General features: G+C 43.2%; 6 protein-coding genes across 7 annotated transcripts; 2 read left to right on the top strand and 4 right to left on the bottom strand.

Moving 5' to 3' along the window:
• Window positions 1-8437: 8437 nt before the first annotated feature.
• On the bottom strand, window positions 8438-13420 carry CDX2 (caudal type homeobox 2). The gene is made up of 3 exons (XM_065420844.1): window positions 12928-13420; window positions 9381-9526; window positions 8438-8638 (listed from the first exon to the last, which is right to left on the bottom strand). The coding sequence occupies exons 1-3, from the start codon at window positions 13418-13420 to the stop codon at window positions 8438-8440; spliced, it is 840 nt and encodes a 279-aa protein (XP_065276916.1).
• Window positions 13421-27812: 14392 nt separating this feature from the next.
• FLT3 (fms related receptor tyrosine kinase 3) lies at window positions 27813-85311 on the bottom strand (the record flags this gene model as incomplete). The annotated part of the gene is made up of 24 exons (XM_065413278.1): window positions 27813-27947; window positions 31064-31169; window positions 32921-33020; window positions 33101-33212; window positions 39211-39333; window positions 40715-40839; window positions 42765-42850; window positions 43407-43560; window positions 45624-45734; window positions 47819-47923; window positions 48014-48146; window positions 48240-48346; window positions 50657-50835; window positions 54054-54165; window positions 56928-57034; window positions 60994-61162; window positions 64470-64620; window positions 64703-64842; window positions 66756-66916; window positions 67986-68103; window positions 73261-73376; window positions 74587-74792; window positions 81621-81745; window positions 85296-85311. Coding segments are annotated over 24 exons (2997 nt in total), but the record flags the coding sequence as incomplete, so codon positions are not given.
• A 23436-nt stretch (window positions 85312-108747) lies between these two features.
• On the top strand, window positions 108748-230349 carry PAN3 (poly(A) specific ribonuclease subunit PAN3). Of its 2 annotated transcripts, XM_065420013.1 has the most exons (18): window positions 108748-109156; window positions 118484-118605; window positions 136069-136135; window positions 139098-139168; window positions 170782-170932; window positions 186440-186687; window positions 187847-187951; window positions 188866-188923; window positions 191329-191490; window positions 191817-191933; window positions 193098-193199; window positions 203273-203438; window positions 203905-203992; window positions 213331-213470; window positions 214479-214608; window positions 219461-219525; window positions 220265-220403; window positions 229620-230349. In XM_065420013.1, the coding sequence occupies exons 1-18, from the start codon at window positions 108748-108750 to the stop codon at window positions 229758-229760; spliced, it is 2481 nt and encodes an 826-aa protein (XP_065276085.1). In that variant the 3' UTR covers window positions 229761-230349. The 2 variants fall into 2 exon arrangements, with proteins under 2 accessions (XP_065276085.1, XP_065276093.1); XM_065420021.1 differs by lacking the exons at window positions 108748-109156; window positions 118484-118605 and having other exon boundaries at window positions 136070-136165.
• Window positions 230350-246769: 16420 nt separating this feature from the next.
• Window positions 246770-392625, bottom strand: FLT1 (fms related receptor tyrosine kinase 1). Its single transcript, XM_065397601.1, has 30 exons — window positions 392559-392625; window positions 372480-372576; window positions 371959-372182; window positions 361384-361508; window positions 354539-354701; window positions 354312-354448; window positions 349486-349660; window positions 347137-347254; window positions 344299-344468; window positions 343727-343886; window positions 322695-322809; window positions 309500-309608; window positions 301652-301942; window positions 296319-296465; window positions 294586-294717; window positions 288170-288276; window positions 276865-277000; window positions 266327-266431; window positions 263678-263791; window positions 262589-262677; window positions 261858-262017; window positions 261372-261469; window positions 260737-260859; window positions 259588-259699; window positions 254898-254997; window positions 253421-253526; window positions 253183-253325; window positions 252345-252429; window positions 251319-251410; window positions 246770-246971 (listed from the first exon to the last, which is right to left on the bottom strand). The coding sequence occupies exons 1-30, from the start codon at window positions 392623-392625 to the stop codon at window positions 246770-246772; spliced, it is 4002 nt and encodes a 1333-aa protein (XP_065253673.1).
• A 62552-nt stretch (window positions 392626-455177) lies between these two features.
• POMP (proteasome maturation protein) lies at window positions 455178-468680 on the top strand. The gene is made up of 6 exons (XM_065405292.1): window positions 455178-455245; window positions 458999-459096; window positions 462303-462363; window positions 464466-464567; window positions 466692-466785; window positions 468134-468680. The coding sequence occupies exons 1-6, from the start codon at window positions 455243-455245 to the stop codon at window positions 468199-468201; spliced, it is 426 nt and encodes a 141-aa protein (XP_065261364.1). The 5' UTR covers window positions 455178-455242; the 3' UTR covers window positions 468202-468680.
• A 6495-nt stretch (window positions 468681-475175) lies between these two features.
• On the bottom strand, window positions 475176-495230 carry SLC46A3 (solute carrier family 46 member 3). Its single transcript, XM_065421824.1, has 6 exons — window positions 495158-495230; window positions 491974-492187; window positions 480142-481015; window positions 479607-479690; window positions 477300-477456; window positions 475176-475696 (listed from the first exon to the last, which is right to left on the bottom strand). Exons 2-6 carry the CDS (start codon window positions 492163-492165, stop codon window positions 475609-475611), a joined length of 1395 nt encoding a protein of 464 aa, XP_065277896.1. The 5' UTR covers window positions 492166-492187; window positions 495158-495230; the 3' UTR covers window positions 475176-475608.
• Window positions 495231-576716: the final 81486 nt, after the last annotated feature.

Here is a 576716-nt window from a genome sequence, read left to right as displayed (position 1 = left end):
TTCGCAAAAAGCTGAAGAGCAGAAGGGGGAAATGTAAAGCTACTCAGCAGCAAACCTTTCGGCGCTGGTCTAAATAACAAATGTATTCCATGCACAGGCTAATTTGTTCTGAGCGTAAGAAGAAAGACATAGGTTCAAGGTCTAAGAATATTAATTAAAATATATTTTCGTTGTTACAGTGCCTAGCACAATGGGGTCATGGTCCATAACTAGGGCTCCTAGGCGCTGAAGAATGTATTAATTATTAATTATTATTATTGCCGGTGTGCTAAGTACAACCACAAACTACACTTTGGTGTCAAATAAGGAAAACTAAATCCAGAGAAAATGTAGAGGGGAAATATCTGATCCTACCAGACCTAGAGAAAAATCTCCTGATTCTGCTTGTTCTATGCATTTTATTACTATTATTTGTCCTCCTAGTATCTAAATTATGTGATTAGTCTATTGGTCTGAAGCGGGAAGTCAGAATTAGAGTTTACTTTTGGTCCATACAGGCGATCTCTATTGCCTGGTTCTCAAAACCGGTAAGCCCAAACGAACCAAAAAGTTGTATGAAATTGACGAAGAGTCCTATGGCACCTTATAGACTAACAGGCGTATTGGCGCATAAGCTTTCGTGGGTGAATACCCACTTCGTCAGACTCATGTTGTATGAAATTGAGAAGATTTTCACCCCCAAGCCCTAAAGTACTTTAGCACGTCTGCAAAAAGTTCATAATTGTACATTGTTAGAAAAAGCAATAAATGTGCTAAAAGATCCTGAGTAATAAAACACGGAAAGAAAAGCTGAAGATGCAGTCATTAATACTGCCCCGGGCCAGGGAGACACATCGCCTGCTACTCTAGAGGCAAATTCTGATCCTAGCTCACCTTTGATAAACCCATTCCGGATTTACACTGGTGTAACTGAAGGCCAGCTCTTGTCATCAGTTTTTCAGTAGAAGTTCCCATGGCATTGACTATAATGGGGACTTCTGCTTGAAAATTCATGGCGTAATATGGCCATGAGATCACAATGTGTGATCCCTAATATTTAGAAGAAAGAACGTGAAGATTCGTGTGATCTCCGTTGAACGGGGGGGATGAGAGAGCAAATGTGGGTACAAGATTGAGAAGCTTGTCTATAATGGGAGAATGGTGCGACGTGGGATAGGATTGTGAGTTCTTGGCGGTTGAGGTGTTTTGCACATAACAGACACGTGCTTGTAATCACCACACGGTGCTGTCTGTAGTGGTCATTTACAGGTGATTGTTTCCGTACTGCAAGCCATAGTATTGTATATCGGAGGGAAAACGCTGCTCTTGTTTGTAGGTCTCCTCCAGTCCAGTAACTCGGATACATCTCTTGTTAGCTCGTTAGGTTATGGTTATTGCAGCACAAAGTCTGCCCGCTTCGTCGTGGTTCTCTTGTATTTACAAAGTGTGAGAAAGTGGGGGAACCCAGGTGGGGTCAGATAGGCTGGAGAATGACTGGGAATTAAAGGAGGGCATCAGGCGCCGTGTATGATATTATTAATAGTGACATGTGGTTACCTGGCCAAGGAAGATGATCAATGGAAACCATTGAAAACAAATAACTAGCTGATAAAAGAGAGCTGCTTTCGGTTCTGAATCACACGGATACCGATTGAAGTCAGCGAGAGTCTGTCATTGCATGAAATCCTCTGTCAGTAATGCCCTTTAGAGCCCCCCAGCTCCCATTGACTTCAGTAGGAATTCGCTGCGACCTTTAAACAGTGTGACATGTATTTCTGGAAATTAGCAAATATTATAAGCATATGTTGCATTTCATATACTCGGCAGTAGAAAAATTCCTTCTATTAGTCCAATCCCAGAGTCCTAAAGCAGTCAATGTACTTTTAAAGTAAAAGCATTCGTTCTCCCCTATAGCTAACTGGGCCTGATTTTTAAAACCACAGCAAAAGAATGAATGTAAATTCCCTGTTTTAATCTTCAATTTTGTAAATTAAAAAAAACTAGATTGTAGGGGCTTTTAAACCCATAAAGCAATAATGCTTTGACAGCTAGCAGCGAATTTTATCAACAAAGCTATCTCCTGAGGCTGTTTTACGTATTTTATGGCAGAGAAATGTGACTTTACAAATAACTGAAGGCAACTTTTAGAGCTGTGGTATGCAAATACATCTCAGTTGGAGGATGATTTGCTGTGTCATCAGACAGCCACTCATAACAGTCTTGAAATGAAATTGTGGGAGATGTATCTAAACATGGCTAATGATATTTAGCCATTATATAGCTATTCTCCAACTGTGTGCAAACATGAGTTACTTCTGATATCCCCTGGGGGAAGAAGGTACAATTGTCCAATTTTAAAACGAGGGACTCTTAAGTGACTTGCCTATTTGAAAAACGAGTTAGTGATACCGGCAGGATTAGACCTCAAGAGGTTTGGTTTTGGCTTTGGCTTCTAGAGCTGTGAACTAACAACTAAACTACTCAGGTTCTAGAAAGTGCTATTTTCTAGAGTCCCATAATTGAAGGAACGCTACTTTCCTTACAGAATTCTGAGTTCTGTCGCAAACAGATTCAAGTTCCATGATGTACAGAGAGCTAGCGGAGTCAATGGGACAAGTAAAAGGAGCGGGATTTAGCCCAAAGGCAAAAAGCTACAAGAGTTTACAGTGGGCTCTGACATCAAAGAACACTTGGATGACTAAGGGCGTTAACAACGAGGAGTCCGGTGACAGGTTTATTTGGGCATAAGCTTTTATGGGTAAAAAACCCCACTTCTTCAAATACATGGAGTGAAAATTACAGATGCAGGCATAAATATACTGACACAGAAATATACCTCCCTTCTCTTCATGTGTCAGTATAATAATGCCTACATCTGTCATTTTCACTCCATGTCTCTGAAGAAGTGGGGGGGTTTTTACGCACAAAAGCTTATGCCCAAATAAATCGGTTAGTCTTTAAGGTGCCACCGGACTCCTCGTAGTTTTTGTGGATAGAGACTAACCCGGCTACCCCTCTGATAAAGGCGGTAGAGTGCTTACCGTGGAAAGGTCTCTGGGCTTAACTCTCCTGTCTCTGCAACAGTATTTGCTGTTGTAATGTTGTCTGTTTGGTTTGATCTCCTTTCTTTCCCTGCAATAATGCAGGCTGTGTATTACTTCGTACCCTGTCTTTTGTACTTTGGTAAAGAAACGTTTTCCTTTGGATCTGACAGTGCCACTCCTTTTGATCATGTCCGCATCGCCCCTATCTCTTGTACTTTGCATTTTCCGTCTGCCTCCAGTCCTTTCCTTATCGATGTATTCCTCAGCATACGCTGGCTAGATAGTGCCTGCCCCCGGGTTCATTTTGTGCCTGATTTCTTAGCTGTTCAGGCTTCAACTTCTGCTTGCAGCCAATACAAACATCTAGCTGTGAACTGCTCTAGATGACTCCATGGAGCTCCCTTTAATATCTGTCATTATCACATGTGAATTCAGGTCGATATAAGGCCCTTTGGCATTACATTTGAGCATAAAGCATTGGTTCGGTACAGCAATGTAGGTGTCAGTGACACTGCAGTAGGCCATAGAGCTCACTGGCGACTTCCTTTTTTATATCACGTGTACCTGTAGTTGGAGATATGGCCACTTTCAGCTCTTTGATTCTTGTACCTGGGGCCTTGTCCTGCTCCAGTCGAAGTCCGTAGCAAAACTCCCATCGATTTCCATACAGCTGGATCTGGTTTCTAATCTACGGTTGAGATACTTATTTCTAGTCATTGATTTAGCGAATCATCCATGAGTGGAAATAAGGTACCCAGAGCAAGGCAATTGTATGTTTATAAAGCAGAGGGGATCGTTTGTCATTGTTTCCCCTTGTTTGCGTTAGTTTTCCTGGAGTGGGATTTATCAACTACCATTGGTGTATAGCCTGTTATTTCCATACTTCAGGTGTAAAGTGCTTAGATAACAGGCCGACGACACAAACCACGTTGATATAGAACATGCTCGCCGTTAGAGAAATGTGGCGTGTATTTAGCCAGCGAGAGGCTGAAAACTCGAGCAAAACGGGCGATGACTTATGCAACTGTTGGGTGTCCGCCCTGCTCGGGAAGTGATTGCGGGAATTCTGATTCGAGCTACACGTGGCGAGCTTGCTGGTATCATTCCCATTTTCCTGGCTGGCAGTTACTGCTAGGGAACATAACATTGGAAAGGGCCTGGGTGAAGGGGGTGGGAGCAGAGGGAAATCCCTCGGCCTATTCCTGCTGTAATGGCAAAAGGGATCAGAGGACGGCCTTCGAATTAAAACATAGGGCTTGGAGCTCCGGGGTTTATACCCTGCTCTGTTTCCTGAGCAATTCATCTAAACTCCGTGTGTCTCCTTTTCTCCACCTGGACAAGGGAGGTAATTGTGCTGCCATACCGCACAGGGGTGCTGTGAGGATACATTCATTAATGCTTATCATGCGCTTTGAGAACCTTATCTGGTAGGTGCCATATAAGCAGAAATATTTATTTACCACCTATCACCAGAATCCTAGAATCTTCAGGATAAAAAATGGGGAGAAAAAAAACTGTTAAAATAATAATCCAGCTGCCAGGGACAAATGAGGGAAGTTCACACTGCAGCGTATCTGCCAGGGCTTTGTGTTGACTAGTTTCAAAAGTCACCTGAAATGAACAAAACAAAACAAACAAACAAAGCACGTGCCTTCTTGTACTCTTTTATGATGCATAGGGGCTAGGAAGATCTGAAAGATTCCCCCCCCCCCCACTACAAATATTTTAAATTGGGGTGGGAAAGTTGGTACTTTTTTTTGCTTTGATTTGTTTGTAAAGATTCCCTGACAACCAGAGAACTAGTGACATGATGCTATACCAAGAGTCAAGAAAGCGAACGCTGAGTAACCAAGAAGGAAACAGATTTGTAGTCAGGCTGTTTAAAACTCTGGCTTTGTCTACACTTATTCGATTCTTACGTTTAATTATCATGTTGGAGAAAGGAATTCTTTTTTAAAGATTATCCCCCACACACACACACACACACACCCCTTCAGTTAAGACGAGGTATGTAACCATTTTCTGATTTCTCCAACAAGTCCTCTGGAAAACATAGGAAGAACCGATATTCCTGATACTTCTAAGGTAAAACCAAACAGAAAAACAAACTTCAAAAAGGACACCAGCCCAGATGTTTTTAAAATCATGTGCAGACCACAGTTAAATGTGGCCAAAAAATGAGGCGCCCAGCGTTTTCCTTGGGAGACTATATTCAACAGATTCCACTAGAGGGAAGCTTTCCGAATTGCCACCCTATTTATTATTTCATTTCCTTCCCTGGTCTCTAGCAACGGGAATCCCACGGCTTCGCCAGCCCTGCGAGCAGAGACGCCCCAGCCTAGCTCCTGCAGAATGGAAAAATGTCAGCAAAACCACAGTAAACGGCGCGTATTGAACCCATAGATCCGTTGTGTTTAATTTCCTTATTGATGGCCTTTCATAACTCAGTGGTCATCTTTCTTGCTCTGCCATTAATTATCCCGGGAAGCAAATAAATGTGCCCAGAGTCAAGACACTGACATGCCTCCCCCCTCCCCTGCAGCCAGTGTTCCTGAGGGAGAAAGAACTTGGGATCGTTCGCAGTAGGACAATGCCGACTTTTGAACCTCTAACCACTAAGCAAACAAACCTTGCGCTCTGCTCCACAATCCAAACACGGTTTATTGACAGGCGTTTCACAGCAACGCATAGCAACTGAGGCAGCAGCAGCAGCCGCCAGCTCCAGCCCGGCAGAGCACAAGGATCAATGGCGTGCGGGCGCGGCCCCTGGAGCACCAGAGGGCAACCTTGCAAAGGCTGTGCCCTCGGAGCCAGAGTCATTTCCCCCCGCGCCCCGCGAGGGCTGGGCACAGGCAATCCAGGCTAGCCCAGCCCGCATCCTCCTGCCCGGCTGGGGAGGGCTGCCGGCTCGGGCTGGGGCAGGGAGAGAAAGGCTGGCTTGGGTTTAAATTGGGGCCGGATCCTGCAGTCCCAGGTACAACTCTTGTCTCGCAGAGATGAAGAAGCGCTGCAGGAGTGGGGTGGGGGGTTAGTGTTGGGGGTGAGACGGTCCCGATTGCTCAGGATGATCCAGTGTTGTCGGGTTGACCGCGTCCCAAGGCCAGCACAGGGGCCAGACTTTCCCCCTGGTTGTTTCTTTTAACAGCACAAAGAGAATCCGATCAGACACACCTCCCCACTGACTCCCCTCTCCCAGCTTCAGGGTCTAGCGGCTAGTCCCTGGCGCTGCGCTTTTAGTGGGTATACAATGAGGTTTTCAATGGATAGGACCAGCTCCGTATTCCAACCACCCTGCGGGGTCTTCAAATACCGCAGATGCTGCACACACCTTTATAAAAACCGCATCCTACCTAACAGCAACCCACACCTGGCTCAGTCACACACACACTCATTCGTATACATCTGCACGGGTGCACACTGTTAGCCGCCGGATTTCGGTGAATGCTGCCTTTTCAAAATACACCAGGACACGAATTCTGCAACCGAGACAACAAACAAACAAACAAAAACCAACCAAAACCAAAAACCAAACCTTTGCTCATCAAATTATATTGGAAGCAACTAACAAAAGAGACTAGGGCTTTAAAACCACGGCAGAGCCCAGGGGGAAGCCCCATGTTGATTTCACATGCTTGGCACATGAAGTCAGCTTCTCCGTCTTCGGGCATGAGCCTGCATGCAGCACTAGACTCCCCTCTTTGGAAGACCCTTAATTTCTAACACATCTTCAACCCCCTACTGCGTGGAATCACACCGCAGCTACACAAACACTTATACAACCTCTCCGTTTTTAGCAGACGTCTGCCCTAGCCCTAACAGTGGTTAAAAACAAGATCGGTAATAAAAGAGCCTCCCTCCCCTGCAAAAAACCCCACTCATTTTATTAATAGCCTTTCTAAAATTACACGGGGCAATCAGTGTATTTAAAACTGCTCCAGCATGGAAAGGTTATAAATAAACAGCAGGAAGCATTTAATAGACTATTTCCCCCTTTGATTATTGGTATTGACCAGATTCCCAGAAGGGATGATGGAATAAAAATTGCACCATGAACAAATCCTCACCAATGCTGTCTTTGGCCAAAGTTTATTGGCCAAAGCTGTTGGGGCAGGAGCTCATGTGTTACCATGGGCAATAACAGGTCTGAAATGTCAAATCAATTTCACTCTCGTAGCCACACTGTTAACTGCAAATCCGGGGTAAAGTATATTGCCAATGCCCCGCTGAGTATAGACTGGCTAGCTGTCCCTATCCGCTGGCAGGTGCAATGAGTACATGGAGTTTCCGACCTGGTTGGAAAGACTTGGTCTGTGTGTGTTTCAAAGACTAATTTTCCAGATTTTGGATAATGAGTTGACTAATACTACAATAAAACGGTGAAAACCAAACTGAAGCTTGACCAGAGACTGCAGAGATTTTTTCCCGGCTGTTATCTGTGTCCAGATCTGGGGAAAGAATCCATATTTTGGTCTTTCTCCCCCATTTAATAAAAAGATTGAAACGTGCCAACCCCCAAATGTCTGTGTTCCAGGCAGCTTGTTGACCCTTCGTGCGGCTCAGAGGCACCCCTGGGGTCTTTCTTTTCATTTTCGGCCCTATAATAAAGCTTGGATAAAGCCTGGGAAACCAGGAAGGCTCCTGTGTATATGAAGCTGTTCGGTTAGGGAGAAGAGAAATCGCATAATTTAAACAACAGAACATTACACTGGGTGCATTTCTCAACTCTCTCATCCCAACCCCCTTGGTAATAATATCACACACGCAGGGATCCTCACGCTTACAAGTGTAGCTGGTTGCAGTTTCCGCTGGAGAGCTCACCTCTAAATTTCTCCGCAGTGCAGAACGCTAATAAACCGGGCCGGGTGACCATCAGCACCAGATTTATGAGCTCCTTTACAGGTGGCTAACATGAAGCAATTCCCTTCTGAACATTTAAGCCGTGTCTTATCTTACCTTCCCTGCGCTGTAAGGCAAGATGGTCATTTTGAAGGTTTATGGTTGGGAAAGACAAATGTGCTTTACATTTTACATGGCTAGCCCAGCCTGTGTAATGAAAACCTGCAGACCGATCCCTGAGATTCCGAGCTGGAGAACTTACGGGCTATTTCGGTTCAGCTCTCGGCTATATTGGTATTTACTGCATTGCAAACGCCAGTGTAAAAACACAACAGATCATGAATATCCCCGCCCACGGAAACAGACACACTGTACACTTTGTACAAAAAGCAAATGGCTGGAGTGTGGTTGAGGAAGATCAATACGGCCATTGTAGTGCACAGAGGGAAAAGCCTGGGCTCTGTCCGTTTCATTGGGTGACCAGTGACCTTTTCCACGGTGGGTTCTGTGAATGTCGGGCTCCTGATCACCGAGGAGGGCAGAAGCCCCCCCGCCCCCGACTCAGTCTCTGGCTGCGGTCACTGGGTCACTGATGGCGCTAAGACCCCAGCGGCTCCTAGGACACCCCCAGCTGGGCCAGGACCCGTTGATCCCTGGAGGGAGGAGACCGGGCTCAGCGCTTGCGAGCCGCTGTGCACCGCGCCGGGCTGAGATTGCTGCAATTTCTTCTTGTTGATCTTTCTTTCTTTCGCTCGCCTGTTCTGGAACCAGATTTTTACCTGGCGGGGATAAAAGAGCGAGAGAAAGAGATGGTCAAATCAGAGAGCGGAGCGGCTCCAGAATGACCAGGCGAGCAGGGCTGGGAAGCTGGAGAGGGCACCGTAGGGGTTTCTCCGCAATCAGCCCAGCCATCTGCGCCCGGCTCTGCCGCAACACGCAGGGAATAGCCCCGTGTAATGCAAGCCAGAGTCCCGCCATGCGCACTCTCCTGCAGAGCCTTTCACGGGGGAGTGGACCCGATCCCCAACTCCTGACGCAGGCTAACGCCAAGGACTTTCTAAGGTGGCGCTAACATGCACATCTCAGCCGTCAGCTCAGAGCACGCCGAGAGCTAACAGGCGCACGAGTGGGCTGGACACCTCACTCTCACATGTGCCACTTGGGAGTTTGTCGCGTTGGAAAGCAGGCATGCCTGTCTGTCGGTCTGGGTCTCTTTCGCACACACCAGTACTGGAGACACGAGAGAAGTTCCAAACATGGTCACATACCCCATGACCTAGGAAAACACCCACTCTCCTGGCAAGAGCAGACAGCGCCTCGGTATTTGTCGCCCTTCCTAGGCCTTCCCCACCGATTGGTGCCAGCCATCCTGCTACTATTCCCGAGATCCCACGGCCATGTTTGCATTATGTCTTGGGCCAGTGGCACCGTGACAAAGCGCATGGGGGTATGGGGGGTGGGCGACTAAAGAGCATTTGGGTACTTCAGAAATAACGCGAAGGGAACTCTCAACGGACAGACCTGTCTCTCTGACAATCCCAGCGTAGCAGCCAGTTCTGCTTTCCTCCTGATTGTTATATACCGGCTGTAATGAAACTCCTTCTCCAGTTCCAGCCGCTGGTGGTCCGTGTACACCACGCGGTACTTATCTTTTGTCCTGGTTTTAACTAGAGAGGAGAAATCCATGACAACTGATCAGGTACATTTAACTGCAACCCTTTCCCCCGATCCATTCTTTCCGTCTCCTCCTCGTCTGATCTGGGACTGGAGCTCGGCTACTCCCCACCCAGGCCAAACCCTTCAATGGGTAAGGAGGACAGGATCGGGACCCCGTCAATGGTTTCATTTCCCTAAGCGGGGACTTAAAGCGCGTGACCGGGCTCGAGAAAGAAGACTTGCAAATAACCCATTTTTTTCAGGCCGTGGGGAAAAAAGGCAAAAACTGCACGAATGTCATTAGGAACCAAACGCATGCACGATATTCCCCGTCCCGAGGGAGCCCAGATGGCAATGTTTTTGAAATGTACCTTAATTTTGTACATTTCTCCAAGGAACATTGTTCTGAAATGCCGCTGTTCCCGTTCATCCCTTATGGTAATAACCCCCGATTAATGTAGGCACACGTTGTCTGGGGTTATTTGCTACAGCACAAGAACTCTTAGATTCTCACAAGTAAACGTCTTGGGCATTGCTCTGATTCCCCCCCCCCCCTGATTTTTGATGTCCCTCAGCAAACGATGGAAGTGCAGACGATCTGCGATTGTTATGTTGAACCCGCACCTTTACTCGGATTCATTTATTTTTACAGACGAGAACCGACAAGCCTGACACTGGAATGGAGGCAGAAAATATCAGTGCTCAAAAATGCCAAGTTTGACGCATCTGATTTTTTTTTTTAATGCGGAGCATGTATGTACATTGCTAAATCAATTGATCTCCCTTGCTTCTGATTATTTCTTGTTTAACTGGTTATATCCCCAGCTTTCTTGTTCATCAGAAAGATCTGAAGAGTCGGGAGGTTCTGCCCCTAGGTATGTAATGCCCGGCAGGCTGACTTTGTTCAGGTAAACTCTCTGCAAACCACAACAAAAGCGCCCTGCAAAGATACAAGTCTGATCAGAGAAAACTCCCCAGAGCCGCTGAATGGGGAACACAATCGCAAACAATGCCGGACAAGGAGATCTTATCAAAGAAAGACCTTCTCAATGCCTTAATAACAGCCCCATTCTGTTTGAATTACCACTACTGAGCAAATGGCGGCAGGCGCTTTCATCCCCTGGCCGGGCAGATTAACATAAACACTGGCTCCAAAGGCAGCATTTGAATGGAGACATCCCCCCAAGTGACCAGTCACCCTTTCCAAAAGGAAAACGGTGGGAACAGGGCGGAATTGTGGGAAAATCCGACAGCTTCCATTCCTGGATTGCTGGCCACGGGCACTGGGGCGGCCTGCAGATTCCCTCACATTAAAGTTGGTCGTTTGCTTTCCCATGTAGTGCGCTGACTCGATGCCCTTTGGTTTGGGGGAAATGGTCAACCCCAATCGCCCCCCACGTTGTCTGGGGAAGCCGGGGGATGAGAGAGGAATGCCAGAATTCATTATTTACTGCGAAAGTTGCCACCCTCTTTCCGGCCAGTAAAAGGGACAATAGCGTGGAAGGTGTATATCAAAGCAAGATGTGTTTAAAGGCCCATGACAGATGAGGGTCTGCAGAGAACAGGAGCTCTTGGCTAGTCTGCAGGCACCCGGGAGACATTAACATCACAACTGAGAACGGCGCCTGGCCACCTCCTTGGCACCTTAGTGCAGGACATCACGGACTGTTCTCAGCTGACATTCAGGCCCATCTACCGCAGCTCCCCTCCAGATCTCTTTCCCCCACGAGAGGGAGGAAGGGGGCAACTTTCAAAATCGGGCTTGAGACACCCCGCCCTACCCTTAACGCCTTCCGATCCGCGCCCCTCTCCCGAAGGCGAGGAGGAAAAGACGCGCAGATCAGTTTCTCCTTCCCGGAGGAAACCTGCCCCCCGGATACATTGCAGCCCCAGCTCGATGGGATGGGAATTCCAGAGCCAGGCCGAACCCTGACAACCCCAGGACTCAGAACCGCCTTCGCCCATTTCCCAGCGAGGGAGCAGCAGGTCGGTGTGAAGGCCTAAAGCTCACCAAGACGTTAATAAAGGTATGCGCCCAATGACTCAGAAACAAATGCAAAGCGACACCGGCCAATGATTTATATGGCTGTAATTGGTTATAAAAATCTTTTAAGTGCCTATAACCAGGGCTACTCGGACTGAAGCCCGGGGAGGACCAGCAAGCACTCCATTGGGATGAAATTAAACTAAACTCGTCGGGAAATCGGTCAACACAGGCTTTCCCGGCCGCTGGAAACTTGGATCGACTAGGAACCCCCCCCCCCAAGACTGTCCCACGGCTCGTCGATTCAAAAGACACCTTGAAATAGGGGCTCCAAAGCTCTGTGGGGTCGGTCTGCCAACCCGCAGTGCGTTAAAAGCGTACCGCAACCCCACCCCCAGCAGGGCTCTGTCTTTGCTGCCTACGTTTTTCATGTTAAGCTAATTTCTCACAAAGGGAAAGCAAAGGTCCACATTTCTCTCTGTACCTGCAGCTCGGTAACAAGAGTCCCAAGCCCCAAAGTGACTCTACTTGTTACTACAAACTCTCCCTAATTCAAGTGTTGTCGATAATACGACCAGTTATTTGAAGAAATTTTCTACCCACTTCAGTATTTTGTTCAATATTAAAAAAATGTAAAACAATCGAAGGGGAAATAGAATTTTTCCTTTGGGGGAAGCTGCTGCTTCCTTATTTTCTTTAAAAATATATATATCGGAAGTGAGGCTATTCCAGTGAAATGCCTGGGCCTGGGCCCGCATACCTGAGGCGGGCTCCAAAATGAGTGAGCTTCTTGGCATTATCAAATGTCCCTGCAAATCACTTCCACGCGTGTAGGGCACAAACATCTCTCTAGTAACACCCAGGCTGCTCTGACCCTGAGCTAGGGCCAGTGGTTCCAAACTGAAAGAGAACTCAGCTGCCTGGGGGGCCCTTTCCCTCCTGTCACTGGAAAGTTTGGGCACTTTTTCCTACTGGGTTTTCCTGGAGGAGGTTCCCTCCACTCCCCGAACCGAAAAGCGGTCAGGCCGAGAAATTACTAGCGAAACAACTGCCTGTGTTAACCTCCACAGCCCCCACCGTGCAGCCCGAGCTGTGCGCAGCGGGGTTCAGTCCCCGGAGAGTTACGGTTTCCTGGGCGGCTCTGGGTCCCAGCAAGGCCCAGGCTGGTTACGAGGTTCCTCGAGCTCTGCTACTTCCCAGACTGCCCTGAGCTAGGCTCCCATGCAGAGCTCCGGTGCGCAGGGCCCCAGCGCTTTGCGGCTAGCCAGAGACCCAGGCCTGCAGGGCTCTGCTGCAGTCCAGGACCCCCCGAGCTGGGCTACGGTCCAGAGCCCTGGTGGGCAGCTTGCTCTGGGTCCCAGCGCTCTGCCGGGTTCTCCGGGGCCCCAGTCCTTTGCTCACCCAGGCCCCCGGCGCTCCGCCGCTTACCCTGGCCGCCCAGGGCGGGCTGTGTCGGCTTCCTCATCCACTCGCACAGATTCCGCCGCTGGCCGCCAGGGGAGAGCTGTTCTGCGGCCGGGGCGCCCGGGTTGAGCTGCTGCATGACCCCGGAGGCGGCGTGGGACGCCGGGCCCGGGTGGTGGTGGTGGTGGTGATAGTCAGCCGGGCTGTAAGCCAGGGCCGCGGCGGGGGAGCCGCCGTTCAGCCCGTGCACCGCGCTGGCCGCCGCAGTGGCAGGGCCCCCCTGCCCGTAGCCGTTCCAGTCGTCCCGCAGCGGAGCGCCGTAGGGAGAGGGCCACGAGGGGCCCGGGGACTGGGCGCTGTCCAGGTTCACCCCGGCCGCGGCCACATGGTATCCTCCGTAGTCCGGATATTGCGGGGCGCTGACAAAGTTCTGCGCCGCCAGGTTGAGCCCCCCCGAGTGGCGCACGGAGCTGGAGTACATGGGCACCTCCTTATCCAATAGGTAGCTCACGTACATGATGGCGAGAGCCGGGCAGCAGCTCTCCACATGCTGCTTGGGGCTCTGGAGCTGCTCTTCTCTTCCTTGGGGATGGGCTCCCCTTCTGTTCCGGGGGGGGGGCAGCGGGGGGACTGTCCCCCTGGTTGCCTCTGCAGAGCCGTCTCTCTCCCACTAGCGATCCGAACCCATTGGCCGGCAGCACTTACATGATTAACGATTGTTTACAAGGCTCTATTAGTAATGGCACAGACACACCAAAGGCAGGTGACGTGGAGAGGCGCTGGGTATATAGCTACTACCCCTAAAAGAAGATTTGCATTTAAAAAGATAAGGAGAGGGCAGCGACCTGATCACAGCTAAATATTCAAGCCTTTATTGTTTAAGAGCTTCCTCCTTCCATTGCAACCTGGTGCACTTTAACCTCCAATCACAGGTTCAAAGAACTAAATGAAGAGACTTGCAAAAGAGAGAGAGACTTCTGAGAGCCAGGGTGGGAATATGGGAACCGTGTATCATGGACTATCTATAGGCAGCACGTTACAGAACAGCCCTTATTTGGGTTTTTCCTTTTGTTTTAAATGTTATAAAGGCAGCACGTATAAGGAGATAGATAGATAGAGACATTTCCCTTTTTAGAGCTGTTAGTTTAGAATAACTTTTCCGTAGACTACTGGATGACGACCAGAGGAAAAGTGAAATCAACAGAACTGTGTGTGTGTATACAGAATATTCAATCCAAAGGGACTGCACTTGGATCTCCTTTATTTCTTACCAACCAAGTCAAGTTTTGTTTCCCCTAAATGTTGATAAGTAGCTCCTTTTTCGTTTTGCTCTATCGTGTTTTAGTTCTACTTCATATATAACAATATTACTGTGTTGTATATACTTTGCTGAAAACGTTTTCAGAATCATAGAAACGGTGAATTTTCGGATACGCACGCCGAACAGCCTCAAGAAAGAGAGGTCGCACAAAATCAAGAGAATTGTCTTAACAAATATTAATCTAATTGCTAGATATTATTGTTGGGAAAGAAACATAATCAATGCCGAACAGTGAAGGCAAAAAAAAAAAAAAAAAAGCCCTCTGCTGATCTAAAATATTCTATCTTTTAGCCCCCATTGGATAGTTTCGATTGAATGGAGAGAAATTATTGTCATCGAGGGAGAGTTTGCTATGAAATACGCCTGAAACGCAAACTTCGCGCTAAATTTTTGTTACTCCTATTTCAGTTATGATTCTAGAAAACCGGTGGATGAATTTAATTTATTTCATTCATTTTGATTAATTCCTTTTGATCAATTGAAACTAAATTCAAGCGAAGTAGTGCCTCGCAATGACACCATAGAGTTGAGGATAAACATGAGAATGGTTTTGGTGATTTGGTGATTTTGGTGATTTATTTTTTCACCCAGTGAACTGCCATTTTAAAGCGCCTTGCAAACCCGATCAAACTCCTAGCGCCTACTAAGCAGCTATGAAAACGTTACTTAGCTACGAGAATTCTTCATTCTCCTCACAACACATCTCATATACAATTCGTTCTTTGAAGAGGCGCCATCCATTCAGTGCTTTTATGCTTTAACTTGTCACCTTGACCGGGAACAATGCAGAAAATGCTGAATATTTGCATCTCTTTATATACACAGCAACGAAGTCTTTTACTCACAGAGATAACTGCATAAGATGGAAACTTTTCCCTTTCCACCCTGTTTCACAGAAGTTTGACAACTCAGCACTGACCCTTCTCAAAATCCACTTCACAAGCCACCTTCAGTCATTCTTGGCGGCCCCAGGGGAGAATCCAGTGATCGCGGCAGAAACACCTCATGATCAGAACTCGATATCACAGTGCTGAGAATTATGCGAACCATCGCTTGAAATTACATGTCATGCAGACCGCGCAAAGAAATTCAATTCGCATTTAATATTTCTAGTTAATATGGGCCGGATCCAGGCAAAACTCCCCTGGATTTCAGCAATGAAAACTGAAGGGTGGACTCCATTATTAATGATAGAAATTATTTTTGCCAGGGGTAACTGTTCAGGACTAGCTCGATCAGAAAGGCTTGTCACTAAAGCCCTGGCAGTGTGTGGTGAAACGTAATGTTTCTGACGCAGAGGTTTGTATCATTTTATCTTCCATAGAATTTCCTCCTTCAGCACGCAAGGAAGTTGTTCAACAACTGGATTCATTTTTAATCATTTTCTTTAATGATGGAGTGACGCCAGGGACTGTGAACAGAGGGGTTCAGATCTGATGCACACCTTGTTCGAGATCTTTTTTATGAGCTGGAATATATCCCCTTCATTAGCGAGCTTGCTTGGTGGACATATTTGTACTCTGTCCCCATGCAGTGTCTCTATGTATTTTCTGTACCTAGCACGCACACAGACTGTACGTGGAAACCGTCCATATAACATACATAGTTTAAAATGCGGCTGGTATTTTATATGCTGCACTATTGCACAGCTGTAATATGAACGTGCTGAGCACACGAAATCCACTGGCTCGGGGGCTGATTTGTTTCCCTGGTGTCAGTTTGATGACACAGTGCCAACATGAAAGATAGAAAAGGGGGATGGAGAATTCTTTAAAAGCCCAGCGCTCCTAATGCCAAAGTCTTAAACACACCTCTGAAAAAGGCTGCATCCTTCAGCGTAATCTCCTCTCCCGATAAGCACTAACAAAGCACATCTAGGAGTATGCGAATTTGATGAAGCAATAAACCGAAAACAGGGTCATTAAACTGACAAAGCTCTGAACATATTGGATCCAAAATGCACAACCTCCCCTGGCCCTCGAGCTCTGCGGGAACGCACGCGGTCTACACGGGAAGCAGATTTCTTCCCCCAAAGCACCGACAACACGCGCTTCCCTGGAGTACAGATACTTTGGATCCAGTTTGTGCCTCGGCTTTGGTGTTTGGGGGACAGGGGCTGGTAGAACTGTGCGCAGCCGGTGGAGGGTAAGGGAGCGATCTGCACACCCGCTCAGGAGGGTAGGGGAATACTGGCTGTAGCGCCTGTGGTGCTGTAAAGCGGGACAGGTAATACAAAGCCACTGAGGATGGGACAGGGTGATAAAACCTCGTGGCCTCCCCCCGGCTTGGGAAGGTCTAAGGGAAAACGCACACACCGTGACGCTTAAAATAAAGCCCAGGGTATGACTTTAATCAGTACAATCAAAGATATGGTCTAGTTATGAGGGATCAATGTGCTGAATCCAGCCAGCTGCTGGGTTTAGGGGGCGAACAGCTGTTAGCCAGACAAGGCCAGTTCGGGGTAAATGGAAACCTTTACAATTTCTTGGGGGAATTTCATAGCCAGGTTATTCATAGGCATTTTTGTGTGGTTTTATTTTATCTTGCGTTTGCCTCTCAGAATAAAATCCAGGGTGAGGCCTCTGAGCTATTCCTTTAATCCACACATCACCGCCAACAACAGCATTCAACATCTCCAGAGGACTAGCCCGTCAATCGCAATAGTTAGGGACCCATAATCCACCAAGATAGAGTCGTCTATTGTGTGAACGGGTCAAAAACGCGACAATGTATAGGGCGGAGGAACAGGAAGTGGGGGTACCCAGAACTCTTGCGAGAAGTAATATACCGGGCACGAACAGCAGTCAATGGGCACATTGTAGCTATTTTGGGTTTATGGTTTTGTTAATGGTTGCATTGCATCGGAATAGCTGCAAACTGGTATTCAATCCTTGCCAACGCAAGGGACTCCTTCTGAGGCTAGCAGCCCCCTTGACTTTATGGGGCTACTTGCGTGAGTAGGGATTACGCGAACGAATGAGGGTTTGCAGGCTCAGGTCCGTTCTCGTTAAAAATCCTGCATTTGCCAGGTCCTGCAGCAGGTTTGACCAAGGTACAAAGAAGTCACGTTAGTGCCTCAAGGTGACAGGGAGTCAGTGTCCCATCTTGCCTCGGGACCCAAGGTCTTCTCGGCTCACTGGACCATGTGGCCTCAGTCGGGCGCAAACGTGTTACTGATCCATTTGAACCACTACCCCTCTTCCGCGAACTGGGGTTCTTAATGGAGATGCTGCACAGCGAATGGAGCCACAATAGCCCGATGCCAAAAATGAAACCGGAGACAAAGGGACTGAAAAGATTTCTGTAGCTAAATTCGGTTACACAGCCTGGGCCAAATTCAGCCCTGGTGTAAATCAGTGCAGGGCTGAATGTGGTCTCTCACTAGCACTCCCGGGGGTGCAATGGCACGGGGGTGGGGGGACAGCAGGCGACCCTCAGTCCTGCGCGGTGATCTCCCTCATCTCCCAGGACTCTCTGCAACACCTTTCCGGATCGGGCCCTCACCTGCTACTTTCCCCCCGTCACCCTTCTGCTTTTCCCTGTGTCTCTTCCCTTACCCCGACGTGGACACCTTGCCAGTGGAAAAGAGTTAATCAAACACACCGGAGTCTCTCTAACGTCCCAAGCAATTTGGTCCCGTCTGATTTTATTTGATTGATATCTGAAAACACCGAGGGGCGAAATAAAGGATCCCTGGCTGCCAGGGGCCGTTCAAACCCGGCCTCTCATGTTAGCTTGCACCGGGCTTTAATCAACATCATTCCAGTGCAGAAATGAGGCACGATCAGCTGCGTGATCTTGCTTGAGTTATCTGGGACGTCCCAGTCACCCTAGCCCAGACTGAGAGCGCTCCACGCTGAAAACAAACCCCAGGGGTGACGAGGGCCCCGCGATTGCTATTTATGGGACATCCCGATTGATATGGTGCGGTATCATAGCTACATAATCGGAGGGGTCACTTGTATTTTTACATTTCTTCTTATATCCAACCATTACACTGCATTGTATTTATCTTTGTTGGGAGGCAAATCGGGAACGGGTTTTAACAATCGTGTAATACACCTACAGATTGTACAGTGTTTGTATGCCTGCAAATTGGAAATAAATGCAATCCAGAACGACCCCCCCCCACACACACACACTTCCCCTCTGGACTTCCCAAAGCAACACCATGGTACAACAAATAGACATGAAGGTGGGCAAGGCAATTTATATGTATTTTAATATAAAGTTTTCCTTGTCAAATCCTGGCCATGTTGTTCATTGTATAAATAAGGTTCTTTATTATTGGACCGCCCCTAGTTTGCTACATGCTTCAACGCAAGAAAATCGGGAGTATAGGCAGAGACATGGCTAGGGGTCTTTACCACAAATAACCTAAACTGTACTCCAGTGAGTACCTTAATGTGGGATTGGTGTTGGCTTATAACTCCCAGTTATCAGTGCGCATCCTCCCTGTCTCTCTCTTTACTCACATACACCACCGTGAGCAAGCGACACAACCACACACACGAATGCGAACATCACAAAGAGCCTCCTTTAAAACTTTTCGCTCCCGTCACAGAGACATTCCGTGTGGTTTCAGTGCCATGCCGCGTTCCCCTAGGACAAAACTGAAGCATCATTAACGCCTAATAATTATTTATTACGATTTTCCCCCAGGCTGAGCAAGTTCCGAGTTTATTAATGACTAGATCGAGCGAGGGGCTGAGCTCCGAAGCCCCATCGCAGAACTCGGGGAGCCCGGCGTGCTCAGCACGGGGCAGGATCGGGCCCACCTGCAAAGCCTTTTTCTCTTCAGAGCCTTTCAAGTGTGAGGTTGGACAAACGGTTTGACCTAAAAGTTGCAAAACGCTGATTGCGGGTGGAACGAAACCCTCGTTTGCTTCTCTTGGTTGTGCCGCGTCTTCACCGTCAGACTTCTTGCTATATTTCCTACTCAGGGCAAAGCTGTTCCCATTGGAACCAATTGGAATATCACCCTAAATATCTGTTGTTATGAGATGTGACAACCGACCTTTGCACGGCACAGCCAAAGGGTTCAAACCAAAAATACAGGATTTGGTAAAAGCAAAACGGAATAAAGCACCATCCCTTTTCACGTGTCTCTATTCACTTAGCCCGTAGCCTGACACCCGCTTGAACTGACTGGACCGACAAGCCACTGTCTTCTCTCCTGCATTGATAAGTAAAACAAAATGTTATTGGCAAATCCTGCTGTGTGCCTGGGGCTAGCGAGCACAGAATACAAAAGCAGACTTTGGCTCCGATTGCGTTCGGAAAGTGAGCTCTGTGTTCACACTGGAAGGCTAGCTGGACGGAGCCTGACATTACCAAACAGCTCTGCCCCGCAGGAGTCAAACAGCTTACCTTTCGCCAGTCTGAAATGCTGCTGTGGGGAGTCAGGGGGCTATGTTAGCGTTGGAATTAAGCCGATGGTGTGGGAGGGCTCGCCTTGCCTCTGTCCCCTGCAGTGCGCGGGGCCAGGGCTTGTCACCTCCCCAGACCTATTGCGAATAGATCCCAGGGGCCGGCTCTGCAATGTTCACTGACGAGCTGGAGCGTGATCTCAGCCAAGGGGAGGCTGGTTTGCAGCGCCGAGCCCCCTCAGCTCACGGGAGGATCTGGCTCTCGCCCCTCATTCTGGCGGCGGGGAGGGAGGGGAAGCCGAATTGATCGGCCTGCTAGACGTACAGCCGGGTCAGCCTTGGGCTTGGGACGCTGCTCTAGCTGGGACTCCCACTCCCCAGCTCCTCCAAGTCAGGGGGTCGGCTCAAGACCCTCTTCTTACCTGCAACACCCCACAGCCGATGGCTGTGACGCCTGTGTGTGAAACCCGGCAGGCTGCTCCCGGGTTAGCGAGAGATCTAGGCTTCTGGCCATTATCACGCGCTTCGATAGCTGGATTCCTGGGCTGTGGTGGAATCATGTATTCATTGCCACGAAGGGGACTGGTGGGGGCAGGGGACCCACCCCCGGGACTCTCTCGGAGATGCTCCACTCCCCCTCCCCCCCGGCTTTGTTTGCGAGGTAAAAATAACTGTTTTAAAGCCCTCGGTGGCCAAGCCGGAGAAGAAAAGGAGGAACCGTGGGTTAGTCCGACCTGTGGAATTTATGGCTCCCCCTAAAGCACAGACATGATAAGGAGTTAAAAGAACATCTTGGAGCTTTTCAAGCTGGCTGCCCCGGGGGCTTTGATGTAGATTAAGTTGCAGAATAAGCCAATACTTTTATCCTTGGGTTTAGGGTTGTTTAAATACACGCCGCTAGGAGCGGAGCAGAAAGCGAGCGTTTGCTCGCAGTGGGCTCGGGTACAAATGTGTGCACACGAAATACCTAATGAGAACGTGGCTGCCTTTCGCTTCGCTCAAACCACGCACAGTCACAGCCTAAGCTCAGCTTTTCATTGTCCTTACAGAGAAGTTTCAGAGTAGCAGCCGTGTTAGTCTGTATCCGCAAAAAGAACAGGAGTACTTGTGGCACCTTAGAGACTAACAAATTTATTAGAGCATAAGCTTTCATGGGCTACAGCCCACTTCTTCGGATGCTCTATATGCATCCGAAGAAGTGGGTTGTAGCCCACGAAAGCTTATGCTCTAATAAATTTGTTAGTCTCTAAGGTGCCACAAGTACTCCTGTTCTTCTTACAGAGAAGTACACCCCCGCCCCTTTTCTTCAGTCAGCCCAAATGCCAATGTTTGGCTCGTTCCGGCCCTACAGTAAAATGTGGGGCTATTTGAGCTGCCCGTCTCTGGAGGGAATTTGCCAGGTTACGCATTAAATAACTTCTCTTTAGACAGGTGTGGCCAAGTGGGCTGCCTGCTCGGTGGAGATGAAAAGTGGGTTCTCCTAGACACGCTGTGAGTGAATAGGAACCTGGAAGAAGCAAAAATCATGAGTCACGGGGTTTGCTCCCAAATTCACTGCCCGTGAATTTAGTCCTAAAGCCAGACTGTCATCGCTTTTAATCAGACATCTCTCGCCGCCACTCCACGTTTGGCTTAATAAGGCGTCAGGCTCTGCTGCAGTTTGCACCCTAATTCGATCGACTTCAGTGGAATCCTTTCGGATTTACACCAGGATTCGGAGGCCCGCTCCCATTGAAATCACTGGCACAAATCCCATTGACTCCGCTGGTGCAGAGCCCAGCTCCAGCCGGGCCGAATCGGGCTCTTGGTCTGGGCTGAGAGAGTGGTCTGGTGAAACTGCAGGGACCGGGTGAGAATGAAATGAACTGCGCTTCCCTGTGGCAGTTTTGAAGAGAAGGAGAGAAAGGACAGCAAGTCAGTTTCACATCCCAAAAGAGGGACTTGTGAAATGCAGGACAAGTTGGGCCCTCAAGCCCTCTTGCTAGCGATTGCAGAACAATTTACAACAGCAGTGACTAGCCCCCAGCCTGCAGACCTGTGCCTACAGCCCAATGCCCAGACCGTCTGAACCTCCATGCAGAGGGACACTCCAGCCTCCTTCCCCGCCCACGCCCGCTGCCTGGGGCCCGATCCAGCCTGGCACAGGCATCGGGGCGTAGAAAGAACATTACTCCACCCTGATCACTTGCGCTAGTGAGGCCAAGTTTGAGTTCTGGCCGTTTCAGAGGTAAATACCATCAGACTTCTCCCGTCACAGCGCCTTCCCGGCCGCCCAGCTCCCCGGGAAAGCAGCACAATACTGATTCCCCACTGTCTGATCTCCGCCGTACACCGGCATGTCTCCACGGACAGCCAGCGTGTCGAACTGGTGTCAAAGGGGATGTATGTCTCCCTGTGTGTTAGCACAGCACCCACGGTCAGGGGACCCGAACCCCCGGACTCCGGGCACGACACAGTATTCAGTATTACCATGGTGCTGTTCATCTCTATTACACGGCTTGACAAGTGTCGAGAACGTTTTCATCCCCATTTCACCCATGGGGAAACTGAGTCACGGAAAGACTATATAACTCGCAGGGCATCACTAGCTATAGAGCTGACAATACAACTCCCAATAAAGCACGAATCCCCTGCGAGCAGGAAGTGCAGGACACAGGCTCTCTGGTGACAGGCGCTCAGGATAATTTTGCTAGTGGCTTTATATTGACTCCATTCCTCAGGAAAACGTGAAATTCCAGCTGTAAAATGGTTGGTAAACATCTAGAGCCCTATCCGCTGCAAACTCCCAGGGTAGCCTTCTCTCGGGTGAATTGAATCATTATCACTTAATTAATTACCGATTGTCTTTATTTTCTACACTGTCTTCCATAGCAAGAGACTTTGCAGTGCCTTCTCTGCAACCGCATCTTGCGTGACAGCATCTCCCTCTATGTACAACTAAAGACCATAGGTGCTGGAACTAGGAGTGTTGGGGGGCTGCCGCACCCCTTCGCTCCAAGTGGTTTCCATTATATACAGGATTAACAATTTGGTTCAATGGCTCTCAGCACCTCCACTATACAAATTGTTCCAGCACCCCTTCTAAAGACCCAATTCTACAACTCCTTACTCTGAAGGAAGGAATAAAACTACTTCCATGAGTATGGATTGCGGGCTTGAGAAAAGGTTTGTAGGACTGGGGCTTGTATAAGAGGGTGATTTTATTTGTCATTTAAACACCATTGAACTGCCCAGGTACTGTATGAATAATAATTAGAACCACTACTAGTACCAGTTAAGTATCAGAGGGGTAGCCGTGTTAGTCTGAATCTGTAAAAAGCAACAGAGGGTCCTGTGGCACCTTTAAGACTAACAGAGGTATTGGAGCATAAGCTTTCGTGGGTGAATGCCCACTTCATCAGACGCAAGATGCCCACTTCATCAGACGTCTGATGAAGTGGCCATTCACCCACAAAAGCTTATGCTCCAATACCTCTGTTAGTCTTAAAGGTGCCACAGGACCCTCTGTTGCTTTTTACTAGTACCAGAATTGTTCCTATTAAGACAGTATCTGAATTCTTATTTGACTTTAATGGGAGCAGGCTCAGGCTCACTAAGCATTATAGCAGTAGCTAAAAGTGGATGCTATAGCCAAAGAAGTAACATGTTTAAATTACAACCGCCTGAATTAAACTGGCTCATAATTATCCATAATCTTCTTACAGGATGAAATTTCCCATGCTTCGTCTCTGCTCCCAAGTCTTTCTTTCTTTCTTTCTTTCTTTCTTTCTTTCTTTCTTTCTTTGCTACATGAAGATGAAAACAAACAAAATCAAAACCTTCTTATGGGGCCCAAACCTGCTCCCATTGGAACCAAAGGATACTTTCCCATTGACTTCAATGGGAGCAGGATCAGACCTCTGTTTCCTTCTCTAAACACCGGATTTCCAGGCAGTTCTATCATCTGAGATAATGTGCCCACCTAGGCACCAGCACACCTTTGAGGTGGGCAAAGCAGTTATCTCCCCATTTGACACATCTGGAGAACTGAGGCAGTTATCCAAGGCCCCAGGAAGAGTTAGGGGCACAACTAACCTTAGAGCTCAGATGTGATTCATCCAAGGGGCGGGTTCTGTCTCTGGCCCATGCTGCCCTCCTCAGGCTAAGTTGTCTGAACTCTACATTCAGACAAAGCAGGGCCTCAGCCCTCGGTCAAATATGGTTTTAGATCCCAAAGTATGACAATTTGAAAATGCCTTTTGGAAGGTAATGAGCTCGATCCTGCACTTCGTGTGCATCTAACTCCAATAAGAGTTACTTATATCCTGTAAGGGGAGAGTAAAGCCCTGGCAAAACAAGCAAGAAAGAATTGCCAGCCCTTGTTTAGCCTAAGGAGAAACTGGGAAAACAGATTGTGTAAGTGACTTGCTCAAGTTCTCACCGTTGCAGAGAAAAAACCCCAGACCCCTGGAGTTTCAGTCCCCCAATCCACTGTCCATACCACTTAGACAACGCTGGTTCTATGTAGAAAACTTAGCTGAATGATAAACCTATAGAGCCAAATCCTGTCCAGAGTTACCCTTGAGATAGGTATAATTGTGACTGAGCGCAGAATTTGTCCCATCTCAATTAATCATAGCAAAGAGAGTGAAGCAAATGAGCCATCTTGACTCACATTAAGTAGCCATATTGAATTTGGACAAAAAGCTCCAAGGCAGAGCTATTTAAAATAGTTCTTTTTTTCTTTTATTGCAGTTACAGGATTTTAAAATGTTAATATTGATTATTGAGGTCAATGGACCTTACTTGGGTAGGGATAGGTGGAGCAGGGTGCCAAGTTTTTGAGAGGATTAACTGTTAATGTTTGAACAAAACTTTAGATATGCAAAAGCTGTATAAATCATATATACATGACTACGACTATACCGTAGTGCAGGGCTAACCCGGGACAGAAAAACTAAAAAAGTGATCTTAGGGTGCCACCTAGTGTCCAACATTAAAACAATGCCTGGGGGTTGTCCTGGCTTTTCCTCTTCAACACTAGCGTACAATAAAAGTGTAATTGTAATTAACTGCGTCTCCTCATGGACACTTTATAATACTTGACAGTATTTTAACATTCACAAGCTATGCATTTAGCCCATCATTTTAGGCTTGATGTAGATTCTGAAATACCTTTCCTCTGGCATAGGTGTCATGACTTTTCTCTTCATGGTTATGTCAAAAAGGGAGGTATATCTATTTGAGGGGTAAGGGGACTCTCTCGTTGGTGATGATTTTACAATTGTTTGCAAAAGTCTGGCTAATTTGACCACTTGGTACTGCCCCTAGCAGAAAAATAAAAACAAATCAATTGGATCACAGCAGCAACTAGGCGCCTCAGTCATGAAGGTTGGGGGTAGTGTTGAGTGTATCTTGCACTTTAGTTTGGGTTGTTATCGTATTTCCTATTTTGTTCTCTGTTTCATAACGGTTTTTTGAACCTGGGGGGAGCATATGATGTTTTTTATGGTAGCAGATCCAATTAATTTTTAAACCTATGTTATCATTCTTTTGGCTGTGGCAGGATCACTGCTGTTCAAATGCTTCTTAGCTTAATGGTTCTTCTGAAGTTTTCAGTGCTCTCTCTCTCATCTTTCTAGCAGGGACTTTCACTAGAAAGATGGTTCCATATGCTTTACTGATGTCCCATAATCCTCTGGGCAGCTCCACTGATCCTTATTTAAAGCTATAAAGCCCATCCTGTACAAAACTTAGCCATTTAAGGTACTTATATGGCCCTCTTCACAGCAGTAGCCGAGAGCCTCACAATCCTTAATGTATTCATCCTCATAACAACCTTGTGAGGTAGGGAAGTGACATCCTTATTTAACACATGGGGAACTGAGGCACAGAGAGGCTACAACCAACTAGCCACAGGTCACACAGGAAAGCTGTGGAAGAGCAAGAAATTGAACCTTGATCTCCTAGGTGCTGGGCTAGTGTCCTAACTATTGGACTAGTTTACCTGTCATCCCTAGCATTTTATTTTGTTATCCCTTATTAAGGAGAAATATCTTTGCCATTCTATTCTCTTCTGGGGTGAAATGCAGGAAAAACGCACTAGAAACAAAATCATATATTACTCCCTCCTCATCCCAGAAGCCCTGAGAGGCATTATTCAAATAACATTGTAGCTGCACACAGTACGTGTGACTAGTACCTCTCTCCGTATCAGACTGCAGTGTTGTGACACTCATGTAATAAATCTTCTCTGGTCACTGTTGTGCACCTACATGTTGCTGTATAACACCCAACATGTTTAACACCAAGGTTAATTTTTTTTTTGAGAGAGAGAGAGAGAGAGAAAATTGTAAAGTAGCCACTTAAAAGGGGCTATCTTGTGGTTTTGCACAAGCCTGTGAATGGGCCGGCACTTTGCTGTGCTGAACCAGGAACATCCAGGGAGGGAATTCTGGCTCTAAGAGCCATTACTCCCTTTCAAAGCCCCCTTACTCCAGCTCTGCTCTGCTCCAGCCATCCTTCACACTCTGGAGGTGGGAATAGCAAATACACAACACCAACTTCTCACTGTGTGCCCAGATCCAAGATCCAGGTCGCCCATGCAAGATTTGTAAGGGAGGTTCCAATTGTCCTATCTTCAGTGCAGGGCACAATCTTACCCAAAATATTTATACACACATGTGTGTGCTATATGCAGCAGGTAACCTGAATGGCATGCACTACATGTACAGTTCATCCCATAGAGCTCTACAAATCACAATGGCCAAAAACCTGTTCAAATGGCCCCTCTATCTGTGGAAGGCTCACAACCCTTCTTTTCATCTGCTTTTAAGATGTGTGTTCAACCATGCTAAACAGTGCAGTCCCTTTTCTGAGTGTTTTGAAATTATTCCTATTTCCATATATTGGGAAAAAAACCCTTTTGAAATACACCAAGCGTGTTTGTTTTTTCCAGAAACAAAAGAAAAATATATTTCAAAAAAGTTTATTGCTACATTTGCATTTCAAAGGTAGGATTTTATATCTGGTATAAAATATTGTCATCTGATAATTCAGTAATAAATGTTAACCAAGATATGCAATGCATTATTGCTGTACAAGAACAGATTTATTAATCATTGTCAGGAGTTTGTTAGTAAATAGCAGCTTAATTTATGGGATACCATTTAATCAAAATAATGATACACCCACTGAAGTTACCAAAGAAAGTGCTGAACGTGGTTAGCAATTCTTGTAGGTCAGAAAGAGAAAAATGGTTAAAAAAGCATATTCTCTTCTTGATTCACTGGGAGTTATGCACACATCTCTGGTTAGCATTCCTAGAAGTTGCGCCAACACATCCCATATCATCAACAGGAAAATAATATATCTCCAAATCTATATGAAGAACAATCACCTCAGGGATTTTTCTCATAGGAAAGCAGGAAAGGAGATAGAGAGGTATATTCTCATCTCAGTGCAGTGGGATTCGTACATGTAACTTTCATTAAAACTCCTGTGAGTTGTATAGTTGCTGAATCATAGAGATGAGATTATGCCCCTAAATTAGTACCAAGAATAGCCTGATTAAAAATGAAGTGTGTCCATCTGGCAGAAGTATAAGAACTCAAGCTGTACATCTAACAGGAAATGTAAAGGAATGAAAAGATTCAAAATCAAATGATCAGAAATACTCAAAAACATATTAGGTTCTTGGCAATAACGGCCAACATTTTCAAACACAGGTGCTTAAAGTTAGGTCTTTAAATCAAGTGGCCTGATTTGCAAAGGTGCTGTGTACTCTCAAGCCTCATTAACTTCAATGGGAGCTGTGTGTAAGAAGCACTTCTGAAAAATCAGAGCGCTAGGATTTAGGTACTTGACTTTAAAGCTCGCAAGTTTGAAAATGCCTTAAGATTTTCATGTTTGCTTACAATGCAGCATACAGTAGTTTGAATGTAATGTCTTGATTAAATACAGCTTCCATAAAGCTGTCACTGGAAGGTTTTCAGTTGTAGATGCATCAAAAAGTCATTGATTAAAAATACATACTGCTTCTGGCTTGTGGTAAATGCATTTTCTGGACTTAAAATAATGAATTTGAATAAAGGTTCCCTTCATGGTATGAGATGATGGAATTGCCTGTAAGAAATGCTAATATAGCAGCAGCTAATAATCTGTTTACTTATAGTGGTGACATAAAACATTAATCATATACAAAGCTTATATGAATTTCTAGGTAAAGTCCAGAAACTGGATTATTTTTTTATCTGAGAATCTTCATCCTGGGATGGATCAGTGGATGGAAGGTGCTCATTTTCCCTGCTCACAGGTGGTCTGGTTTTGGAATTGGAAGGGTGTGTAGAAATATTGCTCTCCATATTTTGATAGACCTATATATTAGGAAGGGAAAGTAAGTCATATAAATTATTGTTTGCTTTAAACACAACAGAGTATATTAGCATCCAGTTTTCCCTCATAATACTGAATTTGCATATCTAAATTCACTGTAACTATATTAGCAAAATAGCAAGTAATGCAATAATGAATACCAGCTGTAAAGTTGAATGCACTGCAGTCACAGTATTGGAGAGTAAATCTTTGCTAAGCACTCTCTTGTAAAGTTAATAACCATCTAAGACCATATTTTCAAAAGTAGTTGTATAAGTTGTGCCTGCCAAATGTGTGCAACTGCATTTACTAATTCACTGCTGTTACTAAGGGACTCGTTATAATAAAGCCACATGTGAATTTTGTGCATGAAAATGGATGCGTGCTCATGTTTTAGCAGATGCAGCTTAGCTGCCAGCATCTTGAACATTTTGCTTTAAATAATGTTAATTTGTTTGGGGGATAAAAATCCGTTTTCCAAACCATGAGGTCAAATTCAAATCCTGTGGAGAAAGTGATCTGATCCCCATCTGACAAACAGGTGCATTTAGCCCAAAATTCAGCAAGACACTGAAGCATATGCTTAAGGATGTCCTTAAGTCCTATTGACGTGAGAAACTTGAAGAAAATCAGTCTCCTGGAATGCAAAGACCTAGGAATACAATTAAATATTTCAAGGGGCTGTGTGTAAGAGCTGGGTTTGGGTATTCCCTTGCACAAACACATGGACCGTCTCCTTGGCCTCCGTGACTATGATCCATTACATACCTTCCTTACTTTTGTTTTGGAGGTCAGGCAGAATAGATTCTTCATGACTGTTCAGGAGAGCTAGGCCTGGACTGGAGATCTGCCAGGCACCTTAACAAAGGTTCAATCCCACAAGGTACTGAGCACTTTGGCCTCAATGCAGAAAACCACTTCAGGATGTGATTAATTTTAAGCACCTGAATAGTCCCATTGGCTTCAACAGGACTAGTCACATGCTTAAAGTTAAGCATGTGCTGATGTATTTTGCTGGATCAGAGCTAGAATGCTCTGGATTGAGTTGCAGGATTGAGCCCCTACTACATGCTTTCCCTTCAGATTTTCCAATGAGGCCATATGAATAAGACAGAACTTGGCCTCATGGTTGCACTCAATAAACAGCTCAACCATACGCAGTGTTATGGTAGCCATATTGGTCCCAGGATATCAGAGAGAGAAGCTTGAAAGCTGGTCTCGCTCACCAACAGAAGCTGGTCTAATAAAATATATTTCCTCACCCATCTTGTCTCACAGGCCAGGTGTACATTTAGTTGCTATTACTGGCTCTTCTTTACCTTTGACCCTGGCACCTGTGAAGAACTGAGGCCAGATCTACTCTCACAGCACCACCTGCATCTCTGGAGGGGTGAAGTCAGCCCACAAGTGGTCTTCTGAAGACCCCTGCTTTTAATGGAGAGGGACTGGATCATGACTGACCTCTCGCCTTACATCCCCACTGCTTTGGTGGAAGGCAGAAGGGGGTTGCCCTTTGAGTCACCTCCTCCTTAACTTCACCCAATACACACACAGGGAGAGGATCCCTGCTGCAACAACCCTAGTAGCACATATTACCTCATAAGATGAGTGCACTGGAGATTCATATGGTATGAACACTGAAACGGATTAGTGATTATATGTAATTCTTTATGTTTAATCTCTAGTAATGATCATTTATAACAGTGTTACCTATTGCACACAGTTTCCTAGCAACCAGTATCACACTGGTTATCTATCATTCTGTTTAAGTTCTTATAGTGCCCTCATCGCTGTAGAATCTGAGCACCTTCCAGAAGTGCCGGAAGTGACATGAGTAGCATTTGTCACATGTATAAGAACAAAAACATCAAGAAAATACTGGGGCAGCAACAACACATTTAGGGCTTGCTGCCATCTGAATTCAGACTGTGATAGTGCATCCAGGCTATTTTTCAGCAAAAATGTGGAATAGGAGCAATAAACATTCAGCCCCTGTGGGAAATTCTTCCCTGGGAGGAAAAATATCTCAGCTGATAAAAGGTGCAAGGGCAAAAAATGTCTTTTTTAGTTCAACAGTGGAATTTTGTCTCTGGACTTCAATGCAACCCTCCTTCTAAAGCTCACGTGCAACATACAAACCCCAACCCCTTCGTACAGTTCATCACTTAGTGATGACAGTATGTGCACTCTACTGAGCATGCTCAAGGAGTCTATTGAGAGCTACAAAAGGAGAAGGGACCCTTTTTTGGTTAAATTAACGACTACTGTCAGCCTACTGCTGCAGCAAGGCTTAAGGCAGAAGCAGCAAGGTTAATTTATAATCAGCATAAAGCTGATCAAGGACACTCCATCCTTGAAATTTGTTTGGCCTGCTAAGTGCAGGAAGCCAGCTGGGAACCTATGGCTTTGAAAGGCATTAGTTCATCTTTTCACTGGGATAACTTTTCTGGCAGGGAAAATAAGCTCCTCTAGGATCCTATTTGTCATATTCCTATTTGTCAGCATCAGGATAACACATCTCCATCTAAGGAGGGTGGACTATTGCTCCCTCCAGACCCTGTCAACATTAGTTCTACTGGCAGAGGGGGGGGGTCATTTGAGAATGACATAAGGCTCTCCCTCCTCCAGGACTTAAGCATGTTGCACCCACAGCACTCCCAGCCCCTCACACACCCTGCAATATGTCCCAACTCAGATCCCCACATAGAGCAGCCATCAGCATTGCCAGTAGACCACAAAGCCAGCTGCATTAGCTTTTACAAAAGGGGAACTAGTTTCTGTGGGCACAGAGAGACAGTTAGTGACCTTCCTGCATTGGACTGGAGAAACAGGCAGGAAAGAGGAAGTCCCTATGTCCCAGGCGGTTTATTAGAGCAACACACAAAACATTCTGCAAAAAGGATTCCTCCTACATCTCAGCTCCGTCCTCTGTGAATGGCTCAGCTAGGGGAAGAAACCAGCTCCATGACATAATGGGCTGTCCCTGGGGATCCTTTCTAATGAAGTGGGTTAGCAATAGGAGCCATCCTTTCCAAACACCTTATTATGGACTCTAAAGATACATTTAAAATACAGAACTGCAAAACAGAGCATTTTTTGTGTTTTCATGATTGCATACCGCTCCTTCTGCATCAGCCAGCTGCCGTGCTAAAAGGGAACGCAGCTGTGAAAAGGAAGGTCTTTTTCTAGAGTCCAGAGCCCAACAGGACTGCATTACAAAGTATCTGCAGGAACAAAAGAAGAAATATGTGACAGTTTGCAAAGAAAATGTATCAATGGTTAAATACCATAGTATTTAAGTGACTAACTGACATTACAGAAATGCCAAAGATCAACAGACTGTATTATGGAGTATCAGAAAGATATTGATAAAGAATTCAGGTTTGATTTATTTGTTCAGAAAGATAAATAAAAAGAATGAGAGTGCATACATTAAACTCTGTAGTTCACCCCTTGAAGTCAATGTCAAATTCCCTGATGGACTTCACAGGGGGCAGGATTTCACCCGGGATTGTTAGTTACTTATCATATTACATATCACTTATCATGTGAGATCTTAGCAATGTTAACATGATTCAGTTGGTCCACCCTCCACATTGAGACTAGTAGGAGAACATTTCCCTCCTAAGAAATGGTGGACTGTGTCTATGGGGCTGATCCTGCCCCCACTTTAAGTGAATGTCATAGTCATATAATCTCCATAGGGATCTTTATGGAGCATAATCCTGCAAAAGTCTTTGTAGAATTTATATGAAGTCCACACAGAGTCTTCACAGGAGTCCATGCAATGTTTATAATCTCTGCAGAAGTTCCTTGAGAATTTATAAGGTCAACATAAGACCTTGTGGGGTTTATAAGTTCCACAGAAATCCCTGCTGGACTCATAAACATTGTAATGTATATATGCAACTTCCCAGGCATTATAATATCTACAGGCAGAGCCTGAAGACATTGCAATGCCCATAGCTTTGCAATATGTGTACTTGGCCTCATGGATATCAGCATGTCTACAGGCTGTCCAGGTAAATGTCAAAAGATCTGCAATGGGGAGCCCAGAGAAACCAAAATCCTTCCCTTTCTTTTATGCTCAATGTCTTGCAGCCCTCTGCCTTCTCCCCCTCTCCTTTTTTGTCCCCTGGACTCCTCCCCTTTGGCAGAGCACACAGACACAGGTGTTTGCAAGGTGTAATCTCCATGGAATTTGAATATCCACATCAGACTCCATGTTGATTGTAATGTCCACACTGAGAAGCACAAGAGTTACAATGCCCCTGCATCTCCTGTCTCCTGCTCCCACCCAAACCCTTTTGTGTTATCACTCGCCTCTTCTAAAGGCACTGACATCTCCCTGGAATTGAATTGGACATGGCTGGGTTCAGTAAAAAAAGAAGAGAAAGTTAATGAGAGCTTTATTTAGTACACCTCTACCCTGATATAATGCTGTCCTCGGGAGCCAAAAAATCTTAGGTTATAGGTGAAACTGCATTATATTGAACTTGCTTCGATCCGCCGGAGTGCGCAGCTCCTCCCCCCCGGAGCACGGCTCTACCGTGTTATATCAGGTCGCGTTATATCGAGGTAGAGGTGTATCTAAAATGGATTTTGTGTAACCCTTGCTATAGAAAATAAACCCTTCTGCATGAATGGAGCTGAAGATTCTGAAATACCAACCCAAGAGGAAGTTTTCTGAGAATGTAAGGACCAATTGAAAACAGGTAGTAAACTGGTCTTTTCAAACAAATACAACGTTCATTGCTGATCATGACACTATAATAATTTCTGCTTCTAGACAAAAGCTACATTAACAAATATCCTGCACCAGCCTTAGAGAAAGACGTGATTTTGCCTGGAATAACTCTGTTAGGCAGGGTAGAGGGCAAAGGAGTGGAATAAATATAAAGATAGCATTAGGAAAAACAATTACTTGATTAACAATTAATCCCCACCCTATGCAGTATCCAGAACGTACACTTACATTTCTTCTGTAGCATAAAATGGCTGGTCCATTTTAAATCCACTTTGAATGAGTTTGTAGAAGTTTGAATCAACCTGAATTCCAGGGTAAGGATTCACACCTATGAGAAATATTGTGGAAATATTAGCATACAGGAGGCTAGGGAAAAGTGGTGCTCTTCTGTTGTGATATAGAACATACCGAGAGAGAATATTTCCCACAGTAATATTCCATAAGACCAGACATCACTCTTAATTGTGTATATCCTGTCAAATAAGCTTTCAGGAGCCATCCATTTGACTGGTAACCGAGCCTGTACAAAGAGACGGAAAAGGAGCTTGATTAGTATTTTCTACACACAATATAGCCAACTCCTTAGAGCACTCACTGCCCACGTACGATCAAAGTCTGATTGCAGACAGAAAAATAGAGACTCATTTTAAATAGCTGCTGCAAACAGCTCATCGAGCTGTAGGTGAGGCTACTGTATGACAGGTTCTAAGATTGTTTGCCTTATGTGGGCTACATTGTCAGAGTCTTTACTTTGCTATGCAGGAGATTAAGGCCCCCTCTTACTCCTCTTCCTGATCTTGCTTAGAATATGATACTGGCCATGAGGAGGAGAGATGGGGCTACTCACTAAGGGTATGTCTACACTACGGGATTAATCCGAATTTATATAATTTGAATTTTGGAAACAGATTGTATAAAGTCGAATGTATGCAGCCACACTAAGCACATTAATTTGGCGGTGTGCGTCCATGTACCGGGGCTAGCGTTGATTTCTGGAGCATTGCACTGTGGGTAGCTATCCCATAGCTATCCCATAGTTCCCACAGTCTCCCCCGCCCATTGGAATTCTGGGTTGAGATCCCAGTGCCTGATGGGGCAAAAAACATTGTCGCAGGTGGTTCTGGGTACTGCCTCACCCCTCCCTCCATGAAAGCAACGGCAGACAACCATTTCGCGCCTTTTTTCCTGGGTGAACACTGCAGACTCCATACCACGGCAAGCATGGAGCCCGCTCAGCTCAAGACAGCAGTCATGAACATTGTAAACACCTCGCGCGTTCTTGTGCAGTTTATGCTGAGCCAGGACCAGAAAAACGAGGCGAGGAGGCGGCGGCAACGGCAGCGCAGCAACAAGTGTGATGAGGACATGGACATGGACATGGACACAGAATCCTCTCAAACCGCGGGCCCCGGTGCTTTGGAGATCATGTTGTTAATGGGGCAGGTTCTATCCATGGAACGCCGATTCTGGGCCCGGGAAACAAGCACAGACTGGTGGGACCGCATAGTGTTGCAGGTGTGGGACGATTCCCAGTGGCTGCGAAACTTTCGCATGCGTAAGGGCACTTTCATGGAACTTTGTGACTTGCTGTCCCCTGCCCTGAAACGCCAGAATACCAAGGTGAGAGCAGCCCTCACAGTTGAGAAGCGAGTGGCGATAGCCCTGTGGAAGCTTGCAACGCCAGACAGCTACCGGTCAGTCGGGAATCAATTTGGAGTGGACAAATCTACTGTGGGGGCTGCTGTGATGCAAGTAGCCAAAGCAATCACTGAGGTGCTGCTATGAAAGGTAGTGACTCTGGGAAATGTGCAGGTCATAGTGGATGGCTTTGCTGCAATGGGATTCCCTAACTGTGGTGGGGCGATAGATGGAACCCATATCCCTATCTTGGCACCGGAGCACCAGGGTACCCAGTACATAAACCGCAAGGGGTACTTTTCAATGGTGCTGCAAGCACTTGTGGATCACAAGGGACGTTTCACCAACATCAACGTGAGCTGGCCGGGAAGGGTTCATGACGCTCGCGTCTTCAGGAACACTACTCTGTTTAAATGGCTGCAGCAAGGGACTTACTTCCCGGACCAGAAAATAACCATTGGGGATGTTGAAATGCCAATAGTTATTCTTGGGGACCCAGCCTACCCCTTAATGCCATGGCTCATGAAGCCATACACAGGCAGCCTGGACAGGAGTCAGGAGCTGTTCAACTACAGGCTGAGCAAGTGCAGAAGGTGGTAGAATGTGCATTTGGCCGTTTAAAAGGTCGCTGGTGATCGTTACTGACTCGCTCAGACATCAGCCAAACCAATATCCCCATTGTTATTTCTGCTTGCTGTGTGCTCCACAATCTCTGTGAAAGTAAGGGGGAGACCTTTATGGCGGGGTGGGAGGCTGAGGCAAATCGCCTGGCTGCTGATTACGCGCAGCCAGACACCAGGGCGATTAGAAGAGCACACCAGGAAGCGCTGTGCATCAGAGAAGCTTTGAAAACCAGTTTCATGACTGGCCAGGCTACAGTGTGAAATTTCTGTTTGTTTCTCCTTCATGAAAACCCGCCCCCTTTATTGACTCATTCTCTGTAAGGAACCCACCATCCCCCTTCCCCCAGCTTGCTTTCAAAGGAAATAAAGTCACTATCATTTAAAAATCATTTATTCTTTATTAATTGATTATAAAAAGAGGGAGAGAACCCGGGTGGGGTTTGGGAGGAGGATCGGCAGGAAGGAAAAGGCCACTAAAAAAAGGTTAAAAAAATGACAGCCTTTTGCTTGGGCTGTCCACTGGGGTGGAATGGGAGGGTGTACGGAGCCTCCCCCCCCGCGTTGTTACACATCTGGGTGAGGAGGCTATGGAACATGGTGAGGGGGGAGGGAGGTTATACAGGGGCTGTAGCAGCACTCTGTTATCCTGCTGCCGTTCCTGAAGCTCCACCAGACGCCGGAGCATGTCTGTTTGCTCACGCAGCAGCCCCAGCGTTGCATCCTGCCTCCTCTGATCTTCCTGCCGCCACCCCTCATCTCGAGCGTCTCTCCTCTCCTCACGTTGGTCCCTCCTGTCCTCACGTTGGTCCCTCATGTCCTCACGTTGGTCCCTCCTGTCCTCACGTTCACTGGCTTCTTTCCTATACTTTGAAACCGTGTCCTTCCACTCATTCAGATGAGCTCCTTCACTGCGGGTAGATTCCATGATTTCTGCGAACATCTCGTCTCGCGTCTTCTTTTTCCGACGCCTTATCTGAGATAGCCTTCGGGACGGAGGAGGGAGGCTTGAAGAATTTGCAGCTGCTGGAGGGAGGGAAAAAAGGAGAGAATTTTTTAAAAAGATACATTTTGCAGAACAATGCTTATACTCTTTCACGGTGACCAACACTATTCACATTACATAGCACATGTGATTTCTGTGCAAGGTCGCATTTTGCCTCTTAATATTGAGTGGCTGTGGCTTTGCTGCTAGAGATCACAGACGCAGGTCTGGACAACAGAATTCGACTTGCATGCGGCCATGGTAAGCCATTGTCTTTCGGCTTCTGCGCCCTCCTTTCCCACATACCAAGCAAAGCCCGTTGAGTGCTGCGGTTTTCCTGTTAATCTTCAGCAGCAGAAAACAAACTAACCCCCCCCTCCCCATCCAATTCTCTGGATGATCGCTTTATCCCTCCACCCACCGCGTGGCTGGTATCAGGGAAGATCCCTGCAGGAACCAAACTAACACCCCCCACCCCGCCATGAATTCTCTGGGATGATCGCTTTACCCCTCCCCCCACCACGTGGCTGGTAGCAGGGAAGATCCCTGCTAGCCAAACGCGAAAAGCTCTGGGCCAATTCCCCCCCTCCCCCTGCGCTTGGCTAACTGCAGGGAAGGATTTCTTTTCAGCCACAGGCAAACAGCCCAGTAGGAACGGCCACCTCTGTCCCCTTAATTAAATTCCCGTATTTCAACCAGGTTACCATGAGCGATATCACTCTCCTGAGGATTACACAGTGAGATAAAGAATGGATGTTGCTTGAATGCCAGCAAACACCGGGACCATACGCTGCCAGGCTTTGTCATGCAATGATACCAGATTACTTGCTGCAAGCATGGCGCGGTCAAGTGTCCTACCATGGAGGACGGAATAAGGCTGCACTGCCCAGAAACCTTGTGGCAAGGCTTTTGGAGTACCTCCAGGAGAGCTTCATGGAGATGTCCCTGGAGGACTTCCGCTCCATCCCCAGACACATTAACAGACTTTTCCAGTAGCTGTACTGACCGCGAATGCATCCCAAGTCCTCAGGGCAAAGTAATCATTAAAAAACGCTTGCTTTTAAAACAAGTTTTATATTTTAAAAGGTAAACTCACCTGAGGTCCCTTCTTCCATGGGGTCGTGGTCTTGGATACTGGCTTGGGAGGGTTGGGAGGGTACTTCAGTCAGGCTGAGAAAAAGATCCTGGCTGTTGGGGAGAACGGAGTGCTGGGTGCTCTCCGCAAGCTCGTCCTCCTCCTCCTCCTTCTCTTCCCCGTCCGCAGAATCCTCAGGTGTAGCTGATGAGATTATCCCTGCCTCGGAATCCATGGTCAGAGGTGGGGTAGTGGTGGCAGCCCCCCCTAGAATTGCATGCAGCTCGGCGTAGAAGCGGCATGTCTGCGGCTCTGACCCGGAGCGACCATTTGCCTCCTTTGTTTTTTGATAGGCTTGTCTGAGCTCCTTGACTTTCACACGGCACTGATCTGAGTCCCTATTGTGGCCTCTCTCCATCATGCCCTTGGAGATTTTTTCAAAAGTTTTGGCATTTTGTCTTTTCGAACGAAGTTCTGCTAGCACTGAATCCTCTCCCCATATAGCGATCAGATCCAGTACCTCCCGTACGGTCCATGCTGGTGCTCTTTTTCGATTATCGGCCTGCATGGTTACCTGTGCTGATGAGCTATCTGTGGTCACCTGTGCTCTCCACGCTGGGCAAACAGGAAATGAAATTCAAATGTTCGCAGGGCTTTTCCTGTCTACTTGGCCAGTGCATCTGAGTTCGGATTGCTGTCCAGAGCGGTCACAATGGTGCACTGTGGGATAGCTCCCGGAGGCCAATACCATTGAATTGCGGCCACACTAACCCTAATTCGAAATGACAATATCGATTTTGGTGCTACTCCGCTCGTCGGGGTGGAATACAGAAATCGATTTTAAGAGCCCTTTATTTCGAAATAAATGGCTTCATTGTGTGGACGGGTGCAGGGTTAATTCGATTTAACGCTGCTAAATCCGATTTAAAGTCATAGTGTAGACCAGGCCTATGAGCAAGCTGACAGGGATGGGGAGTGGAGAAGACAGGAAGTGGGAGGAGCTCTGGTTTGACAGCCTACTCACTGACCTGAGTAGCCAGCGGGGCACACATGTGGACTGGGGTGAAGTAACTTGCTCCAGCCCCAGAGCAATGAGGAATCAGGAGAGGAGCTGTGAGTCTCTGACAGTTTGTTCTCTGGCCTGCTCCTGGGCTAGTGCAGCTGTGTGCTGCCCCTCACTTAGGGCAGGTTGTAAGGTTACAATCTAGCTTTATATAAAAAGGGAGCTGCTCCTCTTTGTCTTGCTTCCAGGGCAAAAGGTGTCACCTGGTCACACACCCCTCCTGGGTCTCAGGTTACGAAGGCACCACCATAGCATATGTACAGAGCACTGGGCAGCCTCACCTGCCCTGAAGGCCTCAGCAAAAATCACACATCCAACTCCCACCACCCAAGAATTGGTGCAGTAAACAGGGAAATGAAGGTACACACAGTTTTAGTATAGGACAGTAAGAGTCACATGCAATGTAACAAGATGAATAAAACCCCACTTTGTCACACCTGGGAAACCCCATCCAAGTCCTCATTCTCACACAGATCAAAGGAACCACCCTGGGTGTCCCTACGAATTCTTAAGTGTGGCCACAGAACTTTTGTTTTCTATCCTTACTGATCCCTGTCCTCAAAAGCCTCCCCAAGCCTTTACATTAGTCTAAAATAATACATTCATTAACAGAGCAAGCTCTAATTATCCCTCTCCCCCACCCCCCCACACACACCAAAAAAATTCCTACTCCGGAGCTCATGTTGAAATCAACGATGACTCAGCCTGCATTCTTTTCTAAGATCTTGCTTCCCTCACTCTTCTTCTCTAGTATATGAAACAGAGTGGGTTTTATAAAGTGCTGGTTATGTCATATTGACTTAGATACAGTGATTTCCCTGGAGCTATTCTGCTTTGCACCAGCCGAGGATCTGGCCCACAGTGTCGTATTCTTAAATTAACTAATGTTTAGATTACTATACAAACATTTGCAGGGTCCAGCCCAAATCTGATTAGGCTAATACCAAATCTACTATTTTCATTTGACAAGGCAAGAAAACTTTTTCAGTGACACAGTGAGGTTACTCTCCTGTATGTCCAACTACATGTATAACTACCAGCTAGTATAACTATCCCACTGTATATGCATTTATCAGCTCAACAGTTACTTATAGTTTTTACAATTATGTGAAAAATGTAAAGTAGGCGTGAGCTTACATTGCCTCTGATGACGTAGTTAGAGTCATTCATTATATCTCTAGCTAGGCCAAAGTCACATATTTTCACTACTTTTCCACAGGTCACTAATACATTCCTGGCAGCCAGGTCTCTGTGAATACACTGTAAAGAAAGAATGGATTAGGGCTGTGTATTGTTTTACAACAGATGGAAGTTGTTATTCATTGTTTTTGGCTTCATCTGCAAAATCTTGCACCTTTCCCTGCTCAAACAACTTTATCTGCATTAATGGAAAAGTGAAATAGCTTGGTTTTGCAATGCTAATATGTACAGTGGAAGCCAGGATGTCAGAACTAACGTCATAGTTACTAGTTGTTTATGGAAAAATATTACCTGTTTATTATGAGGAATGGGAGAAGACTGAGATTAGAGCGGTGAGTGGCTTATTTAATTCTCTCCCCAGCAACTATCATTTCAGAAGGGAAAAAAACAACAGCAGAAATACAGTTTGATTATACACTGGATAAACCTAAACCTTCAAAGGGCACCAGAATGCTAATACATAGCTTGAGCCACAGATGTTTTCTGTTTGACGGCTAGAGCCCACCCACCCCCCTCTTCACTTCTGCAAGCAGAAGGAACTGAAGCCTGTATATCTAGGCTGGGAGTGGGAGAGGGCACTGCGGTAAGGGGTGGGGGTTGGAAGTTAGCTATTCTCCACGGCATAATCCACTACTCCCCACAGACCCAATCTGTAGTAATGTGGATAGGTTCATTCTCTATGCTGTGGAGACACAGACACATCCTAAGGTTTGGTTTTATAGTCAGAAGTAATCAGGGAACCTCAAGCAACATGGCTTCTATATAAGTGGTTGGGCTGACATCTGCAAGGTGCCCTAGCAGCTGGGGAACAATGAGTAGGCTTAGGTCCTCAGCACAAAGGTCCTTGTTGCTCCAGCAGATCTCCCAGGATATCTGTATGGCTCACCAAGAACCCATGGGTTTAAGAAGCTGAACCTCTGACCCCTTCCACTAAGGCAAACTCTGCCCTGTGACAGAAGAATGAAGCATTTCCAATCTCCCTTAGAAAGGAGGACATAGCCCTTTAAACTCTACTTAATCTTATTGGAGATCGGTGGCCGATTAATGTACAGGCCTATGGGGCCCGTGCCCAGGGTCCCCAGCCTGAAAAATGGGCACCCCTGTGCCCCGCACCCTCACCCCACTCCCCGGCAAGAGTGCTGGGAGGGAGGGCTGAGGGGACTGCAGGCAGAAGTAGTGCGGAGGGGCCCCCACTTGCTCTGGTCCAGGGCCCCACAAAACAATAATCCGCCTCAGTCACATATGCATCAGACCTGGCTCACACACAGTCAAGCCTTAAGGCACAATCTAGGAGTATTTTATTTTGGTTATTTTAAAACCTGTAATAAAGATATGGTTTAAACCTGTCACTTCACAGTTTTCTATTTCAGATGGCCTGCTGCTAATTTGATCTATCTTTCTATTCTTTACACACTAAACATTGTTCACAGATTAAACATACCGATTTTGACTCAAGAAACTCCATTCCTTTGGCAACTTGATATGAGAAGCAGAGAAGATCTTCAAAAGTGAGCATATTGAAGTCCTCCTCTTCATACATCCTTCTATTGATATATTTAATTTCTTCTGTAAAACATAAGCAGACCTTGGGCTTGTGACTACCTGGAGACACTCGGGAAAGTGAAGATGAATTAACTGAAGGTGTGAAGCTGAAGTGCAGGACTTCAAGTGCACTAAACCTCTGGGTGGACACACTCATTCAGAAGTAAAGTAAAGCAAAGTTTCTGTAGCTTAATCCCTTTCTCCATTTATCTCAATAAATCATTACAATTGGCTTGTCTGATACAGTATCAAGAAGCATAATCAGTGCATTGTGCACTTATTCTTCTCACACAGATAATGGGAAGGCGTCAAGAGTAGATGTCTTCAAAGTCTAGTACCACTTTTATTGTTATTATTTCTATTACTGATAATAAATACATCAAATAATTGTAAGCAAAATCCTGAGATCCTTACTAAACATTGGCTTAGTCCTTATACTAGCAAATTCCTCTTGACTTCGATAAGAGCAGATCAAGAGCTAAGGCTTCAGTCAAAATTATAACTAAACTAATACACGTAAAATACAATTTGTGACTTTACTTTTATTGTTATTGGCAAAATTATGAGATCCTCTTTCTCTCTCTCTCTCTCATGCACATACGCACACACACACTTACACTTACAGAGGTGATACTGATGTGATAGCTGTGCAGCTTATATGATAAGATGCATTTTTCTTACATCTATAACCATCTTACCTGTTCTCTACCAACTAGTCCATCTCCGCTGGAACTATAGGCCTTGTCTATAGGAGAAGGCTGCACTCAATTAAATTAAGTAATTTTTTTAACCAATTTAGTTAAGCCATTGCAATACCCTGGGTGGACTCTCTTCTTTTGGTTAAAGTGTGGCTTACTTCTGATTAGTTTAAACTGATTCCTAATCAATTTAAAAATGAAATCAAATAAGAGTGGCAACCCAGTCTTTTGCAGCAGTTTATGTAAGTTTCCTGCAGAAAAGGACCTGGGGATTACAGTGGACGAGAAGCTGGATATAAGTCAGCAGTGTGCCCTTGTTGCCAAGAAGGCCAATGGCATATTGGGCTGTATTAGTAGGAGCATTGCCAGAAGATCGAGGGAAGTGATTATTCCCCTCTATTTGGCTCTGGTGAGGCCACACCTGGAGTACTGCGTCCAGTTTTGGTCCCCCCATGACAAGGGATGTGGACAAATTGGAGAGAGTCCAGCAGAGGGCAATGAAAACGATTAGGGGGCTGCGACACATGACTTACGAGGAGAAGCTGAGAGAACTGGGGTTATTTAGTCTGCAGAAGAGCAGAGTGAGGGGGGATTTGATACCAGCCTTCAACTACCTGAAAGGGGGTTCCAAAGAGGATGGAACTCAGTGGTAGCAGATGACAGAACAAGGAGCAATGGCATCAAGTTGCAGTGGGGGAGGTTTAGGTTGGATATTAGGAACACTATTTCACTAGGAGGGTGGTGAAACACTGGAATGGGTTACCTAGGGAGGTGGTGGAATCTTCATCCTTAGAGGTTTTTAAGGCCTGGCTTGACAAAGCCCTGGCTCGGATGATTTAGTTGGGGTTGGTCTTGCTTTGAGCAGGGGGTTGGACTAGATGACCTCCCGAGGTCCCTTCCAACCCTGATATTCTCTGATTCTATGATTCTAAGTCAGTTTTCACACCTTTTGTTAAACCCATGCAACTTTCTCACATTCATGAGGCCAAATTCCAATGTTCCAAATCTCTGAAATAGGCCTTTAAAAAAAATCAATCTGCCATCAAAATGTTTCCGTCTTTCCAACCATGTATGGAATTGCTGTTCCCACTCCAAAATAAATTAAAAATAAATAAATAAAAATATGTCCCTACATTTTTACTATAATCTAGGTCTATTGATTTCTCTCTATTTCTATACACATCTCTAATACAAACTAAGCAAATTTGTTTTTTACAATTGTTACTCAGAAGAAAATGCTTAATTTCTCACCTTCCTCCGAATATAATGTAATCCCGTTTGATCCAGAGGTCAAATCTGAGTCTTGCCTTAGTTGCATTCCTCCAAAGTCATCCATTCTACACAATGAAATATATGATCCATTTTTTAATGTTGTCCCCTGTCTGGAGTAGGGGGCATATTTAAAAAAGTTGCATATTTCAAATAAAATAATCATCTAAAATGTGAACTGCTTTGTAATGAAAAGGGCATCAGTTACTGCCATTACAACCTTTGGCACTGAATTATTACTTATTATACATCTAGCAGGACCCTTTAAAATGCCAAAATCCACAGAAGGGGTTTCATGATGCTTGCAGTGCAATCAGAAGAACTGCAGCAAAAATAGGACTATTTTTTAGCCAATTCCCGGTGGGTTTCCAAAGATTGGAGTGTGATGAGCCTAGAATTCACTGGTGTTCTTTGTTCACGGACACTCCTCACTTCACTCCTTAAGCTAGATTTGTTTATTTACATACTGGCCCCAATCCTCAGCTCTTCAAAGGAATTACGCCAATTTACAGCAGTTTTCTTTGCAAAGAGTTCCAGGACACGTGCTTGCAGGGAGTTGTATCAGTGCAAGTGCTTGACTGATAATAGGTTACTTATAGTTCAAACTGTTACTGAACATTTTACCTGGAGTTTCGATCCAAATGGAAATTGTGGTAAAAGCTGAAATTGTGCTGTTTGAAGATATCTGTCCACGTCCGGTGAAATATTTCTCTTTTGTTCCTTAAGTAGTTCAGCAGGTCACCATAGCAACAGTATTCAAAAATCAAGTAAACTGGTCCTGAGATAGTTTATGGAATGAATATCTATTACTGTCCGGGTACTGGATGTACTGAAGCAATCTTTCTGGGGGGAAGGAGCGCCTCCCTGGTGAAGCCGTAATGAACCCTCATTTTCTCCCAATGTATGGTCTATATTAAATGCCTGAACCTTATACAATTTCCATATAAATAAAGTTGAGATAGAGTCCAACTGCTTTTGGGAAATGACATAATGGCTTTTGGGGGGATGGCAAAGAACGTGGTTTTCCCCTAAAGCCCAGACCCCTTCCTCTGAGAGTGTGAGAGACTTCCTGGGACTTTGGACAAATACACTACTCCCTCAAACTGCTTGCTGGAGAGAAAAGCCCTTCTAAATCGGCAGCTTTTCATATTGCTTTACCCACATGCTGTCATTACGTTTGGGACCCTGCTTAACAGTATTTTTTGTTATGACAAACTGAGTTACTGTTAAGTATCAGGGGGTAGCCGTGTTAGTCTGTATCTACAAAAACAACAAGGAGTCTGGTGGCACCTTAAAGACTAACAGATTTATTTGGGCATAAGCTTTCGTGGGTAAAAACCTCACTTCTTCGGATGCATCCGAAGAAGTGAGGTTTTTACCCACGAAAGCTTATGCCCAAATAAATCTGTTAGTCTTTAAGGTGCCACCAGACTCCTTGTTGTTTTTGAGTTACTGTTGTTTGATTTAAGCCACTTTCATTCATAGTGTTTTATTATTTTGTCCGTACACTCTAGCAATCAACTCTGTTCTAAGATAATCTAGAATGAAGGTGCCGACATATGTGGGCATACTCATTGGTGGGGCATTTTGAGTATATTTACACAGCACTTGGGAGCAAGCCTCTTGACCTGGGCTGACAGACTTGGGCTTGCTCTAAAAATAACTGTGTAGACAGCACTTTGAAGTTGCAGCTCGGGCTGGAGCTCCGGCTCTGAATCCCCCTTATCCTCCCAGGCTTAGTCGCGAAGCTAGTCGCAATGATCTATTTAACTTCCCTCCTTTTCTTTTCATGACAGAATTATTGTTCTTATGAGCTGGGGAAATTAGATTTCATTGTTATTATTATTTCTGCCTTAAAATAATACCCATGACTCAAATCTTCCCTATTTTTTAGAGTGATGGATGTAACAAATCAATTACAAATACAAACGCCAGGTCCTGTTCACACTATATAGCTTCCTTATCCTCTCTCTGTTCACTAGTACGACTACATTACTTAAATTGTAAGCTATCTGGGGGCAGGGCTCATCTTTTTATTCTGTGTTTGTACAACAGCTAGCACAATGGGGTCCTGGTCAATGACTGGAGCTCTTGGGCACAATACAAACAATAAATAACAACAGTAATCCACAATCTTTCCCCTCTTATTTTTTCCCCACCCTCACTCTATTCTTCTGTTCACTCCCCTCTTTACTTTTCCTTTCTCTTCCCTTCTCTGCTTCACTCACTCCTCATCCTTCATTCCACTCTCTTATTTTCATTTAATTTGTTAACCCATCTCCACTTCCTTTCCTTTCCTATCAATCCGTCAGGCTACCCAGTCTTCTTTGCCCCTTAGCATTGGTCTTCAAACAGTTTTTGTACCATTGTAACTATTTTGGTGATTTTCTACTGCAAAAAATAAATAGGTACAACCCCCAGTGTGGACACAGTTATATTGATATAAAGGTGCCTTATGCCAGTATTCCTTATTCCCCTTTCCTCACAGGAATTAACTGTTCCAGTATAAACACATTCATCCCAGTATAACTGCATCCACAGTAGGTGTGCTGTGCTATTTTAATTCTACCAACGATACCAGTATAGTTAAAGTAGTACCATTTTTCTGTGCAGACAAGCCCTTAGTTTCTCTTTTGTTTTACCCTCACTTTATTTTCTGCATCTGGGCCACTGCATAGCACAACATTGGAAAAACAAACAAATCATGGGATTTGGGATTTATCAGGATTCACAGATGTTTCATATTGCTGCTAATGGCCAATTTTTGAGGTATTTGTATTCCATTCATAAGTCTTCTTTACGTTGATTTAGGTTAGTATATTTCAATGTGGTGTTTATTACCTGATGTGGTGCAAGCCCCTAATAGATTCACAATGTTTTCATGGCTTCCAATATGAGTCATCATTTTGAGCTCTGACATTAGAGCATCTTCTTCAGAAGGGTCAGATTTTTCTGTAAATACAACAGCCGCACAAACTTAGAAAAATATTTACAGGCTAGAGTTTGAAACCTAAAAAGTTTAGGTTCTGTGTGGCATACAAAGCTTTCCTTTTACATTAATCCCATTGATATAAAGCTATGACTGTGTAGAAAATTGTTCTAAAGAGTAATACTTTAAGATAAATAGATATTCTATCTGCTATATATCACAGCTGGAACTCTCTCTCTCTCTCTCTCTCTCTCTCTCTCATTGTGTGTTTGTGTTCCAGCTACAAGCTTTGTGAGATGATTTCGTGGTCTGGAAAAACAGATATTATGAAAGTGACAAAATAAAGAACGGTTGGCAGATTCTGACAAGTAGCCAGAATTTGCTTTAAATATGAGACAGGGAGACAGATATAGAACCAAATTCCTTTTTAAGTTTATATTGCTATAAAATTGAAACGTGTTCAGTAGGGCTACTTTGGATTTAAACAGTTGTAACTGTGAGCAGAATTTGGCCCATAATTTTTCCCTATTGTCTCTCCTGATTCAAAACTGGATCATGCAATTTTGAGGGAAACCATAGCTTACAACTTAAAATGACATGGAATTGTCTCAGTCACAATATAGAGAAGCAGTACAACTACTGACTCATAACTTATTTCTCATTTACGCAATTCCCTGCATTTTGATTGGATAAGGGAGTCTATGTCTATGATTTCTCATCCACATAAAGTATACAAATAATTGTATTCCAATTGGCTAATAAAGGCCGTTAGCCAATTAGTGTACAATCATTTCAATAATGACTTTATACCTGTTTTTCAATAAATGTAGAATCATTATGCAAACTGACCTCATCTAACTCTAGATAATAAATAAAATTTACTTTATTAATTTAATTACTCTTAGTTAGAGAGAGAGGAACTAATAACTCCTCATTATGCAAGAGAGGGGAAGTATTGGATGGTAAGAAACTGAGGCAGTCATGTCTGTTCTGAAGGCAGTAGTCCATGGAGATGAGGGACCCATAGTAGCCAATCAGAGAGTAAGGGTGAGAAAATGGAAAGTATATTTCAGTGTAACAACAAAATGAAGGTGTTTTCTGTTCACTCAGTAAAAATGATACCTGTGCTAATAAACATCTCCTTTGCATCAGAGTTCATTTAGCCCAAAATAATGTCATTTTACCTCATGAACAGGAAGCACTCTCTCTATATCAATCAAATATAGAAAGAACTTTAAAAAAGTTACTAGAGCTAAAACTTTGCCCCACCACAGCATGAAGGGGGCCAAATTGCATGGCAGAGCTGGTTTCTCCAATGGGAGAGCCTTTCTAGAATTCGGAGGTGGGAAACCCTCTTAGGAATGGCCCTGTGAGAAGCCCTCTCAGGGCTGACACTACATGACTGTTAAGCCCTGCCTTCTCTTCTGGATGGAGTCCATATTTCCACCTCTGAATACCATATATGGCAGTTGGGGTACTGGGTGACCATATCACAGGAGGCAGGACCTCACCACATCCCAATGGTTTGATGGGGCAAGTTCTTTCCAGCTGTGGAAAAGCTGAGAAACTAAATGGCCTGCAGAGCAGGGAAGACAAGACCCAGCTGGGTAATGTGGACTAAGACAGCATCCGTGAGTAGCAGGTCCACAACAGAGCTGTTAGCTAGGCTCCCTCCAGATCCCTGTACCCAAGTCACCAGAGCTGGTCAGCCACACTGGGAAGAGAAGGATGTATCCCATGAAAGGATGCTGTAGCAAATATGCAACCTTTGCCATGTGGGAGGCCCAGGAGTCCTTCCCTTGAGGGGGAATGCCTCCCAGTGCCCCCCAGGAGTGGCAGAGTTCTATCCTTTCCCATACTATTGGTTGTGCCTTAGAGACACACTCTAGAATTTAGTTAATACATGGAATAAACTACAAAATGCAGCAATAAGAATATGCAAAAGGAATAACTTTTAGAGCTAAGTAAGTATTAAAGTATAAAAGGACTGTGAGGTGCAATTGCTAAGGGAATTGATGTAGAGGGGCTTCTGGTGCTGTTTCTATCTTAAAACACAAACAATAAATCACTGCTTGTGAGAGCAGTATCTCTCTGTGATTTACTGTACCTTTTAGCATTTTGACTGCAACTTGGACTGAAACTCCTGTTTTACTAATTCCATAAGCTGTCGCATTCACCACTTTTCCAAAAGCACCAGAGCCAAGTGCCTGCCCTACAAGACAAAATGAGTTAAGGTGATTTCTAGTTTAGTGCAATGCAAACTAATATGATGACTCGATCGTTTACATAGCAGATTGCTCACCAAATTCCAGATTTTCTCTTGGAAACTCCCATTTGAGATCATATTCAAATTCACTGAAATCAATGTAGATGTACTCATTATCTGAAGGACCAACTATCTGTATCATTTGCATTTGGCTTTCATATCTAAATTGCTTCAGAAATGGAAAAATTGTATTAGTCCAACAGAGAAATAGATTTCCAACAGAGGGGAGTGGAGAGCATTCATTTAAGTTTTTTGCTTTTACCTTTTTGTATTTATGAAAAATAAATATAAGCAAAACAGCTATAAATGGAAGGCAAAATCCAATAGTTGCATAGAATGAAACATTATCTTGGAGGGAAAAAACAGCTCCTGTAATTCAAAAAGATACATGTTACTAAACAACAAATCAGAACTGGAATATAATGTTAGGTTACGAGGAACAGAGTCAAATCTGTCGTGTTTGTATTATCTCCACTATTTTCCATTCCCTTTTGGCCTGAGCCTGAGAATTGCTAATGGGAATTACAGGTGATCAACATCTCTCAGGTAGCCAGATCATGCCCTTCAAACCTCAGTACATGAGTAAGATCCTCTGTATGTGGATCGACCAACTCCCATATGAAGGAGGGTTCAGTTGCCTCTGGAGCAGAGGTGATCCAAGGTGCAAAGATTTATGCAGAGGGAGGGGCAGGGTCTGGGTGGCCCAGATTTGGGTGAGGGTGGAGCTGGGAGAATACACATTGTTCCCCCTTTACACCACAGAGCTTATCATGTTGGTGATGGGAAGATACCTTTAATGAGGCTCCAGGGACAGCTGCAGCCTGGGGAGTCCCTGGTAATGTAGCTATGCTGCCAGGTAGCAAAGGAAATGCTGGGGACATGGAGCCAGAGTGAAGGCAAAAGATCTCCACATAGATGCACCTGATCTGCTTTGGATCTCTGGTCGGCACCATGATCCATTCCGGATCATGGGACAGACTGACAGCCCAAAGTGGAATGAACAGAGAGGAACCCTAAGAGGATAGTCATAAATATTTCTTCCCCTTAGCCCCCTCTTGTTTATTCTACTGCAGGAAGACGTGTTTAATGGAAGTACAACCATTGACTTCAAATGTCTTTGGGTCAGGGCCTCAATTAGCACTGTAAATGAGTTGTATTCATAACAAAACAAGATGGGCAATACTTATAAACTGGGTAAGTCTGAAACTTATTTTCATTCAAAAAGTGAATGTTATATGACTCTTTAACCCCTTTGACATTATTGTTCAACCAGATGCCATTATGGCATGTTGCCCAGATCCCTGGGAATCTAAAGACAAACAGCCAAACAAATAAGAAGTCATTCCAAGGTTAACTGCATAACCCCTGCCTCAATGCAGATATAATATAAAGAGCCACCAGTTAACTGAGGACCAATTACACCAAACCTGCTTAGAGTATTGCTCTGCTATTGCCTAGTTAACACCATCATGCCAAAATGACCAGGTCTAACTTTTTCATCATACAGATAAATACATCCTTGCCCATTCAGAAAATTAACACCAGCATACAGTGTGTGCTATCCATACAGTTTACTCCAGTGTAAACTAATTATGTTTGACACATGCTTACATAAATTCATTGTTCATTAAATTCAAAATATTAGACATTAGACGACTGGATTCATAATACTTACATGTATTCTACACATGTTCTCATAGACATTCCAGCCTATGTACACCACTAATCAGTGCACATCACTACAAGGCTGGGTGTCAGAAAGACAAATTAAAATGACTCAGTAACTAATGGTATTAAAATCGGAATTCCCTGCCTTTTCCTTGTTATATTTTTATGATTTTAAGACACTCAAGGTGAAAGTGTGTGACCTTCTCTCACAAAAGCAGGCTGACTTTGCTACCTTCTACTCTTTTTTCTCTGTCTACTTCCTTTTTTACTATAGCTGCAACATGTCTTCTGAAGGTCAAAATTGAGCAACTTTAATATCCTTTATGACACTATATAGTGTGTAGGTGAAATGGTACCGGGTAATACCTATCACTTGTGGTCAATACGTTTACTGAATTAAGACAACATCTTGTCTCTTCAAGACAAAGGAAATCTTTATGTTCAAACTGAATAAATTAAATATTTGCCCTCTTCCTAAATAATACTGCATGTTATTTTCTGTAACTCAAATATTTTTCCTCATGCAATATCTATGGGCTGTAAATCTTTAGTCTCAGAGAAGACATCTGAACAGAACATGACCTGATAGCCACGTTGCTTCTTCTTTGTAATCAAACATAAAAGGAGGATCTCATATATTTCCATAAGCAAAAAGGGCTGCACATCAATTTGTAACTTAATTTCCAGGGTATAGCTTACTCATAGGAATAAAAAGCAGGCCTCTAGATTCACAGGGTGTGATTCTGCAGCTGACTTTAATGGAAGAGTAGTCTGCTTTGGCACTGCTAGATTTGGTCCCAAACACCATATCACTGAACTTAAGAAAAAGATCATGCCAGAAAAGACACACATTTTACCCACAATTCCACTCAGAGTCTGTGTGGAATCCTATATTTTAGTTGCAAAGAATATTCAAATGTGAACCAACAATACAGATGATAACATAGTTTTCTCTTTGTAGTCTTTAATTAACTTGAGATGGCCTGCACTGTCTCAAAAGCGGTACAGTACCTTGTTGGTTAATGAATCTCTTCGCACAGGATGAGCCAACAGAATTGTTTGCACAGCACTCAACAGAAAAGCCTATCACTGTATCCTGTATATCTAAAATGCTGCTGGAATGCCAGGACCCAAAAGTTTTCCTCTCATGTGTGTCATTCCAAATCCCTTCTGTGATTTCTTCTGTACAACTAAAAAGAAATGAGGTCCAGTTATGATTGTTACAACTTGCACAGGGTTTTGGGGAGGCCAAATCATGAGAGGTGGCTGATGTTTGTGCTAGAGAGGAGAGTATTGCTGGGCTTGATTTTCACTATATTATTATACATGATGATATATACATCTACATACATTATACATGTATACATTAGATAGATAGATAGATAGATAGATAGATAGATAGATAGATAGATAGATAGATAGATAGATAGATAGATAGATAAAGTCCAAAGCAGACTGCGAAGAGTACCAAAGTGATCTCACTAAACTGGGTGACTAGGCAACAAAATGGCTGATGAAATTCAATGTTGATCAATGCAAAGTAATGCACTTTGGAAAACATAATCCCAACTATACATACAAAATTATGGGGTATAAATTAGCTGTTACAACTCAAGAAAGAGATCTTGAACTCATTGTGGATAGTTCTTTGAAAACATCCACTCAATGTGCAGCAGCAGTCAAAAAAGCAAACAGAATGTTGGGAATCATTAGGAAAGGGATAGATAATAAGACAGAAAATATCATATTGCTGCTCTGTAAATCCATGGTATGCCCACATCTTGAATACTTGGTGCAGATCTGGTCGTCCGATCTCAAAAAAAGATATATTGGAATTGGAAAAGGTACAAAAAGGGCAACAAAAATGATTAGGGGTATGGAACCAGGGCCGGCTCCAGGCACCAGCCCACCAAGCTTGTGCTTGGGGCGGCACCTGGAGGGGGGCGGCGCAGCGCTCCGGCTCTGGCTCTGGCCGCCGGGGAGAGCAGAGCCCCGGCCAGGCACTCCGCCCTCCCCCCGGCGCTCTGGCCGCCCTCCCCCTGGCGCTCTGGCCGCCGGGGAGAGCGGAGCCCCGGCCGGGCACTCCGCCCTCCTCCCAGGGCTCTGGCCGCCCTCCCCCCCGGCGCCCTCCCCCCGGCCGCCGGGGAGAGCGGAGCCCTGGCCGGGGCTCACCGCCCCCCCTGGGCTCCGGCCGCCCTCCCCCCCCCCGCGCTGGAGGGGGTGGGGGGCGGCGGCCGGAGGCTTTTTTGCCTCGGGCGGCAAAAAAGCCAGAGCCGGCCCTGTATGGAACAACTTCCATATGAGGAGAGATTAATAAGACCAGGACTTTTCAGTTTGGAAAAGGACGACTAAGGGGGGATATGATAGAGGTCTATAAATTCATGACTGGTGTGGAGAAAGTAAATAAGGAAGTGTTAATTACTCCTTCTCATAACACAAGAACAAGGGGTCACCAAATGAAATTAACAGGCAACAGATTTAAAACAAACAAAAGGAAGTATTACTTCACACAAAGCACAGTCAACCTGTGGAACTCCTTGCCAGAGGATGTTGTGAAGGCCAAGACACTGACAGGGTTCAAAAAAGAACTAGATAAGTTCATGGAGGATAGGTCCATCAAGGGCTATTAGCCAGAATGGGCAGGAATGGTGTTCCTAGTCTCTGTTTGCCAGAAGTTGGGAATGAGCGACAGGAGATGGATCACTTGATGATTACCTGTTCTGTTCATTCCCTCTGGGGCACCTAGGGTGACCAGACAGCAAATGTAAAAAATCGGGACAGGGGGTGGGGGGTAATAGGAGCCTATATAAGAAAAAAACAAAAACAAAATTGGGACTGTCCCTATACAATCAGGACATCTGGTCATCCTAGGGGCACCTGGCATGGGCAACTGTCAGAAGACAGGATACTGGGCTAGATGGACCATTGGTCTGACCCAGTATGGTTGTTCTTAAGTTCTTATTATTATTGTGGGGGTTGGGAGGAGATGCTGGGTTTTCTTTTCATTAGATTTAATTTTTAATTTTGGTAAAGGCATCTAGAGCCAAGGATAGGTATTTTTTTGTATATTATGGTCATATCCTGAGCTGGTGCAAATCAGTATAACTCTGTTGCTTCCAGTGGATCTATGCACGTTTACGTCCGCTGAAGAGCTGGCCCTATGACTCTAAATAAATAAATTCAAGGGATATTATCCAGGTTCTGCTCCCAGCCTTCCATCTGGGTTTCACTTTGACTGTTTCTCCATCACTCTGCCCACTAATCCATTTCCGCTGGGGCTACTTCAAACCCTCCAGAGTTTTCAGAAGCTTCAAAATAGCTGCCATTTGAAAAGATTAACCTGCCATAAGAATGTTTATGTCTTTCCTCTAACGCATACAGTTTCCTCCTCAAAATTACACTTGATTAAGGCTTAGAATGGAAAACATTCAGTCCCAAATGAGAAGCAAAATTTAAGTCTAATATTTAGAAAGAGGAATTTTATACCAAAGGAAAGAGGAGATTGCCACATTTTAATGGGACACACAACACTTTTTCTAGACCTACATGTTCCCAAGACATTGGGTTTTAGAGTCTCAGCATTTTATATATGAAAAGCTACTTTAAGAAATATTTTAAATTTACCAGTTATATGTTTTCCTCTCCTTTTGATTTCTGTACAATTAGACTCATAGAAAGAAGTGGACTTGGATGCAAGGATAGAAAAAATATCATAATATTTAAAAACAACTTTCTAAAATATTTTAAATCTCATTCATAACATTCCATTAATATATTTGACCTGGTACCTTAATTTGAATGTAGGATTATTTTTGGAATGAGCTTTTTAGAATGAGTAAAGTAATGTCGACACAGTGCAAGAAACACCCTGGTACCTTGAAGTTTTAGGGCCTGATTCAATCTCCATTGCAGTAAATGGAATGACTCATTGACTTCCTTGAGCATTAGATCAGATCCTCAATGCACTTCCAGGTACTGAAATGGCTAGATAAACCAAAAGAATATCTTGACACTTTGATGTATTCCCTGGCAAATCCACTGGTCCTGATACTTTGATTCATTAGGACCACTAAATGCACCAAGGAAAGCTTATATGGAATCCAGTATTCATACTGGGACACTGTGCAATTAAATTAATGTCTAACTATTGCTCTAGACACAGCTGTGTTTATTTCAATATAAAGAGCTTCAGATACACATGCTTATGGGCCTGATGTTGCTTCTATTAAAGTCAAGGAAAAACTCTAATTTAGTCTGATTCATCCCTGTACCAGACTATTATTTTACATGTATCCCAAAGTTCATCTTACAGTATCCTAGTCACTGGCTAGTCTTTATTTAGCCAAAGAAACATCACAAATAAGAATATAGAAATAAAAAAAAAAGGGCAGAAAATGTCTTTATTTACTTAGAAGAATCGGGTCCTGGACATTTCCTCCAGGTCCAAGATGGTGCAGGGTAACTATCAGAGAAGCAAGAAATATCTTTTGATGTTGACTGTATTGTTACTTCAGGTTTCCCTGTAACAAACATATCACAAAAAAAGTTTGATATAATACTTTAGTCAATAATACAGTTATGTCTATAGGGTTACACAAAGAGATGCTGGAACAATTTGTATAGTGGGGGGTGCCGAGAGCCACTGAACCAAACTGTAAACCCTATATAATGGAAACCACTTCAAGCCAGGGAGTGCAGCAGCACCCCCAGCACCCCAAGTTCCAGCACCTATGGTTACACCACACCCAAAGTGATAAAAATCTACTTAGGTATTTATAAAGCATCCCATCATCAGGGGCCATGTTAATCTCCATAGCACCCCTGTGATAGGTAAGTACTGTTATTTCCTTTCTATGTATAATGGAATGGAGACAGGGAAGTGAAGTAATTGACCCAAGGTCTCACAGTGAATCAGTGGCAGAGCCAGGATTAAAACTCAGAACTTCCTGACTCCCAACCGCAAGACAATCATTCCTCCAAACTATGCTACACGTGAAAAGGCAAATTCTGATTGCCTAACTCTCACTGAAGAGCATTTCTTTTGTTGACAGTTAATGTAAAGCAATGACATGATATTACTAACATGTAGCAAAGCTAAGATTTTTTTCAACAAAAAATACTGGATGCAACACATAACACATGATAGTGCAGCACTAACAGGTACTAAATGTTCATGGGTTTGTGATGGTCAGCGCTTGTTGGAAGTATCACGGGGTAAGTCCCTTCTTAATGCAGAGAGGGGCGGGGTAGGGGAGCCCAGACCCTCCCACTCCACTGGGATCTGGCACCCAAGAGCACCTTAACACTGCCCTCCTTGGGCCACTTCCTACCCCTGACTCTATTGGCCAAGTTTTGCAGTCTGTAGCAAATAGGTAATGGAAAAATGGTACTAACTGCCCCTCCTGTCTGTCTGGGTGCAACCGGTAGGCACCCCTTTTCCAAGAATGGCTTTTGCAGCATCCCTTCTCAGGAGCTACCTGCCTTGTTAGTCCCCTTCTAAGCTGTCTGACTTTCTTTTAAGCTCCATCTCCATCTGGAGCATGCTCTGCAGGTGAGGCTGGGCGGGGTCATCTGGACCCAGAGTTGCTCTTTAACATCTTTAGTTCTAGGGGAGGGTTATACACCCCATCATAGGGTTCTGGGATGAATGTTGTGAACTCGTGAATGGCATAAAGAAGCCACAAGCAGGGTCTGGCAAGTTATACCTAATGAGTGAATTTTCTCATATCATTCTATCCCACTCTCATGGATTAAAACTATTTTGCCTTTTTGAAGTAATGTAACTGTATTTCAGTTGGTGCCTGCCCACTGTAGTTTTCTTAAGAAGTTTTCATTTTCTTGCTCTATTTTTGTCCACACTGTTGGTGGCACACTAGAGGTAGGAATTCTTTGTAAAAGGCTATTTCCTGATCATATTTGATGGCTGAGATTTCTTCAGTATTTTCTGCTAGGTTTTATAGGGCTTGGGGATTTCTAGTTAACAATCCAGTCACATAGGACCCAATTCTCCTCTCACATTGGTGTAAATCAGGAGTACTTCTATTGAAATCCGTGGAGCTCTATTGGTGCAAAACAGGTGAAGGTTACAGGTGTACAAGGCCTAGAGAGTGCTCAGTGAGAATGAAACAAGAAACTGTGAGGCTATGTCTACACTGCCCCGCAGATTGGACTACGGGGTGTGAATAGCAGTGTGTACCAAGGTGCTGCGCTCTAGGGTCCCTGTGTGGATGCTGTGGGTGCAAACTAAAAAGTTCCTAGTTCGCATTACCACAGTCCTCTTTAAACAGGATTACATTAATCAGAACTAGGAACCTTTTAGTTCACACCCGCAGCATCTACCTGGGGGAGTTACCAGGGCAGCACTTTGGCATGCCCTGCTATTCACACCCCTGTAGTCCAAACTGCGAGGCAGTGTCGACATATCAGAAGCACATGACAGCAGCTGCTATATGAGGAGTGTGAAAAAATTCTGACAGAAGCTTACATTATTTCCCCCCTCCTGCTTTTTTAAACCTTTCCCATTTTGATGACAACTATCATTGCAGTAATATTTTCAGGACAGGTATCTAGTTTTCAATATTTCACTGGGACTCAAACTATCTGAGGTAGGTCTACACTGCAGTCAGAGGTGTGCGTGCAGCTCAAGTAGGCCTACCCACGCTAGCTTTGATCTAGCTAGCCTGCTAAAAGTAGTAGTGAAGAGCTGGGGTCCCTGACACTGTGTCTTCATTGCTCTTTTTAGCTGTGCTGGCTAGCACAGGTATGCCTACCTGAGCTGTAATCACACCTCCAATTGCAATGTAGATGTACCCTTACTGTACTCCAAAATCTGCAATATGCAAGTCAAAAAAAATCTCCCAAATAGGTGGTAGAAAGAAAAACAGACTTGTATATGAGAGGCACAAATAAAAACACAGTTAGATGAGAGACGTTAGGAAACAGAAGACATTAGCAAGCAGCCTTACTATTGGTTAAATCTCAAAATTCCCACTTACCCAACCTTTTTTTCCCTCGTAAAAACAGTTTGCTTTTTTGTATTGTCTAATATATTTGACAACTAGTTATAGTTCACTCTTACTATCCGAAAAATTCCTGATCTACAAGGTGATAAATTGTTAATGGTTTTTTTTGGTAGGATGAAAGAGGGGTGGGAAAGAAATAACCTATTGGGTGAATTCCTGGTCCCATTGAAGTCAATGGCAAAAATTCCATTGATTGATTCCAAAGGGGTCAGGATTTCTCACCCATAGATTTAATCAAACCTGTGCATTTTTTTACTTACGTTTCACATACAACATCATTGTTTTATTCACATATGTATCATCATTTTCTGCATAGAATACGTATTCCCCTGACTGATACTTATGATCACAGAACCTTGAAGAAATGCTGTTGAGAAAAGGGGGGGAAATGCTTAAGCACATTTACAGATTACATGTAGTCAAGATTCAAATATTTTTTTTAAAAATCAAGTCATTAACAAAGAATCCAAAATAATTTTTTTCTGAATAAAGAAATGTAAAACCAGTCTCCAGACATAATTATATTCTCTATGTGCTGTAATGAAAGGAAATGGGAGTGATTCCCAAATCTGTTCATTTGATTGTTTTATTTTTGTCTGCATTGTTGTCAGATTTGAGAGGGAACTTTTGTTGGTTCATCAGTGTTAGAAGAGTACTTAAGGGAGATGCTCCTTGCATATAATTACTGCTGCTCTAGGGCAGTGGTTCTCAACCAGGGGTCTGGGGCCCCCTGGGGGGCCATGAGCAGGTTTCAGGGCCAGTATTAGGCTTGCTGGGGCCCAAGGCAGAAAGCCGAAGTCCCACTGCATGGGGGTGAAGCGTGGGGCCCTGGGGCCCGCCACCTGGGGCTGAAGCAGAAGCCTGAGCAACTTAGCTTCATGGTGCCCCCTGTGGCATGGAGCCCTGGGCAACTGCCCCGCTTGCTACCCCTTAACACCGGCCCTGGCTTTTAGATGCAGAAAACCAGTTATTGTGGCACAGGTGGGCCATGTAGTATTTAATAGCATGTTTGGGGGGCCTCAGAAAGAAAAAGGTTGAGAACCCCTGATCTAAGGTACAGATGTCCTGACTTAAGGGAATAAGGTTTTTTGGCTAGAAGAGTTTCAGTCAGTGAATAGGGGTAAAGAGGGCAGGCATCTGAGGAAAATCTATAAGTCAGAAGAGAAAAAACAGCCAGAATCAGCAGGTAGGTGTACAGGAGAAAGAAACAGTCAGCCCTGAAAAAGAAACCTAGAGATGGGGGGCGGGGGGAAACTAAGTAGCTTTTATTAGACAAGACACATAACACAGTTATGAAGCCAGCCTATCCATTTGTGGCTCTAAAGCAAGAAAATTCACACTAAAGAGAAGTGTCATTTTGCCTGCTGACTGAGGCCAAGATTTCCATTCATGATTATTGATTTTGAGTGCCTCAGTTGTAGAGTGCTCAACTGGGACACCTTCAAGACATTATAGGTGATAGAAAGATAGATGTCTAGGTGCTCAGCACTTTCTAAAAATCAAGCCCTCTTTAGAGTGTCTCCAGTTGGGCACCCAAACATTGATACATCAAGAATCGCTAGTCACGGGAAAGAAATAAGAAGAGCCTTTCAAGAGTCATTTCTTGGGTGTCTGCATGTAAGCACAAGAAAAGGTGAGAGAACAAGATGTACATGAGAGCATTTGCCTTCATGGAATTGATTCACCCATAGTAAGGAAGTGAAAAGCAGCAGTGTGCTAAGCACAGAGATATGGTCTGTTTTATAAAGAGAGAACAGAAAATAGAAAGTCTGAAAGAACCTGTTGTTGCTCTTAGCACTTAGAGGAACTAAAGATGGTGCCAAATTTTTTATAGCATGAAATTAAATGTTAAGGAGCAAAGTTCATAGTACAAATTTATTATAAAATGCAATAAGGAGGAACAAGTTGATAAGGATATAACAGAAATCAAAAAAGGAAATAAAATCAATAAAAAGGATATGAAAGGAGCAAAGTAGAAGTGATGGGAGATATGATTACTCAACCATAAACCGAAACATGCAAAGCTGAAAATAACAAATCAAACGGTGCTATAGAATGTGATTGCATATTTATTTTTAAATTTATTTACTTTTCTGTCCATTGAACCCATCTGCAAAATGGGTACAATAATAATACTTAACTACCTGCCTTCTTACAGGGCATTGTGTTGGCTGAAATCTGTACAGTGCTTTGAAAATCTAAAGCGCTAAATATGACTATCTGGGATGCTGTAAATGAAAACTTTTTAAAAACAACATTTAAACAAAACTTATTCCCTGGGTTTTATGCATGGAGCACCTGGGCAGCTATGTCCTGTAATTGATGCAGCTTGACTAGGACTCAGTTACAAGAATCTTGCCTGAAGTGACTACGGTGTGAACAAGCAAAGCCAAGCCTGCAATAGACAGAAAAGGGTGGGCTTTTCACAGAAGTTGGAGTTGGTGGTCACCACTCTGGAGTATGATAGCAACAGGGCCGGCTCCAGGCACCAGCTTAACAAGCAGGTGCTTGGGGCGTCCAAGGGAGAGGGGCGGCACCTGCGGCAATTCGGGGGCAGCAGGTCCCTCACTCCCTCTAGGAGCGAAGGACCTGCCGCTGAACTGCCGCCGCCAATCGCGGCTTTTTTTTTTTTTTTTCAATTGCCACCGCCGATCGCGATCGTGGCTTTTTTTTTTTTTTGCTTGGGGCGGCAGAAATGCTGGAGCCGGCCCTGGATAGCAACATGCATTTCCATACTGAAAAAGCAATCTAAAGCGACTTCTATATTCCTGAGATCAAGTGGTGACCCCACCCTCCTGTAAATCAGAATTACCTAAACCATCTCAGAGTTCCTCAAAATACTATTTTTGGCCCATCAGCATCACTTTACTCTTATCTGGGTTGAATCAACTGTCTGTCCTCCAAACACAACTGTCTGCCAGACAAATAGACAGCTAGGAGACAGTCTGCAATAGTTGGAAAGTAAATAAGCTGAGTATTATCAGCATGTAAGTGGTATCTCTGGGACAAGGATGAGTAAATGCTCATGACTACCTTTAGCAAGCTCATCTCCAGAAATGATCTTAACCACTGAAGAACAGATCAGCCTACTCACACCAGGGACTGCAGATTAGTCACCAAGACCCAGTAATCAACTCTACCAAAGTCTGCTGACAAAACAAACGTTATCAACAAAGACAGATCTCTTGCCTCCATTGCCAGGAGAAGATCATTTACCAGGATGATCTGTGCTGTCTCTGTACCATGTGAAGGTCTGACTCCAAATAACCAATCTGATTCAGATGAATAGTCAGGTCTGTTACAAAATAGGACCAAAAAGGCTTAAGACTAAAGTGAAGTGTAACAAAACGATAAAGAAAGCAAAGCTAAAAAGTGAAAGCAAGTTTGCAACAGAGTTTTAAGCAAAGAATTAAATGTTTTAAGAATATGAGGAACAAGAAATCAGCACAGGAGCATTATGTCCTCAGACCTGGCACAGGCCAGGCATAGACAATAGTAGTTAACACTGCTAAAACGTTAACTTTTTGCCTGACTTTTCACAAAGTTAGAGGTTAGAATGCTGTATGACTTTAGTTTGCAAAGTTGAAAGGAAATTCAGAAGGAATTAGATAATGATATCAAGAAATTAGGCTGGAGAATGGATACATCGTTAGGACTAGACAGAATCCATGCCAGAACTTTATTTTAGGAAGTAGCAGAAAAAATAGTTAACACATTTTTTTCAAAACCTCTTTTGTAACATGGGAAAAATCTGTGAATTGGACAGCTAGTAAAATTTCTGTAATGTAGAGAAGGCCTAAGGGATCTACTAAAGGTCTAGGAAACTACGTGCCAATAAGCTTGGCTTTAGCAGCCTGAAAGATACTGGGAACATGAACTAAGAATGGAATAAGACTAAGGGAACACCTAGAAGGTTATAATTCAGTCATGGATGATTGGAATGGGTTCATAAAAGAAGAATTATGTCTAAGATCAAGAAACTGAGTTTTCTGAGGATATAACAAAATAATTGAAAGAGGTATGTTATGTGCATAATTTAGGAAAGTATTTGTTATAACACACAAGACTAATCAAATGTATAACACAAGATATTTACATGATTTGCTCTTGAAGACTCGAATAACATTACAGAACACTTTGGTAACACTGCTTTACCAATATCTCGATCTATTTATATTTTAAAAATAACATTTAACTTAAAAACAAAAGCCACACTCTACATGTTAAAAGAAAAAATGAACAAATACTTCTATTTTTTAAAAGACAAAAAATAAAATAAGTATTTATACAAACTATAACAGACAAATATTCAGAATAGTTAAGTACCTGTATCCATCCGCATTGTATCTTTGCTCACAAGGAAATGATTTTTGGGAAAAAATCCATATACATCTAATTGGTGGGTATGCTTTAAGTTTAATTTCAAAACAAAACTTTTCCAACAGATCAATCTCAAAATCTTCTCTTGAGTCAGTTACATTTATAAATCCCTTTTCTGTAAACAAAATATTAAAATTCTGTTATAAAAGGTGCCATTTAATTAAGGAATTTGAAAATGTGCACATTTTTATTCGCATTTATTATTGCAAGTTATAAATGCATTGGTCATAAAATCACTAGTGACCATTCTGTTCATCTACAAAAAGATCAGGTGTAATACTGGGTGATAACATGCAGGTTTTGTCCTGATGTTCCACTCCAGTCTATGTGTAAATGCTCTGTCTTTGAATGAACCAATCTGATTGGCTTGGTTAATAAAAGACTCAAAGACCTTTAAAAATACAGGAACTCATCCATCTTTCTGCCCTGCAAGTCATTTTGAATCGACTACAGTGATTATCCTGTGTAAATTTCTTTCACTCAATTGTAAATACTTATTCCAAATGTTAATAACTTAAGATTTATAAAATATAAAGTAATACATCACTGCCAGTGTAAGCATCTCTTGATGGCTACATCTCACAGGGCCTGCTCCAAAGTTCACAGAAATCAATGGAAGCCTTTCCAGTGACATCAGTGGGCTTAGGATCAGGTCCATAAAGAAAGAAAAAAAAACACACGTGAATTGTAGTAAATAGTGCTGGTTTGGGCTTTTCTTTTTAAATGGTTTTCTTCTGGCCACATCCACATGCTCTGTAAAGCACAGTTTTCTCTATCTGAAGTCCTCATTTAGCAAATAATAGGGTGGAAATTCCCACATAAACCATAAAAACGGACAATGCTTTAAAACAAGAAATGCTTCCTTTTATGTGAATTCTCCAATTTTTGTGAGCTATAAACATCTTGGCTGTACAAATGGGACCAAGGGGAGTATTTTTTATCTTTCCAGGTGGAAAGTCATTTGAAGTTATGCTATGAGCATCATCCAAATAGATTGGGTCTAACAGCTAATTCCATACTGCCTACAAGTACCTTGAAATAAAGTGACACCATTTCTCTACAAAAGAGCTTAAACAAAACAGTTTTTCCTCTTATAGCTGAAAGAAAAGAGTGCAGGAGTGAGTGATGTGCTCTTCACAGCCGTTCCTTTTTCTGTTTACGTGTGGCAGTTTTTGGATTTCTATTCAAAGTGTATTAAGTGTAATTATTTAGGGGCCATGGGAGTCAAGTTTAAACTCCTAAGTCTGAATATGATCTTTTCTTGTTTCTGTAATTATTTTTACCTTTGAACCTGGTATTCAGCAGCTTAAACCATTTATTTTAAAATAGCTCATCTCTCCTGGAACAAAGACTGGATAATGCGCAGAATTCTTTATGCAATGCTGATAAAACAAAATGTCAGGTAACATCCAGAAACTGGATGTGAGAATAACAGACATGAAGAACTCTGCAGCTGTGGTGAATGGCCTGGTTTCTGCTGTGTTTAAAAACCTCTCTGCCACACTTGACAATCTGAGAATAAGGCTAAAATTAAAAAGGTGAGATTAGCGGGCGTACTTGAAAAGGAGCAGAGAGAGAGAGAGCAATTTATGCTTTTTGGCTGAAGTATTTTCTTCCTACAATAATACTGCGCATATCTACTTTGAGACTACCAGGAAGGAAATGGATCCACCTCATTCATCTACAAATTGAATTAGTCAGGGTTGAGATGCTCCAGCGTGAAGAATGGGAACATTACATTTAAAAAACTCCATAGTTAAAATTTGGGATCCAAGGATGCAGTCCTTCTAGGCCATCCCCCAGCTTTGAAGAAGACGAAGAGAGACTTGTCTCATCTGTAAGAAGCAGCTTCAGAGGCTGGGTTTGAATTTCTCCTTCCTTTACTCAGAAACTTTGAGTACAACAGAGTGGCCAGTCTATTGTATTTAGTTACCATGATATAGGAAAATGTTTTGCTCAGTAAAAGACTGAAGCTGAATGTGAGCATTTCAGAAATTGAGAACTCCCATTTGAATGACTCCTTATTTCTCAGGATCATAGGCTTGTTTCATTTGTTATATATGTATTATGTATATTTGCTAGCACAAATTATTAAATATTAAGATACATATTTAACAAGAAAAACAGGAATAAAATATTGCATAAATACAATGTGACCAAGTTACTGTTGATTTAGAAACCTTAACTTTTGCATATTCTGGCTTTTTAAATTTTAACTGGACAATCTGAATTTTAATTTAAAATTTATCTCCTGTATTTGTTAGAAGGTCAACAGGATAATTCTAAAGGATAATTGGTGAAACCTGCACAGAAAGTTTTAATTATAGGAAATTTTGGGTATCTGGAAACCCTCTGGATAGGTCCAATATTTTACATCCCCAGTCTCCCTTTGAAATGGTTGCAGTTGCCATCTTGAATTCTTTTGTTTCTGGAAATAATATTGAAAGGATGACAACACTGTGTAGGCTAGACTTCAAATTAATGTTATGGTGGTGTGTAGCGGGGTGGTCACCCCGCTCCTGCCCTGAGGGGGTTAAAGCAGCCCTGGAGAGGGCTGGGGCAGAGAAATGCTAGGCTGATTGCGGGAAGCAGCCACAGGTGGGGACATGCCCCAATAAGGCCACAGCTGGCCCTATAAGAGGGCTGAGGGCCAGAGACAGACACACACTCTCTCTAACTCTCTAGAGAGAGAGGACCTGGCTGCCTGGGAAGCTGAGGAGGGTACCTAGGGTGGAGCAGTGCTGGGGAAGCGCAGAGGGAGCTGGGGAGCTCCAACCTAGTGAAGCCCCAGGCTTCAGGCCGAGTTAAGGGCCCACAAAAGGGTACTAGGGCAGCAGAGGGGCAGCCCAGGAATAGGCAGCGACAGCTGGTCCAACCTCCCTTGCCGATGATAAGTGGTTTACAGACTGCCATCTGCCCCAGTGAGTGGGGGCTAAATGGAGACTGGCAGTAGCCACTGAGGCAAGGTGGGGATAGGGAGTTGGGGGTTCCCCTGGGGGGGGAAGACCCAGAGCGAGGGGGTACTGTGGTGGGCAGAACCCCTGGGCAAAGGGCACCGGGAGGGACATGGGGCCAGGGGCAGGTGAGACACCGGCCTGTAGAGGGCGCTCTGGGCTGAAAGAGCTAATTCCTGAGATGACCAGCAGGAGGCGCCGCGCCGGTGAGTCGTTGCCCTGCCACATGATGTCACTCCCAGAACTACTGTCCTTGAGGAGTAATGCAAATAACCTGGGAGCAGGTGTGATTGTGGGGTACCTGCAGGGACATGGATAATCCAGTTCTGGTTTATCTCCATTTTCAACTTCAAGTAGAAACAGGATTTTTCGTAATAACTGTAAACATAGTGTATACACATGCAAGCAAACAGCTGAATGACTAAAAGAAAAATATGGCACAAAGTTAACAACATGAATCTGAATTACCTAAGACTGTAACCAAAGTTGTTTTATTTGGATGTTCTGTGGAAGAACAGGTGTAATGTCCATTATCACTTCTTCCCATTGATGAGGCAAATGCATAGAGAATCCGTACCATAGAGGAGTCTTGATAATCTGTTTCTTCAAACCAGTGCCCCTAGTTTTTAATAAAGGTTTGTATTTAATATTGTGTGGTACTGTCCATTATTACGTATGTGAAAAGAATCCTGTTTTATTACCTCTTGTAATTCTTTGTTTTCAAAATGCCATTTCAATCTGAATTTATAGTTTTCATAAAAAGCTCTACATCTTATCAGTAATGGCTCCCCAACTTTAAGAAGGAGTTCAGGTAAAGATCCTCCAAGTTTTTCATTTAGATCTGCAAAATGAAAACACACCGGTGAAACAACAAATGAAATTATATTTTACTATGGGGAAAATTATTTATTTAAACTTTTCCTTCCCTCCCACACCTCATTTTCACATTTGTAAGCACCCATAGTTTTGCATCTATTATTGTATTTGTAATGATAAACAGACTATTTTTCCAGATTTATAACTAACATTAAAATGAATTATAATAGTCTAACAAATTCTGTCCTGACTTTCAAATCCAGCAATAACCGTGTATTCACACAGGGTGCAATTCAGCACAGAATTAAGCCAATCAAAGTAAGTTTATTAAAAAATACTGACTATCAGTGTTAAAAAAAAATTTAAAATATTTTTTATTAAAAGTAGATGTTAAAGATCTGTGTGAAAAAATAGCAGTTACTTATGAAATGTAAAATAACACAACAATTTGTTTTTAAATGTACTATGAATAGGGCCCTACCAAATTCATGGCCATGAAAAACACGTCATGGACCGTGAAATCTGGTCTCTTCCCATGAAATCTGTTTTTTTGTTTGCTTTTACACTATACTGTACAGATTTCACAGGGGAGACCAGCGTTTCTCAAATTGGTCCTGACCCAAAAGAGAATTGCAAGGGGATTGCAAGGTTATTTTAGGGGCATGGGTAGCGGGTGGAGCCCCCCTTCAGGGAGGCTAGCCCCCAGCTCCACCCCTTCTGCCCCCTCCCCCCCGGCTGGAGCCCCAAGCCCCCCACCCCCTGCAGCTGGAGCCCCAAGACCCTTTGTGCCCCCTATAACCGGAGCTACATGCCCCACCCCCATCTGCCTGGAAGAGCCCTGAGGCCCCCCTCACCCAGATGAGGCCCAAGTCGTCCCCTCTCCCCCACTTGCCTGGAGGAGCCCAGGGCCAGCCGTAGCCGCACCTCCCCTCTCCTCCCCAGGCCCCAAGCCACCCAGAAAAAAACGCAGTGTCTCTTCCTGAAGAAGAACCTGTGCTTTCATTATGCCCCATGCAGGTTCCGGGGTGGCTGAGGAGGCGGTATCTGCTACTTAGCTTCCTGACTTCATCAGTAATCTTTCTGGAGTCCAGGGAGATTACTGATGAACACGGGAAGCTGAATAGCACATACCACCTTCTCAGCTGCCCCGGAACCTGCATGAGGCATAATAAAGCAAAAACTTCACCTGCCAAACCTGCAATCGGGTGTCTGGTGGCAGCGAGCCCTGGCCTATTATACCTGACGCCCATGTTTATGGGGGTCGTGGTATTGCCACCCTTATTTCTGTGCTGCCTTCAGAGCTGGATGGCCAGACAGCAGTGGCTGTTGGCCAGGTGCCCAGCTCTGAAGGCAGCGCCCAGCCAGAAGCAGTGCAGAAGTAAGGGTGCAACACCATACCATGCCATCCTTACTTCTGTGCTGCTGCTGGCGATGGCTCTGCCTTCAGAGCTGGGCTCCCTGCCAGCAGCCACTGCTCTCCAGCTGCCCAGCTCTGAAGGCAACACTGCTGCCAGCAGCAACGCAGAAGTAAGGGTAGCAGTACCACAACCCCCCCTACAATATCCTTGTGACCACCCCACAACTCCTTTTTGGGTTAGGACCCCTACAATTATAATACTGTGAAATCTGAGATTTAAATAGCTGAAATAGTGAAATTTATTATTTTTAAAATCCTATGACCATGAGATTGACCAAAATGGACTGTGAATTTGGTAGGGCCCTAACTATAAATAAGCATTAGAATTTAGGAGATAAATATGAGACAGAAATATAGCAGCATTACATTAGTTTTGCCTAGTAATGTGCCTCTAAACATATTTATTCCAGTGATGACAAATTTACAGCCCAGTCTTGCAAACCTTACTGAAGTGAATAGTTGCAATTAACATCAATGGCAGGATTAGGCCCCTATTTAAATAAATCTTATAGTTATGTTACCTATTGTATACAGCTTGGTGCATTCTCTGCCCAGCTCATTAGTTGCGCAGCACTGTATGTCTGTTTGAAATAACTTATTTGCTGAATATCCGCGTGGCACCTCCTGTACTCCATATACTTTCCCATTTCTTTTACTGTCTTTACGATTTGTATGGATGCAACTGTAATTACACATACATTTATTTACTGAATACGAACAATAGTAAGGAAACTGGAATATTTTGTAGTTGAATAAAAGGAACTAGAAAATGTGGAGATTATAAAACAAAACACAAGGGCAATGGAGCTAGGGAAATTATAAACAGAATGAGCTGATATTACCTGAATACACTATTCGTGCTTATACTGGTAGGTGTAAACGTTTGTAATTTTATGAGTGAAATTCTGGCTCCTTTGAAGTTAATGGCAAAACTCAATGAGCCCAGGATTTCACCCTACATCTCTGGGACTGCACTGAACCCAGGATGTTGGACTATGAGCCTCTACTTCTTGAGCTAGAAGACACAGTCCTGGTAGTCTGAAGTCTGCTGAAGGCTCATAAATCCCTGTGTGGTCCAGGCACTCGAGAGGGACAGAGATCCACACTGTTACATGTGCACTCTGTATGACAACATACTGAAGGTTGAATTTACTTACTCATGACCTGATATGTTTCTTGGAACATATTCATGTTGCCAATAGAACCACTTATCATACATAAAACTTAAAGCTACAATGAAAGGCAAATTTAGATAGAAAATTTCTGATGACACCCTTCCCACCTTTAATCCCCACTCATTCTCAAAATAGCTAGGTTTTAGGGAAATGGAAAATAGAGGGCTATGGGGTTAGAAATATATTTAACTCATTAGCTATGTCAAGTGAAAATGCTTGGACTTGGGCCAAAATTTTCAGACCAGGGTGCCTAAAGTTTCCAAAAGTATACATTGGCCCAATTTTCCAAGAATACACTACAGCTAATACAAAAATTCGAATTCACCCATTGCACTCATGCATTCAATTTTTGCATGTAGTTTTTTGAGGACACTGTGTGTGTGTTAAATTTTATGGGAGCATTCATTACATTCTCCTTTGAAAATCTGACTCCACAGTTCTCCTTCAGTTGTTCAGGTTCAATCACATCAAAAATAAATACATCATGCTGTATAAAGTCTGTTGGCTTAGGAAGACATCAAGACTTGCACCTTAAAATTCAGTAAACAAAAAAAGGTAGCATTATATGCACCATACCTGTCATCAGGTGTTCTGCAAAATAACCATTCAATATCTGGTGTAGGGTAGCTTTCGGATGTGCAGTTTATAATGGCCAAGTTTTCACTTTTTACAAAATAGGGCTTCCTTGGTTTACCTATTAAAAGTAATGCAAATATTTTCAGACATGCTGCAATATTTTGTATCCATATTTCTAATGTGTAGGACACTTTTAACACTTGTGAACCCAGTGATGGTTACCAAAAGAAACTACACCATCTGCTCAAGAAACTCCCTGAAAAAGCACAGGAACAAATCTACACAGACACACCCCTTGAATCCCGACCAGGGGTATTCTACCTGCTACCTAACATCCATAAACCTGGAAATCCTGGACACCCCATCGTCTCAGGCATTGGCATCCTGACAGCAGGATTGCCTGGCTATATTGACTCTCTCCTCAGGCCCTATGCTACCAGCACTCCCAGCTTTGAGACACCACTGACTTCCTGAGGAAACTACAATACATTGGTGATCTTCCAGAAAACACCATCCTAGCCACTATGGATGTAGAAGCCCTCTACACCAACATTCCACACAAAGATGGACTACAAGCCATCAGGAACAGTATCCCCGATAATGTCACGGCAAACCTGGTGGCTGAACTTTGTGACTTTGTCCTCACCCACAACTATTTCACATTTGGGGACAATGTATACCTTCAAGTCAGCGGCGCTGCTATGGGTACCCATATGGCTCCACAGTATGCCAACATTTTTATGGCTGACTTAGAACAACACTTCCTCAGCTCTCATCCCCTAACACCCCTACTCTACTTGCGCTACATTGATGACCCATGGAAAAGAAGCCCTTGAGGAATTCCACCAGGATTTCAACAATTTCCATCCCACCATCAATCTCAGCCTGGACCAGTCCACACAAGAGATCCACTTCCTGGACACTACAGTGCTAATAAGAGATGGTCACATAAACACCACCTTATACCGGAAACCTACTGACTGCTATTCTTACCTACATGCCTCCAGCTTTCATCCAGACCACATCACACGATCCATTGTCTACAGCCAAGCTCTAAGATACAACCGCATTTGCTCCAGTCCCTCAGACAGAGACAAACACCTACAGGATCTCTATCAAGCGTTCTTAAAACTACAATACCCACCTACTGAAGTGAAGAAACAGATTGACAGAGCCAGAAGAGTACCTAGAAGTCACCTACTATAGGACAGGCCCAACAAAGAAAGTAATAGAACGCCACTAGCCGTCACCTTCAGCCCCCAACTGAAACCTCTCCAGCACATCATCAAGGATCTATAACCTATCCTGAAGGACGATCCCTCACTCTCACAGACCTTGGGAGACAGGCCAGTCCTCGCTTACAGTCAGCCCCCCAACCCGAAGCAAATACTCACCAGCAATCACACACCACACAACAGAAACACTAACCCAGGATCCTATCCTTGCAACAAACCCCGTTGCCAACTCTGTCCACATATCTATTCAAGGGACACCATCATAGGACGTAATCACATCAGCCACACCTTCAGGGGCTTGTTCACCTGCACATCTACCAATGTGATATATACCATCATGTGCCAGCAATGCCCCTCTGCCATGTACATTGACCAAACCGGACAGCCTCTACGCAAAAGAATAAATGGACACAAATCAGACGTCAAGATTTATAACATTCAAAAACCAGTCGGAGAACACTTCAGTCTCTCTGGTCACTCAATAACAGACCTCAAAGTGGCAATTCTTCAACAACAAAACTTCAAAAACAGACTCCAATGAGAAACTGCAGAACTGGAATTAATTTGCAAACTGGACACCATCAAATTAGGCCTAAATAAAGACTGGGAGTGGATGGGTCATTATACAAACTAAAAACTATTTCCCCATACTAATTTTCCCCCCTACTGTTACTCACACCTTCTTGTCAACTGTTTGAAATGGGCCATCCTGATTACCACTACAAAAGTTTTTTTTACTCCTGCTGATAATAGCCCACTTTAATTGATTTGTCTCATTAGAGTTGGTTTGGGAACCCCCATCTTTTCATGTTCTCTGTGTATATATACATATATGTAAATCCTACTGTATTTTCCACTCCATGCATCTCATGAAGTGGATTTTAGCCCATGAAAGCTTATGTCCAAATAAATTTGTTAATCTCTAAGGTGCGACAAGTACTCCTCGTTCTTTTTTTTATTTTTATATATTTATATATATTTTATGTCTGAGTTATAGATGTATATATATAGTATATAGATGTATAAAACAAACAAGTCTGTCACTTTAAATAATCCTGAGGTAAGAATCCAACACTGATTTAGACATGTATGTAAGCAGTAGCCAGTCAACATTTCTTGTTATGACAGCAGGTGTCAGACTGAGAAGGCTGATTATATTACGCATAAACAAAGTACAAGATGAAACCAGAAGGCAAAAAATCTACCCTCAGATACCCATACTCCCAACAACAGCAATAACTTCAATGAGAGCAATGCGCAGGCATTCAAGAACAAAATTTGGTCTTTGGATATTTGAGCTTTGCCATACCTCATATTTAGGCTGTTAACAACACTAAGCCAAATTGTTTTGCTCAGTTCATTATATATTATGTCATTTTGTTTGTTATAATATTTTTTTCAAGTGATTTTAATGCTTGAGGAAAGTAAAGAACTGTTTGTCTAAGGTCCTCATTGTATAAGCTCTTCAACCTTGACCTGGTAAATGTGTCAGCTCCCTGACTTCAAGGAACTGCCTGTAGGAATCAGAGGGTAATCTAGGGCCTGATTTTCAGAGGTGTTGAACACCTGTAGCTTTCATTCAATTCAACTGGAACTATGAGTTCTCATACCTCACCACCATAAATCTGTAACTTAGAGATGTAAAGTTCCATAAACCATTACCAATCCCCTGAGCCCGCCACCTTCCCAATTTGGACTATGCTTGAAAGTTTATTGCACCAAGACTGATGATGACTTCACTTAAAACTGAAAACACTGATTTTGTTTTAAATTCAACTGTGATTATGAAGATAAAATTTCTGATGAGAAGACTGACAGTTGCTCCTGATTCATACTTTAGGTATCTTAAAGGCGACTTGCAAAGGGAAAAATTGGGTTTGTGCATTTTGTTGTTGTTTGCTTATGTCTTTATAATCTGTATAAGATTCTTTTTAAAATGTTTTTTTATCTGCATTATTTTAATATTAGAAAGGTAGGTTCTGTTTAGCGTGGAAAACTCTAATGACTGGAGAACAAGTGAAATTACAACAAAATTCCTACAACAAAACTAGGGAAGAATTGAGTTGATATTCCTGCTATTTCTATGACAAAAAACAAGCAGAAAAAATCTTAAAAACAAAACAACAACAAAACCTGTTAGATCCTCTTTATTATAGACAGGGCTGTTAGTGCCACCTATTATAAAGGTTGCCTGACACTACCTATTATAAGACCCTGTTGCTTATAAGGCTGTCTACACTACTGCCTATGTTGGCAAAACCTATGTCGCTCAGGGGTGTGAATATTCCACCCTTCTGAGCAACATAAGTTACACAGACATAAGCTCTAGTGCGCACAGTGCTATGTTGACAGGAGAGTTTTTTATGCCAAAGGGAGAATTCAGCCCCAGGCTGATTTTTTAATTTCAGCCAAACAGTTCAGTCATTTTCTAAGAACGAGGCTAGGGAAATATACACTGTTTTGTCCATTTAAAAAAAAAAAAGTGACTTTTAAAAAAAAATCTCTAGTGCCCTGATGCTTGGGAGCTTAGACTTGAAATTTGGCAGGTTTGCCAGGGATGTGCCTTTTGCCACTCCTCTGAAAATCTACCCACATTTGGCCAAGTTATAACCCTATAAAAAATCCCAGTTCACACAAGCTCAGTGGAGACTAGAGTTTACAGTTAAAATCTCTGAAGATCCTGTCTTCACTGAGCACGCTTCAGCCTCTCACAGCTCCTTGTGAGTACACATGGACCATTCTCACAGAGTGACTGAGCATGCTGCAAGCCAGGGTTACAGGGGTGAAGCCACTCTTTCCCTGTAATGGCTCCTGCCAGGTGCTCAAGGTACTGAAAATGAGAGCAGGGAACCTGTCTCTCTGGTTCTCTCAGTGATCCCTCTGCTGGCACCCAGGAAGCACAGAGGAGGAAAGAATCTGATCTGAAAATAAAGCGGGTCAAGAGCCCACCCAGGGAGTAGGGAAAGGAGTAGATTGAGACAAGGAGCCTGGTGAGACTAGGGTAAGTCACTTAAACCAAACTTTTCACAGGTGGTCACTAATTGTGTGTTTCTAGGTGCCCAACTTGAGATCCTGCAAAGTATGGAGCACTCACAGCTACAATTGAAATCAGTGGAAGTTCTGTTTTGAACACGTAAAGCACTATGTAATGTTAAGAACTCTGAAAAATCAGGTTGTAGGTTTCTCAAATTAGGCACCCAAAATTAGTGGATGCTTTTTATCTTGATCTTTCTGTGCCTCAGTTCCCCATCTGTGAAATGGGGATAATACTCCCCCACCTCACTGGGGTGTTGTGAAAATAAATTAACACTTGTTACTCTCTCAGATACTATAGTGATGAGCAAGACAGAAAAGCCCATGAGGAAATTAGTAATTCTAGATTCAGAGCAGCATTTGAATAGTATAAATAAAGCATGGGGCCACTTTTGCAATGAGGATAGCAAATACTGAATAGCTGTTCATTAAGTGAGCACCATCCATCCTGGGCACTGAATGAGGCAGGGGATCATGTAATTAAGGACTGTACCATAATGCATTTGCACAAGGGGGGGGGCAAATTAAGGTTATACAGGTAACTTTCAAACTGGCATTTCCTAACTTTTGAGTGCTTGATTTTGCAATCTTAATAATGTTCTTTTAATATAGTTTGTTTTGTGTTTGTGCATGTGCATGTCCGTGTGTGCGTGTGTGTGTGCGTAATACATTACAAAGAATGAGAAATAAGCCCAAGCCCCATTTAAAAACAATCTTTTGCATGTCATCTTTAACAACATGTAGTGACTCAGAACCGTTTTAACCTTCACAATGAACCAAGGGAAATGAGGCAGCCATACATGAAATAAGTGACAAGGAAAATAGCCCACAATACAAGAACTGAAAGAGAGGGAGGAGAGACAATTGAGGAAGGGAGAAGTCTCATGGAAGTCTCATAGAACTGACAGAGTTTCACTGCTTAGAGAGGGCTTGGTCATGTACAGGTTTCAGCCTCCCCCTTCTCAAGCTATGGATAGACTGAGCCCCTTGCTTTGACACATACTTACTCCTTACGAGAACTGTAAACATTATTGTGTAGTTATTGTTTTCACTTTGAACTGCAAGGGTGTATTTTCCAGCTTGAGTTTCTTTTATTTTTGAAAAGGCCAGCGAAACAACAGATCTGTAAAACAGAAAATACATTAGAGAACATTCATGTCAGATAGAGCAGCAGTTCTGAACCAGTGGTCTGAGGCCCCCTGGGGGGCCGTGAGCAAGTTTCAGGGGGTCCGCCAAGCAGGGCTGGCATTAGAGTCACCGGGGTCCAGAGCAGAAAGCTAAAGCCACGCTGCCCTAAGCCCTGCCTCCCGGGGCTAAAGCTGAAGCCCGAGCAGCTTAGCTTCGGGGGGGGCCCTGGGGCCCCATGCAGTTGCCCTGCTTGCTACCCCCTAAAGCAGGCCCTGGCTTTTATATGCAGGCACAGGTGGCCGTGGAGTTTATATAGCATGTTGGGGGAGGGAGGGGGGAGGCTCAGAAAGTAAAAAGTTGAGAACCCCTGAGATCGAGGGTAGTGGGCTGAAGAATGCACTGGCATTACACTTAACCCATGCAAACAGAATTCTAGGCTAGTGGTACTTAACACACATGCAGTACATTCAATCTCCAAATTGCTTTCATAGACAATGGCCCTGTTTCATGTAATCATCCCTATTCAGGACAGCACTTAAGCACTCATCCCAAGTGGGATTCAAAGTTCTGCTTAAGTACTGTTCTGAATAGGGATAGACTAGTATGTGCTCAAGTACTTTCCTGAATCGGGGCCCATGCAACAGGATTCCCATGGAGATTTCCTCACCAAGAGGCCATCCCATGGGTTTCGCCCTGCAAGGGAATCATCTACACTAGGCCTCTGGTCCTACCCCAGCTATTCTCAGCTCTCTGGGTGGAAGTATGGACTTGTGGCTAGAACACAGTCAAGAGAATTAGGGTGGTATTCTAGGCTCTGATGCTGAACTGCAGTGTAACCTTGGGCAAGGCATTGCATTAACCTTTTTGTGCCTTGGTTTCCTTGACTTGAGCACTGTGATGCTTGAATTGATGAATGTTTGTAAAATCTGTTGAAATCCTCAGATATAACGTGCTATACAAATGCAAAGAATCACTATATTGTAAACTATAAAGCCAGCGTTCATTGCTTTCCTAGTGCATAAACAGCAATTTATCAACATGCAGTTTAGTGGTGATAATAATTAAGATAGATAGGTTTAGGAATATAACAAATAATGTGAAAAGAAATGATAAATAAGCCTTCTCATATGGAAAATATCCCATCTGCATGCTCTAATGAAAGTATCCCATTTAGGTTTTTTGATTCAGTACAGCCCTTTACCTACCGGTTTTCTGAGTCCAGTGAGGGTTTGCAGTCAGCTTGGTTCTCTTTGAAGACCCAAAGGCATGAAATGGTCTCTGAAATATTCATGATCACTTTTAATTCAATGTCTCCTAGCACGTCAACTTCCACACTTTTTGCTGTTTCATAGACATTCTCTGTGCTTTGAGAACTCAAATCACAACCAAGATCTTCCGAAATACTAGGCATCTGCATTGCAATAAAACAGATTGCTATGTCTAATGGTGGTAACTGGATTTTTCAGATTTAAACATTTAAAAAGGAAGTTCACCTATTAAAAGACTTCACTCTATTAAAAATATGCCTATGCCTATTGATAACACATATATATGCATAGTAATTATAAACAAAAGTAATCTTAATACTATACTTTCATTCTTGTTTCCCTCTTCAATTTAGCTCATCAAATATGTTTAATTCTACTGAATGAACAAATGCAGGAAGATTTGCGCTATACTAACAAGTTTTGCTTTCTGGGCTGACAGTATAGTTAGTAGCAGTTCAGTCAGTAATGTGCTACTTTCTCCTAATGATTAAGGCCATGTCTACACTACAAGCTTTGGTTCACGCAAGTCACATTGGCATAAAGCTGCCAGAGCTTATCATGCGTGTGTGCGAAACACTTGGATCCTTGCATAAGTGCTGAACATATTCCCCAGGAGTGCTTGTGTCGATGCACAGCGCAGTGCACCATGGGCAGGTATTTCAGTGTGCAAACCGCCACCATCCAGTGCACTCTTTTGGGATGTTTTGGCACTGCATGGTGGGGCAGAAATGAGTTGTGCAGGGCTGACTGGGAGCAAAGGGTCAACTTCCCAGCATGCAACTGTCTGCATCCCATAATGTCATCTATATCCCATATTTTTTGTGTCTTTTTTTAAAAGTCCAATGAACCTGTGTGGCCCTCCACACTGTCCTTCATCTCTGATGGAAGCATGGAGCCTGCACAGCTCTGCAGTATTGTCATAAGCATTGCAAGCACAAGATGCATGATCCTTCAGTATTTGCAGAGCCGTAAGAAGAACTGAATCAGCATGGAACATGACGATTTCTTGGAGGCCAGAGAGCGAAAGCCAATTCAAGGTTATTGGTGGTGTTCGTGGAGCAGCTGGAGATTGTGGAATCTTGGCTACTGGGCCCAAGAAATGAGCACTGACTGGTGGGATCGCATCGTGATGCAGGTTTCGGATGATGAGCAGCGGCTGCAGAACTTGTGGATGTGCAAGGCTACATTCCCGGATCTGTGTGCCAAGCTCGCCCCAGCCTTCCAGCGCAGGAGCACCTGAATGGGAGCTGCACTGACCGTGGAGAAGCAAGTGGTGATCACACTGTGGAAACTTGCAGTGCCAGATTGCTACTGGTCAGTGGGAAATCATTTTGAGTTGGAAAATCCACTATGGGGGCCATTGTCATGCAAGTGTGGAGGGTCATTCAATCTTCTTCTGCTATGCAGGACTGTGACTCTTGGCAATGTTTAAAACATAGTGGATGGATTTGTAGTAATGGGGTTCCCACATATTCAACATGTATTTTTGGCACCAGACCACCTTGCCACAGAATACATCAACAGAAAGGGCTACTTTTCTATGGTTATGTAAGTGCTGGTGGATCACCAAGGATGCTTCACTGACATCAGTGTTGGCTGGTCAGAGAAGGTGCATGATGCTTGCATCTTTAAGAACACAGGACTATTTAGGAAGCTACAAGCAGGGACTTTCTTTCCCGACCAACAGATTACCACTGGCAATATTGAAATGCAAATAGTGATCCTGGGGGATCCAGCCTGCACCTCGCTCCCCTGGTTCATGAAGACGTACAATGGCCACCTTGACAGCACCAAAGAACAATTCGACTACCAGCTCAGCAGGTGCAGAATGACAATTGAATGAGCTTTTGGTAGACTGAAGGGACACTAGCGTTGTTTACTCACAAGATTGGATCTCAGTGAAAAAAACATCTCAATGGTTATAGCTGCCTGATGTGACCTGCATAATATTTATGAAGCAAAGGGGGGAAAGTTGCCGCCAGAGTGGAGGGCAGAGGTGGAACAACTGTCTGCTGAGTTTGAACAGAAAGATATGAGGGCTATTAGAAGAGCTCAACACGGAGCTATATAGATCAGGGCGGCTTTGAAAGAGCACTTTAACAGTGAGCCACAATAATACATTGTGGTGTACTGTGCTCTACCTGGCCCTTATGTTTTGGGGCCTGTTAGGAATTGTGTGGTGCTTGATGTACATCTGTGATTATAACACTGACAATGCACCTATTAATTTGACAGTACACTGATTAGTACACTGTGTTTATTACTGATCCTATGAGTCGGGTCACACTGTACAGTAACAAGGAAGTGGGTGCTTTCAAAACTGCTGGGCGCTCAGCAGCATATGTTGAGCACTAATAAAGATGAATTATTTTCCAGATAATAGTATTTTATTCAGTAACAAAACCAGGGAAAAGAAAAATCTGTGCAATGTAAAAGCAAATACATTAAAAACGTAATAAAATAATGGAACAGAGCTTAACAAGGGAATGAACATTCATGTCCATTTTACCTACACATACAGCAACTGTGGCTTTCACAGGTCAGTGTATGTGAAGTGGTGGTTGTCCCTCATGTCCCGCTGGATGGAGTGGTATGGATAGGACAGCAGCCTGTGAAGCCACATGGAATGTTGAGGGGGCTGTAGGGAGGTGCTGTAATGGAGTTTTTCATAGGCTGCAAAGGGAGTTGAGCCTGTGATTTTTGAACTTCTAGGTCCACAAGAGTTTGCAGCATCTGCCTTTGTTGCTGGAGAAGCCCCATTATATCCTCGTGCATCTCCCTCTCCTTTTCCTGCTGGGATTCCTGGACCTTTCTCCTGTCCACACTTTCCTTCCTCAGGCTGTCTACCATGTTCACCCTCTAGGCCTTTTGCTCACAGTCTGATGCAGCACTGGCTTGCAGGATTTCACTGAACATGTCATCCCATGTCCTCTTCTTTCTCCTTATCTAGCTCAATCATTCTGCAGGTGTGTGTGGGGAATTCCTCAAAGCCGCAATGGCAATGGCAGGAGTTGCAGATAAAAGAGGTAAACACTGTCAGTACAGTCACAATGTAAAGTGAAAGTTAAGATTCAGAACTCCCTTCCCTTGCTCCCCTAAAGCTTTAAACAAGACAGGCTTATTGACACTTCTGCTTGGGATTGCTTTTGCAGAGCACAAGGGTCCACCAAGAGTGAGGGAAATGAAGAGGGAATTGCTTAGTTGCATGAAACTATGAGTATAGGGCACTGGCACTGAATACTGCCGCCATTTTCCACAGGCGGTGGTGATTTTAGCTGATATCTCACCCCTGAGGGTAACAAAGGCACAGAGAGCACAGCTGCTGCCCATTTTCCGCTAGCCTGTGTATTGCAATAGTGCCTGCTGAAGTTATTGCTGACTGGTGTGGGAAAGTGTCTTATCGGGGAGGAAGAAATAAGGCTGCCATCCCTAGAAACCTTTGGTAGAGGACTGAGAATACCTCCATGAAAGTTTCATCGAGATCTCTCAGGAGAATGCAAGGGCCATCTCTCTGTACCTAAACAAACTGTTCCGCATGCACACACACCACCCCCTTGGTTAACTCTGGAGGGGAATAAAAAGCAGATAACAATGCTACCACTGAGTGGTGGGTATAAGGGGCTTGGGAGAAATGCCAGTATAAGAAGCACCCCCTTTGGAGGTGCGTCAGCCCGCCACCTTTGGAGTGCCGTGCTAAAAGCTCCCAAGAAGTGGAGGGCCACTGGCATCCGGACTGTGGCCCATCTTGCGCTCTGCCCCGAGGCCCCACTCCTGCTCGGCCTCTTCCCCCGTGGCCCCTCCCGTGTTGTGCCTCTTCCCCCCGAGGTATCATCCTCACTCCGCCTCTTCCCACCCTTGCTCCGCCTCTCTCCCTGTCACTTGCCCTTAAGGCAAGAGAGGGCAGAAAGGAGCAAGCGGCAGGGGACTTGGGGAGGGGCTGGAGAGGAGCAAGCAGCAGGCGGGGGAAGGGGAACTCGGGGGAAGAGGCAGAGTAGGGGCGAGGCCCTGAGGGAAGTGGCGGAACGGGGGCAGGAAGAGGTGGAGTGGGGGCAGGGGCTCTGGGGAGGAGCCCGAGCAGGGCCTCAGAGCAAAGTGGGGGTGGAGTGTGGGCCGGACCTCAGAGCGGAGCGGTGAGTGGGGCTACAGTCCAGGTGCCGGTGGCCCCTCCCACTTCTAGGGAGCTTCTGGCACTTGTGCCCAGCCTCCCCAAATGCAAGAGTCATGCGCTGCCTCTCTCAGTTGTACCGCTACCTCTTCTAGTACAAGTAAATTCATGAAAAGTCGACAGCTGTGTCCTGTTAAGTTGTGGGTACCATCACGGTAATGGGAAATAAATGTACACACCTACCTGAGGATCTGCCCCGGCATCAGGCTCGTCCAAGCTCGACTGTTAGGACTGACTGGATTGCGGTAGAGTCTCAAACAGGTCCTGGCTCTGAGCATAGCTGAACTCCCCGGTCGCACGTCCCCCATCCTCCTCTTCCTCCTCCACCTCCTCCTTGTCCTCACTGTTCATGCCAGGGGCCTGTGACTTGGACTTCTTGGAGGTATTTATGGTGGTGTGTGGGGCAGTAGTGGGGTCTCCGCCAAGTATAGCATGCAGCTCTTTGTAAAAGTGGTAGGTCTGTGACTCGGCACCAGAATGACTGTTGGTATCCCTGGACTTCTGATATGCCTGACACAGTTCCTTGGCTTTCAAGTGGCACTGCTGCTGATCCCTGTCATACCCCTTCTCCAGCATCCCCCGTGCAATCTTCTCATACATGTCCATGTTTCTGTAGCAGTGCTTGCACAGCCTCTTTTCCCCACAGGCCCAGGAGATCCAATATCTCCTGTCTACTCTAGGCAGGAGCACGTCTGACATGTGTAGCCAGCATGGCCAGCTGGGCAGCCGTGCACAACAATGGAGAGCTACTAGGTGTGCTCGCTGTGCTGGACAATCAGGAGAAAGCATTTCAAAAATTCACAGGGTTTTAAAGGCGGGGGGCCTTATGGTCTCTGTGACCCTGGGGCAGTAAATTTCACAATTGTGACCAGAGTGGGCAGTGTCGGGCAGTGTGGGAAAGCTACTGGGGACTGTTAGGCTCTACATAGGTAACACAGTGTCTACATTCGTGCTACGCCATCCTCAGTACGTCAACCATGGCTCAGTGCTTCTGGGGAAGGTGGTGTTACTGCATTCCTGTAATGTGGCACTTACATCGGTGGGAGACAAATTTAAGTGTAGACACATGCACAACAACTAGGTCAACACAAGGGGCTTACTTCGACCTAACTTTGTAGTGTAGTCCAGGCCTAAGATCACACATCACTCAAGCTTTCACTCCAGATTTCACCTACCTTTAGGTATTTCCATGGATAAAAGAACTGCAAGACCATCCTTTTCCTTCAGGCCTCTACTGCAAACCCAAGGTAAGGAAATCTCTTAGCACCATGCTGTGTGTCATTCTGTATATTGCTGGAGTTCTGTTCCATGCTTTGTACTGTACCAAGGAACAGACTATATACACCATGACCTTCCTTATCATGCATTTACTCACTTTTGTCTATCAGTAAAGGCAGTGCTTAATTTATAATGAAAGAGGTGCTGAGGCTCAAGCAATTAGGTGCCAGGGCTCAAGCAATTTTTTTACACTCATAACTGATGCAGCAAGCCCAGAGGTGCCAGGGCTATGAACTGCCAAGCCTAGAGGTGCCGATGCTTAGCCCTGGCAAGCCCCAGCACAAATTAAGCACTGGCTAAAGGAGAACCTCAAATGGAAAAATAAATATTCTATGCTGGTTCTGAAAGCCAGTGAAGAATAGTTGAGCCTTTAGGCTCAGCCTGAGTAAAAGGGTGGCATGTAACTACTCCATTCTAAGAGCAGCCTATCTAAGAGATTTCTTTCTGCTTGGCGTGGGGTGTGGTGTGGGTGTGTGTGTGAAAGTAAATAACTCACTGCAGCACATGAAAGGGTGTATGTTATTTCCTTCCATTTTGCCTGGCCAGTTACTCTTCCCACTGAGGGATGGAGGGGAACAGGGGGAGAAGCCAAGTTTCCATCCAAATGCCTGCCCATCTCTTCCACTTCCCTGCCCATTTGCCAATGGGGAGTAGCTAGAGAAACCCCCTTACTCTGCTCAGCGAAATACAATGGCACAGTCTAGCCCTACAAAACTTGAATTTACTAAATGGGATTATCACATTAACGATTAGCTGACTGATATGGAAAAGTATGTGACATAAGCAGCAGAACGTGAATACTGGTGGAATATTGTAGAAAGCACCATTATACAGATGAGAACATACAATTACAGAAATGGGATTACCATCCCATAGAAACCCTTGGGAATCTTCATAAAAATGTGTGCTATCTGATTTTTCTGTGACAAGAGGAGGTGAACAGTCTTCATGTTCTTGCATTCAGAAGAACATGTTGCTGCAATTTTGAGTGTTCCGTTTTTGGTACCCAGCACTGGAAAATCATGGACCTTCTTCTTAGTTTACTTCTGGGTGTGGCAGAACTATCCATTTATTTGTCCAAGAATTAAAAGATTGTATAGGATTGTCTCTGTAATTAAGTCTCTAAAAGAAATAGCAGGTTTCAGTTGCACAGGGTCTGTTGTTGACCTTCAAGCCCTCCAATAATTCAGCACTGGAAGGGAAAATTGATCTTTGATCCACACATCCATCTTTGATGCTGTAGTCCATGTCCAAATTATTTGTCTTTCTAATCGTACACTTCCTTTTCTTTATACATTTCAAAATATACTCAGAGGTGAATAATTTAGGCCAAATTATGTGAGACAATCTCATAGTATTGATCAAACGTTCCGTTTTAGATATTTATCTTATTTCTAGTTCAAAAATATTAAACTCAGCATGGATTTCAAAGCTTCCTTCTCTACTATTATTTTTCCTAATCTCGGATGAGGCTATTTTTTTTTAATTTTTTTTTTTGTGGTTGGCTATTCATTCACTGTTAGCTTACCTCCAGAAATACTGATGACTCCAGTGTTCTTAAATCTTTACTCTGCTGGTTGATTAACATGCATGTAATCTCTGACATATGTTGGCTTGTTGCAGAAGTGAAAGTCATTGCTGTAATCGCAAGAACTGCAAAACCAAAATGGAAAACAAATACAGTCATGTTTCTACGTGGGGATGGGGATAATCATGATTTTAATGAAAATAGAATGCAATAAAACCTACAGAGAGATATTTTTTCAAAAAAGGAGGCAAAAGTCCATGTACATACATGCACTTGCACAATCTGATTTTATACTTGCAAACTGGGTGACTGCGTGACTGCCTCCTATGGATCCTGGAGAGTGCTTTAGAATAAAAATAAATGCAAAATAAAAAACCCATTACAAACCATGTGCTACATCTTCTAGTTCTCTTATGTGTCAGAATCTCTTAAAGGGTCATGCTGCGTATGCCTCAGCAGCATCAGGTCAGAATCTCTCAGCTGCCAGCTACTGTTTCAACTTGCCTGTTGTCACCAAGATGATTCATCTGTCACCCAGGAACCCAGGGTGCTTCTGATCAGAGCAGCAGCAAAGTGCAGCCCCAAACACGTCCTCATCCCACTCCCAGCTCACCCATAGAATCCTGCCTGGCAATTCTCATTCCTGCTGCACTAGCCAGGGCAGTACTTAGCCCTACATAGAACGTGAGGAATTTCCTTACTCTTTATGATTTACATTTCTACTTATAATCTTAAAGATAGGATAAAATGATCATAAGCAACATTATGTCCCAGTTTGTGAGCAACCTCTGGGCAACCATGCCAAGGCAGATGGGAGAGTAAGAAGCTTCCCCCACTTACACACACACTCCTAGTAGCTGTCCCTGTGCTCCCTGCATTCTGGGGAGCAAAGGGACCATTGCTTCTGCTTTTCCTGGGGAGCAGGATGCTGGAAAAGAGGCAGGGAATGGCAAGAAGGAGGTAAGGCCCTGGATTTCCCCTCCCCAACCTCACAGTGGCCCGTGGAGTCTGGCAAGGGCACTAAGGGTTAACATCCCAATGGATCGAGCAAATTATACTCTCCATGTGCCCAAGGAGCAGCACCAGAAAGATTCTGCTTGCTGTGAGGTACAATCTCTTTCGTGCCCTTGACGGTGTGTTGTGGTGTGGCTCCGCACTAGCCCCATGCAGGGCCATGGCTTAAAAAAAAACACACTCTAGCCCTATCGGTGTAATACAGTAACCCAAGACCTAAGCATGCACAGAAAAAAGAAAAAGAGAAGTAAAAATAAGGAACTAACTCAGAGGAGTGATCTGTGTGTGATTTTGATAAGCTCTTCAAGCTGACCCTCAACTGTATAAATAAGCATGGGATCCCAAAATAACATAATAGAACTGTTCTTTCAAAACACGTAAAAAGCCTCTGCCACATTGTTTACATTGATTCTTAAGGTGGTTGGACTTGAAGCAAGAGTCTGAAGTTAAAGAAGGAAAAATTTAGGCTAGATATTAGGAAAATGCAGTCACAGCAAGAATAACTGAGCAGTGAAACAGAATATCAAGGCAGGTGATGGAGGCACCAAAATTGCAGATAGTGAAAGACAGTTTAGATCAGTGGTTCTCAACCTTTCCAGACTATGTACCCCTTTCAGGAGTCTGATTTGGATTGCATACCCCAAGTTTCACCTCACTTAAAAACTACTTGCTTACAAAACCAGACATAAAAATACAAAAGTGTCACAGCACACTATTACTGAAAAATGGCTTCCTTTCTCGTTTTTACCATACAATTATCAAATAAATCAATTGTAATATAAATATTGTACTTACATTTCAGTGTTTAGTATATAGAACAGTACAAACAAGTCATTGTCTGTATGAAATTTTAGTTTGTACTGACTGCATTATTGCTTTTTATGTAGCCTGTTGTAAAACTAGGCAAATATCTAGAGGAGTTGATGTATCCCCTGGAAGACCTCTGCGTACCCTCTGGGATACGCGTATCTCTGTTTGAGAACCACAGGTTTAGATAAGACATTAATGGGAATTTATAATTTTGTCATTTTCATTTACATGCTCATAAATTTTGTTTGGTCATGCTGGTAGCTTCATGTGATAACTTATGTTCATCTATCTTGGAAATGTGATGCCTGTATAACTTCCTCAGGTGCCTTGCTATTTCAGGATCCTCTCATTGGCAGTTTCTGCAAAATTCCTCTCTATCATCCTTGCTCTGTACTTGTTTTTTGCATGTTCTTTCTTTTCATTTCATATCAGGGATCCTCCTTACAGACCTGTTGAAGACCTAAAGCTGGATCCTCAGCATAAACCAACATAGCTTCATTGACTTCAAGGGAGCTACACCAGTTTATACTAGCTGGGAATCTGACCCCAAATGCTCAATCCATCCATCCTTCCAATCACTTTCTTGTTCCAGATTTCTAATCCAAACAATGGCCATTCACATTGATGATACTACAGGAGCTGGTATGACAAATGTGCTTCTTAAAAAGCTGGGAGATACAGGAATTGAGATAGCTGACATGAGAGGTCAGGGCTACGATAATGGTGCCAACATGAGAGGAAAGAACACAGGAGTGCAGACACGGATCCAAGAGTTAAACCCTCGAGCTTTTTTTGTCCCATACAGTTCTCATTCATTGAAGTTAGTGGTCAGTGATGCAGCATCAGCTTCTAGTGAGGCTGCTGAATTTTTTAATGTAATTCAAAGCATCTATGTATTTTTCTCTGCATCAACTCATCGATGGCAAATTTTGAAGCAACATCTGGGAACATCCTCTCTGACACTGAAACCACTGAGTGCCACACGATGGGAAAGTTGAGTGGAGGCGATAAAGCCTATCAAACACCAAATTGGGAAGATAGATGATGCCATAGTTGCCATTATGGAGGATAATGCTATGACAGGAACTGTTCGTGGGAGAACAGTGGCAGAGGGAAATGGAATCACCAGAAACATACATAACTTCAAATTTCTGTGTGGCTTAGTGTTGTGGCATGACTTACTGTTTGAAATAAATGTTGACCTTGATATATCGGGAGCAATGGAACAACTGGACAAAGCAAAGTCATACCTACAGTCTTACCGGTCAGATGAGGCATTTCAAAACGTTCTGAAGAGTGCACAGAAGTTGGCAGAGGAACTTTACACTGAAGCTATTTTCCCCACCCATTCAAGAATACAAGAGTCACTGAAGAAGAAGACATTTTGATTACAAGGCACTGGATAATCCCATAAGAGACCCCAAACAACAATTCAAAGTTGAATTCTTTAACCAGGTGCTAGATTGTGCAATACAGTCAGTTGAAGAATGTTTCATGCAGCTCAAGGAACACAGCAGTATATTTGGGATGTTGTATGATATTCCAAAACTCCTCACTATACCTGAAGAAGACCTACACCAGCAATGCAGGGCACTAGAGACAGTGTTGACACATGATGACATGCGCGATATTGATGTGAGTGATTTAGGTGATGAACTGAAAGCCCTTTCAAGACACATTTCAGCAAGATCAACTCCAAAGGCTGTTCTGGAATATATGTGCACAAATAAGATGACCACCCTCTTTCCAAATGCTTTTGTTGCTCTGCGCATACTTCTAATACTTCCTGTAACAGTTGACAGTGGAGAACGCAGCTTCTCCAAGCTGAAGTTAATAAAAACACATCTACGCTCCACAATGACACAGGAGAGGCTGGTCGGCCTTGCAACCATCTCAATAGAGCATGAGCTGGCCCAGACTGTGGACCTTCAGGAAGCAGTTCAAATCTTTGCAACCAAGGCGGCACAGAAAGCACCACTTTGATTATTTCAAACAGATAAAAATGTCAGTGTTTATGATGCAGACAAGAAAAGTTACATTTGCTGTTCAGGTGTTTGAAAGTTAAGTGTTACTTAAAATTTTTGAACAAGGCATTTTAAGTTGTTAGTTCTCTTTTATTGGGGAAGGTAGCAGAGCAGTACCATGAGAGGAGCAGAACAAGAAGAAGGCAGAACATGAGTGAGCTATTTATTTATTTTGCTAATTTTCTTGCATATATTAGTAGTTTTGCTGTATGTAGATTAATATGGATCCTCTTAGTAATGCAGACACTCTTTCAAGGCTGCCTACATAAGCCTACCAATAGACTGGAATTACACTAAAGATTCTTTCCAGCACAACCTGCACCCATAAAGAGTACAGAAGCAGAGTAGTTAGAGGAAGGTGGTTACAAGGAATGGCCAAAAAAAGTCTTTGGTCCAGTAACACACTTAATGGAAGTATATGTGGGAGGCAAAGGCTCATGCAGTTTAGTTACAATCTAGTTACTGGGAAAACTAATAGGTCTGCAGTGAAAATACATGGGTGCGAAGTTTCAAACTTTTCCAGTAATGAGACAGTACTGGCAACCTCAAACATTCAAAAATCAGGAGTCAGGCTTGGGCTTTAAGAAAAATACCAAATATCCTATCAGAGTTGGCTATACTGATGACCCAATTATTCATAGATTCCATGGGCAGAAGGGACTGTTGTACTACAGGTCAGACTAGATGATCACACAGACCATAGAACTTCCCCAAAATAATTTGTGCAGCCAATCTCATGATCTTTTGGGACCTGATTCATGAGTTTTGATCTCATGAGGTGGTCCAGCTCATATTTTTTGATCTTTTGAGTTGGCAGTACTGAGATGGTCTCCTATAGAATGACCAGGTACAATTATTGGCTCTGCTTTCTGAGCACAGGGACTGCTCCTCCTGTCTCTTGAGGTGCAAGCCACCCAGAGGGGTGGCGAGGAAGGGTCCATTGCCCCCCTTGTCTTAAACTCAAGCCAGTGTAGCTGCACAGCTTCAGAGAGCGGTGCACATGATATCATTAACAGTGGCAATATACCTCCCCCAGTGGCAATATACCTCTAACGCCCCCTCTCTCCACCAATGCATGGCCATGCTTGTGTGTGGCTCCTTTGTATTTTCTTCTCAGATCCATTTAACTACCCATCTGTCTTGGTTCTTATACCACACCCATCACTGTAATGTTATTTAAATAGCTCCATTGTTCCAGAGGAATATAGCTGTCACAGAGGATACCTTCATATTAGGATTTTTTCTACATTACAGAATTATATTGTGTTTGAACAATATTGTAAATAATCAAGCTAGATGACATGAGTATGATGCTGCTGACCACAACTTTGCCAGTCACTGTAGGCCGGGATAAATCATGTTCAGCACTATATTGGCACCAGGGTTTAAATCATGATAATTAATCATGGTTAGTTGACATGACAGTGAGCATGATTTTTTCTGGTGTACACTGACAAGTCTGTCATGGGCAACCCCGTGTCATTTAACTCAATTGATTACAATCCTGTTCAAACATGATCAACTTTTGAAATGTAGACAAGCCCGTAGAGTGAAGTAGTTCTTGAGGTAAATTGGAACAATCCCATAGAGAGCTTTGCAGATGAGCACTGAAACTTTGAATCTGAATCAGGATTTAACAGGAAGCCCGTGAAAAGAGCAGAGCATGCGGTGATATCATTATGCTACTGAATAAATAGGCTGCTGTGTTCTGAACAAAAACAGAATTAAACAAAAAGATTGGCAGTTTCATTCCTCAAAACAGTGTATTGAAACTTCATTTATTTTCTTTCAACCAATATAGTTCTTTGCATTTGCTTAGGCTTTTTTTCAGTTGGCACCAGTCTCCACATAACACACATTATTAGAAACATTCATTCTAGAGTGGGCAATATATTGTCAAGTCTTCTCAGTGCTCCTGATGCCTCTCGCTATTTTATCTCTGTGAGACTTTCCCCAGACACTCAGATTATACTTGAAACATAACGCCCAGCTTCTAAAAACGTATGGTCTATCTCCTAGCTCTTTGGCTACGCAAACTTCACTCTGCTTCACTTCACTTCCCTACTTTACCCTTTACTACTGGGAGAGGCAAAGAAGAGGGAAAGCAAGGGAGTAGGGCTAGCTCAACTAATATGCAAAGCCATCCTCCAATTGCAGAGAAGATTGACTCACAGTTTCTTTGGTGGTGGGGAAAGAGAGGCAGGTGGGTACACCTTATTACTGCTTCATAAAAGTAGCAGTCTGCATCCACAGCATTTTTGCTGAAGATCTTCCCCAATTCCTTGGTGTACTGGTGGAACTAGTGGCAGTACCCCCTCTTACCACTAGGTGGAAATCCTGCCCTGCTTCTTGGAGGTACTGAGGCAGAAGGAAGACTTCCTTCCTCCATCTTCTTCCTGCACCAACCTATCCATTGAATTCTCAGCAGGATTTGGTCCATGCTGTTCAATGTCAGACTATTTCACTGCAGTCAGAGATCTGTACACGCAACAAGGTTCAGAACATAAAACAATAATTACCGAAAACAAGCTAGTGTATATGTAATTCTGTACAGGCGGACTCCCAAGTCACAAATTTGATAGAACAAATGATGGTTCAGATTGTGAAGACAAGAAATTATAAAAGTCTTAGATAAGCATCTCATCTTCATGAACAGTACGTTAGGTCTGGTAAGCATGAACTCCCTTCTGAAGTGCTGAGCTTGGAGTCTGAACAGATATAATCCAGCCCCATTTTCCTAAATGGGTGCCAAAATAAACCCAATAATATGGTGTCCTTTTTATTTGGTGTAATTTATATCTTTCCACTCCTTTAGCATGCAAGTAAAACCTACTTGGACTGTCTTACACACTATGGGCTAAATTCAGCCCTAGAGAAAGCAGGCACAACAGTCATCGAAAGATACACCTACTTACTCTCAGGCTGACACATTGGGTAAAACCCTAGCCCCTTTAAAGTGAATGGGAGTTTTGCCCTCAGTTTTAGTGGGCAGGATTTCACCCATTATGTTTTTCCCTATGCAAACTATTCCTTACACCCTATAATCAAATTCCCTTTGCATATTTCCTTTATGGGATTTGCTTCAGACAGAGCAATGTGTATTGAATACATATGCATTCCTTTGAAGTCTTTGAATTTATGGATAGTTTCACAGCTCACAACTAGTTTAACCAGTTCTCTCTCTAATTGCAAGCTAAAGATTTGCATTCCATTTTTCTTAACAAAAATTACTTGTAAATGCTTTCTTAAACCTTGTCTATGCAAAATTTATGCACCAAATTAACTAAATCACTGATTACACAAATAACTAAAAACTAGTTAAATAGGTGCACAAACTGTGTAGATATGCTCATCGACTGTAAACTCTTCTGGGCAGCATCTTGAACAACAGGGCCTCTGGACACTACAATAATATAAATATTACATCACCAGAACATTGATTTAAAATCTGGAAACCAGACCTGTTCCTAATTTTCTCTTTCACATTGGTGTTTTTGGTTAACAGCTCTATTTCAAACATCTTCTTGTTTTCATTCAAAAGTATCAATCTTAAAGTATTATCCCTTTTTGGAAGGATCTCCGAGGCTGAAAGAAAATTCCAGATTAGCACTGTAATTTCTGAAGAAACAAGAAATGTTATTTTTGAAGCCAGGACAAACAAATTAAGTGCAGCAGCAATAAATATTCAGCAAGTACATTCATCTTCTTGCCTATTCTGTTGGACTTTATTATCCCATTCTTGAAGAGATACTACATCAGTCTAATACACAAAATAACAAATCTCTCTTGGCTGCTCTGATAATAAACATCTCCAGTTTGTCCAATCCATTGTGTCTTCATCTAGGCCAGAATCTAAAAGATCTCTCCTTAGGGAGCATGAAGGAGAAGCAGCAGCTCCCCTGCAGCCTACTTCAGGAACACCATTTTCAGCCCTCCCCCGACACATTCCCAGAGAAAATGACTGTCACACCTGTAACAAGTGTATCAAAGCTCTGCTCACCAATCAGTTTTCAATCTTCCTAAAAATTCTTCTCATCCTCCATTGTCTGTCATCAGCTAGGTAATAGCTGTGGGGGAAGAGGAATGTATTCCTTCACCTCCACATCCTACCACATCACTCCTAACTCATTATCAGTCTCCTATTCCTGGTCACCATTTCCAAGAGTTTGACCGCCACCTACTGAGCCTTACCTATTTGTAGCACCCTGGGTATAGATTTCATCAGTTTTTATTTTTCAGTAAAATTATTCCTTTTTACTATTGTACCTTGCTTAGTTGGAAGAGGCTGGTTAATGGTCATGTATAAGCTTCATCATAGCCAGATTCATAGTTAATTAGTGATTTTAGATAAGTGATCCCATGTTGGGATTTGCATTATATTCTTCTGTCAGTGGCACCCATTTTCTACATTTGTTTTTTCAATGGTACACCTGGCTGGGTGCCAGGAGACCTGGATCCTTTGTCTGCTCTGCCATTGACTCACTGTGAATCCATGGGCAAGTCACTTTGCCTCTCTGTGCTTCAGTTTCCCTCTCTGGGACAACAAGGATAATGATGACACAAAGATCAGTAGTGTTTCTCATGTGATACCACTGCACATGCAGCTCAAACTCTTAATGGCTTTTTTTGCTGTCATCTTGCATTGCAAATTTGTATCTATTTGTCACTCCTATTCCTGTTTCATCATTTATGCTGTCCAGGTTTCTTTTTCCCATTGAATGAATTTATGTTTTGGATCATTTTGTATATATTAATTTGCTTTCCATTTTTCTGCCTCTCTTTCTAATATTTCCAGCTACATAGGAGTTGCCATAGCTCTGGTAACAGTAGCTGATTTTAAGGAGAGAATGTATGCATTTGTGATCAGCTCAGCCACTTCTTTCTTAAATTCTTTGAGAACTCTTGGACAAATACATAGATTCCAAGGCCAGAAGGGATCATTGTGCTCATCTAGTCTGACCTCCTGTATAACACGGGCCATAGAACTTCCCCACAATAATTCCTGGAGCAGATCTTTTAGCAAAACATCCAATCTGGATTTAAAAATTGCCTGTGATAGAGAATCCACGCCGACCCTTGGTCAATTGTTCCAATGGTTAATTACCCTCACTGTTAAAAATGTACACCTTATTTCCAATCTGATGTTCTTTTTACCCAAACTTTCATTTACCTTTCACCTTGCTAAGATACTTGTCCTTCAGTCCCTGTGATTCTGCATCTTAAATATTATAAAGTACATTTCTCAAACTACCATACTGTTATTTTGCTTGTGGGAATTGAGTACGTATCATGCTCCTATTTAAATAAATGGCAAAACTTCCCTTGGCTACAGTGGGAGCATATTGGGCCCATGGGCCACGATACTGCAATGAGCTCTGTGCAGGTAGACTCCTGTGCCCACATGCAGCCCTGTTGCAGTCAGTGCTCTTCCAGGAGCACTCTATGGCTTGACAGCTACTTTCAATTCACTTTAATTTATAAATTCACATTCATTTGGACTGCTGAAAAGTTCCCTATTTGGAAAGAAGGTTAAAAGTGGCGGAAAGGGCCACCAACCAGTGCTGAAATAGCTCAAAATTTTGTCTCTTTCACCAACAAAACATAGTCCAATAAAAGATATTACCTCATCCACCTTCTATCTCTAATATCCTGGGACCGACACAGCTACAACAACACTGCAAACAAGAAATAGTAACTTGCCATTTGGTAGAAGGATTTAAAGAGTGACTTTTTCTTTTTTAGACCCTCACTTTCCATACCCCCATAACTGCTTCCATTCATCTTCCATCCTCACAGGAAGAACAGGAGTACTTGTGGCACCTTAGAGACTAACAAATTTATTAGAGCATAAGCTTTTGTGGGCTACAACCCACTTCTTCGGATGCATATAGAGTGAAACATATATTGAGGAGATATATATACACACATACAGAGAGCATGAACAGGTGGGAGTTGTTTTACCAACTCTGAGAGGCCAATTAAGTAAGAGGAAAAAAACTTTTGAAGTGATAATCAAGATAGCTCAGTACAGACAGTTTGATAAGAAGCAAGTGTGAAAATACTTACAAGGGGAGATAGATTCAATGTTTGTAATGGCTCAGCCATTCCCAGTCTTTATTTAATCCTGAGTTGATTGTGTCTAGTTTGCATATCAATTCCAGCTCAGCAGTCTCTCGTTGGAGTCTGTTTTTGAAGTTTTTCTGTTTTAAGATAGCCACCCGCAGGTCTGTCATAGAATGGCCAGACAGGTTAAAGTGTTCTCCCACTGGTTTTTGAGTATTATGATTCCTGATGTCAGATTTGTGTCCATTAATTCTTTTGCGTAGAGACTGTCCGGTGTGAAATAGTTGTCCTCACCCACATTTGGGAACAATATATACCTTCAAGTCAGTGGCACTGCTATGGGTACCCGCATGGCCCCACAGTATGCCAACATTTTTATGGCTGACTTAGAACAACACTTCCTTAGCTCTCGTCCCCTAACGCCCCTACTCTACTTGCGCTACATTGATGACATCTTCATCATCTGGACCCATGGAAAAGAAGCCCTTGAGGAATTCCACCATGATTTCAATAATTTCCATCCCACCATCAACCTCAGCCTAGATCAATCCACACAAGCGGTCCATTTCCTGGACACTACTGTGCTAATAAGCGATGGTCACATAAATACCACCCTATACCGGAAGCCTACTGACCGCTACACTTACCTACATGCCTCCAGCTTCCATCCAGGACACACCACACGATCCATTGTCTACAGCCAAGCTCTAAGATATAACCGCATTTGCTCCAATCCCTCAGATAGAGACAAGCACCTACAAGATCTCTATCAAGCATTCTTAAAACTACAATACCCACCTGCTGAAGTGAAAAAACAGATTGACAGAGCCAGACGAGTACCCAGAAGTCACCTCCTACAAAACAGGGCCAACAAAGAAAATAACAGAACACCACTAGCTGTCACCTTCAGCCCCCAACTAAAACCTCTCCAGCGCATCATCAGAGATCTACAACCTATCCTGAAAGATGATCCTTTACTTTCACAGATCTTGGGAGACAGACCTGTCCTCGCTTACAGACAACCCCCCAACCTAAAGCAAATACTCACCAGCAACCACACATCACTGAACAAAAACACTGACCCAGGAACCTATCCTTGTAACAAAGCCCGATGCCAACTCTGTCCACATATCTATTCAAGTGACATCATCATAGGGCCTAATCACATCAGCCATACCATCAGGGGCTCGTTCACCTGCACATCTACCAATGTGATATATGCCATCATGTGCCAGCAATGCCCCTCTGCCATGTACATTGGCCAAACCGGACAGTCTCTACGCAAAAGAATTAATGGACACAAATCTGACATCAGGAATCATAATACTCAAAAACCAGTGGGAGAACACTTTAACCTGTCTGGCCATTCTATGACAGACCTGCGGGTGGCTATCTTACAACAGAAAAACTTCAAAAACAGACTCCAACGAGAGACTGCTGAGCTGGAATTGATATGCAAACTAGACACAATCAACTCAGGATTAAATAAAGACTGGGAATGGCTGAGCCATTACAAACATTGAATCTATCTCCCCTTGTAAGTATTTTCACACTTGCTTCTTATCAAACTGTCTGTACTGAGCTATCTTGATTATCACTTCAAAAGTTTTTTTTCTCTTACTTAATTGGCCTCTCAGAGTTGGTAAGACAACTCCCACCTGTTCATGCTCTCTGTATGTGTGTATATATATCTCCTCAATATATGTTTCACTCTATATGCATCCGAAGAAGTGGGTTGTAGCCCACAAAAGCTTATGCTCTAATAAATTTGTTAGTCTCTAAGGTGCCACAAGTACTCCTGTTCTTTTTGCGGATACAGACTAACACGGCTGCTACTCTGAAACCTGTCATCCTCACAGGGTTCCTTATTTTTGCCCCCCATATTAACCAGTCCCTTACTGCACCTTGATCCAGGGACACAGAGTTTTGTGTGTGTGTTGGTAAACGGCTGTGACAGACATAATCAAAAAAGGCCAACTAGCCAATCATCATGTGGCTTTGGACCATCAGTGTTCTTGGCTATATACAGTGATTTGCTTATGGGAATTGAACATGTGTCCATTCCATGAAAACCATGCAATTTATTCAGTTAAAAACCAAAGTATTTTTATAAACCCACTAGCTTCACCTGATAATGAGACTTTTTGCATTGTTTATTAAAAGGATATCAAAAATACCCTTCAGGTTTACACACTGAGGGCTCAGTCCTGTTACAAGAATAGTTCCACTGATGTTAATGGAGCTACTAACTTCTTGTGAGTATGAAGTACTCACATGAGGAAGCGCTGCAGGGTCTGGGCCATAATAACTTGCCTCCAAAGAGAAAAGTTTCCATGAAATAGAGAAATGAAAACACGAGAATGTATGTGTCACTGACAGTTACTGAAGAAATGATACTCTTTGTCACCCTAGTACCGTATACATTTCCCCTCTGAATTAAAACAATAATTTCCACTACAGCTGGTTTCCTTGTGTTCTGTTTATTGGGGGGAGGAGGAGCCTGTCGGCAAGTTAAGAAGAGCTATGCTAAAAAGTGTAAAAGAGGTAAAAATGAATCAATAAAATGTTTAAAAGAATAATAGATTTTATGCTAATGTATCACTGCATGTCATGTACGGTAATGAGCCAGATAATTGAAAAAAATTACAATTATAAAATAATTTTATAAATGTAAAATTAAATGTGTTCACACCATAAAGGAACACCCTGTAACCCAATAAGTATTTGTCCAAAACATACTTATGTCTCATACATCAAGAGAATTACTTACACAATTAAACCTATACTGTAAAAATAAGTGTAATTATTGTTCTACTTTACAACACATAGAAGTCAATTTGGGGGGGGGGGGGGGTTTGTTTGCTTTTTTAAGTAGTGTGGTTTCCAAGCATGTGCCCTAGAAAAGGCAACAGATATTCCTTCACTATCCTAGCTGGATCTGAACTGGGTGGAAGACATCCACACAGTAGCTAATCTGTCTTTTTTAACCTTTTGGCTTCCATGAAGTATGTCAGGAAAAAGAAGATTCTATCCTTCAAACATAATGTCCCTTTCAGATCTTAGGGTTACAGAGACAAACAGTCCCTAATCCAGTATTTTGCATTGTGCTTCTATTTTGATTCCTGTAGCATCTTTGTGGGAGGATATGTCAAGGAACTGACGAACAGTATTAAACACAAAGTGAATCAAAAGCTGTGTCTTCCTTGCTCACTCAGATATACAAGTTCTTGGCTGTGGCCTCGTTTTGCTGAGTCCCACTTTCCTCTTAATTATTATAACAGTTTTGATCACTGCAACTGAAAAGTCCTCGATCTCTTCCATTGCTGTCTTGTGAGCCTGCAATTGGTTGTTAGTCTTCTTTGTTACCCTCTACAGCTCTTCCATTTTTTGTTGTTGTTGTTCTGGAAATTCTTTTTCACAACCTGGCTCTCCCATTTCATTATCTCTGACGTTAGCGTTACTCTCATGTCCCTGGATTTTTCAGTGAACATTTCCATGAGGCGTTTGAGAGAGTTTTCTTAGTTACTGGTTGCTTCAACTTGGCAGAGCAAAATGGCAGCAAAGACAACAGTAACTGAGTGAATGGGTCTAAATGATACTGCTTTTGCTATTTTATATTCAGCTCTTTTGAAAGTTATATTCTCGATATACATACAGATCTCTACATACCCCAAATAAGAGTAAACTAGGATAGTTTATTAATCCTGTGCCTTGATTCAGCCCTGGATATACCATCTCCCTTTGGTAGCAGTAAGTCCACTCAATGCAGCAGTGCAAGGAACCTGCAGTCTCTCCCATTGAGGTCTCCACTGTTGATGAGCACAGATCCAGAATGGATGCCAGTGGCCAGGGACAGGAGCCTGTCTATGGTAGCTAGGTATATGCTGAATTAGTGCATCCCCTGACTATCTTCCAAATGTTTATCTGCTTGAAAGTTGGGCAAACTTTGGCTTCCCCAAATGAAAATGCTAGGGTCCATCTTCAAAAGAAATACTGCATGGATAGACCAAGCTCGGTTGTATTCAGTTGCAAAAATCCAAATAATCCTTTTTACCTTCAGGAATCTTCATCTCAGAAATAACATTTCTTAAATTTTTGATCCATAAAAGTTTTGATAATGTATGACAAAGCAAAGATACATTGTGGTCCAGAAGATCCCACTGTGTTTCACCATGTAAGCAGAGCATGTACTCGTCTCGTACAAAGAATTTGTTTGGCTTGCATAAAGGTTTAACATGCTTCAGGAGAGAGTGTAGTCAGGATAAAACATGATTCTGCCTCTTGGATGTTCACTGATTTACAATTTCTGGCAGTGGCATGGGTCTGTGTCTGAACATGCTCTGGCGTGTTTTATCCATTGGTTTATAAGAAGGTAATCTTTGCATTGCAGTGAGACTGACAAATTCTGGAGAAAACTAGGTCCCAAATAATTCTGATATCTGTTTAAAAAATAGAAATGAAATCTCTAGTCTCAGACTTTTCTGGTACTCCCGTACAGGAATGTTACACCCTTCAGTTTTGTTTTCTATAGGCTCCGTGATATGTATGTCAGTGTTATTGTCTTTCAGCTTTTGCGCAATCAGAGAAATTGCTGTCTAGTCTGGAGCTTTTTAGGGTCTGAAATTGCAGTTCTTACTCATGCAAAATGTCCATTAACGTCATTGCAAGATTGGGACCTAAATCAGTAACTCATAACTTGATTCCTCTAATTTGTCCTGAAACTATGGGCAGCCCCATGAAAAGCTGTCATGAAAAGTTAATGTAGGAAATATAAATGAAACAGGACTGTTTCCTAAGGGTGAAATTCACTCTGGTGAGTCAAACCAACACAAATCCCTCTGCACCACATGCTCCTCACAATTGAGGCTGCATGGAGAGGTCCGCTACTAAAGACACATGGGGTCTCTGCACCCATAGTGGTTGCAGAGAGATTTTAGTGCCAGCCCCATATAGGCTGCCATGAAAGGTGGCATTGGACAGTTTCAGGTTCAGTGATTATGCATATCTACAAGTGACATAGAAGGGCAATGATTCCATCCCATAAACTGCAGGGTGAAGTGGGGAGGGCAGTTGCACAACAGCCCTATTCCCCCATCTCTCTGCACTTCACTTGCCTGGATTTGTGCAAATACAGCTAATTTCACCCCAGATAATATTACCTTTAACCACATGTGTCTAGTCTGGTTAGGATGGCCAGAGAAGCAGTAAGGGGAGGAGCTTTTAATTGTCATAAAACAAACAAATTCTGGTTCATAATGCTCCCAGGATTCCTTTCCAAATTCTTGCTGCCTGGCTATTGCAGCAAATAACACATGTAGGACAAAAAGAACAGGAGTACTTGTGGCACCTTAGAGACTAACAAATTTATTTCTGCAATTGCAGATATATGAGGTAAAGATAGAGTGGGAGTCTTAACTTTATAGTTTCCTGATCATCTTAGTTTTAGAGAGTCTCTGAATGTTATTTTAACATAACTTTTCTTTGCTGGGTAAATACAGTTTTATGATGACATTTTTACATCAGCTGGATAAAGTCTGTCAGACCTGGACCTGCTACATTATTCATTTTCAGTTCAGACTTCTGAGTAATAATGAAGAACCTTTAGAAATTCTTGGGAAAGGCTACTTCAATTTTAAGAATATCATTATCACTCACTAAAGTTATAAATCCTACTCTAAAAATGATTTTTTTTAAAAGCACCACATTTTTATATGCATGGAGACAACAATCCCCAGTGAAAATCCTGCTGTACTTCTGAACTGACAAATTATATATCTACACAATTAACCATGGTACACAATGCAGATAATAATACTCCCATTCTCTCACCCTTTGTCCATCTTGTCTTCAGGGCACAGAATGTCTCTCACTATCTGTTTGTACAGCACCTAACTCAATGCGGCCCTGATCCCAGTGTGGGTCTGTAGGTGTTACAGTAATACAGATAATAATTAATATTAACACTATGGTTAGTTTTTAATGCACTGTGTAAGACTAACAAAGCCCAGGATTGGATGCTACACTAACTCTGATTCCCACAAAGATTACTGTACTTTGTTTACATCCTTTGCTTTTCTAAAAGAAAATGCACCAAAATCTAAGCCTGACAGGTTTTGTTTAGTACTCATTTCACGAGAGTCATTTGCAGCAGGAGATCATAAAATAATCGTTTTAATTTCTACTGTGCCTTCCCTTGGCAGATCTCAAATAGGTTTACAAACATTAATGAACCATACCTAATAACAGCTCTGGAAGGCAGGTAAGTTTTATTGCCCACTTTTTACAATTGGGGAAACAAAATCATTAAATGACTTTCCCAGTCATACAGCAGGGCTGTGGCAGAGCCAGAAAAAAAACCCTCTCTCCTGATTCACAATCCTTTGTAACAACTAGATCAAGCTCGCCTCAAGCAAGGAAAGTTTATTTCAGAGACAAAGGAAAGTAGCTTGGAAGCATCTCACATATAATAAATGTGGTCTCCATTTCTCCTAACATTAAAACATTTGGAATATTTTTTTTAAAATGGGAAACCAAGTCTTTACAAACTAAAAGCTTTGCAATAACAATGAATCAGGTAGATGTTGCTACATTTTAATATGATGTGTTCTTCCATTTACACCCAAAAATACAAAACAACATAATTTACTCTAAAACACCACCAAATAACCCACAAATGCAATATTAAGTCTTACTCTGCCATGGTATTCCATATAAGGTTTAGCTAAGAAATTGTCCCATATTGCTTAAAACAATCCGAATAAGTCAGTATTCGCATTCTTTACACTGGAAAACAACCACTTTGTCATTAAGTCTGAACTCTTTCCTTGTACATGAGATGAATTTGGGTGCACTGAGAGTAAAAGCCAAAAGGGGAGATTGTGAAGGTGGAGAGGAGAGGGAGAGAGAACAGCATGCAAGGAAGAGAAGAAAGGAGGGGAAGAGAATGAGAGGGAGGTCAAAGGAGGTGGGCAGGAAAGACTGAGTGAAAGAGCCATGGGAGGGAAAAGAGAAGAGAATCAGGAGAGGATAGACGGAGGGAGAGAGTGGGGATGCAGAAGTGAGAGAGAAAAAGGAGAAAGGAATCAGATAATAGTAAGGGAGGACTGGAGGAGGCTTTGTGCTAGGTGTTCCCTTACCAAACAGCTGAAGAGGACTGCTGCTGGCGCAGGTGCTGGGTTGGTCTGGTCTCATGGTTGCTGGTGCCGGAGACTCTCCTGCTTGACTGGAGCCTGCAGTCCCCAGATCCAACTGAGTGAAACTGAGCGCAGCAGGTGGCTCTCTTAAGGGTGCGCGTCAGTGACCACAAACATTTACACCGTGAAACCACTTCTTCAAAAGCTGAAGACCCAAGAATGTATATAACTGAGACCTGCACCCGAAGGAAATGGCTGTGAGGGGGGATAAGGGGCCTCTCTGAGGGACAGGGAGCCTCTTCCTTCTGTTGCAAGGATCATTGCAGAAGGAGCTGTATTATGTGAACCAGACTAGATATCTGTTAGTGCCACTGTATTTCTCTCTTTTGTGTTCCCTTAATCCTTAGCTCATAAGTGTTGATAAAAATATACCAGGGCAGGTTGGACAGAGTTGACTTTTAGCCATTTAATTACAATCCAATTTTTGAAGCAAATGCAGTTTCTGCTGCTCAGTCTATGGCTGAAAGTCCGCGTAATTTGTTGGTGTCTTTAGGGAGGTGCATCATTCAAGCTGTGATAACAATCCGAAAGAGGAAGATTCAAAGCAAAAATCCGAGTGAGATTCTAAATGTCTCATGGAAATACTCAGTAACATTTGTCATCACAAGAGGGAGAAAACTTTAAAACTGAGTGAGAGCAGCCGCTTCCAGATGGTTGACTTTGTTCGTCAGAATCTATCAGCTGACTTGCTCAGTTTAAAACTCTTAATGAGAAGTTTCTGTTCTTGTGTTTCTAATATTTTTATTAAAATTTGTTACCAATGAAAGTGGAGTTGGAACAGGAGTAAAGCAGCAGTTTGTGTGGGTGGGTGTAGGAAGCTATTAATTTCCACAGGAAAACTCAAACTTAGATACAGCAGCTGTGAGGACCTAGTATGGCTTGCTTTACAGCTTGCTTGTCTTCTAGAGTACAAAAAAAGGTCACCTGACTTGCCCACTCTCACAGTGAGTTAGTGAGTCATTCTATCTAAAAGTGGAGGGCCCTCACTGTTAGCCTATCCTGGTCCTTTGCTCTAGTCTCTAAATCACACCTCCATATCTTTCTTCACATATGCATCTGATATTGTAGCTCAATTACTCCTGTAATTTGCCCTGTCCATTGGCAATGGCTGGAAAGTTGGAGCTTGGCTAATTAAAGCGGCTTGCCTCAGGTAGAGCGCCCATATCATAACTCATTGTTGGAGTGAGAGGGGGTGGTGTAGTTCCAGAACTTCTCATTATTCTTCATTTTATTCTTATTTTATTTATTATTTATGAAGCAGTAACAATATGTTTGGCACTGTACAAGACACAAAATACAGACAATCCCTGCCCCAAAGAGCTTGCAGTCTAAGCAAGACAGACTCAGTGTAGCTAGTATGCGCAATGAAACCCAGCAGAAGCAATGACTAGGGTTTTTTGTTATTAATATTGGTTGAATAATTTCTTATGGGCATCATGGAAAATGACCCTTTAGGAGGGATTTAAATGAAAAGAGTGTAGTAGCTTGATGGACCGGAACTGGGAAGGCATTTTACACATTGAGGATTGCATAGAAAATGTCACAGAGACAATTGCAGAAGTGGGTGAACAGAGCATTGAGGTTGATGTCACTGGCAAAGCAGAGCCAGCAATGTGTTAAAAAGACTAGCTTGGAGATGTAGACTGGGGCAGTTATGTTGGGTTCTGATGTTGAAATGAAAACAAGTTTAAACATGATGTGATGGGAAATGGGAAGCTGAAGAGATTTGAAGAGGAGTGAGGGAGATAGTCTGATGAGTGTGAAAGAAAAAGATCCCTAAAGCGGGAAAGAAAACATAGGATTCCTGGTAACTTAGAGAAGGTATTGCAAACTGAGGAACACCACTACGGATTATGACTAAGGCCACGAGTTTGTCACGGAGGTCACAGATTCCATGACTTTCCGTGACCTCTGATTTCTGCAGTGGTCGGTGCGCCTGGCGCAGGGGCAGCTCAGGCAGCCCCTGCACCAGGCGCACCAGCCGCTGCTGGGGCAGTCTCGGGCCACCACACCCCCGCCCCCAACAGCAGAGTTTGGGTGTGGGACGGGGCACGGGATGGGTGAGGCGGGCTCTGGGTGGCGCTCACCTTGGGAGCTCCCCGTAAGCGGTGACATTCCCCTCACTCAGCTGCTAGGCAGAGGCGTGGCCAGGCAGCTCTGCATGCTACCTCTACCCAGAGCACTGGCTTCGCAGCTCCCATTGGCTGGGAACTGTGGCCAATGGGAGCTGCAGGGGTGGTACCTGCAGGTGGAGGCAGCGTGCAGCAGAGCTGCCTGGCCACGCTTCCGCCTAGCAGCTAAGCGAGGGGGATGCTGCCGCTTCTGGGGAGCCCCCCCAGGTAAGCGCCGCCCAGAGCCCGCCTCACCCCATCCCATGCCCCAACCCCCTCCTACACCCAAACTCTGCTGCTGCTGGGGGGTAGGCGCAGAGCCAGATAGGGAGCCTGCCGGCCCTGCCAACCCCACCCCCCAGCACGAGTGGGGGTCCTGGGCCGCACACCAGCGCCTGCCCCCGCTCAAGCAGCTGGGTCATCCTCCCCCAGCACCTGCGAGGTCCCCAGGCAGCCCCCGCCCCCAAGTTTTATTCACTGGTATTTTTAGTAAAAGTCATGGACAGGTCATGGGCCGTGAATTTTTGTTTACTGCCCGTGATCTGTCCGTGACTTTTACTAAAAATATCCGTGACTAAAACATAGCCTTAATTATGACAACTAACTTTTATGGCGTTCACCTCCTCTACCTCAACACATTAGTCCTGCCTCAGTGTAGGGGACTGGACTAGATGACCTATTGAGGTCCCTTCCAGTCCTACAGTTGCTCTTGGTACCTTTCACAACTCAACACACACCTTCCCCATCGATCCTACTACCAAACCCCATCCACCTATGCCCCAAACACATCCTCCCCAATTGCCTCCTCCCACCTTCCTAAAAGGATGGCTTTCGCACACTGTCTCAATCACTCTACCATCTGTTTCTGTGGAATGTGCAGAGGAAAGAGATTCATATCATAGAATCATAGGACTGGAAGGGACCTCAATAGGCCATCTAGTCCAGTCTCCTACACTGAGGCAGGACTAAGTATTATCTAGACCATCCCAGACCTTCAAGGACAGAGTTTTCCACAATCTCCCTAAGACTGTAATTTGTTCCATTGCTTCTTGTCCCATCCTCATTGGATAAGGAGAACAATTTACCACACTCCTTTTTATAACAACCTTTCATGTATTTGAAGACTATCATCATTCCCCTCCCCCCCCCCCCCCCCCATTCTTCTCTAGACTAAACAAATCCAGTTTTTTCAGTCTCTCCTCATAGGTCATGTTTTCTAGAACTTTAATCATATTTGTTGCTCTCCTCTGGACTTTCTCCAATTTGTCCACATCTTGCCTGAAGTGTGGTTCCCAGAACTGGCAAGAGTACTCCAATTGAGGCCTTATTAGTGCTGAGTAGAGTGGAAGAATTACTTCTCTTGTCTTGCTTACAACACTTGTGCTAATACATCCCAGAATGATGTTTGTTCTTTCTGCAACTGTATTACATTGTCGACTCATATTTAGTTTGTGACCCACTGTAACCCCCAGACCCTTTTCTGCAGTACTCCTTCCTAGGCAGTCATTTCCCATTTTGTATGTGTGCAACTGATTATTCCTTCCTAAGTGGAGTACTTTGCATTTGTCCTTATTGAATTTCTTCCTATTTATTTTAGACTATTTCTTCAGTTTTTCAAGATCAATTTGAATTCTAATCCTGCTTTCCAAAGCAATTGCAACCCCTCCCAGCTTGGTATTATCTGCAAACTTTATAAGTGTACGCTCTAAGCCAGTGGTTTTAAACTTTTTTTCATTTGCGGACCCCGAAAAAACTTTGAATGGAGGTGTGGACCCCTTTGGAAATCTTAGACAATCTGCGGACCCTCAGGAATCCAACAGTTGAAAACCTCTCTTCTGTGAGTAATGACAACCTTTTGCAGACCCTTAGACATAGTCTGCAGAACCCCAGGGGTCCATGGACCACAGGTTGAAAACCACTGCTCTAAGCCATTATCCAAATCATTTATGAAGATATTCATAGAACTGGACCTAGGACAGATCCCTGTGGGACCCCACTTGATATGTCCTTCCAACTTGACTGTGAACCATTGATAACTACTCTCTGTTTTCCAGTCAGTTGTGCACTCATCATATAGAATGTTCATCTATGCCAGGGGTTCTCACAATACATTTTTTGGTGGCCACTCTGACAATTTTTCCTTAAATACTTAATTAACTTTAGGAAAAACCAATAAATATGCACATATCCGTGTCCAAATCATAGTAATTTATTTATGTAGGGTTTTTTTGCAGACTCAATAATAAAAAGAATGTACAGTTGTCTCTAATCTTTACTGGATGTAAACAGAATAGAAACACAAATAAGGTGCTTTGCGTGTTTTGCTTTTTTTGGTTGATTTAAAAAAAATTTGCTAGCTAGTAAGTCTGCTACTGTGAAAAGCGATATTTGTATATTTGTTAATATCACTTTTCACAACAGACTTACTCATCCCTGGCAAGGTGGGAGACAAATTAAACCCCGGATGGGAGGTGGGTAAGGAGGGCAAAGGGTGATGGGGGGCTGAAAGAGGTAGTGGGGGTCGGAGTGATGTGGGAGGTGAGTCCGGGGCTGGATCCTGGGGTCCTGCTGCACGACTGAGGGATGGAGGAGGCAGCAGGGACCAGGGATGACGTGAGGGGAATGAGCCCAGGGCCAGAGCCCAAAAGCCCTGCGCTGGGGGATGAAGCCCACCGTTGCATGGCCAGAGCCTGCTGCCCACCACCCCAGGGATGAAGCCCAAAGCCCAAGCCACATCGCCCCTAGGAAGGTGGGGAACTCACACTGGTTGCCTGCTCCTACAGTGTTTGTGGCTCCAGAAGGGGGCAGGGACCAACTCCTGCTGGCGGCCCACTGCTTCTCACCACCTCCCAATCACCACCCAGGAGGTTGTGGCCGTAAGAAAAGTCCCTGGTGGCCACATGCGGCCACCGTGGCTGCATTTGAGAAACGCTGGTCTAGGCTGTTTCTCCAATTTGCTTATGAGAAGGTCAAGTGAGACAGGATCAAAAACCTTACTAAAGTCAAGATACCTCACATCTACTGCTTCCCCACATCCAGAAGTCTTGTTACCCTGTCAAAGAACATATTAGGTTGGTTTGATATGATTTGTTCTTGACAAATCCATGTTGACTGTTATTTATCACCTTATTATATTCTATGTGCTTACAAATTGATTATTTGTTCCATTGTCTTTCCAGGTACCAATGTTAAACTGACTGATTCCTGGGTTGTCCTGATTTCCCTTTTTATAAGCAGGAACTAATTTGCCCTTTTCCAGTCCTCTGGGACCTCTCCTGTCCTCCACTATCTCTACCGTCTTATACAAATTCTCAAAGATAATTGCTAATGGCTCAGAGATCTCTTCAGCCAGGTCCCAGTGTATTTTTGTCAGGCCCTACTGACTTGAAGACACCTAATTCTTAACTGTTCTTTCCCTATTTTAGCCTCAGATCTTACCCCATTTACACTGATGTTCACTATGTTAGTCGTCCAGTCACTGCTAACTGTTTTGGTGCAAACTGATACAAAAAAGTTCTTTAACACTTCAGCCATTGCTGTGTTTTCTGTTATTGACTTTCCCTTCTCACTGAATTCAGTAGTCAGGATTTTGAATCACAGATGTAGATGTATTCAGCTAGGTGGATACTGATGTAGTAATTTTGTACTTAATTAAAAAAAGATACCAAATGGCCTGTGTGCAAATGTTATCAGACTCTCTAATCAGACCTGTCACAAAATAACACTCTTCCACTGCTTCAGTCAGATGTTGGGCAGCAAAGTCACCACATGAGCCTATAAGAGATTGATCCCTAAATGTCAACGCCATTTACAGGTGACATTGGTAGCAGAACGTAGCAATGTGAAATACCCAATCAAAAATATTTGCTAGAACATTTTAAGAGGCTGGAGTCCTTTCCCAGCACTGAATAAAAGCTACACTGTCGCTGCAGAGTCAAAACGTCACTCCTCCTAGAGCCTGGCTTTATTAACAAAATTGTAAATCCAAAATAACACAACACAATCCACAACGTGCGCCTTCTCCTTAAGCTTGGTAGGTCTGTCTAAGCTTTCTCCTTGGGTTCTTCCCCTCCTAGGATTCTTTCCATTAGGTCCTGTCTGTCATAAATTCTAGCTAATCCCACTTCTCTTATTATATTCATGATGGAATCTAATTAATCACAACTGCCCCAGAGAATCAGTAGCAATTAAACTGCAACTCCTGGTCAGGTTCCAATACCTGCTAACAAGGTAGAGCCATGTACCTACTGTCATGTAGTGGATAGTCATTTGAGGTAAAAGATGTTTGCACATCCTTCTGCAAGCTCAAACCTTGTCACAGGAGCTCCAAGTACTCAAAAAGCCATGGTGCAAAAACCCTTAGAGCCTGGAGAAAGCTATTTTCTCTAGTGATTCCAGTGTGAGTGAAATCTGCCAAAACCCACTAGATCATATGCCTGACTCAGGATGTTATTTGCATTACTCATTCTCTGTGGTTCAATCATAAAGTTACAGCCCTGTTAGAAATTTGATGTCTTGCTGAAAGTACCGCATGGCGTAATGCTGTTCATGATGGTCTTCTAGATACTCCTGAACAACAGGAGAATCTCCCTCAGTTGCGGGGAGCCTCATCTGTCCCGATCTGACTCACAATGGTAGGCTGGTTTCCCCTAATAGGACTGGAAATCCCACAGCTTCTGAGAGGGGAATCTCTGAAAACTCCCTAGAAGCTGGTTAAAATGAATGACAGCCCACTCCAATATAACTGGGTTAGCCAACTTGTACTGATCCCCAACAGACAACTTTATCCTTCCATTTGGACATGGTCTAACATCCCCATGGATGTACAGTATGTAGATTACCTCACCAGCGAGTGGGCAGTACTCTGGCACTACCTGGTGTTCTCAGACCAGGGACTGGTTGCAGCAGGAGCTGACCCAGGCAAGGGCTGAACCCAGATATCATTCATTGAATGGGGACTCCAGTGGACACCAGTGAGCTGCAAATATCACAGAGCAGATGTGTCTGTGGTTGCATTCCACAAAGGGACATTTGCAGTGACTATGACTTGATCACCATATAATAAGCAAATAATAGAACCATGACTCGTTGGATAGGATGGGCCTGGATCTTGCCCATCTTTCAGACCAACCTCTTCAACCAAGCAATTCATTTGCTCTCCCTTGGTTTGCAACCACCTGAAAAAGTCATACCAATAATGCTAATTGCTAGAACTGTGGTCTGAGGTTTCATTTTAAGACAGCTTTTAAAAAAGTTTTTAAAGTCTTTATGTGATGAGGGAGTATTTTGATTTGTTTCAATGTGACATTTAAAATCCCACTCATTCTTGAAAATCTCTTTTCGTACAAACTGTCAAAGCATCTTGATTGCAGCCCCTGATTTTCTATTTTTTATAATAATGAGTCTAAGCAAGACAAAAAGGGATCTTAATTCCACAGTAAATGTTTTTCTTACCAAAATAATATCCATGGTGCTTAAAAATATGGGGATTCTTCTGCTATATATATAATTGCAAGGATTGTGTCACAAACTGTGGAGACAGTCTGATTGAGAAAGACTTTTAAAAATTCTTGAGATTGCAAATGACTCATTGAAAACCCACATAACAAAATTCTCCATCCCTAGAGTCTTTAAACACGCCTTTAAAATGGCAGGTTTGCCGAGTCTCACTCATCCAAAGGGAGAATCCCTTATTTTGCATTAATTTTAAGTCAGTTTTCAATCATCTGTGAAGAAGGAATTTGTTGTTTGTTTTTCTACATGAAATTTACAGTTATGCTTTTGGAAATCTTTTCCGAATCCTGTCATGAAACTCAAAATGAGGGTGTGTCCAAACCCCCACCTTTAATCTACAAAGGAGAACAGACATTGCAGAAACAGCCTCACAATATTAGTATTTACACAATGTCATAGTTGTACATGGTGTTTTCAGGCAATTAAGAAATGACAGGTCCCTGGCAGACGATCTTAGTTAAATAAGAGAAAACACAGCAAGGTTTGGCTGTAAGGAAATGGGGAAGAATGGGAGGAGGGATACATTAGTGAAAGAACATGAGATATTCTCATTGTTATATACACATTGTATTAGTTCCTTTAAAAATAATATATTAGAATTTGAGGACAGTATCTACAAGACTAACAAAGGGCCATTGGTTAAAATGGGGAGTTCTGATTAAAAATTGATAGCATGATGCAATATGTGGTAGCCTACTGAGTTAGAACAGACAATAGTACAAGATGTTTATAAATAACAATGAAAGACAAAGTGGGTGAGGTAGTATCTTTTATTGGACCAACATGTTGGTGAGAGAGGCAAGATGCAGAGCTGTGTGTGGCTCAAAAGCTTGTCTCTCTCACCAACAGAAGTTGGTCCAATAAAAGATATTACTTCACCCTCCTTGTCTCTCTAATATCCTGGGACAGACATGGCTGCACTGCACACAAATAATGTAATTTATATATACGTTTAAAGTTATCATCATAATATATTTTTCTTCAGGCCATATATTGTATAAAAATACCAAATATTTAGCCATACCTGCGTATCATGGAAAATGGAAAACCCTGGATTTTCTTGTTGAATTACCTTGCTACCACCATAATATGTCTCATTTTCTGTCACTTGGTAATAATTCTAAATTTAATACTTTTACCATCTGTGGCATTTCAGGGGTCCAATCCTATAGCCCTCACCTCACCTGCCTCATTTGAGGTCAAGGAGAGTACTCACAAATTCATAATTTTAAAGCCGGAAGTGTGGCCAAGACAGCCTCTCTCCTGTCTGTCTGGTGGAATGCAAGTGAAGAAAACTGGTAACACGGTACACTTTCCTTGAGGGTGCATATTTTGAAAGCGGGTTTAGCTACAGAATACAGTAGAGATATCACAGAAAGTTTTTTTTTCCTAAATGCATTTTGAATCAGTGCCACGTTTGAAGGTGATGAGTGAAATCCTGGCTCCACTGAAGTAAATGGTAAAATTCCAGTGGCGTCAGCTGGGGGTTTCCCATTTACTTGAACAAGGCCAGGATTTCACATGTTATGTCAACAAACCATCAGAAGGAAGCTGTGTTTTAAACCATTACTTACCTAGCTACAAGTAAACTATGCTGAAAGGTGGTGGAGCATGATAATCTAGTCTGACCTCCCAGATAACAACACAGGCCGGAGAACTCACCCACAGGCGTGAGGGCTGCGGCACCCCTCCCTGACATTGCAAGCGCTTCCCTGGTTTGTTTGTTTGCCTTACACGAGCACCCTGGTGCTGATCAATGGCTACTTATTCTTTACTGAGCGCGGGGGGCTTTGCAGCCACCAATGGAGGAGGCGTGAACACAGCCCTGGCTGCACAACAGCCAGCCTCTGAGCTACACGTCACTTGCGAGGGCCTTGATGCTTTCACATGGTTTCCCTCAGAGGCAGCAGAATGCGCGGGGCGAGGGCAGCAGCTCAGGCTGCGGCCTCTTGGGAGGTGTTTCCAGCAGGCACGAGACGGCCGGGGATGCCCGGGGGAGGCTCCGTCCCCCGTGTCCCGGAGCTGCGGCTGCCACGCGCGGGGAGATGTTACTGGCGAGAGGCGCGCGCGCCCCTCCTTCCCCCCGCGCTACGCTTGCGCGGGACCCTCTGCCCGGGTCCCCCAGCGCCTCGCTCGTCCTGGATTACCCAGAACACCCTTCTCCCGCGCATGCGCGGCGGGGCGTCCGCTCAGGAAGAGGAAAATGGAATAAACAAGCCCCGGCCCGGGCCCATTGACGAGCCGCCTCCGCCCCTCATCCCCGGCGGGCTGAGCCGCGCGGCCCCTTTAAGAGAAGCACAGTCGCGCCCCCGGCTCCCCCCTTCCGGAGTCGGAGCTCCGGGTGACGGCGGCGGCTCCCGCGGCCCCTCCCCATGGTGCTGAGGCTGGCGGCGTTGCCATGAACAGCGGCGGCCTCCCCTGCCCGTCCCCGGCGGGCCCGTCTCCGGTGGCGGGGGCCCCGGCGGGGGTCGGGGCGGTGGGGGTCCCGGTCCCGGCCCCCGGCGCGGGGCTGAAACTGAAGTTCTGCCGCTACTACGCCAAGGACAAGACCTGTTTCTACGGGGAGGAGTGCCAGTTCCTGCACGAGGAGCCCGGCGCCGTCCCCGCTTGCCCCGGGCCCCCGCCCGCCCTCGGGGGGCTCCCGCTCGGCCTGCCCGGCCCCAGCGTCCCCGCCGCCGGGCCCGGCTACCCGCACGGGGCAGCCCCCGGAGCGGCGGCGGCGGGGCCTAAGAAGGCCGAGCTGGGGGGCAGCCACGGCGTCGGCGGAGGAGGAGGCGGCGGGGGGCTGGATGGACCGCGGCTGGCGAGTGAGTGCGGGCGAGGGAAGGAGACAACGGCCCGGTCCCGGCAGCAGGGCCGAGTCCCGGCTGGTGGGAACTGGCAGGGATAGGGCCGGGCAGCCCGTCCTGCGCCCGGGCGGGGGAGGGGGCTGGGGATGCTGGGAGAGGTGCCCCCCGCGTCTAGAGAGGGAGGGGGAGGATAGCGTGTGTATCCCGCGGGTGTTGGTTCGAGAGGCAGGAGATGGGGATACCAGGGAGGGTGTTCCCCTCGATGCTGGTTAGGGATACAGGCGGGTGATGGGGATTACTAGGGAAGATGTCCCCTGTGGATGTTGGTTAGGGAAGCAGGGGGGTGGCATCCATGGGGGAAACCCTTTCTAGTATCCCCCAGCATACCTAACCAACATCCACGGGGACACCTTCCCTGATAACCCCCATTACCACCCTGCATCCCTAACCACCATCCACGGGGGATACCCTCCCTGGTATCCCCCATCACCCTCCCCTCTCCATCCCTAACCAGGGTCTCCCCTGTGGATGCTGGTTAGGTATGCAGTGGGTTTGGTGGGTGGCAGAGATGCGTGAATGCCCCTTGGTAAAGCACCTAGCATGTTGTGGTTAGTACCAGAAGCAAATACTAAACAGTAAAGGTGATGGCTGAGGTTGGTGGTTGGGGAGATTCAGTGCGAGTAGCTTGGCACTGTGTAAAGGGAAACTGGTTTAATTTGCTCACAGATGCTTTGAAATGACCTGCTGCTTTTCATATCTTTTTCCTCTTTATATTGTCCCCCCCAAAACCAGTGTAGGTGCACAAAACTCCTAATCTCCTCTGATGGTGCCTCAGTTCCCAGTTTTTCATATTTGGAATCTGTTAAACTTTTTTTTTTTTTTTAAACTAATTAGATGCTTACTCAAATACTTTCTGGCTGACATCAGGGACATCCAAAAGTATGTAGGCAAAACAGGGAGCCTGCGTACAGCAGCAGGTAAAGGGTTTTTGTATCGGAGTCAAAACAGGATACTCAAAGCTTTCTGCTTAAGGGTTCTGCTGGAAGAGAGACTAGCATGAAGAAGCTATTTCACTAGTAGCTTTGTAGGGTAGTCAAGTTGGGACAGTTTTTAGATGAAATTCTTTTGATCGGTATCTTAAATTTCCCAATTGATACACTCATAGTATAGCTCTTCATCTTCAGATGGCATTACTTTTTTTTTTTTTTTAGTATTTCAAAATAAGTCTCTTCCTCCTTCCCCTCAAAAAAGTGAGAATTGCAAGTGCCTGAGTTCCATATTAAGCGGAGTTACTGTCATTTATCAGTGATGCACTCGCTATACTTGAGCTTTATTAGCTGTGCGCTTGAGACTTACAGAAAACTAGCTTTGTAAGTGACTTGGTCTGTAGTTGCAGCAGCACTCAGCATAGCAAAATCTTCTTAGCTGTGGAGGCTTTTTAAAAAAGATTGTCGCGCCCTTTTAAATTAGTACACTACATTTGGTTGCATTATGGGTTTGTGGCATAAGCTTAATCTTTATTTGCATGAAATGACTTCTAACTATCAAATGTTTTCATGGTACTTTTCTGAAATTCAGATAGTGATGAACGCTGTAGATATAGCTGACAGATGGCAAGTTTGTTCATGGTATTAGACCTCTCTACTAATGAACTTTGTTGTTTTTGTATCTAACAATAAATAACTACTTGCCAAATTTCAAGGTTGCTCATATTTACTATGGTGAGCCTGTTCCATTGAGCAGTGTTATCTAGGTAGTTAATATGAGATTGACAAACATAGGAATGTAGTACTGTCATATGTACTCTTACAGGAGGAGAGGGTAGCACCATCTATGGTTAAGATTGCCCAACATTTTCCCATATAAGACCCTGTTTTCAGTTTCTTATAATTTTACCAAACTTTAACTTGTGGAACTGAACTTTTTGAAGCCAGTTACCACCTCAGTTTGAATTTTTTGGGGGGGAAAGTTTCAGCAAAAATGGTTCAGCCATTTGTCAGAACAAAGTTTGGGGAAAAATGCACTCTTTTTCCAATGTTCAAAAAATTCTTACATCCTTTCATTAAGAAGCACTAGTGTGGCCAGGATTGGAGCAGGAGTTGAAATTTGGCAGGACGGTTTCCTTTGGGTCAGAGATGTCTCTTTTGCTGTTCCTGTGAGGGGGAAGAAATGCCAAGTTATAAGCCTTTAAAAATTTCACTGTGCATACGTTCAGTATGGACTTGAGAATTTACCTGCTACATTCTCTGAAGATTTTGTGTGTACTGAGCATGCTCCAGCCCAGGGCAGTGGCGACTGAGTAGGACTTTCCTTGTAGTTGCAGCTCCTGTGGCCCCAGACACAGGAACTGAGAGGTGGCAGACTTGTTTCTATGCCCTCATTGCTTCTCCTGCTGAGTCCCAGGCAGTGTGGAGGAGGAAGCCACCTGGTTCAAATGCAAGAGCACAGAATGGGCAGTGCTAATTGAATGATCTGCTATTCAGTAGCTTATTTATTACACACACTATTTAAACTCTCCTCTGAATACAGAATTATTAATTTCCTAATGGGCCTTTCTGCCTCGCTCATCCCTATAGTATCTGAAATCACAACAAATGTTTATTTTCACAACACCCCTGTGAGGTGAGGGAGTATTATCCCCATTTCACAGATGGGGAGCTGCGGTGTAGAGGATCAAGGTCACAATCATCCACTAATTTTGGGTGCCTAATCTGAGAAACCTGATTTTTCAGGTGGGAAGTTCTTAAGTGCTTTATTTGTTTTTATATGCTAGTAAAGATGGTGGTGTAGGAGCTATTAAAATTATCTGCTAACTCCTTTGGATGCTTTTTTACTATAAAATATTGTAATAGTTAAAAATTTTCTTAATCTTCTTTCATCTCGTGTTTAAATATAGTTGAGTATCTCAAAAGTAAAAACATAGGGAGCTATATCTGCTTTCATAGCTCTGCCATGACAGCAGCACCATGCTGCTGTGGTGTTAGGTCTGCACATGCAAGGAGCTGGCCATGAGAACGGTGGTACTGCTACTATCGGGTTGACTGTTGAGCTCTAGTTCCCCTTATTCCCAAGTCTAGGGCCATGTCTACACTATGGACTTGAGTGGACCTATGTTAGGTCCACATTACCCTCCTTCTGTCGGTGGTGCGCCTCCTCACAAGAGTACCTCTACCTACTGAAGAGGGGCAGTGTTGGGGGGCTGAAAGCTAGGGCTCTCAGCCCCACACAGCTCCCCACGGGGAGCCCAGCTGCCTCCCAGGGTTCTCACCTTCCCATTCCCTGATGAGAGCAGGGAGCTAGGGTCAGCCGGGCTCTAGCTGCCTGGTTTTCTTATCTGTTTCAAGGCTTCATGGAGCCCTGAAATTGAGAAGACCGCAAACAGCCAATGTAAGTAACCCAGCATCTACACAGACACTGCGTCATCCTAACTGCACCATCATAAGCCCTACACCTCTTGTGGAGGTGGCGTTATTATGTTGGTGTAGTAGGGCATTTACATTGGTGGAGCAAGGCTGTGGTGTGTACACTGACATATTTAGGTTGATGTAAGCTGTTTTATGTCAACCTAACTGTGTAGTGTAGACCAGGCCTTGGTGTCCTCTTCCTTCTTAACCCTATTCTGGTCTTGTCCTCTCAACGCTCCTTTTTCCTGGTCCTTATTCTTTATCAAGAAAATCCTTCCTCGAATTATCTGTAGGACACTTCCAGTTAAAAATAAAAGTAGAACAAAATTTAACTTGCCCACAACACTTGAGGTAGTAGTGCTGCTCTAGGTCCCTCCATTGCAACACTCGTTGATAATTCAGACTGTCCATGATCTGGAGGTGGAAAGGGGCATGGAGACCGGGATCACAACAGTCTGGCCTGATAGTCATAGTGCTGCTGCTCTTACAGCCAGCAAACTACACATTTTCAAGCTTACTGTGATAGTAGCAGTAAGCAGCTGCTGCCACCATAGGGGCAACACTACAACAGCACTGTAGGGACCATGCATACCGTTACTTTAAACAAATTAAGCTAGTTCAAGAAATTCTGTTCTTGTAGAGAATGGTAGCTTTAAGAACTCTGAGTGTATGACACTATGCAAAGAAAAAGGTAGAATGAAAGAAAGAGAGGACCAAAGATGGAGCCAGTTCTGTAGTTATGCATGATACTATAACTTGGTGTAATGGGATTAAAATTAAGAGGGGAAAAATTTAGGATGATCAGGAGAAACATCTGGGCAGTGAGATGATCAGGCTTCCAAGGGAAGTGGTGGAAGCTCCATTTCCTGCAACATACAAAAATAGATCATGATGCTAGGGGTACATCTACACTGCACTCTTAGCCTGGACTCTGATTCAGCTTTGAGCCCAAGCCTCTCATCAGTCCACACACATCAGTGTGACTCAGGTCAACAAGCACGCAGGATCCAGTCTTAGGACCCTGGGTGTGTGTGTGTGGTGTCAGATCCCAAATTCCACTGCGACTCAGGTCCAAACCCTTTCATTTTGCAGTCTGGATGGAGTTCAAGCTGCAGACCTGAGTCAGAAGGACCTTGTATAGACCTGTTAGCGGGGCTGAGAGACCCAGGTCCAGCAATTGTAAGCCCAGGTTTACAGTGCAGTGTGGACACTCAACTGAGGGCTTGGAAACAGCATGTTACCAAGTCTGGGTCCCACAGATGTGGGCTTAGTCAGCAGTGTAGACATAGAGAAAAGGTAGTCAGAAACCGTCCTGCACTGCTGATGAGATGGGCTAGGCTGCCTAGTGTGTGTATTTTAGTACAATCCGTAAGGAGTTAAAGGAGCACTAATCGCATTGCCTTTGTTTTTGTGTGGCTGAATTTTGAAGTCATCTTGCTGCTTTGTACTTTCACAGATTTCAGAAGAGTAAATCGTTTTAGTCATCTAGTTAAAGCATTCTGTTCCTGAACATTCTTTGCTGAGAATTTAGTTTTGGAAATGAAATACAAACTTAAGAGTCAGGCCCTGGTCATGGATTGTACAAGCCATAGTCAGGTTGGATGTTTTGAGTACTTATGTCATAAATATGAACCAACTCTGTATGGTTAATGGCTGTCCCTCCTCACCATAAGGACAGGAAAATACCAATAGTAATCTTAAGCAGCAGAACATTTTTACTGTCTTCCCTCCGAAAAGAAAAAAATAACCTTTAGATACCCACACTTTAAATTTTGTATATTCTTAATAGTCCTCTGTTACTTTCTTTTCATCAGAATTTTGATGCAGTATATCCTGAAGAGACTCAGTGTTTGGAAAGCACTTGGAGAGAACATATTTTAAAGGTGTGAGGATTGAGTAATTGCTGTGGAGTGTGGGTGCCAAAAGAGAGAGAGTAATTCTGTTATCACCATTTTAGTGCTGAGGTGTTACTGGTTTTGTAAAAATAAAAGAAGAAATTACATGTGCTCCAAGGAGCTTGCAGTCTAGATTAGACACATCTATGGTATGAACATTTCGCAATATTGAACAGGAAGATTAGCTCTCCTATTAGCAGTAGTAGGGTATAGTTAGCTTATTTTGTTTTTCTGTTTTTTCCCTTTCTGTTTGTAAATAAATTCCTGATCACTAAGTTGGAGTGTTTGTAATAAAGGCAATTAGTTTTAGTCTTGCCTTGAGAAATGCTATATTAAAAACAGGCATAGAAGGGATATCAGAGTTAAAAGATAACAGTGGTAGTGACAATACATAGAATCACTTACCACATAATATAAAGCACATAACTTGTACTTGAGAGCCATTAAACAGTACACAAATGTTGATTTTTAACCCAGGTATATGGTGGTTGTTTCTAGATAGAAGAAATGTCACTACAAAATAAAGTAGGTCAAATATAAGCCCTACAAATATAATATTTTAATGAAGCTAAAAGCAATTTCCCTAAGTTTTAAATGACATCTCTCACACACCAGCTTTGTGTCTGCTGCAAAAATAGATTTTTTTTTTTTTTTTTTTTTTTACACTGCAATAGCTATCTCTGTAAAATTCAAGAGGAGACAAGCCACTGTAGTTTTTATCTCACAGTAGCTAGTTGAGTTAAACCCTTGGGGGCAGGGTGGGGTGAGAGGGTTAATTTCAACTAGCCTACATTGAGGTTAAAATCTATCTGTTCCTTGTCTCTAATGGGATTTTGAATCTAGATAACCATCTCATTGTAAAAACATACTTTTTATTGCAGACATTGCTTAAAATCCTAAATTATAGCTGTGATGGCAACACACAAGGTTCAATCTGGATATTACTTTTCCAGAAGTCTGATATTTTTTCAGCACAGCATTAGGAACAAAGAGAATATTCCATCCTTGAATAACAGAGATGTTTAACGCTTATTTAATGCCAATACATAGTAAACACTTGAGAGAGAGGTTTCAGAGTAGCAGCCGTGTTAGTCTGTATCCGCAAAAAGAACAGGAGTACTTGTTCGTCCGAAGAAGTGGGCTGTAGCCCACGAAAGCTTATGCTCAAATAAATTTGTTAGTCTCTAAGGTGCCACAAGTACTTGAGAGAAAGGTTGTCCTAGTAAAAGATTAACGCATCTGTCCCTTTTATTAACCCATAAGAAAGCTCTCTATATGAGAGACCTCGAGCAAAGCCAGGGAAGACCAAATTTTACATTTCTGTTGTTTTTAAGATTAAAAACAAGCAGAAAAATCTTCTCCCAAACCTTTGTTTCAGACTACATTTACACCACATAAAAAGGGCACAAACCCAACTCTTTAGGCTTACCTTTCAGGCCCCGTTTTAAGCCTTGTTTCATAGTTATGCAGCGCATGAAAAGCAGAGCTTCCTGTTAAGCAGGTGTACTTGGAGCTGCTCTCCACTTCTTTCAGTAATCCTGGAGTAGAAAGGGAGATTTGACCATATTATAGTGTTTATATTAGACTTGCCCTTCAGTTTCCAACATTGCATGTGATTTATCCAGCTGAAAGTCGCTCACTGACTCCTCTTGAAGTTTGGTATGTCTAGGCATTTATACCAGGCTCATCACTGAGGTTTCCAAACACCTAAGTTGTGACTAAATCCTTTGTGACTGAAAATATTGGCATTACTCTTTTTAAAATAAAAAGCTGTTGCTGTCCTTTGTTCTCCTGCCGTGCACGCAATCAAGAGTCTCTGTTTCCTGCTGTGGCAGTGGAAGAAGTATCATAGAGGAGACTTTTATTCTTTATTTCAGTTATCAAGCTTAACTGCTGTGCGATCATAAGCAAGAGATTGCCTGATGGTTTTCTTTTTAAAAGTAGAAAAATGTGTTCTATGATTCTTTCTAAACTTGCCTTCTTTCACTTGTTTCCAGCATTGCCAAAAGTAAAAATATGTTTTGGATCCTCCAAGCCACTTAAAAGTGTGTGTTCTTTTTTTTTTTATTATGGCTGTCAAGCAATTTAAAAAAATTAATCACGTTTAATCGCACTGTTAAACAATAATAGAATACAATTTATTTAAATCGTTTTGAATGTTTTCTACGTTTTCAAATATATTGATTTCAATTACAACACAGAATACAAAGTGTACAGTGCTCCCTTTATATTTATTTTTGATTACAAGTATTTGCACTGTAAAGAAATAGTATTTTTCAATTCACTTAATACAAGTACTGTAGTGCAGTCTCTTTATCATGAAAGCTGAACTTACAAATGTAGAATTATGTTAAAAAAAAAAAAACTGTATTCAAAAATAATGTAAAATTGTAGAGCCTGCAAGTCCACTCAGTCCTACTTCTTGTTCAGACAGTCACTCAGACAAACAAGTGTGTTCACATTTGCAGGAGAAAATGCTGCCCGATTCTTGTTTACAATGTCACCTGAAAGTGAGAACAGGTGTTTGCATGGCACTGTTGTAACTGGCATCGCAAGATATTTACGTGCCGGATGTGCTAAAGATTCATGTGTCCCCTCATGCTTCAACCACCATTCCAGGGGACGTGCTTCCATGCTGATGACCGGTTCTGCTTGATAACAATCCAAAGCAGTGTGGACCGACGCATGTTCATTTTCATTATCTGAGTCAGACGCCACCAGCAGAAGGTTGATTTTTCTTTTTTGGTGGTTCAGGTTCTGTAGTTTCCGCATCAGAGTGTTGCTTTTTTAAGACTTCTGAAAGCATGCTCCACACCTCATTCACCTCAGATTTTGGACGGCACTTCAGATTCTTAAACCTTGGGGTCAAGTGCTGTAGCTATCTTTAGAAATCTCACATTGCTGCTACTCTAATGCTTTCTTTGTTTCTTCTGGAAAAATTTTACTGCTATCAATCTGTTCTAGTTTGGAAGCAGAGAAGTTACCAACCAGCTCATGCAGCCTGCTTTGGTATTCAAAACCCTACATTCACATGTGGGTGTGAATACCAGCAACTGCAATCCTTCAGCTTGGTACAGAGATCCATTTGATTCTGTTTGACAATGGGGACTAGGAAGACCTGTTAGCACGCTACCAACTGGCTGGAGCTGATACCAAGGTTCAAGTTGCACTGATGTGGTATAGGTCTTTCCTGTGAGTTGGATCTGTGCCTTGCCATCAAACATTTATGCTTTGTGGAGGGTTTCTTTACTGAAACCTACCTTCCATAGAACCATAAAATCTTGATTCTTTGCTGTTTGTTTAGTGTGTTTTAGCTCTTCATTAAATTACTATATTTTTTATTCTTAAAAATCCTTGTTGCATTGTAGTAGCAAATTTATATAGGTACAGTTGAATTACTTTTATTATAAGTCCTTGTTTCTAGACACTTAACTTTCTGAAAATATGCCTTGGGAATTAAATCTTTCATGCTTGCTCTTAGCCTAGAAGAACTTTTAGGCAACGTAGAGTGTCTGTGCTGTAAGATGTTTGAGTTCTTCCCCACACATCATTTTAAGTTAACTTGCTATGAATGTTGCCATCAAGAGGAATGAATACATTGTTTGTTTGAAAAATAGTTGTTTGAGAAATAAATTATTGAAAACTTTGAGAACTTCTTACTATGTATGCAAGATCATTACTTTCCTTTCTTTTAAAAAAATTCTTCTTCCTTTCCTGATGCTCCAACCATCACCAGAATTACTTCCTATTCTGATACCATCACGTGTTCCTTACTCTTTCCACATTGTTTGAGCTTCTCCTCCCTGCCTTCAAGGGTATGCAGAGCTCTACCCTGCCTACCTCTCTGCTATAATTTCATATTGCACACACACGCCTTATTTATCATCCTCCATCCTAACTGCTCCTTTCATTATATGCACCAATATGTTTTCTTTGTTGCTTCTCTTAGGAATGCAAGTCTAAATCTAGACAAATATATTATTGGCAAGAAACAGGTAGACTTGCTAAACTAAAATCATCTGAAACATTTTTCCTTTTTCTTTTAGTTCCTGGAATAGATGGCGGTGGTTTAGCTGATGCTAGTCTCACAGATTCCTACTTTAGTACCAGCTTCATTGGTGTTAATGGATTTGGAAGTCCTGCTGAAGCAAAATATCCCATGATGCAGGTAATGTTAGCAGTGAACTGTATCAATTTGCACTAGCTCTGACAGCCACATTACATTGTTGTGCCAAGAACTGAAAACACTTAAGTGGCAGGAGCAACAGAAAACTAACTTGCCTTTCTACAACTGTTTTTGTACCTGTCAGAGTACATTAGGCTTTCCCATTTCATCTAACAGGGTGAAAATAGAACAACCTCGTTCATTCCTTCGTGTTGTAATTATTTTTATTAGCACTTTTGTTTCAGGATGAAATGTCTATTCCTTTTGTTGATTTCACTTTATATTGTACCTTAAATCCTCTTGTGACTTGTGTTCAAAATATACTGCAATCTTAACTTTTACTGTCCAGGTTTCTTTTTAGGGCCCCCCTTATTTGTGTCTATCACATTTGAATTGGTCTGACTAACTTTTTTCAGCCTTTTTACTCAAAACTATAAAATATTTTATAGTTGAAATACATTTTAATGTCCTTAAGCCCCTGAAACGGTGTGAACTGTTAAAGTAACAATGTACTAATATCGTGACTTATATAAACTCTCAGGTGAACATCTATCATACTCTATCTATGTGGCATTGCCCAAAGAATATAAACTAATTAAGTGACCTCCATTTGCTATGTAATTTTTTGGAATAGATTTTATTTTGTAGCAAATATAGGTGTCCATTATATGTTAACATATACAATATAACAGTCATACAATACAGTCTGTTGGAAAGGGCTGCTCATCTTACTTCAAAGCATAAATATATGGCTCTGCTAGTAAATGCAGTAATAATCTTATAATAAAATAAAGCGCTCTAACCCCCAATCCATCCTCTCTTTAAAAACCTGAGGGAGGATGGTCTGTCTATGTGCTTGGAAGGCTAATAAATCCAGATTTTGGGTGACCGGGAGTGGCGAGTGCTTTCTCACGGAGAAAGCCCTTATAGCAGCTTTTTCTTATTTTATATCAAGGAAACTCCAGCTCATAAGGCTCCTTTGAGGTCAGGTATGGTGCATATAAAAATAACAAGCACAGAGTGGGAAAGAATTAGGTGTTCCCTTTCCGACTTCCTTTTCATGTATGGTATGAAAAAGGCTATATCGCTTATTTTAAATGGGGTTGGAGGATGCATAACTTGCTGTGTAGAATTTTTTTTTATACTGGCAGCCATGCAGGAGATGAAAATTGCCCATCTTGACCTTGTATCTCAAGGTGAGTTGGCAGGGTTGGAAATTAGAAAATCATTTTCTTATACTCTGAAGAAATTTGAGCTAGATAGCACTGAGTTAAACATGGAACTATGCAACATAAGCACGAAGTTTTGCATTTTTTTGGACTCTGATATTTAACAGCAACATTTTCCTTGTAGAATACACAACCTTTATTATAATTTCATACTTCTTTCAGAAGCACATCATGCACTTAACCTGGGTGCCCAGGCAAATGCTGAATGTTTGGTAATGTTGCTAAGGTTGTAATTAAGGTTTTGTGGGTTACTTTGTGAAAAATTAATGTGTTGTGTGTAGTGTTTTCTTATCTGTTGGAGTCGGAAGAAAGTTCCTTGTGAAGATGGGGAGTCTCGTTGCTGGAAACATGATCTGTGGACATTAAGCTTACTGTTAAGAAGTGTCCTATAAGTTGATATTTTCTTGGTTTTAGGGTTTGCATTGGAAGATGTTGCACTTAATCAATAAACTGAAGTTTTTGTTTGTAAAGTATGTCTCTGGAATGAACACAAATGCACAAGAACTATAGGGGGAGCTACTAGCCCCACCTATTAAGGTTGCCGGACACATCTCATTATAAGAGTGCATTTTCAGTTGCTTATAACTTTTCCAAATTTTGGGCTGCAATTTTCCATGCTGATTGTCTGCCTCAGGATGATTTCTTTTTTAAAAAGGTTGCCGAAAAAAATTCATCCGTTTCCAAGAACAAGGGTACGGATATATTCTTGCAACCTTTTCTTTTAACAACTTTACTGCTCCTGCGCTTTGGAGCAGGGATTTGAAATTTGGTAGGCTGGTGGCCATTGTGTCAAGGATGTATCTCTTGCTGTCCCTGTGAAAATCTGCCCAAATTTGAGCAAGTTGTAAGACTTAGAAAATCGCAGTTTGCACATGCTCAGTATAGACTTTTTAGATTTTAGTAGTTAAATTTCCTGAAGATTCCATCCACACTGGGCATGCTCTGGCCCAGTGCAGTGTGGGGCTTTCCCTGTATTTGCTGCTCTGGGCTGCTACACGCTGTGTTGGGTCCAGGTTGGGTACAAGAATTGAGAACTCTCTCCTGTGCGCTGAACCCCCGCCCTCTGCTGGGCCCAAGCAGCATGGAGGAGGAAGCTGCCTGATTTGTGTACGGAGGGCACGAGAGCTGGACATGTGGGGCTAGACTGAGTAGATGGGACATGGAGACTGTGACTGGAGGCTGATAGGGGAAGGAGGAGATAGGGAAACGGGGGGCAGGACACGAAGGTGAGGCCGATCTGACGAGGAATTGGAGTATCGGAGGAGAACTGGGACTGGCTAGGCAAAGAGACTAGGACAACAGGATGATGATTGAGATTGGGAACATGGACTACGGCACCAGCGACTGGAAGCCAGGGGAACTGGGAATGGCTGGATAAGGTAACTGGGACTAGGACTTGCTGGGCAAGGAGGTGGATGGAAAAGCCTGAGGAGAGGAGCGGGTTGAGGAAGAGACAGGCTTGGGAAAAGTACAGATTGCAGGGGATGGAGCAGAAGAGTCTGTGCTCACTGGAGCATGCTTTCCTCTAAACCTGGAATGGAACCCAAGACTACTAAATCTCACCATTCTTCTGCTGTCAGTGAATATCTGTGAAGCTCACTGGCAGTGTCTCATAACCCTTTAGTGCTGGTGCACATAGAAGATGACTGCCTACTACTGCTGTCAGTCACTCTGTTAGCTCAAGGGGCAGAGGTCTGTGTGGTGTATCTGAAGGTTCCACCCCTTCCGGTGAGCCATGCGAGAGTGAGAATGATGAAACATGATGGAATTTTTTTTCAGTTTGCTTTTTTTAGTACCTAGGAAATTACTTTCTCACTCACACTCACAAATCTGTTAAAAGAACGTTATTAAGAGGGCAAAAGTCAAGCACTCACTGGTAAGGAAATACCAGAATTAAGGTTGCCTGTGCCTTAATTTAGTTCCCTTGTGCATATGCATTGTGATACTGTTTTTAATTACCTAGTCACATGGTCCTGTCTCCTTCCATGTGCAGAATGGATGGCGCTCACTTAGTAAGCATCTGTTCAATATTTTGTTTACTCATTCATGTTCAGTGTGTGGCCCCCAGGCCTTATTTACCACACACCATTCAAACCTTGCTCTGAAAACAATCATTTGCTCATGGGCTTGTTTGTGGAGCTCATCACTGTAGCATCGGAGTGCTTCAGAAGTACTAATACATTTATTTGCACAACACTCCTGTGGGTATTGATCCCATTTTACAAGTGGCGAACTGAGACAGGAATGTCAAAAGGAGTCCACTAATTTTGACTGCCCAATTTGAGAAACCTACTACTGGATTTTTCAGAGTACTTCCATTATATAGCACTTCATGTTCAAAGCACGCTTCCCACTGACTTCAGTTACAGCTGAGAGTGCTCAGCATTTCTGCAAATCAGACACCAGGGTCCCAAGTCAGAAAATGGAAACACACATTTAGTGACCACCTTTGAGAAGTTTGGGTTAAATAACTTAACTACATTATATGGGAACTCTGTGGTAGAGGTAGTGATAGAAACCTATCCTCCATAGCAGCATTCAGTCTCCTTTACCATGAGACCATTCTTTCTTTTCCTGCAGTCTGCTGCCTCATTCATGACACATGTTTCATCTTTTGCAGCAACTGAAATGGTTACTACAGACAGCAGTCTCCTTCACTACACAGCCCTGATTCATCCCTACAGCTGGCCCATCCTGTACACTGAATGGGGCAGGGGTCTTGTGGAAAAACTAATATGTGATCCTGTAATTAAAGACCCTATTGTAATGCATGCACCCTAGAGGGGCACATTAAGATTGTACAGGCAATCTAAATTCTTCTTTGAGTTCTTGCACACGTCCATTCCATGTAGGTATGCACATGCCAGCGCACTGAAGCCAGAGAACTTTTTCCCATAGCCGTATCCATTGAAGCAGTGCATGTGCCCTCTGCACACTTGTACTTGTCAAGGCTATGAAGGGTCAGAACAGCCCTGACACCCCTTCTCCCACTCCAGTTCCGTCTCATATCCTATGGTCGGTAGTCAGCGTGTGTGAGCTTCTCACCTTCTTTTTTCATTCTCTCTTTAGGAAAATTTTTCTAGAGGGTTTTTTTATTGTAAATAGTTACTTTAGTATAGTTGTTTTAGCTTTAGTTAATGGTACTAATTTGCAAAAGATGACTTGATTTTTATCTGCTTGTTCTTTGAGCTTTTCTGTATGGGGCCGTGCCTAAATCCCTGTGGGTTAAGTGCTGTTGTGGCTGTAACTAATCTGTCAGTCAGAGAGCCTAACTCCTTCTGTTTAAGGTGTGTGGGAGAAGAACATGAGACATAACCCCTCTACAGAGAGGGCACTTAAGATCAGGACTGAGAAGTTGAGGGAAGTTCAGTGTTGAGATATCCTGGTGGAAGCAGCTTTGTGCTCAGTTTTGGAACCCAGGTGCTCCGTATGCAGGAATTTGGACTGTACTCCATCTTGGAACATTCTGCCAGGCTTGGTGGCATCCCTGTGCTGAAGCGGTTCAGAGAGATGACCCTCTTCTCTGTCTCAGTATCATGTAAACAGCAGCAGAAGTCTAGCACTTTGACCTCTTCCAGCCAGAAAAACAACTCTTTTCATCTTTGAGAGAAGTCCCCAACAGACTTTCACAAGAAGACCACTACCAAGGTTAGAGCTAAGCCAGGTCCCACTAGGAACTCACCCATATCACATTCTGGCGACGTAGAGTTGTCAACTCTGGCACCTCATGTGGTACCATCCAAGGTAGGCCTTGGATTTATTGTACACCTGCAATACCTCCATAGATACATAAAGAGTTTTGTATAGTTACCCTAGCATTTATTGTTCCTAGACCCAAAAGAAGAGTTCACTGCTCTCAGCTTAAAGAATTCCTTCTTCCCTGTGGCTGTTCACCAGAGCCACAGGAGCTTCTTAAAACTCATAGCAGATGTTATTAGCTTATGGTTCTCCCCTTGAGTCTGCACAAAGTGCATGGCAGTGGTTGTAGCATATCTCAAGAAGGTAGAGGTCCAGGTGTACCCATATCTGGATGAATGGTTGTTTTGAGATCTGTCCAGACAGCAAATAGTGGCCATTGAGAAGATCCGGTCCCTTTTTCAGTCACTGGATCTGTTGATCAACAAGGACAAATCAGTTCTCCCTCTCCTGAGAATCAAATTCATAGGACCAGTTCTCCACTCAACCACAGCAATCACATATTTACCTCAAGCTAGAATTTCAGGTGATATGGGACCTATACAAAGACTTCAGGCATATATTTGTACAACAGTGAGGAATTGCCATGTGACCTAAAAGTTTCAGGCAGCTTGTTCTTACAAGAATCAGTATCCAGACTTCACCTCAGTCATGTGGAGAGTTTGTCTATCTACCATCCTTATCATCATCTGCTGGGCATGCTGACTCAAATATCCAAGTGTTTTGTCATCGCTGGACTGGTGGATGGACTCTGCCAATGTATGCAACAGTGTTTCTTTTGCCCCACTCTGCCCTCTGTGACCATGGTCCTGGATGATTTTCAGACTCAAGTTCTCTCCCTCACATGAATGTTTGAGAGCTTCGAGCTATCCACCTGGCTGATGAAGTGTTTCTTCCCCATATCAAAGGTGGTTCTGCTCAGGTGCTCCTGGACAATACAGCTGTGATGTTCCATCTAAACAAGCCTGGACGTGCCAGATATGACCCTGTTTGCCAAGAGGCAATAAACCTTTGGTCTTTCTGAATCAGGAATGAGATTACTCTCAAAGCATCTCACTTTCCTGGGTCTCCGAACTGTCTAGTGGACTGTCTCAGCAGATCAGTCAGCAATGATCACGAATAGTTTCTCAGACTGAACATGGCAAAGTCCATTTTTCAGATTTGCAGAATGCCAGGAATAAACCTATTCGCCATCTGACGGAACAGGACGAATCCCCAGTTCTGTTCAAGGGCAGGTCCCAGCCTGGGATGTGTGCCAGATGTGTTTCTACTATCCTGGAAGGGGAAACTTCATTACTCTTTTTCTCCTATCCCTATGGCATCAAGAGTTTTGAGCAGGCTAAGAGAGGATGTCACCACCAGTCTTGCCCGGCTACCATAGGTTTTTGGGCCTCTTGAGCCTTTCTATTCAAAATTCCATACCTCTCTCTCAGGCTTGGACATAGTTTCACAGAACCATGGTCAGATGCTGCATCCCAACCTTCTCAGCCTATATCTGACTGCTTGGATGTTCAGTGGGTAGCTCCCCAGGAAGTGGTGTGTTAAATTTGGAGTGCAAAATGATCTTTTTAAATAGCAGAAAACCCCCTCCACCTGATATACTTACCTCAAGAAACAGAAGAGGTTCTCTGTTTGGTCCCAGCAGAATGATACCTCTCTTTCACAGGCTCCTATTCATATTATTCTGGATTACCTGCTTCACCTAAAGGAAAAAGGATTCTGTCAATTAGCTGACAGAGGAACCTTCAGGTATCTCCATGTTCTCTCCTCCTGTAGAGGGAAGATCTGTTTTTCCAATCTATGACTGTTAGGTTCTTGAAAGGTTCGGACAGTCTCTTCCCAAGTATTAGGGACCCAGCAATATGATGGGATCTGAATTTGGTTTTTTCAGTTTTAATGGAGCCCCTCTTGAAACTATAGCTGCGTCCTCATTTTCTCCTGTCTCTCTAGCATTCCTGGTGGCTGTTACTTTGGCCAGGAGGGTAGTAAAACTTCAGGCTTTGGTGGCTGACCATCCTTTATATGGTGTTTTATAAAGAGAAAGTGAGTTTGTATCCACACCGCAAAATTTTCACTTAACTGGTGTTGGAACTTCATCTAAATCAGACTATATGCTCACCAATATTTTTTTTCCAAACCTCTTCTCCTCCTCCCAGCCCCCCCCCAAAAAGGGGGGAAATCCATACTTTGGAGGGCATAAGCCTTTTCTTGGGACAAGGACAAAAGAGTGTAGAATTTCTCTTCAATTATTTGTCTCCTTTTCTGACAGGATGAAGGGACAGCCTGTCACTTTGAAGAGGATTTCTTCCTTCATCTCCTCCTGTATTTGTGCTACAATATTGCTAAGGTTCCCCTATCTCAGTGAGTTCTAGCCCATTCTACAAGAGCACAAGCATTGGCTGCTTTCTTGGCTCGCGTTCCCATCAGTGAGATTTGCAGGGCTGCGACTTGGTCATGTGTTTAGACCTTCACCACTCATTATGCTCTCTCCAAGGCCTCAAGAAATGACGTTAGATTTGGGAGAATGGTGTTGCAGGCCTTGTTTAGGTAGACTCCGACACTCTTCTCTCATGTGGAACTGTTTGTGAGCCATCTAAAATGGAATGGACGTGTGCAAGAATTCAAAGAAAAAATGGTTACATAACTGTTTGGTAAATGTGCAACGTCTCGAAGAACATGTCCATTTCACGACTCCCGCTCCTTCCCCTCTACATTGGAGTCCCAGGAAATACTGGCTTCTGGTGTGAAGGAAATGAGGGGCATCGGTGCTACTCTGCTCCTTTGTACTCAAAGCCAGCAGCATGCCTGCGCAGAGGGTGTATGTGCTGCCCGGATGGGTACGGTATGGGGAAAAAGTTTTCCTGCTTTGGTGCACTGGTGTGCGCACACACCTAAAATGAAATGGACACGTGCAACACATCTCAAAGAACCAGAGTTACCAAACAGGTATGTCTGTTTTTTCTTTCACTTCCTAACTTTTGAGGGCTTGACTTTGCAATCTTAATGTTATTTTAATGTAGTGTGTGTGTATAATATTTAAAAATGTATTGTGGGCATGAAGAAGGAAGGCAGGAGAGAACTGGTTAATAAGGATAAAGGAAGCCAAAGTAGAGGAGGGGCATGCTTCTGTGATGAAGGGGTAGTTGACTGGCTGAGTGCTTGCAGAACTGATTTTAATACTGCTGAGATTTAATTTAATTGTGTATATATTGTACCTTAGGGCACAGAGAGCCTTGGATAGGCATCTTTATTAATTTAAATCTAGATAAATAGATTAAAAAATAAATTAAGGATAGAGAGGAAGGGAGGGTAGAATGGTAAATACCAAAGAAAGCAGTGAGGGTGAGGCTAGTAGAAAGATCCTGTGAGGGAAGAGGGAGGAGAGGATTGGGATAAACAGCCAAATTAGTAGAGGGGAAAGAATGTCACAGTGAAAATCTGAGGAATGGGAGTCCAAAGACCTCACCAGTAGCCAGAGGCTGCAAGAGTGTGCTGTGGCTGCTGTTGCCAGCTTTTCCTCATTCTTCTCCCTCTACAGATTGACTGCTTGCCCTTTCATCAGCACCTGACTCTGTGCCTTCTTTCACACTGCCTTCCCTTTAGATGAGATGTAAGTAGGGGCAGAGCTGTGCTGTTCCTTGACAGCGAAGAAACAGTAAAAGTGTACTGATTTTCTGAATGATACTTACATTCCGCTTTTGTAATTTAATTGCTATATATTCAGATAACCACAGTGACTATTCTGAAAAACTTTCTTCAGTGTGTAAGTCTTAGATTAACGTTGACGATTTTTAAAAAATTTAAATCTGTACTTATCTAAATGAGTGTCCTGACATTCAAAAATGAGAGCCCAGTAGCTTCCATTGGAGGTAGTGCTCAGAGCAAGTTGGAAGATAGTAAGAACACCATTGGCTGGTCTATGCTACTGCTCTCATCAGCAGTATAACATCAACATAAGGAATTTTTCAGAAAAAGCTCAGTGTAGACAAGACCCTGGATGTTGCATGTGATGATGACTCTTGCTCTGACAACGGTTTTCCTTTTAGATTTGAACAGAGGCAACTTACTCATATCACTTAAGCAAAAAGAACAGACGTCAGTTTTGGGGCTGACTTTGAACTAGTTCTTTATGACACATCAGGACCATAGCAACAGAATATTGAGTATTGAAATAGCCAGCAATGGATTAGGGATATGTATGGAACTGAGTGACCTCCATGTGGCATTGGAGAAGGGATTTTGTTTTTTGTTTGACTTTGGTTTCGACAGAGTTGTCTTTCTGCGTGAGCTTCTTTGTGGTGAGGATCATGAGATGTATAGGAGTCTGAAGCTGTTGTATGTGTATACAGTGCTGCAAATCCAAACCTCTCCCAGGCTAACTGCCTAAATCTAGTTTGACAAGAATTGTTCAGTTATTCAATATTTTCTCTTATGCTCCCCTGTTTGTAGAGTCTCAGCATGTGTTAGTTAGGGTAAGTTTTCTGTAAGTGAGTTTTCTGATAAAAGGAACCAAAGGGAGTGACCAAGTAGCTCAACTCTTAATCCAGAAACAGTTTAGTCTTTAATAAAAACCACGTGCATGTCCATGCACAATACCAAGTCCAAGCAATCGTGCATATGGCTGTAGTACAGATCTCTTGAATGGGCATTGATCTCAGATTATCAGTTGTCCAGAGTGTTTAAACCAAGGCTACTAAATCATGGACTTAAATCACTTGTAAAAAGACCAGGCTCATTGATAGGTGTGAGCAACAAAGCATAGCTTTTTCAGGCAGTGAAATTCTGATTTGTCATTTTTATGCTTTAGTAAATACAAGTGATTCTTACCTTTATAGTTTTGCAGAGTTTAAGGCCAGAAGAGACTATTAGATCACTTACTTAATTACTTAAACACTTCCAAAAGCTCTGCTACAGAAGAGAAGATGTTGCTACTTCATGGGCATTGATACTTCAGTCTTTCTTTCCACAATCATTTTTAGGGCTGGAGATAAGCCATTCTCAAGTACATTTTTGCTCAGATACACTGTTCCCTGACTGAAATAATAGAAGTTATTACCCTGCCACTTAGATGCACTTTTATTAAGTAGTAAATTTGATTTGTAAAAAGTAGCCACTCCTTCAGTAATAGAGGTTAACATTTAAATTTTATAAATTAATTTTGCTCCATTGTCATCCTTGTTTTACCTCCTATCTTGTTTCACCTTGGGTTTTTGTCTGCAAATCTGCTTTTTGCCTTTGTTTGCCTCTTCCTCAACTCCACCATGGTTGAATACTCATCTATGCTCTCTCTTTTCTGCTGGGACTGAGAACAGAGTGACATTCTAGCCAGTCCCAGAAAATGGGTCACTGGGCAACTACCCAGTACCTTAGCAGCCTAATCCAGGCTGTAGTTAAGTAGTAACTCTGTGTAAAAGTGTTTTGGGATATAGTTTGTGTGAAAGAGAATATAAAACAGTTATTGACTTGTGAGTCAAGAAAGTAGGAAAGCTAATCTTCCCTGTTACACTAGTGAACAAAAAACAGGCAGTGGATGAATATAACTTGTTGAAGCAAATTTGTTAGGCCTGGTGAATTACAAAGGCCTGGTCAGTTCTTCCAAACGTCACAAACTGAATATATTGAAACTTGGAATCAAATATTTTGCCTGCTTAATACAGGTCTGTCTCATCTTACTCGGGGGTTCCGTTCCGCGGTTAGCGCGTAAAGCGAAAACCGCGTATAGCCAAAATCCCATTGAGTTCAATGGCGGGCGAAATCGCCCGCACCACAGGTATAGTATTAAAATTGTTGTGGGTTTTTTTTTTTGGTTTTGTTTGTTTTTGCCGACCGCGTAAAGTTGAAATCACGCATGTTAAATGCACGTAAGATGCGACAGACCTGTACTATGTAATAAAATAGGCTCTGGTGCATGCACTATGTTTATAACCCACTAACTGCCACCCTAGCTGCTCCCCTCCCTTCTGTTCCCCCCCCTATAACTAGAGGGATGTTAACAGACCACTTTACCTTGAATGGTCCCTTGAAATATATGTTAACAATTTATGTTAAATAATCTGTTCCACCTTGTATTTAGCTGTGATACTCTGGCTATGTCTACACTACAAATTACTTTGGTATAATCTGCGTTCAGGGTTGTGAATAATTCATACTCCCCGAGCGACATAAGTTATAATGACCTAAGCGCCAGGGTGGACAGAGCTCTGTCAGTGGGAGAGCTTCTGCCGAAATAGCTATCACCTCTCGCAGAGGCAGGAGTTAAGCCAATGGGAGAGCTCTCTTCTGTCATCTTAGAGTGTATTCACCAGAAGTGTTACAATGGCACAGCTGCATCAGTGCCCTTGTAGCAGAGACTTGGCCTCTGATCCCTTTCCCAGTCCTGAAGAAGAGCTCTGTGTAAGCTCAAAAGCTTTTGTCTCTCACCAACAGAAGTTGGTCCAATAAAAGATATTGCCTCACCCGCCTTGTCTCTCTGATATCCTGGGACCAGCTTGGGTACAACACCACTGCACAGTGAATCCTACTCTGACACTTTCAAAGAGATGAATTGCATAATGCATCAACATCTTGAACTGCCTCTTTTGTGGGAGGAGGATCAATTTATTTCCATGACGAGCTTAGTAAGTAATGGTTCTTGAGATAGGCAGTCAAAATTTTAAAATGTAAATTAAAAAAAATTTAAAAACTTGTTTTTTTTTGTTTTTTTTTTAAATTAAACTTTTATCCACCCCAGCAAGTGCTGTGGGATGTAGATTTGACTGAATGTGACTTTATTATGACCTTGATGTTTGAGGCCTTTTAAGACAGTAATTCTAGGAAATGCAGCTAGATACACATAACTAAATGGCTATCTTCTGGCACAGATTGACCAAATTAATTGGTATAAAATGAAAAAGTAAAATGGACTTTCTAAGGACCTTAGTCTGTTTCAGATACTAGCTTGAGGATCTCTTTTACACTGAGCTTATGTTTGGATAAGTAGGAAGGCATGGGGAAAGATAACTGGTTAAACTGGAACTTGGACATTACTTAAAAAGTGGTGAGGGGAAGTCTTGCCTTGTGTCTACCAGCAGAACTTATCGCCAGACTGAGAGAAATGGGATCATCATTGCCAAGATCACATTTCTTTACTCGTTTGGAGATCAGTGCCAATTTGCTTTTCCCCCCAAATTTCTGCTCTAGTGTTCCATGATGCAAGAAAAATAGTAGTTTCAGCGAAGATTTTATTTTTATTTCCTTTAATATGATGGGATTCTTGACATCTGTGTCATCTAACTTGTTCTGGCTTTTTTCATGATTCCTTTGCCTGCTTGTTCACACAGAGGGTACAGATGATATCTAGCATTCCATTAATGAGTTTCAGCAAAGCCAGGGTGCACCTCATATGGCTTACACAGGTGAACGCTTAATCAGTCAGCCCTGAGGCATACCACTGGCCCAATTCCATTAGGAGAGACAAATCTAAAGGAGGTTTGAGCATTCGCCTGCTAAACCCAGGGTTGTGAGTTCAATCCTTGAGGGAGCCATTTAGGGATCTGGGGCAAAAATCTGTCCGGGGATGGGTCCTCCTTTGAGCCGGGGGTTGGACTAGATGACCTCTTGAGGTCCCTTCCAACCCTGATATTCTATGAGATGCCAGAGTGGCGATTGATCCAGAAATTCAGCCGTCAGTGGTGCTCATCTGTTGTGCACTTCAAGAAGGAAGTCAATATCGTTTTGTTACTTACCAGAAGACTGGTATGGCTGTTGTGTTCAGTTCATACCCAATTCCAAGAACTAAGATGCTGAAACTAACCAGTTGAACTAGGTGGTAGAAAAGGATTGGTCAAGCCAAGGCATGGTACCAGGTACTACATTACATAGACTGTCAAACAAAAATCTGACTCTTTCTACAGCATTTGGCTTTTGCATTCTGTATCATTGGATCTTATAAATCCCATTGCTACACCTAAAGTAATTTATGGTGGAAGGAATTGTACTTTAGACACTAGAATTATATACACTAGCTAAGTCAGAATTAGAAGGATCATCTAATACAGGAAAAGGAGATATTTCTCAGCTTGCTAAAAGCAATTTTGAGTGAAGCTGAAAAGTGTTAAGTAAGAATGTCTGAAGTGTTACATTACTGGTCAGATTTTCTCTATCTGTGTCCTTGTAATGTTGTTGCTTTTGAGGTGGAGGTAAAAGGACAGGTGTCATGTTATGTTTTCTGTATTTAGGAAATAAGTCAACTTAGTCCAAAGCCTGCAAAGTGTGCCTGATACTGTGGTGATAAATACATTTTATCAATTCATTACGGACATTAGTCTATGGTAAGCAGTTGGCTGTCACTGACTAATAACCCTTTATTGTGAGTTGGACTTCAGCTCTTCAGCAATACGATGTACCCACAGAATCAAAACCATTGCCAGCAGCTTGTTTAATCAAAGGTCTTGAAAGAGGTGGTGACACTGGTAGACCAGATGCCAGCTCATCCCAAGGTCTCCATGCCACAATTGAATTCTGGCAAATACTTAACTGAAATCAGCCTGGTTCACCTGTGTATTAGTATTAGGTAATATTAATAATAGGTATTAGAATAAGAATGTGTTCAGAGGTTAGACTGTGTTTGAATGCTTGTGAGTTGCTGCGTGCATTAATCTCAGGCCTTGTCTACACTTGCAAGTTAGAGTGCATTAAATCAGCCCCGGGGTCCATAACTCCTGAGGTGTCCACACTGGCAAGGCACTTAGAGCGCCTGGACTCTGCAGCTGGAGCGTTCCCGGTAATCCACCTCCACGAGAAGCATAGAGCTTCTGCGCCCGGGCTGGAACGCTGAGGTGTCAGTGTAGATGACGTGTTGCATTACTGCACTGTGATTGGCCTCCAGAAATGTCCCATAATCCCCTGAAGTCAAGTGGCCACTCTGGCCTTTGTTTGAACTTGACTGCAGGCATGAGGATATCCCCTTTCAAAGCTCGTTTCTGACAGCACACATTCTTACCTGCTCTAGGACACAAAGCAAACCATTACGGTGGAATGCTCCTGCTGCAGAGGGGTGTGTGTGTGTGTGAGAGAGAGAGGCGGGAGGGTGGGGGCTGATGTCAGGTTCCCCCTTTTCCCCCTGCTGCTGTCTGAACTTACAAGATAGCATGCTGACACACTCTCTGCCCCCCAAAATACAGTCTCTCTCCCCCCCCACAAGTTTCAGAGTAGCAGCCGTGTTAGTCTGTATCCGCAAAAAGAACAGGAGTATTTGTGGCACCTTAGAGACTAACAAATTTATTAGAGCATAGGCTTTCGTGGGCTACAGCCCACTTCTTCGGATGCATCCGAAGAAGTGGGCTGTAGCCCACGAAAGCGTATGCTCTAATAAATTTGTTAGTCTCCCCCCACATACACACAACACACTTCCTGTCACACTCCCCAGCCCCTCATGTGAAAAGCAGCTGGCAATCTAGTAGGATGCCCATGGAACAATGGGATTGGGAAACCTGCATCATGTGATGCTGTGCCTGCCCCATTAAGCATTGCAAACCCTTTCCAAAGCATGCTGCAGCCACTTGCACACTGGGATAGCTACCACAATGCACTGCTCTCTCTGGCGTTGCAAGAGCTGCTAATGTGGACATGCTCCACAGTCACAAGGAGCACAGTGTGAACACATAGCAGCGCTTTCCCTGCTACTGTCTGAGGGCTGGTTTAACTCCCGGCGCGCTACATCTGCAAGTGTAGATGTAGCCTCGCTTATAACGTCTGTATCCCATATTGTAAAGTAATATTTAAGTAGGTGTATTGTAAGCCTCTTTCACTGTGTAAATCACCAGACAGGAGAGAGACTTTAACTACTGCAAAATGCTGGTCTCCAGCAGAAGGTGTTATGTCCTGTCTGACAAAGAAGGTCCATTGACACAAGATGGACTAGAGTAGACCATTAAAGAGGACAAAAGACTGTTGTTTACTCTTCTCTCTCCTCCCTCCACTCCCCAATAAAGATGAGTCTTGCAAGTGAATTCCTCCATCAGCTGAATCTGCAGCTCAAAGGAGAAGGGGGGAAGGGAATAAAAGCTCCTAACAAAGAAGAACTGTATCTCATTTGCTGCTTGGACTATGGGGGCAAGGTTTCTAGGCACAAACAAGGGATCCCCAGCTGCTTAGCCTGGGTTAGCCCTAAAGGACAGCTAGAGCTTGCTTATTATAGGAGCTTCTATTACCTTTTGAAACTTAAGACTGTAACTTGTTTGTGTATATATGTTTTAACCTTGTAAATGATTCTCTTGCTTTCTCTTCCTATTTAATAAATCTTTAGATAGTTGATTATGGGATTGACTACAAGCCTCGTCTTTGGTGCGAAATCTAAAGTGCAATTAACCTGGTGTGAGTGTTTGGTCTGTTGGGATGGGGAATAACCTGAATATTGCTGTTTCATTATGTAAGGGGACCGTATATGACAAAGGCAGGCTTATCTGTGTGGCAAGATGGAGAGGGGACTGGATGTGACTCCATGTTAAGGCTGTTATAGTGCCGGAGGAGTTTACACTTGATATTTGGTTGGTGAAATCTAAGTATAGAAGTCACAACCAATTTGGGGTTTGTGCCTGTTCACTGAGGTGGGTACTCATACACTTGAACCACTGCAGGACAGCTTGACAGAGGTTAGGTGGGTATGTGTGTGGAGATTCATAGGGATGGAGTGGGGGAAGGGGTAGTAACATAATAGGTCCCATGACAACAGAATGTTTGATGCTGTAGCATCCCAACAGAATGCAGTAGGTGGAATTGAGTGAGATTAGCATGGCAACTGACTGAGCTCATTGAGAGGGTTACATCTAAAGTTGCTATCTGGTAACGTGCCTAAATGGTTTTACTAAGTACTCTATAATTTAGTGTTTATTTTGTCCATTCTTTTTATGGCATCATACGCATACGTTAGTTTTAAAAACTTGTCTTACAGTAGAACTTCAGAGTTGCGAGCACCAGAGTTACAAACTGACCAGTCAGCCACACACCTCATTTGGAACTGGAAGTACGCAATCAGGCAGCAGCAGAGTAACTGCCCCCCCCCCCCCCCCAAAAGCAGATACCGTATAGCAGGGGTAGGCAACCTATGGCACACGTGCTGAAGGTGGCACGTGAGCTGATTTTCAGTGGCACTCACACTGCCCGGGTCCTGGCCACTGGTCTGGGGGGGCTCTGCATTTTAATTTAATTTTAAATGAAACTTCTTAAACATTTTAAAAACCTTATTTACTTTACATACAACAATAGTTTAATTATATATTATAGACTTATAGAAAGAGACCTAAAAAGTTAAAATGTATGAGTGGTACGCGAAACCTTAAATTAGAGTGAATAAATGAAGACTCGGTACACCACTTCTGAAAGGTTGCTGACCCCTGCCGTATAGTATCGTGTTAAACATAAACTACTAAAAAAATTAAGGGAAAGCATTTTTCTTCCTAGTAAAGTTTCAAAGCTGTATTAAATCAATGTTCAGTTGTAAACTTTTGAAAGAACAACCATAACATTTTGTTCAGTTACGAACATTTCAGTTACCAACAACCTCCATTCCTGAGGTGTTTGTAACTCTGAGGTCCTTACTGTACTTATTTTACAAAACCTGTTTCCATTCTTCTTTAATATAATGGAAGCATTTGTATGTTTTTGGTGAAGTGAGTATTAAAGTTCTGCAGGGACTTCTAATGTCAGTTGTTTTATGGAAAGTGGTGAGAATCTTTTCACATTGCAGATGTATTTCTAACAACAGTGCAGGGAGGAGGCAGCTCTCAAACTGCCATTTGTCTTCTTCCCTTTGTTTTAGGCCCTACTCTGAAAATATTGACCTATGTGGCCAAAGAGCTGAATTGGGGTGAAGTTCTTGCTTAGCAAGATTCCTGCCCTTACTGCATACCAGCGGGGCTCAGCCTGACAATGGTTGAAAGAGTTGAAGAGAACCATTGCTGGCCTTTCAACATGTTGCTCAGCTACAGGAATCATATAGTTTTCCTGAAAACCTCACTATGCTTGATAATTATCTGGGTTCCATCATTCAAAAGATGCCACCAAATGCTATACTGATTTGACAGTTCTCCACAGGGGAAGAGTCTCGTATGGTGATAGTGGCATAGAATGTGGAGAGGAGGAGTTGTCCTGGGAGTGCAGCATTAAGGAATCTTCAAGTAATAAAAGCTACAGCCTTCTCTTAACATTTTGAGAAACTATAGGAAAAAGGAGAAGAACCTTAGGTGCAATAGGGCTTCCTAATCTATAAGTAGTTGATGTAGATAATGCTGTTTTTAATATACAATTGTTTTGTGCTGTGTGGTTTTCATTAGAATTGTTTTCTCTCATTTGCTCAACGTTTTTTGTTCACTACCAATCAGAATCTGTGTAGAGCAATTTATTAGATTGGAAATAAGCACATATCCTCTTTTTACCCTGAGACAATTGCCATCAGGATGTTAATCTTCTAATTTGTATTAATAAAGTCTTAATATTAGCTCAGATGTCTTCAGCCTTAATAGCTTTATTTTATTCATGAAATTTTGTTTTTCACTTTTTGCAGAGGATGACAAATAGCAGCAGTTCCCCTAGCCTTCTCAATGACAGTGCCAAGCAGTATGCAGGCCATGGTAAGAACTTTTAAAGAAATATGTTTAAAGGTATGTTCAAAAGCTAACCCTATGGAAAAAAATAGTTTCAAGGGAGTTAGTCCTCCCTTTAATCTGATTTCAAGGTGATAGAACTTTATTTGTGTTGTGCAATTTTTTTTTTATTACTGTATATTCCAAACCAAATTACTAGTGAAGTTTCTAACTCTGTTTGCCTTTCATTTTAAAGGGAAAAACTTATAAATTTGTCCTACTGCTCAGTTATATCAAGAAAAATACTTATTTGGATGTCTACTATAAAGCCCTGATAGTTAGCTTTAGAAACTGTTTATATAGCATCAATTCAGTAATCCTTTTTGAATGCCTCTTACTAAAAAAAAAGTTGTTTTGAAAAAGTGAAATGGAATTACATATGTAATTTTTTTAATTTTTAAATTTTGGATATGTGCATACACATATTCACACATTTTTGTCTGTTTTATTTACAAACTGAACTAAGTTTATCACCTCATGTTTTTCACTTTTTTCCCCCGCAGTCAAAGTATAACAGGCTATTTGATATGAAATTCCTGGTAACAGAGGACAGGAACGTGGCACTAACAGAATCTAATCAATTTTGGATCTTGAGTTCTGTGGCATATGCCAAATAACTTGGAGCATGGAATTTAAAATTTCTACACAGCATATTTTAAGTAATACCTTGCCCCTTTCCCACTTTCCTGTTTCATATTACTTGGGAACATCCCTTCCATCCATACAAAAAATGGCTATATTTTGTAGGCCTATCTTTGTGTTATGAAGCTGCTAATGCATTTTCTACTTAAAAATCATTATTGATTATGTCAATGTCTGGAAGATCCCAAGTTGTTTGAAATGCTGTCAGTTAAGGAAAATAATTTTTCTTTTAACTTAAGCAATTTTAATGTTTAACTCCCCTGAGGCCAGGTCTACACTAACCCCCCCACTTCGGACTAAGGTACGCAAATTCAGCTACGTTAATAACGTAGCTGAATTCGAAGTACCTTAGTCCGAAGTTACCGCGGTCCAGACGCGGCAGGAAGGCTCCCCCGTCGATGCTGCGTACTCCGCTCGCCGAGCTGGAGTACCAGCGTCGAAGGCGAGCACTTCCGGGATCGATCCGGGGCACTTCCAGGATCGATTTATCGCGTCTTAACCAGACGCGATAAATCGAACTCAGAAAACCGATTGCTTACATCCGGACCCGGATGTAAGTGAAGACGTACCCTAAGAGTCACAATAGTCTTTTTAGTTACTACTTAGAATATAACAACACTTTAGATTTCTTCAGATGATCTGCTTAGTCATATCTCCATATTAAACGTCTTTAAGAATTGGCTCGCACTTCCATTTGGCAAAAACATACATTTAAATATGGCCCTCCTCTGAAAGGGGCTACAAAAGTGGTGTTGTGGAGCTCCGTGTTTGTGTTAGATTCCATAGCAAATTCACTTGTCAGAGGGAATGAACAGAACAGGGAATCAAGTGACTCATTCCCCGCTTCTGGCAAACAGAGGCTAGGGACACCATCCCTGCCCATCCTGGCTAATAGCCACTGAAGGACCTAACCTCCATGAATTTATCTAGTTCTTTTTTGAACCCTGTTATAGTCTTGGCCTTAACAACATCCTCTGGCAAGGAGTTCCATAGGTTGACTCTGCATTGTGTGAAGAAATATTTCCTTTTGTTTGTTTTAAACCTGCTGCCTATTAATTTCACTCGGTGACCCCTACTTCTTGTGGTATGAGAAGGAGTAACACTACCTTATTTACTTTCTCCACACCAGTCATGATTTTATAGACCACAAACACATCCCCTGTTAGTCCTCTCTTTTCCAAGCTGAAAAGTCCCAGTTTTATTAATCTCTCCTCATATGGAAATCGTTCCATACCCCTAATCATTTTTGTTGCCCTTTTCTGAGACTTTTCCAATTCCAGTATGAGGGGTTTTTTTTTTTTTGAGATGGGACGACCATATCTGTGTGCAGTATTCAAGATGTGAGGGTACCATGGACTTATCCTGCAAATGCAACCTGAGATTTGAAAGTCAGGTGGCTGTTTCCTCCTTTTACTTCATTTCTAGTAATAATTATTTTACAGAACAGGTTTTGTCCTGAGTTATACGTCTACGCTCCCATTGAAAACAATTAATTGTTCAAGACAATGGAGTTTTGCTGGTGTAAATGAGATTATATTTTATCTGTAAAATATCCACTATTGGTGGCAATACATGAGGAGGGAAAAACAGACTGACTTTTGGTTTTCTAGACTGGCTGTGTAAACTGAACAGACTTGATAAGAAATTATTGAGAGAGAAATTTGCCGTTCCCTTTTTGAGGCACACTTCAGAATAGAACTGCATTTTGAAGGCATACTGACCATGGTCAAAGAGATTCGGGTTTACAGAAAAGATTTTTAAACATTAGTGTGTTAGCAGATGTCATCCATCAGGCAATTAGAAGACATCCATATTTTTAATCTATGCTTAATCTGGAGTTTCCTTTTTAAATGGTGACTGTAGTGATTGAGTTCCAGATTATGATACTTATGACCTGGAGGTGAAGTGTAAGGACAGGGAGAAATAATAATTTACTTGTAAAATCTTCATCTTGACTGCCTCTGGGTCCTGATTAAATTTCTAAATAAAAAGTTGGCAAAACAGATAACATTCATAACGTTTGTAGAATTAAGTGGTATGGAGTACAGCACATAATTATTTAAACTGGCAATGGGTAACTTTTTTAATTCTGCTAAGAAGTGCCATTTAATTGTGTACCCATGCACAATCTAATGAACTGCTATGCTTTTAGTAGTTCTGACTTTAAAATTAGCTTTAATTCTGGATGAATAAGAAACCTTTTTTTGCCTTTTTCCAGTTGCATTTAAAATTATTTGAAGGGTTTTTTTTTAAATAGTTTGTGCTGATAATATATAGTAGTAATGATGTTTCTAACATTCTTTTACAGACCCACTGACTTCACCGGCTTCATCCTTGTTTAATGACTTTGCTGCCCTCAGTTTATCTCAAAGGAGAAAGGTAGGCAACACCTAAACTCTAGAAGGTGGCATATCTGTAACTGACAAAAGAGGAATGGAGGGTAGAAGAGAGATTGTTTTAAATGGGTATGGCTCTTTTGGTGTCACTTTTGTTTTATATTTCATTACATAAAGAAGTTAGATGATATCTTTAAGATGTGCTATTGCAGCCCAGCTTAGATTGCTGCTAATATGAAATATTCCAGACACATATTTCAGACTGCATTTATAAGATACTTTGAACATGAGTGTCAAGGACCTGCCCCTTGAACTTTAAAATAAACTGTTTTTATGATGCTGAGAACAGAGGCTTGCAGGTGTTCATCTTGGGCCTTCACTGCCTCAGCGTTCTGTGATAAGATCTTCAAATGGAGGGTGGGTCCTGAACCTCGTGGTTCTTGCAGAATTCATTAGTTTGAAAAAATTTAAACATCTACAAAATCAGGAAACAGTTTATTTCTGTAAACCAGGGTTACACCAGAGCTCCATCTATTCTATGTGATCCGCAGCTGTTTGTTAGAAAGGCAACCCAACTTGTCCCAAATAGTAGTCAAAATTTACTTTCACTGACCAATTTCACATCTTTTTCTTAATATCAAGCCACCTACATGAGCATTAATTTCCCCCAAATGAGTGGTACACTGTCTTGCAAGCACGCTACTTCAGCATGCTTGTGCTTTCTCCTGTAGCTCTAACCATGTACTGGAAGTTGTGGGTTCTTTGCATAGTTCCTGCAGGTAAGGATTGAAATGAAAACTACCATAATTGGCCCACCAGATAAGTGTTCCTTGAAATAAAATGTTGTTACAGATTGTCTATTTCCTAATATTGGATATAGTTTGGCATATGAATTGTCCTATTCTTTAATGCCAGCTGTCATGCACCAACAACTTGCTTTAAATGCTGCATATAATCTTACTCTTTTCACTACTTGCTGAAAGTGGTGAGAATGAAAATATACACACAACAATAAAAATTAAATATGTAGAAGGAGTGTATCATTATGTATAGGTATACTATAAGGCCAACTGGCTACAGTGCTATATGTTGTTTAATTGACCTACCTATAATTTAATCTCCTTTTTCCAGGCTGGTAATGTAATGTTTCAAATACAAAGTAAAACTTGAAATTGGTATAAGTTCCTAGCTTGTTCCTGTTTTTCCATGAACAATCAAAGCTCTAAACCCATAGTCACAAAAATGGTGTCTTTGACAGAAAGAGTGGCTTATGCAAATTGATTCATAATTCACTTTTACAACTAGTTTAGCACTTCTGTTAATTGGAATACAAAATGGAAACCTCTGAAATGTTACTAATTGATTATACATTGTAGCTGCTACTTTTTAATGCCGATTCATGCAGAAGAAAGTTATCCTCTGACTTCAGACTGCAGAGAATACAAATGCAGATGGCTATGGATTTGTTTTCTAAATACTGTTAATATTCTGTAATACATATTTTCATATTATTGGGGTTTGTGTAGCATACAGTTCATGTCAACAGGTCACTTGTAAGGTGAATTGCAGAGCTTTTGACAGTTTGAAATACATTGATTTGGGATATTAAATGGTTTGTGTAGACCTTAAGTTCATATGCACTTACAATTTAAACACAGCTATTTGAAAAACATCTGTTTACTTGCCAAGAACCCAAGTTTAGGGTTTTGTTTTGTCCTGAAAGAGCTTGAAAATAGTTGTCTAAAACCAGCATTTCCTGCATTATAACTGACTTGGAAGACCCTGAATAGGGTCTTGGTAAGTGAGTAAAGGAGAAATTGCTCTTCCAATATTTTGTTTAAAAGTTAGCAATTTGGAATCTTAAAATACTCAACTATTTATAAAAGCTTTGCAGCTTACCTCTCCAAAAGGGGGATGTTTTAATAGTATTGAATTCATAAAGGTTTCTATAAAATATTTATTAAATAGCTGACTTCGACAAGGAAATTCAGAGTTTATTCCATCTGAAAAACATCTTATTGTGCCTAGATATTGCTGATCATATGATCCTATCAGAGTCCTCAGAACAGTGGGTGATCCTATACTACTTATGAGCTGCAATACTTGGTTACAGCAAAGTAAGTTAAGGATGGACTTGGTAACCTTAACTATGAATTTCCTTGCTTTTTGTGTAGGCAGACAGTGTTTGGAAATATAGGTTTGTGTGCTTGGGGCTATTTGAGGTGCTTATAATATTTAGGGGGCTAAAAACATTAAATGTTTTTAAACAGCTGTAATCAGACAGCTATAGATTGGCTTTAAAAAATTAACCCAACTTCTTAATTTTACATTAACATTCTAAAAATTACCTTCAAATGGCCTTTGATAAACACATACTTGGAACTGCAAAATCTTTCCTTTCACCCATCAAGTAATTATTAGAATGCTGCACTACAATTTTAAGTTACAGTAAATCTAAGAATACAAATTTAAGAAATTTTACAGAATACTGAAAATGAAAAAATTCAAATTTGCTGAACACTTCTGTGGGTGCAGTCTGTGGAGGTTCTGACAACCCTAAACCTCTCTGAATGTCATAACCCTAAATGCAATTAGATAGCTACTTGAAAATTTCTTATAGCAAATCCAGTTTTCTCTTACAAACTACAGTACACAAATAACAAATTTGTGGTGCATGATAACAAGAGCCAGGATATTCAATATTAGATTAACACTCTGTCCTTAACTTAATGCTGTTGTACCTCTTTTGTTGTCTTCCAAAAAATGCATAATACCATTTGCTAAGGATGGAGTGTCATCCTGAACTTGGATTCCTTGGAGTTTTACATTTTGTCTCAACATTTAATGTATTGAAATACTTTCTTTTTAGAAAGATTATATTTTAAATTAGCATAAATTATTATTTATCTCAGCCTGGAAAAGCTCTTTGGATTCATTCTGGTTCCTTTGGTAATTTGTTTTGATAGCTCATAAAATATGTATGGTATAATTTATTGTAATCACTGATGCTAGGGGGATGGCACTTTTATAGGTTTAAAGAAAAACACATAGTGACATTTTTGTGTAAACTGGTTCTGAGACTGTTACCACCAATCCAGACTTATGGTTACCACTTATCCTCACCAGTCAGCCTGGAAGGTCAGCAAATACCATTCGTTGCTTTTTTATTTATTTGTTCATACCTTCAAACCCATTGGAACTGAACTGTCCTCAATGGTTCCCAATAATTTTCTTGGTTTTATTTCCATTTTTGAATGGTTCTTTATCTGAGTCAGAACTAGAGAAGATCTCTATGGGTACATCTACATTGTGCTAAAAGATCTGCGACATAGCTGTGGCTGGCCCAGGTCAGCTGACTTGGGTTTGCGGGGCTATAAAATTGCAATGTAGAGACCCTGCAAGGGGGGTGGGTCTCAGAGCCCAGGCTCCAGCCCAAGCTCAAAATGTCTACATTGTGATTTTTAGCCCCAGAGTCCGAGCCCTGCGAGCTCGAATCAGTTGACCCGAGCTCTGAGACTCAGTGCTGTGGGTTTTTTATTGCCATGTAGATATACCCTGCGGTAGTCATAATTGTTGATGTGACGACAACTGTTGGTACAGTGGTTGGAATGAGTGAACCATCCTGTGATTCCGTTTGGCCATGTTTTTGGGATGTTTCTGTGCTGCTTGTACTAATCTCTCTACATATACCACAAGCTGTATAACGAGCTTCTAGTCCTTCAGAATCTCTCTTCATTGGCCCTGGATGACTAGAAGTTAGGAACAAAAGATTTTCTTCAAATTGGACCGAACAGTGGAAGATATTGGAGAAGTTATCTGGATTGAGATTCATCAGAAACAAACTTCTTATTCAAATTTGGTGCATCTTCCAGACTTCGTGCTTAGCTAGTCTTTTACACAGAGTATTTTTTGCATGAAGAGCTGAACTTTGCTTAATCCATTCCAAATTTCCCCTGGAATATTTGTCTCCCAGAACCAGACCTAATTTCCATTTTAGTCCTGCTCATGCCATGTTTCTACAGTTGCTGACAGCAGTAGTGTATTTTTGGCACCTTTTGTTCTTGCTATATTCTATAAAGCCTTCCACTAGTATGTGTACTCTGCCTTGAAACCATTATTGGCTCAGTCTTGCAGGGTGCTGAACACTCTGGCTCTGACCCAGCAAAACACTTAAGCACATGCTTAACTTGAAGCAGTGACTTCAGTTGTATTTAAATGGGACTAATCATGTGGTTAAAGATAATATATGCCTACATCCTCTGCTTTATTGGGGCCAGTACTTTGTAGCATTGAGTCGTTCAGTAGCAAGCACTCATCTGGGAATTCTCTCTTTATCTTTTTTCATCTAAAAAAAATTAAGAAGTGAGTTTACATGACAGAGAACAAAATGTGAAGAGTTTTATTTTTTTAGATGAAAAAAGTTAGAGAATTCCCAGATGGGTGCTTGCTACTGAACGACTCAATGCTACAAAGTGCTGGCCCCAATAAAGCAGAGGATGTAGGCATATAACTGTAGAAATTAGTTGACTAATATGAAATTAAATAGAATTCCATACAAAGTCTATTAAGCACTCAAAAGTGAAGTTTCAACAAGCTCTACTATCTTGTGCATATATATTACAGTAGTCTTTGAGATCACATACTATAAGTAAAGTAGCATTTCTTCTATAATTCAATTTTTTTCATATTTACCCTTAGTTAACTGTCATCATGGATCTGTTCCTTCACTGTATTGTTCCAGTTTTATGCACGTGTTCTTTTTTTTTTAATCCACTTATACTTTTGGCCAACACCACATCCCACGGCAATGAGTTCCAAGGTTAGTTGTGAGTTGTGGGAAAGTGTTTCCTCTTGTTTGTATTAAGCCTGCTGCCTAATAATTGTATCAGGTGACCCTAGGTTTTTATGTTGTGGGAAAGGGTAAATAACACTTTTCTAGTCCCTTTTTCCCTCACCATTCAGGATTTTATGGACCTCTATTACTTCCCCCTAGTCTCTTTTCTGAGCTGAGCAGCTCTAATCTTTGGTCTTTCCTTGTATGGAAGCTGTTCCATACCCTTAGTCATTTTTGTTGCTCTTCCCTGAACCTTTTCCAGTTCCACTGTATCCTTTTTGAGACAGGGCAACCACAACTAGACACAGTGTTGATGCTGTGGGTGCACCACAGATTCATAAGTGGCATTATGATATTTTCTGTATTATTTCTTTATCACTTTCTTGATAATTCATGTCATATTGTTAGCCTTTTTTCTGTTCAACGCGCAGCAGCAGTCAGTTTTCAGAGAATTATCCTTAGTGACTCCAAGATCTTTTTTGGTTGGTAATAGCTAATTTAGAACCCCTCGTATATCTTAACTCAGGTTAAGATAATATTAAGAATATATTCTGTATTACCCAACAAACTATCAAGAATTAATGAAAATGTGTTTCCTCTTTTGCTTGAAAAAATGCAATGAAAAGGACACACTATTACGTATATAGTGTACTGCATTGAAACATCTTCCTTTTGGCTACTACTAAAACAGGCCTTAATCCTTCAATTTACAGTATACAGACATGGGGAACTACATGCTTGTCATGGTTATAGGACTAGCTGCACCTCTGTTCCCATTCTTGTCTGAGTCTCCCGCTCTTCCCCCAGGTTTGAGGGCTCTTGTCCTTCCCTGTCTTGGGATGGAATTTTGCAGTTCTTCCACTCTTAGATTGGGATACCCTTGTATTCAACCACGTATTACCATGCAAAGTTCACGGACCTGTGACCAGTGAGACTGACCAACTTCTTAAAATATTTGGATTTAATTCAGCGGTAGGAACAAAACTTTAGAGATAAAGATTGCAAAACAGCCTACATGCATATTTAGTCTCCTCTAATCTTGTGATTCTCTGCAAGCTAAGTAAGATGTTTTCCTCTTGAGTTACATGCAGGGAGGCCACTCATCTGGTTTTGAACTGAACAGAGACAAAACTGGACATGGTTTTGTCAAGTATCTGACAGGCGGATGCTGTTTTGAAGAGCACACTGTGCAACTCTTCCGGCCTGATCTCTCTCACATGGTGCATGCCAGATCACACTGGTGGGGGCAGGGCAGTGCGCTCCTATGCACCCCGCATGCTGACAGGGGCGGGCCCACTCCATTCCCACAACTACCGGAATGTCCAGTATTCTGAGAATGTGAGAGTGGCCACCCTAGTTACAGGAAAAGAACAGAACCAACTTGCATTCTTGTAGGGGCAAGATGGATGAGGTAATATCTTCTATTGGACCAGCCTCTGTTGGTGAAAGAAACAGGCTTTTGAGCTACGCAGAGCACTTCTTCAGCATTCTTGTAGGAAGTCAACTCCCCTTCCCTCTGTGCCTCTGACCTCAATTATCATGTTGCTCAATGTTCTTTGTTACAGGGATAAGATGTGATGTCTTCCCCAAGTCCGCTAGCAAGGCTGATCCAGAAGGAGAAAAAAGTCACTCTAGGAGAATGTTCCCATCCATGTTCCGTTGTTCAGGCAGTTAAACCCATTCAGCCTTAATGGTTTGCAGTCGCTGGTCTTATGACTGTATCTAACCACATGGGAGTGTGTTGAAACTGTCTACTCCCCTCTGACATTCTAACACACCATCTCAGAAATCCAGTACATAAACCACATTTAGGGGTAGATCAATACTCATTACCAAGCAACCCCACATTTGTGTCATCACTCGTAATTTTCAGGATTGTGGCTACCGAGAAGACTTCAGATCATTACTGGACTAAACTTTTCTTTCAAACATGAAGTTTACATTCTGCAATTATACCATACTGTTGCAATAATAAACTGTTATTAAACAGTTATGTAATTACTTGCTTGTTTTTGTAAAGAAGGTTATTGCACAAATGTGGAAACAAGATTATCCTCCTACAGAAAGAGTTAGAATAAAGTTTTTCTTTACTGTGGAGAAACTGACTTATTCACTACAAGGCGTGTATCAAGACTGCTATGCTATTTGGTCTCCTTTTTACAGTTTTATGGAACTCTGTTATCCAGTTTTCAGTTGTTCAATAGAGTTCCACAGAATTGATATTTTCTAACTAACAGACCTGACTTGATATTTTCTTCATTTTTGTGTAAGTGTGGTGTGTTCTTAAATACTTTTTTTTGTTCAGGTTGAATTTGATTTATGGGTAGGTGGGCACCCTACATTATTTCATGAAGCTAAACTATTTCAAAATTACATTTACTTATAGAAAGTTTCAGAAATTGATGGTGTATAAGTTCATCCGAGTAAAATGCTTATTCCTCTAACTATTTGAAAGAACAAACTTGTAGCTCTCATCTTAACTAGTGATTTTAAAAAACATCTTATTGCTTGTTTTGTTATTTATACCTAAATTACTCCAGTCATAAGATATACTGAATTTATTTCATTGACTTAGTCTTTCTGTGAGACATACCTTAGAAAAAGGATAATTTAATAAGTTTGTCAGCACTCATCAGCTACATATCTTTTCTACCAGGCACATAGTCTTCTATAGCTACAATTCAAGGGCTGAGGTAATTAACTACAAAGCTAACTCTGCTGAACATCTACATGGCTGTTGTGTATTTGTAAGATTTCTCTGTTATACCTAGGTTAGGTCTAATAGATATGTAGTGTGTTGTGTAAGAATGACTTGCTATGAACTCTTTATATGGCTGTAATGAAACATGAAGAGGGAAAGATCTTCTAGACTTCCATACATGATATAAGATACTACATTTATATCTAAAGTGGCAGGAAGAACGTCATTATTGGGGAAGAGTGTGATCACACAGCTACTGTATAGTGATGCATGAGCACAAGGGGTAGAGTAAAGGTTGCATATGAATCCTTAACCTTATTATTCCCTGCATTTTGAGTGCTTCATTACACATCTTTAACTTTTTTCAATATTTTTATATATAATATTCTAGGGTTTTCAAAAAGAAAAACCCAAATTTCACTTTCCTAGACTTCTAAACTCTACTTTCTTATAGGTATAAATTCCATTATCTGGAACTGTTTGGTTACACACCACCATAATGTGTTCTATGCACTGTAAGACATCATAAGAGGCCCTTAAACTTAAGAAATTTACAGCTGAGTAATGCATTTGTTGCCTCCCTCAACTATGGAGTTCCCAAGGTGCATTTCTAAGCATGGTTCTTTGCTTCAAATCTTAAGCTTTATCTACACTTAAGTTTTGCTCATGCAGCTGTGCCAGCAAGACCAGCAAAAAGGTACTTTTTTGCCAGTATCACTGCATCTACAGTAAGGCTTTTGCCAGCATAGCATGTCCCCAAAAAACCCAAACAAAACCACACCTCGAAGTGATACAACTGTGTTGCTAAACTTTTGAGCATAGACTGACCTAAGCATGCAGCAGTCTTCTGTTACCCCTTTGGTGCTTGCAGGTTCTGCAAGGACTCTTTTTTGCTGTGCAACTAATCAACCAACCAACACTTGCCTGTGCTGTGTTCCTGTGCTGTGAATGAAAACAAAATGCAAAATGTCCTATTTCAGCAGCATGCAACGTTCACATTTGTAACTCAGATCAAAACTAGTTTTCATGCAATACTCAAAGGCACATCCCTCAATTGGTTATTTCTGTACCAAACTGCAAGTATCAAGAATTTTTTATAATACAAGAACTGTTTTTTCACCTGCCCTCAAATAACTCAACCATTTTTGATCACTTTCCCCAAGTCATTTTCAGCTAGTGAAAATTTCATCTCAAAAGGTGAAAATTTGAGAATGTTATGAGCAAATTAAAATAGGGGATAGAATTGAAACTTGTATGCAGTCTTAACCCTAGTGACAACATTGTAAATGTCAGCATACTCCACCTCTGTAGCAGATGAGCTCTGAACCATGGACTGAAGGTCAAGCAATTCTTCTGGTTTCCTATTGAGGGCAGTTAATTCCAGAGCCTAGGACCCATTGTTGAAAACCACTGTTTCCAGCCCTCAGAAGTTCAAATATAGGGATGGTAGGCAAGAGTGCATTCATTGATTTGAATGGCGTTCGTGGAACATGAAGGGAGAGAAAGCTCTTAGAACTAGGATCCAAACCACATAGGGTTTTATGGATCCATATCAGCAACTTGGATTTCACCTGAAAGAGATTGGGAAACAGTGCTGTGCCAGGGATGTTCCGGACTCAGAAGACTCAAATATAGGCATCCCTGCCTCCCACTACCACCTCTCTTCCACCAAAAAAACACCCTAAAATCACCATTACATACTCTTACAAAGGGACCTTCCTTAGTCTTCTCTAAAGCAATCTCATTAACTCATCCCAGTCTGTCCACCTTGCTTCTGAGTTCTCTCTAGAAATAATTGCCAGATTGCATACCCTTTCCTGCCCCATAGATGTTCTTAGTGATTAATTTTAGCTTGCTGAAATTCCTTTGATTAGCTGCCACAGTTGAAAGAAGACAGTAAAATATATGCAGTGCTATTTCTGTTAGGGATATTCTCATCTAAAGATCTTTTTAGAATGTAACTAAATAGATCAATGGGTGCTTTTGTTTCCAAGTCATCCTTAAAGATTTGCTTGCAAAAACTGGCAGAGAGCTCAATTTCATTGTCAAAAGTCACAGGGTTTAAATCCACAAGGATAGCTGCTTACTAAATTTTGAGTGTGGCTCTTCAGGTCGCCGCTGCTGAGACTTTTCAGTTACTCGTCTTTTAAAAGAAAGCAAACATTTCTCCCACTTCGTACTTATGCATCCTATCATCCAATTGTGTTAATATTGTGTCTAAAATGTAATTGAAAACCTTGCATTCAAAACTTTCAAGATCTAATGACCTTTCTTTTCATCCTTGGCAAGTTCACCTAGCATTATTTTCCCCTTTGAGATTGTTTCTCTTTGACCTGTGTGGATATTCCTAATGTTTCAGCCTGTGAATCAACAGCTTCCTTACATGCAATAAACCCAGGAAACTATAATTCTGTTAAAGCATCTTGAAGGCCACCAAGAAAATGGTTAGCTGTTTTAATGTCAAGATCTGAATTCTGAAATTTTTTGCTCGCAGCATAAATTTTTGACCAGATAATATTCTGCATCTCAGCAAAAACAAGAAAACAAAAACCTCTGTGTGGGGTGACCAGATGAGATGAAGAAAATATTGGGACACGGCGGGGAGGGCAAAAAAAAAATGCTGAGTGCTGCTGGTCGGCCGAGAGAGAGAGAGGAAAAAAAAAAGACTGGCGCAAAATATTGGGACAAAAATTGCGTCCCGACCAGAGATCGGTCGAGACAAACAGCTCAAAATCGGGACGGTCCCGATTTTATCGGGACGTCTGGTCACCCTACCTCTGTGTAATGTTTGTTTGCAAGCTATCAGCTTCTAATTAAGTACTGGCATAAGATTGTTTGAAGCTTTGATCTTGTCTAGAGCATTGCCTCTACCCATGCTGATCATCTTGTGTACTTTCACATTTTAATGTAATGCTGATATGCTTTTTCTACATATCCCAACCACCAGTAGAAATGGAAAACAGAGTATACAATCCTTTTGAACAATTCCAGAAAAATAAAACAACTTGGAACAATCATTGCAGCTGTTTCTCCAACAAGTCAGTGAATGGGTAGCATGTGGGACGAAACACTCGTTTTGATTTACCCAGTGAATTCAATTTTGAACAGCTTTGTGTGCTGCAGCCATGTTAGCTCTGTTCTCATTGCTTTGTCCCCTTCAATCAGCTGGATCTAAACTGGTTTTTTTAGCTCCTCTAAATAACTTCCATAATATCCTCCCTGGTTTTGGTGTGGATATCAATTAAATCTATAAAATTTGCAAGAACCTTTTGCTCTGTCTTTCAAAACCTCAGCATACATAAACGCCTGAGATATTTGTTCCATTCAGGAGAGGTCTGGAATGCAATAAAACATAATAGAGAAGTAAACAGGTTTATTAATCTTGTAAAAAAAATAGCCTGCCATACTTTTCTTGTGATCCTACTAAAATTCATTTTTAATTCAGTTTCAGTATATCACCTTTGTGTTACCAGCTTTAATAGCTTTCACGTGATCTTGCAACACACTATCCATACCTTGCAAGCAATTCCAGTAAATCTAAAAAATTATCATTACAAGAAACTAATTTCTCCCTTGAACCTCTCAAAGTTTAACATCTCTCACCTAAACACTGCAACTATCCAAGAGATGACACAGAGTATTGTGCCACATGCCCTTCTGCATCTTGTAGCAGGTTTGCATACCTTTTTCAATTGTGCAGTCCTTTTCCAACTGCTCTGCAAGTTCCATTCAGCAAGTGATTTGCCTCCATATATTCCTTCAAATGTTCGTGCTGGCATTCTCACTTGCTATAGTGAAAAAAGTTTGGGTGCACAGTTTTATGGTCCACAAAGGAAGATGAGGAATTTAGCTGAAAAAGCAAACAAGTAAAATGGAACAAGGAGACAAGCATCTAACTATACATTAATGAAGATCACTGCAGTTAACATAACATTAGGAGTATTAGAAAAGAATCACCATTTTAATAGTTGCCTTTCTTGTTCTAAATTAACAGGATTGTTTTCTACCAAAAAATAGTGAACAGAATCTGTCACTTGTGGCTAAGTAGCCAGATCTGCCTTGTCAGAGTCAAAATTCTAACACACGCTTTCAAAAATCAAACCATTTTCAGCATCCACATCCATAACTGTTGCACTAACAACCAACAGGCAACTTTCTGTCCCAGACTCAAACTCTAGGGCTCAACAATTCAATGCCAAGCTCTGTGCCAGAATCAGATACTCCAGCACTTGACAAACTTGAGAAACCCAAATCAACATCCTCACTAGCTAGGGACAGTTCAGAAGTGCGAGTAGCAGAAACATCTGATGATTGTTCACCAGGAACATGGTCAAATGTCTCACTTTACAAGAAACTATGTAGACCACTTGCACTTTTCTGATCTTTTTCACAGGCCTGTTGTAGCTTGCACTTTTAAGCACCATTCTTGTGCTTGTAGATATTCATAGCGGAAATCACTGTCGACCATATGAATTCACCCACTAAGCTCTTCATGACTGAGCGTGTGAAAGGTTTAGCTAATATTTCTGTGAAACTCTGAGAAATCAGGTCAAAGGTCATAATATCTCTGTCAAACTCGGAGCTATATCAGGTGAAACTAAGCCAGAGCTCAGGAATGCAGATAAAGGTCAGTTGAGAGCAAGTGAAGGAAGCAGTTACAGAGAAGGCTAGGGCTCCATGACAGAAGAAAAGAGTGAGAAGATAAAAATAAAAAAACACAAGGGCTAGGGGTGCCTTTATGGTACCAGGTCTGGTACCTTTGGAACTGTTTGAGCCTTCGCCTTTGCATGCATCTGCTAGAGAAGACATCCCCCTAATAGTTGGCATGCAGGACAAAGAGGATGGTGCATTCTGTAGCAACTCTACCACTAAGTAGTCTTCAATTCACTGCTCTACAGCCAAAATGCTTCTGAAATAAATGTAGTCAAACTTTAATTCTGGGTCACTGAGAACGAAAATGATGCTTAAAATTGTTGATTGGCTCTAGTTTTCAAGATATGCTATTGGGTCAGTATATACGACCCTTGACTTGGGAATGGCGGAGGATAAGTGAGTTATAAAGGGAAGGGATCTCAATTTAAACCAGAAATGACTAAAATACATCTTTGACTCTATGAATAAATCTATGACTGGGTTTGGACAGTACTTGCTTTTTAGGCAAAACAATGAATGATGCAATCTGAAGCTGGTATTGCGTAATACATGATATGAATTGCATCATGTTATTCCTAGAAGGCATGGATGATGCAATCATAACGAAGCTTACGTCACTCTGCTGAACAAATTGCCCTATATCAGCTCTAGAAATCATACAGTGTCCTGCTCTCTTATTTGTCAGTGTTTGATTTTGCAAAGGGACACATTTCTGTTTAGCCAAAGTGAGCAGAGATGCCTCGTACTTGTGTGAACAGTGCAGATAACTTCTGCTATGTTTGTAGTGAAGTGACTTTTGAATCACACAAGCGCAGTATAACCACTATGGTTAAGAAAGCCTATCACCTTTATTTTGGCTGCAAAATTGGAGATCAGGACAAGAGGTGGGCCCCACACATATGCTGCAACACTTGTGCAACAAATCTTCGCCAGTGGTTGAACAGGAAAAGGAAATCTATGCCTTTTGCAGTGCCAATGATTTGGAGAGAGCCAACAGATCATACCAGCAATTGTTACTTCTGCATGGTGCCTCCAGTTGGGAAAGGTGTGTCAAAGAAGAAAAAGTGGACTGTGCATTATCCAAACATTCCATCAGCTATATGCCCAGTACCCCACGGAGAAGGACTGCGGGTTCCTGATGCACCAGAATCATTCTCACTTGAGTCAGACGAGGAAGAAGATGAAACTTCTGGTCCTAAACCATCAATGTCACAGGACCCACATTTTCTCCCATCCTCCTCCTCTGAACCACACCTCATAACACAAGGTGAACGGAATGACCTTGTCAGGGATTTGGAACTACCCAAGAGTAAGGCAGAGCTGTTGGGCTCCAGACTACAGCAGTGGAATCTCCTGGCAGGTGATGTTAGGGTTTCCATGTTCCGTGACCGTCAAAAGGATCTTGTCCCATTCTTCTTCATGGAAGGTGATCTTGTAGCCTGCAACAACATCGATGGTGTGATGGCAGCCCTCAACATCGTTCACGATCCAGATGAGTGGAGACTGTTCATTGATTCATCGAAGACGAGTCTTAAAGCTGTTTTACTGCATAATGGCAATGTTTTGCCATCAATTCCAGTTGGTCATGCAGTCCATAGGAAGGAAACCTATGACAACATGAAACAACTTTTGAGGTGCATAAACTATGACCAACATCAGTGGCAGCTTTGTGGCGATTTGAAGGTTGTTGCTCTCTTGCTTGGTCTGCAGACTGGATACACAAAGTACTGCTGTTTTCTCTGCGAATGGGATAGTTGTGCAAGAGATTCCCACTACATCAAGAAAGATTGGCCACTCCGACAGTCATTGGAGCCTGGGAGGAAAAGTGTTCAGCATCCACCACTTGTTGAATCAAGGAAGATTTTGTTACAGCCCTTACACATCAAGCTGGGTCTGATGAAGAACTTTGTCAAGGCCATTGACAAAACACAAGCAGCTTTCAAGTACCTCCGTGGAAAATTTCCAAGGTTAAGTGAAGCTAAGATAAAGGAAGGTGTCTTTGTTGGTCCTCAGATTTGTGAACTTCTTCGAGATGATGCATTTGACCATGCACTGCGTGGCAAGGAAAAGACGGCCTGGAAAGCCTTCCAGTTAGTGGCAATAAATTTTCTCGGAAACAACAAGGCAGACAACTACAGGTTGTTGGTGGAAAACCTCCTCAAGGCATACAAAAGCCTTGGTTGCAACATATCACTAAAGATACATTTTTTGCACTCTCCTCTAGATTTTTTTCCACCGAACTGCGGAGCAGTGAGCGACGAGCACGGCGAGCGATTTCACCAGGACATTGCAACAATGGAGAAACGCTATCAGGGCAAATGGAGCCCATCAATGCTTGCAGACTATTGCTGGACAGTGACAAGAGATGCTCCATTTAATGAATACAAGAGACAAGCCAAGAAGCGCCGAGTAGACACTGAATAGGACTAAACTATGTACAGAATAGTTTTTTGCCTTTTGTTTCATAATAAATTTTATTTATATAACCCTTTTGCTGATTTTTAAAGTGTTACATAAACAGGACAGGTGAAATATTATCATGTAAAGCAACCATAAACACATGAAAAGACCTAGGTTTACAATTTATGATTAAAACTCTATCTACACAATATACATAGACATAAAATGTAAAAACTTAAATATCTTAGAAACAGTAGCCAATCAGTTGTTTTAATTGTCATATTTGAATTCAGCACATCAAAATACATAATAAATAGCACATTTTATCTCTGAAGCAGACGACTTCTCAAAAATTGTAGACCAGTGTTATAGCTCCATGTGGAACATATTAGTTACTGGTGGTGATCATTTGAAGTGTGTGCTTCTAGTCCAGATAACACATCATGATTTATTGAATGAAAATAACATAGTGGAGGAGGAAGGAGGTGGCTTATGGATTGTGGGATAATGAGTTGTTCAGAGCGCTTTTGTGTACTCTATCAGGTTATGGGTTGCCACCTTGTGTTTAATGGTCACTTTTTAGGAGGCAACATAGGAAAAGCTAGTTCTGTCCCAGTAGACTAACAACATGGCTCAGTATCTTGAGTAGCTCTCCACCACTAATCTCTGCCCAATCTCTGTTGAGGCATGATCTGTTCCCAGTCTGGTGTTTGTATAAAAATAATCATTCAAAAGTAACTATGTAAAACAAAAATACATATTTGAACTACTTTCCTGGAAATACAATACTGTCCCAAAATCTGTATTCTCTACTGACTGATAACTGTTGTGTACTCCATCTTCTCTACCCACCATAGTCCAATGTTTCCCTGACTGAATTCGATTGTAAGATCCTGGGAACAGGTAGTGTATTATATCTCTAAAATGCTGTGTTATCATCAGTGGTATAATAAATGCATTTCAGAAAATGAGTAAATCTTTCCACACACAAATAAACATTATGCTTAGATTTTCCAAAATTACCTATGGAATATGGTGGCTTAATTCCCAGTGTTCAAATCCTGCAGACAACACTGAAAACCTCAGGCTTGAAGATAATGCAGATAGTGCAGATTCTATCATTGAATGAAAGTTACTAGAACAGGGAAGCCTTGCATCTTGGGTCTTTGTGAGGTTTTTTCTTTGTCTCTCAGGGATAAATCTAGACAAGTTTCATGTTGTATCCTACAGGTTTCAAATTACAGCAAGCAGTCCATCTAGCAGAATAAAATGGACAAGTTAATAGACTTGCTAGAGTTCTCTGGAACTCTATATTGGATGAATGGGGAGCAAGTAACAGATGGGCTGGCATCAGGAAACATTTCTAGAGCACATGGTGATTCAAGATTGCTCATCTGTCAGAGTATTTTGGTGTGAAGACATTTCTTAGTAGGAACTCTCTGATGCTTCTCAAGATTGTTTAGTAAGTCAGTATTTAAATGTCAGTTGCCTTCCTAAAATGTACAGACATTATACAGATGTCAAAGTATGCAAAAAGTCTGTTGCTGTGCAGTTCTTTCCTTATGGAGTTTTTCTTTCAGTCATCTTTATATTCATCCAAGGGAATTGCCCTTGCATCAAGCAGCTCTTGAGCTTTATTGGGCAGGTTAAATCATCTCTTCATAGGATGTCATAGCTTCCAGAGAAGACATTCTCAAGTAACCTTGTTTTCCTAGAAGCTTAATGAGTGGCTGCTTTGTTCTTGCCTTCGATCCAAGGCATAATCCTCTACCTGTGGTAGCAAATAAAATTGCCATATTCTTGCTATCTGTAATCTTGGTGTTTCTGTCCTGACTACTCAGTAGATTTACTAACCTTACCTACCAGCTCTCTACAGAAATTCCTTTTTCCCTTTTCCTTTCTTCCAGTTTCCTGTAGACTCGTCTGTACATCCTGACCTGGATGCGCTTTCGTTGATGGAATAGTTTGAGGGTAAACTTGGGATATTTAGATGCGAGTTACTCAAAACTTATATCCACTCTTTTTATTAAAATGTTGACAGGGCTTTCATGTTTGTCTTACATTGTAGAAGTTCAGGTTCTTGGGTAAAAAAATTTGAGTGACTCAGGCATGTCTGTATGGCGTGGCAAGCCAGGGTGTGAATTTACCACACATCATCTTGCTGCATGCTGACTGTGTGTACATTGCTAAACTGCAGTGAATGTGTAAAGGTCTAGTCCACACTCCAGGACTTCCACTGTGCTGTTCAAGTGCCTATATGGGGTGAATTATTGCACAACAAGCTGGTGCGCTGTAGATTCAGACCCTGGCCTGCCATGCATAACTCACCATGTAGACAAACCAAGTCATTTTTGAAAATTGGATATAGGCCAGTGGTTCTCAAACTTTTGTGCTGGTGACCCCTTTCACATAGCAAGCCTCTGAGTGCAACCCTCCTTATAAAATAAAAACACTTTTTTATATATTTAACACCATTATAAATTCTGGATTCAGAGCGGGGTTCGGGGTGGAGGCTGGCAGCTTGTGACCCCTTATGTAATAACCTCATGATCCCCTGAGGGGTCCCAACCCCCAGTTTGAGAACCCCAATATCGGCTGTTAAGTCACTTAGGCGCTTTTGAAAAACTTACCTCTAGTGTCAGATCTAAGATTTATTACATGCAGATGTCTTTTAATTCCTGAGTCTTGTTAAGAAGGCTATGAATTAGTGGTATCTTATCAGTCCAGACTGGATTCTATATTGCATACAATGGGCCATTGTGTTTGTTTTTGGTTGTGACCCCTCATAAAGCCTGAATTCAGTTTCACTGTACTGTTCTGGAATCTGAATCTAGTTGTAAAGGAAACAGCCTCCCTCTGGTTTAACTGCTTGACACAGTTTCTCTTTTGTTTTAGTTTTAGTTTTCCTTTTCAAAATATTTATATTTATAGATCACCTTTCATTCTGAAGGATCCATAAGCTTTTTGTTAACATACGTGAACTTCAACACTGAGGAGAGTGGATGATTGGGGCATAGTACTTGATATAGCAGTGAAGGGCAAGGTGCTAGTTTGGTCAAGGACATTGAGACACACCCATCATGAAAAATACAGTAAAATTTCAACATTGATGCAGAGAAGACTTTTTTTGCCTCACCCAAAAGACCCCACATATAAAATGTATTGAGTATACCTTTCCAGAAATTCAGACACGTTGCTCTTTCCAGTCTTCCGAATGGGCAACTGATCATTAGCTTTACTGTAATGAACTCATACCCAAAATGTTGGGGAGACTGTGTTGTCCTGTCATCACACAATTTATATATTTCCATCTAGAGACATTGCAGAAGCCACTTACTCTCCTTTTGTACATCAAGAATTCAAATTACTTGATCTTTAAGCAGCATTATACCTTTATAACTTAAAGGTCAAAGTTGGGATCCTTCATCTTCTACTATTAGTTAACTTGAACTATTTTTCTCAGAAACAAGAGTCATGAATGTGAGGAGGCCAAATCCTGGAATTGATTATTCAAGCAAAAAGCTAATTGAATTCTGTAGGAGTTTAGACTGGCTAGTGTGACTCATAGGTTGTCAGGTGAACCCCCATAAACAGAGGCTCCTTTTGCAGCCTTCTGTGAAAGTCTGGTTAGACTCACCTTACAGTGTTGGTGGCTTTGCATGAATGGGGGGAATCTCCTCCAATGAAGTTCTCATTTTGTCTAGCAAGGAACGATCTTTACCATGCATGTCCAGTTACAAGCCATTCAATTTCCTAGAGAGACTAGTTAAGTAGGTTTCTGCATGAAGGTGAGTAAGTTTTTAGTTTTTTATCTTGCTCTATACGTGATCGCAGTAAAACCTTTCTACATTTGCCAGTTGATACCCAGTTCAGTAGATACCCCAAAAGGAAGACTTTTTATGAATAAGGATAAACTTTCTCCATGGGTTTTAAGAGTTCATATTACAAATATAGAAGGAAGTAACAACAGGAACCCAGGAGAGTTGATCCATATCCATGCAGTATCTCCTATCTGTGGAGTCATTACATGGGACCATGTATAACAGACATGCTGGTCTGATTCTAGACTGTTTCATATTTCTGTGTAACAAGTATTCAGAACTATTTGGGTATTTCAATGCAGAATGACTCTTGCTACAAGCCTGCTTTAGAGAGGAGACTATTGAAAAGTTTACATCCTTCATTCTATGCGGGCAAAATACTCTAAAATAGATTAGCTGCTCTTTCCCTCCCTTTCATTGTCATGAGGATTTTACCATAGCAGAACATTTTGGAAGTTTACAGCAGGTTCTTATAAAAATCCTAGACTTCTAACATTCTTCACATTCAGGCAATAGCCTATTACCCAAATTAGTCTTCTGAAAGCTGTTTTAGAACTGTTCAGTGACCAGTGTAAGATTTAAGTAATTGGTCTCAATCCAGATCCTAGTGGCCAAGCAGCTGCATTAAAGCCCACACTCAAGTGTGGAAATTTAGTCCCCAGTTGATTGTAGCAGCAGTAAAGAAGCCATGCTCTAAATAACTCTGAACTGTCCCTGCTGGTATTTGCTCTCTAGGTTAGGATACATTGGTATAACATCATGGGGAGGTTTGCAGTGCCCTTGTGCTTTGCCTGTTTTTTGAGTAAAGGACTTCAGTTTCCAGTGCTCTTTTTTCAGAAAAATTAAATTAAATGCTTTAAAGTCCATCTCCCGGTTTTCCATAATCAGGGCACTAGGGTTGTCTCTATTATTGAGTCACAACCACCTTTTGCATGTTTGCTTTTTTTTAAAAGCGTGGTTTGCTTTCTTGAGTGACTGGAGTCCATTTCACGTACTCTTCCATTATTGTATTTCATGTCTGTCTTCATCTAGGAAGATAGTTGGAATTAGTCTTCTGAATATTAATTTGGACAGATGGAAGACCTTTTGTATAGTTCCATGAGTTCTCTTGTAAATGTCTTCAAAACTATCTTATGTTCTGAAATTTCCTTTAAGGCCCCATGCTTTTCAAGAAAAAGCTGTGGCAGCCTTAAACTTAAATATTTGTTTTGCCTTTGAATGTTTTTTCATAAAGCTGATTTCCTGTTGATTGATGGAAGTCTTTGACCGTTCCCAAGGAAAGTGTCAGAGTTCAGTATCATGATGTGGTTGAAGGTATGTGCTAGAGAGGAATATAGGTTGGAAGGTACCATGAGTCTCTCTGTAAAACCTCCGCACTTGTTCTGTTACAACAGTGTCTGCTTTGTTGGATAAAAATAGGGAAGTGTCAACGGAAGAGTTTTGCAAAACACAATTTTTCATTTTTATGAAATTCACCAAACTGTATGCACAGACTTCAGTGGCTGACTTCTGTTGCAACGGTTTGCCTACAGATACTCTACCTCTGCCTTAGTTGTTTTGTTTTCCTTTCCAAGGCATTGTTAGTTAGAGCCTCGTAGTCGGGATTGAAGGGAAACAGTCTCAGAGAAATTTTACTTGCAAATTGTTTCCTATTCCACCAATCCAGAGATGTTCTACCTATTTTAGCTTAGTTCTAGACTGAGGGATGTTAGGAGTGGCCTGGTTTCTCTCCTTCTTTTTCGTAGCCAAGGAAGTATCGACTGGGGATGCTGGAGGAGAGGATAGTTCCGGTGGGATCAAAGGCACGAAAATCAAAGAACGCTATTGGCTGTCTGGCTGACAGGTGTAAAACAGGAGTACCCATCAATATGGTTTGGTGGAACAGAGTCACAGAAAACAATTTTCAGGTAAAAGTAATTTTACTAGTCACTTTTCAGTGTATCGGATGCTCTATTTTACATTTTTTTTTAAATGTTAAAAGCAGTTACGCAAAGCAGGGGTTGAAATTGGGCCAGAAACTTAAACAATAAAATAAGTGTAGTAGCCTCCAGGACAAGTGCTCTCTGGCATTTTATTGTCTGTCCCCACTCCCATTCAGAGGGTTTTTTGTTTTTTGTTTTTTGTTTGTTTACTGTTCTAATTTGTGGAGGAGATGACAGACTTGCATTCTTTCTAACCTATTTAAAAATAAGACACCATACTTTACATTCCTGAGTGAGGTACATTTCTGATGGGAAAAGTTTAGATATATCCATCGCAAACATCTAATATTCAATGCAAAAAAGCCTACAATATTAAAGTAGAAAAGTTAAATGCACAAAAATCAGAAAACTTAACAATTTAACTTTGCTATTTGAACCTTCTAAATTTCCTGCCTGTCTTGTGCATTTACATTGTCAAATTCAACATTGTATTAATAGTCTTGCCCCACCCGAATTACCATCAACTCAGTTTTTAAGAGAGGAGAGATTGCACAATGTTGAAGGTTATGGTTATTCTTTTCTGGAAAGAATTCATTCCAGTGGGCATTTGAACTAAAGACTTGTATAAACTTGATAATGTTATAACTGAAAAGAGGTACTTCGAATGGAATGGTCATATTAACCTTAACTATTGTGTTGCAACTAGAGTTGCCACCTGGTCGGTATTCGACCAGCCTGGCTGTTTTTTTATGGATTTGCCAATTGCCAGAAAAATAATTTAATCTGACAGGTTTTTTTTATGTGGGACTAAAGATTTGCATTATCATCACAATACACTAGAATATCTAATGTTAAAAGTTTCTGTGTCCAGCTAAAGATGCTGCAGTGTTCCCACTTCCACAGTTTAAGTAAGAAAATGATATCATCACTGTTAAGATGACTTGTACATTCAGATGGACATAGGGTTTTATTTGCTGGTTTTTCTTAGCTGTTGAAGATCAATAACTAATATCAAACCAGGATTCCAGCTCAACATTCGAATAGGTTTATAACTTTTCATTTTGGTATTCTGAAAGTTCACATACTCATTTGAATGTACAGCCTTTGAAATACCTGATTCAGATTGTGTAAACAGGATTACATTTATTTGAAAGGTGCAACATAAGTGCTACCTTTAATATGTTGCTATGGTCAGAAAAGCAGCTGAAAGAGGACAGAAACTATCTAATATGGTCATGAATACACAAGGGTCAAATCAATTTTATGTTTGCACAGTCAACACCATTGTGGGCAGAGTGAGTTGGATTCTATTCAATTTTATGCTTCAAAAGCTTACTAAATTCCTTTTGCAGGACTAAATTCTACCCTCAGTTACAAAACATCCATAGCTACTTCAGTTCTGTCCCTTGTGTGTATGCAGAAAGTAGGGTGTATTATTACATGATCATACAACACGCATGCAGTGATATGAAATACTGTGTAAAATGGTAAGAAAAGATTCAGTTTAAAAATACAGCTCAACATACCTGTAACTTTTTTTTGGAGGAGCAATACTATAATTCATTGTAAGGGTGAGCTGCAGAAGAAAGGATAGAGTTCATTAATTTAGGAGAGATGTGTTGATTGTTTTTTATTAAACAACCTAAGCAGGCATTCTGCACAAATGGGTGGCGGGGGGGGGGGTTGTTTTTAACATCCCTAGCAACCTCCAGTCTCAGGCTGGCTGCTTTGACATTCCAGAATGCATAATTCTCAGATGTCATAGTTATCAAAAAACTCAAATGGAATAGCAAGCAGTTGCATAGGGACTTGGGTAAGTGAGGTTCATTATTGGGCACACCAGTCTGTTTTTAAAGATTACTTGGAGTATAAAAACCATTTTGAAAAGTGTGCCATAAAGGGAGATAACTGCCCCGAATAGCATGGATACAGTGTAATGGAGTCCTTTCCGAACAGTGACCTTAAAGGATTGTTCAATTTGGGATGTCAGAACAGATCAGCGTGAATTTGGAGATGGTGGGTAGTAATAATAATAATTAAAAAGAACAAAAAGGCTTTACTTAAGGTTTTTAACATGGGAAGTACATTCGACTGCATACTTCAGAAATAAATGGAATCTATTTCTGCTTCGATCTGATAGGATTTGTGCATGGAGCTAATATAGCCATGCCGTACACCAGCCACAGCCATTTAGAGGCACAAACAATATTTCTACAGCTGCTGTTTTTACTATGCATACAGGAGACAAATTTGTCAAAGTATTCCTTTTGAACCATGTAGTTTTTTACTACCTGCTACAATAGATTTGATTTAAATTAAACGTTGTTGTCTCCATTCTGGCCTGGTGCACTAGGCTGTAACTGACTTCTTGGTGAAGAAAGAAGTCATGTTCACATCCCACCATGCTATATTTATGCTATATTTATCAGTCTGCTGGGGGGAAATCTACAATGTTGTTCATTAACGACTACATACGTGTAAATTTGACATTCAGTTAAGTTTCTGTTGAACACTGTTTCTGTGTCCCCACTTTAGACTTTTGAAACTGGCCTTTGTCATAGAAAATCTGGCACACATAAAAACCTCATTTATTGCCTGAACTGTTTTACAACTAGTCAGAATAAAGCATTAGAAAATACACTGTTGGGAACTATTCTGCACTAGCAGGGGGATGGACAGTATGAGAAAAATGGTCTTGAGGATAAGACATTGGCCTGGAATGCAGGAGCTCTGGATTCAGTTTTCTGCTCTGCCACCCATTTCCAATGTGACCTTGGACAAGTCACTTAATTTCTCTATGCCTCAGCCAGCATCTCTAAAACAGGGTACTTCCCTACATTACAAGTACATTGAAGATGAATTATGTAATCTTTTTGTGAGTGCTCTGGTAGTTCATTACTGATTAAGAATAACAACACCTCACTCCTATGTAGTGCTTTTTAGCAGTAGATCTGAAAGTGCTTTACAAGAAGGCAGATATGTACCAGGATTGGTAGTTGTAATTGCAGTAATCCTTTAATCTATACAATTCCCTAACATTCATGTATAAACATTGCAACCCTGCTGCTCTATCAGTGATGGCCTTAATGCCCTGCTCTTTTGTCTCACTCCATGCCTTTTTTTTTATGATTCAGTCTTCTCCTAGAATGCTCTTCCTATTTTTGGTCTGCCAATCTACTACCCACTTCTCATTAAAATTTCTTCTCAAAAGTCTCTTCTGTGACACAACATGAAAGAAAATGACGTGATTGTGTTGCTGTTAACCTCTTCTCTCCTTGTCCTATTCCTGTGCTCTTTCATCTTCCCTAATTGCCTTATAACTAAATTTAGATTTTAAACTGTTCCGGGTTGGTACCTTTTTTTATGTATTCTGACATACCTTGCACACCTACATTTCATGCTGTAGAACAGTAAAGCACAAATATATGTGGTACTTCTTGGGTGGTCGTGAGACCTTTCCGAAGTAGATTGTAGAGTACATAGGCATCAACTTCTGTTGTTGCCGGTGGGTGCTCGCCCCGCCTCCGCCCCTGCCCCACCCCCTCCTGCCCTGCTGTTTTGCGGCGGCAAGCGCTGGGAGCTAGGGGGAGAAGCGGGGACACGGCGTGCTCAGGGGAGGAGGTGAGGTGAGGCGGAGAGGGGAGCTTGGCTGTCTAATTTTTCCCCGTGGGTGCTCCAGCCCCGGAGCACCCACGGAGTTGGTGCCTATGGTGCCAAGAATAGACTTATCTGAAGTCAGAGATCAGTGTTAACTACTGTAAGGGCTTGTCTGCACAAATATTTAATTTATAGCAAGCCAGGGTAGATCAAACCGGGGTGTGACTCTACACCACACTAGCTGGCTGCAGATTAGCTGGCCCTGTGAACCCTACTGATGTGCATTTACAGTTCATTAATACGCTTTGATCGAGTCCCATTTTGAAGAGGACTAGATCCAAGCTCATTAATTAACTGTTAATGCATGTCAGCAAGGTCCACATGGACAGTTAGTCTGCAGCAAACTAGCGTGGGGTAGATTCACATCCCAGCTTGCCACAGTGTTCATGTAGACAATCCCTGAGTCTTGCAGAACCTAATTACCAAGCTCACTGATGTTGTACCTTCTGTTGCTTTTATGAGTCAGCCCAGATGTAAACAATCTGGAGGTAATTGTTTTTGGTGAAATCAGCTTATTCTGGAACAGTATTGGCAAGAATACTTAATGCAGAAATGATTGGTGCATTCAGATAGTACCTAGATTATTCTCTTCAGCAGATTTAAAATAAGGTTGGCAATATCTTAAATATACTTTGGAAGAGGGGAACTGAAACTGTGACACATCTAAGGGAAGAGGAAGAGGGAAGGGAATGATGGTTGTTGGGTAGTTGACCTACTTATTGATCAGCAGCTTTTATTTTTGGATGCTGTTGTTTTACTGTTTGTAGCATAGTCAATAGCACTGTTTTCACGTAATGCAATCTGTAGAAAACTTGCTAATTGAAAATCCTTCAGAAATTGTGTGTGGCATATGGCTTGTTGTATGATTAAACAATTAGTTATTAAAGTCATTGGGGCTATGCTGACTTACACCAGCTGAAAATGTGGCCCTTATTCTATTGATTGTAAATAAATGGTGGTGTTGGCTTAGTTTGGGTGCTTGATTGAAATTTCAGAACTTCACACTGTTCTGTTTGAGCAGCAACATCCACTGTAGATGATCATGATGGTCCCTTCAGGCCTTAAAGTCTGAGTCTGTTAGGTTCTCCAAATATGTTCAGTAAATGGCTTTGTGAATTTTTTTTCTTCTACCTTCCTGTCATGGTTCAGGGCAACTGCAACTGTATGCCCTCTACCCCTGCTTCTCCTTCCTCCCTGGTCCATTAAGGGCATCCACTGTAGGCTCCTGGCTCCTCAGCCATCACCTCTCTTGTGCAGAGACTCACTTCTGTTTCCCTCCTGACCAGAGGATCTTTTCAGGGATTGGTTCTTGGCCATATGCTATTTAATACTTTTATCAATGACTGGAAGAAAACACAAAATCATCACTGATAACATTTGCTGATTACACAAAAATTGGGGGAGTGGTAAATAATGAGGAGAGGTCACTGTTTCAGAGCGATCTGGATTGCTTAGTAAGCTGGGCATAAGCAAATATGTGTTTTAATACAGCTAAATGTAAAAGTATACATCTGGGAACAAAGAATATAGGCTCTGTTTATGAAGTGGGGGACTATATCCTAGGAAATAGTGACTCATTAGCACTGGAATGCGTTACCTAGGGAGGTGGTGGAATCTCCTTCCTTGGAGGTTTTTAAGGCCCAGCTTGACAAAGCCCTGGCTGGGATGATTTAGTTGGGAATTGGTCCTGCTTTGAGCAGGGGGTTGGACTAGATGACCTCCTGAGGTCCCTTCCAACCCTGATATTCTATGACTCTGAAAAAGATTTGGTGGTGGAGGTGGATAAGCAGCTGAAAATGAGTTCCCAGTGTGACTCTGTGACCAAAAGAGCTAATGTGATCCTATGATATAAACAGTGGAATATTGAGTAGGAGAAGAGATGTTATTTTACCTCTTTTCAGCACTGGTGCAACTGCTGGTTTAGTACTGTGTCCAGTTCTGGTGCTCACAATTGAAGAAGGATGTTGAGAAATTGGAGGGAGTTCAGAGAAGAGTCACAATAATGAGTAAAGGATTAGAAAACATGCCTTATAATGATAGACTGAAAGAGCTCAATCTCTTTAATTTAACAAAGAGAAGGTTAAGGGATGACTTGATTTACAGTCTATATCTACATGGAAAACAAATATTTAATAATGGCTCTTCAGTCTAGCAGAGAAAGGTATAACAGAATCCAATGGCTGGAAGTTGAAGCTAGACAAATTCAGACTAGAAGCAGGCATACATTTTTAACGGTGAGAGTATTTAACTGCTGGAACAGTTTATCAAGTGTCATGGTGGCTTCTCCATCACTGGTAATTTTTAAATGAAGATTGGATGCTTTTCTAGAAGATACACTCTAGGAATTATTCTGGGGTAGTCCTATGGCCTGTACTATACAGAAGGACAGACTAGATGATCACAGTGTTTCCTTCTGGCCTTGGAATCTCTGAAGCAAGCACATTTATTCTTAAGGTGAAAGCATAAGAGAGAAAATATACTAAATACAAGAAAAGAAGCTACACACATGCTAAAAAGTTTACCCCCAACTCAAGCACAAGGGTCTGGTAGGTGTCAGTCCTTCCAACCCTTTTTCACAAGGATTGTGACTCCTTCTTGGACAGCAGGTCCTATCTGTTTGCTGGATCAGAAAGAAGGCCCTGGGTTAGTTTAAAATCAAGCTGTTTTATCCAAAGGTCCTGTCTTTGTCCGTTGGTTAGTGGAGAATCTACTTTGACCTAATATATGTGAGCTGCCCCAGGAGGTGATACCTCTCTGAGGCGGGGCTATAACCTGACTGGTTTGCCTTAATCAGCACCCACTGTTTTTAGTTCCTGGAGGAGCTGTCCCCCTGGAAGTAGAATACAATCCTACATAAACCCTTCATTTAAAACAATGGACCCCAAATATACTTGAACTTAATTCAATAAGGTCTCCCAAGGATCTGTAGGAAATTGCCATTGTCACACTGCTTTTTCTTGCTTCTAGGTTACTCTTACTCGGATTATTGACTAGCAATTTTAGCCCCAATTTTTGAGTTTGTTTAATCTGAGGCAAAGAGATACTGAAATATTATGCTTTGCAAACCACTGCCTTAATCTTGTGGATGCAAGATAGCATCTTTAATGATCTTCCTCTTTACAACATTGTCCTCTCTTCTGATTATAGGTTTTGTTTTGTTTGTTTTTTAATGATTATCAAAAAACCTAGGTTTTTAGATGCTGGTAAAATTCCTTGCGCTACTATTTCTAAATTTAAAAACTTTAAACTTGCAAGAGAGAAGCTAGCAGTAAAGTGCTCCCCCTTCTCCCAGCAGGTTTCTTAATGTGGTGGTGGTGGTGGTGGATAAGCAGCTGAACATGAGCTCTGTGTGACTCTGCTTACACAGCTCTTATAGGAAATTCAGAACCTATTAAAATTTTTCAAAAAAAAGTATCTCAGAAATGTGGTTAGGAAATACTTCTTTCTTTCTTCCTTTCTTTCTTTCTTTCTTTCTGAACATGTTGGTTCAAATACATGTTGGTTACTCACGATCTAAAGGATGTTATTCAGTCAAACTTCTGTCAGAAAGCTTCGTAAAGTTCCACTCAGAAAACTGTAAAAATGACTGTGAGTTTCTGTATTGTGTGTCAGAGATCTTCATGTCAAATACGTTGAATTGCCAATCCTGCACCCTCTACCAGGATTCAGGATTCGTAAGTGTAACAGATTGGAATGAAGTAAATTTTCTTTGTGTCTAAGAGAGAAATAAACTCTCCCCTCACTTTCACTTAGGAAAAGACTTAAACTAAAGTGCAACAAGCCTGTCTTAAACCAAAATAAATGTTCTCAGCCTTTCAGCAGTTTAAATAGTTCTAAAAATCACACCTTAAATTAAACCAGTGCAATTTCCGCATGTAGTCAAGGGTGAAGTGTCCCTTCAGAGTGGAATCATTCTTATTTCAGTATAGTGGGTTAAACTAATCCCCATAAAACTGTAATGATGCACTTGTTGTCCTTCTGACTATTTAAAAGCAATCCCATCCCCTTTTGGGCTGCTTGACTTGGGCTTATCGTTGACTCAAATTTAGTCAAAAGTTTCTTAAAATTTCATTTGGTGTTTTGTGTTGCCAGAGTTTGACAAGGATGTTTTTTCAGGTATAAGAACCTTCTTGGGTACTTATTTAGAGCATTAATAACGGATTTCTTAATCTTGCATTCAAAATTGGCATATACCTGGTGGTTGGGTTTGAATGCATTTTGTGAAGTTTGGAAAAGAACACTGAAATGAATAGCAATTATAGACAATTAACAGTGATATGTCACTTCTTTGACTATTTTGAATGTGCACAGTGTACATACTGTGGCTGCCTATTTTAAACATGTGGTCATATATCTAGAAAGCCAGAAAATGAAATGAAATTTCATTGATTTCAAGTGATTACAAATTAAAAATGCACATGTAACAAGGAACTCAAGATGCAGAAAAATCACAGTAATATAATGTGGCACTACAGCTGTGAGCTTACACATTCAGAAAATTCATCTGTTCTTAAAAGCTTTTGTAAACGTGTGTGTAACATGGCAGTTAAGCTTGCTTTGGGAACTAAACGTCGGATTTTCTGATCATGATATATTAAATTAGAAAATATTGCTTGTTTGTGACTGCGTAGAATGTTTTACTGTTCAAATTCTGATTATAATGGTTTATAACCTACTTGTTTTTTGATCAATGGGTATGGAGCCAAGTGGGTTAGAAATTGGAAGCGTGTTTAAATCCTCAAATCTCTTCCTTGACCAGCATAGAAGTGGGTGGGTGGGTGGGGGTGGGGGTGTGTGTGAGAGACTAAAAAGGCCAATAGGATATTGCTATTCATCAAGAGATCTAATGTCAAATCAAGGGTATTTTTTGCAGTTTCATTATAAAGTACTATTTAGATCATATATGGAGTATAGCATCCAGGTGTAGCCACCTAATTTGGATAAACCGAAGTATAGAGTGACAAGTGGGAACATTTGGAGTAGAATTTCATTTTAAAATGTTTGAACCTACTGGTTGCTGTTCTACAGACCAGAACTTGGGTACCTAAATTTGTGGAATATATTTAGGAATTTATAGTGGTATGAATTTATAGACAGTGGAATGGACTTCCACTTGAGCTGAGGGAGTTAAGTATTAATCAATTGTGGGGGTTTGGAAGTTGCCCACTTTTTAGGAGGCAGGAGGGAATTTTTGCTGATCAGCGTTTCTTGGATGCATTTTTGGTTTGTTTATTCGTTCATTGAAGTATAGGTGTTTTAATTTCATAAAATGTTTTGACATGGTAGATTTTTCATCACAATATTGTAGACATGAAGGGTTCATGGTCTACTTGTAACTAAGAAACTATTTTTCTATGGACTGTCATTCTTTGAGATGCAATTTAATTTGATTCTACAAGCTTTTCACCGGTTTTTAAACACTTTGAATGATGTTGCTTGATGAATTTACAGTAGTAGTATTGTATTTGAAAACTATTTTTCCCCTCAGTGCATCCTCTCTCTTCACTTTCTCCAGTCTCTTCATCTAACTGAACACATGCATGTTTGCCTGATCTTACATCAGGCTGTTCAAGAGCATATTTCATTCTACAGTTATTCCTCTATCTAAAATGTTCAGGTGTCTGTCTAGAACTTTCCCTTTGCGTTTTTAAATGCATTTAAAATTACAAGTTATAATTAACTTTCATTTTATTTTCCTGTCTTGGTTTAGATTTTGATTTTTTTTTCCTTACCCAGACTTTGCAACTCCTTTAGCATCGTAGATGAACACCTTTATACCCTTATGAGTCCAGGTATTTTAATTATCCTGTCTGCACTTTTGGCTGTAACTAAAATAGGACAGTTCTCTATTGACTGTGCTTCAAATTTAATATTCACACACATGCACAAATTGACTCCTTCCTAAAACAATCAGATTATTTTTTGGTAAGAATTTATCTTCATCATAGGGCTGGAATGTAGGAATGATTTTAAATGTTTGAGCATCATCTACCTTGTTGCAATGTCCAGATTTAACCTTCCTTTCTAGAAGTTTCAAATATTATATTCCATAGTGTTTGGCTGAAGTGTCTAATTGGAGGCGCATTTCTTTTAATTTATTTTTAATACCAAAAGTATTTAAAACAATGTTTTCAAATTATTTTCTTCAGAGTCAATCTTCATTTCACACATCTGTCTTTCCTCTAATGTGTGTGAAATGAAGAACTTAATTGCTTTGTGACTTTTTTTTTTCACTTTTGTGGAAAAGTGTACAACTTAGTAACTTAACTAATCTAAATTTTAAAACTCGTAATTTTTTATTTCAACTACCTAAAGTATGGTCTATACCTCTTTTAATTGCTGGGAGGGTGTGGGTTTTTTGGTTTTGGTTTTTGTCAACCATTATCTGCTGTCAACAGCCTGCCGTCCATTCAAAGTTCTGCTGCTAACTTATTCTTTCTGATTTTCACTCTTTTTGCCTCCTTTATTCAGGCAATTGCAGCAGTTCCCTTTGAATCTGAGAATGTATACTTAAATTTGCCAACTAACACTTAATGATCTTCAGGTTATACACCTCCACTTGTAGAATTTTGTTCATTTTTATTTTTATTTCCTACTCTCAACTTCACATGTTTTCTGTCCACTTAAGTTTATTTTAGATGGATATCCTGTAGTGTACTTTATGCCCATCTAGAACCAGTTTATATTTCTTCTCCTATGAAAAACATGCTTTTTTAAAATGCAAGTTCAAAACCAGTAATTTTAATTGTTTTACAGACGAAGTGTTCACATGCCTTACTTATTTTAAGGTGTTCAACTGTTACCTGTCTAATCATATTGTCTGTGGTGTAGCAACTAGCAGTTTGTTAAAGGTGCTATGTAAATGGAGTAAATAACTTAGGCTATGTCTACACTGGAGACCTTACAGCTGCTGCTGTAAGATCTCTTGTGTAGCTGCTCTGTACCGACGGGAGAGAGCTTTCTTGTTGACATAATTAAACCACCCCCAATGAGAGGCGGTAGCTATGTGGGTGGGAAAAGCTCTCCTGCTGACATAGCACTGTGCACACTACCACTGATGTCAGCAAAACTTATGCTGCTCAGCAGTGTGTTTTTTCACACCTCTGAGCGATATAAGTTTTGCCAACATAAGTGGTAGTGTAAAAATGGCCTAAAACAGAAGGAAGCTGTACTTTCCAAAAAAAGGAACATACAAACCTGTTTGAAACAAAGACAGAAATGACCTTTCTTTAGTAGAAGTGGTTTTTACAACTTAAATTTGAAACTGTTTCTCAGTTCTGAGGAACTTTCAGCAGTCTAGTTCCCTAAAATACTTCAGAGTAGTGCCAATCTGTGCAGTGGTGTTACAAAGTCTCAGTTCTCGAAAGGTCCATAATACTAAAATAGAAGAGATTTTGACAAATCTTTTGCAAAGGTGTTATATAAATTTATAACTCAGATGTTCATAAGGCTAGCGCAATAATGCTACTTAAGATGTAAGGTAGAAGGTAACTTTAAAATCTGTTTATGCAATGTAGTTTTCTATATATATCTATTCAGACAAGCTGTATGCAAATCTTTAAAATATCCCATGCCCTCTGCCTAGAAAGTTTTTTGAGCTTAATAGGCATTGTCTATATCTTCACACTTGAAATAAACATTAACTTACTGTATCTGATTTTTAAACAGACACCAAATCCTACTGCAAGTGAGTTTATTCCGAAAGGAGGATCAACTTCCAGGCTGAATAATGTTTCTCAGTCAAGTATGTCTGCCTTCTCTCAAGCCTTGTTCTCTCACCCTTCCATGGGAAGTCCTGCTACTGCTGGACTAGCTCCAGGTAAGTTGGGAGTAATGATTTGCAGTATAGCTATTTAATTATTAATCTACACTTCAAATTTAACCTATTTAAAACTAGGAGTTAAGTTATCAATGTATATATAAGCCTAGTATATTCCTGGTTTATCTCTTAATTTAAAATCCGTAGTGCCAATAATAGTACAATATCTTGAAATAACTTTCCAATTAATTTACTACTACTACAGTACACCCTTGCTATAATGCCCTTCATAATAACAAACCTTCAGATACAATGAACCCAGTCCCTGGATCCCACCTTGAGCCCCACCACTGCGACAGGCTGGAGGAGTTATTCCCTCCACTTCCCCCCACAGTGGGTCTTTTGTTATAGCAAGGGTGTACTGTCTACAATAAATGCTTTTTATTTATTTCTAGGATAGGTATTGTGGATGTAATAATACATTGACTCTTAGGCCTTGTCTACACTAAAGGGAAAAGTCGATCTAAGCTATGCAATTTGAGTTACGTGAATAGTGCAACTCAAATCGACGTAGGTTAGATCTACTTCGCGCGGGGTCCACACTATGCGATGTCGACAGGAGAGCCTTAGTCTTCTCGATCAGGTGGAGTGCAGGAGTCGACGGGAGAGCGATTGGCGGTCGATTTAGCGGGTCTTCGCTACTCGCTAAATAGACCGCTGATGCATCGATCACCGCAGCATCGATCCTTTGGTAAGTGTAGACAAGCCCTAAGATTAAAACTAAAGATTTAAGAAAATTCTTATTTTATAACACCAAAGAAAGTAAGACTTAAAATCACTTGCCTTTTTAAAAATTAACTCTGCTGCTATTATTTGTCCTATTGTGTAATCTCAGTTTGCAACCCATATTTTGGGTTCTGTTTCCAATTATTTTCAGTATTAAAAACTCTTATAAAAATGTGTTCCATGCAAATCCTGGAATTCAAAGGTGTTCTGGAAAGAAAAACAGTCAGAAAATTTCAAGCAATTTGCACATTAGTTTTCCAAAGTTTGATAAAGCAAAGATATTTTACTAGTTTCTAATTCTTGATAAAAATATGGGAATACATATGGGAATACTTGAACAATTTGAATATATACAAATCAGCAAGTCTGGATAACATACATCCCAGGTCTGTAAGGGAATTTGCTAATGTACATACTTGAACCCCTGACAATTGCTTTTGACAAGTCATAGAGAACTAGGGAGGTACTAGAGGAATCAGAAAGAGCAACTGTTGTACGTAATGCTCAGTCTTGACAGTTGCTATCTGGCAAGACTAACTTCAATCCGTAGTAAAATAATGGAAGAACTGTCTAACTATTTAGATGATAACGGAAAAATAAGCACTAAATAGCATAGCTTTGCAAAGAACAAATCATGTTGAGAAAATTTTTGATATTTTTGTTGATCAAATTAACATAAGTGATGGATGACGTGCAATAATTATATGTGAACTTTAGCAATCTGACTGGAAAACTGTCTTTTTGGTATGCATATGAACATTATCATCTAGATTGAAAACTACCGGAAAGACTAAGCAAAATATAATAAATGATCATCTGCTTTGGGAACTGTCCAGTGGGGTGCCATAGGATCCTTCATGGTCCTTCTTTAACATCTTTTAATAATATTTGAAGCGGGAAGCAATAGCATTGAGGGCAGAGAAATTAGAAATATGGGTAGAACATGAAATCAGATTATGCCTAAATCTGGGAGAGAGATTCCGTAATAGATACTTAGCAGATACCAGTACTGAAAAAGATCTGGCCAAGGTTTTAAAATATGAATATAACAGAGTTTTAGCCTCCTTATTGAGATTTCTAAGTTGCATGATGTATCAACAGTGCTTATCTGTCAACAACTCCTATTGTCCATTCTCTGCTCCTCACCTCTGAAAATTTGGTCACTTTTGTAAGAGCCTGAAGAAGAGTATAGAAGCTTGACTTTAGGTTCCTATTTTTGAAAATCTTGGTCTTAAGTCATACTGGACAGCAAGTTACAGAAAATGAACTCTGTTGTTAAATTGATAAAATAAGCAGTGATTTCTGAGTAGCACACTTTTTTAAATGTATAGCTTAGCTGAAAAGCAACTAAGTGGTATATGTGTTGTCTGGGGGAATAGAATATAACTTTCAAAAGGCATGTGAAGGATTTAAATGTTGAAGAGTAATAAGAATTCATTAGGATAATTCCGAGAGGTGGTATTAGGAGTATTGAGGGACATTGAGCAAGAGTGTTCCAGGTGGGATGAGGAAATGTACTAGCAGTGATTGCTGTTAAAATTTGAAATAGTATCCCAAGAGAAATAGAGCGGTCTCCATTGTAGGGAACAGTCCTGCATTTGCTCATCCCTTGAGGATGGAAAAAGAAGACCAAATAGATCTTTCTCCTCTTTAATTTTTGATTCTGAGATTTCCCTTGCATTAAGAAGTGTAAATGAAAAACATATTTGAGATATGGCATTTGACAGAACTTGTTCCCAAAATGGTATAAATGTCCCTTGAAATCTGCATTTGTTTACCCAGTCTTTATCAACACTGGATGACGAAAACCTCTGCAACTGATTTTTAAGCAAAACCATTGAGAATGTAGTGACAGCCAAAATCACAGGTCACATTTGTCAACTCCTGGCTGCTTACAACTTCTGTACTGGGGTGCACCATGGAGACCAGACTAATAGAGCTTCAAGGTTACCTACTCATGACAATGGATGCAGGTTACATCTTAGCACCTACACTACTTGATCTCTACAGCTTTCAACATAGGTGCTGAAATGTAGTGCCACAAAATGCTATTGACCCGCTTACATGCTATAGCTGGAGAAAACTGCTGAACTACAATGGTTCCAGTTACTCCTCTGCAATGGGACCTAGAAAATGATGATGAGCAGCTGCTGTTCTTCATAAACTCTCCCCTATAGAGTTTCACAAGAAAATATCCTGGACCAGCCTCCTTTTCAGTGTCTACAGGAGACCATTTAGAGTTGGTAATATGCCACAGACCCCGCTGCCTCCAGTATGTCCATGACACCCAGCTGTACAGCTCATTTCTAGAGGCAACCAATGCCATCACAAAGATGTCCGAGATGAGTAGCTGGATGAAGAACAGTTGGTTCAAACTCATTCTGGACAAGACCAAAGTGATGCTGGTCATAAAGAGGAAGTGCTTTGAAGAATTAGCCAGGATGTTATCCTCCCCTTCATTGAAGGCTTTTCTCAATTCATCAAAGTGGTGCAACGGCTCATAGCCCTGTTTTGACTCTTCACTAAGCCTAGATGAACCACATAGCATCAGTGGTGAAAATCTCCTTGTTTCACCTCTAGCTTGCTTAAAATACTGTTGTTCAGACAAGAATCTGACCAGTGATTGATGCATTTGTCACCTCCAGTCTAAATTCCTGCAACTTCCTCTTTCTGGAGCTAAAGGTGAAAACAATGTAGAGGCTTTCAGCTCATGCAGAATATAGCCGCCTGCCTTTCAATGAGCCAGGCCTCTGCAAATACCTCGCCCCATGCTCCAATTCCTTCACTGTTTTTCCAATCTGGTTTTGTTGACAGTTCAAGACCCGTGATCTTCAAAGCCATCAAATGGGTAAGGACCAGGACCTTGAACTGACAACAGAACAATGTTGGGTGCTAGCAGGGGGAACACAGAGGCGATGGTACTCAGTGGCCTGTTCTGTTGAAACTGCGTCTCCATCTTTGACCCACCAAGACAACTGAGCACCTCTGAGAGAATGAAATGTACAGAGCCCAAGATTAAGGGTATGTTTATACTGCACTCAGGAGAGGTGATTTCAGCTTGCATAGGTGTACCTGTTAGGCTTTGATCGAGTAACAATAGCAATGTAGCCGCAGGGACATTGGTACAGGCTTGCCCCCGAGTACAACCGTGCCTAGGACCCTGGGTACATAACTCATGCAGCTAGCCCATGCTGCCACCCATGGTGCAGCAGCTATACTGCTGTTTGATCTATCTAGATAAAAGCTAGCTTGGGTATGTCTACACAAGTCTCAGTGTGGGACAACAGGAGAAAGTGTTCTCAGTTGAAGGGGGTTGACTGTAGGCTGAGCTCTGAAAGGAGGTCAGATTAATCTCTTTTGACCACCTGTAAGGTATGATGCAACACCCTACAGTTTGAGAGCTTTCCAACCATACCAGAAGGGTACAGGTGAGGGGAAAGAAAAGAGAGAATAAAATTATATATAATCCCAAGCAAAACTATCTCATAGCAGGAAAGGAAGAAGAGCAGAAGACTGTAAAGTTCACTAGGAACCTAGTGCATGCAGATATAATTACCTTGCACTCATTTAGCTACTGTGGTAATGGGCACTGTGGAAAAACTCCCTAAGATAAAAAGTTTCAGGGGGTAGCCATGTTAGTCTGTATCCACAAAAACAACAAGGAGTCCGGTGGCACCTTAAAGACTAACAGATTTATTTATTTTGTGGGTAAAAAACCCTCTTCTTATCTTTACCCACAAAAGCTTATGCCCAAATAAATCTTTTTGTCTTTAAGGTGCCACCGGACTCCTTAAGATTAAAAACAAATCTCTTCTGTATTTAAAGCTGCTGCAGCAAAAACCTTTTGCAAATTATTTTTTTAAAACTTTTATAACATTCAGTAATTTAATGTCCTTAACTAACCCAGTGATTTAGAATACCGGTGAAGCTTTTAACAATTTATATTTATACAGTGTTTTTGTTTGATCTCTGGAAAAAGAATGTGAATGCCTCAATTGCTGGAGACATCACTAATGTTTTTCTTTAGCTTTAGGCTGTGGTTATGGTGAGTGCCAGTGTAAATTTGTGGACGAGAGGAAGAAAATTGGTGGAAAATCTTTGTGTGGTGCTTTAAAACAATTGCACCACTTTTAAAAAGTTCACATGTGCTGTAGACTAGCTAAACTGCATCTGCATTATTATGAAGTACTAATTAAAAGTTGGATCTTACACCCATTGACTAGCAAACTACCATTGACTTCAGAGAGTTTTAGGACCAGGTCTCAAATGAAGAATACATTAAAAACAACATGTTGGTGGTTTTTTTTGTCCCAGTTTATCCATATGAATCCTCAAAGTCAAAAGACACTTTGTTTTAATTAAAATATTTAAATGCGAACAATAGAGCTTTAAAGCACTCATCCCATGAATTGTCTGTGAGCCTGGAGCCAAGTGAATTGTAATACAAAAGGAAAATAAAATCAATATTTCATTGCCTGTTCTTTTTTTACTGTTGTGGTATAAAATTAGTCTTTTTATTAAAAAGCAAAAGTAGTTGTGTGTCAAGAATATGAATGAAGAAAATATCTCCTAATTTGAACTATTATAACTTGGGTAGCAATTCTTTGAAACTTGTACAACTACTAATACTAGATTTGATTAAGCAAACCAGCAAAGGCACGCTTTTCATGACCCTAGCATGCAAAGTTGAACATTGTGCTCTACTGTCCTTTAATACTAAGCAGTTGTGGATGTAAGAGTTAATACTTGCAGAATTCCAGCTTTTTAATCAAGTACTTTGTATAGAAGTCAATGTTAAATTTTTGGCTACAAATTTAAATATTGTAATAGCCATTTTTAGATTACTGTCAACAATTCAGCAATTTGTGTATATGCTTTAAGTATGCTGACTTTTCTTTGTTTGCTCCTGTCACTTCCCTTTTCTTCACTTACCATGAAACTTGGAAAATGTAAAACAATGTAAGAAGTGAAAGTTTAACAGTAACAGGCACTTTTTGATTTCACATGTGAATATTAACTCCCACCTCCTCAAGTGATGTATAGCTCCTACTTCCCCTCCAGTTCACAAATCCTTTGTGGGTACTGTACTTATAAATACTAAGAGAGATTTAGAAGCTGAAAATAAGAGGGAGGGCTAGTAGCATGTGACCAGTCAGCTCCTTGCAGACTTCCAGTGGACCACTGATCAGTTTGCAAATAGTTACATTAGTCAATACATTCTGAAATCTCAATCTCTCTCTCTCTCTCACCAAGAAGTATAGGTTAGCAAAGCATACACGGATCATATTTCCAATGTGACTGATAATGAAGCAAGATACTCTGTAAGTGAGAGAGAGAGCTTACCTTAACGATACATTTGAGTATACTGTGGGAGAAGATAAGAAAGGCTGATGACGGGCAGCGATGAAAATGGGAAGCGCTCTCCCCAGCTTTCTCCATTATCAGATAAGATCGGTTTCTCCCACTGAGGATGAAAAAAACAGCTTGACAGCAGCTTCTTCAAAGCTCGTATCTTGGTGCTCCTACTACCAGTTAATCACTCACAGGGCTCAGACCTTTAAACTCTCCCATAGAGGAGATGGAAATGGCTTTACTATTTTCTTACTATGGTCAGGGGCAGGTTTGTGTAAAGATCAAGAGTAGAATATTGCATTTATGAAACCTTTAGAAATAAATTGTGCAACCCCCTAATAACATGTAAATAGGTGTAATGAAGCCAATGGTTCTACTTACAGGATCAGGGGCTCCACAATCTGTCTTATTGCTTATTCAGTGCCTTTATTGTTGCATTCAGTATCAGTCAATGGGAAGATATGCTAAACTGGTTTCTGTACTTCATTGTTTTTTCCTCTATCCTCTTTTCTTTCTTCCACATTTCCTTTCTTGCAGCATTTCCCTGTCTGCTTTTCCCAGTGAGCTTTATTTCTACCCTCTTTTCCATTTCACTAGTTGTTGACATTAGTGTCTTTTCTCTTCTTTTTTTCTTTTCTTTTTTTAATTAACACCTCAATTAAGTTAGTGGTGGCCAGGGGAGTTCACACCCCTGAGTCTTAGGGTATGTCTACACTACAAAATTAGGTCGAATTTATAGAAGCCGGTTTTATAGAAATCAGTTGTATGCAGCCGATTGTGTGTGTCCCCACATAAAATGCTCTAAGTGCATGAAGTCGGCGGACCGCGTCCACAGTACCGAGGCTAGCGTCGACTTCCGGCGCATTGCACTATGGGTAGCTATCCCACAGTTCCCGCAGTCTCTGGCGCCCATTGGAATTATGGGTTGAGATCGCAATGCCCGAATGATGCAAAGCAGTGCCGCGGGGGGTTCTGGGTACATTGCGTCAGGCCCCTCCCCCGCCGTCACAGCAACGGCAGACAATAGATTCGCGCCTTTTTACCTGGGTTACCTGTGCAAACAACATACCACGGCAAGCATGGAGCCCGCTCAGCTCAGCTCACCGTCACCATATGTCTTCCGGGTGCCGGCAAACGTGGGACTGCATTGCTAAACAGCAGCAGCAGCTTACTGCCTTTTGGCGGTAGACGGTGCAGCATGAGTGGTAGCCTTCATTGGCGCTCGGGATGCTGGTAGCTGTGGGGCTGGCAGCCGTAGGGCTGCATTGCACCAGCCCCTTGCCTTTTGGCAGTAGATGGTTTATTACGACTGGTAACCGTCCTCGTCGGACCTAATTTACAGGTTGCCTGAAATGCTCGTAGATTATTGTAGCCTGAGCACCTTTACCAATCCTTCTGGCTACTGTACAGCATATATTGCTACACAGCAGCAACCCCTTGCCTTTAACCGTCCTCGTTGGACGATGATGGCTTCCAGTCGTAGTATACTATTTTCTGCCAAGTATTGTCTGCTAAGCACCCAGAAAAGGCCGAGGGCGATCTGGGTGCTGGCAGACATGGCTGGCTCACGTACGGTTACATTGCTACCAAGGAGTTCAATCTCGGGGGGGGGGGGCATTCTGTGTGACAGTTGTTTGTATTTCTCCCTGATGCACAGCCACCTTTCTTGATTTTAATTCCCTGTACCTGTACGCCATATCGTCACTCGCCCCTCCCTCCCTCCCTCCCTCCCTCCCCTGGTCCTTCAGATACTAGTTTCGCACCTTTTTTCAGACCAGATGCCATAGCTAGCACTGGGATCATGGAGCCCGCTCAGATCACCGTGGCAATTATGAGCACTATGAACACCACGCGCATTGTCCTGGAGTATATGCAGAGCCAGGACATGCCAAAGCAAAACCAGGACCAGCCGAGGAGGAGGCGATTGCAGCGCGGCGACGAGAGTGATGAGGAAATGGACATGGACCTAGACCTCTCACAAGGCACAGGCCCCAGCAATGTGGAAATCATGGTGTTCCTGGGGCAGGTTCATGTCGTGGAACGCCGATTCTGGGCCCGGGAAACAAGCACAGACTGGTGGGACCGAATCGTGCTGCAGGTGTGGGATGATTCCCAGTGGCTGCGAAACTTTCGCATGCGTAAGGGCACTTTCATGGAACTTTGTGACTTGCTTTCCCCTGTCCTGAAGCGCCAGAATACCAGGATGAGAGCAGCCCTCACAGTTGAGAAGCGAGTGGCGATAGCCCTGTGGAAGCTTGCAACGCCAGACAGCTACCGGTCAGTCGGGAATCAATTTGGAGTGTGCAAATCTACTGTGGGGGCTGCTGTGATCCAAGTTGCCAGGGCAATGAGAGACCTGGTGATATCAAGGGTAGTGACTCTGGGAAACGTGCAGGACATAGTGGATGGCTTTGCTGCAATGGGATTCCCAAACTGTGGTGGGGCGATAGATGGAACCCATATCCCTATCTTGGCACCGGAGCACCAAGCCACCGAGTACATAAACCGCAAGGGGTACTTCTCAATGCTGCTGCAAGCCCTGGTGGATCACAAGGGACGTTTCACCGACATCAACGTGGGCTGGCCGGGAAGGGTACATGATGCTCGCGTCTTCAGGCACTCTGCTCTGTTTCGAAAGCTGGAGGAAGGGACTTTCTTCCCGGACCAGAAAATAACCGTTGGGGATGTTGAAATGCCTATCGTGATCCTTGGGGACCCAGCCTACCCCTTAATGCCATGGCTCATGAAGCCGTACACAGGCAGCCTGGACAGGAGTCAGGACCTGTTCAACTACAGGCTGAGCAAGTGCCGAATGGTGGTGGAATGTGCATTTGGGCGTTTAAAAGCGCGCTGGCGCAGCTTACTGACTCGCTCAGACCTTAGCGAAAAGAATATCCCCATTGTTATTGCTGCTTGCTGTGCGCTCCACAATATCTGTGAGAGTAAGGGGGAGACATTTATGGCGGGGTGGGAGGTAGAGGCAAATCGCCTGGCCGCTGATTACGCGCAGCCAGACACCAGGTCGGTTAGAGCAGCACAGCAGGGCGCGGTGCGCATCAGAGAAGCTTTGAAAACTAGTTTTGTGACTGGCCAGGCTACGGTGTGAAACTTCTGTTTGTTTCTCCTTGATGAAATCTCCTCCCCCCACCCACCCGGTTAACTCTACTTCCCTGTAAACCAACCACCCCACCCTCCCCTACCCTCCCCCCTTCAAGCACCACTTGCAGAGGCAATAAAGTCATTGTTACTTCACATTCATGCATTCTTTATTAATTGAGCACACAACTAGGGGGATAATTGCAAAGGTAGCCCGGGATGGGTGGGGAAGGAGGGAAGGAAAAGGACACACTGCAGTTTAAAACTTTAAAACTTTAACACTTATTGCTCGGGAAATCATCTAGGGTGGAGTGACTGGGTGGCCGGAGGCCCCCCCACTGTGTTCTTGGGCGTCTGGGTGAGGAGGCAATGGGACTTGGGGAGGAGGGCTGTTGGTTACACAGGGGCTGTAGCGGCGGTCTCTGTTTCTGCTGCCTTTCCTGCAGCTCAACCATACGCAGGAGCATATCAGTTTGATGCTCCAGCAGCCGGAGCATCGACTCTTGCCTTCTGTGTGCAAGCTGACGCCACCTCTCCTCTTCAGCCCGCAATTCAGCACGCAACTTCTCCTCTTCAGCCCGCGATTCAGCACGCCACCTCTCCTCTCGCTCATATTGGGCTTTTCTAAAATCAATAATTGACTGCCTCCACGCATTCTGCTGTGCTCTGTCAGCCTGGGAGGCAGTCTGTAGTTCAGTAAACATTTCATCACGCGTCCTTCGCTTCCGCTTTCGAATATTCACTAGCCTCTGTGAAGGAGAAACATTTGCAGCTGGTGGAGGAAAAGGGAGAGGTGGTTAAAAAAGATACATTTTAGAGAACAATGGGTACACTCTTTCACGTTAGATTTTGCTGTTCACATCACACAGCACATGTGCTTTCGTTACAAGGTCGCATTTTTCCTCTTATATTGAGAGCCTGCAGGTTTGGTGTGAGAGATCACTCACGCAGTGCCAGGCCACAGATTTCAGGTTGCAGGCAGCCATGGTAAGACACAGTCTTTTGGCTTTTTTAATCTTGTTAACATGTGGGGATGGTTTAAAACAGTACTGCTCTCATTAACCATACCAAGCACCCGTTGGGTTGGCCATTTAAAATGGGTTTGCAATGTAAAAGGAGGGGCTGCGGTTTCAGGGTTAACATGCAGCACAAACCCAACTAACTCCCCTCCCCCCCACACCCAATTCTCTGGGATGGTCACTTCACCCCTCCCCCCCACCGCGTGGTTAACAGTGGGGAATATTTCTGTTCAGCAGAGCAGGAAGGGGCACCTCTGAATGTCCCCTTAATAAAATCGCCCCATTTCAACCAGGTGACCGTGAATGATATCACTCTCCTGAGGATAACAAAGAGCGATAAGGAATGGATGTTGTCTGCATGCCAGCAAACACCGGGACCATACGCTGCCATGCTTTGTTATGCAATGATTCCAGACTACATGCTACTGGCCTGGCGTGGTAAAGTGTCCTACCATGGCGGACGGGATAAGGCAGCCCTCCCCAGAAACCTTTTGCAAAGGCTTTGGGAGTACATGAAGGAGAGCTTTCTGGAGATGTCCCTGGAGGATTTCCGCTCCATCCCCATACACGTTAACAGACTTTTCCAGTAGCTGTACTGGCCGCGATTGCCAGGGCAAATTAATCATTAATCATTAAACACGCTTGCTTTTAAACCATCTGTAATATTTACAAAGGTACACTCACCAGAGGTCCCCTGTGTGCCCACAGGGTCTTGGGTGAGTTCGGGGGTTACTGGTTCCAGGTCCAGGGTGATAAACATATCCTGGCTGTTGGGGAAACCGGTTTCTCCGCTTCCTTGCTGCTGTGAGCTATCTATATTATCTCCATCCTCATCTTCCTCATCCCCCGAACCCGCTTCCCTGTGTGTTTCTCCAGTGAGGGACTCATAGCACACGGTTGGGGTAGTGGTGGCTGCACCCCCTAGAATGGCATGCTGCTCCGCGTAGAAGCGGCATGTTTGCGGCTCAGTCCCGGACCTTCCGTTTGCCTCTCTGGCTTTGTGGTAGGCTTGCCTTAGCTCCTTAATTTTCACGCGGCACTGCTGTGCGTCCCTGTTATGGCCTCTGTCCTTCATGGCCTTGGAGACCTTTTCTAATATTTTGCCATTTCGTTTACTGCTTCGGAGTTCGGCCAGCACAGATTCATCTCCCCATATGGCGAGCAGATCCCGTACCTCCCGTTCGGTCCAGGCTGGAGCTCTTTTGCGATCCTGGGACTCCATCACGGTTACCTGTGCTGATGAGCTCTGCGTGGTCACCTGTGCTCTCCACGCTGAGCAAACAGGAAATGAAATTCAAACGTTCGCGGGGCTTTTCCTGTCTACCTGGCCAGTGCATCTGAGTTGAGAGTGCTGTCCAGAGCGGTCACAATGAAGCACTGTGGGATAGCTCCCGGAGGCCAATAACGTCGAATTCCGTCCACACTAACCCAATTCCGCCCCCCTAAGGCCGATTTTATCGCTAATCCCCTCGTCGGAGGTGGTGTAAAGAAACCGGTTTAAAGGGCCCTTTAAGTCGAAAAAAAGGGCTTCGTCGTGTGAATGTGTCCAGGCTAAATTCGAATTAACGCGGCTAAAGTCGACCTAAACTCGTAGTGTAGACCAGGCCTTAGGTTCAGACAGTCTGCAAACTCACATTGACAGCACTATATTAGTTGCATTGCTTACGTTGGGACGATTTTCTTTGCTACCAAGAAGGTTGGAAACATTTTTTTTAAAATGAAAGTTTAGAGATGATGATGTAAAATTTGAATTCGCAATGCAAGCCTTATAAATCCATCAGATGTGCTGGATATTTGACACTCCTAGCCTACTGGAATCACCCACAGGACCAAAAGCAAAGTTGCAAGTCTCTTGCAACAAACAGGTCTGCTGTTCCAGCAGGATAAAAAGAAACTCTGATTTAAAAAAAAACCCTTCCTATCTCCAACCGATTCACTCAACATGTGCATTGGCAAAACAGACTACCACTACGTTAAGGGGGCTTGATATGAGAGAGTTTCTGTGAGTCTAGTTTCCAGGCTGGATTCTCTGACCACCAATTTATTCCTTCAAGCTGTCAGAAGTTCATCAAAAGCTACCCAAACCCCTGAATCCTAAGTGCAGGGCTGAACTTCATGCACATTTCAAATTTTGACTAGTAAGCATAATACAGTATGCAAAATTGTGTAATGGTAATCATCCCTTTCTCCTGTTTCCCTTCCCTCCTCTTTTGCTTTGCTAAACAAACATAACTTTCTAAACATTAGCTGTATTAATTTGACTACTGCAAATGGAAATATATCTTGTTAACATTGAAAAATGGATGAAACTATACCTATAACCACAGCTGGGTGGTACATTGCTGTATTGGCCCCATGAGAATGGTTTTGAGAACATCAACAGATGTTCACAGCGTACTTTTAACACAGACCCTGGACTATATTTATACCCAAACCAACAAGATATACAGTGCAATATAACTTTTTTTGCTGTTTACAGATATTCTATATTAAACTTTACCACATAAAGCAGTCTTAGACATTATTTCATTAAGTGGTGGCTACTACTTTTCCAGTCTACAACTGCACACTTTAATTGAACTAGTTCTTTTTCAGTAAACTCTTTGAAGCAATTACTTTGGTATAGTTTTGGATCACTCAGTAATAAATACTTTTAATTAATAATTGTCAAGCATTTTATAGCATAAAATAACTGAAATAGGATAGAAGAGACATACTCAAATCTTTCCCTGGCTTAAAGAATTGTGTAGTGGACATAAATTGTATGAAATTCATTTTGATTTTGTAGGCCATTATTTTATTGGCTTTCCTTCCATATTTGACTTGGTATATTGTTTCCTACGAAATCATTATCTCCTCTCCACATTAAAGTGGGAGAAAATACAGAACCTTCATATCTGCTCTCTTGTTAAAATTAGTCTTTTAATATATGCAGTAATTGTTTAACCACTATTCAATTGCTCTAGACTATTAGTGGGTGCTCCTTTATTTAATGGAGAAATCTTGCTTTTCTTTGCAGCATAAATATGGATGTTAACTTCATAGCATAACACTTTGTGCTGGAAGAGTTAATTGAATTGTAATCACACATTCTGGAACAAGCTAGAACAATTTAGGCAGGGTTTAAAGAGCAAAAAAACAGATCAGGACTCTGTGGAAGGCTTCATATAGCCCCTCTTAAGAATACTTCAAAGTATTAAATTTAGCCATTCTGAATCTAGTCATTCAGAATTACCTATTTATAATTTCCATTTTTGATTATACAAAATACAATATGTATTGCCACAATAAAGCAAGCTGCCATGCCAGAAGTCTAATATGGCTCACATATATAAAAAATGCATAAAACGACGTATTAAAGATAAACATGTTTTGGAATTTGGAAAAGTCGCAAGATTTTTTCAGGGTTTTTGTGAAAGATAGGAGAAATTTTTTTCTGAGGAAATCTTCCAATTTTGTTGTTGGAAAGAAACAGACCTAACTTATTATGCATGTCTTTTGAGCTGCCTAAAAATTCTTTACTAGAACCAAAGCTAGAGTGCAAATTTAGTGAATAGCTTTTAATAGTACCATCAGAATACACTTATTTCAGATGAAATTTTAACTATTTTCAAAACCCAAGAAAGTTTACATTATTCCACAGCTTAACATACTCTCTTTTAATTTTTTTTAATCAGAAAGTCACCAAAAGTTACATTTATATCTATTAACATATTTGGTAGCTATACAGAATTGAGACATGGGCTGCATTTTACATGGTAGAATCTATATTCACTTTTATAGCTCGTCATATTGATTGGTAAATATCGTTGGCACTATGGTACAGTTTTGCAGAGAGGATATTTAAGTCTGGAAAGGCTTACTTTAGTCATATTAGGAAAGGTTAAAGTTGTTTCCGGTGGGGAAAACTGTGTGCCTAAAGTGAGAAATATTAAAGGGAACACTCTAATACCAGCCTTTCTTGTATTTAACCTGCTCACCCAGATGTATATGTTCTAGCTGTAACTCCAGGGGTTTTTCTTACAAATGAGGTAGTTAGGGCCAATAGAATAAACTTCTGAAATTATTTTTGTAGGCTGGTGCTCACTCCTATACTGTCTGAAAATGCTATACTATCTGAAAACGTCAAAGTAATCTTGGATGAATTTTTTTTTTTTTTTTTGATTCCTAATGAATTTAAGGATATTTGGGAACAGGGAATATTCATGTCTGTATCACTATCTGCAATATTCTTGAATGAGAAGTTGCTCATTAACTAAAGCATGAATGTAACATAGGGTGCCCCTGTCTGTTCCAGTTGCAGCACTAAAGTACTCATCAGCCCTGAGATTCTAAAGTTGTCCATAGGACTTGGACATCAGGGTGCGGTTGAGGGCTCTGGTTGAGGGTGCAGGCTATGGGGTGGGACTGGGGATGAGGGGGTTTGGGTGCAGGAAGGGGCTCTGGGTTGGAACCGAGGGGGTTGGAGTGCAGGAGGGGGTGCGAGCTCTGGGGTGGGGCTGGGGATGAGGGGTTTAGGGTGTAGGAGGGGCTCTGGGCTGAGACAGGGGATTGGGGTGCGGGGGAGGGGGAGGACTCCAGCTGAGGGTGTGGGCTCTGCGGTGGGGCCGTGGATGAGGGGTTTGTGGTGTGGTAGGGAACTCTGGGCTGGGGCAGGGGGTTGGGGTGCAGGAGGGGATGTAGGGTCCTGGTGGCGCTTACTGCAGCTTCTTTAAAGCGCTTACTGCTTTACATTGAAAAACTTTCCTGATTTACTTGACTACCTTGTGTAAAAATTAGTGCTAATATATATTGACACATTTTCATTCCCTATATTATCTGCACACAACTAAATCAGTTCTGCCCGTACAAGCATGCCAATAATTTGGTTATTCCTCTGTCTTTGCAAGGCTCCTCTGCTCTCAGTCCCATCTCCCTCTTGACATACTGTATTCCGTGTGCCATCTTAATTCCTCCTCCTACATCTAGGCCACATGTTCTCCAGTCCCCCACCACAACTGTCCTGCTCTCCTTTTAAAAGAAGCAAAGATTCAGATGGTTTTGGGTCTGTCCTCTTCCTGGGGAAAATCTATCTTCTCCATTTGTACTGCTATGTTGTCCCCTTAATGCTTCATAAAGAAATAGTGGTGCTTATGCCTTTCTGCTCCCTGCCTTCCTGCAGAAGGAAGTTGCAGCTTCCTGGCCCTTCTCACCTACCAAAATTTCATTTTGCCTTGAACAAGTAGATGAGGTAGGTTTTTCAAGCCTTGAGTTAGTCTTTATATTTCCACAAAGCAAAAATTTGTTCAAGAAAATTTTCTTGTGTCTTCTTAAGGAATGTCACTGTCTGCAGGATCTTCTCCTCTTCACTCCCCTAAAATTACTCCTCACACATCTCCTGCTCCTAGAAGAAGAAGTCATACTCCAAACCCAGCAAATTATATGGTGCCTACTAGTGCCTCTACTCCTGTTACTAGTGCTGTCTCCCAACCTCCATCTACTGGCCAGGTGATTCAGAAGGAAACTGTGGGTGGAACAACATATTTCTACACTGATACAACTCCAGCCCCTCTCACAGGAATGGTATGTTTGGTTTTGATACCCTCATAACCTTTTTGACGCTATCTTAGCTTTTTCATAAAATGAAGATGTTTGAGTGATGTTTAATCTTGCTACTAATTTGTACTCTATTGAAACTTGGCACAGAAGCTGTTACCTGGATACTTTCTCTTGCCAGATCTTAATTTTGAGTGGTATTACTCAAGTGATATGAGAGTGCTATGGGGCAGGTTTTTTTCCTTTGCTGTTTCTGACTGTTCTATTTCTGCACTTCTGTGCTGAACGTGTTAGGTTCCATCCCACGCCCCCCCCCAAAAAGGGCAGCATATTGGGACTCATCAAAAATCGAAACTAGGAGTAGGTTACTGAGCTGAGTTATGCAGATGCTAAAATGCTGTGATGATGGGTGGGGGTGGTCACATTAGACCCTAAATAGTTGCATAATGTGGGTAATAGTTAAATGGCAAACTGGAACTTACAATTTTGTGCAGAATTCTAGTAAAGGTTGACTAGAGAGGAAGCGTTCTGATGACAACTCAGAATTATGATACCTTATGTTTTACGGAGTCTGGTCTGTTGTATGTACGCAAGACTTCTTGATGAAATTTCCATTAATTTAAAAGTTGTAACTAAGTATAGGAATTATAAGGAAAGATGGTAGGAAAAATCCATGGGTAATTAAAAGGGTACTGTCAACTCAAAAATCACATTGTCTGAATAGCTGACCTATTAGTGTTAGAACTTACAAGTAACATCTAAGATTATTATAACTGAAAGAGAGATGAGAAAACTTCTGTATCTGTTTTGCTTGTTTCCATTTGTGTGGGGTTTTTCACACAACAGCAAGAAGAAAGCATTTTTTAAAAAATTGTTAAACTCCAAGAATAATCATCTTTCATTTGTGCAAGATAAAGAGAAACTTGCATTTACGGATGTGAAAGAAGGACAGTTAGTGTTAGATTTAAAAATCATCTGAAGTTGCATTGGTTGTGAATGTCACATTAGAAAAATGTAGAGACTGCAAGAAGTACATTCATAGCACATGTACCATTTTGAGGATTTTAAGTCAAGTCAGCAGGGTTAAAAAATGCTCAGAATAAAAGCATATCAAAATCAGATAAATGTTCCAAATTCTAAAGGAAATAAGTCTTAAATAATCTTTAATTTCCCCCCCCCCTTTTAGGTATTTCCAAACTATCACATTTACCCTCCCACTGCACCTCATGTTGCTTATATGCAGCCAAAAGCAAATGCACCTTCCTTCTTCATGACAGATGAACTCAGACAGGTAAGCTGTCATAGTGTTGAAGTAGAAATGATTAAATATCTTCATATAGTCTTTAAGAAAGTTGAGCAACCACAAACAACAACAAGGGAAATAGGCACATTAAAACCACTGAGACAATTCTCTTCATTCCAGACTTAAAAATGTAATCACGTGACAGAAATAGAGGTACCATAAAAAAACAAAATTACAGTACTTGTAACTGTAATACCTTCTGCATGCCACATCTTTTTATCAAGAAAGGTTACTTGAAGAGAAATGTATTATTGTAAATCTTATGGAATTTCTGTACATGCTAAACATTTTGTGAGGCATTGGAGTTTTATTTTAAATTTGATTAGAATACAGCTAACTGAAATGGAAGTATAATCAGGAAAATGTTCATTTATGTGGATTTTTTTTTATATACAGAGTATGTAGTTCTATTCCTTTGGTATATTTAAATGTATTATGAAGTTGGGTGTAAAGTTAACTGCCTCAGCATTTTCAGCATACCTGCTAGTTTTCTGTGGTAGAATACTGATCACCCCTGGAGTTGCTCCGACTTGTTACGGTGTTTCTTGGAATCATGCCTCTGCCTTTTTCATGCTCCTTTTACAGCTCTTTTCTTCCACACGACACTTCCTTTTTTTTTTTTTTTTTTTTTTTTTTTTTTTAAAAGTCTCCATTGTAACCTCCTTCCGATGAGAAGCAGTAGTCCTGAGGCAGCCTCCCTTTTGTGCAGGTTTTACCTGGGTGGAAAGTCCATAGCTTCAACCCCTAATTTTTCCAAGATGGTGATGCGAGTTCTCCTAAAAAGTCAACTAGCTATTCTAGTATTGAAACCTGGCCTTTCCTAGGTACTATGCTGTAAATTTAGCAAAGATGATCAACTAAATTATGTTCTGTACTGTAAGGCTACATAATTTGTTCCTCAGGAGCTGATCAACCGACATTTAATAACAATGGCTCAAATTGATCAAGCAGATATCCCTGGTAAGTAACTAGAAAGTCAGTCATAATTGTCTGTGGTTATTCTAAGCAAGTTTTGTTTGCTCTCACAATTGCGTAGCACTACTAACTTTGTTACAAATAAATATATATTAACAGCATGTTTTAGCAAAACTGTTCCTGAATTTAGTTTTTTATGAAGTGTAAGACTTGGTCTGATTATACTAGAGCTGTTAATAACAGATGTCATTGTTTTAATACTTTGCCCCTTCAAAGCACTTTACAAACATGAGGTCTCTACTGTTCACTGTTTGTTCTGCATATTTTCTTTTCTTTATTTTAAAATTCTTTAGCTGACTTAATCTGGTTTTCTGTTTAACACCATTTCTGTGCTTAAAAAGTAAGCAGTTCTTAACTTCACTGAGCAGATTTCACTTTTAGATCCTGTCCGCAATCCACATTGTAACTGATTTTTGTATCCAGTTAGTGGCATGGTTGGCTCTAAGCATGGTTTGCTTTCACGCATTCTATTGGGTGACTACAGCAGCTAAGGTCTACTTTTTCAAAAGTGAATATGTATGCAGATCATCAGGAGAAGGACTTTTAAACCCATCAACTTGACTATGTTTCTAGGCTTCAGCTTTGTGTACTGCGGGTATGTCTACACTTAAAATGCTACAGCAGCACAGCTGCAACACTTCAGTGTAGACGCTACCTATGCTGACAGGAGGGGTTCTTGAGCAATCTTTTCCTTTGTATTAAAATACCCTGAGAGGCATTGGATGAAGGAATATTTAGGGTGCTACTTCACTACCAAGAAATAGGTGAACTGTTCTAGGAGCTTGTCTGTATAAAATCAGACCAAGGAAGTATTTTATTGAGGAAAAACAAGTAAAATTCTACAGGTTTAATAATAAGCATTTATTGTGATACTTTAGAGGAACTTTTTGCATGAGATCACTTTTGAGAAATTCTTCCTAAACAAAGGCATTCAACCAACATCCATAATATTTGTCACTACTCAAAGGTATTTGCTTTTTAATAAGAACTTTCTCCCTAGCAACCCCTCCCCCAACTTCTGCTTGAGCCCAATGGTCCTCAGTGCTTGTGAAGTCCATCAACCTGTTTTCTTGTCCTTTTTCCCCCCCCTGCATATATACATACAGGATTGACTTCACTAAATGATTTAAACAGGGGAAGATGAGTTGAGGGAGTAAAACCTTGTTTAAACTCAGTGTCTTTACTAGTTAGGGCTTATCTACAGGGAGACTTAGTGCACAGCAAGCCAGGATGTAAATCTACAGCATAATAGCCTGCTCCACACTAACTGCATGTCTGGACCTTGCTACCACACTCTAAAGTTTCATAGTGCATTTTGACATACTGCCATTTGAAACAAGAGTATGTCAAAGCTCACTTCAGAACTTTTAGTGCACGATAGCAGGGTCCACATGGCCACTTAGTGCTCAGCAGGTTTGTATGCTCAGTATTCACACCCTGGCTTGCCACTCACTAAGTCTCCATGTAGACAAGCCTTGGTAAATGTGGGTTTATGTTTAGAAGACTTTGTTTTTCCAAGACTCTGTCTCAACTAGTAAGATAGGTTGTGTTTTAAAATGCTAATTAACATGATTTTTGACAGATTTTGCACCTAGTGTAGATTGGGGAAGTTGTGCAGTTGCTCATCATGGTCAGTCTTTTGGAGAACTTATCATTGACCGCAATCAGCTAACATGTTTTTTATGCAGTTTGCCCTGTCTAGGTGCAAAGTTGGGACTAAAATACAAGTGTTAGCACATGAAATGACACATTGTAAAACACAGCCTAGTTTCCTAGTCTCCACTGTCCTCCTAGATGTCTTATAAGCTGTCCAGTTCCCCTCACTCTCCAAACAAAATCGTGTATTCATTCTGAAAACTGACTGTCTGTCTTTGCTATTCTCTGCTGTTCTCATAACGGAAGTCAAGAGTTTACTGGGGGCTTCATATTCACAAGGCTTGTGTCGGTACTGGGGGTCATCCATGTCCCTTCATATCTTCATCCTCGGTAGCTGCAAGAAAAAGTAAATTTTCGAGGCAGACCAAAAGATGATCCCAATTTGTTGGGCACCTGCCAATGTACTGCTCCCCACTATTTATGGATGAATTGGTTTAATGTTAGACTGAAGCTGGTACTTCATGGCACACAGTGCTTTTACTTCTCTTGTTTACTTTTAGTATGGCAAGACTATTTTTCAGAAAGCACATATATCTGTTATCCAAAAATATCTCACAGGAAACCATATTTGTGCCAAAGATAGAATTATGAATTTTAACTTTTTTTTGTTGCATGTATCTGAGACACAACACAAAGTATTGTTTGACATCTTAATAGTCAAATTTTCTTTACTACTGTAATATTGATTTTACAAATGCAATTAGTGTCTAATATATTTCTATAAACTGCTTTAGCAGTCCCTACAGAAGTTGACAGCTACCACAGCCTTTTCCCTTTAGAACCACTGCCACCACCCAATCGGATACAGAAAACAAGCAACTTTGGGTACATTACATCATGCTACAAAGCTGTAAATAGCAAAGATGATCTGCCATATTGCCTTCGGAGGATACATGGTGAGGGAAATCATAAGTTGTCATCTTTTTAAACTTCAATGCTACCTATACTTAAGCCTAAAACATTTGCACTTCTATAATACTACGCATAAATCTTAAATTGGCTTTGAAATGAATCATTCTGTTGGAATAAGAGAGCAGAGTTTGGCCTAGATAACAGTCCATAGTGTTGGAAATGAGCAAGCAAAGTTTTATATTGGTGTGCCTCTGTTGGTGGCAGCTCAGTACTTTCAGAACAGATACCAAAGTTTTTTAAACAAACCTAATGGATCCTAAAATCACTGAATAAATATAATTAAACTGTGTGGGTTTTATTCTCTTCTCAGGTTTCCGTCTTGTTAACACAAAGTGCATGGTATTGGTTGACATGTGGAAAAAAATTCAACACTCAAATATTGTAACTCTGCGTGAAGTGTTTACCACTAAAGCATTTGGAGAACATTGTAAGTTTCCGGGAATTGAACTGTTGAGGTAATTTTGAGGGTATTAGGGCAGTGGTGCTCACCTTTTTGGGTTGAGGACCCATTTGTAACCCTTGATGGCCTGTCATGAGACAGAGATCCCCTGAGACTCCCCAAGATCCAATGACCATCCCCTTCCACTGGTGGGAGTGGGGACTCAGAGCTAAGATTCCAGATGCTCCACAATGGAATTGAGGGAGTGGCAGTGAGCTGACACCTCCAAAAAAAAAAAGTGTCTCCCCCCCAGCCTATGGTATCGGAGGACACGGGGTTGGAGGGGGATTTGGGGATTTGTAATGAAGGGGATGGGGGTTCAGGGGTGCTGGAAAAGGAATTGGAGGGGCAGAGGGGTGTGGGGTGCAATGTTGGACTGAGGGAGGATATGAGGACAGAAGGGCCTGGGGACACAGCCCCCACACATGGCCCATGGGGGGCAGAGGGTAAAAGGGTGGGGTGGGGATTTTTCATCTTCAGGCTAAAGTGGGAATCTGGGGGAAGGAGTTGGGGGCAGAAGGGGCTGGTGGTGCAGTGGGGGAAGCGCTGGGTAGCTGGTGGCCATGATGGGTGATATGACAGAGGGGGATTTGCCTGGTTGTGGGAGGAGGGGTACATCAGGGGGCCTGGGATGGGGGGCAGGATGGGATATGTAAGACGGGCAGTCACCTTCCTGTGGGGTGGGGGAGTACATCAAGGGGCCAGTAGTTACCAGAGAATGTGGCACCTACCACTCCCTCACAGCTACTGTCTTGCAGAGCTGCATGGGGCTCAGCTCTCTACTCTGGGCATTAAGATTTCTGGAGCCACAGCACCGCTTAGGTTTGGCCTGTCTCCCCTGTGAGGGGCCAGCCGGGACAAATTTGTGTGAGTGGCGTTGTGACCTGGTGCATGGAATCGCAGCCATCACACATTCAAATTTGGCCTTGCTGGCCCCCCATCGTCATGACGGAGGGGCAGCTGGGCCAAACTTGAGCAGCTCTGTGCCCCGTGCACCAGATCACAATATTCGGAGTGGGGAGCTGAGTTCAGCCAGGCCCGTAACCTTTTGATGCATTCTGGCAACCCACTTTTGGGTCGTGAGCTATGGGCTGAGAAACCCTGTATTAGAGTTGTTAATTGTTGTCACTTACACATCTTTTTATTTTTAAGCTCTTGTGTTTGCATACGATTTTCATGCTGGAGGAGAGACTATGATGAGCAGACACTTTAATGACCCTAGTGCTGATGCCTATTTCACTAAAAGGAAATGGGGTAAGGAAAATGCATTCAACTGTCACTTTAGAAACTATTTCAGATATCTGAGGTGTAAAGTTAGTTGGGCAGAGAAATAGGTAAGTTCAGCTTTATCATTTTTAGTTAGTCAGATATTAATTATATTGTAAGTACCACAGGACAAGGGTCTTTACTTCTCTTTTCCTAGTTTATTTGTAAAGTTCCTAGCACACTGTAGGTGTTATGTGAAAATAAATGTATGGGAAGTATTTTAAATAATAGACTGAACCAGTTGAGCAATGATTATTTTCCTAATGGAAGAAAATGCACAAGAAACTTGAGTAAAGAGGCTACAACAGAGATGCCAAACCCATGGAAAAAACACAGAAATTGGGCTTGTTTTTGGCTTAATTGGCTTGTGAATTGCTTGTTGGCTAGTTTTTGGCTTGTAGCTTGTTCCTTGTTTGGCTTGTAGTTTGTTGCTTCTTTTTTTTTTTTTTTTTGTCGGCTCCCAGCAAGCAGGGGCAAGGGGCAAGCAGGGGCTGGGGTGAGGGAAGAGAGTCGGGTGCACAGCGGGCCCACCACAGCCCCAGATGCACGTCGGGGGGATCTAGTCACATAGAGGGTTGGGGTTGTTAGGAATTGGCTTGTTTTGGCCTTGTTTTGAAATGGGATTAGCTTGATTTTTGTCTTATTGTGAAAGTCGGGGTGCTTATTTAATGCATGAAAGCTGGCAACTGTAAGCTACAACAACTTTTTGGCAGTATGGTCTACTAGATTGAACATGGGACTGGGAGTCAGGCTCTCCTGAGCTCTAATCCCAACTCTATCATTGGGTGGCACTTGGCAAATTACTTACCAGTGGGATTTTCAAAGGCACAAATAACAGATGCCTTAACTACCATCTAAAGTCATTGTGCCATTTGTGTCTTTGAAAATCTCCCCCTTAGTCTCTGTGTTTGAGAGGTCCCCCTTGGTAAAATGGGGATTGTTACTTGCTTACAAAGGTGTTATGAGGACTAATAACATTTGCATGGTGCTTTGAAAAGGTAAAGCTACTGTTAGTAGGAACAGGAAACAAATTTAAAATCTCTGCACATTTAATATTCCTAGATATATTTTTTTCCTTAATCATAGAATATCAGGGTTGGAAGGGACCTCAGGAGATCATCTAGTCCAACCCTCCCTGCTCAAAGCAGGACCAATCCCCAGACAGATTTTTGCCCCGATCCCTAAATGGCCCCCTCAAGGATTGAACTCTCATCCCTGGGTTTAGCAGGCCAATGCTCAAACCACTGAGCTATCCCTCCACCTGTATCTACAGATCCACATTCTGTGAATTGCAAGCCATGCCGTAGTCTGTTACTTTTTAGAAAATAAATCAGTGGTTAGGGATTTCATAGCTCAAAGTGGCCACTAATTGGCTCTGAAAGCAATTCTGTAAATAGACCCACAGACTCTTCCTGAGCCTGCTCTTTTTACATCTGCTTGTTGAAACTGGAGCCACTAGTTTTGGACTTTAAAATAAATTAACAATGTTTATATTTAAATTTGACTTAGTTGTCTAAATCAGGACCTAGTGGATCTTCAGCGTATGAAAGCTGCAAGCCTTTAAAAGATGCAATTCAAAATGATCATCAAATAGTCCCCATTATCTTTTCAAATAGTTCTCAGGTATGAAATTAAAACGTGACTTGCAGAATCATCATGACTGATGGTGATGTGCCAAAGGGAAAGAACTCACCTAGATTTTCAGATTCCATGACAAGTTTGCAGGCCTAGCAGTTAAGAAAAAGAGTAATCTTTTTTTAAACAGAAACTAGGTGTTCTATACAATTATGTAGAGTATTGTTATAACAAAACTGAAGTTGTTTTTCAGGAAGGTATTTAAATTAATTCCACCACAGCTGGAGCATCTTTCAGTACCTGTAGCGTCTAGTCCTTACCATTGAACTCTTCAGAACAGCCACTTCAAACACTGTTCCAACATTTGCATGGTGTTGCTTAGATGAGGCTAGTCAGATAGCCATTTTTGCCAGGGCAGTCCTTCAGATATTTCTTCTAGTCCATCTTTGGGTAAACCTACTGCTTTGTAGTCTACAAGAGTGGGCATCAATGAACAATTTGAGAGAGAAAATAAGATTGTGTGCCTATAATTTGAATTCTCAGGCTTGACTACCTTCACAGATTCCTTGAAGCAGGGGATATATGGAAGTTGAGATTTCCTTTCTATAAATCCCCAAAGAGCATGCTGCAGTATGAGGCCCTGAATGGTGCTATTACTTTTAAAGGTTTAGAATCCCCACAGTGTGGTGCACAACTTGGTGTGAATCTGTAGAAATAGTGAATTAAGAGAATTTGGTTTCAGGTATGCAACCTTATTTGTCTCTATCTTATCAGCTAGCAAAGCTAGTTTTTGACAGTTAAATGAAAAGAATTGTGGTTACATAGCTGTTTCACATGTCACTTTCTGGTGTCTGTGTGGTCAGTCTTTTTTTATTTTGCCATGTCATCTGCAAATACTGTTCCAGAATTTTTTTGGAAGGGATGTGGTGTAAAGCTTTCTCGTGACAGATGGGGGGCGGGGGGACTAACATCTATGGTTTATTTTTGTACTGAACACCTGTACTTTCTGTTATTTCCTAATTTTTTTTTTTTTTTAATTCTTTCCATGTGCTGTCTTTTATTCCATAAAATATCTTCTGTTTCTGGTAGTATACTGGGATAATCCAATGTTGGTTTTGATGTATTTTACAATGTGGATAAGATTTAAAGATGAAGCATGTACATTTTTCAACAGACAAAGCATTCTGTTTGTTTAGAAATCATTTATTTGTACAATTCCAGTTTCTTTGAGTCTTGCTGCTTGTTTTGTATATCAGTTTTCATTCCCAAGAAGGGAATTTGTTGTCTTTCTGTGAGATAATTATTGTTATGGAGTTTCTGGTAGAGCATTTTTTCTTTTTTTATTAGTGTGGTATTCCTTAATGTATTGAAATATTACAAGACATGATAATGTCTCACATCTCTTTTTACACCAGCTAAAATTCCTCTTACTGTAGCAATCTGGCCTTAAAAGTACCTTGAACTGTTACTCTGCCTGAATGAATTATAATCAATGAATACAAATTAAGTATCAGATTGTTGTAAATAATAAACTACACCAAAATTATACATATTTTAAATCGTTTGCTAAAGTAAACACCAGCAATATTAGAAATAAATTTTTTTGGCAGCATTGGATGGCATTTCTTTCCAATCGATTTCTTAGATCAATACTACTTTAGTTTAGAAGAAAAAACAAAGACAAGCAAGCCTTCAATATCTATATCTATATCTCTTCCAGTCAATGCATTAAAAAGTTCTGGATTATCTATACTTATTAACAAACCCCTCCAAAGGCTCGGAACATTAGTTTTCAGTGCTACAGATTGCTTTTCTGCATACAGCCCTTTTTCAGCAAAGACACACAAGCCCCTTTTTGACCTATAGGCAGGAATCTGTTTACACCATAAGAACATAATTTGGAACTGAATCCATATCTTTCCCATCCCTGCCTCAGAATAGTTCTCCAGAATATAGTCTGTTTTAAACTGTTTCTAGTCCTCACGATTGAGGACCTTGAAAACGTGAACATTGTAAATTGATGTGAATATAGTCTTTCTGTATCAACAAACAGGCAGAAACTAATAGCTCTGAGAGGTATAAACTGCACCTTTTTATCACAATAGCAAGTTGACACTGAAACCTAAAGATAGCACTTTAAATGGAAACTAACTATTTCACTGCTGCTGATTGTTTAGCAGAAATATCTAGCTGACTTGATTGTTTTGCGATCCAAAACTGCGTTTGTGACTGTTCAGGGGTCAGAAGCCCCAACTCTCTCCGTCCATCTCCTGAAACCTCCGTATCCCTAACAACGTTTGTGAAATGCAGTTATTCGTTAACAGTACAAAAATTCTGCAGTGTATTGATTATTGGCAAGGTAGGGACAGTGTAAAATTAACTGAATTCAATAACCGGTTGCAGAGGGGCTACTGTATTCATTGTACTTTCATATTGGATTCATTAAAAAACTCACTTTTTAAAATTTAAATGAAACTGCTCCAGAAAATCCACACCACAGTACTACAGCATGTAGACTCAGCTTGCGGGGGGGGGGGGGGGGGACAGTGGGAGGGATGGGGGAAGAATGGGTGCAACCGGGCCTTTGTAGATAGGCAGAAGGTGCATCATCCTCACAGTAAGGGAGAACTTAGTTTTTATTGTCCCTGTTCAAGCTGTGAATTGTCGTACACCTCTCAAACAACTAGTGAAATAAGATCAAGGAGCATGTATTGACAAAGAGCTAAGAATTGAATTTAAAAAGAGCATACTCTTGGCAGGCGAGGCTGTGATCTGGTGATTTCTGATTCTCTGAAGTTATTCTCTAATCCAGAATCAATTTCGCTCCCATTTCATTAGCATGCATCCAAGACAGTGTTCCTGAGTCACAGCTACATTTACTTGCATGTAGGGGAACCTTCTGCCAGTGGGACCACTTCCTTGGTCTGATGGGGAACTCATTGCTTTTAATCAAGGGTTTACTTTAAAAGTTTGTTCCACTAACATCCTCATAGCACAGAATTATAAAACTAGGATGATGGGCTTTTACTTATAGCAAGAAATAAATGGCTCGCTTATGTAAGAACTGTCATCTTGAAAATATTTCTAATCTCTTCAGTCATTCATCACGTGCTGAAGTCTTTTAGATCATGGCCTTGTGAAAGATGACAGTGGAATTATTTGCAGAATACCAGGAATAGGTTTATTCTTTTCTTCTGGTGTTTGCTCTGTAGAGAGTGGATATAATCCAAATTTTGCCTGGTACAGTTGTCGTTTCTACTCTTTTTTGTGTTTTACTGCAGGATGTAATGGCATAGGCACCTTTTCATTACCGGGTATAGGACCTCTGTGGAACTCCCTGCCCTTGGTATATAGCTTTCCTGTTTGTGTCCATTTGTTTTGTTCATTTTTGGAATCTTTTTGATCTGCTCCTCATGAGTTTTATCCCACTGTTATCAACTTTCTGGAAAAGTGCTTACCTCCGTTTACTCAAGTGATCACCACTTAGGCCAGCCCAGGTGTCAGACCTAGCTCAGATGTGAGTGGCCACACTGCAAAGCCATAATCCGGTGCATCTACTCAACATCATACACACTGGGGTTGCACTCTGTCATGCTTTCTGGAGTGGCTAACAACTGTGAGTGCCAGGCTGAGGAAAGACTGTCAAAAAGGCACACAAACTGGTGGTATGTTCTGTAATTAGATTTCACCAACCCAGTAACAAATTATGAACTCCTGAATCACTGTAACAGTCTTACCATGGAGTTACAGACGGTTCCCTTGGGCATTTTGATCTAGCTTGCCATCCAGGCAAGATGGACTTAGTGATAAATGGTCACTTACACCAAAAATCATAATATATTCAGGTTGCCCCCAGTCCCAAGAGACCAGTCACTTACCCGAGATCAATTTGTACTTTAGATCTCACACCAAAGGCAATGCTGGTAGCCAATCTTATAGTAAACTAACTAAGGATTTATTAACTAGGAAAAAGAAGAGTTACATACAGGTTAAAGCAGGCAACATACAAGCACAAGAGTCAGTCTGTGGTTCCAAAAGGTGACAGAGGTGTAGTAATCAGTCCACTGAATGTCTTTTTAAACTAACCCAAGTTGACCCTGGGGATCTCTGCTTTTTGTTTCTTAGCTCCAGCCCTGGTAAGAGTCCAAACAGCATAAAAAAGATTCAGTTTCCCCTTGTCAGGGATTTTAATCCTCTCCACTCCAGAGCCCAAACTGATGGATTGAGTTCATGTGTAGGTCTCTCCTTCCTGGAGGGAGTTAGGAATGCAATCAACAGGGACTTTCTTTCAGTGCTACCCCAATATCTCATTTGCCTTCTGTGGGCCATCTTGTACACTGGACGAGCCCTTTACCTTAATTAATGCTGCTTTTCCTGGTCGGTGAATTACACAATTACAGAGGTTTACAATTCAAACACTCAAAGTAACTTTTCACCATGGACCAGTGGTGAGCAAACTTCTCCAGTTCTGCGCACCCCCATTAACACTGTCTGTCCACAACTCCCTCCACTACTGCACAGCCAAGGCTTCCTCAGCGGCAGTGCTTGGTCTGAAGGCGGCGCTGGGGATGGAACTGGGGTTGGGGAAAGAGCTGGGGCTAGAGGTGAAGCTGGGCTGGGGGCGGAGAAGGAATGAGGCCAGAACTGGGCTGGGGTTGGGGGAGGATCTGGTGAGGAGGCGGAGCAGGACTGGAGACTGAATGTGGTTGAGGGCAGAGCTGGTCTGGGACGAGAGCGGAGCTGGAAGTGTGTCGCTCCATCCCTGCCCCACATGGGAGCGGGCCCGGGCCCTGTCAAGCCTATCAGATCAGCAACTGCTTAAGTAGCTAGCTGGCACAGAAAACTCCAGCTTTCTAGTGCAGAAATAAAGTTTGGTATTTTAGTTGAGTAATCTCTCCTTGATCTTTTTTTACCTTCTCAGTATATGTTGAGTGCTCTTTCATTAGTGTTTTCTGCTTGGGTATCAAAAGGCAAATATTGCTCCCATTGCGATACTTAGATTGTAAGCCCCTTGGAGCAGGGACTGTTTTGTTTCTGTACAGAACCTCACACAATGGAGTTCTGGCCCATGTCTAGGGCTCCTAGGTGCTACAGTGATGCAAATAATTGCAGTTCTCCAAGAAGATAATCATTTGGCTGTGCTTTTCCTTTGGATATAACAAAAATTATGTTTGATTCTAGTGTTTGTTTTTTAAACAGATGTAATACTCACTGTCTTAAAGGGACCATATGCATATCACATCTGCTGCAGTTCACCATATATAAAGGAGTATGAACAGGGCCAGCTCTAGGCACCAGCAAAGCAAGCAGTTGCTTGGGGCGGCAAATTTGCAGGGGCGCAAGAATCCAGCATGGGAGCTGAGAACCAACAGGGGGCCCTGGGAGCTGTAGTTTGTTGGTTAGCTCCCTGCCTATAGAGCCAGCCCTGGAGCAGGGAAAGAACTACATTTCCCAGCATTCCATCGGCTGCAATTAAGAGGAAAGGGAGGGGGAAGGAGTGTGGAACTGAAACCTCATGCTGCAGCTTGCTGTGAATGGTAGGGACAAAGCCAGCTCTAGGTTTTTTGCCACCCCCCACCCCCGTGTTGCCCCAGCCCTGGACTCTCCCCCGCCCACACCCCCTGCTGCCCCAGCTGTGGCCCCCACCTGCACCCCCCTGCCGCCCCAGCCCTGGGCTCTTCTCTCTCCCACCCCTCACCCACACCTCCTGCCGCCCCAGCCCTGGGCTCTCCCCCAAAGAAAGAATTGGGTGGACTAAATGGACAGTGCACCTCTCTATCTGAAGCCTAGCAAGGGAGATCCCACTAGAATTTAAAATGAAAAGTAAGGGAGGGGAGGCTCTACTAGGACCTGGGCAGCTTTAGATACAGTACCAGGAACATAGGAGAATTTACACTTCTGAGCCATGGAAGCAGAAACTGACTTTTCTTTTCCAGATTTAGCTAATATTCAGAAAGGGAATCTAGCACCTGCCTTCCAGATTTGAACACCCTCAAAATTCAGGAGTGCTCAAGCACAATTTGAGCAGCTGTTACTTCATTTCTCCCAAATCAAATATACTGATCCACTGTAACTTGCTGTAGAAAAAGTAGAATAAATTGAGCAAGAAATGCTTCCCAGTGGTTATTAGGACTGGAATTGCTATTTTCAACAGCCGTTGCTTTTTTTTTTTTTTTTTTTTTTTTAAGTTTTAGTTTTATTTGTTTAAAAGGAAGACAGTAATATTGCATTGGCAAATTCCCCATAGAAACAAAGAATGGAACAAAAGAATAATAAAGGCACCTTAACTTTTCCTCATTTATGTAGGACAGTCTTATAATATGCATCCAGATATCCTTCAATCACACAAGCTGAAAATTGTTCCACTTTACTGCAGTTCTGTAACCATATGGGAACCAATCCTGTCTGTGTTCTGTGCACATCCAAAATGACCCGCCTTGGGAGCGAGTTACCAGTGACCCAGGGCTGGGGCGGCAGGAGGGTGCAGTTGGGGGGGGGAGGAGAGCCCAGGGCTGGGGTGGGGAGCAGCCAAAAATTTTTTTGCTTGAGGCAGCAAAAAACCTAGAGCCGGCCCTGAGTATGAAATGAAATAAAGTGCATGTGTGAGTGACAGAGACTTGCCCAATAAGGGAACATCTTGTCACCCTGACATGAAACCGTGATCGATATGAATGATGAAGAGGGGATATTTTAAAAATGTGTGCAAAGTGACACTACTGGTGTAAACAGGTTTGTGGAGGATGATTCACATACTGATTCATCAGCAGGGCAATAAATCTAAAATTAAATCATCAGGAGCCTCCATGTGGTGTGCCAGAGTTCTGTGGGTTAGAAGAGGAAGTGTCTTGTCCTTCAAAATCTGAACCAAAGGAATTTTCACCACCAAAAGTGAACTAAAGATAAAGATGTTAACAGAAATTAAAGTAAGACACACTCCTATCCCACTGGCCTTCCCAAAACCGCCCAAACAGTAACATTTCATCTGGAATCATCTACAGCAATGTGCTTTACTTTTCAACAGTCACTGTTAACTACAGTCTTGAGCAATTTCCCAGAAAGGTTGATGCATTCCTCAGGGAAAACCAACAAACTGACATATGGAAAAGGATGAAGATATTTGTAAATTTCTCAGCATTGAGGCACATATGTAAGAGTACTTTTGAATCAGAGCCTTACTAAGAAGAGCCACATTGATGACCCTGATATTCCCAAAACAAGCACTAATGCGGCCTAGTGAAACGTCTGAAAAGAGCTAATCTGATTTATAGTCAAATTTAGTTCTAGTACTCCTGTTCTGGAAGCATTGTTTCCACTGTAGCCCTTCTTTATGCCTCACAAACAGCAACATCTTTTAGTTGCTGAGTGTCTTCAGTATTAACAACCTGTCCCTCTCTACAAAAAAATCAGTCTCCCTATTTCTAGTAGTAATTTTAGGTCAGTCATTAAAATCAACCACTAAGATCTGCACACTGTGTATTTTGCTGTTCTAGGAGGGTGGCTTTTGGGCTATGGTTTGGAAATAGATTGAAATCGGGTTGCTTTTACATGGCCCATTGAACATTAATACTGTAGTAATGACTGAATTACTAGTGACTTGGGTCACAATGAAACAAATGATGTGGGGTAATAAGGCTTAGCATTCCAATTCTGTTGAACCATACAATCTTTCATTCTTATTTCCCTAAGGGAATTTGAAATTAACTTGTTTGTTTTTCTTGTCTGTACACTCTGGGATTGGGGGAAGAGTTAATTTATACTCCTTTCTATTCTCTATATAGCGTAAGAGCATAATTGCCCAGTACCAATTGCAGATAAGCAGTAGTTATTGTGGTATATGCTTTTTGTTTTGGAACGTTTTTGGTTTCTGCTTTTTGAGTATCGTGATGCATCAACAATCAGACTGCAACAATCAGTTTTTTAAAACCTATTGTCTTTTCGTACTGAATTTTCATCTTAACTTTTAAAATGACTTAATTTTCATGAATTTGAATCAAAACTTGTAATTCCTATTGAAGGAATTGTCACCGTTTGAAGATCTATTTTGACCATTCAAAATTATCCATTTAAAATGTTGGTGGTACTTTTTCAGTAAGCGTACATGTCTACGCTACAACCTAGGAGTGGGATTCCCATCCCCTGTACACATGGGCAGCGGCAGCACAGGCTAGCCGCTCCAAGTATGTACCCACAGGGTTACAGTGGATTTGTACTCTGGGCAGCTACAGTGTTGCCACTGCCCATGCTACAGCAGCTACACTACTATTTTTAGCATGCTAGCTCAGATGTGAGCTAGCAAGAGTGTGTACGCAAGCTGGGAATCCACTTCTAGTTCGTACTGTAGACGTAGCCTTAAAGTAGAATGAAATTGAGGTACGTTGGTCAATTCTTCGTTTCAAAATACATTCACTTAAATTTTACATACTATCCTTGAAGTTAAAGTTGGCAGCATTTTGTTTGTTCATTGATACTATAATATTTGCTTTTAGGTCAGCATGATGGTCCTCTGCCCCGGCAGCATGCTGGGTTACTACCAGAGTCTCTTATTTGGGCATATATTGTGCAGCTCAGCTCTGCATTGAGGACCATTCATACAGCAGGATTAGCATGTCGAGTTATGGATCCAACAAAGATTCTAGTAACGGGCAAAACAAGGTAATGGAAAACAGCCTTTTCAAATTAGATTGTTGACTATTAAGATCTGTGTGCAACGATAGCTTTTAATTACATACCTCTGCCAGATATGGGGAAACAACTTAATAATTTGATTTAAATGTTTTATGTTGGCCCAAGATTAATGAAGTGGTAAAGGTTTGATGCTAGAAATCAAGTTCTACTAAATTAAGTTTAGAAGGATTTACATCTTGCCTTCTGAAAACATCCAGTAAGCAGCATGCATGTTTGTGGATCTATCCACTTAAGTTCTTACCTAGGAAGCTTTTAGCAGCAGCCGCATGTTATTTTAATAAAAAATTCTTAGTAAGCTAATTGGTAGCAGGAGAGCTTAGATGACTTTTTTTTAATCTTACCCTGTATTTTATATGATAAATGTCAGAAAAAAACTAATCATCAAAGATAAAATCTTACCAAATCTCTTCCCTATTTCCTGTTTGTTTCAAAGGTTACGAGTGAATTGTGTTGGAGTCTTTGATGTTTTAACATTTGATAACAGTCAGAATAATCCACTGGCACTAATGGCTCAGTTTCAGGTAGGATGATAATGCCATGCTTGCTTTATAATAGGTTGATTACTGTTAGATAATATGTGCCAGGAACACCTCTTAATTCCATTTGAAACATTAATTTTTATTAAGGCCTAGACACTTTACATTTGTAGGCTTCAGTGTATATATATTTTTAACAATCTTTGGTATTGGCATATGTTTTTCTCCCTAAGCTGTGTACATTTATTTGTGATTTGTATATATGAGCTGTCATTTTGTTACTGTTGAAACTTCAGAAATAAGCTAGCACTTGTATATTGACAATAAGCAAAGCATAGGTCAGCTTACTTTGCAAAACCACAAAAATCAGAATTGTTTGGAATTGAGATTCCTTTTTAAAAGAAGGAAAAATCTTTTAAATTTAGTATGAAAACTTGAGTGAATACTGGAAAACAAATTTAGGATGTGATGTGCACACGAAGCTACTGCAGAATTGGGCGCATGTGTCATGTAGGGTTTTAATAGAAAATGAGGTCAATGAACAATTAATGGGTCCGTTGTACTTTTTGTTTCTGCTTTCCATTTTCATGCTGTTATAGCCGGAATAGTTCAAAAGAAAGTGTGTGTACACTAAGGGCAAGATAGCTTAAAAAAAGATTTTTAAAAATTTGTACTTGCACTCAGTCTCCTCTCCACCCCCCATCTTTAAATGTGCTCACTACATCAGGATTTAAACAAGGATGACTTCTCCCACAACCCCATTTCCAACATTTATACACTCCACATACTTCCTGGATTAGGAAGACTCCCTTTAGAGTCAATGAGTGCTACACCATAATTATTTGGAGGACTTCTTTCCCTAACTCCCCCTTGGGGCTGATTACTCTGTCTTCAGAGCATTTTCATCTCCTGCCAGCATTGGGAGTGTAAGACCACAGTAGGGGAGTGTAAGACCACAGTAGGGAATTAGTCTTAGCTTATTTTCATTAAACAAGCTTAGTCAGTGAGAGAATTGCTTATTTATACATACATAGTAATAAATGGGAAGTTTGAATAAGCTGGTTTCTGCCTTGCTAAAACTCAAAACTACTTCTGAGAAATGTAGCAGCTTTTTGTTAATGATAGAGTAAACAGCTCTCATTAACTTGTTTCTTATTTCTTCTTAGCTGGATATCTCCTGTTGTGTGTTCTTTGTAATCACTTAGTAGAAAAGAAATGGCTAATAAAATCCATTATCTATTCAGCCCTTTTTATTGCGACTCTATAGCTTTTCTTCCAAAAACCTTGTCTGGTGGACCTACCACACATAAGCACTGCTTTCAACTTACGACTAATTGCTCAGTAGCCTGAAGATGTTAGTAGGCAAGAGTTGCCTGACTGGCATTTCTTTTAGACCCTTGTTAACATCAAGCTGCTCCTACTGTATTGCTGATCCAGAGAAGTACTGTTAGGTGTTTAGTGCAGGAGATGATGTAAATAGAGGCAGTCTATTACAGCGTGTCTCTTTGCACCCCTTCTGCCGCACTTTGCATCTTCAGAGCACCAAGACTGAGTTTCCATCTTGAACTTTACTAAAAGATTCATTTTATTTTCACTCTTCTGAGCAGGTGAGGTGGTAAAGTCTCCATTTGCCTGCCCCCCAACAACAATTTGGGGATACAACACAAATGAGAGAAGTGTTGTTGGCAATTTTGTTTAGGATTCCCAGTCACCCCCTACCTCTCATTCCCTCCAACAAAGAAAATTATAGAATGGCCACTTCCTTTCCTTCTCCCTCTCCCCCCTGAACTCCACTGGGACACTTGTGTCTCTTAAAAATGTAAAAAGTTACCTGTTGGCTTGCTGCCCAGCCAATATGCATTTTCTTATTGCTCACTTCAGTGGCTGAAGGGTTTTTTTTTTTTGTAACTTTCTGGCTACATCCTGTTGTGCACACAGATAAGAAAGAGAGAAAGGAGGTTAGAGACGGAAACAGAGGTCTGAGGGCTAGTCTACACTTACCCGGTAGTTCGACGGCTGCGGATCGAAGTTCCGAGTTCGATTTATCGCGTCTGGTGTGGACGCGATAAATCGAACCAGGAAGTGATCCCCGTCGACTGCGGTACTCCAGCTCGGCGAGAGGAGTACCGCGAAGTCGACGGGGGAGCCTGCCTGCCGCGTGTGGACCGCGGTAAATTCGAAGTAAGGTATGTCGAATTCAGCTACGTTATTCACGTAGCTGAATTTGCGTACCTTACTTCGACTTGGGGGGGTAAGTGTAGACCAGGCCTGAGAAAGGAATTAATTATTTTTATGGTCTATTTTTCTTAGTCCTTTTTAGTCTTTCAGACACATGAATAGAGTGTGGTACATATTATTAAGTTACAAGTTAAAAATGTAGGCGATTGATAAGGGAAACTAAAGGAATCAAATATTTTGATTATGAATAGGAATAAAGAAGACAATAAGGATTTTTTTTTTTTAATATATTAGGAACAAAAAAACTTAAGTCAGGTCCATTGCTAGATTTGAATAGGGATATAGAAAGTGTAGAAATGTTCAATAGACATTTCTATTCTGGAATTGGAGCAAAGCAGGAGGATGTATTCATCCCATATGGTGATGTAACCATCCCATATGATGTGGATGGAATCAAAAGTTTATCATCTGTAACCAAGGAGGATGCGATGCAGCCATCTGCTCAAATAAAATATATTCAAATCAACAGGCCCAAGTCAACTAGTTCTTTTAAGACTCATATAAGTTAAGAATTATCTGAACCACTAATGTTAACTTTTTAACAAGTCTTAGAAAAGTAGGAAAACTCCAAAGAATTGGAGAACTGCCAGTGTAGTTCTAATATTTAAAAAGGATGAAAGGGGTGACCCAGGGAATATAGACTAGTTAGCTGGGCAAAATAATGGACAGGTTTAATTTGGGATTCTATTTTTAGCCTCTAATTCTTTGTTGAAGACCAATGCCCGTCAACTTGTTTTCATGGAAGGTTGGTCTTGTCAAACAAATCCATCACATTTATTTATTTATTTATTTATTTCATTTAATTTAATTATTTTATAAAATTATGAGCCTGGTAGATAAAAGCAGTTCTTTTGATATAATATACTTGGATTTCTCCAGGGAAAATCCCTGGTCTTTAGGCACAGCCCATCCTGCGAGGCAGTTATGTCTCTGAATGATGGACACACGAGGTACCTGTTCTGTCTTGGTGAGTGGCATGTTCCAGAGCACCGTAAAATTTGTAGGTCCTTCTCAAAGCAGACCCATCACTCGAGAGGTGCATCTGAAGTTGTTGTTCAGTGAGACCTGTCTCCAAACCATGATCTCATGGGTCTAGCCCTTGGAAGTCCAGAGGGTTTCTAAGTCCTCCCTGCTCTCCACATTCAGACTGCCTGAAGACCATCCCAAACTGCTACCCTCCTCATCTGGGAAGTATAAAGATAGGTTGGGCTCTGACCACAGCTTTTCTAAGGAAAAGAGGGGGGAAATCGCTTTCCCCAGATCTAACTCTGGGGCCTTGTAAAATCATCAGGCTGTCAAAGGTGCCTCAAAAATTAGAAAAAGCTAAGAACTGGAGCTGGTACCAGCAGAATGGAACCACACACATTAGAAGCACTGACAGGTGCCTTTGCAATCATTTTAGCCTTCTCAGAACCAAGCAAATCAGAGAGGCCACTGGCAGCCTCGGCACCAGGTAGAAGCCCTACCCCAGTACCAGCCGTTCTAGAGCATCCTGCATTGGATCCATCATTGTCACCTCTGCGCTGACTGGCAGGCATATCACTAGGACCAGTGCGCTCATGCCTTTTGAAAGCACACTCACCTCTGATGCCTACCAGATTCCTGGACTCCGCAGCCTTGTTCCTCCTACCCTGGAGCCATGTGCCCTTTACACGTATGGGTCGAGCACTCCCCGTTCTGAAACATTCTTCCCTTTTGTCCTCTGACTCGTAGGGAGGTCACTCGGCCAGGTATCAAGACTCTGTGGTATTAGCTTCACTCAAGAGCTAAAGACCACCATATCCATGACCGTTGCCTGAACCCAGTACCGATCCAGCCCGGTACCATTCAAACAGGGTATGTAGGGTATGTGTAGACCTTGGGGTCCTCAGTATTATCTGATACCAACTTCACTCAGGGCACAGTCAGTCACCTTTATGCCACCATGTGGATTCGCCCCCACCATGTTCCTCGCAATGGACTCGGAAGCAGACTGCTCATCTAAGGTTACCGCTGAGGAACAGACAGCACCAGCGTGACCCCGTGTTTGCCAGACATCTTGGCATCAGACCTGTCGGCTTCTTCCCCTGAAGATCATAAACTGTTTCAGGACCTCATGAGACTGGTGGCAATATCCTTAAATATCCCCACTGAGAAGGCGGTAGGACACACCACAAAAGCGTCTCTGTATTTTATGCTCATCAGTACTGGGACATATAGCGATCTCTATCAATAAGGGGCTATTGGAACCTGCAAAAGCCCTTTGGCAGACATGCCTCATTGGCACCAACATCCAAATGAGTAGATGATGGTACCAGCTCCTGGTTACCAGGTATGAACAATTTTATTCCTACCCACTACTGGATCTCTGGTGGTTACAGCAGCCAACAAAAGAACTCGTCAGGGCCTCCAGAAATTGACCCCAAAAGTCAAGAAGCCAAGCCTATTGAAGTATTGGGCCGAAGTCCTATTCTACTTCGAGCCTCCAGATAAGGATCTGGAATGATCAGGAAGTATTCGCAAACTATGACCATATGAACTGTTGTGTTCTAAAGTGTGATAGGCTTCCTCAGGACTTGACACTGTCCTCAGCCAGAATGGTCTGAAAGACTTATGGTGACCAGAACTGTTCTGCAGGCTGCCTTGGATATGACACATTCAACTTCCAGAGCAAAGTCAACCCTTTTTCCAATTCAGACCACCTGATCTCTAGAGGCACAGATCGTGGTTCTTAAGGAGGAAACATTCTGGTCACATCTCCCTGCACTGGCACTGGCCAGAGAGCACATTTGACTCGGTGCCTGAGGACAGGATACCAGTTACTTTGTGTTCTCTGCCCTCTCTTCCATTCGACAACAGTCTGGCTCACTTCCAACAGACCTGGTCCAACATCACCTGAGACCATTTGTTTTGGAGGTGGTCCAGAGAGGCTATGCTATCCAATTCCTCTCCCACGAGATCCTGCTTCAACAAGAAGTTCAGTCTCTTCTGCCTCTAGGTGCTATAGAAGTGACCCCTCAGCACAGGGGCAAGGGATTCTATTCAAGGTATTTCTTACACCCAACAAGTCAGGGTTGGGTTCTAGACTTCAGAGCTCTCAACACCTATATCAAGAAGCTCACACTCAAGCTGGTCTCCCTCGCATCCATCATTCCTTCCCTGGACCAGAAAAACTGGTATGCTGCCCTCAACCTCAAGGATGTGTACTTCCATACTGCAATTCATCTGGCTCACAAGAACTTGCTAAGGTTTGTGTTAAACCACAAACATTATCGATACCAAGTCTTGCCCTTCAGGCTTTCTACGGTGCCCTGCGTTTTCACCAATTGCCTCGTGGTGGTAGCAATTCATCTGAGGAGGACTGCCATCCAAGTCTTTCCATCCTTGATCAGGGGCTGGCTGGCCTGGGTCCACTCACAATCTCAGGTAAACAAACACGAAAAAATCTACGATTAAATCCCATCCAACCTTCGGAGCCAGGCTCAGTGTGGACACAGTGACTGTCTACCTGCTGTCAAACAGGTTTTGGCCTATGCAAGACTTTGGCTCCCACCTCCTGTCTCCACCCACTCACATGGATAAGGATCTGCCTCCAGCTGCTGGGTCTCATGGCAGCATCTACATTTGTTATTCTATACGCAAGGCTCTTGTTTCAGTCATTTCAAACATGGCTTTACCGAGCTTGCATTCCAAAAAGCCACCACCTAGACAAACTGATGCTTCTCTCCCTGACAAACCTCCAGTTTCTGGATTGGTGAAAGGACCAGTGTAATGTATGAGGGGCGTTCCATTCAGCTCGCTCCCACCCACCCAGACACCCGCCCTCAGATTATCACTACCAATGCTTGATGCTTGGATGGGCCACACACATGGGCAAACCTTATGGTTTGAGGTCTGTGGTCTACTACAGAAAGGGCTTTGTTTATCAATGGTTTAGAATTCAGGGCTGTGTACAGAGCACGTATAGCCCTTCCTTCCAGACATTCATGACTGCTCAAGTTTGGAAACATGGCAGCTGTCTTTTATCTGAACAAACAAGGAGGGGCCAGATCCCTGACCTTATACAAAGAGGACACTCAGCTCTGGGATTTTGCCATTCAGCACATTACCTTGTCAGCAATCTATTTCTGGGGGCTGATAACATGAGGACAGATATCACAGAAGACTCTGTTCAGGCTGACTAACAGTGGTCACTCCAGAAGGATGTTCTTCAGGACGTCTTTTGCCTTTGGGGGACTCCCCACACAGATCTCTTTGTGACTGCAGAGAACAAGTGTCGTCATTTTTGTTCATGAGGAGGCCACATCCAGGCAGAGGCCTTCCTCCTCCCCTGACTATTGTATGCATTCCTTTCCATCCTTCTGCTGCTTCTAAAGACTTCGTGGAAGATCAAACAAGAGAAATCCAGGGTTGCCCTACTGAGGCCCAGGCAAACATGGTTCAGGGACCTCCACAACCTCACCGTTATCCCCAGTTCCCCTATCCTAGATCGCCAACCTTCTAGACTGCAATGGGGTCGCTGTCTTGCATCAAAACCAGTACTCCCTCCACCTGATGATGTGGATGCTTGCTGGTTGATACCGGTGGAGTTGGCCTGCTTGCAGGAAGTCCTGAGCATCCCTATTAATAGCAGGAAGATTGCACTAGATCCCACTACCTCTCTAAATGGACTGGTTTACCAGTTGGGCCTTATGACATCAGACTTTTCCTATGCACTCTGGAATACAAGAGATTCTGACTACCCTGTACATCTGAAGAACTCTGGTCCCTCACTATGCTCACTCCAGGTTCACCTTGCAGCCGTTTCTGCAGTCCACCTCCCTGTTGACCAGTTTTCTCCCACCTTATGATAAAAAAAGTTTAAGGGTATTTTGAAGATATTCCTGTTGGTCAGAGATCAACCCCAACTTTGGATCTCCAATTTGGCCTTTTCAAAGTTTATGGACACCCACTCAACTAATGGCTGTATGCACTTTATGCACTACCTTTCAATGATAATGGCCTTCCTCTTGACAATTACATCTGCTAGGAGAGTTGGAAAACTGCAGACATTGATGGGAGGGGCACCTTGTATCATCAGTCATAAGGACAAAGTCTTTGAGACTGCATCCCAGATTTCTTCCCGAGGTAGTGTCTGAATTCCACATTAATGAAACCATCCACTTACCTGTATTCTTCCCCAAGTCTCACATGGGCAAATGGGAGCAGAGGCTGTGTGCTCTAAACGTATGCAGAGGGATTTTATTCTGCCTGGACAGAACAAAATTCTTCCAAAAATCGCCTGGGTTTTTTCTTGTCTGTGCAGAGGTTCAAAGGACAAACCATCTCTACTCAGAGAATTTCTAAGTGGATCGTTCAATACGTTGGGCTACTATAGTTGGTAGTATGATCTAACAGGTGCATGGCCAGCTCACCAGAGCTCGGTCCATCTCTGTGACTTGTTTAGCACACCTTCCTATTTGGAACATTTACAGAGCAGCAACTTGGTCATCCATCCATTCACAAAACATTATGCACTAGTACAAGCAGGCCGGGGGGTGATACAAGCCTTAGAAGATCTGTCTTGAAATCCATTTTTACAGAGACTCCTTGTAACAGCCCTTGTAGGGGCTACTGCTATGGAGCCCACCTGACATACAGTATATATGTGGGCTATCACTTGAAGAAGAAAGCGATTACTTACCAGTATGGTAATGGATGTTCTTTGAGATGTGTAGTTCATATCATATTTCACATCCCACCTGCCATCCCTGCTACTTCAGAGTCCTGATGTCAGATAGTGGTGAAGGAACTGGGCTCAGTGGGGTGACTCCCCTCTTATGCCCTTGTAAGATGCACAAGGGAAGTGAGGGTGCATGTGGTGCCCCGTGAATGCTGCTGACTAGAAAGTCTCTGACGCATGCGCACTGGATGTGCATTCACCTAACGTGGAATATGTATCTGGACTACACATCTCGAAGAATTTCGGTTTCTGTACAGATCAGTAACAACGTAATCCTTTTTGTTTGTATAAGTCATAATCCTTTTCTCCAGGTTGTTTAAGGTATACTAATGCTCACTGTGTCTTGTAAAGCTAATGTGTTCTGTCTGGAGATTCTCCATTTAATTATTTAGAAGTGTCCTCAGTTCAGACTGATAGGTCACTGAAACCTGCCAACAACTTCTTAATCAGCTGTAATGCAATGAATAAAACATATACCTGAGGGTCCCCCATAAGTCATATAAAGCATTGTCTGGTCTTCATTTACTATTTTATGTGTGTGGCACTTCTGTCATGTGAAGAATTCTGTTTGATGCTACTTTTCATCAAGGTGTTAAGTGACAGGATATATACGATTAGAACCTGCACAGAATAAAATGCCACTCTCTTACACTAACCTCACCTACCTGTCCTGTTCAGTAGTTTCAGGCATTAGGCCCATAGCCTCTCTCACGGGAAATTACTCAAAGATTAAAAGGCTCAATGTTTTGCTATTGCAAACCTTTTTTGGAAAGAATCCATATTTTTTGGCAACTGAGATCGAGATGGTTTCACATGATTGATTAGGGTTAATCAACCTTGCATTATTCTATTGTAAGTGTCAGATATTCTGACAGTGGATCGTTTGGGTTATGAGATTATTGTATTTGCACCTCCTTCTCTCTGAATGCCATAGCCTTGCTGTTTTACTACTTCATTTAAAAAAACATACTTTACCGGAGGATATTCTTGGTATGACAAATAATCCTTGATAAATCATCCAGTAAGTTATAGCTGGAAGACTTGTCCTATTTGTCACCAGTTCATTCACTCTGCTGGGGTGGGATGTGGAAGGGGGTGGATGGAGAAAAGAAAACTCCTTCTTTCAAAGCTTCTGATGGCCACAAGAAAGGATCTTTCCCTTCTCGAGATAGAATTCTGCCCTGGCACTCTCCCTTTGTTAAAATTTAAATTGCAAAATAGGAATAGGCAGTTGAATGTTAACTGTTAATAAAGATGCATGTAATTCCTACCAGTTGCTACTAATATAGACTTCTGTTTTGTGCACACTGAACATATCTTGAAAAATTCTATTGATAATGGGGGCTTTAAAAAGCATTTACTTTAGATACTCATTTAAAAAAACAAAACTATTGCAAGTACTTTTTAAAAGTGCCATAGTAAAGTTGTTTGTTTTTTCTATTAGCAAGCAGATCTGATCTCACTAGGAAAAGTTGTGTTGGCGTTGGCTTGCAATTCTTTGTCAGGAATTCAGAGAGAAAATTTGCAGAAAGCTATGGAACTGGTGACAATCAACTATTCCTCTGATCTGAAGAATCTGATTTTGTAAGTTCAGTATCATAGCATGGATTGAAGCATGTTTTTGTTGCCGCTTTTTAAGTTGAAGGAAATTTGTTAATAGCAAAACATAAATGCAAGATAATATATAGCTGAAGGTACCAAATGAATAGCTCATATTTTCAGACACAAATAAGAGTTAAATTCTGTAGAGTGTCTTAAGATAATTTCAAATTAAAAGTACAGCATTAAAAAGTGGTACTGAATTGTCTTCATAGTAGGTAAAATGGGCCAACAAAATACATTATTACCCTTGCTATTCAGAGACAACTTTATATATGTTCTACGGTATATGTAGTAAATATGAACTCCCATATTTCCTCAGTAAGTGGTGTTTAAGGTGTTCTGACCAAAATATCATAAAATCTTGTTTCAAGAGTCAGAGAAATAGCATATAAATAATTGGATTTGCATTAAGATCTTAACGTTTGTGTTCTACCTCTTTATACAAAGTATAGGCACACTTTTTAGTTCCTGAAACTGTCCGGTTTTTTTATTAGTAGGGTTGCTGCCTTTCTGACCAGAGAGATAGGGTTTGGTTTTTTGTGTTCATAAATGTAGTCACTATTTTCCTCACCCACCCTTACAGTCAGAGAGAGAAAAAATGGGAGTATTTGTCCCCTGCTCCTCATTTGAAAAAAACATCACTTGAAAATTTACAGTCTGCATATATCTCCTACTTTTAATCCTGCCCTTTCTGGCATTGATCTACTTCTGCACTGCCATGTGAGTACTCTTTAGCTTACTGAGTGCTTTCTCTCAATGATTGACTGGAAACACAGCATATAGGTAAGTTACAACAAGCATTTTCTCTGCTGCTTCACTACTGCTGCTTGACATTTATATAAGAAAAACACAGTGGCAGCTTCAGAGCCAGATGCATGTTTAGTGCTCAAAATAGCATCTGAAGCAGAAAATAGGATCTGGTTAAAACAATATGGTGGCATCTCTGTTTAAATGTGATGTGTTCAATTAATCTATTTGTTTTTTTGGTAGGTATTTGCTGACTGACCAAAATAGGCTTCGCAGTGTAAATGATATCATGCCTATGATTGGTGCACGATTCTATACTCAACTGGATGCTGCTCAAATGAGAAACGATGTTATAGAGGAAGACCTTGCAAAGGTAAATCATTCCGTGGTAAAAGGTTGAACATAAGTATCCTACGGGGGGTAGATCTACAATCTATAAAGTTGAATCCTATACAGTACCTCAATAACTCATGCCTTTGGGGACAACGAAAGCATTTGACTGACCTGGGTGCTGGATGTGTAGTCTTAACAAGTCAGAGCTTGAGGTCTGCCTAATTGATTGTAAACCTAAAAGCCTGGTGGCCAGTTCTCTGAGAGGTGGTTAGTGCATGATAATGTGGGCTTTAGCTGAAGCACCCAGACTTCTGCTGAACCAACAGACTTAGGAGAAGCTAAGAGGCATTCTCTGTGCATTTAAATCCTTACCTTATAGAATGAAGATTCCTTTTCTGATTGAGTAGATATGATCTGCAGCACTTCAAAACATTTTCAATAGTTTGTATTAGAAATTGGCACAACTGCAAATACTACCCTTTGTTTGATTCCTCAGATTCAGATTCCATTACTCTTCTCCTTACCCCATATTAATTCCTTTTCAAACAAATGAAAAATAGTAGAGCTACTGGCTGTCACCCTCGCATCAACAAAATCAGTAGCTCATACTGTTCTACTTAGCAATACGTGTCTTGATGGAATTTGATTGACTATCCGCTATACAGCTTCCAGGAGAAGTGTACATTCCTATTACTATATAATACTGCTATAGAGAGGGTTTAACTCTTCCTACTTTGATTACAAATCCCCAGCAAGATTCAGACCAAGATGCATGGTAGGAGGCTTTTGCGTCTTCCCTGTTGTGTGACAAAACATGGACTAACTCAAATCTTCAGTCAAAGTGGGATATTAAGGTTTTAAGGCAGGGGTCTCAAACTCAAATGACCAGGAGGGCCACATGAGGAGTAGCTCATTGGCCCGAGGGCCACATCACTGACACCCCCTCCCCCCGCTGCCCCCGGCCCTACCCCCACTCCACCCCTTCCCTGAAGTCCCCACCCCAACTCCGCCCCCTCCCTGCCCCCAGAGGGTGTAGGAGGGGTGTGGCAGGGGCTCAGGGCAGGGAGTGCAGGAGGTGTGCAGGGTGCAACAGAGGGCTCAGGGCAGGGAGTTGGGGTGAGGGGTGCAGGGTGCAGCAGGGGGTTGGGGTGTGGGGTGCAGGCAGGGGGCTCAGGGCAGAGGGTTGGGGTGCAGAAGGGGTGTGGGATGCAGCAGGGGATTGGGGTGCAGGCAGGGGGATCAGGGCAGGAAGTTGGGGGGCGGGGTGCAGGAGGGCTTCGGGCTCCGGCCCGGAGCCGCTTACCTAAAGCGGCTCCAGGGTGGCAGTGGCACATACCGGGGTCAGGGCAGGCTGCCAGCCCTGGCCCTGCGCCCACTCCCGCTCCGCGAAGCAGCTGGAACCATGTCCCTGCGTCCCCTGGGGGAGGAGGGATGCAGGGCTCCGTGCGCTGCTTGCTGCTCCTCCAGGTACCTCCCCCGAAGCTCCCATTGGCTGCGGTTCCCCGTTCCTGGCCAATGGGAGCTGCGGGGGGGCGGTGCCTGGAAACCAGGGCAACATACGGAGCCCTCTGCTCTCCCCCTACCCCCCGGCCGCAGGGGCGTGATGCCAGCTGCTTCAGGGAGCGGCGCGGGGCTCGAGGGGGGCAATCCCGCGTGTGTAGTTTGCCCACCCCTGGCCTGGAGGTAGGCCGGGGGGGGCGCGCGGGCCGCAGGAAATAGCCTCATGGGCCGCATGTTTGAGAACCCTGTTTTAAGGGCTTAAATCACAACTTTATGTCCTGTTTCCCTTAATCCCACTGCCCATACTGAGATTTTTTTTAAAGGAGACAGTATGGCCTAGTGGAAAGAGCATTGAACCAGGATTCAAGAGATCTGGGTTCTATTTCAGATCTATGAAATATGGGTACCTGCATGGCCCCTCAATATGCCAACATTTTTATGGCTGACTTAGAACAATGCTTCCTCCGCTCTCGTCCCCTAATGCCTCTACTCTACTTGCACTACATTGATGACATCTTCATCATCCAGACCCATGGGAAGGAGGGCCTTGAGGAATTCCACCAAGATTTAAACGATTTCCACCCTATCATCAACCTCAGCCTGGACCAGTCCACACAAGAGGTCCACTTCCTAGACACTACAGTGCTAATAAGCGATGGTCACATAAAAACCACCCTATACGGAAACCTACTGACCGATGTACTTGCCTACATGCCTTCAGCTTTCATCCAGACCACATCAGACGATCCACTGTCTACAGCCAAGCTCTAAGATACAACCGCATTTGCGCCAATCCCTCAGACAGAGACAAACACCTACAGAATCTCTATCAAGCATTCTTAAAACTGCAATACTCACCTGGTGAAGTGAAGAAACAGATTGACAGAGCCAGAAGGGTACCGAGAAGTCACCTATTACAAGACAAACCCAACAAAGAAAGTAACAGAACGCCACTAGCCGTCACCTTCAGCCCCCAACTAAAACCTCTCCAGCGCATCGTCAAGGATCTACAACCTATCCTAAAGGACGATCCCTCACTCTCACAGACCTTGGGAGACAGGCCAGTCCTCGCTTACAGACAGCCTCCCAACCTGAAGCAACTACACACCACACAACAAAACCACCAACCCAGGAACCAAACCCTACTACAAACCCCGGTGCCAACTCTGTCCACATATCTATTCAAGAGACACCATCATAGGACCTAACCACATCAGCCACACCATCCGCGGCTCGTTCACCTGCACATCTACCAATGTGATATATGCCATCATGTGCCAGCAATGCCCCTCTGCCATGTACATTGGCCAAACCGGACAGTCTCTACGCAAAAGAATAAATGGACACAAATCTGACATCAGGAATCATAACATTCAAAAACCAGTTGGAGAACACTTCAGTCTCTCAGGTCACTCAATAACAGACCTCAAAGTGGCAATTCTTCAACAACAAAAAAACTTCAAAAGCAGACTCCAACAAGAAACTGCAGAACTGGAATTAATTTGCAAACTGGACACCATCAAATTAGGCCTAAATAAAGACTGGGAGTTGTTGGGTCATTACAAAACCTAAACTTAATTTCTCCAATACTAATTTCTCCCTACTGTTACTCACACCTTCTTGTCAACTGTCTGTAATGGGCCTCTCTCTTACCACTTCAAAAGTTATTTTTCCTCCCTTGGTATCCTGCTGTTAATTGATTTATCTCGTTAGACTGACCTAACACTTGGTAAAGCACCCCCATCCTTTCATGTATTTATACCTGCTCCTGTATTTTTTACTTCATACATCTGATGAAGTGGGTTCTCGCCCACGAAAGCATATGCCCAAATAAATTCGTTAGTCTCTAAGGTGCCACAAGGACTCCTAGTGTGGGTTTTTTTTATTATTATTATTCCTGGCTCTGTCACTGGCGTGCTGGGTGCTTCGGTTTGCTCATCTGTAAAATGGGAATAATAAAACTGACCACCTATGTAAAGCATTTTGAAATCTACAGATAAAAGGTGCTATGTAATCATTAGGCTTTTTTTTTTTTTTTATTTCTATATTTTCCATGCAAACCCTTGTAGCTGGACAAAGTAGGAGGCTGCACTGCCACTCCATAATCCGAGATTAATACAGTTACAGGAGCAATACAAACTGTTCCACAGTATTCTAGGAGACTGAGGAGTATAAATCTTTTCGTCCCTTTTCTTCTTGTCTTTCAAATCAAGCTGTCACACTAATGTATTACAGTATGACTTCATTTCCAAATTTAGGACCCAGTTCTGCCAACCTTACTCATGTTGAGTAGTAAATTACTTCAGGAGTAATCCTACTGAAATCAGTGGCACTGTGTGTGGAGTAAGCTGCTACGCCACATGAGTGTGGATGGCAGTAACTGGGTCTTGAGATGCTTAATAATGGCATATTATTAGAATCTTTTATCCTTCTGGAAGCCTGATTTGAAAAGCTTCTACTTAAATAAAATATGCATCCACAATGTATTGTAAACTAGGATACAGTCAGAACAATTTTTTTCTCTCACTCTCTGTGGGGATGGAAAGCAGTGTGTGAAATGGATTATCAGCTATATATGTAATAAAAAAAACAAAAACAAATTGCAGTGGTTCTATACTTTGTGTTGATTTTGTTGCTGTCTTTGTTTGAGATGGTGTTAGGATTTCAGCTACTTTAGTTATACACATTTGTTTATAGCTTTCCTCTTGAACAGATGTGCTTTGTGTCTAAACTGGTCTTGGATCTGATACTTATTAGGAATTTGGATTGCAATCTGATTTACCAGTCTTACCAAACACCTTTTACTCATGGTAAGTGGTACTAATGGCCAGCAAAAAAAAAAAAAAAAAAAAAGTGTGAGAAGAAAAGAAAACAATCTAAATTGAATGCCCAGATAACAAAGATAAAAGAGGAGGGGCATGAAGCAACTAGGAAATTTAGCATTTTCTTCTTCTATGGTCCTGATGTCCAGACCTTGCTCCTGCTCCATCTTAAAACCCAGTATACTTTTTTTAAAGTAGCCACCCTATGGTATCCTATACCAATGGGGTAGCTGGAGTCTGCATCGGTGCATGGAGGCAATGAAGCTGATAGTCTAGCCCTTGCTGGGGTAGAAAGAAACATGGCCTGGGTGTTGGCCAGACTGGAGATTTGCAGGAAGAAAATGAAGTACAAAGATCAATAACACTATGACTTTGGGTATGCAGTGCCATGTGTCGATGAATCTATTTCTAGAAAATGTAAACCATCTTCATTGAAATTAATCTGATGGGTCTTTGCAATTTTGTTGCACAAGATCAGTTTTGCTGCATTGAGGCTTTTGCGTGCACCAGTGTCTTAAGTTTTGTGTTTCTTCCCAACTTTAAACTAATCATACATTTCTTGTGTTATAGGAGGTGCAGAATGGAAGGTTGTTTAGGCTTCTAGCAAAATTGGGAACAATCAATGAGAGACCAGAGTAAGGGATGCGATACTTTTTTTCATAGTACAGTCTCTAAAATACAATTTATAATTCAAGATTTCTACCATCACAGATATGATCTGAATAATTCTATCTCCAATTATGCCTCTGAAGAAGTGAGAAGTAAAGACACCTTGAGGCAATGAGTTAAAATTCTGATTAAAATAGCCTAACTTAAAGAAAAGAAAAAATATTCCTATCTTAACATATATATTTGTGTTTCTTTACCACATATTTAGCATATATATTGTATTTGGGGTTTATTATGCTTGAGAGCACATATACAAGGCTATGGCTTACCTCAACACGTAATTATAGTAAAGTGTTTCAAAAGAGTTTGAATGGGCATAGTTTTGTGCTGATTATCTGTCAGATGCTAATATGAAACAACATACTTTTCACTGGCCTATTTTCAAAATCAGTTAATAGACTGTTAGGTAACTGCAGATTTGAGTTACAGTATAACTGGTTTTTAGCATTCGGCTGGTAACTTTGATGGTTTTCCTTCCAATCCCTTTTCTGCAGGCTTTTAGTAAACATTTAACTTCAGGTACTTTAGCTGAGCAACTCTGGATAAAGCTTCTTATATCTTTGTGATAGGAAGAAAATACTACTACTTGGTAGTAGGTTTGTTATGTAGCAGAGCTTAGATAGACCGTGTTTATTCTGAAGAGTTAATGAGCATATGCATCTCTTTAACTCTTGATTGCTAATGTCAAGCTTTGTTTTGCACCAGATTTCAGAAAGACCCAACTTGGTCAGAAACTGGAGACCGATATCTACTGAAGCTCTTTCGGGATCATCTTTTCCATCAGGTGACAGAAGCCGGCACTCCTTGGATTGACCTCAGTCACATTATCTCATGTCTTAACAAGGTAACCTGTATCTGTGTTCTTTCTTGAATGAAAGCTTCATCAAATCATTCTTTAATGTGACGTTCCACTGTTGAAAGAAAATGGATGCGTCACTCATATGCTAATTCTGTTGATTTAGCTGATATTTTTCTAATCGGGATGAGAACAGATTATCCAGTAAATTAGCATGTAACCTTCATGGATATTTTAATTAGAAGTACTAAATTGGGAATTAATTAAAGAGTGATATACAGTGGCCCCTTTTTGTCATGCTAAAGGATAGCCTAAAGGGACCCTAAAAGTCCTGTAATCAACTAGGTATGATTCTCCTGGCACAAGCACAGTGGAAGACCACCATAAGGCTGTCTCCTGAAGATGCCCTCACACAACCTGCTGTTGGGGGTTTGCCAGGGAAGGGCAGGGCTGGGGGTGAAAGGGTTGTATCCGGAGGGGTGCCACAGCATGCAGTTCTGCACGGATTCCAAGACACCATGGCTTGTCTAAGTTATGCTAGAGTCCTTTCCAGCCCCCAGATAGCTCAGCAGTGGTAGGGTGCATAACTGGTTTAAAGTGGCTGCTTGCAGTATTCTAAGATTTTAGTTGCATCATTGGCAAAACTTTAGTTGAGCACTCTCATGAATGGCAGCTGAGGAAAATCTTTGTTTTATGCCATAAATGAAATAAAGAACATAAACTTACTTTTTCCCTGCAGCTTGTACTTCAACTTCGCAGATGTTTTACCAAACCTTAGCAATCCAAAACCACCTTTCTTTTCCAGAAAAGTTTGACCATACTCAGATCCTTAGATACTAGCAACTACTAGTTAACTTCAGCCAAAACTTCCACTAAATTATTGGTGGCTCTTCACCTATCTGGCCCACTGGGTTACTCCCTTAATCTCCTTTTACTTTTAATTTTGTTTTATCAGTCCCTTTAAATCCTGATTTAAAGGGATTGATGAGGCTAAGTAAAGGAGATTAGGGGAATGTGTGCTAATGGCCAGGTGAAAATTAAAGGAATGTATGCTGATGCTCAAACAGGAGGTGAGGAGCTACAGCAATTTTGGGGGATGTAATTCTGTAAGTCAGGGGAAAGAATATATTGCAGAATATTGTGTGCTAGAAACTTCTGTGGCTTATCCTCAAAACAAATGGTTAGTTCTAGGGTTGTGGACCCATAATGCAAAGAATCACTATCTAGGGCTGAAGGACCTCAATACCTTGGCAGCAAAGGCACTCTAAAAAGCACTCTTAAACTTCAGAAAGCAGCATGTTGGAAAATGGATCCTAGTAAAATGGGGTATCTGTGCTTCATACTTTGCTCTTGAAATGTCCTTGTTAGATTCAAACTTATTCAAGTATCGTAAGGGGAAGGAACTTTTATATCCGAGTGCGACATTTTTGTGCACCTATTTACCTAAGGACCAGTGGAAGAAAGCCACATGTAGTGAGGTACATGGTCAATAGCATGGCTTTGTTTGTTATTTATCTGCAGTGTTTCAAATCCAGTAGGATGATTCAAATTACACGTGTACAGCACTTATCTGAACAACAGATAGAAGATCATACATAGCATTTATAGTTAGTATTTTGTCCTCAAACTGTTTTTTGCAAATCAATCCTAATAACCCCCTCGGAGAAGTGTTGCGGGGTGGTGGTGGCAGTATTATACCCATTTTACAGGAATAGAAAACAAATCAGGCTCTCTGCATTAGTTTGCCTGAAGCCTCACACAACACTGAGGCTAGAATTTGGGAGGTTCTAGCTTTTATTGCTACGAGTTCAGACCAGTATGCTGCACCTTTCTTTCTTTCTACAAGATGTTTTCTTAGTCTTGCTCCTGCGAACACCCAATTAAACAAGAACTCGGTGGCTAACCTAGTTCTCCTTTTCCTCTATTCAATCAGGCATAACAGTATATTTATCTGTTTCCATAGCATTCCTCACCATATTATCTAAAAATCTACTATTACTCCCATCATCCCCTGGGGTATGTTTCCAAAGTGTTGCGCTATATACCATAATACAGACAGTGAAGCCTGTCTTTGGACAAGAGAGTTTGAGGTACAAAACAAATGTTGAAGTCTCTTAAACTATTTTCAAAAGAAAGCAGCACCCATTGTACTTAGCAAAGAGTCTGCGAGTTACAAATTAATGAACACCTCTTGCAGTGTATAAATTGTGTACTCTTTGTAAAATATAAAGTTCCCCTGGAGATTTCTACACCACTTACTTTATGATATTTCTACCAGCATTAGTGACACAAGTTGTGTGGAAGCCAGTTGAAGATGTTAGTTAGTTTCCATGCTGCTTCAATGGTAGTTTAATCAGTCAGAAGAAAAACTTGAGATGTTTGTTGGGGAAAAAAAGTTTTTCTTCTGACAGCCTGTATTAACTGTCTGTCAGCGATCAGGATTAGATAATGTCTGCATTTTAGACTGAGAAAAAGGAGGATACCTTACAAAAAACTTGAGCCAGTTAATTTTGTTCCCACCTTCACTGGTCACTAGCCAGTTTGAATTTGGAAGTTAGTTTCAGCTGTTGCAGAGCACAGGAATAGGCAGCCAAAATTGCTCAGATGCTGATACTTCCCTGTAATTTTGTTTAAAATTCCAAAGATCATCCCTCCTTACTGGTCCATTTGATGAACCTGTCAGGTAACTTGCACAGAAATTCAGTGATGTGGCTCAGGCCTATATAGAGATTATCCCTCCCTAGCTTGCTTGGTTCTTTTAAGGGGGGCTGGTATTTCAGAAGGATTGGACCAAGTTCTCATCTTCTTCTGCAATGTTATTTGAACTGATGGTTCTTCTTCGAGTGCTTGCTCATATCCATTCCAGTCAGGTGTGCGCGCGCCGCGTGCACGATCGTCGGAAAACTTTTACCCTAGCAACACCCGGTGGGTCGGCTGTGGAGCCCCCTGGAGTGGCGCCCTCATGGCGCCGGATATATACCGCAGCCGACCCAGCGCCCCCTCAGTTCCTTCTTACCGCCCCTGACGGTCGTTGGAACTACGGAGCACAGCTTAGCTGGTCTCCACACTCCCTAGCGTCTAGCTTATTTCTGTAGATAGTTTAGATAGTTGTATAGTAGTTAGAGTCTTTAGATAGTTGTTATTTAGCTGGTAGCTGTTATAAATTGTGAGCGGGGGTTAAGGGGGTTGTTCTCCCCCCTTTTTTTCCCCCCGGAGCATACCGGGCTCATGCCCAAGGCTCCTGGCTTTAAGCCGTGCGCGTCCTGCGCGAAGCCGATGCCAACAAGTGACCCGCACGCCTCCTGCTTGAAGTGCCTCGGGGAAGCCCATCACGCAGATAAGTGCCCAATCTGCAAGGCCTTCAAGCCTCGAACGAGGAAGGAGCGGGACTTTCGGCTTCGGCAGCTCCTCATGGAGGCGGCGCTCAGCCCGGATCCTCCCTCGGCGCGCCCGACCCCGGCACCGAGCGCGTCGGTGCGCAGCGCCCCAGCGGCTCCGACCGGCGCCGCGGACAAGTCCTCCCGGCACCGGCAGACTTCGGCACCGCGCCCACCTCAGGGGACTCGGCGCCGATCCCTCTCTCCAGGCCATAAGAAGGCCCGCAAGGCTCAGGACACTGCTGCCCTGAAGACGCCGGCTCCCCCTGTGCCGGGGGTAGAGCCGCGTCCGCCTTTGGACCGCCAAAAGCAGGCGGCCACACCGTCGACTCCGGCACCGAGGCCGTTGAGTCCGGTACGGACTGCTTCCCCACCTAGGCTGGTGGTGGAACCTTGTCTCCCCTCGACTCCGGAGACGTTTAATACCGCGAGGGACCTGATCGCACTCACGGAGCCGGCACCGTCGCAGCTCCCGGCACCGGTGGCTCCGCGCATTGTGCAGTCGAGAGGCAAGCCTGCACTGGTGCGCCCACCGTCTCCAACCGTGGACTCTCGGCACCGCTCCAGGTCTCGGAGCAGGTCCCGACGCCGCTCGGAGTCCCGGCGCCGACTATCACCTCGGCGCCGGTCGTACTCGCGGTCGAGATCCTCTTCGCGACGCCGCTCTACATCTCGGCACCGTCGCGACCGCCGGCGCCGATCGGACTCGAGGCGCACCTCCCGGTACCGGTATGAGCGCCGATCGAGGGACCGCTCCCGGCACCGGGTGTCGTCGCGATCGTCGTCCCGCTCCAGATCCGGATCGCGGCACCGGCGGGGCTACCGGCACCGATCCCGATCCAGGCACCATTCTCCGGCACGCTGGGACAGATCGTCCTACGACCGGCACCGACCGGCACCGCACCAGCCGGGGACGGATGCTTCGCGTTCGGCACCGCCATGGCCGTCAAGATCCGCGTCCCACTCCTCTGAAGGGGCCTCTAGATCGGCCTACCCTCCACAGGGACAGGCGGCTTCGGCGGACTTCGGGCACTCGCAGGACATGGCAGAGGACCCTACGCAGGGACCTGCTCACTGGTCCTTTTGGACCCCATGGGCCTATCACCAAGCCCAAGGGGCCCCACCGTCTGCCTCCCGCTCGGCACGCTCTGAGCCCAGAGCCCCGGAGGCCACCATCTCCCGCCCCCCGCCAGGGGGCATGGAGGCTCCAGTGCCCACGCCGGCGCAGGCCATAGACACTGGGACGAGCGAGGCCCAGCTCCAGGAGCACCTGGAGCAAGACTTGCCTTTGGACCCCTTGCCACCGGGCGTATCCTCCTCCTCCTCGCCTGATGAGGCGGTAGCGGGGACATCCGCCATGGGTCCGCCCCCCATAGACCTCCGGGCCCACCAGGACCTGTTGCGCCGGGTGGCGCGCAATATGGACCTTCAGATGGAGGAGATCGTGGAGGTTCACGACCCGATCGTGAACATCCTTTCAGCGGACACCCCATCCAGGGTCGCGTTACCGCTGATTCGCTCCATTCAGACCAATGCCACCTCCATCTGGCAAACCCCGGCCTCTATTCCCCCCACGGCCAAGGGCGTGGAGAGGAAGTACTTTGTACCCTCCAAGGACCATGAGTACTTGTACACTCACCCTCAACCGTGCTCGCTGGTGGTCTCATCAGTAAATGCACGGGAGCGCCATGGTCAGCAGGCGGCAGCGCCGAAATCGAAGGACGCTAAGCGCTTCGATTTGTTCGGGCGCAAGGTCTATTCCGCGGGGGGGCTTCAGCTTAGGGCGGCCAACCAGCAGGCGCTCCTAAGCCGATATAGTTTTAACACCTGGTCCTCCATGGAGAAGTTCAAGGAACTGGTTCCCCAGGAATCTAGGGAAGAGTTCGGAACTTTGGTAGAGGAGGGTAAACGGGTGGCACGCACCTCCCTACAGACCTCACTGGATATAGCCGACTCGGCCGCTAGGACCCTAGCGTCGGGTATAGCTATGAGGCGAACCTCCTGGCTCCAGGTGTCGGGCCTGCCACCTGAACTGCAGCAGACCCTCCAGGACTTGCCCTTTGAGGGTCAGGGCCTGTTTTCGGAACAGACAGACTCGAGGCTCCAAAACCTTAAGGACTCTCGAACAATGATGCGCTCTCTGGGGATGCACGTCCCGGGTCCACAACGCAGACCCTTCAGGCCCCAGCCTCAGAGGTTCTACCCTCCCCCGCCTCGCCCGAGACAGGACTTTGCCAGGAGGCGGGGTCGAGGCGGTAGGCGACGGTCGACCGGCCCTCAACCCGGTCAGAACCAGGGCCAGCCGAGACCACCTTCAGGGCCTAGACAAGCCTTTTGAAGGTGCGGTCGAGGACGGCACCAGAACCAGCACCCAGGATTCATCTCCCCCCTTCCGGGATCGCCTTTCCCGTTTCCACCGTGCTTGGTCCCTTATAACATCAGACCGTTGGGTCCTTCGCACGGTGGAGAAGGGATACGCCCTCCAATTTTCCTCGCCCCCCCCCTCCCACTCCCCCTCCCCGTCCCTCTTCAGGGACCCTTCTCACGAGCAACTCCTTTCACAGGAGGTTTTTGGGCTCCTCTCTATGGGAGCCATAGAGGAGGTTCCGCAGGAGTTAAGGGGCAGGGGGTTTTATTCCCGCTACTTCCTGATCCCCAAATCGAAAGGGGGTCTACGTCCCATCTTAGACCTGCGCGGACTCAACAAATTCATAGTAAAGTTGAAGTTCCGCATGGTATCATTGGGGACCATTATTCCCTCGCTGGATCCTGGAGACTGGTTCGCCGCCCTCGACATGAAGGACGCTTACTTCCATATAGCTATTTATCCGCCTCACAGGCGCTTCCTGCGATTTGTAGTGAACAAGGTGCACTACCAATTCGCAGTCCTTCCCTTCGGCTTGTCCTCGGCTCCCAGAGTGTTCACGAAATGTCTGGCAGTCGTCGCGGCATACCTTCGCCGACGAGGGGTACAGCTGTTCCCGTATTTGGACGACTGGCTGGTGCGCGGCCGCACCAGGGACCAAGTTCAAGCTCACGTCCACATGGTGACACAGACTTTCCACGAACTGGGCATTCTACTCAACAGGGAGAAGTCCACTCTGGTGCCAACACAGAGAATAGAGTTCATTGGAGCGATCCTGGACTCCAGAAGCGCACGAGCCATTCTGCCAGAAGGTCGCTTTCAGTCCATCGCACGCGTCATTCATGGACTGCGGGCATCTCCGTTCACCATCATAAGAACATGCCTTACCCTGTTGGGTCACATGGCCTCGTGCACCTACGTAACCAGCCACGCCAGACTGCGGCTTCGCCCACTGCAGGCTTGGGTGTCATCGGTGTACCGTCCTCACCGGGACGACCTGAACATGCTGGTCACGGTCCCGCCCTCGGTCTTGACCTCCCTCACCTGGTGGTTGGATCGCGCAGTGGTCTGTGCAGGAGTGCCTTTTCACGCCCCACAACCTTCCCTCCACCTAGTCACGGACGCTTCATCTCTAGGATGGGGCGCTCACCTCGGGGAGCGTCATACCCAGGGTCTGTGGTCCGCTTCCGAATTAGCCCTACACATCAACGTCCGGGAACTGATGGCGGTGCGCCTAGCCTGCCAGGCATTCCTCAACTTCCTACAGGGCCGTTGCGTGCTGGTCCTCACCGACAACACCACGGCCATGTTTTACATCAACAAGCAAGGCGGAGCCCACTCATCGCTCCTATGCCAAGAGGCCATTCGCTTGTGGGACTTCTGCATCGCCCACTCGATCTATCTCACCGCATCATTCCTGCCTGGAGTCCAGAATACGCTGGCGGACCGTCTCAGCAGGTCCTTCCAGACGCACGAGTGGTCGATTCGCCCGGATGTCATCTATTCCGTCTTCCGGAGGTGGGGATTTCCCCAGATCGACCTATTCGCATCCCGGGCCAACAGGAAGTGCCACGCATTCTGCTCCCTTTACGGACGAGCTCCAGGCTCTCTGTCGGACGCATTCCTTCTAACGTGGAAGGGTCACCTGTTCTACGCCTTTCCCCCATTTCCGCTTGTCCACAGGGTGCTGCTCAAGATCCGCACCGACCAGGCACGAGTAATTCTAGTGGCTCCCGCTTGGCCGAGGCAGCACTGGTACACCACACTGCTAGAGCTGTCGGTTCAAGCGCCGATCACGCTCCCCTTGAGTCCGGATCTCATCTCTCAGGACCACGGCCGTCTGTGTCACCCCGACCTACAATCGCTCCACCTCACAGCGTGGATGCTCCATGGCTGAGTCAGACGGAGCAACAATGTTCGCAGTCCGTCCAGCAGATCCTGCTGGGAAGTAGGAAGCCCTCTACACGGTCCACTTACTTAGCCAAGTGGAAGCGGTTCTCCTGTTGGTGTCAGCAACGGGCTACGTCCCCCTTGCAGGCACCTATCCCTCTCATACTGGACTATCTCCTGTCACTAAGACAGCAAGGCTTGGCGGTATCTTCAATCAGGGTTCACCTCGCCGCCATTTCGGCATTCCACCCAGGAGAACTCTCGTCATCGGTCTTCTCTAACCCGATGGTCGTTAGATTCCTCAAGGGCTTGGACCGGCTGTACCCACAAATACGCCAGCCGGTTCCAACGTGGGACCTCAACCTTGTTCTCTCCAGGCTCACAGGGCCCCCGTTTGAACCATTAGCGACCTGTTCGCTCCTGTACTTATCCTGGAAGACGGCCTTCCTCGTAGCCATTACCTCAGCACGGCGTGTTTCTGAACTCAGAGCGCTGACGTCCGAGCCCCCATACACGGTGTTCCACAAGGACAAGGTGCAGCTTCGCCCCCACCCTGCCTTTCTTCCGAAGGTGGTTTCACCTTTCCACGTAAACCAGGACATCTTTCTCCCGGTCTTCCATCCAAAGCCACACGCTACTCGTCAAGACCAGCGTCTGCATTCCTTGGACGTACGCAGGGCCCTGGCTTTCTACATTGACCGTACAAAGCCGTTTAGAAAGACGACGCAACTCTTCGTTGCGGTGGCCGACCGGATGAAGGGCTCACCGGTCTCCTCACAGTGCCTGTCCTCTTGGATCACGTCCTGCATTCGTGCTTGTTACGACCTGGCCGGTGTCCCGACGCCACGCCTCACCGCTCACTCCACGAGGGCCCAGGCCTCCTCGACTGCCTTCCTGGCTCAAGTCCCGATCCAGGACATTTGTAGAGCTGCAGTGTGGTCTTCGGTGCACACGTTCGCAGCGCACTATGCGCTGGTGCAACAATCCAGAGACGATGCTGCTTTCGGGTCAGCGGTTCTGCACACAGCAATGTCTCACTCCGACCCCGCCACCTAGGTGGGGCTTGGGAGTCACCTGACTGGAATGGATATGAGCAAGCACTCGAAGAAGAAAAGACGGTTACTCACCGTTGTAACTGTTGTTCTTCGAGATGTGTTGCTCATATCCATTCCAAACCCGCCCCCCTTCCCCACTGTCGGAGTAGCCGGCAAGAAGGAACTGAGGGGGCGCTGGGTCGGCTGCGGTATATATCCGGCGCCATGAGGGCGCCACTCCAGGGGGCTCCACAGCCGACCCACCGGGTGTTGCTAGGGTAAAAGTTTTCCGACGATCGTGCACGCGGCGCGCGCACACCTGACTGGAATGGATATGAGCAACACATCTCGAAGAACAACAGTTACAACGGTGAGTAACCGTCTTTTCTTGACCATGAATCCGATTCAGGGTCAGATTTGAGTTTAAACATTTTCAAACCTGTGATTAGTCAACAGGCTGTATATGCTGAAAGAGAAGAACCTTGCCCTTTCTGTGAATCATACTCTCACAAGCTTGCTAAAAACCTGATTGTTTTTATGTTTAAGAAAATGATTGTATTGCCATTGCTTCACATTTTCTTTTGCATTCTTGTTACAGTTAGATGCTGGTGTGCCAGAAAAAATAAGCCTCATTTCCAGAGACGAGAAGAGTGTACTTGTGGTAACTTACAGCGATTTAAAACGCTGCTTTGAAAATACTTTTCAAGAACTAATTGCAGCCGCAAATGGTCAGTTGTAGTCTTTGCTGAAAGCATGCAGGACATTGCTGAGGAACTTAACCAATAGCAAATTGCACTACAGCTGAACTGTTGTTGTCATCTCAGTTCATATTTGGGAAACAAACAGGAGATGAGCAAAGCTGCTTGCACTTCAGTCAGGTACACTGTTACTTGAAGGGAAGAATGTTTCATTTATCCTAGAGCTATGGCTGCCATAGGAGGCTTTATCTGTGAAGAATTTATTTTAGATTAAGGAACACATCAGGTGCATGATGTTCCTGCTTTTATTTTTTCCACTTGTATATGCACTAATTTTAATTTTTTTAAGACTTTTCTGATCTCTGATGTTTTGCCACATTGTATACTTATTAAGGGAAACTCTTTGCAAGGACATTTCTGGGATACATTTTTGTCCCTGAGGATATTGCTCAATTTATTCATTTTGATATTATTTGCACCCAGAATAGCATAAAGGACCAGGGAAATAATTTCATAGAAATTGTGTTCTATAAATGAGAGTTTAGTTTGTAATCTCTGTAAAGTGTGTTGTATGCGAGCTCTGTATGCCACCCACTGTTAGTTAACAAACCAACCAGAAGATGCATATTTAAAAAAAAAAAAAAATATCAAGTATCAGTGAATTGACCTGTATAAAATCCCCTCTCATTTAAGCCTTGTCTAAGCAAAGTGACAGAATAGCAACCTTTGAAACACCTATAATTTAAGGGGCATATCAAATTTGCTCTAAACACAACCAGCGCCTTTAAAAACTGTTTGTATGTTTTCCTGCTAGTGAGCTGCATTTACATTTATGCAATTTTTTTAACAGAATTTTTTTAAAGAAATTGTGTTAAATGCCTGAAGTTTCAGGAGTGTATTACTTTAGGTTATTTACAGTATAATTTTTGTATAAAGTTCTGTTCTTTGAACCACAGCTTTATTATGGTACTCTACACTGGATACAGAAACAAAGACACTGTTAAGAAGATTAACTAAACACAGCAGTTGTCTGGCATCAAGAGCTTTTGAAGTTTTACAACCTGAATCTGGAGGGATAATGATCTGCTGTGCCTTTGCAGTCACTGCTTAGCCCAAAGTAATATTACTTTTGATAATACTCAACACATGAATATTCCTGAAGTAATTCAGTCTGGAATTTTCCTCCTCAATTAACTTTCTAATATTTGGACATGCAGTTGTCTCCAAACTTGGGTATTCCTGGGATTTATAGTAAAAGATAAACACCTACACTTTGATATTGAAGACTGCCAAATATGTAGGAATTTCCTTTCGTAAAGCAGTAGTGAAGACTGTATCTATCCTTTCCCAGCACTGAATATTTTAATAGCACTGGGTGCTCACCATGAAGAAAATGTGGAAACTCAAAAGGTCAGGACAGACTCTAAGCACTTGCAACTGATGTTACTGACATCAATTTTAATAATTCTCAATATTTGTAGTTTTCAGAGAAGTTTTTAATATTTCTCTGTCCACTTTTATAAGCTTTAAAATGATTCTCCGCCTTGAGACTTGCATCAAGAAAAGCAACTCTCTTCACATCGAAAGCTTTGAAGACTAGGGACGTGCTTTACATATTTTAGAAAATGTGGTTGAGTCCGCATTTGGTAGCATCAGTTGTTGAGTTAAAAATCAATTATTGTTGCATTTGATCTGAATGAATTTTAAAAGTAACATAATGTTTAATATTCAAAGGATGACAATTGCCACAATATTGTTCTTTTTAATGTAAAAAGAACAGGAACTTTGAGAAGTGAACATGCAAAACAGTCTTTTATCATTAGCTCATGTATTTGAGGAAGAGCAGCTGTCTTTTATATGTTTTTTGACAAATCATATTGTAATTCTTTTGTACAAAAAAGAAGTACTTGTATACTAGAAGAAATATGAAATGCTTAATTTATAAGCGGGCTGAGGCTTTTTCCAGTATTGTTTTCTTTGAAAATGAAAGGGGATCATCTGTTCAGTTGTGGGGTTTGGGAACCTTTGGAACATTTAATTTGTGGACCAATATTTTGTGAAAGTTAAGGCAGGGGTAAAATAGGGCTTGAATTCTCATCCTTCCTAGACCAGCAAACCATCCTCTGTGAGACAAGTCTAGAATGCAAACTTACATGTATTTGCATAATGTCAGTTTGCTTCAGCCCCTAGTAACCTCAGGACTTGGTTTAAAAAATAAAAAAATTAAAAAAAAAGTAGACAGCTAATAAGTTTTCATAAGTAACTAATGTCAGCCAGAAAACATTTGGTGTCAGGTAATACATAAAAGAAATGATTGTTGAGCTTTGTTTTCTATTTATTTCATTTGGTCCATATTTGGGAATGATTTGAACAGTCTGGAGTTCTGCATGGGTGTTTTTTGGGGAGAGCCCTTCTAGCACATTTTAATTCCATTAAGAAGGTTGTCCTAAAGTTATAATCTCTTCCATTCCGAAGAAGAGCTGTATGTGTATAGTTAAAAAAACAAAAACCACCCAGGACATACCCTGCCATGTGGGAAATTGTGATCTTCCTATCTTTACAGCTAAAAGCACAGAAAGGACAACCTTTGAAATCATGTGATCTTGGTCATTTTAATTTTTGTACCTGTTTTTAAATTCTGTCTATGTATTTACTACACTGTAAATGTTTTGAGGGTACCTATGTTTTTTTTTTTTTTTTTTTTTTTTTGGCCCTTGTTTCAGTAATTCAAATGTCAACAGCTTTCCCTAAAAAGCACCAGTATGTTAAGTTCTGTCATGATCCCAATATGTTACCCATCTTTAATCCTGTTTTCATTCTTCATATGTACAGCAGTATTTTTAATAAAGAATACCAGAAATAACGTAGCCTTCTTTTGAGCATGCTAAGTGCTGTAGTTGGGTAGTGCTTTTCACATCTTAAGTATTGGAAGTATATTGCATTCCATCATATTCCTTTTGTATTTCAGTCTGTAAATGACTCCAGCACAGGGTTGTAACAATCATGACTTGCAAACTGCATTTAATGTTTTTCACTTACAGTAAATCACATGGCCTACAATTTCTAGATACTGTTCACTAGACATAGTAATGTGCATTTCCTTAACTTCCAAGTCAAAGTAGTAGCTCCTTTTTGCTTGTATTAAATCAGGTCCACATTACTAGATTAGCCCTAATTCTGAGAAACTGTATTAAAAATACCTTTACGTCCATGTTTATTAAGCTCTCTTGTCCAATGACAATATGTATGTTAGCTTCTCTGAAAATTACACATGGGATAACTGACCTCTTTGATGCCCAGAATTATTTGTTCTGTATTGTTAACCAGCAAAAGTGACTTACTGGTGGGGTAAAGTCCTCTGTACCCATACCCCCCATGCCACATGTTTATGTAATTGTACAGTCATGAAAATTTTGTAAAATACATGTGAAATTGTCAATATCTTTGTTTTTTTTCCTTGCATAAACTTAATCTGGACTGTTGGTCCCTTAAATTGCATTATTGCTTTAGAAAGTTTATTTTGCATATATGACTAAAATAAAACTGCAGCAAGCTTGCTTGGTGCACTCTTCTCAAAAGTTCAGAAGGTAGGAAGCAGTTTTCTATATGGTAAACTTTCTAATTTACATTTAAGAACTGTGTTGAAGGACCACATACGCCTATAGGAGTACACCCATGTCTTGTCTGTTCCAGAATGCACATAGCAACACTGGTCAGTAACTTGCAGAATCCAGTCATGCAATAAGTTTTTTGGTAAAACTGGAGTAATACTTACATATATTTGTTATGCACCCATCCACAAATGTCACCTGGTGACAGTTTAAAGTGTGCTTTCAGTCTGAACTTGGATGGTTTGTTTTTGAAAAACTTTATTTTTTGTAACAACTAGAGCGGGGATCGGCAACCTTTGGCACACGGCCTGCCAGGGAAAGCCCCTGGCAGGCCAGGCCGGTTTGTTTACCTGCCGCGTCCGCAGGTTCGGCCGATCGCAGCTCCCACTGGCCGTGGTTCGCTGTCTCAGGCATTGGCTGCGGGAAGGGCGGCCAGCACATCCCTCAGCCCGCGCTGCTTCCTGCAGCCCCCATTGGCCGGGACAGCGAACCGCGGCCAGTGGGAGCTGCAATTGGCCGAACCTGTGGATGCGGCAAGTAAACAGCCTGACCCGGCCCACCAGAGGCTTACCCTGGCGGGCCGAAGGTTGTTGATCTCTGAACTAGAGCATGAATTTTTAAGTTAATGTGAAACAAAATCTAAAATCAGCTTTTTGACTGACTATCGTAATGCAGCAGTGCACCTTCTTCAGCATTTCTCATGTCTGAACGCCAAGGAAAGGTGGCGAATATGTGGAATGTTTGTTTAGCGTACTTGGAAAATGAATGGTCATTAAGTAGCCCTCAGAATTACTCTGTCCATACTTGAGTTTGAATTAGAATTTTAAAAGGAACATAATGTGGAAATGAACAACTTTCATTTGAGAACCTGTTGTAGGTAGCCACAAATGCTTCAGTAATTTGTGCTACTGCTAGCATACATTAGTTATTATATTAGTATTCTACTTTTAAATCCTTAATGCACAGTAGTAGGTACAAGACTTTTTATCCTCCAGATGTGGCCTCACCAGTGCCGAATAGAGGGGAATAATCACTTCCCTCGATCTGCTGGCAGTGCTCCTAGTAATGTAGCCCAATATGCCATTGGCCTTCTTGGCAACAAGGGCACACTGCTGACTTATATCCAGCTTCTCATTCACTAATCCCCAGGTCCTTTTCTGCAGAACTGCTGCTTAGCCAGTCGGTCCCCAGCCTCTAGTGGTGCATGGGATTCTTCCATCCTAAGTGCAGGACTCTGTACTTGTCCTTATTGAACCTCATCAGATTTCTTTTGGCCCAATCCTCCAATTTGTGTTGGTCACTCTGGACCCTATCCCTACCCTCCAGCGTACCTACCTCTCCGCCCCCCACCCCCACCCCCTCCGCGTTCAGGGTCATCTGCAAACTTGCTGAGGGTGCAATCCATCCCATCCAGATCATTAATAAAGATGTTGAACACAACCGGCCCCAGGATCAACCCTTGGGGCACTCCGCTTGATACCAGCTGCCAACTAGACATCGAGCTGTTGATCGCTACCCGTTGAGCCCGACAATCTAGCCAGCTTTCTATCCACCTTATAATCCCTTCATCCAGCCGATACTTTTTAAACTATTTTTAACCATACTATTTACCCCTTTGGAGCCCCTAAAATTTAATAAACAACTGGATGGAAAAAGAGAACAACACTGCTAGGGTCATATGATTATATAACTAGTGCTGTGCCCTTGTTCCTCCCCACTAAAAACTAGATTGTCTCCAGTGGCCTTCCACCTAGAGGCCTAGCTAGTCTAAACGTTCGCAGTAAGAACCAGTGAACGAACTGAGAAATATTCAAGATGGAATGAATTTAGCATTTTGATTTCTATACTTTAATCTTGTTTTTTATTCAGACAGTATTATCCTCAGTGTGTGGCCTTTAAGGATGTAGTGAGCATATTTCGCTTCAAATTAAATCATATTGTGGCCAAATTAAACTGTTTTATTGCATGTGGGAGGAGGAAGTAAAATAGAAGATAGTAAATACACACCACTCCCCTGCACTATTACTACTTTCCATGTGTATAAGAACATTTTATGACTTTACTGCTGATAAATGTGAAGTTCTTGGGCTAGCCAGGTGTAACAAGAACAGTAGTACACAGCCTATTTACTTCAGTTCAGTACTAGTCTGTTTTCATAAATTTGTTCAGAAGTACTGACATGCTGCATTAGACCACTTAGCCAATCTAGTCCAGTATCCTGTTACTAACAGTGGCTAGTACCAGCTGCTTCAAAGGAAGGCACAAGAAACCCTGCAGTAGGCTGTCAAGGGAAAACCCTGTCCCTGAGGGAAGGTTTCTTGCTAACCCCCGTTAGTTAGAAGTTTGTTTAAGCCTTGAAGCATGAGGGTTTGTATCCTTTCCAAAACTCTAATTTAAAGGGTGAAAAAGCTATTCTTGTATTCCATCTAAATGTCCAATCTGTTTCTGCATCCTGCTAAACTGTAGCCTCAATCTCCTGTTCCCTTCTCTATGGCAAACACGTATTGTCTTTTCAATCTTTTTTCATATGAAATTGTTTCATGTACTTAATTATTCTTGAAACCCAGCACTGAACCAACCACCTGTTTCTTCATGGGTTTTTTTGTTTTCTTTTTTGAGTGGGTGACCAGAACTGAACACAGTATTCCAGGTGAGGTTGTTACTGATTTATATAATAGCATTTTCCATATTCTCCAGCCTATTCCTTATGCATAAGTTTCCTTTTTGCCCTCGGGCTGCATATTGATAACTGGTCTCAATTGAGCTGTCCACAATACCTAGGTCTCTTTCCTGAGCTGATAGCTAATTTAGCATAGTACGGTGTGTGAATAGCCCAAATTATTGCCTCCAATATGCATTTGCCAACACTGAACGTAATGTTCATTGTAATGCCCATTCACTACACTTGATTAGATCCCTCTGCAGTGCTTCGCTCTTCTCCCAGCTTGAGCAAACACATGCAAGACAGCTCCCAATTTACTTTTATCTCACTGACTTAGACCACTTCCATGTCTAGTTTTTTGTGGGGAATTGAAGCATTGAGATTGTTAATGTGAAACAAGCTCCTGTATGGTCTAAGTATTGTCTTACAGGAGAAGTTTAAAACTGGTCAAAAAGTAATTCTCCAGTCCTCTCCATTTTTTTTTTTTTAATGTAGCACCCTAAGTGCTGTCAGTGGTATAATCCCAAATCATCACTTTACACCTGGGAAGCAGACGCTTTTTTGGTTCCTTTTCTTTATTCCAGCATATGTGCATGCGTTCCCGCCATCTGCCCCTGCCAAAAGTTTCTAATACATCACCTCACTCCACCTGCCTGGAGTTCTAAAGTTAATTAAGGGATTTTGCATAGTTAATTTGACAACCTGGCTCAGTGACTGGTAGGGTAGGTGTTTTTCACCCTAAAAGAAATTTTAAACAGTTTAAAAATCCTTGAATTATTTGAAAATAAACTATCAATAATTTATATGATGATTGCTGTACTTATTTAATAACTAACAGGCAAATAGTGCCAAAACTGCTCTCCTTCCAGGAATCTGTAATAAAAGCTAGAAGATGCTAGTGGCTGGCAAACAGAAAAAAAGCAAGATTGAAAGATGCAAAATTTTTCCTCAGTTGCTCTCTGTATGCTACATAGGGTAGTAAAGATGGCTAAATGCCAGCAACTGAAAAGAATTGTAGACCTCAGTTCATCCCACCTTCCCAGCCTGAGCAAATTGATTGGGTTTGGATGTGCTTGCAGCGAGGTCTCCCAGATGCAGATAGATAAAGAGGGAAAGTGAGTCATAAACTCTCTTCGGTGCATTTCAGGCTTGGCTGCGATGAGCTTCAGCTGACTAGCTTTCATCCTCCAATCTGTGGCATAGGTTGGAAAAGAGGACTAGGTGTCCCTGCTGTTCAGAGCCAATTAAATGGATGTAGAGTTGTTCGCTGTACCATAGCAGCACTGCAGCCTGACCCAGCCCTCTGTCTCCTCTTGCCGCTTCATGTACAGGTTGAACATTGTTCAGGGCTATTCTTTGGATCCACTCCCTCAGAAGAATAGAGCTACTCAGCTGTCATCCCTATTCTGGCAAGGATCCACCACTGTGGCACCAGCCCTTAAGAGTTAGTGGTGACAAAGGGTGCTGATGGGTCTAAAATAATAAACGTGAGCCCTGGATATTCATTTATTTACCAGGAAGTCATGGACCGGCACTTTCTCTCTCTCTCTCTCTCTCTACTCCAGCTAATCCTGAAAATGGTCAAAAGTTTAGAAGATGCCAAAGCTGCTTTGCAACAGCCTCAGTTTTTTCTATAAATGGGATTAGAGAGCTAGGAGGTAATTGACAAGAGTGACCAGCCCAAAGCAGAGTGTGTTGATTAGGGGATTTAATAATTTGAGGGATTCTTGCATCTTACCCAGTAATATCATCTACCCCCTGTAGGCTCATGTTTTATTGTCCAAGACAGCTATCATGCCAGTTTATAACCCAAACCTCCACCACAATCAGTTTTCTCCCTGGCTTTCAGCCAGTGTGTAAGAATTTGCTTTTGCCCTTCTCAATTCCTTACAGAAATATGCTGCCTCATTAGCTATCCATCTGGCCCACATCTGAGCAGTCATTTCTAGAACATAGATTGAGACACTCCTCAAGTGCTGAGATGCTCTGTGCTATGAAACACTCCATTGGGCAGCTAACCTGAATTTACTGGACACTTTGGGACAGGTCTAATGATCAGCACTTTGGAAATGCACTGATGAGGTCTCCACTGGAGTACTGTGTCCATTTTGAGGACCACACTTTAAAATTGGGATAAATGAGAGAGAGTCCAGCAGAGAGCAACAAAAATGATAAAAGGTTTAAAAAAACCTGTTAAAAAACTGAACAGATTTAGTCTTGAGAGGAGAAGCCTGGGGGGCTGTGCTAGTCTTCAAACAGGAAGGGCGGTTATAAAGAAGATGGTGATCAATTGTTCATCATGTCCACTGAAGGTGGGTCAAGAAGTAATGTGCTTAAGCTGCAGCAAGGGAGATTTAGGGTAGATGTTAGGAATAACTTGCTAACTATACATACTAAAATAGGTTACCAAAGGTGATTGTGAAATCCCCCTCATTGTTTAACCTGTTGAAATTTTCCAAACACCTTTTAGGATTAATCTAGGTGGATATGGTCCTGCCTCAGCATGCGGGGATAAAGTGGATGGCTTCATATTCCTTCCCAGCCCTACAGGTCTATGATTCTATGCTATGGCAGAGAAGAAAGTCACTGTACCTTCCATTCCCATCATGATGACATTAGGACACCTCATGTCTTATTACATTCAAAATATGGTTTCTGCACCAGCTGCCTTTCTTCCAGTTTTATCTGTGGAAGATCTTCTAGATACAAAGGTGACAAACGATGCAAGTAAAGGTGGTATTTAGGAACCACTGTATCTATAGCAGAAGACCAAAGAGATTTGTAGTGTCCAGCCAAGATCTTGAATGGGTGACCCCACTAGCTAAAAGTACCCTTCCCCACAGCAGCCTGGGTCCAACGGTCTCTAAGTTTAACTAAGAAGTACAAGACCTAATATCAAACTCAAATATCAAGTAATAATCACCCAGCATGAAGTATTAAAATGGAGTCAGGTGGGCTTGAGTGTGATGCAGCAATTCCTGCTGGTTGCATCAGAGTTCCATCTCATCTGGTGGTGAAGTCTTCCAAATTCCCTCCCTACATGTCTGTCCCACTGAATCTATAATCTGACTATAAGTGGGTGAAACCTCACAGCAGAAACTGAATCAGAAGCAGTGAGGTGAAGCTCTACTTGAAGCTAATAGCAAGAAGAGGGAGAGGCATCAGACCCTTAGAACTATAGCTCTCTTGAGACCCGCCATTTGCTTTAGCACTACTTCTCAGACCATGTCACAGCATGCCGTTTATGCTTTGCTACTATGGCCTCCCACTGGCTGCTGCCCATCCACCATTCTGCACATGGGTTCACTAAGTCATGGGCGAAGAAGCGGAAGCATGTCATGACATTTTTAGTAAGGCATACAATTCTACACTTGCATGCAAGGTGTGGCCTCACCTGTACAGTGCATGCGAGGTCATGCTATGTGGAGGATACCATGAAGTCATATTCAGGTCTTTCATATTCTTGTAGAAAGGAATTCTGAGGCAAGCAATGCATGGACGCCACACTACTGGGGATGTTAAATCAGCATTAACCTGAAACTTGGAGTCCTTGCATGCAGAGAGGAATGATGCTATGAAGAGCAGCCCTCGTCACTGTCCCTTCCCCCCCACCCCAGATGCAAGGGGATTCCACTGGTTTGTGGGAGAGGAGTAAAAAGGAAAGAGCTTGCCATCCTTGTATGAGCAGAGAGCTCCACTGGGCCTCTAGCTAGGTACAGGTAATCAGTCAGGTTCAATGTATTCAATGCATTTGACTTTATTCACACAAAACATTAGGAACACTACATGTGTCCATCACCCTCCCCCTCCCCCCCCCCCCAATCCGCTTTTTGCCTTGCAAGACTGTGAACACTTACAGGCAGTGACTGTGTATTCCCATATGACCATAAGAACATAAGAACGGCAGTACTGAGTCAGACCAAAGGTCCATCTAGCCCAATATCCTGTCTACCGACAGTGGCCAATACCAGGTGCCCCAGAAGGAGTGAACCCAACAGGCAATGATCAAGTGATCTCTCTCCTGCCATCCATCTCCACCCTCTGACAAACAGAGGGTAGGGATACCCTTCCTTACCCATCCTGGCTAATATCCATTAACGGACGTAACCTCCATGAATTTATCCAGTTCTCTTTTAAACGCTATTATAGTCCTAGCCTTCACAACCTCCTCAGGCAAGGAATTCCACAAGTTGACTGTGCGCTGTGTGAAGAAGAACTTCCTTTATTTGTTTTAAACATGCTGCCCATTAATTTCATTTGGTGGCCCCTAGTTCTTGTATTATGGGAACAAGTAAATAACTTTTCCTTATTTACGTTCTCTACATCACTCATGATTTTATATACCTCTATCATATCCCCCCTTAGTCTTCTCTTTTCCAAGCTGAAAAGTCCTAGCCTCTTCAATCTCTCCTCATATGGGACCTGTTCCAAACCCCTAATCATTTTAGTTGCCCTTCTCTGAACCTTTTCTAATGAGAGTATATCTTTTTTGAGATGAGGAGACCACATCTGTACACAGTATTCAAGATGTGGGCGTACCATGGATTTATACAAGGGCAATAAGATACTCTCCATCTTATTTTCTATCCCCTTTTTAATGATTCCTAACATCCTGTTTGCTTTTTTGAACGCCACTGCACACTGCGTGGACGTCTTCAGTGAACTATCCACGATGACTCCAAGATCTTTTTCCTGATTTGTTGTAGCTAAATTAGCCCCCATCATATTGTATGTATAATTGGGGTTATTTCTTCCAATGTGCATTACTTTACATTTATCCACATTAAATTTCATTTGCCATTTTGTTGCCCAATCACTTAGTTTTGTGAGATCTTTTTGAAGTTCTTCACAGTCTGCTTTGGTCTTAACTAGAGCAGTTTAGTATCATCTGCAAACTTTGTCACCTCACTTTTTACCCCTTTCACCAGATCATTTATGAATAAGTTTAATAGGCTTGGTCCTAGGACTGACCCTTGGGGGACACCACTTGTTACCCACTTGTTTGTTAGTCTCTAAGGTGCCACAAGTACTCCTGTTATTTTCACTTGTTACCCCTCTCCGTTCTGACAATTTACCATTTATTCCTATCCCTTGTTCCCTGTCTTTTAACCAGTTCTTGATCCATGAAAGGACCTTCCCTCTTATCCCATGACAACTTAATTTACGTAAGAGCCTTTGGTGAGGAACCTTGTCAAAGGCTTTCTGGAAATTTAAGTACACTATGTCCACTGGATCCCCCTTGTCCACATGTTTGTTGACCCCTTCAAAGAACTCTAACAGATTAGTAAGACACAATTTCCCTTTACAGAAACCATGTTGACTTTTGCCCAACAATTTATGTTCTTCTATGTGTCTGACAATTCTATTCTTTACTATTGTTTCAACTAATTTGCCCGGTACTGACGTTATTGCTGGGATCACCTCTAGAGCCTTTTTTAAATATTGGCATTACATTAGCTATCTTCCAGTCATTGGGTACAGAAGCCGATTTAAAGGACAGGTTACAAACCCTAGTTAATAGTTCCGCAACTTCACATTTGAGTTCTTTCAGAACTCTTGGGTGGATGCCATCTGGTCCCAGTGACTTGTTACTGTTAAGTTTATCAATTAATTCCAAAATCTCCTCTAGTGACACCTCAATCTGTGACAATTCCTCTGATTTGTCACCTACAAAAGCCAGCTCAGGTTTGGGAATCTCCCTAACATCCTCAGCCGTGAAGACTGAAGCAAAGAATCCATTTAGTTTCTCCACAATGACTTTATCGTTTTTAAGCGCTCCTTTTGTATCTCGATCGTCCAGGGGCCCCACTGGTTGTTTAGCAGGCTTCCTGCTTCTGATGTACTTAAAAAACATTTTGTTATTACCTTTTGAGTTTTTGGCTAGCCGTTCTTCAAACTCCTCTTTGGCTTTTCTTATTGCATTTTTACACTTAATTAGGCAGTGTTTATGTTCCTTTCTATTTACCTCACTAGGATTTGACTTCCACTTTTTAAAAGATGCCTTTTTATCTCTCACTGCTTCTTTTACATGTTTCTTAAGCCACGGTGGCTCTTTTTTAGTTCTTTTACTGTGTTTTTTAATTTGGGGTATACATTTAAGTTGGGCCTCTATTATGATGTCATTGAAAAGCATCCATACAGCTTGCAGGGATTTCACTTTAGTCACTCCACCTTTTAATTTCTGTTTAACTAACCCCCTCATTTTTGCATAGTTCCCCTTTCTGAAATTAAATGCCACAGTGTTGGGCTGTTGAGGTGTTCTTCCCACCACAGGGATGTTAAATGTTATTATATTATGGTCACTATTTCCAAATGGTCCTGTTATAGTTACCTCTTGGACCAGCTTCTGCACTCCACTCAGGACTAAATCAAGAGTTGCCTCTCCCCTTGTGGGTTCCCGTACCAGCTGCTCCAAGAAGCAGTCATTTAAAGTATTGAGAAATTTTGTCTCTGCATTTCGTCCTGAGGTGACATGTTCCCAGTCAATATGGGGATAATTGAAATCCCCCACTATTATTGAGTTCTTAATTTTGATAGCCTCTCTAATTTCCCTTAGCATTTCATCGTCACTATCACTGTCCCGGTTAGGTGGTTGATAATAGATCCCTAATGTTATATTCTTATTACAGCATGAAATTTCTATCCATAGAGATTCTATGGAACCTGTGGATTTACTTAAGATTTTTACTTCATTTGATTCTACATTTTCTTTCACATATATTGCCACTCCCTCTCCCCCCCGCCCCCGCCCGACCTATTCTGTCCTTCCGATATATTGTGTACCCAAGATTGATTGTGTCCCATTGATTGTCCTCAGTCCACCAGGTTTCTGTGAGGATATTGATATAATAGGCATCCTTTATCACGAGGCACTCTAGTTCACCCATCTTATTATTTAGACTTCTAGCATTTATATACAAGCACTTTAAAAAATTTTCACTGTTTATTTGTCTGCCCTTTTCTGATGTGTCCAATTCTTTATGTGAATGTTTCTCATCTGATCTGGCCCCTAGGTTATCCTCTTCCATCCTCTGCTCCTGACTAAAACCTAGAGAATCTCTATCAATAGACTCTCCTCTAAGAGAAGTCTCTGTCCGATCCACATGCTCCTCTGCAGCAGTCGGCTTTCCCCTATCTCTTAGTTTAAAAACTGCTCTACAACCTTTTTAACGTTTAGTGCCAGCAGTCTGGTTCCACTTTGGTTTAGGTGGAGCCCATCTCTCCTGTATAGGCTCCCCCCATCCCAAAAGTTTCCCCAATTCCTAATGAATCTAAACCCCTCCTCTCTACACCATCGTCTCATCCACGCATTGAGACTCTGGAGCTCTGCCTGCCTACCTGGCCCTGCGCAAGGAACTGGAAGCATTTCTGAGAATGCCACCATAGAGGTCCTGGATTTCAGTCTCTTTCCTAGCAGCCTAAATTTGGCCTCCAGGACGTCTCTCCTACCCTTCCCTATGTCATTGGTACCTACATGTACCACGACCACCGGCTCCTCCCCAGCACTACACATAAGTCTGTCTAGATGCCTCAAGAGATCCGCAACCTTCGCACCAGGCAGGCAAGTCACCATACAGTTCTCCCGGTCATCACAAACCCAGCTATCTATGTTTCTAATGATTGAATCTCCCATTACTAACACCTGCCTTTTCCTAGTGACTGGAGTTCCCTCCCCTGGAGAGGTAACCTCCGTGCGAGAGGATACCCCAACACCATCTGGAAAGAGGGTGGTTTCCCTCTGCTCCCGTTGACTACTCTACTTCCATGGGTCTTTCATCCTCCTCAACAGCGCAGGGGCTGTCTGACCGGAGGTGGGACAATTCTACAGTGTCCCTAGGGTGACCAGACAGCAAGTGTGAAAAATCGGGATGGGGGTGGGGGGTAATAGGAGCCTATATAAGAAAAAGACCCAAAAATCTGGACTGTCCCTATAAAATCGGGACATCTGGTCACCCTAAGTGTCCCAGAAAGCCTCATCAACATACCTCTCTGCCTCCCTTAGCTCCTCCAGTTCTGCCACCCTGGCTTCCAAAGCCCGTACGCGGTCTCTGAGGGCCAGGAGCTCCTTGCACCAAATGCACACACATGCCACCCACCCACAGGGCAGGTAATCATACATGCTGCACTCAGCTCAATAAACTGGGCAGCCCCCACTCTGCTGCTGGGCTTCTGCCTGCATTCTCTCCTACAGCTACCTAGTTAATGAAAGGGTATTGTTTAAATCAAGAAGTTTTGAATATAGTTTAGTTTACAGGTTTTAAAGAATGGCAAGTGAACCTTGTCCCCTTCCAAACTCCTTTGCGAAACTCCCTGTTAGCAGCCCTGGTTGCTTGCTCACTGCTTTATAAAGCCCTGGCCTTCTTGATAGCCCCGCCCACTGACTAAGGCTCAGCCAATTAACAGAGGCTTCTAGCTTTCAAACCTTACTTTAAAAAGCAACACACGGCTACCCCTCTGATACTTGAAACCTTACTTTGAAGCTCACAGCTTCCAACTGCCAACCACAGCACACGGTCCTACAAACAAACAAACAAAAGCTCAGCACACAGCAAGTAACCCCCAAACAAACACAAACACACACTACAGACAGCAACTTACCCCAAGGGTCCTGTATTTGCTCCTCCTTCACCTGGAGAACTCCCTTGCAAAACTCCCTGTTAGCAGCCCTAGTCGCAAAGCTGTGAGCAAACCACTCAGCTGTGAGCAAATCTGGGGCACTATCTCCACAGAGATGTCTAAATTGTTGTGCCTAATGGTAAGAGATGTCTTTTCCAGGAAGCTTTGACCCATGTATTCAGTTAATTAACCAAGCAAAATTCAGAACTTGTTTATTATGTGAATTTAGCAATAAAATACATTTGATATAAAAAGATAAGAAATGTAAGACGTAGGGGTGAGTTGTTCACATCCAAAGACGTTTTTAGTAAAGTTCATATAAAAGTAATCTTAATATTCCAGTTTTCTTAAATATTTATGCACAAAAAGCATATTTATAAATGTACAGTGTGCACACACACTCCTCTAGAGATGCACTATCCCTGAATAATTATTTTGGCTGGATTGAAAGGGGGAAACATTTCGTGGATCACCCATAGGTGTGGATCAAGATAAATTCTGCTCCACCAGAAAGAGACCGAGCAAATGGGTCATAGTTAGAATTAATGGTCCCCTGAGTTAGGATGGATGCCAGCTGAAGTGTATCCAGAGCATTCTTCAATAGCCTACTGCACACAGCTCACTCTAGGGCTCTGTACATGGCTGCTTTTCCTCAAATTGAGGGAAGGTGATTTTCTCCCGCTCCCAACCTTTAATAGGGTAAGCTTTGTCGAAAGCCTTTTTTACATTAATATTGCATACAAAGATGAAGAGGGATAGTGCATCTTTACAGCTTTTAAAACTAAGACCATCTGTTTCTCTTCTTAGTCAATATACGTAGTGTCTGATGCAAATTACTAACAAATACTTTTGCTGCTGTACACCAATACTGTTAAGTAAATTTGAAAGTCAACTGTGCATGTATAGAAGAGTCACCATAGCCTCCCAAAGGATTATATGGTGAGTTACATGTTAGGAACCCTTGCAAGGCATCTAATAAACATTTGTTCAATTTAGCAATATGCAGAGCTTATTGGCCATCCCGGCATATTGTTAGTTATGGGAATCAGTCAGCAATCAGTACAATATGTCAGATGATCCAGTAGGTAGTGTAGACAAAACTTATCTTAAATATCGCTAGTTAAAATAATTTCCAGTGCACATTCTTGGGGAGACAAAGTGCAACCTTCAAGATTTGCTTGAACTAGTGCCCCATCAAGCTTGATAAAGCTTCTATTTAATCTGTAATTTTCATTATTTCAGTCCCAGATTTTTCATTTCTATGTATTCTTGACAACTGCATTTTGTGGTGTGTGTAGAAATTCCTGGGTCCAGGGAGGGCTTCAGATCTCTTATGGTCTAAGAATGAATTAAAACTAAGTCCTGATCTACCAGAATGCCATGCTCATCAAGGCATTAATCCTCCCTCAAACTTCTATAAGCTGAGGCTGTACATCCTGAACTCCAGGAAGTGGGCCCTTTCTCCCACTCCCAGTCCCACACAGGTAGACTTGTTTTCTCCCTCTTGCTTTCCCCTCACTGCATTGGGACCTCTCAGTCCATGGGGCCCAGATTCCAATGGGCCTTGCGGTGTAACCTTGACGATCGCACCCAGTTTCTTGCCCACTGTTGACTCCCTCAGCATTAAAGGTACTGTACTGCCCTGATCTTTTTGCCTGAGGAGAGTGGAACTGTATTCTTGTTTTCAGATCTCAAAGCTGTTCCTGAATCTGAATTGAGAACGGATTATGTTAAATGGCAGGAGGCCACCCTTGCTGTGGGGCAGGGCACGCTGCTTCCATGGGACTCCCATCCTTTGAAAGGGACCAGAAACTGAAGTGGGGTCTTCTACATGAACATTAGGGAACCAGTCATCTAAGGTACAGAGCTCCTGTCGCTCCCATTAACTGTTAGGAGAGCTACAGAGATTCAGTACTTGAGAAAGCTAGACCCTTAGCACTGGTGCCCTACTTCATTTTAAATGCACACATCACACTTTGTGCTGTCTGTAGAAAAGCAGGTCATCTGAGTTTAAGTCAATGCCTGGTTGGGGGTGGGCGGAGAGAAAGCTTTTAAGATCACATAAACAGCAGCTGTTTCAGGTGGAAGCTTTTGAACTGACAGTGTTTAGGAAAAGCTGGTTCAGGTTAAAATACTCATCTGAATCTTTGCACAGAACTTCTTAAACAGGTGGGGGGGAATAAAACCCCAGTGACTTGTAATCAGGAGGAGGAGAATGGCACACTCTCATTTTTTCCAGCACTATGTTACCATAAGGAAATCTCCAACTAGCTTCACTGAGGTGGCCACAGCTGGAACTGCAGAAACTCGGCCTGGTCATTTCAGAAAGAACGGACTCCTTGCTCCTGCTGGCAGCTTTCAGACTGTAAAACAGAGCAGTGTCACTTTCAGTGCATGGGGGGAAAGTATCTAAGATTATTTTTAGTGAATTGAATGAGACAGCATGGAAGGAAACAGCCCCATTCATTGGTGATGGCAAGCACGGTGTTGTAGGGACTGACTGGGACTGTGTACACAAGGGAACTTGTGCCTCCCAAGCACATCATCAAAATACATGGGCCCAGCTCTGCATTTAGCCCACCATGTAGTCATGGGATAACATTTGATCACTCTTAACTTGGGCTGCATTTGATGTGGTATCGTTCACAAGAGTGATAAGACACTGAGCCTATCACCTGATCCCTCCAATCCCCAGGAAGGTGATGGTTGCCTTATTTTGTGTCCTTACCCTCCAGTAGCCTTATTTTAAATGGTCAAGGCTCAAAAGGGTTATTTCAAGAATTAAAAGAGTAAGTTTCTAAGTAGTCATGCACGTCCCCCTCCTAGCTACCACGCTAGATTCCCAAGGAAGAAACCCCCCAGGCATTGGTTAGAGTTTTTAGGAAGCTTTTAAATTTGTATTTAGGCAATAAGATCTTTGAAAGAAAAATGAAGCACCAAAACCTCTATATGTAGCACAAGGCATTTCTTATTTGGGGAGCTGAGAGGCAACAGTTCCTGTTAGATTCTACAAATTCTTACATTTTGAGTCATAGGACATATACTTTCCAAGGGACATGTTCCCCAGGTGCCATGGAACCCCTACTGCCTGATGCTCCTAAACTTCTAAAGAAAGTTCTTTTTCTGGCTTTTACACCTTTAAGGGTTATATTTTCAAGTATTTTCTCCCTACAACCATAAGGATTCTTTATCTTTAAAAAAAAAAAAAAAAAAATGAAAGCAAATATTCCAGCATATTTGTATGACCCAGGGTCTAGGACATTAGGAAAAGCATCAAATATTACAAGACTTACCATAAAACCATAAGCCTTAGTAACTTCTAAGTTATCATACATTTCTGAGTTACATTAAACTCCTTAGCTGAAATAGCCCCTGAGGGCTAGAACAAACCCCTGCCAAGACTAAGCTCTCCCAACTAATTACCTTTACTAGAAACAATAAAGCCCTAAGTATTTTTACCAGAGGAAAAGATAGCCACAAAATTTTGTCTGTTGGTGCTCAGACACCATTTTGAGTCAGGTGAAGAGGGCTAATTGGCCAGAACCTGTTAGGGGGTGGAGCTAAGGAACTATAAATCTTCCTTCAGAGCTGAGGCATTCACTCCATTCTGGGAGATTAGTCTAGAGAGGAAGTGTGTTCCTATCCTGAGTAGTTGGGGCTATGCTGGGTTTTTGCCTAGGGAAGGGCTTGTTTTGGTTCTGAGGGACATGCTAGTTTGGGAGGTTTAATCCAATAAAGGTCTCTGTTTTAGCTCTGAGGAGTTTATTCCAATTTAGGAGTTTAATATGGCTTAAAGTTTATTTTAGTTTAGAAACTTACTTTAGGTGAGCTGCTTTCTCTGGCTTGGAATTTTAGCTTGCTCTAGTCTTGAGAGCTAGAGAATTCCAGTTAAAAGGTTGTAGTTAGAAGGTTTCCAACCTCTTAGGGAGGCCTTTATAAAGGCATACTTATTTCTTCTGAAGCTGGTAGTGGAGTCTTGTGATCTAAATGACCATGTATCCTTGGAAGTCTTAAATCAAAAGAATTTATTTTTCTATATCTCTAGTGGACTCCATTTTTTCTTTCTGTTACTGAACTTATGAGTCCAAGACGTTCAGCACACCTCTGACCAGTACAGTAGGACACTATAGTTTCCCCTTTTGACCTGAGTGGTTAGCCAATATTTGAGGCCTTGCAGAGTTGTAGCTATTAGGAGGAGAAATTGATGATGGAATCAAATATTCCTTTGATGCAATCCTATTTATTTACAAAGACTGTACACAAAGTCCTATTTCCTGAACACAGTAGGAAACAGCAAGCAAGGAAAGTACCTGCTGTTTATCTCCGAGTCTGCCCCCTCCGATCAGTTCCATCTCCATGGAGCTCTGTCTCTCTGCGCCTTCTCAGGGCCATGCTTTTGACCAGGGGTCAGCAACCTTTCAGAAGTGGTGTGCCGAGTCTTCATTTATTCACTCTAATTTATGGTTTGGTGTGCCAGTAATATATTTTAACCTTTTTAGAAGGTCTCTTTCTATAAGTCTATAATATATAACTAAACTATTGTTGTATGTAAAGTAAATAAGGTTTCAAAATGTTTAAGAAGCTTCATTTAAAATTAAATTAAAATGCAGGGCCCCCCAGACTGGTGGCCAGGACCTGGGCAGTATGAGTGCCACTGAAAATCAGTTTGCGTGCCGCAGGTTGCCTACACCTGCTTTTGACCATTTATCTTGCTTCTTGCTGTCTACTAGCTTTTCTCCCATTTTTTGCCTCTCAAGCCCACCCTGCAACCAATTCCCTAGCTCCTGTGTTTACCACCAGTCCTAGGGAAACCCCTCAGATCACATGGCTTGCCCTGCTCAGGCTTTACCATGTGGCCCAGTGCCTTGGGCAGTAACTTCCTATTGTTTCCAGCTATCACTACATAAAGCAGCGTTTAATTGTTCCTTCCATTTAGCCTGAAGGAAAGGGGGTTTAGCACATCCAGCAGCTTTAATCAGGTCTGTGATTGTTTATATATTGAAGACCCACTTGATGGCAGCTACTAACATCTTCCAGCATAACACTGTTACAAATTGCTTTTATCATACAGTTTTGACCACCTCACCTGTTCTCTGCTAACTAATCTAGCTCCCTTTAGGACTTATTCTCACATTCTCCTAACAGCCACCATTTCTAAAAAGTCAATTTGCCACCAAGACATTCCCTTCTCTTCCACAACTGTAACTTTTTTGCAAAATGACACTGTCCTGAAGAACAATACGCAGCCTTGCACCACTCGTAGTCTTAGAAACAAGAGCTTTATGCCATTAAAGAGGGGAGATTTCTAGGCTTCACAGAGACAAGTAGCACTTGCTACTGCCCTGGATATCACAAGATATCAGACTTAAAAAATGTTATGTTTGTTTAAAGAAAAGCTATTTTAGGTCATTTTTAGAGACATTTTGTTTTATGAGCCCTGCACAGTCCATATGTATTGTTATACATGGCTTTTCAATTGAAAGGGTACAAGAAATTGTCCCAAAATGAGTGCTTTAAATTTTTTTTTTTTTAAATCTGTAACACACATCCATGGGCAGAACATATGAGGGATTGGTTCAGTTATCAAGATTTTATGGCCACTTTATTAGGATGACCTGCATAGCCCTTGGCTTTAGCATTCATAAGTGATTCTTCCATTTCTAATTCTTGCCAATAGAACCTTTCCACTACATCATCAGTATTCTCTGTGTGTATGTACACACACATTCAGCGAAAGTAATATAGCTAATCACTGAAATTTTCCTATAAGCAAATCGTTTTAGATCTTGACCAAGAACTTTATCATCTGCAGTTGCTCAGATCCCCCATACCATACGCCACAGGCTTCAGTGTGACCAGTCGAGCACAATCAAGATGGCATGATGGCTGTAACTTATTGCCAGCACAAGATGAATGATCACTCAGGTCAGGGCAGCCTCCATACTGTGAGCTGGCCTTAACCTGGGAATTGAAACCGGTCTGAGACTTTCAGTCTCATAACGGCCCTGGAACTGAGGAACCACCGACCATATCTGAGAAAATAAACATTCCTCACCTAGAGTTAGGTCATGTTAGTACAGTACATTTAATAGACAGCCCTTGTTCTCCTCTCAGGCAGCTGTCAGGAATTAGGCAGAGGAAGGTGGCCAATATATTAAAGTGCTTAAAAGCAGGAAGAGAAATGAGGCCCTCACATCCATCTATTGTAAAGTTGCCACTTGAGCATCCTGAGTCTATGGCTCTTAAATGGGTTATGCTTAGCTGATTCATGTAAGAGAAGGGCAAAAACAAGCATTGTTAGATGAATATCTGCTGGGTGCATTTGGTGTCTCCTGAGAACTTCCAGGACCAACAGCAAGTCATTCTCAGCAAAAGGCCTTGATCTTTGGAATTTGTTTCCTGCAGCCATCTACCACAGTCTGGGATTAGTGACCTGGGTCACTTGGTCCATCAGATGTAGAACTAGTACATGAGGGCAGTGCAAATGCATCTAGGTGACTTTTGTAATTTACTGTCAGGTTCCTGGATGATCTGGTCCCGGGTACCGAATAAATAAACCAGTCACACAGCATGATCACCAACAAAATTATTTACAGAGTGTCAGACTGTTCTGTCAAGTGTGATGCAGCACAAAAACATGCAAGACCCTCTTTGATATTTTGTGTGTGTGCGTGTGTGTAAAGGACAAGAAAGAGGCATGAAACACAGACCCAAAAAGCATTTGCTTTTGTTTGCTCTCTGTCCAAGTAAAGCGTTTCAGTTCTTCTGAAGCCAGCACCATCCCACTGTCTGCCTCATAATCCTGAAAAAGATTAAAAGCCTATTAGGCATTTAATGAAAAAAAGTTAATTTTTAAAAGAAGCACATTCTTATTGGGTCAAATTTTCAAAAGCAACTTAGGAGTTGATTTTCCATGAGATCTGGGCTTCTGAGTGCCTATGTTACTTTTGAAAATGGGTACCCATTGTGTGGCAATAATGAACACATGAAATGAACATGGCTGCAACGTTTTAAACAAAAACACCTATGAAGTGTCCAGCTCTGTTTCCAGCAATCCAACTCACTGTGTTTGGTCAGCCACCCGTGCGGCCAGCCCATGGGACAGCAGCAGCAGGGATGGGGGAATTGATATGGCAAACCTGAGCGTGGAGCTGAACCTCAGTCCATCCCCTAAACGTTTCAAAGGTTTGGTTTAATTCATATACGTACCCGTCATTCACCCTGCTCCTGTCTCTCATCTCCCTCTCTACAACTCCACAAGGCCTAATAATTTAGGGAGCGGGGGAGGCAAATGTTGACTCATAGAGGGACATATTGCCAGCTTACCAGGCTTCTAGCGAGCTTGCCTAAAATGGAGTAGAATTCAGTTGCTTTCTTCTTTACTGATACAGAAGTGCAACCACAAAACTAGAAATCTCACTCTGCATGGTCAGGCTGCTCAGATGAAGATGGAACACAGGACACCAGATTCTCTAGTCTGTTGACTACACCTTCATATCAAAGGAGAAGGTGGTTGCAGGCCATGTTATGGAACCCGGTGGTCCGTTCTGCTCTTCATTTCTTTTCTTCAGATCTTCGCCTATTACAATATTGTTTATAAACAACCTAACTTCTAAGAGCAGACAATGCTGCACTGCACAGACACACGGACAAACTAAATGCCCCTTTTACAAAAAATTAAATGTAAATATATGAATAAAGAACATACTGTTCATTGTACTTGGAGTATCACTTACATCAAATACAAAGGTATCCTTGGGCGAAAGCTCTTCAAAGGTATTTACCCTCTGGGGTGGCTTCATTTTGAAGGTGTTTATGTATCTATTCAACAAACAAGCAGAAGACAGATATCAAGAGGGTTTTTTTTAGGAAACCTCAGCGGCTATGCAATAAAATGAGTTGTGCATAAATAGGGACTGTTCTTTCATTTTAATATTTTAAAATGTATTTACTTGTTTGACGGCTAAATGGTTTACATACGAAACCCATTGTATGTAAACACTCATTAACTTGTGATTCAGTGGCCATGAGGGAAGGCTTCCCCTTTTCCCTCTTCACCAGGTCTTTTATCATCTCTTCCCTCCCCACAATCTACCAGTACATACCTCTCTGCGTGACTGTGTCCATATATCACTCCCTTAGCTTTGAAGATTTCATTACTGAGCTCAGAAGCTCTAGCAGCCTCTGCTGGCCCTCATCCACAACTGATAATGTGGGGGTTATCTACCTCAGAATGCACTGCACACTCCAGAGCATGTAGACTTTCAAATCAGTGGCAGATGGTGATGGGAAGGAATGTAGTGGGGGCACCTATTGGAGGGTTATACAGAGGTAGTGCGAGATTCATGGAGAGGCAGGGAAGGACCAGATGCCATTTCAGCATGCATGGAGGAAGAGAGCAATTAAGGGTGATCTTATTTAAAAAAAGTAAAGTTTTGAGTCAGATCATGGAGATGGCAGAAAGTTCAGGGTGATTTTTAATTGTTTTCTCATCCTAATCCAAACCATGCCTGAGGAGAAGTTTCCTCTACATAGTTAATATAAAGAAAAACCTCTTGGTATTTTTTCTCTTACCCAGCATTTTCAGTGTTTTCACAGTTTGATTTTGGAATTGAAATATCTTCACTCAAATTAGAGTTGACTGAGGTGGGACTTGAGTATGCAAATCTGCTATCTGCTGTAAATATAGTATTCAAAGGGATATAGTCTTTGCCATCCTAAAAACACAAAAATATATTTAATTACAATAAAGACAGTCCAGGATGTAGCTAGTGTATATACAGTAACATATTGATGCCATTTAGTTCAGTACCTGTTGCACATTTGCTTGAAGCAGATCCCCTAACCTTTCCACCAGTTCAGAAAATCTTGGTCGTTCATTGGGGTTCCCATGCCAACAGTCCAACATGATTTGATACCTGGGAAAATAAAAACAAAATGAGCACATTTTGTGGTAACGCACGATACGTTCCTCACCGGGGCATATCAAACAGCTCCAGGATTTTTATGGTAGTGTCGTGTCACTAGATTTAATTATTGTTCCTCATAATGCATTAATCTGGAAAAGCCAGAAGGATTTCTGCATTTTAACAAGAAAGATGTCCAGCATTACCAGGGACTGTTATTGAAAAGAAAAGAGCCAATCTTCAGAAAAAGACTCCTCCTTGGGGGCAATCAGAGGATAATTTAACCAACAGCTCCTAAAAGATATTTTTTTATTCCTAGTACAGCTTTAAACCATGGTATGGAGCATTTATTATCTGGTAATGGAAGGCACCGTAAGATGACTCATATGAATGTCTCACTTCCTTGTATTGGTCAAGTCTAGTTTTCCTTCCTGCAATAAAATATTTGAAACAACAAAAAAGTTCTTAAGTGTCAGTAGGATAATAAAATTAGCCAGTAGGTTACACTTCCAGAGAGGATTAAGTCTGGTGTGTATCCTTTTACTCGTCCTTCTCCCGTTTTTTGTAACTGTTGCTATTTAGAGTCCTGTTGATGATCTCAGTACGTGGGATGCGGACAAGGCACCATAAAAACCTTCATTCTATTTCCTTTTGCATAGGGAGACACGATGCATTCGATGTCTGTGCTTTCCCCAAATGACAGACGTGCAGAATAAAGTGCATTCTGATTTCTGTGATTCATCCAGAACTGACATGATCAACAACAAAAAAATTTCTCACAGGCCTAGTATGTTGTGACTTCTTGTATTATTCATTCATCAGATACAAGTGCAGTGCATTTGTTTAAAGATTACATAGGCCAAGTGCTCTGATAGGACTCTATTGTCTAAATGTCAATTGTTGTATCTATTGAAAGCACTTCTCATCTTTATCTGAGATGAAATCAGGGCTCTGAAAGGCTCAGGTGATTAGTAACAGTGTATGGAGCCTTTCATCTCTAGGTCATCTACCCAGCGAGGCAGAGACTGAAAGTTGCTATCATTTGATGACCAATTTGGTGGCCTATGTAAAATGAGTCATCACTTTTAGTCCAATTCCTAATGGATTGTTGTCTGCATAGTTGATAAAACTGTTGAAGACCGCAGAAAGGCCAAGGACTAAAAAAGCCTGGAGACCCTTTCACCTTTCCTTACTGTTAGAAGTGGTCTCCAGAAAAGCTGGGGGGATGCTTGAACTGTTACTGCCCAAGTTAATAAAATGATAATACTTGGCACTTGTATGGTGCTTCTCAAGCAGATATGTTAATCATTATCAAACTTGGATGGATATAAAGAGGATATCCACGGATTTGCATGGCTCTGCATATAGGAAAAGTAAACTCACATTTCTGATGTTGCATATTCTGGGGCCCGCATCCTTGTGCCTTCTTTTAATCTGCTGCAGAAGTCTTCATCTATTTGCACCCCTGGATAAGGAGAAGCACCTAAAGGTAACAGTGTATGAATCAGTACTTGGACCGAGGTAGGTAGATTAAGTGTCTATACATGTATAGTTCTAGTGTTATACCACTGAACACATAGTCAAGGGGCCTGATCTTGTAAGAAACCAAGTGCCTTCAACTCCCATGGATGCCAACCCAAGTTACAGGCATTTAGGCCCAGATCCTCTAAGGCAGGGCCGGCTCTAGGTACCAGCAAACCAAGCACGCGCTTGGGGTGGCACAACTCTAGAGGCGGCATGGCGGCATTCCCGGGATGGCACTTCGCTCTGGGGTGGATTTATTTATTTATTTATTTTGCTTGGGGCAGCAAAAAAAACTAGAGCCGGCCCTGCTCGAAGGTATTTTAGAATCTTCGCTTCCATTGAAATCAATGTCCCAAGCTGTTGACAGCAATGGAAGTGAGGAGGCTAAATATCTTTGAGGCTCTGGGTCTGGGTCTTTTGAGGCTCTTGCTGGATCAGATCCATGAGTATTAGCAGCACTTGGCTGGATTTAAAGGAAACGAGCAATTCAGTTTTAAAATAGATACTCAATAAAAGGAAATGCGATTTATCTTCTCTTTATACCTAAGAACTGTTAGATTCCTCAATATATACAAATACTGCCCTAAATTCTAATAGACACAGTCTCACCAACTCCAAATGTGCACACAGCATGAGTCAGCCTAAAAAATCATGACATTGGTTTATCAATCGTGATTTTTTTAAAAATAAAAATACAGCAACATTTGGGTTCTTTGCCTTTTGGTTTCTGAGAGCATTTAGGGTGCACTCGGGCCATTCAAACTTTTCTCCACAACCAAAAAGACTTTGAAACTTACTTTAAAAAAAATGAAAGCTGAGGTTCTCAAATAATTACTTGAGTCCAGGAGCTGGGGCTTTGAGAGAAACACCAAACATTGCCATAAAACCACCAGAGTCGGCAGCACTGCCAACAACGTGTATTCAAACTAGTCAATGATTGGATGAGGGACTGCCTGGGGCTGTTTCCTCTACTGTTGTGTCAGTCTCTGTGTTGGACCCAATTAAGATTCTTCTCTTCTGAATGCTGTTGTTTCCCTTTCAGTATTGATTCTGTAGCCTACAGTTTTCACTTAAAAAAACATTGCCTCACACAGGGTTTTTATTTCAGATTCTGCGCTCTAGTTCGTTCCACGGCATCCGTTTCAATGTTCATTCGTCTGCGCCTGCCAGTGTAAGTAGGAAGCAGCTGTGAACGGTGAAGTGCTGACATTGTGTTGCTGAAGGGTAATTGTGGCTGGTAGATTTTTCAAAGAGTGGAAATAGACGGTGTCATTTTAAGCACATCTCAACACAGTGAAATTAAAGAGGTTCTGTTTACTGGGGCATTTTTGGTTTTGACTAGGTTTTTATTTGCTCTCAAAGGAAAAGTCAAAACCGATTAGGGGATTCTAAATCATTTGGAGCCAAATCCTAGACTCAGTGAGGTCAATTACACACTTCTAATGACTTCAGCAGGATCAGGGTTATGTCCTACGGGAATATTACGTGCATAGCAAAGGATCAGCGCTGCAGAGTTCACTTGCATGCATAGTCTCAGACTTCAGCATAACCATTCTCTTGGAGAAAAGGCTACAAGACTGGGCCCTAAGAGTTACACTGAGGGTCAAATCCTGCTTGCCTTATTTGCACAGACCCAGGGGTATTTACATATTAAAATGAAATGTTCAAACATTGACTTTACTTTCCTGTCAAGCCCTCAGTCTAGGATTCTGTGTTTCCCTTTCAAACAAAGCACCTGAAACTAGTCAGGCTGTGTTTGCCTCAGTGGATCAACTGTCATCTTATAGGGCGTGTCTTTGCAGTGAGTGACAGAGAGTCTCGGAGCCCAGCTCACCAGACTTGACCTTGCAGGGCTTGGGTTACTGCGCTACAAATAGCTGGGGAGACATTTCGGGTTGGTCTGGAACTCAGGATCTGAAGTCTCAGGAGTGGGAGTGGGCTTCAGAGACTGAGCTCCAGATCAAGCCACAACATCTACACAGCTATTTTTAGTGGAGTTCTGTGAGCCCAAGTCTGTAGACCCAGGTTCTAAGACTCGCTGTCATACATTCCATAGATGTACCTATAGGAATTCTGAGCCGTGGTCTTGGAGGGTAAATAAAGGAGAAACTGTTCAAATATTTCGGTTATCTAGTTATAATTTGTAACCTGGCACCAAGATTCAGTTATCTATTGGAGGTCTTACAAAGTATGTATCTTCACATTTCAGTTAGAATCATAGAACCAGAGGGTTAGAAGGGACCACAAGGGTCATCTAGTCTAACCCCCTGCTAAGATACTGGATCTGTTGTATCTAAACCATCCAGGACAGATAGCTATCCAGCCTCCTTTTGAAAACCTCCAGTGAAGGAGCTTCCACAACCTCCCTAGGCACGTCTGTGCTATTGTCCTACTGTTCTTACAGTTAGGAAGTTTTTCCTGAGATTTAATCTAAATCTGCTAAGCTGTAGCTTGAATCCATTGTCTCTTGTCCTGCTCTCTGTGGCAAGAGAGAATATTTTTTCTCCATCTTTTTTTATGGCAGCCTTTTAAGTATTTGAAGATCGCTATAATGTCCCCCCCTTAATCTCCTCTTTTTCCAAATTAACATATCCAGTTCCTTCAGCCTTTGCTCATATGACTTGCATTCCATCCCTTTGATCATTTTTGTCACTCACCTCTGGATCCCTTCCAGTTTCTCTACATCCTTTCTATACATTGGTGACCAAAATTGGACACAGTACTCTAGCTGAGGCCTAACCAGTGCCAAGCAGAGTGATACTATCACCTCCCATGACTTGCATGCTATGACTCTGTTAATGCAACCCAAAATTGCATTTACTTTTTTTGAAACAGCATCGCATTGGAGACTCATGTTGAGATTGTGATCCACCACAACTCCCAGATCCTTCTCAGCAGTGCTGCTGCCCTCCAGTAATCCCTGTATTTGTGCATTTGGTTTTTCTTCCCTAAGAGTAGCACCTTACCTTTTGTTTTTTGTTGAATTTCATTTTGTCTATAGCTCAGTTCTCCAATTTATCAAAATCCCTCTGAATTTTAGCTGTATCCTCAAAGGGTGTTTGCAACCCCCTAGCTTTGTGTCATCTGCAAATTTGACTGTATGCTCTCTATTCCTACATTCAGGTCATTAATACAGATGTTAAATAACACTGGACCCAGAACAGAACCCTGTGGAACCCCACTTGAGACCTCCTTCCAATCTGACATGTCCATTAATAGTTACTCTGTTTGTGGTTGTTTAACCAATTATGAATCCACCTAATGGTAGTTCTACTGAGCCCACACTTCTCCAACCTGCTTATGAGAATGTAATGTGGGACCAGGGCCGCCGAGAGCAGGTTCAGGCTCCAGTGAAAAAATTTTTTCGGGCCCCCCAGCAAGGGCGGACCAGCTAAACAGGACCGACGAGAGGGGGGAAGCCGGGCCCCATTCCGGACCGCCGGGCCCCGGTAATTTGTACCGGCTTCCCCCCCACTCTTGTCGGCCCTGTGTGGGACTGTCAAAAGCCTTGCTGAAGTCCAGGTATGTCATGTCCACCGCATTCCCTTTATCCACCGAACTAGTTACCTCGTCAAAGAAGGAAATCAAGCTGGTTTGGCATGATTTGTTCTTTGTAAATCCATGCTGGCTGCTAGTGATCGCTCCTTCATCCTCCAGGTATTTGCAAATTGAATGTTTTATACATTGCTCTAGTAGCATCCCAGGTATCAAAGTCAGGCTGACTGGTCTATACTTCCCCAGCTCCTCCATTTCCCCCTTTTTAAAGATGGGCACTATGTTCACCCTTCTCCAGTCATCCATGAGTTTGCAAATATTATTGCCAGTGGCTCTGAGATTTCTTCAGTTAATTTCTTCACCACCCTGGGGTGAATAGCATCAGGCACTGCTGAATTGTATTCATTCGAATTGGTCAGAAGATCTGTGACATCTTCTTTACTTATTCTGATCTGCATCCCTTCCCCTTCATTGTCTATGATAACTTCACTAGTCATCCAGTCACATGTTATTTTTTGTGTGAAGACTGAAGCAAAGTCGGCATTGAGCAGCTCCATCTTCTTATTACCTTCCGTTACCAGCTCACCTTCTCTATTGAGGAGCAGACCCACACCATCCCTGATCTTTCTTTATGGTCTGACATTTGTAGAGCCCCTTCATGTTGTCTCTAACACTCCTTGCCAGCTGCAATTCATTCCTTGCCTGGGCTTTCCTGATTCTGTTCCTACATGCTCGTGCTATTCCCATGTATGCTTCCTTAGTGACATGCCCCTCCTTCCATTTCCTGTATGTGTCCCTTTTGGGTTTTAGATAGCTAAAATGCTCCTCGTGCAGCTACACTTGCCGCCTGTGGCTGTTCATTGGTCTCATGTGGTTCTCCATGAAATTGAACATACAGCTACACACACACAACATAGATCATATGTACCTAGGATCAAAGGACTGAGCCAAGGCCAGTTGAAGTCAGCAGGCATTTTTCCACTGATTTAAATGGGCTATGGATTAGACCCTAACTGTTAATTCTCTAATTTCCATAATATACATTTAAACCTACCCAAGGAAAATATTTCCCACAGCAATACCCCATAAGACCACACATCACTTTTCGTATTGTAGATCTTATCAAATATGGATTCTGGAGCCATCCACTTAAGGGGAAGTCGTGCCTATAACAAAATGGAGAAGCCAGATAATTATTTTTAGTGGATTCAAAATTCAACCAGAGATGATAAAAAATATATAACCATGTGAATAGTTAACAGCGGAGCAGGATTTTATTGTATTGTTTTACAGACACCAAGAATACAATGAGCACTCAATCAACTAGAACATTTTATTCTCTCTTTTGCCAGGTAATTTGTTTTTCTATTTAAAATGAAATGAATTTTCCATCTACTCTATGTGGTGTAAAAAAATTTAAACTGAGAAGCCTATTACATTTTAATAGGGAGACATTTTCAATTATTCAAACAATCATTCTTGGTGCCTATTTAGTACTCTAAGTCTTTAAAGCAATTTACAAACATTAACTCCTGGAAGGTAGGTAAGATAAGTCTTGATTCTGCCAAGAGAACCACGTGGGTGGATCCCAGAAGCCACACCAAGCTCCATTCGCTTCAATATGCACAGGCACAGTTTGCCTGCACAGTTTTCACTGTATGATCAGGGCCATATTGGGTATGTCTACACTGCAGCTGGGAGCAAGCCTCCCAGCCCCGGTAGAGAGAGACATGCTAGCTCAGCCTGATTTTACAGGTGGGAGGCCAAACTTACTCCTGGCGCAACTCCATCAACTTCAGTGCAGTTATGTTAAATCTACCCCAATGTCACTAAGAGCGGAATTTGTCCCTGTGCATGTACACTGAGGGACACGGACCCCTTTTGGCATAAATGATTGCTTTCAAGAAAGCATCTCACTTTGACTGGCTTACTTGGTCAGGCTAGCCAAGAAACAAATGCCAACATGTAAACTATTAAAAGACCAGAGCTGTGAAATGGTCAGCATTTCCGAGCATTGTTTTTAAGGATGCAAATGGTCACTGTATATACAACACATCTGGATTGCTCATCTTCACATAAAATCTACGATAGCTTTCAGACCCTTTTAAGTGCAGGGAATGTAAACATTTACAGACCATTTTAATGAACAGTTTAAAATGATACATTATGAACAACTGGACAAACAAACCGAATGTTGACTTACGTCTCCCTTTCTCACATAATCAGGATTCTTATAAATATCTCTTGCAAGGCCAAAATCACAGATCTTCACTACATTGTTCTCAGATAAAAGGACATTTCTGGCTGCCAGATCACGATGAATACACTATAATAAAACAGTTGAACAATCAAACTGCATTTCCTTAATCCTACCCACAAATTTCCTGAATCTTTCCGTTTCCTTTTTTTAAAATTATTATTATTCGAAAGATCATATTAATATTTTCTTAAGGAAGTTGACAAAAGTTTATATGAAGTTATGTAAACAATGGGCAGTTCTTCACAAACAAACATTTTTCCAGACCAAAAAGTCATGAGTCTTTAATTTGTTACATATTACCAAGGTAGGCATTAAACAGTTTTGTGCTCTGTGGCTAATATATCTTGAAAAAAAAATTCTCTGAATGAATCAGCTTCAACCACAGTCTTCCACCTTAATCCTGTGTTTATAGTATGAAGACTTGAATAAACACATGCTTATATTTAGAACATCAAGAGGGAAGCCACCCTTCCTTTGGGAGTTCTGCCAAGGAAAGGTGTCAGTAAAATACAGACATAATTTCACCTCTCCTGAGTCTGATTCTGCTGGAGAGGAATATCCAAAAGGGTAACACTGACCTTTCTGGATGACAAGAACTCCATGCCTCTAGCCACCTGAAAACTGTAAGAAATAAGATCTTCCATAGTGAGGGGCCATTTGTAAAAGTCGTCAGAATCTGGAAGCAATTTAACACATACTAAGTTAATAAGGTGTTTTTCCTAACTGCCGCTGTTACCCAGTAAGTTCACTCTTAGTAGAGTGGTGCTTGGACATCAACCCACTGCCACCACCAACAAAAATAGTATTTGCTTTATACTCTGTTACTCCAGTATTTTTCCCAAAGATAAAGAGAGTCAAGAAGAAACAGTCACACATTTTCCTGTCAGATTAAGTAACCCAGTAAATAATCTTTTTTTAAAAAACTTCTAGCTTCTGGACATGACGCTGTGAGCATCTCCCATGGATGTTTATTACGGTATAAATGAGGAAAAATTTTCAGAGATGCAGAGTACATTGTAAAAATATCACAGACTGTGTAGGAACAGGAAGGAATTAATACCTACCCTCCTCTTCCTCCTCCACATCACTCAGACTTTTATCTTCCTGAAATCCGGAGCTTGCTAAGCTCTCGCTGCTGGTGACACTAGCCAGCCTTTGTTTTTTGCCTTCCACCAGCTCAATATCTTTTTTCTCTTTCATCTGTCCTACTTGCAATGACGCATCCTTTAAACAAACAGAGGGAGTAAGAGATACTGTGTCAAAGTTGCAGGAGCTGGATGAATGAAATCAGTTCAGCCAATGAAATAGTCTCATCTGTGATCTGTTACTAAAATCTTCCTCTTCCCTCTGTGGGTGTGATGCTCACATAGGCAAGCACGGTCTCAAGAATGGCTGGTATTGGACTACTCATGTAACTAAGTGCCCACCAACACAAATAAGGTTGGCACTATTGGGCCCCATGGTTGTGACAAAGAAAGAACCCACTAAACTGAGTGAAACCAGCAGATTCCACTGCAGGGAGTATGGTGTGGAGGCACAAGGGATCCACAATCTTTTATTCTTGACGTTCGTATTCTCCATGCATTTTAAAAAAAATAGTTTTAAACCTTTGGAAACTTTCCTAGCCGCATCTCTTGCATGTTCCTATCAGCACTGATATCAGGGGGTCATGCTGCTTTTCCTGTGCTTCTGTTCCCTAAACCAAAGCTCTAAACCCACCCATCGCTCAGCGTGAATGATCTTGCTTGCATAGAGGGAGGACACCCATTGAAATACAAAGCATCTGCTTCTTTACCTTGTTGGGGAAGAAAAAATTCCTTTTGCTTTTCAGGTAGTTTGATAAGTTTCCATATTTGCAGTATTCAACAATCACCATCAGAGGCCCTGAGCAGAAGTCAAGAACATTTTCAGTGGCGTAAAATAAGATATAAGAAATGAGTTCTGAGGAACAGCGAAATCTCTCCTGCACCCAACTAGCCCTAGTTCCCAGCATAACAATTAGCAATACATTTTAATGTAGAGGAATCCATGCCTGAAGGACTCTGGACACCTTCACAAAATAATAACGGTGCTGAAAATTAGGGATGGGCCAACACAAAACCCTGGATTTGGGTTCTCATTAAAATTTTGCAGCCCCAGCACATCTCTACTAAAACAAAATAGGGTGATGTATCCAGAAGGAATGATTTCTCACTTACTGGCCACTTATACTACGTCTACACTGCAATTAGACACCTGTGGCTGGTCCAAGCCAGCTGACTCGGGCTTGTGAGGCTCGGGCTAAGGGGTTGTTTAGCTGCAATGTAGACGTTTCATGCTGCAGCCTGAGCTCTGGGACCCTCCTACTTTGCAGGGTCCTAGAACCCGGGCTCCAGCCTGAGCCCAAATGTCTACCCCACAATTAAACAGTCCCTTAACCCAGGTCAGCTGGCATGGGCCAGCCATGAGTTTTTAATTGCAGTGTAGACATACCCTCTGTATCAGTATATCTCAAGAATGAAAATTCAGAGTCAGTGGCCATTTCTGAAAACCCCTGCCTCTTGTCCTTCCTATACGATACTTAATCTAGTCAGCACTTCTAGTCCTGCTGATCTCAATTGCTGGGCTTAGGGCAACAAGTGGTCCCTTATTTAGGATGCTCCTATATTCAAGCCTTTAAATACTAAGACCAAAAGGAATGTGTAAAAAAGGGGAAGGGGCCAGCAGTTATTTGGGTAAATCTGACTCCTTGTTTTAGCTGAGGGTGGACAGAGCTCATCCATGTGAAACTGACAGAACAAGCCAACAGCTGGCCCCTGGATGACATTACAAAACCGACACAGTCAAAAGACTATTATCCAGAGAATATCTCAATCCATGTTTAGCACAGTACAAATTCTTTTACCACCATTTTTTGTGCAAGCTCCTAGCAGGTTCACAATATTAAGATGATGCCCAATGTGTATCAGGATTTTCAGCTCAGTCATCAGCGCTTTGTATTCACTTGCTGTGGCTCCTTCTGCGAACACAAAATAATGCCAGTGTATAAAGATAGTTTCATTTGGGGATCTATGCCACCACCTACCAATTGTCCAGGTTTTACACACGAAATAATTGTCATCCCTGGATACACTTCCATGTATTTGTGTTCTCTTTTCTACCCCTCCCTGCCTAGCTGCCTTTTAATTGCAGTGAGACACATAAAGAATTAGTCACTGCTAACTTCCTCCCAGTATTATATTTAACAGTGTGCTGGGTCAGCTTTGGTGCTGTGTAGGGGTAGGAGGGTTGGTCTGGTAGACTCGGCTCAAGGGACTTGGGATCAGCACCTGGACCAAAACCAGACTTCCTGTGTGATCTCGTGCAAATCATTTAATTCACCTTGTGCCTCAGGCCCCCACTCTGTCAAATGGGGATAGCGCTGCCTTCCATCACAGCGGTGCTGAGGATAACATCCATGAGTGTGAGGTGCTCAGATACTACAGTGCTGAGGCCATATAGACAGACAGATATGGGTATTCTACAGATATCTTCTCCCAAATCCCCGACTGGCATTATGGAGCTGAAAATCAGTGTTTCACAAGAATCCTAAAGCCATGGACTATCCAGCTGACTATTCTTAGATCTTCAAGCACATACATTCACATGCTGGCCAATCCATTCTGTTACTAAGGGTTAGATTCTAAGCTGGCTGACATAGGCTACCCACCCTTTGGGATCAGGTGCACAGGGATAAGGGACTTTGCACAGCTCCTTACTCCCCACCACTACAGGTTGGAGAGGAGTGAGTGAAGTCTTGGCTCCAGTCACCCACCCAACATGCTGACCAGAACTGCTGAGTTGGCATGGGGCTGGGTGGGCAGTAGTTTATTGCTGGTGTAGGTCAGCAGAAAGTTACCACACCTCTGGAGCAGTGAGGAACAGGAAGGGAATTGTATTACCCTAACCCACAATTCCTTCCTCCAGGATGCTCCCATGAAGCACAGCAGCAATGCACCACCCCCTACTAAGGTATTCGACTTAGTAATGCACAACATTTTCATTACAAAATGAACACCGTACAATACCAATATGGCACATGCTAAATGGATTAAGAACTGGCTAAATGATAGATCTCAAGAAGTGGTTGCCAATGGGGAATTATCATTGAAATGGGGTGTTTCTAGTGGGGTTCTGCAGGGATTGGTACTTGGCCTGATGCTATTCAACATTTTCATCAATGATCTGGAAGTAAAGATAAAATCACGACTGATCAAATTTGCAGATGACACAAAGATTGGCAGAGTGGTAAATAATGAGAAGGGCAGGGCACTCATACTGAGTGACCTGGATCACTTGGTAAGAGAGGCCCATTCAAATAAAATGTGTTTTAATACACGCAAATGCAAAGTTTTGCATCTAGGAACTAGGAATGCAGGCCAGACCTACAGAATTGGTGGACTGTATCCTGGAAAACTGATTTTGAAAAGGATCTTAAGGTCATAGCAGACAAACAACTCAACATGTGTTCCAGTGCTGTGCTATGGCAAAAAGGGATAATGCAGTCCTTAGAAATATAAACGGGAGTGGGAGTAGGGATGTGATTTTACCTCTACGCAGCATCGGTGAGACTGTGCACTGTTCTGGTATCCACATTTTTAAAATGACACTGAGAAATTGAAGAGAGTGCAGAAAAGGACCCCAAACATCATTTAGGGGCTGGAGAAAATGCCTGACAGAGAGAGGCTTAAAGAGCTCAGTCTGTTTGGCTTTTCAAAAAGAAGATTGAGAGGCAACTTGATTAGCAGGTAATGACCTTCACGGGGAGCAAGTACTAAGTGCTAAAGGGCTCATAAATGGAGCTGAGAAAGGCATAACAAAAAGCAATGGCTGTAAGCTGAGTTAAAAGGAGAAATAAGGCACAAATTTCTAACAGGGAAGGTGATTAACCATTGGAACAAACTACCAAAAGAAGTGGTAGATTCTCTACCTCTCAGTATGTTCTGTGGCCTGCGATGTGCAGGAGGTCGGACTAGATGATCATGATGGTCGCTTCTGACCTTAAAATCGATGAGTCTATGTTATTGGGCTTGATACAGGGATAACTGGGCAAAATTTAATGGCCTGCGTTATTCAGGAAGTCAGATTAGATAATATGAGGGTCTCTTCTGGCCTTAAACTCTATGAAACTATTAATCGTACTATGGGCTGTGTTCTTGGGATACACTGTAGCCCCCAAACCACTCTTCCCTTTTTATTTTTCCTGGTGCTTGCACTAGTGGGGGCCAGATTTTTAAATGTGCTCAGAAGCAGCAGCAACCAGCTGCGGAGTGCGTCTGAAACCCTGGCCCACATGACGTTTCACCAGCACTTTCACTAGAACCTTGTGTTTCAGTTTAAGGGCTCGCCATTTAGCTTGAAAAGTCGGATCTAAACTGAAACGTGAGCTATACAGCCTTCGTGGGCGTTCAGAATAAACTCTTGCTTTTGAATGACACGCAGAACAAGGCAGGGGAGCGGGGGAAGGGGGTAACCATTGCAGTATATGTTCCAACACAGCCCTGCAGCAGAATACCTTTCAGCATTTTCACAGCAACTATTCTGCACGTGGTGGAATTTTTAATTCCAAAAGCAGCTGCCTCTACCACTTTTCCAAACGCCCCACATCCAAGTGACTTTCCTGTACAGAAAACAAATTGTGGAGATACACATATGTAAACAAACGAACTTGTGGTCATTGAAACCATTCATACATATTGAATAACAAACTGTGCTCTGCAAATCTTCCTAAGTATATTTTCACAAAAAGATAACGCTCTATGGTCACTTTTTAATGGGCTCCCACATAGGTGAACTAGAATGTGGTCAGAAAAAGTGACTCTAAACAAATGCCACTCTTAGCAGTATTTGCAGTATTGTTGTAACCATGTTGGTCCCAGATTAGAGAGACAAGGTGGGTGAGGTAATAATTTTTTTTGGACCAACTGCTGTTGCTAAGAGACAAGCTTTCCAGCTTACACAGACCTGAAGAGGAGCTCTGTGTAGCTCGAAAGCTTGTCTCTCTCACCAACAGAAGTTGGTCCAATAAAAGATTTTACCTCACCCAGCTTGTCACTCTTATCAGTGGATGTATGTTTGCTTCTGAGCCTCTCTCTGCAGTTTGCTGACAAAACCAAGTTTTGTACTCCTCATTACAGCACTATTATCTCTGTAGCAAGGGCCTTGTGGGGTCTCATGCGGCGCGGATAAAGCACACGACCAATGTGGTTGCAAGCTGACTCAAGCTGACTCCAACTCTGTTTATTACAAGCTTTCTTTCATAGTCTTTCTTAACATTACATAACACAATTAGGCTATAATTACACATCTACCGATTGGACAAGAAGGAGAATCATGTGTTTATCACATGTATAGCCCCACACCGATTGGTTCAATTGTTCCTTACATAAGGCCTCATCTTATATAACCACCAGGGGGCCTTACATAAGGCCTCATCTTATGTAACCACCAGGGGGCCTTACATAAGGCCATGATTTATTGCCAGGCAAGTGTCCCATCGTGACCCTTACCCTCTCATGGAACTTTACATCCCCACAGGGCCTGATCCAAATCCCATTGATCTCGCTGGGCTGCGGATCAGGCTGCAGAAGAGTAAGTTATATTCTGCCCAAACTGCCTAGCGCCATAGCCTAATTCTCTCCAGACTGGGCCAACAGCTGGCTGAGGCTTTGTTTGGTAGCCTTTTTGTAGGCCACACTTTCCTTATGTAAGGTACCAGCCGTGCAAATGGGACCTTTACATGTATGTGAGCTGAGGTTCACGGGGGCTTTGTGACAGGAGATGCAGAGCCACAAACACTGGGTCACATGGGAGTGACCGTAAGGTTTCCAAACAAGCCAGTCCGCCCCATTCTGCAGTATGGCTGTGTTACCCCTCCCACCACACCTGCTTCTCCGGGCAGCTTTGGGCCTCATGCTGCAGGATCAGCACGTGTCAGAGAGCCGCCCGCTCCCCCACATATCACGTGCCTTCCGGCAATGTGGGATGCACAGACCATTCCATTTCTCCAGGGGGGTTCCAATTTTGGGTGCTCTCACATGGGCTCCCTGTCGGGAATCTGAAGCCCCTCCATCACCCCCCCACCCCAAGGCAGACGTAAACACAAAGTGGGGGCGAGACGTACAACCCAGCTACGCTCTTAGTCTCTCAGGGTTGCTCCACCCTGCTGAGAGCACGGCAACCAGAAATAAGTGGGTGATGCCTCTCACGTTAACTCCTGTCAGACCCTTGAGTGCAGAGGATGGAGTAGGTAGGGGCCGAGTGCCTTACAGACCCTGCGTGTGCACTGGGGAGGGGCTGTCACAGAGGGAGCTTCATGTATGGTGACAGCACAAGCACCAGCATCAGTGGCACAGTAGGGCCTGGATTTAGGGAGCTGGGCAGGCAGGACTGAAACAGCCCCCTCGACCCCAGAGAGGCAGCCAGGCAGAGGCTCCCCTTAGAGGAACCAGGGGACTCAGGGTCACGCCTGCTCATAGCCTGGGTGGGCTCCAGTGCTATCAGTGATGACACCATGGCACTTTATGTGCTGCGACTGAGATGGTGTTGCCGGCTTCTGCAATTTTATGACAAATCTCACAACATCCACTGTTCTTTCTAAAGCCCCAGCTGCTGGAATCACAAATTTGTATGAGAATCTCAGCTTTTGTTTTTTGTTTGTTTTAAAAAGAGTCAGATTCTAGCCCTCATGGTTGTGGAGAAAAGCTTGAAAACACGACCTGAGCACACCCTAAAGGCTCAGAGACCAGAACGCGAATAAAAATAACCCACATTTATTATTATTATTATTATTACCAAAATCCTCATGACTGTTATGTCAATCTCAGGATATTTGGGGACCTGACTCCTGATTTTTGAGCATTTGGTGCTGGCAATACTGATTTCTCCCTCTCCCTCCACCTTCACAGCGGGGTCTGGGCTCCTCACTCCTCTTTCAGTGGCTGATGGAGGTTCCGATAGGTGACAGGATGTCAGCAAATAATATTTTTAAAAATCACAAACCCAAGTGTTTAACTTCAGCTTGATTTCTGCTTCAGTTTCACTAGGAGTTAAAGGCCCCTTAATGCCCATTAAGCTTTATTTTTACTGATTTTCCAGCATGCCTGTGACTGTAGTAGAACAATTGATATGATGGTGAGCGAACAAGGGTAGAACATAAAGACAACTTTTTCATTCAAAATAAAAGGATAGAAGATGTAACAGGGAGAATGTATATTCATCAAATATGTAAACTGAGACATTGCATTATTTGCATAAGATCTCTCTGTTTCTGGACCTTTAGTCTTAACAGGTAGGACGATGCAAAAATCGAGCCACTGCTTTGGTCACCACAGTTGTAAAATGACACACACAAGCACATCCCTCTGCAGATGTTAGGAGCCCAGGAGAGTTGAGCTGTGCTCTTGCAGACCTCAGGAAGTAAGCAGAAAGGAGGGAATTGTCCACCCACCCTTCCAGCCCAGTTCTCCCTGTCCCCCGTCAAGACTATTTTAAATAAGGAACTTCTAAGACAACCCTTGATAAGATAGAGCGAAGGAACAGCTCTATGATGTAAGCGTGTCACTTGCCAAGAACACTGGAATTTTACAAAAACAAACAAACACATAATTCCAAACAACCAAACATTAGAAAATCAAAATTTGGAGTAAATATTTTTGTCTAGGAATTGGCACACTGTTTTTTTAAAATACGGTAGGACCTCAGAGTTACGAATATCAGAATTATGAACTGACCAGTCAAGCACACACCTCATTTGGAACTTGAAGTACACAATCAGGCAGCAGCAGAGACCAAAAAAAAAAAAGCAAATACAGTACAGTACTGTGTTAAACACAAACTACTAAAAAAACAAAGGGAAAGCAGCATTTTTCTTCTGAAGTAAAGTTTCAAAACTGTATTAAGTCAATATTCAGTTGTAAACTTTTAAAAGAACAACCATAACATTTTGTTCAGAGTTACGATCATTTCAGAGTTATGAACAACCTCCATTCCTGAGGTATTCGTAACGCTGAGGTTCTAGTGTCTTGCAAATAATGAAGAAATTTGTGAAAACCAGTCTACTAATGGACAATTTATAAATAGAAAAAAAAAGAGTTGGAATCATCCAATAAAAACTGTTCACTGCTAACAGTTAAATTATGATAATACAGTGGTAAAAACCAACAGCAAATAAGAAACTGTTGGTTTAATGTACATTTAAATGGAGTAAAAGTAAGTACTTCAGTTTTGCATAGTTAACAGGGCCGGCTCCAGGCACCAGACGAGAAAGCACGTGCCTGGGGCAGCACATTGTACGGAGCGGAATTCTGGCCAATTTTGGGGCGTCCAGCCCAGCCCTGCAGGGGCACAAACTAGCGATCCCCGCCGCTCACCGTGCCGCCGGGCTCCCTGGGACGCGCCACTCCCCGTCGCCTGCACCGGCCTCCACCTCCCGCGCCGCTCTGAGCCTGGCCCGGCCGAGCCGCCTTTAAAGGAGCGGCTGAGCCAGCACCTCCTGCAGCCCCCGGGGGCTCTGCCTGCCCAGCCGGGAGAGACAACCCAAGGCCGGAGGGCTGCCCACGGGCGGAGGGAGCAGGCGGGTGCTGCCCTTCACCCCCCTGCAAGCCACCTTGACCGCCCTCCACGTGCTCCCTGGGGCGGCAAAAAAGCTAGAGCCGGCCCTGATAGTTAAATATTTTATATTCTATTCTGTTATATACACAAATCTATACATTCTAATGATCAGTCCAATTTTTTAAAGGAGGCTGTTGGAGGCACATAGCATATTTCATAAGGGCATTGAAGAACATGAAATAGAGCACTGTGGAAAAAATCTGCAGCACATATACAAACCAGTAAGTATATGTTCCCTCCCGGCTTTGTGAAAAAGTGCTGCATTTCTACTGGCAAAAACTAGGAACTGTTCACATCTGCCTGGCAGAACCTGACTCTCAGGTTCTGTAGAACATGTAGGTTCAGAATCAAGAATGCTGTTTAAAATAAAAAGCTACCTGGGCTTTCTACATCCAGTTTCTAAACCCAATCCCTCAAAAGGGCTTAGGGCTAGATCTACAAAGGGGTTTAGGTGTCTTCCTACCACTTTAGGCACTTAAATCCAAAATGCATACCCTCAAAATCCCTGCTCAGCTGCCACCTAAACTTGTAGGCATCTAATGTCCCTGAGCACCTACATTTCTGCTGATAAAGTCCTTAAATGCCTAAAAATCTGTCGCTGAGCATGCACAAAGTTGGCTGACCCAGCTCACACCTGTAAGCCCCAGTGGGATCCTCATCTAGACATTCCCCTATCTCACCTGCACAGCCTGATCCAGAAGGCATGCTCAGAGGCTGCCCGATAGATTGGGCCTTGTACAAAATGCCAGAGGAGAAGGGGGTACCTTCCTTTAAAACTTACAACTCTAGCCCAGTGGTTAGAACACTAACCAAGGATGTAAGAGATGTTCAAATCCCCCTCTTCTTCCCTCCCTCCCTGAAGTGGAGCAGCAGACTGAACCCAGGTGTCCCAGCTCCCAGTTGAGTGACCTGAGCTATGGGGTATTCTGGAGTTGACAGGTTTTTAGGTACGTATGGCACTTTATCATTAGAAAGAAAGGCACCTAGGGAATTTAGGCAGTGTGACAGTCTGTATCCCTATATTCACCCTTTTTACAAAACTATAATGGATTTTTTACGAAGTATGCCTGGTGAGGTATCATTTGAAAATTCATAATGTGCTGATCGTTATTGTCCTGGTAAAATACGTGTGGCAACACTGTATGTAAAATTATAAGATTCTACTGTATAACATTACAGAGGGTTATTCCAAGTTTAGAAAAGCAGGCACAAACCGATTCTTCAAAGACAAGAGGCAAACTGATTCCTCAGCCAGGCATCAACAAAATCAGATGGACTATCACTTGGTAGGAAAAAGGGTGTGAGCAAGAAATTTACATCTTGGCAAAGAAACAGCTGCAAGTTCCATCTCCCCAGACTTTGTCTCCTGAACCCCAGCTGGAGATAATTCTCAAAGAAGAGGAAAAGGATAAAAGGGAAGAACAGAGACCCCAAATGTTCTCCCCCTTCATCTCTACTCATGGCATCAACAACACCTGAAGGACAAGGAAATTAACACTGAACTTGGGGAGGAGTCCTGGCTGAAAGGATTCCAGCCAGTAAGACTGCTAACGCATGTGGTGAGCGAAACCTTTGCTTTGAATTCATTTAGCTTGTTAAGTTAGATATTAGTCTGCAATTTACCTTTTATTTCTTTGTAACCAATTCTGACTTTTATGCCTCATTACTTGTATTCACTTAAAATCTCTCTTTCTGTAGTTAATAATACACTTGTTTTATCATTTTATCTAAACCAGTGTGTTTGGATTGAAGTGTTTGGGGAACTTCAATTGAGACAACAAGGTTTGTGCATATCATTTTCTATTAATGAAATGATGGACTTTATACGAGTTTGCATTGTGGAGGAGAATGCTGGGCAGTACAAGACACACATTTCTGGGGAAAAGTCTGGGACTGGGAATTTCGCTGGTGTTGCCCGGCAGTGTAATTCATAGTTGGCTGGCACTCAGACTGTATATCTGGGGGTGATTTACATGCTGAAGGCTGTGTGTGGGCAGACTAGACGCGGTTGCTCTCACAGCAAAGCAGTGTAAAGGGCACCCCAGGTTGGAGAATTGAGGGGACACAGCTGTACCCTGGGGAATATCATAGGCAGCTATAGGGTTAGGCGGCAGCTGAGTGAGGATTTTGAGGCTTTAAATTTTGGACTTAGGTGCCTAAATGTGTATCCGCATCCGATCCGTGAGCCGCAAAAATTGTCTGCAGATTTGCAAGGCTCTAAACAACTCCATAGGTCACCAAACAGCAAGCCCCCAATCCCTAACCACCCCCACTTCTCCCCAGAGGCCTCCTGTCCCACCACCTGCTCTGCCCCTGTCGTACCTCCTTCCCCACTCTGAGTAAGAAGGCTACAATCCTGGGCCCTCGTGTGCAGTGTCACTCTCTCAGTGGGTGCAGAGGAGGGCTCGGACACCCCTATGCAACTGCGAGGGCTGTAATGCATGCAGACCTGACCCAGGCAGAGAGCGGCGATAACTGCTCTCTTCATAGCACGTGCCCTTGCCACCCACTAGTTTAAATTACAACACTATACTTCTTTCAAAATGGCACTTGGCTCACTCCCTTCTGGGAGTTGTAGTTTACTTGCTCTGTCCATTCAAGCTGGGGACTACAATTCCCAGAATGTCCAGCGGGCTATTCCTTGCTGCGTGATTCAGAGAGCTGAGCTGGAGCCTGCAGGCTGTGTGACAGCCGCTCCATTCTGGTGAGTCTGAGATCCAGTGCCCTGCATAGATACAAAATTTGTATCTGCATCCAAGCTGCTATCTGCAAAAACGGTCCACGGATATAAAGCGGATACCCGCGGATTTGCAGGGCTCTAGCAATTGGTGGTGTGCTCCAATATGAAGCTGTAATCCAAGGCACTACAACCCCTGTATCCACAGTAAAACTGTGTTTAATCAGTAATTTTAATTGGCTTCATCAGTAATAATCCATTTTCCATTTTGGGATAAACTATTTAGCCACCACTTAGAAAACAAATTCGTTGCCATTTAAAGCAGCATATGGCTTCTATTCTCCCTTTAATCAGTGTGAATGCTAGAAATGTGTTTTTCCTCTGAAGAATAACCTTGATTTCATGGTAATCAAATTGAATTGATAGCTAATTCTGTTTTGCGTTATATTAAATTTTAGAGCAGATCAGGGATTCTCAGACTTTCTCATTGTGTGGAACACATTTTAAGATACAGATTGTGCCTTGGACAAACTCTCCTCCCATTTATGACAACACATAATCCTTGTGACAACAGCCACAGATGTTTACATGGAAAAGTAATATCAGGAAACTATCTAATTGACTTTTAGTGCAGGTTAGCAGATGAAAAGAAGGACCCCGTACCATGTGAGCTACCAGCTCTCCACAGACTAGCGTTCAAGTGACCACATTTTGAGAACTCTGATGCAGAGAATAATGCAGCTGAACTCTGGTTAAAATTCCTCACATTTGCTAACCCTTTCTGAGGCTAATCTAAATCCTTTAAAGTCAATGGGAATTGACTTAACTCGCTTTGGGCCAGGCAGTTTCTGTTCAGGCCCCAATTCAGCAAGATACTTAAGCACACATCTAACTTCAAGTATGTGAGTTGTCACGTTGTCATGTGCATGTCACTTTGCTGGAGCACGGTCCTAATGGAGAGTGCAGGCAGAGGCTAATCCACAAGTCATTCTTGCTATATGCTGTTGCCTCTTAGGAGCTGGGAAGGCAGGAGTTTCAAAGAGGCATTCAGTGAACATGCACAATTCATTTGACACATTCCAGATGTTCTGTTGCTCTGTAGAGGATTCCTGTTTTAAATTATTGATAAATATGAAAGTTCAGTGTGTTAAAAACAATGTGGGAAACTCACTCATCTCTGGCAGAGTTAGAGAATAGTTTTATAGTGCATAGTAGGAGTGTGTAACTAACGAAATTGGTTACTACATAGATTTCTGAATCTTTACTCTGCCTGGTGCATGAGTGGCAATAATTACAATGGGTCCCTCTATCACAACTTTAGCACTTTAATGGATGCCCTAAATTATGATTGATCATCACCAGTGGTAAGGTCATAAGATACAAAATTATATCAATGTTAAAGGTACAGGGCTGTAACTAAACACAGCCATTTGCCTTAATGCACCAAAGTTTTACAATCTAATTTAGGGGCTAGCATTTAATTTCATTTCCATTCATCTAAATTGGGAGGATGTCCCCTGAATTCAATGGAGTTAGTATGGATTGGTTTCTGTAACACCTGTAGCCTCAGGGGGTGAGGAGGAAGTCCTCCTACACCTTTGTATGGATGTTACATCAATAATATGGACTAATGGATGAGGAACATAAGGCAACTGAGATATAAACAGAGAGAATCTCTTCACACTGGTTACAATAACTATGCAGGCTGAAGACAAATAGCTAGGAAGGGAAGACACACACATCTGGTATTGGAAGAAACTATACAAGAACTATTCAAGTTTATGAGATTATTCCCCTGCAGAACTGCCAGGGTCATTGAAAGGTTGGGCTAACTGCCATGTAAATGGCACCTATGCATGTGCTAACCTAACATACCTTGCTGACCCAACTTTTCAGAATCCGGTTCTCATTCATTGTCAACATTTTTTGTTTACACCAGTTGTTTACACCAGTTCTTTCAATTTTAACTAATTCCCTGTTCTCTTTTTACTTTTCACAGCTCACCTCCAAACCTCTCTAAAAAAACAAAACAAAACCCATTTCAGACAAGTTTTCCTTGGAATTTCAGAGAACTTTAGCTAATTCTATTTCTACTTGATTCTTTCCATGTAGTTTATGCACATTGAACTCTTGATGCACTAAGACCTTTTCACAGATGAGGAGACTCCCAACAAGATTTTATGCTTCAGCATTCACAAAATAATGTACAGGTGTTAAAAATTACCATTTAAATATTTTGGCTGTACTTATTCACATACTGCTCACCCTGCACCCTGTATAGCAGGCAAATTAAGTGAGATCTGAATTGTGTGCTAGTGCAACGCACTGGTGAATGTGTGGCTGGATATGCACAGATCTTCCTCTGTGCCAAAGCCACAGAAAGTGTGAGTTTGTTACAGCTCCCAGCTAGAGATCCATGTATCTTTAGCTCAAGCTGTAGCAACTCATGCTTTTATTCTGGAGGTCCCTGATTCAGTCCACAGTGTGTCAGCCACTGTCACCTTAGCACCTTGGATTGGCTAAAGTCTAATTTGTGACTGAAAGGACATGTGGCCATGTTGCCATAGCTGAGATCAGTGCTGACGCTGGAGTTGGAGGCCCCTTAATATAAATGAGAGCTGCCAGCAGGATGTTCTCAACTTTGCAATTTGCGCCTTCCCATGGTCTGCCAGAGCTCAGACTCCTTCAGCTTAAAGGAGTACTTCAAAACCCAGGTTTTTTTTCCACTCAGGCATTTGAAGACTGGATGGCTAGGGGATGGAAGGTTCTATGGATATTTATTTAAGCATGGCCAGTCCTTTCTGTTATCTCCTATTGTGCATTTTAATGTATGGGATAGGTGCCTCATGCATAGGAGAGACACCAATCGGTCTTTTTATAAATTTGAAGAAAAGAAGTAAAACAGAGTGGGTTAGAGGAAAACTCAAACAGGACAATATGGGCTCATTTCTGCCCTCATTTGCACAGGCAGTTGCCCCTTGGTAAGTGAGAATTGAATTAAGCTATGGGAAAGATGGATGCTTAAGGTTAGGCTCCTGAGTCCATAGTTAGGCTCCTAAATAACAATACCTAAGTCTTGTATAGCGTTTTCATCAGTAGATGAATAAATACAATAAATAAGTGTGAGGTGGGACTCTGGGAGGGTCCCAGAGCTCGGGCTGCAGCCTGAGCCCGAACATGTACATAACTAAACAGCCCATTAGCCTGAGCCCTGCAAGCCTGAGTCAGCTGGCATGGGCCAGGCACAGGTGTCTAATTGCAGTGTAGACATACTCTTAGGCATTGCTGGTATACTTATAAATAACAGTACTACTAATAAAGCTCCCATTAATTTCAGGAGGGACTACTGGGTGCTCAGCACCTTTGCAATTGGCCACTTATTTAGATGCTTCAGAATGGATTCAGGAAACTAATTTTAGGCTCCCAGGTTTGAAAATCTTGGCCTTTGTTTTTATTTTATGTTCTACAGTATCTCAGTTCCTAAGAAATACAAAACAGCCCTATGTGTACTACAAACAAATCGACTGAAAGTACTCCACAGCTGGAGTCTAATCATACGGAAAGCCAGGTAATAGCAATTTTAGATCTTGATGATGATTCACCTGAAGAACAATAACAGCTCACTAACAATCAAGTGTAGAGTTGCTCTGCAGATCTGAAATACATGGTCAGCTGCCTGTCTGTAGTCTCTAATTACAAACACATCTAGTTTGATAAACACAAAGGCAATGTGCTGTGTGTTAATACCGTAACAAGCATATTACCTAGTTTCAGCCTTTCCCTTGCAAACTCCCACTTGCTGGCATCAAATGGAAGACGTTCACATTGTTCATCTAAGGGGACTTCATCAGGATCCATTATGATTGACAGGTAATTGGTCTTTATTTCAGAAGAATAAGGCTAGGAAATCAAGAACATTTCAAAGTCACCACCAGATGGAAAACAGTAGTGGGCAGCAGCTTCTGGTTTGGGTCAAGGCTTGCAAGTTGATTAGATCTGACAGATGCACATAAAGCACCTCCCCCCATAAGGACGTGTGTTTCACACTCCAATATAAAATCGGTTAAAAATTCTGTTATTTAATGTTGTGACATTTTTATTTTTATACCAGCCCTTCCTCCTCCTTTTTCTCATACATGATGCTGTCAATTTCTTCAATTAAATCCATATGAATTCTCATGCAAATAATTGCCATGGGATATAGACTCTGTACTTTAAAGAAGTAAGAAATATTTTCAGAAACTGACTCAACACCATTGCTGAAAAGAACTTTTGCTGAATGATTGTACAACCCCCCCCCCAAAAAAGAACAAAACCATCCCCTGACAACCCCTCTGCCACCCCCACTCCTCTCCACCCCCACTGGTACATGCAGCAGATGGAGTTCAACTGTCAGTGTTTTTTTCTTTTGTGAATTCAACAAAGAAAGGTCAGATGTGGTTTGAGCTTGCAAGACTTAGTCTGTACTGAACTGTATGTTACAGTTTTCAAATACTCAGAAATTCTTAATGAGATTTTGGCCCAGAAAAGCATCCTCCCCAAAACAAATTGCTGCCTTCCCATGAGAAATGTAAGGAATCACGTTCCTTCTAAAGGTTTATAGCTGTACATCAGTTTACATTTTGAAACTTATTTTCTTCTGTGAGCATGTAGAGTTACCAATAACCTCAGCTAGATTTCTGCATAGTCATAGGAAGCGCTTGTATTTGTGTGGCAAAGGAAAAATCTCGGCCTGCATAAAGTCTGGTTTCATGGCTATGGGCTGGAAGTTGTGCAAGCTTCATGGAAATGAGCATCAGCGTGCTTTCCATCTAGCCATGCCAAAACAGCAATAGACTATTGTCACCTACATCTTACACCCACATACTTCCAATTCGTACTCAAGCTGCTCTGTAGCTTGCAGCTCGCCTCCTCCATTGCCAGGAATTGTCCTCCTTCCTGAAAACGTTTTCACTACATTGCTTAAAAGGGAAAATGCACACACTGTAAGTAGGAAGACCTTGGGGAAAGAAGCATGTTGAAAATTATGGGTAACTTCCTGACTCTTGTTTCAGCTGCCTTGCACTGTCCAAAACACCCTGTAAACTTCCCTAAAAGGACAACTGAGGATCCCTCCAAAGTAGGGGAATCCTTGAGTGGCACAAAGTCTGCAATATTTGCTTCTGACCTGCTGCTGCTTTCTACAGAGAGGGTGTGCCTGGGCAGGGATGGGGAAGGGCCAGGGCACATGGTGCACCAGCTGATCCTCATTGCACTTCTCCAGCTGGCACAACTTAGAAACAGCTCTTAGGCTGTCATATCACTCCCAGGATCAGAGGAACAGTTAAATGGCATCGAGCTGCCTTCTCTCTCCTTGGCTGCACTGAGCACCAAATCCTGGGCACTGTTGGAGATTCAGCCCTATATTTGTAGTAAAAGTGGAAGGAAAAGTGTGACAGAGCAAATACATGTCGGGGTGTGTGTGCGCATGACTTTAAGAAGATGCTCTATTTCTTTGACAGCATGAAATTGTTTTTGATGTGGTAGCTGCTGTAGCTGCCACATTTCTGCCTGAGCCCTAAATATGAAGTTGTAGCTTAGAGCTAATTTTTATATTCCAGCCATAAATCTTTAAGACTAGGGATTTATAACAGAAACTTAGAGAGCCTTAAATAGAGAATCCTGAATGGAAACCTTTGGATGCGAAGAGGCCTTTACTATGTTACCTAGAAGTTGGCCTCCCTGGTTTTGTGGCATGTGAGTGTCCAGTCTGGTAGCAAACCCAAACTTCCCTGCAGCTCCTTTTTCCATGGTTTAATTGCTCATACAGTTAAGGCTTTTTATAATACTTAACCATTTCCCAACTGTTGTTTAGTGCCATTAATAATTATTCTGTCCATAATGACGTGGGAATAATTGGTCCTTATCCCCTTTATAAGATCTCTTTATCTATTTGTAGTCCGTTATATTTCCCTTCTCTCCTCACTCTCCTTTTTGCTAGACTTAAACGTGCCGGGTTCTCTCTCTCTCTCTCTGTGTGTGTGTGTGTGTGTGTGTGTGTGCGCACACATATGTAGTGCTGGGGTAGAAAGAGAGGGAGAATACACATTGAAATACAGTGACTGAAACAATGGTTTTAAAGGTCTAGCCCGGCATTCTCACAAAATCAATGGCAGTTTTCAGTGTCCAGAACAAAATGCAGCACTGGGCCTTAAATTGCCTCAGGGCAGGTCTACACTTAATAGACTGCATCAGTGCTGCTGCACTGCTGTAGCGCTTAAGTGAAGATGCTACTACGCCAATGGGAGAGCTTCTCCCATCAGTGTAGTTATTCCACTTCCCTGAAAGGCAGTAGCTATGTTGATGGGAGCTCTCCCGCAGACATAGCGCTGCTTACACCAGCGCAGCGGTTAGGGCGGTAGAACTACGACACTCAGGTGTGTGGCTTTTTCACACCCCGGAGCGATGTAGTTATACTGATATAAGTCTGTAGTGCAGACCTGTCCTAAGATCACGTTTTTTTAAGGCATGGGCTGCAGAGTACTCCTGGGGGCATTCTGCGCCAAAAAATTAAAAATGCTGCACACAATATTTTAAAATTCTGCAAATTTTATTTGTCAAAATAACACTACATAATCATACCAGTTTCAATTATTTTGGTAATTTATTTCAAAATACCTGTCAGCAGGCATGTCTGTAACAATACAGACACACACAAAAATTCCCCATGGAGTAGAGAGTTAAAGAAACTCCTACCACAACCCAGTTCCTGCCCCCTTCCCTCCTCCCCCCCCGAGCCCAGCCGGCGAGCTAGACACCCATAACCCCTCCCCCACCAGAGCCCAGCCATGGTGCCTCACCCAGCAATACACTCAAGCCCTCTCCCCAGCCACGGCCCCCCCTTGCCCAGATACCCGCACCGCCTCCTCTCCGGAGCCCAGCCACAGGGCCCTCCAGCCAGATACCTGCACCTCCTCCCCCCAGAGCCCCGCCGTGGAACTCCCCCTTGCCCAGACACCCACACACCCTCCCCCACAAAGCCCAGGGATCCAGAGGGAGAAACAGCCTGATGCTTGGTCCCAGGCTTGCACAGAATTTCCTGTGTGCCGCCTTCTCCTTCCCACAGGGCATGCTGGGAACTGCAGCTGCCAGGAACCCTCTAGCTCCCTCTCCCTCCCACCAGCAGTGTCTTCTATGTGTGAGCTGGGCTCTGCTGAGTCCAGTGGCCCCTAGTGACAGCCCAGCAGCAGTGCAGCTCATTTCTGTGGGGGGAAAGGAAATTCTGCACACACATTAATTTCTGCAAAATTCTGCATCGCGCAGTGGCGCAGAATTCCCTCAGGAGTAGAAGAAGCAACGTCTTGTAGTCAGACCTTGACTTGATTTGCCTGAATTTGCTCAGACATAAAGACTGTAGGCCTGAGTGGTCTACACTTAAAATTTAGGTTGACATAGCTACATTGTTCAAGGGTATGAAAATGCCACACACCCTAGTGATATTGTATAGAGTCTGGGAGACACTTTAGGATATTATCATAGAATCATAGACTTTAAGGTCAGAAGGGTCCATTATGATTATCTCTAGTCTGACCTCCTGCACAACGCAGGCCACAGAATCTCACCCACCCACTCCTGTATCAAACCCCTAACCTATGTCTGAGCTATTGAAGTCCTCAAATTGTGGTTTAAAGACTTCAAGGTGCAGAGAATCCTCCAGCAAGTGACCCATGCCGTAGAGGAAGGCGAAAACCCCCCAGGTCCTCTGCCAATCTGCCCTGGAGGAAAATTCCTTCCCGACCCCACATATGGCAATCAGCTAAACCCTGAGCATGTGGGCAAGACTTAGCAGCCAGACGCCCAGGAAAGAATTCTCTGTAGTAACTCCGATCCCACCCCATCTAACATCCCATCACAGGCCATTGGGCATATTTACCGCTAATAGTCAAAGATCAATTAATTGCCAAAATTAGGGTATCCCATCATACCATACCCTCCATAAACTTATCAAGCTCAGTCTTGAAGCCAGATATGTCTTTTGCCCCCACTGCTCCCCTTGGAAGGCTGTTCCAGAACTTCACTCCTCTGATGGTTAGAAACCTTCGTCTAATTTCAAGTCTAAACTTCCTGATGGCCAGTTTATAGCCATTTGTTCTTGCGTCCACATTGGTACTGAGCTTAAATAATTCCTCTCCCTCCCTGGTATGTATCCCTCTGATATATTTATTTAGAGCAAACATATCTCCCCTCAGCCTTCTTTGGTTAGGCTGAACAAGCCAAGCTCTTTGAGTCTCCTTTCATAAGACAGGTTTTCCATTCCTTGGATCATCCTAGTAGTCCTTCTCTGTACCTGTTCCAGTTTGAATTCATCCTTCTTAAACATGGGAGACCAGAACTGCACACAGTATTCCAGATGAGGTCTCACCAGTGCCTTGTATAACGGTACTAACACCTCCTTATCTCTACTGGAAATACCTCGCCTGATGCATCCCAAGACCGCATTAGATTTTTTCATGGCCATATCACATTGGCGGCTCATAGTCCTCCTGTGATCAACCAATACTCCGAGGTCCTTCTCCTCCTCTGTTACTTCCAACTGATGTGTCCTCAGCTTATAACAAAAATTCTTGTTATTAATCCCTAAATGCATGACCTTGCACTTTTCACTATTAAATGTCATCCTCTTACTATTACTCCAGTTTACAAGGTCATCCAGATCTTCCTGTATGATATCCCGGTCCTTCTTTGTATTGGCAATACCTCCTAGCTTTGTGTCATCCGCATACTTTATTAGCACATTCCCACTTTTTGTGCCAAGGTTAGTAATAAAAAGATTAAATAAGATTGGTCCCAAAACCGATCCCTGAGGAACTCCACTAGTAACCTCCCTCCAGCCTGACAGTTCACCTTTCAGTATGACCCGTTGTAGTCTCCCCTTTAACCAGTTCCTTATCCACCTTTCAATTTTCATATTGAGCCCCATCTTTTCCAATTTAGCTAATAATTTCCCATGTGGAACTGTATCAAATGCCTTACTGAAATCGAGGTAAATTAGATCCACTGCGTTTCCTTTGTCTAAAAGATCTGTTACTTTCTCAAAGAAGGAGATCAGGTTGGTTTGGCACAATCTACCTTTTGTAAAACCATGTTGTATTTTGTCCCAATTACCGTTGACCTCAATGTCCTTAACTACTTTCTCCTTCAAATTTTTTTCCAAGACCTTGCATACTACAGATGTCAAACTAACACTGTAGTTACCTGGATCACTTTTACCCCCTTTCTTAAAAATAGGAACTATGTTAGCAATTCTCCAGTCGTACGGTACAACCCCTGAGTTTACAGATTCATTAAAAATTCTTGCGAATGGGCTTGCAATTTCATGTGCCAGTTCCTTTAATATTCTTGGATGAAGATTATCTGGGCCCCTCCGATTTAGTCCCATTAAGCTGTTCGAGTTTGGCTTCTACCTCGGATGTGGTAATATCTACCTCCATATCCTCATTCCCATTTGTCATCCTACCATTATCCCTAAGATCCTCATTAGCCTCATTAAAGACTGAGGCAAAGTATTTGTTTAGATATTGGGCCATGCCTAGATTATCCTTAACCTCCACTCCATCCTCAGTGTTTAGTGGTCCCACTTCTTCTTTCTTTGTTTTCTTCTTTTCTATATGGCTATAGAACCTTTTACTATTGGTTTTAATTCCCTTTGCAAGGTCCAACTCTACATAGTTTTTGGCCTTTCTCACTTTATCCCTACATGTTCTGACCTCAATAAGGTAGCTTTACTTGCTGATCCCTCCCATCTTCCACTCCTTGTAGGCTTTTTGCTTTTTCTTAATCACCTCTCTGAGATGCTTGCTCATCCAGCTTGGTCTACAACTCCTGCCTATGAATTTTTTCCCCTGTCTTGCGATGCAAACTTCTGATAGTTTCTGCAACTTTGACTTGAAGTAATTCCAGGCCTCCTCCGCCTTTAGATCCACAATTTCTTCAGTCAAATCCACTTCCCTAACTAATTCCCTTAATTTTTTAAAGTTAGCCCTTTTGAAATCAAAAACCCTAGTCACAGATCTATTTTTGTTTATCCTTCCATTTAGTTTGAACTGAATTAGCTCATGATTGCTCGAACCAAGGTTGTCCCCTACACCCATTTGTTCTATGGCGTCCTCACTACTCACCAAAACCAAATCTAAAATGGCATCCCCTCTTGTTGGTTCAGCAACTACTTGGTGAAGGAATCCATCAGCTATCGCATCCAGGAAAATCTGAGCCCTATTATTACTACTAGCACTTGTCCTCCAGTCTATATCTGGGAAGTTAGTCTCCCATGATCACACAATTCTCATTAGTATTTACTTCATTATAAAGAGGTCTCTATCCATATCCAAATCAGATCCCGGTGGTCTATAGGACACCCCAAGCACTATCCCAGGGGAGGCTCTAGTAGCTTTCTTCTCCATGTGATTTTTACCCAGACAGACTCTGTCTTATCCATTCCATCACTTCTTAGACTGTAAAGAAATATCTCATCGTTGATATATAATGCTACTCCACCACCTTTGCCTTTATTTCTGTCTTTCCTAAACAGCACACACCCTTCAATACCTGTACTCCAGTCATGACTACTATTCCACCATGTTTCTGTTATCCATTCCCAATAATATCTGGTTTCACTTCCTGCATCAGTAACTCTAGTTCCTCCATTTTGTTACCTAGGCTCCTGGCATTGGTGTACAAACATCTTAATTTTTGCTGTTTGGCTTCACTCACATTCTTTACCCGATTAGGCACAGACATTCTACCACCAATATCACCTATTAGACTGGTATCTACACTACCCTTCCTCCTTATGTCCATTCTCCTACCCATGGCTGTATCCTTTCTTACTTTGTTTTCTTCCCTCTCAATGTTAAAATCTGGCGTGGAGATTACCTGGGCATGTCACAATCATCTCCCCCAAAATTCCTAGTTTCTTTAAACTTTCTCTCTTAATCAGTTGTGCCAGCCTCCACCCTAGAAGTCTATTTCCCTCCCTACTGAGGTGAAGTCCATCTCGAGAGAACAGTCCTCCATCCATGAATGCCTCCCAATGGCCATACATCCCAAAGCCCTCCTTATAGCACCACTGCCTGAGCCATCAGTTGATCGTCATAATCTTGTCACACCTTGTTGCCCTTCTCTAGGAACAGGCAGAATCCCACTGAAGATAACCTGAGCCTCGATTTCCTTAAGCGTCTTCCCCAGCCTGGCATAGTCTACCTTGATACATTCCAGCGAGAATCTAGCTGTATCATTTGTTCCCACATGATGGACAATCAGTGCATTTTTTCCCCCCGCTCCCGTTAGGATCCTCTTCAGCCTCAGGTCCATGTCCCGTATCTTAGCACCTGGCAGACAGCACACCCTTCTGTTCTCTGGATCAGCTCTGGTTACAGGCCTGTCTATTCTTCTCAGTAAGGAGTCCCCAATCACATAGACCTGCCTTTTCCTGGTGATGGTGCAATTCTCTGGTCTATCCCCTGTTCCCTCTGGCTGCAAGTCCTCTCGATTCCTATTCTCCCTTGCAATCCTCTGCAACCCATCCCGTATCCTCCTGGGGCTCATATTTGGTGTTGTTATCTCCATTGACTCTTCCCCTCTTCCTATAGGACTAGCTGCTCTTCTCTTCTTCCTTGCCCTCTCACCTTCAGCGACCACCTGCTGTGCCCCTTCTTCATTTTCCAACTCTGCAAACCTGTTCCTGAGCTCTATTTCTCCTTCACTAGCCTGTCTTTTCCTCTGCCTGGTTCTCTTAGTCACATGCTTCCACTGTCCACTTTCCTCACCCAGCAGTCTCCCCTCAGAGTTCTTTGGTCCTGCTTCCATTTGCAAGTCTGAGCTTTTCCCTTCAGCCTCCTCGTGTTTTTGCTCCATCATCTGCTCGAACCCCCTTCTAAACTCAACCAGAGTTTCCACCTGCATCTCCAATCCTTGGATCTTTTCTTCCATCAGCTCTATCAGGCAGCACTTCATGCAGACAAAACTCTTTTCAGGTACCCCATTCAGGATCATTTATATGCCGCAGCTTCCACATCCAGTCATCTTCATTGTGTCTTCCACTGCTTGGGTCACTACCACTGCTGCCTCTGTATCTGTCATAGCCTTCCCCTCTAAATCCTGTTTAGTCCGGGAAACACAAACCAAACCAAAACACCACTACCCACAGCAAAAAAAAAAAAACCCCAACGAGCACCAAAACACTGCCAGAACACCACACACTCCCTTCACTAGCCTGTCTGTTCCTCTGCCTGCCTCTCTTAGTCTTCCCTTGCAAACTCCCACGCAAACTCCCCTGTTTACAGCTCTGTTTGCTGGCTCCTGTGCTGCTGCAGCTGTCTTTGAATACCAATGTTGTAAAATTGCAATGAGTTGTGCCAGATATGCCATGTAAGGTATCTGCGAAAATGTTATAATTTGCCAAGTCTGATAATCTTGTTTTTATGTGTGTATCACCTTTGTATTATGAGTTATAGATATGTAGGGTATAGCTGTATTTCTAAACTTGTGCTGTGTCTCTGGGTGACACCCTCAGTCAGGATGGCACTGAGCCAGCTTGATGGCCCACCAAGGGCCATCAACTATACAATGAACCCATTAAAAGGAACCAGCAACTACACCTTATAACTCAGCAAGGCATGTAAGGGCATGCCTATGGACAGAACTCTAAGGTTTTTCCATACCATGTGCTGGACAGCTTGTGTTTGGAACAAAGGAAGTACAAGCCACAAGGCAAAAGGAATATATAAAGCAGCTGCATCATCTCCATTTTGTCTTCAGTCCTGCTTGTCTTCATTCCTGCTTCTTACCTCTGGAGGAACTTTGCTACAAACTGGAGCTCTGAACAAAGGACTGAATGACGTCTCCAAGCTGTGGATGTATTCCAGAGGGACTTTCAAGCCAGAAAACTCACCAATACTGCTAGGAACCTGATATATGGACTTTGAAGTCTTTATATATATATGACTGCTTTACCATGTGACATCTCTCTTCTTGTTCTTTCCTTTTTCTTTATAATAAACCTTTAGTTTTAGACACTAAAGGATTGGCTGGCAGCATGGTATTTTGGGTAAGATCCAACCTAATATTGACCTGGCAATGTGGCTGACCTTTTGGGATCAGAAGAACATTTTGTATAGTGAACAGAGTTTTAAAACAACTTCTCACTATACTGGACTTAGCTGCTGATTGGGAGCCAGAGAACTGGAATGAAATAAGGAAGCTGTGTGATTTTTTTTTTTTTTTTTTTTTTTTTGCTTCTTGATAACCAGTGTGGAGGATCAGAAGCACAGTTTGTGACTGGTTGGGGAGTTTAACTTCAGTATTACCCACCAGTCTTGGGAGTATCTGCTCTCCCTTTTGCAGCCTGCCCTGACCTTGGCATTTCCAGTGAGGGCTGCCCTAGGCACCACTGGGTCACAACCCCATAGAGATGTAGCTGTGCCAATCTAACCCCCAATGTGGCCACAGCTAGGTCAATGGGAAAATGCTTCTGTTAACCTAGTTACCATCGTTGGGTGGTGGAGTTCCTACAGCGACATAAAAACCTCTTCCATCGGTATAGGCAGAGTCTACACTACGGGATTATGCCAACATAGCTACAGCACCATAGCTATGCCGGCATAGCCTCTATAGCATAGACATGGCCTCAGTTAAACTAAGGCCTTGGCTACACTTGCAAGTTACAGCGCTGTAAAGCCTCCCCCAGCGCTGTAACTCACTCCCCATCCACACTGGCAGGGCACTTGCAGCGCTGTATCTCCCTGAGTACACCGCTGCAAGTACTCCACCTCCCCAAGAAGCATAAGCGATACAGTGGCTACGACTCTCCCCTGTGAGTGTGTACCAGGAATCAACCTGCAGCGCTGTACTAATCACCTTGTCAAGTGGCCAATCCTCTCCATTGTTGTGACCGGCTGCAGGAATGCGGAAGTGCCGGTTTCAAAGCTCGTACCACAGAGAAAAAGCAAACAGTTTGATGTTTGCTTTGAGTGAGTGAATGAATGAGCAGGGGGCCGGGAGTTCAGAACTTGCAAAATAGAGTGCTGACACGCTCCAAAAAGCACTCTGTCTCCCCCCACACTCCCTGTCACACTCCACCCCCCACCCTCCCGTTTTGAAAAGCACGTTGCAGCCACATGAATGCTGGGATAGCTGCCCATAATGCACCACTCCCAACACAGCTGCAAATGTTGCAAGTGTGGCCACGCCACTGCGCTGGCAGCTGTCAGTGTGGACAGACTGCAGCGCTTTCCCTACTCAGCTGTATGAAGACAGGTTTACCTCACAGCGCTGTACAGCTGCAAGTGTAGCCAAGGCCTAAGGTTACTTTACACCACGTGGCAGTGTAAAGGGGCCCTAAAGTGGGCATAAAGTACATTTTAAGTTTACACTAAGGCCCTTTTACACTGCCAGATCTCTGTAAAGTGGCCTTAGTGCTTTTCTACACACGCAAGGGGTACAACTTCCCTTAGGCTACATCTACAGTACAGCACTTACATCGGTGCAGCTGCAATGCTACGCCACTTGTGGTGGAGACACTCTAAGCCAATAGGAGAGAACTCTCCTGTCGGCTTAATAACTCCTGCCTCCGCGAGAGGCAGTAGCTATGTCCCGCTGACATAGCGCTGTCTACACCAGTGCTTAGGTCAGTATAATTTACGTCGCTCAAGGGTGTGGATTATTCACACCCCTGAGCGCCGTAAGTTATACCAAAATAACCTGTAGTGCAGACAAGGCTTTTGGACACAGTTATATTGGTATAAAAGTGCTTTATACCAGTGTAGCTACTCCTCTGAGGGAAGGGGAATAAGTTACACCAGTACAAGGCACCATTTATCCTGGTATTACTGCATCCATGGTAGAGGTTGTACTGGTACACCTAAGTGACATAGTTAGCATTTTGCACCCACTTTGCACCTGGTGTAGAGGACCAGGTAAATTAATGTAATGTTCATGAATCTCATTTGCAGTAGGAACATTTTCTAACCAGAGCAAATGCCAGTGTGAAAAGTGGAGCAGGGGGAAGCTTAGTAATTATTCAACTGTTCTTACCCTTTTTAGCTTGCGTATAAAGAGCGTTAATAGGAGCCAGAAGAGCATAGCAGCCACACAGGTACATGTCAGAGTTATTAGCTCCAGGTTTGATCTCTCTGATGTTCCTGAGGAAATGAAGCAACAAACATTTTATAGAACTACACTCCGAACAGCAGACTTTGCTTTCCCTGGGCATTTAAAATGTATCTGAAGAACATATCAGTAATGACCAACTTCCTTTCCAGGGATGTTAATGGCTCTCAGAACCTAGAAAAATTCACCCCCTGGACAAAACCCACTGCAATACACACACTGAAATTAAACTCTAGACACCCTTGCTGGAGAGCTTGCTAGCGCAGAGCTCAATCCTTTTGGGGGGTTGGGGAGATAGCGTAGGACAGGCAGCAAAATGCTAAAAGGTGGCTCACTTGCCTGTGACATTAGAGATGTGATGATGGAGTACCATTTTTTCAAGAAACTGGTTGCTGTGCTCCCTATTCCCACTGCAGGGAGGAGAGCTTAGCAGCATTGCCCCAGCTATGACCAGCCTCGGCCCTCAGTGGTTCCTGTACAGCCTCTTGTGTGACTCCCACTGCCATCAGTGGTGCGGGATCAGATCCCACATGTGCCTTCCCAAGCAGCACCCCCTCTATACCATGTGATGGCTGGCAGGGTCACACCCTTAGGGTAGGTCTGCGCTGCAGTTAGACACCCACAGCTGGCCCTTGCCAGCTGACTCAGGCTCATAGGCAGGGGCGGCTCTAGGCACCAGCAAAGCAAGCATGTGCTTGGGGCAGCCCATTTGCAGGGGCGGCAGGGATCCAGCATGGGAGCTGAGAACCAACAGGGGGCCCTGGGAGCTGTAGTTCCTTGGTTGGCTCCCTGCCTATAGAGCCAGCCCTGGAGCAGGGAAAGAACTACATTTCCCAGCATTCCCTTGGCCACTACCAACAGGAAAGAGGGGGAGGGAGTGAGGAAGCTGAGACCTCATGCTGCAGCCTGCTGTGAATGGAGAGCTGCACTGGGAAGGACAGGGATACCATATTTTAACATTCAAAAAATAGGACACTCCACGGGGAGGGAGGGTAGCCCCACCCTGCCACCATCCACTCCCTCCGACTGCCCCCCACAGAAACCCCAACCCATCCAACCCCCCCTGCTCCCTGTCCCCTGATCACCCCCCTCCCGGGACCCCTGCCCCTAACTGCCCCCCAGGACCCCACCCCCTATCTAAGCGCCGCTGCTCCTTGTCCCCTGATTGCCCCCTCCTGGGACTCCTGCCCCTAACTGCCCCTTGGGACCCCATCTAAGCCTCCCTTCTCCTTGTCCCTAACTGCCCCCTCCTGAGACCCCCTCCCCAACTTCCGCCCTAGGACCCCACCCCCTACCTGTCCCCTGACAAACCCCCGGGACTCCCATGCCTATCCAACCACTGCCTGTCCCCTGACTGCCCCCCCGAACCTCCGCCCCATCCAACCCCTCAGCCCCCTTACCGTGCCAGTCAGACCAGCGTGTCTGGCTCTGCGCAGCGCCAGACACACTGCTGCATACATGCTGCCGTGCTCCCCCACAGAGCCACAGCCTCCTTCTCCTTTCCCCCCCCCCCCCCCCCCAGCACCTGCCTTCCAGATTTGAACACCTCAAAATTCAGGAGTGCTCAAACTCAGTTTGGGCAGCTGTTACTTCATTTCTCCCAAATCAAATATACTGATCCACTGTAACTTGCTGTAGAAAAAGTAGGATAAAATTGAGCAAGAAATGCTTCCCAGTGGTTATTAGGACTGGAATTGCTATTTTCAACAGTCATTGCCTTTTTGTTTGTTTGTTTAAAAGAAAGACAGTGATAGTGCATTGGCAAATTCCCCATAGAAAGAAAAAGTGGAACAAAAGAATAATAAAGGCACCTCAACTTTTCCTCATTTATGGAGGACAGTCTTATAATATGCATCCAGATATCCTCCAGTCACACAAGCTGAAAATTGTTCCACTTTACTGCAGTTCTGTAACCATATGGGAACCAATCCTGTCTGTGTTCTGTGCACATCTAAAATTCCTGCTGAATGACCTGCCGTGGGAGCGAGTTACCAGTGACCCAGGGCTGCGGCGGAAGGAGGGTGCAGGTGGGGGTGGGGGGGAGAGAGCCCAGGGCTGGGGCGGCAGGAGGTGGGGGGGGGCAATGGTGGGGAGGAATGCGGGAGCCCAGAGCGGCGAGGAGCCCAGGGCTGGGACGGGGGGCAGCCAAAATTTTTTTTGCTTGGGGTGGCAAAAAACCTAGAGCCGGCCCTGCTCACAGGGCTCAGGCTGTGGGAGTGTTTCATTGCTGTATAGACTTCTGGGCTTGGGCTGAAGCCCAGGCTCTAGGACTCCTGGGAGTGGGAGGGCCCCGGAGCTCAAGCTCCAGCCTGAGCCTGGAAGTCTATACTGCAATGAAACAGCCCGGCAGCCCGAGTCAGCTGGCATGGGCCAGCCGCAGGTTTTTATTTGCAGTGTAGACATACCCGTAGTGAGCCTAGGGAGAGTTGATCAAAATCAATGCAGAAATTACAAATGAGAAAAACGGGAGCAGGAAGAAAATATTAAAACTGAATATTTTCCAGATTTAGTAATCTCCTGATGGTGCTTAAAAAATATCCAGAATAAAATTTCATTTCATACTGTTTCTTCGGGTCTCATAAAATGTCTTCACAGCAGAATGTTTTGCAAATGCTGTGATCATGTCACAATGATACGCTCCCTTATTGGTAGTAAATGCAAAAACCCACGCTCCGTCCCTTATTGTGATACTCTCACAATTCAGACTCAAGTGCACAGCTTTCTGACGGAGAGAGGGGACATGGCACAGCAGTTCTGAACAGGATTTCACCATTTTTAGTTGGCCACACTTGCAGCAGTTTTGAAATTTGGCACCATTCCTGACAATTGAAAGAAGGAGTGATGTCTCACTGGTGGGCTGATGGGGTCACCATTTTTAGTTGGCCACACTTGCAGCAGTTTTGAAATTTGGCACCATTCCTGACAATTGAAAGAAGGAGTGATGTCTCACTGGTGGGCTGATGGGGTAACCAAGGGGTATGTGGTGCCTAGTTTTAAACAAGTCTGCAGAGCTTTGTTCAATGTTTGAATTGTTTTCTGCAGCGGTGACAAGTCTGCAATGCAGGAATTGTGAAGGTGATAATCAGATTCCTGCTCATGTCCAATATTTAAAAGACTCCTCAGGCATGTCCCTATTGGAGCAATGAGAGTAAGTTCTAGCAAAATAAAAAATATGAATACAACTACAAATTGAGATTCAAGGCATTTATTTTTCCAAACCCTGGGATGTGATTTAGGTCAGTAGAACATCCTTATCTAAGCTGGGATTCGGCTCAATTAGCAGATTTAAGAACCCTACTCTTGTGAAGAAGTCACAGCCTCTGTAGTGAACTCAGGTAGTTAGGACGTCAGTTTCACTTCTCGTCCTGACGATTTTCTCTTTCGTCTGTGGCCCCCACTTCGGACTAAGGTACGCAAATTCAGCTACGTTAATAATGTAGCTGAATTCGAAGTACCTTAGTCCGAACTTACCCCGGGTCCAGACGCGGCAGGCAGGCTCCCCCGTCGATGCCGCATACTCCTCTCGCCGAGCTGGAGTACCGGCGTCGACGGCGAGCACTTCCGGGATCGATCCGGGATCGATTTATCGCGTCTAAACCAGACGCGATAAATCGATCCCAGAACATCGATTGCCTGCCGCCGGACCCTCCGGTAAGTGTAGACGTACCCTGATCAGGGGTACATCCATGAGTGCAGTATGGTGCATGCCACGCTGTGCCCCTGGTTCAGCACTGAACCAGAAACACCAGTACCATTTCCAGCAGCTCCCAAGGCTTTTCCATCCAAGCACTGATCTGATCTGACCTAGCCCTGCTTAGCTTGGGCAGTCTGAGACACAGCCCAAGGCAGCATGGAAGCAGACTAATGACCGCCCACCATACACTCAGAGAGACTATCTATTTCATAGCCACACAAACAAAATATTAGAGTCTGTTTTCTAACCATGGGCTAGTTTCACCTCCCATTATAGTTAGGGAAAACATTCCCATTGACTTCAGTGAGTGTTGGATTGGGCCCCTATGCACAAGCTACTATAACGTGTTTGTCAATATAAAAAATGTACAAGTAAGTAGCAAACTATTGTCATGAGTTCAGACCAGCTGAATAAAGTCTAGCACAATTAATAGTTCCTTTGTCATATCTCTGAGAGTCATATAGAGCTGTCCAGAGGCAGCTTTAAACCAAGCTACATTATTGTTTATTTATTTGGGTGGAAGCCTGAATTTAACTGGGTATAAATTATAAAACTATCTCCTTCTTTTATACCTATACCCCTTCTTACATCATCCTACTCCTTCATAAACTAGCTACTTAACTGAGACACACCCCTCTGCAGTGTGCATAATACCTGCAGAGCCGAACTTCAATGAGAGGGCTTTATTAAACGGTTCTCCAACTGGAGGTCTGAGCAGTGTGACAAGTGGCTGAACTGACCCCTAAGTGTAAGCTGCAATAAGTAGCTTGCACTCACTCCTTCCACAGCAAACATTCACAGAAAATCTTCTGCATCATTTAAAAGGATCTTTTTCTCCAGGTGTAGGTGCCTCACTCTGATTTGCTATTTGTATTCATTCTATTGTTTCCCATTCAGTTCTTAAGCTGAAGGTGATTTGATGGCTTATGGTGACATTTTTATGGCTACATGTCTTACACAGACTGTCCTACATGTGTGGCTTCCAAACTAAACAAGGACTGTGATTATTTAAAGAACCCTCTTGGATTCCGCAGTCCATTCTTCCCTTTCTGATACAAAAATAACACATTGTATTATCTGTAAGTATAAGAACTTTTTTTCAAAGGAAATAAAAAGAGCAGACAGTTTCCTTCCTGGTTATTTTGCAAACCACTTTTCCAGCCTGTTAAACATAGCCATGGACACGAGGCACTTGCCCGGCTTTCTTTCATATGCTCTACTGTACTTGGTGAGCTACTGTATGCAGATCAAAAATGTCAGTATTTTCTGTAACACCAGCAGAAATTGTACACTGTGCATTTTCGAGAATGCAGTAAAAACTAGAGTTGAGCCCACACTCAAACCTCCGAGCCAAAGTTGGGTGAGTGGCTACAATTCCATGTCCCTCAGAAGAGGGACAGTCGTTCAGGAGATGATGAGCTGCTTGGGGATGATGGCAGGGATCACTCTTCATTTGACCAAGGTAATATTACATTGTCCAGACAAATTAGCTAATCTGCTGGGTGTGTTAAACTGCAAGCACTCTAAGATGAGTCATTTTTTTTAGAATGCCCACACAAATTTAAAATTACTCCCCAAAACATAGCAGGCGACAAGTCCTTCATCTATTGTATGTAGCCCTGCTCATATATACACATTGATACCTCTGACCTTTACAGCGATGAACTTGCCAATGTGCCAAAAAAGTCAAAGAACTTGCAACTAGAACATGTCAATCCTGATTTCTTTATCACATTGTATGTGTTGTGGCAGTACCCAAACAAACAGGAATGGGATTCTATTGTACTACAAGCTGTACGAAAACACAGGGAGACAGTCTTTGCCTGGAGGAGCTATTCATATTTTGCCTAATTAAAATGTCTCCTATGAAGAGAGATTGGGACTGTTGAGTTGAGAAAAGAGGTTGTGTCAAAAGTGCACACAATAATTAATGGTATGGGGGACATTCAATGAAGTTGAAAAATGACACGTTTAAATCTGATAAAATAAAATACTTGTTCACGCAATGCACAATTAGCCTGTGGAACTCATTGTCACAAGGCACCATCGAGGCCAAGAGAATTAAAAAAAAAAGAAGACTGGACATTCACATGAATAGCATGAGTATCCTCAGGAGGAGTAACAATAACAACCCCTAGCTCCTATAGTAAATACCTTTGAAAGATGTATTTATGTTTACTGGAAAACTCTTCTGGTTGGACATAGCAGCCCACTTTATATTAAAACCAAGAAAAGGAAAATATCAGAAATGTCTCTTTCCGGCTTATAGTAGCCTGAAATGAGAAAATGAATGGGTTGGGTTTTTTATTACACTAAATTTACATTTATCTTCTTCCCTGACCCTCTCTTTGTTGGATTGAAGCAATTCTTCTTCTGAGGTCAGTATAAACACATTCTGAGTTAGCATTTCCCATTGGCTTCCTTTCCAACCTGGTGCATTCCCCCTGCTAAGACTTCCTTCAAACTGCTGTAGTCAGAAATCACACATGATCAACAAGCCACTTACCTGCCTTCCTAGTCAGAGCAAGAACTCCACTTATAAAGCCGCTTAGAGAAAATAAGAGGGGAAAAGAGGAAAAGTAGATCAAATAGAGAATAAGAACTTCGAGCGATTTTTGTCTTGTTTCCATCTAATGCAATGCTTTACCTTGTACAGTGACATAAGCTGCACTCTCCACAGATCCTTTTAGGTTGGTGGCTATACACCGGTAAAGTCCTTCATCCTCCTCTTGGACTCTTTCGATAAACAGCATTTTGCTTCCTGGCGCTAAAATTATTCCTGTGGAGTGAAAGATCTTTACATGAGTGCGACGTGGCGTATAAACAAAGACAACTCTTTCTGTAAAACAATCCTCTTCTGATGATTAGGGATGACCCAGACATTACATAACGCCCTAGGGGGTGGATGGGTCCTTAATTCTGCATGTTGGTTTCAGAGTTACAAAGTGTTCACAGGTTCTGAGGCGCTGGTGGAAACTGGTGTTTATACAGCACTTACGTTAGTAAGAAGGCTCCTTCGATGGCAATGGTCTTGAAAGTGCTTTATTTCTGGGTGTAATGCTTAGTACTGGTCTTAGACCTCGATCCAGGCAAACACTTAAATGTGCTTAACTTTAAACACACAGGTAGTCGTCCCACTGAAGTCAATGGGAGTATTCACGTTGGTCCCATTGTAACCAATGTGCTCAGTACTAAGTGTTTGCAGGATTGGGTCCTATATCTGGTTTGGTGTCTTATTGCTGCAAGAGCATACTGTGGTCTGGGGATTATTATTGGTAAATGTTCTACGTTTTTTCCAGTTGCTTTCGTTCCTTACAAAATAATGAGAGATGGCCAAAGCCAGAAGCTTGAACACAAACCTCCTTGGATTTTGCTACAAGGGATTGGGGATTGGATTCTAATTCCTGTATTCAAACTTTGGTTACAGATCAGATGTAAAACCAATAGAGCACTATTTTCCAGTTCTGGTTAGGATATGGCTGAAATCTCATTACATTTCCCCATCCGAGATTCCTACCAAATGGGGCTGAAGTCTCCCAAGAATGGTTTGCATGATTTTGGTGCCATTTTAGCTGAACATTTAGCCCCAACTGAGCCTTGAACCCAAACCCCAGTACAATGATAATCCAGCTCTAAACTGCCCCCTCCCCCAGCTCTTTTCTAGTTATGGCAAGAAAAGCAAATCCAAATCCAACACAGTAACAGCTCCTGGATTTCTCATAATAGGATGTAATGCTACATGACAAATGGACCCCCCTATTACAGGCAGATGAATTCCAATTCTGCTCTGGTATCCCAATACCAGATCTGTCCAGTGGTTAGGGTGCTAGCCTTGGGAGACCCATGCTCAAATTTCTTGCTCTCCCATGGATTTCCTGCGTGACCATGGGCAAAAGTAACTTAGGCACAGAGAGGCTATGTTCTCCCACTTGTAAAAGTGGGGAGGGGAAAGTTCTGCCCAACCTCACAGGGGTGTTGTCAGGATGAATACATTAAAGATTGTGAAGTGCTTAGACACTATGGTAACAGGGGGACATAAGCATCTAAGGCTATGTCTACACTGGCAATTGAACAACAAAACTTTTGTCTTTCAGAGGTGATTAATAAAACAAAACCCTGAAAGACAAAAGTTTTGCTGGCGACATGTGCCAGGGTGAACAGTGTGTCCTGCCGACAACGCAAACGCTGCTCGTTGGGGGTGGACGTTTTTTGTCGGCTTGAGAGCTGACAAACAGTGGCTACACTGCACGACTTTTAGTGGCACGGCTGTGGCGCACAGACCTGTCGCTAAAAGCTGTGTGGTGTAGACATAGCTGAAGAGATACAGAGCAGATATGAGAGAAGAGAGTGAGGAGGGGAAAGGGTGTTTGCAGCTCTCACCTGGTTCTTGCTGTATTTCTTCGTGGTTTTTAAACCAGGATATCTGGGGCTCGGGGATGCCTTGAGCCTGACATTCTAAAGTAGCAGAATTGCTGGTGTTCACAATCTGATCACTGAGGTTGCGCAGGAGGGATGGTGCTTCCTGAGCTACAACATAAAACGAGAGTTCAACGATTACATTCCTATAATCATGTGTGTATATATTTAAATTAATCTCTTGCATGGTCATTAATGATCTTTTAAAATGTCAGAACTTTCTGGAGACATTCTACCAAATTCCAAGCTTACGCTTTCCCTACTTACTATCCCTGTTTGAAAAGAATATTTAGTGTGGCTTAGTGATGCCTTTTCCTTTTGAGATAATTTCCTTTCATCAGTTGTAACTGGATATAATACAGATCATAATGGAAATGATCCACCAACAGATGCTGTGTTAAGACAAGCTTTCTGCATTCATTCTCTTACAAGCTAAAGTAAAGCCTCTTTGTGATCCTTGGATTTTACATATTTTCAGGAGAAATGTACTATGAAGTGCAAGATTTTAAATAGATTCTAAGGGATCTGGTCCTTAGGTTAGAATATCCCTGAATTAGTGATAGCTTTATACAGTTAGATGTTGCATATATACTAGTCTGTGCAAGAATAAAATTTACATTGTTTACTCACTGTGAAGATCAACTTTACTGTGAGCCCTATTCAGTAAACTATCATACTTCAAAACCAAAGTGTGAGCACTGAATCATTGAGTTGTACCTCCAAGTCTTCGTATATCTTTGGCTTTTGTGTTTAGCTGAACTCAAGAAATCTTGGCAAAACCACATGCCAGCTAGCCAAATACGAATAGTCCTTGCATTTGTGGGAAATGTGTCTGTTTTCCCCAGGCAACATCCCCTCCCATAATGCAAGTGTCTAAAACACTGATTCCAGGCGCAGAAGTATGGGTTCCGGAGTTCAGTGCTATATAACAACATATAATTCCTGTTTTACATTAGCCACTTTTATGGATTAAAATTCATTCAAATGTATGAAATAAAATGGAGTTCAATGACTTTCTAGCTAGTGTTTTGGAAGTACACCTCAGCGTGTTCTGATTCTGTCCAGCATGCACATCCCCCAACCAAGGATAAGAAACCCCCCCAAAAGTTCAACAAGCACAATATTAAATCATCCCCGGGCACCCAAAGCAAGCAGACAATCCTGATGTTGTTTTCCTCCCCATCTCCAAACCAATCAATTTCCCCCTTCCTTCTTGCACAAAGTTGAAAGCTGTTACGACCAAGATCAGGAGGATAGCCCCAGAACTGATGGTGAATATACAGCAACAACTTTTCTACCACATTTGCAACTTCTTATATTATCCCTTTTGTACTTTGGTCCTGTAGAGTGCAGTGCATTCCTGCACAATCCTGCACTGCATTGCAGATTTCCTTGAATTCCCAGTTCCTGCAGGAACTGGTTGATGCGGCAATCTTTCTCTGCAAGGAAACTTCCAAGATTAGGGTTCACTTTTTCACAGCGACATATATCTATATGCTAAGATCAAGTACAGCATCAGTTTAATATCTGACACATCCTTTGTTGGGAGCATTATATGCTAATCTTTCAGGAGGGTGGACTTCATGATCCAACAGGTCTTTCCATCTGCACTATGATCCGACTATCTGACATGATTAAAAATTCTCCAATACATTTCACACTAGTTCTTAGTCAATTTATATAATGTGTATAAACTCAAAAGCACTGAAAGCTTTTCAGAATTTCTGAAATGAATGACCTCTGCTAGACTTTTATCCCCTGAAATCAATTCCATCATATCTATGAACCATCTGTGTCTGATTTTTTGTCTATGTCCAAGCTAGAATGTACATTCCTTGGGGCAATGACCATTATCTTATGTGTTTATAGTGTAACAAATAGTCTGTTCTTATCAACAAACAACAATTCCAGTGAGTGAAGTTCAGATGTACATTCTTCATCAAATCTATATACATTGGTATTAACATCAACAATGATGTCAACAACATTCTCCCCATCCAACAAGATTGCCCTCTTTTCAGCTATGGATCCTGGACATTTACATTATGGTTCCATTTTAGCAAAATAAGCTGTCTATGAAGATGTATTGTTTGAAAATATGTTCACACACAGATTTAAGCCACTTGGTCCAAGTTTTGTATTTATAAATAATCCCCACAGAACAACACAACCAACCCATTCAAAATGAGGTGTGACAGGATGACAGAACAAAGGCAAATCACACATTCTGTAAGTTATTTCTGATTAATTTTAATTTGTTTATATCCATACACTAAAGACGGGTTTTCATAGTGAGCAAAACTTTCTTGCTTAAAACTTTGAGCCAGTTACCATTCACATATTTTAAATAATTTCTTTGCCGCAGTTGGCGGGTTTTCAAGGACGTGGTTAAAACAAGAGTTTTCTCTCTCCCAGACCACCTGCTTCTCTGTTTGAAGCTGGAGTGAAGCCATAGGATGGGATTTTCAAAAGCACTCAGTGTTGGCCTAACTGTGCTCCCTGTTGAAGTCAGGTAATGCTCCCATTGTCTTCAGTAGGAGCAGAGTGAAGTCACTGCTCAGCGCTTTTGAAAAATCTCACCCCTAATGCTGAATGTTGCACATTAGCATCATAGCCTCATGTCTCTCTGTGAGGTCATAAACATGGGCTGATGGACCAGTTCTGCCCTCAGTTATGCCCGGAGAACCTCACTGTAGGCAGAATTTGGCCCAGTGGAGTTACATGGGGGTGTCACTGAGGGCAGAGCATGGCCCTATGACTTCAGAGTACAATGACTCAAATGGCTGTGAGAAAGCAAAATCCCTATTGCAAAATCAATCCTTGGCAATAGGGAAAACATGGAAAGTTGTTAGCACTTTTTGAATAACTTTTCATTTCACATACTTTTACCTTAGTACGCTTAATGCTCCTTTAAAAAAAAAAACAGTTTGAAAATATAAATACACAGTTGCATTTTAACACTCGTTTTTAAAAAAGGAATTTAAATTACATAATTATTCTCTCCAAGTAATACGCTACTCAGAGGGAGTTAGAGAAACAGCCAGAAATTGACATGATTCTTCAGTTTAGTCTGATGAGATCAGCACTGACAATAACTGTATCTCACCATCAAATGCAGAACCCTTTTCCTCACACAGTTTCACTGAGGTTCTTCCACGCCTTCCAACACTGGCAGCTATGCCCGGGCACTAACATAGCATTGTACAGCATCATAACTGTTCAGAGCCTTGGCCAACACCACACTAGGAAGTGGCTATCAAGATGTCCCTTGGAGCAATGTGGTATAACATCATCACTTAACAATTCCACACATGGACAGTTTCTAATCACGACATCAGTTTGTGACCCAGGCTCATATCACCTGGTTGCTGCCAACAACTGACTGCTACAAGCTACCGCACTATGGCTTCCAATTCCATTAAAAATGCATTAAGTCCTGTCATTGCAGTCCACCAAATGTTTTCTCAAGTACAGCCTCATAAAGAGGGAGACCTGCATTGTCACAACAAAACAAGCTCGTCCCATTTTAAAAGCAATTACCATTATCATTTCACTTGCTTTTTAAGCATATTTTTTTAAAAAAGAGAGAGAAAGAAAGAGACCCAAATTCCTTTGCAAGAACACATTGTTTCTGGGAACCATCATGCTAATAATGAACAAAAGAGCTACTGTACACAAGAAGGCTGTAGGTGACATTCAAGATCTAAATGATTATTCTTTTCTTTACTCTGACAACTTCCAGGTTACTAATTGTTTTCTAAGCATTTTAGGCTCCGTGAAGCTGGCATGATGGGGAAATGCTATTGTTTACCCTTTCACACTTGACAAAAGCAATTCCCACGTGAAAGACAAGTTTGGCCGTGGGACACAGTCCCAATACCTAAAGGAGGAAACAGTCTGGTGAGTTCCCAAGCGCAAGGAGTTGTCATGTTGTCACCCTCTATTTTAGAAGCACAGCCACTTTGTTCCTTTGCCGTGGCTATTTTGGTCACTATGGCTTGTTTTGTTATGGCTTATGTAAATCCTATATAAATGATCAGTCATAAATGAAACCAAAATTATAAAAGCTACATATTGTAAAAAAATAAAATTATCAGATCTATTAAAAATAGTAACTTCTTCCTAATACTGAATTTATAATACACAGAAACACCTCGTAGTGAAATCATGTAAAAAGGAAATGCTTAAAAGGAAGTTTAGATTACCCTTAATTCTCCTTCAGTAGTTTGGCCATTTCTTAATCCCCATAATAAATCCTATTGTCATCTGCATACCAAAAGGAAGGGATTTTTTTAATGGCCTTAATTTTAAATTTAAATTTGGAAGAATGTATTAAACATTTCACTGTGATGGCTTTAGCCTTGTCAATGGAATGAGTGTAGCACTTCTACTTTAATGAGATAATTATAACATTACAAGGTCTTTTATCCTCATGCCAGCCACAGGACTCTTGCTGATGTCCACAGGTCTTTTTTGGTAGTGCAATAATTAACTTTAAAACTGACCAACACAGCAACGGGAAATCGACCTGGATTTATTTGGAGAAACAGGGTTCATCTCTGTCAGTTTTTAAAAATGATAAGATAGGTCTGTGCATTATATCAACATTTTTATTTCTTTCCTGCATCCACAGGGCCTTCCTCGAGAAGATACTTCATAAGATTAATGTACTTAGCATAGAAAATTATTTCAAATAAATAAGCATTAGAACTTGCTCAGCAGGTAATATTTATAAATCCACCAAAATCCGATTGAAATAAAAATGTATAGTCCAGTCAATCTCAATGCTCATTCCACACTTCAAAATTAACTTATTAAATGTCCATTGTTGACCAAAACCAGCAGTTTATAAAGTTAATCAGTTTATGCAGCTTTGACTTTCGAAGAGGCCGATACCAAAGTGGAAGATAAAACTGGTCCAAAGTTTTCATTATCACTCAGTAGGAGGCAGCAACGGACACAACAACACAACATACACAATGCAGTACAGGGGATCTTCCAAACCCCAACTTCCACCAGCTTTGCCAAAGCAGAACACACCCGTCTGAACTGGACTGGAAGCCCATGTGTTATGCTTTTGTTTCGCTACTCCTCCTATGTCCATACCCATTTTTGGAGGTGCACCACCTCAGAGCCTGAAAGGTAGCAACTGTAATAAAAATCAAGATGATATGAGACAACTGTGACTTTTTAATGAGTCCTTTAATGTTTTACATTGTTTTGTGTTGTACAATCATTCCTTGTGCTTTTAAATTTGAGGATCCGAGAGTAAACAGCCTTTTTGTTGCAGTGCTCACCTCTAATTGTAACGTCTTTCTTTTGAAGCACTTCTTCCCCCGAGTATATGTTCCTTGCTCTGCAGGCATAGGTCCCTGAGTGTTCCAGGGAAACATTTTTGATGGTGAGAATGAGGGTAGTGGAGTATTCCTTAATGATGTGCTTTTTTGCTTTTGTTTGATTATTAACTGTCCTCGGCAAAATCCAAGCAATGTCTTTGTACAGGAATTTGTTGACTGAACAGGACAATATCAGGTTCTCTCCTTCAATGGGCATTTTTTCCAAATTAATATGAAATCCATTTGGCACATCTGTCAAAAATCAAGAACATTTTTAGTTTATAGGAAAATCATTGGTCAAAATTAAAATTATTTCTATTTTCCTGTTAGCCTGAAGATCCTTCAGCTAATATTTTCAATGGCTTCCTGCTAAAGTCTCTAGCCTTTCTTCCTACACCCTGGACTGCCTCTCATCTTGTACGCAGTGTAGTTATAGCTGTGTCGGTCCCAGGATATTAGAGAGACAAGGTGGGTGAGGTAATATCTTTTATTGGACCAACTTCTGTTGGTGAGAGAGACAAGCTTTTGAGCCACAAAGAAGAGCTCTGTGTGGCCCCAAAGCTTGTCTCTCTCACCGAGGTCCAATAAAAGATATTACCTCACCCACCCTACCTCTGTTCTTTTCACTTGACTCAACAAAGAGAGCACTCTCCACTTGTAATGGATACATGAGGGTTGCTCTTCAGCTGGTGTAAATTGGCATCTCTCAGTTGACTTCACTGGAGCTAAGCGATTTGCCCTAGCTGAGGATCTGGCCTGTCATGTTAAGACAATCTGAAGTAGAGTACAAAGAGCAGAAAGTATTGAAAGAGGGCACACTAAGATCAGGGAGAGAAATATCTGGTTTCAGCTAGAGCTAGTTCAATAGTTTAAAAAGTGTGAACATATTGGGCAATAGAAGTGCACAAGGCAATTCACAACATTTTATTATAGCGATTGCTTGTTATTCATGAGTATTCAGACAACTGGTGGATATTTATTAAAGCTCTTGCAAATCCTGAAGATTTAATGACTATTTGAATTAATGATTATTTTTCTGGGAATTCACACCAGAAGTAAGCTATTTCAGTTACCCAAGCAGAGACCAGAAACAATACCATGTGACCTAGGTGACCAACTACAGAGCTAATATTTGATCATAAACAGCCCATAGGATGAAAATTATTCATCCAAACTATTAGCTGAACACTTGCAAAAAGTGAGTCGATTCAAAGAAAATCAGGATCAGCTCATCAACAATTTGCTAAGCATAAATGTTGCAAAATTTGTAACTAATATGATTCATAATGGGTAGTTTGACCAGCTGTTACTTCAGCCAACAACAGATCAAAATAGATTTGTGGTTCATCACCAGAAAATTGGAGCCTCCTTTGCCTGGAAACTGCTGGCTACCCCATGCCTGGTTACACTCCATTACGCAGCCTTTTGAGGCTTGAGCTTGCTCCATGGAAGCCAATGTGAATTATGCCATTGGCTTCAGTGAAAGTAGAAGGCTCCTGGTGAAAATCAAGTTAAAATTGCTGTTCCAAAATGGAACCTCTCTTGGTTTCATTTAAAATTATTTTCCCTTTCTTGTTTAATTGCAACTGACTTATACAACTTGATGTCAAAAGGTGGCAGGTTTCACTTGTTCTCTAATTGTTAATTTCCACAGCATTTGTCTGTGAACTTCACTTGAAATAATAGAAACAGGGATTGTATCTGGTATTATTATTCCTTAGCACTCCAGTCTGTTCTGTTAGAACATGGAATTACTGTACTTCGTGCTTTCATACACTTGTCTTATCTGTCAGAAACATGTACTCCTCTTGACCAAGATTTACATTTAACACTGTACTTCCCTATATTCATTTTGGATGGATCCATTCGGTTAGCTATTGGGTAAATGAGCTCGTATCAAATCCCAGACCCAAACTCCCTCCAATTTTGGAAGTGCTCAGAAACCAGAGAGGGACCTACAATTTGTGGTTTGAATCCACCTTTATTGTTGCAATGAGAAGGAAATGTGGATTCTCCATTCCGTTGATACAGAAATGTCAAAGATGAGTTGAACGGAAACTGCTAAATCAAAGATATTGGATATGGGCACACTTCTCTTATAATGCACTTGGTAGTCTGGCCTTTTTTCACCTCTCTCACACACAGAGACATTGGGGAAACTTTACATTTAAGGGATGAGAGTGAAAAATAAGAGCTATTGGGCCATATTTGGTGCTGACGAGCAACTGCTGCAACTTCTTTGCTTTACCCAGGATTACAAGAGACCAGATTTTGATCTCAGCAAAACCAATGTAAATCAAGAGCTCTTGAGAGCCAAACTTGCCCTTGAGGTAACTGGTTTGTTTTAAGTATCAGAGGGGTAGCCGTGTTAGTCTGGATCTGTAAAAAGCAACAAAGAGTCCTGTGGCACGTTATAGACTACCAGATGTATTGGAGCATAAGCTTTTGTCTGACAAAGTGGGTATTCACCCACAAAAGCTTATGCTCCAATATATCTGTTAGTCTATAAGGTGCCACAGGACTCTTTGTTGGTTTGTTTTAAAACATTAGGCCATAATCAGACCTGCAGTAAGGAGGTGCAGCAACTTCCCTGGGCCCAACTCTTGCCTAAGACATACTATCTGGCTTGCTTGAGTTACAGCACCACCTTAGACCAGCTCTGAATTTGTCCCAGTGTGTCAAGAAATAGCAAAGTATCCATCTGAAATTCTTTTAATTTTTTTGCTATGAAAATGTCAGTGCTCAGTAAAGGCTAGGAAACGCCAAGCAAAACTCTTACGACAAAATCAAGGAGGACCGTGAGACTCAGCGGGAGATGACCTATTTTTAACATGAAAGGATAATATGCCCTCAGAATAACATAGCTATAACTACTTTTATGGTGTCACATTTGGGACATTTCCTAGATGTCACCAGTGAAGAAAAACACTAAAAAAAAACCAAGTCTGAGGACAAAAGCAAAATGCACTAGATTCCAGTCAAATAATTTGTTTAAAGACTCCAAATTCCTAATATCTGACACCTAGCACCAAATCTAATAGCCTGAGGCGAGCTAAGTAACATGGCTGGAATAATGTAAAAGAGTTTTATTTACTTTAGTGATTTGAAGCTTCCTGTGGAAATAGCTCCCAGGTTTCCTGATGGAAGATTTTGTTTATCTTTGCCAAGCACCATCAGGAATCTCAAAATAAAACGCGTCTAGTGACATTGGGAAACCAGGGAGATAAGGCAGAGCCGTTCCTGTCTCACCCTCAGTAATTGCAAACACGCCCATGGGTCTGCTGTGTGCCAGCAAAACATCCCCAAAAGTAGGGGAAGGGACAGGTTGGGGGGGAGGGGCCTAGCGCAGTGTAATTTGGCACACAGGAATTACTCTCAAGACTGCCCCAATATCAATGAGCAGGAAGTCTTTCAGGAGGGAACATTCCATATTTTCTCTGCATAAGATATGTGCTTATGGTTATTTGATGGACTAAGGCAACGATGCACATTTAAAAACACATTGAAACAAAGCCTAAAAGTGACCCGGCTCTTGACTGGCCATAGGAAGGAAAAGCTATTCAAGGGCATATCAGATTCACTTCTTGGAGATCCCAAATCACACTCCCCTCAAGGGAGGGGTGTAAAGTTGCACCCTCATAAATCTCCCAAAAATACAGATGAGAATTAAACTCAGAAATACCAGGGGCTCTACAATAATAAACATGAGGGTTTGACCCCACGTGATCATCTCCAGCCCCTTACCAGTGCTCTCTTGCTCATCCTGCCAGGAGCAGCCCCAGAGATGCTGGAACAATTTTTAGAGGGGGGTGCTGAGAGCCATTGAACCAAACTGTAAACCCTGTATATAATGGAAACCACTTCAAGCCAGGGGGTGCGATAGCACCCCTAGTTCCATCCCCCTAATTCCAGCCCTAACCTCTGCTAACTTTCCAGATGCTATTTCAGCCACTGACAGAGAGGAGCATGTCACATAAAGAAACTGCCCCCCTCCCCAAAAAAATTCTTCCCATTGCTCTAGCACAGGCTTTCTTGCCACCTAAAAGACAAGGATTGAACCACACAGTAATTCAAAATAAGGGCCATATCGGAGAGGGAGGTATTGTCTGCTTAGACTGTGCTTGGGCTCTTCCCCATGTTCATTGTCCTTTCTGACCTCCCTTGCTGTGGCGGGCAGCTTCTGACTCTAAAAGCCTTCATGTTCTCCTTCTCTGGATATTTTCATGTCTCACTTTCAGTCTTTGTGTAAGTCAGAGCCAAGTGAGAACAGCCTCCCAGCCCAACCCACAAAAAACAAACAAACCTCCGGCAGTCACCCTAGCCCTGAAGTATCTGTTTGGAATACATTAGAAGGAAATCCTTTTTGATGTCCTGTCTGTCTGTTCACACCCATCAGCATTTTTTTGGATTGTCATTTTTTCCCCAAGTGCGCTTTTCAACAAACACCAAAAAAAATGTCTCTCAATTGACTTGAAGTATAAAATGCTACTTGACTAGAACAATGGTCTCAGCCTGAAAGAGCATAATTGCTAGAGTAATGTGTGAATCCAAATGAATATTTTTGGTCTTTCAAATTAGATGCGCTGTAAGCCGGGGAGAGAAGAAGAAGCCTGACTTAGTTTTTAAATGTGCAAACAGCAGATAGCAACAATCCGAGTTTAATTAAAGCAATCAGATGTCAGTAGACAAACAGGAGTTTATAGGTCACACAGCTCAAGTCTCAAGACACACTAGGAGTCCAAAGGACAAATAAAACATTTTTAAAAACTGATTTAAAAGCTGAGTTTATATCAGTCTCACTACCCCACATAAAAAGGGTGCTACCAGTGAAACCATGTACAGTTTCCAGACAACAGTAAACCAACCACTCCAATATCCCATTTCTGAATGGATGCCAATACCAAAGCCTTCAGGGGAAAGTCATAGCTATCCACCCTCTCTGCCATTATACATTCTACCATGTAAAGTATGGTATCATGCAGCAGGTTAGGGTCCATTCAATATCTAAATAATTTGGATAATGGCATAGAGAGTACACTTATAAAGTTTGAGGACAATACCAAGCTGGGAGGGGTTGCAAGCACTTTGGAGGAAACTGGAGAAATGGTCTGAAATAAATAGGATGAAATTCAATAAGGAGAAATACAAAGGACTACACTTAAGAAGGAATAATCAGTTGCAAAAATACAAAATAGGAAATGACTGCCTAGGAAGGAGTACTGCAAAAAGGGATCTGGGGATTATAGTGGAGTCAACAATGTAATACTGTTGCAAAAAAAAAAAAAAAAAAAAAGTGAACACCATCCTGGGATGTATTAGCAGGAGTGTTGTAAACAAGACATGAAAAGTAATTCTTCCACTCTACTCAGCACTGATGAATCTCAACTGAAGTACTGTGTCCACTTCGGGAAAAGATGCGGACAAACTGGAGAAAGTCAGAGGAGACCAACAAAAACAATTAAAGGTCTAGAAAACATGACCTACAAAGAAAGACTGAAAAAATGGGTTTAGTCTGGAGAAGTGAAGACTGAGGAGGGACATGATAATAGTCTTCAAGTACATAAAAGGTTGTTATAAAAAGGAGGGTGAGGACAGGACAAGAAGTAAATTGCATCAAGGGAGATTTAGGTTAGATATTAGGAAAAACTTTCTATCTGTCAGGGTAGTTAAGCACTGGACAAATTACGTAGGGAGGTTATGGACTCTCCGTCATTGAAGGTTTTTAAGAGCAAGTTAGACAAACACCTGTCAGGGATGGTCTAGATAATACTTAGTCCTGCCTCCGTGCAGGGGACTGGACTGGATGGCTTATTGAGGTCTCTTCCAGTCCTACATTTCTATGATTCTATGATTTTTCTGCGCCCAGCTAAGAATCAATTCATATCCTGAAATATAACAATGTATGCCGTCATGCTCTAGTATCAGACAGTTAGGTGGGAGAGCATCTGAAAACTTTAAACAGGCAGGTATTATGGCACCAAAAGACCTTCTTCACTTGGCTTCAGGGTCTTACACAGAGCATTAGGTTCCTAAAGAGAGAGGGCTAGAGCACACAACTCAATGTCTTGCGCATTAAAAGAGCAAGTACCCAGTACACTGACTGATGATTAGAATGTTCCTATTCGCTGCCCTAAGTTGTATGTAAAGTCTCTATGTGACATATGTACAGGCAATACCACAGACAGATTAGCGAGCCAATTTGTGGGAAACCACAGTCTCATTGTTTGAGTAAAGGTTTTAGCTTTCAAGGAAATGTACACAATTTAATGCTTGAAAGCAAACAAAAAACTATGATTCTAGAACTCTTAGTCAGCAAATACTCCTGCCATATCTATGAATAGAACAAGTAAATATTTTCCTTTTTCATATTTTACAAATAACCTTGCCGTGTGTCACTTATCTATGTTTACATTTCAATGCCTAGTTCTGGTGTTTTATTACTGAACTTCTATATTTACAGACAACCAACAGTTCCTAAATGTGGGAGAGTATTATTAGAGCTGGTCAGAACATTTCAAAAAGTGTAAAATTTAATCCAAAAAACGGGGAGGGGAGGCATTGTACCAGCGTTATTTTCGTTAAAGTTAATCAGAATGACAAGCAACAGATCAACAACAAACCAGATTACAAAATTAGAGCAAGAACAACAACAAAACATGCTTAATTGAAAATGTATCCTCTTTTCACTGTGAGGTTATGGCAGGTTTCTCATTTTTAGTATTTTTAATATTAAAGATAGATTGGCCTATGGTTTCTAAAATATCTCCTATTAAATGATTATGTCTCATTTTCTTTTGCCAGGATCTTTTTCAAGACTATACCGGACCATTAATGTAAGCCTAGCATCCCGTGAGTCCACACTTGGTAAATGCATCGTGCCACAGCCAACACAAAACCTTCAACCAGAAGGTGGCTCCATTGCAGTGTGACCTTCCTACATGATGGTTGATAAATTCTGTACTGGCTATTGCGAGTGAATTCCCATTTATTTCCTTAGCTCTTGAAGGCCCACCATTTACTCCTTACAGTCCTGTTCCTGCAAAGACTTATGCACATGCTTGACTTTACGCCATTGAAGTCACTAGAATTACTCACGTACATAGATAAACACATGTGTAAGTCTTTGCCGGATATGGGCCTATATTATACAATGGTATCTTCCACAGAAGGGGGTAGTAGAAGGCATTGGGTCCTATCATCTGTGTACAGAATACTCATTGGTGTCAATGGGAGATACACCTGCAAAAAGATGGTCAAATGCAATCCACCGGCCCTGGTCCTGCAACGTGTTCCTGAGGTAGACAGATCCGTATGCCTGTGCTGAATCACATTGACTTCAATGGGGCTCTGGGCAGGCACAGAGTTCTGCTTGCAGGGTACCTGTTGCATGCTCAGGGCGATAGTTGGCAGAAGCTGATACATAGTGTGAGCACACCTGATGCTGCCTGATAGGGGTTTCACAAATTATAAAGTAACATTACACATGTGCCGACTGCAAGCCATCAAACACTAGAAAAAAGTCATAGCAAGAGACCATTATTTTCATGTGCAATTTGCATCTTCATTAGAGAGCTGATAATAGATCATTGTTATTCATCACCCTGTACTGCTAATCCCCTTTTTAGCAGCCAAGTCCCAGCAGTCCTGTTGAAACCCACCACAGAGGCAGTGAAAAATATTACATTAGTTAAATCTGCCTCCATTACAGTAATTATCACACCTAGGAGAAGTGTAAACCACATGACATCCTAACAAATGCGACATTCTGACCAGGGCGGGTGTTTAGTTACTGAATGGATTGTACCTTACCTGTTACATAAAAGCTAATGTTTCTTTCAACATTTCCTACTTTATTGGAAGCCACGCAGCTGTAGATTCCGGAAGATTTCGCTTCGGCTACAGCCAGAATGCTAGCAGTCTGTGAAAGCAAGAAGAGTTTTAGCTCGCATTAGATTAAGTTGTTTGAACCCTTTTTTTTAAAAGTTCCTATTGACATTAATATGATTCAGTTGCTCCATTCATTCAGTGGTGATTAGTAGGAGGTGTCACCATGTCAGGCTCTGGTAACGATGGAAAAATAACAGGAAACTAGCTGCCCAGGAGACCACTCCATTATCAGAGTCACTACAACCCAAATCTTTGAATGTGCCTTTCAGGTTGATTTATCTCATGCTGCTGATGTAATAATGACAGGTTATAAAACATGAGGTGTGGCATAGTATGTTCTACCCTAGGAGGCTGCCCGTGGGTCAGTCAGTCAACAAAGGGAGTAGGTGAGGAACGCCTTAGTTGTTTGGATAACACTGGGAAAATGGAGCTCCATTTCATAACAGATGAGTTTGTGGCATCTTTCATTCTTTCTTGTAACTGCTACATGAATGAGGGCAGGGGCAGGACCTCTTTCTTTTTCACATTTTTTTCCTTTTGGATTTCAGTTTTAATACAGTTAATATAGTAGCAGTCAAAACTCTGCTTTGATGATCTATGCCTCTACTCCGCTATTATGATCACACCATCTTAGAAGGCCTAGCATACTGAATGTTTTCCTGAGGTGATATAATTTGTATGAGCAGATAGCTGAAGGGCATGGCACAGTAACATCTAACATTGCTTCAGAGAAAAACGTTACACTGATGCCTACACGAGGGAATGCCATAGAGTGGGAGGAAGGATGGTCTAGTGCTTAGGGCATTGGTCTAGGCCATGGGAGACCTGGATTCAAGTCTCTGTTCCACCACAGACCTTCTGTATGACCTGGGGCAAATCTCTTAGCCTCTGGGTTTCAGTTCCCCATCTGTAAAACAGGGCTAACAGTACTTCCCTGCCTCACAGGGGGACTGTGAGGATAAATACATTAAAGATTGAGAGGTGTTAAGTCACCATGTTAGTAGGGGCTCTCGAAGTACCTAAGATAGAGATTTTGGGGAAGGGGATTCTCTGAATAATTCTAGGTGATATTCTTAATTTCTGTTATTTATTATTATTAATTAATATGAAATATGGTGGTATCCAAAAAGAGTGTGGGCATGGTGCTGTACACACACACACACACACACACACACATATGTATCTATCTATCTATATAATATATATGAAGGCTCAAAATCTAAAAGGAAAAACAGACAATGGGTAGGGAAAATAGGTACAATGGTCGTGGCTGATCAAATCCTGATAATTCAGTTTAGCTCCCCAGTTGTGCGTCAACCCAGCCATTCTTAGTTTATTTTGCACAGGCATCATGGTAGAAGTAGGTTTTGAGGAGAAATTTTAATGCAGACAGAGCAATGGGACTGCAGAGTGGTTCAGGAAGGGCATTCATTCATTTTTTCATGCCACCTCGAAGGGAATGGCATGGATAAAAGCATGGCGATGGTTGTAAGAAAAGCAGATAAAGGGGTGTTGAGTGGCATTACTGGTAGAGTTGTGTGATAGGCAGCAATGAGAAAAGATACATCTGTGTCGATTGACGTTTGAGTTTTTTTAATCTATTTTCATAAACCTTCAAAAATAATTTTAGTGCAGTTAATATTTTCTTCTGTTCATTTTGTCCGTAACTAGAGTTCATGGGTCAAGATCAACAAGATTGCTCCTTACTGAGGCACAGTGACCTTCTGCAGCTCCTCACTAAGTGCTGGTCAAACATGGTAAAACCAGTGTTTATGAACTGTGATGATTTAGGGGTCTGTTTGTTCAGCTTATGAATTCTGGTTGATGTTATGAAGTGGTTATTATGAAATTGTGTCAGGGAATGCCTCTGTGACTTGGGAATCCTCCATTTGCTGACAGGGCCTGTAGTATGTCTGACAGACCAGGGACAATTGTCAGTCATTAAACTTTCATAGTCGTGTATTCAGGTGAAAACACTTTGGGAGAGTGGGTTGGCTGAAGCTGGGAGAAGCTAGCTCCTCCAACATGTCTGCAGGGCGGGGAAGCAGAAAACCCCAGCAACAGAACCAAAAAACCAGGTGTTCGTAGGGGGCCATAAAAACTCAAGGGACTCAGAGACACATAGGAAGCTTTGGGCATGCTTTTGTAGTTGGGGGGCGGGCAGGCAGAGGGATCCTGTTTAACTGTGGGACCAGTCAAGGTCAGAGGCAGCTAAGTTACGTAGACAGAGATGAACGACTTGATTTTGAGGCGAAGCCATGAGCTGCAGGAGAAGGATCCTGAACATCACAGAGGACTCTCCCCAAGACCAAAGAACTCTCTAGAGAAGACAGGAAACTGAGGCAGGGTAATGCATACAGATGTGTTTGTTATTTTGCCTAGATCTGTGTATCTTTCATGCTAAGTCAGAGTAATCATGTTTGGAAGTCTGACTGTGTCTCTCTGTAGGCTTGCACTGTCACGTGCTCCTGAAGAGTGAAGCTGTAAACCCAGAGCACCCACAAGGTGGAGTTCTGGGTGTGGGTGTGTTTAAGCTATGGGGGAGCCTGAGGAGTCAGGACAGGTCCCAGGAGCTGAGCAATTGGTTCACTGAGTCTCAGCTCTCAGAAGGGGAGCTAGACAGAGGATCTGACCCCAAGTGTGTGCCCAGAGACCTCAGCCAGGAGCAGTGTCTGGACTCTGCTCACTCTCAAGAGGCTTAAAGCACATGGGGCCCACTTCAGTCTGGTCAGTGCTGGGCTTGTGCCAGGGCTTGGCAGTTCATAGCCCCGACACCTCTGGGCTTGCTGAATCAGTTATGAATGTAAAAAAATTGCTTGAGCCCCGGTACCTCTTTCAGTACAAATTAAGAACCAAGTCTAGTGAGTGTCCAGCCAGGGGGAATTCTAGCAGGGTTACAGGTCTGTGACATGAACATAAATTCACACTCTGCACTAGTAAATTATAGAGTTACAGATAACTGAGGCCAGGTGGGGCATCTATGATCCTCTAGTCCAGGGGTCGGCAACGTTCGGCACGCGGCTCGCCAGGGTAAGCACCCTAGCGGGCCGGGCCAGTTTATTTACCTGCTGACACGGCAGGTTCGGCCGATCGCGGCCCCCACTCGCCGCGGTTCACCGTCCCGGGCCAATGGGGGTGGCGGGAAGCCGCGGCCAGCACATCCCTTGGCCTGTGCCGCTTCCCACCGCCCCCATTGGCCCGGGACGGCGAACCGCGGCGAGTGGGGGCCGCGATCGGCCGAACCTGCCGCGTCAGCAGGTAAATAAACTGGCCCGGCCCGCTAGGGTGCTTACCCTGGCGTGCCGCGTGTCGAACGTTGCCGACCCCTGCTCTAGTCCATCCTCCGGGATAGCATGGGCCGTGGAGGGGGGAATTATTTGTGCCTGAACTAGATCATCCGTTTCAAAAAGACATCCAATCTTGATTTAAAGACTAGAAGTGGTGGTAAATGTACCTCTTCTCTGGGTAAGCCATTCCAATGGTCAATTGTCTTCACTGTTAAAAAGTTACATCTTATTTCCAATTATATTTTTTCTAACTTGGCCTTTCAGCCATTTTCCTGATAGATGAAAGGGCCCAATAATATCAGATATCTTCTCTCTGCATAGGTACTTACAGACTGTGATCAAGTTGCCTCTTAAATTTCCTTTAGATAAGTTAAATCGGTTGAGCTCTTTAAGTCTCTCATAATAGGGTATGTTTTCCAGCCCTTGAATTCTTTTTGTGGCTCCCCTTTGAACCCTCTCCAATTTTTAAATGTGTAGACATCAGAGCTTGGAGCAGAATTCCAGCAGTGGGCTCACCAAGGCTGCATCGCTTGATATTACTTCACACCCATTTTGCATAGATGTAAACAACTACACAAAGTACCTGGCAGGGGAGAAGCAGGCCTTGGTCTCTGACTCTACTGGTATCTGATATTTATTTTATTAGACTGAAGCCCATAATGTATTATTCCTGAGCCTGAGGCCTACATGGTAAATACTCCTTCTGCAATTCCCCCAGTTTGTGGGAATTAATTTTATCATCCAATACTTTGTTTGACACAATCAGGTCTCAGTTTTAAAAGGGAAATTTCCTCTAAAGCATAAATTTTCTCATTCCATCAGATTTAGATATATTAATTATCCCTGGACAGAGGCCTGTTCACTCCTTTAGATTTGTATATAGTATTGCCTTAGGTACTTGTACTGTATAGGAATAAGACGTTATCCCTTTAATAATCTGTGAGTCTTCTAATGGTGCACACTGTGCTCTGTGTTGTGAAAGCTGTCTGAAAACACTCAGAGAAGCAGTGTGTATGTAGCTAGTTCTGGTTTGTGTATATTGAGTAAATAGGCTTCCTGGGGACCTATCTGAGGTGTGTGTTTTCTTCATAGTGTTGCGTAAAGAGAGTATTTGATATTGGCCTCATGTCATCTAACTCCTTCAGCATCTGACATTCTCTGCGACATGAAGAGGTTTAGAAATTGGCCGGAGCAGAAGAGGACAACACGCAGCAGTCGGATGCCACAGCTAGCTATGACAGGGTAAAGGCTGGTATCTGCTAGCTTCCAAGCAGACATTTCCACCAACATTTTTCTTGTATCAAACCAACCAAGGCCAACTGAAGTATTACGTTCTAAGAAAGAAGGAACATTTCCAAGTCAGAGGCTGGGGAGATTATTCACATATTGCTGCTGCCATCACTAACAGCTGAGAGAAGAGGAGATGCTGAAAGCTGGAAGAGGAGAAGGCTGAAATGGTGGGTGGCCATATCCGAGGCTGATGGGGAGGAGGATCAGGAGGGCAGGCACACTGATTGAGAGAGGTGACGAAATCTTTGTAGGCAGGAGGAAGCACAGGTTGATTCCTCCCCACGTGCTGGCGGTGGACGAGGAGTTTCTACATTAAAGTCCCATTTTGCGTAAGAGCCTGCACAAAGGACTCACACTGTTGAAATGGGTGGCAGAGAAGCCAGAGGGAAATGGTTGGCATTTTGACAATTTTCCTGGGGAAGATACCTCCCTGCCTCCTAAAAGGTCTTTACATGCACCTCCGCTGAGGGGGAGACCTTACTGTAGGAGACCCTTGTTGAAATACTGGAGCACATCACTGTTGTTTTAATTGTGCCAATGATGTTACATACTTAGTATGCTTCACCTATTGGCAGGAGGTATCCATGTGAAACATCTGGACAACAGGCTTCGCCTTCAGAACAAACATTATTTTCAATATAAGAAACACCTACTGAAATATCTCCGAATTGAATAACAGGACGTGGACTAAAGTTATGGGGAACCTTTTTCTCCTAAGTTCATGCTTTCAAGGCCGGTGAGTTTGTTGCTCATTAAGCAGAGCTGTATCTTCAGCAGCACTACAAGCAGAACACATTATCCCCTGGAAAGAGCAGTGGCAGGAGCAGCCCTAACCATTTTGCTGGCCAGGGCAGAAAACATTTTCAGTGCCGCTCCTCCTCACGAGTGGTGAGTCAGTGCCTCCTGAAAGAAGGTACCCGAGAATAACCGCCTTACTCGCCCACCCCTAGAACTGGCCCTGCATCCAGCTGATTCCAAAGAAGCTGTAGTACAAGCAATGAAGTACTCCTGGCTGCACTCATAAGGCCTTCATATTCAATGCCATATGGTTAATACACTAACATTTGACTCTCTGCCTCTGTCGCACCTGGAGGGAAGGGATGTCAAGGAGCCAATGGCAGATAGAGCTCTGCAACTGCACGTGCCAAGTCATGCTTTGCTCAATGTTGTCAAACTCTAGGCCCCACCCAGCATGCCCCTCTGAAGTGATTCTTTTAAAAGTGATAGCAAATTCTAGTAGCACTGAGGAGGATGGACACCCCAGAGAAAAATTGTGTGTGGTACATTGAAAATGAGGCAAGCTAAAATCCTGAAGTAATGCTCTCAAAATAAATAGTACAACCCACGGCCCAGATCCTCCGAAGAACTTGAGCATATGAGTAACTTTCAGCAGATAAGCAGTCTGACTGAAATCAGTACGACTGCCACATGCTTAGAACTGCCCACATTCTCCACTGCTTTGCTAGATGTGAACCAGAAGAAACAGAATATAGGATGAGCTATCAGAAATAGTTTCATTTGTTAGAATTGACTTTATATAGACACATTTATGGCTCCACAACTCGTAACACACAGGATCCATCCCTAAATTATCAGGGTTTCATAGCCAAACACTCCAAAGTTAATAAATGTCAGAATTAAGGTTTCCTGTGTAACCTTAATTTGGCCCTCTTGTACATATGCATTATGATTTAGTTTTTAATTACATGATCACATACTATTTTTTCCAGAGGAGCCCTGCGTCATTCAGTGCACAATGCTCACTTAATGAGCAGTTTATTCAATAGTTTGTTTTCTCCTCATTGTTCAATGTGTGGCCCCCATGCCTTATTTACTGCTCATTATTCAATCCTGCTCCAAAGAAAGAATCACTCATTTCCTCATGGGCTTTTCTCTGGCACGCATCACTATAATATTTGAGTGCTTCACAAACCTGAATTAATTTTCACAAGTCCCCTGTCCCCTGGATAAGGGGGTGGTACTATCCTCATTTCACACATGGGGAACTGAGGCACTAAGAATGTAAGGTTCAAAGTATCCAGTAATTTTGGGTGCCCAATTTGAGATGCTGAGGAGCTGATTTATCAGAGTACTTAGCATTACATAGTACTCTCTGTGTTCAAAATACAGTTCTCATTGACTTCATCACAGCTGCGAGCACTCAGCACTTCTGCAGATCAGACAGCAGGATCTCATCAGGCACCCAGAAAATGAGGAACACACAATTAGTGGCCACCTGGGAAAAGTTTAGTTTAAGTGACTTGACTAGCATCACATAGAAATTTTGTGGTAGAGGAAAGGACATAATCCATATAAGGCATCATTCAACTGCCTTATCCATGAAACGGATGAAACGGATCCCTTCTCTTTCTGAAACCCCCTGCCGCATTCCCTACAGACCTTCCAACTTCTGCAGCAAATGAAGCAGGGAATCTTACAAACAAGAATCTCCTTCACTACAGTCCTGATTCGTCCTCATCCCACCCCATGAGGCAGGAGTCCTGTCAGAAAAACTAATATGTGATCATGTAATTGAAGACTGTATCATAATGCATAATACACACAAGGGGGCTGAATTAAGGTTGCACAAGTAGCCTGAACTCTGGCATATCCTAACTTCTGAGTGCTTATGGTATTATTTTAACTTAGTGTGTGTAATTCCTAGTTTTTTAGAAAAACAAACTGAAAAAACCAGTAGTTCTGTCTTGTGGGATCATATTGACAGCCCCATGGTTTCATCAGCAGGGTTGGAGCTTTGAGCCATAGCATAGCCATCTGACACTTGAGCTAACAGAGTAACTGACAGCCGTAGTAGGTTGTCATCCTCTATGTGGACCAGCACTAGATGGAGATGAGACACACTCTTTCTCAGAAGGCTTCACAGCTATTTGCTGACAGCAAGGAATGGAGACTCAGGAATCTTTGGTTCCATTCCAGTCTCTGGAGGGGAGCATGTTCTAGTGGGAACAGACTCTTTTGCTCCAACCTGTCCCTATCCTGTTTCTTCCCCAACTCTCGCTCTTTGTCCCAGTCCCATTCTCCTTGCCTACATAGTCTCAGTCTCCACTCCTCAGACTTCTTATCCCAGTCTCCTTGGCTAGCAAGTCCTAGTCTCACTACTCCAGACTCTCCATTCCCAGTCTGCTTGCCAGGGCTGGCTCTAGGAACCAGCATTCCAAGCATGTGCTTGGGGCGGCACTTCTCATGGGGTGGCACTCTGGCCCTTTGGGGGCGGCTCTTTTCAAGGGGCAGCACTCTGTTTTTGTTTTTTTGTTTTTGCTTGGGGCGGCAAAAAACCTGGAGACGGCCCTGCTCCTTGCCCAGCCCCCCCTACACCCCAGTCTCCTTGCCCAGACAGTATACGTTCCCCCACTACCAATTCTTCATCCAGTTGGTCTCTCGTCTCCATACATGCTCCCCCCCTGCCCACATTTGCCATCCCACTGGCTCCCGGTCCAAATTTTCCTTCCCGAGCTCCTTGTCCAGTCTCAGTCTTCCTCTCTCTAACCACCTGGGGCCTTGTGCCAATCTCTTTGCCCAGCCAGTCCTAGTTCTTCCCACACACCCTGGCTCTCTGTCAGATATGTCTCTCCTCCTTCCTCACCTCCTACTCTCCCCCCCCCCTGGTTCTCAGTCTGAGTTTCTGCTCCAGTTCGCAGTCCCAATCTCCTCGCCCCGCCAGACTTTCAGTCCCAGTTTCCCTCTTCCCTGCCCGCCAGCCTTCAACCCCAGTTTCTGCCCTCACCCCCAGCACCTTGTCCCCTCTGCCTTTGAATCAGGCAGCTTTCTCCTCCACACTGCCTGGTCCCAGCGGGGTGTGTGGGGCTGGAAGGAGGTCACTGAATGCAAAGCATAGAGTCTCCCCACTCTCAGTTGGATGACTGTATCCAGCACAGCCTACACCAGCCCAGAGCTGCAATTGCAAGGAAAGTCCTGCTTAGCCCTGGGCTGAAGCATGCCCTATGCACATGACATCTTTGGGGAATTTAGCTGCTAAAATCCACTGCACATGTGCAAACTGTGATTTTTTTTTTTATATATATATAAAAAGCTTACAACTTGGCCAAATTCAGGCAGATTTTCATGGGAACACCAAAAGGCACAGCCCTCACAAGTAAGCCCCCATCTCTGCCATATTTCAGGTCCCTACCCCAAAGCATGAGGGTGTCAGAGCCTTTGAAAGAAAAGGTTGCCAAGTTTTTTTAACATGGGCAAAACAATGTATTTTCCTGAGCCTCATTCTTGGAAACAGCTGAACTGTTTTGGCTGAAAAGTTCAAAAACAAATTCATCCCATGGCAAACACGTGGCTTGAAAAATTTCAGCCCAAACAGTTGAAGTTTGGCAGCCATATGCAACTGAAAATAGGGTCTTATAATGGGAAGTGTCAGGCAACACACACACACACACACACACACACACACACACATATATAGATTAATGCACCATTTCTTACTTTATTTTTATTGCAGGTCACCCACATATTGCCTTTGCAATGAGCTGTTGCTCCAGTTAAGGATAACTGCCAGTATTAGCACTGCATGAAATATAGCCCTAATTTTAGCTGGGAGCACTCACAACTGATGTTTCTTAAGAACTGAATGGATCAGTTTATATGAAGAATCTAAAAATAATGTGAGTTATTACACTAGAACATCAATGGGAAAATCCAACGTGAGAATGAAAACTTTGGGTGTGGGAATTGAATCACTTGAACAATTATTTGATGATTAAGTATTATTGCTTACATCATTGACTTATTCCATTATACCACTCAAGTTTCTCAATGTCTGTTTAGAGAGGTTTCAGCGGAAATGTTACTAAAACACTGTCATGACCATGGTTTTTCTGTGTCACTAAATGAATAATGTAGCACACCCTTCCTGTGTTCTTTTACCCATACAAACTCGGGGGCGGGGGGGACTTAAACTTAATAATAAACTAGAGGTTGCATTTATATTTCCATACAGACAACAAACCAACTCACTGAAACAAAAAGCCAAACCAATGAGAACCATCACCTGATATGGCTCTAATGCTCTATTTACACACAGTGTGGACAGAATTGACTACTCTTCCTTAGGCAAGACCCAAACACTTACCTTGATTACCAAAAGTAAACCTTTGAACATGCCTTGTTCATCTCTTGCCTTAATTACTGTAACCGCCTTTGGCCTCCCCATGTCTCAGTTTTCCTCTCTCCACTCTATCCAAAATAACTATCCTTTCAAGTTGCTCTAATCATGTTTGTTGTTCCATCCCTCAGTCTCTTCACCAGTTTCCTCTGTCATTTCACATCAGTTTTAAGATCCTTGTTCTCAGGTGCCCAGCTCACCTCTCAGCTCTTTCCTCCTTGCTCCATCCCATCCAACTTTCCACCCAGTCCTTTAAGTGCTGCCTGTCTACTTCTCACACTGAGCTTCATGCCTTCTTTTTACACTGCCTTTTATGCTTGGAAATAGGAATAGAAGGAGCATGGATGTATCAATACAGAAGGTATTCAGAAGTGCTCGGAGAGTTTTTTAAAGTAACAGCTGACATCGTGATGAAATGTCACATCCAGTCTGCTTAGTTCTGTGAATGGGCTCAACATTCCTCCCAATCAAGAGCCTCCACTTTGACTTTGCTTTGAGACACAATGAATGAAATTTTTAACTAGATATGTCAGTGGTGTTAACCCTACACAAGTTGACTGCAAAGACAGCAAAGCACAATCTCGCCTGCCCTGGCAACAGAAATGTCTGGCCACTCTATGTCAGCCACGAATGTAGAAATCAGGCAACATAAGGCTTGGCAAGAAACTATGCCAAGGGCCAGAGAGCACTTTACATTTAGGAGAGCTATCTGTCCTCAGCCAAGCATGGCTCGAAGGCCTGGGAAAAGCAATTCTTCAGAGGCAAAGAGAACTTGCATTGACCTAGCAGAGCTGATGGCTGGAGCTAACCAGCACATTTCAAGAAAAGATGATTTGTGCTTCAGATGGCTCATAAAAATTACAGAAGCCTCCTTATCAACTCCCTTTTTGCTATCAGTGTTATATCTAAAATGTATGGGGAAAAGGGTGGTAGTAACTGATAACTCTGGTGACTTCTAAATGCTATTCTTCTAGTGAAGACATGTGGCCACAAAGCAACACCACACAGTCCATTCTGGGATTAACAGCATGTTGGATAGATAAGGAGAACAACTGTGCTTCATTGTAAAACTTTCAGCAATACATACACACAGGAATCATCATTTCAGATGCATTTCTGGACATGCTTCAAAAAATGGCAGATTGCCAAAGACTTCAAACAAACTCTGCAATCCCGTATCGAGGATCCATTATTAGCATCTTCCTCCAGAGAGGAATTTATTTGCCGTGGGCTGGAAGTTGGCCTGACATTTAAGCCCCTCCTCTTCCACTGTCTCCAAAAAGCACAACACACAAACAGATTAGGTCTGGCTGTTGCACAGCTGATTCAATGTGTGGTGGCCAGGTAGGACCACTTTCCGCATGGCTAGATGCCTGCTGGAACATAATTGCGTTCTCGCTGTCTTTTGTTCATCATATCCCCGCTTGGAACAGCTTCCCTCTTCCTGTGCCCCAAATGACTTCCTTTTCCTCTTTCAAAACCCTCCTTAAACCATGTTTTTCATGTAATCTTCCAATTCTAGCCTCTCCCATCTTTGCCTCTATCCTTAATCATTTGCACGGTCCCTGGCTGAATTGGACTAAAAGGCCCTCAAGGCCAGCAACCATTCTTATCTGTACAGTGCCATGAACACCTATGGGAGCATATAAATAATACAGTAGTGGTGGAAGACATGATCCCCAGGCCTGATTCTCAGTTACACTAATTCCCATTTGTATTGGTCTGACAGTGGAAAGGGTCTTAAAGTGGGTTTAGCTATAATTCACACACTATAAGGCCCTTTTATACTGCCACAGCAGAGTAAAGGGAACTAAGGGTATGTGTACACTGCATTTTATAACCTGTGGCAGCAAGTCTCAGAGCCCAGGTCTACAGACTCAGGCTCATGCTATGATGCTAAAAACAGCTGTGTAGGTGTTTGGACTCGAGCTGGAGCTCGGGCTCTGAAGCTCAGAGTGGGTGGTGGCACAACATGTATGCTGCTGATTTTAGTGTGGTAGTACGAGCCCAAATCCATAGACCCGGACTCCGAGACTCGCCGCTGTGGGATTAACAACACAGTGTAGACATAGCCTTAGTGTAACTGACAACGAGGGCCCCTGTGTATGTCACCTGAAGTTTTATGAAGCCCTTCACAATTACTGGGAATTAAAGGCACTAGGATAAGATTGTGCTTCTTTGTAATACTATCTGCCATTATTGCCACAAGTCAAACTAGACTGTAAGACCAGATACAGTGCTTAGCTTTTCTAGTGGCAAACTATGTTAATAGATTTTAAGGACAGAAGGAACCTCTGTGATCATAGGTCTCATCTCCTTCATAATACAGGCCCCAGAACCTCACTGAGTGATTCCCGCATGCAGCTCAATAACTTGTGGCTGAACTAGAGCATCTTTTAGAAAGAAATCAAGTCTTTATTTAGACTTCAAATGATGGAGAATTCACCACATCCCTTGGTAAGCTGTTCCAATGACTAATTACCTCCATCTTAAAAACTGGAGCTTTGCTTCCCATTTGAATTTGTCTAGCTTCAACTTCCACCTATTGGATCATACTATGCCTTTGACTGCTAGATTAAAGAGCTATCCCACCATCAGCTCAAGACATCTCTTAAGCGTCTCATCTATAGGTTAAAAACATTTAACCCTTTAAGTCTCTCACTGTAAGGCAAGTTTTCCAGACCCACAGTCATTCTTGTCGCTCTTCTCTGAACCCTCTCCAATTTTTCAACACCTTTTAAAAATGTCTACAGCAGCATTCCTATAAACTAGCATTACAGCTGTGATGAGAGCAGATTGTGCTATGCTCTTATCAAAAATAAGAGAAACTGCACAATGGCATGAAATGGAGTAAATATCACATGACATTTTGGTACAAACCTAAGCAAAGTGTAACTTTAGATTACGCTTGTGAAGTTATTGGTCCCATTGGCGCTCTATATTCTCACTGGTCTTTTGACACTTTCATGTCTTCGTCACATTCCCAGACAGCATCAAAGTGAAAATGTAAATGTTCACACAGAAAATGAATTGTGAGTTGTAATTATAAGTTGCCTCTTCATGCTTATGTTCACCTCTCACAAAGCCTATAGGCCCGGTGCTACCAACAGTTATTCTCATCCATAGTCCCCAAGCCTTTAATAGGACTAGACACAGAAGGAAGTACCTTTTTGCAACATCAGGCCCTATATCTGTAAATAAAAACCAAACTCTGTGTGTGTGTGTGTGTGTGTGTGTGTGTGTGTGTGTGTGTGTGTGTGTGATAGCATGTACACAGTCCTTCAAATTTAAAACATTTACAATACCATGTCATTCAGTTCTTCAGTTTTAGCTCAATGATCTCTTAAAATACATTCCCAGATAGTGCCTTAGCATAGTAGTGGTATTTTGACTCCCCCAACCATACCTTATTCTTCCCCTCTATCATTGCCATGTGTTGAGTGATGCTCTGGATTCTGTTTCCTCTGCTGCTGCCACTTTTCAAGATGAAAGGTCCCTCGGTGTTAGAGCAAACTTCATACCTATGGAGAGGAGAAATCAAGTGCTTCTCTTAGCAAAATGAGTGTGGAATAAACAGTTGATTCAGAAGAACAAGTAGCTGTCCTAAGCACCTGCTGCTCCTAAGGGAAGTCAATAGGAGCTGTAAGGGCTCTAATAAGCTGTCAGTTACATCTATGCTTCTTGATATCATTAGCAAACATGGGCTGGAGGCTGAAGTTCAGTTCCAGATCCAAACTTCCCCCAAGAGCGAAGGTTCTTTGGACTCTGTTCTTGTTTGACCCACTGTAGAGTTGGGCTTCAGGCGTGAAATTCAAATATAGACGAGAATCTGAACTGAATCAAAATTTGGGACTGTTTGGGCCCAGTATTCTAATTCTAGTGTTCCAAAGTTTGAAGCCCACCATTCAGGTTCAGCCTTAGCTTTAATTATTATTTATATTATTTTAAGACTTAAAATGCTGACAAATTTTAAAAACTTCTGAGGTCCATTTTTTAAAAATGATTCCAAAAATGAACCTTTATGTGCAGGTTCTTTTGGTTATCATAAAAATTATGTCACAAGCTCTAATTTTCTTTGTTTCAACAGATTATCTTCCACGTGTTATCTTTCAATTTACAAATCGTAAACTATCTACTGCTGTGACTTCCTGTTTACTAGACGGGCATTAAAACTACAACCAAATAATCTTACAAATTAACAAAATAAAAAGTTATATCTAACTGCCAAAGGGGTTCAAACATGTTTTTTAAAAGCTGAATTAAAAGCATATTACATTAATATCTTACACTACAAATTGGCTTTTAATCAGAACATTCAGATGTGGTCATGGTGGAACTAGTTTGTTTTCCAAAGCTTAATTTGGTACATATGGAAATAAACACTTTGGAATGTTTGTTACATTCTGTCCATCTCGAATGTTTTCTCAGGACATCTAATTATATTTTTAACTATTAGGTTCAATCCCAATTTAAAAGGTAGAGCTTGCCCCTTCGTTTGTGTAAAAGCTCTTTCAAGTTTGATATGTTCTTCAAACACATCAAAGTTTTAAAATATAACACATTTAATGCTCATCAGCAAATTGGATTCATATGTACATCGGGCTGTTTGGAGAAGTCACCTTTAAAACCACTTGGTTGTGCACTGACAGCTACTGCTAAACTGACCAGAGAATCAAATAACTCTACGTTTTGCTTGCTTCCTTCATTGTTTTTGTATCACGGTAGATGGTTTACACCATATAATAATTTTAAAATGTTTTGCATTACATCAAGAGTAATATTACATTAACTAATGTTATGTTAACTAATTTAACAACCTTTCAAAATGATGATTCATTAACTAATTTGGACATCATTACAGATGTGTGGCTTTCTGCCCCAAGAATTCCTTATGATGCAGGGATATGCTCAGCCATCTTATAGAAGTGAAGGGCCATGTTCCTTCACGTGGAGGGTGGGGGAAGCGATGGAGAGGATTGGGATGGCAGGTATGCGGTATGGGTGCAATCCACAAAGCAACTCAGGTGCCTAAACACCAATGTTAGGTGCCTAAATCCCCACTGCGACACAAAACCGCTGGTTGGCTGCTGCCTAACCCTGTCGATCATTTCAAAACTCATTTGGCTCCTAATTTTCTACTGTAAAAGTTCCCTAGGCACCTAAGTTTTAGGCCATGGGGCATATGCACTGCTGCCCCGCTCCAGGCGCCCAGACACCTGTCTTGTACCAAACCCCAGAGCGATTCACAAACCAGGGGAAGATAGACATTCAGCTGCCTAAGTCACATGCAGTGTTTGATCGAGTAGGCAGCCTCTGAGCATGCCTACCAGCTCAGGGCCCATTCAAAATCTGGCTGGATGAGGCCAGGAGGTATTAGTGTATACTTCATAATGCTTAGTCCAGTGTCTAGAGCACTCACCTGGGATGTTGGAGACCTACGCTCAATTCTTCCTTTTTCCAGAGGGAGAGAAAGGAATTGAAGGGGGGAGGGGGAGGCGATCTCCCACTTCCTAGGTGCGTGCTTTGACCATCAGGCTAGAGTCATTCTCTCTTGCTGGCTTAATGACTATTTAAGAATTCATCCACATGGAACAGTCATTGGTGCAGAGTGAGAGAGAGTGCTGGTGAGGATCCACCTGGGTGGTGGAAGACCCCAGGGCCAGACGCCCTGCTCCAATGATTTGTTCAGTAGTTACCCACAGTGGAACAGCTTCAGCAGGAGAGACTGAGACAGCCCCACATCAGTACATGCCATAGCCCAGTGGTTAGCACACCCTTCTGGAGACTCCCCCCTCAAATTATTTTGCCCCCTGTGGCAGAGAAGGAGGAACTGAACCTGGGTCTCCCATATCCCAGGTGAGTGCTCTAACCACTGGGTACCACCACCTCCTCCATTTTATGGGGAGCAAGGCAGGCCCAGAGTTAATTCCTGCAAGAAGCGACTTAGGCTCCTAAGCGAGCTGCCACCGGGTGGCTGGTTCCTGTTCATAGCTCACTAGCAGAGCTAGGCGCCTCCCTGCAGCCCACACTTAGGGCTGGTCTATGCTACAGACCTATATCGGTATAACTACATTGCTCAGGGGTGTGAAAAATCCACACCCCTGAGCAACATACTTATACTGACTTAACCCCCCGTGTAGACAGTGCTATGTCGGCTGGAGAGCTTCTCCCAATGACTTAGCTACCGCCTCTTGGGAGGGTGGATTAACTGCACCAACGGGAGAGCTCTTGTGTAGAGTTGCCCTTAGGCTCCTATCTCAGAGAGTGGGGCGGGGCTCAGCACACACTCCTCCAGTCAGCAGTTCCCATTGGCTAGCTTAGGCAGCTCACTCCAGCTGGCTTTGTGGATCTCAGTCTAAGGCACCTTCATTGTATAGGGAGCCTAGGTGCCTAACTTGGCTTTGTGAATAGCAGTGTTGTTCCTGTGGTTTTCTAGGCACTAAGAAGTTGGGGGCTATGATACTCAGCGTTGCAATGCCTACATCCCTTCACACGTCCTGCCCTATCTACCCAAACATTTATCTCATGCTTTCCATATGCTATTTCAAAAATCCGTTTCTGTGAGCACACTCGTGGAGGCCTGAGTGAGTGGATGGGATATAACGTTAAGACAGTTTTGTCAACTCATTCAAGAGAACGCAAGGACAAAAATAGGCTTTAGAATGGTTCAAATAAAGTTAACCCCTGTCTGCTTTGGCTGCACCACTCTTCAACAAAAACAGTGTTTTTAACAGCCTGTTTGAAAAACAGGAAACTAAATTGGAGGAAACTGTAATATAGATGGGGCCAATAATGCTTCCATATTGCTGTGATTTGCAGGACATATTCAGTGACCTCGAGACTGTCTGTACACAAATGACTATTTCATCTAGTCTCTTGCAGTTTGGATAGGGGAGGGATCTTGTCACTATCAAGTGAGGCATCATGATCTCAGTTCAACCGTTTTTCTTGTCCATCAGGTGTTTCTTTGTCAGATTTTTACCCTTTGAAGCAGGTGAAATTGTAGTCTTAGAATCATAGAATATCAGGGTTGGAAGGGACCTCAGGAGATCATCTAGTCCAACCCTCTGCTCAAAGCAGGACCAATCCCCAACTAAATCATCCCAGCCAGGGCTTTGTCAAGCCTGACCTTAAAAACCTCTAAGGAAGGAGATTCCACCACCTCCCTAGTCTTGCCTCACTGAATACATTGACATCTCTTTGCTGCAGTGTTGAAAGTCTGGCCTCTTTTTGATAAAAGTACTTGTTGAAAAACATAATTTGGCAAGGGAAGGTGGGAAGGTTTAGATGAAAAGGGCTTCACAATCAGAATTAGGCTGTGCATCGGCTATGCCAGAGATCTTAAAGGTCTGCAGCCTCTGAACCTAGTTGAAATTATTCTCTATAAGAGAATAATTTACAGAGGAGTATGTATGATTAGACTGTAAACTCTTTGGGACAGGGACTATCTCTGTTATATGTCTGTATGATGCCCAGCATAATAATAATAATGAATAAGTAAAACACTGGATGGAATTTCCCCCAGGGATGTGCATATGTGGCTTCTATTGACTTCTAAAAGAGAACTGGATAAATTCATGGTGGTTAAGTCCATTAATGGCTATTAGCCAGGATGGGTAAGGAATGGTGTCCCTAGCCTCTGTTTGTCAGAGGATGGAGATGGATGGCAGGAGAGAGATCACTTGATCATTGCCTGTTAGGTCCACTCCCTCTGGGGCACCTGGCATTGGCCACTGTCGGTAGACAGGATACTGGGCTAGATGGACCTTTGGTCTGACCCGGTACAGCCATTCTTATGTTCTTATGACTTCACATGTTATATTATGTTCACATTGCTGACTATAATGGTAATGCAATTATAATGGAAAATCAAATTCATTAGTACCAGTTAGCCACATTTTGAATGACTTCTTCTAATTCTATTCTCAAATAATAAAATATCTCAATGCAGAACGAGAACGGTTTTCAGTGTCCTGACTTTGTTAGCCAGTTCAGTATCTAATCTCCCCCCCCCGCCCGTTATTTCCAACTGAGCCACATAGTATCATTGTTTAACCCAGCAGAATTGGTTACAGCTGTGCAATAGGTAAAGGAGAGTAATTAAAATCATGCCTCCTGCTTTGGTTTATAATGGCAGGTATCTTGTAACAGAAAGGGAAAAGTCTTAGTTGGATTTAAATATAAGCCCTGAGCCAAGTTTGTGTTTATGTAATGATGTTTGAAAAGGTACAGACAAGAATGGAGCTATACAAATCCATTCTGGCCGGGACTGAAAAATCATAATCATCTTCCAATTATTTTAACTGATGTTTCACTGTGGGTCTCCTCATATAACTTCATCTATGCATTTTTGTGTATGTTGTTGTTTGCCAATCTCTTCAAATTATTCACTATATAAAATAAGTGGAGCACTCCTATTTGTAACCAAAAATGTCAAAATTACTGTGGGGAAATCCCACAAATCTTTGGGAATCAGAGACTGAAAAGATTATTTTTACCTGGATCTCTCTGGAGCTAGGGGAACTCCAGTTGAGCTGAGTTTAGTTTCCTTAAACACCCAGGAGGGTTTACACCAGAATTGGAGTCAGACCATTGGAAAGCACACAACACACACAGCAATTCACAAACAAGTTAGAGCTTTGCCAGCATGCTCATAAGTAACGCAACCAGTCTCCCCAGCTCTTACACCTGCCTTCACACAGATCCTTTCATGCCCTTTTGTGCTGGTTCCATGTACACACATGTAGGTAAGTGTATATATCAGGGCACAATCAGACCCCAGTGTCCACACTAAGTGGTAAGGAGATTCACGGGGGGCCAAAGGTTAGGAATCCTTCCCCCCGTGACTGGAGGGATCAGGGGTCCATTGTGCTAGGCACTGTACAAACACAAAGAGACAATCCAGGCCCCAAACAGCTTCCAGTCTAAGCAGGACTGACAAAAGGTGGAAGAAAGGAAGTATTATCATGCCCATTTCAGAGATGGGGAACTGAGGCACAGAGACATTAATAGTGAAATCCCGGCCCCCACTGAAGTCAATGGCAAAAATCCCATTGGTATCAATGGGGACAGAATTTCATCCCCAGGGACTTGCCCTAGGTCACACAGGGGCCGACCTGGGACTGAATCCAGAGCTGTGGAGTCCCAGGCCAATGTCTTAGCTACAAGACCTGGTAAATTGTTTCTCTTGAATTCCGTTTTCTCTTCCCCTAATTAAGATGTGTGCATGCGTGTGTGTATACAAACACACACGCTTTAGCCCTGTTGTGTCAAGTGCTTGAGAAATAGGCTATTCATTTGTAAAACCAGAAGCCATTAATTCTATTTTGGATTTTCAGAGGAAAATGCCAAAGGGGGAATGAGGGGTCAAAGCTGTTAATCTGACACTCCGTACTCTCAGGAAGCTCAAAGCACATGCATCGTAGTTAGTCAGAACACAAAAAACTCCCTGCCTTTTAAAGAAAGGACTTAAGACTGTGGGCAAACTTAACTCCCTGGTTTTCAGTTTTATGAATTTACACTCTTGGGAGGGTTTTTGTTTGGTTGGTTGTGGGGGGGTTTTGGAACCAGAAGTTCAACTTTAAAGGCCATTTGTGGAATTGGCCACATACCAGCACTTCAGAAGTAATTTGGGGGAGGGGCGTGAGCCTGATTCTTAAGAATACATCAACCTCTTAAGGAAGTAGAGTGTGCCACGTTTGAAGATGCAAAGATAATCACAGTGCTGGGAACCGTCTTGTGTAGAGGAGGAAGCCAAACAACAAGAGGAAAGCAGCATATGCTTCTGATTTCGCACAGGAAGCTCACAGCACCTCCTGTCAAAGCAAGATAAGAAAACTCCCATGGCCTATTCTGGACAAGGCCACTGTTATCAACCTTAGCTTCACACTGTCCTCACTCTACTCCACAGCCCTCTCCCTTTCCTAATGAGTTTCAGAACTCTTACCTCTATTTGCATACCACATGCCAAGCATAATAGTGTGGTATATTTATAACTATTGATGGGGAAAAGTTTCCAGGGTGAGAGTGTACTACATGTCATTTTGGCTTATTCTACTGAAGTCAAAACACAAACCAGTTTCATTCTAGAGCCTAATAGGTATAAACACCAGTATTAACATAAAAATAGTCATGTTACCAATATGGATGGTTTACATTGATTAGCGAGGGCTTAGGCAAAGGATTTTTCTAGTTATTCTCAGGGTGTATTGAACTTCCTGTATTACAGATGGACCTGAACCAAAACTCTGGAACCCAGCAAACCCCAACTTGGAACAAGATCTGAAATTTGCAGCTCAGATAATACAGTGATGGGTACCAATATAAGAACCTAGATCTCTGTATTATATTAAAAAAGAGGGTGGCAACTTCTGTATTCACATCACTTGAATTCCTCATTCCCAAACCTACCAGTGAGATCCTGGGAGCCTACCAAAGCTGTCCCAGACTTAAAATCTCATTCAGTCCTCAAAAGAGTCTTCCATTCTCAGCAAATCCATAGGTATTGTAAATAAATATTGAGATCTTAAGAGCAACTGACATCTAGTCTGTATTTTATCTTATTCAAGGTGTCTCTCGTATTTATTAACTGAGTTTGAATGGTTTTCAGGCACTGTCAATAAATAACTACTTCTGTGAAGCTGGAGTGATGAGACTGAATTGGGAGACAGCACAGGTATGAAGAGCAAGAGAAAGGCACACAGCAATTGGGGTTAATAACTTTTAACACTGGTTAAAAAATAAAACCAAATCATATCGCCTTTCTCAGTGTCTATCATGTTTATACTAAGGAATTGTCTTCATCAGAGTTTGGGCAAACTTACTGTCAAGAGATGAAGTGATTTGCATCACTCAGGATGTGATCATGGCAACACTGACTTAAAGATACAGGATCCGGAAAACCTAAGCCCTAGAATCATGAAGAACATAGGGAAACTAGTTTCCCCTTTGGTTACCAAAAACGCAAATTTACATGAGACTGTGCTTATCTGCACATTGGGGTTCTACAACAAAAGCTAGGGTGACCAGACAGCAAGTGTGAAAAATTGGGACGGGGTGGAGGGTAATAGGAGCCTATATAAGAAAAAGACCCAAAAATCAGGACTGTCCCTATAAAATCGGGACATCTGGTCACCCTAACAAAAGCCATCTGTGCTGTTGTGTAATCCATAGCACAGCGCAATAGTCATCACACATTGTTGGGAATCCTGAATCATTTTCAGTCAGAAAACAAAGGGGCATAAGAGTAGTAAGGAGCAAGGAGATGTTATAAAATGTCTTCTATGGGGGTGGTTGGTCTGCTGGTATGTTGCCAATGTGTTTAAATATAATTGGCTGTCAGTGTTATAATGTGTTTACCTGTTGAAGAGCCACGGTATAAATGTTCCTTTGCTACTGCAGGTGCTGTGTCAAAAATAATCAGTGATAGGGTGATATTGATTTCAATGGGGCTGGGATTTCACCCAGGATGGCCAGCCTACCATATTAAAAGAACAAACAAATAGCAATATGCTTGGAGCACATTTTCAGTAAGTGTTAGGACATGGCTACATTTTTACAAATTGTTTCTCTTTTTTAAAAGTGTCTTTGTATTTTAGTGCTTATGCAAGGGGGCCAGACTGAAAGCCTGGTGCATGAAAACCTCCGTTTATTCACAGTGACGGGCACAGCATGAACAGCAGCGGTACAAGCTTCCCCTCACTGACTCCTCAGTGTGCCTCAGATCTGACCTGGAGATGAGAAGGTATGTCACTCTTCACTCTCGCTGGTCCTTGGCCTCGCTGCTGGGGCTGTCCCAGGTGCCAGTCAGGGCCAGCTGAGGGGGTAGTGTTTGTGATGTCCATGCCTGCCCACTGGAAGCTGATCAGACATCACAAGCTCATGTCAGATTTGACACCTGCCAGTTTGCAGATGGCAACCAACTGCTGATCTCTACCAACCAGCACCACTCGCTGGAGTCGTTCAAACCCACCTCTGCACGAACAGAAATGGGAGACCCCTGGCCAAAGACCCTATAAGCCGTGCTGAAAAGTTTTGCCTTAATGAGCAGCAGGGGAGCAAGGGACTGCTTAGTGACCATTCCCTTGGACTCTGCCACTTGTGTGTAGGATCAAGACAAAAGTTTCTTTTCAATCTCTCTGCTCAGGTAGGTAGCGGGGGGAGGGGAGAGGAGAAGGGGAACAGTGTATGTTCTTTGTGAGCACCCAGGTGTCCCAGGTCCCATGCTTTAACTCTGGCTCCCTTTTTCCTGGTATAGATCCTCGTTACTTATCATGTACACTAAAAAGCAAGTTGACAGAAAGCATGAGTCCCCCTCTATCCCCCCACCCCCACCCCGCCAGTGCTTTCCTGACATGCAGCCATAGATTTAGAGAAAAGCTGGCTGAGAATTACAGGAGTAAGAACAGCAGTCTCTTATTATTAACCATGGGTAGCTGGACTATACAAACTGTTCTCTTTTCATGGTCACAGTTTCAAGCAGTACAACTGGTCCTGAACTATTTGCTGGGACTGCTACTGAAGACTGGTTGTCCTGAATTTTCTCAAACAAAACATTATCATCTTAAGAGTTCCCAGTATGCTCAGGAAATTTGTCTGGGGCATGGAATGAAAAGAAAAGTCAGATGTGTCAGAAGCCAGGAATGACATTCCCACCTCAACTAAATTGCCCACATTCTTCTCATGACCGTCATAAACCCTTTAGTCACCCTACTTTTTTTCCTGGCTATCTTATCCATGAGAGATACATTAATCTATATAATTAAGTGTCCTACAATAGTAGATCATGCAGATGACTTGGCAAATGGTTGCTGAAAGAATGAGTTCTCTTCCAATTGCTTTGCAGCTTGTGAGACCAGTGGCACACCAGGAAAGTGACAGTGCATCCATTTCTCTGGTCATTAAGGTGACATGGGATTATTATACCTTGGTTTTTGTTATTAGCTAATTGCATTTTGCTTCTTGACACTCTGCTTCCTGCTGCACACTGCTCAGCAGTTCTTACAAACTCAGAATAAGATTTTGTTTCAGCCAATCCTTCCTTCCTTCCTTCCTGGTCCTCCACCTCCTTTCCTCCCTCTGCTAGATGCTAATCACTCAGATCTCCTGTACAGTCACTGGGACTCAGCCACTCACTTTCCCTCTCGGACTCTGAGAGAGGGCCAATTCCCCTACCTTTCCCATAGCTGAGATGAGCATTGGCTGGAGCTCCGGAGATGTTGCTCAAAGCATAAGAACAGAGCTAACAGCTGAAACGTCTTTCCTTACTGTTGCAACAGAGATTGGTTTTAACGTTTAATTTAGTGGAGGAGGAAAGGACACTCTCAAGTATCAGGACTTCTGAGAAGTCAGAAGGCTAAATGGAAGGACCATAAAGATAATAGGAGCAAATTGTGCAATCTGACTCCCTTTTATTCTCAATTCTCAAATCTCTGATTTGGATGCACAGTCCAAGCTCAGGGTTTCCAAGAGAACACAGGCAGATGTTGTTCAGTGCCTGCTACACTAGTCTACTTTCTCTACTCAAACAGAACATTTTTCTCAGTCAAAAATACAGTCAAAAGACCCCACTTAGATCCTGATGCAGCACCCTGTATCTGCATCCTTCCAGGACCCAGATCATCATGAAATCTCCATCCTCACAAAAAAACTGTTATATAGAGCAAGCTTATTGTTGTCCAGGAAAAGGAGAGCCTCTTCCTCCTACACTACACTTCTCCAGATTATCTGGCATGGCACAGTTGTCTCACCTTCACCCAAACAACCTATGGGTTCCTAGTATTATCCCTAACAGAGCTGTCATTCAGGGCAATGTTGACTCAAGGTTTAAGGAGGATACTGGAATCCCTCTCCAGTGCTCCAGTTGTCCTGGTTGGAGATACATGGCTCTATACAGCAATTCCCTCCCTGTACTGCTTACCAGACAATGTCAATTCCATTTGCCAGTGAACAGCTGAGCGGTAGTGGAGACAAAGAGCCACTGCTAGTGCCCTGCCAGGTGGTCCACGCTCAGCACTGCTTTGGGCAGAGGACTTAGGGCAACTCTGAGTCAATTGTGGCACTGGATGTAGGAGGAGGGGAAAGCCAGCCCCAAAGAGAGGCCCAAGAAAGGAGGAGATTGAACAGAGGGAGATATTTAGAGGGGAGAAGGAAAACAGGGAAAAGGGTGCGGAAAAAATACTGACAGACATAGGATAAAAGCAAACTGCTATGTAAAGGGGGAGAAGGAATAAAAACAAAGGCGTAAGAATGTTAACACTATATTTTGAGAAACGCTTGCTTATATAATGAAATATAATGATAAATGCATTAATAATTCTATTTAAGTACATACACAGTCTGATCCTGCAACCATTTATGCAAATGGCAAAGCTTCCATTGACTTCAGCAATGCAGGAGTGGTGGATAGTTTAGGAGTCCCACTGGTTTTAAAGATTCGGTGTGTTCCAGAGTTAGCACCTATCTCTAACTTGGGGAATCCTCTTCAATGTGGTCCAGTATTTTCAACTGGTTGAACTTTTGAAAGGACACTGTTTATTCACAATATGATTTGCACAATAGCCAAACGCATTTTCATTATAGTTTAATTACAGTAAGTAACAGTCCTCTGGGATGTCTGGGACATTGTTATATTTTCTTATGTTTTAAACCAGTCTGGTTTGATCCATCTCTAATTAAAAAAAAAAAGTCCTTGGCAACATCTTGTATCTTGTGCTTAAGCATTCTTTTATTAGACTTGAGAAACTATGATTAAGAGCTATTTTAAATCTAGTACTGCTGAAATTTGAACGATCAAGCTTTTGGTTCATTTAAAGCACATAATGAAGCCTTTGATAGCATTTACAATATGCACAGTAGAGTCATCAGAAATAATTGTTTGCCACATTTACTGTATCATTACAAGAAGGACAGACAATGGCAAACTATCCCAAGCCTTGATATACAAAAACAAGCAAATCTGTGTTTGACAAATACATCGGGTCTTATTCTCAGGGCATTTTATAGGTAAAATATTTGAAAGGACTATTTTGCAAGATGCACATAAAGGATCAGGGGCACTTTTCTAGTAATTTCCACAGGACAGAAGTGGCTGCTCATTAGTGAACATCAATTTTTGGCTCACAATGGAAGCCTACAGTATAGGATGACCTGCTTTATTTGCTCATTTATTCAGTGTGAAGCAATGCTGAAAATATTTCAGTTGGGAGGCTCTTTCTCACTCTCTTTACTTGATTTAAAATTCTTTAATGGGAATTTCAGTTCTCTGCACATGCTACGTGCAGACCGACACACCATAGCAGGTATGCGTGCAAGTTTTAAAAAAGATGAGTGAAGAATATAGACCCGGAGTCTCATTTACACATAGTTCCCTTTACAAGCTTTGCCAATGTAAAGGTGCATTTAAGTGGGGAAAAAATATATTTACACCCACGCTAAGCCTACTTTAGGCTATCAGAGTAGCATAAAGGCTCCTTTGTGTAAATGAGAATCAGACCCATAGAATCCATCAACCAGATCCTCAGCTGATGTAAAATTAGACCAGCTGAGGATCTGGCCATGTGTCAAATTAAACAAAGGCATTCTTGAACTACCTGTTGATGTGACCTACTTTTACCATAACTTAAGACTCAGTCTTCCCTTCCTGAAAATAGAAGGTGGCACAGGGAACAGAACACCACACAGACACTGTGGACAAGTTAATGGGCATCCATGGTTGCAGACAGCCACAATTAAATTTGGGTGCTTCAGTACATTTCTAATTAAGTCCAATTAACATTTGTTCTTTACTTGTTAATTTTACATACCTCACCGATGTTCCAACCCTAGTTTCCTCCAGTAATCTATCCAAGCACATCCTAATGACTCTGCCTTTCAGTCCTTTATGAGTATACTGACATAAACAATGTACAAATGCAATTAGACTGGCTCTGCACGCAGGGCCTGCTCCCAGTCCCATTGAAGTTGGTGGGAGTTTGGGCACTTATTTCCATGAGGGCAGGATCAGGCCTTCTCTACATAGGCCGTTCTAAATGCAAACTCTAAGCTTCTGCCTGGGTGTGAACTGCTCACATCTCTTCGTCTCTGGAAAGTGCCCGCCACTGTGGTGTAGGAGGGCCATCTATGTAGAAATGAGCTCAAAGCGCAAAAGTGAGATCACTCTCGCATTCAGGGGATGCTTTGGAAAGGAGGTTTCCAGGCAAATCATTATATAGAAAAGGGCCATTGCAAAGTGCAGATAGGATTCGTGTTCAGATATTGAAGACTCTCGGGCTGTTCTGATCCAGGGTTTTAGTTCAGGCCAATTTACAACTAAACTAACCTCTCTTGTCCTTAGTCTATGTTTTTTCTATAGTACTGATGCCCTTTTCTGCAGTTTGGTGCTGAGTACCATGAATTGTCTGATTGCTTTCTTACAAAGACTACCTTTTAAAATAGCTATAATAACTGAATAGGATCAATCCGCTCCTCTGCCATCCATTAACCCAGATCATCCCATCCACTGGCAATCACACACAGCCCTCCTTTGTTGCACCTGAGCTTTCTTATTTTCATCAAAGAGCCCTAGCTTTTCCTGCCCACAGTCTCAACAGTAGTGAATATGCTGGGAATCCCAAATGGATTATCTCTATGGGCAGGCACAAGACCCTCAATCCTTTATTACTGCATTTTTCCAAAGTCGATGGGAAAGAATGTGTGCTTGGGGCTTATGAGGGTGTTCTCTCAGTACAGCCTATGGCTATCTGTCTCAATTCCTGCAAGTGAGGGAAGTCCCAGATCTGGGTCTTTTAGGGCCCCTTTTATGCTGCTCTGGCCCTTTTACCTGGTGTAAAGGGGCCAGAGCAGGGATGAGAATTTCACTCAGAGGTCCTAACCTTTTTACTTATTCTGTATTAAATCAGCAGTAACTCCACTGAACACAATGGACCTACAACCAGGGTAAAAGTGGTGTAAGAGAGGAGAATCAGGCCCCAATTTTCCCAGTGCCTAATATTTTGTAGATACCTCCAAAACAGTAACCAGCATTCAAAGAAACAAAACTAATTCAACATAATAATGTTGCTGTGTTTGCAGAGTTGCTCTCTGGGGAGCTGGCGTAGGTTACTCACTTGGTATTCAGTTTGTTTGAGTCTAAACATAATGGAAGGGTAGGGGGAGAGGGAGCTAAACCGTCCAAGATAACATTCCAGTGCTGTGTGTGTTTACAGGTTCAGAAGGGTCAAATCAATTGAAGCTCAGTCAGAACATGATGAGGATATCTCTTCAGCTGTCCACGATCAACGTGGAACTGTCCAGAGATAGAAACGCCCAAAGAATAACACTGTGTCAGTGCTGAGGAAACCAGTGATTGTACTGAACAATATCAATATCCCACTGTGCCTTCCTTGGCAACCTCTGCCCAGACTAATTTAAGACAAACACAAATCTGCAGCGCAGATTGCAGGATCAGTCATTTTGAGCAGGTGTTCCACACTGAGAAGCTAACCTCTAAAGCTTCAAGGCATGACTCCCATTGATTTGAACGGACCTCCCACAGCAAACGTTCTGCACACCACTGCTTATGGCACCTGTTTCGTTCCACCCAGAATGAGACTTGTGGAGAAGGAGGGCCAGAAGCTCGGCTGATGTACACCAGCATGGCTCCCCTGAAGCCATGGACCTTTGGCCCTGAATCTGACAGAGGAGATTCAGACTCTAGAGAAAATGAGACTAGAGGTGACAACTCAGGTTTGGTATAAATATGCTGGGGGAAATGATTTGTACTGTTGGGACTGCTCTGCCTTTTCCGACCTTCACTGAATAACTTTTTTGAGGATTCTACCCAATACATCTAATGCTGGCTAGCTAGCAAATAAAAGATAAAGTACGTAGCTGTATATGAGCTGTGGCTGATCTAGCTATAGGATATTAACACACATTCATTACTTTACTTCCCTCTGTTTTTATTCTCATTTTATTCTCTCCATTCATTTGCATTCTCTGCGAGCCCATTAGTTTTGGATGAGCTTTAAAAACAACCTTTTCTCTTATCCCCAGATGGGTCTTTCCTTGTCTAGTATTTTGGGGGGGACAAAATCCCACCAGAAATTTGAAAAATATATAAGAAAAAGTTATTTAGTAGCAAATGAGTTAATTTGAGCAGAGTAGGGGAAAAACAGGGACATTTTAATTACACTATTTGTCCCCCTCGATTCCATAAAGACAAACTTGTTGAGCAATGTTAGAACAATTTTTAAAAATCCCATTCTTTAATTTTCCATCAGGAAACTATGGAAACAGGCTTAAATGTAGCCATCCTGTTGCCCACATAATTGACAAAGGTGAAGTTACTTAAGTTCATTGCATCATTAATCACATAGTATCAATGTATCTGCATGATCTTAAAAAAATACACAGAATCCAAGGACTACACTGCAATACGTTTTAGATTTCAACTATAGAAATACTGAGGGAACAAAGATTTAAAGAAATAGCCACATTTTCAAGTGGTTTCCACTAATGTACCTTTATGCCGCGATCCTGCAAAAACGTAAGCATGTGTTTAATGTCACACTGTGAGTAGTTCCACTGATTTCAATGGCATTACTCACATTGGGTAAAGTTAATCATATGCAGAAATCTTTGCAGAAATTGGGCTCAGACTATAAGTTCTTGGAGGGAGGGACTGTTTTTTTATTATATGTATGGAGGCTCCTACCGAAATGGGGCCCTGATCCCTGATTGGGGCTATAGTAACCGCTGTAGTACAAATAATTGTGGGTTTATCAAGTGGAGTGTGCAAATCTTCACATCTGTGCATATAAACAGGCACTGGCAGATCTAACTACACAAAGTTGGCACTAAGAGCACTTGGGTACCTAAAGTTAGGCAGTTAAATCCAGAGAAGGGGAACACCTGTAGCTTCCACGGGAGAGATGCCAGTGGTCACCATCTTTGAAAATCAGGCCAATTTTACGTAGACGGCAAACTCTGGAGCTCAGTACCTAACCTTATACATCTGAAGTCTGAAAATTTTTCTGTACTGCAGTTTCCAAACTAAATATAGTAATTCTGACCTACCTCACAGAGAGGTTTTGACTAGGGCTGTCGATTAATCACAGTTAACTCACATTATTAACTCAAAAAAAAAATCATGATTAAAAAAATAATCACGATTAATTGCAGTTTTAATCACACTGTTAAACAAGAGAATACCAATTGAAATTTATGAAATATTTTGGATTTTTTTCTACATTTTCATATATATTGTATTCTGTGTTGTAATTGAAATCAAAGTGTACATTATTTTTGATTACAAATATTTGCACTGTAAAATGATAAACAAAAGAAAAAAGTATTTTTCAATTCACCTCATACAAGTACTGCAGTGCAATCTGTTTGTGGTGAAAGTGCAACTTACAAATGTAGATTTTTTGTTGTTACATAACTGCACTCAAAAACAAAACAATGTAAAACTTCAGCGCCTATGAGTCCACTCAGTCCTACTTCTTGTTCAGCCAATCGCTAAGACAAACAAGTTTGTTTATATTTACAGGAGATAATGCTGCCCTCTTCTTATTTACAATGTCCCCAGAAAGTGAGAACAGGCATTCGCATGGCACTTTTGTAGCTGGAATTGCAAGGTCTTTATGTGCCAGATAAGCTAAACATTTATATGCCACTTCGTGCTTCGGCCACCATTCCAGAGGACATGCTCCCATGTTGATGATGCTCGTTAAAAAATAACGCGTTAATTAAATTTGTGACTGAACTCTTTGGGGGACAATTGTATGTCCCCTGCTCTATTTTACCCGCATTTTGAATATATTTCATGTTATAGTAGTCTCGGATGATGACCCAACACATGTTGTTCGTTTTAAGAACACTTTCACTGCAGATCTGACAAAATGCAAAGAAGGTACAATGTGAGATTTCTAAACATAGCTACAGCACTCGACCCAAGGTTTAAGAATCTGAAGTGCCTTCCAAAATCTGAGAGGGACAAGGTGTGGAGCATGCTTTCAGAAGTCTTAAAAGAGCAACATTCCAATGCAGAAATGGCAGAATCTGAACCACCAAAAATGAAAATTAACCTTCTGCTGGTGGCATCTGACTCAGATAATGAAAATGAACCTGCGTCGGTCCTCACTGCTTTGGATTGTTATCGAGCAGAACCCATCATCAGCATGGACACATGTCCCCTGGAATGGTAGTTGAAGCATGAAAGGGACACATGAATCTTTAGCGCATCTGGCATGTAAATATCTTGCGACACTGGCTACAACAGTGCCATGAAAACACCTGTTCTCACTTTCAGGTGACATTCTAAACAAGTAGTGGGCAGCATTATCTCCTGCAAATGTAAACACACTTGTTTGTCTGAGCAATTGGCAGAACAAGAAGTAGGACTGAGTGGACTTGCAGGCTCTAAAGTTTTACATTGTTTAATTTTTGAATGCAGTTTTCTTACATAATTCTACATTTGTAAGTTCAACTTTCACTATAAAGAGATTGCACTACAGTACTTGTATTAGGTGAATTGAAAAAAATACTATTTTGTTTTGTTTTTACAGTGCAATTACTTGTAATCAAAAATAAATATAAAGTGAGCACTGTACACTTTGTATTCTGTGTTGTAATTGAAATCAATATATTTGAAAATGTAGAAAACATCCAAAACTATTTAAATAAATGGTATTCTATTATTGTTTAACAATGCAATTAATCGCGATTAATTTTTTTAATCGCTTGACAACCCTAGTTTTGACAACTGAATGTTTAGTGTTTTGTCATGTGCTATACACATCCTAAAACTCACCAGGAATGCATATTCGATTCTCCCCTGACAGGGGATATAACAACTTCCAGAATCCCAGCCTTTCTGGACAATTGTCCCTTGCAATGTCAGCTGGGATTCTCATGCTGCAGAAGGGAAAGTGGGGAGAAGTGGACTTCAAAATTCCATGCACACACTTAACATAAACTGTTATTATTTTATCTCACTTGTATTTTGGTAGGACCTACAATATGCTATGCACTGTCTAAACACAGAGTATGACATATGGCCTGCCCAAAAGAGCTCACAATTTGAGAAGACAAGCAAAAGTCATAGAGCAGGAAGAAGCATAAAACTTACAATCAACACTGCTTCCCTCCCTTCCAAACATCAATAATCCCCAAAGGTCTCTTGGCCTACCAATTAACACTTAGCTACTTTTTAAATAGATAGCACACCAATGTGGGTTTTAAAGGCCTAAAAAGAGGAAAGGGTCATGGCCTTATGGATCAGCTCAAGGAGAGTGCCCATGTGTTATGGGGCAGCATAGGAAAGACACTAAGGACAAAATTCAGGAAAGCATCTCTTGTCAAGAAAGTACTGAAACACATGCATGAATTTAAGCACAGCCGTAAGTCCCAGTGAAAGTCAGTGGGACAGAACACATGCTTACGCGCATTCCTGAACTGGGGCCTGTCACAAGCTGGCTGGCCCTTAAGGGTTCAGCCTGTGACAGTTCACCCACCTCACTCCCGAACCCCATACAGAGCTTCTCCTGAACAGCTGGAGATGAGGAGGCTCATCTTAATTATTAGACCCCGCTGGCGGAAAGCTAGGGATACTCATGAAGAGTTGGGTGAGCCTAGCTGGGGAGAGGAGCTGGATTGTTCCCCCTCTCTGAGAAGCAGCCCTGCAAGCTGGCTGAGAAAGGAGAGAAAAGGAGACAGGGTGAGCTGGAAGCCTGACGGGAGGCAGGAACCCTGAGGAGCAGCAGACTGTCTGAACCCCTGAGTGGGAGGAGGAATGTGCCAGCCCCTGGGCAGTGGGTTGTTAGAGGCACAAGAGCTGGGACTAGGCCTGGGGACAAAGTATAGCAGTCAAGGCCCACCTGTGAGCAAAGGCAGCCTGCTGAGCAGCGGGGCTGAAGATTCAATTGTTTTGAGTATTTCTGTTGGACTTTGATACAGGTCTCTATGGCCCTGGAAGGGGTAGGGCTTTATAAAGTGGTCTGGCCACACAGCCAGGTGGCAAAAGGACAGTGGGAGAAACTGAGGCAAAAGCTGCTGCAATGCTAGAGCCAGCCCAGAGGGGGTGTATTGGGGCAGCAACTTTGCCACAGGACCAAGGACTTGTGGAAGATGCAGACAATCAAGGATGCCACTCGCATCACTTGTGATGCATCGGGAGTGGGAGGCAACACACTAAAAGCTCAGTTTGGAGCTATTGTAAGTACCCACAGAGGGCAGTAAAGGGGCATAATCTACCTCCTTACTCCCCTGCCCAGGCTACCTGCATTGCTAGTCTTTGTGCAAGGGAGAGAGCAGTTGCCACAGGGCCACTAATCACTCTCCTGGGCAGGAGGGTGGCGAGTGTGTGAAGACATGGCTCTGCCTTTCCAATGCACCAGGCAGTGCAACTGAGCTGGCACAGAGGGGGAAGTAAGCTGTGCCAGGTTACTCCTCCCTGGAGCAAGGGGCCCCCAGTTATTTAGGTGTCTATGTCTTTATCTGACGACTAACTTTCACCATGTATTTCAAAGGGAGTAAGTAGTATGTGAAGTATTAAAAATGGAGCATCTATATTTTTATTTGTTATGAGGGCTAAAAGAGGAAAGGGGAGTATTAAAAGAGAATCGCAACAAAACGATTTTGAAGGCACATTTGAAACAGATCTGGAGACAAACTTGAAATAGAGCCAATGATTGATATTTAATTTGTTGCTTTTATCCTTTGATCACATGTTAAAGCTCATTTCTACTCATCTCATTAACTGAGTCTTCAGTGGTTTAGAAGTTATTAAATTTTATTTCTAATTATATGATCTACTATATAGTAGTGCAGTTCTGTGTTTGTGAAGAGAGAGAGATGTTTCACAGGCACAGAACATCACTCTGATTCCCGAGCAAGAAGAACCAAATCTTGTATCAATTCCACCCTATATTTTAAATAAAAATATGAAAAAATGTTTAAACTTTTAGGTCAAATAAAAGGATCCAATGTCATAGTCTATATGGCTTTCACCAGGGACTCTTCAGTGAAAAGGCCATTGTAATTTCTTTTAACCTACACCTTACCTACAAGTAAAAAGATCAAATTTAATCATTGTTTTGAAAGTGGTACTTCTTATGTAACAAATATAGGAAATACTGTTGGTGAAATGGAGAACTGCAACTTTTCCTTACTAAAGCACATGTAGAGATTTCTGGTGCCACCTATTGGTGAGAATAGTACAGCAAATGATTCTCATTTGCATAATCTTAAAGAAAGGTACAATCGGGGTGAAAGTAAAATTGAACTCTTACTGGTACGTGAGCCGACTCTGCCCCCCCCCCCCGGAAGGGGAGGGGCCTTGGGAAGAAGGGGCGGGGCTGGGGGTCAGCATCCCCCAGCCAACCCATCCGCGCTGCCTGACCTGAGCCACCTGGGGCTCTAGCGGCAATTTAAAGGTAATTGGCAGTAATTGCTTAGCATCTTGAAGGATTGCACCCTTCATTAGTAGTTATTATTCTATTGTTTGTGTCAAGGATTTTTAGTTAAGAATCTGTTAGACTTTATGAGTTAGGCCATGTTTTGGCAAAATGAGTCAGTGTTCAAACTAGTCATAAAAGAAAACAAAGCTCGGGAAGGGGATTTGAATACAAAAGATTCGCTGAGCTTCAATATCACCCGAGTCTTTATGATGGTGTTAGGTTTTACACTGCTAACGTACAATGAGGTAAGAGCTGGGCATGTGTGGATTTATGATATTTCGATCTACTGGAGTATCAGAAGGTATATTTGCCTTTGTTCTTTTAGAATCCAAAATATCCTGAAGATTATTCCTTTGGAATTTCAAGAAGAAAGGGGAACTCATCTGTTGTAATAGGAATTTATAAGAGAAGCCTTGCAGAGAACATATTGTAGAGTACATTTGCTTTCTAAATACTATCTCCTGTGAACATTGCATGCATGATTAGAAGTGTACTATATACAGCACTAATAGTTTGTACCATCAGCTCTACCTACAACTGTAAACAGGGGCGGCTCCAGGCACCAGCGCAGCAAGCGCGTGCCTGGGGCGGCAAGCCGCGGGGGGCGGCCTGCCCATCGCTGTGAGGGCGGCAGTCACGCAGCCTTTGGCAGCATGCCTGCAGGAGGTCCGCCAGTCCCGCGGTTTCGGCGGCAATTCAGCAGCCGCAGGACTGGCAGATCACAGAAACGCCGCCGAAGGCCACCTGACTGCCGTGCTTGGGGTGGCAAAAAACAGAGAGCCACCCCTGACTGTAAAGTAATGATGCAGAAGGTGCCACTTCTGGCATATTTTGCATAAGAAATTGCATTTTGCCCAGATGTGTTAAAATTCAAAAGACAGCGATAAAAAATCATACAAGCTCTGCTGATTTCTCTACTGTAATTGCAAGCTTTAGAACTGTAAAAAAAGAAGGTTTTGATCACGTGGGGGCGGAACAGGTAAACAAACTGTCCTACCTTGCTTTGGAATGATTTTGTCTACAAGGATGCCATATCCATGTAATTGTAGGCTGAGGAATACCATAAACAGTGCAAGTCAGCACTTGCTTGCTGCCCAGTAGGTAGAGATTGGGATCAGGAAATGACGACACTGCTTTTTCATAAATCTGGGGTTTCACTGTAAAATGCGTAAATAGAACAGAAGTCAGAAGGAGCTGAGTTTCTACTGCACTCTGTCATCATGTAAGTAAAATCATCCTGCAGAGTGGGAAGTTAAGAAACTGAACCCCCCTTGGGAACTGAAACAACACCAATGGGGAAAAGTACAGTGAGATGTGTAGGCATTAAAAATACTTAAGTAATGCAAAAAAAATGTAACTGTGGAGGGCAGACCCCAACCTGGTATAGATCAATGCAGTTCCATTGGCTTCAGTCTAGCTCTGCCAATCTACACCAGGAGCTTGATCTTACTTCCAACAAGTCAACGGGAAATTTTCCATTGACTTGACTAACACAGGATCAAGCCCTAGCTGAGAATCTGGCGCTTCAATGAGTTTAATAACTAAGTAGATACCATCCTGCAAACTTACCATTTACAATGAGTGTGACTGTTAGGTTCTTATACAAGTTCCACTGTCGTATACTCAGTGTTATAGTATAATTCCCTGCATCCTCTTCAGCAACATCTCTGATGATTAATGAATAGTCTTTAACCACATAGCGGGCACACTTTTCAGCAGCGGGTAACCCATCTTTTAACCTGTTAAAAGAACATTATAACGTATTATTATGAAAATGGTGTTTTTCAGAGTAACTATGCTAGAATGGGAACATCCTCATGTTGAAATGTTTTAAGCTATGAGCATCTATGGCAGACCAAGTTTGCACTTTAATGGTCAGAGGAAATCACATGGAAAACAGCATTTTGAGAAATAATGTTGCTTAAGTAGCCTATATTCCTTCATCTTGTGTCTCTTCTCTTGACCTTTTGACTAGGCTTAAGTATAGTATCTGTTTAATGTCTGGTATATGCTCGATCAGTGGCATATCCATCACTTGCAGGGACTAGAGCTCTCTAGATTTAGGCCCAGATCTGTTAGGGTATTTAAGCATTGCTGCCCTCAGTGTCACAACCCCAAACTGAGCCAAAATCCCATTTTCAAAAGGGATTTAGGCACTTAGGAGTCTAAATCCCATATGCAGATGGAATTTAGACTCCTAAGTGACTGAGGCTAGGTCTACACTGCAGCGGGGGTCCGACCTAAGATACGCAACTTCAGCTACGTGAATACCGTAGCTGAAGTTGCGTATTTTAGGTCGGCGTACCTAGCGGTGAGGACGTGGGAAAGTCGACCGCTGCCGCGCTGCCGCCGACTCCGCTGCCGCCTCCTGCCGAGGTGGATTTCCGGAGTCGACGGCAGAGCGATCAGGGATCGATTTTACCGCGTCTTCACTAGACGCGGTAAGTCGATCCCCGAAAAACCGATTGCTACCCGCCAGATCGGCGGGTAGTGAAGACAAAGCCTCAATCCCTTTTGAAAATGAGATTTAGGCTCCTGAATCAGTCAGGCATTGAAACACTCAGCACTACCTAAATAATTTTAAAATGTGGGCCTTTGTAAAATATTTATAAAGTACTTTGACAATGAAAATTCTATGTGTTAATATCAATATGATCTAACAGACCTCTCCAACTTTTAACTGGTCAAATCTATTTTTTAATATCTATGTTTGTATGAAAATGGAGAGTCCAAGCTCTCCAGCTGCTTATTCCCAATTTTATGTCATCAGGACCAATCCTTCACTCTTTACCCACATAAATAAAGTGAAGGTGAAGACAATAGAATACTCTTATGAGTAAGGGTTACTCTTATGAGTAAAAGCTGCATGACTCAGTCCCAAACCCTTTCTTTATGACATCATAAAACTTTCTTGAGTAAACAGCTGTGACATCACAAACATGACCGTGATTTCAGATGGGAAAAGAGCAACTGGATTGTGAAATTTTAAGAACCAGATATCCTGAATTCATGCAGATATCTTTAAAAACAATAGAAAGTAGAGTCATTTCTAAATAGAATATTGTTTTCAAAGTTTTATAGCTGGCATCAACAGTTCTTCCATAGCTTGATGTAGCTTGTAGTAAGATTGATGTATTATCAATAGAGTACAAATAATTTTTTCTATAATGGTGACTTAGTTCACTAAATTGTTGGACACACTACTAAGCTATCATGTTCTAAGAAACATTTAGGGTAAGGTCCTAAATGTCCATTGCCCAGTCTTTCCATGGGCAATGGAAATCTTATCTGTTTAGTGACTGTATGTTTAGGACTTTTGGTTTCCCTCTGCATTTCTGTTTCTATACGGACAGTCAAGAAATCAAACCACTAACTAGAAATGCAAAAGATTTAATAATGGCTTATACCAGTTTCATATATATATATTTTAATTTTCCATTTGGAGTGGCAAACGCAATGGGGGAGATTAAAACAAAACACAGTGTTTGAAGCAAAAATAAATTCTGGCTGAGAGTACTATGAACTCATGCTGTTCATGTATTTATGGATTGTTTTTCTAATCAGTCTTGTCACACACCCTTTGTTAAAGTGTAATGAATCAAGCCAAAGCTATTGCCATTTAAAATTATTTAAACAAAAAATAATGGAGATCATGAATAGATAACATTGTTTGATATAAAGGTGCTTGGACAAATTCAAAAAACTTCTTAAAAGATTTCTTAATATAGTGCATTTGAGCCAAAAAAACCCAAAAAACCCTCAAGCCACTAAATTAGGTATAGAAACTACAGTCCACCAGAAAACTAAGCCAACCAATAGTAATACTTTATAAGGCTGATTTTTTCAACCCAGTCATTAATTTTAATTAAAGTTTTTATTTCTTTCCAATATTCTCCCTGGCTGATCTGAAGAAAGATGGTCTTGTGGTCAAGACAGTGTCAGGAGAGCTGGATTCTAGTCCCACATCTGCCACAGATTTCCTGTGTGACTTTGGGCAAGTCGCCTCCCCTCTCTGTGCCTCCCCTTCTCCATGTGTAAAATGGGGATACTATTTTCCTAACTCATGGGTATGTTGTGAGGATTTAGGCCCAGCAAAGCATGTAATTAACTTTAACCTCGGGAGTAGCTTCACTGAAGTCAATGGGTCTACTTGTGTGCTTGAAGTTAAGCACACGCTCAGGTGCTTTGCTGGATCAGGGCCTAATTAATTAATATTTGTGAGTACTCTGAAATCCTCTGATGGAATGTGCAATAAAACTGCTAAATATTATAATCATTTATTTCCATATCAGGGTATCTTATTTCCATATTTTATGAGGAAATCAAATCATTAAACCTGAGCAAAGGTGTTAGTTTCCCACCCAAGAGGTAGTTCCTTTATCTATGTGGAAGTAACTGTAATCCTACCATACAACCTCTGGTGAGGGAAATGCTTTCACTTTCATTGACAGCCGATAGGATTTTCTGCCAGCTACAGCCTCAAGCACACTTTTCCTTCGGTGTTTCAAAGTAATAAATGTTTTATCTTAAAAAAAACAAAATACAACATAGTTAAGATACTGATTCTCAATCAGGCTTCATACTTATTACAGACAATAAGACATATGTTATGGTGACCTTTACAAGAAGGCATCTAACCGGGATCTCTGATCATTTGGGCATCCATGGATTCTGAGATCAAGGCTATGTCTACATGACGTAGCTTTTAGCGACACGGCTGTGCCGCTACAGCCGTGCTGCTAAAAGACACGCGGTGTAGCCACTGTTTGTCGGCTCTCCTGCAAACAAAAAACTTCCACCCCCAATGAGCGGCATTAGCATTGTCACACCAGCACTTGTCGTCAACAAAACTTTTGTCTTTCGGGGGAAGTGTTTTTTTAACACCTCTGAACGACAAAAGTTTTGTCTTTCACTTGCCAGTGTAGACAAAGCCCAAGACTGAGCTCTGAGTTACCAGAGATTTTCAGCAATCAATCTAGCCATTACAAAACCTAATGGATCAGCACAAACATTCAGAAATTTGAGCTTTGGTCCATGGCCCATAAACTTGGCTATATATTTCAAAGAAGAGTTTTCCAGGGGAAGGAATGTTCTATTTATCTTCATCAGAGATATAACAACAATAACAAGACAAAAAGACTCTGGATCAGTGGCTTACAATTGCTTTGTCAAACAAAGAAATTCTTCATAACTTCATTAGAATCATGTCTAATCTATTCACTTTGTACAATTACATTACTGTATATTGTTCCGTGTTTCAATCTCTATGATGAGTTAGTTTGCCTAACAAAGTAATGTATGGAATATTCTTTAACACTGGAAGAAGACTTTTTCTTCTAAAAACTGTAAAGTTTGGTTCAAAGGAAAACATATGACAGATCAGTGGGTTGTAGATGTCCTTTGAAAGTGCAGACATATCTATACTTAACTATGTTTTGAGTATCAAGGATAAGATTAAGAAAAATGCATGCAAGTCACAATTCAATATTTTAGTACCATCAATCAGATGTTACCTAGACTTCAAGAAGATTATTTGCTCAAATAAAGATTTTCAGGCTGGGCCCAAAGTGCTGATACCCTTCATTTTTTCTGTTCCTTTACAAAGTGCATTTCTACACCACCCTTCAGAACAGTGTCAGGAATGCATGTTTTACAGTCATAAAAAATAACTATGAGTTTCAAGCAAATCTTTGTAACCTAAATGTAAAAAATAGTTTCACCTTCTTTGAATATTGATAAAAACCTGCGTCCGAGCTGAGAAACCTAGCTGTTGAAAGCTCAGATCCTGAGGGTTTCAGGTTGATTTATTCTAATTTATAAAAATGTAGCTGTAGTTGTTCAACCTGTGCTCTGGACACCCAAATCAGTGATTAAAACAGTTCCAAACCCAAGAACCCCTCCCAGAGAACAGCCTTCCAGCAGTCCCCTCTCATTTAGTATCAAGGCAGGGAGCTCCAATGTGAGTGCCTTGGCTGATCTCTGCTGGAGATATGTCATGGAGAGAATGATCTCTCAGGTAAGCAGGTTCTAAACCATTCAGAGCACCCTCAGTTAAAACCAACACCTTGATTTCCAGCTGGACTCTTACTGGAAGCCAGTTCAGCTGGTTTAATGCCCTCAAACTGAACCTCCTTTTCATAAATGAGCTGCAGTAGCCTGCACTTGCTTCAGCATTTGAATTGTCTCAAGGTGTAGTTCCATACAGAGTGTATCACATCAATCTACTCTCCATGCGTGTCTGGTAAGGAGTGAATCGTATACGCAACTGGAGATGTAATTCTCATGAGCTTCACATAACAAAGAACTGCCGGGAGCCAAAACCAGTATCAAGGGCTATATGGTTTGCATACCACTGGGCACAGGTAACAAAACTAAATGTTGCCCAGAGAAGAAGCATTGGGGGGGGGGGGGTCTTCCATTTAAATTAAGCCTGTATATTTGTCTCTTGTTTGGGAGTCTTTATGGTGCTAATGCCTACTCTTGCTGGTATTGACTAGTGAAGAATTTTCATGCACTTTGCAAACAAAAGTGATCAGATTAGTGATCAGACTAAGCTATTTGCTACCAATGAAATAAAACAGTGTCTTGGATCAAATGGTATATATTCTGTTCCCAGGCTCTTTTCTCTTCCTATGACTGGCTTGCCAAAAATTCACCTCCATTTTGTCCTTGTGTACAAAAAGTTTCTAACCATTGTTTAGCTTTGAACACGGATCATGAGCATTATACATCCTATACATCCACACTATTTTTTACCATAAACGTGGACTGTTGTGTTAACAGATTTGACCGATGGTCCACTCTTCACATGGCAGGTATACTGGCCTTTATCAATATCACGCACTTTGTCAACAACAAGAATACTGTAGAAAATATTGGCATCTGTATTCCTTTGGCCAATGCGATTGGTTATAGATGCTCTGCGGTTTGCCTAGAAAGAAAAAAAATGTAAATCAAATATTATTAATTATTAAGAACATAAGACATTATTATTATTATTAATGATTATTGTTGTTTTTTTGATGATAGTGCCCAAGAACCCCAATTGGGATTCAAGCCCCTTGTGCTGTTCAACACACACAGAAAGACATGGTCTCCACCCCAAAGGGCTTACAAACTAAATTAGACACAATATAACGAGCAGCAATTAGTTATTATTATTTAAATTGCAATAGCATCCAAAATCTACTAGGCACTTTCTGAATACAGAAGAGGGCCAGACCACTATGTACAGTCTAAAATACAATGATACAATGAGTAGCAGCAATCTCATCCTTTGTAGCCAATGCTACTTTGGCACTGCCCACAGAACCTTTAGTGCTAGTGGCAATGTGGAGTGCAATGTGAGAGTTGCCACTGGGACTCAATGCACACGGGCAAATTTCCCTGGCTCCAGGGTGAAAGGGGTAGAGGAGGACTAGCAAGCCCAGCTGCTCCTGTACCTTCTCCATTGTTCTTTCTCTGCAGTAGCCAGGGGCCAGGAGAGGAATGAGAGAGTTAAATTGAACAAGATTATCTGATTGCTCACCAAGGGCTAGTGCAAGACATATTGGAACAGAGGGGTGCTTTGGGGTTTTTTTATTCACAGTAAATGCAGGTCTTAGCTAACTGTGCTTGTGTAGCTGTCATGGCAGAACTGGATCTTAAGGAGGTATTGGATTTGGGTTCTATAACTCTTCCTAACCAAACCAATCCTCTGCTCTGCCTGTGTGACCCAGTGAACTAGAATGGCACTTCTCCATATAGAGTCCAAACCCCCAAGACAGGAAACACTGGTGTAGGGGGTGAAAGGCGTATGTATTAACCCAGTGTGCCTGCTAACCCTTAATTAAAAATGTAATCCAGTTATTAATTACTATAGTACTACATCTACCAATTTTGCATATGGCTACATAGTGACTTCCCAACTTTAAATATTGACAGCTATAGGGCCCTGACACGGGGGAGTGAGTGGAAATGAGAACTGAGATGCGGTTAGGGGCAGAGTTATGTCGCACCTAGGAGATGAGGCTGAAGAATCCGAGTGATGCTGACAAGACATACAGACAATGAAAAAAGAACAGGGAGTACTTGTGGCACCTTAGAGACTAACAAATTTATTTGGGCATAAGCTTTCGTGGGCTATAGCCCACTTCATCAGATGCATGCAGTGGAAAATACAGTAGGAAGATATATATAGAGAGAGAGAGAACACGAAAAAATGGGTGTTGCCATACCAACTCTAACGAGACTAATTAATTAAGGTGGGCTATTACCAGCAGGAGAAAAAAAACTTTTGTAGTGATAATCAGGATGACCCATTTCAAACAGTTGACAAGAAAGTGTGAGTAACAGTAGGGGGAAAATTAGCATAGGGAAATAGTTTTCACTTTGTGTTAATGACCCATCCACTCCCAGTCCTTATTCAAGCCTAATTTAATGGTGTCCAGTTTGCAAATTAATTCCAGTTCTGCAGTTTCTTGTTGGAGTCTGGTTTTGAAGTTTTTTTGTTGAAGAATTGCAACTTTTAGGTCTGTAAGTGAGTGGCCAGGGAGGTTGAAGTGTTCTCTGACTGGTTTTTTAATGTTATAATTCTTGACATCTGATTTGTGTCCATTTATTCTTTTGCGTAGAGACTGTCCGGTTTGGCCAATGTACATGGCAGAGGGGCATTGCTGGCACATGATGGCATATATCACATTGGTAGATGTGCAGGTGAACGTGCCTCTGATAGTGTGGCTGATGTGATTAGGTGCTATGATGGTGTCCTTTGAATAGATATGTGGACAGAGTTGGCAACGGGCTTTGTTGCAAGGATAGGTTCCTGGGTAAGTGTTTTTGTTGTGTGGTGTGTGGTTGCTGGTGAGTATTTGCTTCAGGCTCGGGGGCTGTCTGTAAGCAAGGACTGGCCTGTCTCCCAAGATCTGTGAGAGTGAGGGATCGTCCTTCAGGATAGGTTGTAGATCCTTGATGATGCGCTGGAGAGGTTTTAGTTGGGGGCTGTAGGTGACGGCTAGTGGCGTTCTGTTACTTTCTTTGTTGGGCCTGTCCCGTAGTAGGTGACTTCTGGATATTCTTCTGGCTCTGTCAATCTGTTTCTTCACTTCAGCAGGTGGGTATTGCAGTTTTAAGAATGCTTGATAGAGATCTTGTAGGTGTTTGTCTCTGTCTGAGGGATTGAAGCAAATGCAGTTGTATCTTAGACCTTGGCTGTAGACAATGGATTGTGTGATGTCATCTGGATGAAAGCTGGAGGCATGTAGGTAAGTATAGCAGTCAGTAGGTTTCCGGTATAGAGTGGTTTTTATGTTACCATCGCTTATTAGCATTGTAGTGTCCAGGAAGTGGATCTCTTGTGTGGACTGGTCCAGGCTGAGGTTGATAGTGGTATGGAAATTGTTGAAATCATGGTGGAATTCCTCAAGAGCTTCTTTTCCATGGGTCCAGATGATGAAGATGTCGTCAATGTAGCGCAAGTAGAGTAGGGGCATTAGGGGACGAGAGCTGAGGAAGCGTTGTTCTAAGTCAGCCATAAAAATGTTGGCATACTGTGGGGCCATGCAGGTATCCATAGCAGTGCCGCTGACTTGAAGGTATATATTCTTCAACAAAAAAACTTCAAAAACAGACTCCAACAAGAAACTGCAGAACTGGAATTAATTTGCAAAATGGACACCATTAAATTAGGCTTGAATAAGGACTAGGAGTGGATGGGTCATTAACACAAAGTAAAAACTATTTCCCCATGCTAATTTTCCCCCTACTGTTACTCACACCTTCTTGTCAACTGTTTGAAATGGGCCATCCTGATTATCACTACAAACGTTTTTTTTTTCTCCTGTTGGTAATAGCCCACCTTAATTAATTAGTCTCGTTAGAGTTGGTATGGCAACACCCATTTTTTCATGTTCTCTGTATATATATATATATATATATATCTTCCTACTGTATTTTCCACTGCATGCATCTGATGAAGTGGGCTGTAGCCCACAAAAGCTTATGCCCAAATAAATTTGTTAGTCTCTAAGGTGCCACAAGTACTCCTGTTCTTTTTGCTGATCCACACTAACACGGCTAACACACTGAAAACAGCGACAAAGAGTCCTGTGGCACCTTAAAGACTAACAGACGTATTGGAGCATAAGTTTTCGTGGGTGAATACCCACTTCGTCAGGCACAGGCATCTGACGAAGTGGGTATTCACTCACGAAAGCTTATGCTCCAATACGTCTGTTAGTCTTTAAGGTGCCACAGGACTCTGTGTCGCTTTTTACAGATCCAGACTAACACGGCTACCCCTCTGATACTTGGCACTGAAAACAGACAATGAAGAGATTCCACAGGAAAGGGTGGAAGCAACAGGAGTGGAAGATTGTGTTACCTGCAGCATGTTGAATAAAATGGAGAAGCAAAAGGAGGCCAGAGAGGAGAAGATTTACAGTAGACAAGGTGTGTGCCAGGGTGTTAGCAGCAGGAAGAGAGAAGGGGAGAATTCTGGAAACATTACAGAGAGAGAGAGAAATGACAAGATTTGGCAAGAGAATAGGGTGGAGCAGAAGATAAACTGAAGCTGAGGAGTTATTTCCTGTGACTCCCCCTCAGCCTTCGGGCTCAGAGTTTATTTAACCCAGAACATCGTTATTGTCTTATAAACCAGTGCGAGCCCCATCATCTAAATAAAACCAAAACACAACTTCACAGTGCACAGTGTCATGTTAAGCAACAGATCATGGCAAGGCAACAATGTGCCACTCTAGCACGCTCAGAGTATTGTTTGTTGCTAAGTTATTTATTTCTGAGATGAAAAAATGTTAGCGCAAACAGCGACCGTCTGCTAGAGGCTGCTGGTGTCATCATGCTGACATTGTGTAATCATAATTTCAGGTTGTGATTCAGCACAATGACGGACATAATAAATGATCATGACTTGGATCTACAGTATAAATCAAACTGACATGAAAGGACTGGGAGCTGTAAACCTTAAACGAATGTCAAATTTCTTATCAGCTTAACACGGACTCCCTGGCAGTTGTTTCATAAATGACAAGTATTTATGAGGATGCTCCCAATCTGGGGGGAGGCAGGAGAGGGGAAATACATTCAAGATCATTCTTGTAGTTGTCAAAACAAGAGAATTGTTCATGTGACACTTAACAAATGAGATCTTGGCTAGCTGAATAGTAATATCTTTTCTAAACATGCTTGAGTCGGGTGCCTGACTGTCTGCCAGTCCTTTACATGAATGGGCTTAGAAAGATGGTTTAACTGAAAACTTTTCTGTTACAAAAGAGAACTTGGCACTGGGTGATAAATTTCTATTACTTCACTGAACCCCAGAAGAAGTTCCCAAGGATGAAACAATTCTCCTGTTCACTCCTGATTATGCAATATACCGCAGTGTATTGTGTAAACATGTTTACTTATTCAATTAAGCAAAATAATAATTGTAAAAAGGCAATAAAAGACATGTCAGTGAGGGTCATGACTATGGAATGCCACGTATGGCAAGTATTTCAAGCCAAAATTCCTATTGGGGTTGCTTATTAATGGGATGATGTTTTAGAAAATAAGTAGCATTTTTACATACAGACCAAAGCACTCACCTCACCAGGGTAACTCCATGTCATCTGAACTCTTGTGTTCCAGGCTGCAGCAACTGTACAGTTAACGGCCAGGGTGTCTCCTTTCAGCAATTTGATTAGGTTTGGGGTGTTTAGTTGGACATCAAATATTGTGTTGGCTGCAGATCACAAAGAGAAAGGAAAAATGAATAGCATCACACCAACATAATGCCATGTTTACAAGACTGAGACAGGTGAACGCTACTCACTTTGTCGGTGCGTTAGGTATTTCGTACTATACTTATGCCCGTCAACGGTTGTCTCGCAGCTCATGAGACCTATGAATCTGTATGTTGCCTTTGGTATTATAAAGCCTTTCGTGCTATCCCAAATTATTGTCTTCCCATCAGGAATCAGAGTTTCTAGTGGAATCTGAAAACGAAGAACATATTTGATCAAACGAATCCATTTTTATTTCCACAGAGCCCCCTCCCCAAAAACCTTCGGAGGCTTAATAAAAAGGAATTTAAAAAACAAATCTAAAAAGTGCCAATCAACTCACAAATGACAAGATTTAATTAGGCATATTTTCAAGTAAATGTTTTATGTTAAATTAAAAGAAAATCGGGGTGCAGAACGTGAAGGTTTCATTTGCATCCATCGTTACATGATTTACTGCAGAATGTAAATTAATATACAAATGAATGACACTACCCTTAGCCCAGGAGCTTAGTCTGCCTACAATGCTATTGGCTTTCATTGGCAGCGAAGGTGCCTCAGACAGACAGACTTTGTAATTAACTATCCTGGTGTGGCTATTGAGAAAGAAATACACATTTTCCCCTACGGTTGACGGATTAACTTCCTCTGCTGTCATCTTGTGCCTTTAACAAATGCCAGCTCAGATTCCATTTTATGAGTCTCTTGATTTCTGTTGTCTTCTAAGGGCACTGGATTGTTTCAGAAAGAGTGTGAATAATATGTGCACATGTTCCCAAACTGACACATCACAATATAGGGGCTTCTCATGACTATCACAGCACACAATCCATGAATCATAAGGCCGCAGAGCTTCCTCAGTCATGCTAATTGTAGTTCTTACTGGAAAATGAAGAAAGCCACAGGAGGTTGTGACCTTAATTTTTCAGAAGTGATTAGTGATTTTTGGTGCCCAACTTGAGACACATTAATTGGGCCTTATTTTCAGAGGGTCAGTGCTCAGCACTGAAAATCAGGCACCTTTAAGGCATCTCAGGCTGAGTACCCAAAAACTGAGGAATCCAAAATCATTAGTCATCTCTGAAACTTTAGTCCCAGAAGTCAAATATAATCCCTGGCACATGGGAGTTACAGTTAGGAAATAATCAAATGCTCTGGCAGTGGTAGCAGTTAAATTTTACATGATCACTTTCTGAATTTGAAACCCATTTTGATACAACAAAAACTGCAAAGGCAAAATATGATACCAGCATTGTGGTTCACGCAAAAACATGTTTAGAAGTCTTGTTTTCTCATCATCCCAGGTATACTTTTCACTGTGTAGCATCTTGAACATCATCATTGGACAATTACGTATTTTCTATCTCCTGCCCTTCAAATGTATTAATGCCTTTTGTTACTGTAACAAAAATCCCCCTTCTTGAAAAACCTGGCAATGGGCAAAAGGCTCCGAGTACGGAAATTCACAATGCCATTTTTTATTGTCATGTTTTATAGAAGAACTGCACATTTTTTTTAAGATTACTCCCAGCTGAGCTGAGGTGTACTAGTGTTCTAAGAAAGGACTGGTGTGTGCACCTTCCCCCCCCCCCCCCCCAGTCAACAAAGCACCTTCGCCACTGCCACTTCTTTCTGCCGCCAGCCTCGCTGCATTCCTTTCACCTCTTTCCTTCCCCCTTGCTTGACCAGAGAACTTGTCTTCTGGCCAGCCCTCCTCTTCCTGCAGCCAAAGCCTTAGGGATGGATGCCCAGAATTTGGGGGCTTGTGACTAGATGGCTTCTTCCTGCACAGAACACCTTCCCTCTGAAATGTGGCACCCTCGGTGCTGCCTATTCAGCACAGGCCTAAAGCTGCCCTCAAGTTCCCCCTCGTCATCGCATCCCATTTCCTCTGACAGACATGAATGATGAATAATTACAGCTGGCACAAAAGTGCTGCAGTAGAATAGAATTCCTTATCTTTACAACATCTGATAAGAAGCTATAATAAGCTTGCAAATCACAGGGGACTGTATGTGTTACACACATAAGCACAGTCCATTACTTTATAGCCTGCTGGCTGACACTCAGCAGTGCCTTGTATTCTAGGGACGGCGCTATTGTAGTTACTGTTTCTACATACAAACAGTATGTTTAACCAGTTCACGGCTCCTGTTTTCAAGCCATCCAGCTGGATTTACCACCCCCCCCACCCCACCCCACCCCCACCCCCGCTGGTTCAGTGGAGGTGCAGGTTGTCCTTATTGTTTCACTGCTGCATTCCCCCAGGGGTTCTGCTAGGAGATAAGAGGAGGATTCGATTTGCAGTCCAGGCTCCACAGGAGCCCCACAAGCAGATGCTGCCCAGGGCGAGCTGAATTCCTATTAGTTAATTAATCAGGTAATAAATTTGCATTAGCCTAGCTTTGGGGCTAAGAGTGTTGTTCATCTAGCCTTAGTACATAGCACATGCTTCCCTTTAGCTAGAAAAGCTCTTAACACTGACCCTCTCTGGGAGTGGCACAGGGCCAGGGAGAGAGTCTAAATTACTAGAACAAACCTTTACAAACTTAATCTCATTTTGTGAAGCTGGAGTATAGTTTGAGAGGTTCACAGACCCTCAGGCTCCAGGAGCCCCACCCATCCCTAATGCAAATCCATGCACAAACTATTTACTAGTCCGGCACCTCTCAGAAATGGTTAGAGTTACATAAGCAGCTTGGGGATCTAAAAAAAAGTTTGTGTGGGCAACTTCAGTTACCATCAAGGACACATTAGACAACTGAAATCCGTGACTAATGAAAATTAAAAGCAGGGCATGAAAGTAAAGTCCTCTGGGATCCTACACAGCAAAGCTGGTCTCCTGTGGCTGAGTCAGATCAAAAAGTCCAAGGTGCTCCAATCAGCTGTTCTCGGAGGAGAGGAGAGCTGAGGTTTTCTTCCAACTGGAAAGAACCAAAATAGGCCAGGTTCTCACCTTTAAGGCTTTTCACAACTCTTCCCATCCCTACTTATTTGCTCTTGTATCTTACTGAGCCACCCTCAGCGCTCACTCCATTCCACCAATGCCACTACCTTCTGTGACCTGCTTGCCCACTTTCCCCACCAGCTTCTCCATGCTGCCCTGATGCACAGAGCCACTGTGACTGAGCCACTACCCTCTCCTCCTTCAAATCACTCCACTTCTGCCAGGGGGCCAGCAGGAAACCACGAGTGACTGATTTTTTAAAAAGTTGAAATGATCCAGAATCACTTGTTGTTAGAAGAACGAGGAGTACTTGTGGCACCTTAGAGACTAACAAATGTATTTGGGCATAAGCTTTCGTGGGCTAAAACCCACTTCATCAGATGCATGGAGTGGAAAATACAGTAGGAAGATATAGATAGATAGATAGATATAGATATCTATATATATACAGAGAACATGAAAAGATGGGGGTTGCCATACCAACTCTAACAAGACAAATCAATTAAGGTGGGCTATTATCAGCAGGAGAAAAAAAAACTTTTGGAGTGATAATCAGGATAATCAGTTGTTGTTATTATTATTTTATTTTATTTTATTTTCCCATGGCACCTAGAAGCTCTAGTCATGGACCAGGACCTCACTATATTAGGTGCTGTACAAACACAGAACAAAAAGACAGTCCCTGCCCCCAAAAAACTTACCATCTAAAGAGAGACAACAGATGGAGTCAACACATGAGGGAGTACAAGAAAACAATGAGACAATATTGGTCAGCATAGCCTAAGTAAACATGGGATTATTATACATCTAGGTACTTATATCACCCACATCACCATAGCTGCTAAGTTGCCCTAGTCACCCTCTTCTCTTCTTGTTTCCAATTAGACTGTCAGGGACTGTCTTCCTATGTGTACAGCACGTAGCGCAATTAGCCCTGATCCTGGCTGGGGTCTTACGGCCCTACCACAATACAATGTTGAAAGCCTATGAATGTAGTAGAGATACGTTTCCCATATGTTTTGTAAGATATATTGTATTAAAAATGCCAATTTAAAGCATACTGAAATGTGTAATAGATTTTGAAATATCTACATCTTTCTTCATGTGAGAAGGAGGAATCTGATTTGGGGAAGGAAGGGCCTATAAAACCTCCTATTCTTGTGGTAAATAATTCCCTAATCTTCTGCCCCTTTTTTTGTTTTGTTTTTCAAACACGTTAATACTGTTGGTATTCTCAGCCAGGAGGAACAGATAAGTAGACAAAACAACTGCTCCAAGAAATGGTTCCTTCAAGGTGGGGCTGAGGCAAGTTACCCTGGTGATACTGTTGCTGCTATGGTGCCCATTTGACCTTTGGACAAAGGTTACCATAAGCAGTGTCAATGGTGGTTTCGGCAATGTGACAATCTGTCTACTAAGAATCAGACCAGGGGTCGGCAACCTTTCAGAAGTAGTGTGCCGAGTCTTCATTTATTTACTCTACTTTAAGGTTTCGCGTGCCAGTAATACATTTTAATGTTTTTAGAAGGTCTCTTTCTATAAGTCTATAATATATAACTAAACTATTGTTGTATATAAAGTAAATAAGGTTTTTAAAATGTTTAAGAAGCTTCATTTAAAATTAAATTAAAATGCAGAGCCCCCTGGACCGGTGGCCAGGACCCAGGCAGTGTGAGTGCCATAGGTTGCCTACCCCTGAATTAGACTGAAACCATTAACTAATTCTACAGGTCATCGAACAATGAGAAAAAGATTTTCAGTTGCTATAGATCTAGGCTAGATTTGAAGTCGTGACCCAGAAATGAAAGGTTCCATCTTCCTTTTCCAATCCCCTGTACTGTCTTAATCCCTGGCTGCAAGATTTTTATGGCTCTTTCTGTGTTGTGTATGTTGATTGCCAGCTTGTGCAATAACAAACATTGGCCCACACACTTAACTTGAAGTTATAGCAGCTACGCATCTCAAAACTCACGTAAAGCTGCAATTACATTTGTACAATAGGTAATTACAGTATTTCACTGGTTAACATCAATCATAGCGCTAGAGATGAATAATAAAATTTCCCCACATTGCATTTCACTGGCTAACATCATCCATAGCACTAGAGATGAATAATAAAATTTCCCCACATTGCACCATTGAAACTAAAAGGTAACAATACTAAGAGAAACAAAATGTGAATGGCAGTGTCTCCACAGGACTTCAGGATTGAGTCCACTCAAAAGGGAGGAATCACTTCCCTAGGAAGTGTGAAACGTGCCTGAGAACCTATTTTCTGAATTCCTGTTAACGCAGGATAGAGACCTAATGGCTCTATGCTGTTCTTCCAGTTACAGAAGTTCCAGGACAGGAATCCTGGCTTTTCACTTCATTGCTAAGTGGAAAACAGAATGACTGCTTTGCCAGCTAGCCATAAATACTATGACAGCAATTGTGAAATAAATCTCAGGCCTCTCGTAATTGTTACATAAGCAAAAAAATTGCTGGAGCCTACATCCACTGGTTTCATAGCATGACAAATAACCAAGTACATGATCTAAGCACCTGTAGTTTACATATTTCAGGAAATTCTGATATGAACTAGGGAGGCACATTTCTTTTTCCTGGAATGCAAAAAGTATACGTAACCAATTCCCTTAGTTAAGGCCAGGCTCCTCCTCTCTTATAAACCGTGTTACATCTGACTTTGATGCTATAGAGAGCCTCATGATCCTACACCACAAACTTCAGCTTCAAGGGCAGTGGATACTGCATGGCAGTGGAGGAAGAGTGGTGGGTATAAATCTCATCCATCAGAAGAGGAGGGAAAGGAGAAACTCATTTTAAAGAAGATCCTTGCAGGCGGAATGCTTAGTGAAACAGGAGTTTTCCCAGCTCGGAATTAAATACACTGAGGTTTAAGACACAACAAGGAAACATTTTTAACCCCACAACTTCCAAAATCTAAAAAATAGATTCTCATTCTACAACACACACACTTCAGTCCCGGCCCCATTTATTCTTTGCTTCTACAGCCATCAAATTTTCTGCACAAGCCAACCCTGCTCCACACCTCACCAAGGAATTGTGCTCCAGAATAAAAAGTGCTTTAATCTATAGAGATCACTTTTAGATTCAAGTTGTTTATTTTCTCTGCATTTTTAGCTTCCTTTAATGTGATTTAGCAGTTGGAAACAAGGAGGAAAGTTAGTGTCATGTCACCAGCCAGGTCTCTACAGACCATGAGCAAGTGCTCCATGGACCACTGCAGTTTGAGAACCTCTAACTTAAGATAAAACACAAGGGCCACATCTCAGCTGGTGTAAGTCAGCCTAGACAATGAAGCGTTGAAATCAGTGGATCTATGTTGATTCTCACCAGCTGAAAATCTGGCCCCATGTGTCTTATTTGAACAGTTCATCAGTTTTCTTGAGTCCTGTCTCACTATTTCCTGCTGTTTTACACAAAGAGTTGACCTTCTCTTTCCCTGCAACAATACTGTTCATCTATTCCTTCACATATGGAGCTCTCTCCAGACACAGATAAAGCATCTCATCCTTGACTTGCACAGCTCTCCTGTTCTATGAGCTGTCGTCTCTATTTAAACTAAACAAGCATAACATTAGCAAAGAAGTACTGTTCTCATCTTGATGCCTGGGGATTTACTTTGTGTATGTAATTCTACTAGCTTCCTTGGGAGCCATGTGCATACATTTCTATGCATCAAGCACTTGAGCCATCACCCTCTGGGTCAATGGGAGTATCTTTATTGATTTCAGTGGTTGGACCAGGTTCCAAGAGGAGACTGTGCCCTAAATCATGGGTGCCCCCAGAATATATAGTTAACATTTAACACAGGGGAACAAGTGATTTGCTCAAACGCTCCAGTCATTAAAATAGTTGCAAAAAAGTAATTCAGCACATTTATATCTGCAGGAACACTTTCCGAAATCTATGTGGATAAGGTACCTTTTTTAAAGTAACAGCAACGTCTGGTGCCGTGACTCTGCATGGAATGATCATCTCTCCTCCATCAGTCATGTGTATAATTTTAGGTATGTCGCTGTGCAGCTCTACAAATGGACTGCCTGTATCTACAGAGAAGGATAAAAAGAAAAGGTAACTGTTTGAAACATTACAACAGCATAGAAAATGTGCGGCTAACTTAACCAAACTATACTAACAAATTACCACAACAACTAAAAAGAGCCTTCTCATTTATTGTGGTAAATCTGAAGGGCCTAGAGAAAATTCTCACCACAGGCCCCATATCTCTTTAAAAATGGTTCTTTCATTATTTACAGATAACTACAACAAAGGATCAGTCAATTCTCCCTAACTATCAGTGTTGATAAGTTTCCAAAATAGCTGTTCCATTTACTTTCATTATTTAGGGCTGGTAAAATATTTTTGCAGTGTATAAAGATCACTAATCATTAATAATCAACACATAGCATTTCTTTACATTTTTGCATCAACTTTAATATTATATATATAATATAATATAGGTGATGTTAAGTAAACAGATTTTTTTCTAGTTATTGCATCTCACATATGGCTCAGATATAAATAAAATACTATATTTCATAGTGTTTGTGTTCATTTATTTTTTATTGTCATTGGAAGAAGTAATTACATGGGACTGAGCTGGAATTCACCTATCAAGCAACACCCCACCAAGTTCCTGCTCCCCTGGAAGTCAATAGCAAAACTCACATTGGCTTCAGTAAGACTAGGACTGGGATCCTAAACATGGTCATTAAGTCAGATATTCAAGTAGCTCTTAGAATATGGACAAGTAAGCGTTAATAATTGCCTTCCTTCCTACCAGCACAATATATTTGTGTCTCTTTTGTAAGTGACAAGTGCCTGAAAATGTCAGGGAAACATTTATTTCATTTAACTCAACAACTAAGACTTGACAGTATAATTTACTGTCTCCTTAAGCAATCACCTTTGACAAAAGGCATTGGCACAAATAGCCCACATTGGAAATAGGGAATATTACTGTTGCTTTTGCAAATGTTTTATTGTTTGTGTTGTTTAACCAAGACGTACAAGAGCCACAAACTCTGGATCTAAATCCTGTTTTCAGGAGGTCAGATCTGGGGGTTTGGTTTTATTTTAGTTCTGGTGCATTTTCAGACAAATTCTGCTGTTTTCACTCAATCCGAATCCAATATATAGCAATAGTATTCTTCCTTCCAAGATTTGGCCATTTGTGAATGTTGAAATAGAGTATCACTATCAAATTATCCCAGTCATGAATCTCTGCACATTCCTATATGTTCACTGAAGCAGCTACTCTTTTAAATACATTGCTTTTGCTTCTCTTTCACTCAAGAGTATGTACATCACTTCACATAGTAATAAAATCCTTTAAGATCCCCATTTCTTATTAGACTATGCAAATTAAAGTACATCTTAGGCACAGGGCAGGAGGGGAAGCAATTCTGCACTTACTTACAATGGGCTAAATTCAGAAGTACCTTAGATGTACCCCTGCGCAAGTGAGAGCACAGTTTTGCCCAAAGAGTTTAAGGAGATTTAATAGATGAGATCAAATTGTTGCATGAAGAAAATCATTTAAAATTGAAAGCCTGGATCAGAGTCAGATCTGTTGTGATCGCAAAAGGAGCTCATGCATAGTAGAGACTGTGTATGCAATAAAAATATTCAAAGACTTGTTAGTCTAACATTTCCTTTGCAATATGATTCAAGGAAAGACCAAGACTGCGCCTGCTTGTACCATTGTAAAAGAAACATTTTTGTTTTGCTGGGGCTGCAGTTATGGAAGAGGTCACTAGACCTTTAACATCACCAGTGAAACAGACTTATTACTCCCCTAAGGCTCATTCATCCTTGTCACAAAATTAAGAGCTACTTTCCAAAACCAGCAAACTTTGCAGAGTAGTTTCCTGTATTATAATCTCCAGATCGTTACAAGTGTGAGGAAGAGCTGCCCTGAAGACTACCGGTACTGTCTCCAGACAAAGTGTCACCACTAACTGATGCCAACATTGCTCTAGTGGGAGCTGTACTGCCCTAACCTCACAGGACTCCCTGTCTGTCTAGAGGTGGTGACAGGAAACCAGCACAAAATGTGAAGAACTCTTTTTTCCCTTAATGGAAACGTGCCTCTGCCATTCACACTTGGAGGAGACAGTCAAGTGCTGTCAAACAAAGCTAAAAAAGTTTCCTTGACTCCTCTGAATGCAATTATTACATTTGAAGGTGGCTTTCCCCTGTAAATCTGAAATTACAATTACACATTAGAGCATTTAGACATAAAGAGCCAGCTACCGCTATAGCTCGATTCGCGTGCAGAATTCCCATTGACATCACTAGGGAGTTCCGCCATGGACTGAGGGCAGTATATGGCCCAAAGCCCTCCAAACGTCTTCCTGCTTTTGATTAAAAGGAATATGCATCATGTTTCCTAGCAGCATTTTGTTTTCATAATTACTTTGGAGGCTTTTCCTGAGCCCCTTTGATTTTATTCTCCTTCCTTCTTAATGGTCATAAGGGGATATAGTGATTACTTCAGGACTAGCAGCTGGTGCTAGAGTAACACAGTCGGAATACTCCAATGAGATAGGACCTTTCTTCCCCAATTAATAAACCCTCCTGATCCCATCTTAGTCTTTTCTCCCCCCACCTCCAGCCTACCTATTGCTAGCAGCTCCTGCCATGTTTTCCTTCTGATTGCCAGAGATTAATCTTTCCTTCCTGAGGTGATGTAACACAGTGGTGAATTAGGCCCTTAAAGTCTAAATCTGACTTCCCTCCCCTATTCTTCTGGGCCATCTCCAATGATGAAATTTCTCCACCCTTTGGGCCTGATTCACCGCTCCACTTTTACGCTGGCGTAACTAACTCTAGGGGTAAAAGCAGAGTAACACTGTGGTGAATCAGGCCATGGGGGTCTAATTCTGACTTTGAACAGAATGGTTTATCTTCAAAAAAGAGTATTTTCAGCAATGTTGAAGACCACAATAGCACAATGTATTAAGCTCCTTTGGCTTTAAGTATTTCATTGGGAGGAGCATGTTTATTTTTTGCTAAACAACTGGCCGCAACTGAGGAGGAAAAAAAATCCTGAATATTTGCATAAGTTGGAGGTCGCTTCTTACTGAATATTATATTTTAAAACAATAATTGCATCTGCAGTTAGTGGTTTTGTACTGTGTTTAACCAGGTTACCCGCAATATTTCCCACTCACAATCAATGTGAGGCCACAAAAAGTAGTCACAGAATCACATAACTCATGAAGGTCATTTGCTGTATTGTCTGTGAACATATATAGCAGCTATTTTATTTAACTGGTTATAAAACAGATTAAAACATAAGAGCCTTAATTCAGGCAAATATTATGGCAAATATCTTGCACAAACAATTGGATTAGCACATATTGGAATGGCACAGTCAGAAAAACGGATGCTCCTCCTTTCCATACTCTGTGCCCTCAGGTTCCTTAACTTCAACTACACAAGTCTCTGCCTCTGAAAAAGATTTGGAGGTCATAGTGGACAATCAACTGAACAAGGGTTCCCAATGCGATACTGTGCTTAAAGGAGCTAATGTGATCCTGGGATACATAACCGGGAACCTCAAGTAGGTATAGAACAGTTCTTTTAACTCTATAGTTGGCACTGGTGTGATCACTGCTGGAATATTGTGTCCAGTTTGGTGCACAAAATTCAAGCAGGATGTTGATAAGTTGGAGAGGGTTCAGAGAAGAGCCACAAAAATGATTAAAGGATTAGAAAACATGGCTTACAGTGATAGACTCAAAGAGCTTAGTCTATTCAGCTTAACAAAGAGAAGGTTAAGGGATGACTTGATTACAGTCTATTTGGCTCTATATGGGGAACAAATATTTAATAATGGGATCTTCAATCTAGCAGAGAAAGGTAGAACATGTTCCAATGGCAGGAAGTTGAAGATAGACAAATTCAGACTGGAAATAAGGTGTGAATTTTTAACAGTGAGGGTAATCACCCATTGGAACAATTTACCAAGGGTCATGATGGATTCTCCATCACTGACAATTTTTAAATCAAGATTACATGATTTTCCATACAATATGCTCTAGGAATTATTTTGAGGAAGTTCTATGGCCTGCGTTATACAGGAGGTCAGACTAGATCACTAGGTCCCTTTGGCCTTGGAATCTAGGAGTCTATGAAAGTCAAAAAACACAGAGATAAAAATGTCAGAAGCAAACTCTATGGGTGAAACCCTGGTGCCACTGAAGGCTAAGGGAGTTTTGCCATTCTACTTAATGGGGCCCAGATACCTGTTTATATCATGCTTATCATAGTAGTATCTCAGGCTCAAAAGAAATGGTTTCTCTACTTACAGAGAATACCTTTCTCCCATTCATAAAGACATTTTTAAGGACCAAATTCTGTCCTCAGATATACTCATGTAAATTGCATTAAAATCCATGGGCCAAATTCTCCTTTCATTTACATTAATGCAACCCTTGACTTCAGTTATACCAGTGCAACTTCATGGAAGTCAATTGGGTTGCATCGGTGAAACTGAAAGGAGAATTTAGCACAGTGGGAATGGACTGTGCACAGAATCTGGCCTTAAGTGGACAAAATTACTTCTAGAAGCCCTTCAGTCTTCTTTTCCTTTCCTAGCCCCCAAAATAATGGCCCTCCAGTGAAAATGACTGCTGGACATTGAAGAAAGAGTGACATTGAGACATAAATTAATACACTTAGAAATAAACCCAGAACAAGAATAACTTGGCAAGCAAAATCCAAAGTACAAAGGAGTTGAACATCTCAAGACTAAAGCACTTATCTTCAAACACAACGGGCTTATCGACATGGTGGGGCAGTGCACTTTACTGGGGTATGATTTCTAAAGTGCATTGATATGTTGCACATTAATTGGTCAGTGTCGACCCTGCTGGTGCACACTAACGGTTTCCTAGCACGCTTCAACAATACATCAAAGCACAGTTAGGAACGGGCACATGCTTATCTTTACACATTGCGGGTAGTCCCAGTAAATCCAATGGAACTACTCACAATACGCAAAGTGAAGCCTCCATCCACAGGAATGGAAACAGCAAGTGATTTATGTCAATGTGTTCTAGGGGGCTCTATTTTGTAGGAGGAACTTTCTTATGCACTGAAAATGTATCCACATACTGCATACAGCTGTAATATAGTTTAAACTAGTTTCCTTTTCATAACAAATGTGCTATTACATTATTGACTTTGACAATCTGTTAGCCAAAAAGTACAATTCATATGATAGAACTGTGCCAAATCGCAGAGATGGATCATGAAAGGGATAAGGGAGGTGCAGAGCCTCCCACACTGGGAACATTGGGGCAAGTTGTTCCATGGCCAGGTTATTACTGATTTTTAAAAAATGTACAGGAAGAAAATAATCTAAATCTTTGGTCAATGTTCAGAGATTTGGGTTTTTTTGTTTGTTTTTTAGGTTTTTTTTAAAGTCACACCTTTACCAGCTAAATTCTCCTGACACTGGGGTTTTTGAACTTTAAACCAAAGTTTTTGGAGAGCTGTTATTAGACAGTCTGCCTCTTCTGAGATGTAATATCATGCAGGGTTATGAAAAGTGAATCTATTAAAGTCACATTTAAATCCATTCCAACTCGAAGGCTTGATTCAGCCAGCTGCCAACAACTGGAACTCCCAGTGATGTCAAAGGGAATTCTGTGCACCAAGGGCTTGCAGGGTGTGACTATAGGGTTTCAAAATGTGCTCCCAAAAAACAAGCACTTTGAAAGTCCAAAGGCTTAAATTTTTCAGTGTCCACTAATTCTGGGGGCCTTCATTTTTGATTGCTCCACTTGAAACACTTAGTCATCTAATCTTGGGCATCCAAAAAATTGAAACAACCAAAATTAGAGGACATGTTTGAAACTGTGGTCATTGGTGATCTATGAATGTGGCTACTTTAAATTGTACTGAAGTAAAATCTTGTTTAGTTGCTTCATCTTCAAGATCTGGTACCCAGAATATTGTAAGAGGGGCACATAGCAGGAGTATCGGTGAATATTTCACCATCCATGGAATAGTGCCAAGGAGATAAATTAGCATACATGAACACTGACAATGCTAGAAAAGACCTTGAAGAATGACAAATTGGAGACTGATCATCGGATTAGGACTATACAAAACAATTCTCATTGCTGACCAAGCTGCAAACCAGTTAGCAGGCTCCCTTCAAATTCAGTGACAGATTTGGTGAGAATGAAAAAGGCAGTTGCCATGGCTGAAAACTTAACCTACTTTGCTGTAAAGAAAGAAAGACCATTTGGCTGTGAAACTGGCTAAATTTCCTCTATAAAGATACAGTTGATTTCCTTCTGGGGAAAAATTCTCAAGTTTGCTAGTATGAAAATGTTGCTACTGCCTACATGTGAACTGGCCAGAGGCAATGGCAATATGGCAACCTGGAACCAGCATTTGTTTGAATTCCTGCAAAGCTCTAGGATTAAAATATCGAAGTAACCACAGTTATTTGTTTCCTCAGCTCTGTCATGAGAGCAGGTGGCAGCAGTCATGGAAGGCTGAGCGAAGTGCATGTTTTGTGCAAAAAGAAAATGGGCCCCACCCCAGCAGCTGAAAAAGAGTCTGACCAACAGGCCGGTGGAAAAGACAGTGTGCCTGCACCCAGAAAGACAGGTCTGAAAGTGACAGACAGTCACTGGGGAATCCTGCCTTGGGGAAACCAGTCAGTCAAAAGAGTTGGCATGCTGCTAACTTGGTATGTTTCTTAAACGTCTTCATCCCATTAATATGATCTGTTTGCAAGTGGAAAACCCTGCCCACCTCACTCCTGTGAGTAACGCGACTGTCCCATTAAAGGAGGTGTTCAGTGAAATGACCCACGTCAGACTGGTGAGCAGATTGAGAATACAGAGCAGGATTTGGCCCCGCGATCATAGGGAACTTGCAGAAAGCCTTCCTGAGTTTCAAATTCCAATGTCCTTCTCCCTCCTCAGCTCATAGGGTTTCTATGGGCTCACGCACTATACGGATCCCAGTTTTCTTAGTGAACTGCAACAAAGCCAATGCTCTCAAGAATATTTGTTTCTTTTGCCTGATGCATCAGTTCCTGGTTGTCTGGGGCCAGAGTAACTACTGCATAGACTGTGCACTCACCCCCCACAACAACTCAATATTGGCCACTCCAGTGGAAAAAGTGGTTTTATATATTGACTGGCTTCTGAAAGAATTTCATGTGGCCTGGCTGGATGATAATGGAAACCTAGGATCTTGAAAGTAGCATGTTGAGTGTTGGGGCATATGAGATTTTCATCTCATCTTCTTCAGCAAGAATTTTCATTACCCCACAGGGGAAAAGGGCCTTATATCTTCCTTTCTATGTATATAACCTTTTCCTCTGCAATAGGATACTTGTATTACTGAACTGAAAGGCTTAATATGTCTATTCTTTTCTATCCAGTTCATATTCGAAGTCACTCTAATTACGGAAACGAGTAACATTTTCTAAACAATAAGCGAGGACTTCCTGTACAAACAATATTAACTTTCATGATTCAGTTTCTGTGTTTGTAAATAGCAACAATTTACTCTTCTGTGCAGAGAATTAAAACATGGGAAAGAGGCACCTTAGTGATCCACATGGTGCTAATATGGGGAATTGACTGACACATATGTCCTGTGACGGGAAACAATACATAACTAATAGTGATCCAGATTTTATAACAGTTTGTTTCCCAAGCACCCAGAAATTAGTTAAAAAAATTAAAACCTTCAAAGGAAGTTTATTTATTTGTTTCCAAACTGAGCTCAATAAATGCGTTCCACGCTGGCTTCCAAAAAGCACTGATTTAAGTTAAGAGACACTTTCATTGCATGCGCTTTCCCTTATAAATGATAACGCCATACTGATTCCACAGGAGAAACAGCAGATTGCAGCAGCAGGAATCATAAGGCACTTGGATAAGTTAGATTTCTGTTTTTCTGTGGTTCTTTTATGCTCGTCATTAGTTTGTTTTGTACCTTCACCCTTTGAGGAAGACTCAGGAAGCTTGATAACAGCAAAGGTAAGCTTCATTCCCCTCACTCTTTCACAGAGCTCACATTCTTCCTTTCCTTCTCTCCCCCCCGCCCCAGTGCATCCTGGGAATTGTAATTCCTAGACTCCAACCTACAGGAGCCACCTAGGAACAAATTTACAAACACAAACTGGGTAGCATTTGCACCTAGCTAGATATAACAACTGTCCTTTTTTCGTGTATTCACAAAAATGCATCTCCCATGGCTTGCTCAACATTTCTTCCTGAAAACTGTAAAATCTACGTAGGCTCAATAACTTTTCTCCCCACCTTACAAAAGTTCAGAGGAATGCATTCATCAGGCACAGATCAAGCAGTTACACGGCAACTTATTCCATTATCCCTAGGCTGGCGCATGTATCCATTGTAGTTCATATTGAGATTATCAACACCTAGTTGTTAAGGAACTGACACACCACTGAAAGCAATGTCAGATTCTAAAAACTTGGATGCCAGAGATATCTCAGCTTGGGACAGGATTGCCTCTTGAACAACCTTTCACAAGTTTCCTGGGAAGCAAGGTGAAGGGTAAAATGTTCTAAGTCCCATTTTCAAAAGAGGCTTAGGCACTTGGAATCTAAATCTCATTGAAAGTCGACAGGCCTTAGGCTCCTAAATCACTTAGGCACCTTTGCAAATTTTACCTGGCATATTAAAGGTTTTTTCCTGCCTGAAGAGACCACTCTGTCTCTCAGGACCTGATGTTTCTCTCCAGCCATCTGCATCCACTAGGAAGCCCACCCTGATTCTTGTGCATCTGACATAGATTCTCTTTCAAATACAAGAAAACAACACACAACACATAAAGCACTCAAGAGGGAGAAAGAGGGACAGTGTCTCAACTTAATTCAGTGATTAACAAGTAGTGTTAACACCTCGTGCAGGAAAGAGAATGAGAGAGAGAGAGACCAACATGTAGGAATCTCCTCTGTGTAGCAATGTAGACCTAGCACATGGGTTCTCAACCTGGAGTCAGGATGTCAGGTGGTCACAACTACCTTTGCTCTTCTCATATTGCTAAATGGGAGAGTATTCTCAGCTAGATGGAGTGGAAGGTTCAAGGGGGTTCACAATAGGAAAAAGGTTAAGAACTACTATTCTAGAAAGCTGCATATTTTCATGGGCAGCAGAAGATGTCAGTCAATAAATTAGTAACCTCCTACCATCTTTACACTTTTAGGGATACTTTCATAGCTGGCTGCCCAGAGTTATGCTACTGAAAGTCACACAGGTAAATGGTTAAACGCTGAGAGGAGTATATACTTTCATAGTATTGTTCAGAGGTAGAAAAAGCAGAAATGACTATAAATTATTGAGCAATTCTAGGTAAGGCAGGATATAGACCAAAATGGACAGGTCTCTTGTTTTTTGTCAGACAAAAACAACAGGTCTGATTGGTTCCACTTTTACACAGCCTCAATCATGTTCTTTGTTTTGCAAGACCAAAACCAAGAATGATCCAACCCAGCATCCACTTCAATAGGGGAGGCAGACACATAATTCAGAAAGGTTTCCATTTTGTTTTCTATCTACTGCAGATTTTTAAAATCTATTAATCTAATGCCTGACATTAATCTAGTCACTTTTTTGCTGTAAATTTCAAGGAATTAAAGCTCAAGGAAGAGTAAAATTCAAAAGCAAATCCAAAACCTGTATTATAACTTTATTTTATTTTTAGTGAATTCTGTGCTTGATTAATATCCCTGCAGAGAACAAGGCCAGCAAGCCATTCTTATTATTATAATTTAACTGCCTAATGCAGGCATTTCCCACATATTACACAATCTTTGGTTGTTGAATACAAAGGAGCTGATATTCAGAATGATATAAAATAGAATCAATATGTTTTATATCTGATAGAATTCCAGAGTACTGAATGTTTTGAAAGTGACAAACACTTAAACATTAATTTTCTACAGGATGAGAAAATTCCCCTGGTAAGCTGGAAGGTGAATCCTTCCATCTGCAACAAGACAGCATTTGGCATCCTTTGGCCAGATAGCAGCCTATGGTCTTTTAATGGCAATTAACATCTATAAGGAGTATCAAGGCAGAGATATTTTTGAATTACCATTTGATACCGTGAGATGGTTCTGTGATGCCATAATCATTTCACAGATGCACATCTGGTCCATTTCATTTCAGATAAATCAACCTTGCAAAATTCTACTTGCCCAGTGTGATGTGTGCTTGGATTTGGGGTTTTTTCTTCCATTCTTTTTCACTAGCAAATAAAACGTTCGCACTAGTTTTTTGCATTATCAACCAGCCTCACAGTAAATGGTGGGCAAGCAGATTTTGTACATGGGCTGGTAAATTTGCATGACCATTTTGCAAAGCCAAAGATGTCATTCACATGCATCATTTAGACATTTAACGACAGTTGACTTGCAGCACTTTTGGCCACTTTAACACTGTTGAATTTAAAGTAGCAAAGGAGCATTTAAAAAAATTGGAATCTTACCGTTAATAAATATATAGACTGTAGATTCTGTCTTCTTTCTTACAGCACTTGATGATGCATATTTGCAGCTATAGTATCCAGTGTCATTTGCTTGAGCTCTGCTCAAGGTCAGGCTACTACAGAACTGTTTGCCATTCCTTCCACAGGCAACTTTAATTATTTTCAGCCTTTTGCTCTCCTTACTTGGAGCTTCAGGCAGAGACCATGAATGAACCATTTCCCCCCTGCAAACACAGATAAGGAAATAAAAACAATGATGTTGGGCTACAATTATATAGCTCCAGTTCCCAAGCTTTCTGTTTTATTATATCAGGCTATTTCTGGGGTTCTCTTTAATCTTGTTCTCCAAAAACAGCAACGGAAACCACAGAGAGTTATTAAACAATTGCCATTGAAGTTAGGCCCCCATTATCCCTCCCAACACTGTTTTTCCCCCCCGTTTCATTTACCAAAAGAAAAGAAAAAAAGAGTCCTGTGGATTAATACCCAGGAAAATTATCCAAGCCAAGTCAGCTGGTTACCTGCATGTGAGATTTAAGGTCTGGCCTGCTTGAATGACGTGCTGTGCACCTTTTATACTCAGTTCAGGACCTTTTAATTTTGACCCTGAACTAGATCCTAGAAAAACAATAAGAGAAGCATTAACAATGGTAAATAACCTTCCCATATTCAATCCGCTCACATTCACAGTGTTATCATCACTACAATGTTGCAGCGTAGCTGCTGGGTTTTTTCCCACACACACCTTCCTCTGGGCCAAGGAAGTCCTTACTCAGGGCCCAAGAACCTCTCCTATGGAATTAACACACAAAGCGGGGAAGGAATAGAGAGGAAACCTCTGCAAGGTTCCCCACACTGAGTTTGCTCCAGAATTGTTTCATTCAGGGGGACATGATTTTCCCACATGCAATAGGCCCTGTACCCTGTGGATCAATAGTAGACTAGTAGCATCCATATGGCAGCTCACTGCCCTCATAAGCCTCACACTGATCATTCCCTGGCTATCTATCATCAATGGAACAGCACTAGCAGGGCTCCCACAGCTAGTCACTGCCTCAAGGACATCTCACTGTGTCATCTTTCCATAAGGAACTCCACAGGGCCAGCAGGAGGACAATGCAAGCCCCAGCCCATTCCCCAGGTGCATGCCTGGGTTCATGGAGAGCTCTCTGTGCAGGCCAGAGAAAGAGGGAGAGGATGAAGCCATAGAGATGGCTCTCCTTTCCACATAGGAGGCTGAGATGTAGGTGTGGATCTCTAAGGAGACACAAGCAGGCCCTCAGTTATGCTGAACTCTTGTATAAAACTCTCTGCAAAGTCAATGGAATGACTTTGAAAAGACTGAGTAAGGATGGCAGGATTTACCCCTTTTCATTTAAAGCCATAGCCCCTCTATCTAACATCCCCTACGCTGCAAGCTCCTCTACTCTAAAGAAGCCTTGTAAGGCCACTTGGTTTGTCTTTGCACATCATTATAATATTTACATGGAATCTTTTATGTCAAGCAACCTAAAATATAGTCCTTTAAAAACAAGTAACAGAATACCTGTGGGGGGAAAAACGTCAATGCACTGATCCTGATCCCCACTCACATCAATTGCAAAGCATTCCAGAAGTTAGCAGTATAACAAGCAAATGTCAACTGTCTTAACCTAAATGTAGGCACTACCAAAAGTCTGGAAAATGAAAGTGATGAGGATTTTGTATTGCAGTAAAAGAGTATCTGTAAACCTGAAAGGATCCAAGAGTAGTTCTGTTTGAAGAAAAAAGGAAAGTAGTTTATAGCCAATATATGAAGGGGACAGCATTACATATATAATTATATTGTCCATTATGCACTGAAATATGGGGGAGTAAGAGTTTAATCTGTCTATTTTAGGTAATTTGAGGGGGCCTATCACAGCTGTATCTAGGCACCAAATAGCAAAGAGATCCATTTCCATGGTGGCCTCTGTGCCTCTCCCAGGTTCAGCAGCTTTTGCTTATTAGGTGGTGTGTGCATGTGAATTTCTTGTCTGTTATTTCTGGAAGGCTTTTGCGTGAAGACACATGTCTTGAATCATGTTCTGAATATGGACAGGCTCAAGCTTAGTCTTATCTCCTTTGGTAGCTCTTTGCTTAGCTGAGGGCCTGCCACCAAAGACAATCTATCTTCTACTTTGGAGGTCTTCACCCTGGGCACTGTTAGCTGCATTGTCCCAAAGGAGGGCAGATGACTTGGTAGTCTGTGAATGGAGCAATAATGTAGCTGGGCTGTGAGCCACTGAGAGTCTCAATAAGCAAGATAAAGTCTTTTAATTGGCAATGGAAGTGAACTGGGAGCCAGCTGTGGGTGCATAGCACTGAAGTGAAGTGTTCTCAGCAGTCTTTCCTGCTGGCGATGTGAGCCACTGTGTTCTATACAAGCTGGTGTTTCCTTGTTGCTTTCCTTCACAGCCCCAGATGCAGTGAATTGCAATAGTTTTGTATGGGCACTGTGTCCCTTGGGCTCCTCTGGCAAACAAGATGTAATGTGCTGATTAGTATGTCTGTATGCATGTGCACTATTGCCCTCTCTACCAGATGGAATGTCAGACCTGCTCATTTGCTGCCATTTGTATGTCTGGTGGTTGGCCAGCAGAGAATACAAACCCTACTACAGTTAACAGAGGTTCTCCTTTGACTCCAGGTGCAGACACAGAAGGTCCAGAGTTTAAGCTGTGCTGTAGACCATGAAGTACTTGTGACCAAGGTATGAGGTAAAAATGCTGACAATTAAGTCATATTCATCCATAGAATCATTTCTATATGTATCTCATAAACTATCACAGTGTGCAAAATTATATAAAGTTAAATTCATAAAATACAGCACTACCTGAGGTTGGCTGTCTGCCTACAAAGAGATTAAATGGCAGTTTCCTGCAAAGATACATTTAAAAAAAAATCTATACTGGATCTCTGCAATTTGTCTGAACACTGGTGAGCTGAAATGTGGAAATCAATCTCTCATAAGAAAGCTGACTTTTAAAAAACGATGTCACTTCTTTCCCTCCAAATCAAAGCGTTTGTCTGAAGACTATTGTTTTAAATAGACAGTTTTGACAAATCAGCATAGCAATGGTCTGGTAACAAGTGATACATCAGTTTTTATTGTGTCGTCCTCATCAACAGAATTGTTATAAAAGATAAATTCTAGCCCATGATAACATTGGTATGTGTCAAACATCAAATGCCTGGCAACCCATTCTGGGAAATAAAAAACCCAGTATTTACAAAAGTCCAAACAATCCTTGTAGGCTGAAGACTGAATTCAACTTGTATTTGACATGACATATTAAATACTTATGCTGTGGTGAAGTCATCAATCCCTTTTATGGTTGCTTAGTCCAGACTAGAACTTGAGGGGGACCATGTGTGGGACACAAGAGAGTGATTAGTCAATCTGGGAACTCGAAAGCCAGAGAGAACCACAAAATCTTTCTGTGCTCAGCAGCCTCTCAAAAGAATTCCCTTTACATTTATTACAACTGAGTCCCATCTCTCTGCTGCGCTATACAGTATTCTGCAGTTGCAACATGTAAGGTCTTAGCAAAAAGGTGGTTTAACCTGCATTCAGCACATTCTAAAGTGAGAGGTTTAGAATGCATAGCATTTCCTACTTTTTATTTCCATAGCATCCTTAAAAGTCTGCCCACAAGCAACTTATATTGCCTCTTTTCCTATTGCAACTAAGCATTATACTAATGTTCTTGTTTATGCTGAACCTCGGGGGGCTGTGCCTTAAAAACACAATCTATCTGTGACAGGGTGGACTAGGCCCTGAGGCCCCCTGCTGGATGCCTTGTGGTGCTGCCACACCCTGCCCCAGAAAAGGACAGTAGAGAGGTCCTCAAAGCTGCCTAGAGCAGCTGTGTGTGGGAAGCAGCTAATCAGGGCCCAGCAGGTCAATATAAGAAGAGCTGCAGGGCCAGAGTGAGTTTAGTTCCTTGCTAGAACTGGAGGAGAGTAGATGTGCTTCAGGCTGGCTGCTAGGACTCCACAAGAACAAGGCCTTGAGGTAAGAGTGAAGAATGTGCAGGAGCCATGGGGAAGTTGCCCAGGGAATTATAGCAGCAACACAGTTCATTTAAAGGGCCATGGTGGATGGCTGCTACCTATAGGGTTCCTGGGCTGGGACCCAGAGTAGAGGGTGGGCCCCACCAGCCACTGGGAAAGTGACCTGGACTTTGAGGCAACCCAGAAGGGGAACTGAACGATAGTGGCCCTGCTGAAGACCTGGGGCCAGAAAGGGCCTGAGATGGTGAAGACACTGCCTCCAGGGAAGGAGCCCTGGGGCACTGCTCTATTCTGGAGCAGGGACAAACAGAGATATTACAGAGGGCACTGAGAGAGGCCCCTGTTGGACTTGTACCCCAAAAGGGGTTTGTGTTGCTTTTATCTCACAGACACACTGTGTATGACTTGGCTGAGTCACTGAAGACCTGCCAAGAGATCCATCAGCCAGGTGGGTGCTCGTGAGAGGTGGGTGCCACCCCAATATAAGAACTAAAACCAAAAGCAGGCTCACATCTAACCGAGAGAAAGGGGGCCATTCACAAGAGATGAGTGCCCCCAAGAAAAGAATGTGATTGCAGTTTTATTGGCCAGAGAGAAAAGGGGGTGCCTGTGAGAGATGGGTGCTGACCCTGTTACACTGTCTTTAACCATTTGTATCCAGTGACACACTGGAAAATTGCAAGTAGCCTCTTCAAAAGAAATCTCTTTAAAATATTCCCTGTGTATTTCTGCTGTATTTCTATAGCACTTCTTCAGCACACTGTAAAACCTGGGATATTGAACAGCACATAGCTGAGTAATGACATCAGGATTTGGCCCTGAGGCAGAAAACTTAGTTAAAGCCCATTGAAACCAATGGGAATCATTCCACTGATTACAATGGACTTTAGAACAGACCCCCTAAAGACATGAGCTGAAGTGCACCGAGTATTGACATGAGGGATTTCCAGCAACATTGCATGAACTCTTGTAGACACGGTCTAACTGATTTTTCAATTCTGAATCACTAATGCTAGATGTAAATACTAACAATCTGATTAAATTTGCTCTAATAAAAATCCAAGAAGGGCTGCAACTAACCAGTAGCGGTCAGGCAGTTGAGAAGAAAAATTCAGACACTTTAGCTTAATTTTGTCAATGCTCTCAAGCTAAACAATTTGAATATTCCAATGACCATGTATTTGATTATGCGCATTCCTCTATTCATGAGGATTCTAAGATTCAGGCAGCAAGGAAAATTGTTATTTATTTTATTGTACTGGCTTCCTACATAAGGGCAGAAGTCAGACCAGTGGTTGGAAAAGCTGGGTGCCCATGACAATATGTACCACCAGCTTGACCTTTACGAACAAATTATTATTAAATACAATAGGTGCCATAGATCAATGAAGATCAGGGCCCAATTGCACTAGGGTCTTGTTGGCATTGACACTGTACAAACAAAAAGGAGACACAGCCTTTCCTCCACAGGACACAATCTGAGGCTGTCTACACCGCACAGCTTACAGCGGCACAGTCATGTTGCTAAGGCTTTGCCGCTGCAAGGCACACAGTATAGCCGCTCTTTGTCTCTGGGAGAGAGCTCTCCTGACAACAAAATAAAACCACCCCCAACGAGGAGCGGTAGCTTTGTTGGTGGGAGAGTGACTCCCGCCAACAAAGCGCTATCCACGCCAGTGCTTTTCATTGGTAAAACTTGTCGTTCAGGGAGGTGTTTTTCCCCCCCACACCCCTGAGCAACAAAAGTTCTAACAACGAAAGTGCAGTGTAGGCATAACCTAAGAGGTTTTCTTGGGATTCTATCTCATGGAGTGGGTATGGCCTAATTGCCACCACTGAACTCGGGTCATCTACCGGGTGGTCCAGAACACTAATCGCAGGGTCAACCAGCTAGTCATTCATTGGAGTGTTCTGGTTTTGGTTTGTTTGTTTTTTATTCTGCTAATGGTGAAGGATCAAAAATGTTACAAATGTTGCGTTTTTTTTTTCCCCCCCTTTGTTAATGTATGGTATCAGAAGCAAAAAATGTCCCTGTACAGAATCTCAAGAAATGCCATTCAGAACTCTTATAAAATAGGAAACCCTGGAAATCCATGCTTCATAATAATCCAGGAGACCTGCCTCATAGTTACCTAGCTCAATGCAGGAAATTCTCTAAGCAGCCCAACCTGTGATCAAAAGAAATCCCAGATACATTTGATATGTATCCAGGTTTTGTCCTACTACATACATTAACCATATCTAAGATACAGCTGTGTTTTGTAATCACTGTGCGTGGAATTTAAAAACCGCTCTAGTGTTGGCCTAACTCTGCTCCAATTGAAGGAAACTGGATTCTTACCATTGCCTTCAAGTGCACTTTAAATATTTAAACTCCAGTAATTAACCACATTAACTCTTAGGCACCTAACTTAATATTTGCCCTAACAGACCCAATGTATAAGGCTTGACACGTTTAATATTTTAGATTTCCAGCAACAAAGGCCTGAAATACAGAATCCTATTTGTATTAAAAAGTCCACACACACAATAATAGAGTGTTACCACTTAAGTGGTACAGGTCTGAAGAGAAATAGCTTTTCTTTACATTCCATCCCTGCATGGGTCATTAGCTTTCCTACACTTTTTTTTTAAATGATACAAAAATGATTCAAAGAACAAATGCAATAGGGTTTGACAAGCTTACCAGAAAAGACAAAGAAAAGGAGAATAGCACAGAAATTCCTACTGTCAATATTTACAAGGGGATCACGCCTTCTGTGTACCTTCTTCAGGCATTTTACTTGACACTGGCTTTTTGGAAAGGTCATGGCATAACAGGACATGTTCATTAATCATTATGCCTATCACTAAGCGACCATCAGCAACCTACCCTTACAGTGACCTATATTGGCGTGTAACTTCTTTTCATGTGACAACAAAATGACTCTCCCCTCCCCCATATTCATTTTTTTTTAAAGTTTGTAGGACGCATTTCAGTTAGCCAATCGGATTACTGAACCAATTGGCGCAAACACTAGTTTAGGTCACAAAAGTTACCCAAGCTGCCTAAAGACAGGGTCAAAGAACTGTTTGAAAAGGCACAGAATATAGCTTGGGCAGTATTTGGTATACAAGGTAGAGTGCTCAGCTGATGATGCAAAGGAGCTAAAGAATAAGTGTTTTGAAGTATGATCTAACATATGATGGAACTACAGCACCCTTTTTGCACTCAGAGTACAAGTTTCTGTTTACTGACTATTTTGTGGACTTATAAATAGGCTTATTTCACATTATTGTATACCCCAGATAAAATAAATGTGTATTTGTAAATGTTACTGATATTGTGTCTGATCTACAGAGTACATATATGCCCCACTTCTGCAAACATTTATGCACATGAGTAACTGAACACATGGGATGAAATTAACAAAACTTCTGTCTTGTTAAATGTTATAATTTTTTTACTGACATCCCTTCACCACACCAGTTAGCCTGAATGTATTAGCTAAGCTTTTTTTATCTACACAATGAAGAGGTTAATGAGAACGATCAGTTTATCTTTGCCAACTGCAATGTACACAGAGCTTCTGACCTTCTGGATTAAAGTGCCATCAGTGTGCAATAAAGTTATCCATCATAGCCTAATTGTTTTACTGAATGCTGGATTTGCATACATTTTAAAGCTCATTAAACATAGCTTGCCCTTAGTGCTTTCTATTGTCAAATATAATTTCCTCCCAGTTTAAACAAATTTATATTCCATCATCAGACATAATTTTTATATTGTACAAGATAATCTGGCATTGGTAATGGATAAGGTCCCCTAAGGTCTCTCACCTCTCTAATTCCCACTATTCATGATTATTCTTAGCCTGAATAATTTAAAGATTCTTCATTTAAAATGTGGGCTAGATTGTGCATTTCTTACTTACGTGTATGAGTACAGCCTCGTATGAGTCAGCCCACTGAAGGGAATGGAAACACTCACATGTGTGTTTACCAGTGTAACAATTGCAGAATCTAGCCAAAGTAACTAAAAATGTGGAGCCATTCAGCGGGCCTCTATTTGAAAACAATGGTCATACACTGATTTACATTAACTGGCTCATTATATGGCCATTGGCCAATCTATTCTTCTGTCTACATGACTTGCTCTAGTCTAATATATTTTTTAAAAGACACCTTTGTGCTCGTACGTTTTTAATACAGAATTCCTGTTGGCATACTGTTACATTGTGACCTTTTCTGAAGAAACTGTGTGCTGTTAGGTGGGTAAAGTCAATTTATTTTTGGTTGGAATATTTGTACCTGTGCATAGTTTTGGTTCCATTACTGAGCTAAATGATACCTTTGCCTAAAAATAATCTTGAGGGGCACTTTGAAGAGTCATTTAAAGCTCTGATTTCCTCCAGTTGCAAGGAGAGCTATTAACCTTTAGTCTATCTTTGATTTAACTCTCAGTATATTTTTTTCAGTTACCATCCATATTGCATGTGGCAAAGCAGAAACCTAACAAACAGCTACAGTGCAAAAATGCGAGTTATTTTGACTCTCTCTGAAAGGTTCATGACACCACCTGCTTCTTATATGGTAGCCCCCATTACCTATTATAACGAATGCCTCACAATCTTTAATGCAGAGGTCCCCGTAGGACTCTAGGGGGGTGCGGAGAAATGTGGGGCGGGGGGGCAGGAGGATCTAGGCCAACCCCATAAGGGGCAGCAGGGAGCACCAGCTAGCCCTGCTCCGCCCCCAGCTCTGCTCCAGCCCCTGGCAGTGGTCCCGGCTGCAGCTCCACTCCAGCCCCAGCCTTGGCCCCGGAATGCAGCCCGGCCCAGCTCCGGCCCCAACTCAGCCCTAGCCGCGGTTCCGTTCCCAGCCCCAGCCCTTATACCTATATTCACCCCTCCCACCTCAGCCATGGCCTGGCTCCCAGGCAGGGGGGGCACAGATGGAGTAGGGTAAGGTATGACCGTGAAAAGTTTGTGGACCACTGCTTTAATGTATTTATGCTCACGGCACTCCTGTAAGGATGGGATGCGTTATTATCCCTTTTTAGAGATGGGGAACTGAGGCACAAAGACTTGCCCAAGGTAACACAGGAAGTTTGAGGCACAACACCTTGTCTCCCACATCCTAGGTTATTGCCCTAACTGCTGGACCATCCTTCCTCTTAAGTAGGCCATCTCATTAAAATAGCATAATGGAATGGTAGCTTTAATTTAAATGGAATTATGTAGGGCAGTAGCACTATATATAGTAGTAAGAGTTTGTAGGAGTCAGCAAGGATATCAACAGCAGTAATTAGAAACACACACCATGTGTTCATGCTGACCTGCCTTGTTTCTCACTGACTCTGCTCTATAACTCGTGCATGCCTTGCTTGCAACCGCCTTGTCCTATTTTACTTGCAAGTTCAAGAACATCATTAAAAGTTACTTGCATACAAAATGGGCATTGCCACATCAGAATGATAATTCACAGATTCTTAACTTAAAGCCAGAAGGAACCATTGTGATCATCTAGTTTGACCACCTGCGTAACACAGCCCAAAGAATCTCACCCACAAATTTGTCCATCAAGCCCAAAACTTCTATCTGAGCTACTTTATTATGCCCTAAAAATCATTTGATCGTTTAATCAGACCATGAGAGTGGATGAGCTAATCTCCCAGTGGGGCCTGATCCAGCACATTTTGAAAATCTCAGTTTACTACTATGTCAGAAAAATCCTGTGTATGATAATTAGCCCCCACTCTGGCTCCATGTCCTGGAGACAAAAAAAGGCAGTCAGATATACAAATGAGTAGCTAGCTGCCTGTGGGAGGTCTTGACAGACAGGAAAATGTACAGAGCCTCCCAAATGGGCCCTTTTCACCAAACATCATGCTCAGGTCTGGATCTGAGATTGAGGTGATTGCACTATTGCTTAAAATGTATGCATTTAGCATTTTGAAAAAATAAAAATTACCAGCTGCTACACAAGCAACCTGTAACACCTAATAGTTAAAACTCTCTGGCAGTGCAATTCTGACAACCTCTCAACTGAATACTTGGGTGGTACATGCTAACAAGTCTCCAGCAGTAATGTTCTTGTATATGTATGTATTCTCATATGTACACAGACATGTACATCCCAAACACTGGCTCCTCTTCGGAAGGAACTGCAGGAGTGAAGATATCCCTGGCCTAGTGGAGAAGTAAAGCTCACAAGAATCTGGCCTGCAGCCATTATATTTAAAGGTGTAAATGTCTTTGCCGATGGCATCTAGAAATATAATATCAAGTTACAGGTGAGTGCATGAAATAAGCTTGCTTGCCAATTAGCAGCATCCAAAGTTCTGCCATTTCCCATAGTACATTGACCGCTGTGATCACCACAAAAGTAGTCAAGACCATAAAAAGGATGCCAGCAGTGCAATGCTCTGAGCCCAGGTGTTAGGTGCTTAGAGAAACTTTCTCCACTCAGATGCCAGACCACGATATGCTGCACAAGCTGAACCTGTTAAGTGGCTTTCAAGAACCATCCTTTACAATTCACAGTATACGAGCTGATCAACAGTCTTCACATTTTGACATTTCTATTCAGTTGCAAAATTCAAAATTTTGAGGTAAGGTGTGAGCAGTGCCTGCTCAGCCCACTGGAGCATGTGGAGTAGTCATGGTTCCATTGGGTAGTTGTGTATTAGTGGTCTGCTACAGGGCACATGGAAGGAGAAGACGATCACACCTCTAAACCTGTACTGGTTGTGTGCTGCATATCCCTAGCCTTATTCTCTTAGCTCATGACATCTGTCATCACTTGTTATGATTTTCTTTGAATTCTAATACTGGGTATAAATGTTCATCAAATCATCATTTTTGTTTTGTGAAATGTCTCTTTATTAGCTAAGTATTTGGAAAGTACAGTAATACTATAGCATAAATACAGTGAGGCCAAAACTTCTATATGAGTCATGTAAAATTCCTCCATAGAGCAAACAGATGAGTTTCCTCACTCCACCTAAACTGAATGAGTACACAATTTCTTTCCTAGCAAGCTTCCTAACATTATTATAGCTTCTCTTTCATTAGAAAGAAAACAAGTTATAACAGACTGGATTTGGGGAATATTTCGTATGGCCATCTAAACACTCAGAACTCTGCCTACAACTCTCTGGGAACATAGAACTGGAAGGGCTCTCCTGATGATATGGAGTCCAGTCTCCTATCACCAGCAACCCCATCATATAATCCAGTTCATCAATTGATCAAGCTTAAAACTAGTTACATTGTTTGCCCCCCCACTATTTCTATTCCAGAACCTCCCTGCTCTGATGGTTAAAAACCGTCTTTTAATTTCTAGCCTAAATTTAATCATGGCTAGTTGTCCTTGCACCGCCATTGTTCTTCAGCATAAATAGCTCTTCTCCCTTCCTGGTGTTCACCCCCCTGATGTATTTATATAGCACAACCATAACCTCTCTCAGCTTTCATTTTGTAGGCTAAACAAGCCAAGCTCTTTAATTTCCGCTAGCTCCATCTGACACCTCGGCCTACCAAATTCCATCTATTTGACATTTTGTCACTAATCAAGAGACAGAAGAAAACTCAGTGACTAAGTAGAAAAGTAGCAGCATTTCCCCTTAGCGCAAGACTTGTTATTATTTTCAATATTTCACAGATACCACCCTAAAAAATGCTGTAACTTTAAAAGAAAAAATACAACGGGAATGTTACTTTCATCTTCTTTTTTTAATCTGTAATACAGACCCATGCACAGGAAAAACCTAATGCAACTATTGACTTTTAAAACTAGAGGGTCAAATAGGAACAGCAGATTCAGAGTAAAGGATTTTCCCACTTTCTCTAAGACACACTCCATACACCCTGTGTAAGGGGTAAATTTGACCCTTTCTTGGTTTGGACTTTAATAAATAAATCAGCACTCAGACAAAAAAGGCCAACCCAAGACTTTTCTCCTGAAGTTTGGCTGTTCTTAGAGTACTTAGCTCAGTACAGCTCAGCCCACTGCCTAGATCCTCTGTCTCATACCCAAGCTTCCTCTAACAGGGCAGCCTAGTGCTGAAGGCTGCTTGTCCCTTTTTTGTTAGGGACATCCTCCCTTCTGGCAAGTGTGGTAGGGCAAGACCAGCTTTAAGCAGTTGTCTGAAACAGACCCCTGACTTCATCTTGCTTTGGTCCAGTGTGTGATTTGTCAGTAGATTAGGACCTCAGACTATTAACCAGCTAAAAGGACAACAGTGCTAAATTAATTGCAGTCATTTAACTCCATCTCAGCAAATCAAATGACATTTGGCTATTAGAGCTGCAATAACTATGACCTGATTAATGGCCCAGTTCATGCTCTCTTACAAGGAAACCTGTGTGGAAGGAAAAGGAACAGTTCCATCACTGCGGCTCGTTCCATTCCCCACCCCCCCAATATAATCACAGGGCAAGATCCATCTACAGAAAGGATCCAGGGAGTATGAGATTGCACCGTTTTATGAATATACCCCAATTTACAAGGGAAAAATATACACTTATTATAATTTATTACACCACAGCATCGCATCAGACAAGGAGAGCTGGATTTTTTTACCCCAAATTTTGAATATCAGGACAAGAGCAGGAAAAGTTATATAACATAATACATTAAAAAACAGTTATTATTTTCTACACACTCATTATAAAGGTTGATGGCACCTAACTTAAATAGGCATCAAGTTTATGTTGGTTCCTTTGACCCTTGAGTCTACAGCTTTTTAATGCTCTAATTAACAGAATTGTTTTAGATCCTACCACAAACAACTTTCCTCAAGGAAACTTCCCTGGGGAAAGGTTATTCCATAACTGCCTGCTGCAGGGTTTCTTGCACCTTCGCTGAAGGCTCTTACACTGGACACTGTTGGTGACAGGATACTGGGATAGATGGATCTCTGGTCTGATCCAGTCTGGCAATTCCTATGTTAACACTATGGCAAAGAAATTCAGAATTATGTCTGAGCCTTATCCAGGGAGATTCATTCATTCAATTAAGAGTGGAAATAAAACACTTGGATCCTTCCATTCCATGGGAAATCACACAGGAAGGGGGTTGAGGGAGAATGATGTGAAATTCCTCTCATGGAGTTCCCCTACACTCATCCCCAGGGAGTGGGGCTGGTAGTTCTGGTCTAGGAAAGCAGGGTTGTCAGGGGATCTGTCAAAAGACCAGGGAGATCTGTTCAGAGATCCTGTACCTCTACAATGTCTGAGAGGCCCTGTGCCCTCCTCCCTCACTTTCTGTCTAATGGAGCCAATGGGGCAGTGGTGTCAGGAGCTTCCCAACAAGATAATGTCCTCCCCAACCAGCTGATGTCCTCCAGTGAAGTTCCCCAGGGGGTGGGGTAGAGGAGCAGGGGCAGACCGACTGTGCCTCAGGCTGCAGTAACACTTGGGTGAATTTACTGATAGCGTGCAGGGGTCATGGGCAGAGAAGATGATGTGATTGTGTAACTGAATTCCAAGGGACTCTGCTTAGGAGTAATTATGTGTATGTATGAATAACTGTTTGCAAGATTGGTCCCATTTTCAAAAAGCATGCTGGGATCCTTTTGGAGGAAAAGCGTGATAGAAATATAAATTATCACTGTCCTTACACGTGAGTACACCTGTTGTGAGGGTATGTTATAAAACAACAACAAAATCTGCACAAGGGCAGGAATTAGTGGCAGATTACTTTGAAGAATTAAGATTAACTGGGATGTCAGATGTGTTTCTTCATAAACACAAAGCAGACAAAGTTCTGAGAAACAGAATGGACAAAAGTAATAGATTCACAAGGATTTATAATGGTCTTGAATTACTTTGATAATATATTAGGTAAAATCATGCTTTCCTTTACATTAGGTTGGTATATTTCCTCCCACCTTGCCATGAACAAATCATACAGAGAGGGAGAGAGGGTCTAGGGCAGTGGTTCCCAAACTGGGGTTTGTGAACCCCTGGGGGTTCATGAAATGTTACAGGGGGTTCTCAGGAAAAAATTCCCTAATGGCGGACAGAGCTGTCCCTAGGGACCTCCGGCAGCATGGGGCCAGCAGCCCAGAGCCCCTGGACTTCCAAGAGCTAAGCAGATCAAATCAAGCGTATCTATCACACTGAGGAGATTTAAACTTCAAGACTCCTTATAAGAAATGGAAAGGGAGGTGGCTATTTTTTGCTGTTTTAAAAATTGAATAGGCAGCTAGTATTGTTTTTAAAATTATTATGAAGAACAAGTTTAAGCTTTGTTGTAATATGCGTTGTTTGCCTGGACTGCTCAAGACCTGAATGCTTGTGTAGGAGGAACTCTTTGAGTTGGCTTCTTAAATACCTTCATGCTGTTTCACGTCTGATACTCCTTGATGAAACATAGGAGCCTTGTCTTATAACAGGCTTATTCAAAGTGATACAAGCTACAAAAGTGAGATCTTGGAAGAGTGTTGCTGTTTTCATAATGTAGTAAAAATACTGCAATGATTAATAATAAATAGTGTGTAATAAGCATGTCATAAAAACAAATTTTATATTTCCAAGATCACTGCTTTTATAATTTATACTCTGGTAAAGGAGAAAATCCCTGGAAATATTCATTTTTAGGAGGGGGTTCACAAGACTTGACATTTTAGTGAAAGGGGTTCATAGGTTGTTAAAGTTTGGGAACCACTGGTCTAGGGCTATGTACTGGCTTTGCACCATGATAGTTCTTTTCAGGGTGGGGGAATGATACTGAATTTCTACATGTTGGTAAGAGAAGATCGAGAATGCCCATTGGCACCAACAACTGAAGATGCGAAGGTAATAGATTTTAGGGCAGCATTAGAATGAGCAGTTCACACACAGTAAATGGAAAGGCCAACCCATTCCTGGTTGTTAAATGCTGAGTAAGGTCATTTCTTAGGTTGATTAATAAAGTGTTTGTAAGTTACTTTAAATGGTCAAATGGAAGAGATTCTCTTATATGCTCACACAAGCAGCCATTCCCCCTCCCCCAAATACTGATACATAGCTTTGACTTTGGGCTTTGTAGTGTAGAAATGTTACACAGATGGTCAAAAAAGGACAAAGTAAAGATAAAGTGTGTTTGTAAAGGAACTCTTGGTGCATAGCCGCAGAGAAATGGTCCAACAGTTGACTGTGGTTGCCAGACATCCCTCTCTTGATGGGAAAGCTTCCCCCACTCTTGCAGCAATCCCTGCTTCCTGCTCTCTTCTGGGTTGCATCAGGAAGTCTCAACGCCTATCTCTAGCAGACTCAAAGGAACAATTTCCTCAGTAGAATCCCACCCACAGCCCATGAGACAGAGTTCTGCAATGCTGAGCCATACCCCTGTCTTTCAAGTCCTTTCTCAATCACCCCTCTCCCTTTCATTTCCTTTCACTATCACTATCTCAGCCTGACATGAAAACCAACAGTCTGATACTCTGAGCGCTTGCAATTTCCAAACTGCAGAGAAGTGTGAGGAGTCAGCAATTGTTCTGGAAAGCAGCAGGCATTGCCTTCTGTCCTACACACACGGCCCACACATTTAGCCGCGCCCGCTGCAAAGACCCCAGTTCTGGTCTTTGGAAAGTCTGACAAAGCAAAGGTCACGTTTGTTCATGAGCATTTTGAGCTTAAAAAAAATATCTCATCTCGCGTCACCAATTAAAAATGGTAAATGTATTGAACGTTTGTGGGTGTGAAAGTCATCTTTACTATACGGGCCAAATGCTGATTTTCATCGACACTAGTGCAAATCTGGAGCAGCTCAGCTGAGTTCAATGTACTTACTCCAGATTTACACCAGCATACATGAGAGTAGAATTTGGCCCTATAGAACTATACTATACAGAGCATCTTGCCAAAATACCACAGGGTAATACCATGGGTGATTCCCATTAGTACTATTAAAAAGTTAGAGGCTTAAATCCTATGTATAAATGGAAGAATAGATGTTTCTGTTCCACACCAGCTTCTAATCCTCCAGCTTTATGTAAATGTAGGCTGGAATTTTTCAAGGAGGGAGTCAGGTGCCCAACAGTCATTGAAGTTCAAGGGATGTTGGATGTCCAGCTCTTGTGTTCTTTTATTGATCCCAGTCCTAATAAGACGGTGGGACTGATTAACCCCTGCAGGCACATGTAAGTGCAAAGTGCAGCCCTCTGTGGCTAGGAAGGCTCCGGCACCTGAGGGGGAATTCACATCTAGGTCAAACACATGGTGCCACAATGATCATCCTAAAAGAATACACAACTTGAAACTCAAGCCCGAGCTCCACAGCCATCCCACCTGTGAAGGCTCCCCAGGACAGGCCCTGAATTACCATGTCCCCTGCATGTCCTAGCAATGCCCCTTCCCAGCAAGACCTCTGGATTTGCACTGCTGCTCCAGGCCTGCTGGTGGAGAAGGGGTTAAGAGTGGCTTGTGACACTGCACCCCTTGTTTCCATGCTAGGCAAACTTTCTGCTGCCAGGAGGCTCACATCATTCCACTGACAGGACCCGGCTGGTGAATCAGACTCTACACACTTTGTGAATGGCAGGACCACAAGACAGTCCTTGTCCTGTTGTCTTCTGCCCCACCAGCTATGCCAGCCTTATATGACCATTTGTCTTCTTCTCCAACATATGCTCCAACTACTTCTTACACACTGCCCGGCCACAGGAAATGTCCTTGGGAACATAAGGCCACTAACCTCTCCGCCTTAAAATTCCTTCTCAAGATATAACTCTGCTGTGATGCCTACAGGAGATCAGCCAACTAAAGATTGCATGGGGGGAGGAAGACTCAGGGATCATTGATATTGTTTATTACATTGTTTTAAATCATAGGATTTGGAAACATCAGGTCAGGCACATCACTATCTTACATAACCACATGATCTTATTATCATTATCTCTTCCTTCCTTCCCTCCTATTGTTTGGTCGATAGACTTGTTACATCTTGTTTTGAGTTATACTGTAAGCTCTTCCAGGCAGGGACCGTGATTGTAGAACATCTAGTTCAGTGGGGCCTGACCCTAGCTGCCACTGTAGTACAAATGATAACAAAATTTAATGTGTAAAGTGACTAGCAATTGAAGCTATGTAGTCTCCTATTTCTTATTCTAACTTAGTGCTCAGTCCTAGTCCCATTGCTGGTTCAACTGACTTCAGTAGGACAAGGGTGCAGATTCAAGGAGGCTTTGGCTTTTGCTCTGTGCTGTCATTTAAAAATGAAGATATATATTAGCTGATCTCTCTGTTTGAAGCCTCTCTGAATATACATGGTCTCTGGTTCTGCTATCACTCGCCTCACATATGGATCTATTAGTAAGGGACTTGGGCCCGATCCTTTAGCCCTGACTCAGACAAAACCCTCCAGTGAGGTCAAGAGAAGAGGACTGCAGAATCTAACTCTTTAGTTAGACTCCTGTAGTCCTTCCACACGCCAAACCCCCATTGATTTAAACGGGAGTCATAAATGTGCAAGGACTGCAGGATCAGGCCCTAATATGGCATCAAAGGTTTAATTTTTACCATTTGGTAAAAACCCCACCCTAGAACAGTCAATAGCCTGGTGATCAGGGCACTCACTTCGGATATGGGAGAGCTACGTTTAAGAATCCCTGGTCTTAATCAGGCAGAGTGGGGACTTGAACTTGTGTCCTGTATTTGCCCCATGCCTGACCACTGGGCTATTGGCTATTCTAAGGGGCTTTTTCATGAGACTGTTTGAAAGGTCTCCATTTCCTCACAATGCAGAATGGGGAAATGTTTTGATTCTCAAAAATTGTCATGGGATGGGAAAACCATTTCCTTCCCAGATCTACTACGGGGGATGGGAGTAAGAATCTATGGAGAATCAATGCTTTTACTTTAACATGTAATTCCCCAACACCCCATTCCTCACCCCTTCCTGCATCTTTAGTATTCAGGGACTGATCCTGCCCAAAATTAAAGTCATCAAGAGTTTTGCTGTGGACTTTAAAGGAGCATGGTCACCCCTTCTGGGAGATCTACTACATAGCATGTGACAGAATAGAAGATTTTGCAGGATTGATGATGACCAAATCATGTAGTTAGTCTGCCAGAGTACCCATGCTCAACCACCAGCTACCCATCCCAACTGAAAATCACTTGGCAGGATTTGACCTGCTGTCTGTAATTGTAGATATGCAGACAGATCTGTATTCTCAATGCTTTCAAGTCAAAATCTGAACTAAGTTTCAATACAAGGACAAAATATTTGGGGGTTGTTTTACTCATTTACACAAACTATTTGCATTACTGCCATGGTTTTAGGAAATTAGCTCCACCTTTATAAAATCTATTTAGTATGGTTTTAATTGGTTGAAATGATAAAGTAGAATAGTTTGCAAGAAAATGTAACACTTCAATGGTTCTATAACTCCTCCATGCAACTAATTTATAACAAATAATGCAACCGATTAAGTTGATTACTCTCATGTAAAAATGTTTGCCACTTACTTAGAAACTCTGATCCGCCTGCCCCTTAGCACAGTCTCATAGACTCATAGACTTTAAGGTCAGAAGGGACCATTATGATCATCTAGTCTGACCTCCTGCATGATGCAGGCCACAAAAGCTGACCCACCCACTCTTGGAATAATTCTCTCCCTTGACTCAGCTGTTGAAGTCCCCAAATCATAATTTAAAGACTTCAAGTCGCAGAGAATCCTCCAGCAAGCGACCCCTGCCCCATGCTGCGGAGGAAGGCGAAAAACCTCCAGGGCCTCTGCCAATCTACCCTGGAGGAAAATTCCTTCCCGACCCCAAATATGGCGATCAGCTGAACCCCGAGCATGCGAGCAAGATTCTCCAGCCAGACCCGCCGGAAAAAAGTTCTCTGTAGTAACTTTTAATATCCCATCATTGATCATTGTTACTAATTACCTGTGATGGCACATCACATTGAACAAAAGGTCACGAATCTAGTCTTCTCTCTGAGGCTAATCTCAATTAGCAATTTTCTTCTGTGTTGCCGACTTTACATTTGCTCCCCATTATGTGGCAAATCCATACCTGGCTTCAGTATAGTTACAAGTCTGTATTTGGCCCTAGGTTCCATATGCATTTTAGTATTTTCTCTCACTCAAACTCAAGATCTCCTTGTGTCTGGTCCAACTCCCCTGAACCTGCAGAAGACTTTACCTCTCATCTGGAAAGCTCTGTTCCAGCACCAAAAAAAGCAAGCATGCCACTGCAAGAATCCATACTCCAAGGCATCCCAGCTAATTACCACTTCGCCCTGCTCGTCCTACTATTTTGGGGTCCTAAACCCCCAAATTGTACCATCAAAATAGACAATACATATTGCTTCTCCTATGTGACCAGAAAAAAATCCAGGCTCCAACACATCCCGGTGCAAGAGCAATCTGGTTTTATAGGATCCAGGGAATTTTGGCCACAGATCTCTACATTCTGTTGGAAAAATGGAAACCAAATGTAGCTGCTTCCAGTCCTTGCTAAAAAATCTGGTCCCTGATACAGCTCCGCACACAAGCACTTGTAAAATCCAAACATGGACCGGGAGCCAGCATGATATCACCCATTTTTTTTTCACCTAGATCCGCAAAGTTTTATTCTCTATACAGATACCCTTTTACATCAGATAAATTTGTGTTCAGAGCTCTGCTTTGATGGATCTATGTCCTGGCGGGGTTATTTACTAAGGATGCATCAGGATCTGGATCTTTGCAGTGGGATTGGAGCTGGTGCTCTTGTCTGGTAGAATTTAAGGTTTTGAGATTTAACCCCCACCCCCAGCCGTATTTAGGTGCCGGACACATCTTTTTGCGGGGCTGCTGCCCCTCTTTGCAATAGGGTCTGGATTTTCGAGTTCGCTAATAGTTGCTACATTTTTTCCTTTGTTAAAACCGGAATTTTGCGGAACTGGGATTAAATTGGGCAGGATCAGGGCACTAAATGTGTCTTTTTTCCCGTGCTGTTGGGCCAGGATGTATCAGAGTCCAGATCTCTCCAGGGAAGTGCGGCTACAGCGGTTGTCTGTTTAGATTGTACAAGATCCTGCGGGAGCCCAGTGCTAGAACCGGGCTTCTGCGGCGCTCACTGCCCGGGATTCCTCGGGGTCCGGATTTTTGGCGAGGCGGGAGCCGCTAGCCTTGCTCTCTGTTTTGATGCTACAAGTTGGGGGCTTGAGGCCACAGATCGACAGGATCCAGCCTCTCCCCGAGATTTCTTTTCTGCCCGTGAGAGTCAGACACGGGACAGCTCCGACGAGCATCCCGGGAACCTGCTTGCACAGCAATAGGGACAGAGCCCCGTTTGGGCACCCAGAGAGCGTCCCGGGGTAATCGGGTGTGCGCAGCAAAGCAGCCTCCAGCAGGGAACATGCGGTGGGAAGCGGGGTCCAGACTGGGCACCATGGGGGGAGGAGAGATGCCGTGCGGCTGGGACCCCAGCTCCGGCCCCCTGCGTGCCAGGGAGCGGGGAGGGTCACACTCCCCCAGGCAGGGGCACGGGCTTTGGAGGGTGTCTCTCTGGGGCGCAGAGCAAGCGCAGCCGGCTGCCTCCTGGACCACTTAGCTTCGGCCTCCCCCGACACCCCACCCCGCAGGGGAACGGGTCACTTACCTGCGAGGAGGAGAGCGGGTGCCAGCAGCCCGCACAGCATGGCACCTGCGAGCGCCCGGCTGCCCATGGTCCTGCCCGGGAGGGGCGCGCAGGGTGGGAGAGTTCCGCCCGAGCCTGCTCGGAGAGACGACGCGGCTCAGGGACACCTAGCAAAGGGGCTGGTCCTCCGGCAGCCTGGCCGGGCTCGCCTTGCCCGCGGTGGCGAAGCTAGCGGAGCAGCTGGTCCCGGAGAGAGACCACCATCCAGCAGCCGCCTAGCCCCGGGGCAACGCTGCGCTCAGCTCCGCAGGGCGCGTCCAGCTGCGCGCTTAACCTCCAGTGGACATCCCTTCACAGGGAGCTGCCTGCCGCCCGGCTGATTTATAACCTCCACATCCTCCCGGCGGATCACGCCCTCCTCTCCCTGCGTCACCGGGTCCCCCCTCCCCTACATAGCCTGGCGCCCCCCGGCCCCTCCAGCAGTGCCTCGGCCCCCTGCCGTGCCCCGCTGCCTGCGCGGGAGTGACTCCGGCTCCGGAGCGCGCCAGGCAGGGCTCCGGCTGGGAGTCAGTGCCCACTTCCCGGCCTCTCGGGCCCCAGGTCAACTCGGCTGCGCGGCCCCTCACCCATGCCGCCCCCTGTCACTCCGATCGCTCTCGGTCCCCCCACACGGAGCCCCCGCTCCGCTCCTCCAGCCAAGGGCGGCTGCGCTCCCGGCCGGAGCCAGGCGCAAGCCGGGCTTGGACACACGTGTGTCCTTGTCCATCTGCCCTGCTCTCCGTCTGGGTCTGTTATCACTCCCCACCCCACCCCGCAGGCAGCAGCCTGAGCCGGGCTGGGCAGCGCCTCTCCATCACCGCCTGAGGGGCCCGGCTCCACTCCAGCCCAGCCGCGCTGGGGACCGCCCGGCCCGGCTCTCTCTGCCAGCGCCTCCCATGGGCACCGGGGGATGGGAGCCGCGAGCGTCCGGCTGCAGCCGGGTGCTATGCTTGCCGCGGGACCTTTCCGCCGGCTGGCACCGTACTGCCCTGCACATCTCCCAGGTAAAGTACCGCAGGCTGGGTCGGCCGCTAGGCGCAGAGCGGACTTTCACCTCCGGGGAGCGGCTTCAGATCCTACCGCACACCAGCTGGGGTGGGATGGGTTCAGCTTCCCCTCCCACAGCGCTGAACGTCGCTCAGAGCCCCGCTCGGGACACTCCGGACTGGGGCAGCCTCGGCACGATGCTCCGGGGAACCTGCCCACACTCCTCCGGATGCTTCGAGGAGCCTGTGCAGCGCCTTTGCTGCTGGCGCGGGGACAGCCACAGTGCCTGTCGGCACGGTGCCGATTGCCGTGCTCCTGTCATTGGCATGAGTGCCGGGCGTGTCCCCCTCGCCCTCTGTGGGGCAGGTAGGTGCTAATATCCCCCATGTTACAGATGAGGAAATGGAGGCACCCAGGCACCTTGTCCAAAGTCACGAGGAGTTTGTGACAGCGCCGGGGATGGACCCCAGCTGCCTAAGCCCCCCAAGACCATCCTGTGCAGGAAAAGGGGACGACGCCTGCTTTTAAATGAGTAGTTTAACGTTCAAGTTTTAAAACAGTAGATCAGAGTTTCTGTGTGAACTCCGGGACTATGACTGTGACTTATCTAAGGACTTGATCCTGTATTTTCAATACTGTGACCAGAAATAAGACGTGTATATACAGAAGCCTCCACGCTCATCCCCACAGACCATGTAGGAAGGGCCCGGCTGCTTTTTTTCCCAGAGGATGACGCATGAGATTCCTGCTTCCCAGGACAGAGAGGGAAGGACAGCAGCAGGAGACCTCTGACATTGGGACACCAAGCACCCTGACGCCTCCCAACACCAGACCACATAGGCAGGACAGACCAGCTTCCTCCCCCAGGGGACCCCAGGAAGATACAGAGAGGAAGAGCAGAAGCAGGGCAGGAAGAACGCACTTTCAGAGCCCATGATATCTGCAGAAGTGGTCAGTGGAAGCCAGAAAGGGGCGGGAGAGGGGATGCTGATGAAGGATTGAAATGACCCTGAAAGGGAAATGCAGAGAAGAACTAGACGACAGGCATTGAAATAAAGCAAAACGCATGGTGATAAAATACAACAGGAAGGACTAAATACTAAACAAACACTTGCATGGCATGGGTTGGGTGGAAGGAGGGCAAATCAGAGTACATTGGCCCAGGCACTTGGATACTGTGTGGGTAGAGGAGCAGGATGGTCTGGGAAGTACCTACAATATTTTATTTAATTTTATGTAGTACTGTTTCCCTATCCTCTCTATTTAGATTGTCAGGTCTACAGACTGCCCTTGTCTATTTATTTAGGCCCTGATCTTAATGGTTGTGGTGGGTGTTACTGGAATATAGATATTAAATATGCACCCCACAGATCTATGGAAGAGTCAGTACCAAATAGATGTAACACCTGCTGATGGAGGGTTTGGCAAACAGGGGGAAAGGTGTACTGCCTTGAGTGTGATTATTTTGCACCAGAACCTTCGCCCCCGATCTGGCATACAGATAGACATTTTTGTCCTCACATGTTTTAAGGCCTGTCACAGTCCTTTTGGCAATGAAATGTGGGAAATATATTTTCTAACATTTGGTTTAAAAAAATTATTACCAAATGCTAGGAAAGAAACCTGCCAAATTTAACAACTGAGACTAAACCATCTTTAAAATGTAACAGAGACAAACATCTCTGCTGAAGGGCTGATTGGGACTAGTTGCTTAGTCTGTAGTTTTACAGACCCCTGGTGAAGGGTAGGAAATGCCTCTAGCAGCTGATCTACTTGTTTTTGAAATTGCAGAGAGTCACCAACTTCATGGCACCACAGCTCAAAAAAGGTGGGTGTTAATGCTCTTGGTCCCCCTGCAGTTTTAACCCACTATTACTGCTCACACTGCTGACAACACAATAGTACCAACTACTGTGCATGCCCTTGTTCCTGCTATGGAGTAAGTTGGCTTCTACCCAACCATTCTGGTTAAACCACTTTTCAGTGAGTAACCTAAATATTCCTGCATAGGATTGGGGCCTTTCCGAGGAGAGTATGCGGCAGGGTGTTCAGTGTTAATGCTGACCTCACAGAAGAGAAGAAGAAATAATCTATTTGGCTGCTGAATTAATTCCAACTTCTTCCAAGTCAGTTCTTCGTAAAAAATATTCCCAGCTCTCCCCCAAACCATTACCATGTTAGTGAAATCTCAGCTAAACACTGAATTGGGCCTGCACTTTCAGTACTCAGCTCATAAATGCTTGGTGCTTGTGAAAAGGTGAGCCTTGTGTAGGCATTGGTGTTGGGGCAGAGCACAGTCAGAGATAGATGTGTGATGTAGGGTCCAATTGCCAGAAGTGTTGACTGATAACAAATTAAACCTACCCACAGCAAGAAGTCTTTGCCAAACTCACAAACTGGTGACTTGGGCTGCCCTACAATCCATTACAGTGCTCCATCCGAGCTAGTGCCACTGGTATGCGCAACCTAGGAGCTTGCTACTCATGCTCCAGTGATGGTCATACATGGTATATTGGGTTTTCATGAAAATGTAAAACACCATCCACTGTAAATGGAGTGATCTCACCCAGGAGATGTGAATAGTTTAAAGCTCTCAACACATGCCCACCGGGTGGGGCAGATCACTTGATATAGCTTCCCCCTTGGAAAATACTTTATTAGCAAAGGCTATATACCCCGACCCCAATAAATATGCTGGGACATGAATATATGTGCGTGAAACTCCCCTGAACCTTTAAGAGAAGGGAAATCCATTTGAGGCTAAACACAAACTTTCATAAAACCAAATTAGGGTGGGAACATTTTAGCAGGAAATTCCTTCCTGATTCCAGTGGTGGTTGAGATTGAAAACCAGGGGTTATTTCAGTGTGAGCAATAACACAGATATGGCAAAGCACATTCCCCAGAGATGACAATCCTCACCAGTGGGCACAATAAAAAAAGAAACTAAGCAATTATATATGGGAAGGGTGGAGAGAGAAACAAGGTGTTCATTTAGGTGGAGAGAGCATATAAAGGTCGGTACTATCTGAGGGAGTTCTGTACCTGCCCTGCAACTAAACTTCCTGGCCAATGGCAATTATATGACCCCATACTCACTGCTGGCAAATCTGATTGTCTAGCCACCAGACCAAGTGGCCACAGGGTTAGCAGTGGTCCCTGCTAAGGTCAGAACTCCATCACCACCAAAGAGTGACATTTATGTACAGCCACCAGACCCAACTGCCTATTGTAGCACCTACCCCCTATCTGTTCTGTCCATTTAGGCATTTATACCATGCTCATGTCCAAGCATGTAGCTCTCTTGCCTTTTCAGTGCTTTTTCCAATAAGACAGCTGGATATTTCATAGACTCAGAGACTTTAAAGCCAGAAGAGACTGTAGTGATCATCTAGTCTGACCTGCACATTGCAGGTCACAGAACCTCACCCCGCCCACTCCTATAATAGCCTCATGACCTCTGGCTGAGTTACTGAAGTCCTCCAATCTTGATTTAAATAATTCAAGTTACAGAGAACCCGCCATTTACTCTGGTTCAAACCAGCAAGTGACCCATGCTCCAGGCTGCAGAGGAAGGTGAAACCCTCCCAGTGTCTCTGCCAATCTGATTTACAGGAAACTTCCTTCCTGCCCCCAAATATGGCGATCAGTTGGTCTCTGAACATGTGGGCAAAACCCATCAGCCAGACACCTGGGAAACAATTCACTGTAGTAACTCAGAGCCCTCACCTTCTAGTGTCCCATCTCTGGCTGTTGGAGATATTTGCTAAGAGCAGTTGTGGATGGGCCATATGTCATTATAGGCAATCTTATCATACCATCCCCTCCATGCACTTATTGAGCTCAGTTTTAAATCAAGTCAGGTTATTTGCCCCCACTGCTTCTCTTGGAAGGCTGTTCCAGAACTTCACTCCTCTGATGATTAGAAACTTTTGTCTAATTTCAAGCCTAAACTCATTGATGGAGAGCTTATATCCATGTGTTCTTGTGCCATTCCATCATCCCCCTTGCAAAGGAGTAGTGTTTTAAAACCATGTCATTAAAACATGGTTCAAACACAATCAGCCAGTCATTATTATTATCAATAGTAATTGAAACATCTGGCATGCCCCATATTGAAAGCCCATTTCAAAAGCTGCACTCAAGACTAGCAGAGTTAGACACTATTTTCAAACACAGTGAGGACAGGGCTGCGAAAGCCTTGTCTGCACTACAGCATTTAGCTGTTGCAACCACCACTGTGAGCCCTGGCACATCTGTAACATACCGTGCAGCCACACACAAAAGTATCTACAAAGATGAACACCCACTGGTGTGACTGCACTTTCTCTTAGCAAGGCTGAGCACCACCTCATTTCTAGGGTGACCAGACAGCAAGTGTGAAAAATCGGGACAGGGGGTGGGGGGAATAGGAGCCTATATAAGAAAAAGACCCAAAAATCAGGACTGTCCTATAAAATCGGGCCATCTGGTCACCCTACTCATCTCCCACCACGTCACAATTAGTCCTTCTAGGTCAGTCCCACCGTGTTCCTGCCCATCATTCAGTGACAGATTGGACAGCTCAGATCACTGGCTATGTCACCTGTCAAACCAACCACTTCCCAGCTGCATGCAGGCTCAAAACATCCAAGGTAATAGTTGGCTGGTCTTGGCTCTGCCCTGTTATCAGGGTCATTTCAGAAAAATTCAGGGGGAGAGAGGGGAAAAGTTGTATCACCATACAGAACATTATATGTGATTATGTATCCTGCAAAGTCAGGGAGGGGGGCAAATGTGGAAGACATAATGGAGCCAGGGCCGGCTCCAGGCACCAGCTGAGCAAGCTGGTGCTTGGGGCGGCAGATTGTTGGAGGCAGCATTCTGCCCAATCCTAGGGCGGCACTGCCGCTTTTTGTTTGTTTGTTTGTTTTTGTTTGTTCTTGTTCCGCTCCGGCCGCCCTGTAGGGGACGGTGGCGCGGAGAACCAGAGCGCCCTGCAGGGCAGTCCTCTTCCATCCCTCCCCGCCGACCGGAGCGGAGCCCTCGCGGCAGGCGGCAGGAGGCGACGCAGCGGGAGGGGCCGCGTGGCAGCGCCCCTGCTGTAACCCTGGCCGCCCCCTTCTCTCTCTCTCCCGCCCGCTCCCTCCCCATCCCCCCCCAGCCGGTCCCCCTGCACCCGCGCTCCGGCCGCGCCGCAGGTTTGGTTTTTTTTTTTTGCTTGGGGCGGCCAAAAAGCCAGAGCCAGCCCTGAATGGAGCACATAAACCTATGAAAAGTCTGTAGAGGCAACTTCACGCCTTGTCCCACAGTAAATGACATCCCTGCCTGTTATGTATCTGCTCCCTCTTCCATGCATGGCCACGAGGCTGTATGCCAGTGCTCTTCCTTTACCCAGTCCCCACTGAACTTGTTGACAGGAAAGTGCTATTACAATATACATCTTACGTAAAAAAAATTAGACAATTTGTTCTACAAGAAGAGTGTTTGAGAATTGTTGCTGAACAGCTACAACAATATCAGAAACTTTATTACATTTTAGATCCAACAGGTTGTTTATCTCCTGCAAAGCACAAATACAATAAAGAAAGGTTGTAGACCCACTACATCTACATGCACAAAGGAGAGACAGCGTGCACACAGACACACAGACAGCAACGCGGGCATGATCTTATTTTACGAGTGGCTGGGTGGCATTACAGCAAGGCAGCTGTCTCGCCTGCATTTCCCAGCCTCACTAAGATCCTCTCCTCCCCCTATTCTCTCTGTTGATATGTACCTTCCCTGTGGGCACTGCTACATGAAGTAGATCAGGGTAAGCTGTGAGGGAACAGACTGGTCCTCAGGGAAAGATCCAGCTGGATCTACTCCCAGGACCTCCCATAGCATTTCAGTGGGAGAGAGAGAGAGAGAGAGAGACAACCAGAAGATCAGCAAAATAACCACAAAACCAAACCAAAACTCTAAAATATTCAAGAAAAGAAAACTCCACAAGAAACTAGACCATCAAAAGAAGCAGTGTGTTAAAAGTAAAAGCAAAAGCTCCTTAGACCTGACCTCCTCAAGCACCATCCCTTAGAGAGTCAGGGTTTCCGTCATTGTAATAGACGCTGGGCCTCCAAGCATAAAGGCCATACAACAGTGGCTTGTGGTTTCCCTGGCAGCTGAAATGTGAGCATGAGGTATAGCAGAACGTAGCTCCCATCCCCACATTATATCCATGAATGGCTCCATCCTGCTTACTTACAACAGGCCCCCCAAAATAATAACAAAGTGAACAAGTGGAAACAGTCGTCTACAATAGACACCATCCTCCTGGGAGCTTCCTGGGAACCCTGGGCTAGGTGTAACACCGTGCAGGCCCTGTAATGCTGGCATGGTAGGCAGGGTACCCCATGTGTACCCAAAACAGTATGGTTGGTAGACTCGCTACACCACTGCTGCTACCACTTGTTCAGTTACACAGCTGCAAGTGGCCAGGGTGCAGTTCTGTGAGAGAAGGTATAAGGATGGTTACACTGTCTGAGAGAGCAGCAAAAGGCCTTTTTTGAGTTGGTTATTGTTGGCGGGCTTGTGGATGTGGGGGTTTTTGGGGGTTTTTGGTAACTTACTGCAAACCTTTAAAACTTTAATAAAGCAGAACTATTAATATAGGAAATTCCTGTCATTTGAACTAGTTTTGTTATTACAATGTTTGTGTGTTTGTATGTGTGTGTGTATTTTAAGCATCTTTTGTGGTTTCTATTTCACTTAAATATTCACACAATGGGTTACAATTGTTTTTACTCTATATTGCAACCTGAGGTAACTTTTAAGTTTGCTGTCACTTTTCCAACATTTAATTTCCTTTAAAATCATAGACCAGAAACTCACAGTGACAGGAAAAGTTATGTGGGATATGTGTTTCCCTTCCAGTTGTGTCAGAGGCTCACAGTGAGAAGTGGGATTTGACCTTAATAACAATGTTATTTCCACACTGTGAGTGAAACAATCCCCTATGTTTCCTCTTATGTGAGAGAACAAAAAGCCACAGATGGAGATAGTCGGGGTTGGGGCAAAGAAGGGTCGCTGAAGCTGTACCATGGTTTCCCACTCTCTCCCCACACTTCAGTGACACCCTTTGGGGGTGCTCTGTGGTTACCGTGCTCTGTGGCTGAGGCCTGGGACTGGTTAACCCCAAGAGAATTCCTGGCTGTTAGCATTAATTTATGGGTTATACCACTCAACACAAATACCAGCCCCACTCCTGAGGGAAGGTTTGGGTGGGAGCAGCCAGAAGGGAGGCAATGGCAGAACAGGGGCCTCGAAGCTCGGAGGAGGTAGGACTCCTGTGGATTACCCAAGAAGATCCATGGAGTTTGCCACTCACCCCCTGTCAGTCCCAATGTGCAGGAAAGTGTGGACCCCCACATTCCTATGGAGCAATCAGGTGGAATCTCTGACTCCAAACACTCACTTGCCTGTCTGCTGCAAGGGAATAAGGAATACACAATTTAGTGGACAATCAAGCCTTGAAGAAATGTGTATTGCACACACACACACACACCTTACAGTCCTTATTGACACAAACCCCTCCTTGAAGTAAAGACACATAAAATCCACACATCTGTTTATATTAACTGTGTAATACTGGGTGTGTAGGTGTGTGATAGTCCGGGTGTGTAAATTGGGTTGGGGAGATATTTTAATGTTTTTCTATTACTGGAGCGTTGTATCTCTGTGGTAGGTATTGTTCATGTGTCTAGACCAATGGAAGATGTCAATTAAAATTAATCCGGAATAGTCACACTTTACACGTTCCACGTGGTACAAAAAACAAGATCACCTCTCAGGATTTTAAGTATCAGGGGGTAGCCGTGTTAGTCTGTATCTACAAAAACAACAAGGAGTCTGGTGGCACCTTAAAGACTAACCGATTTATTTGGGCATAAGCTTTCGTGGGTAAAAACCTCACTTCTTCGGATGCATGGAGTGAAAGTTACAGATGCCGGCATTATATACTGACACATGGAGCGCAGGGAGCCTTTACTGAAAGGGCGCCCAGGAAAGGCGGTTTATGAGAAAGAGCCAAGAGACCCTTTTTGCGATCTGCAATAAGACAAAAGTGAGCCCAATTCGACGGCGTGAGTCCATTGAAGTCGCTGGAGTTACACTTCGGAGTAATTTGACCCAATATGTCTTCAGCACAAGGGCGGAAGCTTTGATGTACAGATTAAGGTGTAATTATTTCTCCCGGCTTCTGGACCAGCAAGTGAGGGAAAGCTCTGGGATCTAGCTAGGAGTGAATCACCTACATCCCACCAGCGTCTTCTCCCAACACAGAGAACTTCAGGCTACCAAAAGCCGCAGCCGGTTAATCAAGTGGCCCATTAATCAGTGTGCTGCGTTATCCCGCAGTGACAGGGGGAAATGTACCATTGTCGGCATAAAGCCAGCGAAGAAATGCCCAGATGGGTGGGAGGGGCACAGATTTCTACCTTGCTGGATAGTCACGCAAAGGCAAGGGGAGATTGTTATTCGACACGCCCCAGACAGACCCCGGCGGGAAATCGCGTGTGAATGACACGAGACTCGAACATGGAGCGACTCCAAGAGATCCTGGTTAGTGCTCTCCTGCAGTGTGTGTGTTGTACATGGCAGGCACACAGAGAGCTACGTGCGTGTACAACTGTGAAGGGAGAGCCAGTGTGTGTCTCCGGGCCGTGTGCTACTGGTGTGCGCCCACCTCTCTTCCTGCTGGCGACGTTAGGAACTGGCTTAGCCGATCCGCTTCGCTTCGCTTCCTTTAAGTTCTTTCCCCTCCGCACGTCGAGTAAGTAGGAGGCGGGAGGGACGCTGCTCCGCTGCTTCCTCTCCCGGCTCTGGGACCAGCGAGCCGAGTTTCCCGGGGTGCGTGCGGATGAGTCATCAAAAGGGAAAAGCGCGATCCACCTTCATTTTCCAGCCCCGAAAGGAAACGCTGCTTCCCGTATTATACAAAACTGGTGCCAACAAGACGGACCCAGGAGTCTATTGTCCTTTTAACAAAGCCACGGTGGAGAAAGACGCCTGAGAAAACAGACTTTTGCAACAGCGAGGCGCTTTTGATCTTTGGGGGGGAAAGTGCAGGTGGTGCGTCCTAGGGGATTGGGGAACACCCCTTCACTGGGAGAAGGGACGTTCACACACACACACACACACACCCCTTCATTGGGAGAAGGGAGGTTCACACACGCACACCTCTCCCTTCTGCACGCAGGGGGCTGTCGGCGTGCTGGAAAGCGGCGACACAAACAGCTTTCTCGCCCAGTCTTTTCCCTACGAAGCCAGCGCTGGGAACGCTTCCGTTGTGTGCGACCCAGCACAAAGGCGTCCAGGCGCCTCTTCCTGCCCCGCGTGCCGGGCGTGCGAAGAAAGCCTTGATCGCTGGATAGAAAGCAGGCGGGACATGTCCCTCTCTTGGGCTCGTGATGATTCGTTCGTGGCTGATGCCCTGGGCGCGAGAGAGTCACTTCCGACGGGGACTTATCTCCCAGGGCTGCGGGGTAGCGAGAGGCTCCCTTATCTGTCTGTCATCGCAACAGTCCCCATCACAGGACTCCCACCAACGCGATTCCTCTTAGCCACCTCTTGCTACATGGAAACTAAACTGGGGGAATAGCCACGGGGCCTGTTACTCCACTGATACAACGGGAAATTGCACCCACGCGAAATCTGCCCCTTGCATGTTTTGACTCCTTTAATAAGGGGAGCCTGTCCGCTACTTTTTCACAAATGCGGCGGTTGCTTATCTGGGGAGTGGGGGAGGGGGGCAATTGACCAGAAATGGAGCCTTTGCCCCAGCTCGGAAAAAGCACTAAAGCAGAGACCCATAACCCGTTCCCAGCGGGCGCGCAGCACAAGTCCCGCCTGTGCGGATGGGCCCGGGATTAGCGCTTGAGTTGGGGATGGTGCCGCAGGATGCACAGCCCCGGGAGCACACGCGAGCCGCAGACGTTTCTGAGCAGGAAGAGAGAAGTAACATCTCAAGAAGAGCCGCGGGGTTGCCAAAGGCAGCTTGGGGAACACTCCTTCCTGTCAGGGGCTTAAAAAACAAACAAACAAACACACGTACAAGCCCCCAACCCCACCATTCACAAAAGCAGAACCACATTCTGACTTTACCCCCCTCATATACAGATCAAGTTAGACCAAACAACTGCAACGAATGCAAAAGAAGGCAGGGCTGAAAATCTTGGCTGTTTTTTCTTCTTTTCATTTATTGTTACAGTTTTCTGTTGTTATCCACAAAGATTCCTAGTAAGAGCAAAGTCCTCCCTGCTTATTGGGACAAAACTCCCATTACAGGATCAGGTCCTTGAATAATTTAGACTATTTGGTCTCCTTTTTTCAATTGCCTCTCTCCCCCAGACTTATCTAGTGACTACAGGATATTAGAGAGACAAGGTGGGGTGAGTTAATATCTTTATTGGACCAACTTTGGTTGCTGAGAGACAAGCTTTCCAGCCACACAGAGCTCTTCCAACTTTCCCACCCCTGAAGAAGAGCTCTATGGGGCTGACACCTTATGGCTCTCACCCATGGAAGATGGTCTAATAAAAGATATTACCTCACCCACTTTGTCTCTCTAATGTCCTGACACCAACAGGGCTACACTACACTGCATCTAGGATTTCAGTTGTTTTTACTGACTCTGATAATCCCTAGTAGACAATTGGCACTTAGGAGAAAATGCAGATAGTTTTTGAAAATGTGCATGCCTGAAATAAAAAAGGAAACATGATGTTCCTCTTTTACACCCTTAAAGAGAACTGACAATAGCTGGTTTGCCGGAAATCCTTGGGGATCATTGAAAACATATAAGAAGGACCCCGATCAGGTTTTAGTGTAAAAACAATTGGATTCCCTAAGTAAGAACAGAAAATTGTTTTTTTCTGAAGTCCTGTACACAGCAACAAAGAGTCCTATGGCACCTTATAGACGAACAGATGTATTGGAGCATAAGCTTTCGTGGGTGAATACCCACTTCGTCAGACGCATGTAAGGAAAATATCCATTACATGCGTCTGACGAAGTGGGTATTCACCCACGAAAGCTTATGCTCCAATACATCTGTTAGTCTATAACATGCCACAGGACTCTTTGTTGCTTTTTACAGATCCAGACTAACACGGCTACCCCTCTGACACTGTGCACAACAGTAAGCCGTGACCATTTTCTGTATCCTCTGCAAGGAAATAACCAGCTCCTCAGGGCTCGAGGGAGAGATACACACTCCTCCTACAGATGGATTTTTTGTACCATCTCTTGCCTCAGATCTCAATGATCCTGGTTCACTTTCCTTCTCTGCCATAGACTCCTGTGACCTTGAGCAAGTATCTGTCTGTGCCTCCTGTCCCCATGGGTAAGAGGATAAGTAAAATCATATGGTCCTTCCCTACCTCACAGGGAGGTTAGGAAAATACATACATTAACAATTCTGAGGTGCTCAGATACTATGGCCGTGGGGGCTATACCTGTGGTCTAAAATACTCACATGGTATTGCATAAGGGAGGATTTTCGTTTTTAACCTGAGGAGGTTGTGAAGGCTAGGACTATAACAATGTTTAAAAGGGGACTGGATAAATTCATGGTGGCTAAGTCCATAAATGGCTATTAGCCAGGATGGGTAAGAATGGTGTCCCTAGCCTCTGTTCGTCAGAGGATGGAGATGGATGGCAGGAGAGAGATCACTTGATCATTGCCTGTTAGGTTCACTCCCTCTAGGGCACCTGGCATTGGCCACTGTCGGTAGACAGATACTGGGCTAGATGGACCTTTGGTCTGACCCAGTACGGCCTTTCTTATGTTCTTATGTTCTTAATTATTACTATCTAATATTTGCATTAAATTAGTGCTTAGAGGCCCCAGTCAGGGATCAGGTTCCCAATGTGCTAGGCACTTCTCACAAAGAAAATGAAGAGACAGTCCTTGCCTCAAGGAGTTTACAGCTTAAGTATAGGATGGGAAACTAAGCTGGATACAACACGGAGATGGGAGGAGCACAGGTAACAGTGAGACTGTTGTGATAAGTGTAAGAAGCAGCAGTCATTGCACACAGGCAGCGTGATCGTTGTGAAGGGTTTTGGAGGCCTGCTGGCCTGAGTTTCAATGTTAAGCTCTTAAATATGAGGATTTCCCCCCTAGCTTTTATTAAAGGCTGATCACCAATGTTAGACACATGATCTGGAACATAACCACTATCATCACAACACTAAGTCAAAAAACTAACACAGTGGACTGTGACTCATGGTGCAGCTCACATGGTGATGGATAACCAGCCCCTCCAGGCTTCCAGTTGCTTCTACAGCTGTCCAGGTTCTTTATGGGGGAAAAAATTCCAGTTGTAAAAAGTATCTGAAAACAAGGAGGATTAGCCCCTAGTAGCCACTGCTTTATGGACTCCATCCCACTGCCACTGAAGCCAATGGGATTCTTTCCATTGACTTCAACAGGAGATAGATGAGGCCATTTGAAAGAGGAGAGGAAACAGGAGCCACCACTGGAAGAGTTAAAAATAGCTAAATGCTTTCCTATCACTTTTCCATGTAAGCTCTTGCTGAAGTTGCCACAGGGATGCTGTGTGATCATGAAGCAGAAGGAAGGTGTCCAGGCAATAATCTCTCTCTCTCTCATGAGGTAGCCCATGCTATGGAAAAGCCTGAGAATCCCTGCTTTAGACAACCCTATGTTACAAATCCAGTTAGGGAGAATCTTGTCAAGTGCAGCAACAAGGGAAATTGAGGCACAGAGTGGTGCAGTGAATTCCCCAAGTTCACATAGCAGGTCAGTGGCCGAGCCAGAAATAGAACCCTGATCCCACTGGGCCATGCTGCCTCCCTACGTAGGCTTATAAAATTGAGAAACTGGCCACTTTGTGGTTATTTAAGATCTGTCATTTTTAAAACAGTAAATGTAAGGAAAATGCAGCTTGAAAGATGATTCTGGTTTTACTTTTGTTTTTCTGCACATCACAGAAACTTGGGACGTGACAGCAAAAGTTAGCAGAGAACAGGACAAAAAATTAACTATTCTTCTTCCTTATCCTTGCCCCTCCCTTCCACCATGAGCTGTTGCTCAACCTGCCAAAGAGAAAAACCAGTGCTTTCTCCAGAAAAAGGAGAAGAGAATATTGCCTGGTTTTATTGTGCAAAATATGTAACTATTTCTGGAGACAAAACCACCATAGATGTAACTGAGAGGAAAAGGAAAATTCTTGCAATTGTCTATTCACCTATGAATGAAAAGAAAGTTAAAAGTGTAATTAATAATGCATTCACTTTGCACTTATAGTGCATCCTCCATTTGAGGATCTCAAAATACTTAAGATAATCTATTAATGTAAGACCTCCAATGGCCCTCCGTGGGGGGTGTCCTTATTCCCATTTTCTGAATCTGAATCCTTCCTACACTGCGAGATGTTGTTTGAGGCATAAACAAGGCTCTGCCATCCCCATCTGTCCTGGGCTGCTCTTTGCATGTCCTCAATCTTGCTAAGTCCCATAAATGTTCCTTCTCTGTGTGCTGTTTGATGGAGGGATTTTCTCAGTCAGCTCCTTTTCTATGTTCCTCTAGCTACACAATAGCATGCCTGCCGTGTGTCCCAGATAGAGTGTCATTCTTAACATGTGTCCCAAATATTCCCATCTTCTTTTCTGGATAACTCTAGGCATGAGGGGTTATTGAATTCTGATGAATCTCAGCATTGGTTATGAATTCATTGCATTTCATAACTAGTATTTTCCTGAGGCATTTGCTTGTAAAGGCATTTAGACAGTTTGTACCTTTGGTGGATTTCCACTTTTCTCATCCATCTCTTCAGAAATAACATTTGAGTTGAAGATTTGAAGTCTGGTCTGTAAGTTGTAGAAATCTTGGTTAAACTGATAAATGCAGCTGCCCCCTTCCCAATTTGTGACTGTAGCGATGCACGACTCACCCCTGCGGCACCTCCTGCTGGTGACTTCCGGGAATTAGCTCGTTCCAGCTCCGGAGCGCCCTCTGCAGGCCAGTGATCCACCTGTCCTCTGGCCTCCGTGTCCCTCCCGGGACCCTGGTGCCCTTTTACCTGGGGTGCTGCCCCCTAGCAGTAACCCCTCAGTCTTAGGGTCTCCCCTCCCTGGGGAACCCCCATCCACTATCCCCACCTCGCCTCAGTATAAGGCTACTGTCAGTCATCGTCTAGCCCCACGCCCTGGGGCAGACTGCAGTATCTGCCTACTCATCACTGGCAAGGTTGGGTTCGGACCTGCTGCCTTTTTGTGCTGCTACAAAAGCTAGTGACTCTGGGAGATGTGCAGGTCATAGTGGATGGCTTTGCTGCAATGGGATTCCCTAACTGTGGTGGGGCGATAGATGGAACCCACATCCCTATCTTGGCACCGGAGCACCAGGGTACCCAGTACATAAACCGCAAGGGGTACTTTTCAATGGTGCTGCAAGCACTTGTGGATCACAAGGGACGTTTCACCAACATCAACGCGGGCTGGCCGGGAAGGGTTCATGATGCTCGCGTCTTCAGGAACACTACTCTGTTTAAAGGGCTGCAGCAAGGGACTTACTTCCCGGACCAGAAAATGACCGTTGGGGATGTTGAAATGCCAATAGTTATTCTTGGAGACCCAGCCCACCCCTTAATGCCATGGCTCATGAAGCCATACACAGGCAGCCTGGACAGGAGTCAGGAGCTGTTTAACTACAGGCTGAGCAAGTGCAGAATGGTGGTAGAATGTGCATTTGGACGTTTAAAAGGTCGCTGGCGATTGCTACTGACTCGCTCTGACCTCAGCCAAAGAAATCTCCCCATTGTTATTTCTGCTTGCTGTGTGCTCCACAATCTCTGTGAAAGTAAGGGGGAGACCTTTATGGCAGGGTGGGAGGCTGAGGCAAATCGCCTGGCTGCTGATTACGCGCAGCCAGACACCAGGGCAATTAGAAGAGCACACCAGGAAGCGCTGTGCATCAGAGAAGCTTTGAAAACCAGTTTCATGACTGGCCAGACTACAGTGTGAAATTTCTGTTTGTTTCTCCCTTCATGAAAACCCGCCCCCTTTATTGACTCATTCATTCTCTGTAAGGAACCCACCCTCCCCGTTCCCCCAGCTTTCTTTCAAAGGAAATAAAGTCACTATCGTTTAAAAATCATGTATTCTTTATTAAGTGATTATAAACATAGGGAGAGAACCAAGAAGGTAATCTGGGTGAGGTTTGGGAGGAGGATAGGAGGGAAGTAAAAGGCCACTGAACGAATTCAATATAATGACAGCCTTTTGGTTGGGCTGTCCACTGGGGTGGAGTGGGAGGGTGCACGGAGCCTCCCCCCCCCGCGTTCTTACACGTCTGGGTGAGGAGGATATGGAACATGGTGAGGGGGGAGGGAGGTTATACAGCGGCTGCAGCGGCACTCTGTCATCCTGCTGCCGTTCCTGAAGCTCCACCAGACGCCGGAGCATGTCCGTTTGCTCACGCAGCAGCCCCAGCGTTGCAGCCTGCCACCTCTCATCTCGAGCGTCCCTCATGACCTCACGTTCACTGGCATCTTTCCTAAATTTAGATACAGTGTCCTTCCACTCATTCAAATGAGCTCTTTCATTGCGGGTGCATTCCATTATTTCCGTGAACATGTCGTCTCGCGTCCTCTTTCTACGCCGCCTTATCTGAGATAGCCTTCGGGACGGAGGAGGGAGGCTTGAAAAATTTGCAGCTGCTGGAGGGAGGGTTGAAAAAAAGGAGAGAAGTTTTTAAAATGATACATTTTACAGAACAATGCTTATACTCTTTCATGGTGAAAAACACTATTCACATTACATAGCACATGTGATTTCAGTACAAGGTCGCATTTTCCATCTTAATATTGAGTGCCTGTGGCTTTGGTGTTAGAGATCACAGACGCAGGTCCGGGCAACAGAATTCAGCTTGCAGGCAGCCATGGTAAGCCATTGTCTTTCGGCTTCTGCGCCCTCCTTTCCCACATACCAAGCAAAGCCTGTTGACTGCTGCGGTTTTCCTGTTAACCTTCAGCAGCAGAAAACAGACTAACCCCCCCCCCCCCATCCAATTCTCTGGGATGATCGCTTTATCCCTCCCCCCACCACGTGGCAGCTATCAGGGAAGATCCCTGCAGAAACCAAACTAACCCCCCCGTCTCCCCCTCCCACCATGAATTCTCTGGGATGATCAATGTACCCCTCCCCCCACCGCGTGGCTGGTAACAGGGAAGATCCCTGCTAGCCAAACGTGAAAAGCTCAGGGCCAATTCCCCCCCCCCTGTGCTTGGCTAACTGCAGGGAAGGATTTCTTTTCAGCCACAGGCAAACAGCCCAGTAGGAACGGCCACCTCTGTCCCCTTAATTAAGTTCCCATATTTCAACCAGGTTACCATGAGCGATATCACTCTCCTGAGGATTACACAGCAAGATAAAGAACGGATGTTGCTTGAATGCCAGCAAACACCGGGACCATACGCTGCCAGGCTTTGTCAGGCAATGATACCAGATTACTTGCTGCAAGCATGGCGTGGTCAAGTGTCCTACCATGGAGGACGGAATAAGGCTGCACTGCCCAGAAACCTTGTGGCAAGGCTTTTGGAGTACCTCCAGGAGAGCTTCATGGAGATGTCCCTGGAGGATTTCCGCTCCATCCCCAGACACGTTAACAGACTTTTCCAGTAGCTGTACTGGCCGCGAATGCATCCCAAGTCCTCAGGGCAAAGTAATCATTAAAAAACGCTAGCTTTTAAAACAAGTTTTATATTTTAAAGGGTAAACTCACCTGAGGTCCCTTCCATGGGGTCATGGTCTTGGATACTGGCTTGGGAGGGTTGGGAGGGTACTTCAGTCAGGCTGAGAAAAAGATCCTGGCTGTTGGGGAGAACGGAGTGCTGGGTGCTCTCTGCAAGCTCGTCCTCCTCCTCCTCTTCCCCATCCACAGAATCCTCAGGTGTAGCTGATGAGACTATCCCCGACCCGGAATCTACGGTCACAGGTGGGGTAGTGGTGGCGGCCCCCCCTAGAATTGCATGCAGCTCGGCGTAGAAGCGGCATGTCCGCGGCTCTGACCCGGAGCGACCGTTTGCCTCCTTTGTTTTTTGATAGGCTTGTCTGAGCTCCTTGACTTTCACGCGGCACTGATCTGAGTCCCTATTGTGGCCTCTCTCCATCATGCCCTTGGAGATTTTTTCAAAAGTTTTGGCATTTCGTCTTTTCGAACGAAGTTCTACTAGCACTGAATCCTCTCCCCATATAGCGATCAGATCCAGTACCTCCCGTACGGTCCATGCTGGTGCTCTTTTTCGATTATCAGCCTGCATGGTTACCTGTGCTGATGAGCTGAGCTATCTGTGGTCACCTGTGCTCTCCACGCTGGGCAAACAGGAAATGAAATTCAAATTTTCCTGGGGCTTTTCCTGTCTACCTGGCCAGAGCATGCGAGTTCAGATTGCTGTCCAGAGCGGTCACAATGGTGCACTCTGGGACAGCTCGCGGAGGCCAATACCATCGAATTGCGGCCACACTAACCCTAATTCGAAATGACAAAATTGATTTTGGCGCTACTCCGCTCGTCGGGGTGGAGTACAGAAATCGATTTTAAGAGCCCTTTATTTCGAAATAAATGGCTCCGTTGTGTGGACGGGTGCAGGGTTAATTCGATTTAACGCTGCTAAATCCGAATTAAAGTCATAGTGTAGACCAGGCCTTTGATACAAACTGAAGCTCTGAACAAAGGACTGAATGATCCATCCAAGCTGTGGATGTTCTCCAGAGACTTGACTTAAGCCAGCAGTTTATTCCATCACTGCTACAAGCCTGAACGAAGAACTTTGCCATTACTGTATGTAATTGATTCCTTTAACCAATTTTAACTCTCACCTTTCTTTCTTTCTTTCGTTTTATGAATAAACCTTTATATTTTAGATACTAAAGGATTGGCACCAGAGTGATTTTTGGGTAAGATCTAAGTTATATATTGACCTGGGTGTGTGGCTGGTCCTTTGGGATCAGAAGAACCTATTATTTGATGAGACTGGTTGTAAAGAACCACTCATCTCTGAATCCAGTGGTTTTGGTGGTGATATAAGAACTGGAATGCCTGAGGAAACTGCCTTTATGTTTTCTTGTTTGCCAGTGTGGTGAAACAGGAGTCTACTTTTGTGGCTGGTTTGGTATATCTTATAAAAGAATAACCACCAGTTTTGGGTTGTGTTTGCTCTATTTCTGAGCAGTTTGTCCTGAATTTGGCATCCTCAGTTGTGACCCACTAAGGCATGGTTACACTGCTAAAGAATGTTAATTGACTCATCTCTTGTATTCCTTTGCCTGCTAAAGCAATTCTAAGTTGGCAGTTTCTGGGGTACTAATTAGATCTGTGTTTTCATAGCTGTTTGTTAACCCTGTCTTTTTTGCAATACTGGACGGTCTTTTGGGTCTTTACTTGCATACTGGTTAAGCTGTCACTTAGAGCTATGTTCATCAGCAACATCCAGAGCTTCTAGTGTACTATTGTTGAATTGTGCAATGCCTGTATTGTATCTGTCCACACTTTTTCGTGTAATGAAGTGAATGGCAATGTCAAACAAGAGAGGTGACAGAATGCATTCTTGTTTGATACCAGTGTCTATACTGAACTAGCCGCTCAAGTCTGTGTTTACTTTAACTGTGCAAGCTGCACCCAGATACAAAGTCTCAATGATGTGAATTATTTTTGTTGGCGTACCATGACACTTCAAGAGATTTCAGAGTGAATCACAATAGAGGCTGTCAAATGTTTACTTAAAATCTGTGACGTTTATGATGAGTGTTTTTTGGCATTCAATGCTCTCTTCAATGATTATTCTTCCTGTGAAAATCTGGCTGCCATGATCTTCCAGGTCAAAATCCAGCCTGCTCTTCACTTAGCTTTGCCTCAAATGCTTCCTTTATTCTGCTTAAAATGGTGCTGCAGAAGACTTTGTCCATCACTGAAAGCAGTGTAACAGCTTGCCAGTTGCTGCAGTGACCTAGGTCACCTTTCTTTAGGTATCTTGACTATAATGCCATTTTCCCATTGTTCTTAAGGCTGTTCCTGGTCCCACACATTGAAGGGTTCAATAATAGCTAGAGACATAAAGGGTAACAAGAAAACATTCTAGAAATACATTAGAAGCAAGAGGGAAACCAAAGAAAGGATAGTCCTGTTACTTAACGGGGGGGAAGACAATAACAGAAAATGTGGAAATGGCAGAAGTGCTAAATGACTTTTTGTTTCAGTTTTGACCAGACAGGTTAGTAGCAATTAGACATCTAACATAGTGAACATGAGGCAGGATCTGAAGCTAAAACAGGGAAAGAACATGTTAAAAATTACTTAGACAAGTTAGATGTCTTCAAGTCGGCAGCACTGATGAAATACATCCTAGAATTCTCAAGGAGCTGAGGAGATATGAGCCATTAGCGATTATCTTTGAAAAGTCATGGAAGATAGGAGAGATTCCAGAGGACTGGAAGAGGGCAATATAGTGCCAATCTGTAAAAGAGAGAATAAGGACAACCTGCGGAATTATAAACCAGTCATCTTAACTTCAATACCCGGAAAGATAATGGAGCAAAGAATCAAGTAATCAATTTGCAAACACCTAGAAGATAATAAGGCGATAATTAACAGTCAGCATGGATTTGTCAAGAAAAAAACTGTGTCAAACCAACCTAATAGTTTTCTTTGACAGGGTAACAAGCCTTGTGGATAGGGGGAAAGCAGTAGATGTGATATATCTTGACTTTAGTAAGGCTTTTGATACTGTCTCGCATGACCTCCTCATAAACAAAACCAGGGAAATACAGCCTAGATAGAGCTATTATAAGGTGGATGCATAACTGTTGAAAAACCATTCCCTGACGGTGGTTATCAGTGGTTCACAGTAAAGCTGGAAGGACATATCGAGTGGGGTCCTGCAGGGATCAGTCCTGCATCCGGTTCTGTTCAATACAGGGCGTTGGAACAGCAGTCCAATGGCCCTCCCACTTTTGAAAGAGGATGGGCTGGCCCCCGTCCCTCCTCTTCCCCCTGAGGCCCCACCCCCAGGCCAGGCCGGAAGCTGGAGCCTGGCCAGGGGAGCCCGGGCAGCTGTGGCAAACTGCGGACCTTCCACCTGCCCAGGGTGGGGGGGCCTGAGAGAAGCCCCTGCCCCATGTACCCTCCCCTCCAGACCTCCCACCCAGGGCAGATGAAGGGTCCATGGCTCCCCACAGCTGCCTGGGCGGCTCTTACTATAGCACGGCTGTGGCACTTCAGCCCCCGAGGCCCCACCCCCAGGCCAGGCCGGGAGCCGGGTTGGGGTAAGAGCCATGCGGGCAGCTGTGGGAAGCCATGGACCCTCCCATCTGCCCTGGGAAGGAGGCCCGGGTGGCAGGGACATGGGCCAGGGGCTGTTCTTGAGCCCCTTCACCCTGGGCAAGTGGAGGGGCCTGGGCTTCCTGGCCCGGCTCCAGCTTCCGGCTTGGCTAAGGGGGCAGAGCCTCAGAGGATAGAGGAGAAGGGTTGGAGCCACGGATGGGCAGGGCCTTTTGTCCCCTCCCACTTTTAGGAAGAATCCATCGCCCCTGGTTCAATATTTTCATCACTGATTTAGATAATGGCATAGAGATGATACCAATTTGGGAGGGGTTGCAAGTGTTTTGGAGGACAGGATTAAAATTCAAAATTATCTGGACAAACTGGATAAATGGTCTGAAATAAATAGAATGAAAGTCAATAAGAACCAATGCAAAGTACTCCACTTCAGAAGGAATAATCTGTTGCACACATACAAAATGGGAAATGACTGCCTAGGGAGGAGTACTGCAGAAAGAATCTGGGGGTCATAGTAGATCACAAGCTAAATATGAGTCAACAGTGTAATTCTGTTGCCAAGAAAAAAAACCAAACATCATTCTGAGATGTATTAGCAGGAGTGTTGTAAGCAAGACATGAGAAGTAATTTTTCTGCTCTACTCTGCACTGATAAGACCTCAACTGGAGTGTTGTGTCCAGTTTTGGATGCCACATTTCAGGAAAGATGTGGACAGAATGAAGAAAGTCAAGATGAGAGCAACAAAAATGATTAAAGGTCTAGAAAATATGACCTATGAGTAAAGATACGATTCTGTCACGGATTCCATGACTTTCTAGGACTTCTGGGGCAGAGCTGGAGCAGCTTCTCGGCCAGAGCAGAGGATGCTGGAATAGCTGACCAGTGGCCAGCCCCAGGGCTATGAGCAGCGGCTACCAGAACAGCTACGAGGAAAGATTTTTTAAAAAACCTTGGGTTTGTATAGTCTGGAGAAGAGAAGATTGAGGGGGGACATGATAACAGTTTTCAAGGACATAAAAAGTTGTTACAAGGAGGAGGGTGAAAATAATTGTTCTCCTTAACTTCTGAGGATAGGACAAGAATCAATGGGCTTAAATTGCAGCAAGGACGGTTTAGGTTGGACATTAGGAAAAACTTCCTAACTGTCATGGTGGTTAAGCACTGGAATAAATTGCCTAGGGAGGTTGTGGAATCTCCATCATTGGAGGTTTTTAAGAACCGGTTAGACAAACACCTGTCAGGAATGGTCTAGTGTTATTATGTAATCCTGCCTTGAGTGCAGGGGATTGTACTAGATGACCTCTCGAGGTCCCTTCAAGTCCCATGATTCTATGATTTTAACTCTATTATCATAAGCTTTCACCATGTCTCCAGTGACTTGATCTTCACCTGCAGCATTCCCAGATTTTAACTTTTTGTTGTTGTATGTTTCTCTTTGTTTGTGATGTGAGATATTATGATGTCTAGTTCTGGATGTTTAATTTCTTTGTCAAAGTCCATAGTTCCTTGGGGTGTTGGTCTGTTTAGCACCGCTTCAAAATGCTCTGCCCGTCACTCTCTTTGTTCTTTTTCTCTTATTAGGCTCTGTGGTGGGAAGTCGACCCCACACAGGATAAGAAGGGGCTAAAGTGGCCAGGTAGGCCAATTAACTGCCCAGGCTGCACCTGGAAGATGAGGGAGTTGATTAAATGAGGCTCAGCCTATAAAGCCCAGGAGCTGAGAGCAGAGGCAGCTGCTGCGAAAGGGCAGTTACTCCCTGGGAAGCAGAAGGAGTGTTTGGGGGCTGCAGGGAGGTAGTCTGCAGTTAGTCCCTGGAAAGAGGGAGGAGGGAGTTGGTTTGGAGCCGGTACCCCCAGAGAAGGGGGGAACCTTGAAGTGTAGGAAGCAGTCCAGAGAAGGAGCAGTGAGGTCTGAGAGGGAAGAGCCCAGAACTGCTGAGCTGGACTGAAACCTGGAGTAGAGGGCAGGCCCAGGTTCCCCTACTGGCCACTGGGGAAGTGGCACCATCAGGGCAGCACAAGAAAAGACTGCCTGGGATTGTTTGCATAGAAGGACTTTGGGTAACCCGGGAAGGGGGAAACAAGGATGGTGACCTGGCCAGAGGGATGAGTCATGAAAAGGATACCGCAGTTCCTGGAGTGAGGCGGGTCCGCAGGGCAAGAGGATGATGGAGGGTGCAACGACTGGCAGAGCTAATCTCCAGGGTGGCCAGCAGGAGACACCACTGCAGTGAGTGGACCCCTGACCCCTGACAGTATCTTTCTTTGTTTATCCTGAACAGCCCCTCAAGTTGGTGTGAACTTGCCAGTCTGAACCTGGTTGAGTTGATAAAGTTATTTACTATCACCTCTTTCAGCAGCTGCTTCAGCTTCTTTAGCAATGTTATCCATGTATTTACCCTTTTCTCTTCTCACGCTGCTTTTTACTGCTTCATCCTTTATTTTATACAGGTGGTTTTGTTTTTTTGTTTTCTTGCTGCTGCTTTTTTTAGAGATGTTTTTGAGGAGTTAACGTTTGCTTTGGCTTGTTTCCTTTCTTTCATACGTACCCAGACTTCAGGTTTACTTGTCTAAGTTGTCTGGAAACCAACTGTGGTTGTTACGTGGTTTCTATGATGTCAAGCAGAAAGGGCCATGACACGTTAATGTTGATTTCTTCCTATTTTATTAATGGGAAAATTGACACAGAGAGGTTAAGGGACTTGCCCAAATCACACAAGAATTCTGTGGAAGAACTGGAAATAGAACTACTCCTGGGGGGATTCTGCGGGACTGTGTGCCCACAGAAAACGCCCCCACCTCCACATTCCTGTGTTTCCCTGCTGACAACACAGGTTTTTTGGGGGGGATTTCCCCCCAGAGGTGAGGCATGGACGCCCCGCTGAGCCCCAAACACCATTACCTGGATCCCCTGCACAGTCCCATTGCCCCTGCATCCAGAACCCCCCAATGAGCCCCTGTGCATCCCGATATCCCACTGAGCCGCCCGTACCCAGATTGCCCCACACAGAAACCTCTCACCCCACACCTGGGTCCCCCCACACTAAGCCCTTCCACACTTGGATCCTGCTGGGCTGAGCCTGCCCAGCCACACCTGGTGTGCCTGGCACAGAGGGGCAGGGACCTGGGGTATTGCTGGGGCAGGCCCAGCCCTTGCACTGTGTCAGGGTCAGGTGCAGCCTCACTGCCAAGTCCCTGTACTGGGGGAGGTGGGAGCTTCAGGGTGATCTCCCACCTCATTGCAGCCAGTGACCTGTGCGTCCCACTGCCACGCTGGAGCCACATTTATTTATTGACAAATAAAATTTGCAGAATTTTAAAATGGTGTGCACATCATTTTTAATTTTTGGTGCAGAATTTTTAATTTTTTGGCACAGAATTCCCTCAGGAGTAATAACCCATATCGCCTGTCTCTAGTCTGGTATCTTAACTATAAGGCCATCTTTTTTTGGTCCACCTTGCGGCTGTTATAATCCAAAGATATTCTGTGCTTCCCAGCTGAGTGTTCTCAGCAGGTAACTAAAAAAAAACCACAAGCCAATCAGGGAACTTGTTTGCCAGAAACAGCCCAGTCATATCTGATGGTGTGAAGTCACCCTGCATAGTCTTGCGTGGCTTTCCCATGCAATGTTATTTCTTTCATTTGGCCAGATGCACAACTCTTTTAGAATGGCACGATTTGCCTCATCATGGGTACTTTATAGATTATTCTGAAATTATTTTAAAACGCTCGTGCAAAAACTGAGCTCTTTGGTTTTAATTTCAACAATGCCAAATAGTCATAGGGCTTGGCTTTCCGGGGCCTTTATTTTTATTTCTAAATTATAATATTGAAATAAGGAACTACCAGCAATAGCTTTCCATAGAATTCTAATTCAGTCACTTTCACGTATGAATAACTAGATCTGAGGCAAGAAATAGTCACCCAGAAGTACTTTTCCAGCATTTTAAAAGTATTTCACAGTCATCCATAATCCACACAGAACCAAACTGCTATGTAATTCAAAGTTTTGTGCATCTGGCCAAATGCAAGAAAAGCTACAGAAGCCATGAAAGACCAAGCAAGGTGATTCCACAGCATCATGCCATGTATGCATGTATCCACAAATTAGTGGTGTGGACAAGGAAAGAGATGTTAGAGCTCTAGAGAAAGGGAGATACAGTCAGTGAGAATACAGAGCCCCTGAGGAAGGCATTATCTAAACTATTGCTGATATTGTCAACATTAACTTAGGTCAGAAATATGCTCATGGAATAGAATACCCCCAGCAATGCTAGGCTCGTGCGCCACTTCAGCTTCCTATCAAGATTATATATTCAAGCATATATTGAAAGACTACCAGGCCAGTGGATTGTCCAGTGTGTCAATGTGCTGCAATACCAAGGGAATCCCCACAGGGCAATACCAAGTGGCTGTCAGGGCCGGCTCCAGGCACCAGCAAACCAAGCAGGTGCACATTTTCAGGGGCGGCATTCCAGCCAGCCTCTTTTTTTTTTTTTGGCAGCAAAAGCCTAGAGCTGGCCCTGGCAGCAGCAGCACGTCCTGCATCGGGGGCACCCTGGGGCCGCTGCGGTTTGCGTCGGGGAGCAGCACCCGCACCTTATGGCTGGGCGGGCTCCAAGCGCGGGACACTCGGGCTGGGGGCCGCCCCTCAGGGCACACGGAGCCGCCTGCAGGTGCCGCAGGGCGGCCGCCCACCCAGCACCGCTGCCGGGGCTGGACAAAGCGGCCAGAGCCACCCAGGGACTGCGGCAGGGCGGCCAGGAGCAGGAGCGAGGCCATAGAGGGCGGGGCGCTGCCGTGCGGGGCCTGCGTCCCGCTCTCCAGGGCTCCGCTCCCTATGGGGCTGCCCTGCCCCAGCTCCTCAGCCCACTGCCGGGTCGGTCCCCCAGCTCTGTCCTCCCCGGTCCTGGCGGCGGGAGCCCCGGCTGGAGGGACCCTGGGCTGAGGCGTGGCCCGGGAGCCCTGCTGCTTACCCCAACCCTGCCAGCGCTGGACCGGCTGGAGGCGAGGGGGGAGCGGGGGGAGTCAGCACTGGTGGGGGGAAGCCCAGCGCTGGGGTGGCAGGTGGTGCAGGTAGGGTGGGGTGGGGGGTAGAGCCCAGAGTTGGGGTGGCAGGGGGTGGGGGTGGGGGGGAGAGCCCAGAGTTGGGTCGGCAGGGGGTGCAGGTGGGGGGGGGGAGAGCCCAGGGTTGGGGCGGCAGAGGGTGTGGGTGGGGTGGGGGGGAGAGCTCAGGGTTGGGGTGGCAGGGGGTGCGGGTGGGGGGGGGGGGAGAGCCCAGAGTTGGGGTGGCACGGGGTGCGGGGGGGGGGGAGAGCCCAGGGCTGGGGTGGGGGGCAGCCAAAAATTTTTTTGCTTGGGGCAGCAAAAAACCTAGAGCCGGCCCTGGTGGCTGTGTAGGTATAACCGTGCCTCAGTGGGTCACAACTGAGGATGCCAAATTCAGGACAAACTGCTGAGAAATAGGGTAGATACACCTCAAAACTGGTGGCTAATTCCCCATAGGATATACCAAACTAGCAACAAAAGTAAACTTCTGTTTTACCACACTGGCTAACAAGAAGTCATAAAAGCAGTTTCCTTAGACATTCCAGTTCTTATATCACCACCAAAAACACTGGATTTAGAGATGAGTGGTTCTGTAAAACCAATCTCTTGAAGTAAAAGGTTCTTCTGATCCCAAAGGACCAGCCACACACCCAGGTCACTATATAACTCAGATTTTACCCAAAAATCATGCTGATGCCAATCCTTCAGTTTCTAAAATATAAAGGTTTATTTATAAAAAGAAAAAGAAAGAAAGAAAGGTGAGTTAAACTTGGTTAAAGGAATTAAATACATACACTAATTGCAAAATTCTTAGTTCAGGCTTGTAGCAGCGATGAAATAAACTGCTGACTTAAGTCAACTTTCTGGCTGCTCCAAATCATTGGAAGGACCTCAGTCCATTGGCTAGAATGGTCCCATTAGTAAAAGTCCATAGTCCAGAGGTTTGAGCACGAAAGAGGCAAAATGGAGGAGTTTCCAGGGCCTTTTATATCTTCTACCATGTGGAAGGAATTCCATTATTCTTACTATGGAAAAGTACAGTAACAAGATGGTGGTTGGAGTCACATGGACAAGTAACGTGTCCATGCATTTTGCCTAGTCATTTCAGGAAACCATTACCTATACTTCAGATGGAACGTTTGCAGGACAGTCCATTCAGTGTAGATGGGCGTCTCCCATGATCCATTGTTAAGTGTTTCTTGATTAGCCACTTAATTTGAATAGTCCGGTCAAGATGTGCTGGTTAACTATCTTGTGGACATTACCCCAAGAGCAAATATTTGAAATTCAGGAACAGAGCCAATACTCATAACTTCAAATACAAAAATGGTACATGCATACAGATAGCATAATCATAACTGGCAAATCATAACCTTTTCATAGACACCTCACTTGACAACCTTTGTTGCAAATATATAACAGTGGTTGCAACAATGATCTATATAGTCATATTTTAATCGGATAACGTCACAGTAGGGAGGGAAGGAAGGGGTCATGTTACCTGCTCCTCTAGCCTTACAGGCTGGGCCAGTGTGATCAGAATAGCATGTTCAAACCATCACAGTGCCGATTGGTGATTCAGGAAAGAAGGTCCATTTGTCATTTGTGCATTGAGACAAGTGCATTATTCCTATGGAAATTCTGCACCACTGCGCAATGCAGAATTTCTGCAGAAAATAATGTGTACGCAGAATTTCCCATTTCCCCCCACAGAAATGGGCTGCAGAGCTTCTGGCTGCCACTAGGGGCTGCTGGACCTGGCAGAGCCCAGCTTGCAAATAGAAGACACTGCTGGGGGGGGAGGAGCAGGGAGCCGGAGTGTTCCTGGCAGTTGCACTTCTCAAAACCTCAACAAAACTCAACCTCTCACAAAACTGGGTGACTGAGCAACAAAATGGTACATAAAATTCAATGTTGATAAATGCTAAGTAATGCACATTGGAAAACATAATCCCAACTATACATATAAAATGATGGGGTCTAAATTAGCTATCTTTAAGAAAGGGATAGATATAAGACAAAATATAATATTGCCTCTATAAATCCATGGTACACCCACATCTTGAATACTGCGTGCAGATGTGGTTGCCCCATCTCAAAAAAGATATATTGGAATTGGAAAAGGTTCAGAAAAGGGCAACAAAAATGATTAGGGATATAGAATGGCTGCCATATGAGGAGAGATTAATAAGATTGGGACTTTTCAGCTTGGAAAAGAGATGACTAAGGGGGATATGATAAGAGGTCTATAAAATCATGTCTGCTGTGCTAAAGGTAAATAAGTTCTATTTACTCCTTCTTATAACACAAGAACTAGGGGTCACCAAATGAAATTAATAGGCAGCAGGTTTAAAACAAACAAAAGGAAGTATTTCTTCATGCAACGCACAATCAACCTGTGGAACTCTTTGCCAGAGGATGTTGTGAAGGCCAAGACTATAACAGGGTTCAAAAAGGAACTAGATAAATTCATGGAGGATAGATCCATCAATGGCTAGTAACAAGAATGGGCAGGGATGGTGTCTCTAGCCTCTGTTTTCCAGAAGCTGGGAATGGGCGACAGGGGATGGATCACTTGATGATTACCTGTTCTGTTCATTCCCTCTGGGGCACCTGGCATTGGCCACTGTTGGAAGACAGGATGCTGGGCTAGATGGACCTTTGGTCTGACCCACTATGGATGGTCTTATGTTCTTAACACACCCTGAAGGAAGGAGGCGGTGTGCAAGAAATTCCATACAAGCTCGGGAGCCAGTATCAGGCTGTTTCTCCCTCTGGATCTCTGGGGGGGGGGGGGTACATAGGGTGACCAGATGACAAGAACAAAATATCGGGACACATTGGGGGGAGGGGGGTGGAGAGCAAAAAAAAAAAAAGGCGTAGTGCCGCCACCGAAGCAAAAAAAAAAATGGAGTGCAAAATATCGGGACAAATGGCATCCGGACCATACATCAGTTGGGACGTGGGACAAACAACTAAATATCGGGACAGTCCCGATTTTATCTGGACGTTTGGTCACCATAGAGGGTACGGGGTGTGGGTGTCTGGGCTGTGGGGAGGCGGTCCACAGCTGGGCTCTGGGAGGGAGGGGTGCAGGTGTCTGGGCTGGGGGGGTGCACCACAGCTAGGCTCTGGGAGGGTGAAGGGGGCAATGAAACAGGAACTAGGTTGTTGTAGGGGTTTCTTTAACTCTCTGCTCCTGGGGAAAATTGTGTGTGCGTGTGTGTGTATTGTTACATACATACTTGCTGACAGGTATTTTGAAATAAATTACCAAAATAACTGAAACTAGCATGATTATATAGTGTTATTTTGACAAATAAAATATGCAGAATTTTAAAATATTGTGCGCAGAATTTTTTGGCACAGAATTCCCCCAGGAGTAATTACTGTGATAGAACTTGCAGGCAACAAAGCCCTTGAGTTTCTCACACATGGAAGGACAGGAAGAAGTCTGAATTCACATCAACATCATCCACTGCCTCTTGCAGGAGGACGCTGAACAGAGAGCCTGAATCCACAGAGCCCTGTTTTAGCACCATGTCCAGACACATGAGAGAAATAAGTGAGGTCTCTATCCCATCCTTCAAACTCCCCAGTTGCAGTTAAAGATTTAACAAAACCTCAAACATTTATCAAGCCAATAACAGACAAGCGGCCAGGCCATGGACTTTCTGGACCCAATCCATTTATGGTGACCAGCCAGGAAATCATGTATCAGCTGACATACTTCAGGATGGTGCTCCAAGAATACAAACAGCTGATACATTGCTGTAAAATGTCAACATGGCCAGTGAACTTCAGTGCCCAGCATATATTTTATATACCATTAGGACCAAGATTTTCAAGACTGACTAGTAATATTGGATGCCTCAATTTTTGAGTGCCCCACCTGGGACACCTTAAATGGGTCTGATTTTCAGAAAGTGATGAGCACCCAACCTCTGCAAGTCAGGCCTTTCTTAAGGTGTGTCAAGTTTGAGCATCCAAAAAAATGAGACACCCAAAAGAATTTTTTAAAAAGTCTGGGCCTAACTTCCCTACTGTAACACTGTAATTAACAAGTGCCCTCTTACATCATCGGAGCAAGAGCAAGGGATCTGAAACCCAGCAGTAGCAGCTGATGATGATGTCAGGAAGTAGGACCTGACTGGTGGGAGAGAGCTGCTTGAGACACTGACACACAGGGGAAGCCAAATAGATGGCAGTGCCAAGTGAAGAGGAAATTGTTGATCTGATGAGGACAAGTGCAAGAAATTAATGTCCTTGCCACCTACATTCCTAGCCACCCAAACAGTGATTAGGGAGGTGTCCTTCCCATCCCAGCTTCTGAGATCCTCAGGTACCTATTCTCTATACCTCGACTGTACTGTCTTGTGTTTAACATTGATTGTTCCCTCTACCATGACTCTAACACACTCTACATTTAAACACAAAAATTTCCCCAGGTGTCCTAGGACTTCCCATAGGGTTAATCTTGACTAAGCCTCAATCATATTAGCTCAGTCATTTTACTACCTGTGGACTAAGATCAATGTTTTGTTATAACAAACAGGATATATTAGTCTTCATGGGTTGTCCCAAATTCAGTCAGCATCCCTGTTCACCCTCCCACTGTATCCTGAACACAGAAGCCAGTATTGAGACCTCAGCTTGCCAAAAGTGCTTTGCCTGTCACTGCTCAGCTGAGTCATTTTGTGCCTGTGACTGATTTGCTGTGAACATTGTGACTGACTACTGCTGGACACCTGTGAGATTCAGGAATTCCCTTTTGCATTCATCAGTACTGTCCCTCTCTTCCAGACACAATGTGCAACTACCTCTGCATATTTTATTTGTCAAATTAACACAATATAATTATGCTGGTTTCAATTATTTACATAATTTAAACTACAATACCATGGATGGAGAATGGGAGTGAGGGGCATTGGAGGAAATCGCCAAACCCCCTTGCCTAATAGTAATGTAGCTAGGTTGGACCCTTTATTTCTAGTTATTAGTCAACAAATATATACAGCCATATGCTCAGTGTTACATGACAGGCAACTGAAGAGCAAGTTAGGGCTGGGGACTCAAACTCACAATGTATATTGGCTACTGACCATCTCCAGAAAGGTCAGTAGCAAACAGTTCATGGAGCACATTTTGATAGGAAATTTTTTCAGTCCAAAAATTTAGACCAGTTCTAATCACTAAAGTACCATAAGCATTTATAAGGCCATACTGTCCTTTACACCACTCTGACAATGTAAAGGAGCCTTAAAACTTTTACACCTGTTTTATATTCTTGGGGGAATTCACAAAGACAATGGGAACAATTCACTAAGCAGGCAGGCTGCTACATTCTGTTTTGCCTGAGGGGACACAGCCTGCCCCAGGCCTACTTCCTCAGAAACGCCCCAAAGCCCTGCCCTTCCACGCTGAGCATGCTGCAATAGCGAGAGAGACAGTGTCTCTCTCTCTCTCTCATGCATGACTGCCCAGCGCCCCGCCCCTCCCGGCAGTGATTTACATCTCTACTGGCTTCTCCGGACCTGTCTGTTCTGCTGGTGGGGAAGGGCCCGTGACCGCTCTTGCAGCTTCCCTGTCAGAAGTCATTTTTCTGCAGGGCAGCAAAGAAATCTGCGAGGGACATGAATTCTGCACACGCACAGGGACACAGAATTCTCCCAGGAGTAATTTAACAAACACAGTTACTTGGAGCTCAGCTGTGCCTGTGTGGCTTCCCCATATTCTTAAAGTTGTGTAGAGAGCAAAGACACAACATATCTGCTGGCCTGATACTGAGTCTTTTCTGACAGCTTTATATATTATATTTTTATATATTTTTGTTCCTTGCATGCCTTAGTACATCCTTTGGGACTTATTTTGTGATTGGTATGTATATGATTTGTGAATGTCCAGTACCTCTCAGGAGCACTTAGGCCAAAATGTTCATATTTTGATCCCTAAAGTTTGGCAACGAAATAAGTGTCCTGATTTTCAAAGGTACTGAGTGCTTACATCTTTCATTGAAATTAGTGGGAACTATAGGTGCTCAGCACATTTAGAAAAAAAAGGATACATATTTTGGGACCTCAATATGGATTTAGGTGCCTATCTTTAGGCATGTAAAAGTCTGAACATTTTGACTAGAACTACTTGCAGGATCAATCTCAAGAAAGAAGATGAGACAGAGGGAAATGGTGGCAGAAGGAAAAGTAGGATGAGGCCTTAGAATAAAAAGGTCAACATAGCTTATTTTTAGATCCCTGAGAATGGGGCCCGAACACAACAAAACCATTTAATCATGGACATGGGTTCCCCTCACACTATCTCTTATATTTAACCACTTCCAGACAGACATACAGACATTTTTCCTTAGGAGTTCTAAAAGAATCATGTTTGGATTCCAAAATGTGTAAGCAATCTGTTAATTTGGTTCTATATAGAGTTACATACAAAGTCCCAGACCAAAGTATTCAAGTTTCAAAGTATAGTATTATCTTATCCCACAGTATTCTTGCCAGCAAGTTAAAGAAGTATGGGCTGGATGAATGGACTATAAGGTGGATAGAAAGCTGGCTAGATCGTTGGGCTCAACGGGTAGTGATCAACTATGTCTAGTTGGCAGCCGGTTTCAAGTGGAGTGCCCCAGGGGTCGGTCCTGGGGCCGGTTTTGTTCAATATCTTCATTAATGATCTGGAGGATGGCGTGGACTGCACTCTCAGCAAGTTTGCAGATGACACTAAACTGGGAGGAGTGGTAGATACGCTGGAGGGTAGGGATAGAATACAGAGGGACCTAGACAAATCAGAGGATTGGGCCAAAAGAAATCTGATGAGGTTCAACAAGGACAAGTGCAGAGTCCTGCACTTAGGACGGAAGAATCCCATGCACTGCTACAGACTAGGGACCGAATGGCTAGGCAGCAGTTCTGCAGAAAAGGACCTAGGGGTTACAGTGGACGAGAAGCTGAATATGAGTCAACAGTGTGCCCTTGTTGCCAAGAAGGCTAACGGCATTTTGGGCTGTATAAGTAGGGGCATTGCCAGCAGATCGAGAGACGTGATCATTCCCCTCTTGTCAAGGCTGTATCCCCACTTTGAACTTTAGGGTACAAATGTAGGGGCCTGCATGAGGACTTCTAAGCTTAACTACCAGCTTAGTTCTGGTCCGCTGCCACCATTCCCTACCCTGGGAAGCTTTTAGAAACCTTTCACCAATTCCCTGGTGAATACAGATCCATACTCCTTGGATCTTAAACAAGGAGAAATTGACCCTTCCCCCCTCCTTCCTTTCACCAACTCCTGGTGAATACAGATCCAAACCCCCTTGGATCTTAAGACAAGGAGAAATCAATCAGGTTCTTAAAAAGAAGGCTTTTAATTAAAGAAAAAGGTAAAAATCATCTCTGTAAAATCAGTATGGAAAATAACTTTACAGGGTAATCAAACTTAAAGAGCTCAAAGGACCCCCCTCTGTCTTAGGTTCAAAGTATAGCAAACAAAGATAAACACTCTAGTAAAAGGTACATTTACAAGTTGAGAAAACAAAGTAAATCTAAGACACCTTGCCTGGCTTTTACTTACAATTTTGAAAATAAGAGAGACTTGTTTAGAAAGATGGGGAGAACCTGGATTGATGTCTGGTCCCTCCCAGTCCCAAGAGCGAACAACCCCTTAAAACAAAGAGCACACACAAAAGCCTTTCCCCCCGCCAAGATTTGAAAGTATCTTGTCCCCTTATTGGTCCTTTGGGTCAGGTGTCAGCCAGGTTACCCGAGCTTCTTAACCCTTTACAGGTAAAAGGATTTTGGAGTCTCTGACCAGGAGGGATTTTAGTACTGTACACAGGACAGCTGTTACCCTTCCCTTTATAGTTATGACACTTCTATTCTGCATTGGTGAGGCCTCATCTGGAGTACTGTGTCCAGTTTTGGGCCCCACACTACAAGAAGAATGTGGAAAAATTGGAAAGAGTCCAACAGAGGGCAACAAAAATGATTAGGGGGCTGGAGCACATGACTTATGAGGAGAGGCTGAGGGAACTGGGATTGTTTAGTCTGCAGAAGAGAAGAATGAGGGGGGATTTGATAGCTGCTTTCAACTACCTGAAAGGGGGTTCCAAAGAGGATGGATCTAGACTGTTCTCAGTGGTACCAGATGACAGAACAAGGAGTAATGGTCTCAAGTTGCAGTGCAGGAGGTTTAGGTTGGATATTAGGAAAAACTTTTTCACTAGGAGGGTGGTAAAGCACTGGAATGGGTTATCTAGGGAGGTGGTGGAATCTACTTCCTTAGAGGTTTTTAAGGTCAGGCTTGACAAAGGCCTGGCTGGGATGATTTAGTTGGGGATTGGTCCTGCTTTGAGCAGGGGGTTGGACTAGATGACCTCCTGAGGTCCTTCCAACCCTGATATTCTATGATTCTATGATTCTTATCAATCCCTCATAGTTTCTTTAGTTGAAAGATTTATTGCCAGGGTATACGTTAGATTATTCAAAGCAGAAGTGAAAGAGAGACTAAGTTATTTAATGCATCTCTATATGACCTAAGCAGCAGACTTAGAAACCATGAATAGCAATCTTTCACATTTTCCTTTCAGCAACAATGAGATTAGTCCAGGAAGATGGGGGTGGATGAATAACTTAAGAAAAGCTCAGTTAGGCGTTCATGAGCCATACACCAAGCTCTTTAAAAAGTGAAGTGAAATTTCATTGTTGTTTGCAGTGTTGTGACACTGCTGGTCCCAGGACATTAGAGACACAAGGTAGGTGAGGTAATCTCTTATTGCACCAGCTTCTGTTGGTGAGAGAGACAAGCTTCTGACTGTACACAGAGCTCTTCTCCAGCTCTGTGGATGCTTGAAAGCTAGTGAAATTTCAGCCAGCATTGTTGCTGAATCATATTATATGAGGCACTTCCATGGACATGGTACAAGGATAATGTCAATGGAGTACACTAAAAAAACACGCAAGCCTCCACCTCCTGCCCCCTCCCCCCTTCCCCAGAAAAAAGTTGTTTTTTTAAAATACTAAACAAAAGGGCCAAATTCTGCCCTCAGGTACATGTGCATAACTCCCATTGGATGCAATCTGACACACAAACTATCAGAACTGGGAGAGCCAGAAAATTAAACCACTTAAATTTGGTAGCTTCCAGGGTGAGGTATGGCAACCTGCCACTTTTGTGAGGTGGTGGTTTTTGTTTTTGTTTTTTTTTTAATTTAGAACTTCATCTGGCCTGAAAAATTATAGCCCAAGTTTCAGCCTGGTATAGTTTAAAAGGGCTGGATATAACCCTCTGAATTATTGAAAATGCCAACAGGACTGTCACTATGGTAGCACAGTGGAGTTTTTAGTAATAATTAGGGTTGTCAATTAATCACAGTTAACTCAAAAAAATTAATCGCAATTAAAAAAATTAATAGCGATTAATCGCACTTATAACAATAGAATACCAATTGAATTTTATTAAATATTTTTGGATGTTTTTCTACATTTTCAATATTGATTTCAATTACAACACAGAATACAAAGTGCACAGTGCTCACTTTATATTATTTTTGAAAAATGATAAACAAAAGAAATAGTATTTTTCAATTCACCTCATACAAGTATTGAAGTGCAATCTCTTTATTGTGAAAGTGAAACTTACAAATGCACTCAAAAACAAAACAGTATAAAACTTTAGCGCCTACAAGTCCACTCAGTCCTACGTCTTATTTTGCCAATCACTACGACAAACAAGTTTGTTTACATTGATGGGAGATAGCTGCCTGTTTCTTATTTACAATGTCACCTGAAAGTGAGAACAGGCGTTCGCACGGCACTTTTGTAGCTGGCGTTGCAAGGTATTTACATGCCAGATATGCTAAACATTCGTATGCCCCTTCCATGCTTCAATCACCGTTGCAGAAGACATGCTTCCATGCTGATGATGCTTGTTAAAAAAATAATGCATCAATTAAATTTGTGACTGTACTTCTTGGGTGGAGAATTGTATGTCTCCTGCTCTGTTTTACCCGCATTCTGCATATATTTCATGTTATAGCAATGTCAGATGATGACCCAGCATATGTTCGTTTTAAGAACACTTTCACAGCAGACTTGACAAAACGCAAAGAAGGTACCGATGTGAGATTTCTAAAAATAGCTACAGCACTTGACCCAAGGTTTAAGAATCTGAAGTGCCTTCCAAAATCTGAGAGGGACGAGGTGTGGAGAATGCTTTTAGAAGTCTTAAAAGAGCAACACTCTGATGTGGAAACTACAGAACCCAAACCACCAAAAAAGAAAATGAACCTTCTGCTGGTGGCATCTGACTCAGATGAAAATGAACATGCGTCAGTCCACACTGCTTTGGATCATTATCAAGCAGAACCCATAATCAGCATGGAAGCATGTCCTCTGGAATGGTGGTTGAAGCATGAAGGGACATATGAATCTGCGCATCTGGCACGTAAATATCTTGCAACACCAGCTACAACAGTGCAATGTGAACACCCTGTTCTCACTTTCAGGTGACATTATAAACAAGAAGCAGGCAGCATTATCTCCTGAAAATTGTAACCAACCTTGTTTGTCTGAGTGATTGGCTGACCAAGAAGTAGGACTGAGTGGACTTGTAGGCTCTAAAATTTTACTTTGTTTTATTTTTGAATGCAGTTTTTTTGTACATAATTCTACATTTGTAAGTTCAACTTTCATGATAAAGATATTGCACTACAGTACTTGTCTGAGGTGAATTGAAAAAAAAATTTGTTTTGTTTTTTACAGTGTAATCAAAAATAAATATAAAGTGAACACTGTATACTTTGTATTCTGTGTTGTAATTGAAATTAATATATTTGAAAATGTAGTAAAAATCCCAAAATATTTAAAATAAATGGTATTCTATTGTTGTTTAACAGCGTGCTTAATAGTGCGATTAATTTTTTTAGTCGTGCAATTATTAGTTTTTTTAATTACTTGACATCCCTAGTAATAATAGAAATATAACTAGACATATTGCTTGTGATTTCACCTTGAAAAAAAGCCACTGAGCTCTATGCACAAGTAGCAGGCCAAATACTACTGAAGTTTAGAGATTAATGTTTGCCAGTGAAAGCATGGAAACACATTTACATCTCATAAAATAAGGCTGATTAGCTGTTTAAATAATAGGAAGTGTTAGCCAAGGACACAGAAGAGACTGCAAACAATAGCTCAGACATTCACTTCAAAATTAGTATTTGTCCTTAAATAAGAGTCAACTAAAACAAATTAAAGCAATATTAAGGGTTTGCCAAGCCATCCAAGAGGGAAGGAAATGTAAAGTAAGTGATGAAAACAATAGTAATAGAAATTCAGAGTTAACTACAGTAATGCAAATGGCACTCCCAATTTATACATCTCTTAGGATATTCATGTAGGTATTGAACATACATTCAGTGATAATTTGGAAAATTCTGCAGCTCATCGTGACATATCCACATGTAGGACTCTTGCTGATATCAATGGGAACTATGTCATGAATTCAGGACCACATATGTCCCTGAGAAAGTTAGTCAGTGGAAACAATGTTTTAGTTAGAAACACTACCCTTCTCTGATCATTTTTGTCATTCCATACTCTTCTCCTTCTGATTTCTTTTCTTCCTTCTGAATTTTAGGGGTGGATGAAACCGTCACTGCATACAGCTTGTATATCATACTGGGAGTGCATTTGATTATGTGCTTTATAGTTTGGTCTTCTATAAAGCACCTTTAATCTAAGGATCTCAAACCTCAGGTCATCTTCCCTAATGGACACAGGGTCAGCAGGCTATGTTCATTCCTGATATAACTCTCAGGTCACAGCAAGCACACGTTTTAGCCCATTGCGTTTCATTTTGCCAAATCTTCATTGAGTGCAACCCTTTCCTGAAGACGCCCAGCATCTCACAGGAGTACCCAGCACCTTGCAGGATCAAGCTAGTGTTGCACTGAAAACAGTTCTCTCCTCAACTGGAATACTTGGAAAGTCTTGAGGTAAAGAGGTGGATTGCACTACGCAGTGTAAAAAGCAAGATCAAAAATGTGGTTAAAACCAAAATCCCATGAGACCTAGTATCTGCTGAATTCTTGGACTCATTATAGTCAGGATTTAGATTAGGTTGTGGCAGGGAGATGTCCCTAGTAGAATTAATGGAGGACCTCTTTATGGCTATCAATAAAAGTCAAACCTCAGCAGTGTTAATATTTGACCACTCCACAGCTTTCACACTGACAATCACAAGGACTCCAATGTAGGGAAGTACTGAAGCGTGTCCTGAAGTCCAATTGGCATCAATGGGATTTAAACACATGTTTAACTGTTTCCCAAATCAGGGCCAAGGTGCTACTGAACCAATTAGGATTACACAGCTATAAATAGCTTCAAAGATTGCTCTTCAGGTGGTCAAATGGTTAAGGTGCTGGACTGGAACTCAGGAGATCTATTTTCACTTGCAAGATTTTCCACAGACGCTCTATGTGATTTGGGGCAAGTCACAAACTCTGTGCCTCAGTCCTTCACCTGTAAAATGGCAATAAATCCACTGATATTTGAGGCACTCGGATACTATCACGATGAAAGTCCAAGGAGACAGGTAAATTGTCTGATAGATAGGAGAGGACTCAGAAAGTGGTGATGGGTAATTCCTCCTCTGCCTCAGCTGCTCTCACATACAGAGCCCCCCAAAGATCCATCCCACCCGCTTCTCTTCAATGTCTACATAACAACCCTTGGTGAAGATGTGAGGTGCTATAGGCTCCATTGTCAACAATCAACTCTACATTTCATTTTCAAAAGACACTCAAGCTGCTCTGCAGTGGCTCAAAAGCATGAGTACTAACCTCAGGGCAGACTGTGAAGAACCAGGACATAAACTCCAAAATGGCTGTGAGTTCTATACTTAGATTTCACCAACCAAATATCAAGTGTAAACTCCTCAGGCACTGTAACAGCCAGTCCTGCTGAGTACGCTGCTCCATTTTGCCACCCAGGCAAGTTTGCCTTTGTAATAGATGGTGCCTTACATCAAAAATCACAACAATGTTCAGGTTATTCCCAGTCCTAAAGTATTGTGACTGGGATGAGGGGGGTCAGAGCAGGAGTCAAGCTGAGTAAGGTACTGGGAGGTCAGAGTCAGAGGGAAAACTGAGAGTTGGTGCCAGGAGGAGGGCAGGGTCAGGTTACTGGTAGGTCAGAGTCTGAGGGTATGTCTACACTACGAAATTAGGTCGAATTAATAGAAGCCGGTTTTATAGAAATCGGTTGTATACAGCCGATTATGTGTGTCCCCACATAAAATGCTCTAAGTGCTCTACTCGGCGGACCGCGTCCACAGTACTGAGGCTAGCGTCGACTTCCGGAGCATTGCACTATGGGTAGCTATCCCACAGTTCCCGCAGTCTCCGCCGCCCATTGGAATTCTGGGTTGAGATCCCAATGCCCGAATGATGCAAAACAGTGTCGCAGGGGGTTCTGGGTACATGTCGTCAGGCCCCTCCCCCTCCGTCAGAGCAACGGCAGACAATAGATTCGCGCCTTTTTACCTGGGTTACCTGTGCAGACAACATACCACGGCAAGCATGGAGCCCGCTCAGCTCAGCTCACCGTCACCATATGTCATCTGGGTGCCAGCAGACGTGGGACTGCATTGCTGCACAGCAGCAGCAGCTAACTGCCTTTTGGCGGTAGACGGTGCAGCATGACTGGTAGCCTTCATCGGCGATCTGGGTGCTGGCAGCTGTGGGGCTGGCAGCCGTAGGGCTGCATTGCACCAGCCCCTTGCCTTTTGGCAGTAGATGGTGTATTACGACTGGTAACCGTCGTCATCGTACAGCAGTGGCTGGAACTCCGTATGTCCCCCATCCCCCCAGTCATATTCTGCTGCCTTCACAATGACGATGATGGCTATCAGTCGTAGTTACCTATTACAAGTTGGATCATCGCACATTAGCAGAGTCTTCCCTGAGCAGCAGATCGTGCAATAGGCCTGAAGGCCATCGTCATCATACAGGAAAAATGTGGCTATCAGTCTTAGTACACTAACTGCCAAGCGCCCAGTATTTGCTGCCAAGCACCCAGAAGATGCCGAGGGCTATCAGTCATGCTGCACCGTCGTCTTAAGATGTAAACAATAGATTTGTTCTGTATTCATTTGCTTCCCCCTCCCTCCGTCAAATCAACGGCCTGCTAAACCCAGGCTTTTGAGTTCAATCTTTGGGGGGGGCCATTCTGTGTGACAGTTGTTTGTGTTTCTCCCTGATGCACAGCCACCTTTGTTGATTTTAATTCCCTGTACCTGTACGCCATGTCGTCACTCGCCCCTCCCAACCTCCCTCCCTCCCTCCCCTGGTCCGTCAGATACTAGTTTCGCACCTTTTTTCAGACCAGACGACATAGCTAGCACTGGGATCATGGAGCCCGCTCAGATCACTGCGGCAATTATGAGCACTATGAACACCACGCGCATTGTCCTGGAGTATATGCAGAGCCAGCACATGCCAAAGCTAAACCAGGACCAGCCGAGGAGGCGATTGCAGCACGGCGATGAGAGTGATGAGGAAATTGACATGGACATAGACCTCTCACAAGGCACAGGCCCCAGCAATGTGGAAATCATGGTGTTACTGGGGCAGGTTCATGCCGTGGAACGCCGATTCTGGGCCCGGGAAACAAGCACAGACTGGTGGGACCGCATCGTGCTGCAGGTGTTGGACGATTCCCAGTGGCTGCGAAACTTTCGCATGCGTAAGGGCACTTTCATGGAACTTTGTGACTTGCTTTCCCCTGCCCTGAAGCGCCAGAATACCAGGATGAGAGCAGCCCTCACAGTTGAGAAGCGAGTGGCGATAGCCCTGTGGAAGCTTGCAACGCCAGACAGCTACCAGTCAGTCGGGAATCAATTTGGAGTGGGCAAATCTACTGTGGGGGCTGCTGTGATCCAAGTTGCCAGGGCAATGAAAGACCTGGTGATATCAAGGGTAGTGACTCTGGGAAACGTGCAGGCCATAGTGGATGGCTTTGCTGCAATGGGATTCCCAAACTGTGGTGGGGCCATAGACGGAACCCATATCCCTATCTTGGCACCGGAGCACCAAGCCACCGAGTACATAAACCGCAAGGGGTACTTTTCAATGCTGCTGCAAGCCCTGGTGGATCACAAGGGACGTTTCACCAACATCAACGTGGGATGGCCGGGAAAGGTACATGATGCTTGCGTCTTCAGGCACTCTGCTCTGTTTCGAAAGCTGGAGGAAGGGACTTTCTTCCCGGACCAGAAAATAACCGTTGGGGATGTTGAAATGCCTATCGTGATCCTTGGGGACCCAGCCTACCCCTTAATGCCATGGCTCATGAAGCCGTACACAGGCAGCCTGGACAGGAGTCAGGACCTGTTCAACTACAGGCTGAGCAAGTGCCGAATGGTGGTGGAATGTGCATTTGGACGTTTAAAAGCGCGCTGGCGCAGCTTACTGACTCGCTCAGACCTTAGCGAAAAGAATATCCCCATTGTTATTGCTGCTTGCTGTGCGCTCCACAATATTTATTAGAGTAAGGGGGAGACATTTATGGCGGGGTGGGAGGTTGAGGCAAATCGCCTGGCCGCTGATTACGCGCAGCCAGACACCAGGGCGGTTAGAGGAGCACAGCATGGCGCGGTGCGCATCAGAGAAGCTTTGAAAACGAGTTTTGTGACTGGCCAGGCTACGGTGTGAAACTTCTGTTTGTTTCTCCTTGATGAACCCTCTGCCCCCCCCCCCACCCGGTTCACTCTACTTCCCTGTAAGCCAACCACCCCACCTTCCCCTTCCCCCTTCGAGCACCGCTTGCAGAGGCAATAAAGTCATTGTTACTTCACATTCATGCATTCTTTATTAATTCATCACACAACTAGGGGGATAATTGCAAAGGTAGCCCGGGATGGGTGGGGGAGGAGGGAAGGAAAAGGACACTCTGCAGTTTAAAACTTTAACTCTTATTGAAGGCCAGCCTTCTGATCCTAGGGCAATCATCTGGGGTGGAGTGACTGGGTGGCCGGAGGCCCCCCCCCACCGTGTTCTTGGGCATCTGGGTGAGGAGGCTATGGAACTTGGGGAGGAGGGCTGTTGGTTACACAGGGGCTGTAGCGGCGGTCTCTGCTCCTGCTGCCTTTCCTGCAGCTCAACCATACGCTAGAGCATATCAGTTTGATGCTCCAGCAGCCGGAGCATCGACTCTTGCCTTCTGTCTGCAAGCTGACGCCACCTATCATCTTCAGCCCGCAACTTGCTCTGTTCATCCCGCGATTCAGCACGCCACCTCTCCTCTCGTTCATATTGTGCTTTTCTGTAATCAGTCATTGACTGCCTCCACGCATTCTGCTGTGCTCTGTCAGCGTGGGAGGACATCTGTAGCTCTGTGAACATGTCATCACGCGTCCTACGTTTTCTCTTTCTAATCTTCACTAGCCTCTGTGAAGGAGAAACATTTGCAGCTGGTGGAGGAGAAGGGAGAGGTGGTTAAAAAAGACACATTTTAGAGAACAATGGGTACACTCTTTCACGTTAAATTTTGCTGTTCACATTACACAGCACATGTGCTTTCGTTACAAGGTCGCATTTTTCCTCTTATATTGAGGGCCTGCCGGTTTGGTGTGAGAGATCACTCACGCAGTGCCAGGCCACAGATTTCAGCTTGCAGGCAGCCATGGTAAGACACAGTCTTTTGGCTTTTTTAACCTTCTTAACATGTGGGAATGGTTTCAAACAGTAGTGCTCTCATTTCCCATACCAAGCACCCATTGGGTTGGCCATTTAAAATGGGTTTGCAATGTAAAAGGAGGGGCTGCGGTTTCAGGGTTAACATGCAGCACAAACCCAACTAAGTCCCCTCCCCCACACACCCAATTCTCTGGGATGATCACTTCACCCCTCCCCCCCACAGCGTGGCTAACAGGGGGGAATATTTCTGTTCAGCAGAGCAGGAACGGGCACCTCTGAATGTCCCCTTAATAAAATTGCCCCATTTCAACCAGGTGACCGTGAATGATATCACTCTCCAGAGGATAACAAAGAGCGATAAGGAATGGATGTTGTCTGCATGCCAGCAAACACCGGGACCATACGCTGCCATGCTTTGTTATGCAATGATTCCAGACTACGTGCTACTGGCCTGGCGTGGTAAAGTGTCCTACCATGGCGGGCGGGATAAGGCAGCCCTCCCCAGAAACCTTTTGCAAAGGCTTTGGGAGTACATCCAGGAGAGCTTCATGGAGATGTCCCTGGAGGATTTCCGCTCCATCCCCAGACACGTTAACAGACTTTTCCAGTAGCTGTACTGGCCGCGATTGCCAGGGCAAATTAATCATTAAACACGCTTGCTTTTAAACCATGTGTAATATTTACAAAGGTACACTCACCAGAGGTCCCCTGTGTGCCCTCAGGGTCTGGGAGCACGCCTTGGGTGAGTTCGGGGGTTACTGGTTCCAGGTCCAGGGTGATAAACATATCCTGGCTGTTGGGGAAACCGGTTTCTCCGCTTCCTTGCGGCTGTGAGCTATCTACATTTTCTCCATCCTCATCTTCCTCGTACCCCGAACCCGCTTCCCTGTGTGTTTCTCCAGTGAGGGAGTCATAGCACATGGTTGGGGTAGTGGTGGCTGCACCCCCTAGAATGGCATGCAGCTCCGCGTAGAAGCGGCATGTTTGCGGCTCTGCCCCGGACCTTCCGTTTGCTTCTCTGGCTTTGTGGTAGGCTTGCCTTAGCTCCTTAATTTTCACGCGGCACTGCTGTGCGTCCCTGTTATGGCCTCTGTCCTTCATGGCCTTGGAGACCTTTTCTAATATTTTGCCATTTCGTTTACTGCTTCGGAGTTCAGCCAGCAGTGATTCGTCTCCCCATATGGCGAGCAGATCCCGTACCTCCCGTTCTGTCCATGCTGGAGCTCTTTTGCGATCCTGGGACTCCATCATGGTTACCTGTGCTGATGAGCTCTGCGTGGTCACCTGTGCTCTCCACGCTGAGCAAACAGGAAATGAAATTCAAACGTTCGCGGGGTTTTTCCTGTCTACCTGGCCAGTGCATCTGAGTTGAGAGTGCTGTCCAGAGCGGTCACAATGAAGCACTGTGGGATAGCTCCCGGAGGCCAATAACGTCGAATTCCGTCCACACTACCCCAATTCCGACCCCCTAAGGCCGATTTTATCGCTAATCCCCTCGTCGGAGGTGGAGTAAAGAAACCGGTTTAAAGGGCCCTTTAAGTCAAAAGAAAGGGCTTCGTCGTGTGAACGTGTCCAGGCTTAATTCGATTTAACTCGGCTAAAGTCGACCTAAACTCGTAGTGTAGACCAGGCCTGAGACAGGTGAGAGGATAAACTGAGAGTCAGGCGTCAGGAGGCAGGTAGGATCAGGTTACCAGGAGTTTGGGGTTGTGCACCAGGTTACAGACAGCAATCGAATAGCAAAGTCAAGGACAAACCAGGATCAGAAGCTGGATTCTAAGGTCTATCATAAGCAGGGTCTGGAACAGAGGCAGGCAGGCAGTCTGTGTCGTTGCTCACACAGCTCCCCTTCATGGCTTCCTAGTTTAAGTACTGGTATCTGCAAAGCAGGAGGGTTGCAGGCTTGCCACACAGGTCCTGCAGGGCAGTAATTCCTGCCGAGCCCAGCCTCACATAGGAGCCCAGAGTCTTCTGTGGCAGTGCAGAGGCATCAGCAGCCCAGAGCCCCCAGTACCAGCTCTGCGAGCTCTAACACAAAGGACCAGTCACTTACCCCAGGTCAATTGCACCTTAGATCTTGCACCAAAGACAATGCTTGTAGCCAATCCTATAGATTAATTAACTAGGAAAAGGAAATAAGGGAGTTATTTACAGGGTTAAAGCAGGTAAACATATATCCACACAAACGAGTTAGTCTTACATTTCAAAAGGTAATAGAAGCTTCTATAATAAGCAAGCTCTATATACCCTTGCAGGCTAACCCAGACCAAGCACTGGGGATCTTTTGCTTATGCGTAGTAATCCTTGCCCTTGGAGTCCAAGTGGCATAAAAGATACAGTTCCCTCGTTAGGGCTTTTTATTCCTTCCCCCCTTGTGCTTCGAGTTGCAAATTCAGCTGTTGGGAGAACTCAGTTGCACGTCTCCTCTCCATGGGGGGAGGGGAGGCAGAGGGGAGCAATTAACGAAGTCTTTTGTCTTCTGATGTTCCCCCATAGTTCGTCTGGTGTTGATGGGCCTTCTTTTGTTGGGCAGGAGATAACACCTCCTGTTGACTACTAGTATTTCACAGTTGTTAATGCTTTTCTCCTGTCTTGTGATTTACAGTTATAGAGCAAACACTTAAATATTACCTTATCACATGGGATACCAATGTTATAAGTGAGATTAATGCATGCAGCAATTTACAAGCATTTCATAAAGTCTAAACGTGAAACATTTTTATAACTCTAATACCTGTTTTAACAATCCTATCACACAGGTGAACCAGATTGGTTCCAGCTATTGTCAGTGTTCAGCTGAGACCTAGGGGCCTTGGCAAGAGCTGGTACCTGGTCTACTAGAATCCCAATGCAAAACTGGTGTCGAAAGGGGTGTTCCCAGTGCTCCTGAATATGCCTCAGGGTCTCCCTATTCTTGATAAGGCATCTTCCACTACATTTTCTTTCCCCTGGATATGGATTATCTCCATGTCATACTCCTGCAGAGCTAGGCGCCAGCGTAATAGTCTGGAATTGGTCCCTTTAGCTCTTTGCAACCATATTAGCAGAGAGTGGTGATCTGTTTTTTATTCAAGAAGGCAATGGGGTGCCTCCTGTCCCCCACCCTTTATTGCATCAGTGAACAGCACAAATGGTTTGCTGAAGTCAAGGCCACAGGTGCCGACTCCATGGGTGCTCCAGGGCTGGAGCACCCACGGAATAAATTAGCAGGTGCTTAGCACCCACTGGCAATCAGCTCCCCCCACTTCCCCACAGTGCCTCCCATCTGCTGGCGGCCCCACCGACCAACTCCTCCCCCTCCCTCCTAGCACCTCCCGCCACCATGATCAGGTGTTCTGGGACATGCAGGAGGCTCTGGGAGGGAGGGCAAGAGCAGGGACGGGTGCGCTCAGGAGAGGGGGTGGGGAAGAGGTGGGGCGGAGCAGGGGTGGGGCTTAGGGGGAAGGGGTGGAGTGGGGGCGGGGCCTGGGGCAGAGGCGGGTTGAGCACTCCCCGGGTAGACAGGAAGTCGGCACATATGGGCAGGGCTGACTAAAACTGTCTCTGTAGACAATGCCTCTTTTATGTCCTTGAAGCCTTTCTCACAGGCCTCAGTCCCTATCATAGCTCAGTGGTTTGAGCATTGGCCTGCTAAACTCAGTGTTGTGAGTTCAATCCTTGAGGGGGCCATTTAGGGAACTGGGGTAAAAAACAAAAACAAAAAAAACCTGGGGATTTGTCCTGCTTTGAGCAGAGGGTTGGACTAGATGACCTCCTAAGGTCCCTTCCAACCCTGATATTCTATGATTCTATCATCTGGTATGGCTTCCCCTTTTTTGTAAGGTCTGTTATGGGGGCCATAACATGGGGTGTCCTTACATCATAAGTAACATCATTCACTCTCTCTATCGCCTCAGAAGGTCCCTCCCAACAATGTTATACCTTGCTCTTCCTCACTGGAATCAACAGTAGCACCAAGTCACCTATATCAAAAGGTCTTTCTCCATCATGCCTGTCCTACCAAGCTTTCTGAAACATCTGAATCCTTTCAAGGTTCTGATGGACTAAGTCCATTGTAGCCTTTAAATTCTCTTTAAAACAAGTGACATACTACCCTACAAGCTGTCCTGACTCCTCTTTACTACCATCCCAAGAGCCTCAAATTAAATCTAGGGGTCCTCTCACTTGTCTTCTGTCAAGCAGATCAAAGAGGGCTCTTGGAATAACGCTCCTTTATGTGAATAACAAATGAGGGAGCAACTCAACCCAGTCATTCTCTCACCAGGTAACATATATCCTTAGCAAGGACTTCAATGCCCCACTGAATCTTTCTACCAGATCGTTAGTTTCTGGTTGATAGGGGGCAGCCTTTATATGCCTCACTCCACACCTCCCATAACTTTTTTAAAACTACAGACATTAAATTTGCACCCTGGTCTGACATGATTTCCCTGGGAAAAACTTATTTGCTGAAACTGGTAATGAGGGCAGTAGCCACAGTTTCAGCTTCTATATTAGACAGAGCTGTAGGCTTCAGGCCATCTGGTGGCAGAATCCACCACAACCAGTATATATTTCTTCCATTCCTGGAAGGTTTGGGTAAGGGCCCCACAATATCTACAGACACTCTGGCAAACATCTTTTTAATGATGGGCAATGGGTGAAAAGATGCCTTGCAAGGTCCCTTTAACTTCTCATGCTTTTGACATAAGACACAATTCTTACAGTAATTTTTTTACAGTCTCAGTAGATATTCTACTTAAGCCTGTCACAAGTTCTCTCCACACCCAAGTACACCTCTACCCTGATATAACACGAATTTGGATATAACGCGGTAAAGCAGCGCTCCGGGGGGCGGGGCTGCGCACTCCGGCGGATCAAAGCAAGTTCAATATAACGCGGTTTCACCTATAACGCGGTAAGTTTTTTTGGCTCCCGAGGACAGCGTTATATTGGGGTAGAGGTGTATCTAGCAAACGGGCAATCATGAGCTACCTGCAGCAACTCTGTCTTGTACTTATCAGGCGCAAGCACCTGGTTGCAAACCTCACCAGGGCACCTCTTTTTCCCTGTGGGAGCCTCCCTGAACAACAAACCTCCCTCTAGAAAAAAATTACCCTTCCTTTCCCCAGCCGGAGAATTATTCTGAGCCACATCCCTCTCCTTGTCTAGGGAAGGATCAGCCTGTTGAGCCTCAATAAATTCCTTTTCAATATCACTTAAGAGCAGACTCTGGCAAAGGTGAAAAGGAATCTCCAAACCCCTCTCCTGGAGACAAACTGTTACTTTCAGCTGACAAAGGACTTGAGGGCATTTCCTGCCCTCTCGCAGCTCTCCCTACTGTCTACAGACAAAACAGGTGAAGTAGAGCCATACTCTTTCTGACTGCGAATTATATTAACCTGCTTAGACATGGCTAAAATATCATTGCCTATTAAAAATAAATAAATAAATTAATGGAGATATCCTATCTCCTAGAACTGGAAGGGACCTTGAAAGGTCATTGAGTCTAGCCCCCTGCCTTCACTAGCAGGACCAAGTACTGATTTTGCCCTAGATCCCTAAGTGGCCCCCTCAAGAATTGAACTCACAACCCTGGGTTTAGCAGGCCAATGCTCAAACCACTGAGCTATCCCTCCCCCCACACTTAGCAGGAAGCAGATTCCTAATGCCTACAACATTTCTCTTAAAATCCTCACACTTAAGGTAAACCTTGGCCAAAGGTACAGTTACAGGCAATTCAGCCTTCTTCCACCTGCAGTTTATTAGGAACAGCGTTCCTTGCTCTCTACCAAGGATATGGCCAGAGTGGCCCATGCATTCTTTACTTCCGGATTAGATTACTATAATTCTCTATACTGAAGACGAAAGCAACAAGAAAGCACCAAGCTTTTCCAGAACACAGCAGCTAAACTCCTCAGCAGGATGAGCTGCCTGGAGCACATCACACCTGTGCAGAACCCTACTTTGGCTCCCAGTGGGCTTCACTGCTAAATCAAGCCTTTGGTTTTACTCTGCAAGACTATCAATGGTTTGGGACCTGGCTGTTTCAGAGATTATCTCCCCAACCATGAACTTCTGAGGCAGAGTCACTCCTCTGACAAAAGACAAGACAAAAAATAAAAAATAAAAAGCCGATAAGTGTTTGAGCTGGAGATAGAGTGAACTCTGTAAAGGGAGCTCGACTCTGGAATGAGTTACCAGAGGAGATAAGACTAAGCACAGCCTGGCCATCTTCAGAACACCATCAGTTTCCCACTTATTTATCAAAATCTTCTCACTGGAACAGAAGGCAGAAAAACACTAACATGGGAAGAGAATAAGTTATAACACAACACAATCCACATACTGGAGGGCTGATGGCTAGAATCTAGGAGAGGAGATGAATCCATTAGATACACTACCTTGGTCATTGCTCACAGAAGCAGCCAAAGAAGGGGCTGGTGCTCTGGCACAGGGAGGGAGACTGGGTAAAATGGGGCCCACCTGGGCCCACGCCCCACAGCGTTAGGAGGTTCCCAGACCCAGAACTGTACAGGAGAGGCCCCCTTGCTCCCACCACACACACCACATGGGCTTGGGGGAAAACTGCAGAGAGGAGCCACCCAAAGACAGCGGCCAAAGCAGAAAGCTTTGGCCATTCCGAGAACTTTGTACAGTTTTGACTGGACTTTCTCTGCTCTGTGCTGATTGGCTGTTTGCTGCAACACTATCCCTCCCCGTCCTCATCATCTCTTCACCTCAGCTTCACTCCACACCTGCTCATCTTACCACCCTCTCACCCTTTTCCCTTCAATGTTCCCTAATTCATTACTTTACTTTCCGTTCATCTTATCCCCTCCTATCTAATCCTCCGCCAAACAAATCATTGAACCCTAGAGCAATACGAATATTATTAATAATAAAAATAATAACCTGATGTTTGCTGCCAGCACATTGTTCACTCTGCTTGTGTTTCCATCCCTTCCCTCGCCCTTTGACTGTCCGGTGACTTTCAGTTGTAAGCTCTCTGGGGCAGGGACTGTGTTCTGCTCTGTGTCTGTGCAGTGCATACAACAGTGAGACCCCGTTCTGGGTTGGTCCTTGGACACTACCATAATAAACAAGAGTAATAATAATCTTAATTGCCTGTCCAGTAGTAGGCACCGCAGAAAACCCTAAAATAGATTAAATAGATGCAGCGCACATACACTGGGCCAGCTTCTGGGCTGAGCTATCATTCTGTGTAATCCCACTGAAGCCAAACACAGTCCTAGTCTAAAGTTCCATCTCTGAATGGTCTGTGCTTCCTTATGTCATGGCATGGTTTCCTCCTAAATGTCTCTGTGAACAATTAAGTGAATGGGGTTGCATGGTCAGTACAGCGCTCAGGCCTATAACAGTCTTATTCACCCTGTTCTTGTCAGAGGTCTATCAGCATTTCCACTCTTTCACATGCGTACTAACTTCCGACAAAAAATTAGGTCATTTTAACCACTTTTCTCACATTATGGCATTCTAAAAAAAGGCAAAATTAGTCAAAACAAAAACAGCAACCATATGTGTTCGGGATGTGAGCGAAGAAATAAGGATAAACAAATCTGCTGTCTTGCATATCCTAACAGCAGTTTGCCTCAGCATGCTCTTTAAAAGCAGCAGGGTGCCCAGCCTCAGCTTTTGTCAAATAACATTTATAAGACACCCCGCATTCCCTACCGGTAGGCCACAAAGAATCCACAGGGAACTAATAGCCAATCCTTTATTTCTGAAATGTTAGGGTCTTGCTTAATCAAAAAATAGTGTGATGCATTTTGTTTTGTTTTGTAGCATGGGAAAGAATGAGAGAAAATGACCCATGCAGGCTGACGTATGAAAAAAATAAGGTTAATGCACAGACATATTTGTGAGGAAACCATATAATAGTGTAAGAAAAAATAAACCATTCAAAACCACAATTCTACAGAGCCATCACAATTCTACAGAGCCATTCTTAGCCACATAAAGTTTTCAATAATGTCAATTTGGGGAAAATCTCAGTTTTTCCGTATAGGAAGAGGGGAGAATGGTTAAGCTTTAACAGGCCTGGACAGCTGTGGGTGTTGTCCCTAGACACAAAAGGATATAGGGCATTTGGATGGGACAAAGATTGGCGTCACTATAAAAGAACCAGTCACTTCCTGGAGGGGAAGGAAGATACACTGAATTTTTAGGAAAATGCAAAGACATTGTGAACTCCAAGGAACAGTGATGGAGTGAGGAAGGGAGAGGCTGGCACTGATATCTGAGGACTAAATATGTAATTAAGGCTGATATAAATAAGTCTTTGCACAGTCCTCATCTGTATGAGAACAAGTAAATTCTTTTCTTTACTGTTTTCATGTTTCTTCTCTGTTGCTTAAAGAAACAGTCTCTTGTTTAAACGCAACTGTAATTTGGATTTGACATTTGTAAGGAGGGAAGCAAGTGCTGAATGATCATCCCAGGAGAAGAGAGAGTTTCTGCCCTCAGGGGAGGAAGAAGAGTACATTGACCTCCAAGATATCCAAAGGCATCAGAGTATGGGGCAGAGGTGGGGGGTCTTGTCCCAAAATGATGCCACAGATGGAGAAGCTCTGTGTTGGAATAGTGAACCCTTGCATCGTCCCAGTGCTGGGAAAGCATTGCCAGGGGTTAGAGGTGTATAAAATATCAAATAATAATAAAATAATAAAACATTTTGTGATGGCAGCAAGACACATCTTCCCACACAAACAGTTCCAGAAAAGATTTGAAACAAAAATGAGAGGGAATGCTGTGATGTTTGTTTCTTGTTTCAGATTCCAATAGAGAAGCACCACTGCATCCTATAGAACAGGTAGCTTTATCTAGTGAAATGGACACAGAACTGGGAGACAGAAGCTCCTGAGTCTGATTCATAGTTCTGCCAATGGCTCATTTTTGCATTCTTATTTAATTACCTGTGTCACTTTCCCCATCTTACAAACGATGATGACACTTCAGACATTTTGTGAAGATTAAGTAAGTAGTGTTCTGACAACACTTTACAAACTACTATGCAAGTGCTGAATTTCTATAGGAGTGAAGAGGAAGGGGGAATGGTAGAAACAAATAATTTGAACAGAGAGATAATCCTCCAAATCTAGTAACTTCATTCCTAGAATGTAGCATTCCCCTCTTTTTATTTTCATATATGTTAGACAATGGTTAATGGTAGACAAATGTATCTAACAAGAAAGACAAAACACAATTTTATAGTCCTGATATCTGTAATTTTTGTTCACAGGGAATCTCTTCTTCAGGAATCTGAAATAACATTTTTGAAATCACAAATGAAAAACAAATTGCGGAAAAGTCAATAAATTATCAGTCTCCACAGCATGGGTTGGAAGCAGAACAGATGAAGTAATCAAAAAACAAAAGGTTTTCACATCAAAATGTGTCATTAGAATAAAGAAAGCATAAGCTCACAGCATATTAGGTACTGAATTAAATATGGATAATTTTACAGGGTTTTAAGGAAAACTGCCAGACAAAATATGTGGAAATTTTGAGTCTAAACAGAGCAGTAGATTAATGCATTAGCCTTTCACTTTTAGATAGTATGAATCTGTCTCAGATTACTAACAAAATGAGCCTTTGGTCTCCATGTAATACATAGTTAATGTCTATCTCAAAGGCATTAAAAAATTGGTAGTTTTTCTTTGAAGGAAATCCAGGACTAAAATTTCAGGAGCATATGCTGCAGGTTAGAATTGAGAGTATTTGCAGAAATAAACATGATGCAAATAAACAGCTCGCTGCTAAAGTGCATATGATATAATAATAATAATAATTAATACCGAACACTTACATAGTGCTTTTCATCAGTAGATCTTGAATGCTTTGCAAACGAGATCAGTATTATATCCCCATTTCACATATGGAGATATATTCAAGTTTATATTGTTTTTAAGGTTAGGAAATTGCAGATCTGTAAAACTTTAGAATAGCATGTAATTTATTGATAATACATCCAGATCGGTGATACGCAGACAGGTTCAGGAGCCGCACGTGGTTCTTTAATATGTCTCCTCCGGCTCTTTGCATGATATTAAACACTGTGTGATTAAATTATTAACCAATCTAAGTTATTAATCAATCAGGATGCTTTTAATATGTTATTAACCAATTGTAGAATACTTGGTCAGTCATTTTTCTGTGAAAATTATATATATATACAGATATATATAATGAAACAATGAATTCACACTACTGTGGCTCTTTTGGGTAATGTTGATCACTAATTTGGCTCCTGAACCACTGAGGTTTGAGTATCACTGATTCAGATAGTATAGTTTATGAACTTAGGGCTGGATGCACAAAAGAAGTTGGGCGTTGTGATGCTGAGGATACCTAGGCCTAGTAAATTGCTGCACACGAATTAGGAGGACAAACATCTATCTTCCCCCAATTTGTGAATCACTGTGGGGCTTACGTGAGAGATAGGCATCTGGATGCCTAGAGGTAGGCAGCAGTGCACATGCCCAGAGGCAAGAACATGGACATCAAAGGAGCTTTTACCCTGAAAACTTGAGGTGCCGAATGAGTTTAGGTGCCTACAGGGTTCAACGGGAGTTTTGTGCATCACAGTGATCTTAAAACTGGGGCTTTAAGTATCTAAAATGTGGATGTAGGCACCTAACTTCTTTGGGCATGCAGCCCTTAGTATTCATGCATAGTGTTGGCTTGACAGTTCGAAGCCTTATGTCCTTTTTCCATAAACACAGGCATAGAACAGGTAGCAAGAGTGCAAGTGTCTTCCTCACACATGTCCTGTCCCTGAGTTAGAGAGTAGTTCAAACTCCATGCCCAGCCAATCTTTTGTTTTTTTGCTGAGAGTGTCAACAAGAGAGCCAATTGTTGTAGTGTTTTTTGTCATGTGAACCCCACTTCAAAGGTGGCTGGGCTGCAACTACCAAATTCTTTTTACCAAACCACAATGATGCAGTAATAATTTTCACTCACTATTTACTTATCCTGGATGGATGTTGAGCTTGAGCTGTCAGCTAGACATCCACAAAAAGATGTCAGGGAGACAGGCTTAGATTTTAGGTTGGCCAGGTCTGGAGTAGCGAGATAGTTGTGTGAATCATCCACATAGAGATGGTAGTTGAAGTTGTCTATGTGGATGAGATTATGCAGAGATAAGGAGTAGAGGGAAAAGAGAAGGGGACCAAGGACAGAGCCTTGTGGAAGTTGACAGGGATGAAGAGGATCCTTCAAAGAACATGCTAAAGGAGTGATTAGGGAGGTAGGAGAAAAACCATAAAAGGAGAGAGTCACAGAAGCCGAGGGAGGAAAAGATTTCAAGAAGACAAGCATGGCTGACTGCATCAAAGGTATCTGACAGATTAAGGATGATGAGAATGGATGTACTGGTTCTGAACTTTGGCTAGGAATAGGACCTTGGAGACTCGGTGAGAGCAGTTACAGTGGAGTGCAAGGTATGGAAGCCAGATTGGAGAGGGTCTAGGATGGAATTGGAAGAATGGAACTCCAGACAGTGACTGTAAATATTGTATTCAATGAGTTTGAATGAGATGAAAGGGACATGGGGTGGCAGTTGGAGAGGCAAGTGGGGTCATGAAATGTCCCCTGTATATTTCACAACCCTTTCAGTGCTATATTTGCTGCTTCAGATAAACAGTTTTGAGTTTATGTTTTTCCTGTGCCCTTTTACAATTAAAAAAGTTGTTTAAAGGAGGATCCACACAATAGTTCTCCCGGCTCACATCTGCATCATCTTTGTTCTAACCTAACCATAGTGCTTACAGGTGTTAATTTTTATGGCTGGATCTGTCAGTCTGAATCCTATTCTCTGTTTTCCTTTAAAATGAAAAGGGTTTTTTTCTATTCTATATCAAATATGAGTTATTGACAAGTTAATCTATTAGAAGGCAATAAATCCCCCTGAACTATTCGTCCTGCCTCTCAGTATTTGAATACCGGGATTTTTTAAAACACTAGATATCACTTAGAGGATCTGTCTAATGATAAACTGTTGATTTTGCTCCATTTCTTTTTAAATAATTTTGATCCTGTCATACAACAGCAGCCTTGCAATGTTATATTAGTATGTGCTCAGTTAGCTTTGTGCAAGTCAACTTATATTGATGATTTACTGCATTATTCAGTAATATTTTTTACAAACATGGGGCTGAAACTGTTTACAGCCCTGTCCTAGAAATGCTGTTATTATCTGACAATCTTTGTCTCAAGATCTTCCCAATAATACAATGTAAACTGAATAGGAAATGTGCATTGTAAAAATGAAGTTATAACTGTACATATTCAGTGACTCTCTTTCAACCAATTACGTGAAGATGGAAGCCTGATTTAAGATGTTGATATAACAAAAATAATAACTTCATTTCATAATACAGGTAAATCTAGATACTAAAAATTAGGAGGCACAGTATAAAGCAAAATAAAGTTACAATAAAAGTGCGGATGACTAATAATAAGGAAGTACGAATAAAACCAGCCTTGGAAAATGTATAGTCATAGTTCCCAGGAAATATAACAAAACTAGAATACTAATGAATCAGTTTATAAACAGAAACATTTTATCATCTACCAGCACTCTTTATAGTCAAATTCGGCACAAATCCTTCATTAAAAAAATATTGGAATAATTTTGCTCTACAAAAATACTGTAGCTATTATACTACAGTTTTGATTCAGCAAAGGGATCCGTGCAGATGGACTCCTGCTCATGTGCAGAGTACCATTAACTTCAACAAGGCTCCATGCAGGTACTGGGCCCTGCCTACACGTAGCGTATTGTAGACTGTAGAGCTAATTTAATTACATTCTAAGAGTCTGTTTGGTTTCATCCAGCAAATATGAACTGTAGTTTCCAATTAGATATGGGCCTTCATTGTACAGTTCAGATCCAGATCCAAATTTGCCCAAAGGTCAGGGGTATCTAGACCTATGGGTTTGGAACTTCAAGCCCACCTCCACTTTCAGTGAATACAAGTAGGCGCTTAGTTACTTGTACAGTGCTGGTCACTATGCCATCTAGAGACAAATTATAATGCTAAAACATTAAAACATGGATTATGGCTGGATAACCAGCTAAGCCTCTAGTTCTTCTTTAAAAGATACCATAGAAAGTGAGTGGGTAGAAATTTTTCTCTTGACTCTATTTTTGGGTAGAAAAATGAGTTTCTCACTAAACAAAATATTTGTCGGAAAGTATCTGCTTTCCCCTGGATAATGTAGACTTTTTGTTGGAAAACTGAAAATCCCCAAACCAATCTTTTTTTTGTTTCTCGCCATGAAAACTTTTCATTTTCCATTTCCAAATTTTCATTTTTCATTAAAAATCAAAGTTTTCCATGGGAGAAAAAAAAACCATTTTCCCACCAGCTGTAAGTAGAAATTAGAGAGAGCCTCTAATTACCAACCTGTTTACGTGGATATGACTGTGACTCAGAGCAACCTCAGACTCCCCTATCATTGCTAGGTATTTTGGCAGACTCTTTGGGGATTTTTTCCTGAACAGTAGGAGGAATGGGAAGTAACTATTACATTCAAACCCTGGAGCTGGAATTACTATAAATTACTTTCAGGCTTCCTTTAGGAAGATGCACTCACAGGAAACTCCCTTTTCAGGCTCACCTATAGTTGAGCATGGTTCCATCTCTGGGAGGCCCACAGACCAGCCCTGAATTAGAGAGAGGATATAAACATCTTTTTATGAGCTCACAGAGGGGCTTTGATTTTGTTGCCATTATGAGTTAGTGCAACTGCTTGTAAGTACTGAGCTACTGAAGTATTTTTGTCCCTTATAGGTGAAAACTGGATGTGGAAAGCATGGGACTTTGTTCCAGTAAGTAACAAGATTTATGTTGTTTCAATAGTGCAATACAACCAACTTAGGACGACCCCTTTAAAGGGACATACTGCACCTACATTTCCCTTATTACTTTCTGTACTTTTGTCCTTTGCACACATTCTACTGGTTTTATCTATCTCTGACCTACAACTTTTTATACATTCACATAATGTTGGTACTAATTGACCAAGTTACTTAAAACACCTCATGTTCATCTAACCTGTACCTATACGGAACAAACAGCTAATGCTGTCAGGCATGATGGAGTATGATAGAGCTTCAGCATGTTTGGCTACTGAGCAACCCCTAGTGACTGGCTGCAAATGTTACTGCCTCCAGCTTTTTGCCTTCACAGCAGAACAGGAAACAGAAGCCTACCTTGCTGGAAAGAAGAGGAGGAATGAGGGATTATATAGGTTAAGGACAACTGTACAGGGGACAGCTGCAAAACATCCTAGAATTACACAGACACCGACAGGCTACAGAATGAGTCACTACCTCAGGGGGGTGAGGGAACCCTTCTTATGCACCTTACCTGGCATATTAGACAATGGAGAGTCCTTGTTTGACTATCACCACCAAAACAGAAAATAAGAATGTTTTAACAGAAGGGATGTTATCTTTTCACTTGAAACCAGATAGTGGCTATACACTATAAAAATAGGAAATGTTTGGTGTTTGTTCCCCCCATTAGTTGTGCTCATTAATAACATTTCACATCTCACTGAGATGGGTTATTTTTGTCATTCATCAAATTCCTCACTGCATTTGAACTATTAGGATAAATGAATTTAGCATGGAGAAAATACCGAAAGCTGTAACATTTGCTAATAAACAGGGGAAAAAATCATCTGCTTTGGCAATATGTTGAGATTCAATTATTATTTTTTTCACTGAAGCAGTAACTTTTTTAAAAATACTTTCACCAGTTTCAGGAAAGGGTGGGTTAGAGTCAGGGGTTTCCTGAGCCTTTTCAGAACACGGTTTTAACGTAGCAGTATGTTTAGAAGAGCCCCTAGAGAGAGTCTTGTTTTGGAACATACTGACGCCTACACATTATCTTTGTTACATTTTGCAGTTTTGTGTGAAATTTATTTTTAATCTTTATCAAAACATGCCCATGTTTATCTTAAATTCAGAAAAGGTTTAATAATTTAAAACAAAATAACTTTTTAAATAATTAAATTTACAATGAATACTGAAACATAAAAGTCTAAAGCAAGTTAACAAGAAAGGACTTCTTAAAGATCAAAGAAAAAGTGTTTATTTTACTTGATTAAGACAAATAAAAAGTACTTTCACTTTAGCAGGTTCTAACTGGCTGTTGACAGAGACTGGTGGAGTTTTTTCCCCAACAGAATAAACGTTTTTTCCTATAGAGGTTCACGTACTCAGAACAGACTGCTCACTGGCATTACAAAGGTATTACATTTTTAAAGAGGGATGTTCATTATCAAAATCAGAGATTGTTGATACAAAAGAAAGTTTTCTTGGCTAGTATTTTTCTGTGTTCCTATTGCTATTATTAAATGGGACCTTTATGAGTATTAAAATGGTGTGCCTTACCCTCCCTCCCCTGCCCTATGATGCATAAAAAAGGCCTGAAGAAGGGAGAGGTAAAAATTACAACAGTATAGTGCCATTTAAGTTAATGGAGCTACTCTAACTTACTGACCCAAGTTGAGGATCTGGAGCAATGTGTTTTTCTGTTTATTTTTTACATCAGAAATTCAGGTCTTGTCTACTTTAGAAAAGTCTATTGTGACTAGGGTCTAACCCATCTCACAGGAAGTCTGCATAAAGACTCCTGTTGACTTCAATGGGAAATGCACAGGCCACTAGTGAAATGATGACATAAGAGCCAAGAGAGTGAAAGCTGCACAATTCTGAATTAATTTTTAGTCAGGTAATTCAAAACTTTTTGTTTATTGGGGTTTTATTTTTGTTAACACCTATTTAACCCCAATGGCTAATGGGTATTTGAGACAAAGTACAGTATGTCTTTTTAAAAGATTCAACACCCTCACCATTAAAATAAGATGTGAAAGCTCATGATGTACAGTAGAACCCCAAAGATATGAACACCAGAGTTACAGACTGACTGGTCCACCGTACACCATGTGAAACCATAAGTAACCAATCAGGCAGCAGCAGAGACAAAAATAAAATAAAATACTGTGCCTGTATTGCATCTTAAAGGTAGGCACATCTGGGCTGTCCCCACTCCCACCCCCTCGCACAGGGCAGCCACTTACAGCAAGACGCTGGGGCTGCCAGCTCAACGCAGCTGGAACCAGCAGAGCAGAAGCAGCACTGGGGTCTATGCCGCTTTCACATACACACACCCCCGCCTGGAGGGGGACATGCTATTTCTCTCTCTCTCTCTCTCTCTCTCTCACTCATCCCCCCTTCTCCCCTCCAGGACCGCAGGGGAACAAGCTTGCAAACTCATACCAGCGCTGAGTAGGGAGCTCAGCTGCTGCTGAAACCTGGCCTGGAGTGTCAGCTGCTAGATCTGGAGCCTGAACTGTGCTTTGTTCAGAGTTACAAACATTTCAGAGTTACGGACAACGTCCATTCCTGAGGTGTCCATAACTCTGAGGTTCTACTGTACATCTTTGAAATCCCAAAGAAGTTTTTCAGCAAAATCAGGGAGACAAGACTTGGCATTCCTGGTATTTCTTTAAAAAAAAAAAAAGGGGGGGGGGTGGAAACAAAGCCATTTGAACAACATTTCAGGCCTTCTTCATATACAAAGAAGGAAAAATGGGCAAACTTTTATTCCTAAAAAATTATTTAGATGTCACTTTTAAAAGCAATGTGCCAAATTCAACTCTACTGTAACTTCACTAAAGCTACTGGAGTCACACTAGCTTTGTATTTATCTCACTGTGTCTAAGTAATAGGAGCTTTCACCATCCAACTTGGTTTCTCATGCCTGATCCAGAGCCCTGATCATCCTGTCAGTTGCACATGTGCAACTCCCACTGACTTCAAATGGAGCTGCATTTATGCACCTACAGGGATAATCAGACCCTTGCCATAGAACTGGAAGAGATGTCACAATCACCTCACATTATAACTTTTTCTACAGGATCAACTGGGAAGATAGGCTGTGAGAAAAGCAATCCTTGTTCAAATTCAAACACACTTGGTAACATGATGAGAAAAATATCTGTGATTTATGTTTATGTCTGGAAGTTTCCCCTAGTGTGAAAGTCTGTCTTTAAAGGAAAACCAGATCTTTCTTGCAATGTACATTCTTTTATGTTATGCAGCCTAAACTATGCATTGCAATGATGTCAATAATGTACATGGAGTGATTGTATCCTGTCTGTGTCCTGCAAGGATGACTTTGAAAGTTAGATGTTTCATCTTGACAGTCATATCCTGATCAACAAACTCAAAGAGTCAATAAATAAATACATTCAGTGAAAAAAAATGGTCTCTCTGTAAGCTGCAGTTAAACAGGAACTTGATTTGGTTTTGTATTCACATCTAGTCTATGATAATGCCCCAACACCAGGGCATTTGAGCACCACTTAAACTTACAAGGTAGAACTTGCTTTCCATAAAAGAAAATAAAAGCTGTCTTCCACTCTCATCCTTTTGAAGTCTGTGATTTACGTGCAAGTCTTATTGATACAAATGTAGAAAGGGCCAAAACTTTGAATTGGTAGAACTTTCTGAGTGGTGATCTTCTACTGCTAGAGGAAAACCGAGAGACACAGGCGCCGACTTTCCAAAGTGCCAGGGGGATGCTCAACCCCCAGTTCTGCCCCAGGTCCTGCCTTCCACCAAGGCCCCACCCTGCCTCTTCCTGCGCAGTTCTGCCCTTTCCCCCCCCCCCCCCCCAGCATGCTGCATCCTCACTCCTCTCCCCCAGAACGCCACAAAACAGCTGATTACGGCGGGCAGGAGGCGCGGATCTGCGGGGCCCACCAACAGATGGGAGGCACTGGGGGGAGCTGATAGGGAGGGCTGCTGGTGGGTGCTCAGCACCCACTATTTTTTCCCATGGGTGCTCCAGCCCCGGAGCACCCATGGAATCAGCGCCTATGCCAAGAGACACTGACTGGCGTGAGTCTCTCAGTAATTAAGGCTGTAGCAAAGTCTTTATTTTTGTGTACAACAAAAAAATATAGAAATGTTTCCAGCATAAAATTGATTTTGCACACTCCTTCAAGCTACACTCCGTGCACATCAAATTTCACACATGAAGTTTGTAGCAAGAGAGAAATTTTTGGCAAAACGTGAGGTAAAGTGGACAAATTTCTGAACTTCAGTTCTTAGAAAAAAAATCAGTAATATTGGTGTTGGATATTTATGTCTGGAGTTGCGGAGGAACAAATGAATGCACACTTCATTAACCTTCCAAAGAGCTGATGGATTTCAGAAAGTCTTCATAAGTTATTTATGTCTTCTATAGCAGGTAAAAATCAAACAAATTTGACACAGGTCTCTATAGAGCACCATAAATTATAAATTGATTATAAATACCAAGAAGACTGCTGCTGAGAGCCTCTTGCCTGGCTGGCATTTCTCACAAGTTCCCCCTTCCACTCAAGAATAGAATAATAGAAATATGGAGCTGAAAGGGACCTTGAGAAGTCATCAAATCCAGCCCCAAGCACTAATATGAGACCACTAAAACACCTGGCTGGGATGGTCTAGGTTTCTCCAACCTATTCTCAAAAACCTCTAATGACAGCGATTTTACAACCTCCCTTGGAAGCCTATTCCAGAGCTTAACTACCCTTATAGTTAGAAAGCTTTTCCTAATATGCAACATAAACCTCCCTTGCTGCAGATTGATCCCATTACTTCTTGTCCTACAGTCAGTGGACATGAACAACAATTGATCCCCAAACTCTTCATAACAGCCCATAACATATTAGGAGACTGTCATGAGGTTCCACCCTCCCCCATCTTTTCTCAAGACTCAACATGGTGAGGTTTTGTTTTTTTTTAATATGTTCACATAGGTCAGGTTTTCTAACCCCTTTATCATTTTTGTTACTCTCCTCTCGACTGGAGAAGCAGAAGGTCCCTAAAAGTGTATGTGTGTGTGGGGGGGGCACCAGTACCCAAACCGTGGCCCTGCTCCCCCTTGTCCCCAAGGTCCCACCCCACGCATCGCTCCTTGTTCCCGAGGCCTGCCCCCTGTCGCTCGCCCTTACAGCTGGTAAAAAAGGGAGGGCCATGGCCCGTTCCCGCGCCACTGCCTCTGGACTCTCCAATTTGTCCACATCTTTCCTGTAACGTCTGGATCTCAGCCCTGCACGCGGGACTCCAGCTCAGGACAGTTACCTGCCGCATGACGTCCTACAGACCCCACTCCCAGAACCCGGCCGGCCTCTTCTGCAACTGCCTCACGCCGCCGCTGACTCATCCCCCCCTTGGAGATCCCCTCTGGCCTACGCGTGGGGCCGGGGCCAACTGTTCCCAGCAACCTCCCCACACAAAGCTGCGGCTGCGCATGAGTCAGCCGCGGGGCCAGCGTCCCCACCCCGTGTCCAGTCCGCGGCGCAGCGCGGCTCCTCCCCGCAGCCGGAAACTCTGCAGGCCCCGGCCCCACGCGACCTCCCCCAGCCCGAACCCCTGAGGCAGCGCTGCAAACTCGCGCGCTCACGGCCTAGCCCCGCCCCCTGCCACAGGCCCGCCTTGCTCTGTCTCACCGCGTTTCTTGCGTGTGACGTATACGCGGCGCTGGGAGCGGAAGTGAGGTCATCAGTGCAGGCGGAAGCAGTGACGGTTTGTGTGTGAGGGGGACAAGATGGTGAGTTCAGGGTCGGGGTGTAGGGCTCCGGGGGCGTTTCGGCCGCTGCCCGGGGGGAGGCGGCGTCGGTGTCGGCGTCTGTGCCGTGTGGGCCCCGCGCACCGCCGCGGCCCTGTCGCCGCAGTCCGGGGCTGGCCGCGAGGGGCGGCGGAGCTGTGCTGAGTCATAGGGGTGGCCGGGCCCCGCGTTTACAGCGGCGGGGAGGCGGCTCGTGCTCTGCGGTTCTGTGCCTGGGAGCAGCGGCGAGTGGGGGGTGAATCGGAAGCGCGAATCGCTCCCGCCAGCAGCAGCTCGTTCCCGCCCGGCTCCTTCCCTGTCTCTCTCCCGCTCCCCCCCCCCCCCCGCAGTGTCACGGGCGCCATGGCACCAGACCCCCCCACCACACACACACCCTGTGGGATCAGTATCTCAGGGATGGGAATATCTGTTAGATTATCCCCCCCTTCTCCCACTGGGATAGTTTCCTACTCCGCATCGCTAACCTCGGCTCCAGAATATGAGAGTTTGATTTAATGTCACTAGTGGGTGTTTTCGGTGGGAGGGAGTTAAGTTTTTTTTTTTTATTATTTGCCTTCTGGTTTCTGAGCTTTTAGGGTGCATTTGAGGGCGTCTTAAAGCTTGGCTCGGCAGCCATGAGGACTAGACGATTACTTCCAAGCAATGAAAGCTGAGGTTTATACAGTATCATTTGACTCTAGGAGTTGGGGCTTTAAGAAGAGCACCATATATTGCAAGACTTGTGATAGAGTGGCAAGAGTTGTCAATGCCTCCTGCTATTCCTTTCCCATGAGTTTGCAACGATTAATGTTTAGGTATCCATTCCTGCTTTTGGTGCAAGGTCATGCACTTAGGGGCTAACAACAAGAATTTTTGCTATAAATTGGGATCATATCAGTTAGAGGTGATAGAAGAGAAAGGTGGTTATATTGATCAATCACAAGATGGCTATGAGCTGCAAACATGATGTGGCTGTGAAAAAGGCTCATGCAATTGTAGGATGCATCAGGCAAGATATTTCTAGTAGAGATAAGGAAGTGTTATTACCATTGTACAAAGCACTGGTGAGGCCTCATCTGGAATAGTGTGCGCAATTCTGGTTTCCCATCTTTAAGAAAAATGAATTCAAACTGGAACAGGTGCAGAGAATGGCTACTAGGATGATCAGAAGAATGGAGATCCTGCCTTACAAGATTCAGAGTAGCAGCCGTGTTAGTCTGTATCCGCAAAAATAACAGGAGTACTTGTGGCACCTTAGAGACTAACAAATTTTGTGGCACCTTAGAGACTAACAAATTACAAGAGAAGACTTAAGGGTCTTGGCTTGTTTAGCCTAACATAATGAAGGATGAGGGGAGATATGATTGCTCTCTATAAATACATCGGAGGGATAAATACCATGGAGGGGGAGAGAGAAGTTATTTAAGTTAAGGGCCAATGCTAGCAAAAGAACAAATGGATGTAGACTGGTTATCAATACATTTAGGCTTGAAATTAGATAAAGGTTTTCAACTATCTGAGGAGTGAAGTTCTGGAACCATCTTCCGAGGGAAGTAGTGTGGGCAAATAACCTAACTTGATTTAAGACTGTTCATGGAGGGGATGGTATGATGAGATTGCCTACAAGGAGCGCCTCTCCGTGCTCTGGATGTTACCAAATAGCTCCAATGGCCTGAGGTGGGACATTAAAATGGGAGGGCTCTGAGTTACTATAGAGAATTTTTTCCTGGGTTTCTGGCTGGTGAGTCTTGCTCACATGTTCAGGGATTAACTGATCACCATATTTGGGGTCAGGAAGAAATTTTCTCCAAGGTCCGATTGGCAGGCACACTGGGGACCTTCCTCTGCAGCATGGGGCATAGGTCACTTGCTGGTTTTGAACTAGAATAAAGTTGGATTCTCTGTAACTTGAGTTCTTTAAATCAAGATTTGAAGATGTTAGTAACTCAGCCAGAGGTTATGGGCCTACTACAGAAGTGAGTGGATGAGATTCTGTGGCCTTCAGTATGTAGGAGGTCAGACTAGTTCAGTGTTTCTCAATCTTTTTGTGCCAGTGACCACCTTTATATGTTTAAAAAAAAAAAAAAAGTGCGCCCCCCCCCACTTGAAAAAATTGTGGCCCCCCTACATTAAGCTCGTGCTTCAGCCCAGGGCAGTGTGGGTAAAGCTGAAGCCTGAGCCCTACCACCTGAGGCTGAAGCATGTAACTTCGCAGGGCCCCTGCAGTTTCCCTGCTTGCTATCCCCCTAAACCTGTCCCTGGACCCTCTGGTGAGTCGCGACCCCCAGGTTGAAAAATACTGGACTAGATGGTCAGGATGATCCCTCCTGGCCTTAAAGTAGAAGTCTATGAAGCAATAGCAGTACTTATAAATAAATAAATAAATAAATGGAGATATACCGATCTCCTAGAACTGGAAGGGACCTTGAAAGGTCATCGAATCCAGCCCCCTGCCTTCACTAGCAGGACCAAGTACTGATTTTGCCCCAGATCCCTAAGTGGCCCCCTCAAGGATTGAGCTCACAACCCTGGGTTTCATTAGGCCAATGCTCAAACCACTGAGCTATCCCTCCCCTCCCCCCCCCCCCCCTCAAGTACTTGATGTGTTTCACTCTTGGGAATGTTTCTGGCTCCTCGGCCTTTGTTTACTTTACTTCATCCATTGTTTTCTCGTCATTCCCTTTTATACAATAATAATTTCTCCTGTATTTTCATATTCCAAATGTGTGATGATAGTGCAAGGAGGCTCCATTGTGCTAAACACTGTACGTTCACATAGTAGGAAACAGTCTCTGTCCAAAAGAGCTTACTGTTTAAATAGACAAATCAGGCAGTGTGAGAGGGGAAACGGAGGCACAGAGAGATGAGGTGGCTTGTCCAAGGTCTCAATAGCTGAATGGCAGAGCTGGGAATAGAGCCCCGATCTCCTGAGTGCCAGTCTTCTGCATTTTTTTAACTGTTTTATGTCTCCTGCAAAGTCAATGCCTTCAATCCCACCCCCTAATAAATAAATACATACATTTTGTTGATCTTCCCTGAGTTCCCTTGACTTTGTTACTATGTTTGTGGGGTAACAAGATGTTTAAACTTAATTGAATACAAAATTCCCCGGACAGCTACACCAGTCAAGCCCTATGAAGTCGAACTGTCTTCTACCTTCTCTATTACCCTTTGCCTTTGCATAAAGAAAAATAGCAAGTGCCATGTCTGATCATTGGTTCAATATCCTCCACCTGACAGAGTCTAGATGCTTCAGAGAAGAGTGCAAGAAACCTTGTAGCGGACAATTATGGAACAATCTGCTCATAGAAGTTTCTTCCTAAACCCTAGTTGATGGCACAGTCGTTTTCATATTTGTGTTATAGTAGTGCCCAGAAGCCCCAATCAGGATTGGGACCCAGTTTAGGTAGGCGCTGTCATACACATAGTAAAAGAGTGTTAAGTTCTTTTTGTTCTGCCTTAGCAAGTTTGAGGAGCAAACAACATGATATTACACTATTCCAAGAGATCTAAGCACTGCTGAATCACTTCAAGGTGTCCTAATTAAATGGCATTTATAGTCTCAGTTAAAGATCAGTCACCCTGAAGACTAAGGCTTGTGCATATGTAGTTTTAAAGAGACATCAAACAGCTCAATGGATAACTCTTTTTTGGTATAGCTACCAAGAAATTAATCTAAATTTTCATTTGTCAGAGTTAACAGCAGCACTGAATGGGTCCTAATTCTGTAAAAGTAATCCTTGCTTTTTGTTTCAGAATTCCAGAGGAGTTGGATCTCAGCTTAAGGATAGCATCCCAATTGCTGAATTTTCAGCTAGTGGAGCATTTGGAGGTCATGATATTCTACGCAGAGGGTATGCCTTGTCTGCCTGCTAATATACTGTACCATAACCAAACTGAAATTCTAAGTATGTAGGAAGAAAGTTTATATGTATTATGCACCTGTTTTAGAACATGCGCTTCTTGGCCATATACTTTATATCAAAAGATATGTCTAGTCCAGTAGTCCTCAACCTATTTACCATCGTGGGCTGCATATGCAGCTCTCAATGTGGGCTACGTCCACACAATATACACCTCTACCCCGATATAACGCTGTCCTTGGGAGCCAAAATTTTTTACCATGTTATAGGTGAAACCACGTTATATCGAACTTGCTTTGATCCGCCGGAGCGCTGCTTTACCGCATTATATCCGAATTTGTGTTATATCGGGTCGCGTTATATCGGGGTAGAGGTGTATATACTACCTGTCCATCTACATGGGCCGCAGCTGTGTGCTGGTTAAGAACCACTGGTATAGTCACTTTATGTATAATTATAGTAGGAGCATTGTGTCAAGAGCTTGTTTCCTATGAAACATTCTTAGAAGCAAATAATAAATACAAACAGCTGTGTAATTAGTGATCTGTATAAGGCTGCACCTTTAAATAACTGATAGAAAAAGCTTAATTTCCATCCCTGCTCATATATGAACTGTTTTCTTTTTTTTTTTTTAAAAGAAAGTAGTTGCACGTGCTCTTTTAACGTTGGCCAAAATGGTTGACTTCAGCTACTAATGACATATGAAATAGAATTAACAATGTGGAAAATGGCCTAATATTTTTACACTACTTGGTAATGTTTCAGATGGTTGGTAGTCAGAACCATATCTGTTTACATGTGTGTATATAAAATATACATCTAGAATAGAAGTATAAATACTTCTGTTGAAATTTAAAATGCTTATCGAACCGATTCAGAAAGAAAATCCGAGGTTTGCATGTAACAGTATAGTCAGGGAATTAAGTACCATGTTGTGACGTTCAATCCAGACTGGTAAGGATTGTGTCACCACCTGCCCTACAACTGTGAGGACCTTAAATGCTATGCTGCTATGGCCCACTGCCCTGATACCAACAGCTAGCTTTACAAGCATGGAGGTCACACCCTGGCTTCCACCATCCAGTTACTTTTTTGCAGAGTGACCCCAGTGCCTTCCCAGTCCTGAATTTCCACAGAACCATCTACCATTACCACAATCTGCTGAGGTTCCCAGAATTGTGAGTTGCCCCTTTCAGTCTCAGCAGGACAGTGTGTTGCTACTGCTAAGCTGTGTGACAACTCCCTGACACACCAGCTTGTCCGCCTTGCCATCAGACTCTTTAGGACTCTTATCCAAACCTTGCTTTGCAGGAAACAATCGGTGAACTCCCAAGCTTCCCAGAGACGTCACTGTGCTGTGTCCAGCCCTCCTGAACATTCACAGAGTAGTCATTTGTTGCTCCTTTAAAAAGACAATTCACTGCAACTCATTAATTCATGGGAAGGAGGGGGGGGTTACAAATGCTCTTATTTCAATCACAGCACTGAACTGATTTATGGTAAAAGTAAAACAAGGTCATTAAACAAAAAGTCATAGGTTTAAGTGATACCGAGTATAAGGAATAAAGATAGAAAGGATTACAAGGAAATAAAAGTGAAAACATGCTTCTAAGACTAAAACCTGGTTTAAGTCTCTTGTTCAAAGAATTGTTTCTCACCAAGGGTATGTTTACACTGCAGTGTAAGCTCAGGGTTCGATCTGAGGCTCAAACCTAATCCCACCTGTATGCACACAAATTGTGGTAACCCAGGGCTCGGACCCTGGGTCCCAAGACCCCACGGGGTGGCGGGTCCAAGCCTCAATCAAACCATGACCCCGTGTTCAAGCCCTGTTGCTTTGTAGCATAGACGTAGCCCCACTAGTCTTGTGCTCTGGGAGTCTGCCAAAAGTATCCCACAGGCTGACTTTTTTTATCCTCTGAACTGTCAAGTTGGGTGGACAGTCAAGTTTTCCCATGCTGCACTATGAACAAAGGGCTAAAGTGGCCACATTTTGAGAGGGTGCTTGGAAGACTGGGATATAAGTGGTTGGACTCGGGCCTGCATAATGCAGTGTAAACATTGGAACCCCAGGTTAAGACCCAGGGTTCAACAATTCCTAACCTGTGATTACAAATGAGTGTAGATGTTTAAGCCTTAGGTTTACAAACCCAGGGTCTGCTAACTTGAGTTCTTCTAATTCTGAGCTTCACAGAGCTTAAAGTGCTTGGTTCCTTTGTCTCCTCAGGTGAAGGGTAATTTCGGGGTTCACTCCCCCTCTATAGTCTGGTAAATTTTTGAAATGTATTCTTCTGAAGTGTATCCCTAGATACATTTCCTTTTCCCTGCTGCGTGTGAATGCCATGCTGCCTCCTGCAGACTGTATGCTGTCTTCTCTCCACTGGTGACTTTTACAATGCAAATGATCTCTTCCTGCAATTTCTCATACAAATGAGTAGCCCATTGAATTTGGCCACACCTGGCCTTTTTCCTTTGTTTGAGGAAAACCTGTTTAAACCAGGCATGTCAGGGGGATTTGATAAACACCTTTTAGTCATATATTTCCAGCCTATCTGTAAAGTTCTTCAAGGGTTGACTGTACATACATCACACAAGAATATTAATGATCAGTGAGTTATTAGTTTTCCAATGACATATTACATTACACCTTTTAGATACAGATTGTAATATTAGTGAGTTGGGGTACACTGAGTTGGTCAGGGCAGCTGAAACTCATTGCTGGGTACCAGGCAAACCCTTGTCTTTTGGCACAAGGATGCTCTTAGGGTCACACATAGGGTGACCAGATGTCCCGATTTTATAGGGACAGTCCTGATTTTGGGGGCTTTTTTATTATATAGTTACCTATTACCCCCCGTCCCGATTTTTCACACTTGCTATCTGGTCACCCAAGTCACACATGTAGATTATCCATAAATTAACCAATAACACCAGGGTGTATTCAGGTAGTCAAGTTAAATTTGTCTTCTGTTTGTGAGCTGGAGCTGGGGGAAGAAAAAACATGACTGCTTTTATGTTAAGCTTGAAGCTGAAGCAGAAAAAGAATGAAGTTCTTGTACAGGTTTTTTCCTTGTTCTAAATGAGCACTAATTATAGCTTGATGTTTGTATCTGGAATTAATGTCAGACTAGAAATTGGTGCATTGATTTTTGGTTCTTCTGTGACTTTAAAAAAAACCCTTTTGTTTGCATTTCTAGCTTTACAAGTGTAAAAAATGAACTTTTGCCCAGCCATCCTTTGGAACTGTCAGAAAAAAATGTAAGTGCAATACTGAATTTGATAACCTTTTAAAAGTTTCTTACCATCAGCTAGTTACAAAGTTTAAGGGCTATTGTTACTGTTAACTGCTTGACAAGTGCAATTTCAGTGCATCCCAGTCAGTGGTGAATAGCATTCTAACATTAATTGAATAAAGATGCCTAACAGCAGTATTGCTGTGATATAATTTGTGAATTTTTGACAGGTGGAGGTTGGTTAATACACCTCTACCTCGATATAATGCTGTCCTCGGGAGCCAAAAAATCTTACCGCGTTATAGGTGAAACCGCGTTATATCGAACTTGCTTTGATCCACTGGAGTGCACAGCCCCGCCCCCCCGGAGCGCTGCTTTACCGCGTTATATCCAAATTCGTGTTATATCGGGTCGCGTTATATCGGGGTAGAGGTGTAGCTGAAAGAACTGCTAGGGTTTATCTCAGCACAGGAGATTTGATGGAGTAGAACTAAACATCTTCAGGAGATACACTTTTGGGTTCATTTTAGTAATATACCAAAATATTACTCCTGTATTATGCTGAAATGGTTATGGTTGTTCTTATTGCTGTAGAAGTTTATAAACTCTACAAATTGCATTAATAGCAAAGAAACTAAATATCTTTGCTTGGTATGTCATAAGCCCCACTTTTAAATAGCAAAAGACACTGGCAAGGCTAATGTAGTAAGCTAAAGAAGTAAAGCTTCTGGACTTCTGATGAAAATTACAGAGACCTACTAGACGAGGGGTAGGCAATGTATGGCACGCGTGCCGAATGTGGCACGCGAGCTGATTTTCAGCGGCACTCACACTGCCCGGGTCCTGGCCACCGCTCTGGGGAGGTTCTGCATTTTAATTTAATTTTAAATTAAGCTTCTTAAGCATTTTAAAAACCTTATTTTCTTTACATACAACACTAGTTTAGTTATATATTATAGACTTACAAAAAGAGACCTTCTAAAAATGTTAAAATGTATTACTGGCACGCGAAACCTTAAATCAGAGTGAATAAATGAAGACTCGGCACACCACTTCTGAAAGGTTGCCAACCCATGGACTTAGACCTTTGATGTTTTGCCTAGAGATGGTATCCTGTCCTGTAACTTATACTTCTGCTTGTTTATGCTAAATGTCTTCTTTGGAAACATCAATGCCTCTTACACCAATATATTGTTATCATAAACGTTACAAGTATAACTTCTGAATATTAAGAAAATACAAAAACCAGGAAAAATCACAATCTTCTGTCACTGAATATGGTGCTGCTATCAGTAGCATCAATGCAAAACCTGGAGCCAAACCCCCCCTCCTCTTCCCTCCCATGGAAATACATGCAAAATGATTTTTAGTTTATACTTGAAAAGTTTATTTGACCAATCAAAATGTCTTTTGTTATCAGAAACCAGTACCTATTAAGTAGGTATCCATACGCTATATTTCTTGTTATTGATTAGTGCCAGAGGACCCAGTAAGGAGTCAAGACTCAACACTTGCTTTCCTAAATGATTTAAAACACTGGGACTCGTGTACAAGATATTTAACAAAAATAAATATCTGCTGAGATTGTATATAAAGTAATTTCATTATACTGGAAATAGGAAAAGTTTGCCAAATATAGGCTTCTTATATTTTTCAATGATAGCAAAAAAAGTTACTCTTCTTGTCAGTTTATAAGGCCTGCCATGGATTCTTTTGGGCCAAGATGCTTGGCTTTCCCCTTTCTGGGCTACTAATATTTTAATAATTTCTTGAAATTGCTGTGTGATACTGCAAAGTAATACACAACTACTCCACTTGGTGGAGTCCTGTGTATTCTGCTTGCCAAAAATAACAAAATACAGCTTTAGCAAGTAGCAAGTAGCAAGCAGCATGCAATGCATGATTTTAAAATTAGTTTTTCTTTCTCAGTTATTTAAAACAAATGAGTTAATATTCTGGCAATTTTCTTACACATCGAGGTTTATAAATCTAGCAACCTATTTACTGTATTTTTTTTTTTTTTGCTGAGGATGTTTTCCATATGCATGTTCGTTGAAGTATAATTTTACAAATATATTTTCTATAGCTATAATTAAATGGAGCTTTTAAAAAAAAATCTTTTGATAGTTTCAGCTAAACCAAGATAAAATGAATTTATCAACTCTGAGAAATATTCAAGGACTCCATGCACCTCTAAAGCTGCAAATGGAATTCAAAGCAGCAAAGCAGGTAGGCATTTTAATTATTCTAGTAATATGAATTGCCTTAGCTAAGTTATAGACATATCTGCAAACATGCTTTTTAAAAAGCATTTGTTTCTTTCAAAATATATTAGATAACAGCTGTTCATCTTCTATACATTTTTCAAGCAAACTCTAAGCAGAACTGGCTTTATTGCTCATGATAAAACTAACGCTGCTTATTTGAAACATTGAGTTCTGTTATCATAGCAAATTCCAGGTGAAGTGAAGCTGAACTTCTTAAGTCTTGTGTGAGATTCTCCCAACCTGCAGGCCTTGGGAGGAGGACCACCGGAATGGAAGTTATATCCCTGATTTCCTTCCCCAAGACCAATGTTCTTTCTGGCAAACCTCCCGAGGAATCACAGGAAGGGAACTCTGCTCCTGCAAACTAAAGGAGTTTGGGAGGCTGGAGCATACAAGGAGATGGGGGAGAGATGGGGGCAGTAAAACCCTATGTGCACCCCCCCATCAGCCCTTCTTTGTAAGCTGTGGAAAGTTCACTGGGGACCAGCCCCCAAAGTTTAAGTTCAGTGGGAGATTGTACCCACCACCCCTTCTGAGTTCATTGGAGATAATCTTTGACTGCTGCATGTCCGTCTCTTCCCCCCCCCCCCCCCCCACCCCCAGAAGCCATAGTAGACTTGTTTGTCCTCAGTGAATGTATTTGAGGTAATTAAAGATTGACAAGCCTGTTTGGGCTTGTTTGCGGCTAAGGCACCTACTACAGATGTGTGTTTAGGTGGAATAGGGAACTACCCCATCCTAAGGGTTAGGTGTTGGCCCACAACAAGCCTCATAAGGTTTGCTGTGGGTTTCCTGCCCTGCAGACACCAGAAGACCTACAAGAAATGCTGGAATTTTTCCTGCTCTCACCCAGTCACTCCTCCCTGCAGATCTGAGATCTGTTGGGGGAGAGCTTTTCTCCCACAGCTTCTTGCATATCTGGCAGGAAGGGAGAGTGGTGAGAGCAAAGACATTTTCCCCCCTACGTGTGGATTGCCTTAGTTATGCAGGAGAGAAGAAATTCTTGTGACCTTAGGATACTTGTTGGCCTTTGTTTGTTATCTTTAGTGTTCTTAGAAGATAATATGAACTCTTACCAGTGATATGTGCCTATACCTTAACTTTACCTTTTTACAGCATTTGAGTTGGAATAGTATTAGTATTGGAACTGATTAAAGTGCAGCTGTACTAGCAAATATTATGGATAATTACAAATCCAGTATACCCACAAGCAAGAGACAGCTATGCTTTGTTATATATAAAAAACAAGTACTCACAATAACTTACCAGTAAAGTTTTTCTATGTCAAAGGCAGTTGTGAATACAAATATGCTGCTGTCTGATGTGCATCTTGTGATCTGAGCTCTTTACTTGTCATTTTAGTCAGTTGCCTTACTACATACGCAGTGACATGTGCAGAGCCTTCCTCCACAATCATATGGTGGTCTGATGGTGCACATGACATAAACCTGTCCTTTTGAGCAAGAGCCAATCTCAAGCTTTGTTGTTGTTTATTTGTATTATTGTAGTGCCTAGGAGCCCTAATCATGGACCAAGACCTCATTAAGGCTGCTTCTAGGGGAGATCGGAGAAATGATGTTCATAATCTAATGACTCTTAGGGAGGGCCATACAAGTTCATTAATATAATGGTATAGCCTGTTGATGTGCTTTTTACTCTCTTTTGATATATGGATTGAAAAAATAAAATTGAAAATAAATTAGCGTACCAAATTATTGAAATGTATGTTTACTAATCTTGTAACTCTCAAGCTGTCACTCAAGGTAAAGATACTTTGTAGTGACCATTCACAGATATTTGGCAGAAAACAGTGGGCATATTTTCCTACTGAAATTGAAAACAGTTTTTCATGATAGTGCATTTTGATGTTTTGATCCCATGCCTTGACTATAGGACGAGGTGCCAGACAGGTCTTGAGACAAATGTGTGGAGGCTAGAATATCTCTACACTCGAGTCCGTGTTATCATTCTGTCATTTCCCAAAGAACAAATTACTTTGCCTGTCACTTTTAATTACAGTCGGGACTTGGGAAGCCTGAATATGAGGAACCTGCGTTTCTTTCTGACTCTTGCTGTGTTTTCACAGATCCAACGTCTTCCGTTTCTGCATAGCTCAAATATAGCGCTGGATACACTGAGAGGAAATGATGAATGCATTGGTTTTGAGGATATTCTTAATGGTAAATTGTTTTCTTTCAAAGATTTTGTAAGCTGTCAAAACTTTCTCAGGGCTATCAGAAAGGTGAGATTTGGGAACTGCCAAGATTTCTGTGCCCCCAACAGTTTTCTATTAATTCAAGTTTATAGGTTAGAAAAGGGCTATATCAGGAAAAAAATAAATATGGTGAAGCTGCTTGTTCTCCTGAGGTTATCCTGAAATGTGAAGCAAAATTGTGTCTTGTATTTGGATGTGTAACATATCCCCTAACCCATGTTTTAATAGTAGTGAAAGAGAATAAATGCCAATAAAAATTTATTGAAGAAGTGGTTTTTATCATCTGGGGCTAAATTATGGAGCCTCAGTATTCCTGGAGGAGTGCTGAAGAGAATGTGCCTCAGAGGGGCCCAGTTTGTACTGTGCATAGAAGGAGCACTGTCTGCCCTATCCATTAGGGCAAAGTATATTGCTCCCCAATGTGCATTGCCCCCACTCCAGTGGTTGATATGAAGGGGGAGTCAGTCTGCCCCCATGCATTATTTTGCTCCTAGAAGCCCTGTTTAAATGAAGCACCACATGTGGTGTTTGGGTTGCACTCCAGTATGATTGCTGTTTTTTTAGTGTGAAGTTTGAAGTTCTCATTCTGATATTTCTTTCGATATACTATCTTACCTACTAGACTTGGGCTCTGTCTTTTTCTATACACATGCACCCACTTGAAACTAATTTTCACTGTTGCTTTTTAGTGTTGTAACCATTCTCTAGTTCTATTTTTTTTTTTTTTAATTAAGTACTGGGCTTTGATCATTACTTTGTAAAACTTTCTTTTGTCACACTCATGTTGCTGATATGCCATTTCAACTTAAAACGAAGTTTAAAACTTGTTGTTTTTCTGTCTGTTGCCCCTCCTCCTTTTCCCTAGAAAGAAAACCTTTGCCGGGTTTCCTTCCCCCTGGTTGTTGCTTAGAACAGATATTTAAAGGTCGACAGATTTGAAGCATACACTGCAGAACTTTTCTCAGTAATCAAGATGTGCACATTGCTATAAACCAGCCGTTTTCAGACTTTTTGTATTGGTGACTCCTTTCACACAGCAAGCCTCTGAGCATGACCCCCCTCCTTATAAATTTAAAAATGGGGGAGGGTGGCAATTTAATTTAATGGGGGCTCAGGGCTGTCAACCCCACAGAGCTGACACCTCACGACCCCTATGTATCCACCTTGTGACCTCCCGAGGGATCACAACCCCCAGTTTGAGAACCCCTCCTATAAACATATACATCTAGAGGAAATATAGTCATCTTGTCTTATGATAGTTTCTGTTTCAAAGTGTTACTAACTTTGTAAATATTTTACTGTCTATTTTCTAGACCCATCGCAGAGTGAAGTTATGGGAGAACCACATGTGATGGTGGAATACAAGCTTGGTTTATTGTAACACAAATGTAGTCCGAACCTACTGTTCATGAAAACATTTCTTGTATGTGTCTTTATACTATACTACAGGTTCAGTGTACAATATTAATATTACATTGACACAATGTTTTTGTTAACTTACCCACAGGAGAGCTCTTGCCTTACTTGATGAATAGGCACATTAAATGTTTAAAGTCTATTATGATTTATTCTCTGCTTACTGTCAATATAAATGTCCTACAACTGGGTATTTTAAAACTGTACAAGAAGACGACTCTTCATATATTGCTCAGGACAATAGCTGCTTAGTTTTTGAAATATTATACATATACTACAAGAAGTCCAAAAATGCATGTGCATTTTAAAATTGATTACTGTAGGTAAATGCAGGGAATGCATGTTCTTGCAAAAGAACTTTTTTCAATATAAAACAGGCATTTTCCACTGAATCACTTTTTGTTCTTGAAATCTTTTAAACGTTGAATAAAAAATTGCTATAAATGCTGTGGTTTCCAAAATATATTTAATCACAACTCAAGTCCCTGACCTCCAACCCAAGCAATGTTACTCTCATCACTTGCAGCCCCTTTAAGGAACCTCAGTAGCTCACTGGTAGAAAAGAACCCTGCCACACACATTTGTCTGTCCCAGCTAAGATATCCGAGATGCTCATTCACTGGAGCTCAGTTGCCCCTTAGGATAGAATTAGACACTGCTCCCTAGGAAGAGTTGGGAGCTGAATTTGGCTTTACCTAACTACTTTTGAGGGGGGGAACCCCTCCTTTGGATTTCACAACAGCCTTACTGGGCACCATTGCTCTGTGAAATTAGAGCTTCTGTAGCCCTATTTTGGGCTATGTTCCAGCCTACATGGAAACTTAAAATAACCACTTAGCAACATTTAACAGTTAAGGGGAAAATACCACTGTTGAGAAAGAACATGTAAAATTCAAAATGTTTGTATGAACAAAGGCACATCTGACAGACTGCATCACAGAAGTGTTACAGTAAGAACATTCATTTTTATTTTACATAACTGCAGAACATAAAATTAAAACTGAACTGACTTGGTTGTAAGTAAACAATCTTATCTGGGGATAACCAAAGGGAGATTCTAAAATTAAAAGATACACAAATGCATCTTTTATAAATGAATAGCCAGATTAAAGCTGTTTTCTGTAAATTTAAAGGGTGTATTTTTATTTAAATTACACAGGCTGTGTTATAATTAACTTAGAATAGCTTGTATGCATAACGTATTATAAATCCTTGCAAGGAGTTTAGGACCGTTCTCCTGTTGATTCTCTTTCCATACAATGGTCAAAGTGTGTCATGTACATTTTGAGAATGTAACCAGCCTAAATGTTACGGATTGCTGCATCTTTTAGAAGCAGGGTCCTATCGCAAGAATTATGCTCCAGTATCTGAACTTCCTTCTTTTTTTAAAAAAAAGAAAAAAAATCAATCATCCATCTCAAGACCCAATGATTGCAAAGAAAACCTTCCAAAAATAAGCTTAATGCAGTGAAGTCTCCCCAAGTCTGTAAATGGCCTGAAACAGTAATTCTGAGACATGGGAACTGCATCCATTCAGCAGATTTGGATGTTAACCCAAGCATAATGTTGAGAACTTAAATGTCAGCCTTGTTCTCTACTCTAGCATTGCTGAATACTTCCACAGAAATGTGCAGGTACAAGTTTATTCCACAACCCCAAAGTGTCTGCTATGCCTGTCTATGTGCCAAAAGCCCCAACTGTTCCCTACTCCTGTGGGCCAAAACAACCAGCTTCACTTCCTGCCAATTCTACAATGCAGTTATGCATTTTTAATACAAAATCTTGCAGCAAATTGAAGAATGTGGAGGCAGCATGTTACACTCCAGAAGGGATACTTTCCTGACTGCATTATTTATTTTCATATTTAACTTAGTAAAAAGAAAAAAAACCTTCAATTTCTAAATTACCTAAGGTGGTTGTGGAACTTCCAGTCTGCTTCACTGGAGAGCTGCAGAAGTCAGGGAGTCTTGTTATAAAAGCAAATTTACATCGTTTGCTGTAGAGTATGTAGGGCCTTGCATGTACATTATCTTCACTTAAGTGAGCTTAAATTGGACAAATGAGTGAACAAAAATAGGCCTGTTAATTTTTTTTTTCCTTGCTCTTTAGGGTGGTTTTCTGGTCTTCACTGTGAGCAGTCATAATTAGGATATTTGCTGCAAATATCTGGCCCAGCTATTAAGTGACTAGATTTCATGGTGAGGCCTTGGCATAGAGAGGAGTAGAAGGAACTAAACGGAGGGGTGCGGACAGTGGTATGGGAGTAGTGAAAGGGTAAAAGGAGGGCACAGGTTAAGCAAATAGATTCAAGGTATAGGCTGAGGTGGATGTGGATAGCCTTGAAGGTAAGGACAAGAAGTGTAAACTTGTTACGTCGGGCAAGGGGGAACCAGGGAAGAGTTTTGAAGAGGGGAGCAGCATTGTCTGATCTATCTCTGAGGAACATCATAATTTTAGCAGCTGTGTTTTGGACAGGGTAGAGTGGGAGTCAAGTTGGTAAGAGAGGTCATAGGAAGAGGTTAATGTGGAAGAAGAGCAGATGGGGACAAAGGTTTTGGCCCTGTTGACAGGAAGGAAGAATTTGATTTTTCAATACAGTCCAGAGAAAGAAGTGACAAAGCTAGGAGGAGAGAGGCATCAAAGCTGACACCAGTGTTGTGGGCTAAAGAACTAAAATGTATGGCTGGCTCAACTACTTCCCTCTTTATATTTTATCTTACAATCAAATCACATTTGCTATAGTAAGCTTTCTGCCTGGCAGACAAGCTAAACTAGTTCTGTATCCTCTAAGATTGGCTAGCCTTTCACAGTTCCTTAAATGGACAGTAAGAATGCTATTCCAAAATGCTGTTTTGCTTAGATAAGGATGTTTGCATATGTGATCTCCAGTCATTTAACTTGAGTGTCAAGTACATACTATTTTGTATCACTAGCTGCAAAAGAAATTAAATGATATGTTGGTGGCCTGAGCTGCTTCTAAATATTACTCCAGCAATTGCATTGCTTTGTGCATGCTTGTCTGTCAAAACAACAAGATCCAAACGTTTAGAAGACTAGACAGATCTCTGCTTTATTAACTTACAGCAAAAAAAAATGCTTGCATTTATACAAAAATATTTCACTTGTCAAATCACTCAATTGCTACAAAATTTAAGGTTTTATTAAAAATGTATAGTACAGTAGTGCCTGGAGGCCTCAACCCATCTGATGTCTCATGCTATATACTGAATAAATATTAGATGATTTTACATAAATTTTGGCATAACTTCCTATTTATTTCAATCTAAGTGCTATATTCCCCAGAAACATTTTGCATCTCCATATAGACAAGTCCACAAAACATGGTTTTATACATTTTGTGTGCTGCAAGATCGACATAAAATGTTCCATTCTCCCACCCATGTAATATGATCATGTGTGAAAATTCTCATTTGGGCCCATGGAATGTCCCATTGCACAGCTAGGTTTTCCAGATTACCAACAGGGAGTGCCAGGGACAATGACAGAACCTCCATAAAGAATGGGAAATGAATGAAGGTATCCATCCTCTTTTCTGAATCACTACATTTTCCAGGAGTTATTAACTTAGACATGGCAACTTCACTCTACATATTTTCTGGCATTAACTATTATATAACCTGTGTGAGCAGAGTATCCAGATCAGAATTGTGTGTGGTCTAGATGAAGGGCCTAAACAAATCTTCACAGCACTCTTATGAAAAAATGTCCTTTCTTTTGTTAAAAGCTGTGTACATCCCTGAAGCAAAATGTTGTTTACAATTCAAGTGCTTTTTTCAAAGTTTGTGTTTAAGAGCCCTTAGACTCGCATTTGAACTTATGCTTTCTATTTAGTGAGCATCACCAGTGTACCTGGTGGTGTACAAATGTAAAGGAAGACAAAGTCCTTGTCCTGAAGAGTTTGCACATAATCAAAGATTATGTGCAAGATCATACACATAATATACACCTTTTATAGCACCAATCTTGATATGGTGCCAATATTTTTGGTGGATTACTTCTGAAAGGCTTTCCTAAAGCTAAGTAGGGTGTTGTTCTTAAAGTGAATTTGAATGAAGAGAAGAAGGTCATTTGAGTTGCATGTGCAGATTTGTGGTCTGTCTCTCCTATATGGTAACAAAGATGTTTAGCTTACCAGAATTCTGTCCTTTTCCTGTTTAAAGTGTATGTGCATATACAGTTAGTTCACATTTCACAGTTGATTTTCTAACATAACATCCTTCCTAATATGGAGGCTAAAGTGAACTCCAACCAATTTACTTTGTTCTAATTACTGCACCAAATCTCTGCTTAAAAATACAGCACTATGGAGTCTCTCTTTGCTTGCTGATAGATTAGAGTAACCTTAGCTGTAAAAACAGTCCATGGGTTTTTTTTAAAAAACAGGGAGAGGAGGGAAGGGCAGAGTTGTGCATTATATAATGCAATTGCCTGCCTGATTTGTGCATAAAGGTATCCTAGTGCAAGACCAAGGAGCACTAGAATTCCAGTTCTAGTGCTAACTTGCTCTGTGACCCTGGATAAGTCACTTTACCTCTCTGTTTCCTCATCTCATAAACAGTGATGATAATATCTGCCTCAGAGGGTGAGAATTAATTACTTAAATAATTGTAAAGTGCCTTGAAGATGAAAAGTGCTATATAAGTTCTAATTACAATTAGAGTGCATTCAATGCAAAACAATTAGATGTGTGGGTCAGATTTAGCCACTTCATCAAGGTTATAAAAGAAATAAAGATCCACAGAAGAGAAAGTTCTTATGGCCTTTCAAGAGAGGAGCTCTTAAAGATGCTACAATGGTTTAAGTGGAGCTATGATGTAGATAAATGAATGATATATATACCTTGGCCCATGATAGGAGGAAAAAAGGACACAATGAAATTAAAAGGCAGTAGATTTAGAACTGATTAAAAAAAAAACACCTTTTACACAATCTGGCTTATGCACATACTTAAGTTTACATAATGCAAGTAATATTTGAAGTCAGTAAGACTACTCAGTGCATAAAATGCATGTGCTTAAGTCTTTGCAGAATCAGGGCCTCTCTAATTAGTCTATAATATTATTGAAACAAATGATTTAGCAGATTATTAAAAAGGCTTAAACATTTAGGGCCAGACCTTGGGCCCATTGAAATCAATGGCAAAACTCCCAGTTACTTAAATGGACCAGGATCTGCCTCTTAGAATACATCTGCAGTTAAAATAACTCATAAAAAAGTCCCTTATACTTCACAGCATAGACTAGTCACTAGCTAGGGTCAGGAACAGATATCCCTTCTCACTGTGGTCACTGCCATATGCAGGACAGGGAGTGGATAGACTATAAGTCTGTTCTGGCACAACAGTTTCTATGTAAAATTAATAACTCATGAGTGAGACTGTGTCCATGTCCATCAATGATTGTAGGAATACGACTAGAGATTAGAGTGTAAATTGAAGGCAACAGGCAGAAGTCATCACAATATTGCAGCTGGTTGATGTGTATGAAATGAGTTAGCTTCAACCTAGTTCCAACTGGCCAAATGTCCATATCACAGATCCCACCAATGGAATGAGCACATCGAGCTGCCATGAGAAGGAATGCATTGGAAAGAGTCCATGCTGGCTTCTCATTGCCACAGGTTATTCTCATTATAATATTAGAGGGAAAACCTATCTTGAGAACAAAGTTACAGGTGAGTTCCACACTTGCAAATGTTTCACATATAAATTAAATCTGCAGAAAAATGGTTTAATTTACAGTATATGCCAGAATTTTCCCCCGTTTGTTTGCCTTTTGGAAAAAAACACATATAGTTTGCTCATTTTAGACTGTCCTACAGGCCCCACAGTAACATAAAAGTCCTTTGAGATGCACACTATAGGCCAGATCCTGAGCTGGTGCAAACTGGCAAGCTCCATTGGCTTCAAAAGAACTACAGAGATTTATACAAGCCGATGATCGGGCAAACTATCATTGTCACACAAGTTTAGATGACACAGCTGCATCATATGCCTCACTTTAATTTTTTTAATCACTTGACAGCCCTAATGTTATCACGATTAATCACGCTGTTAAACGATACAAGAATACCATTTATTTAAATATTTTTGGATGTTTTCTACATTTTCAAATATATTGATTTCAATTACAACACAGAATACAAAGTGTACAGTGCTCACTTTATATTTATTTTTTATTACAAATATTTGCACTGTAAAAAACAGAAGAAATAGTATTTTTCAATTCACCTAATACAAGTACTGTAGTGCAATCTCTTTATCATGAAAGTTGAACTTACAAATGTAGAATTATGTACCAAAAAAACCTGCACTCAAAAACAAAACAATGTAAAACTTTAGAGCCTACAATTCCAGCATGGAAGCATGTCCTCTGGAACGATGGTTGAAGCGTGAAGGGACATATGAATTTTTAGCGCATCTGGCCCATAAATATCTGGCAACGCCAGTTAAAACAATGCATACAAATGCCCGTTCTCACTTTCAGGTGACACTGTAATTAAGAAGTGGGAAGCATTATCTCCTGTAAATGTAAACAAACTTGTTTCTCTTAGCGATTGGCTAAACAAGAAGTAGGACTGAGTGGACTTGTAGGATCTAAAGTTTTACATTGTTTTGATTTTGAGTGCAGTTAAGTAACAAAAAAACCTACATTTGTAAGTTGCACTTTCATGATAAAGAGATTGCACTACAGTACTTGTATGAGGTGAATTGAAAATACTATTTCTTTTATCATTTTTACAGTGCAAATATTTGTAATCAAAAATATGGTGAGCACAGTACACTTTGTATTTTGTGTTGTAATTGAAATCAGTATTTTTGAAAATGTAGAAAAACATCCAAAAATATTTAATAAATTTCAATTGGTATTCTATTGTTTAACAGTGCGATTAATTACAATTAATTTTTTTAGTTAATCGCGTGAGTTAACAGTAACTAATCAACAGCCCTACTTTATATCATTTTCAAACTTGAGAGACAACAAAATATGGCTCTCACTTATTTTCTCTTAATTCTGAAGAGACATTATTTGTAAATCCAAGAGCACAGGATGTAAAAAAATAAGTAATTCTAAATTCTTATTCATAAATACATATCAATCATTTTTGCTATACTTTAAAAACTGATAAAGACCCGCCACTCTCACCCTATTTGCATAGTTAAGTATAAGGATTAAACTCATTCTAGCATAAAATAGGAAGACTGGAAATGCTAGCAGTTTTATGGTAATTGTTGCAGAGCTACTGTCCAGATTTCATCTACAACTGTCACACTCTCTCCCCTATCAGTGTGTATGTAACAGGCTGTGCCATGCACATCAGACTAGAAAACCAAGGTAAGTAAATTCTTTGTTCAGCTGTCAATACTCTCTTCACTGGATACTTCTTCATATGCAGGTGATGCCAAGTCCTCTTCATGCCAACTGGTGCACATAAGCCAGCTGGAAGAGAGAGATAAGACACAGAGACATTTTTAGCAAAATAGTAATGTACAGTATGCTGAATCAGCACCAACAACACACCCAATGGCTTTCTGCACAGAAAGGTCCAGGTGGCTTAATAAATAAAGCAATGATAATACTTGCCCTATGTAACATGAGTTAGACAATCTCATTTCGGTTCTCTGTGAAAAGCACTAAGCCAGCATGCCTGATTTAGCACAAATTGGAACAAACTGCAGTTTCTGCTCTGAGATAATACCATTGCAAAGGATGATTTCTCAGGGTTAGAGTGAGGCTATTCTAAGGGCAGTATACCACAGATAAGGCATTAATCTGGAGTGGAGAGGGAAGATGAGACCTTCAGACATAACTATCATGCTATTCTATAGTCCTGGATCCAAGATGAATTAATTTATTGGTATGTGTCTATGACCCTTTGTACAGAAAACACTGCCTTTTTGAAAGGAGCTTTCCCTGTTATGCCGGAAATTATAGATTAAGTTATATCTCTCTATATCTGAGGTACTCATATGGCCCCCAATAACAGAGTATCTGAGCACCTCAATATCTTTATGTTCTAAAATACTCACTTCCAGGATGAGACCCTTTATCTTTCAACTCCATTAAACCTATTGGGTCAGAATCACTGATATATTACTCCAGTTTAAAGCCAGGATAATTCAATGGAATGAGAGTGGCATAAAGCTGGAGTGATGCAGTAGTGAATCAGGTCCAAGGTTTTGAAATGTTGAAAAGCACTCAAGTCTGACGTGTTCTTCATGTCTCACTACCCTGATCTTAAAACTCAGCTAGTCCAGAACAAAAGGCATTTGAGATGAAGTTTAGGCATGAGGTGAAAAGGTACAAGACTTCAGGAAGGATAACACTATCCCTCTTAATAAATATTTAACTTTCTATGAATCTAAGAGTATACGTGAACTGGGAGAATGGCTCTTCTTTTTGTCAATTCCATTCATGTTTCAAAGTCTCAGATGCATAGTTTACATTAGAGAGAATGCAAGTGAATTTAGATATCATGAACACCAAGGAAAGGTGTAATTTGTCCTGAATATTACTGAAATACAGCTGGTTCAGTGTGGGTAAATATTACATAAGTTTGTCCTTCCCCAGCTTTTCTGATATGCATGGAGATTTATTCACACAGGGCTTGATCTCATGCTCAGTGAAGTAAATGTCAATATCAAAGATCCTAGTGATTTTAATGCTGCAGGATCAAGGCGAAGGGGCCTGGATGGAAATGCTCCCATTGACTTCAGTGGTCTTTGGATCAGGCCCATAACTCCCATTGGCAAGAATATACAACAAAACTGAGCTCTCTGCTTTCATACACCTTGATTACCCTCATTTTGTGCCAAATTTTCCCCTCAGAGGCACACACTCAAACAGAGCTCTCACTCACACCAATGGAAGCCACACACATGCATCCAGGGGTAGAATTTAGCCCCACATTAGGAAACTCAAGTTAGACGTAAATATGGCGCCAACAGGTGAAAGGCAACATTTATCCACTAAACCACCCAGCTTCATTTCATACATAAATATATTTCTACTCTAGTAAAAAACCCTTATGATATATACTTACCACATGACGCCCAGGGGAATTATACAAAGAGCAGCTGAGAAGAGGAAACTAAAGCCTGGAAACCAAGCTACAGTGGCTGCATAGAGACTATTAAAAACTGCGAGTGAAATGGCACTAGTCATAACTTCCAAACAGGCAATGCAAGCAAACACAGCACCTGTTAAAATAAAAATATCTGGGTAACAATACAGTGCTCTGCAAGTATTGAAATGAAAGTCATTCACTTTGGTCAGAGAAGAGGATTAATAAAAAAATACAAAAGTTCCACTACAGTTGCAATTCCACATCATACAATTTCTGTACAGCATCACTGTTAGAATGCTTTACCGGCGGACCACCTTCACAATTATTCTTGTTAAGTGACAAGAGCGTGTTGCCAGTGGAGATTATCTTTACTACCACTCTGCCCATGTATCTCCTTTCTTGAATCTTTCAGTAACACCCGCTGTTCTTCCAAATCAAACAACTCATTCTCACTTGCAAAGTTCTGTGCAACTCCACCTACTATCTCTTCCCTTTTCCTGCTCTCCTCTTCTACTTTTTCTCTATGTCCATCTTTTCCACACTTTGTTGTTCCTTTCATGCTACTCCTTATATGCTGAACAGCTTCCAGCTAATGTTCAACAAGGGTCTAATCCAACAAAGCAAGTGCTTTGCTGGATCAAGACTTCAGTGCCTCTATCCTCTTCCTCCATTTCCAGAAATGAAAAATTCTACATTACCTCAGTCTGCATTTTTTCTATTATACTCCATCCGGATTACCCCATTTAGACTGTATACTCTTTAGGAAATATCTTCTTTTGGCATGCTTGCCCATGGCACAGCATTATGTATGCTCATGGTGCTATATAGATAAAGTAACTATAATAATTAAGCATAAAGAGGTCACAAATTCACATATTCATAGTTTCCAAGGCCAGAAGGGACCATTGTGATTAACTAGTCTGACCTCCTGTATAACAAAGGCCATAGAACTTCCACAAATAATTCCTATGGCAGATCTTTTAGAAAAACATCCAATCTTGATTTAAAAATTGCCAATGATGGAGAAGCCACCATGACCCTTGGTAAATTATTCCAATAGTTAATCACAAACAACGTTAAAAAATTATGCTTTATTTCTGGTCTGAATTTGTCTAGCTTCAACTTTCAGCCACTGGATTCTGTTATACCTTTCTCTGTTAGATTGAAGAGCCCCCATTATTAAATATTTGTTCCCCATGTAGAGCCAAATAAATAGTAATCAAGTCACCCCTTAATCTTCTCTTTGTTATGCTAAACAGAATGAGCTCTTTGAGTAAATCACTATAAGGCAAACTGTCTCCTGCATCAAGCCATTCAACTATAGGCAATCCTAAAGAATGATTTTTCCACATTTGTAGTTTCTTGGCAATGTGAATGATTAGAGACCAGTACAGATAAAAACATCTTTGTTTTGCTAAATATATTATAAATATGAATAGCTCAAGAGAACTCTTTTGCAATAAATGAGCTGGCACTTTCACAAAGTATCAGTTTGGCTACTCAAAATTCTGTGAGAGCATTCGGAGCTAGAGGTGCCAAAATATGGTACATACATATTTCAAACAATAAGCCATTCTTTACCAGCTTTAAATTAAACATCAGTGAAAAGATTGCAGAATAACAGGCTTCATTTCTGCACTACACTATACAAAGTGTTTTTAGTTTTAAATCTAAACATCCGTGGTTTTATATAGGTAAGAATTAATGTTATGTCCTTTGGGAAATTTACTATAGCCATGAGGCAGTGGTCCACAACTCAGTATCAGAGTCCTTAATTGTTTCTTTTCCACCCTTTCAAGTGTTTCAAAGGTTGACCATCCACCCTTTGCCATTCGAAATATAATTTGTAATGGCTAACTAAACATGAGATGTATTTCTTTCTCTGAATGTGAAAACTTGCCGAATGTTAAAAGCACTTGTCAAGTCACAACTGTATAACAGAGCTTTACTTTTAACTCCACTTCCAGTTTTCAGGGGATCACTATTTTTAACCAAAATGCCAACCAATCTTTTAGGGTTTTTTTCCCCAATGGAGAAATTTTGGCCAGGTGTTAACATCTAATCTTGTTTACATTAACTTGGAAACAAAAGTCACAAGGATTTTACTGAAATAAAGTAGAGTGATAATAGATAGAACCTGAAATTAAAGAAATTACTTTAAAAAGCTAGAACAAGCAAAAAAAATGGAACCCCTTCACACAAATATGTTCTAAACCTTTTATAATTTAGAGCCTATTTATTTTAAGATGCCTGATGAATGTTTCTTTAATAAATTCAACTCACCTTGTTCACTAGCCAGAACCACTTTTGACAACATGGACCGTAGAACTGGAATGGGCATAAAACATAGAAGAGAGGGCACTCTCACTGCAAAACAATATAATTAGTCATGAGTCACTCAAATAACGCACTTTAGAATTTAAAGGTGAACTGCAATTTTTTTTAAATGACCTAACTGCATTTTATGTACTGCAGGCTCCAAATAGTAAAAGTGATAGAAGATTCAAACCATAACTATTATTGTATTGTGACACAATTATCTTAAATTATCTTAGCACAGAAAAACAGTCATAAACCCAGTATATATACATGATATTAAAAACAGAAAGCCATAAGGAAGTGCTTTCATTCACTTGTCACACTTTTCATTTTTGAATTTACATTTAAAATCCAATATGAACTTGATTGAACATTACTTTTTTTGTTGTTGTTTTTAAAATATCTTTAGATTCTTTTAAGGGATCAGCTGGCTTAATTATATAGAATATAACAATTTTCACATATTTCATGAATCTAAAGGGCCTGCTTTTGAACTCACCTAAAAACATGAGCAGTGTAGTTTTGGCAAAGGCAGCCATGACCATTCCTCCAATGTAAGAAAATATCCCGATGAAGACAATATAGATGTCCCTGAGACAATGTGAAAACAAGTATATTCCTAAAAAACTGGTCAGAGAAACAGAAGTGAATGCAGCTGCTCCATATCCTATGTAGAGTTCATTCCAGCAGAGAGGTTCATCCAGTTCATACAACGTAAAAAGAGAACTCCCACCCATCCAGGTAAAAAAATACATCATGAATGTAAAAAGCAATACAATGATTAAAGTTCGTTTTTTACAAGTGGAAGTTTTAAAAAGCATGTACACCCCAGAAAATGTTTCTTTAAGGCCTTCAGTACAAGATACTGATGCATGCTGCTGGAATTCAGGTACACGTACTGTATCCTCCAGCCAAAATGTAATATAGAAAATATTAATAACGTGAAGCAGAGCAGCAACCACAAATGTCCATGGAAAGCCTAATCCTCTTATGAAGTAGCCGGAAGTCAGTCCTGCTAATCCAGATACAAGTCCAAAAATCAAATCAACCACAGCTATACGTATCGTTTTCTGCTTCTCTTCATTACATAGGTCAGCTATAAAGGCAAAGGCTCCACCGAGGAAAGTTGCAATGCTTCCAAACAGTGAACCAAAAAATGCAACTGCAAACAAAATAGAGAGGGACAGGGAGAAATATGATAATGCACCAAGGAAAGCATTTGATATAAAAGCTCCCACTGAAGGCAGAACTAAAGATTTTTTGCGTCCATGACGATCCCCATCAGCTACAAGGACAATGGCAACCAAAATGCTGGGAACCGCGCCAGTTAAGTCCAACTGCATGAGAAAAAGAGAGGCCTTTTCTTGGACTTCCTGCAAAGGGAAAAAAAAAAATAATATGAAGCAGTTACATATCCAAAAAATTCTACTGCTGTAACCTTTGTCCTCCCTCTCCCTTCCCTCAATATTGTCACTCTTTCTTGTTGTATTTTAACTTAGGACATGATCCTGAACACTCTCATTCAGGCAAGTAGTCCTTACTTGATGAGTAGTCGCAATGGAGTCAACAAGACTACTGTTGTGAGCACGCATTTGTAAGTTCAGGCCCCTATGCTGTGAGCCCTTCAGCAAAGGGGCATTGGTCTGCTTCTGCTCTTACTGAAGTCGGTGATAAAACTACTACTACTTTATGAACAGATGCTGGTTCCCAGGAAGCAGCACCTTACTCCACATGTAATCATATTGAAACATGCAATTTAATGCAGATAAGGGGGATCAGAATCTGGCCCTGAATGGGATTATTACAGAGCCCAGGATATTTTACTTATCTGTAAAGTGTCATGCATATTGATAGTGCTACATCAATAAATAATAATGCACACAAAGGAAATACAGTAGAACCTCAGAGTTACCAACACCTCAGGAATGGAGGTTGTTCATAACTCTGAAATGTTCATAACTCTGAACAAAATGTTATGGTTGTTCTTTCAAAAGTTGACAACTGAACATTGACTTAATACAGTTTGAAACTTTACTATGCAGAAGAAAAATGCAGCTTTAACCCTTTTACTTTAAATTAAACAAGCACAGAAACAGTTTCCTTACCTTGTCAAATCTTTTTATTAAACTTTCCCTTTATTTTTTAGTAGTTTATGTTTAACACAGTACAGTACAGTATTTGCTTCTTTTTTAATTTTATTTGGTTTCTGCTGCTGCCTGATTGCATACTTCCAGTTCCAAATGAGATGTATGATTGACTGGTCAGTTCGTAACTCTGAGGTTCTAGTGTATTGCATAAAAACTAATCGTACTGACACATCTATACTTAATATTATCACATAGTATCCCATGACATGAGAAGCAAGACACAAGAAGTAATTATTCCACTCTACTCCACACTGATAAGGCCTCAGTTGAAGTACTGTGTCCAGGTCTGGGCACCACATTTCAGGAAAGATGTGGACAAATGGGAGAAACTCCAGAGGAGAGCAACAAAAATGATTAAAGGTCTATAAAACATGACCTATAAGGAAAGTCTGAAAAAGCTGGGCTTGTTTAGTTTGGAGAAGAGAAGACTGAGGGGGGACATGATAATAGTTTTCTGGTACACATAGGCGTGGGAACTAGGGGTACAAGGGTGCTGCAGCACCCCCAGCCCATGCCCAGGGCTCTGCTCCTGGCCCCACACGGGGTCCCAGCTGCCGGCCCTGCACCCAGGGACTTTGCTCCCAGCCCCAGCTCCCGGCCCCCTTACCCCGTCCGTGTCCACCCTCCCAGAACCCCGGCTCTGGGAGGTGTGTGTGGGGGGGCACAGACAGGTGTAAGGGGGGCATGAGGTAAAAAGTTTGGGGACCACTGCTTTACAGTTTCCTTAGCTGGCTTCCAGCACCCCCACTACAAAAAGTGTTCCAGCGCCACTGCCAGTACATAAAAGGTCGTTACAAGGAGGAGGGTGAAAAATTGTTCTCCCTTGGGCTGGTCTACACTTGGGGGGGGGGGGGGGAGAGAAATCGATCCAAGATACGCAACTTGTCGAAGTATCTTGGATTGAATTACCTGGGGTCCACATGGTGCGGGATCGACGGCCGCGGCTCCCCCGTCGACTGCGCTACCGCCGCTCGTTCTGGTGGAGTTCCAGAGTCGACGGTGAGCGCGTTCGGGGATCGATATATCGCGTCTTAACGAGACGCGATATATTGATCCCGGATAAATCGATTGCTACCCGCCGATACGGCGGGTAGTGAAGACATACCCTTAACCTCTGAGGATAGTACATGAAGCAATGGGCTTAAATTGCAGCAAGGATGGTTACATTTGGACATGAGGAAAAACTTCCTGTCATGGTGGTTAAGCACTGGAACAAATTGCCTAGGGAGGCTGTGGAATCTCAGTCATGGGAGGTTTTTAAGAACAGTTTAGACCAACACCTGTCAGGAATGGTCTAGTTATGACATAGTCCTGCCTTGAGTGCAGGGGACTGGACTAGATGACCTACTGAAATCCTTTACAGTCCTACACTTCTATGATTCTATGACCATCAACAAGTCTGTGAAGTCTTCCTGCAGAGTGGCAGTGTGAAGTACCTGGATAAATTACCTAACAGGTGCAAATACATTTAAAACCATTGGAAAGGAGTTCTCAGGCTCAGAAAGTCTCAGAATCACTAACCTCTAGTAAGAGAGGTATCAGGCTGTGCGTGTATTCCTGTAAGATACAGTAGCTGCATTATAGCAATAAATAGATGCAAGCGTGGAGGAAGAACTTCTGAGTTCTTTTTATTCAATTTAATAAAAGTTTAAAAATAAAACACACTTGATGGACATAAATTAATGGCACGTTTGTGACTAACGGTAGTAAGTGAAAAGAATTAAAGAAAAAAGTTAAAGAAAAAACAGTAACAATATAAATCAAAGTTGATTTGATGATTATTTTGCACTTGACACTGGTTGCTAGCAAATTCAGATCTTGGTTTGTGTTTAGTTACACGGGCAATACCAAAGGGCAGTCACTCCAGCAGCTGAAAAGGAAGTAACTCGATCAGCCTAGAGAGCAGCGGTAGGAAGGAAAGTGGTTCTCTGTGCACAAATCCCCATGTCATGCTATCAAACAGAACCAAAACTAATGTAAAAGGACTAAAGTCACTCTGAAAGTTCATTTGGAGCTTCCGAGGTATCATGAAGTGGTGGTGCTGGACTTTGTTTACTTGCAGGGTGGGAAGAAGGCATAGCCCTCCATGCCCACCCAGGGTGTTCTGAGATCCTGAAGAAAATTGAGTACATCTTGAGGCAACCATGGAGGGCTCAGACCTTCACATGAAGGGCAAGCCCCCTTACACTCTTGTCTCCCTTATCCCATGCCCTTATGGCAGCACGGCTGCCTCAGAAGTCATATTATCATGGCCTTCCTGCCTGCACTACTGCCACCCTGGGGATCTGACAGCCTGAATCTGGAACCAGGTTAAAATGGAGGATGATCCTTTGGTCCCTAACAACTCCCCCTGATAGGTTTTGGGCCAGATAAGTCGAGTTTTCTTTTGCTTTCATCCAGTTTCTATTTGCGAACAGGGAACAAGATATGGCGTAGCAGTGTTTCTCAAATGTGGCCACTGTGGGCGCATGCGGCCACCCAGGGTTTTTCTTGCAGCCACAGCCTCCTAGGCAGTGATTGGAGGGGGGGGGGGAGAGGGAGGGAGAAGCATTCACCCCTTCCCCGTGGCCACCAGTAGGGGTTGGGCCTCGCCCCCCTCTGGAGCCAGAAACACCAGAAGAGCAGGCAGCCAGTCTGAGTTCCCCCCTTTCCCAGGGGCAGTGGGGTTCAGGCTTCCGGCTTCAGCCCTGGAACGTTGGGCAGCAGGCTCTGGCCATGGGGCTTCAGGTTCTGGCCGCAGGGCTTCGGGCTCCATCCATCGACCGCGGGGCTTTGGCCCCCCCACTCACACTCTCCTTCATTGCCCCCAGCCCCCACTGCTTCCCTACCCAACTCTCCATTCACAGCTTAATTTGTCCCCTGGCTTGCCAGGGTTGAGTAAGTCTGCTATAAAAAGCGATATTAACAAACCTACAAATATCAGTTTTCACAGGAGCAGACTTACTAGCTAGCAAGTCTAAAAAAAACCAGCAACCAAAAAACAAAAGAAACAACAACAAAAAAAGACAAGGCCGTGCAAAGCACCTTATTTTGTTTCTATTCTGTTTAGGTCCAGTAAAGAACTGTACATTATTTTTATTATTGAGTCTGAAAACTCCCCTACATAAATAAATTACAATGATTTGGACATGGATATGTGCATATTTATTTGTTTTTCCTAAAGTTAATTAAGTATTTTAGGAAAAACTGTCAGAGCAGCCACCAAAAAATTTCTTGTGAGAACCCCTGGCCTAGACAGTGAGAGAAAGGAAGCAACTTGATCAACACAAAAAGAGGGAAGGGCCCTGTCTACAGAGTGCACTGGTGCAAAGGAAAGACAAGCATCATGAATGGAGATTAGTGTTAGGAAAGGAAGTAATTTATCTAAGGCCTTGTCTACACCCAGCCGCTAGTTCGGCGGCTGGGAATCGAAGTTCCGGGTTCGATTTATCGCGTCTGGTCTGGACGCGATAAATCGATCCCGGAAGCGCTCACCGTCGACTGCGGTACTCCAGCTCGGCGAGAGGAGTACCGCGGAGTCGACAGGGAGCCTGCCTGCCGCGTGTGGACCGCGTCTGAACCGCGGTAAGTTCGAACTAAGGTATGTCGACTTCAGCTACGTTATTCACGTAGCTGAAGTTGCGTACCTTAGTTCGAAGTTGGGGGTTAGTGTAGACCAGGCCCTAGAGAGAGAGAGAGAGAGATGGGGGGAGCAGGAGAAGGGAAACTACTTGCTCTGCAGAGACAGCAGCAATGGGAAGGGAAGCAATAGCCTGCAGACAAATGGGCATAACGAACAAAGCAGAGGCATCTTGTGAGACAAGGATTAACTGCAGTTGTGAAGACAGCGAAAAAATTGATTCATGGGTAGCACTTTTTGTACAGTTAAACTGCAAACAGAACCTTAGGATGTTCCATGTTGTATGCAATGTTTCTTTACTAAAGCTGGCACTCCAATACTACAGCTGGCACACCACAGTGATGAGCATCATAGAAATGCCAATACATTGGTAATAAAACTCTGCTTTACCATATTATCCCACCCCATCCCACACAGGAATGCTCAGGGTACTGAATAACCCATACCATAAAACAGTCTAAAACTCATATAGATATGATAGCTAAAAACCCAACACCCTTAATAACATTAAACAAGAAGAGAAAAATGGCATGTGTGTGTGTGTTTTGGAGGAGAAAGTCCAACACACGCAAAAAAGGAGGCGAGATGCTCAACTCCTGTAAATCACCCATCTCCATTCATTTCACTGTAATTACCCTGGCTTGCACCATCTGATCTAGTTCAAGGACGGGGGAGGGGGACATATGCCACATTTAGAATGCATGAACACTATCAATGAACACTTCAAGCATTTATAAAGTAAATGAAAATGAACATAAAAAATTATGGGCCAACTCTTCAGCTCGTTCAAACCAACAACTCCATTGAAATCAATGGAGCTACACAGATTTAGAGCAGCAGAGAATCTGGCCCTATTTTCTTAATCTGCAAATCCACTACACTCTAAAATATGATTATACAGAACAAAAAATCCTAGAATACAAAATTAAATGGATGAAAATGAAGAATCCCTTGATTTAAATAAGGATTAAGTTAAGTGAGGAATGTTGTGTCTGAGGCTGAACAATGAGCAGGACAGGACAAATTGATAGCGGCTCCTACAATTAAAGAATGTTACATACTAGCAAAGGATACTGCATGCACTGTATGATAAATAATGTTTCAATATAACTCCTCTGAGCTCAGTTAAAAGAGATTTTGTTCAATCCAGCAATCAGAAAGCACCAGCTTTCATTCCAGTGAATTCTGAACCTCTTTTTAATTAATTATAAAATGAATATATTCCCCAAAGCCTATGAGATAATGAATCCAAGTGCCGCAAAGGCCTTATCCATCTTTGACTAAATCTTATATAACTTTACAGACCCCAAATGCTCTCCTATTGTCTTACATTTATTTTCTCATTTTGCCCTGACACTGTTGAGCTTGAAAAGCCCCTCCCAACCCTACAAACAAAGGAACTACACAAGATGAACAGAGAGGACAATTTGTCTCTTCCTGAGAGGCTGATAGAAACAGAATTTAAGGAACACCACAGCAAAATGTAGGGCATCTATGTATAAAAGTCACTAGTATCTTGGACTCCCAGGAAAATCCAGAATACCTGGTGCAAATATAATCTCAGCAAAGTGTCTGGAGTTTAAATTTCTCAGCCTACTGTTTTTACCCACTTGCAGATAGAATTCTTTCTCAGTGTGGAATCCTGGCCCCATGGAAGCGAATAGGGATTTTGCCATTTACATCAATGGGGCAAGAATTTCATGCTCAGATGCTATGGTGATGAGTGTGGTGTAAAACACAGGCAGACAGACAAAATCGTGATTATTTCAGAGTTTACAGCTACCTGAGGCCTGTAGTGATGAAATAATGGGAACTGGAAATTGGCAGGGCATGGGCAACAGAAAAGTTCTGCAGGACAAGATCCTGCTTACCGGAGACCCATTGCCCTGAACAGAGTTATCCAAGCACTGTGAATGTAAAACTAGTTATTTATTATGCATCCTTTATGTCAAATAATTGCAGTGAGCAACTGTGTGGAAAAGTAAATTCACAATGATCTTGTTGCAAGAAGCCATTTGAAATTCAGCTGACTCATGGTTAATAAGCGCTTTTTTCAATGCTTTGCATGTAGTGGGAAAGTTTTATTTTTCGAAGCATGTACTGTCACGTTTTGAAAAAAAGCTTGAATTTCAGGGTTTTCCAGCAAATGTCAACTACAGAAAAAAAAAAATCAAACTAAGTTTTTGTGAAGTTTAACTACATTTCCAGATCAGAAATCTGCAGCTGGCAGATTTTTCATCATTTATGGGTTTTGTAGTTGCAATAATGAAAACAACATGACAGTATATGGCTATGTCTACACTAGTACTTTTGTCGGTAAAACTTTTGTCGTTCAGGGATGTGAAAAAAAAAACATACCCCGTCTGACATAAGTTTCACCAACAGAAGCGCTGGTGCAGACAGCACCAGGTCAGCGGGAAATGCTCCCCCGCCGACTTAGATACTGCCGCTCGTTGGGGGTGGTTTAATTATGCCAACGGGAGAGCTCTCTCCCGTCGGCATAGAGCTGCTACACAGAAGACTTTACAGCGGCAGCGGTACACCTGTGCCACTATAAGGTCTGTAGTGTAGACATAGCCTACGCGTGACACTAAGAACCCCTCAATGCCAACTGGCAAAGGGCTCACTGTTCTGTCAGCAACTCCAATCAGGCCTCACAAACTCACTGCACCTAACACATTGCTGTCACAGTAATTATCCATAAAGAATGTTGTGTGAGGTATGAAATGAAAGTCAATGACACGCTGGCCATTAATATCATTGTGAAGTGTATGTATTAATACTATATGAGGAAATGTGTATATGTACTGATAATATGCTTTAAAGTCTGTAACCAAACAAAGGGAGAAAGAGGTTTCTTCCAGGAGGAAAGATAGTTATCACTGTCATAAAACAATGGAAGCTACATGTAAAGTCGACAGGAAAGACAGGTTGACAGGGGGCAGGAGGGATGTGAACACAATATGGCACCAACACAGTGGAGAACAAACAGCAGGAATGCTTTCAAAGGTTTACTGGGCTATAACAGGGATGCAAGAACAACTCCCATTACCCATTTCACTGAGGAACACTCTTAGTGAGGGGGTGATTTGTGAAGGAATAGATCCTAGATTGACTGAAAACCAGCAAGCTCTGCAGAAAGACTTCTGAGGGTGAGAAACTACTTTAGACAAGGGTTGTAGCCTGTTAAGTTTTTATCTCTGGAAAGTGTGTTATAGTTTTGTTTTATTTGTAACCATTTTTGTTCCCCTTAGTCTTTCTCAATACTCATTTGAATCTGTGAATCTCTGTTCTTTGTTAATAAACAATTACAGTGCTGTGTTGCTATAAAGGACCTGATCCTGAGTTGTAACCATCCATCTGTGTAACCACCCAGCTGTGTGTACACTATCTCTTTAGGGGCAGCTTACCTGGTAATTACTGAGAGTGTCCAGCGACAGTGGCTGGACACTATGGGGGGGGGAGGGGAATGCTTGTGGGAAGAACGGAGATACACCAAGACTTAAACTTGCAGGCAAAGTAAGGGCTGGAAAAGTTCTGAGGAGTTTGTTTGGGTGGCTAACTGACCATGAGTGCCAGAGAACTGAAAAACAGGAAATCTGTCTCTTACTAAGGCAGGGGGTAACACGATGACCTCTGGTTCTGGACACCTCGAGAAAGTATCACAATATACCAAAATTCATCTACCTAAAACACAGCATGCAGTAAGAGCTAATACTGGATGAAAATACCTGTTGTGGGTGATGTACAAAGACTATTAAGAGAAAAAGCCTAGATCCACAAACCCAACTTTTAGGTGCCTTGGAAAAATCATTGGAATTCACAAACCCTGAGCTAGGTGCCTAGGTTCCCTACACAATTTATGAGGAGAGGTAGGCACCTGAGAATAGGATCCATAAAAGCCAGCACATTCTCCTCTTTGTCTAGCCCCATTAATATTTAATTGTTTAATACAAAGTGGAATGGCTTCAGCAAGAGAAACCCACCTCAGAATATTCTGAAGCCCAGTGGTTAGAGCTTTCCCCAGAGAAGTGGAAAACCCCTATTCAAATCCCTTCTCCTCACAAGACAGAAGGGGTAACTGAAACAGAGTCTCTTGTATCTGGGGTGAGTATCCTAACCACTGAGCTAAAGGTTATAAAGGGAGGTCTCCTCCTCTTGGCCATTTTGTGAAGAGTTAGGCATGCTTGCTGAATTGGGCCCAGCAGGCAAGCTAGGCAGGGGAACACCTACTTTCACCTGGTTTGAGGACCACACTGCAGCTTAGGCATGAGACAGGTGTCAGGTCACCTACCTGAGGGAGCAATGCACATGCCCAGGGGCACAAACTTTGACAGCTGGGGCACTTTGACAGTGAAAATTTAGGTGCTGAGTGAGATTAGGTGCCTACAGAGTTAGGCTGCAGCTGAGCAGGTGGATTGTGGATCACAGTAGGACATAAATTCCTTTTAGATCTGGGCCAAAAAACCTTGATCTAGCCAAAAGCATCCACAGACTTCCACTTCACAAGAACCTCAGGAGACCATGAGTTCTGGTTCAGGTCAAGCTAATAAAAGGTCAAATTGACTTGCAATGGAAGCCTCTCTTTCTCTCCAAAAAGAACAGCTTTGCAGCCAAACATTGCAGCCTGGAGGAGTGGAGAATTCACGTGTTCTCCTCCTGTGCTCTAAAAGTTATTCCAGTTCAATAGCTAGCTCTCCTGCTGTGTGATGCTGGAAGAAGGCGAGTAAGGTCTCCGCAGCCCAGCCTCAGCTTTTTTGAGCTTATTTGTGTTCAATTACATGCTGCAGAGTTAGTGTGGTCAGTGCCTACTAGCATCTCTACATTGATTAACAGATTGCTAAAAGGTGCCTCCTATTCCCAATCACCAGAAAGCTGCTGGGTCTCTTCCCAATTGCAGCTGTGGATCATGCACAGCTGCTTTCTTGCTATTTAATTAAAGCTCCGTAGTTTGGGTCAGCCAGGAAGAGCTGTTTATGCGTCTACTGGACTCTGACTCCCACAGGAGGCTTAACAAAGCCCTGGCTGGGATGATTTAGTTGGGATTAGGTCCTGCTTTGAGCAGGGGGTTGGACCGGATGACCTCCTGAGGTCCCTTCCAACCCTGATATTCTATGATTCGGGAGGTAGAAGCCAAGTAATCAATACTAAAGGGGATTAATGGGAGTCATAAATGGCCTACCTTGGCTAATCTGTCAGCCAAAAAAAAAATATATAGAGAGAGAGAGAGAGAGAGTCCTATGGCAAAAATTCAACTTTGCCCTCTTTTAAGTTTTTCCTTAGCTGACTAGTCTCCTGACAAATGAGGAAGAACTCATTGTCATGGTAGAAAGCCTGAGCTATTCCTCTGAGCAAGTTCAATGGAGTCCACATATGGCATTGACAAGCATGCGCTTGTTATATATGGCAAGTGGGCTAGGTAGACTGGATGCTCCACTCTTGAGAAGGGGCAGTGCAGAATACCAAATTAGTAAATTTATGGTAGCATCCCAGAGATTCAGATCTAGGATTGTGCAAAATCCCTCACTTCAAGTGCTACTTAGAGTTTTACAACAATCCCTTTCTCTGGTTTTGGAATTATGTCAGCTGATGGTCTCTTATTAACACATGCCTTTTTTATAACTCACAAATCCATGTCAACTACCACTTTCCCCTAAATGTAAAGGAAGCTGTGGTGTAACGGGATTCTAATCAGTATCTAATTAAAAGAAGAGTAAATTGTACAAATAATATTAAAATATGCTTTAAATATTTTTTTAAAGGATCATTAACAATCAAATGAAGAGTTGCCATCCTTATATTCTGACAATAAAGGAAATGAATGTCACTATTGGCATGAATGAGAAATCAGAGATTTTCAAAGGTGTTGAAAGATCAGTTCAGTTAAATACATATTTTAAAATTCTCTTTAATTTCCTCCTCCTGGTCTCCCATCCCTGTCTGATGTCATCTCTCCCTGTAGAATGCTATATCTATCTAACCAAGGCCCTGCTCCTGCAAAGACTGACATACATATTTAACTTGACACATGGAGTAGTCCCACTGAAGTCAAAGGTATTAATCACACTGCGTAAAGTTTAACACATGCATACATCTTTGCAGGATCGGGGCCTTAGTTTCTATACTTCTCAGCGTAAGGGCAATATCTTCTTTTGGGGCCAAACCCTGTAAGGGAGTGGTTCTCAACCTGCAGCCCAATCAGCATACAGCTGCAGCACATCCTCAGGGCCATACAGGTAGTATATATGTTGTGTAGGTGCGACCCACATAACACATAGAGAGGTGCATATGCAGCCCACAATGGTAAATAGGTTGAGAACCACTGCTCTAAGCTAATGTGCACCCTCAACTCCTAATGACTTCAGAGGGAACTGAATGTCCTCAGCATCTTGCTGAGTTGATTCTTTGTAAACACTATACACACCTATAGCACCATATAAATATTAATGAAATCATCATTTTATAACAATTAAGCCACTGTTAATTAAATATTTATCTAGTACTCACTGCAAATTTTCCTTTGTAATATGTTTTCTTTCCTACTTCCCCCTCTCCCCCTCCTTACCTTCTGTTTGATATAGGCTGGGTTACTTCTGTTTAGTTCACAGTAAGTAGTGTTGTTATTTTCTATTAAACTGGAGTTGCTTCCTTCTTCCCATAGCCTCCGATAAATATACTGCTGAATCAGCGGTACGGTCAAGAAGGAGGCAAAAGTGTAAATGATGATGACAGGTTCCACTAACAAAACCTTCCTCATGTCTGGATTGCCCTTCAATTCTCTGTTCAGAAAGAAAGAGCATGCATTAGCTGTCCGATACAAAAGGAACACACATACTAGTGTTTCAATATAGTCTAAAATTCAGGTGAGAGGGGTTTTGCACACTACAGAGAGAAAGGAAGTGTCAGCTGGTAATTCTCTGCCAGTTACAGAGGAGCTTACACTGTTTTGAACCAAGCTTGGTTTTAGATTGCTATTGTGTAATTTATATTGCTAAAAATCTGAGTCACGAATGAGTTGCACATTTAATTCAGTTTCTATTTTAGCCAGTCAACTATTTAACTAGTTAAAAAGAACTGAATGTTTTAAAGTTGGTGATGTCTTTTTCTCCTCACCATTGTTCTCCTTGTTTACGTTTTGCCATGTTCAGTAGTTTCTTAAAAACATGTATTTTAAAATTCTAAAAGTAGTTAATCAGTAAAGGATCATTTAAAAACTCGTATATCACACTGTTTTAGAGAACCCAAAGGCAGACATCTTCCCTCCCCAAATAAAATGTCAGGTCTTGCTACTCTCTCTGGGGTTGTTTATTCAGCTGCTCCAAGATACAGCCCAGTTATTCAAAGTCCGGATGTGCAAAATGACCAAAATTACAAGCAGTAGTAGCGAGATCACTTTATGTCATGTGACATTGCCCCTCCCCCCCAAATACAAACTATTTTCAGTGTTAGCAAAAATTCATGTTTGTGTGTATCTAAGCATTCAGGTATCATCTGAATGTCTGTGTGGCACGTCTTGGTCTGATAACATGTGTGTCACTATCTCTAGTATGCCTTAGTGGCTGTGTGCACTGGTCTACACGGCAAAAAAAGTGTGTTCTTACTCACCTTAGCTAACCCATGTTAAAAGAGCAGTGAAGACAGGGCAGATGGGCTTTTACCTGGGGTGAGCAGATCCAGTTCAACCGTAGGCTCCCCTATAGGCTTTAAGCTAGTGTGCCTGAATGGCAGGGTGGGTGTTGTCTGTCTCTCCCCATGTGTGAGTGTGTTGTGTGTGCTTCTAGTGCCTGTTCCTGTGCGGGTTCTAGGGGTATTCCTGTCCCAGTGTCTCCCCCTGCATGGGCTGTGGGCAGGGGCGGCTCTAGGCACCAGCAAAGCAAGCAGGTGCTTGGGGCAACCCATTTGCAGGGGCAGCAGCCAGCAGGGATCCAGCCTGGGAGCTGAGAACCAACAGGGGGCCCTGGGAGCTGTAGTTCCTTGGTTAGCTCCCTGCCTATAGAGCCAGCCCTGGAGCAGGGAAAGAACTACATTTCCCAGCATTCCCTTGGCCGCTATTAACAGGAAAGGAAGTGGGAGGGAGTATGGTAGCTGAAACCTCATGCTGCAGCTTGCTGTGAATGGAGAGCTCATTGCTAGAGCGGAGTGACACTGTGAATGGGGAACAAGTATGCCCAAAGAGTAGAAGGCTTTGGCCCAGATATCCCCTTCAGAAGACATCCCCAGACTCGATTAGGGATACTGGTGTGACCTCACCTTGCAGCCCCCAAAGAAAGAATTGGGTGGACTAAATGGATAGTGCCCCTCTCTATCTGAAGCCTAGCAAGGGAGGTATGTGGATCCCACTAGAATTTAAAATGAAAAGTAAGGGAGGGGAGGCTCTACTGGACCTGGGCAGCTTTAGATATGGTACCAGGCACGTAGGAGGATTTCCACTTCTGAGCCAGGGAAGCAGAAATTGACTTTTCCTTTCCAGATTTAGCTAATATTCAGAAAGGGAATCTAGCATCTGCCTTCCAGATTTGAACACCTCAAAATTCAGGAGTGCTCAAGCTCAATTTGGGCAGCTGTTACTTCATTTCTCCCAAATCAAATATACTGATCCACTGTAACTTGCTGTAGAAAAGGTAGGATAAAATTGAGCAAGAAATGCTTCCCAGTGGTTTTTAGGACTGGAATTGCTATTTCAACAGCCATTGCCTTTTTTTTTTTTTTTTTTTTTTAGTTTTATTTGTTTAAAAGGAAGACACTGATATTGCATTGGCAAATTCCCCACAGAAACAAAGAGTGGAACAAAAGAATAATAAAAGCACCTCAACTTTTCCTCATTTATGGAGGACAGTCTTATAATATACATCCAGATATCCTCCAATCACACAAGCTGAAAATTGTTCCACTTTACTGCAGTTCTGTAACCATATGGGAACCAATCCTGTCTGTGTTCTGTGCACATCCAAAATTCCTGCTGAATGACCCGCCCTGGGAGCAAGTTACCAGTGACCCAGGGCTGGGGCGGAAGGAGGGTGCAGGTGGGGTGGGGGGGCGGGGAAGAGCCCAGGGCTGGGGCAGCAGGGGGTGTGTGGGTGGAAGGACACTGGTAAGGGGGAATAGGGGAGCCCAGAGCTGGGGCAGCATGGGGTGTGGGGGGAGAGAGCCCAGGGCTGGGGCAGCAGGGGGTGCAGGTGGGGGGAGGAGAGCCCAGGGCTGGGGCAGCAGGTGGGGGGAGGAGAGCCCAGGGCTGGGGCAGCAGGGGGATGGGGGGGAGGCCCAGAGCTGGGGCAGCAGGGGGTGCAGGTGGGGGGGGGGGAGAGCCCAGGGCTGGGGCAGCAGGGGAGTGCAGGGGGGGGGAGCCCAGGGCTGGGGTGGGGGCAGCCAAATTTTTTTTTGCTTGGGAAGGCAAAAAACCTAGAGCCGGCCCTGGCTGTGGGGTGCTGCAGGCTCAGTAAGTGTCTCCATGGATGGACTGTGGGGTGCTGCAGGCTCAGTGGGTCTCCCCCTGCACGGGCTGTGGGGTGCTGCAGGCTCAGTGTGTGTCTCCCCACGCAGGCTGTGGGGTGCTGCAGGCTCAGTGGGTCTCCCCCTGCGCGGGCTGTGGGGTGCTGCAGGCTCAGTGGGTCTCCCCGCGCGCGGGCTCTGGGGTGCTGGTGCAGCTCAGCGTGTGCCTGCCCGCGCTGTGAGTGTTGGGTGCAGTGTGCTGGCTGGGGGAATAGGAGAGATGCCCTCCCCGCCGCCCCACACCCCGGCAGCGCCCTCACCTCCTCTGCAGTGCCTGCCGCTGGCGGCCGCGAATCCCCCGCCGGCTGGCACCCGCAGAGCTCCGGCCCAGGCAGCAGCAGGGATTCCTGCTCCCCGGCTAGCTGCTGCGCTAGGCTGCTCCCAAACATTGATACGTCAAACCCGGAACCCGCTCATTGGGTCCCGGCTCACGGAGCCTGTCCCACGGAGCGCGGCGATTGCTCACCCCCAGTGCCACTCGCCCTGGCCCTGCCTCCCCTTGGCTCAGTCCCCCGGCGGGCATGAGACAGCAGCTCGGGCTGCCCTGTCCAGCACCTGCCAGCCGCGCAGCGCGCCCTGGGCCACCCGGCACCTTCCCTCCCGCTCCCGCCGGATCCAGCCAGGGCTCCGGGATCGCGTGTTCCCCTTCCCCGGGCCCCTCCGCTGCTCCCAAGGGGAGCCCCCTCCGCGCGGCGGAACTGCCCCCGGGGGTTTCCGCAGCGGACAAGGGAAGCCCCGGCCTCATAGTTCTGCTGCAGCCACGCTGCTAAGGGAGCTCAGGCTGGATCCGCTTCCCGATGGGGAGATCAGGCCGTTTCCCTCTGCCATCCCCATCCCACTGGGATGTGGCGCGGAAGGGGTAATCTCTGGGCCTCAGGACGCGCGTAACCCCATGAAATCTAGACACCTGCTCACTGGGTTTGGGTTTGGAAACTTGTCAGTGAAGTAGCTGGCGTGGAGGTGAAAACAAATCGCTAGAATCGTCCATTTTGTGGCTTTACTTCCCCCGGCAATGGCAAGGTAATGGAGCAAATAATTAAGCAATCAATTTGCAAACACCTAGGAGATAATAAGGTGATAAATAACAGCATGGATGTGTCAAGAACAAATTGTGTCAAACCAACCTGATAGCTTTCTTTGACAGGGTAACAAGCCTTGTAGATAGGGAAGAAGCAGTAGATGTGGTATATCTTGACTCTAGTAAGGCTTTTGATACTGTCTGGCATAGGGAAATACAAGCTAGATGGAGAGATGGAGCTACTATAAGGTGGGTGCAAAACTGGTTGGAAAATCGTTCCCAGAGAGTAGTTATCAGTGGTTCACAGTCATGCTGGAAGGGCATAACGAGTGGGGTCCCGCAGGGATTGGTTCTGGGTCCAGTTCTGTTCAATATCTTCATCAGTGATTTAGATAATGTCATAGAGAGTACACTTATAAAGTTTGTGGATGATACCAAGCTGGGAGGGGTTGCAAGTGCTTTGGAGGATAGGATTAAAATTCAAAATGATTTGGACAAACTGGAGAAATGGTCTGAAGGAACTGGGATGAAATTCAATAAGGACAAATGCAAAGTATTCCACTTAGGAAGGAACAATCAGTTGCACACATACAAAAATGGGAAATGACTGCCTAGGTAGGAATACTGCAGAAAGGGATCTGGGGAAGTGGATCACAAGCTAAATATGAGTCAACAGTGTAACGCTGTTGCAAAAAAAGCGAACATCATTCTGGGATGTATTAGCAGGAGTATTGTAAACAAGACACGAGAAGTAATTCTTCCGCTCCACTCAGCGCTGATTAGGCCTCAACTGGAGTATTGTGTCCAGTTCTGGGTGCCACATTTCAGGAAAGATGTGGACAAATTGGAGAAAATCCAGAGAAGAGCAACAAAAATGATTAAAGGTCTCAAAAACATGACCTATGAGGGAAGATTTAAAAAATTGGGTTTGTTTAGTCTGGAGAAGAGAAGACTGAGATGGGACATAACAGTTTTCAAGTACATAGGAGGGAGAAAAATTGTTCTTCATAACCTCTGAGGATAGGAGGAGAAGCAATGGGCTTAAATTGCAGCAAGGGCTGTTTAGGTTGGACATTAGGAAAAACTTCCTAACTGTCAGAGTGGTTAAACACTGGAATAAATTGCCTAGGGAGGTTGTGGAATCTCCATCATTGGGGATTTTTAAGAGCAGGTTGGACAAACACCTGTCAGGGATGGTCTAGATAATACTTAGTCCTGCCTTGAGTGCAGGGGACTGGACTAGATGACCTCTCAAAGTCCCTTCCAATTCTATGATTCTAAGGTAAACCTGCTCTCCAGTTTAGGCTTTGCTGCGTCTGCAGCGATGGACTTTGTTTCATCTAATAATGTAATGAGGATTTTCTTATCTCTGGGTAAATGTATGGGCTAGGTTAACATCAGCTATAAAACCTATGGGTCTAATTCTATCCCCAGAGGTAGAAATCCATTGATTTCAATGGGGCAGGATCAAACCCTAAATTCTTCAGAACAGCAATAATCAGGGACAATAGAAATCAGTGCTGATTTTGATTTTTCTACTGGGTCCAACCCATCTCTTAATCTCAGTAATAGGGTTGCCAACTTTCTAATCACACAAAACTGAACACCCCTGCCCTTCCCCTTCCCCAAGGCCCCCACCCCTTCTCCCCCCACTTGCTCCATGCCTCCTCACTCGCTCTCCCCCTAGGGTTGCCAACTTTCTAATCCAGGGGTGGGCAATAATTTTCGCAGGGGGCCCAGTCCATGAATTCTGGTAAGTCGTCATGGGCTGCACATTTCTACTATATTACTGGAGGGGGAGTGGGGTCTGGGAGGGAGTTTGGGTGCAGGAGGGAGCTCTGGGCTGGTGCAGAGTGTTGGGGTGTGGAAGGGGGTGCGAGGTGCAGGCTCTGTCTGGAAGGCGCTTACCACAGGTGGCTCCTGGCTGGCGGTGCAGCAGGAGCTCAGGCAGGCTCCCTGCAAGCTGTGGCCCCACACTGCTCCCAGAAGCAGCCGGCTGCTGCTGGCATGTCTCTGTGCACCCTTTGTGGGGAGGGGGGCAGCAGGTCTCCGTGCACTGCCCATTCCCACAAGCACCGTCCCCACAGCTCCCATTGGCCGATTTCTGGCCAATGAGAGCTGTGAGGACGGTGCTGGGGGCAGGGGCAGCGCACAGAGCTGCCTCCCCTCCCCCGCCAGGGGTGCGCACAGATGTGCCAACAGCAGCCGGCTGCTTCCGGGAGCGGCATGGGGCCATGACAGGCACGCAACCTGCCTGAGTGCCCCGCTGCACTGCGGGACTTTTAGCGGGCTGTGTTCGGAGATCGCGAGGGAGCAGAGGAGGCTGGCCAGAAATGTTAGTCATGGTGGGCCGCACAGAAATGTTAGACGGGCCGGATCCGGCCCACAGGCCATATTTTGCCCACCCATTAATCCCACAAAACCAAACACCCTGGGCTCCGGGGTGGGGCCAGAAATGAGGGGTTCAGGGTACGGGAGGGGGCTCCAGACTGGGACAGAGAGTTGGGGTATGGGAGGGAGTGAGGGCTCTGACTGGGGATGTGGGCTCTGGGGTGGGGCAGGAATGAGGGGTTTGGAGTGCAGGAGGGGGCTCCAGGTTGGGGGGTGGGGGCCGAGGGATTTGGAGTGCAGGAGGGGGCTCTGGGCTGGGGCAGGGGGTTGTGGTGCAGGGGGGGTGAGGACTCTGGCTGGGGCTGCAGGCTCTGGGGTAGGGCTGGGGATGAGGGGCTTGGGGTGCAGGAGGGGGCTCTGGGTTTTGCGGGGGACTAAGGGCTGGGGCAGGGGGTTGGGACTTGGGGCTGGGGCGCAGGCTTACCTCGGGTGACTCCTGGTCAGCGGTGCTGCGGTGCTAAAGCAGGCTCCCTGCCTTTCCTGGCACCGCACTGCGCCCCAGAAGCAGCCAGCAGGTCCAGCTCCTAGGTGGGGGGTGGGGCAGAAGGCACCAGGCGCTACTTTCGCCCACAGGCACTGTCCCCACAGCTCCCATTGGCCGCGGTTCCCGGGCAATGGGATTGCAGAGCTGGTGCTCAGGTCAAAAAGACAATCCAGGGTCCTAGGCACATCACCAAATCGGGGCATGTATTATGCAGGAAACCCTTCTCCAAATTGGGATAGGCAGCTGGGGTCTCCCACAGAGTAGCAGGGTCTGCTTTGGGGATGGAGACAAATGACTTTCTCCATGGCTCTGCTGGCTGCTGTACCTAGTCTGGTGTATGCTGTCTACAAACTCAAGCGAACATCACACCTGGGTGGAGTTTTTCTTTGCATCTATGAGTCCAGAAACATAATAAACCTGAAATTCTGTTATAGTCACATGGCTCTGGGAGTTGGGTCCCTAAGGCCATGTCTATGGTGCCTATGCCTTAATCTGATGTTTATTGTGGTAGTGTCTAGTGGCTCCAGTCAGCAATGGGGCACTGTTCTCTTAGGCACTGCACAATCACAAGATAAGAGGTAGTTCCTGCCTGTTGAGTTTTCAGTATAATATGAGAAAAGAAGTGACAAGAATGAGAAAAACAGAAGGAAAGAAGTAGAGAGGGTAATGAAAATAAGATCATGTGGTTATTTAGCTATTGCATAACTCAGTAGTTACAGATGGTTCCAAACAATCTTCATTTTTTCCCCAGTAAATGAAATCACCTCTCTTGAACAACCAAACCATAACTGATTAGCTGATTTGTTGCAGGAATCACATGGGTCTTGAGCTGGGATCTGTAACTGCCCTTCCTGTTATTGGATCAGACTTAATTATTTCCTGATCATAAACTTCACTTTACCCCAGTTTTAGGGGGGGACAGTAATAAATGTCTCATGTATCCTGATAATCCAGATATTCAATTAATTGCACATTCAGAATATTCAGCTTTGTATTATGGAATGTCCTTGCACATCAATGAAACATAAGGATTGTGACAGGAATGTCAGGCCACATTAGGTAAGCACAAGCTATGACCATCGCCTGGTCATTTGGAAGAGAGCTGGTGCTCTCAGGCCGTTCTTCATCAAAATTGGTCCCCCTGTTCTCCTCTCTCCAGCAGTTTCAGACTGGAGGATATTTGCGTAAAAAGATTTTATTCACTGTACTTACAGTCTCATCTCAGTTTGGGACATTACAGTCTCCTCCAGACAGACAGTTTGTGGTGTCGCCAATAGTACTGGGAGCATGCACCAGAGTGGGAGCTGTGTCAAACTCTTGAGGGCTGCGGAATAGGTTCCCCTTTCACCAGCCCTGTTCCACTGACCAGTACAGAAAGGGGCAGAGCCACAGACCACCTCTACCGGGCTGCTTTGGGGGTTCTAATGACGTTCTGGATACTGGATATTCCCACTGCACCAGGAGTTCAAGGACTGAGACTTCCGTTGCCTCTTGCACAGGTGCATAGAGGGTGTTCTTTGCACCCTGCCGTGCTTGCCCCCCCCCCCCCCCGTAGACCCTGCGAGGCTAGCAACAATCCAGCCCTACGAGGTATCATAAAGAAAAGAAAGAAGTCATGTTTAACAGGGTGGAGAGCGTGGGCATGCTCAGAAGCCCCTATTTCAGTCTTAAAATATTGCCAGATATAAAATATCATTACAAATCTTTTTATGAGCACAAATATTTCTAAACCATAAATTATTCAAAATTGGAGAAGTCCCTTCCTCTGGAGTGTTTCCTTTTAAAACAGAAGTAGTTCTTTTTATACCTGCATGGAGTTTCACTTCCCTCATAAACTGATTTGATATTGGATTAACTGTAACATGGGTCATATGAGATGCAATAAAGCATTTCTTGTTTCAGTGGCATGTGAGCTAGATTTATTCAGTCTCAGGTTTAGGGGCTGGAGTGAATACTGAGTGTACAACACTGCCCTGTCATGTGTTTGTTAGCTCAGAATCAGATCAAACTAAAAGCTAATTAGTATGGATTATCCACTTCATGTGGCTAACTGGTTGGTCCACAAACCCTGTGATTCAAGGCAAATACTATCCAAGTGTAGATGCGATTTCAGATTAACTGAATTGAATACCACCCTTGTGCCCTACATACCCTAGACTCCAAGGCTGGGATCTACAAAGGTACATAGGTGCCTAAATCCCCGTTTTAGGCTCCACTGTGATCCATAAAACTCAAACTCAATTGGTACCTAAGTTTTCATGCTAAAAGTTCCCTCATCACCTAAGTTTCTGCCTCATGTGCACTGCAGGAGCACAAACAGCTCAGTGCTAGCAGGACTGAGCCCAGGGAGGGCTGCCGAAGACTGGGGGAGCTAAGAAGGAGCTCCTGGCTGACTGTGGGGACCAAGTAAGGACTGAGCCCAGAACCTAGCCAGACCAAGTGAGGGTACCACGATGGGCCCTGTTGGTCTGCTTAGAGACTGAGCCCAGGAAGGGCTTCCAAAAAGGACACACCAACTGAGGGTACCGCGATGGGCCGTGGTTGGACTGTTATAGAAGACAGTGTCTCCGGGAAGGAAGCCTTGGCAGTACAGCCCTATACCCGGGCTGTGAAAAAGAAGTTAGAGACTGTATACCCCGGAAGGGGTTTGTTTGTTCCATCTACAGACAGTGTGTGACTCAGCTAGAGGGCTGAGTCACTGAAGACCTGCCAAAGAAACAATTGGCCAAGGGGGCTCTCGCGAGAGGTGGGTGCCACCCCCATTCCAAACAGAGAAACAGCAGGCTCACAACCGGCCAGAAGGGGGCACTTTTGAGAGGCGGGTGCCGACCCTGTTACAAGCCCAGGTAGGTATTTATAGACTGTAATCAGGTCACCCCCTAACCTTCTCTTTGCTAAATTAAATAGATTGAGCTCCTTGAGTCTATCACTATACACCATGTTTTCTAATCCTTTAATCATTCTCGTGGCTCTTCTCTGAACCCTCTGAAATTTTTCAACATCCTTCTTGAATTATAAACACCAGAAATGGACACAGTATTCCAGCAGTGATTGCACCAGTGCCAATACAGAGGTAAAATAATCTTTCTACTCCTACTCAAGAATTCCCGTGTTTATGCATTTTAGGATTGCATTAACTGTTTTGGCCACAGCATCGCACTGGGGGCTCATGTTCAGCTGATTATCCACCATGACCCCTCAAATCCTTTTCAGGGTCACTGCTTTCTACACTAGAGTGCCCCATCCTGTAAGTATGGCCTATATTCTTTGTTCCTAAATGTATACATTTACAGATAGCCATATTAAAACATTTATTGTTTGTTTGTGCCCAGTTTACCAAGTGATCTAGATTGCTCTATATTAGAATTATAGAATCATAGGACTGAAAGGGACCTCAAGAGGTCATCTAGTCCAGTCCCCTGCACTCATAGCAGGACTAAGTATTATCTAGACCATCCCTGGCAGGTGTTTGTCTAACCTGCTCTTCAAAATCTCCACTGATGGAGATTCCACAATCTCCCTAGACAATTTATTCCAGTGCTTAACCACCCTGACAGTTAGGAAGTTTTTCCTAATGTCCAACCTAAATTGCCCTTGTTGCATTTTAAGACCATTGCTTCCTGTCCTATCCTCGGAGGTTAAGGAGAACAATTTTTCTCCCTTCTCCTTCTAACAACCTTTTATGTACTTGAAAACTATCCCCTATCCAGAAGGCTTGTTACCCTGTCAAAGAAAGCTGTTAAGAACAAATCATGTCAAACCAACCTGACAAATCCATGCTGACTGTTATTTATCACCTTATTATCCTCTAGGTGTTCACAAATAGATTGCTTAATTATTTGCTCCATTATTTTTCCAGGTACTGAAGTTAAGCTGACTGGTCTGTAATTCTCCGGGTTGTCCTTATTTCCCTTTTTATAGATGGGCACTATATTTGCCCTTTTCCAGTCCTCTGGACAGTCTCCCATCTTCCATGACTTTTTGAAGATAATCGCTAATGGCTCACATGTCTCCTCAGCACCTTGAGTATTCTAGAATGTATTTCATGAGGCCGTGGTGACTTGAAGAAAACTAATTTGTCTAAAAAAAGAACAGGAGTACTTGTGGCACCTTAGAGACTAACAAATGTATTTGAGCATAAGCTTTCGTGGGCTAAAACCCACTTCATCGGATGCATGCAGTGGAAAATACAGTAGGAGGATATATATATACACACACACACAGAGAACATGAAACAATGGGTGTTACCATACACACTAGAGTGATCAGTTAAGGTGAGCTATTACCAGCAGGGGAGAAAAACAACTTTTTGTAGTGGTAACCAAAATGGCCCATTTCCAGCAATTGACAAGAAGATGTGAGGAACAAACAGTAGCGGGGAAGAATAAACATGGGGAAATAGTTTTACTTTGTGTAATGACCCATCCACTCCCAGTCTTTATTCAAGCCTAATGCAATGGTGTCCAATTTGCAAATCAATTCCAATTCAGCAGTCTCTCGTTGGAGTCTGTTTTTGAAGTTTTTTTGTTGTAATATTGCGACCTATCCTTGCAATAAAGCCCGTTGCCAACTCTGTCCACATATCTATTCAAGGGACACCATCATAGGACCTAATCACATCAGCCACACTATCAGAGGCTCGTTCACCTGCACATCTACCAATGTGATATATGCCATCATGTGCCAGCAATGCCCCTCTGCCATATACATAGGCCAAACCGGACAATCTCTACGTAAAAGAATAAATGGACACAAATCAGACGTCAAGAATTATAACATTCAAAAACCAGTTGGAGAACACTGCAATCTCCCTGGTCACTCGATCATAGACCTAAAAGTCGCAATATTACAACAAAAAAACTTCAGAAACAGACTCCAACGAGAGACTGCTGAATTGGAATTGATTTGCAAATTGGACACTATTGAATTAGGCTTGAATAAAGACTGGGAGAGGATGGGTCATTAAACAAAGTAAAACTTTTTCCCCATGTTTATTCTTCCCCCCTACTGTTTGTTCCTCACATCTTCTTGTCAATTGCTGGCAAATGGGCCATTTTGGTTACCACTACAAAAAGTTTTTTTTCTCCCCTGCTGATAATAGCTCACCTTAACTGATCACTCTAGTGTGTATGGTAACACCCATTGTTTCATGTTCTCTCTGTGTGTATATATATATCCTCCTACTATATTTTCCACTGCATGCATCTGATGAAGTGGGTTTTAGCCCACGAAAGCTTATGCTCAAATAAATTTGTTAGTCTCTAAGGTGCCACAAGTACTCCTGTTCTTTTTGCGGATACAGACTAACACGGCTGCTATTCTGAAACCTGTAATTTGTCTAAGTAATTTTTAACTTGTTCTTTCTCTATTTTAGCCTCTGATCCTACCTCATTTTCACTGGCATTCACTATGTTAGACGTCCAATCACTCCTAACCTTTTTGGTGAAAATCAAACCAAAAGTCATTTAGCACTTCTTCTGCCATTTCTACATTTTCTGTTATTGTTTTTTAACCCTTATTGAGTAACAGGCCTATCATGTCCTTGGTCTTCCTCTTGCTTCTAATGTATTTGTAGACTATATTAGTGACTTGTCCTCTTCTTTATTTACCGCTCCCCCAATTTTTGTGTCATCTCTTCTCTCTTGTGTGCAATTCCTCCTTCTGAGTTCCCCCATTTCTACCCACTTGCTCTCCCACAAAGCCTATTACAGCTAACTATCTGTTCTTAATGATGCATCACAAGTGGGGGAAATTTATGAAGCACAGCTAAATGTTTCTCTCTGCTTTTGCTAATTTAATCTAACGTCCTCTGGACTTTTCCTCTGAAGCTCCCTTTCTTGCTCGACAAGGTTTTCTTTGAACTCTGTTGATCTATAGCTAGTGTTTGGTATTCAGCAAATTGTTTCCTCTTCAACCTTTGCTACCACTTCAAGTGTTTGCAGAAGTCTTTCTGCCTCATTGGAACATCAGTGTAACTCTAGATTAAGCAGTTTTCAGTATAAACCACTCCCCCCATGCGAGATGAGGAAGTGAAACTAAGCAGCTGCTGTGTGGACTGAGAGAGGTAGTGGTCTGACCTACTCTTTCCTGTTGTAGATGGGACCTTGTTAAAACTTGCCCTGCATTTACTAAAATGTCTCTTGTTAGTTGGCCTTGAATCAGTGTCCCTTGCCTCAGTTAAACAGAATCTAATTAAATAATCCATCTCAGAGAAGTTCATCTCCAGTGTACTATTCATATTTTTGTTTGCCAGTGAAAACTGTCTTTTCACTTCTGAGAAGTAATGCTGGCCTCTATAACAACTCATTCCCATCCCCATTCTGAAAGCAGAAAGGAGGCAGACTTGACTCTTTAATTTTGCTGCATGTATATCAGTTTTTGCACAGCTCTGTTAAAATTCTCCTTTCAGACATTAGTCCAATTGTCTGTCATCAGTATGAAAGAAAGCAGTTACATTTTGCCTCAGTGTACAACTATTGGTAAGCAACATAATATTTAGGGTGCTACAAGTCAATGAGATAATGAGATGAAAATGTAGGGTAAATAGGAAAAATTCTTGGTAATGAGATCCAGGGAGTTGTTCTGAAGCCCCTTAAAGTCAATTGGAAGATTCCTATTGATTTCTTTCAATGGCCTTTGGATCAGGCCCCAACAGGCTGTGCCATAAACCTGAAAGGAGGTTATAACAGTTCCATCACTTGGCATATTTTCTTGTCAATTCTAGTTTTAAATGGTAATATACCATTGGCAGAGGTTGATTTAACATGTCTTTCCTCAGTGACATGGCAAAACTCCTGTTGACTTCAACAGAACCAGAATTTTACTCTGTCTTTCTATGGTTTGGCTGCTAATGGCATTTTCTACAGAGGAATCACAGGAGCTATTCTTGGTAGCTGAGACAGGAATTAACTATTACCAATTATCAGCTTTCCTTCCGGTCTACCCAGAAAAATATTTATTAACTGTAACATTTTCTCACTTTTCAAATGATTGTCCTAGTCTGTCAGGAGAGACCTGTAGAACAGCGTTCTTCAATGTGATCTGCTTAATAATCCTTCATTGAAATCATTGTCATTAATTATTTATAAAGTATTGTCATTGTTCTGCTCTGTTTAAGTGCGCTTGGACATCACTGATACATTACTCCTGGGGGAATTTTGTGTCATTGCACGTGTGCAGAATTCATGTCCCCCACAGGTTTCTTTGCTTCCCTGCAGAAAAATTACTTCTGCTGGGGAAGCAAAGGGAAGCCACAAGAGCGGTCATGCGCCCCTCCCCGGCAGCACAGACAGGTCAGTTTGTGCACCTGGAGCAGCCGGTAGAGATGTAAATCACTGCTGGGAAGGAGGGGCTGGGCAGTCATGCATGTGAGAGAGAGAGACCCTGTCTCTCTCGCTCGCTGTTGCAGCATACTCGGTGTGGAGGGACAGGGCTTTGGGATGTTTCTAAGGAGCTAGGCATGGGGCAGGCTGTGTCCCCTCAGGCAGAGCAGAATGTAGCAGCCTGCCTGCTTAGTGAATTGTTCCCATTGTCTTTGTGAATTCCCCCAGGAGTATAAAACAGTTGTAAAAGTTTTAAGGCTCCTTTACATTGTCAGAGTGGTGTAAAGGACAGTATGGCCTTATAAATGCTTATGGTGCTTTAGTGATTAGAACTAGTCTAAATTTTTGGACTGAAAAGAATTCCTATCAAAATGTGCTCCATGAACTGTTTGCTACTGACCTTTCTGGAGCTGGTTAGTAGCTAATATAAATTGTGAGTTTGATTCCCCTGCCCTCACTTGCTCTTCAGTTGCCTATCATGTAACACTGAGTATATGGCTGCATATATTTGTTGACTAATAACTAGAAATAAAGGATCAAACCTAGCTACATTACTATTAGGCAAGGGGGTTTGAGGATTTCCTCCAATGCTCCCCACTCCCATTCTCCATCCATTGTATTGTAGTTTAAATAAAGTACCTAAATAATTTAAACCAGCATAATTATATTGTGCTATTTAGACAAATAAAATATGCAGATTTTTGCAGAATTTTAAAATATTCTGTGCAGAATTTTTAATTTTTTGGTGCAGAATTCCCTCAGGAGTAATACAGGTATCCCATTACTACACTTCTGTTTAAGAATGTTTGAGGGTGAAGTTCCCTTATGTTCCCTCAGAAGCGACAGCATGAAATTCAAATAGTAAATACACTCCAATTAACTTGCTATATTTGAAATAGCATGGTGACTAAATGAACCTTCATACAGTCCTGAAGTATTTGATGCAAGTACCCATGATGACTCCTCAGAGAGAGAAATGTGACAGTATTATTTTGTGTGGAATGTTTAAATATGTGGCCAAAAGTTTCAAACCCTGAGTGCCCAAATCCATATTGAGGCACCTAAATAAAAATGACTTGATTTTCAGTGGTGTCAAATGCCTACCTCTCCCACAGGGGAACAGGAGATAAAGCTATTCAGTACTTTTATATAAGTGGCCTAATTATCAAGTATTATACCTAACTTTCAAGCACCCAGGTGTGAAAACCTTTGCCTATGTAATTAAAAGATTCACTTAAGAATTTCATTGGTAGCAACTTTATTTCAGTGGAATGCTTTATTCACTCACAAGAGCCTTTTCTCGTCTGTTTCCCTCGTCTGTCAGGGAACTCCACCCCAGAGCTGGAAGTGCTGCTGTCAACAACACCAGCAGCCCTGCCTGCTGAGAGCCACCTCCCAGCTGTAGGGAGGAGAGAAGAGCTCTCCTCAGCAGCCCTATGCTCAGCCACCAGAGGGAGCTGGAGAGGAAGAAGTTTTTTATTCCTTCCTTCTCTAGCCTGATCCATGATGGCGGAGAGAAAGAGGGCACCAACCATCCACCTGTCCCTTCCAGTGGAGGGGAGAAAGGTACTTCAGCGGAGGGAGAAAATGGAGGCGCAGACAGAGCCCTTGGCATGGGAGGAATGAGAGGCCCTGGCATATGGGGAAGGAAGGAAGGCAGGAGAGCACACAGAGTCCCTGGCAGGAGGGAGGGGATGGAGTTGCAGGGAGTCCCTGAAATGGAGGAGGATGGTGGTGTTGGGGGGCAGTGGGACACACAGGGCCGCCCAGAGGGGGGGGCAAGTGGGGCAATTTGCCCCAGGCCCCACAGGGGCCCCGCGAGCCCTGGCCCGGCGGCGGTCCGGGTCTTCGGCGGCATTTCGGCAGCGGGGGGCCCTTCAGTGCTGCCAAAGATGCGGAGTGACTGAAGGGCCCCCTGCTGCCGAAATGCCGCCGAAGACCCGAACCGCTCCCAGGTGAGTACAAGCTCTGCAGCTCCTCCGCTTTGCCCCAGGCCTCCTGAATCCTCTGGGTGGCCCTGGGGACACAGGGGACTTGCAGGGGAGGGGATGGAGGAAGTACCACATGTGTGAATGGGGTTGGGGGAACAGGGATGAGATACAGAGCCTATGGTTGGTAGGATCTCCTGGGGGACAGAGGCGGAGGTGAACTTTTGAGAAGGTTTCACAAAGGTGTGGCCATGGGGAGGAGGGAATATGATGAAGGCCTTAGGGGGAAAGAGTGGGGAGAAGGAAGGAAAACAAGGGAGCCATTGTGATGTTGATTCCCTTGTTATGTAAATGTTCATTGTGTTTTTGTTTATAAAATCCACTGTCATTCCACACAGAGACTTTTAGTGGGTTGTTCAGGGTAAAGCTGAAGTATAAATGCATGGCAGGATGCTGCTGGCAGCCTGCTGGGCATAAAGGGGCTGAGGTTATCTGTAAATCTAGCTCTTTGTCTTCTCCCACCCTCCACTGCCAACTTTTAGGTCAGAATTACTTCACTGCTGGCAGCCTTGAGCATACGTGACACTGGTACACCTGACTGGGGTTGATGGATGAGGTTGGTTAGTTATGGCATGTGGTTGCTGAGTGTGCAAAGTCTCACAGCAAAACACAGCCCTCCCTTTTCATTCACCCTGTTCCCACCCTGTTCAAGAAAACACCGTTGCTGTTATCTCAACGTTTGTTTTATTTCACACCGCAGTCAGTTTGGGTTTGGCACAGTTATGACAGCGGTTACATTACCCCTGTTCTTCACAGGACAACAGAAAAACATTTTTAACTGCATTTCTAGGACCCAATTCTATGAGATGCTAAATACACCCTGGGAAATGCCAAAAGCCCATCCCTTTTCAGTGACTTAATTGGAAATTGAGGGGGTCAAGCTGTCCTGCAGTGGCTTGAGTGTGAGTACCAATCTCAGGGCAGACTGTTAAGAAGCAGGGTCCAAACCCCAACCTGGCTGTGAGATCTATACTTAGATTTCACCGACCAATTATCAAGTGTAAACTCCTTAGCCACTATAACAGCCTATCCATGGAGTCACAGACAATCCCCTTGGCTACTTTGATCTATCTTGCCACCCAGGCAAGTTTGGTCCCTTACACCAAAAATCCAGGTTACTCCCAGTCCAAAGGACGAGTCATTACACCAGGTCATTGCACCTTAGGTCTCACACAAAAGACAATGTTTGTAGCCAATCCTATAATAAACTAGGAAAAAGAAACAAGAGAGTTATTTACAAGGTTAAAGCAGGTAAATGTATACACACATGAATGAGTTAGTCTTGCATTTCAAAAGGTAATAGAAGCTTCTATAATAAGCAAGCTCTATATGTCCTTGCAGGCTAACCCAGGGCAAGCACTGGGGATCTTTTGTTTTTGCTTAGTAATCCTTGCCCCTCAGAGTCCAAGCAGCATAAAAGAGAATTTTTCCTTGCTAGGGCTTTTTATTCCTTATCCCCTTCTGTTTTGAGTTGCAAATTTAGCTGTTGGGAAGAATTCAGGTGCATGTCTCCTCTTTGGTTGGGTGGGAGGGAGCAATCCACAAAGTCTTTTGTCCTCTGATGTTCCCCAATGGTTCGTCTGATGTTGATGGGCCTTTTGCTGGGCAGGAGATAACACCTCCTGTTGGCAACTAGTATTTCACAGTTGCTAATCCTTCTCTCCTATCTGGTGATTTACATTTACAAAGCAACATGAGATACAGATGATATAAGTGAGATTAATGCATGCAGCAATTTACAAACATTTCATAAAGTCTATACATGAAATATATTTTAATAATTCTAATACCTATTTTAACAATATTAACACACAGGCGAGCCAGACTGGTTCCAGCTATGTATTTGTCAGGGCTCAGTTGAGACCTAGGGGCCTTGGCATGAGCTGGCACCTGGTCTGCCAGCGTCACAGAGGGTGCTCAGTTCATTCCCATGAACCTCACAATGTCTCATAGGATCTGACTTTTTAAGCGGGGGTAGGAAGGGGTGGGAAAGTTTGCCATGTTCGGTAGATCAGGTATATAAAGTCGGCACTGATAAAATTGTTTCGGTGCTTTAAAAAAGGATGGAAACCAGCAAGCTCTTTAACTGAGGAGAGCTGCACACCAGAACTGTATTGTTCAGCTAGCAACTAGGAATTTGAAAGACACCCCAGAAAATATCAGTGGGCCTGGATGTGTTATGGGTCTGTAAGCCTTGGGAGTTAAAACATCTTCCATGCAGCCTACCAAGTGACTTTGGTCATATGGTAAGAGTACCCCTAAGAACTAAGTTTGCCTGGGGGGGATAAGTTAAGCCTACCATCCTTTTCAAAGTGGGCCTTGGGAAGGGGACACTGAAACATGATTCTCAAGAATTTTCATAGAATGGATTACATTGTAATAGAGAGAGGGTCTCATGGATTCTTCCTCTCTTATTGACAACCAAGCAGGCCAGACCACCCTCCACCACCTATTTGTGATTGTGCAACATCCCTGTCTCAGCTAAAACTGCTTATGTGGAAGAGTAATACTAGGAAAGTATTGGACTGCAACAAGAGTTTGTCCTTCTTGAAAAACAAAACAAAAGGCCTCACCCTGTTTCCCCATGTTTTTGATCCATATCTCTCCCTCCCATCTGTTCTGTTCCTCTTTCTCCCTCTGGTGATTTCCTCCTTCCCTTTTGCTCACAATTCTCTGTGACTTGATGCTCCTCTCCCATGCATCAGCTGCCTGGCTCTCTTCTCCCCTGACCATTTCTCTCGTGCTGAAATCCTGTGATGGTCTCTGGTAGCTCCAGTCCCGTTGGTGCTTCCAGTCCTGAGGGTAGCACCTGTTTCCTCTCCTCTCTACCGGTATAACACTGGATCCTTGCTGAGGCAGCTAGGCCACCTTACTCTAGTTGTTTTCAGCTGCTTGTTCAGGCACCAGGCAATAAAAAATCTAGGCACATGTAAAGCAGCTGGAAACAAAACGGATGAGCTGACATTGTGAGATCTGGCTTCTCTTTCCGAGTCATTCTGTGAGAATGGCTATTGTAGTTAATTTCACTTTTGTTGTTTCTGGTCAGTTTCACTTTCTGTGTTGTCATGTGTCATGACTACAATGCTGCAATGTTTGGACTGTAACCATTGAAGGGGAGGTTTAAATCTAATGCAGTGTTTCTCACACTTTTTTTTTTCCACGGACCACTTGAAAATTGCTGAGGGTCTCGGTGGGCCACTTAATGATCTTTCCAAATGTTGTTCGTACCGTTAGCTAACTTTTATCCAAAGTGCTATATAAAAAAACCCTTAATAATAATTAACATTTTTTGTTCTACAAATAAAAGCGCACAACTCATATCTTAATACCTTTCTAATGTGATGGATGTGCCCTCTCTCCCCTGCTGCGGCAGCCACCAAGCTGGGCTGGGTAGGAGGGGGGTCTCTCCTTCTCTCCCCACCACGGCAGCCCCCAAGCTGGGGCTGGGAAGGAGGGGGTTCTCTCCCCCACCACAGCAGTCACAGAGCTGAGGCTGGGAAGGAGGGCCGTCTCTCCCTGGCAGCCGCAGCCCTGGAGCTGGGAAAGTTGCCTCTTTCTCTGGCCGCCACAGCGCTGCACATCCCAAATTCCCCCCACCCCATCTTCTTACCCCACTGTCCCCTCCCACCTACCCCCTATTCCCCACAAGGCCACCACCTCACCTTACATGTGTGTCTTCTCCAGGGTCCAGGCACCTAATTAGTAGAGCCACACCTGCGCAGCTCCACTAATTAGGTGGGTGGCCCTTCATTCTTTTGCACACGTTAGAGGGAACTATCCACGGACCACCTGAATGGAGCTCGCGGACCAGTTTGAGAACCTCTGATCTAATGCATTTTCTTTTCAATTACCTCAGAACAATTCTATTAATATTATGTTTGTAAAATCACTTTACAAAACCTAAATTTTGGGCCCGAACTATGACAGTTTCTCTGGGACATTCCTGCTCCCATGAACATCAGTGGAAGTGTTGCTGTCTTTGTTATGACCCTCCATTCACATTATTTTAAAATACATTTTTAGCACCAGTAATATCACTAGTGAAACATGCGCTGTTTGTAATCGTATATATTTGAACTATGAATCACTTATATGTTGTATAAGTCTAAGCATTTGACATTAAGAACACTTGAAGTATTCTCTTTCTCTCAGTTTGGTCAAAGTACTGCAATAGTTTAAGACTTTCCAAGGATTGTAAACTAACATCGCCATAAGTTGATTGTTGGTTTAAAAACAGTAAGTGCTTTAAGAGAGAACTGGAGTCACATTCATTCAGAAGAATCACAGCTTGAAGTTTCGTCTTTTCTATTGTTTATTTCCTGAGTGTGGTTTTTGTTTAGCCTTAAATGATTGGTAACCCTTCAGGAATTATTATACATTCTTGTGCTTGAGTCTGATTTTCTTGAGTACCCAGTATTCTTCTTGACTTCAAAGAAAGTTTTCGGTGTGCAACAATTACAGGTCTGAGCTCCATATAGTCAACTGAAGTGTAAAAATTCATATCTGAGACCTGGATGGTATATCTTCATGTGCTATGCTGTTTTCTTTACATGGATGGATCTCCATTGATATCAGTGGGAGTTCTGCATGTGGAACAAGTGCAAAGTATACAAAAGAGAGATCCACACAAGGGGAAAAGAAAAAGAGTTCAGCCCACAAAAAATATAGCAATGAGAACTGTAACTATTTATGCAGTCTCCTTTTGATATGAGAATCAAGGAGTAGAATCTGTACCCTAACTGCTTGCATCTTTTTTCTTTCTGGCTTTTCTTACTTATGTCTAATCACCACTAGCAGTCCGAACCTTGCACAGTCCTTGTGCTCAGTTAAAATGAAAGGACTGCAACTTTGCCTGGCCTCTGTGCAGGCTTCAAGTGGGGATCCAGGTTAGGACCTAGACACTACAATAATGGGTGCTTTATTCTTCAGGTCATATAGCACAGTGATTCCACTAAGGAGTGCCAAGAATTAGCTGTTGGATACGGACAGCCTTCTTAATTATTCTCCAGAATCTCAGTTCTCATTTCAATAAATAATAATTCTCTAGCTGTTATAGTTGTGAAGAAGACCTAAAAAATCCAACCCGAGTATGACTGGTGCAGCACTGTCTACCTGAGTTTTCAGAGAGCCTGAATGGATAGTTTGGAGGTGTGAATTGTCCCATTTATTACAATGGTTGCTAACTTAGAAGCCAATGCTAATTCTTTAAATACCAGCTGTAGCTCTTTCTCTGCTCATCAAAGCATGTGAAAAAAGAGAGGCAATATATTATGAAGTTTTGCACAATCTAGTTGGAGTGGCCATGCTTTAGACATTTTCTTAACAATGTACAGCAGGCTTGGGGGGCGGGGGGGGGGGGGCACAGTTGGTATCATTTTGCTGAAGAAGACCTCGGCTGTCTAAAATTTGGAAAACACTGATGTAGGTAGATATTTGACTGGTGTATTTTATAAATCATTAGATTAGCTAGATACAACAAGGCCCAATCAAGCGAGTGAAAATGTTGTCACTTATTTGAACTGTAGCAGAAGCAGGCCCTTCCTAGTCAATAAATGCGGTAAACTCTCAGGGCCTGAAATCCCTGCCCAAGCACACCTACATTTGAGGGCACAGTAAGTGCAATTGTGTGAACAAAGTGGATATTTTCACATGCAGATGGCCCTTTAGACATCTGAAAGATGATGTGTATCTAAAAATACTCTATGGACATTCACTGTAACAGTAGGAGCAAATACAGGCTAACAACCACATCCCTCATACTGCACATGCAAGTGGACAAGTACTTAAATAAAATGGTTTAATGGGCCCCAATAAAATTGATCTCACAAAAATTTACCTTGACTTCCCTTTCTCCCCAAGGCTGGCCGTAGGGAAAAAGGCACCCTGGGCAAGCTTGCTGCCCGCCCCCCACAGGAAGCCCTTGGGGAAGGTATTGTAGAGGAAAAGCTCATCCTCCGGGTAAGGCAGGTGGGCAAAGCGAACCCAGGTGCCCACATCCTGTCTGGGCTGCCCGAGCAGCGGGCGACCACTCAGCAGGCAGAGCAGCAGTAGGTGGAGCGGGGCCGCAGGTGTCATGCTCCCTTTATCCCCTCCCCGCCCCCCGGATGGGCACGACTATTAATCATTCTCAAGGAGCTCAGCGCCCTCCCTCCCCCAACCACGGCGCCCTGGGCAGTTGCCCACCTGTCAGGCCAGCCCTGTTTCTCCCACTACTACATCTGCCTCTTCCTCCACGCTGCCCCCTCTACTGGAATACCATCCCAAACAGCCTCTTTCTCCTCCTTCAGATCCTTCCTAGAAATGTGCTTCTGCACGGTTACCTACAAGAAACGTCAGAACAAAAGAAAGCAAACATAAGAGAACTGCCAAGATAAGTTCTGCAAGGCAGGGACTCTGCTGGCTTTTTATCTGTGGATAGTGCTTAGCACACGGTGGGCGGGCGATACTGGAAGCAAATCATAGATAATAAACATGGCAGATTGAGTGACTGCATAAGCTTATAACTGTAACCCTTGTATTTCCTCTCTGTCTTCCCATTGTTCCGGCTCAGTTTATACTCTGCTGTGTGCCTATGAAGCGGTACAAGAAGGCATAAGGAGAGGAGAGCAGGCTCTGCCAGACTGTTGTTCTCTATCCTGCACGGGGAGTGAGTGGAGTCTTAGTTCTGATTCACATACCTCCAAACAGCAAGCACAGCTGAGCTGACACAGAGGGGAAGTACTCTGCACCAGCAAAAGGTCTGGTGGTGATTACTGGAAGCAAGGACCGCATGATAAAATCTTGTTCCTGTCCTGATTTAGAGACGGCTCAGCTATGCATAAACCCTTACTTGGAATGGATTCTAAGGTTGCAATCTAGCCTAAATCTGCCTACGGCAATCACAAGTGTCATGGCTTAATTTAGACTGTGAGCTCTTTCAAGTACATGTCTGGGAGACCCCAGCATGCTTTATGATACTCAGAAAATAATACATAATAATGTAAACCCTGATGGCTTTGAAATTGAAATATTTTCATTTATTGTCCAGATTACAGTGTTCTGATCTTGGCACAGTGCATTGCGAGGGATGCTATGTTGGAGTCTCCATGAGCAAAAGTCAGTTGTGACAGGAGGGCAGGCCAGAACAGACATAGTTTCTCTAATGCAGCCAGGTAAACATGGCATAATGGAACAAGATTAGAGGGGTGAGCCCAGCAGGAATGGAGGCATAATCCACATTTTTGTATGTATGCTTATTAGGCAGAAACTGTTAATTACACATCTAATCAGTACATCAGTGTTCTGCATTTTCCTAAGGAAATTTGGTGTTGGTATTTTAATTCATTTTCTTTTAATTCGATTCTTTATTCTTAATGAGCTTGGTACTATTTCTCCATCTTTGAAGGCCTGCTAAAATAATGTATATATGTACATAGACTCAAACCTGATTTATTAATATAGGAGCAAAATAGGGTTGCTTTGTACTAAGTTAGTAACTTGAAATTATTGATCAAAGACTCAGTTAATTTCCCATTCTAATGAAATTCTGTAGCCCAAGTCTTAAAGCCCATAAAAATCTCAGTTCATTCAGCATAAAATATTTGAACTGTTAGTGAAATCATCACCTCTGACACACTTACAAACACAATACACTACCTGCACCTCTGATGAGAACAACTAAAGACACGGGGTGCATTTAAAGGGCCCACAGTGTATTGTATGAAAGGGGAAGGAATATTATATTTTTCACCATTACAAGCAGGATTTTGTTTTTATAAGAGCTTGTTTTTAACTTACTAGAAAACGGCATAATTTCAAACTGATTTAACAGACAACATGAATATATTTTATTTCCTTTAAGGAATTTATAGTAACAAGGAGACTGATTATTTCAAAAGGAAGTACAAGACTCCTCACTATCTCTCTAATGAACAATCAGTTATAGAGGATCAAAGCAAATTTTCCAAACTAGTCCAGTTTAGTTCCCCTAGTCTGGCACATACATTTGGCAATGGTCATATTACTGGAAAGAAACATAGTTGATAATGGGCTTCTACGGACCATTCTTGGGGGCCAGAGCTCTGGGAAAAGCTGAAGAAATGAGAAAGAGGAACTACAGAAATGTAGCTTCCTTGGCAATCATTTCTTTTAAGCTCATAATTTTGTTCAGTTTAATATGGGTAATGCTGGCCATGGAAGGGAGTGGCCAGGACAGCTAGGGTCTTGCTGATTCCGTGCCTCTGTGCAACTGCCTTGGCCAGCAAGGCTCCTACGAGCCCCCCTGGCCATAATTAAAAGCTGCCCTTCCCTGGTGAAAAACGGAGGGAGGACAGCAGCAGTATCACCACCTGCCCTCCACTGGGTGGACTCTCGTTGGGATGCAGGGGGCTAGGTTGGTGGAGAGAGATGTAATCACAGAGGGACTGGCCAGCACAGACAATTCCAGGGACACCCTCCTCCAGTGCACACACACACTCCCCTAAAACCCCCTTATTGAGTGGCACGTGATGCAGGGATCCTATTGATCTGTGGATGTGACTCCTGGCTGGTAGAGGGCAAACAGAATGTACATCCACAAGACCATTTTTTGGGGGGGGGACACACCCACCACTAGAGCAAAAAGTGGCCAAGAAGCACAGAAGGTTTGGGGGGAGGGTCGGGCCTATCATGCTACTGTATTATGCACAATGAGGCGTCATCTGAGGCATAGCAGAGTAGCGTGCTAAATTCAAACTCAGGAAGTAGCAAAAGGCAGGTGGGATGCACATGTGGCAGGACAAGCACCAGGGCAGCTTGAAGGTGAAGCTTGAGCAGTGGTGTTTCGAACCTCCTTATCTGAAGGAAGACAAGCCCATCCCTATTCCCCTGGCTCCTCTTCAGTGGTAGTGGTGAGTAGACACAGCACCACTGGCTAGATGACCATTAGAGGCCCCTCTTCTCTCCTTTCCCTGGAAGCCCTCACTCCCCCAGTCTGGCACCCAGGGTAATTTCCACCTCTCTGCACCAGCGTCAGTGGTTCTGGCCCCGAAGTTCTCCACTCTTGGGGTGTCACTCATATTAACAATCTTCTGTCTTCTTACCACCTAGGGGCCTCAGAATAAAGCCAATCAATATTCAGTTAGTTTCAGCAAACTCCTTTAAAAACCATCAAGCTCCCAGACTGCAAAATCAATGTTAATACTATGAACATATAGAATAAGCACACAGGCTTGTAGGGCAGAAGTAGAAGTCTCTAGTTAATGCACCAATCTCTAGTGCTGTGTGCAGATTTCATAAAGAAACAAGGAACACTTTCAAGTTAAGAGCTAGATTGTACTTGCCGTAAGCTTTATGTAAGGTGCATCACCTGAGGAGCAGCACAGGGGAAGAACTGTGTTTCAGGACAGGGAGTCATAATTTGTTACTAAACAATACCAGTAGCCAATTACAATGCTACTCCCTGCGCTGGCTCAGCTCTGCTGCTGGTAGGCTCACAGGGTGGGACCAAGGTTCTGCTCCCTCTTCACCCACCTACTCAGGTGAAGGAATAGCATCTGCACAGCACCCCCTTACTTCTGTGTGCCTGGACCCAAGGTCCAGAGGCTGTTCAGAAGCTAAAAGGGGGGGGGGCTCTTAGAGGCAATCAATCTTAGAGGCAATCAAATGCTGAGTAGTTCTGAACTTGACTGAAAATTAAACATTTGCCCTACCCTTATGGAAAAAATAATGATAATTTAAAAGAAAACTCACCTATTTTTGAGGAGTAAAAGGTGAGATTTTGCAAAAATAGGATGAGAATTTTCCTCAAAGGTAGATTTGCAACGAAGAAAAAAAAAAAGCAAAAAATACAGGGTTTGGGGGTGTTATTGTTTTCCATACAAAAAACTTGTTTTGCAAAATTTCACAAAACATAATCTTACAGTAATACTAGTACTGCATCCCCTCCAACTGTGTGGAACCCTGGACATGATGGATGGAATGGGACAGAGACAAGCTGGGGGTCACGAATGTGTCTATTATAATAAATTAGTGTACTGCATGATGATAACAGAATTATAGGAAGACAAAAGAAGTGACTTAAAAATAGGCGCCTGTGAATTTGCTTATGATCTATTACATATTCCCTTTCAATAGCAGACACCCTGCTCTAACATAAAAAACATCTGGCTCTCAGCAAGGTGACAATGTTGCAGGTGGAGGGTGAAAGCCCTTGTTTCAGCAAGGTGAAAATTAATGGTTGCCTTAAAGTCCCTCTGGTCCACATCAAATGCCAATCGACTGACTAATGTGTATGCAGCTACAATATTGTTCTAATAATGGTTACTAGTCACTGACTCGTAACAGCTGATGTCTGCTAGAAGTTCCCTCATGTTTTTAAGCAATGGTGAAAAATTAACTGTTGTTCTGTTCTTGTGAGACAGTCAGCATTTTCACTGCAAGCCTGACTCAGCTACTGAGTCCCGCCCCTAATAATCACAGGATAAACAACAACTGTAAAACCAAGGTAACAATTAAGAAAAATACAGTCCATTTCGTTCTGTGCATTGGAGATTCACACAATTGGCAAAACTGTCAGAGAATGATGCCTGGTTTTCTAATTACACCTCAAGTTTCTTGTGTTCCAAAAAATGGAAAGGTGATTTTTTTTTCCCACAGTGAAAATCCCAGATTATTTATGGGCAGAATGTAATCAATTTTGCTGGAACAATTTATGTAAAAATGATGGAAATGCAAATATTTCAGCCAGGATTAAATTTGTAAATTTCTATGATATAAATTGTTTCCCCCCAACATTTCTAACATGGATGGACTTTCTGGAATACCAGGCCCTATTATATGGCATGTGAAATTGTTATTAGGAAGCATGAGTTATCATTTCAGCCATACCTGATGTGCATCGCTAATGTGGTAGCTGGCAACATTTGATTCTGTGTCTATCATAATGCTCTGTCTTCCCTATCCCCTTGAGGCTATCATTACTCTCTTGAATGATTTGCAGGCAGCCTGACATCTGAGGGAGCCAGGAATTCTTTGCCTGTTCTTGCTTTGAAGTTTTGCTTGTGATAGCTCTGCTTTTATCCCTCCTCCTTATTAGTGCAGCTGTCAGATACCATTTGCCGTACTAGAGATTGATGGCATGATGCAAAGGGCTTCTCCAGCTTTTTCTTTTCATTGCTCTGACTAAAGTCCTGGCAGTCTGGAGGCCTGTCCTCTCAGTGATATACTCCCATTAGCATTTCATTTTATCCACCCGCATATTGCTTTCCCAGTGCTTAGCCATGAGAGGGATGATAGCAGACATTGTACAAGCTTTCCTGCACATCTCTACCAATGCATCTGAATCCTGGCCTGCAGCACCTTTGCTGTTTTAAATTCTCGGCCTGCCATGAACAGAAACTACTGATGGTGTCCAGTTATGGGGTAGCCTAGTGATGTGTACAGACATCTGCTAAAGAAGATGATTGGCTCTGCATGCCTCTGAGTTCAAAAACCTCCATCCACACCAACATACATCCTCAGTGCCCTCATTGTCATCACATGGGCACGACTGCAGCCTCTGCACTCCCAGGCTGCTAGTGTTCCTGCTACAAAGGGGATGGGGAGGAGGAGGCAGGGCCATGGCCTTGTTCTCTTCTATTTCACACCGGCCAACAGAACTGACCAGGTGCACTGGGGAACATACTTTGTACCCCTTCCAGTGCTTCAATTGACCCAGCATGCCAACCCCTGCCAATCAATGCCTCCTGGCGCAACTGAGCCCTATATGGAGCTCATGAAACTCCTTCCGTTGTTGGCTTAAGACAGACTTCCAAGCTGAAAAGTGGGGGTACAAATCCGAGCTGGAGAGCTGAAGTCCTCAGGACTCCTGAGATCTATTCTCACCTTTGTCTCTGGCTCAGTGTGACCCTGGGCAAATCATTTAGGTCAACATCTTCAAATGTGGGTGCCTAAAGTCAGGTACCTAAATAACTGGTTTCAAAGGTAACTAGCACCCACAGCTCTCATTGACTCCAATGGAAGTTGGGGTTCAGCACCTCTGAACATCTGGGTGATTATTTAAGTGCCTAAAAGTGGATTTGGGTGACTGACTTGAGGCCTTAAACACTCCATGTTTTAGTATTTCTCCATCCATAAAATGAGCACCAATAATACTTAGCCTGAGGGCTATTGTGAGGGCTTAATCAATTAGAGCAAAATTGTGCTGTGAGATAGACATGCATAAATATCACTGAAGTCAATGGAAAATTATGTAAAAGCAAAATTTTGTCAATGTCTGAAAAGTGCTTTCAGATCTTTGAATGTCAGATAATAAAGGGCTGTAAAATATTAGCCACACTTCCTGGTTAATCTCTGAAAAGAATATATTTTTGCCTCCTTTGCAGTATCTCACGTAAACGAAATTGTTTTACACCACCCAGCGCATAGGGTTGCATCCCTGATCATCTTGGCTAATAGCCATTGATGGATCTGTCCTCCATGAACTTATCTAATTCTTTTTTAACCCAGTTATACTCTTGGCCTTCACAGCATCCCCTGGCAATGAGTTCCACAGGTTGACTGTGCGTTGAGTGAAGAAGTGCTTCCTTATGTTTGTTTTAAACCTGGTGCCTATGGATTTCATTGCGTGACCCCTGGTTCATGTGTTCTGTGAAGGAGTAAATAGCACTTCCCTATTCACTTTCTCCACACCATTCATGATATTAGAGTAGACGTCTGTCATATCCCCCCTAGTCATCTCTTTTCTAAGCTGAACAGTCCTAGCCTTTTTAATGTCTCCTCACATGGAAGCTGTTCCATAACCCTAATAATTTTTGTTGCCCTTCTCTGTACCTTCTAAATAGAGCAAACCAATCTAAAGCATCAAATCTGGTACAAGATGATGGACATATTTAAGACACTCCATGGCAAGACTTCCATGGCAAGTGATAATGGACACCTCCCAGAAAGAGACAAAGAGGGTGACCTAGAGAACAATTACACAGAAAAATATATAGAGAAAAAACAGATCAATCAACATGACACCCAGAAGCCTGAACACACCAGCATGAGACCAAAATAAATAGCAGAAACCGGTGGATGCTCTAAGCCACTGCATGTGTGGGAGGATTAAAACCATCCATTGCAGCCACTGCTTATAAACCACAATGTCCCAATCTGGTTCTCTCGCTTTACAGCATTTTCAGACATAATTACCAGGCTCAAACTAGGGCCTGAAGAATCATGACATTTTTAGCTAAGGAAATGCTCTTGATCAAAACCCAGATTTTTAGTAGTGATACTACAGTTAAATAAGCCATTATCAACTTCCTACAGATCTTTTAAGAGCAATTTTCAATCATTATGGAACCCAAATTACGGAAGCAATCTTCATAAGGGCCACTTCCCCAGCTATAACGCCTGCTGTGCTATGACTCATGCCTTTTGTGTTCGGCTTGGAATTGGGGGATGTTTATGAAAGGCTGTTATAAATACTACTTGTAATTCCTCTTTTCACAAGATTCTTTATTCAGGAAAAATGAGAAGTGCAACACATATGGACGTCATATCATTTCCATTCCCACTGCCATCTGGCACTATTCTCATTACCATCTTCGTGCAAATATTAAAAGGATACGAGACCCATATCATGCAACATTCTAGAGAACCCGCTTTCCGGTTATGGCTGTTAACATTTGTATGGCACAAGATCCAACCTACAACCGAATTGATGCAAATATGTGTGTGCAGGCCTGCGTTTGAGCAATAAATGTTTGAGGAGGAGGAGAAAGGCGTATGAATAATTCACATTCTTCACGCTGCGCATTATTAGTGATCTTACAAAATAATTGCCAGAAACAACATTAGAAGCACCTCGTGTGTTATTTTTAGACTTTATTTTCTTCAGGAAATCATTTGTATTTGGAAAGTGCATAGCATGCTGCAGGCGCCGATTCATTCTAAATCACAACGCTTTAAAAATGAGTCAAATCTCACTGTAAACTCTCTGGAGCAGGGATCATCTTTTCACTAGGTAAGTGTTGAACAGTGCCTAGCACAGTAGGCCCTGCTGAAGAGTTACTACTGCTACTCATCATCATGGATCATCCTGAAGTCCTTTCTCAGGCAAACTCCCTTGAAGTCAATGGGAGGACTGTCTGAGAAAAACTGAGTAAGGACCTCAGGATCTAGCCCACGGTTGGTTGGTTTTTTCCCCCCAGGGAAACAGCTAACAGAAAACTGGGATACTGTAATAACCATGTGACAGGATGTATTAATTGTGAATTGTTACTTGTTCTCTGTGTTATAAAAACACAAGAAAGACGTGGACTCTGCCAGTTTTAGAATCCAGCCATAGTATTTGGGTGTCACTTCTGTGCAATTCATTTCGGTTGTGATTCAGGATATACAGCCATTGTTCCATATAAGCTACACACGCCCAAAATACGTGCAGCCTTTTTGACAGCATGTTAAGTGTGATCACGTGCACACACTGCACAGCTGCTACAGCCCCAGGAAAGGAGAGGAGACACCCACAGCCACGTGAGAGTTCTCATAGGGGAAGAAGAAGACACACAGTCATCCCATGTGTGGGCACAAATGAGCTGTCATCCTGGCATTTGATCCTGTAGGGACTGTGTCCCTGAAGGCCTATGATGTCTCTGGCCTGCCTTCATCGCTCTGCTGGCCACTGTTTTGAGTTCCTATAAGGAACACTGCAAATAAGCATTCCCTGTCTCTATGGCATTGAGACTAATAGTGCTTCTTAGACTGGCTGTTTTTTCATAATACTTTTCTATCTCAGAGAAGAGTTGTGAAGCTAATTTATTAATATTGGTGCAGTGCTCAGTTTGTATGGTGGTGCACGCCATATAAGGACAGATGCGCTCTACAGAGGAGCCATCTTGGGTTCACTGAGGGGAGTGACAATGGCCCATGTGGGGACACACATCTAGGAAAAACGGGGAAGGCAGTGACCGGCGAGAATGGGGGAACTGACAATGGTCCAATGTAGCGTTGAAATGAATGAGAGGAAGTGGGAACATTACATGCGGGCAGGGGACTGGACTCGATGACCTCTCGAGGTCCCTTCCAGTCCTAGAATCTATGAATCTATGAATCTACAAGAGCCTTTGGAGTGAAATATGTGGAGGCACAGGAGTTCTCCTGCAAACAACACTAATGGAGTAAGCAAAAATAGATGGCAACTAAAATGGGAGAGATCGGAAAATAATAAATTGGTATAGCTCGTATTTGGGAGGCAGCATTGTATAGTGGCTAGGGCACTGCACTGCGAGTCAGGGGACCTGGGGCCTAGTTTTGGCACTGTCACCAACCTGCTGTGTTTAACATGAGCAGCCCATGTCACCTTCCTATCTCTGTTTCTCCTCTCACTGTTTGCATGTCTTGTACACTGAGACTGTGAGCTTTTGGGGGGCAGGGACTGCCCCAGGCTACATGTTTGTACAGCACCCACCTAGCACAAAGAGGCCATAATTTCTGCTGGGGTCCATAGGCACTACCCCAGTACCACTCATAATAGTAATTTCAAATGTCTCCATCTCCCAGAGGAAATGGTAAATGGCCATTATAGACCTACCTAGCTCAGTGACCCGTTTAGCTAATGAGTGAGGATAACAGCTCTCTTTATATTGGATAGGTTGTTTAAAGCAGCCATTTGAACCTTTATTCTAATAAGAGAGAGAGTGTAAGACAGAAGCAGAGAAAGTCTGGCTGAGGAGCTGAACACACCGATGATCCTGTTATAAAGGGCATATACTTCCAAACAGATTAGTTGAGGATATCCTGGGCCTGTCTCAACTCCTTTCTCTACTCATCCTGTAGTCCAAATCTTTCTGACTCCTGGAAGCTGTTGCAATATTATATTACCATAGGCGCTGACTCTGTGGGTGCTTTGGGACTAGAGCACCCATGGAAAAAAAATAGTGGGTGCTCAGCACCCACCAGCAGGCCCTGCGGATCAGCTCCTCCCCACGATCAGCTATTCAGTGGCGTGCAGGAGGCGCTGGAGGGAGGGGAGGGGAATGGGGAGAGGAAGGAGAGCCTCTGTGTATTACATATCACTAATAGACCAGAGTCACTGCCTGGATGCTGATTCTTCCAGCAGAACTGTGGCTGCAGGCCCCTGGCAGCAGAAAGTTTACTTGGAAAGATGGTACAGTGGCAAAAGACAACCCCACTCTGCCAGAGGCCCAGAGCCGATGGGTGTGCCAGGATAGTAGGAGAGAGGGCAGAATGCATTTTTGAGAAGCATCCATTCAGCACATCTCCTTGGGAGCCTCAGCTAGTGGAATAATTATAGAGCCCAGGTTGGAGTTTAAAGTAGTCTACTTCTGGCAGAGATCAGTGGCGGCACCATCATCTGCCCTTCCATCAGGGGTAAATCATGTTTGAACAAAGAGGGTGAAAGTTACAACCCCTAAGCCTGTAGGGACAAATCAGGCTTAGTAATAGTAATATTTATAGCACAAAATTTGTGTTTATTTGATAAAAAATAGCTGCCACTCAGTAGTGGTGATGGTTTTCCATGTTGCATGAAAAATTAGAGGGATTTTTGCACACCCTGGTTTTGTGGTCTGACATTAAAAACCCCAAAAGATGTTTAAAATGATATAATTTTGTGAAGGGTAATTTTTATCAGTTGATTGTAAATTGGCCAAACTGTAAAAAATCAAACTTTGTTCTATTTGCAGAATGTTAGTGAAAGTAAAGTCTGGATTCTCATCTCCGCAGTTCCCATTTCTACAAACTCGGATAAATAGGGTGCTGTGTGTCCAGGCGGGTGTCTGTTTCTGTTTGTCGCACTGATATCGAAGGTTGTGTACCAGTCCTGAACTGCGGGAGACACACCAAACCTGGGCAATTTCAAAATAACCAAGTGTAGCAAAGTTGTCATACGGGCTGTGCATTTCCGATGTCCTTGCAGCAGTATTTCATTTTTTTTATTTTATTTTACTGTAAATGAAAAATTACCAGTGACAGCCAGTCCTCAGCAAGTTCAGTCAGGAGATTCTCCAAAGTTCAGACTTAACTGCATAATTCAACATTTTGACTGACACGTTGTCAAGGAATGTGGGTGTAGTATGAAAGTACAGCGTGTGTGGCAGCGGAATAATTGCAGTGATTGTATTAAAGACAGAGGTCTTGAACTACACACAAGATAAATACCATTATAGATAATTCAGCACAGGGTAAACTGAACATACGGGTGGACGACTTTTGTTATAAAACACTGAGGCCCAAATTGTGCTCTCATTGACACTGATATGATTTGGAGTAACAATGGTAAAGTCAATATAGTTACTCTGGAATTATACCAGTGCAATGGACATATTTAGCCCTGAAGTTGTACATTAGTGTTAGCTTCATGTACACTGGAGCAAATAGAAAATCCATATACATAACCACAGAATCTCTCCAACTTCTCTCAGGGTAATGCTGCTTGGCTATTATATAGTCACAATCCTTCTCATCTCCAAAGTGCTTTCAAAACATTAATAGGGCTGCAAGCTTTCACCTTGGGAGTTCTCCATTGTCTATCAAATCTGTCTTCAGACATTCATACCATGCTCATCACCATGGTGTCTGAGAGCCTCCACTACAGTGAGTGTAAGATTTGCCCTTATGAGGAATGTGTAGTGCCTGAAGCTCACCAGCCTTAGTGGATCATGTGTGCTGAGACCCACACTGCCTCCCAGCAGCACCCTACCCAGCAGCAGGTGACATGATCCCTGTGCGTTGCCCTGCTTGATGCTGCCCTTCAGCCAACCCCTCGGGCACAAATATAAGTTAATGCTGACATTGCCAGCAGGGATCACTTACATCTGCAGCCCCTATAGGCTAGGGGAAGATACTGTGGAGAGCAGACACCCAAAACAAAAATATTTTTCTGCCCCAGCAGTTGCGGTGCAGAGGAGGGATCCTGCAAGTTGTCTCTTGTCTCAGCGGATCTCTTTAACAGCAGCACGATAGCCACTGACTTTTTCCTAATTTTGCAGTTGCCTGGCCCGTTTACAAGCTGTCTGAGTAGCCCTGCTACTCAAACATCCCCACCTTAGCACAGCCTCTCCTCCCCACAACCCTCCCCACACATGCAACGCTGCCGAACAAGCTGCTGACTCTGATTTTGGCCGATTAACAGGAATTTTTGGGCTTGTGTAGCTGTTCGGTAGACTCTGCTCAGGGACTTCACCATCGCAGTGCTGTTTGAGTACACCTCTACCCCGCTATAACGCGACCCGATATAACATGGGTTCGCATATAGCGCGGTAGCAGCGGGGCTCCGGCGGCACTTTAACGGGTCCAGGGCTCCAGCTGCTGCAGGGAGCCCTGGGCCCTTTAAATCACCGCTGGAGCCCTGCCGCCCCTACCCCGGGGGTGAGGCAGCGGGGCTCCGCCGGCCATTTAAAGGGCCTGGGGCTCCCCGCAGCCGGAGCCCCGGGCTCTTTTAATCACCGCTGGAGCCCTGCCACCCCTACTCCGATATAACGGCGTTTCACCTATAACGCGGTAGGGATTTTTGGCTCCCCACGACCGTGTTATATCGGGGTAGAGGTGTATATATAAAGGTGACTTGCTTAAAGTCTGCTACTTTAACTCTTTTCTACCTTTTAAAGGTTCATATTAAAATAAAGTCAGTGTCCATGGTCAACAGGATATGAATAATAAATCTGCAAATCTGCCTCTTTTCTCATGTAGTAAAGCAGTTAATAGCTGAACATGCAATACTAATACTTTTTTTTACATTTTGGAATGGAGCGTATAAGAGTTTTTTAAGATCTAGATCCTGGGAGACTATAAAGTCTGACCATATCCTAGGAGAGGTCTTCAGTTTTTTTCTGATTTTGTAGGTGTTCTTCCAGGGGTATGCAAGTTTGAATCCCTTGTGTCCAACCTTCCTTTGATGATGCTGTTTCTTTGATCAAGTGGGATGCAGTGTTTTTCCTGGCGGTCACCAGCATAACACCCTTGAATTAGTTTTGAAAATGATCCAATGTAGTTTCTGAGAAATTATTCAATAAACAAACTTTCGGACAAAATAAATCGGTGACTTCCATTATTTTTTTAAAACCTCTTCATAACCCATCCCTAGAATTCTTGCATTTTCCTGCATTCCCATACAATGTGCCAGGAACAACTTATCTCTAGTTTACATCTATTACAGAATTTGGAACTGTTTAGATTAAGTCTGGGCATTCTCTTTGGTCTGAGATATATTATGTCCTGGAAGCTGAAAAGGGTTACCTGGTGTCTTGCACTTACAGGACCAAAACTCATCCTGTGTTGTGTGTGTATGCTGCAGGGAAGAGAACACAGGAAGTCTTTCCTCTGGTCTCATAACACATCTGCCTCAGAGCATGGCTGCATTCCTTTCTAGCATTCAGGAGTGCTAAGGAAGGGCTGGCTATTAGGCCTGCCAGCACATAAAGTAATAGCATTAAAGAGGCGGTTAGGACACCTGGTTATGCTGTATTCACTGGCTTGCAACATGCTCTAGTCAAAGTACATGCCTTATCTAAAAACACAAAACACCACCCTCCCTCAACAAACAAACCCCCAGCAGTGTGCACCCAACCTATCCTAACTCAGTTCCACACAACATGATTTTGCATTAGGCTGCCCTGCCCAGCCAAGGTAGGAAGGCTCGTTTTGTATAACCCCAAAGCCATTGTGTGTTGTTTCTATAGTATATGTGGTTTCAGTTATAAGGATCAGACTGATAAGAGCCAAGCTACCATAATGAATGTGTGTCTTTCCCCCCCTTCTTAAAAAATGGGGAAATCAGTTCAGACATCCTCAGTCTACATTCAGTGGTGATTCCATTAAAGACAAGGAAAGCATTTGAGGACTGGCCATTTGGTCAGGATCCGTATGGCAAATGGAAACGGGATGGTAAAGACTTGAACAGGGAACAGCAGCTGTTACTGTTACTGGTGCACTAGACAATTCCCTGTTCTGTTCATCTGAGCAGCCCACTGCTAATCCAGAAAGCCAATAATCTTCTAGCAACGGAAGCATGGCTGATCTGCTGGAAAACCAGCATTCCTGGCGAGAAAGTGGAAGCTATCCTCCGCATGTCTATGGCCTGGAAAACAGATTGGACCTCCTCACCTGTGGGTCTGTGTAAAGGAGAACAGACACCATCATAACAAGAAGTGGGATGTTGTGTCATACGGTTAGAAATGAGATGTTAACTTGTAATGATCTTCCTACCTAGGCTAGGGAATCAGAAAGAATTAGAGGGGCCGACACGTGTCTCCACAGGTGTAACTCCATTGATTTACACTGGAGTTTTTCTTAACTTACACTATTTTATGTTAGAGGAAAGTCAGGCCCATTGTTTTATTCTGCTGCAGACTGATACATGAAATACTTTTGTTACTGGAAAACCTGCAACGTATTTGGTGTCTTATTGGAGTTCACAATCTACCTTTGGAATACAGAAGCTATAGTCCCTCCGCTGCAGTAGAGTTTAGTGAGTGCCTTAAAAACAGAGGGTCAAATAGCTCAGTGAGAGCTGCACTTACTTATTCCAGCTGAAGATCTGTTCCCGAATATGTATTGTAACGCTGCCATCAATGGTGGAAAAATTACCTTTGTTACCGTCATGTTTTCTAGGCAACACAGATATTTCCATTTGTGAATGTGGATCCAACGGTTACAATCAGGTCCATTTTAATTGGAGGTTTAATTAGTGTTAATAACAATGTAAGTTGTTAAATCTATTTTTGTGATAGCCCAATACACATGGATTAAATCTGTAATACCCTAGTAGGAGCTTGACCATCACTTTTACCTCACTATATTCTTCCATTTGCCAAACATTTGTGCATCAGCTATATTTAAAGAAAAGAGACTGTAATTATGCAAAGTTCTTAATTATTTTTGTTGTAAATAGGTTGAAGCCTAATGCTGCTCACATTAGTGTCAGAGGGAGGTTTTGATCATTAAGTACAGTGGGAGCTTTTCAGGCACTTAGGAGTGTTTGTGTGTTGCCCTCTGTTGGCAGGCTACAACTTAGAAAGCATGGGAAACTTTCTATAGTAGATAGTTAACAGTCCCTATTATATAGCTAATTTTGATTCCCCCAGTAATTCAAAAAAACCAGAGAGAAATCCTCTTGCTTTAACATTTTTAAGTTTAATTGACAATTAGAACATTTTGTGAAAATTTTGATAAAAGTGAGCAAGTGCTTTTCAGATTAAAAAAATGTAACGCAGTGTCTTCGTGGCATTTTTGCAAAGTATTTTCTGTTTTTCATTGTGTCCTTCAATCTGCCCAACAAAATCACAGTACACCACAGCATTTGAAACATAGGCAAAATTTGACATTAATTCAGGCAAGAGGTAGTTTTCAAGGGCAAGAATAGGAAATCGCCATTATGTGAAAAATAGGCCCAATTCTCTGTCTGTGAAGCAGACAAAGAAGAAAGCCTGATGCCAGAGATTATTATACCATTCACCTGTGAGCCACTCTGGGCTCCTTTTCAAAACTGAAAGAAATTCCAAGATCTAGTAAGATTATTCCTTCTCCTGCACCCCCTCATCTCCCACAGATGTCCCTTTGTCCTGGAAGGAATGTGCATGGGATCCATTCTTATGAGACAACCAAGGAACAAAATTTACTAACAAGTACAGAAAGAGATTTGTGTTTGAAATGCAAGCCTGATTTCTGAGTTGGCAGACATATAACTTAGCTACTAACGTACAGTGCCTCTCATACAAATTGCTTCAACTCACTGTATTTAGGCCAAGTACAAAATCGAGCTAATGTTTACCCATCTTTGTAATCTGCTTTGAGATCTAGAGATGAAAAATCTCTGTGTAAGTATGAAGCAATATTATTTGCTATATTTTGATGGATGGGACACCTAAAACAGAGAGGTTGAGTGACACAGGTGGGCAGTGCTATAGCCTGTCAGGTTAGGTGCTGCTTGTAGAACCAACAACACTGAGTTGTCCTCTTGGTTCTGACTTGTCATTTCCTCTTAGTTTTTAGCACTTTTTACCAGTATTCACAATGAAGATCAGTAGAGCTGCACACACGACTAACTTAGCTAGAGAGTTAACATTCATATGTAGCCCTTCTGCCAAGTGGAGTCAGCAGCAACAAGGGCCGGGTTCAATATCCAGGGATCCCTCTTAACAATAAAATAGAGAATTGACTGGAGCCCCCACCCACTAATCTGGGGAAATTAACCACCACCCCCTGGGTGCCTCTACGAGGCAATACTTCCCCACTCACAAACACTGAGTCTGTGTATAGCAGATAAAACTTTTAATACAAAGGGAAGGAACCTGCCATTAATTTGGGGAAACACCACAACCATGATCTGAACACATCTGACCATGAGCAAAACTCCCACCACAGAGTACATTGGGCAGTGTCCTTTGCCTCCATTTCTCACCTTGTTGTGTGAAAGTCCAACCAATTTCCCTTTAACACGCCTCTCCCCTTTCTCTCTGCCACACTCCACTCACAGCTGCTGTCCTTAGTCAGCGAAGACCCAGTGTTCAGAGGTGCAGTCATGTGAGTTCATCTCCCCCCTGGAGAGAGGGGGTAGAACTGTCAAGCAATGCCTTCATTGCTGACACCGCTGCAACTGACTCTCAGTTGCTGCCATTCACTTGGCGTCACTGCCTGCTGCCACCACTGCACCGCCCCCCTCCCAGCTCATCACTAGCTATCAGGGGAGAGCTCCTTCACACCTTGCTTATACATATAATCTCAGGTGCACATAAAACAGGAATCCCTGTTAGATTAGCAGGTATTACTCCTTTAATTTAAAAATCTGGTGTAAGATGAGGCTTTACATTCCTATACCCGCCCAACTGTTTCTGTGCACTCGTTTAGTTATACCATAGTTTCTTGCTAATAAATCCCATCTTTTGAAAGCTGGAGGACATACAAGTGCAACTGCACAGGCAATAAAATCACAGCTGAATTTGACCCTACCATATCTGATTTTACCAGAACAAAGAAATACAAGGTTAAAGCTATGCCTCCCTGCTAATGCATCTTGTTTCACCTGTGTATTGTGGCTAGGGCCATGATTTTGACATGAAAGTCACAGTGGGCACAGAAATCATGAATTTGAATAAAGTCAGTTAAACCAAGTGGCATTGCAACCTGGTACATGGCTCGTACACTCCATCTACGAAGGGGCGGATGGGCCAAACCTAAGTGGCATTGTGACCCCGTGCGCTCAGTCACAATGCCAATCAAATTTGGCCCATCTGCCCCTCCGTCTCCATCTACAGAAGGGCAGCTGGGCCAAATGTGGGTATTGCAGCAATTGCATGCCCAGAACATGGAGCCAGGGCCACCCCTGTGGGACAGGAGCTGCGACTGCAGGGTGCGTGTGGGGTATGCATGTTGATGTAGCAAAAACTGCATTATTTGGGGACCTATCTGTGACTTACTGTCTTTTCCTGCTGTGAAATTTACTAAAAATTTCCAAGCCAAAGCAGTAGCCTGATTTGTGGCACACGCTGCACAGTAGGTGAGATCACACAGTGATAGGAAATCTCTGCGATACGTAGTCACAGAGGGGTGAATTAAGGGCAGAGATTTAACCTCAACTTTGCATCCTTTGTTCATGCAGGTTTTCGTGAGGCTAAGGGTATGTCTACACTACGAGGGTATTTCGATTTCACTTAAATCGAATATGTGGAATCGATATTGCAAAGTCGAACTTGTGTGTCCACACTAAGGACAGTAATTCGACTTTGTGAGTCCACACTAACGGGGAAAGCGTCGACATTGGAAGCGGTACACTGTGGGCAGCTATCCCACAGTTCCCGCAGTCCCCGCTGCCCATTGGAATTCTGGGTCGAGCCGCCAATGCCTTCTGGGTAAAAAAAAAGGGTCGAGGGTGCTTTTGGGTAATTGTCGTCATCCGTCTGTCACTACCGCCCTCCCTCCCTCCCTGAAAGCGCCGGCGGGAAATCAGTTCGCGCACTTTTCGGGTCAGTGACAGCGCGGACGCCACAGCACTGCGAGCATGGATCCCGCTGCGACCATCGCTGCAGTTGTGGCACTTGTCAACGCCTCGCAGGTTATCATCCACCTTTCCCAGAGGCAGATGCAGATAAACCAGGCGAGGAGGCTATGGCACCGCGGTGAGGGCCTGAACTCTGAGAGGGGCACAGACCTCTCACAAAGCACGGGACCCAGCTCCGAGGACATCACGGTGACAATGGGTCATGTGGATGTTGTGGAACGGCGATTCTGGGCACGGGAAACAAGCACGGACTGGTGGGACCGCATAGTGCTGCAGGTCTGGGACGAATCCCAGTGGCTGCGAAACTTTCGCATGCGGAAGGGGACTTTCATGGAACTTTGTGAGTTGCTGTCCCCTGCCCTGAAGCGCAATGACACCTGGATGCGAGCAGCCCTGACTGTCCAGAAGCGAGTGGCCATAGCCCTCTGGAAGCTTGCAACGCCGGACAGCTACCGGTCTGTCGCGAACCAGTTTGGCGTGGGCAAATCTACTGTGGGGATTGTTGTGATGCAAGTAGCCAACGCAATTGTCAAGGTACTGCTCTCAAAGGTAGTGACCCTGGGAAACGTGGAGGTCATCATAGATGGCTTCGCCGCGATGGGATTCCCAAACTGCGGTGGGGCTATAGATGGAACTCACATCCCTATCCTGGGACCGGACCACCAGGCCAGCCAGTACATCAACCGAAAGGGCTACTTTTCAATGGTGCTGCAAGCACTGGTGGACCACAGGGGACGTTTTACCAACATCAACGTTGGATGGCCGGGCAAGGTTCATGACGCTCGCGTCTTCAGGAACTCTGGTCTGTTTAGACGGCTGCAGGAAGGTATTTACTTCCCGGACCACAAAATAACTCTTGGGGATGTGGAGATGCCTACAGTGATCCTTGGGGACCCCGCCTACCCGCTAATGCCCTGGCTCATGAAGCCCTACACTGGCGCCCTGGACACTGAAAAAGAACTCTTCAACTACCGGCTGAGCAAGTGCAGAATGGTGGTGGAGTGTGCTTTTGGACGTCTCAAGGGGAGATGGAGAAGCTTACTCACTCGCTGTGATCTCAGCGAAACCAATATCCCCATTGTTATAGCTGCTTGCTGTGTGCTCCACAATCTGTGTGAGAGCAAGGGGGAGACCTTTATGGTGGGGTGGGAGGTTGAGGCAAATAGCCTGGCATCTGATTACACCCAGCCAGACAGCCGGGCGATTAGAAGAGCCCAGCGGGACGCGCTGTGCATCCGGGAGGCTTTGAAAGCCAGGTTCCACAGTGAGCAGGGTAACCAGTGACTTTTAAGTTTCTGTACAGAGAAGCTGAACCTGCCCCCGTTTCTTTACCCAGTTAAGGATGACTATCCTCTCCAGTTACAGACCCCCTCCACCCCCTTCCAAAAAAATAAAATCAGTTTTACTTTTGTTATTGAACACCGTTGTCTTTAGTACTGTTTTCGCGGGAATCTTTGAAACTGGGGACGCAGACTGTGGTGGGGAGCGGGTGTAGTGTACTGATGCAAATGATCCTTCTAAACTCCAGGAATGACAGGATTCACAGTGGCGGACTGGTTGTTTCAACGGAGCCTGCCAGCCCTCCTGAGTGGGACTGCGTGTATGTGGGGGCTATGTGACTTTATGGCAGGGGGAGGAGGGTTACAGATCCCCTGCTGCGTGGCTCTGTGATCCAGGACAAGGACCGCTGCATAAGATCTGTAACTGCCCTCCCCCGCCACAAAGTTACAGAGCAACTAACCCCCTCCCGCCCCCCACAGAACATGAAAACCACCTCCCAGACTGACCAGGGTAACTAGTCACTGCACTGTGTATGTGCCCTGCTGCTGGACCTGCCCCCGCCTCTGTAGGTGACTGTCCTGTCCAATTACCAAGCCCCTTCCCCCCCTTCAGACAGACTCTCCCTCAAAAGAGCCTGACTGAAACAGTAATGAACAGAAACGTATTTTTTATTAACAACCAGACAGGAAACTGGGGTGTGAAAGTTGGACGGGGGCTTGGGTGAGGCGGGCAGGAAAGGACTTTTCAAATTTTGGGGAATGACAGCCTTCTGGTGCTTGAGCAGTCTGCAGGGGTGGAGTGAGAGTTTTCACGGACTCTGCCGCCCCTCCTTCTTTGGACTTTGGGCGAGGGGGGTATGGGACTTGGTGGCGGGGGAGGGCGGTTACTGATAGACTGCAGCGGGGCTCTGTCCTCCTGCCTCCGTTCCTGCAGAACATCAACAAGGCGCCGGAGCGTGTCCGTTTGCTCCCTCAGAAGTCCAAGCAGCGTTTGAGTCGCCTGCTGGTCTTCCTGCCGCCACCTCTCCTCACGTTCCATGTGTGTCCGGTGCATTTGGGACAAATTCTCCCTCCACTGGTTCTGCTGTGCTGCCTGGGCTCGGGAGCAGCCCATTAGTTCTGAGAACATGTCCTCTCGCGTCTTCTTCTTCCTCCGCCTAATGTGCGCTAGCCTCTGGGAGTGTGATGCCAGGCTGGGTTGGGAGACAGTTGCAGATGTGGCTGTGGGAATGAGGAAAAGGCAGTGAATTCCTCCGAAAGATAAATGTAGTTGTGAATCAAGAACATAGTCTTTCTCTGTGAACAAGACCATGAACCACACCTATCCCATGCGCACTCAGGACAAGGTCGAATTTTCGAGCCTCGCCTTCTTTGCCTGGGCTTTTGCACTGCCGATCTGGGAAGCGGGGCAGGACACGGTACTCTCTGTAGCAGGCAAACATGGTAAGCCGTAGACTTGTGGCTGCTTAAAACTTTAGGAGTACCACTGGCCTCCTTTCACATTGAAAGCACTGCCAGTCTGTGCTGCCAGCAATCGGCCAAGCAGGAACTCTGGCCCTGTCCCACCCCCTCGCGGATGTGCCAGGGAAAGATCCCTGTATGCTGCCCCTCTCCCGCCCCCACCGCGTGGCTGTAAACCAGCGGTCACAGTTCTGTAAAGGAACTTGTTGCAAGCAGTCCCAATACTAACAGTCCCCTACCTAATTCAAAGCAGGTCATCATGAGCGACATTACTCTCATGAGGATCCCGGACACCGAGATCCAACGGATGCTTCGAGAAAGCCTGCAGAGACCGGGGCCCTATGCCGCCATGCTATGCAAGGCAATGATACCAGAGTACCTGCTTGTCTCCTGGCGCGGGAACGTCTCGTACTTCGGAGGACCAAGTAAAGCCGCTCTCCCCAGGAACCTGATGAACAGGCTATCCCATTACCTGCAGGAGAGCTTTGTGGAGATGTCCGTGGAGGACTATTGCTCTATCCCCAGACATATAGACCGGATTTTCATATAGCTGCAGTAGCAGGGACTAAAGAGTGGAGCAGCTTGGGCAGCACAATCATGCACAACCGGACACTGTTTGATTTTTTTTAAATAGTTGTTACTGATTACTTAAGCGCCCAGGGGGAAGAAATCATGAATCACAGATTGTTCTTAGTCTTAATATTCAAGTTTTGTAAAAAATAAAGGTTTATATGTTTAAAGCACTTACCGCTTGATCCTTCCCCTGAATCTGTGTCCGGGTTACATGCTGGGGAGGGTTGGTAGGGGATCTCTGTAAGGGTGATGAAGAGCTCCTGGCTGTCGGGGAAATCAGCTTGGTAAGCGCTGTCGACTGCCTCGTCCTCCTCATCTCCTTCCTCATCTTCCCCGTCCGCTAACATGTCCGAGGAACCGGCCGTGGACAATATCCCATCCTCAGAGTCCACGGTCAGTGGTGGGGTAGTGGTGGCGGCCGCACCAAGGATGGAATGCAGTGCCTCGTAGAAACGGGATGTGTGGGGCTGGGATCCGGAGTGTCCGTTTGCCTGTTTGGTCTTCTGGTAGCTTTGTCTCAGCTCCTTGATTTTCACGCGGCAATGCGTTGCATCCCGGCTGTATCCTCTCTCTGCCATGGCTTTAGAGATCTTCTCATAGATCTTTGCATTCCGTCTTTTGGAGCGCAGCTCGGAAAGCACGGACTCCTCGCCCCACACAGCGATCAGATCCAAGACTTCCCGATCAGTCCATGCTGGGGCCCTCTTTCTATTCTGGGATTGCACGGCCATCTCTGCTGGAGAGCTCTGCATCGTTGCCAGTGCTGCTGAGCTCGCCACGCTGTCCAAACAGGAAATGAGATTCAAACTGCCCAGACAGGAAAAGGAATTCAAATTTTCCTGGGGCTTTTCCTGTGTGGCTGGTCAGAGCATCCGAGCTCGGACTGCTGTCCAGAGCGTCAACAGAGTGGTGCACTGTGGGATAGCTCCCGGAGCTATTACCGTCGATTTCCATCCACACCAAGCCTAATTCGATATGGCCATGTCTAATTTAGCGCTACTCCCCTCGTTGGGGAGGAGTACAGAAGTCGAATTTAAGAGCCCTCTATGTCGAACTAAATAGCCTCGTGGTGTGGACGGGTGCAGGGTTAATTCGATTTAACGGCGCTAAATTCGACATAAACGCCTAGTGTAGACCAGGCCTAATATAATAAACACACGATATCATCCAAATGTATCCCCATCCTGGGATTTGGCACTATTAGTAGTTCAAATAACAACCAAAGATAAACTTTAACCTAAGCTTTCTGATGAAACCTGGCTGTTCCTAGTGGTTTCCTCACTGGCCAAGGCCTTAGTTCCCAGTGTGCCAACCTCCTTTTATATCATGAATCTTCCTGCTAGCCTGACTCCACAGTAATTCCACTTCACTTGCATGGTGGTAGGTGGGATTTACAAAAGTGTTACTCTACCCCCACTAAGGTAAAGCTCCCATTGCCTTCAATGGGAACAGAGTTAGACTAATAGGGTCTAAAATCCTGCCCACGGAGTTCAAACACCTGGTAACAGGTTGCCTGAACAGAAGGGTCCTGGATCCCAGTGCATGCTCCTAAAGTGTGCCATCTTGCTACAAAAGGGCTTTAAACATGGGCAGACTGGACCTTCAATTCATGTAACTATTATTTTACCAGGTAAGAAACTGCCCTTTTAACTGAATTCAGAGCCTTGGAGCAAAGGCAGTTAGTTCAAAGTGCAACTATTTATTAGTTCCAGAGGCCCCAGTCTGGGTCTGGCTGAAAACTGCTAGGTGCAGAACCTGAGAGGCTGGGGATAAGGGTGGCAGTGCATATTGCTGATCACGGGGGCTACCGGAGGCTATTTGAGCTCCTGGTCTAAGTTAGAGTCTCAGGACTGCTCTAATTTACACTGGCTGGTAAAAGCCCCCAGTGGACTGTTGTGGCAGCCAGGGATTGCTAAAGAAATAGCACGTTATGGCAACTCCTTCTACCCCAGCCTTGCCCTGACCACCCCCATGCATTGGCAGGTGGCAGCAAAGGGTTGTGCTGCCAGCTTTTCACTTCTTTGGGATTCCCTCCCATAGGGAGAATCCTCATCTATGAGATGAAGGCAGTTTTATGGCCTCCTTGGCTCAGCCGGTGCAGAGGGTGCCATTTCCAAGATTGAGGACCTGGCCCTGGATGTACAAAGGAAATGAATGTGAAAGGGTTGCAAATACATTTGACATTGAAATTTGCATTTCAGATTTCAGAGGTTGGTAAATTAGTTTTTATCCCACTATTCATCCATTTCTGAGTTTGACCATGGTTTTATGTAAAAGGTAGAAAGTACACAATAATTAAACATAGAGTCCACGGGCATCAGCTAACTTAATTCCATTTGCTTACAGAATGTTGTGTTTCTGGCCCCCTTCTGGCTCACATTGATGTTGTATGTAGAGCTGGGTAGGAAATGATTCTCCCATCAAAAAGACATTTTTGATATTTTGAAACATTTTCCTTTCCTGACCCAGGAGGAAAAATCAAAATCTCAAAATTTTTTATGAACCAACAATTATTCAGCTTGGGTCACTTGAAATGTTTCATTGTGATAATTTTAAAATGTTTTATTTTGATTTTAACCTTTCAAAAATTATAGTAAAATTAACTTAAATTTTGAAACAAAACGTCATTTTTGAACTGAGGAATTTTGTTTAAAAATAGCAAAACAAGACATTTCAACAAGTTGGAAACGTTTTTCCATTTTTTTTAAAAAAAAGAAACTAATCAAAACTGACCCTTTCCTGTGAACAGTTTTAGCTTCAACTAATTGGCATTTTCTCAACAAGAAAAGTTTCATCAAAAAATTCTCAACCAGTTCTAGTTGTACATTGGGTTCTGACAATCCCACACGGAGATCTGTTATGAACAGCCATTGCGGATCATGAACTGTTTGAACTTATTTGCAGTTGGGAAAGGGGAAAGGATAGAAGGAGGTTTGCTGGAAGAAGTTTTTGGGCATTCCAATAATTCAGTTCAAGCAGAAATAGTTACTTGTATCCAGTAATGTTTAGATTATTCTGTAGATAAGACCCAAGGTTTTCAAAAGTGATTTGTTTTTGGTGCCTTATTTTGAGGTGGGAGGGCCCCAGAGCTCGGGCTCGAGCCCTAGCCCAGAAGTCTACACAGCAATGAAACAGCCCCACAACCCAAGCCTGAGTCTGCTAGCACAGGCCAGTGGCAGGTGTCTAGTTGCTGTGTAGACGTACCCTCAGAGGGTGGCTGCGCAGCACTTTTTGAATATCAGTCCCCTTTACAAGGCTCAAATTACCTAAAAAATCACTTGACACTTTTGAAAATCTTGGCCATTTTATTAGTCAATAGTATCAGTGTTCCCTTTATGTTGGTAATATGAAACACGTTGTAAAACTCATATTTAATGATACTATGACTAGAACAAAATATCCACAGCTTATAATATCAAATTTTGCTTAATTCTGCTAGCGTTTAATAAGGAAAGAAGAGCTTGTGAAGAACTATTAGGATCTGCACTAGATGATGAGATATGGAGTCTTGCGTTCAGGAATATGAAGTAATTTCAACTTGCAATTTAATTACAAAAACTCAATTAAACATAATGCATAGATTTTACTCTCATGCTGAACATTCATACTCACAGTGGAATTACTCCTTATTTGAAATGTGGGTATGACTAATTAGCTGTACATATTGGAACAAGGACTCCTGGTTATGGCCATACAATGAAATCTTATATGGGAAGAGATATTATATGTGATCACTCATTGGGTACACAACAGATGTCACTGTAATTCAGAGCCACGCTTATGGCAGCTTTATTAAGAACATCTAGGACAGCTGTTTTTTAACCTCTTATTCCTAGCTTGGAGACCATTCTTACAGTCTGGGTGAGAACTGATATGCCACCAGCATTCCGCTGGTTTAATTTGATTTGTGATGTGTTTGCCTGTAGATAGATACAAAGCTTAAGTGAGGATTGAGGTGGACTGACTCTTCTAGAATGTGGTCTCTTTTAATCTCATATCTCGTGCACCGAACAGAACAAATCTCTTTTATATTTAGAGAAATCTAATTTACAATTTGAATACTTTTCCTGTGGGTGTTATGACTAATAGTACTCTTGCATGTGTGATCACTCTTTTGAGGGAATTTGGGAACAATGTTGTAAATTTTTTACACTGAACTATACACTGTGGTCTAACTGAATAATGGAAGTATGTTGAAAGTAAATTAGCACCCTATAAATACTGAACTACTACTGTACATGCATTTTAATTTTGTCTCATTGTACGGGCACCTCATGGAGCCTGCTTTTCACCAGTGACATTATGTTGTGCCATGAAGATAAGTATGAACTGGAAAGGGACCGATGGAGGGCTGCATTAGAAGAAAATGTCCTAGGAATCACCTGACAAAAGATGGAATACATGTGATGCTTCATTGAGAGGCACAAGGAGAAGTCAGTAAAACTAGATGGCATAGAGTTAAAGTCTGTGCAACAATTTAAATACTTTGGTTCAGTGATTGAGCCATGATGGGAATGTGGATGCAGATGTTAGGAGCCACATGAAGAATACTTCTTGTAAATGGAGGGAGTTGTTAGGAATTCTCTGTGGTAAGAATATGCCAAGTAAACTACAGAGCAAAGTGTACAAGATCATGATTAGGCCAGCCATGACATATGGGTTGGAATGCTGGCCAATGAGGAAGAGAAAAGAACACACTGCAAAATGAGAATGCTCAAGTGGATAGTGGGTAGAACAAGAACTGATAGGCTACACAGTGAAACGGTACAAGACATGACACAGGTAGCACCCGTCATTGAAAAGCTGAGGGAGTATTGGCTGAGATGGCTGGGTCCTGTGAGACTACACAATGTGGGATATGGTGGCCAGAGACTACAAAAGCTAGTAGTCATGGGACAAAGACCACGAGGAAGACCTAGAGAAAGGTCTAGGTTTGAGATGCTGAAGGAGAACATGAAGAAGGTTGGTGTCAGCTTGGAAGATGCACTTGACAAGAATGCTTGGAGACAAAGAACCAAAGCCGACCCTGACTGACAGGACAAGGCAAAGGCAAAGAAGAAGTACACACCCCTCTCACTTCCTGTGCTCCTCCATGCATTCCTTCTCCCAAATTCCCACTCTTAGCGTTTTTCCACACCACTTCCTCCTACACTCAGAAAAATCTCCTGCTTCCCATATGACAGGTATTCTTCTCCTCCATCACATCCCTCCCTAAAACCTATTCTTTCAGTAAGCAGTCATTGCCGGGCACCCTGTGTAGTCACTATAGTGATGGGCAGCAGTAAAAAATCTTAAGATTGAGAGATTTACACCTGTGTAAAGAAAGTGTAAAACGCTATCAATTCATAATTTTTCACTTGCTTACACCTGTGGCAACACTTCTACATGCACTTTATACAGGTGTATGCGACTACATCAAATGTAAAGCAATGGAGTGTCAGGCCCACTACAAGAAGGAGTTAAAAGTCTGTACAGGAAACCAAAGCTAAAGTCGAACCTGCCTCACAACACCTGCCACTAATCTTGAGGGAGGGTTTGCCAATAGTATGGAATGAAAAAAGGAGAAACCTGCTTCAGAGCTGGGCTGCAATGACAGAGGGATTTCAGATCTGAGGAGCCCTGACGTAGGACTCCTAGCAGCAGCCAAACCAGGGAAGAAGGCTTAGGCTGCACTTTGTTGTCTTATTATGCATTTTGTTGTTAGTAAAGTTGGACTCCAGGGCGAAGTTGAATTTTGACTGCACACAGCATGTGTGGAGTATGGTATTTTACAACAGTATGGAAGTCACCAGTTCACAGCCTCCATACCTTTCTACCTGTTAGCTATAGGGGCAACTCAGCAACAAAAAGTGGAGGACCAAGAAATTAGATTCATTTTAAGGGGGACGTTAACAAGCTAGATAAAATGAAGGTTGGGGAAGCAGCTTGAAACGTTTCCCTGTGTACTGCAGGAATCTGAGTTAGCTTGCAAGTTCTTTTAGGCAGGGAGCCTGTCTTTCTTATATGTTTTCTAAAGCACTATATATGTTTATGGTGCTATATGGGAGGGAGGTGTCAAAATGCGCTGATTCTGGTCCACTACTGGTGGAAGGAAGAAGCTATTTTAAAATCTCCAATATACTCATGCTCATCAAGACCTTACTAAAGCCTTTATCTCTATGCAATGTTTAACACCACTGGAATGAAATATGTAGAAGAATTTGTTTTATGCTTAATATGCTTGTTTTGTTTTTTGGGGGGTGAGGTCTGGCTTTTGGACGATTTCCAGAAACTGCAAAGGTTGTCAGTTATGGGCTGCCCAATAATAGTGGCCTTGTGTTATTTTCATCAGGCAGCAGTAATCCAGTTCTTGGGTTAATAAACTCCCAGCTCTCGCTGGGATAAACTGCATAACCTTGGTGTCAAGTATTAGGGGGTAGCCGTGTTAGTCTGTATCTACAAAACAGCAAGGAGTCTGGTGGCACCTTAAAGACTAACAGATTTATTTGGGCATAAGCTTTCGTGCATCCGAAGAAGTGAGGTTTTTACCCACGAAAGCTTATGCCCAAATAAATCTGTTAGTCTTTAAGGTGCCACCAGACTCCTTGTTGTTTTTGCATAACCTTGATTATCTCTGCCAGGAAGCAAGACAGTGGTATTATTGTCACTTTCACATTTAACAGGTTAGAATTATTTTTTAACTCTTCAAGTCATGACTGTGCATCATGATAAATTATCTTTTGGATGTGAGCACCACTGCCCTCTACTGGCTGTCAAAACAGGCTTTTAGATTGATGTGTCAATTCTTTCATGTCTCAATGATCCATTGACAATTGCTAGGCAGTTACTTGGCCAAAATGTTTGCTCTTGCACATTTCAGGAGATTGCTTTGGGCTTTTGTAAAGTCAATTTAAAAATGCAGCTGACTGTGTTTGGAATTTATAAGAGAAGAACTCCAAAACAGATGGGATGTATTACAGTTCTAGAACCGGCTTGTGCTGAGTGGACCTATGACCCTTGAAGAGGAGATAGTCTACCTAGTGAAGCCTACATTACACTAAGGGCCAATTCCAGTTTCTGTTAAAGTAAATGGAAAGAGTCCCACTGGCGCAAATGGAAGGTGAATCAGGCTCTAAAATGAAAAGCACTCTACCCCATATCCCTGCATTTCTCAGATATGGCTACAGTTGCAGTGAATGGCTGATCATCAGAGTGGAGCGAGGTCAATAGTGTGGTGCCCAAGAGCTGGCTTGGGGACCAGTGCTAATTAATTTAGACTGTAAACTTTTCAGGGTAGGGATCATTTCTTTCATGTATGTTTGTAAATTACCTAGTGTCCATACTAATAGTATTCTTATCCCACGTGGATCTCAGATGCAAAATTAGTATCCGAGTCTATATATTGAACACTTGGATCTATTCATAGATTCTAAAGCCTTAAGAGACTATTGTGGTTATCTAGCATGACCTCCTGTTTAACACAAGCCACCAGAATTCCCTGGAATTAATACCTGCTTCAAGTCCAATAGCTGTCAAGGAGTGTGTGGAACAGTGAGGAGGTGGGTGAGGAAGAGTGAGTTTTCTATGCAGTGGAAATAAGTGAGATTACATGGAGCAGGCAAAACCATGCCTGTCAGTTGCAAAGATTGAGTGAGGACTCAACTAATGAGTAGGCACTTGAGCGACCTTAACTGTCTTTTAACTAACCTTCTGGAATGATGAAGTCATCAGTAGAGACTCCAGTCAAATTGTTTAAAAATGATTAGTGATTTTGCGTTCCCACCTTGACGCACTGATTTTCACAGGGTGTATAGCTGATCTGGCCAAATCCTATATGGAGCTCCACTGACTTGCCCCATTTGTGGATCTGGTCGGTATACTAAATTTGTCCGTGCTTCTATTAAGGTAAGTAATGTAGAGTATATAATCAACTTTGCAGTCATTTTCTGCCTAATGCATGATACGATTATGCGAATAGTCTCCTGAGGGCTGTAGTACTTTGCTCCAATTCTGGTTGTTAGGCTTGGTGTAAGGGTGGCTGGGTGGTATTGGTGGCCTGTGATATACAGGAGGTCAGACTAGATGATTTGATGGTTCCTTCTGACTCTGTGGTAAGGTAACATTGTGAGATCAGAGTCAAGGCTGTGCAGTGTGATTTTAAGTTCTTCGAGGTGTGCACTAAGGATGAAAGCATTGTCAAACTGAAAGCAAGTGTGTATTAGAGAGGGTATTAGTGAGTGGGTATAGTGGAGTGTCAGGATGGTGGGGGGCGGGGGTTAGTGCTTGGAGATTGGGTTTGGGGTTGGTGCAGCTGTTGCCTTAACTGATGATTTTCTTGCCTTTTATTTTTTGCATTATGGCAAAATACACTAGGGCAAGCTAAACCAATTATTTTGTTTGGGAATACAGACAATAAGTGGACTATGCTGTATTAATTTGTCTGTTCTAATGTACAGAACAGAAAACAAAAGCAAATCAAGGCAAAGGGCATGCTTCTATAGAATATTTTTCTTACAGCCCTGAATTACTCAGTCAGTTGTTCAAGTGACTCATAACACATTTGAAATTCAAACAGCCTTCACAGAATGCTATCATTTTTACCCTCCTGATGTTTCAGTTATGCTAAATATAATGGCCCCAAGCACTTTCACCATTGGTACCTTCAGCTGAATATGCAAGACTAGGGTCAGAATTGGTTTGATGTCATTGTAGCATGCCAGCAACCAAAGGAGAGCATCAGCACTATATGTCTTTAAATGGGGAAGAAAGGACCAGAATGAGAAACACAGGACCAAGCAGTACAGAAAATTCCTTAGGCATAACGAAGGTTTTCTAGAATTTTATGAACAGAGGTCAATGCTGTGTCTGTTATGAAATCACAGACTGAGAAAGCGAGAGAAAATATGCCAACTATGTGATATTAAGGCAAATGTGAATCAAAATACAGGACAGGGAGGATAGTTCAGAGGCGTAGCGAGCGCCCTCCGTACCCTCCGACCGGAGGGGGCCCCGCAAGGAAGGGGGCCCCTAAAAGTGGCAAAATAAATACCGCATTCCAGTTTCTGCATTGTAAGGGGCCCCGCCCGGACATATGTTCGGAGGGGGCCACCGTTCGGAGGGGGCCACGTTCTTTGTTGCTACGGCCCTGGGATAGTTCAGGAAGTGTTATATAGCAATGGGGAGAGTAAAAATACAAAATAAAGGATACTGACTTCTGTGCTATGCTGTGTGTTAACATATGAGGAACCTTACAGAAGAACCCCATATAAAATGTGATGAATTCAATGAAGATTTCTTAGGCTGAATTTGCAACAAAGGACACATTAAAAAAGTTGCTGAAGATAAAATTAGTCCACTCACCTCAGTATTACCAACCCAAGTATTCAAAATATCATGAGTCAGATCCCCCCAAAATCAGGAAATGGGCTAAAAAATCATGACATTTAAAAGAAAAATTGGGTTCACACTGTTTTTTTAATCTTTAGGATGCACATTGTTAACACCAGGGGGCTACTACCCCTTAATGGATCTTTAATGGCTCCCAGTGGAGCAGATTACTGTCATACCATTGAAAAAGGTCTTCAGTAATTATCTTGCCATACACTGCAGTTTATTTGAGAAGGAATTACACAAGCAGTAAAGGGTTACATTAAACACATAATGCCTATGTTAGACATTAAGAACTATACATTAAGAGCTATACATTCCTCTTAGCGAGCCTCTCTTTCACAAACATACACAAACAGGCCCTGTGCTAGCCTCACACAGTTCCTGCTTGGCAAACAGAGAAGGTGGTTACCGAGTCTATGGAGGGCTTCTTCTCTACAGGTCTGGTCTCCTCAGCTCTCTGGTCTGTCTCGGATTCCCTCAAGGCAAGGCCTTGGCTGCCTGGAGACCCCTCTGGTTCACAGTCCTACACGAGCCCACTGAGCAGAGTTTTGGCTACTCTGTTTAGCAGCGTTGCTTCTTTAAGCGTTAATTCAATTACCAAAGATAATTTTAATATCACATCAATCATACCCACAATTTGTGTGCTACTATTAGATCATGTGTCTCCTTTTCTGTTTTTTATAAACTTATCTTATGATTTTTAGTAGCATAATTCAACAACTTAATTTTATAAGTTTTTTGAAAAGGTTTTAGTTATTTGAGGGTGCCATTGATAATGTTCATACTGGAAACGAGTTATATCTCCACGAGTACATTACATTCCTCAGTCCATAGGTCAGGTTATTTATTACTACGTTACCCTTTTCCTTTTGATACCAACATATATCTTGGTTTATTTTATATAATTCTCACCAATCCTTTTTTTATTGTAAATTCATGGTGGGGTTACCTCCTTTTTAATCCAAATTTCAATTGTGATTAAGGTGCCCTGTTTTTACTGGGCTCCTATTATTTGTTTCCATTTCACTTTGGGTATTTACCATAATTCATTTCCCTTTTGGTACTATTTTATAGTACCCTGTTTTATTTTCCAGGTGTTGGCATATATTACCTGGTACACTTTTTGTTGTAAGTGAGCCTATGTGAGTTTTGACTGTTTTGCATAAATACTATGTGGTGCCTTAGTTTTCCTGCATATTGCATCAATGCTTAGGTGGTAGGAACAAGGGCATGTGACTTGCTAAGACCCTTGAGGGCGGGTAAGGCTACTCCAGTTGCATGTACGTAAGCTATAGAAGGTGCTCTTCGTAACCTAAAACCTAGGATGGGGGATGCGACCAGGTGACACTTTGCCCGGGAAGTGAGCCAAAGACCAGGAGGAGGAGCAATGGGTGTGTTGGAGGTCGGGTTGCTAGAAGCTGGGCAGTCTGTGGTTGGGAGAGAGGCGGAGTGTCCAAGATGGACTTGGCTAAAAGTTACCAATTCCTGTGCCAACAAGTCCATTCCACATTGTGTACCTGTTAATTAATAAACCCTCCATTTTACAATGTTGGCTGAGAGCTATAGCTGACTACGGAGTTGAACTGCAGGGCCCTTTGGCTTCCCCAGGAGCCACGCCCAGGTGGACTCACTGCAGGGATGCTAAATGTCCCGAGGTCAGACACAGGAAGGCCGAGACCACTTAGGCTTTTTTTGCCCTGGCAACAGTGTGAGGGGAGGCATGCCTCACCAGGGTTTTGACTGGCTTTTTAGAGAGCAGTTTTAGAGCATTAGCCTGGTGACTCTGTGACAGACGGTTGATTATCTACTCCTTAGGGACTAAGATTACAGAAATCTTAAATTTAGATTCATTGTGTATATATATACACTATGATTACAATCTGGAATTAACCATTTTATACGTTTAGGATCATTGTGACGTTCTTGTATTGATTTGGTTACCTTAACCCATGTTTATCCTCCCATATATTACATATTGTCCCCATATGAGGTATGGCATCTTAAAGCACATTTATATTAGGGTACTTTTGTTTGGACACTTTAAATACAGATTTATTACCATACCCCAGTAAACATGTGTTCTGTGTGCACCAATTACATCTTCATTGACATATTTCCATATTCTCAGTGATGTTATACAATTTTACAGTTGATCCTATATTTATGACTGGAATTTAAGTTTTATTTTAAAACCAAGCCCCTTGAATTATATATTCGTGGGGTGCTTTTTTCCAATGGTGTTGGTGTGTCTGAGGGGTTTCTTTATGTGGCGTATGTGGGTCCCACAATTCCCCAGTTTTGGAATTAATTGCTTGGAATACGTTGGCCCCCAATGCATATGCACCATTTGTTACACTTGAGGTCCCTAAACACCTTTAGGTAGTTGGATTATATTCCCTCTTAATGACTAAAGCATGTTTTCCTGAAGGTTCTTGCCACCTTTTTGTTAATATCTTGGATGTTAATCCCTGTACCCACACAAAAATACATGTCTTATTTGGTACATGAAATGTCCACATTCCCAGAGTGTTTTTTATGGCCTCAAAGGGAATGACGGATTCTGTTACCATAGAGTGGCAGATTTCCCCATCCTCTACATTCTTCCTTCTTATCATCCCCTTTACCTGGTTTAGCAATGGGATATTCCTTTATTGAGTTGTGGAGAGTTTTTATACTGGAAAATCAGTTGCCTGGATAGAAATTTTTTTTATTCCCTTTTACTTTGCTTTCTTTTAGCCTTTTTTCTCCCTTTGATCCTAGTGAAATAAATGCTGCTAGAGTAAACATTATCAGGGAAACAACTCTACCATGACTTTTGTACATGACTTTTTGCAAAGGTTGGCTTCAAGTTGTTGCTCACAGTAAGATTTACTCTGGCTAGGACTTTAATTAAATCTGTACCATTATCTATCCCAATACTGGAATTTAGACTTTCCAAAAGCTTTTTTTAAAAACTTCCCCTCCTCAGAGAATTAAGCCTGGAGCGCGCTTTCAGATTTTCCTATACTGATAGTATATCAAAAGCAGGAAGCCTACTACACAACCAGTGAGGTCACTGGGCAATTAAGGTCTCATTAGCACCTTGGAACACCCAAGAAGAATAAAGCCGATATCGAAGAACTAAAGAAATTTGCATTCATCTTTACAGTTAAGAAGTTATAGTAAAGATTAGTTCACTAGAATTCGTTGAGAAGATTAACAAGGATATAGAACCCTTACTGAAGGTTTTTAGGCAAGGTGAGCTGCTATAGGATAAGAGAGAAAGTCTTTTATGGATCAATAACTGGTTAAAAGATAAGAGACAAAAGGCAAGAATAACTGGTTAGTTTTTAGAATGGAGAGAGGTAAACAGTGGCCTTTCCAGGGGTCTGTACTGGGAAAAGGCAATATTGTTAAATGATCTATATATTAAAAAGGCAAACAATGAAGTGGCAAAAATTTGCAGATGATACAAAACTTTAGGGTGACTAAGCAGATGAAATTTAATGCTGACCAATGCAAAATAATGCATGTTGGAAAAACATAATTCCAACTAAACATATAAAAGAATGGGGTCTAAATTAGCTGCTACCACCCAAAAGAAAAAAAGTTCTGGAATCATTGTGTATAGATCCCTAGAAACATTTACGTAATGTGCCATAGCCATATCTGAAAAAAAAGCATAGAAAAAAAGCACAAAAATAATCAGGGGTCTGGAACTATTTTATATAAGAAAAGATTAACATGTTTGGGACTTTCAAAAAAGATAACTAAAGGGGGAATACAATAGAGGTCTATGAAATCCTGACTGTTGTTGAGAAAGTAAATAAGAAAGTGTTATTTACTTCTTCTTCTTTTTTATAACACAAGACCTAGAGGTTACCAATTAAGATTGCTAAGCAGCAGGTTTAAAATAAACAAAAGGAAATAAACACAGGAAAATTAACCTGTGGAACTTGTGTTGTAAAGACCAAGACTATAACAAGGTGGTTTTGTTTTGTTTTGTTTTTTTGTGTAAAAGAAAGAGACAAATTCATAAAGGCTATTAGCCAAGATGGGCAAGGATAGTGTCCCTGGCCTCTGTTTGCCAGAATCTGGGAATGGGCTGCAATGAATACTTGATCATTGCCTCTTTTATTTTCTCCGAAACACCTGGCATTGGTCATTGCTAAAAGACAGGACGCTGGTCTAGATGGGCCTTTAGTTAGACCCAGCATGTTTTTATGCTTGTGTCCCTAAGAAAGGTGCTAATTGTATTGAAATTTGAGTAATTTAACAATCTTCTGGCTTATTCTTCAGGTGGAATCCTGTAGCACAGACAGGTCTAGTAATCACATCGCCACCAAGCCATAGCAAATTTCTCAGCATACTTCTTGCTTCCATAAATTTATAGATTGACCTACAAAAACACAAGCAAACAAAACAAAAATAAAACATACAAGGCTCTGACTGAACCTTATAGGTTAGTACATACTGTGTATTCATTTCTGAAAATTATTATATTTAGTCCCTTGGCAAGTATAATTGGATTTGATCAGAATGTTTTTACACGTCTCCATCCGGAGTGGTTACTAAAACTGCCACGGGACTGGCCATATACTTAACTGTTAACTGAAAAGGGTTTCCTTTATATAGGGATTATTTTACCTTTGTTTACCAATTTTAAGCATCACCATGTTTTCTATTTTTCATCGATATTTTAATTATTCCTTTGGCTCTTCCTTTTGTTTGGGTTGATTTCTCTGTCCAAATGTTTTCCAGTGTTTGCATCAAATTTGCTACCCAGATCTTCTGTACCTGCTCAGGCATTTGTTTCTTTGGTGTTAACAGGAGCTCAGGAGTTCTTATAATTTAGCCTGTTATTAATTCAAAGAGGTTAATAACATAACAAAGAAACAATTAACAAATAACAAATTCAGTACAGAGAACCAGTTAGCCCCCTGGCCACTGCTCTGGCCATTCTAGTTGGAAGGTTGGCTACAGCAAGAGTAGATTTACAATTATATTTTTATAATATAATCATGGGATGTCATCTGCCATCCGATTTCTGTACAAGCCAGACTGGGGAGTTGCAGGGGCTTTGACACTTTACTACGACCCCTTGTGCTTTTAGATCCTGCAACAGGTTTTTTTTTATGTGGGGAACAGCTTCTGCTGACTAGGAATACCGAGCTTTACACATTTTTTTCACTATCTTTACCACGGCCTTTTCTTTCTAGCCCAAACCATGAGAAATTTCCCTTATTAAATATCCACTTATTGTCTGGCAGTGCCACAGCTTTACAGGCTCACTTTCTTAATCCTTCTGAAATAATCTGGTTATTTACAGTCTCTTTCTTCACAACCAGCCTTTCTGCCAAATGAATCATTCACTTTTCCAGTTGTACCATATCTACTTTTAATATACCTTTCTCAGTTATGCTGTTACAAACCACTGTATTTATTTAAAATGTAGTTTGATCTACTACCCCGGTAGGTGTTTTAATACTTAAAGTTGCCTTTGTTGCTGTATTAATTAATGCCAGAAACCATTATATGTTTCCTTCTGTCCCCTCTTCCACGTAAGATCTATCAGTTATGTGGGGCTGTAATTTGGCTACTAGCATTGACCTTTGGGGACAGAGGTTGTTAAGGGCGAGGCATTTTTACAGAAATGTGGAGCCACCCTGACAGAGAGCTGCCAATTTCATCTGAGCCAATTCCGGGGATAACAAGCCATAAGAAATCACCGGCAGATCTTCTGTACCTGTTCCCACAGTTTCAACAGCCTTAACTCCTGGTTGCAGCGCTGACTGTGATCTAGTCCTTGCCATCAAATCACTTAAAGCAGCTAGCAAAGTCTCCAAAGCGTGTCCATCCAAACTGGCCATATCTGCCCCTCTTTCCTGAAGTTGAGCCCATACCTGTGCTCACAATGATCCCCCACTAAACACTCCACGTCTCCTACCATACTGTCCTTGTCCTTGTCCTATTTCATTGCAACTACCATGTCCCGTATCAGTGTGGTTGGAGCCATTATAGCCTGCTTGATTACTGTAGGAAGCCTCACTAATCACTTTCCGAGAAGAACTACCTGCTCCACTTACTACCCTTTCTGCCTCCTGAGCTGCTTTAATCAATTTAACCTGATCTAAATCCATCCAGGGTCCTATGAACACCTTAATAGGTTTCCTTAAACCATCATAGATCAAATCTGTCAGCTGTTTCTCCTCAATTTCAGCCAGAGAGCATACCAACAACAGCCTAGTACAATAAGCCATAATAGATTATTTTTCCTTCTGACGTATTAACAAAGCTGTCCTTCTCAATTCAGAGGGGATCAGAAAGTATTGGGCTACCTTCTAGATAACACCGTCTCTGTCACCTTTCTTTAACTCTGCCTCAATTTCTGCCAACAAAGCTGTTCCTTCTGTAGGGCCAGTACAAGTTATTATCAGTTCTCTTAAATCTTCACAATCTAAATATTTTCTAACCATGTATTCCAACAGCCAAGGCAAACACATTCTCTCTTAGTCAGAGTCCATTTGTTTAGCCAGTGCCTGTTTTTTAGTTTCAGTCAGAGGACGATTTACTTCCTCTTGTATTTGCCGTGAAGGCTGAGGTATTTTTGCTATCACTACTGGCTGTGCTGCCGGAGGCCATGGAAGGGGCTCCTCTTCATCTTCCACCTGTTTATTTATTCTTTCCGGACATGTATGGGTTAAAGCTGTTATCTGCTAAGCCTTGGTTACATTTTATGATACAGCAGTTTGCAAGTCACGTTTCAGGCTTTCATTCATTTTAGTTTTTACAATTCCTGTTCCAAACTTTCTTGCACAACATCTCATTCCCTTACAAGCTTATCTACAGCACAATACATAGCACAGATGAAATCTGCTGCTGTTTGGGCTTTCTCGGGAGTGTAACCCTTTTGGTATCTCAACAGTAAGTTGTCTAAAACTTTCTCATGCAGTGTGGGGACTGCATCAGCTAGACATGGATCAGACCCCAAGCTTTTAAACACCCGTCTTAACAAACACTCATCAACCACACCTGGAGGCTTCGGGGAGTCCCTCTCATCCTCAGGTTCAACGACTCTTCCCTGTCTGTGTTTGTGAAACATCATCGACTCTAGGAATGACCAATACAATCCCATTCACCGGTATATTTCCCTCTCTGCGTACTGTAGCTAAAGCTAAAATTAATATAAGTCAGAACTGATTCAGAGCAATATTTAAATTAGTTGGTTAACACCAGTGATTCAGGATACCTAGCTCTTCACAGGCAACCAGTTCAGAAACAGTTTGATTCAGTTTAAAGACCTTTTTTTCTTGGACATGACAGTAACCATCCTCTGCTACCAAATGTTGGCAACAGGGGCTACTACCCCCGAATGGATCTTTAATGGCTCCCAGTGAAGCAGATTACTGTCATACCAGTGAAAAAGGTCCACAGTAATTATCTTGCCATACACTGCAGTTTATTTGAGAAGGAATTACACAAGCAGTGAAAGGGTTACATTAAGCACATAACTCCTATGTTAGACATTAAGAACTATACATTAAGAGCTAAACATTCCTCTTAGCAAGCCTCTCTTTCAAAAACATACACAAACAGGCCCTGTGCTAGCCTCACACAGTTCCTGCTTGGCAAACAAAGAAGGTGGTTACTGATTCTATGCACGGCTTCTTCTCTCCAGGTCTGGTCTCCTCAGCCCTCTGGTCTGTCTGGGATTCCCTTGAGGCAAGGCCTTGGCTGCCTGGAGACCCCTCTGGTTCACAGTCCTACACGAGCCCACGGAGCAGAGTGTTGGCTACTCTGTCTAGGAGCGTTGCTTCTGTAAGCATTAATTAAGGAATCCCTCAACAGTAGTTTAATTTGCTTGATTTTTATACTCTTTTTCCTCAAAGGAGTCACATGTCTTAAAAGCATGCCCAGTGGGCGTGTGGCTACTAATTTTTACCTAATTAATACTTTAAGAGGAGACTGAAGAGTGGTGCCAACTGAAGATTACCCCACATTCACTCCCTTATCAATCATTCACTTCAGCCCCTTGTGTGATGTCCTTCAACAGGGTCGAGATGCCCCGGTCAGCCCATGCTCCACTCGGGATATTCTACATGTGTTGTTTGCTTTCAAGTGGACATATTTGCTGACTCAAAGATCAGTATTGATCATACACACAGCATGGAGCCAGTCAGTTTCACCTCTGGCATCTGCCTGATGCTAAGAGAAGGATTCTGCTCCCAGAATCCTCTTTCGCAGTTCAGTCATGTCAAGCCATGTTCTCACCATTCATTCAGTATGGCCACACCAATTTGGCACTATCCCAACACACATGGGTCACATTTTCAAGTTTTCCTCCTCAACGATGAAGATTAGAAACTTACATTTTAAAAAATGAAAATGGACATTCCTATGACTGGAGGAGCTGGGGCTTTGAGAATAACACCAAATATCACAAGACTTACAGTAAAATCACAGGAGTTAGGAGCACTGTCATTTAACCCTAACAGGATCCGTTCTAGGTGCTCCAAGGTCCCTGCCTGTTCTGTGCAATTCAGGCTCTTATACTGTGCCCATCGTGGTGGGAAGCCGAAAACATTTGCTGTGGTATCTTTGTGCTTGAGACATATTTTCAACCTCAAATTTAGTAGCAAGATAATACTTCTAAGGCACAGCCCTGGGTATGGGACAGTACGGAGCTGCAGTACCTCAGCAGGAGCTCAGGGAGTAACTGTGCTTTGTGGAAATATAAACCATCCTGAAGCTCCCTGGTGCACACACACACACAGAGGGAGCAGTCCCTGTATGTCCTAGGAACACAGAGACTGCAGCTGTAGCCTTATGCAGGCTGTGCATCCCCCTAAAAGGCCAGCCACAGTCTGGTCCTTGGGGATGAATTAAACCCTGTGCATGTAAACAGGAATTACCACGTTAAATATCTAATCCCATATAAAACCTGTGAAATACCACTGGCACCCTAGTAATTCCCAGCCACTACCACAAGCTTTTCCACCTTGCATCCCAGTAGTATCTATTCTGCCAGTATCTCCTGAAGCAGACAGCTCTCTCCCTCTTGCAGTTTCTATCCAGCATTGATTGAGTTTTGGCACCATTGGCTCTGCCTGACTAGTGATAACATCAGCACAAGATGGCAGCTGACTGGTAGATGAGCTGCCTGGAGGGCCTAGGGGAGGAAACCAAAATGGCAGCTGGCCAGGAAAAGAGTGGCAGCTTATCATATGCGTGTGAAACAGCTGGTGATAGACATGGGGAATTAGTTATAGAAGTGAAATGAAAATCACGCCCCATTAAGAACTGACACAAACGCATCATTTACTGCCTTAGCAACTAGCTTCACAGCATGCTAGGCTGGGGGTGGCTTATTTGTATTATTTATAGAGTGTCTGCAACTAACTACTGGAAAGATGAAAGGTCAGACTTTGCTTGATGCTGTTGAACAAGCACAAAAACAAGCTTGCTGTAATTCAGTATTTTCTACTGGACCGAACAAGTAACAACTGCCTTTCTGAAACTAAAATCCTGGTAATGTTGTCATACTATGGGATTTAATTGCCTGACTTCAGAGAGAGTTCTGCATACTCAGCAAGTCCTAAAATCAGACATTACTAGGTGGTGGATGAATTGTTTGTATGTACTGATTTTTTAAAGATCTTTCTATGTCCTTCATTGTAGGATATGAATACCTCACAAACATTAATGAACATAGTCTTACAACGTCCTTGTGAGGCAGGAAAGCATTATTCCCAACCCAGCTCTCTTGATTCCCAGTTCTGGTCCTTAACTACCAGACCAGCTTCCTTCCTCTCTAAAAAGCACTGCTACCGTCTCATTCTAGCTAAAAACACTTTTAAATTTATGTCTTTGTAATTTTATGGTGATGACATAGGTGGACGCAAATGATCTTCAGACTGAGGGCAGTGAATCCACAATTCTCTCACCACTCCACTTCCATGGTGTTAGGAGCTGGAATTTCCTGGCATGTAATGACAGTCTATTTTACATACACTAATGCTAAATACTGTGGGGTAGACACTTTCTACAGCAAATTTACAGAACTCGTAGGAAGATGACAAGCTCCTAGTTTTGAGGAGCTTAAAGTCTCTCTCTGACAACTAAAATACACAGAACAATAGTTCAAACTCCAGAAGGGTCCAAAATGTCCCTGGTGAGACCAGTGTAGGAAGGCTTCATGAAACAAGTGTGTCCTAAGGAGGGAGGGTGCTTGTTACAGCTAGAACAGCAGGTTCTTCACAAGAGGTCAGGAAAGAAGGCACAAACAAGGACTGGGGAAAGGAGGCAAAAGGATCAGTCTGGAGAGCATGTGTGGATGAGCATAATGGGTAAGAAAAGACAGAGGCTGAGATGAGAACATGCTTATCACCGTGGTGTTTGAGCCGCAACAGAGAGGGAAATGTATTACTTATACAACACTGTAAGTACACATGGATCTACCAATGCATGTCCTTTCTCTCCAGTTTCCTAGGCAGAGATCACTGTGAAGCTCAAACATAGGCCAGAACACTTGACTATAAATCTCTACTCTACAGAAGAGCATTTGCATGATGGATTTTAAAACAGCGATGTTTTAGCTAACTCCAAGTTCACGTAGTCTAGTCACAAAGTAAGATCAAACACCCAGAGCAAAATCCTGATGGCCATTGTGACAGCTGTACATGACCCCCTGCTGGAAGCCCTGCTGTACTACTACACCCTGCCCCATGAAGGAGCAGTGAAGGTGGGTCCTCCAGACCTGCCTAGAAAGGCTATATGGTAGCAGTCAATCAGAGACCAGCCAGGCTTAAATAAAAGGAGCTGCAGGGCCTTAGCATGTCAGTTCCTGGTTGGGGCCAGAGGGGTGAGGATGGATTGATCCTGTGCTCTGGCCAGAGCAGCTTGATGGGCTGCATTTGCTAAATCTGGGTGTGAGAGGATGAGAACTCTAACCTTAAGGTAATGGGTGGAGGTAAAGGGACTAGGTGGGAAGAGGCCCAGGTAATGCAGCAGCAACTAATTAAAGGAAGCAGTATGTGGCTGCTGTTTATAGGGTCCCTGGGTTGGAACCTGGAGTAGTGGGTGGGCCTGATTTTTTTCCCCCCACTGGCTGCTAAGAAAGTGGCCTTAGCTTTGAGAAGGGGAACAAGGCTCCCTTAGAAATCTGAGTAAAGGCCTGGATTTCAAGGGCTCAGAGATGGGGATGAAGACCTTGTTGAGGGCACATAGTTTGTTGAACTCTTTGCTACACTGGAAGGAGGCCATTTTGACTGTGTGACTTGGTCAGAGGGCTGAGCCACTGAAGACCTGCCTAGTCAGGTTGGCAACCTACAGGGGGTGCCAGGAGTGGGGAAAAGCTTGCAGCTGCTAGGAGGGACTCAAGAAGTGAGTACCTTCTCTCCCCCATTGCAGGTATGTTAGCCCCTTACTGCTGCATACAGATGCATCATGCCAGTCTACTTGTTCCTGTGGATGAAGCTAGTGTGGTAGGGGATGTGGTGTGGTACTTCAGCTGTTCTGTTCTCAGGCTCTCTGGAGAACTATAGGAGGCTCCTCATCCCCCTGACTGAATCTGCCTTCCCTGGATAGGCTCCATGGAAGCTACTGAAGCTCTGGGCCTATAGTAACCTTTATAAAACCATCTGCAGGGAGGAGGCAAAGAGGAGTCTGGGATTCTGTTAGTCTCTCCTCCTACCCCCAAAAGTTAGCTGCTAGGAGGTTAGAGAGGTCTAGCGGGATAGGCTGTGCCCTGCAGGGTCCCTGTTCTGGAGCTGTCTAATATCTACTGGGAGATCCATTTTGGAAAGGTCTGTTGCTTCACATGTCTGCAGGGAGCTCTTGGACCCTTCCTTGCCTCCATAGCTGAACTCCCTGTCACACTGACCTCTGAGGAAACCTTGCCCCCACGGACAGGGATTTTAGGGCTGTACACCTGGTGCCTGCCACAAATGGGGCTATGAGCAAAGCCTAAATAAACCCTCTGTGGCCATAAGGTCTAGCTGGATTGCAGGTCTCTGGCAATGGCTTCTGTTCACTGGCTTGTTATGAATTTTTAGATATAAATAATATTGCAATGAAAAATGCTTAGTCACTTCCATGTACAGTAAGACTTCAAATATCTAAAGACTTTTTGGTGGGTGGCACCCAAAACCTAGGGGAAGCTGAGGGTTTGGAAAGTGAGATGAATGTGAAATAACCAACATGATTAGTAAAGAAGAGCGAGAGATCACAACCAAAAGTATTCACTGTTGTATGAATCATTGTGTATACTTAATGGTTCTTCTTGTAAGATTTTTAGTTATCGCTGCTAAGATGTGAAGAAATTTATCACAAATATATATATTTTTTTACTACTACTTTTTCTCTACTGCTGTTATGTGGCGCTATCTTGGTAACAGAAGCTGCACACAGTCCATGTCACTTTTGCTATCTAGCTTGGATAAGCCTTTCCCAAAGCGTTCTGCTGGCTCAGAATCGGTCAGTCATTGTTATAATTTTCTTCTCTTCCACTTCATTTGTGATATGGACTCTGTTCCAGGAAAGAATGTTATTCAGGGCTGTGGATAAGCCAAGTTGTCAGTCATATTTCCACAACCCTCATTATTCTGTATCCATTTCCTTGATTTCAGAGTGTGAATTCCATTGCTCTCCTAGTTGTTTCTTTTTCTTATTTCACAGTTGTTGCTATGACTTTCCCTACACTTATTATACCTTACCTACAATAAGCTCTTCCTTAAAATTGCCAACCATTGTACTCCCAGGGGTGGAATTTCACAGCTGGTAGTAATGGTGAAAGCTGTATTGTAAGCCAGCTGCTGACATCTTTATTACTGTCCTCTAACCATGCTCAGAGCAAACCTAGATGGCATGACACAGTGATTAAAAACCAGGATGGTTATTGGTGCCAACTGGCAAAGCGTTCACTGTTCTTTGCAAACAACTCCTGTCTCAGGTGTAGTGAGTTTGTCAGGTCTAATACACCATCATGGTATTTATCTATAAAGGCTAGCAGGTGAGGTTCTACTGAAACTTCTCAATACTCATACTTATAAATACTCAATCATTGTGAGATGTGCACAGGTCATTATTAAGGAATAATGTAACTATTGAAAACTATGCCTTATGGTCATGGAGTGCAAGTGAGTCATCAGGGAATGGCCCATTCTAGGCCATTATGTAAAGTATTGCTCAGTTGTCCACCATTGCAACTACCAGAAAAGTCAAAGAAAACCATCAAAGATAAACTATAAACATTGAAACCACTGGGAAGCGAAAAGGAATGATATGACTGTGAAGGGATCTCTTGGTCTGGGAATAAAGACAAATGACTAATTTAGTATATGGCAGGGTTTCCAGTTTATTAATAGTGACTTAACCATAGGTCAATGTGCCAAAACCAAAATATATTACAATATTTAAAACTAAATCCAAAAAATTAAAATCTAAATACAAACGTTAAACTAATTACAGTGTGTATAATCACCATGCCACTTGCCTTTGCCTTATTTTAGCAGCTGATGGTACAAATAGGGCAACCACTCAATCAGATATGTTGTTGGTTCCTGATAAATATTCTCTTTTCTGAGAGAACAAGGCATCTGGGACGAAAACACACAGCCCTTTTGACTAAGTGGCAATACAAATTACAACATAATAAATAATGGGGTAGGTCTTCCACCTGCTTAGAGCTGTATGGACAGAGTTGATTACATTTCTCAATGCCACTATATAGTCCTTCTGAGCAAGTTGACTTCATAGATTGAAAACAGACCAGTAAAGGCCCTCCTTAGCTTGTTGTTGGACAAACTGTCTAAATAAGCCTTGACCTTAACAAGGGTGAACCAGAAGACATAGTTGTAATGGCAGAAACTGCCATGTTTGATTGCTTATTAATATCCTCTAATCTCAGTTTGATTAGGGATTTCCCATTATTTAAACTTAATTCTAATCCGTTCCAATTCTGAGAGGCCTAGAGAATGCAAAGAATTCTGCATACACTTTGTCACGTAAACTTTCTTGGTTAAAGCCTGACTGACAATTCCTCTGTGTTTATCTTTGGCAAGCGTTGTGGATGCAGACTATGAATGTGACACCAAAAATTGATATTATGGAATTGCACTTTAGCCAGAATAGAATTCAGGTCTGCCTTGGCTCTAAGGAGAGTGGCTGGGATATTTGGGAGACTCGGAAGCTTCCTAAGAAACTTGTTTTGGATCACTTCCAATCTCCTAGGACGGGGGTTCTCAAACTTCATTGCACCGGGATCCCCTTCTGACAACAAATTACTACAGGACTTCAGGAAAGGGGACCAAAACCTGAGCCCACCCAAAGCCCCACTGCCCCAGATGGTGGGGCTTGAGCTTTGGCATCAGCCCTGGGCTGTGGGGCTCGAGCTTTGGCCCTGGGTGGTGGGGCTTGGACTTGGGCTTCAGCCCCAGGCCTCAGCAAGTCAAACGCCAGTCCTGGCGACCCCATTAAAATGGGTTTGTGACCCACCTTGGGGTCCTGACCCATAGTTTGAGAAATGGTGTCCTAGGATCTCTTTCTTCTGCACCATACAAAATTTGAGCGCATACCTTGGCCTCAAACACTTTAAGGTCTGTGAGTCCAGTTGAAACAACACAGCTTGCACTAAATCTGGGAGCTTCTCTTTTGATATCTGAACTATATCACAGGGTAGAGAAAGAACTCTGTAACCACTCACTGAGGAGGTACTTTTTTTTTTTTTTTTTTTTTTTTAAGGGTATCCCTGAAAGACTGGGCCATGTCTCCTTGAGGCTAGCGAACACTGCAAAAGACTGGATTTTGGGTTGAAAATCTAATCCCTTAGATAGGATAGGTAACTATTAATAAAGTGTAGGCCTTAGTTCATGTGTTGTGCTTTTGTGTTGTATTTTAACCATTTGTTTTCATCACTCTCATTTGTTTCTATTTGAACCTCTATTTCTTAAAATAAACTTCTTTTGATTTTACTACAATCAAACACACATGCTGTGTATGATATAGGAGTGGTGGGCTAAAGTTAAATTGGCATACACTGCCCCTTTGTGAATGGAGGATCTGGGATATCTGTGGATAGCCTGTGATCAGGGGCTGGATACTACAGGGGGATACTTTGAAGGGATTTGGGGCTGGGATGCATCTATTGTCAACTGGCAGAGCTGATACAGGCCTGAGGAGAGTGCTTGAGTGGCTGATGGGCTGGCTGTGATAGGATATGTCTATACTACCCACCGGATTGGCAGGCAGCGATCGATCCAGCAGGGGTCGATTTATCACATCTAGTCTAAACGCGATAAATCAACCCCCAAGCGTTCTCCTGTCGACTCCTATACTCCACCGGCGCGAGAGGTGCAGGTGGAGTCGACAGGGGAGAGTCAGCAGTTGACTCACCGCAGTAAAGACACCGCAGTGAGTAGATCTAAGTACGTCGACTTCAGGTACATTATTCACTTAGCTGAAGTTGCGTAACTTGGATTGATTTCTCTTCCCCCAACCCCCAGTGTAGACCAGGCCTTAGGGAGCTACACCCAGCTGGACAGGAAAGATTGCCACTTGCTTCAAAGTAACTGACAGCCCTGGATGCTCTGAGAAACATCAGTCACCCTAATGCTCTAGAGCCCCTACCCATATGCAAACTATGCAGCTGTGTAGGGCACCAGGAAATTTTGAGGCACCAAATTTCCTGGTGCTCTACACAGCTGCGTGCTGCATCCAGCTCCAGCGGCCAGCCTGATCCCCCCCCCCCCCCCCCGCCCCAGACAGCTGAGATGGCCCCTCATGGCCTGCGCACAGCAGGGCCCAGGAAAGCTGCCTCCGCCCCTGCCCCCACTCAACCCCTCCCCTCCCAACCCCGTCCCCTGAGCTATGCGTCCCAGGGGACTGCAGCAGGGGTCGGGGTTGGGCCTGCCCTGCACTCACCGGGCGGTGGGAAGTGGTGACGTGGCCCCAGCCCACTCTGCCGGCTCCCAGCTGCGCTGCCGGTGAGTGCTGGGGGCCGGGTCCCCCGCCTTCCTCCAAGCCTGGGAGCTGGGGAAGCAGGCTGGGGCCGGGTCACTCCACTTCCCACTGCCCAGTGAGTGCAGGGGCAGGCCTGACCCCCTGCTGCCTCCCAAAGCCCTTGGGCACAGCCCCCTGCAGAGGCCTGGGATGCCCCCCACCCCCTGCAGAGGCCTGGAACGTTTCTCTCCCCCCCCCCCCCCCCCGAGGCCTGGGGCCGGCCCCTGTGTATGGCAACACAAGCTCTAGGGACAGCCCTGTCTAGAGCTTCTAGTTCCCACCCACTGGCAGAGTTGCACCTCTGAATTGGTACACTCGTGGGAGACTTTTAAGGAATGTCTCAGTGTGGGCAGGTCTTAGTGGTTCCAGCGGTATTAAACTGAGCTAGTATTTGACCATGGTCTCTATTCTCACCTCACTCTATTACAGTGCACCCTTAATTGTCAGACTTCATAATGCCTACTACTTAACTCTCCTCATCTTCCTCTTTGAGACCATGGACTGATTCTCCCCTATGTTTGGACACAGTGCTGGCCATAGGGAGCCAGTTGCAGGTCCTGGATCCTTGACCACTGAGCCCCAATGAAAATTAGAGCAATGGGGGCCTACTAACCTCCACTACCAACACAAGTGGTGCATCAGGCATAGTGGAGCGTTACTTCTCCACCAGGCCTCTTCTCTCCCCAGGAATGCCCCAACACCTCTTTACACTGCCATAGGTGTGCAGGAGGCAGCTTTGTCTGGGGAGTTCCCTTTCTCCACCTGCTCTCTCTGGCCATTTTAAGGTCACTTTGTGGTACCTAAGTGGTGCTGGAGAACCAGAGACTCCAGCTTCCTTGTAAGAAGTTGGTGTCTGTAGTACCACCATCTTAAATTGTGGTTTTACAATAACTTACCTACAAATCGGATATTATTAACACTTATTATTTTATTTGTATTGCAGTAGCACCTAGGAGCCCCAGTCATGGACCAGGGCCCTATTGTAAGAGGTGCTGTACAAACCTAGAACAAAAGGACAGGCCCTGTCCTAATGCGCTTACAGTCTAATAGGGTTCTATGGTGGTGGTTGTCATTCAATGAACTCTATCAAATTCACTCACTTAACAAGTAAAGGAACTGTTGCTGAGGTGTGTGTAGGAGGCTTTGTGTCCCCCGCTGCTACCAGTGGTATAAACCTAGGACCAGATATTTCTGCCCTTACTCGTGAAAGATTATTTGTGGAGTAAGGTACAACACAAGGTAAGTAAGGGTGGCAGAACCTGGTCCTTAATTTTCAGTGTGCAAGTCAGCTTGTGTTCTTCCATTCACTGATCTTCATCAGGAATAAAGATTCTGCAGGCAGAATGTAGCTAACCATTTTGTTGAGACTTAAGCCAGAATAGAGCCCAGCTCACTCTTCTAGAGCTGTATCTGTTCTCTAGCAGTAACAGAAGAAAATTAGGAAAAAATGTATCTTCACTAGCTACAAGCCTAATTCTGCAGTGTTTACTCAGGATAATTATAAATTACTCACTTCAATAGTCCCATTAGTTCAGGCAAAATGTGTTCAGTTATAGTCGTTCAGACAGTAAGCATAGCTTTGAGCAGGCTACCATTTTTATCTGACCATAAGTGCACTTTACTATGGTTTGAAGTCCTTGGTCCCAATGGGATGAATGTCTTCAATGGTATCATTCTGGAGAAAACACAATTTAGCATGAGTATCAGTTGTTTCTAGTGTCATTGCTGTTATCAATGTAACATAAGAACCGCCATACTGGGTCAGACCAAAGGTCCATATAGCCCGGTATCTTGTCTTCTGACTGTGGCCAATGCCAGGTGCCCCAGAGGGAATGAACAGAACAGGTAATCATCAAGTGATCCATTCCCAGCTTCTGGCAAACAGAGGCTTGGGACACCTATCAAGCAGTAATACAACTCTGAGAGGCAACTGTTGTGATCTCAGATGACTGAATTTTTGGCTTAAAATAATCAAAGTATTTAAATCCATGCACTTGGCTGTATTCTGTCAAACACAGAGGTTATCCATGTTACTGTGTTTAGAGCAATATGGTTTAATAGATTTGTCAGTCACCAATAATTTAAGCATATGAGACATTCCTTATAACTTGACTCAAGGGGCATTTGGCTTGAGAAATGAAGGCAGTGCTTTTCTGGCAAAAGTATCCAGAAAGGTCCTGTGTCATACACCACACATTTCCTGTGGTTACAATATTTTGTTTAATTAAATTAGCCAACCATCATCTACAAATAAAGGAATCAGCTGATTCATAGCAGCTAGCCTGGGGCTCAATTGTATCTTTAAAGCAGTGGCTCGTTTTGGGGTTGAAGTAGTGCCAGATTCTCCCCCAGCAAGAGCTTCAGGAGACAATATCTCGGTTTCTGAAGCTTGTTTAAATGCATATATTGTACCATGTTAATGATACTGGTAGAGCTAAAAACTGCATCCACACTAGGGGATTGTATCTCATCAGTACAAAGATGCTTATATAAATATAGCTATTCCGTGTGGGAAGGTGAATAACATGATTTAATAAATTGGTCTTATGTCACCTTTTTAGTGGTGTAGCTGTGGCCACGCAAGGGCTCTTGCTAATATAACTATTTCAGTACCACCACCACCCCACCGCAAATCTCAGCCCTAACCAAAATAGTTGTACTAGTAAAACTTTTAGGTGTAGATGAGGCCTGAGTGCACAAGGAAAGTGTCCCTTAATGGGGTGGAGCATATGCTTCCTGCTGTGGCTGGCCATTGTGGGGAGAGGCTGTATCTGGAGCCAGATTTCCTACCTATTCCTCTTGAGGTGCCTCAGGACTTGGCTTCACTGAAACGTTGTAGCATTTTAAGTGTAGACATTACCTGTGCTGATGGGAGAGATTCTCCTGTCAATGTAAGTAATCTATCTATTCTGACAGAAGAAGTCTTTCATTGACGTAGTGCTGCCTACACCAGTGGCTAGGTCGACCATAACTATGTCTCTCAGGGGTGTGGATTTTTCCAGCTCTAGCACAACTAGTGTTACAGGTGGAAGCTGTCTTTGTACTTGTGAGCACAAGAACTACACTGTGGCCACAAGCTGCAGAGGTGTGCAGAACAGGGAGAGGCTGTGACAAAGTGGGAATTTATCATAATATTTTGGATAAATGTGTGCCTCAGTTTCCCCACGGGGGGGGGGGGGGAGAAGGTTGTGTGTTCTTTACAGAGATCCAGGTGTGACTGATACTTGGTTATTTAGGCCTGGGGGCCATGCCACTGGAGAGTCCCAGAAGACAATTGGCTGGATTTTGGCACCTAACAACTAATGACTGTGGTGGAGCCCACCCTTAGAAGGGCTCACCCTCTTCAGGAAGCCAGCTGGCTACCACCAGCTGAAGAGCTAAGGGCATGGCCAGATGACCATGTTTTCTGGGGAACAAGATCAAAGGACTAAGGAGGGGCCCCTTGGGGTTAAGTGTGGGTTTCTGGAAGCAGGAGAAGCTTCTGGACTGGGACTAAGAAGGGGTCAGAGGAGAGCTCTGGGCTCTGAACTGACCCAGATGGACTATGCTGTAACTTTCTGTTCTCTGTGATAACCAGGGACATTCTATGCTGTGTTCCAGACATCTAGTAAACTCTTCTCTTTACAATTCAGGCTGAGAGTCAGTAAGTCCATAGTCAGGAAGTTGGGGTTGCATTGCTCCCATTGGGTGTGTAAGTCTCCCTTTGGGGTCCAATGCAGGTGGACTCGTTGGAGGGAGCTCCCGGTGTGAAGCAGGGGTACTGAAGGCTCCGAGGTTCAGTCCCAGGAAGCAGTGAAGCCAAGGGGCTTACCCCAGTGAAAGTGACCTTAAGGGGGCTGACTCACTGCAGGGGTTCTCCCAGGGACTGTTCTGTGACAAACTCATGATGCCCTCCCCTGCTTCTGCACTTGCACTGGAATGGGCCACAGTCTGGCCCATAGCTTCCTCAACTGGAGTGTCATTCTGTTTCCATCTCTATGGTTGACTCCAGGGCCAGCTCTAGGCACCAGCAAACCAAGCAGGTGCTTGGGGTGGCACATTTTCAAGGGTGGCATTCTGGCCATCTTTTTTTGCTTCAGGTGGCAAAAGCCTAGAGCCGGCCCTGGCAGCAGCAGCGCATTGCCCTGGGGCCGCTGCAGTTTGTGCTGCGGGGGAGCAGCATCCACCTTGTGGCTGGGCCGGGCAGGCTCCTAGCAGGGGACACTTGGGCTGGGAGCCGCCCCTTGGGGCACACGGAGCCGCCTGCAGATGCCGCAGGGCGGCCGCTCCCCAGCACCGCAGCCGGGGCTGGGCGAAGCAGCCAGAGCCGCCCAGGGACTGCGGCAGGGTGGCCAGAAGCAGCAGCGGGGCCATAGAGGGTGGGGCACTGCCGTGCAGGGCCCTTGTCCTGCTCTCCGGGGCTCCGCTCCCTCTGAGGCTACCCTGCCCCGGCTCCTCAGCCACCTGCCAGGGCAGTTCCCCAGCTCTGCCCGGCCAGTCCTGGAGGCGGAAGCCCTGGCTGGAGGGACCCTGGGCTGAGGTGTGGCCCGGGAGCCCCGCTGCTTACCCCAACCCTGCCAGCGCCAGACCGGCTGGAAGCAAGGGGGGAGTGGGTGGAGTCCGCACTGGTGGCGGCGGTGGGGGGGGGGTGCGAAGCCCAGGGCTGGGGCGGCGGGGGGGGTGCGAAGCCCAGGGCTGGGGCGGCGGGGGGGGTGCGAAGCCCAGGGCTGGGGCAGCGGGGGGGTGCAAAGCCCAGGGCTGGGGCAGCAGGGGGTGCAGGTGGGGTGGGGGTGGGGGGAGCCCAGGGCTGGGGTGGCAGGGGGTGGGGGGGGAGAGCCCAGGGGTGGGGGGGGCAACTTTTTTTTTTTTGCTTGGGGTAGCAAAAAACCTAGAGCTGGCCCTGGTTGACTCTATTCAGCCAACACCCACTAGCCATGATGGCTCATCTTAAATTGGATAAACTGAAGTGGTTTTAGCTTTGACCCTATACTTGAAACTGATGTGCCTTCATTCAAGCATTTCTTTGTTCCAGGATTCATTTCTTTAGGTTTTTAATAGTTTTCCTTTATTCTGTGCTGGACCTGCTTGTTGTCTGTAGGGGAAGCAATGTCTCCTTTTTTTTTTTTAGCTTGTCTTGAGTCACGTACTGTAACATTCCTTGCTACAAACTTAAATGTAACTTGCAGTTTTGTCAGTCTTTTCCAAATGTTCCAAGAAACATGAATTGTCTTTTGCAGAGATTTCCCCATTGCACACAGAAACCAATGCCAAGAACAAGGCCTACGTTCTGCATTTACATAGCATTTGATTAGGTGTCCTGATAGCACTAATTGATCTCTGGAATGCAAGCAGCTAGGTGATCAAGGGTGTTAATGATTTAGGTGCTAATTGGCTGCTAAAATGTCATCTTTAAAGAAAAAGGCCTTCTCAAGGCCAGGTACAGATCTGTTTCAGAAAGTCACGTTTTGATCTGATATTTTGGACCAATTTGGGGGTGTCCAATTATTTTCCACACTATGGATATGGCTAGTAAATTCTGGCAAGTACCATTTTAGGAAGAAGACTGAAAGATTATTTTCTCTGTAAGAGTGCCTCTTTGAGAATTCAGTGATGCCTTGGGGATGACTAGTGGGCCTGCCACTTTCTTGAGATTAATGACTAAACTGACAGATGTTTTAAATGGATGCTTGTAATCTTGGTATTGTTGTTGTGGACAATTCCAGCTGGATGGAATATGTCTTTGTAGTATTTCCTGCAGACTATTCAGGCCTGGGTTGGAGTTCCTGTTCCTTTGGACAGTGCACTGTGGAAATTTGGGGGAAACACATTGGTGGTGAGACTGTACCTGATCAAAACAATCTCATCCTTATGTTTCAGAGGGGTAGCTGTTTTAGTCTGTATCAGCAGAAACAACAAGGAGTCCTTGTGGCACCTTAAACTAACCAATTTATTTGGGCATAAGTTTTCATGGGCTAAAACCCACTTCATCAGATGCATGGAGTGAATGGGATTGTTAAAGTCCGTTTTTGAAGTGAAAACTAGCTTTGCTGAAAGGGCAATGTCTTGGCAAGCTCTCAACACCCAAGCCACCACAGATGAATTTCATGTGCACTAATGAATCAAAGCACACTTCTTACTAAGGGAATTGCTACAGTATGTTGCAAGTACTGTAAGTACTGTACTTACTGCCCTCTGTACTATACGGGGGAGGGGGAGGGGGAGAGGGAGAGATATATCTCTCTCTCTCTAACTACTCTACAGTACAAGAGCAGAATCATAATAAGCTTGATTCAGTGCCCCCTGAAGTCAGTCTTGAGTTAGTGGGCATTGAGTCAGGCTCCATATGGACACTCTGTGCTAAATGGTACCAAATATGATCTGTCCATAATGTAACATAACCTCCTAACCTGGTTCATTTTACATAGCAGGTCTTAGGAGCTAATTAAAACAATGGATGCTCTTCCCCTCCCCCCCCCCCCCCCCAGGAGTATATCTTTAACATATTTAATATAGTGGTATAAACTTACACAGAGCTTTAAAAATATAGATAAGACTAATTGCCACACAGAGCTTATAGATCATGTAAAACTAAACAAGACACTGGGCAGTAGCTCAAAAGTAAAAGTGTAGTGATTATTACTTGAAGAAACCATTTTTAAAAGGGGATTTAGAGGTACAGGGTACTCTCTGTGTATTTTGAAGGTAAAGAGAAACAAACCTCAGGAGAGAGGACTGGAGAGTAGCCAATCAAGGATCAGCCACGGCCAACAAAAAATAGTGCACATGCAAGTTGGCCATTTGTACTCAAAAGGCCACTAGCACTTTTCCTATGAAGTTACTGGTTACATGTAACAGTGATACAAATTGGCATATACTTTAAATGCCATCAGCATACAAATATCTACTAAATATAATTTTTGTTTTCTAAATTAACTTCATCTTCTGGATATCCCAGTGTCAGTCTGACCCTTATATTGCAAGCGCCTATGTCCAGGCACCACTTGTGGTTTGGACAGCAGATTGTACACTGTCATCACTTTAATTTCCTACTTTTTGTATGACATAGCTGTGATACCAGCAGGCCAGATGCCAGCTCATGTGAAGGCCCATAGGCCTCAACTGAACACTGACAAATGCATAGCTGGAAACCAGTCTGGCTCACCTGTTAGGATTGTTAAAATAGATACTTGGATTATAAAAATGCATTGAGATTTTATGATATGCTTCTAAATTGCTGCATGCATTAATCTTACTTATAATATCTGTATTCCATGTGATATGGTAATATTGAAGTGTTTGCTCTGAAATTAAATTCACCAGTCAGGAGAGAAATATTAACGAGCGTGAAATACTAGTTTACCACAGGGGGTGTTATTTCCTGCCCAGAAAAAGAAGACCCATAGACACCAGACAAAGCACTGTGGAACATCAGAGGACAAAACCTTTGATTGCTCCCCCCACACCCGTGAAGAGATCTGCATGGGGACTCATCCTATCAGCTTGAACTCTGGGGGAAGGGAATAAAAATCCTTAACAAGGAAACACTATATGCTGCTTGAACTCTGAGGGGCAAGAATTACTAAGCATAAGCAAAAGATCCCCAGTGCTTGGCCTGGGTTAGCCTTCAAGGACATACAGAGCTTGGTTATTATAAAAGATCCTACCACCTTTTGAAACCCAAGACTAACTCATTTGTGTGTGTTTCTTTACCTCATAACTAATTTCTTTTTTAGTTTTATTATAAGATTGCCTACAAGCATTGTCTTTGTAATATCTAGGTGCCATTGACCTGGGGTAACATGAATATCGCTATGATATTTGGTGTAAGAGACCATTTATCACAAAGGCAGTCTTGCCTAGGTGGCAAGATAGAATGGAGTACCCAAGGGGACTATTTGTGACTCCATGTTAAGGCTGTTATAGTGCCTGAGGAGTTAACACATGATACTTGGTTAGTGAAATCTAAGTATAGAACTCACAACCAGTTTGGGGATTCTACCCTGCTTCTTGACAGTCTGCCCTGAGGTTGGTACTCCTACTTCTGAGCCACTCCAGACAATTGCCACAACTGCATATGGCATTCAGGTGTGTGTGTACAGCTAATTTGCAAACATTATTGTTGGACTAAAAATCCCTTTCCTAGTCAGTTGCTCAGCCTGCATTTTTGAGGCATCCAGTATTGTCACTTCATTTGTTCTCCCGTTATCATAGTTTCCTAGATCAGACAGGACCTGAAATTTTTCAAAAAAAAGGGTGTTATTTTTTGAGGGGAGGAGGTTCTCGATACATCATAAATAGGCACAATTTGTTTTCATTTTCAGGTTTAATCAAGAGCATATAAGAAATTAGAATCTTGACATTTAGAATAGGAGCTCAGAAATGGAAGGCCTTAAGCATACATTCTGTCCTCAATAAAGAGTGCCCTAAAGCCGTGTCTTTCAAGACAGTGAATCACCTTGCTCTGGTCAGCACTGCTGACCAGAGCACTGCTGACCAGCACTGCTGACCAGGACATTAAAAGTCCCATTGGCAGTGCTGCCCAGCTATGGCAGGCTAGTGCCTACCTTTTCCGACACTGCTCTGCACCTTGGAAGCAGCCAGCAGCGGGTCCGGCTTCTAGGCAGGAGGACCACAGGGCTCTATGTGCTGCCCCTGCCCTGAGCACCGGCTCCCACCCCAGAGCCTGAACCTGCAGCCCAGAGCCACCCACCCCACACCTCTGCCCCAGCCCAGAGCCACCTCCCACACCCCAAACCCCTCATCCCCAGCTCCATTTGGTCACAGGCATCAACAATTTTCTTTGGCTGGGTCCCCAGGAAAAAGTTTGACAATCACTGCCCTAAAGGTTAGCAAATGCAGGCTATTTCAGACCAGTGACTATCCAAATTTCAGACACCAGGATTTTAGCACATCATCATCCATCGTGATTGCAGAGTGCTAGCTTCTAGTGGTCCCTGAAACACTGTCTACTGCAACTGTATCTCAAATCTCTCACTACTGGTGTTTTTCTGTCTTTAAATCCCCAGCATCTGGAATCATGTTACATGAGAATCCCAGCCTTCATTTAAAAAAGTTTGTAGCCCTCACGCTTGCAGAGAAAAGCTTGAAAATATGAACCTCAAAGGCTCAAAAAACAGAAGCAAATGATTTTTTTTTCAAAATCTCACGAGCTAAGTCAATCTCCTGATTATCGGGGGGCGGGGCAGCTGACTCTCCGCTCTCGGCTGCCTGGGGCTGGCAATGCTTCTGGAAGTGTTTGGGGACCCATGTGAATGCCCCAGTGTCCACAGAGCCGAGCAACAGCCCTATTTAAAAATGGGACAATCTTAGTAAGAGCTGTTACTTTTTTCTTTCTTTTTCAATGGCGCCTAAAATCCATTCCTAGGGGCTTTCTTTAGCTGTAGCGGCAGGATTTAGCAAGTCTGGACCCATTCCTTTGGAAAACCAGCCTCCAAGGGGCACCGCTGCCGGTGTGCCTGCAGAGGGCGCTGTGGCTCCTGCCGTGGCCGGCTGCTTGAGGCTGGGGAGCTGGGAGGCAGCGGGCGCCGCTGGAGGAGGCTGCGCGCTGGGTGTATATATAGCTCCTACCCGTGCCAGCATCTCCCCTTCGCTGTGGCTGGCCGGGTGCGATTTGAGGCTGTAGCAGGAGCCCTCGGCTGGGAGCGGGCGCGCTGGTCCCCCCCGGACTCCCGGCTTCCCTTTGGCCTGGAGGAGAAGGCGGCTGCACCGCGGACCTAGGTAGGGATCGTGCATCCTTCCCTCCATCCCTGCCCCCGCGAGCTGCTCCCCGCGTGGCAGGGGCGGGCGGGGACTTCTCGGACCCGGCCACGCGGATGCGGGTTTCTGCGTGTGCCCAGTATCCTTCCAGCCACGGCTTTGCCTGCGCAAGTTTTTACCCGCTCGGGGAATCTGCCACCGGGGGAGGGGGCTTTAGGACTAGGCAGCACAGGACCTGCCCCCTTCCCCGCCTAACAGCGCAAGGCTGAGCAGACCCCCAAACAAAACCAACCTCGCCACTGCCACTGCCACTGCCATCCGCCCCCGGCCAGCTGCGCAGGTAGCATCTTCTCCAGCCCTGGGAAATATACAGTCTCCCACCCCCAATGGCACAAGGCACCTTAGCACCCCCCCCCTCCCAGCTCCCCACCGAGAAAGGGTCACACGTTGCTAATAATGGTCTAGTGTGACCTCATCGGGCATTTCTAGCCTTCTGGGGCTGGGACAGATACTGCAGCATCTTGCTACTCGTCCTCGGAGTGCTGCTCATGTCACTTACACGGGTTGACGGGGGAAGCTGGGCTGCGTTATGCGCGTATGATGAGGCAAAGTTAGCTGGTTAGTGTCCTAGAGGCTCAGAGTAAAGTGAAAGCTGCATCTGAAGAAATTCCAAGTCCAGGCGTTCACTGCCTCCTTCACCTACCTCGCTGTGCTTAGGTGGAGCAAGCACATCTGGCGTGTGGAAGCGCTCACTGAGACCTCCGTGGGTGACCAGAAGGCTGATGCGTCAGCCTAAACTTTGAACGTTGTCCTCGCTCCTGTTACCATAGACGTATACACATTTTTAAAAATCTTTCTTCAAGATGGCACTTCCCTGTAGGATCTCTGACAGGCATTGCTGTTAAGGAGCTAGATTTTTGTTTTCGGTTTGTGTAGTGCTTTGTTCACTGAGTCCACTGAGCATTTGTTTTCATTTTGCATAGAATTGCTCTAGAGAGATCTTGGGATATGTGCTTGCGCCTTCCTTGGAGGGAGATTATTTTGTTTATTTAATCCTTAGATGTTTGCATAGTAAAAGTTAATACAGAAGAAAATGCATAGAAAAGAACTTTAAATATGCCAAATGTTACATTCGTATTTAAAATATAGTAGTAATTCTCTTTGAAACCTATAGAAACACAGTCTACAGATTTGTGTGTATCTGAATATTGATAGAGCTATTACTGCCTATGGTGAAAACACATTTTGATATTATTCCTAAAATGCTTAGTAGGGATAAGTAATGTCCCCAGGATTTATTGTATGTTCAGTGAAGAGTTCTAAGGAATCTAATGAATGAAATAGTTAAGGTGCCATTTACCCCTGTACAACAGCATCCGGATGAAGACCAAAGGTTGCCTGGTTGTGCTCACTTTTAACAGCAACACTGCTGGGTGCCCACAGCTCTTGGATTCAGTGGAGCTGACCTACTTTACTTCTGGGTCAGATCATCACCTGTGTGGTGGTCAGACTTCCTTAGCAGCACCTAGTTACTTTCAGAGTATAAACAATAGTAGCTACTGTGGATTATAAACTGGCATATATCTTCAGTCATGGTGGAAATAGATGACAAAATCATTAAAGATAGAGGACCTGACTCTGCAATCCCTACTAAGACAAAACATCCATAACTACAGAATAAGGTCATAGTTAATCTTCCCCCTACATTATTACAACATGGTAGGGACCAGTGTAATTTGCTAGGGGCAAACCACTGAGGCTCACTTATTGTCTGACTTTAAATTTAAATGTGTATATAAACAACTTACTTTGAACAATACATTGTTTTTGCTATTGTTAGAAATATTTCCTGCTATTAGTGTAAAGTATTTGTACACACAACGGTATACTTTGCAACACATGGGTATAAGATCGTTACAAAGGCACCTGGTAGCAACTCCATAATTAAAATTGCATTTTGAAATAGGGCCTAAATTCCTGTTTTTGCCTAAATGTAGGTGGCCAGTTGGGATGAGCCTTCACACAAGGTTAGGTTTTATGTCCTTCAGGTTTTCTGGTAGACTTCAGTTGGTTTCTATACGTTAGCCCAAATGCAAGGCAAAAATATTCAAAGTTATCTGAAAATTTTCCTTGATAGGCTAGCTTTTTCATTGTTGACTAATGTCTCTAAAGAACCATTGCTTACCAATACAACACTTGGGAGAAAGGTGGATCCTGACTAGATCTGGTGTGAAGGGGTGGGTTTTAATTTTAAAACTGTGGGGTTTAGGATCACTTTAGCTATTCTTCACATAGAACAACACGTTTACATTCCGTGCATGTGAATCTGATTGATGGGGTCTGGGTGTACAGAAACACAATTTGTCATTTTACTTTACAGCAGGCATTCTCCCATGGTAAAGTTCCCTAAATGTCTTGTATCCATTGTTTTATTAATGGTGGTTGTGGGGACTTTCATAATAAGTTCTCCCCCCCCCCCCCCTCGCCTCGCCAAAGCAAGAGCTACATTTCTGAAGCAATGTAGTATTGCACATAGCACCAGAACTATAGGGTAGCATTAATACAATATTGCCAAAAGAGCTAGCAGATATAACTTCTTATTGGTGGAAGCAATAGTTTGTTTAGGCTAAATAGCATTTGCCATAACATACTAGAGTTAGGAGCAGTCCTCGTAGTTAGGAGCAGTGCACCCCTGTGGTCAAGTTGGTGCTGCAGGTGAGCCCCTGCCTTGTTAGTTTTCCATCACCTGTGATACAAAGTCCAAGAAGTCCTTTGTAATCTTAAAAAGATACCCACTGATGAGGGTGCATCTTTTTAACAGAAAAGGACAACACAAAAACAAAACACAAGCTTCAGTCAGCTGCTCCACCAGAAACTCTCTGCCTCTGGGTTAATCAGTGTTACGTGTTGTCTCTCTAGCCATGGAGCACACACTCAGGCTAAATTCCCTGCTTGGATCTTAGGCCTCTAAGTGATCAGCCAAATGCCACTCTTCTCCTGACAGTGCTGAGCAAGTTCCAAGTAGCTCCCAGGAGGTCGCATGCCTAGTTTGTTGTTCTGGGCTGCTTTGGGCCCTTGCTTGGGAGCAGTTTCAAAGTTGATAAACTGGGAAAAACAAAGGCAGCAATACCAAGGTTTGGGTGCAAGATCCAGGTGTGGGTATGGGGGAAGAGAAGTGACTTTTTGCCACTTTTTGGATTCCCTGGACTCTGCTGCTCTAAATTATGCCTAGATAAAATGGCCCTTTGAGAGTGGCCCTTTGGCAGCCACTGTATCAGCCAAGGGCTGCCTGAGTACAGAGATTCTCCAACCATGTTCTCTTCCATGGCACACCTTGACACGCCCACTATGCCAAGGGCTGAGTGGGAGCATGTTAGAGCTCTTTCTGCCACCTGAGATTCCTCCAGTCTGGGGCAATCCTCATTTTGCTGTTTAAACTGACTTTATAGCCCTTTTTTACTGCCAGGGCAATACAAAGGGGCTAGAGCAGATCTGAGGAGCTTTATATTTTATGATTAAAAAAAACCAGCACAGCAATACTATAATGTCATTAGCAGGTGCTGCTATGCCACAAGTAGAGGTGAAAGCTAAAGAGAAAAATGACAATTCAGGGCATCGTAACAGAGCTATACAGCCTTGGCAGGATTTGCTGATGCCAACATTCCAGAATCATTATGATGGGTTGTGCAGAGGGAATGTTTACTGGTATCTTGAGCTTTAGATAAGAATTCTAAAGACCTGCTCACCAGATAGTTTCACTCTGTACAAGACCACCTTCAAGTAGTGTCTCTATGGGTGCTCACAAAAGGCCATACTGGGTCAGACCATCTAGCCCACTATCCTGTCTTCCAACAGTGGCCATGCCAGGTGCTTCAGAGGGAATGAACAGAACAGGTAATCATCAAGTGATCCATCCCCTGTTGCCCGTTCCCAGCTTCTGGGACACCAAACAGAGGCTAGGGACACCATCCCTGCCCATCTTGGCTAATAGCTATTGATAAACCTTTCCTCAATTTCATCTGCATTTTGTTGCCCAGTCACCAAGTTTGGTGAGATCCCTCTAACATTTCGTAGTCTTCTTCGGACTTAACTATCTCAAATAGTTTTGTATCATCTGCAGATTTTGCTACCTCACTGTTTGCCCCTTTTTCCAGATCATTCTTACAGTTAAGTTTTTTCCTGAGATTTAATTTAAATATGCTGTTCTGTAGTTTGAACCCATTGCTTTTTGTCCTGCCTTCTGTGGCAAGAGAACAACTTTTCTCCATCTTTTTTTATGGCAGCCTTTCAAGTATTTGAAGACTATCATCTCTCTTCTTCTCCCCCCCCCCATCTCTTTTCCAAACGAAACATACTCACATCCTTCAGCCTTTGCTCATGCCTTGCATTCCATCCCTTTGATCATCTTTTGTCTCTCACCTGTGGATCCTTTGCAGTTTCTTTACATCTTTCCTATACATTGGACACAGTACTTCAGTTGAGGCCAGAGTAGAGCAGTACTATCACCTCCCGTGACTTGCAGGCTATGCCTCTGTTAATGGAACCTAAAATTGTATTTGCATGGCTTCCCCCCCGGCAACAGCATCACATTGCTGACTCACGCTGAAATTGTGATCTACCACAACTCCCAGATCCTTCTCAGCAGTGCTGCTGCCAAGCTGGTTATCCCTCAGTCTGTATTTGTGTTTCTTCCCTAAGGGTGGCACCTTATATTTTTGTCTTTGCTGCATTTCATTTTTGTCCATAGCCCAGTTCTCCAATTTATCAAAATCCCTTTGAATTTTAGCTCTATCCTCCAAAATGTTACCAATTCTCCCCCCCCTTCCTCCCCAGGTTTATCTGCAAATTTGATCAGTGTGCTATCTATTCCTACATCTAGGTCATTAATCAAAATGTTAAACACAGGACCCAGAACAGATTCCTGTGGACCCCACTTGAGACCTCCTTCCAATCTGACATCAATCCATTAATAGTTACTCTTTGTTTGCAGTTGTTTAACCAATTACTTATCCACTTAATGGTAATTCTGCCAAGCCTGCATTTCTCCAGCTTGCTTACCAGAATGTCATGTGGGACCGTGTCAAAAGCCTGGCTAAAATTCAGGTATATTAGGTCATCACATTTTCCACCTATCCACCAAACCGTTTACCCTGTCAAAGAAGGAAATCAAGCTCGTTTGGCATGATTTGGTCTTAGTAAATCCATGCTGGCTGCTAGTGATTACTTCTTCATCCTCCAGGTATTTGCAAATTGAATGTTTTATACATTGCTCTAGTAGCTTCCCAGGTGTTGAAATTAGACTGGTCTATAGTTCCTTGGCTCCTCCTCTTCCCCCCCTCCCCCCCTTTTTTAAAAAGATAGGCACTACATTAGCCCTTCTCTAGTCTCATTGGTAAATATTATTGCCAGTGGCTCCAAGATTTCTTCAGCTAATTCGTTCAGTACCTCTGGTGAACAGCATCAGGCCCTACTGACCTGAATTCATTCAGATTTGTCAAAGATCTGACATGGTGTTTACTTATCCTGATGTGCATCCCTACCCCTTTATTGTCTATGCTAACTTTGCTAGTCATCTACTCACATGTTGTTTTTTGTGAGAAGACTGACTCAGAGTCTGCATTGAGCAGCTCTGCCTTCCTATCATCTTCCATTACCAGCTCACCTTCTCCACTGACCAACACCATCCCTGATCTTTCTATTTTGTCTGACATACTTGAAGAACCACTTCGTGTTGTCACTAACATTCTTTGCCTTGGCTTCTTGACTTTTGTCCCTACATGCTCATGCTGTTCCCATGTGTACTTCCTTAGGGACGTGCCCCACCTTCCATTTCCTGTATGTCTCCCTTTCAGGGCCGGCTCCAGGCACCAGGCAACCAAGCTGGTGCTTGGGGCGGCACCTGGAGGGGGGCGGCGCGGCGCTTGGGCTGCCGGGGAGAGCGGGGCCACAGCCGGGCTCGCCGCCCTCCCCCCGGCGCTCTGGCCGCCCTCCCCCCTGCGCCCTCCCCCCGGCTGCCGGGGGGAGAGCGGCGAGCCCCTGCCGGGGCTCGCCACCCTGCGCTCTGGCCGCTGGGGGGAGAGCCGAGCCCCAGCCGGGGCTCGCCGCCCTCTCGCCGCCCTGCCCCCTGCGCTCTGGCCGCCGGGGGGAGAGCCGAGCCCCAGCCGGGGCTCGCCGCCCTGCCCCCGGCGCTCTGGCCGCCGGGGCTCGCCGCCCTGCCCCCGCCGGGGCTCGCCGCCCTGCCCCCGCCGGGGCTCGCCGCCCTGCCCCCGCCGGGGCTCGCCGCCCTGCCCCCGCCGGGGCTCG

Source organism: Emys orbicularis, chromosome 1 (assembly GCF_028017835.1).
Source record: "Emys orbicularis isolate rEmyOrb1 chromosome 1, rEmyOrb1.hap1, whole genome shotgun sequence".
Classification (NCBI taxonomy): Eukaryota; Metazoa; Chordata; order Testudines; family Emydidae; genus Emys; species Emys orbicularis.
This window is presented reverse-complemented; position numbering and strand designations above follow the sequence as displayed.

Bases quoted from the DNA above. Each gene is read 5' to 3' on its own strand.
- CDX2 (XM_065420844.1), bottom strand. From the start codon at position 13,420: ATGTACGTGAGCTACCTATTGGATAAGGAGGTGCCCATGTACTCCAGC. The intron at 9,527-12,927 runs GTAAGCGGCGGA...TCTCCTCTCTAG, and splicing joins GCCCGCCCTGGGCGGCCAGG to TTAAAACCAGGACAAAAGAT. The intron at 8,639-9,380 runs GTCTGTCCGTTG...TATCCCCGCCAG, and splicing joins TGGGATTGTCAGAGAGACAG to GTAAAAATCTGGTTCCAGAA.
- PAN3 (XM_065420013.1), top strand. From the start codon at position 108,748: ATGAACAGCGGCGGCCTCCCCTGCCCGTCCCCGGCGGGCCCGTCTCCG. The intron at 186,688-187,846 runs GTATGTTTGGTT...CCCCCCTTTTAG, and splicing joins CAGCCCCTCTCACAGGAATG to GTATTTCCAAACTATCACAT. The intron at 220,404-229,619 runs GTAACCTGTATC...TTCTTGTTACAG, and splicing joins TTATCTCATGTCTTAACAAG to TTAGATGCTGGTGTGCCAGA.
- FLT1 (XM_065397601.1), bottom strand. From the start codon at position 392,625: ATGGGCAGCCGGGCGCTCGCAGGTGCCATGCTGTGCGGGCTGCTGGCA. The intron at 294,718-296,318 runs GTGAGAGCTGCA...TTCACTCCACAG, and splicing joins AGAAATACAGCAAGAACCAG to GAATAATTTTAGCGCCAGGA. The intron at 259,700-260,736 runs GTAAGTCAACAT...ATTTTGTTATAG, and splicing joins ATTATGTGAGAAAGGGAGAC to GCACGACTTCCCCTTAAGTG.
- POMP (XM_065405292.1), top strand. The intron at 462,364-464,465 runs GTAAGTGCAATA...ATCTTTTGATAG, and splicing joins TGGAACTGTCAGAAAAAAAT to TTTCAGCTAAACCAAGATAA. The intron at 466,786-468,133 runs GTAAATTGTTTT...TCTATTTTCTAG, and splicing joins TTTTGAGGATATTCTTAATG to ACCCATCGCAGAGTGAAGTT.
- SLC46A3 (XM_065421824.1), bottom strand. From the start codon at position 492,165: ATGAGGAAGGTTTTGTTAGTGGAACCTGTCATCATCATTTACACTTTT. The intron at 479,691-480,141 runs GTGAGTTCAAAA...ATTGTTTTGCAG, and splicing joins TACACTGCTCATGTTTTTAG to TGAGAGTGCCCTCTCTTCTA. The intron at 477,457-479,606 runs GTGAGTTGAATT...TTATTTTAACAG, and splicing joins GGTTCTGGCTAGTGAACAAG to GTGCTGTGTTTGCTTGCATT.